Source organism: Sitophilus oryzae, unplaced genomic scaffold (genome assembly GCF_002938485.1).
Source record: "Sitophilus oryzae breed Bouriz unplaced genomic scaffold, Soryzae_2.0 scaffold_907_pilon_pilon, whole genome shotgun sequence".
NCBI classification, from domain to species: domain Eukaryota; kingdom Metazoa; phylum Arthropoda; class Insecta; order Coleoptera; family Curculionidae; genus Sitophilus; species Sitophilus oryzae.
The window spans coordinates 169,246-709,889 of NW_022147536.1; the positions used below are offsets into that span (position 1 = coordinate 169,246).

Genomic DNA, 540,644 nt, shown 5'->3' on the forward strand with positions numbered 1-540,644 from the left:
GAGTTTGGTTTAGACAAGTGCGCCACAGCTACATTCATGAAGGGGAAGTTGACAAAAAGTAAGAACATAAAAGTAGAATCGAACATAGAACTTGAAATAAGAAATTTGGATCCAGAGGAAACTTACAAACAATAGGCTTAGAAGAAGGAGACGGAATCGACAACAAGAGTATGAAAAATAAATTAAGGAAAGGATATTATAGGAGAATCAGAAAAGTGCTTGACACAGAATTATGTGCAAAAAACAAAATAAAATCTATAAACACTATAACAATTCCAGTAATGACTTACAGTTTTGGTTTAGTGGAATGGCCAAAAGAATAGATAAAGAAAATTGACAGAAAGACTAGAAAACTACTTACCTCAGGGAAAATTCACCACCCAAAAGACAATGTTGATAGGATCTATATGAGAAGACTAGATGGAGGAAGAGGTTTGCTAGAGCTTGAGGAACTTGCACTTGAAACTGCAATCATGGGACTGAGTGAGTACATAAGAGAGGAAAGAGATGAATTAGTAAAGATTATCAAGAAGCAAGATGAAGCAAGAGCAAAATACTCAATTACGAAGGAAGCAGCACGAATCAGAATGAAATATGACACAAATGAAGAAACATCCAGGAACATGAAACTGAAAATAAGAGAAGAAATAGAAAAGCGAAGAATAGAAAGATTAACAGAAAAACCCCTATACGGACAATTTATGAGACATTTAGATAATCAAAATCAAATCAAATCAAATCAAAATATTTATTTATCAGTATTAAATGTTATACATTTTAATATACAAATGTAATATATATATAAATACCGACAAAAAGGAATACACCGCGATTTTTAGAACCGATGCACAAGGCACATTTTCCAATGGCCTGTGAGGTGTATCCTGACATAATTTAAATCATAAAATATATACTTGGGATATATTAATATAATATATAACGAATCTTAATATAACAACAAACAATACCCAACTAAATAATAAGAAAATACCTAACAATATGAAATTATAATTTTAACTACAAGTAAAATATTAAATATAATACATATAATAAAAAAAAATAATCAGTTATAATTTAAACTAAGGAAAAGATGCAACTGAGCGGGCAGGCGCAGAAGGGGGAAAAAAGACAAGAAGACGGGAATCAAAAACGAACAGACGCATGCGGGAAGTCGCCCATGTGTAATAAATTTATCTTGACGGTCGGTCATACAATAGTTGTCCCATTTGAGTTGCTACATATCTGTTATTTGTTTATCTAATAGCTGACCTTTGACATACCTGTTAAACTGGCGCAGAGAATTTTCTTTAACAAATGTAGGACGATTATTCCACAAGTTAACAGCTACATAACTAAAAGATTTTTGAAAATTTGCAGTTTTATGTAAGGGAATTCTAAAATTACCTGCGCTGCGTGTCGGATAATCGTGAGACTGTGGGTATAGATAAGAACTTCGTCAATAAAAAGAGTAGCATACAATGGTTAAATGGTGCAGGATTGAAAGGAGAGACAGAAAGCCTAATAATGGCTGCATAAAATCAAGTCCTAAGTACAAGATATAGACAAAAAAGATCTTCAAACAAAATGTGGATAGTAGATGTAGATTATGTCGTGGGTCAGAGGAACACGTTAGTCATATCATCGCTGGCTGTACAAACTTGGCCGCCACTGAGTACACTCATGGGCATAATAAAGCAGCTGGCTATATACATTGGAACATCTGCAAAGCATTCGGAATGGAAGTTTGTGCGAAATACTACGAGCATATTTCTGAAACCATTACAAACATCAAAAACAAAGACAATGAAGTAACAGTAATGTGGGATTTGCCCAACATAACAGATCGACAAATAAATGCGAATAGACCAGACATCGTGGTACATAACAAAAAGAATAAAACTTGCCAACTTATAGATATATCAGTACCAGACGATTCCAACGTACAATTAAAAGAAAACGAGAAGATAATGAAATATAAGAACCTAGAAATAGAAATCAGCAGAATGTGGAATGCAAAGTCTTGTACTATACCGGTTATTGTGGGCGCCTTGGGAACCATATCCAAAGGAGCAGAACTACGTCTGAACCGCATCCCAGGAAAATCATCTATCCAAGAAGCCCAAAAGATTACGTTGCTCAGCACGTCTCACATCCTTCGCAAAGTGTTGAACTAAGTTGCTTTGATCCCAGGCCGGGAACTGGACTTAGTCAATAATTACCGAAGAACTTCAAACGCCATCTCCGTGGAATATGTTAAATAATAATAACGTTTATTAAAATATCATTATATTTTCTTTTGTATTAACTAGATATAAAATAGTATAATATAACATAATATACGATAATGTACCTAATAACACATTATATTAGTACACTTTAACTAAAATTGAATTTAAATTTTAAAAATCAAAATAAACGCTAGAAGAATTACCACAAAGTATAATAGAATAACTTGTATGTGGAAAGGAATATAATTTAATTATGGCAATATATAACGTTCACTGGCATTTGTGAATAATTATTTTGTATATTTTAAGTTAACTATGTCATCAAACATATCCCCACCAACAATGCCCATAAAATGTCTTTACAATTTCCCACAATATCACTCAATTGCACTAGGGTGAGCCATAAAAACTAACCTATTGAATTTATGGGTTATAATTAACTTAAAAACCGAGAAAAAAATATCCCCGGAAGACAGGATTTTTAACTCAATTTAAAAAGGTGTCGGTGAACAATCAAAGTTTTCCGTTTAAATAACACATAAAAAAAACTTCTTCCATTAAAGTACCATAACTTTGAAAGGGTTTACGATAGAAAAATTTACATCGCGGATTTTTGTAGATCATACCATTTCTTAAAAAGTCTATACCAGGTTCCAACCCTCAACTGTAATGTTCAATTTTGTCATTAGTATCTCTCTCGAATATCTCCATCATTATCTTAAAGTTTTAAACCATTTTGTACGTTGTAAGTATACGTTAAAATTCACACCACAGATTTAGAGCCATCAGCTACAACCAGATCTATTTGTTTTATCTACAATTGACGGCATTAGCCGATAGAAACCAACACCACAGCTTAAACATTGTTTTCAATGACGTCCATCCACAATCAGACAAAACACCAATTTCCCAATCAAATTCCCTCTTGTTTACAGACAAAACCAGACGGTCAGTGTTACGAACACCATGTTATTAACGTGTATAGCATTGAAAATTTGCCGAAAGGTTTGTTTTCCCGCTCGCAATTGATAAGTTGGCCGTGCAAAATCAGAAATTCATTGAATTTTAACAGTTAGCGCCGCTGGCCAGCGACCGTGGGGGAAAAGTAGGGGTTGAAAGCGTTCCCAATAGAAACTAATGAGATAGTTAGGGGTGGTTTAATAGTGGCAGGGTGTCGTTATACTGTCATACTGGGATATAAAACAGAGAATATAGGTGTATAATTCAAATATGAGTTGTAATACCGCTATTATTTCCAGAATAATAGCAATGAAATTTAATTTTTAATATAACCTTATCTTATGGGGACATAGAAAATAACATTATAGGAAGGTTGTCTTTTATTATTTGAGAAGCAGAAAAGCACAATAGATAACTTTTAAATACTATTGTTTCTCAAAGTATTCCCCACGGAGAGACATGCATTTTTGCATCCGTATTGAACCAATTCTGAAAGCAGTTATACCACTCGTTTGTTGGTGCCTTCAAGATTGTAAAAAGTAAAGATTTCAGTTAACGCTGCCAGGGCTAATTTGGACGGGACCTACTTTGTTTACGCGGAATCTGAACCAAGGTCCTCGGCCATATCATGGTCAATGGTCTTGGCAAGTGTCTAAATCGACTCTTACTCACGAGATATCCGATCTCATCCGGCCTCGAACCATGAATGGGCAGTGTGTGTCAATAGATTTTACACTTTTGTCTTTTTTTTTGGACAACAGCACAATACAGAATTTCGAACCGGTCACCCGTCCATCCACTAGTATCGCCTTACGTCGCTTAACTTCGGTGTTCTAATGGGAACCGGTGTTTTGACGTAGCTAGGCCGTTGCCATTCAAGATTGTGTTTTTGAAGCCGCTGACTCCATATTCTGGAGGCTGGAATATTTGACCACGCAGTTCAGTCTTAATTTTTAGAAAAGTAAAAAAGTCGTTAGGACTCAGGTCGGGACTGTATGGAGGATGGTTCAACAATTCGACGGTTTCATTCAAAAATCTCATTACTTTTTGTTTGTCCCACTTGTTTTGCTTTCTCCCACTCATTCTGCATGCTAATTCCCTTTAAGTTTTCATGGAAAATATCCTTGTACCTTTTGAGTTGACAACCCGGTTTCCTCTTACCGTCTACAAGCTCACTGTAAAGAAGAGATTTTGGTAAGCGGTTTTCTTGCATCCTGCATACGTGCCCAGTTCAACTTAAGCGGGATTTAATAATCATGGCTACAGCTTTCAACTTTTTCAAGGACAGATACGTTTCCTTCCTTGATCACTTTATAGCTATCTTTTTTTTCTGCATTCCCGCAATATTGTCTATTCTTTTTTTATAATGGTATATCTGAAAAAAATAAGCCATAATGTTATTCTGAAATTAAAAGTCCATATTTTGATCTCATAAAAATTGATCATAAAACAAATTTTCTGTCCTGTAAAATATAAAAAGTCTAACTAAAGGGGATAAAAAAATTACGAAATAAAAGTCAAATATTGAAATAAATCTTTAATACGCTACATACCCTCCACATAATTCACATAATATGTGTCTCATATTGTTCTAAAGACACTAAATTATGTTTCCACCGGGACCAAAAAAAAACGGTAGGGATTTTAACGTTAGAACACTCAATAACGCCATAAATAAGATAAATAGACTAATAAAAAACTCCGCAGGCTGCCTAATAAAATACAATCCGCGACACGTTTTTGGCTTCAAAAAAGGTATTGTTAAAGAGATACGAAATATATTCCCTGTGATGAAAAACGATAAATAAGTGAAGATGTTGGAGATATAAAAATGGGCGAACAGCAAAAAATTTCGAAAAATGGTGATATAAATTGACAAAATATAATTCATTATCACGATGTCTCGTACTTTGTTAGATGTGAAAGAAGCCATATGCTTTTGAAGTTCTGTATGAATTATCATACAAAGTATAACGCTATATTTATTTGTAAAATGTGTCAAAAATATGGCTTGTTTTCTTTATTGGTTTTTATTTATTATGATGTAGGTATATCAGAAAAAAATGAGCAATACTAACAATGTATTCTTATGAAAATAAATAATGTATTTATGATAACTTGCTCTGTACCTCCGTTGTTTGAGATTATACCGTATGATCGAATAAAAACGGCGTCAGCGATGGCTATGAAATGAAGATCGCTGTCATTTTATATGTAAAATTATATTGGAAATGTCATCGATTGTCATTTCCAAGCCAACTGGACGCCATTTTTTTTCGATCATACTGTACTACCTTAGTAAGTAAAATTATTTACCTCCTCTATAGGTATTGTTCCAATGATAAAGGGAGCGACATTTTTGGCACAACCTCTTACCGATTTAGTTTTTTTAATATTGATATTAAAACCTGCAATTCGAGCTTAATTTGTTAAGTCATGTAGTTTTGATGACATATCCGCGTGGCTATAAGAAAGGAGGCAGATGTCATCTGCATAAATGAGATCTTGTAACATGCTAAAAGGAGTTCACCATATTCCACGATGATTCTGGAACAAATGATTCTGGATGATACTGGAACAAAGAAAACCAACACAGGTTTGTCGAAACAAAGACGCAATATCCACAGAAAGTAAATGTTTGGGCAAGTATATTCGGATACAATATTATCGGGCATTATTTCTTAGGCGAAATTCAAATGCAGAATATTATTTGGAACTACTCGAAAATCATATTTTACTTGCTTTACATGATGCCGCTAGGGAAAATCAGAAAGTTTGGTACCAAATGGATCGCTGACCGGCACATAGTATCCTGGCTGTTCGGGAATATTTAGACAATAGTTTTAACGGAAACGTTATTGGCCTAAATCATACAGTAAATTGGCCAGCAAGGTCTCCTGATATTTCGCCAAATGATTTCTTTCTCTGGGGCCATTTAAAAAATAGGATATACAAGGATAAAAAATACCCAAATCTAGACGAGTTAAAAAATGGTATTTCTGCCGAATGCAATTGAATTTCAGTTTACCAACTAGCGAATGTAAGAAGAGAATTTTATGATCGCCTGGGTTATTGTCTAGCAGTCGATGGAGGAATATTTGAACATCTTAAATCCTAAAGTTCTAACAATTTAATAGTACCTAAATTAATAAGTTATTGAATATTGTAATAATACTATAATTAACCTTGTAATTGATTACTTTATTTTACTTTAATTCATATTAATTTGTATTTATAAATGCATTTTTAAGATTTCCGATGTAGGAATGAGTTTTCAATAATAATAAAGCACTAAATAGGTATATTTCTGAAATGACAACTTCATTTGACAGTTATCTTTTACCTTGACTGGTGCTCATAAGTAAATAAAGGACCATAAGAAAGGAGAAATATTTAAAAAGAAATCGGCGATTACTCGTAAACGAGCTAATCAAAAATATCTAAAGTTATTCTTTTGAATGTGGGTTTTAGTGCTCTTCAATAAACCTCCCTACAATAATTAGGGAAGTCAATAATTGACCCCATTAAAATTTACATGGGATTTCCTATGTCCCGTCCGACGATGCAACACCCAGTATAGTCAATAATGTAATGCCTCTCTAATTTTGACATTCCGAGAGGCAACTTTTCTTTGGGATTTTAGTTCCAGTCCAGTCCAATCCTTAATAATATCCTCAGAAGTTCATGAAGACTCTAAATGAGAATGAAGCAAGTCAGTGAGTATGTTTATATCAATTTGGAATATTTTACCTTCAGAAATATTCCAAATTGATAAAATTTACATGGGATTTCCTATGTCCCGTCCGACGATGCAACACCCAGTATAGTCAATAATGTAATGCCTCTCTAATTTTGACATTCCGAGAGGCAACTTTTCTTTGGCATCTTAGTTCCAGTCCAGTCCAATCCTTAATAATATCCTCAGAGGTTCATGAAGACTCTAAATGAGAATGAAGCAAGTCAGTGAGTATGTTTATATCAATTTGGAATATTTCTGAAGGTAAAATATTGTCGGGGCCAGAGGCCTTACCTTTCTTTAATGCCTTAATGGCTTCTTTTAACTTCGTTTTAGCTGCATTTACGCCCACGTGTTTGATTAAAATATACATAAAAAAATGTGAAAGTAATCGACTGAAACAATATGCAAGAACAGATATACACAAGAATTTCAATCTATCTCTTTAGTAAGAATGGGTCGCTATAAACCAACAATGCCGTGAAAAACCGCGATGCGTGTAATGCCAGATTATATAGTCGGGTTCTGATTAGCGTGAAAGCATTTTGGCGACTTAAACTTGAACGGGGAGAACGCTCAGTGCAAAAAAGTGATCGAAAGTTACCGCTGAAACCAACAGTATACGCGGGTCAATGTAATAGTTGTACGAAAAAGTGTCAAGCCCCAGTTGGCATGGTATGAAGCTGCCACATAGCGGGGAAATTGAATAACGCAAATCGGAGTGATCTTGACACTGAGTGAACTCGCAAATTATTATGAAATTGCAATATACAGTGTGACCCACTCAAGACCGGGCACCCTCCATAAAATCTGTGTTTATAGTCCGATTTTGATGATTTTTTTTTCAAATATAAAGTTTCAAAAAAATGTACTTTGGCTTACTTAGGCTCAATGTCATGTTATTTCACAAAAAACAAGGCCTACTTAATAAAGTTTTTGTGGTGAAAAATTTGCAAAATCATATTAGCGATTTTTTTTCAAAAAATTTGAGTACACCCCTACATTCGGCATCCCCCAAAACAGTTCTGTACCAAATTTCGTTTAAAAATATTAATTATTAATAATTCTGCAGTTAAATTAAATAATTCCCTATTTTTGCCAATTTAACGATGAGTTATCACGTAACCCGTTGAAAAACAATCCACGACAACGAGTTTTATTACAAACAATGATAAAAATACTACAAGCAACACAATAACCGAATAATAAGTTAAACATATTCAAATAATTCTAGTTGCTTCTACCAGCCCTCCATTCAGTTCAATACATTTGTCGCATCTTTTTCTTAGATTAACAGTTACATTCCTAAGCTGCTGTGGTGTAATATTTGCAGAAGCCTCTGTAATTCTAATACGTAATTCATCTACAGATTGAGGTCTAGACTTGTAAACTTGTTGCTTTAAGAAACCCCAAAGAAAAAAAATCAAGGGGTGTTAGGTCCGGGGATCTCGGTGGCCACTCAATTAGCGGGCTATTTCGACCTATCCACTTATTTTCAAAATTTTCATTTAACCATTCCCTGACAACTGCCGCGTTATGCACAGGTGATCCGTCCAATTGAAATTTTAAATTCAAACGGGTTTGGCATGGTAAATTATGTATTGCATCCCAAAAGTCATTAATCAGAAAATTCAAAAACGTTGGACTATTCAAATTTCTCTCAAAAAAATATGGACCAATGATTCTATCATCAAGTATGCCACACCACACATTTAATTTCTGAGAATACTGTCTTCTTGTATTGATCACCCATTCAGGGTTTTCGACTGCCCAGAATCGCGAATTTTGAGAGGATACTACTCCGTTTGTACTAAATGTTGCCTCATCACTAAATAAAATTTCTTTTAAGAAATTTCTATTATTTAAATACTCTGCTTGAGCCCATAAGCAGAATTCTAATCGTCTAACATCATCTCCGTTTTCCAAAGTGTGTAAAATCTTTGGTTTAAAGGGTTTAACTTTATTAGTTCGCAAACATCTCCTAATATTTTCCCTTGGTATATCCAAATCAACACTGGCGCCTCTAATGCTTGCACGAGGATTGTTACGAAAATATTCTAATATTTCCTCATTCCGCCTATTTATTCGATGTTCCGGCCTTCTGTTTTTTAGTAAGTATTTTGACACACAACCAGTTTCATTAAAAACTCTATTTATTCGTTGAACCGTGCTTCTACTTACTGCAGGTCTGTCGGGATGTCTGTTGTTAAATTCTCTGGCAGCTTCTCCTGCTTGAAGATAGTTATCACCCACTAAACGAATAATTTCAATTTTATCCCTAATATTTAATTGTTCCATAATGCAAATAATATTTCTTGATACAACACTTTTCTGCGTGCTATTAAATTAATATTCAATTCTACGCTGCAAGAATTGACAGCTAATAAAACCCATTGTTGTGGATTGTTTTTTTCAAGGGTTACGTGATAACTCATCGTTAAATTGGCAAAAATAGGAATTATTTAATTTAACTGCAGAATTATTAATAATTAATATTTTTAAACGAAATTTGGTACAGAACTGTTTTGGGGGATGCCGAATGTAGGGGTGTACTCAAATTTTTTGAAAAAAAATCGCTAATATGATTTTGCAAATTTTTCACCACAAAAACTTTATTAAGTAGGCCTTGTTTTTTGTGAAATAACATGACATTGAGCCCTAAAGTACCTTTTTTAAAACTTTATATTTGAAGAAAAAATCATCAAAATCGGACTATAAACACAGATTTTATGGAGGGTGCCCGGTCTTGAGTGGGTCACACTGTTATATCTGAAAATTTTAATTTCCTACAATCATATTTCTTCCTGATAACTGCAGAGCTGTAACTATTGCTACTACTACCATTCTCGCTGACGAGTATTTGACACGCATCAGAAGATGGCTACTCAAGGCATTTACGTATAAATAAAATATGCTCAGTGTCCCTTATACAGGGTGTTTCAAAAAGCATGTGCCATCTCTCGTGGGGAGATTCCTCACGTAAAAATAAGATTTATTTTTCATATCAACATAGGTCCCATTCTGCTTTGTTTCGTAGCTACAGGGTGTTAAAGTCTTAATAATCTTTCGATTTATTATACTTTTCTTCCAAGTTGTTTTAGTGATTCGAATGAAATTTTGAGGGTAAAAGTTACTATATATTTTAATGCTCAAAAAGTGTCGGTAATTCATCAGGGACGTGCAACTGGGTTATCACTGGAATATTTTTCAAAAAAAAACATGTGTGCCACTGACTTTTTTGCTCTTGATATCAAAGTTATGTAGTCCGTTCTTGATATCAAAGTTATGTAGTCCGTCAGGTATCTGTTGATATTTTGTCGAATTCGGCCTCCTTGATGAGACAAACGCAATTTTATTAATTACAATAAATAAAATTGAAATAATATTATTATATTATTACTATTAGTCCAACCTACAGCAACTTGAAATAAAAAAAATAATGGTATTTAAGATAAATACAAAAACGCTAATTTTATAAAGTTTTAATCCTGTAAAAAGTTTTAATCCTCTAACTCTAAAACTATGCATTGCCATTTGCCATAGCCATGTTTATAGGAACTTTTTTCATATTTTTTGATGAGGAATCAATGAGTACTCATTTAAAACTTTCACAAGTTAATGATATTAAATTTTTTTAAAGGTTTCTATTAGACTTGGATCAAGGCAAATTAATAAACAATAATAATTTGACAATAAAGGCATTTATTTATTTATTTATTATTAAAATTGCGTATCTCATCAAGGAAGCCGAAATCGACAAAATATCAAGAGACAACTTTTATTCGGCATTAAACTGCTTACATTATTTCGCTAATAAGAGAAAAAAAAAGTCAGTGGCGTACATGCTTTTTTTAGAAATATATTCCAATATGCACGTCCCTGGTGAACATGTCGACACTTTTTTAGCATTAAAATATGTCGCATTTATAGTAACATTTACCTTTAAAATTTCATTCGAAACGCTTAAAGTATTTTAAAAAATTGAAAATTATAATAAATCCAAAAAAATATTAAGACTTTAACACCCTGTAGCTACGAAACAAAAAAAAAGATGGCACATGATTTTTGAAACACCCTGTATAACCCCGTGTGCCGTTTCCGTGTCGTACGACCATAGACTTAAAATAAAATATAGACTGAGCATCTCATTCATAAATAGCTGGAACATGCGGTCAGACACTGTCTTGTTATTGTTGTGTTATTGTTTTAGGTTATAACGAGTGCGACACGAGCGATAGATAGGTTGTCTCTGTCGTAACGGTAGTTCCCTGACTACTCTGCCGAGAAACACAACACTGTCTTTCGTTTTTCAATACACCTGAACTCTCCGTATCATAGCCGGGTAATTTTTTTATTTTAATGAAGCTATAATTAAATTAAAAATATATCGTATTTAAACTTTTTTATATTTTATTAAGATTTAGGACAGGTTTTTTAAATAAAAGTTTAGAAAAAACATCTTAGAGTCCAAAAGGGATAAAAATAATAAAATACACGTTATAGAAGAAATTTTATAATCGAAATTACGTAATTTTTGAAATTAATAATAAATTATTAATTTTAGTCAAACATTTACAACCCCTAATATTAATGAAAACAGGATCTATTCCACAGATATAATAGAATCGGCGACAGGGAGAGAAAAAAAAATATGATTGTTGTAATTATTTTTCTGGTTAAGTGATGTCTTATGTAAATTAGAGAAAACATAAATCTGTTCCATTAAAGCAAGGAAGGTGATAGGAAGTGGATAAAATGAAAACTACATTTATTTAACTCGGTACTGTCTTTATTATACCGGGTGCGTCCCAAAAGTGGCTCATCCCCATAATTTTTTTTATATTTTCAAATAAAAAAACAAGATTTAGTATGTTAGTATATGACATAAATTAGGATTGTTTGACGCATTCAATTGTTTTCGGTCACTTCCTGTTTCACCGGAAATGACTATAACTTTTAATTTTTAAACGGCACCCTCGGTATATTTCTACTTTATTCGATAGAAAATGACACTCTGAATAGAATGACATATCATATGTCAACTTTTGACATTTTCGCATATGGTTTAATTGTAATTGTAACACGCGGTTCATAACGACAATTTGACTCGAAATACCAAGTGTGTGGTATCAATATATTCATAAAAAATGCTTTTTCCAAATATGCTAATGAGTCACCCTTGTTCCATTTGAAAAAATTGACATATGTATGATTAAAAATACGATTTGTACATCTTTTAACCGGCCTAGACAAGACACAAAACCTATTAGACGATCAAAACTATTTTTCCAAGGCTCCTTGATTAAAACTTAGTGTTTTTAACAACACCATGGCACCCTGGATTGAAATTTAAAATAGGATATGTTTTTAAGCGACAATGTCAAAAGTTGACATATGATATGTCATTCTATTCAGAGTGTCATTTTTTATCGAATAAAGTAGCAATATACCGAGGGTGCCTTTAAAAATCAAAAGATGTAATCATTTCGGTGAAACAGGAAGAGACCAAAAACAATTGAATACGTCAATAAATCCTAATTTTTGTCATATACCTACTAACATACAAATCTGATTTTTTATCTGAAAAATAAAAAGTTATAGTGGTGAGCCACTTTTGAGAGACGACCCGGTATATTAAAAATATTGTTTCATAATGTAATATCATTTTAAAATTCTTGTATGTTATTTTAGATTCTGAAGATAACTTTAGAATAAACCGGAATATATTTTTAATAAAAACATTATTAATTATTAACAGGGTTATAATTATGATTTTGTTACAATGTAAGTAAGTAAATAATGTAATGTAAGAGAAAAAATTCAGATTTTACATTTTACTAAAATATTATCTAAATAAGCGCCTTTCTACAACAACGCCACTGACTCCCAATGGGTAAATTGAGAGTTGCCTACCGGTCAAAAGTCGTTTCAAGAGTTAAATGGATTATTCAAGTCAAATTTCTTGCAAATTTGGCACGGGTGAACCATATTTTATAGTTTTTGAACAGAAAAAGTCAATAAAATAAACACTTAAGGACTACAAGCTAAGAAAATGCGTTAATACAGCCGGGGAGATAGCGGCAACAAAGCTTTACCGCACACGTGCGACACGTACTACAAGGTAATAAATGAATGAATAGGCTCCCTCGCCTCTAATCGGTGTTGTCATATTGTAAAGAACTTATCCTTATTAAACAGTATCCGACTTATAATTTAGTAGTATAAGGACTATTTAATACATCTATGGAATATTAAAACCTACTTTATTAAACTGTAGTATTAATATCTAAATATATGTGTATAACAGGAAAAAAAATATTGATAATATTAAAGACGTGACAACATAGGCTGGATGAGGAAGGCCCGGTCGACTGTACCCAGAAGTAAACATGTGTACAAAAAAGGTTGTTTGTCCGCATTGAGATGTAAATAGTGTAGTCTATATTTTATTTTAAGTCTATGCGTAAGACAAAGAAAACATAACCCAGCTCCATATTAATACTGCATAAGACTATTTCACCCGGATATCGATTGAACTGCGATTGCGCCAAACTCCGAATGATTGTTGTTTTAGTTTTATTTGGGTTACTTTTCGTTTGTGCGTGTAAAAGAGTGACTTTGTTTCGAAATGAATCAAATATTGAAAAACTAAAACTTATGTGTAAAAAGTATGTATATCTATAAAAATATTTGTGAAATGTGAACTATCATTAAACACATATTTTATAAAAGGTTTGGAGTGAAAATCTCAAATAGGAATCCTGATACAGAGCTTTTTCGGAACACGGAGCCATCTTGTACGTATGCATTTGTATATGTGTGTTTATTTAATGCTAAATACTAAAGTGAAAGCAACAAATTTAAATGGGTAAACTTTGTAATATATATTATTAACAATACAATGCAAAAAGTTTCATAAAGTTCGTTCACAGTAAATGCATTCCAAGGGCTTAAGGCACTCAACTATTCATACTTTCTTTCTAATTTCTTATATATTATTATATTATTAAGACTCAGCTAGAAAAAAGGGTTGGGGGTTAAAAATTCCTGCTGCGATCTAACTTAGAAACCTAAGAAAAATATTTTTAAAGAATTGCTTTGTTTTTCTGTTTCGAGAAAGGTCTTATTTCAGACTACCCGTGACAGGTGTTTCGGTGCTGCGTCTATTTTAAGAGAATTCTATATATAAACTTTTTAGTTCTTTTTACTTTATAGACCTTTATTAAAACTTTAAAGCCCCTTATTATTTTAGATATCCTAGAGTTCTGAAAGGAGTCTTTTTATATTTTTTTTATATATGACTTATTAAAACTAATGTTAAAACAAAATTGGTTAAGCCACGAGGCGTTAGCCGAGTGGCTTATTTACACAAGTTTCATTAAAAAGTTCGTATCGAACGTGTATCATTCAAAATTTAAACTACGACGCGACACGAGGGACGATCCAAAGAGATTTGGTTTAATTTAAAATATCAGAGATATCCTCATAAAAATTAAAATTCAAAATTATCAGCCCATAATAGTCGTCGCCGTGGTAACCGTGCTTGTTGATTGTTTCCATTTTGACTTTGACAACTCAATTATTGATGTTCAATTTTGTGTTAAACGTTCATTTCTGATTCTGAAAGTGTCCCTTCGGATATTGAAAGCATTGCGCGAAACGTTGTCGATTCCCTACTTCCCGAAAAAAAACAAGACAAACGTACGAACAAGCCTATGTAAAACTTGAAGATTGGTGTAAAGGGAAAGGAATCAAGAATAGTAGCAACGAAAAGGTTCTCCTGGCATATTTTGAACATCTTTTAAAACATAGGAAGGCTTCATCACTTTGGGTATATTATTCCATGCTACGTTCAGTTATATCAGTGAAGAAAAATACAGATATCAGTTAGTACGTTTATTGAATTGCATTTCTAAAAAGAAAATCGGAAGGATTTTGGTCAAAAAAATCGAGAGTTTTAAGAAAAGAAGACATAACTCGTTTTTTGTTGGAAGCCGATGATAAAACTTATTTCCTGACAAAAGTTTCATTGATAGTGGGACTTGCGGGAGCATGCCGGCGCGGGCATATCGAGTTGACAAATCTGCAGCTGCAAAATGTTAAAAATGAAGGACAATGCATTCATGTCATTATTCCACTTACGAAAACAAAGATATCACGAGATTTCTTTTATAACGAAAGGGAATGTTGAAGGAATAAATATGGTGGAAATGGTTCGAAGATATATAGCTATGCGGCCAAGCAACACAGAGAAAACTCGATTTTTTATGGGGTACAGAAATGGAAAATATATTAAGCAGCCCGTTGGCATTTAGGGAAAATGCCGTATAAAATAGCTGAATAAGCTGAAAATGATGATGATGATATGACTTAATATCATTTGTGGGCTTCCATGATACTCCATTTTGATACCATCTTGATTTTTACTTCTTTCTTGTTAATAAGATTAATTGACTGATCATACCGCATACCCTTAAAATAACATGTTCTTTGTATATTTTGTATCTCTAACAATTGCCACTGCCCTTTGTAGGGTAAATTTTTAAAAAATCTTGAAGAAAACACGCTAGGTAATAAACAGAGCTTCAGATTTTTTTCAATAAAACTAAAAGAACAGAATAAAAGACGAGAATACGTTGTTCAGGGATACAACCTAATGAAATATGTATGAAATTAGGGAAATCTGCATATTCGTTTATCTTTTTCAGCTCGAACTAGACGAGAGAAAATAAAAAAGAAAAAACAAAACTGTTTCGCGCAATGCTTGGCAAAGAATTTTGCTCGTGTTAACAGTAAAAACGTTTTTCAATTAATTGTTTTTGTTGACAATTTTAAAATATATTCGAAATTTTATTGTTTCTTGTAGTTTTATTTTTATTTGTTGTGTTATTCTTTCTAGAAATTTTTGTATTAGTGTTATTTAATATTAATTTATCTACCGTCAGTGTGTTAAGAAGCTCTTAACTCACGAATTTTGAGTGAGTTGAGAGCTTCTTAACTCACGCATTTTCATTACCGCACTCTTTCTTTAGATGACTACCAAAGAGAAAAAAATATTTTGTAAAACAGTTATTTTGCACTAAATACCTACTAAATACAAATAAACTGTTCTATTGATAATAATTATAAAAACATGAAAACTTATTTATTATAAATGTTAATGATACAGTTTGAACAATCTTTCAAGTAAATGCCTGATGAAGCATATAATATATTCATTTTAACAGATATCATATGATGAGTACCTTTTCATTTCCATAGTTGTGTACTTTTTTATGAGTATGTATATTCATACTTCTGTTTCGATCTTGCTGGAAGCAATCCAGAAATGCCTCTGAATGCCTCTTCTTCAATGTCAGAGGGAATACTTGCAGAATCGCTCATTTTTTAAACTAGTGACATCAATATTATTTACTGACATATTGACATTGCCATGCATGGTGTTATTTGAACAAAGGTATTAAGGTAATTGATTTTTAGGATGCGTATATAGTTACAATAATACAATAATTTTTAAAATTATTAAAATATAAGTACAATAATTTTTAAAATTCATTGTGCGTTTTTATAGTTAAACGTAGATAAAATATGGTACAATACACGCGAGTTAACTCCAATAAGATACTTGTGTGGTTACACAACTCGTGCTACGCACTCGTCCAACTTTCACACGCGTATCTTAATGATGCTGTTAACTCACTTGTATCGTAAATATCTATTATGTTATAAATGTTACTAAACAACCACTCTCAAAATACGAGCTATGCACCAAAAATTCATACTCGAATATATAATTTCATACTGCATTTCGAACAATCTTATGTTATAACAAACTTGTTATAAAATAGATATGGACTACCTATTAAGAGAAATAAACTGTAATTTTAAAAGTTATGATAATTTTAACCAAGTTGGTATCTGCATATAAATCTATCGCATTTTGTAAAAGCCTGAACTGATCCAATGCAGTTGATACAACTGACAACTGATAAATTATTCGGACAGATAAATGAATGGGTAGGTGTTAAAGTTTATATATAAGAAGCTTCGAGTTAGGCGGGAATGGCTGTGGCATTGATAGAAGATAGAAAATCTTAGATTGATATAAAGTTTACGGTAATGTATTATAGTCGATTTACATTGTGCTGGCATTTAATTTTGAAATTGCATATTCCTATTTTCATACAATTTGATGTTGTAATAGCTGACAAAATATGATAACAGGTTGTTCCTTTATTTGTTATGTATTATTTTTATATCATTAAAAACTTATTTTTTAAACTTTTAACTTTTCCACTAATTATCCTTGAAAATTTGCGAGGAATGTCATTTTAGTCTTTGATTATCATTCGACAAGAGAAAATGTGGTTAGAAATCAAAAGTTTATATATAATTATATAAATTTATATTCTATCAAAGATGGCTCTCAGACCGAACAGATACTAACTGGAGTCATTACAAGCAAAAAAATAGAGAGGTACGAGCCGCCATTAAGGTAGGAAAAACAGATATTTGGGAAAGAAGGTGCCAGCAAGTGGAAAGCCTAATAGGGGGCGCACGGAGTACTGAGGTATGGAGAACAATACGACAAATGAAAACCAATCAAACGGACAAGCTCTTGAATAGAATGGATATAGAAAAATGGCGCAACTACTATGCAGAATTACTGACAGAAAACCGACCAGAATTCCAAGCAGTAGAAGATGAGAACAACCTTGCAGGCACTTTAATGATAAGCGAAAGAGAAGTACATCAAAGTCTCAAAAGAATGAAAAATGGACGGTCACCAGGTCCTGGTAATATTGTAGCGGAATTGTTAAAGTGTGGAACCCAAAGACTGCGCTGGCGTCTGGCAGAGCTATTTAACCAGTGCTGCCTGCAAAGTAAACTACCCCGAGAATGGTGAGTGGCTCACATAGTGTCCATCTTTAAAAAGGGAAATCGTAACGACCCCACTTGTTATAGAGGCCTAAGCATTAACAGTTCGGTCAGCAGACTTTTTGGAAAGGTGCTACAGGGTAGGCTCAGGGACAGTATTGGTGACAAAATCTCGGAAGACCAAAGCGGATTCACACCGGGGAAATCTTGCACAGATAACCTTTTTGTCCTGCAGCAGGTGATGGAAAAAAAGATAGCAGTAGATCAAGAAGTCCATCTAGCATTTGTTGATTTGGAGAAAGCGTACGACTCTATTCCCCGCAGCAAGATATGGGAAGTCTTGAATATCTTAGAAGTAGATGGACCTTTGCTTAAGATAATAAAAGAGCTATATAAAGAAAATGAATCGTACGTTAAAATAGGACACAGGCTATCTAATCCAATTAACACCACAAAAGGGTTGCGACAAGGATGCAGCTTATCTCCTCTGATCTTCAACGCTTACGTCGAAGTAGCCCTTAGGGAATGGAAGACGAAATCTCAAGGTATGGGAATACCCATTGAGGACAACACACTATTTACCCTGAGCTTTGCAGACGATCAGGTCATGGTTGCGCAGGACTCATACGATCGAGAGTTCATGACTAAGAGGCTTTATCAAGAATACAACAAATGGGGACTTCAGGTTAGTCTAAAGAAGACCGAATACTTAGCTGTCAATTCCAATGCTTGTTTTGAAGTCTTCATTAATGATAACGTCCAGATTCAACAAGTAGACAAATTTAAATACCTGGGTGCTACTATCAACAACGAGGGTTTGGGCAAAGTAGAAATACAAACCCGAATTCAGAAGAGCAAACAAGTTATTGGATGTCTTAACAGCCTCTGGTGGGACCGAAACTTGTCTGCAACAACTAAAAAGAGACTTGGAAGAACATTGGTGGAGTCAGTTCTTTGCTATGGTTCAGAGCTATGGACTCTGAGTGCAGACGCGAAGCGCAAAATCCAAGTTGTTGAAATGGACTACCTTAGAAGAGTCAGTTCTTTGCTATGGTTCAGAGCTATGGACTCTGAGTGCAGACGCGAAGCGCAAAATCCAAGTTGTTGAAATGGACTACCTTAGAAGAAGTGCAGGTATATCTAGGATGGAAAAAAAGACAAACATCGAGGTCAGACGTATCATGAATGCATCGGAGGAGACAGTACTGGATCGAATCGAAAAATCCAGCTTAAAATGGTTTGGACATGTTCTGCGTATGCCGGAGAACAGGTGGCCAAAAAAAGAGTTTTCAATGGGCCCCCAGAGCAGAAGAAAGAGAGGTAGACCTAGAAAATCCTGGAACGGAACGGTTACGGAAGCAATGGAAGCTCGTAACCCAGAAGCTGATGACGCTTTAAATCGAGATGTGTGGCGTAGGGTAACGGGAAGGCAGCAATAGGCTGTAGTTGGAAATGAGTATTAAATACTTAAACTAAATCCCGTTTATATATATATAAATCAAAAGTTTATTGTTTTATGTGCTAAATATTATGCTTTCTCTATGGATACAACTCTTATTGCAAGCTGTTGCTAGGATATTCTATTAATTTTAATTGTGTTTTTTAGACATAGTGAATGGTCTTAAACTAAAAAGTATAAAGTGTAATTGAAACCACTAATTTATTCCACTAATTGCGAGGTTCTGAATGAATCTTAAATTGATATAACTTTAATCTGTGGGCACTAAGCCTTACCATCCTTTTCTCAAACAATTCTTTATTTCTGACTAAACCTTTTGCAAGAAATAAATTTGGTATAGAACTTTAAGATAAGCCTTTTTGTTGCAAATAAACATAATAATAAAGAATAAACGACTGCTGCGATTTATTTTCTTGTGAATTTTGTGTTCAGTAGTAAAATCAAGAGTGGCAGTGCGAAAACTGTCAAAGATATGGCGAGACAAAAACATATCTAAACACTTTAAAAAAAGCTTGTTCACTACCTAATATTTCCTATATTAATGTTTGGCTCCGAGTCCTGGACGATGAGACAGTCAGAAATGAAAAAAATTGACGCAACTGAGATGTACTGTTGGCGACGAATGCTCAGAATTCCCTGGACTGCCCGGCGAACCAATGAATCCATAATCCAAGAACTGAACATCACAGAACGCCTCTCAACTTCTATACAGTCACGTATACTTAAATATTTCGGTCACGTTATGAGGAGGGATACTGACTGTATGGAAAAGCTCATTATACAGGGCAAGGTTCCGGGAAGAAGACCAAGAGGCCGCTCGCCCTGCCGATGGATAGACCAGCTATCAAAGATCACCCACAAGCAGAATTGGCCTAAAACCAGATGACCATCGAATTCGGGTTCTCAGAGCTCCATGAAGACGACCGAGACTCCAGGCTGCCAAATATGTACCAAAATATAAAGGGGGAATTGTAATATTCTTGGGAGGTAGTATGCTGGAAGCAAAAACTCCATTATTACCACTTCAACAAACCTTAGCGGGTCGGATGTATGTTGTTTTAGTATTAGAACCAATCGTTATGCTTTGGAGAGCTGAAATTGGGAATAATTTTAACTTTATGCACGATAATGCACCTTCCCATACAAGCAGAGTATCTAGAGAATATCTTGAAATGGAAAGTGTCGTAATTTTGGACTGGCCTGCATGTTCACCAGATCTAAACCCTATCGAACGCTTGTCGGACCGGCTCAAAAGAAAGGTTAGAACTCGTCGAAACAATCAATCAGCTTACTGATGCAGCATTAGCAGAATGGGAAAACGTACCCCAAAAGCCAATGTTGATAATTTAATAAGAAGCATACCAGTGCGGAAAGAAGCTTGCATAAGGGCTAGAGGTAGCAGTTAAAAGACCATACCATAACTTGGTATACTGATGCTTCCAAAACCAATACGGGAACAGGGATCGGAGTGTTTGGGCCGAGAGCTAATTACTCCGAACCAATGGGCACTTACCCTAGTATCCTACAGGCAGAAATCTACGCTATCGAGAGATGCGTACAACTTATCTTAGATAAGAACTATCGGAAACAAGAAACAGCCATCTTGTCTGATAGTCAAGCAGCGTTAAAAGCGATCAACTCAGTATCGATCAATTCGAAATTGGTCAAAGAATGCATAGAGAAGCTGAATAAATTAGGCAAAGAAAACAAAGTCCTCCTACTCTGGGTGCCTGCTCACCAAGGGATAGAAGGCAATGAAAAAGCAAATAATCTAGCTAGGAAAGGAGCTAACACTCCACTAACTGGACCAGAACCGTTCTGCTTTCCAAGTGGTAACCAACTCAAGGCGGAACTCAAGAACTTGGAAGATTCCATCCGCAACCTGGAATGGAAATCTTGCAATGGTCTAAGACACTCGAAGAAGTTTCTGAGGGCTTATGATCAAGAAAAATTACAGATCTTCCTGGGTCTGAGTAAGAACAATCTTCGGATTGTCAGGGGTTTTTAACAGGACACTGTCTCCTCAATGAACACCTCAGCAGATTGAAACTAAGAAGAAACGGCGAATGCAGATTCTGTGGGGAAGATGGGGAAACACCAGTACACCTCATCACTGAGTGCGCCGAGACGACAACCATTCGTGCCATGAATTTTGGTACGACTGATATTGGAGATGGAGAATTACCCTCTATAAAACCGTCCCAGATACTGGCTTTTGTCAAAGCCCTGGGACTGTATGATGAGTTATGATTCAAGAAAGGGGGACACAATGGATCTGTAAGGTCGAAGTGATTAACCCCCCTCCCACTCATTCTAAATTCTAAAAATTCTAAAAAGGGCTAGAGGTGGCAACAAGAATTATAAAAATTATCAATTTTCTTTTTGTTTTTGACTTTTGACTTTGAAAATTTTAAATTGTTTGGTTAGATTACAACTTTCTTATCAGAAACCAAAAAAATACCATGCGTTTATTTTGGAAACTAATTATTCTTTGCTATAAGGATTATATTTCATTAAAAGTATTTGACAAGAACTGAGTTTTATTCATAAACACAAAATGTTCAGTCGTCTCAAAAGTTATGAAAAATAATAGATGATTTCCCATTTAAGTTTGGTTGTTATATTATAGCAAATTAAATTAAATACCAAATTTAAAAATTTTCGAGATTTAATTCTTTCTGGAAGTAAATACCATTACTTAAGGTCTATCCGATTTGAAGAAATAAAAATGAGTGAAAAATGGGCAGCGACAAAATCGCCCAATTAGTTAATTTTCAAAGAAATTATGCAACTCTATTTAGAGCTCAAAAGGAATCGCTTATTGGGATAATTGATGCTTACTCTGTAGCACGAAGTGGCGTCAGAAAACGGAATCAAACCTTTGCACTATATTTACGAAACTAACACGTGTTGAAAAATGCATTTAGTCAAATAGTTAAAGCGAATGCAAAAGCAATCTAAAATTAAATAGGAGAGTTAAAAATAAATATTAATGAAGTGCTTTAAAATTAAACTGAAAATGAAATAAAGCGAACAATTTGATACGAGTGCGCTGGAGTATTTCAATATTAAATTCTAATATTGATTGAAAAGATTTAATAATGAAATACTCGAGATATTTTATTTTACTTTGATAGAAATTATAAGACGTTATTTCAAACTTTATAATAAAATAAAACTATTATTTCTTAGTAAAATAACAATCTTTCCCATTTTACGATACAGAATAAAGCTAGAATAAAGCTAGAAAAAGTTCAGTTTATTTTAAAAATTGTAGATAAAAAATATGTCCCTTTTGTCCAGATCTACAATTCTTTCAAATACTTGAACTTTTTTAAGAGACGCCATATAAAGAGTTTCTCAAGCTGTGCTTTAGAAGTTTCTAGAGAACTAGAATATCTAGAACTGAAATTTTTTGCACATCATTGTTTCATAAAAAAACAATAATATGCAAAAAATATGGCGGCACTTCCGGAAATAGCGATAGTTACCAGCAACTTTCTTATTTTAAATGGTTAAATACTACCAATTTTTATTACATACTTAAATTCTTTGTATAATTTTATGGCTTTTGATATTAAACCCTCTATACCTAACATTAACCGCTTTTGAGAAAAAGAAAAATGGCGCCGGGAGGCATGTATATAGCTACCCATACTAAAATATGTTTAATAATAATATGTTTAATAGTAATTTTGGAGTTACGATTTTTTTAAATTTTTAACCCCCTCCCATACCCCCATAACCAACCTCCCACCCCCACCACAAAAACTAATGGCCAGATTCTCGGGTGCCACAGTATTTTTGTGCCAAATTTGGTTAAAATCGGTTTAGCGGTTTTTGAGTTAAGGATGATTCACAGTACACCGGACCGTGCCCGAGCCAGGCACGTTCCGTGAAGTAGCCACCGAGCCACGTTCGATCCTTCTGTACATGCAACACCGAGTTGATAACGGGGTTCGTATTAGTTTCGAGTATATTAGAAAACACAGCCCCATAGACACACGAAGATTTAATACGAACAATGCCAAAGTTCTCGCAATTGGAAATGGTACCAATTGCAGTTGCTGAATAAAGAACAACACCTGCAGGGGAAACACCTGCTCAAAGGAAAATATGAAGGACCTATCTTCTTCATTACATCCTTTCATTGTCTAGTATTACGACTGTCGTCAAATACTGCTGTAAGATTCACTAATACTAACTACAGACATGATAAAAAGTGTACTTTGTTTATATCATAACTGCAGATTGGAGTCGGGGCACCAGGAAAAGTACATTCATGCTTTCCGCAACGTGGCGGGAATGGAGCGGATCCGAGAAAAAAATGTACGCCGACATTTCTGGGACGGGGCACGGACGAGTTCCGGCGAAGCTCGGATCGTGCTCGGCCTGGCATGCATGTATATGTGTAAAGAACACTTGACAATGTTTGGCCGTGTCTTCACCGACGCACGGCTCGGACCCGTTACGGTGTAGCGTGAAGCATCCTTTATCGTGTTACAGACAGACGGACAGATGTACAGACAGACAGACAGACACCAGGAAAATATTTTGTATTTAGGTCATTAATGACCCAAATAACTCAGTTTGAGTGAAATTAAAAATGTTGAGTGAAATTAAAAAACTACCATACCCGTTGGTATGGTCGGCTAAAAATATTTAAAATTTTTGAACGATAAAAACTGCCTGTCGTAAAAAATTCTAAATTCTATACGTTACATTTAGTGATTACCACAGTCACTGTAACATAAAGAGAAGACATGTGGCTATCTGTTTCAAAAAATTGTTCGAATGTCATAAAATATTGACCATAGCTGTCACGGAATTGAGTAGTGATTAAAAAATTATCATAAATCATTTTTTTCAAATAGAAACCCACTATCTTATTTCGCTAGTAAAATGGTTTTTCAAATCGTTACTTTTTGATTATACGCGTGTTCCTATACCTAAAATAAATCATTTTTAAGTTATTTAAGATTTAGTTTTAAAGCGTATATTTTCCATGAAAAAAAAAAATAAAATGACAGAGATAATTTTCCTTTCCTTAAGCTCTATATTTGTCTTAAAAAAATACTATAAATTTAACAGGAAATAGATGACCCATAGATATAGGTACATAATGAAAACTAAATTACCTTTATATGTTTAAATTTGCGAACATCTTTAATTGTGTCGTTATTGCTTAAAATGAGAATATGCTCTCTAAATTCAAGCAAATAAATTTGAAGATACTCGTATACTCAATCTAAGATATTGTTTCTTTCTGTGTAGATCGAAGATATGCCCTTTTTCTTGAAGCCGCCGCGTCGTATGAGAGGTGTCACCCTGTATATCTAACTCACTATGAACGCTACTCAAACCGCTTTATATTTATCAAATACAGTACAAATATATAAAAATCCTATTATACTAAAAATATGTGTTCCAAAGCCGTATTTTATTTCAATTCTGTTTCTCTTTTTGTACAGCCACCGATGCTGAATAATAAAAAACATTATAAAAAAATTGCAAAAAATTGTAAAGCAAAAAATTGGAAAATGAAATGTCACATTTGTTACTACCGTCCCTAAAAATATTTAGCATTTTTGTCCAATGAAATTTGCTCCCTGCATCGTAAATTTTTTGGTGGTTTTTTCCTGTCCCTGAATCTGTTTAAGACAGATTAATATGTGAGTTTAAATTAATATTTGAAACTCATTTCCCTATATTCCAATTTGTTAGTTTCTTTAAAATGTTATGTACGTAATTTATATAAAATAATTAAGTATAGATATTATATAGAATTGACATCTTTATAAAATTTTGTTCAGTTATTACAGAAAAAATTAATGAGTTTATTGAACAGTAGCGGTGCGTTTGAGGTTCAAAACTTTAGAAAAAAAAATAGTCATGCAACCACCTAATGTATGATGTAATCATTTGTGAATGATTCTAACTTGGTTAACAAATGTTCACTATCAAAGTTAACTAAATAACAACTACAGACAATCTCATTAAAGATGTGATTATCTACAACTTTTATATGAAAGCTTTTTATCTAAAATAGATTATAATGGAATTAGGGATCATTTATAAAAAACGATTTTTTTTAAATATCTAGTAAGCCATAAACTTTTTCAAAAATCCAAAAGACGCATATTTATGACCCCACAAAACCGCAATACTTTCCCCATTTAACTGACTCTCTATCTCCAGTAGTTTCCGAGATACCGGTAGAGAACATTCGTAGAAAACTCACCCTGTATAAAAGGGTTTTCTATTATCTAACGTCTAAGAAAATACACATTTTTTACACGAATCTTTAAATGCTTATTCATAGAAATATCTAAATTTTAAGTTATTGAAATGTATTTTTATTGGAAACTCATTAACCGAATGATAATTCAGTATTTAATTACTATTATAGAAAAAAAAAATATATTAATTATAAAATTGTAATAAAATACGTCTAATATTATTAATTTATTAAATTGTTCTTAAATATAAATTGTTATGTTCGATTCGCTTAATAATATTTTCCTCCAATTGTCAAATGGAAAATTACAATCTTTGAATTTTAGTCAGTCACCTTACTTTCAATAGGGGAATATGAACAAAGACTTTAGTATACCAGTCTAGTAAAAAAACATATACGTGTTTCGTAAATAACGCGCCTTTTCTAATCTTACCTAATTCTAAAAGCATTTTGATGTATGTTTCTAAGCTAACATACCTATACATTATTGTAACATTTTTTTTGCATTTTCAGTGACTTCAGAAGTAAAGATTTTCTTGAAAATAAAGTAGCTATCAGAATGATATGTTTATTTTTGATTTTTTTTTGTTTCCATTTTATTCTCTTTGAGGCACGATTTATAAAAAACCCAAAAAGCAATAATTAGTAATCAAACAGTTGGTTAAATAGTTAAAACCTAACCATCTCAGTTGGAATCCAAAAAGAGTTCAAAAACCTGCGACAATATACAGGGTTGTTCACCACATACGACACGGAGTATTGTAGCTAAACGATGATATTTTTACAAATTGTAAGTTTTGGGTTCGATGAAGGACTATTAGAGGTACAATTTAAAAATAATTTTACAAGATACAGAGTGTCCCAAATAAAATATCAAAGTTGTATTTTTTTAAATGGAACACCCTGTATATTATTACATTTTTAGTTTCTACGATTAAAATAAAGGTAAATTTGATTAAGATTTATTATATTTAAACCTTACCGTTTTTGAAATATTTTCAATTTTGTGAAATTGCAGTAAAAATTTTAAGGCTTCATTTCTCCAAGGGTATCAAAGTTTTTAATACTAAATATTTACTGAAGTTTATTTACTGATCCGTTATTGTGTTGCAATAATAAAAATGCTACTACCTTATACAGAGTGTCTAAAAATTTATTTTAAATAATTATTAGCTTCAAACGGCAATAACTTCTTTAATTTAAATGGATCACCCTGTATATTTTACGAGAATTAGATGCACAATTTAATTGTCTATCAAATTATATTATACCATTTTTAACCTATCTCTTTAAGTTTCCGTAGAAAATGCATTTTCTTGTAATTTAGAACTTATTTATCAATATACCCATGGACTATTGACATTTTAGATTATTTTTAAAGATGTACCAAATTTTTAAAGAGTACAGATACTAATATTGTCGATATAATTCGTTTATTTCATTAAAAAATAAAAAAAAACTGTTTAAATATTTGTTAAAGAGGATCAATTAATATGATTCCAGTATTCAAACTACATTAACTGACTGCGTTGATTAATAATAATTGCTCCAAATACTAAAAAACTGAATTTTGTATGGGCATTAGACAGTGTGATAAAAAGTAACACCTTAAAAATGATATTTCATTTTTTAATAAATACTTATTTATAACAACAAAGACTTTAATTTGATAACTTATTATTATATTGATTTCTGACTCAGAAATCCACATTTATTTATAATAATTTATTAACGAACACAATTAAGTATATCATTAATTAGTATGTGAGCGGAAATAATGGTGTTATATTTAATTAATGGTACACTCTTTTATAAAGATTTAAATAGTTTTCTTTTTGCATACAAATGGGCTAGTAATATTACCGTTTTGCTAAAAACGATAATATTACTAGTCTGTACATTTTGTACATTTGTTGCTTTAAAAACAATCTAAAATGTCAATATTCCATGGATATATTGATAAATGAGGTCTAAATTATAAGAAAATGCATTTTCTACGAAAACTTGAAGAAATAGGTAAAAAATGGTATAATACAATTTGATAGACAATTTAATTGTGCATCTGATTCTCCTAAAACATACAGGGCATTCCATTTAAATTAAAGAAGTTATTGCCGTTTGAAGCTAATAATTATTTAAAATAAATTTTTAGACACTCTGTATAAGGTAGTATTATTTTTATTATTGCAACACAATAACGGATCAGTAAATAAACTTCAGTAAATATTTAGTATTAAAAACATTGATACCCTTGGAGAAATGAAGCTTTAAAATTTTTACTGCAATTTCACAAAATTGAAAATATTTCAAAAACTGTAAGGTTCAAGTATAATAAACCTTAATCAAATTTACCTTTATTTTAATCGTAGAAACTAAAAATGTAATAATATACAGGGTGTTCTATTTAAAAAAATACAACTTTGATATTTTTTATTTATTTGAGACACTCTGTATCTTGTAAAAATAATTTTAAATTGTAGCTCTAATAGTCCTTCAACGAACCCCAAACTTACAATTTGTAAAAATCTCATCGTTTAGCTACAATACTCCGTGTCGTATGTGGTGAACAACCCTGTATACAGTTTATTTCAACTCTCGATGAATGTTTCGCTAATCATGTTATAGAATCATCAGGAAATTTTAAAATTTTAAAACAATTAATACTAAAATATAACACAGAAATAACACTAAATACTCTCAAAACAGATAATAAAAATACAAATAAATATATGTAATGGAATATTGTAGTCAATTTAAATATCATTGGGATGATCAATTTCAAAATAATATCTTGATGTAACTTATGAACAGGATTAACTTGATGTTATAGAACATTACTGTTAGGATTATTAGAATTATTCGACAAACTGGCAATAATGCAGAAACGTGACCTAGAGTACCGGATCGTGATTTCCCAACTGGTCAATTACTTTGTTATCAACATTCAATTCAAATTGCAATAACTGGATTATTTTCTAAGAGAGTATAAACAGAAAACAGACATTGCTAAGATGTGAACTTATTAGCATACCTACTAGCTTTCATTTCATTTCAAGTATCTACATAATAATAAGAAATTAAGCTCATTACCTTGATATTAATAAATTGTGCGATACAAGAGACATTGACTCATTTTAATTAATGTGTTTTAATTGTTAGTTCCCAATATTTTATTTTTAATAGTATATAGTATACAGGGTGAGTTTCCTACGATGTTCTCTATGGGTATCTCGGTAACTACTGGAGATAGAGAGTCGGTTAAATTGGGAAAGAATTGCAGTTTTGTGGGGTCATAAACATGCGCCTTTCAGATTTTTGAAAAAGTTCATGGCTTACCAGATATTTCGAAAAAAACAGATTTCGGCTATTTCGAAAATTCTCCCTAATTCCATTATAATCTATTTTAGACAAAAAGTTTTCAGATAAAAGTTGTAGATAATTACATCCCTAATGAGATTGTGTCCTCCATTTTTTCCTAAAGCCTGTCATTTTTGACATATGACAGAAACATAATGTTTTTTTTAAATGGAAACCATAGTTGGCCATGGCATCATAAAAAGCGCCATTTTTTAATCTTTGTAGCGATATAAGCTATAATATGTTTCTTTAGAAAAATTACAGAGTTATTGCCAATTCTTATCATTTTTAAACAATTTCACTTAGCCATGGGAACGCCAAGTTCAATCGTCGTTGCTCTCAGTAATGTGAAACTGTCACATCCAAACTTTGTAAATTAAAATAAACAAAAATTGTAAATATGAATTTTTCAAAAGAATCAAAGTGAGTAGGATTATTGGTTCAACTTTTATTGGTCATACATTTTCGAGGATACGTTGACCGGTGAACGTTACTTACAATTTTTAGAAAAGTTAAATTTAGATACTCGCATATCAATAAAGTGTTTCCAACATGACTATCATTATGAAACTCCCCCTCATTATGAAAGAAATGTTAAAAATTATTTATATCATTATGCAAACTCAGGGATAGGAAGAGGTGGACCAAATTGCATGGGCCTCCTTGATCACCTGACCTATCTATCTATTTTAGATATTTTTATGCGGTATGGTTAACAACAAGGTTTACAAAAGAACTTATGAATTATGAGAGGCACTCGAAGAGACGGTACGGGAGAAGTTTATGAAAGTCGTTCGGCCGTTCTCTGGGAACAGCTTGTAATTCAGTTTTAAAAAGATGCATTTTATGTACTCAAAACAATTGCGGTTTTTTGAACATTTGCTAAAATAACTTAAAGTGTATGTAGTGAAATTAGATTTTTTTAGTTTTAGTGTAATGTAAATTGCAAAGAACCGTTTAATATTATATTCTGTCAGAGAACACAAACTCATTAGGAATGTGATTGTCTGCAACTTTTATCTGAAAACTTTTTGTCTAAAATAGATTTTAATGGAATTAGGGGCTATTTTTAAAATAGTCGAAATTTGATTTTTTCCAAATATCTAGTAAGCCATGAACTTTTTCAAAAATTTGAAAGGTGCATATTTATGACCCCACAAAACTACAATTCTTTCCACATTTAACCTACTCTCTATTTCCAGTAGTTTCCAAGATACCCATAGAGAACATCGTAGGAAACTCACCTTGTATATGTTTCTATTGTTTTGTATTTTGGCACTTTTCAATCTTACTTAAAAAATTATTACAAACACAAGAACTGTGAAATCAAAACTGTGAATTACTTTGCTATAAATATCGTAATCTTAAGTCATACAGGGTGTCCAAAATTCTATGCCAAACTTAAAAAACAAAAAATATAAAAAAAATCTTTGTTTTTTTATATGGAACACCCTATATATTATTATTTTTTTATTAGATGCAGAATTATAAAATGACCATTTTTTTTTATTGAAGTATTTCAAAGTTTTTAATGGTTTCGCAGATACACTCAGTATTATATCATTCTCTCAAGGGTAAAATACGAGAGAAAAATCATTAGGTGGCTTCGATAAAAATTTTGTGTGGAAAATGCAATATGAAATATAAAACCTCGAATATCTGCAAAACCATTAAAATTTTTAAAATACTCTGATTACCAAAAATGTTCATTTTTTAATTCTCCATTTACTGAGAAAATAATATACAGATAAATAATATACAATGTTCCTTTAAAAAAAACAAGAAATATTATTTTATATTTTAGAAAGTTTGGCGTAGAATTTCGAACATCCTGCATGATTTACGATTATCATATTTATAGCAAAGTAAGTACAGGCCATCTAAAGATCTAAATTAAATATCTAAAGGACGGTCCACACTTGCTATATAACACCGCTATATAGCAAAGTTATATAACATGTTACATATTTTTTAGTTATATTTAGCAAATTTCGATGCTATATAACTTGCTAGATGTTATCCATTTGTAGTCGGTAAAGATCAAAAGATGTTGTGCAACATTGCTATTGTAACATGAAACAATGCGTCCACACTTGCTAAATTTCTAGTTTAGCCGCTCATATTTTCAGGGACGTGCGCGACAGAATCTTAGTGTGGTGAGCTGATATTGGTTTGTTTAGGTTAACTGTTCTTGGGTTTGTTTATTTACTGGTCAATAATACCGTATGATCGAAAAAAACTGCTCCCGTCGGCCTCCCGTCCAGTTGGCTTGGACATGACGATCGATGACATTCCCCATATAATTTTCCATATAAAATGACAGCGATTTTCATTTCATAGTATGTATTTGGAAACAGAAAAAGTTGAGAAAAAATGCGTAATCTAATAGGCCAGTTCCAGCGGGAACAAAAGAAATGCAAATAAGGAACTGCATGGTTTAGATGAAGTGGATAATTCAAAATGGTTTGCTTTTGCTTTTACAGTACCTCTGTTCGTTCTGTAGCTACGGGGTATCCGTGAGAGGGGAAACGATATTCTCTCGATGTTTTTCGTAAAAAATAGACGACGCGTCCCATCAATAAAAATTCGACAAATTTGCAAGTAGCCAATAAAATGAGTGGGCGGAGCGATTTGCGGTGACGCACTCGTCAAATCGACGTATAGAATATATTGCTGTTTATTTAAATGTTTTTTGTCCGCATTCCTTTCATAGACACAGATCCAGCAGACGAGACGTACTGTAAATTATTAATGTTTTTAAAAGACAGACGACACCACGAGAAACAGCCGAGGCAAGTATTGAAAAGATAAGCTAATTGTGTTCAACTGTATCTAGATTTTACTGGTAGGCTATGGCGGACTCAAAACCGCTTTTTTTCTCGACTTTCTTTCCCTTAGTTCAAAAATAATTACGCACGCCGCTGCTGCGAGCTGAACCTCTTTCTCGCCAAAACGATTCATGACTACGAAAACTATAATGTGGACGGCCCCCGGTTTTTTAACATGTTACATGTAGCTTGTTAAATAGCAATGTTATATAACATGTTACTAAATGTGGACCCTCCTTAATATAGTTTTGATTTCAGGACAGTTCTTGTATTTGTAATATTTTTTTCAAGGGAGGTTGAAAGATATATATTTTTTATTTATTATTTATTAATATCTCTGATATTAGGATTATGTAAAGTGATCTGAAAGGAAGCCAAAAATGCAATAAAATACAAAAAAATCATCCTGATCCACTCACAATTTTCTGACCCACCCTGTAGAAGTTAAAACATATTAAACAAACACTTAAACAAACTTCCCAAGTTTGCACTATTGCCGGATATTTTGAAACGGATATTTTATTAAAAAAAAATCAGGAAAAAATTCTTTGATGCGTGAATAAATAGAAGTAAATAAATCCATCCTGATTGAAAGAAAAAGAAAAAAAAACTGAAAAAGAGCATTTGGTACGTAAGCAAATTCAGCTCCGATGAGCATTTCCCAGGAAAACCAAATAAAGACATAAACCGTAAACGGGAGCAAACAGGGCAATAAAATCGAGCAATGAAAAGCGAACGTAAAAAAAGAATCGAGAAGCTTGCAGCCATAAAGCTGAAAACAGATAAACAGCGGCAACGTGGCCGATGTCGGCTACGTGAAAGTCCAAATGGCGAACGATCGGCAGCAAAATGACTGACGGTTTTTTTTTTCTTTTTTCGGTTTTTCTTGAACGCTGAAACGGTCATGCATATGATGTTGCGCAATCGATAACAGAATAAATAAGGCATATTTGCTGGGATACGTGGGGTTATTCTCCGAAAAAAATTCACAGTCCTTTACAAAGATGCAACCGGGGGGACATTGAAAATGATGAATAAAAACGTAAAAATATGATTAGTGTTAATATGAGTGTATTACATACATATGTTTAAATAACGAACTTAACAAAAAACAACAGATTTAAACATTCACGGAAAAAGTAGTTTAGAACTCGACCTAACCTAACCTAACCAAAGTCGAGATTTTGCAAAATCTCAAAAAAGATCTCTCGAAAATAATAAATAGTGAAATGACATTTACCCTCTATGGATAGAACCCTACCCATGGTCCCATATAAACTGTATTACTAAAATAAATAGCTTTGACATATAAAGTTTTTAATTGTCGCTTTTCTTAATATACTGCCCTGATTTTATTTTATTTTTCCAGAGCACTAATACTTTTTTTATATGTTATTTTTTATTCCTAGAAGGATGATTTGAAGAAGAAGTATTTCGTTCATATTATTGATGTCACTATAAATAAACCCTTGTATAATATGTTATACTTCTAGATGTTATAGTAATGCATTTTCGTACAGCAAACTTTCATTCCCTATTCTACTCCCTAAGGGTATGCATTTCATAAATTCCTATGTCCAAATAATTAACTCATGTCTTTTAAATGATTCTTTGTGCAAATTTTTATGTGTATAATCCAGAGGTCACGAAGGTTTATATAATTTTTTACTAACTTTACCCTTTTGGTTGATGAATTTCAAAAATCTCTTCTTATTCTTTCTGTAGAATTTCATTCTTCTAGACCAGATAGTAAATGATTTTCATACAACAAATCGTTCGACATAATTTTACACTCTAAGAGGATGAATTTTCTAAAATCGCTTTGCATAATTAATTCACTAATCACTAATGTTCTTTAAACGAACTTTTGTTCTAATATTGATGTATCTAAAGCTGGTGGTATGAACTGACCCCTAAAATATCTAAAAACTTTATATATAATCTCTATAATCTAACTGACACACCACTGACAATGACAAATAATTGATTTCTGGAGGTATTTTGTGTAGGTGTTTTTCAGGTATGTTTTAATATTTATTCGTTTTACATAAAGAAATACCGATTAAACGATATAATAATACTTCATAACAAATCTAGACATATATACCTTTCATTTAAAAAAAGAATCATGAAGATTGGTGAGGTGGTTTCGGCGGGATGGATGTAACAAAAAAAACCCTTTGAGCTTTTATATATGTATCCCACTTCGGTGTCACAAGCTGAATTTTTCAGGGAAGGAAGTACAAGTACATGATATGGGGACCCTTATTCCAAAAGTAGTACAAAATTAGACCGGGAAAAAGGGCACTATCATTAAAAATCGATATATTAATACCACCGTATAGAGAAAACAAATACTTATTTTTTGATCCAGTACAAAATAATGTCTTCGTAGAGAGTAATTTTTTATAATTATTTACAAAAAATCATTTCCATTAGCGCTTATGACCGAAAAAAACTTTAAACATGAATAACTCATTTCAATCATGCGAAAATTTGGTATAAAAATGGACTTTTTTAAATATAACTTTCATTTAACGAAAAACGAAGGCCTAAATGAAAAAAAGAAGCGATTTATAAGTTTCGCTTATGTCTTGACAAGGTAACAAAGCACACCCCATATTTTTTGCTTTTAAACTAATAAAGATATATCAATAAACAATTAGCGATGTCCGACTGCCGCCGCCGCGCCGTTCTGCGCCGAGATTTCCTATGCGTATACGCGTGATGACATCATGGTGTGGCAAATGTAGCATTTTAATTCGATTTGGGCTCCCTTATATAGGATAACAGAAACATTTTCAATGTTAATGTTAAAAGTACAGATTTTGTGCATCTCACGCAAGCACAATTTTTATGTTTTCTCATGTGATGTTATTAATAAATCCAATCTAGTAATAATATTGCTATTCTATGGATTGTTAGCCATTAAGAGACCTCAGTGCGGAACTCAGAACTCTAATGGCCAGATGCTACGTCTTCTCTGTGTTACTCTATGGATGTGAGAGCTGGACACTGGATTCACAGACCGGAAAGAGAATAGAAGCCTTCAAAATGTATGTGTACAGACGGATGCTGCGAATCTCATGGGAACAAAGGATTACCAACTATGAAGTAATCCAGCGCATGCAGAAACAAAAAGAGATACTGAACACCATCAAGGAAAGAAAAATGCAATACCTGGGTCATGTGATGCGAGGTGGTAGATACGAAATGCTGCGCCTCATAACAGAGGGCAAAGTGCAATGGAAAAGATCAATAGGAAGACGCCAGAACTCATGGCTAAAAGATTTAAGGAGATGGTTTGAACGCTCGTCTGCGGAAATCTTCCGGGCTGCAGTTTCCAGAGTCACAATTGCCATTTGGATCGCCAACCTTCGGCAGGAGAGGGCGTGATAAGAGGAATGGATTGTTAGAAGATACCAGATATTCATTAAGTTTTCTTTCTTCTTCTTCTTTTACTTATTTGAGATCTAGTCGATCTGTTAGTTTTAAGGTTGCCTCTGTAGGAGATCTTGGGAGATGGACTGCCAACTACTGTCTTTCCATCTGTTTGGAGGTCTTTCCAGCTGTCTCTTACCCATGGGTTTCCCTTCAAGAGCTATGCATGGTAGCCTGTTTTCTACCATGCGTTTTACGTGTACGAACCATGGTCTTTTAATTTTGCTTACTCCATCTCACTACGTCCTGTATTCCACATTTTTGTCTGACATTTGTGTTTCTAATTCTGTCTCTTCTAGTCTTCCCCATTATGGTTCTTAAGTTCTTCATTTCAGCGACTCTTAACATGCTTTTGGTCTTTTTTGTTTCCTCTCGGATTCCTATGTCATATGTCATTATTATTGGTCTGATGCAGGTCTTATAAATTTTAATTTTGCTGTCTGTTCGCATAAAACAGTTTATCCACACTATTATTTGCCTCAGACATCCTGACATATCTGTTGCTCTGTTTATTTGGCTTCTCAGATCTCTCTGGATCATAGTAGTGCGACATATCTATTCCTAGGTTTTTTACTAGATACTAGTTTGCATCTTACCGGCTCTTTAGAGAAAGTTAAGCATTTAGTTTTTTCTGTAGAGGGTAATCATATTTAATTCCCTGCTTACTTGATAGAATTTGTGAAGCTGGCTCTGCATATCGTCCTCTGTCTCCGCGATAATGGCAGCATCATCAGCGTAACGCACCACGCTAACTCTGTTGTGTCCTATTCGATAACCGATATTCATCGAGATCACCTTTTCTATGATGATGTCCATTAAGAGATTGAATAAGAAGGGACTAAGGCTGTCTCCTTTTAAAAAGAGATTTTTTAATAAAATTGTAATCAAAATGGCTGGTGTCGCCATGGCAATTTTCTAAAAAAAAATACATAGTGTTGTACCTATTTTAACGAAGTTTTTATGTAAAATAAATATATAAAATAAGGTGCCTGGTGGCGTAGAGGTACAGGCTCTCGTCTACCAATCTCAAGGTGTGGATTCGATTCCCACACCCGGCATTTCATCAGCCGACTATTTTTATTAAAATAAAAATAGTTTGGGTAACTAGGCCGACTCAGCCTTAAATGAGTACTTGGGATTCACAATCCTGAGGTAATAATAGGCTGTTGAAGCGTAGTGCTAGCCACATTACCTTCCTTGTATATCGAACGGCTCTAGTATAGCAAGCTGTACCTTGCTACTCCCAAGGCGTTAAACGCTATATACGGGAGCTGTTATTGTTATTAATATTTAAAATAGACAAGCATTTTTTGATATCCTTGTATCTCTTCTCTTCTCAGCCATTACTCATCCAAGCCTCTTTCAGTTTCTTCCACTCGTTTCGATTCTGTGCTCTCCTCATTCAGTTCTTACCGGCTACGGTTTGGATATCATCAGACCATCTTTTAGGAGGTCGGCCGACTAGGCGTTTTGCTAGGCGTGGCCTCCAGCAAAGAAGTCTTTTTGCCCATCTTTCCTCGGACTTTCTGGCCAAGTGTCCTGCCCAAGACCATTTAGAGTTAGCTATCCTCTCTACGATGTCCGTTATCCTCGTCTGTCGGCGAATGTCTTCATTTCTAATGTGGTCGCGAAGACTGATGCCTATCATGGCTCTTTCCATAGCTCTTTGGCTCACTCGCAACCTGTTCACACTTCGTACCGTCATCGTCTTAGTCTCCAAACCATAGGTCATGACAGGCAAGACGCATTTGTTGTAAACGTCTCTTTTTAGGCTATTTGGGATTTTGCTTTTGAATATAAAGTTAAGTTTACCAAAAGCTGCCCATCCGAGTTTGATCCTTCTAGAAATTTCGGTTGTTTGATTTTCCGTGCCGAGTTTTATGGCATGACCTAGATATATATATACTCTTTAACGTTCTCAATCCTTTGTCCATTAACATTAACTTGCTCTTCATTTTCATTTAGGGTTTTAGTTTTAGACAAATTCATTTTTAAACCTACTTGCGCAGATGTGTGGTGAAGTTGTTCGAGCATTGTTTAAAGTTCTTCCAACGATGAGGCCAGGACAACGATATCATCAGCGAAGCGCAAGTGGTTAAGCATCCCACCATCTACCTTAATACCCTTCTTGTCCCAGTTCAGCTTCTTAAATACGTCCTCCAGGGCCAGTGTAAAAAGTTTGGGGGAAATAGTATCTCCCTATCGAACTCCTCTTTCCATTTTAATTTTATTTGTGATATTTATGTCATCCAGTTTGATAATCATTGTAGCTGATATGTAAATAGATGATCTTATGCCCGAGTATCTGCAGTCTATTCTGGCATTTTGTAGGGCATCGAGGATGGCGTGCAGCTCTATAGAGTCGAAAGCCTTCTCATAATCCTGTATACATTTAAGGAATTAATAAAATTTTTTACTAAGGTTTATTTCTCTGGCTTCAAAGTCAGTACAAGAATTAACTCTGAAAAGTAATGTACAGTAATGTTGACAAACTCTTTTATTATAGCATGCATATTTAAATATCTTTAAATATCTTAAAAACCAAAGTATTGAAACATATTAAACCCTTATAATAAATGCTTTATTTTATGCCCAAGAATCCAAAAATGAAATAAAATACCGGGTGTTCCATAAGAAAAAATATAACTTTGGTATGGATCTTAGTTCTGACACACCCTGTACATTTGAAAATAATCTTAAATTATGCATATTGACTCTCTACATATACGCACAAAAAATTTTGTTTCTACTTCTTTCCGTTTTCGTATAATCAACAGAGGCGAATGATGTGCTCCACCCTGTATAGGCTGGTATATTAAACTCTATTTCTTTTTCTTTAATTTTTTTAATGATAAATACTGCGTCTGTAGTTGATCGATTTCGTCTAAAACCTTGTAGTTCGTCCCTATTCGTAATTTGTTCCTCGAGTTTTCCTCGTTATATTTTTTTAGGTTTCCAAGATATATTTTTTTAGGAAAAAAAGGTATTTTTAAGTGTTTAAATCTCAATTCTTTAGATTGTCAGTTAGATTAAATCTGATACTTGGAGGTGGCTATCGGCCTGATCTGAGCTTTTCAGATCTATTGTGGTCCTCTTCTGATCCTTAGTTACTAACTAAACTCACCGGCAAAAAAAACCGGCCACTAAAAACTAGTCCCAATTTCAAAGTTGAATTTCTTGCGAACCACTCATTAGATTTTGATGATTTTTGTTTAAATTGTAAATTAATTCCTTCTTAACGGATGCTACGTCAGAAATTTCTATTCCGAATTTATTTTGAGCATATACAGGGCACAACAATAAGACGAAGTTTTTTGCCCGAACTTTGTAACACCCTGTAGGGTGTAGGAGCTGTAGTAGCTATTGCTAAATCAAATCACATTGTAGCCTCATCTTTTGTGAGCATTTTGTTTTTTTGATCACGTTACACATTATCTGTCTTTTTATTGAAGATACGCTGCTTTAAAACGAACGTCTCGGAAAAATGCTTCGCAGTCAGAAAGTTTTATCTGTAAATAATCAAGGCGACCTAGACGAAAAGGGATTTATGAGTATTTGCAATATGACAACAACGGTTGTCAAATTAAAAAATGCCATTATCTGTGGCGTATGGATGGCCGAAATCAACGTTATGTGTCCGATACCCTGGGTATATCTCGAACAACAGTCCGGGATGCCTGGAATCGGTATATGGAAACGGAAAATTTCACCAGGCGAGTGGGTTCCGGAAGAAAAATGCAATTGACGACCGCTTTATTGTCCTGAATACTTTACAAAATCCTAGAATTACAGCGTTTCAGAATCAACATCTGCTACATATGTGCGTAGAACTCAAGTCAGTGAGAGAACAAACCGACGAAGACTAAAAGAAAATAGCTTGTCTGCAAGGAGGCCTACCACAGGACCCCAACTACTTCCAAGACATCGTCGAGCACGTCTTCAGTTTGCGCGTTTACATGTGAATTGGGATATTGAGCATTGGACTAAATCTTTTTTCGAGGCGTTTGTTTTAAAGCAGCGTAGCTCCAATACAAACGGAGATAATGTCGTGATTAAAAAAACAAAATGCTCACAAAAGATGAGGATACAATGTGATTTGATTTAGGAATAGCAACTACAGCTGCTGCATCCTACAGGGTGTTACAAAGTTCGGGCAAAAACTTCGTCTTATTGTTGTGCCCTGTATGTGCTCAAAATAAATTGTGAATAAAAATTTCTGACGTAGCATCCGTTAAGAAGGAATTAATTTACAATTTAAAAAAAAATCATCAAAATCCAATGAGTGGTTCGCGAGAAATCCAACTTTGAAATTGGGACTAGTTTTTACTGGCCGGTTTTTTTTGCCGGTGAGTGTAGTTTTAAACAGTCGATGCGGAGAATGAAAAAATCAAACGCGGTTGGAAACAAAACTAATAGCAAAACCAACATTTGAAATAGTTGGGAAAAAAGTTGGACGAGTTACGAGGCAACGCGGAATTTCATCAACTGCGAAACTTTTTTATAACCTCGAATTGGTATGGAACTAAAAAAAGTTAAAAAATATCGGGAATCTACTAATAAATCCAAAAAAAGCACGGCATGGGATAAACCCAATAAGCAATTTACTGCACTACTGTACATTTAGCGCTACATCCAATGGCTAAAATGATTAAAAAAACGGTGCTGCGTGGTACAGCTTTATGAAAAAATATAGCCGCAGGCTTTTCAAAATGTATTAAAGTTAAAAAGTTCAAATCGATTGTTTTGAGCATACTTTTTAATACAGAATATAACCGTTTATTTTTTATAACAAAAAAATGGATTATAGTTATTAATGATACAAGTTCGATACGAACATCATAATGAAACGCGTGTAACGTTAAGCCTCGAGTTAGTTTCATCAATTCATGTTCAATTTTGTGTTAAACGTTCAGTTTTAGCAAAAAGCAAAAAATAATATTAATATGGTTGATTCTGATTCTGAAACTGTCCCTTCGGATATTGAAGGCATTGCGCAAAACGTTGTCGATTCCCTACTTCCCGAAAAATCAAGACAAACGTACGAGCAAGCCTATGTAAAACTTGAAGATTGGTGTAAAGGGAAAGGAATCAAGAATAGTAGTAACGAAAAGGTTCTTCTAGCAGATTTTGAACATCTTTCAAAGCATAGGAAGGCTTCATCATTTTGGGTATATTATTCCATGCTACGTTCAGTTATATCAGTGAAGAAAAATACAGATATTAGTAAGTATATCCATTTAATTGCATTTCTAAAAAAAATCCGAAGGATTTCGATAAAAAAAATCGAGAGTTTTAAGAAAAGAAAATTCAAATCAAACCAAACCATAACTCGTTTTTTGTTGGAAGCTGATGATAAAACTTATTTCCTGACAAAAGTTCCATTGATAGTGGGACTTGCGGGAGCCTGCCGGCGCGGCGTATCGAGTTGACAAATATGCAGCTGCAAAATGTTAAAGATGAAGGACAATGCATTCATGTCATTATTCCATTTACGAAAACAAAGATATCACGAGATTTTTTTTTATAACGAAAGGGAATGTTGAAGGAATAAATATGGTGGAAATGGTTCGAAGATATATAGCTATGCGGCCAAGCAACACAGAGCATACTCGATTTTTTGTGGGGTACAGAAATGGAAAATGTATTAGGCAACCCGTGGGCATTAATACTTTAGGGAAAATGCCGTATAAAATAGCATTGTTCCTAAGTCTTCCAAATCCACAACAATACACTGGACATTGTTTCCGTAGATCGTCTGCGTTGCTTGCAGATTCAGGAGTGGATTTATTAACTGTTAAAAGACATTATGGTTGGCGCTCTAACACAGTGGCAGAGAGCTATATAGAAAATTCCAAAGAAAATAAGAAAAAAGTGTTATGTAATATTTTGGATAACATTTCTGGCAATGATGGGTCTTCAATAAGTTCAAGCACTCAGGAAATAAATTTACTTTCTAAAAATTCAATTTACCTGTCATCGTCTGGAATTAATTTAACCAATGGTTACTGGTATTATAATTAATATAATATATAAATAAACGTATTTAGGTACATTTTTTAATTGTGTCTTTAAAATTTGCGTGTTATTATGAATTCATTATAGCACTAGTGCTATTATGAAAGCCATAATGACATCCAAATGACAATGTTAAATGTGTCATAATGACATTGTCGTAGATTAAAGTTATTATGTGTAGTAAATAAAAATAATTTTTGGATAAAATTTTCATTTTGAGGCTGTCCTTGGCCATTTTTCGTCTCGCCTGTTGTGTTGCGTTTCATGTCACGGTTATGAATTTTTACTCCCAGCGAGCGTAAAGAAGTTTCATTTATTCTGTAATATATTATATCCTGTAACAATTATAATGACTTGGCAATTGCACGATATGATGTTCTATACTATTTAAATAACGTTTAGATTTACTTAGTAATCGAAATATGGTAGATTATTCTTTTTTAATAATGGTGCTGTGCAATTGCCAAATCATTATAATTATTACAGAAATAAAGATGACAAATATTTATATACTAACAATTTATAACAAAACTGTTGAATAAGTGCTTAAAAAAGACAAATAAAATAAACTGACTTGGTTTTACATGAAATATCACAACTTTTTATAGTGGAAGAATTGTGTTGAGACTTGACATGTTAGCATCATCTAGATAAGCAGACTCTATATGTCTTAATTATCTGCTGATGATGTTAACATGGTTAGCGAAACGCGCGTCCAATGTAAAAGTAAAAGTGTTTTTGGTGTATTGTGGTGATTTAGTGTTTTATTTTGCTCCATAAGGATATTTCGTGATTTTTTATTTTTTCCTTTCTTCATAGGCTTAAAGCTACCTAAAATTCAGAATTTGAAGTTTGTAACTTCTAGAAGTACCTTAGAATTTTGATGATGTGTCAGTGAGTCAATGTCGAAATTAAAGAAAGTTGACAAGCGATAATGTGTAAAAACTATGAGGTATAATTAACGAGGTATATATTATTTTGTAATCTAACCAGCTATAGTATGTCCTCATAGTTTTTGTATAGTGAAAATTAATATTCTTGTTCTATCCACAACGAAGTTACAGGGTGGTCAAAAGTGCCGCTGATACCTTTGAGAAAAGGATGGTACGGCTGTGCTCGATTTGGCGGGGGCACTAGATAAATATAGTTAAACATATACTGTGTGTTGCAATTTCTATGTTACACAGTATATATGTGTGTCAAAACTGAATTATAAATATGTTAGTTTCACATTTATTTCAGGTTTATTTATTCGCTGTAAGTGAAATTATATCAGCAAATGCTTTCAGAGTTATAAAAAAGAGTCTGCTGTTTATGCACTTTCTTGATATCATCAGTATTATTTACGATATAGTAAAACTCTTTCGATACTAAAAAGTTCGCTTGTGCCATTTTCGAAATTTCCTATAAAAGCTTAGGAAGCATATAATATAAAATTTTAATATTTAAAAAAGGACCTGCGTCGTCCTATTCTGCTGGGAACGCATTATTGATTTTAGTTTTAGTAGACCCGTAAAGAACAACAGCATATTATTTTTCTACTGGTTTTTTATGTCAATTGTTACATTTGTTATATTGTTAGATTTCTTATTTTATCTTTATTAGTGTATTTATTTTCTTTTTAACTACAGATTTATATGTATATATGTATACGAGTATTACCTGGTAAAATGTTAGGACTTTGAGCATATATCAAAATTAGTAGTATATCTCACGTTAATTAATATATTATTTCTACTAAATTAAATTTATATACAGGGTGAGTCTTAAATAAGAGCAAATATTTTAGGGGTAGTATATTTCGACCCCCGAAATATGTCTATGAGGTTTTTTCGCGAAAGAAAAAATTATAATTTTTGGAAAAAAAATTGATTTTTTTTATTTTTTTGTTAAAAAACATAATATTATCACTAGTAATACCACTAGACGTCAAATTATTTCCGGAAATCGTCTTCGATTCGGGATAATTTTCAAAATACTCATGAGCTCGAAAAAATTTCCGGATTTAATTTGACCTCGTGTGGTATTCGGTAAGAAAATTCCACACCAAAATGTGTTTGAAAATCAAATAATTAAAATGTATAATGTGTTCTTTTTTTATAAATTGGATTAGGATCGAAAGAAATCAACAGAAGTCCTTTGTTTTAAATTTGTCGACGTTTCGCAAGATTTATTTGCATCTTCAGGACACTACAAAGTTAAGAGAGCAAAAATTACAATCAAATAAAAGTTTTTTCAAAAATTTAACAAACAACCCAAAATACATATCAGTGGAATTCCACACATATACAATTGGTAAAACTACCCTAATGTTAACAATTAAATAAAATATATGTATATGTTACTCACATTTAAATCTGGACTTTCTTAGTCATATCCATTAATACACGGATGGTATAGAGGTGAGTGGTATATATTCCTTTTTTCCTTTTAAAACACATAACACACTTACATAAAAAAAAACATATAACACAATTATGTATAGAAAAATATCACGAAAATCTTTTTCTTTCACAGACAAGCAGTGCAGATGTACCTACGTGGACCGTATACAGAGAGCAACTAATTCTAGTTGATAAAATACTAATATAATTTTTACCTGGAGATAAAGAACAGTTGAAAAAAGAAACTTATGTAAGTGTGTTATGTGTTTTAAAAGAAAAAGGATATATACCACTCCCCTCTATACCATCCGTGTATTAATGGATATGACTAAGAAAGATCAGATTTAAATGTGAGTAACATATATATATTTTTATTTAATTGTTAACATTAGGGAGTTTTACCAATGTATATATCATGTGGAATTCCACTGATATGTATTTTTAGGTTGTTTGTTAAGTTTTGAAAAACTTTTATTTGATTGTAATTTTTGCTCTCTTAACTTTGTAGTGTCCTGAAGATGCAAATAAATTTTGCGAAACGTCGACAAATTTAAAACAAAGGACTTCTGTTGATTTCTTTCGATCCTAATCCAATTTATAAAAAAAGAACACATTATATATTATTGGATCGACAACAATAAAAATTATATTAAAATGTATTTTTCGATTTTTGGTCGAATTGATTATTTAGTTACTATGATAACTAAGTGACACCCAAACCTAAAATCTAATCTATTTCAGTTTTGAAGCTATCAAGCGGCACTGCTTTATTAGCACTGATTTTGGGTCCTCATCAACATATTTATAAAATAGTGTTTATTGTTTTTGTAATGTAACTGTCATTGAAAAGTCAAAAATTATAATTGTTTATTGACGTTTACTCTAGTAGAGATGGTTTTAAGTTTTGTAATATGTGCACAAACTTCCACCAAAATTTGAACATTTTGTTTTCCATCGTATAATTGACATATGGTAACTTTCATTTTTAATTTAGAACGAGATACTAAAAAGTCAAATAACTTACAAATTGTTTAAAAAAAATATCAAAATCGGTCCACTAGAACACTACACACAAAATTTTAAAATACATAAAAAATGTAAGGTGCGTTATTTAAGACTCACAATTGTATAGTGTATCAATAATCAATGAAATGAAACAAAAATCTTGATTAACTAAGAAATTTGAATTTTATTTTGTAGTGTATCATTCCTTCAGTACTAATTATTCCTTTTTGTTCTAGGTACTACTTCTGGAAGCCGGAACAGAAGAACCCGAAGTAGCCGATGTACCTGCCTTTGCTCCAGTTCTCCAACGATCCAGCATCGACTGGGGTTACATGACGCAACCCTCACCACACAGCTGCTTGGCCCGAGAAGGAGGAAGATGTCCTTGGTTCAGAGGAAGAGTGATGGGAGGCACTTCCGTAATCAACTACATGATCTACATCAGAGGCCACCCCAGGGACTACGACGAATGGGAAGAAATGGGCAATTACGGATGGGGATACCACAAAGTACTTCCCTACTTCAAAAAGGCCGAAAGAAACTTGCAACCTGAAATAGCCGATAAGCATTATCACGGTTTCGATGGATACCAAACGGTTCAGCAAGCCCCCTACCAGGACGTTAATACTATTGCTATGATCAAGGGATATCTGGAATTAGGACTTCCTTACGTGGACTCGAATACCGAACAAGTTTTAGGTGCCTCTCTATTACAACTCACACTAAACAACGGTAAAAGGGCCAGTACTAATACTGCCTGGATCAGACCGATCAGAACGAAGAGGAAGAATCTTACTATCAGAACTCAAGCTCAAGTAACCAGAGTGTTGATCGATCCCAAGACAAAACAAGCTTGGGGAGTTGAATACATACAGAACAACAAACTTAAGAGAGCGGTAGCAAGAAAGGAAGTAATTGTATCTTCCGGAACCTTAAATTCTCCCATAGTGTTGATGTTGAGTGGCGTAGGCCCAGCGGCACATCTTCAAGAGCGCGGAATTCAAGTCATCAAAGATTTACCTGTAGGTCACAACTTACACGACCACACTACTATTGACGGTGTCGTGTTTGCCTTGACCAATTACACAGCTACCAGCGCAGAAATCGATCAAATCGAACAAGACATTAATTACTACAGACAAACTCAAAGGGGACCGTTGTCTTCTAACGGACCTCTTCAAGCCAACGCTTTCGTCCAGACTAAATACGAAAACGAATATGGCAGGCCCGACATCCAATACTCCATCGACGCTGCAAATGTTGAAAATTTCTTTACCGACCCCATCTTCACATCGATGACTTCCGTTTTGCCTCTGGCGTACTACAACGGTTTCATGATAAGACCTATCCTCCTCAACCCCAAGTCCAGAGGTGTGATACAGTTAAATGACACCGATCCAATTTTAGGAACACCCTTGATCCACGCCAACACATTCTTCGAAGAAATTGATATGCTTAGGTTGGTAGAAGGTGTAAAACAATCTCTCAATCTCCTACGTACAGAGTCATTGAGGAAAATTGGTGCTTCCCTTGTTACCACACCGTTGCCAGCTTGCGCTCATATCGAGTTTGGTACTGACATATACTGGGCGTGCGTGGCTCAAGCTTACACCACTAGTATTTTCCACATGGCGGGTACTTGCAAGATGGGACCCAAACATGACCGTTCGGCAGTAGTCGGTCCTGATCTAAAGGTCCACGGTATTGAAAACCTTCGTGTGATAGATGCCTCTATCATGCCGCAAGTTACCAGGGGTAATACCAACGCACCTACTATCATGATAGCGGAGAAGGGTAGTGACATGATCAAAGAGAAGTGGTTGAAAAAGAAAATCGAGTCTCCTTATGCGCCGGAAGCTATAGAAGCCGATAATTTCTTCCACGGGTTTGGGTTAAAGAAATAAAAACCGATCTATGTCTAGTTCAAGTACGGTCACGCATAACAGGATTATACCAAAATAAATAATGTAAACAAATGTGTTCAAGTACCATAACATGATTGTTGTTGATAGAAGTTTTAGTTTTTTTCTAAATCACACAATAGAAAAACATATTTTCTCCTATCTCACGTAAAGATACAGGATGTGCGCTACAAGCACAACTTTTATATCAATAAGCACTGTAACTATATTTATCACTGTATCAAGGCAGTTAAAGCACACGTGAGTTTTTGAGGTTATAACAAACTAGTGTGTTAATTCCCTGTCATATACGCCACGAGACTTTTCTGGCAGTATTTGTGCTGTAGCCGCCGCTGTCTGGTTAACAATTTCTTGCGGAAGATCTTTCTGAATCACTTTTCTTTAAAATCTGACTTGCTGGTTGATAATTCACTATTTTATCGATTTATCTAAATGATGTTTTAATGTCAATGCTATTTATTATTTACAAAAAAAGCGCACATCTATATTGCATAGTAACATAAACGCACCCTGATAACAACTGGTAGTTGGTCTACATATCAAGCCTTTTAAATCAATTATTCTTTAAAGATAGGACATGAAACAGTTCTGCTGTTGGATAAAATTGTATAGTTGTATGGCACTCGCCAGTTATAACATATAAGCACAGTTTTAAGGAATTAAACTATACAGGGTGCCCTAGAAATTAGTGCAAGTATTTTAAGGGGTGGTAGATCTCTATAAAAGAAACATATTTCAATTTCAAAGTCCAAAATAACGGAGTTATTTTACTTTAAAAATTTCTAAAAAAAATAATTTTTGCTAAAATTTTGACAACCACTGCATCTTTTCTGGATTTTCTTTCTTGTAAATTTAATCTAATACCTATGTTGCCATATTATCAAGAAATTATGTTTTTTAACTAAAAACTAAAAAAATTCCAAAAAATTTTTCAAGAAATTTCGAATTTTCAATTTTTTTTTTCGGGAAAAAACCTTATAGATGTGTTTCTGGGGTTGAACTATACTACCAGTTAAAATACTTGCACTTATTTCCGGGACACCCTGTATAATTCCTTAAACGTGATATAAGTCACTTGAGAAAATTAGCTAACTATCGAGAAAAAATGTTCCTAGATGTTAAAATTATTTTAAAATTTCTTGCTGTTTTAACATATTCCACAGGGTGTTCCAAACTTTAACCAAAATAACAACATTTTGTGTTCCCTCGTATAATTGACAGATAATTTAGAAAGAGGTACTAAATAGTCAAATAATTTACCTACAAATTGGTAAAAACATTATCAAAATCGTTCCCCTAAAACACAAGATACAGGGTGTCCCAGAAATAAGTGCAAGTATTTTATGAGGTGGTAGATCTCGATAAAAGAAACATACTTTCTCCTTATCGTTTTTTAAATAAGTCCAAAATAACGAAGTTATTTTACTTTGAAAATTTCCAAAAAAAATATTTTTTTCTAAAATTTTATTTTCTGTAAATTTAATCTACTACCTATGTTGCCATATTATCAAGTAATTATGTTTTTTAAATAAATTCTAAAAAAAATCCAAATAAATTTTCAAAACGTTACGAATTTTCAATTTATTTTTCCCAAAAAAAAGACTCATTCTTCTCAAACCTCATTCTGGGGTTGAACTATACTACCAGTTATAAAAGGTGTCCATTTTTCGTCCGGATGGAGAAAATATATATATTTTGCTTTATAAGCAATAAAATATTTGCATTCAATATCCACGTGCGATAAATTCCAATTCCACAGCGCCTATAAAATACCTATATCATAATATTTTATGGATACTGTGTCTTATTTAGATACGAGGTTTATTGAAATAATAAACAAAATACTGCTTTTGCAAATTTATCTTTCCTTGAGCATAATTTTCAAACGCCTGGCACGTTTGAAACGAAGAGTAGGTATACTTGCTAACGAGATCTAATAAACTAAGAAGGAACTAGAGTGACAGTGTCTGCTGGTTAATTATTTATATTAAAGCTGAAGATCAAACGCGTAAAGGCATAATTTTAAATTATTAATTTCCGGAGCGTTTGTTTTAAAGCGATGCTTTATAAAGCGTACACGTGCAAAGCAGTGTCTATTTTTTATAAAAAGAATTGTAATATGATATAGTTTAACATTATATTTCAGTAAAATAAAAGAAAAGTCATACTTATAACATCTCTGGATATTTTTTGGAAAAATAAAAAAAAAACATTAAAAATTATGAATAGAAAATCACTCAAAATATATTATTAAACTAAATGTAAAGAGATATTAGAAATGTACTGTATTTATTTTTAATTCTCTTTTTATAAAAATCATTCCAGCATTATCAGAAATTATGTGTTTCATAATAATAAATTTAAATAAAAGATTTTAATTAATTATACAGGTTGTTTCCAAAAACAGGTGCCATCTCTCGTGGAGAGGTTCCTCACGTAAAAATAAGATTTATTTTTCATATCAACATAAATATGTCCGATTCTACTTTGTTTCGTAGCTACAGGCAAGTAAAGTTTTTTTTTATTTATTATAATTTTCTTCTTAGTATTTTTAGCGATTCGAATAAAATTTTGAGAGAAGTGTGACATATTTTAATGCTAAAAAATTCTCGACACATCCGCCACGGACGTGCATATGAGTTATCACTGGAATATTTTTCTAAAAAATGCATGTACGCCACTGACTTTTTGCTCTTGTTAGCGAAATAGTATAAACAGTTTAATGCCGATTAAAAATTGTCTCGTGATATTTTGTCGATTTCGGCCTCCTTCATGAGGTAAACACAATAATTATTGTATTAATTTGCATTAATTCAAGTCTAATAACATCCTTTAAAAAATTAATATCACTAACTTGCGACAGTGTTAAATAAGTATCCATTGATTCCTCATCAAAAAATATGAAAAAAAGTTCCTATAAACATTTTAAAATTAAGTCTTTTGCAATTATCTTGCAGCTACCAAACAAAACAGAATTGGACCTATGTTGATATGAAAAATAAATCTTATTTTTACGCGAGGAATCTCCCGAGGAGAGAAAGCGCATGTTTTTTGAAACAATGTCTACATAATTTGTCTATTTATGATTGTCATTTCTCCACATTTTTACTTTTTTTTAAATTTAAGACATTTTTTTTGAAACACCCTGTATAAAATCTTGGTTTGATACATTAAAACTTTTTTATTATTATTATTCATCTGCTGAAAAAAGTAACATTGCTGGACAAGTTCTTTTATTAAGAGAATGTATGTCAAAATCAATATAGGGTATTTTTTGTATTGTAAAAATGTCATAATATGTAAGTCAGCTAATATGTAAGTATTGATAATCAACTATCTTTATTTTTCCGAAAATGGTTCAGATATATTGACATTTTTGATACCATTTTTTGAAGCAAAGGTCACAATTAAGGTAAATTACTGTTAGGAAACATGTAATACCTGTACCGTATGATCGAGAAAAAACGGCGTCAGCGATGGCTATGAAATGAAAATCGCTGTCATTTTATATGTAAAATTATATAGGGAATGTCAACGATGTTCATTTCCAAGCCAACTGGACGCCGTTTTTATTCGATCATACGGTATATGGAAATATTGATTCCTTAGAGATACACACTATAACAGAAAACACTATGAAAAATCAGTCTTCATGCCTCAAATTTGACAATTCATTATTACTTGCATGGTTTCCGTAATTACAGAAGAAATATATCATGTCATTCTTTTTTTCTGAAGAAAATATAATGCCGATTTCAACATTTAACAAGTTCATTGTAATAATTTATGACTTTTCAACAATTTCCTCTCTAGTTTAATAATTATCTAGTTAATTAAATGCGATTAATAACTAAGTGGTTATTATACTGAGAGTATTAAGGATTATTATGTTATAAAACCAAACAGCTTCAATATTTTTTGTTAAAGCTGTTTGAAATTGAATAATAATAAAATTATTGTTTTTGGATTTCGATTTATTTCAAGAAAATTTTATCTATAAATATAATAATTATGTTTTGAGTTGTACCATTTTAATTAATTAGAAAAAAAGAAAAGTGCAATGAAGTTATGAACATTTATTCTGAACCAATAGAAATGAATTTATATATTTCTTCATTATTATCTTACACTAAATAAAATCAAAATTTTATTATAAGAAAATGCTCTGTCTTTTATTTAGTTTATTTTGATTTTTTTTCTTAATGTACTCCTCCAGTTTAATGTTTACATTTTACATTTTAGAAAAAATGCCCTTATAGTAATTGTACCATAACATTTATTGTTTCATATTCATATTACTATTAGATTCAGTCTTTCTATAAATTGTTTTCAATCAAATAAACTACTGTTTCCCTTTTTTACTTGTTGCTTTATATGTTTTCATTCAATCTACTCTATACAGGGTGAGTCTTATTGTAAGGTTTTTTCACGATTATTTTTTATAAATTTGATATTATCGAGAAAATAAACTTGATTTTTTTTTATTTTTTAGTTAAAAATGCTAATATTTTGATAATATGGCAACATAGGTGGTAGACTAAATTTACAAGAAAGAAAGGGCAGAAAAGAATTCAGTATTTCTCAAAATTTTTGCAAAAAAAAACTATTTGTTATTTTCAAAGTAAAATAACTCGGTTATTTTGGACTTATTTGAAAAACGGTAAAGAGAATATATATGTTTCTTTTACCGAGATCTATCAGCTCTATACATATTTGCACTTATTTAAGACTCACTCTGTATATTCTTCACATAATTTTAATACTGACTCTCATAAAACAATGTTTTCTATGTATATTAAAATATCAAAATAATGTTAAACTTGTTCACTACCCTCATTAGAATTTAAAAAGACTAAGATGAAAAATAGATGCTGCTTTTTCTAATATACTTGACCTAGCGAACTCTTAATTTTAAACGTGGAATGCTTTTAGCTAAAGAATGCGATGTCATATTACAAAAGGAGATTTAGAATGGGACGAGGTAATTTGCATTAGAAAATGCACGTTAAATGACGCTGTTACAAAGCTTGTCGAGCTTTACTTTCTTTTTTACTTTTATTTTGAAGTTTATATTAGCTAAAAGTATTATAGAAGACAAGTACATTAGTTGGATGATGTTAAAGCACTTAGTTAAATAATAGTTATTTACGATACAAGTGAGTTATCAGCATCATTAAGATACGCGTGTGAAAGTTGTAAGCACATAAGTATCTTAATGGAGTTAACTCGCGTGTATGGTACAATATTTTATCTACGTCTAACTATAAAAACACACAATGAATTTTAAAAATTATTGTACTTAACCATGTACCTATCCTAAAAATAAATTACCTTATTACCTTTCAAATAACACCATGATTGGCAATATCAATATGACAGTAAATAATATTATTGATGTCACTAGTTTAATACAGAGAGAACACTAATAACTAAAGTGAGAGAGACCGATCAACGTTAATTTTTGAAGATTGTGTTAGTGGCGCGGCCTTTGGCGTCTAACCCGAACTATGACTGCATTATCGATATAGTAGGTTGCATTCATACCTATATACTGGCGCCAAAAATTTAAAATTTGTATATTTGAACCGAATCTTAATCTTTCAAGTTTATAATAAGAAATCTTCGTAGTTTTTTTAGATTATTTTGTTGACAACTAAAATTTATTATTAGACTTTAAAGTATTAAAACCTATAAACCAAATACTGTGTAGGAACATAATAATTTATTTAACTCCATACTCCTTGCCATACTCCAACTCAAGGCTGCAATCTGCAGTATCTTTTTTATCTAACTTGGTTGGGAGTGAACAGGGAAGCAGGGTTGGGAGCTCGCACAGAGTATCAGTAGGTATCCCGTAGGTATTCAATGTTTTTGATAGTATTTATTCTATAACAAGAACCTAGCAGTTGAGGAAAATAATTTGTATTACTGGAAATAATACCAGGTATAATACCTAGTCGTTCCATAGGTATCAGAAAAGAATGTGATGTTTTAAATTAAAAAAATTAAATTAGCAATGTGCGATTATTATGTGCACTCACTATTACTATTAGGTATGTTAAAATAATTACCGAGATAAAACTTACCTTTAAAGGAAACGTTTTGTCTGGGTCTCAACCACAAAACAAAAATTACAAAAATGCCGAATAATCGTGGAATCTGAAATAATCAATAATGACAATAATCTTCTCTTCTGACAAGCTAAAAGGACAGGCACATTCAGTCAAAAACAATTTATTACTCCGATTTGCTCCGATTATCAACAGATTTTAGTTATCTCCTTCTAGAACTAAGAAATAGAAAAAGCTACTGACAATCTAATTAATCCTGTCAAATGTTTAACTTGCAAAGTTGGAAACTTCCTTTTTTGACCGCCTAAATGCTATGCGCGTCTGGGATGCGCGGTGACAAAATAAACTTGTCTACGAAATGCCCTATTCCACAAGCCCTCTCACTTTAGTTATTAGTTTCTCTCTGGTTTAATAAATGAGCGATTCGGAAAGTATTCCGTCTGACAATGAAGAAGAGGCATTCAGAACCATTTCTGGATTGCTTCCAGCAAGATCGAAACAGAAGTATGAATATACATACTCTAAGTATGAAAAATGGTGCATCGAAAAAAAGTACACAACTATGGAAATTGAAAAAGTTCTCATAACATATTTTTCCAATTTAGTACAAAATAAATGTCATCTAAACAAGGAGTGAGATAATGAAAATGCGTGAGTTAAGAAGCTCTAAGGTGCCCGGTGGCGTAGAGGTACAGGCTCTCGTCAACCAATCTCAAAGTAATGGGCTCGAATCCCACACCCGGCATTGCATCAGCCGACTATTTTTATTAAAATAAAAATAGTTTGGGTACCTAGGTCGACTCAGCTTTAAATGAGTATTTGGGATTCACAATTCTGAGGTAATAATAGGCGGTTGAAGCGTAGTGCTAGCCACATTATCTTCCTTGAATACCGAACGGCTCTAGTATGGCAAGCTGTACCTTGCTACTCCCAAGGCGTTAAACGCTATATACGGGAGCTATTATTATATTAGAAGCTCTTAACTCACTCAAAATGCGTGAGTTAAGAGCTTTTTAACTCACTGACGGTAGATAAATGAATTTTTTTAATATTTTCTTTGGTTATTTCATGCACAAAATACCGACGATTGAAGAAATAAGAAGATACGCAACTTTATGGGTCATTTTGTGACACAAAATCTGTCCCAGATGTAGCTGGCGATACCGGCACCGCTAGTCAATATGTCCGAGATTTAGTTTAGCTCTGCGCTGCTGCGCGCTGATAGTCGTTTACAGCGCAGCGGATAAAGCATACTGTACTGTAGTTCCGCTTTCAGTCGACAGAGTGGGTGGGTGCCGGAGACAGTGTTGCCGGAACTACGGATTACTCCGTAGATTTACGAATTTTGTGTACAGGGTGGCTCGTTTAAACCGTAAGAGATACAGGATCGGTTAAATGGAAAGTTGCGCAATTTGACGCTCAATAAAATGCCGTATTGCTTTTTGAAAAATTCCGAATACTTCCGAATATATTCGAAAAAAAAAACGGAATTTTTAATTATGTTTTCTATTGTTTCCAGGCTTTATTTGTTAAGATAACTTAAAATGAAAAACACATTTTCATGGTCACTTTTTCTGCTCTATAACTCTGTGTGATTAAATATTGACTCTGACGTTTTGGCTTCTGGCGACCATCAGCAACTTAATTTTCTTAAATACGGACCTGATTTTTTTTTCAATTTAATTAAATCCTTTCATCATTCTTAAAACACTATATACAGTCACTTTGATATTTGCCGACGTTTCGTACAGAAAATTCCATCACCAGAATATTTTATGCAAAAAAAAAATAAAATAAAATATAAAAATGCAATACGGCATTTTATTGAGCATCAAATTGCGCAATTTTGCCTCCATTTAACCGATCCTGTCTCTCTTATCGGTTTCCGAAATCCCAATAATGAGCCTCGAATTCGAGCCACCCTGTACGGTACGTTAATAATACTATCGTTAACAATTTAATATAATATGATTGAACAAAGAAGTTTAGAGTTGGCTTGGAAATGAAGATCGCTGTTATTTCATATATAAAATATATAAAAATATCTTGTTGTTTATTCTATGTTTATTCTATGTTGAAAGCGAATAAATTTTCAATACATGAATGTTTTACAGATATTACCTACTTTAGTATGGCAACACAACACTGTCTTTGCTAGCGGAATTAGAGAAAATGAGTGTTTTATGCGTTGGCCACAGAACGCGTAGTGGCTCCTTCATACAGCACTTGACGTAAGGGGAAATCAAATCGGCCTTGTCACGAATTCGCCCATTAGGTTGCCTACCTTTTTAATTCTTTCAATCAACGATAATACTGAATTCTTCAATTTAATATAATTTGAAGAAGAATTTTAATTTTTATTGAATACTTCAATTTTGAGAAACAATAATAGCAACTATACCTAAAATTAGGCTATATTGCTCGGTTTTAACAAGCATTTATTTATGAACTTATCTGTGTGTGATTTCGAAAAGAATTAGAACTTTTATACCAATCAACATAAGCAGGCGCAGCTACATTACTACACTATATTATTTGGCATTTTTTCCTACTATAGTATTAAGGGCTTGTGCCAAAACTGCTCAAAAATACTCGTAGATTTAAGCGAACCTGGATCGGCTATAAAATATGATACTAGAAATAAATTTAGTCAATTTTTTTATTATTTCTTTCAATTGATTTTTTTTTCTTTATTTTGTTTGTTCGATTTTTTTTTAAATTTTTTTTCTTCGATTTTTTTTTGTATTTTAGTTATCTGTTAATATACCTACTAGTCTACGGTTTGTCTCTAGTTAATTTTTATGTTTAGTTAACATCTGTCTGTCTGTTTTTCTTCCTTTATTAAACACCTTTGTATTACCGAACTGTACAACACTACAAGAGCAGATAGAGCTAAAAAATTAGGTTAGTGCATTTTGAAATAAAAAAATAGATTATTAGTTCCTTATTTACCTGGTTTATATCAATAACAGTTTTGAATACTACGATTTATTTTTTTAAAAAAGAATATTGTTTTTTTTTGTTTTGAACTGCGCCCTATGTTAATGACATTTGTAACTTAATTATATTCTCTGATACTGAATTGTAAGTAGACTTGTTATTATTTTTTGTATACTAAATGGCAAGGGCAAAAAGAAATATTATATAATAAACTAAGCAATTTTGTTTACTATTGTTTAATTGTTTTATATAGACTTACTATTTATAATAAGTTATCACCAATTAAGAGTATTCAGAATTTTGCAGTTATTTGTCATATTTGTATTTTGTGTTTTTTATTTCAACTTGCATTAAGATTTATTAATTTTATTTTTAAATGATATTTTCATTTTTGTATTAGTTACCATTACCATTTAGAATTACTACTAACTTCATACTAAAAAGTCCAAATTTTTCTAATAACAAATGGTGCTTTCTTTCTTAATTTTTACCAAGAGAAACACTAATATTTCTATGATTTTTTAGTTAATTATATTTTTTATATTTTATTGGTTTTAAAGATAGCAGAATAAACTTGAATTTGGAGAAATATGTGTTTTTCTTGATATGTTTCAGCTTTTTTTCTAATTATTTTGTGTTAGAGATTTTTGTATATTTTATTTAAATGTTACCATATGTGTGTTACTACAAAGTTAAAGAAAGTCACAATAAAAATAAAGTTATTTTTATTATTTGTTGTTTTATTTTACGATCTATGTTCTATTATTCAACCATTTCCAATTATGGTGTCGTCTCCCTCACATATTTAGATACTCTGTTTGTAGTCAGGCCCATTGTTGTCTACTGTTTGCTATGCAGACCCAAGTTACCCTGCTAACTTCCTAATATCATGGTCCCATCTTCCTCTAGGTCTCTTGATTCCTCGTGGGTACCATGCTGTAATTTTTCTGGTCCATCTGTTGTCCGTCCTTCTTGCCAGGTAGTCTGCCTATGGCCCTTGAGGGATTTCTCTGTGGATGACATAAAAGTAACTGTGGATCAATAAAAACAACTGGGCAAAATTAATATTGATAGCTATTGAGTCTTTTGTAGCATTCGAATTTATGAGACAAATGGAGTGTTTTTTTTTGGAAATTTCCTTTTAGAGAAATATAACACTGGGGAACAGCAATTTTGTTGACTTGGATCTGTGACCTATTTTTGACCTGAATTTTTGGTCTCTGAATTCACAAATATTCACAGTTTTTCTCTATTACGTCAAGTTTTTAAGCTACAGCATACCCCTCCTTTTACCTTAAAAGTGCACATACAAAGGGAAATAAGGTAAGATCTGACCAAATAGATTAGAATATTTTATTCATACAGAGGTTAATATATTAAAAGTTAAATTGTGTTTATACAAAAAATAATAAAAAAGATATTATGGTAAAAATTTCCTCTTATACCTTTTCCTGGAGTGTTCAATTTGTGGGCATTCCCGCTTGATGCCCCAACAGTAGTCAGCCATCATACTGACATCCCATGTGCCTTGATATCACGCCTCCATAACCTTCAGATCTGGGTGAAATCGCTCGCCTTGTTCATCACTAACAGCACGAAGATTTTCTGGGAAGTTAGCAAGATGGCTATGTAAAAAATGCACTTTTATGCTCATGTTGCAAGCAAGCTTCTTAAAGCTCTCCAAAAGTTGTTCAACAATTTGACAGGGCTGCTTAGACACTTACGACGATAACTACCAGAGGCAGACATAACGAAAATCTGTAGTTTGTGTATAAATAAAATCTAAACACGGTTTATCTTATGTAAAGAGAATAACATAGACTTCACTTCGGACTTTTACTTCACTATATGACAGCGACACACACCCGCGTACTTTAGCATGTCTTGCGTAACCAGTGCGTAACTGACCGAACTAGTTACTTGTGTCTAGCCCCAGCAGGCAACTATTAAGCCCGACCACTCACGTTAGAGTTTTTGACAAACACAAATGAATTAACACCCTCCAAATAACCACGCTAACCAACCTGATTGATCAAGCTTAATAGTTCCTTGCTGGGGCTAGACACTTCTGAACTAGTTTTGGATGACGCAACGTCACTCACGCCCAAAGTTGAAGAAGGTTCGCCATAATCGCCGGTAGGAGAGCAGAAGTGACTTCTGTGATTAGCATTCAATCCTGCGAAGGGTAGTGGCATGTACAACAACTGTAGGGAAAAAATTTGACGTGATAGGAAAAAACTAAATACAGTTTTGGAATTAGCATGTCAATTTACTTATAAAACAGCTTAAATATCGAACTCAACAGAAATTATTTTTCAAATTGTTCCCCAGTGTAATAAGCAGCTAATATTATGAAATGGCGCTGTTCGCTAGTGAGCAATGGATCACAGATTGATGAAAAATTCCTCTCCATAGAAAACTACTAAGTTGAATATTGAGAAATCAAACTCAAAAAATTGATATTATTTTTGTTAGAATTTAGAGAACACAACCAAACTTATATGGAATCATCTATTATTTTTCATAATTTTTGAGACGTATGAAAATTTTGTGTTTATGAATAAAACTCAGTCATTACCAATGACTTTTAATGAAAAATAATCCATATAGCAATAAAAGAATTAATCAGTTCCCAAAATAAACAAAATGGTATTTTTTTGTTTTCTAAAACGAAATTAAGATTTAAATTTTTAATGGCCAATAAGCAAAAACAAAAAGAAAATTGATAATTTTAATATTCTTTGTTGCCACCTCTAGCCCTTATGCATGCTTCTATCCGCGCTGGCATGCTTCTTATTAAATTATCAATGTTGTCATGGGGTATGTTTTCCCATTCTGCTAATGCTGCATCAATAAGCTGTGCAAGATTTCCTGGATTGTTTCGACGAGCACTAATCCTTCTTTTGAGCTAGTCCCACAAGTGTTCGATAAGGTTTAGATCTGGTAAACATGCAGGCAAATCCAAAACTATGACACCTTCCGTTTCAATACATTCTGTAGTCACTCTGCTGATATGGGGAGGTGCACTATCGTACAAGAAGTTAAAATTATCCCCAATTGCAGCTCTCCAAAGGCTAACGATTGGTTCTAGCACCAAATCAACATATCTCCAACCCGTTAAAGTTTGTTGAAGTAGTAACAATGGAGTTTTTGATCCTAGTATAATACCTCCCCAGAACATTATAGTTCATCCTTTATATCTTGGTACAGCCTTTTTTGAAGTCTCTCTCGTCTTCCTGAAGCTCTGAAAACCCGAATTCGATGGTTATCTGATCTTAGGCCAATTCTTCGAAAAAAGAACATTTTGTCAATTCTCAATTTTCCAGTTTTGATGTTGATGGCATCAATTTAGCCGGTTAATTTTATTATGCCGAGGTAACTGTGGGATCCGTAACTCTCTCCTACTGTAAAACCCTCGAGCACGAAGCTTTTTTCTTATGGTTTCAACTGAAACGTCCACACCTGTAGCTGCCAGCAGTTGTCTTTGTAGCTCTGGATGAGAAACATTGGGATTTATTCTAGCAATTTAGCACACATGGCGGTCTTGTTGTTCAGTTGTGACTCTTTGACGACTTTATCTGGGCCTATCCTTGTTTGTTCCTAATTGCAAGTACCTTGCATATGTTTTCGCTACAACACCCTTGGTAACGCTACGTCTCTTTGGAGCATTCCTTGCTCGGTGAGAGCAATAATTCTTCCCCTCATACATCTATTAATCCAATATAAGGCATTTTCTATTTTTTTGGATCGAATGAAAATTACCGGACAATCGTGATTTTACTACTGAACACAAAATTTAAAATAAAATAAATCGTGGCAGTCGTTTATTCTTTATTATCAGGTTTATTTACAACAAAAAGCCTTATCTTAAAGCTGTATACCAATTTTTATCCTTGCAAGAAATTTAGTCATAAATAAAGAGTGATTCCATATAAGTTTGGTTGTGTGTATACTATTAACTGGGTTAACGAAACATAAAATTGAACAATTTACCGATATTGAAAACACAGGTTTAAAAATTATATTAGTTGGTAAATTGTATGCCTAATGAAATCAATCTCAAAAAACACCCCAGAGTGGAGTGAATAAATGAATTTAATTTTCGTCGCAAGAAGTAAGCAAGATAGACAAAAAAGTCAGGAGACAAAAAAATAATATTTTTAATTACTAAATCCAAAAATAATATTAAACTTCTAAAAAAGCAGTGGGTGGCCTATTTTTTCCTTTAAAATAATTTAACAGTGATTATTCCCCACCGCGGCCCCTGGCCATTAAACTAAAATCTAATTACATCAAATTAAGTCCCATAGTAAGTATTATACACGGGTCAATTTATATCAAAATCGATTAAATAGTTTTTCAAATATCCTATTTTTTTTTTCTTTTTTAATTAACTTTAACACCCTGTATCTCGAAAAAGAAGCTTTAAATCTTACAAGTGGATATGAACTTTTTGTTTTATTTTTGCAAGTTCTGTAGTCTATTAAATTTTCCCGATTAAAATCTGAGACACCCTGTATACAGGGTGGCCCGAACTGTATTCCGGAAACTTCGGCAGCATATTCTGCAGATAAAAATAAGTAAAAAAGTTCGTGTAAATGTATGTCCTAAAATGCTTGGTTTCGGAGATACAGGGTGTAGAAGTTTACGGACAAAAAGTTATTATGCTTAAAAACAGTGAAAACACATGTACAGTTGGATCAGTGGATCTTTGCGTGCACGTCATAATTTGATGTCACCTAACGTCATACGAATCAATCAGTCGTCAAACTCCCAAGTAGCATTTGGACGTTATCTAACGTCGGGTATACGTCGCGTTCAATAAACCCGACGTCGGGTACCAACGTCGGTTCGACCGCCTGACGACCCTTATTTGCACCTAAATGGGGAATACAGATTCGGGTCGCCTCTCGACGTCGGTGTCTGACCTAATAGGGAATGTTATTCTACCAATTACCAACGTCATATTACGTTGGATTTTAGTCACTTAAAATTCGTCGCTAAGCACTTACGTTACGTTTGGTTTCATATTCGCTACCAAGAATACATAAAAACCTAACCAAACTACCTAATTACAAATGGATTCATAATTACACCTCGAATATAACTGTAAGTGCCTATCTAATTTCATATTATAATAATTCTGAATCATTAATCCAGACATCAGTTTTGTCAACGGAAGTCACTTTCTTGATATATCTGATTAAAATACTCCGGAAAACAACGAGCGCCTTCAAAATTAGGTAGATTTATGAAATAAAAATATCTATAAAAAAGTAACTCGCAAAATATTTTTTTAATTTTCTAGCTGGTTTAATCATAAAACTGTACTGTGGTTCCCCCAAACTCAACCTTATCAATATTATTCTACTAGAAATCGAAATGTGAATATAAATTTTAAAAACAAAAAACGATTATAAAATGGCTGACAATCGGATACGTGTTAAGAATGGCGGATTTCTGTGTCCTTAATATGAACTACCAATATACCAATTCCGACCGGGTCTTCAACATTAGTCGTCTCACACGACCGAAGTCATCAAACAGGACGACCGGCAATCGTATTATGACGGATATAATTCCAACGTACGCCACGTAACCTCACTTTGCGTTTTGCGTATCAGTGATTTGTGGATTTGTGCAACTATATTTTAGTTTTTGTTTTCTTGTAAAAAAAAAATGGGCAGCCACTTTTTTAAGCCTAACCTCACATGTCGGAGGAGGATGGGGTCTGCTGATATCCTAAGCTAAAAAATGAAATTAAGATGCTCCAGTGTAATGCAGCATCTCTTCCGGATAAAAAGCATTTACGGGTGGAGGCAAGACATCACTACTACTATTATTATTTTGCAAAAGCCTCGACCTCTTTCTGTAAAATGTAGATGAATGTCTAAATGCCTTTTTAGTGTTTTTTTATAATAAAAAATTTAAGTTTGTTTACAAAACTTTTTATTAGGTTATGTTCATGATGTTCATTAGGTCGCAAATGCTACTTAATGGGTTGTATTTACGGACATAAATAGAGATACGTAAATTAGGTTATAAATATGAACATAAAATACAACAAAATATAATTGGACGTTAGTTTAGGGATTATCAGTGAGACGTATCCTATTCGGACAACGGGTAGACGTCGGGCTAGTTCAAGTATATGTACGTCGTGCAAGCCAACGTGGGAACGACGTTAGGAAATTAATAAAAATGGTACGTTGTTATTTTGTACGTCGACAGATCGTTGGGTTTACCGACTCGGATCCAACGACGTCGCTTTTAATGGGAAAGCGACGTCACAGGTCGTATCACGAGCACCCGACCTAAATTTGCACAAAGTCTGACGTCGCTTCAGGTCAGATTTAGTTCGAAGTCAGATAGATGCTACTTGGGCTACTATCAGTGCCAGCGGCATTTTATTTCATACTTAAAAGAAATAATATAATTTCTTTTCCAAAATGTTTGTAAACTTTTTGGACGTTTTTAAATTAGAATATATAATTATTTATGGAAAAAGGTCATAAAAAAGGGAAAAATACAGAACAATATTATGCCTATACAGTATAATTCAATAGAATAGTTGTTACACGAGGACAATAACTGGTGATCGAAATATTGAGTTAACTAATATATTGAAATCAAGTTCTATACAGTATTAGATATCTAACTTTAGAAGATTTTATCCAAATTAGTATTATACAAAGTAGGTTAAAACAAAAAGTCTAAATATTTTGTTAAATAATACCTTCAACAAATAATAAATTTAATGAAAATAATTTATTAATTTTACAAGTAACTTGGATCAGTACAATTTTTTGTTTAAAAATAGCATGGATAGTATTTAAATTAAAAAATTTGAAAAATGTATAATAACTTATGTCAACAGTTTCTCTTCGACGCAACTCCTCGTTTAGTTTATTAATTGTAACTTGTTTCTCTGAAAATAAAAATTTAATAAAATAGTTCAGTAAAATAAGTTGCGAACCTCCATCTTCAAACCTTCATTCAAGTCTTGAGTTTTATATTTTTTTCGAGGTCTGTTCTTTCAAGCTCCAGAAGAGAGCTGTTCGATATTCACTAGGACTAAACAGCAGAACTCATTGCCGGGACTTTTTTAAAGAATTAAGAATGTTGACTCTTCCTTCCTTATTTATATTTGAATCCGTTTGCCTAATACGTAAACATGTATCAGCTTCTCAAGAAAGGCCATCTCACACTTATCCACTCAGGAACGCGGAGCAAGATCTTTATCTACCTACCCCACGCTCAGAGATAGTTAAAAGTTCAATATTATACAACTCGAAAAAAATGCACAATCACCTGCCATTTGAAATCAAATCCATAACAACATTTTTTTCATTTCGCAAAGCATTGAACTCTTATTTACTAGACAAGGCTTTCTACGCCGTAAATGAATTATATTTGAATTGAAAATCGAATTTGATCTTGAAAACACTGGTCTAATGTTTGCTATTGCTATATTTACTAATGACATCGAAATTAATTCATTTAGAGGTCATTGATATTTTGCTATAAACTGGCTAAATATTTTTGAATATTATTTTAAATTTTTTGTTCTTTGACATTGTAAACATTTATAAATGTTTATTTTAACAATAAGACTGACAATATTATTTATATAATGTTTTGTATTATCTTTTGTTTGTGTACCTTGTTTTTTTTTCTACTTTGTTTGTTAGTTTACCTTTGTCTACAAATTGAAAAATTTTTTGACAATAAAGGCATTTATTTATTTATTTATTTATTTCCCGGTGTTGAGGGTAGCTCAATTTTAATGCTTGAAACCGTTCTTAAACTGATCTTCAAGGCATCAGCAACTCTCTGTAAATTTATTAGTTGGACAGCATTCAGGGAAATTAGTGGTCCCTTATTCTCTTTTTCAGACGTAAAATAAGAGATAAGATTTCCAAAAAGGATACGTGCTTGAGAATTTAAACGTTTTCCTGGCATTTCAATATGGAAAGACCTGTTGTTCAAAAATTGATTGAATCACAAAAAGTTTTTACAAAAGCAAGTGGCAATAAACAACCAAACTTTTTGCAAAATGACAAAATCATAAACATAAATACCGAATGACAAAAATGTCATGTATGGATGCTGCTACGGTTTTACAGATGTACGCATGTCTCCACAAAATGTACTAAATTGTAGTACAAGTTACTTTTTTTAGGAAATTACAAAGGAAAAACTGTCTTTTTTTAGTAGGATGTAGTTCTTAGTTCTTGGATCCCTTATAAAATAAAAACAAGAAATTACAATGCAAATGAAGTTAGTATGAAATGAAGTGAACACCAGTGTACCTTTATTAAAAAAATATACTAAATTTAGTACATTTCTTTTAAAACGAGAATATTGACTTCAAATGTTTAGAAAAGAAACTTGAGTGATCCTTGGCTAGGGGTTTTCCTTGTCTTACACATTAGCTCCGACCGTATGTCGGATAACTATGAAGACATACGTTCAGTGTTTCTTCGAAGTGCCTTGCTTAAGTTAGAAAGAGAGCGTATAAAAGGGAATTGATTTTAGGTTAATCATAGTTTTGTGACGTGCACGCAAAGATCCATTGATCCAACTGTAAGTGGCGCCCTCTACTAGTAGGAGTCATATTGACACCAAAATCAAATTTCCCATGTCAAAAAACTCCCAGACACGAATTTTCATCCAAATATTGACGTTACTTTACAAATTATTTGGAAAAAATTGTAATAAAATTGAAACTGCTATACCCTGTATCACAGAAACTAAGCATTTCAGGACATACATTTATACGAACTTTTTTACTTATTTTTATCTGCAGAATATGCTACCGAAGTTTTGGGAATACAGTTCGGACCACTCTGTATATAGTTAAAATCTACACTGCTCTGAATATCAAGTTATCAAGTTTATAATTATTACTTATAAAGTGTGCTTTATTTTATTACGTAAAACGGCAAATTAAAATCCCATCCATCTAGATGAAAAACACAATTGAAGAAAAACTACGCGTAGTTAATCAGGTAAATTACATATTAATTAACTACTTCCGAATGTTCCGATGTTCTTGTTGTTTCAGGTTTTAATATTTTTTTTAATTTCTTTGATGAATCATATCTGATTCAATTAAAACCAAAAAAGGCTAAATTTTAAAACACGAAAATATGTACATTTTTGTTTGTTTTGTTTTATTTTGCTTTCCTTTCGAGCAGTCTCTCGCATTAATTTGTCGGGCAAATATTTATTTTATCCGTTGGTTAACTTTAAATTTTTAAATAAAGACCAAAACAGGCACAAAGTAAACTTCCCACATCCCCTTCTGCTGTAAAATCGTTCGAAAATTTCTACTACTAAAACTACTTCCGAAACTCCGATAACATGGTATTAATATTTCATGAAAAACTTTGTTGTGCTCCAAGATAGGGTGATTATTTCATAATAAGTTGGATGCATTATTAAAATGCATAAGTTGGGTTATCCAAAATATCAGCGAAAGATAGAGAAAACAAATTAATGGTTCTTGACATGGACAATAATAATATGCTTTTTACAATGACATTATAGTTATTAATGATACAAGTTCGATACGAACATCATAATGAAACGCGTGTAACGTTAAGCCACAAGGCGTTAGCCTAGTGGCTTAGTTACACAAGTTCGATCCGGGGGGGGATCCAAAGAGATTTAATGTAATTTAAAATATCAGAGATATCCTCATAAAAATTGAAATTCAAAATTATCAGGTGCCCATATTAGTCGACACCGTGGTAATCGTGCTTGTTGATTGTTTCCATTTTGACTTTGACAACTCAATTATTGATGTTCAATTTTGTGTTAACCGTTCAGTTTTCACAAAAAGCAAAAAATAATATTAATATGGGTGATGCTGATTCTGAAAGTGTCCCTTCGGATATTGAAGACATTGCGCAAAACGTTGTCGATTGCCTATATACTTCCCGAAAAATCAAGACAAACTTACGAGCAACCCTATGTAAAATTTGAAGATTGGTGTAAAGGGAAAGGAATCAAGAATAGTAGTAACGAAAAGGTTCTCCTGGCATATTTTGAACATCTTTCAAAACATAGGAAGGCTTCATCACTTTGGGTATATTATTCCATGCTACGTTCAGTTATATCAGTGAAGAAAAATACAGATATTAGTAAGTACGTCCATTTAAATGCATTTCTAAAAAGAAAATCGGAAGGATTTCAGTCAAAAAAAATCGAGAATTTTAAGAAAAGAAAACATAACTCGTTTTTTTGTTGGTAGCCGATGATAAAACTTATTTCCTGACAAAAGTTTCATTAATAGTGGGACTTGCGGGGGCCTGCCGGCGTATCGAGTTGACAAATCTGCAGCTGCAAAATGTTAAAGATGAAGGACAATGCATTCATGTCATTATTCCATTTACGAAAACAAAGATATTACGAGATTTTTTTTATAACGAAAGGGAATGTTGAAGGAATAAATATGGTGGAAATGGTTCGAAGATATATAGCTATGCGGCCAAGCAACACAGAGCATACTTGATTTTTTGTGATGGGGTACAGAAATGGAAAATGTATTAAGCAACCCGTTGGCATTAATACTTTAGGGAAAATGCCGTATAAAATAGCATTGTTCCTAAGTCTTCCAAATCCACAACAAGACACTGGACATTGTTTCCGTAGATAGTCTGCGTCGTTGCTTGCAGATTCAGGAGTAGATTTATTAACTGTTAAAAGACATGGTGGTTGGCGCTCTAACACAGTGGCAGAGAGCTATATAGAAAATTCCAAAGAGCACTAGTGCTATTATGAAAGCCATAATGACATCCAAATGACAATGTTAAATGTGTCATAATGACATTGTCGTAAATCATAAACACTATTTTATAGGTAAACACTATTTTATAGGTCTGTTGACTAGGATCAAAAGCAAAGGCACGATTTTAATATAAAAAATACGAAAAAATGTTAGTGTTGTCTTCCAAAGCGAATATTTCCAAAAGAAATACAGCTACTGAGATGCATCAAAAAACAAGCTATCGTGGAAAGATACACCTAGATGATAAAATAATTTTTAAATTCCTTGCTTTGTTAACGGACTCCACAGGGTGTTTCAAACTTTCATCAAAATATCAATATTTTGTTTTCCCTAATACAATTGACAGATGAACACTTTCATTTTTAATTTAGAAAGACATACAAAAATTCAAATAATTTAGCTACAAATTGCTTAAAAAATCATCAAAATCGGTCCACTAGAACATAATATATAAAAGTTTAAAATACATGAAAATTTTTAAGTGCCCGTCGGTGAGTGTAGATGAAAATGATATTCTTTTTTATTGAGAATAATTCTCTTTTTATGGAGAAAAAAATATCTTCTTCTTCTTCTTTTAGAAGGCGTATCGCCTGTTTAGTTCCGGGTTCCTCCTCGTCGAAGCAACTCTTGCGAGGTTGACTGCCAACTGTCTTGCCAACGTTTAGGTGGTCGTCCAGTAGGTCTTCTGCCATAGGGTACGTTGTTGCGAATTATTATGGCCATTCTGTCGGGGCCCATTCTATTGACATGCTGGTTCCATTCTCTTCTTCTCTGCCTTATCCATCTGACAACGTCGTTTGTTTGGCACTTTTCTCTTATGTCTACATTTCTCTGTCTGTCCCTCAATGTGTATCCAGTTATCATTCTTAAGGTCTTCATTTCAGTAGTTCGTAGGATTCTCTTTGTTACTGATGTTTCAGCTCTGGTTTCCGCACCATATGTCATCACTGGTCGTATGCAGGTTTTGTATATTCTTGACTTACATTCTGTACTCAAATGTTTGTTTTTCCATATGGGATATTTAAGATGTCCTGATATTGCGGCAGCTTTATTGGCTTGTTTCCTTACTTCTTCTTCCAGGAATCCTGAGCTTGTAATTTTGCATCCGAGGTATTCGAATGACATTATCTGATCAATAGTTTTGTTTTTTATTACCAATTTGCACCGTAGAGGCTCCTTTGTAATGGTCATGCATTTGGTCTTATTTGTGGAAATTTGCATGTTAAGTTTTTCTGCCTGTCTGTTAAAAGCTTGTAGCATTCTTTGGAGGTCATCCTCTGACTCTGCAATAAGTACTGCGTCATCGGCATAGCATAATATGTTTACTTTATGCATTCCCGTTCGATATCCTAATCCAGTATTCTTGACGGTTTTTATTACTTGATCCATGATTTTGTTGAATAACAGAGGGCTGAGACTGTCGCCTTGGCGAATACCAGTTGTAGTTCGAAGATGCTGCGTTAAGGTAAAGTTTATTCTTATTTGGGTTGTTGTGTTTGTGTTTAAGTCCTTGATAAGTTCTGTGAGTACTTTCGAGACATTACTGCTTTCCAAGATGGTGATGATGTCTTTTAGTTGGACTCTATCAAAGGCCTTTGTTAAATCTATAAAACATAGATAGGCTGGAGAGTTATATTCTAAGGATTTTTCAACTAGTTGCCTGAGTATGAATAGTACATCGGTAGTTGATCGGTTTCTTCGGAATCCTTGTTGTTCCTCGCTTATTGGCACTATTGAGGAGATTTTTTTTCCGCAATGATCTTAGTCAGAAGTTTTGGCGAGGTGCTCAGTAATGTTATTCCTCTATAGTTTGCTGGGTCTGTTTTATCTCCCTTTTTAAAAATGGGTATTGTTATACTTTGTTTCAATTCTTCTGGTATTTTCTTATGTTGTAATATAATATTAAACAGTTTTGTGTATTCCTGTATGATAGCCGTGCCGATTAGGAGATTTTCTATTTTTAAGTTTCCTTATTGTCTCTTCTACTTGCTTGTAAGTGATTTGCGCATGATCTTCTAGATTATCTCTTTGGCTTGTCTCTTGTGCTTCCATTGGTTCATCTGTTTCTGCGTATAAGTCTCTGAAATATTTTTCCCACGTATCTTCTGCAATTGTTCTTAGTTGTATTGTTTCATTTGTTTCTCGTTTCAAACCCCTCAACATCTTCCAAATACGTTTTTGTGCTCCGTACATATCCGCCTCCATTTCGCTACTAAATCGCTACCAATATTCTTCTTTAATTTCTCGTACTCTATTATTAGTCCTGTTCCTTATTTCGGTATAGATATTTCGGTTCTCCAGTGTTGGAGATTTCTTGTATTGTAAGTATTTTTCCTTCTTTTCCCTTGTAATGTTCTTGACTTCTAATGTAAACCAATGTTTAATGTTCGGTCTTCTATTGTGTGATACAGTACGTGTTCCTAAAGCTTCTTTAGCTCCTTTGCAGATGTTTTCTTTCAGTTTGTTCCAAGCTGTGTTAGGAGTATCAAACTGTGCTATGGGGTTAAGAGTAACATGTGTTTGGCATCTGTTTGAATAAAGTTGTTTAGTGCTTTCGTGGTTGAGGGATTCTATATTAAATTTTTCAGTTTTTATCGATGGTCTTTTTTTGAATAGCGGCGCACCTATTCGTATCTTTCCTAGCACAAGTTTGTGATCTGTTCCAATGTTGGCTGAGGATAAAACTCTTATGTCTATTATTTGTTGAGGTAAGAAACTTCGATTGGTGATGATATAATCGATTATTGATTTATTGTTTCTATTGTCATAGAAGGTGTATTTGTGTTGTTCTTTATGTGGAAAATATGTGTTGTTTATTCTCAGTTCGTTCTGTCCACAGAATTCGGTCAAAATTTCGCCATTTCTATTAGTTATATTCTCGTTATATTTTTGTTTTATTCCATCCACTACCTCGTTTCCAATTCTTGCGTTTAAATCCCCTAACAGAATTATCTTTTCATGCCTTGGTATTTTGTCTATCGCTGACTAGATTTTCGTAGAAGTCCATTGACATTTCTTCAGGTTTATTAATGTCGGGTTCGTACACTGATATAATGTGAATGGGTTGGTCAAACATAATCTTTACTCTCAGGATTCTGTCGCACACGTATTCTATGCTTTCTATATTCTGTTCATATTTATCATTTATAGCTACTCCAACGCCTGATGTTGCTCTTTGCTCTTTTGGTACGCCTGAGTATATTAAAATGTAGTTATTTAGTTTTGTTGTTCCTTTACCTTTCTTTTTTGTTTCGGAAAGTGCACATATGACTATTTTATGTTCGTTGAAAAAAATATATTTAATTAAAATAATAAGCCCCATCACACCCGTCTGAGACAAACATATTTTAACTATAAATATTTAATTTCAATCTCCTACAGTTCTCCTGTAATAATATTTATTAACTAGCTAGACAAACATTCGGTGTTTATCTTGACAAGTGGTGGTTTAGAGCCTGTTAATTAATTGCAGATTAATTCAGATAACTCGAATATTAAGATTACCTACTTTGAGTGATTTATGACGCATCAAATCCTGAAAGTTTGTTGCTTTCCAAACTATTATTCTCACCGCGCCGCAGAGCGTCAAATAGAACTTGATTTATTTAAATTAGACTAACAATGTACGTAATTAAGGTTGAGCAGGGGATTTAATGAGTTTCGAGCAAAAATGTGTTAATTAGGTTAATAATAAAGTTGAGGAAGGACCGTGTTTCTTCCTTGTTAAAGTTTTTTTTCAGGTCGGGATAAGACTCATCCTTTAGGAACTGGGAAAAAGGTCGAAAGTATGCTGTAACTTTTGGTCTTTAATTTGTAATTTAGTATTCTTAATAAAGGACCATTTTTGGATAAAGGGATTTTAATATAATGATAATGATGTTCATAAATATTAATGTTCAATCGGAAGGGGTAGCGGATTTCCTTAATTACCTTAATTTAAATCATAAAGATAATTTTTATTAATTTGCTTTAATGATTGTTAATTATATTAAAATATAAATCTAAAGTAATCGCAAAACAATTTATGATGCACGTGGTCAACTTTGAGTGACAAGCGATGGCGACAGCGCTGCCAGATTGTGATGGATTTATGAGATGAATCTTAATGTAAAATTGGGAAACAATATACAGGATTGTTCACCACATACGACACGGAGTATTGTAGCTAAACGATTAGATTTTTACCAATCGTAAGTTTTGGGTTCGTTTAAGGACTATTAGAGCTACAATTTAAAAATATTTTTACAAGATACAGAGTGTCCCAAATAAGTAAAAAGTATTATAGTTGTATTTTATTAAATGGAACACCCTGTATATTATTCTCTTTTTAGATTCTACTATTAAAATAAAGGTAAATTTGATAAGGTTTATCATACTTAAACCTTACCGTTTTTGAAATATTTACAATTTTATGAAATTGCAGTAAAAATTTTAAGGCCTCATTTATCCAAGGGTATCAAAGTTTTTAATGCTAAATATTTACTGAAGTTTATTTATTGATAGTTATTGGTGTTGCAATAATAAGAATAATACTACTTCATACAGAGTGTCTAAAAAATACTTTAAACAATTACTAGTTTTAAACGGCAATAACTTGTTTACTTTAAATGGAACATTCTGTATATTTTATGAGAATCAGATGCACAATTTTAGTGGCTATCAAATTGTATTATACCATTTCTTACCTATACCTTCAAGTTTTCGTAGAAAATACATTTTCTTATAATTTAGATCTCATTTATCAATATACCCTTGGAAGATTGACGTTTTAGATTGTTTTTAAAGTATAACAAATGTACAAAATGTACAGGTGCTAAAAACGATAATATTTCTAGCCCATTTGTATACAAAAAGAAAATTATTTAAAGCTTTATAAAAGAGTATACCATTAATTAAATATACCACCATTATTTAGGCCCAAATATTAATTAATTACATACATAACTGTGTTAGTTAATAATTTATTCTAAATAAATCTGGATTTGTATCAGAAATCAATATACTAATAAGTTATGAAAATGAACGTCTCTGTTATTATAAATAAGCATTCGCCAAAAAATTAAATAAAATTTTTAAGGTGTTACTTTTTACCACATTGTTTAATACAGATACAAAATTCAGTTTTTTAGTATTTGGAGCAATTATTATTATTTTTATAATCGACGCAAACAATCAATTAATGTAGTTTGAATACTGGAATTATATTAATTGGTCTTTAACAAATATTTGAACAGTTTTTTTTTTTAATTTTTTATTGAAATAAACGAACTATATCAACAATATTAGTATCTGTACTCTTTGAAAATTTGCTACATCTTTAAAAATAATCTGAAATGTCAATATTCCATGGGTATACTGATAAATTAGGTCTAAATTATAAGAAAATGCATGTTCTACGAAAACTTGAAGATATAGGTAAAAAATGGTATAATACAATTTGATAGACAACCAAACCAAACCAAAACACTAAATCACCACAATACACCAAAACACTTTTACTTTTACACTGGACGCGCGTTTCGCTAACCATGAGTTTATAATCATCTGCTGATGATGCTAACATGGTTAGCGAAACGCGCGTCCAGTGTAAAAGTAAAAGTGTTTTGGTGTATTGTGGTGATTTAGTGTTTTATTTTGCTGTGTAACACCAAAGGTTCCAACCCTCAACTGTAATACTATACACTAATTAATTAATTTTAAATGTATCTAAATAGGCACTTTAATAATTGAAAAATGTACATGAGCACTTCATAGAGTATACCAAATATGTAAAAAAATTAAAGGTACCTATAGGTAAACTAAAGGTACCTAAACGGCCAATCAGCCAGATAACAGTTACAAGACGCCGACATCGATAACGCGATGAGCAGTTTTTAATAATTATTCCGAGTTAATTCAAGTAGCATTCCTTCAAATAAATTTTAATTTAAGTATTGCTAATACATATAGTCATATTAATGATTATAGCCTGTATGATTTCTAAAATAAAAAATCGAGCGTGTTTTTATCAGAATAATTATAAAATGATTAACTAGAAATAGTTAATATTTATTAACTTCGTAAGTGTTATTTTTTAATATAATTATGGATTTAATAATGAAATTATTACCTTAAGTTTAAATTGTGGTAAACTTGTTATAAATTTCAATCATTTATATTTAAAATCTTAGGGAAGGCAATATAGATTTTAGGCAGAGGAACTCAATGGAAGGACTATGTAATTAGTAATTAAAATTTTACATTTTTTTTTACTTGCCATTTTTCTTGTCTTTCACGTTGCACATTCACTCTTCGTTGTGTCACACACAATCTGAATTTCGGATATGATGCAAAACTGATAAATTAGACCAAATATATTAATTGCAAGGTATGCAAAGAAATATTTTTCTTAACTTTGCAAATACTTAAGGCATGCAATAATTTTAAAAAAATTTGACGTGAGATTACTTCATAATTCTTGAAAGTCTTGGATGATAAAGATTTGAATTATTATGGGTCTGTTTTGTTTAAGAAGCTAACAAATAATTTCAAAAACTCAACTATCAAAATATAATTGTAGAAAATGTTTAAAAGCATGTATAGGTATAATATTCCATATTAATTGGACATACTGAATGTAAACTAGGAATACATAGTTGCTGCAGTCGATAATATACTTTGCTGTTTATTTTCCTCATAATAAAAAACCGTCAATACCGCTACTCACATTATGGGCATCTTTTTATACTTAAATATCTTAATGATGTTTAAAAATACATATGTAGGTACATACTATAAGTAGTGGTTGTCACGGTTTTTTTATTAGGTATGATGAAAAGAAGCTGCAAACTAAATTATCGTTGGAGCCAACTATATTTTAATTTATTTTTATCTACAGTAAGGTATTACTGCACGGTAAGGGTTCAAAATATGCCTATAGTGTGAGGCAAACATAAATTTCCTCCATAAATTTACACCGTAAGTTCGAATATTAGTTAAACCTAGAAATACCCAGGTAATAGCCGGAAATATGCAAAAGAAGGGGTGAGTTTAGGTTAGATTAGAATTAGGTTTTAGTTGGTTTTGAATTAATAAAAATATAGACCTAATCTAAACTTAACCGAAACTGACCCACTTTTTGGTATATTTCGGGCTCCTACGTGGGCAACTCTACGTTTAACCAATATTCGGGCTTTTACGGTAACATAATATTCATTCTGATTGGTTTAATCTGGCTCCATAACAAAACTGTGGGTTCGAAGTGCTATTGCAAATTAATGCAATTAATTCTATGTATACACTCTCATAAAAAGCCATCACTATAAAAATTAAATATCAAAATTATTTAACGTTGCGAACGGTTCACTTGTTCACTATACGTATTAACGATTTGCGAATGGCGATCAGCGATACGATGGTGCGTCCAAACCTGGGGAGACGAGCGCGAGACATTCCAAATTCGCTGTGTGGACGAGTCTCGCGAGAGCGTCGCGAGTCAACCTACGGAGCCCGGTTGCTATCCGTCCCCTGTCGGTTTTCCAACGGCCGAGATCAAAGACAGCTCGAAAGTCTGGACGTGTTTTTGGTAGGCCCACCCGACTGCGAGATATTAGCTCTGATTTATAAATTTCGACCATTTAAAATTAAGTAATCTCAAATTTTTAAATCGTACACCGTATACATTATCATTTTTTCTGATAGAATTTACAAATTTTATGTCACTGATAATTTTTACCCTACCGAAATCCAACATTTCTTTAAACAAATTGAATTATTACAACATCTATTAATTTTAGATATATAATATCAAAAAATGGCAAGAAAAGTTAGCGAATTGTACGTATGTATAACCCAATAATAAAATAAAAAATAGGGTATTCCCATTAGAAAATATGTTATATCCGCAAAACTTTTTTGAATTACACTGTATACTCTATAGTAATGTTAAAATGTGCTTCTTAATCTTACCAATAACTTTTTTATTTAACATTTTGTTCTAAAAACGTTAAAAAACGTATTATGTAAAAAACGTCGTGTAGGGATAAAGGGGAAAATAGCCAAAAGGGGGAAAACCGACGATGAATACCATGTTAAAGACCGAATATCATATTAAAGATACAAAAATGTATTACTGTATGCGTTATTATTTGGCCATCGTTTGTTATATTCAATTGCAATTTAATATATATTTGGCTTTCTTTCACTATGATCCCACTCGGCTTGTCTCGTGGCAGGTTGGCGTAAAAAATGGATAGGAAATGTCTCGCTCTCGTCTCGCTCTTGTCTTGCTCTCGTCTCGCGCTCGGCTCGTCAGGTCTGGACGCACCATAGTCTGCCGGAGTGGTGACGTCACGAATGTCAAATTGCTTTCCAAACAAGGTTTAGTTCTTTATATTTCTTTTGAGCTCTTCCAAATGACGTCACAAATTAATATAAAATGTGAAAAAACAGGTGATTGCCGACAACCGCCGACTTGTATCTGGTATTTTCAATGGGAGCGCCAAGAATTTCCTAATTCTACTTTTTCCTAATATTACGATTGCGCCCGAACGTCTTCGGAAAGTAAAAAACACTGTTGCCAGTATTCTCATATTTTCGTAAGTATATCAGACAGAGTGAATTATTGTTCGTTACTGAACAGAGTGAATTATTGTGAATTGAAAATGAAAGGATTATTTAAAATGGAAACCAGAAGGTAGGAAATTTCATTTGTGCTTGTCTTTTGTAGTTATGTATTAAAAAAAAATATATATTCAGTATCCATAATGTTTCGGTTTACTTATAATTTGATTAGCATGTATTTAAGTGCAAGGTAATTAATTAATTTGTAATAAAATACTTTCAGATCCTCTCAAAGTGAAGGACAAGTACTGGCAGCTGGATAACCCAACTCCGATTGGATCCGCAATTATATGAAGATATAGATGTGAAAATAATAATAGTGGAATATATTAGCGGTAAGTAAAAATAAGTACCTCAGTCTCTGTCTCGGTGTTATAGTTTTGACAGTAGTTGGCTCCCAAATAATTTAAAATGAATTATAATTTTAATTCGTAATGAATAATGTGTAACGTAAATTTTTATCTATATATTTTTACAGATTATTGCCAAGAAGGTGATTTCTAGTAGTTCGAGCAGCAACGATGGCAAAAGGGTGTCTAGTTAGTTACCATAGTTACAATAGAACAAAAAGGTATGTACTTGGTATGTACCTTTATTAAAATGGAAAAGACACATTTCTTTCCTAGACTTAATAATTAAAATAAGATTATTAACATTTTAAATTATATTCACTTTGGATAGATATTGTTTTAAATAATAATATGTAATGTGTTTTACCCAATCTTTAATTTGACGGTGTTGTTAAATTCATTACTCATATATTTTTTTGTTTATAGGTAGGTGTAGGTATACCTACGCTCACCTTCAGTAGCAGTTTTTCACCAGCCACCCGCAGTTCGCAGTCACTAGAATACCAGAGGGACTACAGTTTGATTTATTTTATTTTATCATACATTTATATTTTATAATAAACCATTTCATATAATACCAACTTCCATGCTTTATTTTGACCGACTTAAAGTTCATGAATAAATTCGAAATATTTTGAAAAAATTTCCTTATTAAAGGTCTTAAAATTGAATTGCAATATCATTTAAGGGGTGGTAAAAAGGTTGAGTTGGGGGAAAATGTTTTTTTCTAGTACCTTAACCTTCTTCAGTAAACTCAACATAGCCTAAAAACGTTCCTTAGAGTCTCTAAATTAAAATACAAAATTATTTAATTGTGATGTTCTGGGTAATTTTATAAATAAAATACTCTTTGACTCGAGAACATTTATTTTTTTTTTCATTTAACCCAGAGAATAGTTAACGTCTAAATTGACTCTAGGGATTATTGTCATTATTAGAATTCTCAGCTCTTATTTATTTAATTATACCATAGGCAACCAATAATACACACTCTCATGACATCATATATCTTTAATTTTGAAAGCTGTAAACATAATATAACTATTTAAATTTTGCTGTGTATATGATGGACCTTGATTATGAAAAGAATTAATTATGTTAGAAAGTCACTGCACATAATATGTTTTTAAAATATATTTAGCTTTGTATGTTTCCTGCTTCTCCTTCGTGATGCTTGTGCTATAACGTTCTAATGTTCTAAAAAAAAACATTAACTGTCAAAATTACAATTTTGTTTTAATTTCCAATAAAATTAGTTTGTTTTTCTGCTTCATCTGTCTCTTTTCCCTTCACCCTTCCTCACAAGAGTTATCAGTTATATAAAAATGTTTAATTTAATTTCCAGTTAATCGCCCCCCCCCCATCCCACATCACTAATTATTATTTCTTGTTTCCGATTAAAAATATTATCAATATTCAATGCGTCTGCATAATTAAAACATTTTATTTTTATATAACTTTCTAACTTAACGTATGGAGCACCTGGCCTGCCTCTAACTTTTCGAGTCTCAACTCTCGATAGCGACTGCGAGGAGCGACGTTGACAAATTTAACACGTTTTTTTCCTTCATTTCATGTAGAATCTACATCTCAAGGATTTCGATCCATGCCGATGACGGCCGAACCGAGTAGGTCGGGCGAGAATTAGAAATCTCGCGCAGTAGGAAAAATTCACATTAGGATTTTTACGCCATCCCTTTTCAATACGCCTGTAATGGTTGCGCATGTTGCAAAATCTGTGAATTTTTTAAGTTAATTTGTTTTGAGTGATTGCTCTTGTTAATTTCTGTATCTTACACCAATTTCTTCCTTTTTAACGAAACGTGTTCTTATAATTTCTTTATCTATTAACTTATATTATACTCGTGGTTAGGGGGCAAATTATTTTTTTTGCAATATATTATTTAGTACTATATTCTTTGGTAGACATCTTGCACTTGCGAATTTTGCGATCTTGAATGCTGATTATAAGAGGAGTTTGTAAAAGGCAGTTAAAATTTGGAATCACGGATGCTATTTACTAGACGGATTTGCGATATCGTATGCTGTTTACGCGGCATCGTTCGGCCTAGAACCGAATTGCGATCATGGACGTTGTTTACAAATATGCTGCCGGGCCCGTAGGAGAAACTTTGAACCGTTGAGTCTCCCTATTTGAGGAACTTTTTGATAGGCACCCTTATAACATCATGCACTGAATAAGACTAGCTTTAATTTGACATATAAATAAATCAAAAATTTTACGAGCGTAATGTCGTCTCCAAAACTATTATTATTAATTAAACATAGTTGCGGCAACTTTTTCATAAGCACCCTGTTAAAAGTGTATGCTTCTATTCATAAATATACGTAAAAATCAGGTTTCGATTAATAATACGATGAGCGTAATAATCTTGCAGCCGGATCCTAGTATTATTACTTATATGGTTTCAATATAAGCTTAAAAAAATAAAAAAAAATATATCGGATTTAAAATTGACGAAACGAAAATATAAGGAATTTTAAACAGCCAATTCGATTATTATTTCCTGACAAGGCGGAAGAGTACATTTATCAAACGATTGATAAAAGGTTGGAAAAAATTCGTTTTTTCATCCCCTCTATCCCAAAGGGACACGAATTTAAGCCGGTTACAAAAAAGCTCCGAACATGCAGAACAGAATTTCCAATGTAGCCTAAAGCATCGTTCTTTTTTTCATTATTATTGTAAAATTAAATTGAAATAATAAATTCACATTCAGAATCGATGGCCTACGTACCGGGATAATAAACCTGCTTTCAATTTTTATACGTGATGGAACCAGTGGCGGACACACAGTTGTTTTAATTAGCCGATTATACCTATAGCACAGAATATCTAGCTACGCAACAAAAAAATACTCGAAATGAAAGAGCTAAAATTGCACAAATAGAATACTAGATGGCGCGACAATATCATAATCAGAATATAATTAGAAATTTTGAACTTTCGGTTTGGATCGACGGCTCGTCGACGGCCTTATAGCTCGGCTAAATATGCACAGTTGCCAGATTCAAAAAGACTTGAATTGGCATCCCATTCTTTTTATTGTGTATAATCTTTGTGTATAATGCAGTATGTGTTTCTTTCTATTCTTCTTTTCTTGTCAGATACACTTATATTAATTATTCCTTTTAATTATATTATTTTAATTTTAAGTATATTATTACAAAACATATACATTTTTAATATACACTATACCTTATAATGTTAACTAAGAAAATACCTTTAATTACTTTTAAAATTAATAATATACAGGGCGATTGATAGTGATATTTATTAATGCTGGAACGTTAGTAATGAAATATAAGTTTTATAATAATGGAAATAATTTATTAAAATGCAGTACAAAAAATGTTAACTGACTAAAAAATACTATAATAACAAATTTCTTCCGTTTGCCACGTTATTTATATAGACCTAGGTAGATTTTAAAAAGTGACACAGGTACAATTAATAATATATTAGTTCGGCATAAAATTTGCTGTCATGACATCGAACAATAAATTAAAATTCGTAAAATAAATTAAAATTATTAATTAAACAAATCTTTATAAAGAAACGCAAGTATACAAAATTTGGGCCCAATCGAACTCCAGGAAATGATATCATAATAGTGTACTATATTATGGTACCACTCGATATACTTTAAGGTACCATAATATTGCAATGTCACCGAAGATCCGTAATATATCAAATTTAAGAACAATCGAACGCCATGAAATGGTATCGTAATATGATACTATATTAAGGTACCATTTTATATACATCATAGTTCAATCATATTACAATGTAACCGAAGATACGTAGTATACCAAGTTTGAGCCCAATCGAATGCCAGGAAATGGTATCGTTATATGGTACTATATTAAGGTACCACTTTATATGCATCATAGTACCATCATATTACAATGTCACCGAAAATACGTAGTATCCCAAGTTTAAGCCCAATCGAACGCCATGTACGTAATATAGTACTATATTATGGTACCAGTTGATATGCTTCACGGTACCATAATAATGCAATGTCATCAAAAATACGCAAGTATATATGAAATATGAGCTCAATCGAACGCCAGGAAATGGTATTGAAATATGGTACTATATTAAGGTACCACTTTATATGCATCATAGTACCATCATATTACAATGTAACCGAAGATACGTAGTATAACAAGTTTAAGTCCAATCGAACGCCAGGAAATGGTATCGTAATATGGTACTATATTATGGTACCTCTTATTATGCTCCATGGTACCATAATTTTACAATATCACCGAAGATACATAGTATCCCAAATTTAAGCCCAATCGAACGCCATGTACATAATATGGTACCATATTATGGTACCAGATGATATGCATCATAGTACCATCATATTACAATGTCACCGAAAATACGTAGTATACCAAGTTTAAGCCCTATTGCCGCCATGATATTACAATGTCACTGAAGATATAGTATACCAAGTTTAAGCCCAATCGAACACCATGTATCGTAATATAGTACTATATTATGGTATCAATTGATATGCTTCTAAAAAAAAACGGCGTCCAACTGGAAAGGGACGATCGATGACATTTCCCATATAAATTTACATATAAAATGACAGTGATATTAATTTAATAGCTATCGCTAACGCCGTTTTTTCCCGATTATACAATATGAACTTGGTATGAACACAATCGAACGTCAGGAAGTGGTATCATAATAGTAGAACAATACTTATTATATTGTCGCCGAATTACAATGTCAGGAAGTGATTGTAATTTAGCTCATAAGATTTAATTCCAACTAACATGGCAAACTGAAAAAAACAGCTCTGATCTATTTTAATATGTTTAAATGATGGAGCAAATTTGAAGGTAGGCTTTATCAGGAAGTATTACGATATGAATTACACATTGGCAACACTGCACAAAATTCTTTTAAATTTTGTTTGTAGAAAATTGTTTTCTTTTAAATGTATTGCCCTCTATTATGTAGTAGCGAAACTAGCACATCAAAATATCTGATTTGGAGACAGACTTTTAAAGCACGTCTCCTTTTGCTACCTACAATTTTATACATGTAACGAGGCTTCTGTTGCGTAGCTAGATATTATTATATATATACGAGATATTCTGTGCTATAGGACTAAAATTTTAGTAAGAGAAAAATATTAACAGGGATATACAGGGTGTTTCAAAAAACATGTGCCCTCTCTTGGGGGAGATTCCTCACGTAAAAATAAGATTAATTTTTTATATCAACATAGGTCCGATTCTGCTTTGTGTCGTAGCTACAGGGTGTTTAAGTGTTAATAATCTTTAGATTTATTATATTTTTCTTCAAAGTACTTTTAGTGATTCGAATGAATTTCTGAAGGTAAAAGTTACCATAAGTGCTACATATTTTGCTACAGGGACGTGTATATGGGTCATAACTGGAATATTTATCAAAAAAGAAACATGAGCGCCACTGACTTTTTTTCTTTTGATATCAAAAGTTGTCTCTTGATATTTTGTCGAATTCGGCCTCCTTGATGGGATAAACGCAATCTTATTAGGAAAGGTCCAAACCCCGGATAGTTCCCTAATTTCGGATACCATGTATCTCCAACGCCATCTATGTTGAGCGGCCGGAATCTCGGTAAAACTTAGAGGCGCTGTAGTAGTAATATGTCTATCTAAAATTTTTTGTTATATATCATCTATTAGCCGATCTATGGTCTATTTCGTGTATTTGAATTATTTGAGTTTATTTTTTTACTTCCTTTTGCAATTGTTTTTGTGGTGGTGTTTTGTTTAACTAGGACTTTAAATATACGAAAAGGTAGGTCAAATATTGTAGTTTATCTTATACATAACACAATTTCAATTTGTTGTTGTTATGGAGTGTAGAGGTAAGGAGAAATAACTCTTACGGGACTTTTATTGAAAAAGTGGTCACAAAATGGGAAGAATAAGGGTTCGCCAAATAACCACAGTGGCGCTAAAAACGCATGATTCTAAAAAATGAAAAGTAACCATAGATAAGAGAATAAAAATAAATATAACCAAACATTACCCAAAAAAAATTTGTTTTTATTTTTCAGACAGAGTGTTTGAATATAAAATAATTATTGTTTATCAATATTTTGTGCTTTATTTATTATTTAACAATGGTTAAAGTGTGTGTGGTGCGAAGTTGATTGAATAGCTGATGGAAAAATAAAGAGCAAAGGCAAAGCCTACGGTATGTAAAATACATAATATAATTCAGTATTGTATTATTTGTATTATATGTAAAAATTAGAGTCAAACAAAAGTGTAGTAAACATTTTTCGTAAGATTATTGACATACATGTTACAAAGTATACCTATTTTTACAATCCTTTTTATAAAGTTACAACCTAAATAAAATTTATTTTTAATGATTTTAAAGTTTGACAGACATGCACAAATTGTTGGCATTTTTTTAAACAAGTAAAAGTAGGAAATACATAAAATTGTAGGTACTTTCAAGAAATATAGTTAACTGTAAGTGCTGTATTTTAATAATCTATCAAAAATCAAAATCATCAGGATAATATTAGGTATTGATTTTCAGACAAGAATTAGATTACAGTGATGGTCAAAAGCATTTCGATATTGCTTTGAAATCTACAGATAAGGTATGGCAGTTTCATTTTAAAGAACAAGATGTTAAAGTTTGTGATAAAATTGTCATCAGAAATACTGTCCACTTCGGTATTTACATAGGAAAATATTGGAGGATGAAGCTCTACCTACTGCCTCATTTATTATACACATAAGTACCGTATGATCGAATAAAAACGGCGTCCAGTTGGCTTGGAAATGACGATCGATGGCATTTCCTATATAAATTTACATATAAAATGACAGCGATCTTCATTTCATAGCCATCGCGGACGCCGTTTTTATTCGATCATACGGTATTATTATACAAAGAAAGAGTAATGTTATACACATAAATATTAATATTTTGTAGAGCAACAACACAATAAAAAACCAAAATATGCACACCAGCAACTAAAACAGGAACCATTAAATGAATATTATACACGTAAGTACAATTTGATCGAATAAAAAACGGCGTCAGCGATGCCTATGAAATGAAGATTGCTGTCATTTTATATGTAAAATGATATGGAGAATGTCATCGAGATGTTCATTTCCAAGCCAACTGGACGCCGTGTTTTTTCGATCATACAGTATTATTATACACATAAATAATAATATTATACACATAAACATCCCTTGATAAAGATCAACAATTTATAGAGCAATAACAGCATCAAATAATGGAAATAATGAACCCTACTGCTCAAATCAAAAACAAAATTTCAGCATTACCACTTTATTGGTTATATCAACAAAAGAAATTATTGAGTTTATGAGTCTAGATCCTACAAGCAAGCAGATCTATCACATAATTTAAAATGAAGATTTATCTATTATAGTATGTATAAACACTTTGCATCTTTTATTCAATGTTGTAATGAATTAACAAATTGCAGGTAATTTATTTTAATAACAAAAAAGAAACTTTAGATCAAAAAATATTTTCTTCTGATGAGGTTTATGAATATTAAAGTCTGTTGAAGTTTGGCCATTATGTGTTGGTATACAATTTATTTATGATGTTACAGTAGTTAAACCATCCGAGTACAAAATATGTTTAAAATCCACTATTCTTAATGAATGGCAACTATCAACTTGAGAGGAAGCTAAGAGAAAGGTTCTATTGGGTGGACTACAAGGAAAAGCGACATATACATGAGGATCTGGAAGGGCTATAACATTACGTCTCAAGCCATGGAACAATAGGAAACGAAATTCAATGGAAAATATTACAATACGTGGGATGCAAATTATAGTGCAAAGAATTGAGAAAAAGAATTATTAAAAGTAGTTATAGTTCCGATAGTTAAACCATCCGACTACCAAATATATTTAAAATCCACTATTCTGAATGAATAGCAACTACCAACTTGGGAGGAAGCTGCGAGAACCATTCTATTGGGTGAACTACAAGGAAGACATGAGCATCTGGAAGGGCTATAAAATTATATTATTATTTCACGTCCCAGGCCATGTTGGAATAGCTGGGAGTGAAAAAGAAGATAATACTGCACACGATTCTTGTCCAGAAGTAGTTGATATTAAGGTAGTTAAGCCATCCGACTATCGAACATTTAAAATCCACTATTCTGAATGAATGGCAACTACGATGGCAAAACGTAAATAAATACTTGTACAGTATAAAATTATATTATATTGGCTTAATTTTTATACTAAATAAAATGTGTTACGTTATTTTTGACCTGCATTATATTTATTTAAATCCCATATCATCAATTAAACTTTTAATAAAGTTTTCCTAATTATAATTAACATTAATTTTAAACTAAAGCTTTTTCATCTTGAATGAGATTTACGAAATAACTTATGAGAAACAATAAAAAGAGGCTCTGATATCTGAATAATCGATAATAAAACCACATATTGACTTACTTTTATACTAAATCAATGTAGGTATGAAGTTATTTTAAAGCTGCATTATATTTATTTTAAACCCATCACCAATTATTACTTTAAATAAAATTTGTCTTAATTATAATTACCATTAATTTTAAGCTAAAACGATAAGAATATTTTTTCGTCGTCTTGAATGACATTTGCGAAAAATAAAAAAAGGGCCTAGTCTATTCCTGCTGAATAAAAATCTGTAATTTATTTCATGCAACATGAAAATAAAATTGTATTTTTTTAAACCCGCGGCTTCGCGTTTGCTTCACGTCAAATATTTATGTCTTGAATCATCTGTTCTAAAATGTTCGGCGCATGTCTTAAATTTTAGAATCTTGCTACAGCAGCGCCATCCTAATTCTTCCCTTTTTTTGACCATTTTTTAATGCACGGAGTTATTTCTCCTTACCTCTACACTCCATAGTTGTTGTATACCATTTTTACCGGCGACCTAACCTCAAAATGACATGTTGCCTAATTTCGGGTAGAGTCAGTTGCTTAAGTTCGCATATCCGAAATTGGGAGGCCAGATTTCAATAGGTATTTTATTGGTGTGTTTTTAGTTGCAGAAATGCCTGGAAGAAATAAAAAAAACTTAAAACCTGGTCTTCAGAAAGCATGCAGAACGCTATTGATGCCGTAAAAAAAACAAAAAAATGGGATATTTGAAAGATTCGCGCACTTTTAATGTTCCATAATCAACTTTAGAAGACTATGTGAAGCGTGGTAGTTCTCCAGCTTCAGCCGGAAGAATACCTGGCCTTTCGCCAGACTTGAAGAAGATGTTAGTTGATTATTGTTTGGAATCGTTCTTAATGTTACTTTTACTCTACATCCGAAACTAGGAACCATGTCAACCGAAATTAGGCAACTTTTTTTCAAAGCACAGAAATGCATATTTTTGGTTTTTTAGTTGTTTAAGTATTTTTGTATTAAAATTAAACTTATTTGACTGTGTATATATTTTTACTATAATACCCCTACAAATATATTTACCTGTATACCCAAAGTCCAATTTAATTTTTTTTGTTTTATTATAAATAAAAACAAAAATCTATCCGAAATATGGCACCTTTCCTAATCACAATAATTAATAAAATTAAAATAAAAATATAAAATTAATAAATTATATATTTTACCTAATTTATTATTAAATATTATTAGTATTAGTTATTATTACTATTAGTCCAACCTTACAACAATTTTAAGTAAAAAAATAATGGTATTTAAGATAATTACAGAAAACCTAATTTTAAAAATGTTTTAACATCCTGTAACTCTAAAACTATGCATTTCCTACCCACGCTTATAGGAACTTTTTTCATATTTTTTGATGACGAATCAATTAGTATTTATTTAATACTTTGGCAAATTAATTATATTATTTTTTTTAAAGGTTGCTATTAGACTTTTGGATCAAGACAAATTAATAAAATTGCGTCAAAACTCATCAAGGATGCCGAAATCGACAAAATATCAAGAGACAACTTTTAATCGGCATTAAACTGCTTACACTATTAATAAGAGAGAAAGAAAAAGTCAGTGGCGTACATGCTTTAAAAAGAAAGATTCCAGCGATAACTCATATGCACGTCCCGGGTGAATATGTCCACAGTTTTTAACTTTAAAATATGTCGCATTTATAGTAACTTGTCATCAAAATCATTCGAAACACTAAAAGTGGAAGAAAATTATAATAAATCGAAAAAAATAATGACTTTAACCTCCTGTAGCTACAACATAAAGCAGAATTTGCTTACTATGTTGATATAAAAATTAAATCTTATTTTTGCATGAGGAATTTCCTCAGATGTTTTCGAAACACCCTGTATTTTTGATTTAAGATTAAATTTTAGATATTTTATCATGTCCAGAACCATTTTTTACCTGCATGAAACACAAAAATAAATTGAAAATTATTCTAGATCAATATGGTTTTTAATTTTTCAATGTCATGTGCTTCTGACGTTATTTTAAAAGCTAAAAGCGAAACCTCAGTTTTTGAAGATAATTCGCTTTAAAAATTATTTTTTTAAATGAGATACAACATTCCCTTTTAATCATAATATACAGGGTGAGTTTCCTACGATGTTCTCTATGGGTATCTCGGAAACTACTGGAGATAGAGAGTCAGTTAAATAGGGAAAGAATTGCAGTTTTATGGGGTCATAAATAAGCGCCTTTCAGATTTTTGAAAAAGTTCATGGCTTACTAGATATTTCGAAAAAAACAAATTTTGGCTATTTTAAAAATTGTCCCTAATTCCATTATAATCTATTTTAGACAAAAAGTTTTCAGATAACAGTTGAAGATATTCACATCCCTAATGAGATTGTGTTCTCCGATTTTTTCTAAAGCCTGTCATTTTTGACATATGACACAAACATATGTTTTTTTAAATGGAAACCATGACTTCATAAACAGCGTCAATTTTTAAGCTTTTCAGCGATATAAGCTATAATATGTTTCTTTCACAAAATTACTGAGTTATAGCCAATTCTTATCTTTCTTGACTAATTTCACTTAGTTAGCCATGGAAACAAGTTCAATCGTCGTTGCTCTCAGAAATATGAAATTGTCATATTCAATCTTTGTGAATTAAAATAAACAAAAATTGTAAATGAGAGTTTTTCAAATGAAGAAAAGCGTGTAGGATTATTGGTTCAACTTTTCTTGGCCATATACGATACGTTGACCGGTGAACGTTACTTACGTTTTGTAGAGAAAGGTTTTCAAGACATGTTAGAAAAGTTAAATTTATTAATACTCGCCCATTAATAGAGTGGTTCCAACATGACTTTCATTATGACACACCAACCCCAATCCCCCCCAACAAACACACAATGAAAGAAATGTTAAAAATTATTTATATCATAATTATCTAGACTCAGGGATAGAAAGAGGTGGACCAAATTGCATGGGTCTCCTCGGTCACTTGACCTATCCATTTTAGATTTTTTTATGCGGTATGGTTAACAACAAGGTTTACAGAAGAACTTATGAATTAAGAGCAGCACTCGAAGAGGCGGAACAAGAGAAGTTTATTTAAGTCGACCGGTCGTTCTGTGAGAATAGCTAGAAATTCAGTTTTAAAAAGATGCATTTATGTACTCAAAACAATTGCGAATTTTTTGAAAATTTTCTAAAATAACTTTATAATATAGATTAATAATATATTTTGTCTTTTTATAAGTAATAAATCATAACAAAATTAGAACACCATTGAAAACCGTTCTCTAAAAAAACGTAAATAACTTTCACTGGTCAACGTATCCTCGAAACTGTATGGCCAAAAAAAGTTGAACCAATAATCCTACACGCTTTTCTTCATTTGAAAAACTCTTATTTACAATTTTTGTTTATTTTAATTCGAAAAGATTGAATGTGACAATTTCATATTTCTGAGAGCAACGACGATTGAACTTGTTTCCATGGCTAACTAAGTGAAATTAGTCAAGAAAGATAAGAATTGGCTATAACTCAGTAATTTTGTGAAAGAAACATATTATAGCTTATATCGGTGAAAAGCTTAAAAAATGGCGCTTTTTATGAAGTCATGGCCAACTATGGTTTCCATTTAAAAAAAACATATGTTTGTTCATGTCATATGTCAAAAATGACAGGCTTTAGAAAAAATCGGAGAACACAAACTTATTAAGAATGTGATTATCTACAACTTTTATCTGAACACTTTTTGTCTAAAATAGATTATAATGGAATTAGGGACAATTTTTAAAATATCCAAAATTTGTTTTTTTCTAAATATCTAGTAAGCCATGAACTTTTTCAAAAATCTGAAAGGCGCATATTTATGACCCCACAAAACTGCAATTCTTTCCCCATTTAACCGACTCTCTATCTCCAGTAGTTTCCGAGTTACCCATAGAGAACATCGTAGGAAACTCACCCTGTATACTAAATATGAAACTGCATAAGGCAAGTTTTATATTTTTTACGTTATTAGTTTTTTTTTTCGTAAATGTTAACTAATGAAAAAGCGAGTAACTAACACTTAATTAAAATTTGTTTTGTAATCATTTTAGTTTTTATGAATTAATAAACAAGTATTTTTCCACTTACGTTCCATAATTAAGCTTGAAAGTTCTTTGAAACTTAAAAGTGTGCGCTATCTTCTAAATATTATATACCTATAGAATAGTAATAAACGAACCAAAAAAAAAACGGCGTCAAAGACGGCTAGCAAATGACAAATGTTCATAATTTTAGCGAGGTTATGCCCTAGACGCCATTACTTGGCCCCTACTCTTCTTTTTTTTATCGTATCTTTACCGCCTTTATGTTGAGTAAAAACTAGTTTTTAATAGTGTAGTTTAAAATTTGAGAAAAATAGCATACAGGGTGGCCCATCGAAAACGTTCCGCAAGGCATACCGGCCAGGGTATTTTTTTTTTCAAAAAATCCAAAAACACGTCAATTTTGTTTGTGAGGGGGACAACTTTTGCCCCAAAAATTATTGCAAAATCTTCAACCCTCTAAGCGGGGGTGTCATCCCCCAACTTTTTTCAAATGGGAAGGGGGGTAAAGTGGCGCCGCAATGAAAAGAGCTTTCTATTCTCTATATTTCTCCGCTTTGTTTTTGAAAATCGGTCGGGTCATTGAGAAAATATGAAGCATTGAAATTTGAAAAGTTTATTAAAAGTTAAACATTTATCAGAGTAAATGATAAAGGTAAATTCATTCGACCAATTTGCAATTTATTCATAACGGAACCAGTTTCGCGAAATTTTGCTACTAACTCGCGAACAATTTTGCCATAAAGGTGTTTGTCAGGATAGCATACATTGAATATGTGCGCAACCCGATACATTCATTATTATTAAAATAAAGTTCGATTATTTCCACTTTTTCTGCAAGTGAGTACACCATAATTGTTAAGAAGTTTAACGATACTGAGAAGCATTGGCGAAGTTAGCTCTCTGATTTTGGGGGGGCTTAAGCCCCGGCATCTTTTGATCATAACATTAGGTAAGATTAGGATGAAAACACAGAATTTAATACTAAATGCTTTAGTGGCAATATCGAATAAACATGGACTAAACAGAACTAAGTATAACTGATATATACATTTTAATAATAAACATACAGATATTAAATATGACTAAAAAATAAAATAAGAAACACCCAGACCTTCGCATTAAAATATATACATCACAATATCACAATATATTGTTTTCGCAGAATTACTTCTAGGTTAAACTTTAAACTATCGAGTGACATATTAATACTGACAGACCAGGGACCGACTGTAATCGAGCTTGTATTGCATAGAGCGTCAAACATTTTGGGAGGGCTAATTCTACATTTGGGGGGGCTAAGCCCCCCCAAGCCCCCCCATAACTTCGCCACTGCTGAGAAGAAGTTCAACGCACAAGTCACAGAACAGCTATCTAGCAACTGCCGCACCTGATCGTTCAACCTTGTGGCAAGTGAAAAAATGCGTAAACATCTAGAAATAATAAGAAAAAACAGCAAATTGGTCGAAGGAATTATCCTTATCATTTACTCTGATAAATGTTTAAATGAACTTTTCAAATTTCAATCCTTCATATTTTCTCAATGACTTCACCGATTTTCAAAAGCGACGCGGGAAAATATAGAGAATAGAAAGTTCTTTTCATTTCGGCGCCACTTGACCCCCCTTCCCATTTGAAATAAGTTGGGAGATGATACCCCCGCTTAGAGGGTTGAAGATTTTACAATCATTTTTGGGGCAAAAGTTGACCCCCTCACAAACAAAATTGACGTGTTTTTGAATTTTCTGAAAAAAAATTACTCCGGCCGTTATGCCTTGCGGAACGTTTTCGATGGGCCACCCTGTATATCATTTTATTAGGAGTAAAAATGATTTTTTTTGGGATGTTGCTGGTTGCTGTACGTTTGACATAAAACCAATGGCATAAAAAGCCATTTTTACTCCGAATAGAACATGCAATTTTTTTTCAAACGCCTCAAGTAATTTTTTAAAACCATTTTAAAACATTCCAAATATATAAAGATTTAAAAGTTCTTATATTGCCAATCACTTCGCAAAAATCAATAGTTTTGTGACGTTTGAAAAAAAAATTATTTTGTAAGTTTTCTAACATGTCTAATTAAATTTGGACTAAAGGAATATTGCTGGTTGCTGTAGATAATTTTCTCAGAGAAAATAGATAAATAATAAAAACTTTTTAAGGCAAAAATTTCAAAAGGACAATTTGTTCCAAAAAAGAAGTGTCCTTTTTAAAAAAGGACAGGTGGCAATCCTATTTCGCATCTCCTAGAGGAAGTAATATTCTATATGGATACTAACAATTTATAACAAAATTTTTGAATGAATAGGTGCTTTAATAGACACTAAATAAAATAAACGGACATGACCTTACATGAGATCTCACATTAATTTCTGAGATTTTTTAATATTTTGGTATTTATGAAATAAAGTATGCCTCATTGTTGCTAATTTTAAGAGAAACTAATTCAAAAATATTTCTTAGAAGAGCATGACGCGCCATCTATCGTCTTTTAATTATGTAGAAAATGGCGAATGCGCTGGGAAACAAGCCAAGTATAGAAATTTACTTTACTGATATTGTTGTATTGATTTTGCAGAAAGATTCCTGTAACGTGGTTTTACTGCACGCTCTGTACACCAAAAGAGTACACCAGCAGCAGTAGATATTATATTTTATGAAACAAACATTTTTAAATAAATAGCAAAAATTACAAGAAAAAATATTGAAAAACAAATATAATTTATAAAATATCTACAAATCTTAAAAAATATTTAAATTATTAATCTTGAATTATTATAATTAAAGGATACTTGTGCTTAATAACTAAATGCTCAACTTCTCTAAAGAGCCGGTAACATGCAAACTGGTAGTAGAAAACAAAATTATTGAGCAAGTATCACCGTTCAGATACCTAGGAATAGATATGTCGTACTACCATGATCGAGAGAAAGATCTGAGAAGCCAGATAAACACAACAACGGCCATGTCAGGATGTCTGAGGCAAATAGTGTGGACAAACCCCTTCGTGCGAACAGACAGCAAAATTAAAATTTATAAGACCTGCATCACACAAATAATGACAGTTGCTGAAATGAAGAACCTAAGAACCATCATGGGGAAGACTAGAAGAGACAGAATTAGAAACACAAATATTAGACAACAATGTGGAATATTATATTGATATAGCGAAACTTAAATTAAATATTACTAAATATAAATCATCAAACGTAATCGTTTGTTTAAGTTTCATCAAAAAAGAGGTTTCAATATAAGGTAAGTTTCAGTAGAAAGTTAAGAAAAAGGCAAAAAGATTCTAAAGCAAAACGTAAATGAGTACTTAGCTTTTGCTCTGAAGCTGTATTAGTCAATCAGTGTTGATTTGCTGTCGTACTGGGGCCCATATCCATTACGTAATTGCTTCAAACCATCAGAAAACTTGTAAATTTGCGGAAAAAGTGAAAACTCGTCAATTTCACACCAGCCTCCAACAGGGAATCTTCACGGAACCATTCATAAAAACCAAAAACTGCTCAAAACTTCGGCTCAAAAAAAAAACTACTGCTAAATCTTCTTAAAAAAAAACTCGTCCAAAATGTTCTCAAAAAAACTTCTCGTTTCCAAAACGAAAGTTGCTCCCAAAATCGACTCCAAAAAATTACTCCAGAAAACTCCCAAAATGTCAAATCTTCCCCTTAAGTTGGTAAGGGACACACTCGCAGGGCTATTCTAACCCATGGGTAAGGGACAGCCGGGAAGACCTCCAAAAATATGGAAAGACAGTTGGCAGTCCATCTCCCAAGAACTCCTACAGAGGCAACCTTAAAACTAACAGATCTACTCAGGGTTGGATGGGCCATATGGGAAAACGAGAAAATTCCCGGTGGGCCGGTGGGCCGGTCCCAATCAGATCTCAAAAAATGATTGATTTAGCAAAAATTAAATGGTTAATTTTCTAACTAAAGTTACGTAAGATTCTTAGTAACTGCCTAACCAGCTAATCAATTAGATCAATATAATCGTCAGTTGCTTTTAAACATAAACACCAATTTGTAAAATAACTATTGTTAGATGCCTTTCTCTGAGACACTTATAATTTTAATAAACATCTGTTTGTTGTTCCGTTTGAAATGTTTTATTATACAAGGTGAGTCTATAAGTGCACATTATTTTTGTGCTGCTTTGTGCAAATATTTTCAGGGCTGGTAGATATGAATAAAAGAAACATAATATATTCTTTTTACCGTGTTTCAAATAAGTCCAAAATAACCGAGTTATTAAAGTTTGAAATTTTTTAATTCACCGAAATTTTTCTGTATTTGCGTTTCTTTTTGTGGCGTGATATCAAAAATTAAGAAAATATACCGTGGGAACATTTGCGGTGAAACATCTTTTTTTACAAAAACTTCAGAGCCGTGTTCCTGAGGTCGAAATATACCACCCCTGAAAATATTTGCACTTATTTAAGACTCATCCTGTATAGTTTTACTACTATTCTTTTATTAATAAATAATAGTGACTCCGGCGGGCGTACAGTAGAAAAAAAATAACAAAGTCCCGCTTAAGATGGGCTGGTCACGTATGCAGAACGCAAGAAAACCGCATACCAAAATCTCTGCTTGACGGTGAGCTTGTAGACGGTAAGAGGAGGCCGGGTGGACAACTCAAAAGGTTCAAGGATAATTTCCACGAAAACTTAAAGGGAATTAACAAGCAGAATGAGTGGGAAGAGGCAGTTCACAATAGAACGGAATGGAGAAGAATTGTAAAGTCAGTTAAGAGCGACAACCAAAAAGTAAAGAGGCAATGAGATTTTTGAATGTCTGGAGTGCGGTAGACAGATAACATCACGTATCGGGCTTTTCAGTCACAGAAAAGCTCATGAAAGAAAACGCCTTGCGTGACCATCTTCTGATGCGTGTCAAATACTCGTTAGCGAGTAATGGCGGTATATATGTATGTAGTAGAAAAAAAAGTGAATATCATCTAAATAGTCTCGATCTATGTGTATACTATAAATATGATAGCGTAGCTTGACAACTGGGGCCTCGGTGCAATACTTTTCGAGCTTCTCTGAAAGGTAATAGACGAATTCGACGCGAACTCTGCGGTTGACAGAGAAAACATGAAGATCGCTATCTCTATGCTTGGTTTGAATTGGGGACAGACTAAAAGCCAAGTCTGAGAACTAGATGTTAAATATAAGTTGTTTTAAATGTTTCTGAGGTCGAAATATACTAGATACCAGTTAAAATACGTGCACTTATTTCTGGGACACCCTGTATATTAATAAATAAAATATGTTTCTTCGTTATAGTCGTTTTGTTTTTGTGGATTCGGGCCGGTTGCCTGTTATTTCCGGGCCGGTTTTCACTTCCCCATCCACCCCTGGATCGACTAGATCTCAAATGAGCAAGAGAAGAACAAGAAGAAGGGATACTTTTAAAGGGAAATAAATAAAACACATTTCAATCCGTCGTTTTTATCAAAAAAGATTTATTTTTTGAATAAATCATTTTTAGAAGAACAGTTATTTTACTATAGTTCGATTTCTTGTTTATTATTATTAATATTATTATGATTTTTTGCAAGAGTTTTCATTTTTTTACTCTCTTTTAATACAGTTATATTAAAATACATACACGTTCTACGCTATCGCTTTTTATACAATCCTAATATACATCGTATACTTCATATGAAGAGCACAATCAAATATAAAGTGTCTAATATAAGGGCTAGGGCCTACCAAATACATTAACAATTATTATCATTATTTTTTGGTATAGTATTTTTACTTTGCTTCGTTTTTTGTTACATCTGGTTTCTTATCAAAATGTCTGTATGGTGAATTTGCAGGTATCAAATATACAGGGTTGTTCACCACATACGACACGGAGTATTGTAGCTAAACGATTAGATTTTTACAAATTGTAAGTTTTGGGTTCGTTGGAGGACTATTAGGGCTACAATTTAAAAATATTTTTATAAGATACAGAGTGTCCCAAATAAATAAAAAATATCAAAGTTGTATTTTTTTAAATAAAAATAAAGGTAGATTTGATTAAGGTTTATCACACTTAAACCTTACCGTTTTTGAAATATTTAGGTTTTTGTCAAAATGCAGTAATAATTTTAATGCTTCACTTCTCTAGACGTATTCAGGTTTTTAAAACCAAATATTGTACTAAAGTATTTCTATTTACTAAATTTTGCTTTGCAATAATAAAAATTACACTACCTTATACCGAATGTCTAAAAATTTAATTTAAATAATTACTAGCTTTAAACGGCTAGAACTTCTTTAATTTAAATGGTGCGTCCTGTATATTTTATGAGAATCATATGCACAATATAATTGTATATCAAATTGTATTATACCATTTTTTATCTATCTCTTCAAGTTTTCTTAGAAAAAGAATTTTCTTATAATTTAGAGCTCATTTATCAATATGCCCATGGAATATTGACATTTTAGATTATTTTTAAAGATGTAACAAATTTTCAAAAAGTACAGATACTAATATTATCGATATAGTTTGTTTATTTCATTATAAAATAAAAAAAAAACTGTTTAAATATTTTTTAAAGAGAACCAATTAATATGATTCCAGTATTCAAACGACATTAATTGACTGTTTGCGATGATTAATAATAATTGCCGTTTATTACCGTTTAAAGATAGAAATTATTTAAAATAAATTTTTAGACACTCTGTATGAAGTAGTATTATTTTTATTATTGCAACACAATAACTGATCAATAAATAAACTTCAGTAAATATTTAGTATTAAAAACTTTGATACCCTTGGAGAAATGAAGCCTTAAAATTTTTACTGCAATTTCACAAAATTAAAAATATTTCAAAAACTGTAAGGTTTAAGTGTGATAAACCTTAAACAAATTTACCTTTATTTTAATCGTAGAAACCAAAAATGTAATTATATACAGGGTGTTCCATTTAAAAAAATACAACTTTGATATTTTTTTTATTTATTGGGGACACTCCTGCATCTTGTAGAAATATTTTTAAATTGTAGCTCTATTGGTCCTTCACCGAACCCAAAACTTACAATTTGTAAATATCTAATCGTTTAGCTACAATAGTCCTTGACGTATGTGGTGAAAAACCCTGTATATTATACCTCTTAAATCAATTTAAAATAAGTTATTTTTTATATAGGGTGACACAGTGTTCTGAAAAAGTTCCATATCAAATTCCCTATTTGAGCTTTTCACTCTAATCTTTTCGACGAAGTACACTGGCAATGGTAGCGCACATTTTATAAATATTATACAGGGTGACGCTATTCATATGAGCCGGAGTCTTCGGAAGGAATCGAGAGTTTGTATTGAAATAATAATTTTTGAGCATATTATGTAACTAAATTTGAAACATTTTTTTAATGTGTAATCATGAAATTAAGGTGAGTTTCGTTAAAGAAGACTAAAAATAGAGAGATAGATAGAAAAAGAATAAAAAAATCACCAAAGGTGTAAGGTTTTTGACATATTTATTACTTTCAAAAACAAAGAATACATTTTTAATTTCAATAAAGCTACCGAAATTGAAACTTACCCTGTATAGCTGGATACGTAGCTAAAATATCTAATGAACGTAAGGTGTACACGTTTTAAGTGCATAGTCCTTTAATAAAAAACAATTTTATTTTATTCCTAGTATCCAAAAACTATTAATATACGGTTGGTATATGTTTCATTACCAAAAAAAAAACACAACTTTGATGCGCACCTTTTTCTTTGGGAATACCCTGTAGCATCCCATACTATTATATTTAAAAAAAATGCTCCAAATTAACCTGCATTGTGCTCCAGATATGTAATTTCAATTCAAACAGTCGTTTTTTCGTTGAATACTGCTGAATAAAATTATATTTTAAATAGACATTTGTGTTTAATTTCTATATTTTACTAAAAAATATCACATGACACATGATATTTGTAATATATATTTTGACATTTCAAATTTATGCTACACTATATCGATATCGTATACAAAAGTTTGTAGTCCAGTTAGTAGGTATACCAAATTGTCGTATACATTGTAAAACATAAATATACTTGTTAAGATGTGATTTCACCATACAGACATTTATTATCATTATTAAATTATACAATTTGTATTATTACATCTCCCTATATTACTTGGGACATCCCATTGTATGATGAACATCTCAAGTAATAAGAATATGTATAAAATATAAATTAAAAAATAGATATTTTTTGAATTAAAATTATAGATTTTTTTGATCTCTATTTTCTAAAATACATAATAGATGTGTGTCTGAGACCTGTTTTTTCGAAATATAAATATTTTCATTTGTTTTATGAAAAGGAAAAGTACAGCGAGATAAAAAAACATTTATTATCCAGCAGCCTTTGAAATATGACGGATATCTAAATAATTCTAATAGGAAAATTAGCATTTTTAATCATACTGTATTTGTTGTACGTATACAATTCAAATATTCGATTCAAAAAAAATCAGTGTTATATTAGTGTTCGTAAATTCTTGAATCGATTATGTGAATTGTATATTATATGAGAACACTAATTCTTGATATAAATAGGTACCCTTTAAAATCTTACATTGCAATTCTATACAATTTATTTATTCATAACACATTATTTGGAACTTTGCTACTACAAGTTAGACTAAATTATACCGTACATAGAAAAGTAGCAAAATTCTCAATACAAATAAAATAAACATTTTACATAAGTATATACAAGATGAAATATACAGCAGCCTGAAAATGGATAAGGATATCTTACTATTGGAATTTTTTCATAATTTATTAAATTATGACGCCAGTTTATTGTTGTTCCATATTGTATTATGAAAAAAAGATTTTAATATACAGGGTCCGGGCAATAGTGCGTCGGGCATCTGTAGCTCCTAGAATAAACAAATTGAGAATTTTGTTTAAGTGCAAACCTAAAGTATGTACCAGGATGTATTTCAGGAAAATATTTTAGCTTCTATAGGGTGGCTCAAAAAAGTGTGAGTGGATCTGGATGATTTTTTTTTTAAATGGAACATCCTATATATTATAGCATTTTTGGCCTCCTTTCAAATCACTTTACATAATCCTAAGGTATTAGTAAATCTACTTCGATAGTTTCAGAGATATTAAAAAATAAATCAAAAATATATATTTTTCAACCCTTCTTAAAAAAAATATTAAAAATACAAGAACTGTTCTGAAATCAAAAATATATTAGATATTTACTTTAGAAGGTCTGTTCTTACTTTGCTATAAATATGGTAATCGTAAATCATACAGGATGTTCAATATTTTATGCCAAACTTTCAAAAATATAAAATATTTTCTCTTGTTTTTTTTTAATTATTTTTTTATTAGATGGAGAATTAAAAAAATATTTTTTTTTGTATTTAAAGTATTTCAAAATTTTTAATGGTTTTCCGGATACACGCAGTATTATTTCATATGGCACTTCCAATGGTAAAATACGAGAGAAAAACCATTAGGTGGCTGTGATGAAAATTTACTGTGGAAAATGCCATATGAAATACAAAACTGGGAATATCTACGAAACCGTTAAAAAATTTTAAATACTCTAAATACAAAAAATGTTCATTTTTTAATTCTCCATCTATTGGAAAAATAATATACAGGGTGTTCCATTTAAAAAAACGAAAAAAAATTATTTTATATTTTAGAAAGATTGGCGTAGAATTTTGAACATCCTGTCTAATTTACGATTTCCATATTAATAGCAAAGTAAGAACAGACCATCTAAAGTAAATATCTAATATAGTTTTGATTTCAAATCAGTTCTTGTATTATTAATATTTTTTTAAGAAAGGCTGAAAAATATATAAACTTTATTTATTTATTAATATCTCTGAAATTATCGCAATGTATTTACTCATGTCTTAGGATTATGTAAAGTGATCTGAAAGGAAGCCAAAACTGTAATAATATACAGGGTGTTCCCTTTAAAAAAATCATCCCGATCCCTTCACACTTTTTTGAGCCAACCTATAGAAGTTAAAATATTTTCCTGAAATACATCCTGAAGTACATAATTTAGGTTTGTACTTAAACAACATTTCCAAGTTTTTTATTCTAGGAGCTACAGATGCCCGATGCACTATTGCCGGACCCTGTATTTTTCGGCTATTCCGGATTGAAAATACATAGTATATTTTCATTTTTGACACCTATTAATATGACATTTATAAATAATTCTTATGATGATATAATTAGGTATTATCTATAATATCTGATCTATTTACAACCCACTGTATATGTTTATTTTTCATATTTATACACAACAAAATACCGAATATATAAAAATACTACAAGTATTAATTAATTCTACACAAATAAATTGATTTTTAATCGTACAATCAAACGACGAATGATACAAACTTACATTCTTATAACAAAATAAATCTATAAACCATATACTTATTCATATTGACGTCTATATACATAATTGTAATAAGTCGATAATATAGTAACTTGGGTTATACCTCAAAATTTCGGCAATGTTTGAATAAATATTATTTGAAATTTTTATTAAAATAAAAATAATTTTAATAAAATATCTGTTTTGATAATTTTAAAAATTAATATCGTATTTAGGTGTTTCAATGAAATATGAAAACAAAATAAATAAACTCTAATAACTTATGCTTGCTTCATCTACGTTACCGTAGATGGAGCTGAAGGCTTGGTAGGGTTTATATAAATAAACAAAATACAAGAGGCAAAAAATTAAGGCCTAAAAATGGCGAGAGCTGCTAGCACTCGGCATAGTAGTACGTTTTGTACTCAAATGATATTCTCTGCTTTTCGTTTGTCAGATTGAGATAAATCTCCGAAACCGGTCGTCGAATGGCTGTTCCCTTCATAGTTCAGTAATTGGGGATCAAAAAAGGGGCCTGCTTGGAAAAAAGTCCGCAAGTTTTAAAACTTTGCAGGTTTATAGGTTTTAAAGTCCCTAACTAAAATCCATAAAATGCATATTTCCAGACTTGCCGCCGGCGCCGCCATCTTGCCAAGATGGCGACCAAAATCGGTATTTTGTAAATATCTTGAAAACTATGCGTTTTTCTCAAAAAAATTTGAAGAGAATAAAATTTCCTATAAAAAAGGTTCTATGAAAATTTTCGCTAAAGTTAACCGTTTAAGCACAAAATCACTTGAAATTTTGTATGAAGTATGATATATTATGTATAGTCGATTTTCCGAAATGATAACCACAAATGATAATAATATATAATAATAATGATACGCCATTGTTTTATAACAAAATTGAAGAAACTAAACTAAAACTAGTTTTAGTGAACCCTAATCGACGTTTGATTTCGGGAAATCGACCATACATATTGTATACAAAATTGTAAAATTTTCAGGGATTTTGTGCGTAAACGGTTGACTTTGCCGAAAATTTTCATGAAACTTTTTTTATAGGAAATTTTATTCTCTTTAATTTTGCTCTCTCCAAATTTATGCGAAAAATGCATAGTTTTCGAGATATTTACAAAATACCGATTTTGGGCGCCATCTTGGCAAGATGGCGGCGCCGGCGGCAAGTCTGGAAATGTGGATTTTATGGATTTTAGTTAGGGACCCCAAACCCTATAAACCTGCAAAGTTTCAAAACTTCCGGACTTTTTTCCAAGCAAAAAATCTCCAAAGTCTGATGAACTTAATGCAGAGAATAAGCATATATTTAGGTTTTTTTAGGCATTAATTTGTTCTTTCTTGTATTTTGTTTATCTAATAATTAAATTTTAAACTTTTAATATAAGTTAGTACGAAAGCGTAGAGTACTATCGCTACGTTGAAAAATATGTTTAGCAAAATTTGCAGTTTTTCAGTAAATTTAGGTACACTTTTTCTACAGGGTGTTTTAAGAAACATGTGCCATCTCTCATGGGAAGATTTCTTAGGTAAAAATAAGATTTAGTTTTTATCTCAACATAGGTCCGAGTCTGCTTTGTTTCGTATCTACAGGGTGTTAAGTCTTAATAATCTTTCGCTTTATTATAATTTTCTTCCAAGTACTTTTAGTGATTCGAATGAAATTTTTAAAGTAAAAATTACAATAGGCGCTACATATTTTAATGCTAAAAAAGTGTCGACAGATTCATCAGTGTGCACCACCGACTGTTTTTCCTGTTATTAGCAATATATAATGCCAATTAAAAGTTATATCTTGTTATTTTGTAGATTTCGATATCCTTGATGAGATAAACGCAATTTGGTTAATCACAACTAATAAAATTAATAAATTATTTATTTTATCTTATTTATATTTAAATATTATTACCAGTAGTTATCATTACTATTAGTCCAACCTACAGCAAATTGAAATAAAAAAAATAACGGAATTTAAGATAACTACAAAAGACCAAATTTTAAAAGGTTTCAATATCCTGCATGTAAATATGCGTTTCATACCCTAGTTTATAGGATTTTTTTCATGTTTTTGATAAGGAATCAATGATTACTTATATAACACTTTCGAAAGTTAATGATATTAATTTTTCTTAAAGGTTGCTATTAGACTTGGATCAAGGCAAATTAATAAAATTGCGTTTACCTCATCAAGGAGGCCGAAATCGACAACATTATCGAGAGACAACTTTTTATCCGCGTTAAAAGGCTTATACTCTTTCGCTAATAATAGAAAAAAATTCAGTGGCGTACATGCTTTTTTTTAAATTCCAATGATAACCTACGAGTATATGCACGTCCCTAGTGCACATGTCGACACATATTTAGCATTAAAATCTGTAGCTTTAACGCTCAAAATTTCATTGGAATCGCTAGAAGTACTTATAAATTATAATAAATCGAAAAAATAAGACTTTAACACCCTGTAGCTACGAAACAAAGCCGAATCGGACCTATGTTGATATGAAAAATCTTATTTTTACGTGAGGAATCTCCCCACGAGAGATGGCACATGTTTCTTGAAACACCCTGTATGTTTAGATGATTTTATACATATAATATCATATTTAGGTAGTCAATAAAATATAAAAATAATATTTATATTTTCACTCAATTAAACTATAATTTTAATTTATATTATAAACGAGAAAAAAAGAAATATCTACTGATAAACGAGAAACCCTGTAAAAAAATAAATAATACCCTAGAGTTTTTATTTAAAATAGTTGATAAAAATTCAATAATAACAGAAATATTTTATTTCCCTTTTTAAATTGCATTATTGAATAAAATACAAAAAGACAAATAAAACCATTCTGCGACGATGCACTCTGAAGCAGTTAAATCGAACTCTCTCCGACAACGTTGCCAACTCTAGCTAGATTTTTCTTTTTGTTTCTCGCTCGTACACAACATTTTATCGACATATTTATGGAGCTTTATTGTGAATTATGCCAGCACAGGCAGCTCTTGCTCTCCAAAACAAAGAACGACGGCACAACCCAACAAGCGTACTATATCATCGACTGCTGGGGAATACTTGGAGACGGGGGTGGTGGGAGGAAAGGGGGGGGGGGAAACGTGGGGAAAAATGGAGGAGATTGAAAATGGCGTTGCAGCGAGGCGACCGAAGCTCCCGGCGGAAAAGGGAGGCCAGGCAGTGGCGGCGTAGTTATTTTTTTGTGTTTTCGTCAAACAGGAGTTCTAAAAATATCAAATTTGAATAATATGTAAAAATTAATATTTATTTTTCGATGTACAGGGTGAGTTTTGAAAGTGCGAAAGTAAAAGTTATTTAAGATTGGCCCTGTATAATAGTAAGATGGATTTGTTTAAAAATTAATAATTATAAAAATCATAATTTGTCTATTTATGATTCGCATTTCTCTAAATTTTAAAATTGTTTTTAAATTTAAAAAACCGCTAATTTATTTAAATAATTAACTTCTCTATTTATTTCGGGTTGTCTCAATAACATAAATTATGAAAAAAAACTGACATAAAATTCAGCCAACACAATAAATTTGTATACCGGGTGTCTTTCAAAAGTAGCTCACCTCTATAACTTTTTATTTGCCAAAAAAAAACGAGATTTGGTACCTTACTATATGACATAAATCAGGATTGATTGACGTATTCAATTATTTTCGGGGACTTCCTGTTTCATCGGAAATGACTAGAATTTTTGATTTTTAAATGACACTATTATTTTTTTACTTTATTTGATAGAAAATTACACTTTGAATAAAATTATTTAAAAAAAAAATTGAAAATTTGGAATTTTTTGAGGAAAAAATTGGAAATATTTTTAAATTTTACTTAAAAAACATAGATCTAATGGTTCTGAAAATTTAGGCATTTTTTTTATTTTAATTTTCAAAATAAAATATCTCGGTTATTTTGGATTTGTTTAAAAAAAATAAAAAGAAATTGTGTTTCATTTATCGAGATCTCTACCAGCCCTGAAAATATTTGCACGTATTTAAGACTCACCCTGTATATCAACTTTAAGTCGTATAACTAAATTTTATATAAACTTTAGTATTTGGCTTATCGAATTTTTAGAATTTGGTTAAACGAAGGATTGATTTTAACTTTAAACACTCTTTGTAGCGTATGATCGATAAAAAAAAGGCCGTCCAGTTGGCTGCGACATGACGATCGATGAGATTTCCCATAAAAAATTACATTTCCGATAAAAATTTACATATAAAATGACAGCGATCTTTATTTCATAGCCATTGCTGACGGCGTTTTTTTTTTCGATTACCTATACGGTACTACTTTCGTGAGCAGTGTTGTTTTTTGATTCATGTCAACACACGCTGTGATTAATTTTTAAGAGTGAAATGAACTCGCCACCAACAGTTTGCAATTTTTTTAATTATCATTAATTTTTTACGTTATTTTTTAATATGGACAGGTGGCTTTGGTGACTATTGTCGACAGTTATATTACTGTCCGAATACTGACCGAAAAATATTGTTTTGGGAAAATTTCCTCACAGTGTTTTTTAAAAAAAACCTTCGATTTACTATCTAATTATCATATAGTAAGCCAAATAGCAAAATAAGACACTAATTCACGACAATACATTAAAACACTTCATTTTTGCATTGGACGCACGTTTTGCTAACATATTAGCATCATCAGCAGATGATTAAATCTCTTAACGAAACGTTTGTCCAGAGCAAAGATTAAATGTTTTGGAGTATTAGTGTTTTATTTTGCCATTGTAATACCAAAGGTTTATATAAAACTGACTTTATGAATTAAAATAGATATATTTATACACAGTCTGCTATAAAAATATGAAAATAGTACTAAAAATAAAAAAAATAAAAAAATTCCCTTGCATTTTTTTTGCCTCTGTGTGTAATAAATAAAAAAAATAAAAATTAGAAGTTAATTACTTTATATGGAATTAAAAAAAAAGAAATTACAGTTGTAGGTAATTAAAACGAACTTTATGCACTTCATTGAATGACAATGAAAATTCTATTTTATAATGTTCATCAAAATTTTATTTCAATCAATTTTTTACGTTGTCTTCCATAAAAGAATGCTATTTACAGTTTCAAACGAAAACATCTATAAATTTTGATTTCAAAATTTTGAGAGAATTAAAAACAAGAAACCTGCTGTAATAGTAGCAATAACTCCCTACGCCACTGCACTTTATCTTCCTCTCACTTCCAGTCGCTCACAAAACAAAATACCCCCACCTCCGAAAATATAGAATTTCAGAAAATACAACAAAGCACAAGAAAGAAAAATAGAAATAAAAATTACAAAAAAATACATACACATATCTATCCATCTCCGGCAACCAAAACAGACACAGAAGAAGAAAAATTAATAAACGCTCGCGTTATTGTGCGTCGTGTCGTAGTTGATTTGCAGGTACGACGGCATCGCCGCGTTCAGCTCCGACGCCCTACGTCGCAACGCCGCTATGCTGTGGCCGCGCCACACGTCCTCGTCCTGGTCCCCGCCCCCTCCGCCAGTCGGAGAGGCGCCCGATGACACGGGAGGCGTGGCCGCGTTCGAACAGGGCGGCAGCTGGGAGGAGGGGGGCGGGGAGGCGCCGCCCACGCTGCCGTTGGTGCCGCCGCCGCCCGCCGAGTTGCAGTACGTCATCATGCTATCACCTGAAACAGGAAAAACAGAAAGAATGAGAGAGGGTTGGTGGGGGTGGGGATAAATCAATTTTAGGGTATGTGTGTGTAGAATGCGGGTAGGGGTTTTGTGTTCGAAAATATCGGAGTTTAAGTTTGGAAAATAAAAATTCGCGTTAAAGTTATTTTATGTACCTATCTATATAATTAAATTTTTAGAAAATAAGAGGCAGCAAGTACTGGAAACGTTAATTACATATAAGTCTGTTCAGCTAGATAACGGGAAGTTACAATTCGTAGAGTGCTTAAAACACTCTTTTCGCAACGAATTTCACACAAGATTTTTTGTGAAAGCGGATAATTTGAGATTTTCATGCTATTATTATTATTTATTTTTAAACATTTGTTAAAATCTTTGAATAAGAAGACTAAGGAAGGAGCATATCAAAAATCTTAGGTACACCGCGATGGGCCTCAAATATGGCCGACTTAAATTCCGGTTTATCAGTGTCGTTCTAATTTTATTTAAAAAATGTAAAACTATGATGTAGGGTAGACGTGGGGTAGACTGAATAATTTGTTGTTTTATTTTACATTGTGAATAAATGTTGGTAGTTATTAAAATTGTTATAAAAATATATAATTCTAATAAAAATAGATAAGTTATAATAAGTATTTATTACCACAAACATCCGATACGCTACTGAAGCAGGTAAGTCAATCTAAATTCTTTGACATCTAATCTTTGACAAGTAATAAATAAAAGCTAAAATGCAAGAAAAATATATAATTTAGTTAATTTAAGTGAATTTCATAAATGATCGGTTTACTACACGTATGTATATTATATAGTCACTTACTAGCGAAAAGTTGTTCCATTATTTCACTCAATTTTTGCCGAGATCTACCGCACGCTACACAACCAACTATTTTAGAGTCTTTTTCGATAAATCGCGATAGTGTCACTGTTAATTTAAGTGCTGCCACAATTTCCATCTAGATTTACTACCTTTATACAACTATCAGTAGTAGAATAAATAATAAATAACATAAAATAAGCTTCGTAAAGACTGACAAATCCACAAAATTTCAAATCAAATTCAAATGTGTCAAATGAATCGTCAAACAAAACTGTCAAGGATCCCCACCCTAGAGTGCTTTTATGGCGCTTTTCCCGCCCACCATGCATGAATACATGGATAGCATTATGCTCCTTCCTTAGTCTTCTTATTCAAAGGTTAAAATGTTCTGGTAATCGGTTTCTAAGGCACTGTTTAATGACAAAGTTCTGTCAGGTTCAAATGTCGCCGTATTTCCTATAAAGTTTTTTGAAAAAATCAGTGATAATGACGAGTCTTTGGATATTCAATAAGCTGCTGAAACTGAGCTATCCACGTTAGTGCCCGAGAAGTCGAAAAACTTGTATGAGACCACCTACAACAACTTTGAAACCTGGGTCAAAGAAAAAAATGTTGAGAATTTCACAGAAAAGGTATTGCTAGCCTATTTCCTGAAGATATCCACTACCTTAAAGCCGTCAACTCTGTGCAGTAAATATTCGATGCTCCGCATTACGATTACTGAGGGACCAATAGATGGTAAAGTAAACGCCACGAATGTTTGGGAGTGATTCATCGGTCGCTACCATGTGAACTAATCTGTTCAAGGTCACATAAAACTTAATTCCAGTGCAGTGGTATTTCAAGTCATATAATAATCAATATATAATCTGTTGTAATTTGTTGTTTTAACTGTCAAAGTCTTGTCAGAACATACAGGGTTGTTCACCACATACGACACGGAGTATTGTAGCTAAACGATTAGATTTTTACAAATTGTAAGTTTTGGGTTCGTTGAAGGACTATTAGAGCTACAATTTTAAAATATTTTTACAAGATACAGAGTGTCCCAAATAAATAAAAAATATCAAAGTTGTATTTTTTTAAATGGAACACCCTGTATATTATTACATTTTGAGTTTCTACGATTAAAATAAAGGTAAATTTGATAAAGGTTTATTACACTTAAAGCATACCGTTTTTGAAATATTTTCTATTTTGTGAAATTGCAGTCAAAATTTTAAGGCTTGATTTCTCCAAGGGTATCAAAGTTTTTAATACTAAATATTTACTGAAGTTTATTTATTGATCAGTTATTGTGTTGCAATAATAAAAATTATACTACCTTATACAGAGTGTCTAAAATTTTATTTTAAATAATTACTAGCTTTAAACGGCAATAACTTGTTTAATTTAAATAGAATACTCTGTATATTTTATGATAATCAGATGCACAATTTAATTGTCTATCAAATTGTATTATACCATTTTTTACCTATAGCTTCAAGTTTCCGTAGAAAATGCATTTTCTTGTAATTTTAATTCATTTATCAATATACCCATGGAATACTGATATTTTAGATTATTTTTAAAGATGTACCAATTTTTTAAAGAGTACAGATACTAATATTGTCGATATAGTTTGTTTATTTCATTAAAAAATAAAAAAAACTGTTTAAATATTTGTTAAAGAGGACCAATTAATATGATTCCAGTATTCAAACTACATTAATTGACTGTTTGCGTTGATTAATAATAATTGCTCCAAAACTAAAAACTGATTTTTTATGTGTATTAGACAGTGTGGTAAAAGTAACACCTTAAAATGATATTTCATTTTTTGACAAATGATTATTTGTAACAACACAGACATTCATTTTTATAACTTATTATTATATTGATTTCTGATTCAAATCCACATTTATTTAGAATAATTTATTCACGAACATAATTAAGTATGTAATTAATTAGTATTTGGGCGGAAATAATGGTGGTATATTTAATTAATGGTATACTCTTTTATGAAGATTTTGAATAGTTTTCTTTTTACATACAAATGGGCTAGTAATATCATTTTGTTAAAAACGATAATATTACTAGCCTGTATATTTTGTACATTTGTTGCTTTAAAAACAATCTAAAATGTCAATATTCCATGGGTATATTGATAAATGAGGTCTAAATTATAAGAAAATGCATTTTTTTACGAAAACTTGAAGGGATAGGTAAAAAGTGGTATAACACAATTTGATAGACAATTAAGTTATGCATCTGATTCTCCTAAAATATACAGGGCGTTCCATTTAAATTAAACAAGTTATTGCCGTTTAAATCTAGTAATTATTTAAAATAAAATTTTATACACTCTGTATAAGGTAGTATAATTTTTAATATTGCAGCATAATAACTGATCAATAAATAAACTTCAGTAAATATTTAGTATTAAAAACTTTGATACCCTTGGAGAAATGAAGCCTTAAAATTTTTACTGCAATTTCACAAAATTGAAAATATTTAAAAAACGGTAAGGTTTAAGTGTGATAAACCTTAATAAAATTTGCCTTTATTTCAATCGTAGAATCTAAAAATTGAATAATATACAGGGTGTTCAATTTAAAAAAATACAACTATAGCATTTTTTACTTATTTGGGACACTCTGTATCTTGTAAAATTATTTCTAAATTGTAGCTCTAATAGTCCTTCAACGAACCCAAAACTTACCATTTGTAAAAATCTAATCGTTTAGCTACAATACTCCGTGTCGTATGTGGTGAACAACCCTGTATATTTGGAAATAAATATAAAATGGAATGGGCCCCATTGGTCGCACTGCAAGCACACCAATGGACTGACGCACAAAAACGAATCAATCAAAGAAACGCGATATAGTATCGTCTTTGTCAATCACGCTAACATTTTAGAATAAGAAGGGGGAGCGCAGGCAGATGATTAGACAGGGCCTTTCAAAACCTACGTCTGCGGTAAAAATTTACGTTTTTAATGTAAAAATGATAGCGCGCGTGTCTATTCTAACTTCACCAAGCGATGAATCACTCCAAAATATTCGTGGCGTTACTTTATCAATTTCGTACATGTATTATGTAACATGTATTTCGTAAGTACGCAAAACTTCGACCGCTCAATGCGACACATCATCGATTTTTCTTGACGTATCGAAAAAATCAATGCTGTATCCTGCCAGTTGAAATCAATACAATTGGAGGTATGCCAAAAAAGATAGCGGAAATTTCTTGGACTCTCCAACGCCATTGAATACACTGGTCATTGTTTCCGGCGCAGCCCTCAAACAATGCTGGCAGATTCGGGAGCGGACATAACAGTTTTAAAGCGACATTGAGGTTGTCGATCAAGCTCGGTTTCTGAAGGTTAGATTGAAAATTCAATTGAACACTAAACCGAAATAGCAAAAAGAATCATGGGATAGAAAGATACGCCAAATAAGAAATTAAAAACAGTTCACGTAGAAGCAGAAGCTGCCAGCATTGCCAGTACAAGAAATTTACTTATTCCGACTCCTACAACTTGCATTTCTCTTAGAGACGAAAAGTTGGATGTCTCTTGTATTCACTTTAATAATTTAAATAATTATACCTTTAAGATTTATAATAAATAAATATTTTCATTGTTTTTAACGTTTCATTTTTTACTTTTTGCACTAGTGCTACTACTACCAACCTCGCTACCAACTAGTAATCATTTCGTAGATAAACTAAAAGTTGCAGGTATTATGCAATAGAATGATTCTCAAAGAAATAGAAAATTTAGGTAAAAAATAAATTAAAAGAAATTCAAAATGCAACAGAATAAAAACAATTTACATTGGTTCACCATGAGATTTGTATTTACATTATATAATTGTCAACAGTAACCAAATAATGGGTCTAAAAGAAGTTAATTCATTCGATTAGAACATGGAAAATATTCCGCTAACTCTGTCTAATCTGGCGCTAAAAAGATAAATGACTAATTATCACATGGACATTAAAACGAATTATGGCTAATGAATTGGTGGTAATTAAATAAACAAGCGATTCCTTTGGAATAAATAAGTCTATAACGTGTGGATAATAATTTGCTAATGTTATAGAACCATTTTACTTTCATTAATAGTGTAGTCAAATTGCTTTTTTGGCGGGTAAGTTTTGGGGTAGTTCTGATTTTTTTTGTTCTTTATGTATTTTGGGGCTCTGAATCCGAGTTTGATGTTTGCTAATAACATTTCGTGGCGGAACATTGAAATAAAAAAAATATAAATACATTAAAACGTAAAAAAATGCAACATTTCTTTTTTGATAATTATTTGCAGTCTGGTTGGATAGCCATTCCTGCACTTGAAAGAAATCTGTTAGTGTTATTGTGCAATGAAGCAATGTTATGTGTTATTTGCTCTTGAAGCGCTGCTAATCCTGTGCTGAGTTTCAGAGTCAATATTGGCCTTTTCCGAAATCAAACTGCCGGGGCAATTAGATTCCGCTACATATTCCAGTAGTTCTTCTCCGATTTTTATAGCATTATTATGATCTTCAGGGGGCGGGGAGAGCACATGATTTTGGTTTTGTCGATGTTTAGCTTAAGGCCCAAAGCCTCGTATGCCCAGGTATATGTGTTCAACATTTCTTGTAATTGTTGTAACGTGTTTGCAACTAGAGTTCAATTAGTTTTCAACTAGCAGTCATCAGCGTATTGAAGTTCTGTGATGAATTTTGTACGTGTTTTTGCCCTCAGTCTTTTTATGTTGAACAGACGGCCGTCATATCTGTATCTAATGCCCAATCCTCTCTCCTGCAGTTTGCTGTCCACCATAGGAGGGATCGCTCAGTGATCGCTCAGTGATCCATGATGTGACACTCTTGACTGGTTGTTGTTACGGAGGCTTTTACACACTGTAAGAAATTTGTTGGGTACCCCAAACTTTTTCATAATTGCCCAGAGTGCATCTCTGTTCACAGAGTCGAAGGCTTTTGTTAGATCCATGAATGCAACATAAAGTTTAGACTTTTTTTTTTATCTTTTACTTTTTTCCTGTAGTTGGCGGATGGAAAACATGGAATCGACGGTGCCACGGTTGGTGCGAAAACCCGCTTGCGATTCTGGAAGGATTTTTCTTATATATGGGTGAAGGCGATTTGACATAATTTTTGCAAGAATTTTTCCTCCGATAGCCAATAGTGAAATTCCCCGGTAATTTCCGCAGTCTGATGCACTTCCTTTCTCCTTAAATATATTCACTATATTCGCGTTGCAAAAGTCCTGAGGTACCTCTCCGCTTTCCCATATGACATCGAAGAGAGTCTTAAGATGACCAATAAGTTCTTTACTTGCACACTTATAGATTTCCGCCGGGATCGCGTCACAGCCAGCTGATTTGTTGTATTTATTCTCTTTTTTTTGGATGCCATTATTTCCTGTTCTGTTATTGGGGTATCTAATACATCGGGGATGTTATACTGTGGTATTGTGTTTAGTGCTTCCTTATTGGGATTGTTTTCTTGGTTAAGGATATGGCTGTAATGCTCTTCCCAGCGGTTTTTAATTTGCTCTTCCCCTTTTAGAAGTTCGCCATTTTGTGCCAAGATTGGGCAGCTTACCTTCTTGGTTGGGCCGTATACTTCTTTTACAGCCTCGAAGAATTTACAATAATTGTGATGCCTGGCGTACTCTTGAATCTGATTAGCCTTTTGTGTGTAAAAATCAAAAATGACAAGAGAGAAAGAGAAGTAGGAACTAAGCTCGAAAGGCAAAATATCATTATCTGAAAGTTTTACTATTTTGGACTTGGTTGGATTGTAATTATTCTGATTCGATTTTCTTTCTATACAGAGTTGTTCATTATTGCAAGAGGTTTTATTTTTTCACTTCATTTTTTTTTAATTTGGTACTTTAGTAATTACCACCCATAATGCGCTCTATATTTTTCATTCATATCTCTTTTAACAAGTGACAGTGGATTCTTTCATCTGAAACATTACCTGTAGTAATATTTACACATAATTTAAATATACCTAATATAAATTGATTTTTTTATTATCAAAGGCGATATAATAATTGTTGAAATCACTGTCTATATGACATTCAACTTAAAATTAAAAAAACACATAGGTACTAGACTTTAATAATAAATTGAGAGTTTAGGAGTACAAAAAGTAGGTACCTATTTGCGGAGACTGACTGTTGAGCCTGAACAGTTCTTCGGAGAAAAAAACAACTTAAAAAAGAAAAATTATAGGACACTGTATGCACTTTAATTTTGAGTAGAAAGATTATTTACGAAAAGTTGATATTTTTAAAGTTATAAACAAAAAAAAAAACGCGAAATATACACTTTTTACTATTTTTCTTCATGTCCAGTCACAAAATTTTGTTAGCAAACGTCAGATTTGAATTCAGGACCTCAAAAGACATAATAAATATTAAAAAATCATAACTACCACGAAACTTTTCCCCGAGAGGCTTTTTTAGAGTACCTACCTACTATTTGACTGGACTATAAGCGAACTTATGATAATTTTAAATTGCTGTCTACTGCAAAATCATCTCAAATATCAGAAAACTTGCCATTGATTAGACGACATCATTTTATGCTTTAATTTCCATGAATCTTTGTATATTTTTTGTTTTGCTGTACCAAAATTAAAGAACATTGGTATTAAAGATTCCTTCCGCATGCCACCCTTTTATATCTTTTATACCTGTAGGCTTAAATACACTCCCCATTTTCCTCTTTCGTTTATTCCACGTGGAAAAGTTCCTAATTCAATAATTTGAATTCCGAGGGCACGTGCGAGTCTTTGCGCGCCCGTAACATCACGTGCTGAGGGCGTTGCCGTAATCTAGGCCTGCTGAGTTTAATTGACGGTGAGTTTCCTAACGATAGCCGCTTGTTTTTGAAGGGAAATTACAGAAAATCAGCTGGAAAGAAAGGGAGGTTTTTGTTCAAGTTCTATTTTTAGTCCCAAGTGCTTTCTAGTTGAACTCCAAGTAAATTAAAAATAAATATTTCTATTTAATTTTGTTACATACAATATTTAGAAAAATTAATAGTATTTATTCAAAAAAAGTATTTTTCTCAAAATATCAGTAATAAAAAAGTCGTCCTCTTGTAGAGACAATCTGGGGACATACTATAGAATTACCATTTTAGTATAATAGCAAATAATTTACTTGTTATATTCTACAAAAAATAAACCAATTTGTATAGTATGTTTGTAGACGTGTTTACATAAACAACCATGTTTTCTAAATGTCAAATAAAGTATCATAATGGCGTCGGGCTGTCGTCGGAGTTGCGTCACTGTGGTGAGTACACATGGACGCGATATTTACATTTACTTTGCTTTCATTATTCTGCACAATCCTTTCAAGAAGCTTAAATTGTTTAGACTAACAAAAAATAGTTTTGCAATATGTACTGATATATCGACACGATGATTCTATCTACAGACCCGCGTAATAACTCAGTCTATCAAAATATTTTTCTGTATTACTTAAGAATCTTGGTCCAGTCACTGGTACAAAATAACTTTAAACATCGAAATATTTTACGAAAAATGTGGACTCTCTGGAAAATCTCCCCCTTGAAAACGGTCAAAATATTAACGGCTATAGGAGTTATATGAGTCAATCGAAAAATAGCTGATGACATAAGAACGAAACAACTAATATGGTATGGCCACGTACAAAGAATGTCAGAGGAGTTCAAAACAGATCCTCAACTGGACACCAGCGGGACGACGAAAAATGGGTAGACCACGCAAGAGCTGGAGAGAAGGAATATACAATGAGCTAAAAGAACGAGAGCTCGAATACGATCTCTGGCTAGATAGGGAGCAATGCCGAATGGGTATTGCAAGACGTCGAAAAACGTTTTAAAACCGATTGATATGTATGAAAAATGTGACTGCGTTAATAGTATTTCTGGTATGTATATACACAGAAACTGCTCTGTACCAGTTAACTGAGCTAATACAGGCAAGCCTGGATAGCAAAGAAACAGCACTTTGTGCCTTCTTGGACATTGCAGGGGCGTTTGACAATATACCTCACAAGGTGGTCAAGGGATCTCTTGAAACAAGAGGGGTGAACAGTACGATAATTCGCTGGTTTTGGGAAATGCTCTCAACACGAACAGCAGAGGCTGAGATAGGTACCAAAACTGTAGTTGCTAAAACAACGCAAGGAACTCCACAAGGTGGAGTGACCTCCCCCCTACTGTGGAGCTTGGTAGTGGATGAACTACTGGAAGAATTAACTCTAGCGGGAATACACTGCATAGGGTACGCAGATGACATAGTCATCATTGCACGGGGGAAACATGAAGGCACCCTGTGTGATATTATCCAAAAAGGACTCCGTATCGCTGAGAGATGGTGCAGGACTGTCGGGTTGAGTATTAACTCAGATAAAACCGCAGTAGTGCCATTCACCAGAAAGCGAAGTTTGAAAAACTTGAAAAGAATCCATCTAGATGGAAAGGAAATGCTGCCATCACAGGGAGTGAAATATCTGGGAATAACCATGGATAGTAAACTTCTCTGGAACAGGCATATTAAGAACATTACCAGCAAAGCCACAAAGGCTCTCATGATATGCAGAAGACAGGCGGGAAATAGGTGGGGCTGCGCCCCTAACATTTTGCGCTGGATGTATACCATGATAGTAAGACCCATGATTACTTATGGAGCAGTTGCTTGGTATACAAAACTAGAGCAACGTACAGCAAGGCAAAACCTGTGCAAAGTACAGAGACTGGCATGTATCTGCATCACAGGTGCCATGAGAACATGTCCAACAGCAGCAATGGAGGTCATTCTAGACCTAACACCACTGCATATTGTCGTCGGTAGTTATGCCAATGCGACAATGATTAGAATGGTTACTGACGGAAACAGTACTGGGAGAATTTTCAGGTCAGGGGCTTGGAACACCCTCAAAAAGAAAATTCCATTTCTCCAACTCCCAGTGGATGACATACCAAGAATTTACAACTTTGAGAAACACCTCACTGTAGTATTGAGTAATAAAAAGGATTGGAAGAAAGAAACGCTTCCTCAGCATATAAAAGACCATACCATCACGTGGTATACTGATGCTTCCAAAACCAAAGCAGGGACAGGGATAGGAGTATTTGGGCACCTACCCCAGTATCCTTCAGGCAGAAATTTGAGCTATCGAAAGATGCGTACAATTTATCTTAGATAGGAACTATCGAAAACAGGAAATTGCCATCCTATCCGATAGTCAAGCTAAGTGCTGCTACGCGATCAACTCAGTAACCATCAATTCGAAGTTGGTCAAAGAATGCCTAGAGAAGCTCAACAAATTAGGCAAAGAAAATAAAGTCCTCCTACTCTGGGTGCCTGCTCACCAAGGGATAGAAGGCAATGAAAAAGCAAATGATCTAGCTAGAAAAGGAGCGAACACTCCACTAACTGGACCAGAACCGTTCTGTTTTCCCAACGGGAACCAACTGAAAGCGGAACTGAAGAATCTGGAAGACTCCATCCGTAACTTGGAATGGGTGTCCGCCAACGGTCTAAGACACTCGAAAAAGTTCCTTAGAACTTATGACCGAGAAAAATCAAAGGTTTTCCTTGATTTAAGTAAAAACAATCTTCGGATTGGCACGGGGTTTCTAACAGGACACTGTCTCCTGAAACTGAGAAACAACGGCGAATGCAGATTTTGTGAGGAAAATGGGGAAACACCAGAACACCTTATCACTGAGTGCGCCGAGTCTGATGTCGAGGATGGAGAGCTGGCCTCTGTGGACCCGTCTCAGATACTGGCTTTTCTTAAAGCCCTGAGACTGTATGATGAGTTATAACTCGTTATAACTCAAGAAAGGGGAACACAATATATATAAGGTCGCGGTGATTAACTCCCGCGGTGTCTAAGAGTTTTTTGACATGGGAAATTTGATTTTGATGTCAATATGACTCCTACTTAATAGGAGGCCTGGAACGAACAAAATATCCTGAACAATCTCATACTACGTGTGGGGTGTAATTGATCACGTTTTATTTAATACATTGAATAAGCGTATACCTACATAGAAACTGATTAATCTAACCCCTGTCTATTTTAAAGTCATGGTTTAAATTATATAGGATACTTTAGCATATGGGGTGAGGTTGTTTGTGTGGGTGAGAATGATCAATGAAAAATAATTATTGGCTGCGATGTAAAAAATACAAGATTAGGCTTCCAAACTAAATATTTATTTTCTGAATCAAAAACAAGAAAGAAATACTAACAGATCTTTCTTGTTTTACCACAATTGACACGCAGGATGAGATTGTCCACGGGGTGAGATTGATCATTCGATGATCAATCTCGCCCGTACTAAGCGATTAATCTGACCCCTTGGAACAAATTAAAGTATAATCACATAATTCACCAACGAAAATAACTAAAATTCGGAATATGACTTGCAGAAACATTAAAAAATAGCGCCATGTAATCAGTGTGTTCGTTACTATATCACAATTTGGTTTACAAATCAAAGTTCTAGAAGTTGTAAATGAAAGAAAAAACAGTTAAACAATTTGAATGTATATTTTAGACAAAAAACAGCGATTTAACGACGTGACTTGTACAAATTCCCTTCGGTCATGTTTCTACTAAACACACTTGGCGGTTTAACATTAAACGAACCGACGCACAGAAGGGTTTCTGAAAAAATTAGGTGGACAAAATTTGATTTGACAAATGTGACCTTTTTTAAGAAACAGCAATATTATTGTTAAGATAACATACGAATACACTATATATTATGATTTTTTTCCACCTTAAGGAATTTTTGTTTTTGTTTCCATGCCACAATACAAAACAAGCATATTTATTTGAGTTATTAAGACAAAGTTTGAAATTCGATACTTTTTGTAGTAGCTACTTTTCTTGAAAACGTTAATATGGATATTGATGAAGCAGGTAAATACTACAAATTATTAATATGTTGTTCAATATATTCGATGTAACTGTTCCTAAAAGTAAATTTAAAATATTTGACGTTTTAAATTTTAAGTAAAGCTAGGTTTTTGTTATAGTTCCGTGTATTTCCCGCTTAATTTTTTTTTAAATTGTCTAGATAGTAGTGTCTAGTACACGAATTTAAAAAGTTTAGACCCGATAATACCCGATTTTCCAAGATTTTTCTTTTTATAAAAATCATGTAATTTCACACAATTATAAAACTTGTTAATTTTTATTTCGTTATTTAATTTTAGGACCATCTGGCGTGAAGATATTCACCAAAAAGCAATTATTTGATGTATAATAAACGAATAAGAATTGCCAAATATAACAGAAAAACTGCGTTTTTTAGAAAACTTTTTACTTTCTTATGATGATTTCTCGGATGACTGTAAAAAAGAAATAAAATATAAATTTTCAAGATTTAGGGCCGAGTTTAAAAAAAAATAACAGAAGCAAGTTTTCAGAAAAATTATTTTCTCAAAAAAAATGCTACGTGGCTTTGTTTGCCAAAAGCAGTGCCAAACTTGGGAAGACCCAAAAAGTCGTTTTTTGAATTGAGTGAGAGAAGTAAAAGAAGAAAGGCCAAGGAAGTTCTTACTAAAACAGATGCCAAGTTACTTACCTACGCGACTCAAATGCAATTGCATGCAGAAGGACATCGAACTGCATCAAAGTTAGTAACTTTGATGCAGTTCTTTGATAACAACAGAAGATCCCTCTGACGATGACGATCCATCTAATACGTTTTCTTCTGACGGGGAATCATCATCTAACTAAAAATGGACAAGGTTTTTGGGAACATAATTATTTTGTATTTTTTTAGAGTTAATAATTAAATTTCCATATTTTCTTCTTTCTGTTATTCTTATATTGTATTATATTTTTTACCCATACAAATCGTGTAAATTACAAAATTTCACATTAGTTTGCTATTATTCCAAATTAAAATCAATAAAATACATTTGACCGCCTAATTTTTTCAAATATCCCTCTGTGCGACGATTCGCGCGCTACATTTGAATTAATAAAAATGCAACCTAGTGATCAGTCTCACCTCCGAGCTCACCCCCGGAGATCAATTTCACCCCAAACGACGGTAGAGATTATTGATTATCACTTTACATAAACTGGTTCATTTTTTCATTAGCAAGATTATTAGTATTTGTTTATTATCCAAATTATGATTACAGAACCATAACGTTTTTTTCCAATTTTTTATTCAGTCAATTTTCCTTGTTATTTTCTTTTAAGTGATTTTTATCTTATCTATTTTATAACAGCAGAGTATAATGACGAATATCTCATATATTTTACTAAAAAATACATTCGCCAAAGTTGAAAATCATGGAAAATATTTCAGTTTGCACAAAACGTAAAAGCTAACTGATTAATTAACACTTTGGGTACATTTTTTCACGGTTGCTTATTTTTTAAATAAATATTTTAAATCGTAACAATCGTTCCGTTCAGGGTCTTTCTCCTATTATGTTTCGAAAAAGGCTCTAAAACGTTTTTAACAGCTTTTAGTTGTGACTCCGTTCGCGGTGACCTTGCTTTTATTGTTAATGACGATGCCATCACAGTTTCTGCCACTACAGCTCTTTTTTCAAACAGTTCTTTTTTTCAAAAATTCCATTAGAATTTATTTGTTTTTAGTCTTGTTAGGGACACGGGGTAACTGTTTACATAAGATTCTTTTTTTTAAGTATAATCTTTAAAAGTATAAATCCTCGAATCACAGACCATTGGACGGACAAATATTGGAGACGGCCATTACATTATTTAACGGACTGTTCGTCATAATGACGGATGTCTGGTCAGTTTATTTCTAGAATCTTGGAGAATTCGCTTATGCAGTAACGGTTCCTAAATCGTACCTTCAATATCTGGTTTAAAATTGCATTGGCAAGACGCCTTGCACTATATTTAGTTAGCCCAAAAAATTTCAAAGCCATTTTCCAGCTTTCAAAGCGGTAAGGAAAGCAGTGGCGGATACAGAGGGGGGCCCGGGCCCCCCCCCCCTAAAATCTGTAAATTGTGTTAAATATTAGGCTTTTGGATTAAAAATGGCGCCCTAAAAAGCATATTCTACATAACTTTTTATTTTTGGCCCCCCTAAAATAAATTCCTGTATCCGCTCCTGAGCGAAAGTATTCGATTAGCGGAACGCCAAGCAAACGATCTTGGTATTCTCGTTGCCGTGCGAATCGTTTTCTGGATACGCGTTCAGCACATACTGACAGCAACACATTTTTTCAGGTATCTAATAGTTTACTAATAGTCAAATGTGGATAAAACGATGAAATGTCTCAATGTTACGTGAATTTCATAACCTATTGTTGAGTTATATCAACCTATTTTAATATGGATATGGATATGCCATTATTCTTATTATACGAAGGAAAAGTTACAGAATTCGGGACCAGTAATACCTAAGATCTTTTTCAAGTAGGATGACCGATTGAAAAAATAATACATCGAAATTTTTTTGTACCTGTGCACAATTTAATATTTCAATGAATTACGGTCAGTAAGTTTGTATGGCTTGAGGTAATGTAATTGATAATGTGTATTTTTTTCTGAAACTAGAGAATGTCTCCTTACATTCCACATGGCTAAACATCAGCCTACTTCTAAAAAACACGTACAAAATTCATCACAGAACTTCAATACACTGATGACTGCGCTCTAGTTGCCAACAGGTTACAACAATTACAAGAAATGTTGAACACATATACCTGGGCATACGAGGCTTTGGGCCTTAAGCTAAACATCGACAAAACCAAAATCATGTGCACTCCCCCGGAATATCATAACAATGCTATAAAAATCGGAGGAGAACTATTGGAATATGTAGCGGAATTTAATTACCTCGGCAGTTTGATTTCGGAACAGGCCAATATCGACTCTGATATTCAGCACAGGATTAGCAGCGCCTCAAGAGCATTCTGGAAATTAAAAGACAGGGTTCTCTACAATCATCACTTGAGTACAAAAACGAAACTTGCAGTGTACCGAGCAATTATAATCCCCACCATGTTATATGGGAGCGAAATCTGGGTGCCGTACCGCCGACACATGAACGCATTACACAAGTTGCAACAGAGACACCTTAGACAACTCTTAAGAATCCGGTGTTTCCATCACGTCTCAAACGTATTGGTCTTTGAAAAAGCTAACTGCGAGAGTATTGAAGTCATGGTTACAAAATCCCGCTTAAGATGGGCTGGTCACGTATGCAGAATGCAAGAAAACCGCATACCAAAATCTCTGCTGTACGGTGAGCTTGTAGACCGTAAGAGGAGGCCGGGCGGACAACTCAAAAGGTACAAGGACATTTTCCACGAAAAATTAAAGGAGATTGACATGCAGAATCATTGGGAAGAAGCAATTCACAATAGAACTCAATGGAAAGGAATTGTAAACTCCGTTAACAGCGACAACCAGAAGGTAAAGGGGAAGCAAAGCAATGAGATTTTTGAATGTCCGGAGTGCGATAGGCAAATAACAATACGTATCGGGCTTTTCAGTCATAGAAAAGCTCATGAAAGAAAACGCCGTGCGTGACCATCTTTTGATGCGTGTCGAATACTCGCCAGCGAGTAATGGCAGTATGTATATGTAGTACTTCTAAAAATACCGCATATAATTTATATTGTTATTTTCAGTGATATTGCCTAAACAGTACTTTTGTATGGTTACTCAATTTGTATCAGTACGATTTATAAAAGTAACAGATTTAATAGAGGAATCTTACGGTATAGCTGTAGGTATAGCAAATGCTAATCTTATTCGAAATCTAGCATATGGTTTGTAGACAGAGATGTTTACTAATAATTTTTTTTAACAGGACACTGTCTCCTCAACAAACACCTCAGTAGGCTGAAGCTGAGGAACAACGGCGAAAGCAGATTCTTTGGGAAAAATGGGGAAACACCCGAACACCTTATCACTGAGTGCGCCGAGACGACGACCGTTCGTGCCATCAACTTTGGTACGGCTGATGTCGAGGATGGAGAGCTGATCTCTGTGGAGCCGTCTCAGATACTGGCTTATGTTAAAGCCCTGAGACTCTATATTAGCTATAACTCGTTATAACTCAAGAAAGGAGAAAACACAATAGATCTGTGAGGTCGCGGTGATTAACTCCCCTCTTAAACATTCTACATTCTTATGCTGATTTGAGGTACAAAATGACCTACAAACTTAAACAGTAAACTGAGACAATGGTAGTTGTCCGGCCAGATAAAAATAGTGGTTCGGAAAATGAGTTTGTGATATTTATTAACAAGTTAAAGACCAATGTGGTATTTTCAACCCATTTTAAAATTATGGTTCGTTAAAAAAGGCGTTTTCTTTCATCAGCTTTTCTGTGACTCAAATTCCCTATACGTGATGTTATCTCTCTTCCGAACTCCGGACATTCAAAAATCTCATTGCTTTGTTGCCTCTTTACTTTTTGGTTGCCGTAAACTGAGTTTACAATTTTTCTCCATTGCGTTCTATTGTGCTCTGCTTTCTTCCACTGATTCTGCTATCCCTTTTAAGTTTTCGTGGAAAATATCGTTGTACCTTTTGATTTGTCCACCCGGTTCCCTCTTACCGTCTGCAAGCTCACCGTAAGGTTGATATTGTAGCATTTTCATTGTCCAAATGCTACTTTGTTTTACTATAGACGGTATTTTATTATTGTATCGATATTCTTTTTACATTACTACAACACTTAAATTTCGGAACGCTCTCTATCGAAAATATTGAATCGTACCTTGGTGTATCGACAAGACGGGAAACGTCAAAATCGTCACCTCGGATTTGGCGGTTGCCGAGGTCACTGTGCCATTTTTCAATAAATTTATTTGGCTGGTATTTTTCACAATATGGGAAAAATATTGTGATTTTGTTATCCTATAGATCCAGTTAAAGGTCCCATATAGATTTTGATTGCTTAGATTTTAATGGATCTATAGTTTTGGTAAGAATTTCTTTGACATTCCATTCGTTAGAAAAAACCTTCACATGCCTTTCTTTTAGATTCCAGTTTTTTTATGAGAAGTGTCCAGCCCTTATTTGAGAAGAAATGTTAAATAATTATTGATTGTGTGCCTTCACAATGAGGTAAATTAATACCTTCGTAAATTTTTCGAGTTTTTTAAAATGTAAGGTTAACATATACCGTGCATTTCTTTTTAGGTTTTTCTACGTATTTTTCTCAACGTTTTTCTACGTATTTTTCTCAGCATTTTCCCACGTATTTTTCTTCAAGTATTTCTAGACATTTTTCTAGACGTTTTTCTGCAAGTTGTTCTGCATATTTTTCTAGAAGTTTGTGTCAAGTTCGTCCACAAGTTTTTCTTCGAGATTTTCAATCACCGAGTTAATCTCAGTAGCAGCTTGTTTGGTTAGATTTCAGCCCTGCACCCCTCTGAGGAGAAATTGGATGCTGTGAGGTTTTTGTATTATTAAGATCCTTTTTTTAGTATAATTTGGTATACAAGGCCAGTATATTTTTTTTATAGTAAAGTAAACTTTTATTAATTTGATTTTAAATAATCATTAGTGTGTTAAGAAATTAACTATTCTTAACATTTTACATTTAACCGGTTAAGTACTTGCCTTCGGCATTACTTTAATCTTTAATTTATAAAACTTAACGTTCTGTTATATTTTATATTTTTTTAACACTTTAAGTATTTGCCTTCAACGTTGCTTAAATTTTACTTGTATTTGATTATTAATATAACCATGTTATATTGATTGATTATTCGGATTTAACATCTATTTATGTTAACCTTTTATATCATTACGATCTTTGACCTGTAAGGGCAATCTTGAGTACAGATTTTAATCTTCTCCCCTTAACTATATATAAACAAAAAGGTTCATGAATCTTCGTAGTAAGTCAAGTCAAATTTAAATATTTATTATTCGAATATAACCAAGACCGCCTCTAAAAGTATTTCTTTTATATTGTAATTGTTTGAATAATATTTGAAAAGATATAATTTGATTTTAAACAAGTTTTAAGATAGAGTTTCTTAAATATAATTCTTGTATATTAATGTATATAACTGCTGTGCCGAATAGGTACCGAATAACTTCTACCAAGAAATAAATCTTATTTTTTTTTGGGTATTTGAGTTGTTTCATTGGTTGATCCAGTTTCTCAAAATATTTAATAGCTATACTAATTTTAGTTTCTATTCGGTTAATACACTTGTACAAATTTTCTTATTTCAGTTTGTACTATCCTTTGTAAGTATTAGCATCTTTTTGAAATAAGTGGCGCCCTTTGGTATGCAGTGTAAGGTATAGGTGGGTATCATATTTTTAGCCAAGTGCAGAAGAAAAAGCTTGTTCTCACCGCCTCCGATATAAGAGTAGCCGTTCGCAATATTTTGACTTAAATTTTCAATAAAAGGAAAGTTAATGTCACAATATATTAATTCACAATTTGCCAAAATAAATAATGAAAATTGGGCTAAAAATCAAAAAACATATAACACTTATTTAAAATTGATGAACAATTTCTCCGTTGTGTTTTTTTGCATCTGAGTGTATAAGATATGTGGAAATGATCAACCTGAATATTCACAATAATCACAACCATCCAAAAAATTGGACAACTTCTAGGCAAAGAGGTACGATTTAAACTACTTCGTCCTAGCAAAATAAAACACTAAATCACCACAATACACCAAAACACTTTTACTTTTACACTGGACGCGCGTTTTGCTAACCATGTTATTGGTTACCAGCAGTGTATAATAATCTGCTGATGATGCTAACATGGTTAGCGAAACGCGCGTCCAGTGTAAAAGTAAAAGTGTTTTGGTGTATTGTGGTGATTTAGTGTTTTATTTTGCTGTGTAACAGTGTAACACCAAAGGTTCCAACCCTTAACTATAATATACTTCGTCCTATACAATAGTATATTAAGCAACGAGTTTCGAAAACGACGTTTTGCACACGAGTTCGACAGTTTGTTGTAGCACAATTCACAAATCGAACGAGTGTATAAAGAAGTTTTCGAACGAGTTTTTTACGCTATTTTTTCTACGACTACAAATTAGCAACAGACTCACTCAGTTTTTGTCAGTTTTGTGGAATAATTTGTGATGTAATGATGACATTGGAGGTTAGAAATGGAGGATAAACATTGGATGTTAAAAATCTTAAAATTGACACATGTGTCAATTTTAACACGGCATGTCGTGTGCACTAAGACCTATGTCGTGCGCTAAGTCCTTAGCACTAGCGATGGGAACTATCGAATGAATTAAACTATCGAATGGTTACTGAATGAATGATTTCAACTATCGAATGGTTTTATTCGAATAAAATCATTCATTCATTTGTATACTAAAGCATATGTGACAACCTCGCCGTGCGTTATCGTTGCGCCACGTATGTCCTTATCTATATCTGACTCCGCAAAAAATCACAGATGCCGGCTTCTTTCATAGCATTGCCACCGACCGCTGTCGGGTTTCTCGGAAAGAAACCTACGTCGCCGGGCGACAACTAAAATTCAGTTAATATTTTATTATAATCGATCCTGACGAATAAATGAATTTCATAAATGAATTAATTTTATAAATGAATGGTTTTTGCTGCCGAATTACTAGAATACAATACTTCAAGCCAGATGACGGATCTATTCGATAATTTTTATTCGAATAGTTTTCAACGAATGTTTTCTTACTAACTATCGAATTATTCGAATGAATTGCAACTATCGAATGTTTCGATAGTATTCATTCGATAGTTCCCACTACTACTTAGCACACGACAGTTTGCAAAACGCCAATTTCTGATCGAGTTTTCCGTGTGTCAAACTGCATTTTCTAGGCTAGTTTCTAGAAAAAATAAACGTATTTAAAACCAAATCTAATAATACAATTGTAGAATTGTTTGTACCAAAGTATTATGTAAGTCGATCCCCTCGCTTCCCAATCTAGTTTTCTGCGGAATTGAAGAGAAAGGTTATAGCCAAAAAGAGTGCGCACAGGAGGTACAGAGCCGCGGGTAAGGGTTACAGTGTCTTTGACTCATTGCGGCAAGAATGCAAGGAATTGACTCGTATTTGTTATGAAAACTATGTATCTAATATCGAAAGACAGATAAATGAAAACACGAGTCGATTCTGGAATTTTATAAGGGATAAAAAGCGGGAACACGGCAATTTTCCCGAGACAATTGTTTTCAGCGGAACAACTAGGAAATGGTGGAGAGCCGATCTTTTTGCTTCTCACTTTGGTTTTGTGTACGAAGCTTTTGAGGGTACTGAGGGTACTGAGGTTTCTGTCACCGGATTTGAGTGGCGGTCTGGTTGATGGAATCAACATTATTGAACTGAAATATGAGGTATTGTTAAATTTGTTATTATCTCTCAACATTATAAAAGGACCGGGCCCTGATAAGTTGCCAAATTTGATGCTTAGAGAGTGTGCTGTGTCCCTCTGTGACCCTTTATGGTTTATTTTTAATAGATCACTTAAGCAAGGCTTTTTTCCTACTAGGTGGAAACACTCATTTGTTACTCCCATTTTTAAAAGCGGGATAGGTGTAATATAGTAAATTACAGGCCTGTGTGTATTCAATCTTCTGTACCCAAGGTGCTCGAGAGGACGGTGATGCCTGTTCTTGAGAATAGCTTTAAGAATATTATAACTGAACATCAGCATGGCTTCGTAAGTGGGAGGTCAACTGTGACAAATCTATTTGCATATACTGATTTTATTAGCAACACTTTGGATCAAGGTTGTGAGGTGCATTCCATATATACCGATTTTAGCAAGGCGTTTGGTCTTTTGGATCAAAACATTTTATTGAATAAACTACAGAATTATGGTATTAGTGGCTCATTTTTGTCATGGTTGGTGTCCTACTTGCGAGGACGTTCTCTTCAAGTGAAGGTTGATGGATACCTCTCGTCAACTTTTAACGTTAAATCAGGCATACCACAGGGATCTCATCTTGGTCCTAGACTGTTTCTGGTTTTAGTAAATGATATTGGTCACTTTTTTAATTCAAATTATTTGCTTTTTGCTGATGATCTAAAACTCTTGAGATGCATAAGATCAAGTCAGGATTGTGAACTACTCCCGAAAGATATAAATGGGTTGATGGAATGGTGCGACTTGAATAATTTAAAGCTGAATAGAGACAAGTGCTCATATATTGTATTCACTCGCCATCGAAACTACACTGAGTACAAATATAGAATGGGTGACTTTGCGCTACCCAGAGTAAATCTTATTAAGGATCTGGGTATTTTCTTAGACAGTAAGCTTAAGTTTTCGGACCACTACCAGCATATTATTGCCAAGGCATGTCGAATGACGGGATTAATTATTAGAACATCTAGGGATTTTAGGGATTTGCGCTCTTTGGTTGTGATTTTCACTTCCCTGGTGCGCTCAGTGTTGGAGTATGGTTCAACAATATGGTGCCCCTATTATCTTACACATAAAAGCCGCATTGAGGCCGTGCAGAACAGGTTTCTGAGACATCTTCGATATAGATGTGGGTCAGGACATTCAGACATGGGGGTGGGTGCATTGAGAGAGCACTTTGGGTTGAGTTCGTTGGAGGACAGGAGAGTGTTTTTAGTTATGTGTTTTATGTTCAAATTGTTAAATAATATTATAATTTCTCCTCACTTACTACAGCGAATAAACTTTGCAGCTAACCCAAGAAATTTTAGGCATAATGATGTGTTGGCTAGTGGTAGATTTAACACTAGGCATTCCCAGAATATGCCTCTTAATCGGCTTGTTTCATATGTCAATGCTTCTGCAATGAAGACCTTGACTTTTGGGGGGTGTCCTTAAATACATTTAGAACCAGATTGGGAAGAAGTATCCTCTGAGTGCAATGTGTAAAAGTATATTTTTCTTGTCTTAAAAGTATATGTATTATATCTTGTTGTATACATTTTGAATGTTTTTTAAGAGTGTTGAAGTGTCTATATTATTTTATTTTTTTTACTTTATATTTGTATTTTTTTACTTTTTGGATTTATGAATGTAAAATGGTTTACCGTTGAAATAATAATAAAATAAATAAATTCTCCGCCAAGAAAATAAATGAAGTCCGTGATTTTTTTGTCCAACAAAAATCCCCGTAAAATCCCATAAAACACGTAACTCGAAATGAATGCGAAACCCATTACCAGGTACTCCAGTCCTAACACCCGGTACATTCTCGGTCGCCGTTCTCATATCCGAGAGAGCCGCCGAAAGGTGGCAAAAGTCGCGACTCTCTGTAAAAATACTGTAAATAGTCGATGGTTTGTGCAAACAGTGTGCCCCTTCGAACGTCTCCAACGTATATACCATGTCTTTCGTCTCCGTAGGTACGTACACACAGTACTCACGAAAATAAAATCAAACCAAACAGGTTAATGGCTGGTGGACGGTGTGCGGTACCAATTATCGGGTGCGCGGCGTATTCCGGTAGCGCTGGTTCGCCCGGGATCTAATCATCGCTAATTACAAAGTTTATGGTTTCGGTAGTACCAACGCCTCGGCTAAAGAGAGTGAGAGAGAAAGAAAATCGATAGATTTTGAAACGGTGGCGAAAAATGCTTTTCACAGCTCTCTGACTCAAATACATATTTATAATACTTCACCTTGTTATGTCATTGGATTAAGTACCTACCACCAGTAAAAAATAGTCGTTCGAATACTGATCTATTCGAAAGCTTCATTATCATCATGATCATTTTCAGTTAATTCAGCCATTTCCAATTATGGTGTAGCCTTCCTCAGATATTTATACCTAGATACACCCTTTGTAGTTAGACCCATTGTTGTCTATTGTTGGCTATGCAGGTATAAGTCATCATGGTCCCATCTTTGTCAGGTCGTCATTTTTGGTCTTCATTTGGTCTTCACAGGTCATGACTGGTAGTACACATTGGTCGAATGTTTTCTTCTTTCGATAAAGTAGCATTCTAGATTTGAATATGATTGAGTTTCTTCCATAAGTACTCCATGCTAACTTAATTTTTTGGTTGATTTCTGGTAGTAGAGATGCCGAGCTGTGTATTAGTTATCCCAAACATATGTATTCTTCTACTATTTCCAGTTATGTTTTATTTATTAGAATGTCTTTTCAATCTACTAATTCGTTGTACATTACCTTAGTATAGCGTTTTTTAAACAACCACTGCGAACGGCAGCTTTTCATCGGAGAGCAGTCGTGGATACGGTATTTCACTGGAAAGAAACTAACTAACAATAATAAATCAAAAATACAAATATTGGGCGCCAGGCATGAACAGAGAAAGAAAACACAGTTGTATATTACTTAAAACTAATGACTGTGTTTATCCATGATGAATTCTAATGGTAAATAGCATTGTAGAATTCTAGTAATTATAGTGGTTGTATGTCGAAGAAAGTTGTGTTAAAAATAGTATTAAATATATTTTATGAAAAGGACTATGATAAAATACAATATAGATAAAGCTATAGAAAATATATAAAAGGTAGCATTACTTTAATTAATTTGTTATATTTTATACGATATTAAATCTGAGATGTTTCAAGCCGTAGATTCTAGAATCTGTTCGGTTATTCATCTGTCAATATCACACAATAATAATATACATAGAAAGTCATACCATTACAAGATATGTTCGTAATGAACCTAAGATTTAAATCATATTTTAATTACTAAACTGACATAAAAAGGTTAACCACTAGACGTAAAGTCTGTACGATATTATTCAAGATGTATGTTATTGTTTTAAGACTGAAACTGTAAAACGTAAAACCAGAACTTAGCTGTTCGTTCTTGAAGCAATCCTGTTTCAAAGAGTAGCAGCGTGAGGTGGGACTCGTATCTCTGTACTCTCTCTCGGCCAATGCAGCAAAAGGGGCCAGGATGAGGACACCATGAACCAATACAGCCGTAACTATCGACTAGCCTTAAAGATAGGAGCAAAGCAGCATGGGGCTTACGCTATCAATACTGTGGCAATCTATACATGAGATAAACTATGGGTACAGGGGACACTCGTCCATGGGACATCTGTACATAGGGAAACTACCCGTACATAGGGCATCCAACCATAGGATAATGTCCGTACCTTGGAACACTATCCGTACCTTGGACCCTCGAAATACGAAACTCGTGTTTAAAACCTACCAGTGTAATAAACACAATAAACCTACCTCGAATTACTTCGGAGGGCTCAATAATAAACAAGGGCCACTGTCCTTTCTTCCATTTAACATTCTGGAGGACAAAAGCAAAAGAACACCAATGTACCAACAAATACCAAATACAAGTTGAGCTGAGCCAATACAAAACTCTACCCTGTAACTTCGAAATAGCAGCCGATTCAAATTATACAGCAAGATTTAAATAATTACCATTTCTAAAATCCGGGCTTAGATGGCGACCCTAACCAAAACTGACGTTACCTCGCGGAGAGCGAAACCGTGAAAATAAATGCCCACAGAGCAGCGCAGGATTGTCGACTTGAGAACGTTAGAACTACTCCAAGCGTTTCAAGTAGATTATCAGGCCTGAACGATACGGAATCGGGAGACGATACGCCAGACATCATATATCATATATAAAAAAGACATGTAACGAACTAAAAACGTTACATTAGTTTTTGATAAATTCATTTTGAGACCTACTTTATTGCTGGCTGTATTTAGTTCGTTAATTTGTGTTAGCAGCTCTTCAGGACTATTGGCAATTAGGACTATGTCATCAGCGAATCTTAGATGATTAAAATATTCTCCATCTATGTTTAATCCTTTGTTGGTCCAATGTAGTTCACGGAATATTTCTTCTACTGTTGCTGTAAACTTTTCACCTTCTTCCATTTCTCGCTGGAGAATTAGACGCTCAACGAACTATATGTATCAAATAGACTATTTTCCTCTTCTTGCTGTTTTCAAAGAGTTCACGTTCTAAACCAGCTCTAGGTACTGGGAATGCCTTCACTTCTCACACGGCTGACCCAGGACCTTCTCAGCATTCGTCATAGGGTCCATATTTCAAAGGCTTTGATTCTATTTATAGTTGTTTCTTTCAGTGTCTATGTTTCCACTCCATATAACAGAAAAAACCAGACATCGCACTTCATCGTCCTGTACCTAAGGCCGAAAAATTCAAGGTCTGATCTGTAAGAAACCTTCGAAGCTTTAGGAAATTTGTTCCAGCTTGTTCCATCCTAGGTACCTCCTGGATCTCTTATTTTGTTAATCGTGCATTACAAAATTTAAACTATATGACCTGTTTAATGTCCTCTCCATTTATGTGAATTCTGATGTTCGAAATGTCGTTTCTAACTAACAGCCATACATTTAGTTTTTCTGCTATTTATTTTTAGACCCAGTATTTGGCTTTTAAATGCGATAATAATAAATGTTAAACAGAACTAATACACACCATACGTAACCACACGATACGCGATGAGACACGTCTAGGTACCCACAATAACTATAGTTAACATTAAAAACAATATTTTGTGATATCTTACCTAGAGAATTGAGCCCGTAATGAGCTTGGTAGACGGTACTTGCTGCCGAACTACTGATTGGCAGCGCCGGACTTAATCCAGATCCTTGGTTCAGTTGTCCTAACGACTGACCAAAACTACCCATGGCCACTGTACCCTGACTGAGCTGCGTTAACCCTGAAATAAAATGATCGAAATAAACACAGAATATTATCACAGTTTAAAGAATATATACATATACAGTTGGCTCACTCTAAGGAATTCTAATGTTATTTTGACTTTAAAGGCGGCCCGTGACCCTTTACCCGTGACTTTAAAGGCGGCGAGGTGACAAAAAATTTGTACGTTTACCGGGTGCAGCGGAAGTGCTATTTTATCAGTCAGAATGCTGGCCGTATACGAGGGATCAACTAAAAATACTAAGGAATTTTAATATAGCAAGTAGAAAAATAAAAATACAGCACTAGTTTTATTGATTAACAGTTTTAGGCGTCTTTAATAATTGATCAATATTTATTTACTTTCTTTTTATTATTATTTAATAACATATCTCATAAACCGCAAATTCTAATACGGTTATGATATTGTTCTGGTGTATAATTTTCATATCTGTGGGATCCTATAAATTCTAAGGCACTTTTCCAGGCTCCACACCTACAAGTTATTTTCCTTATCAGACTCTACTTATATATATTATGGTGAATACATTAATATTAAAATATTAGATATATTATTCTATCCTAATTCTTTGGAATATGGAATTATCAATAGGGGAATTATTATTAATAATTATTATGGAAACCCCATATGAAAAATGTATTCTAAATACATATAATAAATTAATTTTTTAATATAATTTTACAATACAATTTTTTGTATTTTTTCTAAATTTTATGATTATTATGAACAGCAATTATAACTGTTAGTAGTTAATTGTGTAATATATTTTAATGTTTGATAAAATTTAGTAAAAACTGAAAAAAATTGACAATGGCAAGACAAGTTGTATCCAAGTACTTTTTATTACCTTTTGATGAAAAGGTAAATAATTCAATGTATGTATGTATGTATGTTGTATGTAGATAATTCAAGTTAAATGCAAACAGCTAAAAGCAAAACATGCTATAACTTAAGAAATATGCAAATATAATTTATTACAATATTTACTACTAATTGAAGAGCACACGGGAAAAACAATGAAAGTACCCAAAAGGGGTACACCTTTTGGTACCTAAATAAACGGGAACATCGATAACGGCCACATAGAAACAGTTTAAAAATGGGAAAAACAATATAAAAGTCCATGCGCAATTTGAATTAAAAAACGCTTTCCTGAACATTTATCATTTCTGGATACTCATCGTTTTTCCCATGTGCTCGTTAATTGTTATATTTACTGTTACATAAAATTTAGTAAAAACTCTAAAAAACTTGTCAATAGCAGAACAAGCTGTATGCACGTATTTTTATTACCTGACGATAAAATTTGGACTTTCCAGGTAGGTACCTAGTTAAAGTTAAATACAAACATCTAAAAAGCAAAACATGCTATTTAAAAAAATGCAAATATCTTAAAAAATAATTTAAGGTGCAATTTGCCCACCGGTAAATACTGGAAAATCCAAAACATAATAGTAAAGTATCTACTACTACTCTAACATGTCTACTAAAATAATAAACTAATTTTTAAAAATAAATATTTTGTGCATATTCGAGTAAAACCTTTTCTTAATTTATATGTATATTTTTAAAACAATTTATTCATCGTTGGGTTTCCATAATTATAATATACTTAATATGTCCAATACTTTAATTATTATATACTTAATATCCTATACTATACCGGGTGTTTAACGGGACATAGGAAATCCCATATAAATTTTAATGGGGTCAATTATTGGCTTCCCTAATTATTTTAGAGAATAATTCTATTTAAGTTTATTGAAGAGCACTAAAACCCACATTCAAGAGAATAACTTTAGATATTTTTGATTAGCCCGTTTACGAGTTATTGCCCATTTCTTTTTTAATATTTCTCCTTTCTTATGGCCCTGTATTTACTTATGAGCACCAGTCAAGGTAATAGATAACTGTCAAATGAAGTTGTCATTTCAGAAATTTATCTATTTAGTGCTTTATTATTATTGAAAACTCATTTCTACATCGGAAATCTTAAAGATGTATTTATAAATACAAATTAATATGAATTAAAGTAAAATAAAGTAATCAATTACAAGGTTAATTATAGTATTATTACAATATTCAATAACTTATTAATTTAGGTACTATTAAATTGTTAGAACTTTAGGATTTAAGATGTTCAAATATTCCTCTATCGACTGCTACACAATAACCCAGGCGATCATAAATTTCTCTTCTTACATTCGCTAGTTGGTAAACTGAAATTCTATTGCATTCGGCAGAAATTGCATTTTTTAACTCGTCTAGATTTGGGTATTATTTATCTTTGTGTATCCTGTTTTTTAAATGGCCCCAGAAAAATAAATCATTTGGTGAAATATCAGAGAACCTTGCTGGCCAATTTACTGTATGATTTAGGCCAATAACGTTCCCGTTAAAACTATTGTCTAAATATTCCAGAACAGCCAGGGTACTATGTGCCGGGCAGCCATCCATTTGGTACCAAACTTACTGATTTTCCCTAGCGGCATCATGTAAAGCAGGTAAAATATGATTTTCGAGTAGTTTCAAATAATATTCTGCATTTAAATTTCACGTAAGAAATAATGGCCCGATAATATTGTGTCCGAATATCCCTGCCTAAACATTTACTTTCTGTGGATATTGCGTCCTTGTTTCGACAAACCCGAGGACAAACCTGTGTTGGTTTTCTTTGTTCCAATATCGATAATTTCGAATATTGGGTTCATTATTTAAGGTAAACGTGCATTCGTCAGTGAAACATATGTTTTTTAAAAATTCGTTTGAAGCTTTTATTTCGATTTGTGTCCATTAAAAACTCGGAAAAGAAGCGGCAGTTTCTATGAAGCTACCGATTGGTAACAAAAAATCATTTGGAATTCCCGATCCGTTCAACAATCAACCCTTTGAGCAAGAGACAGGCGGGATCGGAGCGGTTAGCCTTGAAAAAACGAAGATGAAAGATAGGTTCGGATCGATCGTTGAACAGGCTGGATATTCGACGACAAACGTAATCAAAAATATTGATATTTTAATACAAATTTTGTAAAAGTGAATCAAATTATTACGTGTAAAAAACTATTTGTTACGCGTAAAAAACTATTTGTTATACCTAAAAAACTATTTTTTACGCGTAAAAAACTATTTGTCACACCTAAAAGACTATTATTTATGGGTATAAAACTATCTGCTACTCGTAAACAAACAAACAAAGTGCATATTAAATTATTTTTTAAGATATTTGAATTTTTTTAAATAGCATGTTTTACTTTTTAGATGTTTGTATTTAACTTTAACTACCTACCTGGAAAGTCCAAATTGTATCGTCAGATAATAAAAATACGTGGTTACAACTTGTTCTGCTATTGCCAAGTTTTTTAGAGTTTTTACTAAATTTTATGTAACAGCAAATATAACAATTGACGAGCACATAGGAAAAACGATGAGTATCCTGAAATGATAAATGTTCAGGAAACCGTTTTTTTTTTAATTCAAATTACGCATGGACTTTTATAGCCGAGTTTATATCGTTTTTCCCATTTTTAAATGCCTGTTTCTATGTGGCTGTTATCGATATTCCCGTTTATTTAGGTACCAAAAGGTGTAGCCCCCCCCCCCCTTTTGGTACTTTCATTATTTTTCCAGTGTGCTCTTTAATTAGTAGTAAATACTGTAATAAATTATATTTGCATATTTCTTAAGTTATAGCATGTTTTGCTTTTAGCTGTTTGCATTTAACTTGAATTATCTACCTTTTTATCAAAATGTCATAAAAAGTACTTGGATACAACTTGTCTTGCCATTGTCAATTTTTTTTCAGTTTTTACTAAATTTTATCGAACAGTAAAATTTATTACATAATTAACTACTAACAGTTATAACTACTGTTCATGATAATCATAAAATTTAGAAAAAATTCCAAAATAATTGACAATGGCAACACAAGTTGTATGCAAATGTTCTTTTATTACCTTACAATAAAATTTGGGCTTTCCGGGTAGGTAATTAAAGTAAAATGCAGACATCTATAAAGCAAAACATGCTATAATTTAAGAAATATGCAAATTATTATTGTATATATTAAAAAAATTAACTTATTATATTTATTAAGTATTCATTTTTCATATGGGGTTCCATAATAATTATTAATAATATTTACCCTATTGACAATTCCATATTCCAAAGAATTAGGATAGAATAATATATCTAATATTTTAATATTAATGTATTCACCATAATATGTATAAGTAGAGTCTGATAATTATTTTTTAAGTTTGATTTAGTTTAAGAAAAATGTATAAGAAACTTTACAAATACTATCTTCTGATATAACATTTTAATCTGTATTATCTAGATATATTTTTATTTGTAATATTTCACCATTTTACCTGAATATTTTTCACGTTTTATATGTATATAATAAGAATTTATAATCGTTATGTATTAACATTGATGGTAAAATATATAAATTATTTTGTTGTAAAATTAACATGAATAAATTAGTATTATAAGATAATGTACTTAACTAAAATTCGTTTTTTATTTCACATTTCAATTCATATCGTATTTATATCGGTAAACAATGAGATATGTTATTAAATAATAATAAGAAGAAAGTAAATAAATATTGATCAATTATTAAAGACGCCTAAAACTGTTAATCAATAAAACTAGTACTGTATTTTTATTTTTCTAAGAGTGGGTCAACTGATATATTTATATTCTTTAAACTGTGATATTATTAATTATTACGTCCGCCTATGACGAGAGATCTCATCTTAGAAATCGCTAAAGACGCTACAGAAGACAAACTGATTTGTTTTCATTTGAGTCTTTAGCGAGACACGCCGAACGCTACAAGCTTTTGGTCGGGCCATTCCTATACAGGGTTGTTCACCACATACGACACGGAGTATTGTAGCTAAACGATTATATTTTTACAAATTGTAAGTTTTGGTTTCGTTGAAGGATTATTAGAGCTACAATTTAAAAGTAATTTTACAAAATACAGAGTGTCCCAAATAAGTAAAAAATATTATAGTTGTATTTTTTAAATAGAACACTCTGTATACTATTCTATTTTTAAATTCTACGATTGAAATAAAGGTAAATTTGATTAAGGTTTATCACACTTAAACCTCACCATTTTTGAAATATTTTCAATTTTGTGAAATTGCAGTAAAAAAATTAAGGCTTCATTTCTCCAAGGTTATCCAAATTTTTAATATTAAATATTTACTAAAGTTTACTTATTGATCATATATTGTGTTGTAATAATAAAAATTATACTACCTTATACAGAGTGTCCAAAAATTTATATTAAATAATTACTAGCTTTAAACGGCAATAACTTGTTTAATTTAAATACAACACCTTGTATATTTTCAGATGCACAATTTAATTTTCTATCAAATTGTATTATAACATTTTTTACTTATCTTTTCAAGTTTCCGTAGAAAATGCATTTTCTTATAATATACATATACCTCATTTATCGCTATACCGATATATAGATATTGTATAATACAATTTGATAGATAATTAAATTGTGCATCTGAGTCTCGTAAAATATACAGGGTGGTCCATTTAAATTAAACAAGTTATTGCCGTTTAAAGCTAGTAGTTATTTAATATAAATTTTTAGACACTCTGTATAAGATAGTATTTTGCTTATTATTGCAACATAATATCTGATCAGTAAATAAACTTCAGTAAATATTTAGTATTAAAAACTTCGATACCCTTGCAGAAATGAAGCCTTAAAATTTTTACTGCCATTTCATAAAATTGAAAATATTTCAAATACGGTAAGGTTTAAGTGTAATAAACCTAAAAACCTATAAATCAAATTTACCTTTATTTCAATCGTAGAATCTAAAAATAGAATAATATACAGGGTGTTCCATTTGAAAAAACACAACTATAATATTTTTTACTTATTTGGGACACTCTGTATCTTGTAAAAATATTTTTAAATTGTAGCTCTAATAGTCCCTCAACGAACCCAAAGTTTACAATTTGTAAAAATCTAATGGTTTAGCTACAATACTCCGTGTCGTATGTGGTGAACAACCCTGTATATGATCTAGAGCATTATCATTCCCCGGACGTGAGTAAATCAATTATTATTTACCTGACGTCATGCCGGTGACGCCCCACCTGGACTCGGACGAGCCGAACATGGTGGAGCCGCACAGGCTCTCCCCCATCGCGCCGAAGGGCGGCAGCCCGTGCGAGGGGAGCAAAGCGCCAGGCGTGCGGAACACGTTCGTCGTTTTCTTCCGTTTCTTCCATTTGGCGCGCCGGTTCTGAAACCAGACCTGGAATAGAAATGTGTGAATTAGATGCGGGTTGGGTTATAATTGAACCAATCAGTGGTTCATTAACGGGGGATTGAGACTAGAAGGAAATCAACAAATTCAAAATGTATTTTTTTTAAACTGCGTTGATTCAACGAAGATCAATAATTTATAAGTATGTTTTACTAAAAAATAGTTATTTTTGTATCTATCGCGCGAAGTGCTACTTTGGGGATCAATACTTGAATTTTTTAACGAGGCGTAGCCGAGTTGAAAAGTTAGTCGAAATCACCAAAGTAGTTCGCGCACGAGTTGCAAACAGCAATTTTTCTACAAACATTAAAATCTGTATATCCCTAAAAATTATTATTATCTATCAACAATAAAATTCAAATATCAAATAAAATTTTAGATTGTCAAATACCGGGATCAAGTACCTCTACATCAAAATTGGATAGTGTCTCAAGTCCCAAAACTCCCATATCTCAAGCAAAATCAGAACTATCTAGTTTGGGATTAAATATTGGTTCGTGTACTGATTGTATTATTAATGTTAATATTGTAAATAATACACCTAGAATATGTATTAGTATTAAGTTTGATATTTGTTATTTGTTTATTCTTGAATATTTCGAAATAAATAATTAGATATGATTTAGTTCTTCATTTTCCAAATATCAAAATTCAAAATACCGTACAGTCCAGCAGCCGCTGGGGTAAACCCAAAATTTTGGGATTAAGGTTTTTTGAAAACGGATTTATCTTCTATAGGTGTCCTGCTTTTGATATCCGAGTGATGACAAAGTGGCATCTTTGGGGAAATTAAGATACAGTTTGATTCATTATCAATTATGTGAAATCGAGTGTTATTCGAGTTATCGAGTTATTTTGTGTGTTTTTAACGTAAAAAAATGTTTTTTATATTGATTTATTTAATAAAGTAGGTTTTTTCATAGGTATAAGTGATAACGAAACATTTTATGTACAGTGTGATTAAAAAAAGCATAATATATTTTCACGTTAATTGAAGGTAAAGCGAAAAATTAAATTTTTGCATTATGCATACTGTGTAGGTATGTATATACCTAATGTATGAGTGAAAGAATAACAAACACATTTTTTATACAGGGTATTTCAAAAATAACATTACTTCAATTGAAGGACTAGGGTAAATATTTGAAACAGGCATAACATAAAACATTAAAGTTTATCAGTTGGTATCAACCTCAGAATCAACTTCTTTATCGGAAACCACAACATCTTCATCCTCATTAACATTAGCCGGTACAGCGGGGGTCAGTTCGTTGCAACAATGTTCGTTCCCGTGACACATACAAAATATTGTGCAAGGCAATCTAGCACTTTTACACCTACATCTTTTTGTGCTACACGGACTGGCACTTGAACAAGAGCAACCAATCAATTGTAATATATCGGAAGGTGCCAACTCGGCTCTTTCTGGTAGGGTGACTGGTAACAAATGCTTTCCATTGGCATCTCTTCCGTTGAGAATAAATGTTTTTTATATCAACTGAGTTCCAAATTCTTTCTTTATCTGCCAGTAGTTCTTTCACGCTCTGATTATATGGAATATCTTCTTCGTCGTTATTCTGGCCTGATCGTCGTTTGGCTAACAAAATAACTTTTTGGCCCGTAAATCTGTTTCGATAGTCCAGCTGGTATCTGGCGTCTACTGTATAGCTAATCTTAGACTAACTTCAGAAGCCCAGGTATCATTCCTTTCTATACAGGTTTTCAAAATCGCTTCTTTAATTACCATTTTCTTAAAGTTGTCTTCTAAAGCGCGGAACTGGAAGGCCGCTCTCCATCGATGTGGGCGCTTTTCATCTTTTTCTAGTTCACACTTTAGTCCACAAAACAAACAGTTTTCTATGAAGATAAAGATTGGCACTTCTGAACGTCGCTGCATTTTCTTAAAAATCTTCTTTTTTTCTTAGCTCCTTCTTCTTCCTCCTCTTCTTCACACAACATGGCTAAAAATAATAATTTCTTCCTCTGAACTACCCATTTTCAATACTTCTATGTTGCACGCTCTAGTAGTTGAGCCTTGACAACTGTACTTTTTTCGAAACTCTCGCTTATGTTGCTGGTCTGTGGCGGTAAACTGTGCGATGTCATGCAGGATGCAGGTTTGTGCTGTGCTGGTCCGTACTGGTCCGTGTAGGTATAGTGTGCGCGATCTTTTAGGCGTAAATCTTCTCTGGCTGGTTGGCCAGACTTTAGTCCGCGGTAACACAAAATGCTTTTTTTGTTTTTTTTTTGCGTGTGAAGCGCTTTTGCGATTTTCCCGTTTAAAGTTTTATTTCGATTTGTGTCCATTAAAAACTCGCAAAAGAAGCAACAGTTTCTATGAAGCTGCCGAATGGTAAGGAAACAGCATTTGGAATTCCCGACCCGTTCAACGATCAATCTTTTGAGAAAGAAATAGGCGAGATCGGAGCGGTTAACGTTGAAAAGACGAACATGAAAGATAGGCTCGGATCGATCGTTGAACGGGCTGGATATTCGACGATTAAACGCAATTTACTGCTAGTGCCAGAGGTATGTGTAAAAATATATATTATTATTTGGCATATATTTTAGGTTTTTTAGTATGTGTATAGATTTTTTATGTTGTAATTTTGTGGTTACTTGTATATGATAATTATAATACTATAATAAAGAATTATAATTACAGGGTAGCCTTTAAGTTATTATAGGGTAGCCTTAATTGTTAATGCTTTTTTTATTTATACATTTTAGAAACTGTCCTGATGATGGGAATAAAATTCTCGAAAGCTTGACAAATTTGGAAAAAGTAGTTTTATTAGCCTAGTATGTGGTGATTATTGACTGCATCCTCACTTAAATTTTGAGTTTTTTGTTAAAAAATTTTAAAAATCGTAACTCCAAAATTACAGTAGCTAGCAAAACGCGGTTTTCAATTTAAGATTAGGAACAATATTTGCAACAAAATTTGTAAAAACATCAAAATCAAAGTCGCACAGAGAGAAATAAATTATTCGTGCGTATTAAATCAGTTTATTTAATTATGAATTCGAATAATTGTTATTTATTCATTACTTTAAGGTATTTTTTTTTCAAAAAATCTAAAAACACGCCAATTTTGTTTGTGAGGGGGACAACTTTTGCCCCAAAAATAATTGCAAAATCTTCCACCTTCTAAGCGGGGGTGCCATCCCCCAACTTTTTTCAAATGGGAAGGGGGGTCAAGTGGCGCCGCAATGAAAAGGGCCTTCTATTCTCTATATTTCCCCACTTCGTTTTTAAAAATCGGTTGAGTCATTTTGAAAATATGAAAGATTGAAATTTGAAAAGTACTTTTTGCAAAAAACGCATAAATTGAATTAATTAAAAAAAAACTTATCTTAATCAAGTAATGAAGCAAATGCTGAAAATGTTGCCCGTCAACCTCAATACAGTAAAACAAATTATTTTCAATCCGTTCTAGAACATTCTGAAGAACTTGCGGGGTCACTTCGCGACAAACATCAATAATTCGTCTTCGCAGGTCTTCTAATGAGGCGGGTGGAGTGCTATACACTTTACTTTTTGTGTGTCCCCATAGAAAAAAGTCTAAAGGAGTCAAGTCGGGTGACCGGGGGGCTACTCAATTGCACCCCTTCGTCTTATCCACCGAACGGGAAAGTTATTGTTTAAACAATTACGCACATTTTGAGAGTAATGTGGAGGTGCACCGTCTTGTTGAAATATCAGTTCTGCTGTAACGTATCCAGGATTGTTCTCTATGATATCAGTTAGGGCTGGGTCGATGGTATTTTTCTGTAAATCCAAGTACATATCACCTGTTAGATTTCCAGGAAGAAAAAAAGGACTCACAATAGAATTTCTAAAAATACCAGCCCACACTTTCAATTTCTGAGGGTTTTGTGTGTGCACCTCGTGAAAAACCCTGGGGTTGTCCTCAGCCCAGTACCGACAGTTGTGCCGATTAACTACACCGTTCAAAAAGAAAGTACACTCTACCTAACCTGATCGTTCAACCTTATGGCAAGTGAAAAAATGCGTAAACATCTAGAAATAATAAGAAAAAACAGCAAATTGGTCGAAGGAATTTATCCTTATCATTTACTCTGATAAATGTTTAAATAAACTTTTCAAATTTCAATCCTTCATATTTTCTCAATGACTTGACCGATTTTCAAAAACGAAGCGGGAAAGTATAGAGAATAGACAGCCCTTTTCATTGCGGTACCACTTGACCCCCCTTCCTATTTGAAAAAAATTGGGGATGAAACCCCCACTTAGAGGGTTGAAGATTTGACAACTGGCCGTTATGCCTTGCGGAACGTTTTCGATGGGCCACCCTGTATATAATAAACTAGTAAATCATCATTACTAATTGCTAACACAATTTTAGAACATGATTTATCAAGCTATTTGAAGTGAAAATTCTTTATGCGCGCTGGGAGTAAAAATTCAAGGTCGTGACATTTGAGCTAGCGAGACGGCCCTGACACACAAGCTAGTGGTAACGAAAAGTGGTAAGGGTTTAGAAATACGTAGTGATGCGACGTGTTTTTATAAGCAGTCCACGTGTTTATCAAAAATATTGATATTTTAATACAAATTTTGTAAAAGTGAATCAAACTATTACGTGTAAAAAACCATTTGTTAAGCGTAAAAAACTATTTGTTATACCTAAAAAACTATTTTTTGCGCGTAAAAAGCTATTTGTCACACATAAAAGACTATTTTTTACGCGTATAAAACTATTTGCTACTCGTAAAGAAACATTTCTTACGCATAAAAACTATTTTTTCAACATTTGTCCTTCATATCCTTCAATTTAATAAAATCTTTCTAAATAGTAGATGTTCTCTATAAAAATATTTTTCGATAATACCCTAAAATGACAAAAAAATGCATATTATTTAATTTATTTTTATTGTATTATTAAATATTACGTCCGTGTATGACGAGATCTCATCTTAGAAATCGCTAAAGACGAAAACTGATATGTTTTCATTTGGGTCGACAACGCCGAAGGCTACAAGCTTTTGGTCGGGCCATTCCTATATTATCCTGTTATTTTGTTTTAGTCGCAAAAGACGCTTCACGCAAAAAAAGCAAAAATCGCTTTCTGTGTGGCCACGACTATGCTTTGCCTAGTTATAGACCACGACTATACAGCTATGTCAGTGGTCACGGGACGCGAGAACAAGGTCATATAAAGTGGCAGAAAAAGAACAAAGGATTTGACAAGGAGTAAAGCTACTAGTTTCCTTATACTATGGTATGTGCATGCATTATCATTTCCCGACCGTGCGTAAATCAATTATTATTTACCTGACGTCATGCCGGTGACGCCCCACCTGGACTCGGACGAGCCGAACATGGTGGAGCCGCACAGGCTCTCTCCCATCGCGCCGAAGGGCGGCAGCCCGTGCGAGGGGAGCAAAGCGCCAGGCGTGCGGAACACGTTCGTCGTTTTCTTCCGTTTCTTCCATTTGGCGCGCCGGTTCTGAAACCAGACCTGGAATAGAAATGTGTGAATTAGATATGGGTTGGGTTATGATTGAACCAGTCAGTGGTTCATTAACGGGGGATTGAGACTAGAAGGAAATCAACAAATTCAAAATGTATTTTTTTTTAAACTGCGTTGATTCAACGAAGATCAATCATTTATAAGTATTTTTTTACTAAAAAATAGTTATTTTTGTATCTATCGCGCAAAGTGCTACTTTGGGGATTGATACTTGAATTTTTTAACGAGGCGTAGCCGAGTTGAAAAGTTAGTCGAGAGTACCAAAGTAGTTCGCGCACGAGTTGCAAACAGCATTTTTTCTACAAACATTAAAATCTGGATATCCCTAAAAATTATTATTATCTATCAACAATAAAATTCAAATATCAAATAAAATTTTAGAGTGTCAAATACCGGGATCAAGTATCTCTACATCAAAATTGGATAGTGTCTCAAGTCCCAAAACTCCCATACCTCAAGCAAAATCAGAACTATCCAGTTTGGGATTAAATATTGGTTCGTGTACTGATTGTACTATTAATGTTAATATTGTAAATAATATACCTAGAATATGTATTAGTGTTAACTTTGATATTTGTTACTTGTTTATTCTTGAATATTTCGAAATAAATAATTAGATATGATTTAGTTCTTCATTTTCCAAATATCAAAATTCAAAATCCCATATAGTCCGGCAGCCGCTGGGGTAAACCCAAAATTTTGGGATTAAGTTTTTTGAAAACGGATTTATCTTCTATAGGTGTCCTACTTTTGATATCCGAGTGATGACAAAGTGGCATCTTTGGGGAAAATAAGATACAGTGTGATTCATTATCAATTATGTGAAATCGAGTGTTATTCGAGTCATCGAGTTATTTTGTGTGTTTTTAACGTAAAAAAATGTTTTTTATATTGATTTATTTAATAAAGTAGGGTTTTTCATAGGTATAAGTGATAACGAAACATCTTATATACAGTGTGATTAAAAAAACATAATATATTTTCACGTTAATTGAAGGTAAAGCGAAAAATTAAATTTTTGCATTATGTATACTGTGTAGGTATGTATATACCTAATGTATGAGTGAAAGAATAACAAACACATTTTTTATACAGGGTATTTCAAAAATAATATTACTTCCGTTGAAGGACTAGGGTAAATATTTGAAACACGCATAACATAAAACATTAAAGTTTATCAGTCGGTATCAACCTCAGAATCAACTTCTTTATCGGAAACCACAACATCTTCATCCTCATTAACATTAGCCGGTACAGCGGGGGTCAGTTCGTTGCAACAATGTTCGTTCCCGTGACACATACAAAACATTGTGCAAGACAATCTAGCACCTTTACACCTACATCTTTTTGTGCTACACGGACTGGCACTTGAACAAGAGCAACGAATCAATTGTAATATATCGGAAGGTGCCAACTCGGCTCTTTCTGGTAGGGTGACTGGTAACAAATGCTTTCCGTTGGCATCTCTTCCGTTGAGAATAAATGTTTTTTATATCAACTGAGTTCCAAATTCTTTCTTTATCTGCCAGTAGTTCTTTCACGGTCGGATTATATGGAATATCTTCTTCGTCGTTATTCTGGCCTGATCGTCGTTTGGCTAACAAAATAACTTTTTGGCCCGTAAATCTGTTTCGACAATCCAGATGGTATCTGGCGTCTACTGTATAGCTAATCTTAGACTAACTTCAGAAGCCCAGGTATCATTCCTTTCTATACAGGTTTTCAAAATCGCTTCTTTAATTACCATATTCTTAAAGTTGTCTTCTAAAGCGCGGAACTGGAAAGCCGCTCTCCATCGATGTGGGCGCTTTTCATCTTTTTCTAGTTCACACTTTAGTCCACAAAACAAACAGTTTTCTATGAAGATAAAGATTGGCACTTCTGAACGTCGCTGCATTTTCTTACTTGAAGTTCCAGCCTTGTTGATATCATTGTCCAGGGATAAGGTCCTTTTCAAATATGTTTTGGATGTGTACGCCCAAGCAGCATTTGGACGTCGGGACAACGTTGTGTCACGCGACCAAACGTCGGGGCGCAACGTCGGCACAACCTCGTGCCAACCCTAGTCTGCACTAGTTTGGAGAATAATTTTTGGGTCGAAACGACGTTGGATACCGACGTTGGCTAGAAGCCTAATTTAGTACAATCTGCAACGTTGTTTAAAATCCTAATTCACAGAAATACAAAACTAATATGGCGTCTAAGTCGCGTTTTATCCTAAATTGGGATAATTATAGTAAAAATATTATTTTTATGGTTTAGTTAAAGACATATGTCAGATGGCAGTGAAGGAAAACAAAACAAAAGTATTTAAGTGTGGAGGATGTTTGAAGATCATAATTATTGAAACACTTTAACCGACTCTGTAACTCGTTACCCAAGGCAAAAAAGTTAAACGCAAAAAACTTTATTGATAAATGTATTGTTTCTACTTTGAAAAATACTAATGGGCCTTAAAATTAAAGAAGTTTTAAAAAAAAATTTGAATTTTTTTTGTAGTAAAATGAGAATAATTCATTCGCAGTCGAAAAAATTGTTTCCGCGTGTTTTTTAGGGTCAAATATTTCAAGTTAATGTATTCAAAAAGCAGGAATTGCTATTTTAGAAACGAAACATTTTCTTATTTAACAACATGGCGGCTTGCACTTTGTTATTTTGGAGATTAAGATGGAGTAGTTCGAGTAGTCGCATACTGGACTAATAAAGTCGCAGTTCGGCCTTAACAAGTAGTATACTAGTCGCAAGATTGCCTAATTTAGTCATCCTAGAGTCTAGCTTGTGCCGCCCTCTATAATCTAAATAAACGAGGGAGTGGATAAACTATCGGTAATATATGTCGATGTATATTTAAATTTAGTTTTATATGTACCTTTCTTATGTCCCATTTTAATTAAGTTTTTTTATAAAAACAAAAACAGCACTGAACTGTCTGACTGAACAGAACAATGAAGTGAAAATTTAAGATTTAAGGTTATGGTTCAATACAGTTGCAAAAAGGTAGTGACCCGACGTCCTACCAACGTAAGAATAAGGAAATCTAAACAACGTTGGAATTAGTAAAACAGACGACGTTTGCATAACGTTGGAATAGGTCCTGAAACTGACGTCGGAAAACTCTATATTGTCCAACGTTGTAGCTACGTTGCCCGAATCACCTAAAGATCACTTAAGCAAAAAGGTTAGAAGACAACGTTTATTCGACGTCGCAGAAGCTTCTACTTTGCTGTAGTACAAGTCCAACGTCGGCACAACGTTATAAAAACGTTTAAATTTATTTTAATACCTAAGGTAGGGAGCTAACTATTTTTTGTAACTAATCCAACGTTGTGTTTAGTAAACATGTGGTCGCAAGTCGTGAAAATGCTACTTGGGCGTCGAAACGCAACCTCTGTGACATAGTAAACGAAAATCCTTGTCCGTAGTGATCTTCTCTTCCAATTCTTCACATTTACCATCTTGATACACTTTGCTATACTTTATAATAGTTTCTATGCGTTGTGCACCAGCAACTGAAAGTTTTTCACTTTTCTTCTGACAGGAAAACTTCCAGTCAAAAAAACACTTTTCACTCATGTTTAACTAGGTATTATTGTTACAATCAAATTTTAATCTGAAAGAGAAATCACTGTTATCTTTCTGCCTTGGAATAGACCTTTATGTCTAAATTATAAGCTCTGCAGTTTGCAGTGCCGACACCAGTGAGTAGTCGGAATCGGCCGTTCCATCAGATTTAAAATTTCTTGAACTTTGAACGGCCAACTACAGCTTGCAACTGCGAACTGTAGGGCTTATAAATTATTAGGCTTTAATTAATGACACTGATATTAAACTAAGCATTTTCCTTCATCGCCCTGAAAAAGATATATTTAGTATAACATAATTATTTTAGTAATAAAATTGAGTTAATGGAGCCTTAATGAAAATTTTTATGATATTTATATTATTTCTTTTCACTGATACTTTAGGTTACAAACTAAAAGTATCAGCAACTGTAATGAAAAGTCCTATATTTATATGCATTAACATTTTTGTTGAGGCTTCATTAACTCAATGTTATTGCTTTACTCTAAATTATTAAAAATGTGTGTTAAACATGTCACACAAAATCATCGGTAATTCAAAGACCTTCGAACCTTAACCTAAAATTATTAATGCCAATAATGAGTGTTGAATTCAATTTAAGATAGAAAGTTCTAAAAACAAGAAAAATATTAATCGGAAAAATGTAGGGATACGTTTTATTTTTTTTAATCACCCTGTATATTGGTAAAGGTAAGCCTATATTTAATATAAATACAATAAATTGACCAACCCATACAAAAATTAAGGCCTAAAGCTTAAAAACCTATCGAATACATTTTTATGTCTTATAGTTTGGGACACCCTGTATATCTGGATTTCCTCAAGGGTGACAGCTTGTCATCAGCCGGTTATGGAAAATAGACATATAGATCTATAATAATCCGTCATAAAAAAAACTTAATCCCACAATTGGCACTTCAGGGAAAAATCCGAGTTCTGCTGCCGGACTAATATAATTTACATGCAGTGTGCGAAATAGGTATTTCGCGCATTACTTCGCGCACCGTGCCATTGTAACGTAGGAAAATGAAAAAAAGTGTCACTTGGCACATTGCTATCAATTCGCAAACCTTGTCATTTTTTGACGTTCGTTTGTAGAAAAAAACAGATTTACCCAACGGACAAAGAAAGCGTAACATTTCTTTGCTTGAAGCTACGACACACTATTGCCGGACCCTGTATAAGCTCTCTTTATGTCAATGGATCTACGTCAATCCCAACAAATTTAGTGATATTTTCCTTACTGTCGGTTACACAATTATTCCCCCATGGCTTCCAAAGCTTATCAGAATTATATTTCTACCAAGGTAAAATAATCTGAACATTTATTGAAATAGATTATAATACTTTTTTCCATAACAACTGTTAAAATTGCCTTATATCTATCTAAAATAGTGGATAAAATAGTACTTTAACCGCAAGGGTAGATTAAATGATTCTTTAACAGTGAGGATAGGTTAAAACTTTATTTCTTCTCGCACGTTTTTTAATTGCTTCCATTTTTGCAAATTTTTGTATTCCTTTTCATAAGTTATTAGGGATTTAAATGGAAGTAGTTTGGATATGGCGTTTGTCGCCTCAGCCTGAATATCTGTTGGCAATTTACTTATTTCGTTTTGTGCCATTTCTGGCTCCAATTCAATCAGCAATCGACACGAAAGAGAATTAAAAAATATTAACTCAAAACTGAGAACTAAAGAGACAGCTTCATTTATTTGTCAAATTACATAGAAACCAACGCCAACTATAATATTATTTTACACAATAATATTTTTTCTAATCGTAATAAATTCCTTGAAATAATAATTTGAATTTTTTTTTAAAACGTAACTCGCTATGGAAAAAAGTATTGTTTTATACACGACGATAAAATTGCATTATAGTCACCCGAAATTAATTAATTAATCTTTTCCGGTCTACGATAAAATACCATTTTATCGTTTTGTATAAAAAATAACTATTAGAAATTTTGTTGTTTTTTAAATTGTATTATTTTCAGCTAAGAGGCTTTCGATCTTTCATTTTTATCGAATGTTTTTTTTTGCTTTTATTTATTTCATTTTCTGCATAGACGTAGGTACCCTACTGTTTTTAATATACCCCTCAATAAAAATATAATACACATTCCAAACAAAAATAATGAAAAACATTTATTAATTTCCTCTTTTTTTATTCCTCCACGCTCCAGCAGCATCCAAGAAGGAGAAAAATCGTAACAGAGCAAACCGAGTTACGGAATGCCCCCCTTTACAGATGTCCTGGCAACCGGCAAAACGCTCCAATTCCCCTCACTCTTCTTCTTACCCCCTCACTCCCACCCTTTATTGCATCCACTGCCGCCCAATCAGCGTACGATACGTTTTGTTATCTCCCTTCCCCAACGCAGTTGAAATTGTAAAATAGTCTTTCTGATTGTTTTGTTTCCAATGAGGCAGTTTAGTAGTGTTTTAGTTTTTATTGGGATATATGTTTTAGGACCTACAAATGCAATGCGTGTACGCTGTGGAGAGGAATGACTGATAAGATAAGATTTCTAAAAAAATGTATTTATAGTTATTTTTTATACAAGACGATAACATGATATTTTATCGTCGACCGAAAAGATTAATGAATTAATTTCGAGAGGCGATAGTGCAATTTTATCGTCGTGTATAAAACAATATTTTTTTCCATAGCGAGTTACGTTTTAAAAAATATTCAGAAATTATTATTTCAAGGAATTTATTACGAGTAGAAAAAATATTGTGCTGGGTTGGCGTTGCTTTCTATGTAATTTGATAAATAAATAAAGATGTCTCTTTAGTTGTCAGTTTTGAGTCAATATTTTTTAATTCTCTTTCGTGTCGATTGCTGATTGAATTGGAGCCGGAAATGGCTCAAAACGAAATAAGTAAATTACCAACAGATATTCAGGCTGAGGCGACAAACGCAATATCCAAACTACTTCCAGTTAAATCCCGAATAACTTATGAAAAGGAATACAAAAATTTTCCAAAATGGAAGCAATTAAAAAACGCGCGAGAAGAAATAAAGTTTTTAACCTATCCTCGCTGTTAAAGTATCATTTAATCTACCCTTGCTGTTAAAGTACTATTTCATATACTATTTTTGATAGATATAAGGCAATTTTAACAGTTGCTATGGAAAAAAGGACATAAATTCTTATAAAGGCTGTCCTGAGTAAGGAAAGTTTTCGATAGACAGGTTCCAAAAAATAATAATCTGCATGAGCGATATTGCATATATCTAAAACCACCATTGTAGGTACATAAAGTTTTAAATACGCAGTAATGCCTAGAGTAGGAGATTTTCTTTGTTGAATTTGTAGAGTTTCTCTAGGCATTTTTTCACCAAAATACAAAAGCCAAAGCAATAAGATTAGTCTCAAAGCTCTAAGTCTCGGTCTCAACATTTAATATGACAAGTTTGTTTCACGTTGAAATGATCATGAAATGATAATTTCAACCTCATCGGAGTGTTGTTTTAATATGTAAGATGTGAAAGTGTGTATATTTGTCTGATGATGCTCGTATGAACGAAACACGTGTAACAATTTAACTTGTCATAATAAATGTTGAGACCGAGACTTAGAGTCTTATTGCTTTGGCTTTTATATTTAAAAACAGGGTCTCTTTGGGATTAATGGACACGTTTTTTAAATTCTTTGACCATCTTCGAATGTTGTTCGCTTTTAAGGCTACTGATTAGTAGATTTCTGCCTGCAGGAGGCTGAAGCACATTGGTTCGGAGTATTTAGCTATATATATATAAACGGGATTTGGTTTAAGTATTTAATACTCATTTCCAACTACAGCATATTGCTGCCTTCCCGTTACCCTACGCCACACATCTCGATTTAGAGCGTCATCAGCTTCTAGGTTACGAGCTTCCATTGCTTCCGTAACCGTTCCGTTCCAGGATTTTCTAGGTCTACCTCTCTTTCTTCTGCCCTGGGGAGCCCATTGAAAAACTCTTTTTGGCCACCTGTTCTCCGGCATACGCAGAACATGTCCAAACCATTGATGATACGCCTGACCTCGATGTTTGTCTTTTTTTTCCATCCTAGATATACCTGCACTTCTTCTAAGGTAGTCCATTTCAACAACTTGGATTTTGCGCTTCGCGTCTGCACTCAGAGTCCACAGCTCTGAACCATAGCAAAGAACTGACTCCACCAATGTTCTTCCAAGTCTCTTTTTAGTTGTTGCAGATAAGTTTCGGTCCCACCAGAGGCTGTTAAGACATCCAATAACTTGTTTGTTCTTCTGAATTCGGGTTTGTATTTCTTCTTTGCCCAAACCCTCGTTGTTGATAGTGTCCTGTTTCTGAAGTCCCCATTTGTTGTATTCTTGATAAAGCCTCTTAGTCATGAACTCTAGATCGTATGAGTCCTGCGCAATCACGACCTGATCGTCTGCAAAACTCAGGGTAAATAGTGTTTTGTCCCCAATGGGCATTCCCATACCTTGACATTTCGTCTTCCATTCCCTAAGGGCTACTTCGACGTAAGCGTTGAAGATCAGAGGAGATAAGCTGCATCCTTGTCGCAACCCTATTGTGGTGTTAATTGGATTAGATAGCCTGTGTCCTATCTTAACGTACGATTCATTTTCTTTATATAGCTCTTTTATTATCTTAAGCAAAGGTCTATCTACTTCTAAGATATTCAATACTTCCCATATCTTGCTGCGGGGAATAGAGTCGTACGCTTTCTCCTAATCAATAAATGCTAGACGGACTTCTTGATCTACTGCTATCTTTTTTTCCATCACCTGCTGCAGGACAAAAAGGTTATCTGTGCAAGATTTCCCCGGTGTGAATCCGCTTTGGTCTTCCGAGATTTTGTCACCCATACTGTCCCTGACCCTACCCTGTAACACCTTTCCAAAAAGTCTGTTGACCGAACTGTTAATGCTTAGGCCTCTATAACAAGTGGGGTCGTTACGATTTCCCTTTTTAAAGATGGACACTATGTGAGCCACTCGCCATTCTCGGGGTAGTTTACTTTGCAGGCAGCATTGGTTAAATAGCTCTGCCAGACGCCAGCGTAGTCTTTGGGTTCCACACTTTAACAATTCGGCTACAATATTACCAGGACCTGGTGACCGTCCATTTTTCATTCTTTTGAAACTTTGATGTACTTCTCTTTTGCTTATCATTAAAGTGCCTGCAAGGTTGTTCTCATCTTCTACTGCTCGGAATTCTGGTCGGTTTTCTGTCAGTAATTCTGCATAGTAGTTGCGCCATTTTTCTATATCCATTCTATTCAAGAGCTTGTCCGTTTGATTGGTTTTCATTTGTCGGATTGTTCTCCATACCTCAGTACTCCGTGCGTCCCCTATTAGGCTTTCCACTTGCTGGCACCTTCTTTCCCAAATATCTGTTTTTCCTACCTTAAGTTAGTATTTAGCTGTGGACCCAAATATTTCTATCTCTGTTCCTGTTTTGCATTTTCCAGAAAGCATCAGTTTACCACTTTACGGTATAATATTTTACTTAAACTTACTTACTGCTGAGCAAGCGGTTTCTCTATTCCAATTCTTTTTGTTACTTATTACTACAGTGAGGTGTTTCTCAAAGTTTAACATTCTTTGTATGGCATCCACTGGGAGTTGGAGGAGTAGAGTTTTTCTTTTGAGGGCGTTGCAAGCTCCTCCTGAATTCTCACAGTACTGTTTCCGTCATTGACCATTCTAATCATTATCGCGTTGGCATATTTACCGAAGACAATGTGCTGTGGTGTTGAGTCTAGATCTAGGTTTCTCTTGCTTGGCCCCTGTGATGCAGATGCCTTGTCAGTCTCTTCATACATCTACAATCTACCACTGGGTACTCTGTTATATATAATTGTTTCCACATTAAAAATTGTCCCTCGTGCCTCGTTTATTGCTTCCCTTTTTCTTTTTTCAGGATCACTAGTTTATTGTTGCTGAGTCCTCCCGTATTGATGAAGCCGAAAGGTAGAAGCACTAAGTGTCTACGGGTAGTCATATTTTAGTCATGTTTTCATGGCTAATCTTACTGTAGGTTTTGCCCACAATAATTTCGTTTTTTCCATAGCAATTGTTAAAATTTCCTTATATCTATCAAAAATAGTAGATAAAATAGTACTTTTACCGCAAGAGTAGATTAAATGATACTTTAACAGCGAGGATAGGTTAAAAACTTTATTTCTTCTCGCACGTTTTTTAATTATTGCTTCCATTTTCGAAAATTTTTGTATTCCTTTTCATAAATTATTTGGGATTTAAATGGAAGTAGTTTGGATATGGCGTTTGTCGCCTCAGCCTGAATATCTGTTGGTAATTTACTTATTTCGTTTTGAGCCATTTCTGGCTCCAATTCAATCAGCAATCGGCATGAAAGAGAATTATAAAATATTGACTCAAAACTGACAACTAATGAGACAGCTTTATTTATTTGTCAAATTACATAGAAACCAACGCCAACCCAGCACAATATTTTTTCTACTCGTAATAAATTCCTTGAAATAATAATTTCTGAATATTTTTTAAAACGTAACTCGCTATGGAAAAAAATATTGTTTTATACACGACGATAAAATTGCATTATCGTCTCCCGAAATTAATTCACTCGCGATTTCATCGCTCGTGAATTAATCATTTCGATCGACGATAAAATACCATTTTACCGTCTTGTATAAAAAATAACTATTTTCTTTCTTTTATAATTGTTTCTATATTTTGGAAGTTTAGAATAATTCAAAATTTTAGTGTGTTTCTTCAGGGAAATTCTATTGGAAATTTGATTTAGTATGAATAAAAGAGCTATTTAGTATATGAATTACTGTCTTTTCAGTTGTGCCCGTTTAATCCGTGTGAACTATATTATGAATTTAACATGCCCATTTATTTATTTTCTTTAACTACATGCCTGTCAAAAATCACGTGGTGGACAATACAATTTTACTGGCTCAGTTGGTGGCTCCAAACAAGAATTAACTAAAAATCACGCTGCTACCTCCTTCTACGCAAACCCCATCTCTGCAGACACTTTGTCTGAGTCATCAGACAGTGTTATTACTCTGTGGCTTACGGGTCTATCACCCTATTAATAGGAAAAAATGAATCACTTTTGATCGGCGTTAAAAGAACCAGCTGATTTTGTGCCAGGTGATTTTTCTCTAACATGCATCTGCTTAAAAAGTCAAAAGAGAGATATTTTAAAAATGATTTGCTTATTATTTGTCTTGTCGATGGATCGATACAAGGTTTCATTGTAATTTTTGAGTACTTTTTTGGTTGTATGTAAGTATAGTGTATGTATGTAGGAGTGTGATTTCTAAAGTATGTTTATAGTAAATCAGAAAATGAAGCAAATTGAAGTTTTATTAAAGAGTTTTGTTTAAATTAAACGTTGTAATTTTTAATTTGATGGTAATTAAAAGTTTTATTTACTCCAGCTTCCAACAACGCTCTATATATTTAAAGCAACAGAATAACTTTCAATGACAACTTTAGCAAGTATTAATATCACTAACAACTGCTTATCAATTACTAGTATAAGCCAACAAATTTCTTTCAAATACGACACTTACTGGAGTTACTGGTCATTCACTGGTTTATTGGTCAACGTTAGTTGCATTTTCTTAGTGATTGGTAATATTTATTGGATTTCTCCCACATTTCACTGTAACATAATACAGGGTGGTCCGAATTGTATTCCGGAAACTTCGACAACATATTCTGCAAATAAAAATAAGTAAAAAAGTTCATATAAATATATATCCTAAAATGCTTAGTTTCGGAGATACAGGGTGTAGAGGGTTTCGGAGATACAAGTTTCATTTTTATTTCAATTTTTTCGAAATAATTTTTGAAGTAACGTCAATATTTGGATGAAAATCGGTGTCTGGGAGTTTTTTGACATGAGAAATATTATTTTGATGTTAATATGACTCCTATTTGTAGGGGGCGCCACCTACATGTATTTTAACTGATTTAAAGAGTAATAATTTTTCGTCTGTACCTGTATAAAACTACTCGATGAAAAAATATATATTCCCTTGGTTTTCTACGTAAAAAATATCTCTTGATAAAAGTCGATATGAGCAACCGTTCTCAAGATATTTAGAGTGGAAATAGTCAATACATGTCATTATTGACAAAAAATAAACATGTCGAATAGATAGTTATTTGACTGAAATCATAACTTTGGGAACTTTTTATTTTTTTAAATTGCTCATAAATTTTTCTTCGAAAAACTAATGGTAAAACTGTTTCTGTTGAACTTTTGGCACAAAAACATTTCAAATTTATCACTGCAGTCTAAAATTTCGAAAATTTCGATTCCAAATATCTCGAGAACCACTACTCGTAGAGATTTTTACCAAGAGACCTTTTTTACGTCGGGAATGTGTATTTTTTTACTCAGTAGTTTTATACAGGTGCTGACGAAAAGTTATTACTTTTCAAACCAGTTAAAAATATGTAGGTGGCGCCTTCTACAAGTAGGAGTCATATTGATATCAAAATCAAATTTGTCATGTCATTAAACTCCCAAACACCAATTTTCATCCAAATATTGAGGTTACTTCAGAAATTATTTGGAAAATATCGAAACAAAAATAAAACTTTTACACCCTGTATCTCCGAAAGTAAGCATTTTAGGACATATATTTATAAGAACTTTTTTACTTATATTTTTCTACAGAATATGCTGCCGAAGTTTCCGGAATACACTTCGGATCATCCTGTATACATGCCTATAATAATACACATAACTTATATAGATCACCCTGCTACATATTTAACAAGGATTATTCGACCTTATGGTATTATAAATGGATTATATAGTGTAATATCGTATCCACCAGTGCCGTAGATACTTTTTTTAGAATTTGAAGATTACTTAATTAAGTTGATGAAAGAGTCTAGACAAAATGTGCAAATTATTGATATTTGAATATTTGAATCTTAGAAGATGATAATTTTGACAATAGACTGAGAAGTAACAATTAATTTTAGCCGAATATCTAATGGCATGACCTCTAGTATAAAATCTGATTAGTAAGTAAGAACATTTTGGTAGTATGAACTTGAAATCAGCGAATATCTGGATAAATACGTAAGTTACAGTAGTAAATTGATATTATGCTTATTATATTTTATGCTTTTGCACAATTCTGGATTATTTACAACTTTTTTAAATAGCAATCTAATATATTTCAAGCATTGACACAAATTTAAATGAATAGTCGAACTTAAAATTAGCTTTCTTTTAACTTAACGAAAATTATTTATTATGTAAACATACTTAATAAGCTTAAGATTAGCTTAGGATTAGAAAACATCTAATACTTAATAATAAATAAATCAATATAATTATTTAATACAGGAATTATATACATAAACTTAAAAGAATAGAGTGGATACGACAAAAGGACACAGATAATAGAATATCTCATCCACAGAATCAAATCCCTCCAGTGGCAATGGGCAGGACACCTGGCCACACGGACAACAGATGGACCACAAAAATTACAGCATGTTACCCACAAGGAATTAAGAGACTTAGAGGAAGACCGAAATTGAGATGGGACCATGATAGTAAATTAGCAGGGATAACTTGGGCCCACATAGCCAACAATAGACAACAATGAGCCCAACTACAAAGAGAATATCTAAATATGCGAGGGAGACTACACCATAATTCGAAATGGTTGAATAAGCTGAAAATGATGATGATGATACTGCACGGTAAAATTAGTAAAATTGACATATCCTAATTAATTTAAATATGTAGTAATAAACGTGAGAACATAATTAATTAACTCTAAACGAATTTCTACCTACTCGTAACATATAATACAATAATTATTTACTAATGAAAAGTTATTTTAGTGAGTTTCTTGTCTGGTTAGTTTACGCAACATTAGTACCGTATGATCGAAAAAAAAACGGTTTTCACTTTGCCTGGAAGTGGACATCGATGACATTCCTCGTATAATTTTACATATAAAATGACATATCTTCATTTCGGAACCATCGCTGACGCCGTTTTTTTTTATCATATTATACTATAAAAATTTGTGAGTCTCCTTCCGGGGTTCACAAGGATCTGACTGTAATCCAAGTCCTGACACAATGTTTTTTAAGTAGCTTAAAAAAAGTAGGTTAAATTACACAAAACAAGAAATAATTAAAAATAAATAGAAGAAAGTGCAAAGAATTAAAAAAAATAAATAAATTTGTCAAGAAAAAGTAAAACAAAATTGATAAAAATATTTAAACAGCTATCAAAATAGTTCTATTTCATGACGTACCTTCCGTGAAAATTAATTGTAAATTTGAGAATGAGATTTGAGCCAATTTATCAAATGTTTTTTGTACTATTTAATGTTTTCCCAGGGTACGCTACTGATCTTTTAATATCGTTATTGATGGACTGACGTTTAGATACATGATATTCCCCGCGGTTACATTATGAGGTCCAGGGCGAATAAAAAGGGGAGACCGGGTGTTAGTGGGTTCCCCGTCTTCTTCCTACCGGGGGCGTGTAAAAACTTTCAATGAACAACGGATTGAAAAGATAAAGGGTGTGGAGTTTTACGAAGTCATTCTGATATATCGATTGAAGATTCGTTATTTTCAAAAGTAAAGTTATCTCTACTACATGCTATTAAAGGGTAAATACGACTAAACAATCCAATCTGACGATTCTGTATTGAACACTGTATTTTTATTAACATTTTAAAAAGTCAACTACAAATAGGTGTAAGCATTTTACGAATTCTGTATTCTTTCTACGCTACAAACTGAACTGTAAAGTTCTATGAAAAACTAGTTAGTATATCTTATAACACTGTTCACTATTTCCTTCATATTTTACGTAAAAAAACACTGGAAGAAAATATATTTGCTTCTAAACAAAATTTTATCTTTGCGGACCAATTTTTGGTAATTTTGGAACAAGAACAACTTCGTACTGTAATAATTAAAGTACTGCTTAGAATTTTGATTTCAAATTTTGGCTAATTTTTATGTTAAGAATAGGACTAGAATAAGAACAAACCTGAGATGGGTCCATGATATTGGAAAATTAGCAGGGATAACTTGGGCCTGCATAGCCAACAATACATTGCAGTTACGTAAGTATAATGTTATTTAGCAGCTAGATATATTAAGTATTCCGTTCAATATACCCTCTGTCCCTTTCTTTCTGAAATACCGATGACAGACCCCACAATATCAGAACCTTCATCAAAAGCTTGAAGTCACTGGACAATATAATAAATTAGTCTCTCAGAAAAAATCTAAGCAGATTATAGCGAAAATCAATGTGCATCAAGGCGGTGATGAATTTTCTATCGGGTTGTGAGTATTCAAAGAATGGGTTAGTTCATTGTCGTTTATTTGTAAATAAACAAAGTATATTCTTAGCTAATAAATTGAAGTTATATAACAATTAACACAAGGAAGATAATACTGTTGTATATATAATAATTAACATTAATCAAAGAACATCAATAAAGTTAACGCTTTGATAAATGTACATACAAGCTATATAAAATAACGATCGAACAAAAATTGTTATACCTAATCGAAAAGCATATGCCTGTAATCAAACTGAAATTACTATAAGCTTGGTGCATTCTCCGCCGATGTCAGAATACTGTAAGCAGCGGACTAAACAAATACACAGGTTTTTGTAGCGAATACTCGCACAATTATTATATTATTATATACCTATAGGAAATATAATTAGCGAAAATTCTAAAAAAAACAAAAATAAATAGTAAATACTCTATCTTCAAAAGGTCTAACTTTAGGTACCTATTATAATTTATTATTCGAGCTAATAAAACTTTTTAGATTAATTTAACTACGGTAGCGAGCATAGTTTTACGCACCGGTTTTGCTAGTGGGGACATAACTGGGAGTTTTTTGACTATAATGAAAATCTTTAAAGGTACATAATTATAATTTTAGAAGATGTTCATAAAAAAATTAAGCCCTAGTCGACAAAAAAGTATACCATTAAGTAATATTGCAAATTATATTTTATCCTCTTATACTATATGCCTATTTAATTCTTTGATAATGGTAATGGACCCTTTATTTACTAACTTGTTTCGTCGAATTCAATTTTGGTCCTGTTCTCAACTCAGAAACTGAATTTTTATATTCAGCTAACTATTTTTATTTAGATTTAATTTTCCTATAAGTTAGTTTATTCAAAAAAATGCTTCCATTTAATTAAATTATGTGTGCACTATGTACGCATATTTGAAGTGAAACTTCTTACTAACAGCTATTAAATTGAAGGAGTTGAAAAATATATGTATTTCTATGAATGCTTTTTATAAACTCAAAAAAATAAGAGTTAATATAAAAGCATATACTATCCAGCTTTATAATTTTATAATGTTTATTTTTTAATTTTTATTAAAAAAACGATAATTTTCTACATCTATATCTCTAAACAACAATATGTTTTGTGTGGTCTGTGGTCTGTTTTAGTTTAAATGCTTTGTTCATCATTCATGTTGGGGATTTATTTTTAAAAAGTTTTTAAAAAGTAAAGGGCCAGGTCACTAATTATAATAAACTTTAGTTCTATTATAATTAATCTCCATTGGCATACTTTTCCATGGCAAATAATCAACTTCCCAACAGTTTTTAAATGATGTAATACTTCCTCATGATGCGAAAAGAAAATATTTTAGTTAGCACACAGAGGACAAACGATATGTTGGCTTATTTTCAGATTAGTTACTTGGTTCCTCATGTCCATTCCAAGACGATAAACATGAAAATTATTTACCACAAACATCGCAAACTAAAAATCTAATAAACACTTTTTTATCGAATATAGAAATCAATTTAGTGTTCTTAGTTATTATCATCCAAATCCAGGGTAATAGATAATTAATTTCTCCAAAAAAATCTTTTATGGGTATTTTGCCACTGCACTGCAAAAAAATCTACAAAATAAAATAGTTATTTTTTGTAAACACTTCTGCGTTAACCCTAAACGGACACTGCTTGTCAGAAGTTATGTTTACAGTTATACAAATTTGCCTAGCAAAGAAAAAAATGCTTAACGTTTTGGAAAGTTTATCTCTTTCAGAAAATCATATTTCCGATCCATTTTATAACATACTAAACCAATGAATACAGATTACAGTTGAGGGTTGGAACCTTTGGTGTTACAAAGCAAAATAAAATTACACTAAATCACCACAATACAGCAAAACACTTTTACTTTTACACTGGACGCGCGTTTCTCTAACCATGTTAGCATCATCAGCAGATGATTATAAACTAAAGTAGAATCTACAAGTTGAGCGTTTATATACTCACCCAGTAGGTACTGAGTGGGCGTGGCAAAATCTAGCCAACCGAGTCAGAGCCTACTGAGCGTAACAGTTAATTTCCGTCACTAGAGTAGTAGGAACAAAGAACTTGAAGGAATTGGACCGTTGACTCTGTTCATACTATCTTTACATTTATTAATTCTGATGCTTTCATATACATCTAATTGCCTGTAATTTGAGACTTGTTTAATTAATTTTAAATTATTAAGATCTATACAATGTTCTTTATCAACAATATGTTTGGCAACGCAAGATTTATCCGGTCTACCATATCTTATCTGAGCTAAATGTTCTTTAAATCTAGTTAATATTGATCTTCTAGTTTATAATCATCTGCTGATGATGCTAACATGGTTAGCGAAACGCGCGTCCAGTGTAAAAGTAAAAGTGTTTTGGCGTATTGTGGTGATTTAGTGTAATTTTATTTTGCAATGAATACAGAACAACAAACAAAAATTGTAATATACCAAATACCCTGTGAATGCGATAAATTTTACATTGGTCGCGGTCTTGTATTTTTACTCCCATCGCACCTAAAGAAGTTCCTCAAAAAAGCACGAATTCTAATTTGAACAAAAAAATCGAATTTAAACCAGTTACCGATGTGGTTAAAAAAGGAACTCTTATTTTCCATAATCTGTCGTTTTATGATTCACCTTTTATATTTTCTAATGCTGCTCTATTTAGCACAACGTAAAAATCATACATTTCCAAACTGAAAAATGATTCGATCCAATCCTAAACCCATTCGCAACATTACTACCATTCACACCACCGCCTTAAAACTTATTACCTTTGATTTCCACACTCCCTCACGCACCTAAATCTCCTCCGGCAATAAACTCCGATCTCCCGACGACTTGGTCCGACCTCAGGAAGCCGACGGCAGGCCGGGAAGCAGCGTCCCGACATCGGGCGTCGTCCCCAGACGCCCCACGCCGCTGCCGCCCGGATCATACATCACCCGCGCCCCATTAGGGATTAATGATGCCGGAGCCGGCGGCGGCCGAAATTAACTTCCCGCTAGCCGGCTTACCGGCTTACCCCCCGCAATAACGTTAACATATTAGCCATTTGTTAGGAGGAATAACAATGCGCGCGGGGTTAGTGCAACGAGGGGGGTGCTGGGGTATATAGGAATGGATTATTCGGGGACGAGCGAATTATTATTGGGTTAGACATTATTTTATATCGATATGTACAGAGGTGATATTATGTATGACATTATGCTGGTTCCAGACCAAAGCGAGAGAAAGTGAACACTATTTTATTGATGGTAACTTTAGTGGTGTATAAGATATTCTGCCTGGGCAGCGAGTATTAACTATAATAAACTGTGCTCCAGTGGCGGCTCGTCAGGTGCAGTAGGTGAAGGGGCACTACCAAACCGAAAAAAATACTCAAATTAAAGAAAAAATTTTACTGCTTAAAATATTATTTTAGTTTAATATATTTACATGTATCTAAATAATAAAATGGTAATTTTTTAAAAATTATTTTTTTTCCGGTCGGACCTCTGCATAATAGGTCCACTGAATCCGTTAATTCCGGCCGAAAAAGTAGCATTATTGGCCCACACGCGCCTACGTTTCCACGAAGTCACAAGTGAAGTGAAAATATTTCTGAGCCAAGCGGTTGCACGGTTTCCATGATAACGTAACGTCAGCCTAGCGGCAGCATGTAAATTCCCCGCCCCGAAATTTTTTATCGGCGACCGATGTGAATGAGTTTTTGGGCAGTTCGCTTCGTCTTCCTTTATGCTAATATTCGGCTACTTCGACGAGTAATTAACCGTGTAAAGACTGTAAAGTTGTTGTTGATTATTTATTGTTGTTTGTTAGTGGTTTATGTTGATTTAACTTGTTAATTTTTGCTGTTTGTTTTATTGTTGTGTTTTGAAACTGTATTGTGTGTGTGTATGTGTTAAAAAATGAACCCAATCAATGAGTTGGTGTGCAATTTATTGGAAACTCCCTTCAGACGGTGGACAGATGAAGATAAGAGGGATGTTTTATCTCAAGGATGACCAACTGAATCTTTAACCATAAATTGCAAAAAAAAATCAGAAAAAGTGGTAAATCTTATAATATTAAATTTAAGTCCTCCTGGTTTTCTGATTTTAATTGGCTATGTAGCTAATAATGCTTGGTAAACATTAATGTAATAATTGAATAATAATTGAAAGCCCCTCTGGTTGTAACCAACAATTTTTTCAATATCGAAATTTTAGTGAAAAAACCGACGAAAAAACGTTATACCTGAAAATAACAACCTTATTTCACTGAATTCTCTATTTTGCAAAAAATGTCGGTTTCAACGTTTTTCGGGGAAGCCCTTCAATAATTACAGTGTTCACCATAAAGTTGGATCCATATGGACGGTTTGTTTTGGTATTAGAGTTTAAAAAAAAACTTTTTGTGGCAATCAAATCTGCTTTAAAAACAACTTAAAATGCACAAGTTGTTATAGGGGACAGTGTATATAATGTTTATTATATTTAACTTAAAATTAATTATATTTCCACTGGAATGTAAAATAATGTGTTTATCGAAAACTGGATCTTGTATATCTTTTTACTTAATGTGTTTAAGCCCAAACTAAAACGAAAATATTATAGGTATTAGCACAGTTTAAAGAATACATACTATATTTATATTCTTTAAACTGTGGTATTAGTGTATAAATAATAACAAAAAAAATGTGTTGACTAAATGGTGAATGAGCCAAAAAAAATTTTCCTACTAAATATACAAACGGTCAAAGGAAGAATTAAATTTATAAATTTATATAAAAAATGATTCCTCGCTAATTTGAATTCAGAGTATCTGGACAATAAAAAGTCTCAAAATTAGTTTAAACGTTTAACCTCGCGTTTAACTTTTATATTTCTCACGTTTGCCGTTTATTTTTTATTGTTTTTTTAATAATTCTCCCTTCCCCCCCCCCCACCTGATGCATAATTTTAAATATTTTTTTTACAAATAATCAATAAAATTGCATGGATTTGGAAACAGTGACCTCTAGTGACCCATAACAAAGTCATTAAGGTACCGCGAGTAAAGCAAAAATACCCTTTTCCACAACACGTTTATAAAATTGGTTGTTCCAAAATGGATGTATCAACATCTGAATGAAAATATCTTTAACAGCCCTTCACTAGTTCATTTTTGACCAAGCTCAAAAATGGTATAGATCAAAAAAGTGCATAATTATAGTTGAACAATATGGTTCTTATATTTTTAACGTACCTCGATTCCAAAAAATTAAGAGAAATTGACCAATTTACATCCAAATATTTTTCTTAACATCTATCATTAACGGTTTCAGAGTTACAGCGGATGACCTTTATTATTTCACCAGCCTGCAGATAGTGTCCAATGAGGTTTAAGTGCTTTAGTCTATTTGGCTTGACCTCCTTCTACTTATCAGATGAGATTAAATCAAATATAGGTAGTTTTTGCATCCTTTGTTAGTTTCCTATGATTTAGAAATTAAATATTTGGAATCATAACACAGTCACATTGAAAAATAATTTGCAGTTTTTTCCTTGCTGGATATGTCTTTAATAAACATTAGAACTGATCTATATAGAATCATATGTACCACAATATATCAACTAGATCATATAAAGGATTATCACTGATGTCAGCCTAGCCGAAATTAACTTTCCAGAGCTTATCAGACCGTAATAATAGTAAGATATTAGCCAATTGTTAGCTGTAATCGCAATGGACCCAGGATTATAACATGTGGTGAGGGTTTGAACAAATGAGTTGTTTGAAAATTTAAAGTTATTAATTAGTATGAATGTAAAATACTCTCTATTTGGCTATGTTATTTACATATATAGAACATAGACTTTATGTTCTATATATGTGAACAACTTAATCAATTGTTCTAACTTTTGGAACCAATGTTTGGATTCTTTGATTTTAATAAACATAACATAAGTAAAAATTAAAAACAATTTAAAAAATAATCATACAGAAAGCTTGAAGATTTTTGGTTTTACCTTATTTAGTAGTCATTTAGTAGTAATAGATGTCGTTAAAACAGTGGCAAGTCTGAAGTGGCAATGGATAGGACATGTGGCAAGACAGGATCCAGACCGATGGCCCCAAAAAGTAATCCTATGGAGACCTAGGGGAACAACAAGAAGTGTAGGCCGACCAAAAAAGAGATGGGTCGATGACGTCAGGGCAGTGGCAGGAAGACAATGGATAAGATTGGCTAGAGATCGCGAAGCATGGAAAAACCTAGAAATGGCCTATATCCAACACTGGATGGAACCAGGCTGAGAAAGAAGAAGAAGAAGAAGTAGTAATTTTTATCAGATAATTGTCAGGTAATTGTCATTGACACAAGGCCTTGAATGACAGCCGCGAGATGGTCTTGACCTTAGATTAACAAGTCTTGACGCACAAGTTAGCGAGAGGAAAAGTGATATGCATTGAGAGAAAAAGTGACGTCATTGTTGCCATAGCTACCCCATTTGGGGTAGATCTACCCCCTTTGTAAAACAATTTAACCCCGCTATCTCGTGATAAATAATCTACCCAGATAAAAACTAAGCTTGTGGCGACACTGGGTAACGATCTGTGCCCAGTGACGTAACAACAGACTCACGGGCCTCTGTGCAAAAATTTTACCGGGCCCCCTATTACACCTACATATTTCAATACTAATCTGAATAATATGCACTCATATTTTAGGTTAGAAATGACATTATCAAATTAATTTTTATATAGTATTATTTATTACTGCAACACAGAATATGTAACCCAAAACATATAAAATATCAAATAAATAAAAACAACAACAAAACTAACTAAATTAAAATAAACAATGTAAATAGGAACATGAACATGTTAAAATTCTTTTTTCCTTGCTTTCGCATGGGCGAAAGTTGACACAATATTACCAATGTCTATTGTACGAGGTACTTCATTTTTTATTGAAATAATTGCCAAAAAAAGTGGCAGTTTCGGGCACCTTTCGTAACTCAGCTGCCTTATCGCCCCCTTAATACAACCATTAGGTAACTAGGGTTTTTGTGATTTTGAGTTAACTAGTTTGGCCAGTATAATTTTTCATGCTCTTTTTGATGCTACAACTAGCTTACTTCTATTTCTATTCGATGGTACAGAAATCCAGTGACAATACAGCAAATTTCCTTTTTTGTAAAATTTAATGCTCTAATGAAAAATCACATATTTCCAGTTATTTTTATTTTGTAAAATAAAAAGGGAAACACAGCTATAAAATTGCACAAGAACAAGTCGGTAAATGATGGAGATAAACAATTGTGATTGATTAAAATTTTATTATACTTTTGTTAACAACACTATTCTGAGAATTTGAATAATGACAAGACAAGTGACATCTGTCTAAAAAAACAACGATTTAGAGTGACAATTTGGATTAAAGAGATGTAGTAATATTTTGGTTTAATGGCCACAGCTAAAATATTATAAAATTATAAAGCTAGAATAGTATACGGTTTTATATTAACTCTAATTTTTTTGAAGTTTATAAAAAGCATTCATAAAAAATATATATATCCTTCAAATACGTCAATTTGATAGCTTTTAGTACGAAGTTTCACTTCAAATATGCGCACGTAGTGGAAACAATTTTTTTTTATATTTTGGATTTATCTTTAACCCATACAGCACGTCCAAATGAAATTACGTTTCTACAACAAAATATGTTAAAGTGAACCTAAGTGTTCATCTAGTTCTAACATATACATATGAGATACACGCAGGTTTATATTGATAGAATTGTGTGATACAGTGTTTACTAGTTGTATACGGTATGCACTCAAGATTCTAAAAAGTTTTTTTAACGTAACAAATAATTATTAAAATGATGAAATCTGACGTCGGTATATGAGACATACAATGTATAAGTCATATGTATGTGTGATACTACGTATCATGGTTGTGCCTATAGTACACACCTTGTAAATATGTGACGTATACACATAATATAAATATCTATATAGACACTTTGTAATAGTGTATTATTGTGGCTACATTCTAGCATGAAATAAAGGTGTGCGCACGCGCGGATAGCCTCAGCGTAGATACACCGACCAAGTGTATCTTATGTGTCCTCTCTCCTTTCTCCTTTCTAGGAGTGGTATGTGTTAGCAGCCATTGTTGTTTTATCATTCGGAAGCTCTATATAAATGTTCTGTTTGTGTGTAGTTTAAAAGAGATTTTAAGGTAAGCACAAGTTTTTAATTACTTTGTTAAGAGTATTATTAATATTATAGCAGCGACTCTTCCCTTACTCGATACCCAATTTACCAAATTTTGACTCCAATGAATGAAAACTCCAAATATTCTTGTATGATAAAGAGGTTAGCTCTGCAATATATTTTTTTTTTAATTTGGAAATAATAAAAATCTAAATGGACCAGAGAAAGAAAGATTTAAACACTTCAAAGAACTTCTTACACTGATATTCGGTAAGTTATTGATGGATCAATATACAGATATGTTTAATATTCAATAATCAGTTTCATATAAAATTTAAGGGTGAGGTTAATCTGAAAATAAAATACAACGAAGTCCAACAGAGTGCTCGATGAATGAGTATGCTAACAAACCAACTGCTTGGAGGGAAAAGAGGAGAAAAAAGTGACTAAACGAGGACCACTAAATCGTGGCGATATACCAGTGTTTACCATTTTAGTATGTTGTTATACTAGGTACTTATATTTTTAATACATTTTGATACAAATTCGTTATTAACGTTACACGCGTTTCATTATGATGTTCGTATCGAACTTGTATCATTAATAACTATTATGTGTTTTCTAAAGCTTCAACTTATTATAACCTCACCTCAAACCTTTGACACTACATACATACGTTAAATAAACTACATTAACTACATGTAATGTAGTTTATGTAGTTTTTAAAAGTAACATGTAGTTTTCTGAACCCTGCCGGGGACATACTGTTGAAAAAAAAGGGATTAAAGAACATTTAATACCCAAAAAGCTCGCCGATAAACGAAATCGAAAGTGCCACTGCCTATGTTTCCACAAAACGGGTCGGCTTTTACGTTTACGACGTCTCCAACGTTGTCCCGTCCCCGTCCTCAGTCCGTCTATCCGCATACCGACCGTTTTCACATGTGTCCGTCAAAAGTAGCAGGTTTTTTTTTTCGAGGCCCGTAGCCCGACGCGGTGTAAAAACGGACTCGGCACAAACAGCGCACAGGTTCCTTTTTTACGATAGACAAACAGAGTGAGGAATTAAGCCGAACGGAGGTAGATTTCGATGATATTGTCGGTTTTATGCGGCTGTTATTTTTTTTCGGGGGGTATAACCGCCGATTTTGGGGTTTCGTTGAAGGTTTCGGATATTTTTGTGAGTATGGCATTTTACAAATTTAACACTGAGTGACTACAAAAAATATTAAAGCTGCAGAATAACGTCGTCAAACTACAAAAAAAGACATTTTCGTGTTCCGATATCCTCTTTGATCAATATGTGTTCCAGCAACCCAACAACCTTTAATTTCAGTGTTAGGTGACAAGCTGATCACTGAAAATACAACATCTGTAGAGCCCCATACGCACTACACGTTGATGCGGTTTGTCGATGCAGTTTTAATAAATATTACTAACGCTAAAAGACCTACGGATATTAAAAAAATAACTGTAATAACTAAGTATTCAAACAAACAAGAAACTTGTAAAAAATACTCTAATACTTTGTATTGCCTCTCCTGGCTGCTATAACTGTCTGTAGATATCGGTTCATAATGTTCATGAGGCTGCAAATACAGGGTGAGTTTCCTACGATGTTCTCTATGGGTATCTCGGAAACTACTGGAGATAGAGAGTCGGTTAAATGGGGAAAGATTTGCAGTTTTGTGGGGTCATAAATATGCGCCTTTCAGATTTTTGAAAAAGTTCATGGCTTACTAGATATTTCGAAAAAACAAATTTCGGCTATTTTAAAAATTGTCCCTAATTATAAGCTATTTTAGACAAAAAGTTTTCAGATAAAAGTTGTAGATAATCACATCCTTAATGAGACTGCGACCTCCGTTTTTTTCTAAAGCCTGTCATTTTTGACATATGACACAAACATAGATTTTTTTAAATGGAAACCATAGTTGGCCATGACTTCAAAAGAAGCGCCATTTTTAAGCTTTTCAGCGATATAAGATATAATATGTTTTCTTCGAAAAATTAGTGAGTTATAGCCAATTCTTATCATTTTTAAACAATTTCACTTAGTTAGCCATGGAAAGAAGTTTAATCGTCTTTGCTCTCAGAAATGTGAAGCTGTTACATCCAAACTTTGTAAATTAAAATAAACAAAAATTGTAAATATGAATTTTTCAAATGAAGAAAAGCGTGTAGGATTATTGGTTCAACTTTTCTTGACCATACACTTTCGAGGATACGTTGACCGGTGAATGTTACGTTTTTTAGAAAACGGTTTTTAAAACATGTTAGAAGAGTTAAATTTAGTTATAGTTAATTTTTATCTTTCTTGACTAATTTCACTTAAATTGCATGGTATTCTTATACTGTTATGATTTATAACTTATAAAAGGAATATATTACTAAACGGTTCTTTAGAATTTACATTAGACAAACTAATACTTAAAAAAAATAATATCACTACATACACTAAATTATTTTAGAAAATGTTCAAAAAATCCGCCATTGTTTTTAGAGTTGCATCTTTTTAAAACTGAATTACTACCTATTCTCACAGAAGGACCGGTCGACTTAATTAAACTTTTCTCGTACCGCCACTTCCAGTGCTTAATTCATAAGTTCTTTTGTAAACCTTATTGTTAACTATGCTGCCACAATACCGCATAAAAAATTCTAAAATGGATAGGTCAGGTGATCGGGGAGGCCCATGCAATTAGTCCACCTCTTCCTATCCCTGCGTTTGTATAATTATGATATAAATAATTTTTAACATTTCTTTCATTATGGGGGGTGGGGGGTGGTGTGTCATAACGAAAGTCATGTTGGAACCACTTTATTGATGCGCGAGTATCTACATGCTTTTCTTGATTTGAAAAATTCATAATTACAATTTTTGTTTATTTTAATTTGCAAAGTGTAGATGTGACAGCTTCACAGTTCTGAGAGCAACGGCGATTGAACTTGTTTCCATGGCTAAGGAGTGAAATTGTTTAAAAATAATAAGAATTTGCGATAACTCAATAATTTTTCGAAGAAAAGATATTATTGCTTACATCCCTAAAAAGCTTAAAAAATTGCGCTTTTTATGAAGTCATGGCCAACTATGGTTTTCATTTAAAAAAACCTATGGTTGTGTCATATGTCAAAAATGACAGGCTTTAGAAAAAAAGAGAGAACACAGTCTCATTAAGGATGTGATTATCTACAACTTTTATCTGAAAACTTTTTGTCTAAAATAGCTTATAATGGGGTAAATACGGGCAATTTTTTACGGGCAATTTTTTAAATAGCCGAAATTTGTTTTTTTCGAAATATCTAGTAAGCCATGAACTTTTTCAAAAATCTGAAAGGCGCATCTCATAAGTAAACACAGGGCCATAAGAAAGGAGAAATATTTAAAAAGAAATCGGCGATAACTCGTAAACGAGCTAATCAAAAATATCTAAAGTTATTCTTTTGACTGTGGGTTTTAGTGCTCTTCAATAAACCTAAATAGAATTATTCTGTAAAATAATTAGGGAAGCCAATAATTGACCCCATTAAAATTTACATGGGATTTCCTATGTCCCGTCCGACGATGCAACACCCGGTATATTTCTTTAAATGAAATAGGCAGCATTTTTATTTTAAATGTGATACAACACTAACAATGACAATGATCATGATGTATGTTTTATATGTACGAGTATATTCATAAAATCAATAGACGTCTTATTAATTCAATTATGACCATTAATGAGGCCAAAATATGTTTGATTTTATTTGATTTTTATTTGATTTTATTGCATTTTTTTTTATTTTACAACGTTTCTTCTCCCAGTGCAGTAAAAATTACAAAATTTATGAAATATTCTTTTCCGTATTTAAGGTTCTAGTTCTCACTTACTGACGGGATCGTAATCCTTTCATTATACCTTTCATAATTTATTAACCTGCATTGACCAAAAATTCTCCTACTTCATCCCGCAGGTTTTTCATCCCTTCACCCAATTTAAACAAACTATCCCCCATCTCTCTTTCTCCCCCGCGCGCGATGGTAAGTCGCTCCCATGAATTTCTATAGCGGATTAGGCTTTACGATTTTCGATTACCTTTATGAGGCCCTTTAGAGTCGATAGAGGCCCCAGCCCGCTATAAAATATGACTATTGCCCGAGCGAGGGAGGAAGAAGGCCTAATAAAGCCCTGGCGGTTATTTTTCGTTTTATCCTCAATTTTTTATGGCGTGTTTGTCTCCTTTCGTTTTTTTTTCATATAAGCTCTTTTAAATTTTAATTTCCGAAGAAATGGTGTTTGTTCATTAGTTTGTTTATCTAAGAATTTCAAAACAAAACAATCAAAATTATAATGTAAGTTTTAAAGTTTATTTTTTTATGAAATAAGCGACGGATATTGGCAACATTTTTATATAATAGACAGATAGATAATAATTTATTAGTTCTAAAGTAACAAATGTTACATACGAAATACAAATACCCCGACAGGTGTAAAACTTATTATTATATATAATAAAAATACAACCATCATTTCCAGATTATGAACCACTTCCAATTGTGGAGTAGCCTCCCTCACATACAGGGTGGTCACACCCCAAAAAAAGTTACCACATATCAAAGTTATGTTTGTTCTAATGGAACATCCTATTAATATATATTATTAATTGATTTTTGGATTCTAAGAAAAAAATAAAGGTAAGTTTTATTAAAGAAGCATATATCTAAAATCTAAGGATTTTGACATATTTCATATTAAAAAATTTATATATATTATAATATATACAGGGTGAGTTTCCTACGATGTTCTCTATGGGTATCTCGGAAAATACTTTAGTTAGAGAGTCGGTTAAATGCGCAAAGAATTGCAGTTTTGTGGGGTCATAAATATGCGCCTTTCAGATTTTTGAACTAGGTCATGGTTTAATAGATATTTCGAAAAAAACAAATTTTGGCTATTTTAAAAATTATCCCTAATTCCATTATAATCTATTTTAGACAAAAAGTTTTCAGATAAAAGTTGTAGATAATCATATCCCTAATGAGTTTTGTTTTCCGATTTTTTCTAAAGCCTGTCATTTTTGACATATGACACAAACATATGTTTTTATAAATGGAAACCATAGTTGGCCATGGCTTCATAAAAAGCGCCTTTTTTTAAGCTTTTCAGCGATATAAGCTATAATATGTTTTTTTCACAAAATTACTGAATTATAGCCAATTCTTATCTTTATGGAAACAAGTGCAATTGTCGTTGCTCTCAAAAATGTGAAACTGTCGCATCCAAATTTTGTAAATTAAAATAAACAAAAATTACAAAAAATTATTTTCAAAAGTTACTGAGTTATAGCCAATTGTTATCTTTCTTGACTAATTTCTCTTAGTTGGCATGGTGTTCTTATTTTGTTATGATTTATAACTTATAAAATGACAAAATATATTATTAAACGGCTCTTTACAATTTACATTACACAAATAAAAACTTAAAAAAAATAGTATCACTACATACACTTTCAGTTATTTTAGAAAATTTTCTAAAACCTAACTAAAAATCCGCCATTGTTTTGAGTACATAAATGCATCTTATTAAAAGTGAATTTATAGCTATTATCACAGAACGACCGGTCGACTTAATTAAACTTCTCCTGTGCCGCCTCTTCGAGTGCGTCTCTTAATTCATAGTTCAAGTTCTTTTGTAAACCTTGTTAATCATACCGCATAAAAAAAAATCTAAAATGGATAGGTCAGGTGATCGAGGAGGCTCATGCAATTGGTCCACCTCTTTCTATTCCTGAGTCTACATAATTATGATATAAATAATTTATAACATTTCTATCATTGGGGGGGGTGTCATAATAAAAGTCTCTATTAATGCGGGAGTATCTAAATTTAACTTTTCTAACATGTCTTGAAAACCGTTCTCTAAAAATAACGTAAGTAACGTCCACCGGTCAACGTATCCTCGAAACTGTATGGACAAGAAAAGTTAAACTAATAATCCTATACGCTTTTCTTCATTTGAAAAATTCATATTTATAATTTTTGTTTATTTTAATTTACAAAGTTTGGATGTGACAGTTTCACATTTGTGAGACCAACGACGATTGCACTTGTTTCCATCGCTAACTAAGTGAAATTAGTCAAGAAAGATAAAAATTGGCTATAACTCAGTAAGTTTGTGAAAAATGCATATTATAGCTTATATCGCTGAAAAGCTTAAAAAATGGCGCTTTTTATGAAGTCATGGCCAACTATGGTTTCCATTTAAAAAAACATATGTTTGTGTCATATGTCAAAAATGACAGGCTTTAGAAAAAAATGGAGAACACAAACTCATTACGGATGTGATAATCTACAATTTTTTGTCTAAAATAGATTATAATAAAATTAGGAACAATTTTTAAAATAGCCAAAATTTGTTTTTTTCGAAATATCTAGAAAGCCATGAACTATTTCAAAAATCTGAAAGGCGCATATTTATGACCCCACAAAACTGCAATTCTTTCCCCATTTAACCGACTCTCTATCTTCAGTAGTTTCCGAGATACCCATAGAGAACATCATAGGAAACTCACCCTGTGTATATATATTTTTTTATATTTTCATAAATTTTAAATTTCGATAACAGCTACCTAAATTTAAATCGACCTTGTATAGCCTAATATTTAATTACAGTAACCATTGTATTTTATGCCAAATTGAAATTTGACCCGAAAAGTTATACAGGCTGAGACAAAATTAATATGGAACATAAGTCACTTTTAAGAGCAAGTTAGTCCTTTATTTTAAATGGAACACCCAGTATATTTTTCCGCGGTGTTCAATGAGGAATTTACATATCTTCAAAATATTATTAAGGTTCCCTACCCCTCAGACAAATATTTTTTAATTTTTATGATTTTGCGTCAGCGGTTCTTTTCTTACAACTTTTCTTTGTTTTTTTTCTACAATAATTTCTCTCATGTTGTCGACAATAATTGGCCGAGTTTTGTAAACACTGTCTTTAACATATCCCCATAAAAAAACAGACTAAATAAAATCAGGAGCATTTAAGTATTCTATTAATTGAATTGGTGAATGCAGCGTGCATTCACCAACTAATAGAAGCATGTCAATTCTCTCTAATGTAGGATAAGTTTGCATTTTCGGCAGATTTCTGAGAATTTTTTTGTTTTAACTGACACAAAATGATAACTGGTTGTTAAAGTTGGACGAACAGCTATGTTAAAGTAACGTCTGACATATCACAGCCACCTAGATTTTATCAAATAATAAAGATCTACTCAGATCAAATCATGTAAATGAAAATATCTAGAAAAATATTTGTTTGAGGGATAGGCAACCTTAATAGTATTTTGAAAAGACATGAATTCTCTATTGAATATTGGAATAATATACAGGGTGTTCCATTTTAAATAAAAGAGTAACATGCTTTTAAAGATGACCAATATTCAATATTAATTTTATCTAACCCTGTATAACTTTTCGACCAAGTTTTAATTTGATTTAAAGTACAATAGTTAATTTAACTACATACTAGGCTATGCTGGGCAAATACCAATTTAGGTTACTTTTATTGTAATTTAAAAAATGTCAAATATGTCAAAAACCTTACATTTTAGTAATATACTTCTCTTATCAAACTCACCTTTATTTTTCTCCCAGAATCCGAAAATCAATTAATATATAGGGTGTTTCATCAAAAAACACAACTTTGATATGTAACTTTTTTTGGATACACCCTGTAGAACTCTCTATATTTTTAAAAAGTGCTCTAAATTTTGTTAGTTCAGTTTAATTAATTTTTTTTAATTAAGATACACAGATAACTTTTTTTTCAGTGTATTATTATTTATTTATTATGTAGGTACTACCTGCATAATAATTGAATAATAATAATCTCTCTCTTCTAGATATTTTTCAGACAGTAGGTACTAACTAAACAAAGTACAATAAAAAATCAAGCTTACTGTTCTTCGAAAAGTAGCATATCTTCACGTACTGTATTTATTTTTGTCAAGAAAGTGAAGATTCTAACAACGGTACGTTAGTTTTTAAGTGTCAAAAGCTGAAAATGTTGGTAGTACGAGACAAGGTAGAACGATTTGATTTCTACGTAAATAGAGTTAAAAATTTATGTCAAGAAGCTGACAGCTGTTTACTATGATTGTCGTTATCTTTAAGGTGACTTTGATTTTGTGATCTTGCTCATGTAAATATTGTGTGTCTTTAAAGATGTTCTTATGTTATTTCCTGTTTCGTATGTTTTCTTTCGTATCTTATAATAAGGTTGTTACATCTCTCCTACACTCTTTACAATGAATTAGTTCAGTTGACTCTCTATTTCACACTTCAATTCGTAGACGATCAAATAATAGTCCCCAATGACAAAGATGTTAAGCAATATCGTCGTCGTCGTATCCTTTTTCGGTTTAGGTTTAAAAAACTGTTCCGCTTCACCATCTCTGTATTGGTCGTCCAATACTCTCCTTCCTGGAGGTTGATATCGTACCATTTTTTGTGGAATTCTATCATCTAACATTCTTTCTACATGTTCCTTCCATTTGTTTTGATATACTCTCACTTTTTCTTATAATGGATTTTTAGTTCATTTCTTATTGTGTCATTTCTTATTCTATCTTCTCTACTTATTCCTTTTATTTTTCGTAAGAATGACGTCTCCGTTGTTCTGAGTCTTTGTTCTTTAACTTTTGTGGTAGTCCAGGTCTTACTTGCATTTTTAGCCGTGCTTTGTTTTTAAAAGTTTTTGCGATAGTTCCACACACTGACTGGAATTTATTTATTTTTTTCATGTAGTCATTATCTTTATCATAGGTTAGGTAGGTGGCATCCCAAGAAGCTGAAGTGCGATATTTGCTGTAGTGGTTTATTTCTTAAAACTATTTTGGTGCGGATTAATTAATTTGGATAGTTTAGTTTGTTTAGAAACTTTTTTATCTCTTGTATTTTTTTGATAAAACTCACCGATTTGAAATTAAAAAATAAAATGTAAAGCATTACATGTCAGGACAAAAAACATTTTCTGATAAAGAATCTTAACCCTATATATATATATATATATATATATATATATATATATATATATATATATATATATATATATATATATATATATATATATATATATATATATATATATATATATATGAAAAAAAAACTTTAGAGGGTGATTCCTTGTTCAAAATAAAGGGTAGTTTGCTTTATAAACGTTGGGTCAAAAGTCAACCATTAGGGAGATATCGCGGTACAAAGATGGCGGAAAAATAATGTTTTTATTTTTTATCTTGAAAACGAAAAGAGATAGACTAATGAAATTTTACGAAAGCATTACTGTTATGAAAACACACTTTCTGGTAATTTTTCACTTTTTAAAATGAGTGGAAGGGGTTGAAATAAACTACCCCTATCATTCTTGTTAATGAAATTTAAAGAAAAATCTTATCAAACACATGCAAAAAAAAATAATTTTGATAGTTTAGTTTATTTAGAAACTTTTTATCTCTTGTGTTTTTGATAAAACTTACCGATTTGAAATTAAAAAATAAAATGTAAAGCATTACATGTCAGGACAAAAAACATTTTTGATAAAGAATCTAGTGGGCAGCTGTAATTTTTTAGGAAAAAATCTAGTCGGCCGCTGTCACTTTTAGGATGTTTCTAATATTGTTTTATTTGACATTACCCTACTGCAATACGTTATTATCTAGATTATTATTATTATCATTATTATCACTAGATTCTTAATCTAAAAATATTTTTAGTCCTGACATGTAATGCTTTACATTTTATTTTTTAATTTCAAATCGGTGAGTTTTATTAAAAAAATACAAGAGATAAAAAAGTTTCTAAACAAACTAAAATATCAAAATTATTTTTTTTGCATGTGTTTGATAAGATTTTTCTTTAAATTTCGTTAACAAGAATAATAGGGGTAGTTTATTTCAACCCCTTCCACTCATTTTAAAAAAGTGAAAAAATTACCAGAAAGTGTGTTTTCATAACAGTAATGCTTCCATAAAATTTCATTAGTCTATCTCTTTTCGTTTTCAAGATAAAAAATAAGAACATTATTTTTCCGCCATCTTTGTACCGCGATATCTCCCTAATGGTTGACTTTTGACCCAACGTTTAGGAAGCAAACTACCCTTTATTTTGAACAAGGAATCACCCCCTGAAGATTTTCGCATTTGTTTTGAAACACCTTGTATATATATATATATATATATATATATATAAAAAGTGTAGGGGAAAGAGGACATCCTTGTCTTGTACCTCTATTAACTTCTATTGTATTATCCCCTTTTACAATCTTAATATAAATTTTGTGATAACAGCTCTTTAATACATAGATTAAGTGCATGGGGAATCCTTTCTTTATCATTATTTTCCATAACTTGTCTCTATTTAAATAATCGAAGGCTTTTTCTAGCTCTATAAAAGCTAAGTCGGTTTGTTGATTAAATTCTCGTCTTTTTTCTATTAGTTGCTGTAATGAGAAAACGTTATCAATCGGAGAGCGACCTTTTCGAAATCCACTTTGCTCTTCGAGTAATATATGTTCTGATATTATTTGTACTCGTTTACAGATCGTCTTTGCATAGATTTTATATTCTGAATTGAAGAGACTGATACCTCTATAATTACTGCAAATTTGTTTGTTTCCTTTTTTAAAGATGGGTTGAACGATACTAATTTGCCATTTAGACGATGTTTTAGCATGGTACCAGCAATTATTATATAAATGTAGTAAACGTTGTTTAAGAAGAAGCCCATCATACTTGTTAAATTCTATATTTAGACCATCTGAGTTTGTTGCTTTTCTATGTTTGCAACTCTCCAAAGCATCGTTCAATTCTTCCAAGGTGAGGGGATCTACATATCATCTGTAATTTTCATCGATATCATTTTCTCCTGTTATATTTTTGTCTGTCCATAGTTCCTGTAAAGTATCTTACAATGCTAAGATACTTTACAGAACTATGGACATGGCTAGGGATATGCAATATATGCTAAGAAAACGTATTGAAGAATACGGAGAATTGAGCTTGGCAGTTAACAAAAACAAAACAAAATATCTGTGTATAGGCACACAAGAAGGAAATTTGAACTTGGACAACGGTTAAGAAATTATTCAATGTCAATATTATGTATACCTAGGAATTACATTTAATAACACTGGAACTGATGGCAGAGAAATAGAGAAAAGGATTTTCAACGCGAAAAAAATAATCGGATGTCTGAATGGAATCTTATGGAGCAAATTTTAACAAAGCGAAGAAAATTAAATATATATGAGACCATGATAAAGAGCAGCTTCCTATATGCAGCAGAAACATGGAGAATAACTGATAAATACAAGAAGATAGAGGCCGTAAAAATGGATGCAATATTTGAAGATCAATGGGAATTTCCTGACAACAACGAATAAGAAATAATACCATAAATCAACAAATGGTACCATAAATCAACAAAAAGGACATGTAGAGCGAATGAAGAATACAAGATGGCCGAAGTAAATAAGCAATTGGCAACCAAAGGGCAGAAGAAAACAGGAAAGACCGAAACTGGAATGGCAAAAAGCGTACACAAAGCGATGAGTGAAAGAAACTTGTCAACAGAGGATTGTACGAATAGAACAGGCTGCAAATTGGGTATCGGACAACGTAAAAAAACGTTTTAAACCGAATAATATATTTATGTTATCTTATATTAGCTGAATTTTTGTAGCTATTTAGCCATTGTGGTTAATATAGTAAACTGTAGATTACAGTTGAGGGTTGGAACCTTTGGTGTTACACAGCAAAATAAAACACTAAATCACCACAATATACCAAAAAACACTTTTAGTTTTACACTGGACGCACGTTTCGTCGTAAACTTTAGTTTATAATCATCTGCTGATGATGCTAACATGGTTAGCGAAACGCGCGTTTAGTGTAAAACTAAAAGTGTTTTGGTGTATTGTGGTGATTTAGTGTTTTATTTTGATAATAAACTGTAACTGAGTAAAATTCAGCTTTAGAAGAATACAGTGACTAGTTCTGACTCTAGTATTAGCTCCCTATGAATACGAATGATAAGTTTCTCATACTTTAACCAAATTCTAAAAACAATGACAATTTTAAATTTGTAAGCTATATGTTTGCCAATATTATTTTTTAGACTAAAAAAACAATATATAGAATAAAATATAAACGAAACATTGGCAATGCATCGTACTTCATATGCTTCAAAATGCATGAGAGAATTCAAGAAACTGCTTTATTCTTCACACGTTCCTGCTAAAACTGAGAAAAAATGTGATAATTACCTACCTATATGTAAGAATGTCTAAAATACAGTTATGATCTTGTTTGCCAGACTTCATTGTTCATTAAACAAATAATAATAAGTATATTTTAGAAACTGAAAAACGCAATTTCGTATTTTTTTACAAAATTATTTATTTCTTATGATTCTTCCTTCCTTTCTTAAATAAGATGACTCATTAGTAGTTATATTTTAATATACATTTTTAATTCTATTTGATCAGGAAGAGCTAATCAAAATATTTACTTTGCTATTTCTTTATTTAAATAATCAGATGTTTGATTTGGGAATCAATTCTACAAAACAGATCTTACAAGAGAGTTTTCTTTGAATTTCGATATCGTCAAATGGTAAAACGTGATTAAAATTTACCAACATGGTTAAGAAGTGTTTAATATTTTCATTGTAAATAATAAAATTATTAAGAACTATAGAAAATATGCATATTTATATATTATCGAAAAGTTGCAAACCAAAGATACGTCTGGCCTTTTAGGTAATATTAAAATCATTGAAATGATCCACATTCAAATATGTGCCCATTAAAATGTGTTAAAAAATTAAGTCACTGAAAAAATATTTCTATATACAGGGTGTTCCAGGCTGAGCGTGCATTAGAAGTTTCTAGAGAACTACAACATCTAGCTCGGAGATTTTTTGCACAACATAGTTTCACAATGAGGTCTATCGATTAAAAATATTTTCAATATGGCGGACCTTCCGCAAATACCGGAAGTTGACAGTAACTTTCTTATTTTAAATGGGTACCCCCATTTTTTATTGCATAATAACAATCTCTGTAAAATTTTATGAATTTTGATATTAAACACAATTCTATATCTAACATTGACCGTTTTTGAGAAAAAAAATATTTAAAATTTTTGAACGAAAAAAACTACCTGTCAAAAAAAATTGTATAGCCTAAAAGTCAAATTTAGTGATCACCACAGCCACTGAGACATAAAGACAAGAATAGAATTTGAAATAGATCAACGAGAATTTGAAATCAGGTCACACCCACGACCGAGATGGAACCTTGGAAAGGCCAACTGGGAAAAATTTTCTGAACAACTGGACTATACACTACATTGGATTTCTCCAGTTAGCAAAAACTACGAACGGTTTGTGGGAGCTGTTATTAGCTCAGCAAAGGTAGCCATTCCTAGGGGATATCGTAAGAAATATATACCTGGATGGAATGAGACTTGTGATGATTTATACGCAGAATTTCTTGAAAGCGGAGATCGCGAAATAGCTGGCGATCTATTACACAACATCAATATATATAGACGCCAAAAATGGACAGAAACTGTTGAAAATCTTGACTTCAAAAAATCAAGTCGACAGGCATGGTCTCTGCTGCGTAAGCTCGGAGGCGCCAAGCCTTTTGAACGCGGAGATGATAGAAAATCACCTAACAGTGTTGCTGCTCGTATAGTCGTTACGTCCAGAACCCCTTGAGATCGAACACATACAACTAAAGTTAAAAGAGACCTCAAGGCCCTGAGGGAAGCCTGCGCTGCAGACTCCGAGTATTCGAGAGATATTAAAATTGGCGAAATCACAACGGCTCTAAAAGAAATTAAATTGGGAAAAGCACCAGGATTTGATGGCATCCACCCAGAGCTCCTCAAACACTGTGGACCCTATACGAAGCAATGGCTGGCAAAATTTTTCACGAACATCTTTCGCACAGGACATATTCCTCATTCACTTAAGCGTACAAAAATCATTGCAATACTAAAACCAGGGAAAACAAGTGATGGGCCAGAGAACTACGGTCCCATCGCCCTGCTAAGTATGGTTTATAAACTGCTCGAGAGAGTGCTACTCAACAGAATCAGTTAAAGAATTTTAGACAGCAATCCCATTGAACAAGCAGGCTTTCGCCCGCATCGTAGCTGCACAGATCAAGTCTTATCACTGACAACATTTATAGAGGCTATAGATTTCAAAAGAAACATGTAGTCGCTGCCGCATTTATAGACCTGACAGCAGCATATGACACCGTCTGGAGACAGGGCCTAATATATAAACTCACTCGCGTCATTCCTTGTGTAAGAATATCCAACCTCATTAACAATATGCTGTCAAATAGAACATTCCAGGTTATAATGGGGAATAACAGAAGCAAAACTATGAAACTGAATGACGGTCTTCCTCAGGGGTCGGTTCTTGCCCCCATACTTTTCAGTCTATACATCGCGGACATGCCTGCAACTGAATCACGAAAATTTGGTTATGCAGACGACTAGACATTGGCAACGGCGCACAAGAGGATGGAGGATGCTGAAGTTGTACTTACCAGAGACATAGCAACCATTAGCGAGTATTTTAAAACATGGAGACTCCAACCAAGTATCGTAAACACTGAAGTATCTGCCTTTCATCTTAATAATAAGATGGCAAAGAGAGAATTGCGAGTGTACATGGGCAACAAACTACTCACTCACAATAAACATCCAAAATATCTCGGACTTACTCTGGATAGGACGCTTACATTTAAAGAACACTTGACAAGAATGACGGCAAAGTTATTACACGTAACAACATACTTCAAAAATTATGTGGCACAACTTGGGGCTCATGAGCATCCACCCTGAGATCCTTGAGATTTTGGAGTATCCTCTAGCAGAATACTGTGCTCCAGTGTGGCTTAATAGCAAACACACCCGTATGGTTGATATTCAATTAAACCAAACTATGCGCACTATATCAGGGACAATTCGACCAACACCTACAATATGGCTGCCCACTCTTAGCAACATAGCTCCTCCCAATTTGCGCCGAGAACATGCCTTGGTCAGAGAGTTTACTAAAATAATGAATAACCCTCAGCTGCAGGTCCACGATGACTTACCACACATCCAGGGAAATCGACTACGATCAAGACACCCTCCATTGAAGACTGCACATGAGCTGCACCAAAATAATTTTGATATAAATGAGCGATGGGGAGAGAAATGGGAAAATGAGGCAGCTCCAATGTACCATGGTCTACCGTACGTTATTAATGAACCTGCAGGATTCGACCTTCCCCTTCGAACATGGACAACTCTTAACCGCATCAGAACTAACTGCGGAAGATGTGCCGACTCTCTAAATAGGTGGGAAAAAGTCCCTTCAGCCGCATGCGACTGTGGAGCTGACAGGCAGACTGTCAAACATATAGTGCAAGATGCCCAATAAGAGCATATACGGGCAACTCAGAAGATTTCCTTATGGTTACTCAGGAGGCAATTGATTATATACAAAGACTGGATATCTGTTTATGAGACGAATTAGCCTATTTTTTTGTTGTGTATGTTTTTTTTTCTTTGTTTATGCAGTTTTTTTTATCTACATATTTTTTTGTTGTTTGTGCAGTTTTTTTTATATACATTTTTTTTGTTGTTTATATCATTCTGTGTCCTATAACTTAAGATACTGTGATGTAAGCCATACGCTAAATAAATAAATAAAATTAGTGAAATAAAAAAAGTGGGTTTCCATTTGAAAAAAATGATTTATAATATTTTTTTAATCGCTCAATTTCATGACAGCTACCGCCATTATTATATGACATTTGAACAATTTAATGTTTGATCTATTTCAAATTCTATTCTTGTCTTTATGTCTCAGTGGCTGTGGTGATCACTAAATTTGACTTTTAGGCTATACAATTTTTTTTGACAGGTAGTTTTTTTCGTCCAGAAATTTTAAATATTTTTTTTTCTCAAAAACAGTTAATGTTAGATCTAGAGTATTTGACATCAATATTCATAGAATTTTACAGAGAATTTAAGTATGTAATAAAAAATGGGGGCACTCATTTAAAATAAGAAAGTTGCGGTCAACCTTCGGTATTTCCGGAAATGCCGCCAAATTGAAAATATTTTTAATGGATAGATCTCGTTGTGAAACAACGATGTGCAAAAAATATCCGTTCTAGATATTGTGGTACTCTAGAAACTTCTAATGCACGCTCAGCCTGGGACACCCTGTATATTTCATGATTTTTAATCCATCAGTTTTTAAAATTAAGCAACGAAAACAAAAACACATATCGAATTTCGTGATATGGAGAGTGTCAAGATCTCCTTATAATTAGGAGTTGACATTGACAGATTACTGTAGTAAAATTGAACACATGATTTTATATCCAAGTTCAGAGCGCCGTTGCACCATCGTATCAACCTATAACGGACGCATGAAAATCAAGCTTTATAACCCAAAAAAAATCATACAGTCATCGCATTAACTCCACCGCAGCCACGCCGTATCGATTAGCGCCTTGCGTTTTAATATTTACGCATTCCATTTGCCATCCCCCCGAAACCGACGCCGACGACGTCCTGAAAGGGGGCAAGGGGGGTTGATTTATCGCGACAGGGGGCGGTCTGCCCCACGGGATCCCCGCTAGAAGGAGAAGGCAAGCGGGCGTGGAGGCGAGCAGGCAGTCAAATGCCTGTTTGAATGTCTAATGAAGAGCGATGAAACGGTTTTTTCCTTTTATCTTGCTGTTTTTTCTTCTTTTTTATTTTCCTTCTTCTCTCTGTCTCCCTCTGTGTGTATTTTTTTAAATTAGTTCGTGGATGATGCATTAACAGAATATTTTAAGAAAAGGGGTAGTCTATTACGCTGTACTGTTCGGGTCACTGAAACTGCAGGACCCCAGTATATATGTCCTATTTTTTGCGTACTCATGAGTACGACACAAACCGAGCATCGGTGTACGTCGGGCAAAAAATACCCGTTAAGTTTTTGTTCTTTCTTCCGTGAATGTTTTTAGGCAAAATATGGATTAATATGTTTTGGTGCCTGAAGAAGCGACAATAAAGTCGCGAAACGTCGCAAAAACATTGTTTCCTTTCGAGCCTAACCAAACACCCACGATTTTTTTCTTTCTGCGTAATAGCACAGTTTAAAGAATATAAATATATCAGTTGGCCCACTCTAAGGAATTCTATTGTTATTTTGACTTCAAAGGCGGCCCGTGACCCTTCGAGGTGACCATAGATTTATGAAGTTAAAGATGTAGCAAAGACCACTGCGCATCCTGCCAGTTTCCCACTCCAGGATTCCAAGCGCTCGGACCAATGAATAACATTTATTTGAATAACGCGCCGACTGGGGCCGATGAGCTGTCAACCGACTCTATTTTCTGCCATTTTCGTTGTGTCAGCTGTGTGTTTACAGTCGTTCTAGTGGCTTTGTTTGTGTTTAATTTGGACTTACTATTGTTTAAAAATGCCTAGGTGTGTTGTAAAAAACTGTATTTATAATAAAAGTGCCAATTACTATCGGGATAAGACTGATGTGCATTTATTTCGGTAAGTAATATGAAATTTGATAATTTAAAGTAGCCATGTTGTTTTCTGTTTTAACTTTGTACAGGACAGCATTTAGTACGTTTTCAATTTTTATTAAATTAATGGAATCCAAATTGATAATTGCAGGAAAATCAGTTACAGTTTTCTAGATTAAGAGAATAATTTCCTTATAAATATATGGAGTTCATTCTCACTTTTATTTCAGATGTTATTGACACGAAACAGTATAATAAATTAGAAATTATTTTAGTTATTAATGTCTGTATATCTAATCTAGATTTTACTTACTATCTTATCTAGCCTTTTACTTTAGCTTTTACTGCATATCTAACCTATACCTGATTTATTTTAGATTTCCTAAAAATAATGAGATGTGGGAGTCTTGGAGAGCAGCTTTGGATTTAAACAAAGATGATATTTTTAAATATTCTCACGTGTGTCATTTGCATTTTAAAGAAGATTCATTTGATAATGAAAAATCACCCTTTTCATTACATTTAAAGAAAACTGCTATACCTATATTGGTAAGTGCTAATTTAGAATATTTTATGTTTCAAAGTAATATGAAATATTAATAAACAGGGAATTTAAAAAAAAACTGCTAGTTCATTATAAAATATATATTTTTTATAATTTAGCCTTTGTCACAATACTTTATTATTATATTTTACTATATTATATTTTAAGATTTAAATAAGCGAAATGAAAATTTTTTTTTGAAAGTAGTGGTTACGTGACCACTACATTTTATTTTTGATCAATTTTTTATACATTTTAAGAATATTTATTACTTTTTTTATAGATTACAAGTAACACTTCATGTCGTGCTGCAAGTGAATGTGACCTATCTAGAAAGACCACTGATTCCTTTTTGTTCTGAACATGCAAATACAATACAGAGTGTCTCTGTAATGGATTGTAGTTCTCTGCCGTCTACTAGCACAGGTGTTTTTAAGGACAATCTAGAACTACCATATAGACCATCGAGTAGCACTGAACCTTTAGAAAATATGACTTCACCACTTTCATCCATTGCCAAGGATATTGCGGTAAGTCTGGTTACAAATGTAATTTGAATTAGAGATCTTAAGGGGAATATATTGGGAATTGGTCTATATCATGAAAACCATTTTGAACTATCAATATCAAAGTATGCTGGATCGAAAACCGTTTGAACATACAGTACTGCAAAATAATCAACCAAACCCTCAACTGTAATACAGTACTACTGTATAATCAAGAAAAGGAAATGGCGAAAGTGAACTTGGAAATGATGATCGATGACATTCTTCGTATAATTTTTTTATATAAAATAACAGTGGTCTTCATATCCAAGCTAACTTTGACACCATTTTTTCAATTGTATTGTATAATTATATCTCAGAAGCTGATTATTTTAGGCATATGATGTTTTAGAAAAAATGTCAGTGTAAGTTTACAGAGAATTAAAATATACTTTAGCACATATGCTATTCAAGTATAAATAAAGATATGTAATAAAAAGCTTTGCTTCTAATATGCAGAATACTGGATGAACTAAATAAGAAAACATTGTTGATAAAGAACTGTTTTTGACACATACGAGTGTATTACACTAAAAAAAAGTTTTAACTGTATATTTTAATAACAAGTACAATTGCTATAAGAAAAACTTTGCCTGTATGTAGGGATGTGAGCAAATTATAAAAAACTAAATACCCCCAAATTTTTCTGACATTGTCATGTTACGGTCAAATGAAAATGACGGTCACGTCATTTATTTTTATGACACTCTTGTCATTTATTTCTTTGTTCACCTAAATTTATGACGTAAATTTATGATATATATCTCTTTATTTCATTTTTTCTTTGAAAAACCCCCAAATTTTTCTGACATTGTCATGTAACGGTCATAATGAAAATGACGGTCACGTCATTTATTTTTATGACACTCTTGTCATTTATTTTTAATGACACTCTTGTCATTTATTTTTATGACACTCTTGTCATTTATTTTTTTGTTCACCTAAATTTATGACTTAAATTTATGATATATATCTCTTTATTCCATTTTTTCTTTGAAAACAAATGGACCTTAGTTACTCAGTGTGATATAGCTGTGTTTTGTTTCATTTTTTTAAATATTATTATTTTATTTTAAAAGTATACCTAAGCTATGCCTTTAAGCTTATTTAGTGAACGTAGAACCACTAAGACTGATTTTTGTTTAAGTTTGTTTGTATTTGTTAATATATCTTTATCTTTACTTCCCTAGCGATTTTTTTACATTTAAGGTGGTATAAAATGTAAATGGGGAAGCTGGTTTTTACATTAGAGGTGTTTCAATTATTAAAAAAAGGTAGAACATGCCAATCGCACAATTATATGTGTAGTTTAGTAATAGATGAAATGGCAATTCGCCAACATGTAGAATTTGATGGAGTTCGATACTACGGATTTGTAGATTATGGTATTCAGCTAGAAACTGACTCTAATCCAGTAGCAAAGAAGCACTGGTATTTATGCTAGTTGGTGTCAACGAATCTTGGAAGCTTCCTCTGGGATACTTCTTAATTGACTCATTAAATGGTTTACAGAAACATAATTTACTAATACAGTGCCTAAAATTACTAAATGAATCGGGTATCCACTTGGTGTCTATCACTTTTGATGGGGCTAGTAACAATATTACTTTGGCTAAACAACTGGGTTGTAATTTTGATTATAAAAAATATTAATTCAACATTTGTTGACCCTAACTCTGGGAGAAGAATTGCAGTTTTTTTTGATCCATGTCATATGGTAAAGTTAATTAGGAATACATTGGGTGAAAAAAAAAAAAAAAGTTATTATAGATGACAACGGTGGAACAATAAAATGGGATTTTTTAACAGAGTTGTGTAAACTTCAGGATGAAGAGGGTTTGCACTTGGCTAATAAAATGCGAAAATCACATATATTTTATAGCAACCAAAAAATGAAGGTTAAATTAGCCACCCAACTATTTAGCCAATCAGTAGCACATTCTTTGGAATATTGCAATGAAATTTTAAAACTTGAACAGTTTAAAGATTCTGAACCCACGGTAAAATTCATACGCTATATAAACAACTTATTTGATATATTAAACAGTAGAAATTTGCACCAACTTGATTTCAAAAAACCAATCTTGTATGCAAAACTTTGAAAAAATAAATTTTATTTGTGTGAATTTATTAGATTATTCTAAAATCATTAAGATTCTTTGAAAATGGATGGCAAACTATTGTGCGAAAGTGGCATAAAAATGGGATTTGTAGGGTTCTTATTTAATATTAAAGCCTTCAATTTCTTTTATAAAAATCTAATTTATGAGAATTTACTGTTGTATTTCCCTACGTAGAAAATAAGTCAAGATCACATTGAATTTTTTTTGGGCAGATTAGATCTCTGGGTGGTTACAACAACAATCCATCAGCAAAACAATTTAAATCGGCGTATAAAAAAAATGATGGTCCATCTTGAATTGAGAGATTCATTTAAAGGGAATTGCATTCCGTTGGAAGCAATTCCAATTTTAACTCCTTCTGAGGTTTGTTAATAAAACATGTGGTAAAGAAAATGGAAATAATTTAAAAAAGCTTTTTTCCCTTACGTTACAATTTTATTCTGTAAAAGCTTATAATTTTGTTAGGAACACATTTTAATTCAGCTCTTCCCCAACCGAAGAAGTAATTGAAGTTGAGGACGATATAAAATATTTCACAATGCTTTAAACATAAATATAAATATATCAAATTTAAAAAAAGGCCATAACATACATTGCTGGCTTTGTGGTTAAAAAATAGGTAAAATTTTAAAATGCGAGGAATGTCTATTCACTTTCAGGTGACAGGTATAATTTAATAACGTCCTTTATTAATCTAAAAGACAAAGGACAGTACCTCTTTTATCCATCTGAAGATGTTATGTATATTTGTTTAACAACAGAAAAAATTCTTCAGATATTTTTAACGGTTCAGAAACTGTTATCGATATTAAAAATAAATATTAGAGTTTTAAAAATAATAATTGGTAAAAAAACTTATTTGAATCACTTAATAACCACTTTAGAGAACAAAATATTTTTACTAGCCACTTTAACAACCTAATAGAATTAATTTCTTCTATATATGCAACTGTGCGAATTCATCATTATAACAAAAGTCTGTTTGACAAAAGTAGAAGTATACGGTCTAGTTATAATAAGTTAGTATTATTTAAGGGACAATAATATTTTGTAATTCTGTAAAAATATATTTTTTTTTCAAACGTCAAAAAGTATTAGTTTTTACAACGTGACTGACAATATAAAAAAGTAATTTTACTGCCTAGGCATAAAATTAAAAAGCACTTTATGCCCAAGCAGTGCGAAAATATATTATTAAACTGACATAAAGTGTCAAATTCAACGAGCGTAACCATAGTTTCTCGATATATAATTATATACAAGGTATTACAATATAATTATACACATCAAATCTTTTTTATATTATTTGGAACGTTTGAAATTGTTTAAAAATTATCTGTAGCGTTTCTAAAATAGCATGTTCTATTCAGAGTAAAAATGACTTTTTGTGCCTCGCCTGTATGTAAACGTTCAGCCTCGCCACAAAAAGTGTCATTTTTATTCCTAATAAAACAATATACTATTTTTTCACACGTCACAAAAGTATTAGTTTTTGCGACGTGATTGACAATGTAAAAAGTAATTTTACTGCCTAGATATAAAAGTAAAACACTTTTACGCCCAAGCATACAAGTGCGAAAATATATTATTAAACTGACATAAAGTGTCAAATTCAAGGAGGGTAACCATAGTTTCTCGATATATAATTATATACAAGGTATTACTTTTAAATCTTTTTATATCATTTGGAACGTTTGAAATTGTTTAAAAAATTATTTGTGGCGTTTGGAAAAAAATAGCATGTTCTATTCGGAGTAAAATTATTTTTGTGCCTCGCCTGTATGTAAACGTACAGCCTCGCCACGAAAAAGTGTCATTTTTATTCCTAATAAAACAATATACTATTTTTGTGATTAATATTGTGTTATTTTATATTTTATAGCCCATTGTAGAATTATTTTTTATTTAAATAGTTTTAAATAAAGAATTTTAATATCATAAGGTGGTTTTTCTGCAGTCCTATTCTACAATTAAATTTGCTTATTAGCGTCCTACACCAGAAGATTTCGGATAAGAACTTTGTGTTTGTGTGCCGGACCAAGTCTGTAGCAGGCCAAGCCATTGGCGGACCAAGCCTGTCACAGGCCAAATCAGAGCAGACTTGATCTGTCAGATTAGATTGGTCTAAAAAACGAGTAGCCACCCATACACCAGAAGATTTGGCCGGTGGACTTGGATCACCCTTATCACTTACCCCCGGTATTTTCAGGTACAGATAGCGTGTTATATATTTTATTTGACGGATAGCGTGTAAAAACGTGTATCTTCTACCAATTGTTTTATCTTTAAGATTGTTATTTGTTAGATAAAAGTTATTTATTTATACCTGAAAATACCGCGCCTTAGGGGTATAAAAAATAGATAATAACCTACCCTCAGACCTACTGAATATATATATATATATATATATATATATATATATATATATATATATTTCATCAAATTCGGTCAGGCTCAGTCAGGCCCAGTCAGGCCGTTTCGGAGGAGTAAGGTAACAAAAATTAAAAAAACATCCCCTATTAAAAAAAGATGGTAGAAAAGAAAATTTAGGGTTGTATGTATTTTTGCCAAATTGTATTAATGTATTAATTGCCAAATGTATTAATTGCCAAATCATAAAAAAATAGAAATAAAAAAATTCCAAAAATTAAAAAAAATATTTTTTTGGGCCACCAAATCGATAACCTAGTCTCAGACCCACTGATTATACATATAAAATTTCATCAAAACCGGTCAAGCCGTTTCGGAGGAGTAAGGTAATAAAAAAAATTAAAAAAAAACAACCCCTATTACAAAATAGGTGTTGGTGGTAGAAGGGTGAAAATTTAGGGTTGTATGTATTTTATAATGCCAAATCATAAAAAAATTAAAATAATTTTTTTCAAAAAAATAAAAAATTTTTTTTTTCTTGGGTCACCCTTATCACTTAGGGGTATAAAAATCGATAACAACCTAGTCTCATATCCACTGATTATACATATAAAATTTCATCAAAATCGGTCAAGCCGTTTTGAAGGATAAAAACTGTGACACGAGAATTTTATATATTAGATGTATATCATTATTCACTTAAAAATTTCTAAATCCGCTCCTGGCGTGACCCCCACCAAAGGAACCCAGATCGGAAAAACAGGCAGCCTTCGCGCATTATAAAATAGAGCATTTGTTACCTCTTTCTCTTCTAACCTCTTTGGAGGTGACAAAAAATTTGTACGTTTACCGGGTGCAGCGGAAGTGCTATTTTATCAGTCAGAACGCTGGCCGTATACGAGGGATCAACTCAAAATACTAAGGAATTTTAATATAGCAAGTAGAAAAATAAAAATACAGTACTAGTTTTATTGATTGACAGTTTTAGGCGTCTTTAATAATTAATCAATACTTTCTTCTTATTATTATTTAATAACATATCTCATAAACCGCAAATTCTAATACCGTTATGATATTGTTTTGGTGTATAATTTTCATATCTGTGGGATCCTATAAATCCTAAGGCACTTTTCCAGGCTCCACACCTACAAGTTATTTTTCTTATCAGACTCTACTTATACATGTATTGTTATGGTGAATACATTAATATTAAAATATTAGATATATTATTCTATCCTAACTCTTTGGAATATGGAATTGTCAATTATTAATAATTATTATGGAAACCCCATATGAAAAATGTATTTTAAATATATGATAAGTTAATTTTCTTAATGTATATATAATAATATATTTGCATATTTCTTAAATTATAGCATGTTTTGCTTTATAGATGTTTGCATTTTACTTTAATTACCTACCTGGAAAGCCCAAATTTTATCGTAAGGTAATAAAAGTACCTCTGCATATAACTTGTGTTGCCATTGTCAATTTTTTTAGATCTTTTTCTAAATTTTATATTATCATGCACAGTAATTATGACTGTTAGTAGTTAATTGTGTAATAAATTTTAATGTTTGATAAAATTTAGTAAAAACTGAAAAAAAAATGACAATGGTAAGACAAGTTGTATCCAAGTACTTTTTATTATCTTTTGATAAAAAGGTGGATAATTCAAGTTAAATGCAAATAGCTAAAAAGCAAAACATGCTATAACTTAAGAAATATGCAAATATAATTTATTACAATATTTACTACTATTTGAAGAGCACATGGGAAAAACAATGAAAGTACCAAAAATTTTTTGGTACTTTTTTGGTACAACACCTTTTGGTACCTAAAAAAACGGGAATATCGATAACGGCCACACAGAAACAGGCATTTAAAAATGGGAAAAACGATATAAAAGTCCATGCGTAATTTGAATTAAAAAAAACGCTTTCCTGAACATTTATCATTTCTGGATACTCATCGTTTTCCCGTATGCTCGTCAATTGTTATATTTACTGTTACATAAAATTTAGTAAAAACTATAAAAAACTTGTCAATAGCAGAACAAGTTGTATGCACGTATTTTTATTACCTGGCGATAAAATTTGGACTTTCCAGGTAGGTAGTTAAAGTTAAATACAAACATCTAAAAAGCAAAACATGCTATTTAAAAAAATGCAAATATCTTAAAAAATAATTTAATATGCACTTTGCCAACCGGTAAATACTGGAAAATCCAAAACATAATAGTAAAGTATCTACTACTACTCTAATATGTCTACTAAAATAATAAACTAATTGTTAAAAATAAACAGTTTGTGCATTTTTCGAGTAAAATCTTTTCTTAATTTATATGTATATTTTTAAAACAATTTATTCATAATTGGGTTTCCATAATTATACTTAATATGTCTAATACTTTAATTATTATATACTTAATATCCTGTACTATATAAACATATACCTTCCTTCATCTTTTGGGCACCTAAAGAACGATATATTGTCTGTCATTTTACTTTTACAACCGCACAAATATTTCTAGTAGACATGTTATGCACAATTCGAACAAAACAACTAAGACACTATTTTTGGTTCACCCTATGCGTCGGACCGAAAACAAAACTAAAATAAATTTGGAACGCTGTGTACACGTCGAGCAACGGATGTAGACTGACCCAAGTCTACAAGACAGGCGGGGAGCGGCGGAAGGAATTTTGATACGGGTGAAGAGTGGGTCAACTGATATATTTATATTCTTTAAACTGTGGTAATAGTCTTTAATCTTTTGGTGGTTATAATTCCATAATCCTAAACCAAATCCACCCTGCATAAGTAATTTACAAATGTTTGCCAAATATGCTAGACAAGAAATTAACACCGACTGCTAGACCGATTTGAATATAATTTAATATTTCATAAGGAAATATTAGTTTATGGATATTTCGATTCTTCATCTGCATATGTATTTTTCAGAAATTTTATGAATTTCTGTTATTAGCACAACAAATAGTATCAGATTGCTCTAGAGATGAATTTGAAATGTCCTATTAGCATAAACAAATAGTGTAACACCTGCAGTAATGCTCTGACAAATAGCGGAATAGTAAAATTTAAAATATTGGCCTCATGAATTGTAGATTGTGTTGGCCTTCGAGTTTGTGATAAACATATTTTTATGACAGTTTTATGTCCTGTCTGTAATTTATTAAAATAAAGAATTTTTGAGATTGTGAAAGTCCAAGTGGCAGATATTTTGCGAAAACTATATTAAACAAATCTAATTCCGTATTTCGGTATTTTTCTTAACCTTTAATCAATTTATTCTCTTTTTTAGGGTTCCGTACCCAAAGGGTAAAAACGGGAATCCTATTACTTTCGCTGTTCGTCCCTCTGTCACAAAGATCTAATAGAACCGTTATAGCTAGACAATTGAAATTTTCACAGATAATGTATCTATGTTGCCGCTATAAGAACAAATACTAAAAACAGAATTAAATAAATGTTTATAAATAAAGAAGTACTTTCACTAAACATTATCTTTTAAGTAACAATTTTACATAGAATCTTTCAAGTCCTCGATGGCCGCGAGGTTAAAGTGGTAAGTACCTAATTATCAATTATCAGGCCCCAGTAATTGTCAATGGCATTTTCTATTTAGGAAATTAAATCAAGGGGTAATTTTCTTTGTTTAAAATATCGAATAATTATTATTTTTTTATATATTTTGAGACTGAATTTATTTATTTTAGATTTTAAGTTATTTTTCAAGGGTTTCATTATTTTTTTTTACTGAATAAAAATTTTAAATTACAACCAATGCACAGCAAAACTTGTATTCTAGCTTCATTGCTGATGACGAGCAGTGAAGTCTTTAGTATAACGGGGGCCATGGGCTAGAGGCAGCAAAGGGGCCCCTCGGATCTTCAAGAACTTACAAAATCGCGATATTTTGTCGCAGTTTTTCCCAAGCATTTTTAAGAAAAAAATATTAAAAATTTTTGGACGAAAAAAACTACTTGTCAAGAAAATTTGTACGGCCTAAAAGTTTAATTTAGTGATTATCACAGCCCCTGTGACATAAAGAAAAGACATGTGGCTATCTATTTCAAAAATTAAATTGTTCAAATGTCATAATATAATAATGGCGGTATCTGTAATGGAATTGAGCGATTAAAGAATTATCATAAATACTTTTTTTTCAAATGGAAACCCACTTTTTTTATTTCACAAGTAAAAAGGTTTTCCAATTCGTTACGTTTTAACTAGACATATTCCTATACCTAAAATAAATCGTTTTTAAGTTATTTAAGATTTAGTTTGAAAACGTATATTTTTCTTGATTATTATCTAGCTTCCTTTTAGTGTCAAACAGTCAGACAATTTATTTCCATCTGTCAGAAAATGAATTATTTGAATTTCCTATATTATAACTACTGCTGGTTAAAAGTTTAAAAAGTGTAGAATAGTTGATATTTTAATAATATACCGTACGATAAAAAAAAACAGCGCAAAGTTAGCTTGGAAATGATGATCAATAATATACTGTCATAGGCTGCTGGTTAAAATCAAGAAAAATATACGCTTTAAAGCTAAATCTTAAATAACTTAAAAACGATTTATCTTAGGTACAGTAAAAGTGTTTTGGTGTATTGTGGTGATTTAGTGTTTTTATTTTGCTGTGTTACACCAAAGGTTCCAACCCTCAACTGTAATATACAGGAACATGTATAGTCAAAAAGTAACAAATTTTAAAAACGAAAGCCTTTTCACAATTGAAATAAAAAAAAGTGGATTTCCATTTGAAAAAAAATGATTTATGATAATTTTTTAATCGCTCAATTCCATGACAGCTGCGGCCATTATTATATGACAATCGGACAATTTAATTTATGACATAGATAGCCACATGTCTTCTCTTTATAGTGTAACGTTTTTAGTTCGTTACATGTCTTTGATTATGATATATGATGTCTGGGCACAACCCTGTTATTGTTTGGCACAACCCTGTTATTGTTTGACACAACCCTGGTATCGCTCTGTGGGAGCGCGCGCTGTCAACATCGCTTCTGTCAATTCTCTGTGATCTAACTTCACTTTTGGTTGGACAGTTTGGCCTCTTAGACGCCATTAGTCCAAGTATTGAGAAATGGTGGTCATTTAAATCTGGCTGTATTATCTGAATCAGCTGCCATTTCGAAGCTACAGGTAAAGCTGAGTTATTTTCCTTTTAGATTCGATATTATTAGTGAATATTTTTAGGGTAGAGTTACGGATGTCCCAACTTGTATTTGTATTTTGCTGGCACGTTGGCGTCCCTTTTCTTTTGTCCTCCAGAATGTCACATGGAATAAAGGACATGTTGTTTATTATTTATTGAGCCCTCGGAAGTATTTCGAGGGTCCAAGGTACGGACTGTGTCCAAGGTATGGACTATTTCCAAGGTACGGACTATTTCCAAGGTACGGGTAGTGCCTTATGTACAGACATTATCTTATGTACAGATGTCCTGTGGACGAGTGTCCCCAGTAAGAACGATTTTTTCTTACATCTAAGTGCCACAGCGTCCATGTAGCTTGAGTCCCATGCTGCTTCACTCCCATTTCTAAGCCTAGTCAGTAGCTACGGCTGTAGTGATTTATGGTGTCCTCAATCTGGCCCCTTTTGTTGTTTTGGCCAACAGGATCGCCGACAGACAGTACAGAGATGCTAGACCACCTCACGCTGCTACTGTTTGAAACAAGGTTACATAAAAGAACAGCTAAGTGTATATTTAAGTTCTAGTTTTACATTTAACATCTAAAACATATTCAGTCTTAAACAATAACGTACATCTTAAGTAATATCGTACAGACTATGTTCAGTGGTTAGATTGTTAAGAACATACATGTGGATATAATCTTTAAAATATAATTTAGATCTTAGGTTTCATTGCATTACATCTTGTAATGGTATTACTTTTATAGATATTATTGCACTATTTTAATAGATGGATATCAAATATAGATTCTAGAATCTACAGGTTGTAACATCTTCGATTTAGCATCATATGGAATATATCAGATTAATTAAAGTAATGCTACATTTCATATTTTCTCTTAAACTTTACATGTCCTGTATTTTATCGTAGTTGTTTTCATTGATATTTAGTACGACTCTTACCACCACTTTCTTTGACATATAACCACTATATATTTACTAGAACTCTACAATGTCATGTATCAGCAAAGAACGTCATGAATAAATATAGTCATTAGTTTTAAGTATTATACAACTGTGTTTTCTTTCTCTGTACATGCCTGGCGCCCAATATCTATATATCTTTTGTTAATTATTACTGATTAATTTTCTCTCTAGTGAAATACCTTATCCATGACTGCTCTCCGATGAAAAGCTGCCGTTCGCAGTGGTAGTTGTTTAAAAAAACGCTACAATAGTACAGTGGCGGTGACAATCATTAACTTTGACGTTTAGGCTATATACATATTTTTGACCAAAATTCATAAAATTTTACAGAGAATTTAACTATGTAATAAAAAATGGGGTCACCCATTTAAAATAAGAAAGTTGCTGTCAACTTCCGGTACTTCCGAAAGTGCCGCCATATTGAAAATATTGTCAAGAAAAATGGCGCATCCGCCAGAAATTAAAAATGTATTACTGGTTGCCTGCACAACCGCAACGTATCCGCCAGAAATTAAAAGACTTTTTCAGGCGCCATCTTTTAGTCAAGTCGAGAAGTAAGGGAATCAGACAATAGAATTGTCTGGTATGAAGAAGTACGCTTTCCGAGAATTGGGGAAATTTCGAGAAGCAGTCAATAGAGTATATAAGCCGGAGCCATCGACAACTGAGACAGTTTTTTGAAATTTGAATATACCGCGTGGAAATTGAAAATCGGACAATTTGGTGAAGGAATCTTATAAATAGTTAGTTTGTTGTGTGTTATAAGTTAGTAATTGTGTATAAAGTGAGAAAATAAATTCGTTAAGTATTTTATCGTGAGTTTAAATTAGTGGACCCACGGAATCCGTAACAATATTTTTAATCGATAGATCTCATTGTGAAACAATGATATGCACAAAATCTCGTATCTAGATATTGTAGTTCTCTAGAAACTTCTAACGCAGCCTGGGACACCCTGTATAAATACTTGAATTTTGTCAACCATTATACATACGTCATTCAATTTTTACAAAATGTTCATTAGAAGTATATCATTATCTAAACAGACCGTGGGCCACATTTAGCTTCGCCGCCCCGGGCCCCCGATAGGCTTAGTCCGCCACAGGTTAGGACTTACTAGTTAGGACTACGCTGCTATGACGTTGGAGCCGTAGTAAGGCAGGATCGAATCCTAGTCAAGGCGACTTTTTTTAATCGTTTTTTTTTTAATTTTTACATATTTATTTTTACTTTTTACATATTTATTATTGATTAATACAATTTTTAGTAATGCGTTTCTTCATTTTTTTTTAAATTACTTATACGCGCATTCAAAATGTCAACTAAATCGGAAAAAAAGTTTATAATAATATAGTGTCTAATGTTGTATAGGTACCTAATAAATGGTACGGAACCCTTCGTGCGATAGTCCGACCTGTGGTTCGACTCGCACTTGATCAATTTTTCCTTTTGTTGAGTTTTTTCCTCGAGTTCTTTATGTTTAGAGTACTTTATACCTAGCATAGCGGAATTAGCAGGTTAGCAGTTAATGGCTATTTTTAAACACAAACTTAAACATTTATTAAACAGCACGATAAAAACAACCGAAGCAATTATTCCACATTATCCTCCGTATTAACCACCCCATATACGACCGCGCATAAATCACCTCCGGTCGAAAATCACAGCCTATCCCTCCACACCCCCTCCTCCACAATCCCCCAGGTGCCCTGGGGAGCATCTAACTCCTGGGGGACCGACTCCGAATCTAGGGACGGGCCTCGTGACAACGGTTATCCATTTGTTTTGCGGGCGAAATATATTGCACCTAAATAATCCAAAACATTAGCACCCTTCCGTCCCTCCGCACGGACGGACAAGGAGGGCCATCTGGCGGCGGGTGCGTTGACATATTCCGCAGAGAGGTTTAGGAATTGGGTGACTGATGAGCTGGTGCATCATCGTCAACTGTCAAGCGAGAAGAAACGTTTTCAGTGTCGTTGTCCGTCGAATTGAATCGTATTGTTTGTTTTTTTTTTTCATCGTTTTATTCATTTTAGTATTCTATTGTATTAAGTTTTGGTTGTATTTAACAGCCACGGACTGGCAAAAGTGCGTCGGGCATTTGCTAGATTCTACAGGGCGTTTCAAAAAACATGTGCCATCTCTCGTGGTGAGATTCCTCACGTAAAAATAAGATTTATTTTTCATGTCAACATAGGTCCGATTCTGCTTTGTTTTGGTACCTACAGGGCGTTAAAGTCTTAATATTTTTTTTATCTATACTAAAATATAAAATCCTTAAGTGACTGACATACTGATTAATCACGATCCTGCTCAAACCACTCAACGTAAGAAGCTCAATTTTGGCATACAGGTTGATTCTAAAGGGCTTGGCGTAAAAGCTGATTTTTGGAAAACAGATTGACTTTAGGGTGTAGAGGTTCGATAAAAAGGGATTTTTCGAAACTCGAATTCTAAGGGGCTGAAACTATCCCTCAAATATTAAAATATTTTTTAATTATAAACCGGTGAGTTTTTCGGAAAAAAATCTTAAACACGTATATTTTATTTTGTTGTTTTACATATTTTAAGATTTTTTATAAATTTATACAGGGTGTTTCATAAAATATGACCATTGAGTAATTACGATTCTGCTTAAACTGCTTGACGTTTTTAAAGCTGATTTTTGGTAAACGGATTGACTGTGGGGTGTAGATGTTCGATAAGGAGGAGTTTCTCGAATCTCAAATTCCAAGAGGGTGAAAACTCCCCTCAAATATTACAATATTTGTTATTTAAAAAACGGTTAGTCTTTCGGGAAAACGCTTGGACAAGCATAATTTATTTGGTTTTTTTACATATTTTGAAATTTTTAAAAAATCATACAGAGTGTTCCAAAAAGTTGGGTTATTTCCTAACCACGTTTCTGCTTAAACTGCTTGACGTAAAAAGCTTATTTTTGGCAAACGGATTTTTTGGAAGTCAAATTCCAACGAGATGAAACTACCCCTCAAATATTACCAAGTTATATAATAATATCGCCATATTGTTTTTTTCTCATGCTAACATGCATGTGAGAAAATTTTATCCAGTTTGTTTGTTAATGGAAATTCTTGCTTTGCTTTATCATCACCATTACAAATGATTAATTCGACGCGAACAAAGTCGCTGGTACACGCTAGTTTATTATAATTTTATTTCAAGTACTTTTAGCGTTTTGTGTGAAATTTTGAGGGTAAAAATTGCTATAAATGCGACATATTTTGAAGCTAAAAAAGTGTCGATATATTCACCAGGGACGTGCATATGGGTTATCACAGAAATATTTTTCTAAAAAAAAACTTACTGCACTCCGTTGACTTTTTTTTCTGTTGTTACAGGGAAATAGTGTTAGCAGTTTAATATTTTGTCGATTTGGACCTCCTTGATGAGATAAACGCAATTTTATTCATTTGCCTTAATACAAGTCTAATAGCAACCTTTAAAAATTTTAATATCATTAACTTTAAATAAGTACTCATTGATTCCACATCAAAAATTATGAAAAAAAGTTACTTTAACATGGGTATGAAACTGCATAGTTTTAGAGTTACAGAATGTTAAAACTTTTTAAAATTATCTTAAATACCATTATTTTTTTTATTTGAAATTGTTGTAGGTTGGGCTAATAGTAATAATATTTAATAATAAATTAGGTAAAATGTATAATTTATTTTTATTAATTGTGATTAATAAAACTGCGTATATCTCACCAAGGAGGCCGAATTCGACAAAATACCAAGAGGTAACTTTTATACAGATTCATGACTTGAGCAGAAAAACGAAACTTGTAGTATACCGAGCAATATTAATAATCACCATTATGTTATATCGAAGCAAAACCTGAGTGCTGCCGTACCGTCGGCCGGCACATGAACGCATTAAACAAGTTGCAAGAGACCCACGTTAGACAATTGTTAAAAATCAAATGGTACGACCGTGTCTTAAACATATCAGTCAGTTAGGGTGGGCTGGACACGTATGAAGGATATAAGAAATCCGCCTATCAAAATCTCTTCTTTACTTGTAGACGGTAAGAGGAAACCCAAAATGTACAAGAATATTTTCCACGAAAACTTAAAGGGGATTAACATGCAGAATCAGGGAGCAAGCAGCGCACAATAGAACGCAATGGAGAAGAATTGTAAACTCAGTTAACAACGACAACCAAAACGTAAAGAGGCAATAAAGTATGAGATTTTTGAATGTCCGGAGTGCTGAAGACAGATAGATAACATCACCTATCGAGCTTTTCAGTCACAGAAAAGCTCATGAAAGAAACCGCCTTGCGTAACCATCTTCTAATGCGTGTCAAATACTCGTCAGCGAGTAATGACAGTAATAGTACTAGTACCTACTGATGTTATTTTGTAAGATATATAACCCGTGAAAAAAAGGAGGATGACCTAGAAAAAAAAACGATATCCTATAAAAAAGTAAAATAAAGTAGAGAAATAAAGATGTCTAAGACTGATATGACCACTGTTGATAACTAATTGGCTAGATAACAATTTATAAAAAGTTGTTAAAGTGCTTTCATAGACCACTAACTAAAATAATTAACTTGGTTCTGTATCAGGTCCCAAAACTTTTTGTAGCGAAAAAACTAAGTTGAGAGCTTGTATTTTTTTAGAATCTATGTTTTGCTTTGATACCATATCAATAATGCGAAATTTGACTTTTTACAACAAATAAAAAGTACACATATAGGATGCTCCAAATACGACAACAACTGTACATAATCTATCCGAAAAACACCACTACTACTACTGCTGCCATTACCCGCTGACGAGTATTTGACACGCATCAGAAGATGGTCACGCAAGGCGTTTTCTTTCATGAGCTTTTCTGTGACTGAAAAGACCGATACGTGATGTTATCTGTCTACCGCACTCCGGACATTCAAAAATCTCATTACTTTGTTGCCTCTTTACTTTTTGGTTGTCGCTGTTAACTGAGTTTACAATTCTTCTCCATTCTGTTCTATTGTGAGCTGCTTCTTCCCACTCATTCTGCTTGTTAATCCCCTTTAAGTTTTCGTGGAAAATATCCTTGTACCTTTTGAGTTGTCTACCCGGCCTCCTCTTACCGTCTACAAGCTCACCGTAAAGCAGAGATTTTGGTATGCGGTTTTCTTGCATTCCGCATACGTGACCAGCCCATCTTAAGCGGGACTGTAATCATGACTTCAATACTCTCGCAGACCGATACCGATACGTTTGAGACATGATGGAACCATTTGATTCTTAAGAGTTGTCTAAGATGTCTCTGTTGCAACTTGTTTAGTGCGTTCATGTGTGTCGGCGGTACGGCATCGGCTCCCAGGTTTCGCTTCCATATAACATGGTGGGAATTATATATATTATTGCTCGGTACACTGCAAGCTTCGTTTTTGTGCTCAAGTCATGATTGTAGAAAACCCTGTCTTTTAATTTACAGAATGCTCTGGAGGCGCTGCTAATCCTGTGCTGAATTTCAGATTCAAAGTCGATATTGGCCATTTCCGAAATCAAACTGCCGAGGTAATTGAATTCCGCTGACATATTCTAATAGTTCTCCGATTTTTATAGCATTGTTGTGATCTTCCGGGGGAGTACACATATTTTTAGTTTTATCGATGTTCAGCTTAAGTCCCAAAGCCTCGTATGCCCATGTATATGTGTTCAACATTTCTTGCAATTGCTGTAACGTATTGCAACTAGAGCACAGTCACCGAAAAACAAAAATTATGATTGACTACAAACATTCTCTATACAAAACCCAAACAATTTTCCGCAATATACCGTCGAGTTCAACCGGAACGCAGCAAAATATTCCAATCTGGAAACTCTCCCCTCTCCCTTCCTTTACCGGTATTCCGTCGCATAGGGCTGTCTTTGACTTGTTGCCACGGCAACAAACAAGAGAACAACGTCTACCCCGCTACGCTGTCAAAGCGAGCCGGCTTGCGGTTTTCCGGCAAAGTTTCCTTTGAACGTTATCCCTTACTCGTCCTCTACAAACTAGTTGCGCTCTTTGGTATTCGACTGTTGATTAAAAGATTTGCGGAAACGCGTGACGCTATTTCCGGTTTCAATTGGCGGATATTTGTCGATTTATCTGGAAATCCGATGATACATTTGAAATAAAATACGGGATGAAGAAAAGGTAGTAGGTATACGAGTAAGCAGGCTGTGACGATAGCAGAAAAATACTTATAAAAATAATATTAGAATTTGTTATCGTAAATGTAAAAAGGCAGATTTATTCTCAAATTTTTATTATTATTATATGGAGTCGGATTTGCCCACCGAGGGTTGGGTGCAAAATTGTAGGTATACAGGCTGTTTTAAAAAATATGTGCCATCTTTCGTGGGGAGATTCCTCACGTAAAAATAAGACTTATTTTTCATATCAACATAAGTCCGTTCGTGCGTTGTTTCGTAGATACGGGGTGTTAAAATCTTAATAATCTTTTGATTTATTATAATTTTCTTCCAAGTACTAGTTCAGTCATTGGGGATTTTTGCTTGGAAAAAACTCCGGAAGTTTTGCAACTTTTCAGGTATATAGGTTTTGGGGTCCCTAACTAAAATCCATAAAATGCATATTTCCAGACTTGCCGCCGGCACCGCCAAGATGGGGCCCAAAATCGGTATTTTGTGAATATCTCGAAAACTATGCATTTTTCGCGAACATTTGAGGAAAGCAAAATTAAAGAGAATAAATTGGCTATAAAAAACGTTTTATAAAAATGTTCGCTAAAGTCAACCCTTTAGGCACAAAATCCCTGGAAATTTTACAATTTTGCGTAAAATATGATATATTACGTATATAGTCGATTTTCCGAAATCAAATGTCGATTCGGGTTCACTAAAACTAGTTTTAGTTTAGTTTTTTCAATTTTGTCATAAAACAGTGGCGTGTCATTAATTTGCTCATTAATTTATGAATAATTAATTTTAATTATTGAAAATGTGTACTTGTTTCCACACCACCCAAGAGGTAAAGTATATGGCGCGTTTATTTTAACGTGGTCTCCCCGGAGGCTTACTCCACTAGATAAATTAAAAACTTTAACTTATCTGCACAAGCCCGACGGCTCTGGCTCATTGATGTCAAAGTCGATCGTGTCTGCTGTGCTGGGCTCATCAGGGTGGTCTCTCAATACGTCCAACTCTTCATCTTCAGCCGCCAGAGGGATATCTACAGGCAAGTCCAACTCCTCTTCATCGGATTCGTCGAGTGACACCTCAGTGACGTTGTCACAGGATTTTCCATTGCAGTATGCAAAAATCATTGAACATTTTAATCCTGCTTTTCTGCATCCGTAGGCTTTACCATAGTTGTTCGTTTTGCATTTACAGGATAAAAGTGCCAACAGGGATTTTGAAGCTGGATCTTTCAACGTTGTGACTGGAGTAATGCCTGTTTTTGTTTTCTTCCAACATTTTTCTTCGGCATCTTTGGTACAACCATACCAATGCTGAACCTGGTGGTAAGTTCGCAATGAATGCTGTCCAGCACGACAATTAATTATTCATAAATTAATGAGCGAATTAATGATACGTCACTGTTTCATGACAAAATTGAAGAAACTAAACTAAAACTAGTTTTACTGAACCCTAATCGACATTTGATTTCAAAAAATCGATTATACATAATATATCATATTTTACGCAAAATTGTAAAATTTCCAGGGATTTTGTGCCTAAACGGTTGACTTTAGCAAACATTTTCATAAAACCTTTTTTATGTGAAATTTTATTCTTCCTAATTTTGCTCTCTTCAAATTTTCGCGAAAAACGCATAGTTTTCGACATATTCACAAAATACCGATTTTGGGCGCCATCTTGGCAAGATGGCGGCGCCGGCGGCAAGTCTGGAAATGTGGATTTTATGGATTTTAGTTAGGGACTCCAATATCTATATACCTGCAAAGTTTCAAAACTTCCGGACGTTTTTCCAAGCAGGCTCCTTTTTTGATCCCCAATGACTGAACTTTACTTTTAGTGATTCGAATCAAATTTTGAGGGTAAAACTTACTATAAATGCTACATATTTTAGTTAAAAAGTGTCGATAAATTCATCATGGACGTCCATGTGGGTTATCACTGGAATATTTTTCAAAAAAAAACATGTACGCCACTGACTTATTTTCTTCTGATATCAATATTATATGGGCCGTTTAATGCCAATTAAGAGTCATCTCTTGATATTGTGTCGAATTCGGCCTCCTTGATGAGATAAACGCAATTTTATTAATCACAATTAATAAAATTAAAATATAAATACAATTAATAAATTATATATTTTACGTAATTTATTATTAAATACTATTAGTTATTATTATTATTAGTCCAACCTACAGAAATTTCAAATAAAAAAATAATGATGATTATTAAGGTAATTACAATTATAAAAAATCTAATTTAAAAAAGTTTTAACATCCACTCCAACTCTAAAACTATGCATTTTCAGACCCATCTTTATTGGAACTTTTTTTCATATTTTTTGATGAAGAATCAATACTTGTTTAAAACTTTTGCAAGTTTATGATATCAATTTTTTTTAAAGGTTGCTATTAGACTTGCATCAAGGCAAATTAATAAAATTGCCTTTATTAGAGAACGTTTAGTTAATAAAATTGCGTTTATCTCATCAAGATATCAAGAGACAACTTTTAATCGGCATTAAACTGCTTACGCTATTTCGCTAACAAGAGAAATAAAGTCAGTGGCGTACATGCTCTGTTTAGAAAAATATTCCAGTGATAGCCTATATGCACGCCTCTGGTGAGTATGTTGACACTTTCTTAGCTTTAAAATATGTAGCATTTATAGTAACTTTTACCCTCAAAATTTCATTCAAAACGCTACAAATACTTGGAAGAAAATTATAATAAATTGAAATAATATTAAGATGTTAACACTCTGTAGCTACGATACAAAGCAGAATCAGACCTATGTTGATATGAAAAATAAATCTTATTTGTATGTCAGGAATCTCCCCACTACTCAGCGGCACGAAAAGCGAACACATTCAAATTTTGATAAATTTTAAAGTTTATTATCTTTTATTCTAGTGAGCCGATTTTGATTATTTTTAAGCAATTTGTAGCTAAATTATTTGACTTAGGAGAGAAAACAAAATGTTGATATTTTGGTGAACATTTGAAACACCTTATGGAATATGTTAACAAAGCAAAGCAATTAGAAATAATTTTTTAATCTAGGTAAAGGGTGGGTCAAATTCGACGCTTTTAAATGGAAACACCCTTTTCTATAGGAGATAGACGAAAACTAATATCGGTGTCTGGAGCTCAATTTTCATCAAAAACATGATGGTGAAAACCGAACATCAATATCTGTTACCGTTTCGGAGTTACGGGGTGTTTTTCAAAAATGTGCATTTTTAACAAATCGCTGTAACTTTTTTGCTATGGAAAATTGTGTATTTCTATGAAAACATTTCCAAAGCAACTTTTTACGTAGAATTTAATGGTTTAAGTATAATTTTTTTAAAATTAATAATTTAAGAGTTATCAACAGAAAAATTGATTTTTTATTTGGGACACCCTCTATATTTTTAATTAACTGAAAAGAATTTAAAATTACCTTTCCAAATATTATAGCACACTTGATATTTCGTCATAATTCCCTTCGAAATACAGAATTTTTAAAAGTTCGCCACTTTTAACTGGTAGGCTTTGGGCCCCTTATTGATAATAAGCCCTTAATGGAACTCGAAAACATATTTTTCCAGCAAGACAACGCACCGCCTCTGAACGCTGAAGTTATTAGCAAATTTTTGCAGCCAATTTCAAGAATAATTTTGGATAGCTAATTAAGATCCCAGCTGTTGGTTGCCGAGGCCGCCTGACTTAGTGCCCATAATCCTACGGATATGTTTGCGGAAGAATAAAGGTTCCTTATTCTTCCGTATAATCTAGACAAGAATTAAAAATACTTAGCAGATATGAGAGGGTATTTTTCACCCCACTGAGTTAATGAATTTCGCGAGAAATGTTCAAAAACTGCCCTGTCTGTCCATAACAGAAGACGGTCGATATGTCGAACACCTGTAGAAAAATCTCATGCCTTGGTTTGCTATTTATTTTTATTCTTATTAGATATAGTTTAAATGTGCTGATGTTGGTTAAATATATTTTAAATTGTTATAAAATTTTACATCTCTCATAGCAAATATTATTTTCGTTTTAACTGATGCTCACAGCTAGAATTTTTTTGCATTACAGCCGGTGCCGTTCAAAGCCTACTTATTTAAAGCCGGCGAATTTTTATATACTCTATATCTCGAAGAGGAATGGAGCAAAATATCAAGTGTGTTATATTTTTGGAAAGGTAATTTTAAATTATTTTCAAAAAATTACAAATATACAGGATGTCCCATATAAAAAATCAAATTTTCTGTTGATAATTCTTAAATTATCAATTTAAAAAAATATATACTTAAACCAATAAATTCTATGTCAAAAGGTGCTTTGGAAATGTTTTCATAAAAATGCAAAATTTTCCATAGCAAAAAAGTTACAGCGATTTGTTAAAAATGCATTTTTTGAAAAACACCCCGTAACTCCGAAACGATAACAAATATCGATATGCGGTTTTCACCATCATGTGTTTGACAAAAATTGAGTTCTAGACACCGATATTAGTTTTTGTCTATCTCCTATAGAAAAGGGTGTTTCCATTTAAAAGCGTCGAATTTGACCCACCCTGTACATCTTTTCTCGATAGGTAGCTCTTTGGTTCATCTCGACAGCTTTATTTTTGTTGGAGATATTTGCTATTAAAGAAGACACTAACATTTTTTAGTAATTTTTACATTAAAACCATGCCTTTGCTTTTATAGCTATAATTACCTATTTGCAGTTATACTAACAGTTCCTACTAGGATCGCATTGTACATCAAAGTTGGAAAAAACATTGTGATTAGATAGGTCTACCTACCCAAGTAGCATTTTCACGACTTGTGACCACATGTTTACTAAACACAACGTTGGATTAGTTACAAAAAATAGTTAGCTCCCTACCTTGGGTATTAAAATAAATTTAAACGTTTTTATAACGTTGTGCCGACGTTGAGCTAGTACTACAGCAGAAACTAGAAGCTTCTGCGACGTCGAATAAACGTTGTCTTGTAACCTTTTTTGCTTAAGTGATCTTTAGGTGATTCGGACAACGTAGTTACAACGTTGGACAATATAGAGTTTTCCGACGTCAGTTGCAGGACCTATTCCAACGTTATGCAAACGTCGTCTGTTTTACTAATTCCAACGTTGTTTAGATTTCCTTATTCTTACGTTGGTAGGACGTCGAGTCACTACCTTTTTGCAACTGTATTGAACCATAACCTTAAATCTTAAATTTTCACTTCATTGTTCTGTTCAGTCAGACAGTTCAGTGCTGTTTTTGTTTTTATAAAAAAAAACTTAATTAAAATGGGACATAAGAAAGGTACATATAAAACTAAATTTAAATATACATCGACATATATTACCGATAGTTTATCCACTCCCTCGTTTATTTAGATTATAGAGGGCGGCACAAGCTAGACTCTAGGATGACTAAATTAGGCAATCTTGCGACTAGTATACTACCTGTTAAGGCCGAACTGCGACTTTATTAGTCCAGTATGCGACTACTCGAACTACTCCATCTTAATCTCCAAAACAACAAAGTGAAAGCCGCCATGTTGTTAAATAAGAAAATGTTTCGTTTCTAAAATAGCAATTCCTGCTTTTTGAATACATTAACTTGAAATATTTGATCCTAAAAAACACGCGGAAACAATTTTTTCGACTGCGAATAAATTATTCTCATTTTACTAAAAAAAAATTCAAGAAAATTTTTAAAACTTCTTTAATCTTAAGGCCCATTAGTATTTTTCAAAGTAGAAACAATACATTTATAAATAAAGTTGTTTGCGTTTAACTTTTTTGCCTTGGGTAACGAGTTACAGAGTCGGTTAAAGTGTTTCAATAATTGTGATCTTCAAACATCCTCCACACTTAAATACTTTTGTTTTGTTTTCTTTCACTGCCATCTGACATATGTCTCTAACTAAATTATAAAAATAATATTTTTACTATAATTAACCCAATTTAGGATAAAACGCGACTTAGACGCCATATTAGTTTTGTATTTCTGTGAATTAGGATTTTAAACAACGTTGCAGTTTGTACTAAATTAGGCTTCTAGTCAACGTCGGTATCCAACGTCGTTTCGACCCAAAAATTATTCTCCAAACTAGTGCAGACCAGGGTTGGCACGAGGTTGTGCCGACGTTGCGCCCCGACGTTTAAACGCGTGACACAACGTTGTCCCGACGTCCAAATGCTGCTTGGGTATACTTATAAAAAATATTTTTTTTCTATTTTTTTTTCAATATTTATCATAATTTCAAAAAATATGAGACACCTTTTATATATTTTTTAGTAATTTCAAATTGCGTTAGTCGATAAGCATTTAAATGCATCTTTTATTTTAAAAAATATACCTACATCAAATTCTATTCATATACTCAAAAATTTATTATTATGCAGTAACAGTTTGTGTTTTGATTATAAATTTAAACACTCCTCGAAGACAGTGGAGGATTAAAACTTTGCGTTTTGGAATAATTCCAGGGGATATCCAGTGTTTAACGAAACAATTAACCTCTTATGGAAATGTATTTTGAGATTACACAATATAAGTCGTTAAAGCTTAACTTATCCTTGATAGTAGTTTTAAAATCAATGATCAAATACTTAAAGTTATTAATTTTCATTTTATCAGTAATTGTAAGCTTAATATACTGGGTGGTCCGAACTGTATTCCGGAAACTTTGGCAGCATATTCTGCAGATAAAAATAAGTAAAAAAGTTTGTATAAATATATGTCTTAAAATGCTTAGTTTCCGAGATACAGGGTGTAGAAGTTTAATTTTTATTTCGATTTTTTTCAAATAATTTCTGAAGTAACGTTAATATTTGGATGAAAATTGGTATCTGGGAGTTTTTTGACATGAAAAATTTGATTTTGATGTCAATATGACTCCTATTTGTAGGGGGCGCCACCTACATATATTTTAACTGTTTTGAAGAGTAATAACTTTTCGTCCGTACCTGTATAAAACTACAGAGTGAAAAAATATACATTTCCGTGACTTTTTACGTAAAAAATGTCTCTTGGTAAAAAATCGCTACGAGCAACCATTTTCAAAATATTTAAAATGGAAATAGTCAACACGTCATATAAAAGAGTTTTATATGAAGAACAAGAACCCGAGACCTCCTCGAGCAGAAATGAAAATAAAATTTAAAAGACTACTAGAAATAAAGTTTGTCCATCAATTACCTTAGTAAATTGTTTAAACTTCGCGACATTAAAATTAAAATAAGCTCGAAAATGGTTATTAAAAAAAATCAAAATTATATTTGTTTATAGTGTCATTGTTATTGGTAATATTATTCTGTGAATTACTGTAAAAGCTTTTTAATAAACATTTAAATAAGAATTTCAATTCGATCGTAGAAAAAATGCTGTGTGCATGTGTTACAATCATGCAAAACTCATGCGTCGTGCAACAAATATGTCCTTTTTGTACTAGTTACACAAAATAGCTATAGGGAAATTAAAATAACTTTGGTTGTACATCATAATACTACCACCAGCAAACTCCATAAGACGACGCATGGCGTCATTGATGACGTGCAACGACAGTTGTTTTAATTTCCTTTTATTTATGTAACAAGTTGCGAAATGAATGTGTTTTAAGCACGGGACGCAAAATTGTCCAAGAGGCTAAAGCCGAGTTCGACAATGCTTCGAGTGCTTAAAACACTCTTTTTGCAACGAATTCCATACAAGGTTTTTTGTGAAAGCGGATAATTTGAGATTTTCATGCTATTATTATTATTATTTATTTTTAAACATTTTTTAAAATGTTCTGGTAATCGGTTTCTAAGGCATTGTTTAGGTATTGTTTAATGGCAAAGTTCTGTCAGGTTCAAACGTCCCATATTTCCTACAAAGCATAGACAAACAAATAAAAAGAGACTGGCAAATTAAATGGCAAAGAGACGGACAACGTTCCCGTAGCGCAACTCAGAACGCAAAATTTCCTTCTATTTATGTTGATCTGCGCATTGCGTCTATTGGGTCCACTATCTCATTCATTCTAATAACTTTCTCTCTAACAAGAGAGAAAGAAGCAGCCATATAAAACGTAATTTCTAAATAGAAATTAGAACAATCGCTTTTCGTTTTCATCATCATTACAACCAAGATGACAACATCATGACAATTCTTCACGTTTGTTAATTTTTCTTTTAGTGATTTACCTTTTTTTCTAAACTCTCCATTTTATTGACTTATGAATATGGATAGGGAACAAATTCCTTTGTTCCATATAGGTATTTATATTTTGTTACTTATAATTTTAGGTTATACTATTTGTTATTTTATTTGCTGCAGGAGCCAGTATCATCTATTTTCTATATGTATTGGTGCCCCCTTTCTCTGATAGATATGTTAAAGACACCCGGTAAAATAAAAGTAAGTAGTTATATTTATCATCTTATTAAGAAAAAAGTAGAAGTAGTAGTGTACAAATTAATACAATTAATTTTTTTCATTTTTTGGGTAGGTAGTTTATAGCTGGTTTATAGTAACCAGAAACTTTATTAATATACCTATTTTACTTTTGTTTTAGGATTAAAACTGGACTTGAAAATGGTTCAGGATCATGATTCTCGTAAAGTCTTCTTTGCTTAGATATTCACTTTGTTATTGCAATTAGGCAGTTTTTTCGAAAATGAGATTTTTAATGCCCTTTAAAAAAATTGGCCAATCGTTTCCTGCAACAGTCAGTTCTTCTGCAGTTAAAATTGGTAGGTGGGTGGAATAAACACTGTTATTTTTTGTTATTATATTATAAAAAGTTTATTTATTTTTATGTATAAATAAATATGGTTATAAAACAGTACAATTTTTGCTTTTTTTATAATTTCCCTTTTAATAGTAGTATTCTTTCGTTCTGAAAGAAACTGCAAATTTTCACTTAAACTGATTTATTCCCTACACCACGTTCCCTTTACGTGGTATAGGGAATAAATCAGTTTAAGTGAAAATTTTCAGTTTCAGAATGAAAGAATACTACTAATAATGGCTAATTTAAATTTTCCGTCAGCCAGAATGTGCGTTAATGTCTTACGATACGTTTTATACCTACCTCTTTCTTTTTCATATAAAGCACACATAATAAAGAAAGATAGCAATAAAGACGTACGTCCTGCCATGGTCCTGCTAATTGGTTTCAAAATTGTTATTCTGAGTTGCGCTACGGGAACGCGGTCCCACTCTTTACCATGGGATTTGTCAGTCTCTTTTTATTTGTTTGTCTATGCTACAAAGTTTTGTGAAAAAATGAGTGATAATGACGAGTCTTTCGATATTCAACAAGCTGCTGAAACTGGGCTATCGACGTTAGTGCCTGAGAAGTCGAAAAACTTATACGAAGCCACCTACAACTTTGAAACCTGACTCAAAAAAAAACATGTTGAAAATTTCACAGAAAAGGTATTGCTAGCCTATTTCCTGAAGTTATCCACTACCTTAAATCCGTCAACTCTGTGGAGTAAATATTCGATGCTCCGCACCATGATTTACCTGAACAGAAACGTAGATATTAGCAAATTCACAAACCTTATTGCATTTTTAAAAAGAAAAGCTTCCGAATATCAGGCAAAGAAATCAAAAGTATTTACAAAACTGGAAATAGAACGCTTTATGAAAGAAGCCGATGACAAAGAAATACTGTTAGCTAAGGTTTTCTTAATCGTTATAGTATTGGAGTATGTAGGAGGGAAGAAATCACGTTTTTAAACGTAGATGCCATTAAAGATCGTCAGTCATTTATTAGTGTGAAGATTCCGAATAAAAAACTCATTTTCCAAGAATGTTTACGATTACTGAGGGACCAATAGATGGTATCAATTTCTTACATGTGTTTCGTAAGTACGCAAAACTTCGACCACTCAATGTGACACATCAGCGATTTTTCTTGACGTATCGAAAAAATCAATGCTGTACCCTGTCAGTTGGAATCAATATAATTATTGGGGGTATGCCAAAAAAGATAGCAGAATTTCTTGGACTCTCCAACGCCATTGAATACACTGGTCATTGTTTCCGACGCAGCTCTGCAACAATGCTGGCAGATTCAGGAGCGGAAATAACAGTTTTAAAGCTACATGGAGGTTGGCGATCAAGCTCGGTTGCTAAAGGTTACATTTAAAATTCAATTGAACAGAAAACCGAAATAACAAAAGGAATCATAGGACAGAAAAATACGTCAAATAAGAAATTAAAAGCAGTTCACGTAGTAGCAGAAGCTACCAGCATTGACAGTACAAGAAATTTACCATATGCATTTCTCTTAGAGACGAAAAGTTGGGTGCCTCTTGTATTCACTTTAATAATTTAAATCTTTAAGATTTAAAATAAATAAATATTTTTATTGTTTCTAACGTTTCATTTTTTACTTTTAGGCACTAGTGCCTGCACAAGTTTCACTTCTAGCTACTAGTGCCTAAAAGAATGTCATTTCGAATCTCAAATAAATATCAAAAACTGTCAATTTCGAAAGGCTTTCGCAAAAAATTATTATTTTAACTGACAGTATCTTTAGAACTCCTGTGTCTATTGCATCGTAAGTAGGTAGTTTCACATCTTTCACCTAACCTAAACGCTTACCTGCACCCTGGACTCCGTCAGCCCTATCCTCATGGCGATCTCCTCCCGCATGAAAATGTCCGGATAGTGCGTCTTGGAGAAGCAGCGCTCGAGCTCGTTGAGCTGCGCGGGCGTGAACCGCGTCCGGTGCCGTTTCTGCTTGGAGGGCTTGTCGCCGTCGCCCGAGCTGCCGTTGCTGAGGGGTCCGCCGCCTCCGCCGCCGCCTAGGCTGCCGTCGCAGAGGCCGGCTAGGCGCACGGGCTGGTCGAGCGACTTGAGGTCGGGCGGCTGGTGGTGCTGGTGGCGTTTCAGGTCCTCGCCGCACATGTCTTTCAGACCTGGAGGAAAAAAATAGGTGATGTTATATCAGAGACGCAACGGGGGGTAGTTACCCTCCCCTCCAGGAAGAAATTTATAAATAACATAACATATAATTAAAATAATGTTTTACGTTAAATTAGTTATAGATGATATAACAAAGGATAGAAGTGCAGCTGTTACAAGAGTATACGCCCGTCATAGAAATCTACAACCAATTTGGATAAAAGAACGTGCATTTGCAGATGACTTGGCAATTTCAGCTAACAGCGAAAAAGAACTGAAAAGACATTTAGAAATCTGGCTGGCAGCTCTTGGAGAGAGAAACCTAAAAATCAAATTAAAAAAGAAGATTAAAACAAAAGTTATGATTTTACGTAAAACAGAAATCATTATGAATATAGAGATAAATGACATCAATTTGGAACAAGTCGATTCATACAAATATTTGGGAGTGAACATCCGCAACTCAGGAGAACAAGAGACGGAAATCATCAAGAAATAATAATAATAATAATAATAAAAAAGGTTTATTGTTCCAAATCACATACAAAATACATAATATATAAATTATTTTAACAATTGGAACAAAAGGCACAGTCAGCTTCCTTCAAAGTCGAAGGTGCTGTTGAGGCCACGAAAAAAAAAATATACAACAATATTACCAAACAAAAGGCAATAATAATATAATTTTGCACAAATCAATATCATACAAAACTAAAAAAAAAGACCGTACAAAAAGTATTATTACGACACAAAAAAGCATCAATCTTTAATAAACTTAGAACTTTCTACTTAAAATAGCACAAGAGGATTAAAAAAAAAATTAAAAATTATATCAATTCATTCCGGGAGCAGTTGATTCTTAATTTTTCTTTTGAAAGACAGGACAGACCTCGAAAAATCATCAAAAGAATTGGCAACACGTCCCGCTTGTATCAAGCTATTAAGAACAGTTTCTTAAATAAAAAAGAAATTTCAAGAGCAGTGACGATGAGTGTATAGAAGACAGTATTCATACCGACGTTGATTTTTGGCTGTGAAAGTTGGGTATTAACTATAAGATTGAAGAGTAAGATCCAAAGAATGGAGATGTTATATCTACGAAGAGTACTTGGGGTAACAAGGAAAGATAGACTAAGAAACAGCTTTATAAGAGAGGAACTAAAAGTAGATTCGAACCTGAATAAAATTGAGCAATATCAGCTTAGGTGGTATAGACATTTGATTAGAATGAACAACGACATACCAGTAAAAGGCATGTGGGAAGCTAAAATGCAGAGAAAGAGACCAAGGAGAAGACCAACTAAAACATGGAATGACAAAATAGAGAAGATAGTGCAGGATAGAGGACTAACATTAACAGAAGCCAAAAGTTTAGCAAGAGACAAAAATAAATTGAAACAATTTGTATATACCTAGTGTAGCAATTAAGTGAATTCATTTAATTTATTATACCTTACACCTTCGGGCAGAAAGGTTTTTGATTATATATATGATATTATATGATACTTACTGGCACGAAAAACAGGCACCTTAAAATTTTCATGTATTTTAAAGTTTAATGCATCTATTTGTTCTAATGGACAGATTTTGATGATATTTTAAATAATATGTATCTAAATTATTTGACTTTTTAGTATCTCTTAGGTAATACATCCTTTCTCGATAGTCTGGTTCTTGATTTATTTCATTAGCTTTATTTTTGTTGGAGATATTCGCGTTTGAAGAAAACACTAACATTTTTTTCGCCATTTTTACATTAATACCATGCCTTTGCTTTTAGTTCTAGCCAACAGATCTAGTAAATTGTGGTCCCGAAGCAGGCCTTTTTGACATAATGTTTACTTATTGTATTAATTAATCTTCTTCTTAAAGTCCGTTCACTTACATGTACGTTCCTTAGGTGCAATTCATTATACATTTGAAAAACTGGCAAACAGCTGTTTCTTAGCGATAAACTTACAATAAGTTGATCATCTGTATTCGAAGTTTCCCTACGAAGATTTCTGGACGTTTAGAATATAAAGTTGTCTTGAAAAAGCAATTGCAGCGTACTTCGTGCACACCTAAATCTGTTTGCGATATAATTTTGATCCCTATCATCTTCAATTAAAGCAACTATAGATTATAATACATATAATGATATTCATATTCCTTGCTTTTTTAATATATTTTACAGGGGGTTCCAAACTTTCAACAAAATAACAATATTTTGTGTTCCCTCGTATAATTGACAGATGGAAAGTCAAATAATTTGTCTACAAATTGCTTAAAAGGTCATCAAAATCGGTCCACTAGAACGCAATGTATAACACTTTAAAAAACATCAAAATTTTAAGATGCCCGTTTTTCGAACCGGTGAGTATATTAATAATACTAATCAAAATAGAAAATCCAGGCCAATCCCACTTTATATTTTTCCACAGTCAATGCCTTTCAGTGAAAATTTAATTTGATACAAATACATTACTTAAATATTGTCACTACACCTCCCAGACTTAATCTCTAGATGCGCCACTGTGTTGTATGAGGTACCAAATGGGTTTCTACCTAGTAGGGCCCTGAAGCAATGGGTGGGATATTTCTAAATTTTGTTACAATGATAGTAATTTCGTTTAAGAGTAAATCATGTTAACTAGAACGGATTTCAGAAAAATGTGTTCACATGTACTGGATTTCCAAAATAAACGCAAATGGGTGAAGTATGGACCTCTTCTCTATTAATTTTCTTTTAGATGCGAAATTAAAATAAACATTTTTTCTCTCCAATAAATCCTATATGGGTATTTCGCCACTGCAAGAAAATCTACAAAATAAAATAGTTATTTTTGTAAACGCTGCTGCGTTAATCCAAACGGAAACTATTTGACAGCAGTTAGGTTTACAGATATACAAATTTGCCTAACGAACAAAAAATGGTTTGAGAAAGTTTATCTCTTTCCGTCGTCGAGAGCAAAAAAAATTACAAAGAATAAACAAAAAAACAACAGATACGTCTGTTGACCGTTGACGTTCTGTTAAAATGATATTATATCAAGTTAAACTTCAAAATTAACAATTACTACCTGATAACAATTACTTAATAAAGTAAAACCAAAAAACCCCAAACTTTCTGTATGATTATTTTTAATTTTTACGTATGTTATGTTTATTTATGTTATGTACTTTAAAATCAAAGAAGCGATTGCCATACATTACTAACATCTATAGATGCATAAATAATACATTTATTTTTATTAGATTTTATTAAAAAATCCTCTTTTATTTTTTTAGAGGCTATCGATTCTTTCATTATAATTTTGGCGTTATTAAAAGTTTTTCTGTGCCCTGTGTCCCATGAATGCTGACAAATCTTAGATTTGTGAAAATCTCCCTTTCTTAAATAATCTTTATGTTCTTTAATTCGAACATTTAAGGGTCTAGATGTTTCACCAATGTAAAATTTATCGCATTCACATGGTATATTATTTGATTTTAAAGTACATAACATAAATAAACATAACATACCTAAAAATTAAAAATAATCATACAGAAAGTTGGAAAATTCTATCGTTGTATTGATTTTAAGGCATAAATTTTAGTATTATTTATTATTAAAAAACCATCACAGGTACTGATGACTATACTACAGATGGGGGATCCAGAAAAAGGAATGCTGAATATTTTACTGAGGTTTTTAACAAAAGTAAAAGAACTCAGTTAAGGGCAAAAAAGAAGAAGATAAACGGACAAAATATTACATAGCTTAACAAACTTAACAAGTGAAATTAAGGAATTAAGAAAAAACAGAAAGAGTATAGGAAGGAAATAAGAGATCTTAAATGTGAAAACGAAAAAAAAAGAAGAAAACGAGTTTAAACTTAAGTCAAGGGAAATAGAAGAAAGAGTAGACAAATTAGAAAAGGAAAATATGAGAAGAAATGAAAAAAATGTCACGGAATGAGTATACAACTAAATGACATATGCTTATGTATTATACACCTTACTTTTTTTTAGAAACTTTTTTTTAGAAAACTTCTCCTAAGCTAAGGTTCTGCTAAGCCGTAACATTGAACAACAAACACTTTTTAAAAGTTATTCAAAGAAAATTAAGTTAATTTAAAGTAAATGGTATTTATATGAAGAGGAATTTTTTACCAATCCCTGTACATTTAGGTAGTGAGATAAAATTTGGTAACGAGGTGTAGTTTTTCAATACATAGAACTTTTATTAATAACTTTTCATCGTATTTTTACATATACAAGTACTTTGTTATTAGAGTTTTCCATTTTTTTCAAACTTTTTAACACTCGGTATATACATTAGTAAAAATAATATGCCTGTTGGTCGTTTAAGCTCAAGCAGCAGTTTTTATGCAGAATAACTTTTTTTCATAAACCCACGAATAAAAAAGTTTTCCCTCTTTGGGAGTCAATCCGTTGACACACTGTATACAAGACACTAGTTTAATGCATATTAATCTATGGATGTTAAACATGGCGACTCATTAAAAGGAATAAAAGGAAATTAGAGACAACAGAAATGGACGCGATTAGAAGAGCAATGAGAATTTCACAAAAGGATAAAATCAGAAATGAAGACATTAGACGACAGATGGGAATAGAATGAACAATAAAATTACTATATTTTCATTTACAGAGAAGATAACACAAACCAGTCAATAACGATTATTGTTAAGATAAATACGATTTTTAAGTCCGTGTTTTGTTCCAGTTATTATATTTCTAGAGAGTTCATAGACATTATTAGGTGAGTTGTTTATTATTTAAACATAACTTTTAAATATAAAACATTTTCTTCAAATCACCGTTGTAATAAATCTCCCATACTGCCTGAGTTATATCATTTTCATCACACATCATATTAGTTTCTATATCACAATTCACGACTACTATATTTTCACGCTTTTTGACAGCATATCGGTACTACAGAATCATACAGTCACAACCCCAATTGATATCAAAATAATATCACCGACTACGGAATAATTTTATCACTTTCTTTTTTTCTTCGAATTTATCGGTACTACCAAAAATAGTCCAATGTTCAGGACTGTCCCGCCATGCCGCTAGCCGACCCCCCCGCAACTGCCCTTCCAACTCACCACCACCATCGTGGTGCCCTTAATGAGGGCGAGGCACTGCCAATTTAGCCCATTTAGTCGGCCTATCGTTTAGTGTAGGTCCCCCCCGACCCCCAGAGGCCTTCGCAGCGTCAATTAACCACCGCATCACCACCCCTTCCCCCCCTTTCACACTTACCCACGGATCCCAGGCTGTTCAGCATGGTTTGTGACCGTCTACGGCCTAAACTACGCACACTTTTCCGTCGCACACAAAAGCATCAGCGTCCTCTGTATGTTAAAACCGAGACCACGGCGACGCACTGCACTGTTTATTTAATGAGTACTGATTTGATACTGAATTCGTAGTGTGCCGCCGACGAGCCTGCCGTGGCTTCGATCGCTTCGCGACCAATGAACGAGCGAAGAAGGCGGAGCCAGCCCGACCCCGCCCGTTATACCGTCGTTGTGGTGGGGGATCGCTTTGTGAAAGCCGGCGGTGAAGGGGGCGTGGCTAGTTTAAGGGAGTTGAAGGAGGGGAACCGTGGCATAGGCGGCGGACAAGTTGGAAATCCATCAAAGGCGATGGGAGAGAGATGTTGGAAGGGAAGTTGTTTGTTTTTTGGCTGGCGCCGGGAGTCGTCGGTGCTTTGTCGCTGTGCTGGGGGGAATCGGGGTGAAGAGAGATGGGGAAAGTGTACTGTATATACACATACGCACCTGATAAATAGCGGAGACATTTGATGTTGCTTCGGGATAGAATTGCAAGGTTGCTTGATTTATTGTTAGGTATCGAATGTGTTTTTTTACTTATGTTTTTAAATAGATGAAAATAATCAAATATTATCTTTCGTTTCTTGATGTCTATCTTATTGTGTATAGAATCCAACAAGCTCCTCGGCTATTACACTCAGAAAAAAAATGCATTGTAAAATGCACAATAAATCACATTAAAATAATGAACTTGTTCTATGGAATTCGATTTACCTATTTATTTGTTTCGTAAAGATTGCTGATAATATAATATTGTTTACTATACATAATAAAAATTAAATCATTCGAAATAAAGTGAATACTATTTTATCGAATATCTAATATTTAGTCCTTTAAAAGTAATTATAACCCTATATGTTTTAAAAGAACCACGTTCAAAATAAACTGGCATTGCCGTATTATTTTTGAAAAGTGTTGTAACTGTTGCTTCTCTATTTATTCCAATAAGAAGATTATAATAAATCTATTTTAAGCACGAGAGTAATTTATATCTATAAGAATTGCTAACAGTTTAAATAAATTTCTGGTAGGCTATCGCCATCGCGTGATTAATTCTCTCCAATAAAAAGTCATTCGAGATAGACATCAAAAGATGGTGTTTGGCGAGATTGACGGAATAGGTCCGATCAACCACACATTTTTATATGATTTTTGTTGCGTTCCATTATTTTGAATAGTATAATGGTATTTATTGTGTATGACAGTAGTTAGTGACAAAAAGGAGAATTGTATCGTTTACAGGTAATGGGTTGTTTTATTGGTTGTTTAAAATAATCAACCTAACCTAACCTAACCTAACTAAACGTTGCTTTCTTTTTTTAGAATCTCTGTGACCTTTGAAAGAATCTAATAAGGGCAGATCAATTTCAGGACATTACAAAAAACATTCGTCACTAGACAAAATTCACCGGGATACCCTTGTATCTATTTTTTTTTTTTATTTTGGAAGAGATTCAACACAATTGTATTTACCTACTTATCACCAAAAGATTAATTCCAAAATATAGTTATTTTACACATAAATTTGATATTTATTTCATTTAAATTGTTAGTACTGCTCCTATTCGATTAAAATCGACTCAAGCTTTAAACTAAGTGACATATTAATAAATCATTAAGCATTGCACTTCAAAATATAAAGAGAAAGGCTTGAAATAAAAGGAATGTATTTGAAAAACAAAAGGAAAACACTAATAAACAAATATATATTTCTTTAAATCAAATAGGCAGCATTTTTATTCTAAATCTGATATAGGTACCATTAACAATGACAATGATATAAATAAATGCCTTTATTGTCAAAAAAATTTACAATTTGTAGACAAAGGTAAAATAAACAAACAAAGTAAACAAACAAGGTACACAAACAAACAAACAAAAGATAATACAAAACATTATACAAATAATATTGCCAGTCTTATTGTTTAAAATAAACATTTATATAAATGTTTACAATGTCAAAGAATAAAAAAAATAAAATAATATTCAAAAATATTTAGTTAGTTTATAGTAAAAATATCAATGACCACTAAATAAATTTATTTCGGTGTCATTGGTAAATATAGCAATAGCAAACATTAGACCAGTGTTTACAAGATCAAATTCGATTATCAAAATATAATTCATTCACGGCGTAGAAAGCCTTGTCTAGTAAATAAGAGTTCAATGCTTTGCGAAATTAAGAAAATGATGTTATGGATTTGATTTCAAATGGCAGGTGATTGTGCATTTTTTTCGAGTTGTCTAATATTGAACTTTTAACTAACTCTGAGCGTGGGGTAGGTAGATAAAGATTTTGCTCCGCGTTCCTGAGTGTATAAGTGTGAGATGGCCTATCTTGAGAAGCTGATACATGCTTACGTATTAGGCAAACGGATTCAAATATAAATAAGGAAGGAAGAGTTAATATTTTTAATTTTTTAAAAAAGTACTGGCAATGAGTTCTGCTGTTTAGTCCCAGTGAATACCGAACAGCTCTCTTCTGGACCACTCTTCTGGACCCAAATTGAGTCGCACAACACGTACCCCAGAATGGAAGGGCATACCTGAGGTGCAACTCAAAAAGTGCATAATAAACAGTTCTAGCCACTGACAAGTTAAGCTCCTTAGAAACAGATCTTAACGCAAAACAGGCAGAGCTCTGTGGACTTGTTGCTTAGAAATCCAAACTGATGTTCAGTAAGTATTTTGTACTTAAACAGAAAAGATACAAGCCTTCTTTTAACCAACCTTTCTATGATCTTAGATAGCGTTGGAACGAGTGCAATTGGGCGATAGTTAAAAGCTTCATCTTTGTCTCCTCCTTTATGCAGAGGAATGATTATTGCCGTCTTAAGACATTTTGGAAAAATACCATTTTGGAATGACAGGTTTATTAAAGTTGTTAGGTGATTCAGAGTGTTTTCTGGCAGATTCGCAAACATTTTTAAAGTTAGCCCGTCGGTCCCAGAAGAGGATTTATTTTTGATGGTATTAATTGTACTGCGAAGCTCTTCGAAAACTACGGGCGAAAAAAAGAAACTGTGTAAGTTTACATTATCATTAGAGAGATATGAAAGTGGATCGTGAGAAGGACATACGGTATTAGTTAAGTTTTTCGCTACATTTACAAAGTAATCGTTAAGGTTCTCAGGTGAGGTAGAGATATTGCTAGATGAAGAAGCTTTGTTTCTCAATTCATTCACAATAGACCATGTTTCTTTAGCAACATTACCAGAATTGAGTATTCTCCTATTATAATAAAGGTCCTTAGCGGCTCTTATAGTCTTATGATAAATTTTTCTGTATAGTTCTGTATAGAAGAAGACACTGTCTGAGAATTTTTTTAAGTGAGATAATGAACGCATGTTTTTAGAAGATATGCGTAGATCTTTAGTGGTCCAAGGCTTATTATGCTTATTTTTGATAGGCCTAAGAGGAAAAGATTTGAACGCTAGACTGGTTAGTGTTTTTACAAAAATAGAAAATTCGGTGTCGACATCATAAGAGCGAGTATCCCAGTTGGTTGTTTTACATAAGTGGCTGAACTTTTGAGCATTCTTTTCTGAAAAAATACGGCATAATTTACGAGGGGCATTTTTAACTTTGGACGAAAATTCAGTTAAAACTGCTTCATGATCAGAGAGACCCGAGCTAAAGACGTTGCAAGCGATGGAGTTAGGATCAAAAGATGACACAACATAGTCTATGGTAATAGAACTGGTATTGGATATTCTTGTAGATGGGCCTACATGCATGGCTATTCCAAAAGAATCAAAAATGGACTGAAGAAAGTCCTGAGCAGCACATACACTAAGAAAGTCAATATTAAGATCACCACACAAAGTTAATTTGCTTGTTAAGGGCAGGGACTCAAGCAAGCTTAGTAGATTATGACAGAATAATTGCACGTTAGAGTCAGGTGTTCTATAAATACAAATAATGTAAAGGTCATTATGGTGGACAATGGAAAATTCGAATATTTTTTCAGATAGCAAATCATTGTACCTAGTTACCTCAGAAAAGTCGTTGTTTAAAGATATTATCATAGTACCTCCATGAGAAAAATTTGTTCTATTAAATCTGGCCACTGTGGTATAATTTGTGACAAACACAGGCTCATCAAAATTTAACCAGTGCTCAATTATGGCAATGATATCTGGAAATTCAAGTTCTTCTAGTAAAAGATATAATTCATCTGTTTTATGTCTTAAGGACTGAATATTAATAAGGAATAGACCAAGCTTGCTATCGCTTAATTTTTCAGAAGGTGCTTGATCCTCTGTTCGCGTCACTTCAACTAAAAAGTTTTACTCTTATTTGGGGAGCCACTGGAATAATATTTGCCATGACTTTCCCTAATCTTTTGAAGTCGTAGAAGGCTCTCCGCAGAAAAGAATGACCTGAAAGCTGAAAGATCTGCATCAACTTCAGTTGAACCAATACCATAGGCGTTGTGGAAGCGGTAGTACAACTTACGTAAGGAGTCCAGGTCACTAGGTAGCCCTTCTGATGCAAGCATCAATTTGATGCTGGTACTAGTGTGTCCTTCAAAACACACACTGGAAGGTTGGTCGTGAAGATAGGTAAGGAATAGCCTAAGAGGTTTCAAAATGGAGGGGTCCCTCAACCTGGCCAACACGTAACGTCCATTTACCGCATCTGAATCCTGAGACAGCCGTACTATAGGTGGAGTCATCATGTATGGTTTATATTATATATGAGTACATGCATAAAATCAATATAGATGTCTTATTAATTCAATTATGACCATTAATGAGGCCAAAATATGTTTGATTTTATTTGATTCATTAGCATTTTTTTTGATTTTACAACGTTTTTTCTCTCAGTGCGGAGAATTCAGCAAGCCTATAAAAGCAATACTCTGGTCTGGTGCTTATCGCCAAAATTTATTAAAATATTTGATCGACGGGTATTAAAGCTCGGACTTGTATCTACCTGGCCGCTTTTATTAAATATCTCGAACCACGTGGCCTTAAATGCCCAACACGCCACCCCACTCTTTCCACGTGGATTATCCCCGACAAGTGCGGACTGCCTCTTGACATCTCTCTTATGAGTACTTACCCTACCGGTATTACTTTCCATTGATGTCTGTTTGTATCAAAGTCCATGTTTTATTAGGTTTTAATATGGAAGAGCTGCTCTCAATTCATTTGACAAATTTTTTCGTTTAGATAATATATAGAATGTTCAACGATAGTTCATCGTCACGTCATATATTGTCGAGCTTTCCCATTGACTATTGCCTACCAGATGAAAGAGATTGGTGACGTCTTTTTAGTAATTGTCATTGTCATTTCATTTGGGGTTATAATTTTAATGACGGACATAGAACAATGTCAAAATTAAAATTTGATTGTTACTGTAAAACAAAATTCATTTTTTTTTGTTACAAAAATGCCTCAAAGATTTACTGGATACCTACTGGTCGCAGCTGCGTTTCCTTCCAACATTGAATCAAATGCTGGTCGCTGCGACCTGGCAGTGCCGGTTTTACAAGGGTGCTATTTGGTGCTATAGCACCGGGCGGAAAATGTTAGGAGGGCAGTGTTACGTTGAGAGAACTGTGGTAATGTGAATTATGTTAGTATGTATTTACTTAATTTTCTTCGAAATAAGAAAATATATTTAAAATATGGCGCCAAATTATTAACCAATGAAATTTGCCTTAATCCTAAATCCTTTAGCACCTGCCATGACTGTTATGTCTTCTTTTAAAAACTTCTGGCTTCTGGCTAAGTCGTAAACGTATAATATAAAAATTTAGACTTTAGACACACCCTTCCCAAGTAGCATCTATCTGACTTCGAACTAAATCTGACCTGAAGCGACGTCCTCGAATGCGGGGACACCGAATCTGACCGAAAGCGACTTTGTGCAAATTTATGTCGGGTGCTGGTGATACGACCTGTGACGTCGCTTTCCTATTAACAGCGACGTCGTTGGATTAGGAGTCGGTAAATCCAACGATCTGTCGACGTACAAAATAACAACGTACCGTTTTTATTATAATTTCCCAACGTGGTTCCCACGTTGGCTTGCACGACGTACATATACTTGAACTAGCCCGACGTCTACCCGTTGTCCGAATAGGATACGTCTCACTGATAATCCCTAAAGTAACGTCCAATTATATTTTATTGTATTTTATGTTCATATTTATAACCTAATATACGCATCTCTATTTACGTCCGTAAATACAACCCATTAAGTAGCATTTGCGACCTAATGAACATCATGAACATAACCTAATAAAAAGTTTTTGTAAACGAACTTAATTTTTTATTATGCCTAAAAAAACACTAAAAAGGCATTTAGACATTCATCTACATTTTACAGAAAGAGGTCGAGGCTTTTGCAAAATAATAATAGTAGTAGTGATGTCTTGCCTCCACCCGTAAATGCTTTTTATCCGGAAGAGATGCAGCTGCATCTCTCCGACATGTGAGGCTAGGCTTAAAAAAGTGGCTGCCCACTTTTTTAAGGAGAAAACAAAAACTAAAATATAGTTGCACAAATCCACAAATCACTGATACGCAAAGTGAGGTTACGTGGCGTACGTTGGAATTATATACGTCATAATACGAATGCCGGTCGTCCGGTTTGATGACTTCGGTCGTGTGAGATGACTAATGTTGGAGACCCGGTTAGAATTGGTATATTGGTAGTTCATATTAAGTCGGACACAGAAATCCGCCATTCTTAACAAGTATCCGATTGTCAGCCATTTTAAAATCGTTTTTTGTTTTTAAAATTTATATTAACATTTCGATTTCTAGTAGAATAATATTGATAAGGTTGAGTTTGGGGGGAACCACAGTACAGTTTTATGATTAAACTAGCTAGAAAATAAAAAAAAATATTTTGCGAGTTACTTTTTTATAGATATTTTTATTTCATAAATCTACCTAATTTTGAAGGCGCTCGTTGTTTTCCGGAGTATTTTAATCAGATATATCAAGAAAGTGACTTCCGTTGACAAAACTGATGTCTGGATTAATAATTCAGAATTATTATAATATGAAATTAGATAGGCACTTACAGTTATATTCGAGGAGTGATTATGAATCCATTTGTAATTAGGTAATTTGGTTAGGTTTTTATGTATTCTTGGTAGCGAATATGAAACCAAACGTAACGTAAGTGCTTAGCGACGAATTTTAAGTGACTAAAATCCAACGTAATATGACGTTGGTAATTGGTAGAATTACATTCCCTATTAGATCAGATACCGACGTCGAGGCGACCCGAATCTGTATTCCTCATTTAGGTGCAAATAAGGGCCGTCTGACGGTCGAACCGACGTTGGTACCCGACGTCGGGTTTATTGAATGCGACGTATACCCGACGTTAGATAACGTCCAAATGCTACTTGGGTTGTTGTATTAAAAAAAATTAAGGTTATGTGTACAGTTTTCCCAGCGAGTAATTTTGAATTTGCTTGTTTTCGCAAGCTTTTCTGGGGAATTTTTTTATCAGCCTTTAGCTTTTGACGGATTTTAAAGACAGGTATGTATTTCAACTAAATTGAAAATGCTGAAAGAACTTATGAACTTACGCGGTAACTTACAAATTTTTGAAAAATCAGATAAGTAACTCGCTAGATATGTACAGGGTGTTCGAACGATAGAGTAAAGTAAGTTTTCTCCGAGGGTATTTTTTTTTATCAAGCAAACTTATACCTACAGAGATGGGCTAAACATATTCATTTAAAAATCAAGTACTAGTTTTAAAAAAAAAATGCCCAAACACGTAACACGTCCATTATAATTGTTTCTGGCGCATTTTTTGCACTAAAAAGAAAATATACGGGGGGCTACAAAAAGTAGATTTGACAAGAAATTTATATATATATTTTAATGGGTCACCTTAGTGTATATTGTAATCTAAAATGAAATATCTTTCTTTTCTGATTTCAAGAATACCATACAAGTTGATATTTGGTTCAGCCATTTTAGCGCAATTTTAAGTTGAATGATAAGATACCCTAAAATACGAAATATTAATGAGATAGTCAACATTGCAACTTAACTTAAAAACGGGAATAAGGTTATTGACTTAATATTGCTTAATTATTACATTATTAGCACCTGATTTTTTAAATAAATATGTTCCATATTTTAACCCCATCTCTGTATACCTCAAAGTGTAGAGGTAGTAAAGCTCCATATTCTTAAAATATTTACCAATATACAGGGTGCGTCAGAGAAGTGGTAGCACAGAAAAAGAACTTTTTTTTAAATGAAACACATATATTTATAAATTTTTTGATTCTTTGAAAAATTCAACCTTTTTCAAGCTACAGGTATTAAAAAATCGGAATTTCAAACCTTATTAAATTCTGTAGGCAAAACGGTTAAAGATAGAGCAAAATAAACGTCACTTTCCTATCTTAATACTTCAAAAGCTATCTGATGACGTTAACTAAAAACTATACAGGGTTATATTTTTTTTGCAAAACACTTTATCAGAAAAGAAATTTTATTTTTATAGGTTAATAGGGGATGGGGCGCTTGTTACATTTAGCACCGGGCGGAAAACTTGCTTAAACCGGCACTGCAACCTGGTCGTCAGTGTCTGTCTCTCTAACGTCTTCTAGGGTTGTCTTCTCCATAAACGTACCAATTCCTCACTGCCAACATCTTCTCTGTCTACCCGGATTTCTTCTTTGCTGTGGGATTCATATTTCTGTTATCTATTGGACCTATCCTTACCATATGAATAATTGTTTCTTCTTTATCTCGTCCTCTATTGTATGTTTCATAACATCATCTTCCATAATCTCTTACCCAAGTAGCATTTTTAGACAACAAAATCTCTGCTAAGAAACATTTCGAAACAGTTTCGTCACATTTTTGATACATATGTTACTTTATGTTCTGCAGTTTCTGCATTTAAGTATTCTTCAAGTATTTATACAGTACTATAATTAAAAAAGCAGAAAGAAGGACATATGGTGATTACAAAGACAGATATTTTTCTTATGCGATTTTATAATTATTTGTTATACGTATTACAGAGATGTTTGTTTTAGGAATAGATGTAATAACAGCCACTACCCATACCCAACAGGAGACCTAAGAAAAATGTTACCAGCAAACGTTTTTTTCTCTTTTTTTCAGAATGGAATACATGTTATTATATTTTAATTGTGTTATAATAAGTAAATAAAAATATTTTAATTATTTTGACCAGAAGTTTTGATTGGCATTGTTGACAGTTGACTAGTTCGAACTTTCGACATAGATAACACTAAATCGAAACATTTTGGAAACGAGGTTTCCATTTATTGTCGATTAATTTTTGAAACACTAGTTTCTCTTTTTAGACAAAAATATAATATAATTTAGATGATTTGTGCCCGACTCCATATCATATTTATGAAGTAATGAATAAATATATGTTTTTATTGTATATTAAACTCATAAGATCGCGTCCTACTTACATTGATTTATATATTTTTATTTTCAGAACCATAATATAGAAATAAAAATAAAAATCTATAGTTCAGATAAAAATATTTTGTAGCAACAAATAATGATATATACAGGGTTGTTCACCACATACGACACGGAGTATTGTAGCTAAACGATTAGATTTTCCCAAATTGTAAGTTTTGGGTTCGTTGAAGGACTATTAGAGCTACAATTTAAAAATATTTTTACAAGATACAGAGTGTCCCAAATAAATAAAAAATATCAAAGTTGTATTTTTTTAAATGGAACACCCTGTATATTATTACATTTTTAGTTTCTACGATTAAAATAAAGGTAAATTTGATTAAGGTTTATTACACTTAAACCTTAACGTTTTTAAAATATTTTCAATTTTGTAAAATTGCAGTAAAAATTTTAAGGCTTCATTTCTCCGAGGGTATCGAAGTTTTTAATGCTAAATATTTACTGAAGTTTATTTATTGATCAGTTATTGTGTTGCAATAATGAAAATTATACTAGCTTATACAGAGTGTCTAAAAATTTATTTTATATAATTACTAGCTTTAAACGGCAATGACTTGTTTAATTTAAATGGAAACACCCTGTATATTTTATGATAATCAGATGCACAATTTAATTGTCTATCAAATTGTATTATACCATTTTTACCTATCTCTTCAAATTTCTGTAGAAAATGCATTTTCTTGTAATTTAGAACTCATTTATCAATATACCCATGGAATACATTTTAGATTATTTTTAAAGATATACCAAATTTTTAAAGAGTACAGACACTAATATTGTCGATATAGTTCGATTATTTCATTAAAAAAATTAAAAAAACTGTTTAAATATTTGTTAAAGAGGACCAATTAATATGATTCCAGTATTCAAACTGCATTAATTGACTGTTTGATTAATAATAATTGCTCCAAACACCTAAAAAATTAATTTTGTATGTGTATTAGACAGTGTGGTAAAAAGAAACTCCTTAAAAATGATATTTTATTTTTTGACAAATGTTTATTTATAACAACAGAGACGTTCATTTTCATAACTTATTATTATATTGATTTCTGATTCAAATCCACATTTATTAAAAATAATTTATTAACTGACACAATTAAGTGTGTAATTAATTAGTATTTGGCCGGAAATAATGGTGGTATGTTTAATTAAAGGTATACTCTTTTATAAAGATATAAATAGTTTTCTTTTTGTATACAAATGAGCTAGTAATATTATCGTTTTGCTAAAAACGAGAATATTACTAGCCTGTACATTTTGTACATTTGTTGCTTTAAAAATAATCTAAAATGTCAATATTCCATGGGTATATTGATAAATGAGGTCTAAATTATAAGAAAATGCATTTTCTACGAAAACTTGAAGGGATAGGTAAAAAGTGGTATAATACAATTCGATAGACAATTAAATTGTGCATCTTATTCTCCTAAAATATACAGGGCATTCCATTTAAATTTTTAAAAAAGTTGCCGTTTAAAGCGAGAAACTATTTAAAATAAATTTGTAGACACTCTGTATGAAGTAGTATTATTTTTATTATTGCAACACAGTAATTGATCAATAAATAAAATTCAGTAAATATTTAGCATTAAAAACTTTGATATCCTCGGAGAAATGAAACCTTAAAATTTTTACTGCAATTTTACAAAATTGAAAATATTTCAAAAACGGTAAGGTTTAAGTGTAATAAACCTTAATCAAATTTACCTTTATTTTAATCGTAGAAACTAGAAATGTAATAATATACAGGGTGTTCCATTTAAAAAAATACAACTTTGATATTTTTTATTTATTTGGGACACTCTGTATCTTGTAAAAATATTTTTAAATTGTAGCTCTAATATTCCTTCAACAAACCCAAAACTTACAATTTGTAAAAATCTAATCGTTTAGCTACAATACTCCGTGTCGTCTGTGGTGAACAACACTGTATAGAACGGGCATTAAAAAATATGAAAGTACAGTATAAAATTCAACGACGAATTTGCTTTTGCAAGACATTTTTTGTGCGAGAAAACCTAAAAACGAAGATCTTAGGATAAAAAAATTATGGCAGAGGTCGACATTGTCCATGGTTGTTCTCATTTTGAAATCCACACATAGACATAGACTATTTTAGTTTGCATGGTATTTTGTTTGGTTTGGTTTGGTTCACATTTAGAAATAGTAGCTGTTAAAAACGGGAACATCTCGGACACAAATTGCAGAAAATGTTTCGAAACATTTCCTCTAAAAGGTTTGATTCCGCATCGAAACATTTCAGGAAACGGCTTGTGCCACCACATTGGAAGCACATGTAATAAAGTCATATAAAATATATTAAATATGTTTCCTATTTGGCATACCGTTTCCATTTTGTGTCAAGAAACAGAGACACAATTATTAGAAATCTTACCTAAAATTTGTCCAAAAATGCTACTTGGGTAATGATTTTCTACATGTTCGGGTTGACGGTGCAACAGACTTTACATAGAAAATTGTAAATAAAACACACCTTAACCTATTAACATGTTCCTGTCAATACCCCTCCTCACAAACAACATTATCCTCTCTAACACTACCGAGCATAAATAATAAAATTCAACCTCTATTCCCCGTCTTTATGCAATCCCGCCATACACCGCCCTACGAGAAAGTGAATCACGCGATTTAATAAAAGCGCCAGGTATATAATTTGTCCAACACCCCCTATCGGATATTTTAATAAATTTATTCCGAAGCCTCGGTCCGTTGTCGGGTCACGTGCCGACGCGTGCCGAAGATCCACTTTGCCCCCTGCCACCCACCCTCATTTCACCTTTATTCCTTTGTTGTTTGGCCCGTAAACTATGCCTGCTTTGTCAGCGCAATATAAGAAGCAGGAAGAAGAGATAAATGAAACGATTAATTCTCTGAAATAAAATATAGTCTTGGATTGACGTTCTTTTTAATTTTGAAAATTTATGCAAAACATTTCGCAAAAGTGTATCATATTTGAAACTAGTGATGTGTGAGACTGACAAGACCAGCATTAGAGCTGCAAGACCAAGACCGACAGTGCAAAATTTACGCAAGACTCAGACCAGGCATCTCTTGCAGTCTTGCTTTTTTCTATGCATTTTTTATTTATTCGCATATTAACCAGCACTCAAAAAAATGCATTGTAAAATGCATAATAAATCACAAAATAATTAACTCGTTCTATGGAATTCGATTTACCTAATTATTTGTTTCATAAACGATTGCTGATAATATAATATTGCTTTATATATGTTACTGTAAATGTCCGAAATGCGGTAAAACCTAGAATAAGCGCTCTAAACTTAGGATTTACCAAAGGCATGTGGTAAAAGCCCGAAAACTATTTATTTTGCTTCCATTTCGGACTTTTACCGGACCCAAACAGTAAATCTTAGGATTTACCACACCGCATTGGTAAAAGTTCGAATAAGCAAGTGGTAGTAATAACCATGCTAACCAATGCATTAACCAAGAACTGTAAACTAATAGGATTGCTCATCCTCATAAGACTTACGTTCGCCTCTTCCCGCGCTTCAGCTGACAGTTATGACGTCATTGTAGTCCTTGTCATGATAATGTGTATTATTAGTAGTTGCCTATGGTAAATATGGTATAAAAGCCTATGGTATAAAAATAACAGCTGAGAAATTTTGAGTTAATTATTTTGTCAAATTTAAATGTGAAAAAGGTGTCTTTAAAGTTTTTAGAGCTATAGAGTGTATAAATACGTTCATTTTGTGTTATGGATTGTGACAAAGTGCTTACTAAGTGCCTACGATATTGTTTATCAATTATTTTTAAGCAAAATATGGAAGTACTCTAAAAAGAATGCTTGCAGAAGGTGATGCTGGGAACTGCTGTTCTTAAAAATGCATTATCCGAGTATTTAATACGATTTATACAGTTAATTTTCTATACTGCATACATTGTAACAGTCAAATTTCCTCGCAACGACCTCTATGTGCTAGCTCATAAAATATCGCAAATAGCTATTATTTTTGCATCATATTTACTATAATTTTATTGTTAAATATTATTTTATTTAAATTTTACAATTATGCAACCCGATATACACCGCGCTATAAAGCCACAGAATATTATCACTGGATGCCGCCCAGCATTAGAATTTTTGTCCATTTCTTTAAATCTTTGGTCATCACTTGTCCCTTGTCACTGTCAGATCAAATCAGATGTTTTTGGATTTATTTATCCTTTGTTTTGGTTATTGAAATTTTATAATTATCAGATAAAATTTCGTAGTTAAATTGGTTATTTTTGATGTGGATCGCAGTGTGCAATTCGTTCATTTAATGGTGGGAATTTGTGAATAAGTTCGTTCATTGACCGGATATGAAATATGACAATAAAAAATATTCTAGAACGTCGTTTTTTATTTATGCCTTTTTGTGAGTTGGACTAGTCGAGATATATAGTTCTCTATCTATATCCTGGAGGGAGATTTCCGGTTGAAATCTGATTTTGTGAAGGAAATCGAATCCTTGCATTACTTCTTGTGTATCCACCGACTGAAGAGAGTCGTCGTGAAGAACTGGCTGCCGTTTCGTGAAGCATTTCCTGTTGGTAGTTAACAGGTCTTCCTAGAGAAGAATTAAGGCTTCCGAAACACATTTGGTTAGAGACGTGGTTGGATTTTGTTGATTTGTATGGACCACCGACCAATTACCGTAAGGGATTAAATAGCCAAATTTTCCGACCGATATTTCGATTCCACGTGCCCAAGAAGTCCCCGATAGTTCCAAGAGCAAGAAGACCGATCCAGACCGTAGCACAGAACAGTCCAGAATTCCATCCGTTCCTGTTGCCCGTGTGTAGAGTTACCCGTTGGACATCATAAACCCTCGTTGAGGGTTTTTATGTTCACCTTTTGAAGTCCTACACCTGGCCGGCATCCGTACGTCTGCTGAAATCCGTGGGCTCCAGTGACAGTACACCGAGCTGCTGTGCACCGCCGTAGCCACCCTGTAGCTATACACCGTAGCTCAGCCGGAGGAACTTCCGAGTTGTTTCAAGATTATACATCGATTAGAGTAAGACTGTTTAGATTTAGATTTGCTTATTGTAAACCACCCTGTTTGTATCTAGTATTAAGTTAGATAAGGGGGTTTGACGGCATAGGTTTAGTACTTATTGCTTTAAATTTCATTTAACTTTACATTTCATTTAACTTCAATTTCATTTCTTTAAATATAAACTTTTTGACATTTTAATAAATTGCTTAAATATTTTTAGTAGTATTATTTACAGTCTGGTCTCATAGTTAAGTTAGAGTCACTTAAGTTTAACGAATTATAGTAATATTTGAAGTTCATGGTAGTTGCATCAACAGTTCGAGGTTAGTGTTGAAGTCTACTTAATAGTAACATCTTTTATGCCGAGTTCATAGAGTATAATCTCGTGGGGCCCTTTTATTAATATCTTTGAACCCCGACCACCCGGCTGTTAAAATTAAAAAGCTAGTGGCCTCTATGTAACTCATTCAGATTAAGTAAACTTTGTGTTTTAATGAACTTCGAATAAGAAAGGGAGTGGCAACATATAAAATGTTTAAATAAATAAACTAAATAATGAACGTCTTGCATCCGGCAACCAATAATGCACATGTATGTATTATTGGTTGCCGAATAAGGACTAATAACCACGATAATAACCATGACAAGGACTACAATGACATCACAAAGCGAGTAGTTTTCGCATGCAACTGGCGGACACTTTTGGCTGAATGAGCAGTCCTATTAGGTTAACTGTTCTTGTGCATTAACACCCTCCAAATAACCAGGCTAACCTAATTAGTTAATGTTTTTGGTAAATCCTAGGTTTAGCGCGCTTATCCTAGGTTTTACCGCATTTCGGACATTTACAGTGACATATAAGTACAGGGTGGGTCAAATTCGACGCTTTTAAATTGAAACACCCTTTTCTATAGGAGATAGACAAAAACTAATATCTGTGTCTGGAGCTCCATTTTTGTCAAAAACATGATGGTGAAAACTGCATATCGATATCTATTACCGTTTCGGAGTTACGGGGTGTTTTTCAAAAATATGCATCTTTAACAAATCGCTGAAACTTTTTTACTATGAAAAATTTTGTATTTTTATGAAAACATTTCCAAAGCACCTTTTTACCTAGAATTTAATGGTTTAAGTATAATTTTTTTTAAATTAATAATTTAAAAATTATCAACAGAAAATTTGATTTTTTATATGGGACGCCCTGTATATTTTTAATTTACTGAAAAGAATTTAAAATTACCTTTCCAAAAATATAACACACTTGATATTTTGCTCGATTCCTCTTCGAGATATAGAGTATATAAAAATTCGCCGCTTTAAATAAGTAGGCTATGAACGGCACCGGCTGTAATGCAAAAAAATTCTAGCTGTGAGCATCAATTAAAACTAAAATAATATTTGCTATGAGAGATGCAGAATTTTATAACAATTTAAAATATATTTAACCAACATCAACACATTTAAACTATATCTAATAACAATAAAAATAAATAGCAAACCAAGACATGAGATTTTGCTACAGGTGTTCCACATATCGACCGTCTTCTGCTATGGACAAACGGAGCAGTTTTTGAACATTTCTCGTGGAATTCAATAACTCAGTAGGGGTGAAAGATACCCTCTCATAACTGCTGAAGTATTTCTAATTCTTGTCTAGATTATACGGAAGAATAAGGAACCTCTATTCTTCCACAGATATATCCATAAGATTAGATCCATGGGCACTAAGTCAGGCGGCCTCGACGGCCAACGGCTGGTATCTTGGTTAGCTATTCATTTATTCTTGAAATTGGCTGCAAAAATTTGCTGATAACTTCAGCGCTGGAAAAAATATGTTTTCGAGTTCCATTAAGGGCATATCATCAATAAGGGGTCCAAAGCCTACTAGTTAAAAGTGGCGAACTTTTAAAAATTCTGTATTTCGAAGGGGATTATAACAAAATATCAAGTGTGCTATATTTTTGGAAAGGTAATTTTAAATTCTTTTCAGTTAATTAAAAATATAGAGTGTGGTGTTCCAAATAAAAAATCAATTTTTCTGTTGATAACTCTTAAATTATTAAATTTAAAATAATTATACTTAAACCATTAAATTCTACGTAAAAAGGTGCTTTGGAAATGTTTTCATAAAAATACAAAATTTTCCATAGCAAAAAAGTTACAGCTATTTGTTAAAAATGCACATTTTTGAAAAACACCCCGTAACTCCGAAACGGTAACAGATATTGATGTGCGGTTTTCACTATCATGTTTTTGATGAAAATTGAGCTCCAGACACCGATATTAGTTTTCGTCTATCTCCTATAGAAAAGGGTGTTTCCATTTAAAAGCGTCGAATTTGGCCCACCCTGTTTAGTCCTTTTAAAGTAATTATTACCCCATATGTTTTAAAAGAACCACGTTCAAAATAAACTGGCATTGCTTTATTATTTTTGAAAAGTATTGCTTATCTATTTATTCCAATAAGACGTCCTTATAATAAATTTATTTGAAGCACGAAAGTATTTTATTTCTAGAAGAATTGCTAACAGTTTAAATACATTTCTGGTAGGCTTTTGCCAGGTGATTAATACTTTCCAATAGAAAGTTATTCGAGGTGGACATGGAAAGATGGTGTTTGGCGGGATTGACCGGAGAAGCCCGATCAGCCACACATTTTTATATGATTTTTGTTGCGTTGCATTATTTTGAATAGTACAATGGTATTTATTGTGTATGACAGTTGTTAGTGACAAAAAGGAGAATTGTATCGTTTACAGGTAATGTGTTGTTTTAGTTAGTTGTTTAGAATAATCAAACGTTAATATTAATTTAGTAGAAATATTACAGAACAAAAGTTTTTCTTTAAAAGTGATGGAAATGATGCCGAGCCGAAGAACACCACTTTTTTAAATTCAATCTAACGCGGTTTTTTCATCAATAGTGGAATTAGGAACCTAAAAAAATACTGCTTTTTGTATAAGTCTTGTATACTCTCTATAGAAAAAATGTCTGTTTCAGCTTAACTCCAGGTTTAAGATGGATCGAAGATTATGACCTTTGAAGGAATCTAATAAAGGCAGATCAATTCCAGAACATTACAAAAAACACTCATCACTAGACAAAATTCACCGGGATACCCTTGTATCTATTATTTTTTATTTTGGAAGACTTTCAACACAATTGTATTTACCTAGTTATCACCGAAAGATTAATTCCGAAATAAAGATATTCTACTAATAAATTTGATATTTATTTCATTTAAATTGTTAGTACTGATCCTATTCGATTAAAATCAACTTAAGCTTTAAACAAAGTGACATATCATTAAGCATTATGCATTACACAAATATAAAGAGAAAGGCTTGAAATAAAAGGAATGTATTTGATAAACAAAAGGAAAACACTAATATACAAATATATATTTCTTTAAATCAAATAGACATCAGCATTTTTATTTGAAAGCTGATATACCACTAACAATGACGATTATGTATGGTATGTTTTATATGTACGAGTAAATGCATAAAATCAATAGATGTCTTATTAATTCAATTATAACCATTAATAAGGTCAAAATATATGTTTGATTTTATTTGATTCATTAGCATTTTTTTTATTTTACAACGTTTTTTCTCTCAGTGTGGAATACTGGCTATTGTTTCTACTAAACAAGTAGTTATAATTCGAAACCAAATGGTAAAGCACACTTTCTGAATCTTTTTCAGTATTATTTCTTTCTCAGCAATATTCTATTGTCCCCCCATAACACAATAATCTGAATTACCAAAAACTATCCAATGAAACTAACTGAATTTAAAGGAGAGAAGATTTAGTTAACTGAATTTAACCAAAGGATGAAACAATAGATAGGGGATTAAGGACATCTGTATACCGCCCATCAAACGAATATGTTTTGGCCGACTGGTCCCCACTAAATTAATGGTGAATGACAGGTATGCGATTATTATTCGGTACAATGAAAGGCTTTTAGGGGTGGGGCAGCAGAGCAAGGGGAAAGATATTGAGGGGCGCGAGAGATGGACCGGATGACTGATAGACTGTCTTCCGGATGAAGTGAAAGCAGCAAGGCTTACATGTCAAAAAGATATACAGTTTTGTCATATAGAGGTAGTGGCAATAAATGGAAGTTTGTAGTGTAACAACCCAAGTTCGTCAACAAAGTTGAAGAGGTAATATTTTGGCCAACTGTATAACAAACAATTTAAATGAAAGAAAGGAACCTACGTTGTGTTAAATATTTTTTTATTGTGATTACCTCGGATGCGCCTCGACACAAGAAATATTTGGGAAATTTGAGGAGAATAAGTTATGTAAATAAAACGCTAAATTTGTAAATAGCCCTACTTATTTTATTAAATGAAATGAATGGAGAGGCGTAGTCTGCCTGGAATTCACTTGAACACTGGAACTTCACAAGAAGTCACGTCAAGTAGCGCTATTTTTTACTAAATATATTATGGTAAATTCACACACAAGTTTTGTGAATACGTCTAGAGACATGCAATTTTACTCCAAGATTGTATTTCTGATTTAAATTTGATTTTTAAACTCACAAAACTCATTGTAAAAATAATATCGTTTGGTAATAATAATTTAATATTAATAAACTGGCTTTGCAAATTTTTTTTTGTGAAATTATACAAAAATATCTCATTTTTACAAGTATCTTATTAAAAATACTCTATATCAATATTTTTTTTGTTAAATTACTTATATTTTTTTTAGTCCATACCATAATTGACTATATTGCCAATATGTAATTATTATTGTCGCAACTATATAAATCACTAAGCCCACGGCCACACAGAAAGCGTTTTTAGCGTTTTGCGTTTTTTGCGTCTCAAGTGCTTTTTGCTATTTTACCGTTTTAAGCGCTTTTTTCGATTTGTGTCCATTAAAAACACGCAAAAGACGCGGCAGGTCTGCAGTTTCTATCAATAATGTCAATTAGTAACGTCGCAAGCTCGTGGATTCCCGGCCCGTCCAACAATCAATCCTGTGAGAAAGAGATAGGCGAGATCGGCGCCGTTAGCGTTGAAGAGACGACGATAAAAGATGCTGGGATTGAATTGTGGACGGGCCGGCGCCAGGGCCATGTAAGTGAAATATTCAAAATGGTTCCAGCAAAAGTTTCCCAATTATGACGGGTGATGGCGCTGATCGTCAAGATTTTTGGACAGGGATTTTGCTTACCGACAATACGACGTGAGCTACGACCGGACCAGGACCAATCAGAATGATCAGTCTTTCTTGGACATTTGCCGCGGAAGTGTGTGTTAATTTCTGTTGTGATAAGTGTGGTTGTGTTTGCAGTTTGATTTTTCGGTTTTGATATTATGTTAAAATTAATTTTGAAGTATTGTATCACCTGTTTTTATGTAATAGTACTTTTTTAGTTCTATGATCTGATATGTTATGATTTGTTAATGTTTGTTTAACAATGTTATACCAAAGAGGTTATACTTAATATATCAATTTGCATAGCCTAACTTTTTTATCAATAAACTTTGTAGATTTTCAGATTATTTAATTCATTTTGTTTCCGTTTGTAATTTTATTTTTAAGACATATTATGTGATTGTTTCAGATAATATGTTTTAAAAATAAAATTACAAATAGCCAATAAAAATAATTAAAATAAAAAAGTGTATTTTACAATTCCCCCCGGCCCCGCACCCCTTTGGCTAACCAGTAAATGTCAGCTTTGTCGAGAGATGGCGTTACGAAAATGGAACCGATTTATTACAAGGAACTTGGGCTTCTTTTTCGTTAGTATAGTCTGTGGCCGGCGCTTATATTCGGAGACAAACACAATCTACTGCTAGTGCCAGTGGTGTGTGTAAAAATAATAATTATTATTTGCCATTTATTTTAGGAATTTTAGTTTATATGTGTATAGTTTTTTTTATGTTGTAGTGTTCTGGTTAGTACTTGTTATAATTATAATTATAATTATATAATAGAATAGTAAATATCTCTAGTTGCTAATGCAATTTTATGACATGATTTATGAAATATTTTGGAGCGAAACTTCTTTACGCGCGCTGTGAGTAAAAAATTCAAGGCCGTGACATACGAGCTAGTGAGACGGCCCTGACACACGAGCTCGTTGTAACGAAACGTGTTAACGGCTTAGAAATACGTAGTGACGCGACGTGTATTTGTGAGCAGTCCACGTGTTCATCAAAAATATTGATATTTTAATACAAATTTTGTAAAAGTGAATCAAATTATTACGCGCAAAAAAAACATTTGTTACACGTAAAAAACTATTTTTTACGCGTATAAAACTATTTGTTACTGATAGAAAACTATTTTTTACGCGTATAAGACTCTTTGTTACGTGTAAAAATCTATTTGTTACACATAAAAAACACTTTTTTTACTCGTCAGAAACTTATTGTTTCTGGTAGAAAACCTTTCTTACGCAAAAAAAAATATTTTTTACGTGTAAAAAACTATTTGTTACACGTAAAAAACTAAGTTTTACGCGTCAAAAACTTATTGTTTCTGGTAAAAAAACTTTTTTACCAAAAAAAATATTTTTTACGTGTAAAAAACCATTTGTGACAAGTAAAAAGCTAATTTTTACGCGTCAAAAACTTATTGTTTTTGGTAAAAAAATATTTTTTACGTGTAAAAACTATTGTTACACGTAAAAAATATTTTTTTTACGCGTCAAAAACTTATTGTTTCTGGTAAAAAACCTTTTGTTACACAAAAAAAAATATTTTTTGCGTGTAAAAAACTATTTGTTACACGTAAAAAACTATTTTTTACGCGTAAGAAAATATTCCTTTAATTTATTACTTTTTCAACATTTCAAACTACACTTTTTCAAACATTTCCTTCAAATTTTTGAATTTAATAGAATCTTCCTAAACAGTAGATGTTCTTTATAAAAATATTTTTAGATAATAATAATTTATTTTTATTTTATTATTAAATATAACATCCGCCTATGACGGGGTCTCATCTTAGAAAACGCTAAAGACGCTAAAGAAAACAAACTGATTGTTTTTTCATTTGCGTTTTTTGCGAGACACGCCGAACGCTACACGCTTTTGGTGTGGCCACTCCTACATAATCCTGTTATTTTGTTTTAGTCGCTAAAGACGCTTCACGCTAAAAACGCATAAAACGCTTTCTGTGTGGCTGTGGGCTTAGATGGCTATATTTTGTTTCTGAGAGTTCCTGGCTGAGATACGAAAAGTTGTACGCATATTTGATCATACTGTCCTCTTGCACACATCCATAATCCATAATGATTATTTATTTTCATAACCTTGGTGTATATGATAAGCAGGACATTTATATTTTCGGATGTCCCTTAGGTCGTTATTATGAGATGCACTACACCATAGATTTACTAGTGCCACACACAGATTCACTAGTTCCATACATTTCCAGTTGTCATAGGCAATTCTTGGAAGCTTCAAGTTTGTATATCGATATTCGTTTAGGGCGATGCAAAGATCGATAACCAGAATGCATGCCACGTTTTTTGAGAAAATCTGAATCTTCTACCTCTATTTGTTCAAATTTAACTGTGTATCTTCGAAGTCAAGATTCATTTAAATATTAAAAACTAACTAAAATAAAGTAATAACCTAATACCGTCGTCATTATGATCTAGAAGATTTTGAGTACTTTTCAAATCTTGCTTCACTAAAGAGCACACGATTAGGAAGCTTTATATAATTAGCAACTTAAAAAAAACATCGAAAAAAATGATTTCCGACACATAACCGCTAGCATAAGGTCTACCCAAGTAGCATCTATCTGACTTCGAATTAAATCTGACCTGAAGCGACGTCAGACTTTGTGCAAATTTAGGTCGGGTGCTGGTGATACGACCGGTGACGTCGCTTTCCTATTAAAAGCGACGTCGTTGGATCCGAGTCGATAAATCCAACGATCTGTCGACGTACAAAATAACAACGTACCATTTTTATTAATTTCCCAACGTCGTTACCACGTTGGCTTGCACGACGTACATATACTTGAACTAGCCTGACGTCTACCCGTTGTCCGAATAGGATACGTCTCACTGATAATCTCTAAAGTAACGTCCAATTATATTTTGTTGTATTTTATGTTCATATTTATAACCTAATTTACGTATCTCTATTTACGTCCGTAAATACAACCCATTAAGTAGCATTTGCGGTTTAATGAACATCATGAACATAACCAAACCAAACCAAACCAAACCAAACAAACTTAATTTTTTTATATGCCTAAAAAAACACTAAAAAGGCATTTAGACATTCATCTACATTTTACAGAAAGAGGTCGAGGCTTTTGCAAAATAATAATAGTAGTAGTGATGTCTTTTGCCTCCACCTCCGAATGCTTTTTATCCGGAAGAGATGCTGCATTACACTGGTGCATCTTAATTTCTTTTTTTACCAACAGACCCCATCCTCCTCCCACATGTGAGGTACTGGTTCCAATTCTTTTAAATTTTGTATTTATGCTATGTAGATGAGATGTTTTTGTGTGCTTCATAGATTATCAGAAGGCTTTCGACAATGTTAAACACGATATTCTCCTAAATAGACTGCTCGAGATAGGAATAGACGCCAAAGACATTAGAATCATACAGGAACTATATTGGAACCAAACCGCGGAGATAAGAATTAACAAAAATTTATCCACAGACACCTTCAAGGAGTCCGCCAGGGCTGTATACTGTCACCAATACTTTTTAATATATACGTCGAAAAGATATTTCAAATGGCCCTGGAAGGAGAAAGTGGAGGAATTAAGATTAACGGAGATCCAATTAACAATATCAGATATGCAGATGATACGGCAATACTAGCACCAACTTTAGAGGATCTCCAGCAAATAATAAATAAGATAGGGGACATGGGAAATCGTTTCGGTCTTAAAATCAACGCTGCCAAGACCAAACTTATGGTAATAGGACGCCAGCCTACAATCAACACCGCATTGACCGTGGATGGAAATATTATAGAGCGAGTTCCACGATTTAAATATCTGGGTGCCATGATCAATGAACGATGGGACTGCGATGAGGAAGTTAAACTTAGAACGAATTATGCAAAGTCAACATTTTTTAAACTTAAAAACTTCCTATTAGCACGCAGTCTCCCGCTAACACTTAGACTACGGGTAGTAAAATGCTACATATGGCTTATCTTACTGTACGGCGCAGAAACCTGGTCTCTCAAGGCTAGAACCCAGAACCGCATCGAGATTTTCGAAATGTGGACTCTCCGGAGACTCTTACGTGTGCCATGGACCGCACACGCCAACAACGAAGAAGTTTTAAGAACTGCAGGCTATGAACGAGAAATGCTTAACATAGTTAAAGAAAGGAAAGTCTCATACCTCGGACATATCCTTAGAGGAGACAAATATTACATTCCTAAGCTGATTCTACAAGGAAAAATAGAGGGACGGCGAGGCCCAGGAAGAAAACAACATTCCTGGCTAAGAAACATACGGGATTGGTGTAACATCAGCGACGCAGCCACCATATTTCGAAGAGCCGAAAACGGCAGTCTACACATTGTATGAAGAGTACAGACAATCGCCAACGTGCGGCTAAGCACAAGGCACAGGGAGAAGAAGAAGAAGATATATGCTATCTTAAAAAAGTGACTGCCCATTTTTTTAAGGAGAAAACAAAAACTAAAATATAATTGCACAAATCCACAAATCACTGATACGCAAAGTGAGGTTACGCCTACAAAACCGTTGAACCGTCAACCGTCAAACATTTTTTGACAACAAACAATTGACCTATCATAGACCAATAACAGACAACGTCGGGAATCGTTTACCAGGAATACGAAAAATTATATGCTCTGTGGCCGACGACGGCTGCTCCTACGTATGCCGGCCGCTCGCAAATTTTACGTGGCGTATGTTGGAATTATATACGTCATAATACAATTGCCGGTCGTCCGGTTTGATGACTTCGGTCGTGTGAGACAACTAATGTTGGAGACCCGGTCGGAATTGGTATATTGGTAGTTCATATTAAGTCGGACACAGAAATCCGCCATTCTTAATAAGTATAGGAGTGCTCTAAGATACAGTTTTGCTATACTACAACATTGCATTTTACAAAATGCTGTTGGCACGAAATACCAGAAGACAAAAAATAAAAAAATATATATTTTTTATTCGAAAAATTATCTTGTCCGTCATCCATCAGCTGCCACGACTACTTTGGTCTCCTCAAACCCTATTTAAGGAAATAGAATAACAAAACAGCTCATGACAGCGCAGCGAAACACATTAAACGGGCCATTCCCCAAAGATACGTATTTAAAAAAATCGCACCCCCACAATGCAGACGTGTATATCCCTCAATCCCTCTCGCCGAGGGCGTTAGTATACTTTTATTGTGCCTGAATAATAAATCTGAGCGTTGAAACAAAGTCAATGTTGCATTAATGGAAAGCGTGAAAAAATAGAGTTCGTAGGGACAGGCGGTGGCGTTGGTGTGACAAGGCGCTTTCTTGATCACTCCCTAGGGGCCATTATTTTATGAAACAGGCTTACGTACCCTATTCTCCAATAATACTTGATCATATTATGGAATAAATAGGTATATACGTATTATAATAATGCAAATTCAGTTCCTTGAAAAAATGCCTGGGGTTTCAGGTACAACTGATATGAATCCAGTGAATACAGAACAACAAACAAAAAATGTAATATACCAAATACCGTATGAATGCGATAAATTTTACATTGGTGAAACATCTAGATCCTTAAATGTTAGAATTAAAGAACATAAAGATTATTTAAGAAAGGGAGATTTTCACAAATCTAAGATTTGTCAGCATTCATGGAACACATGACACAGAATAAATTTTAATAACGCCAAAAGTATAATGAAGCGATAGCCTCTAAAAGAAAAATAAAAGAGGCTTTTTTAATTCAATCTAATAAAAATAAATGTATTGCTCATTAGGGTGGAGCGAAAAAATGAATTTTATATATGCAGTACGCCTGACTCTGTAAAGTACGGAGAACTTTAAAATAATCATTTAAAAATTAAAACGGAAATTTTTCGACACCCCCTTCCACCGCCCCAACCCCTTCACTTTTATTTTTCACATTTTCGCGCTGTGGTGGTGAAAAATAAACATTAACGAAGAAAAATCATTTACAAAAAATGTTTGTTTTAGTAAGACAAGTATTTTGCAAGCTCAGGTAGTGTAAAAATAAATAAATAAACAATACGTTTTTCATTCACTTTAAAACTTATTGCGTTTTTGCCCGTAAAATAGTATACTTTTTATTTCAAAATAGTTTGTGCCATTACCTATAAAATATAATGACCTTTAGGACCGACTTTTATGGGCGAAAAGACAAGAAGCCCACTTTTACAGATAACAGAAAAAGGGCAATAGTAGAAGAACATGTTGTGTTGGTAGAAAAACCCAGATCAAAATATATTGGTCACATATACTTGTGGATTAGAACACCGAAGTTAAGCGACGTAAGGCGATGCTAGTGGATGGACGGGTGACCGGTTCGAAACTTTGCATCGTGCTGTTGTCCAAAAAGGGAAAAGTGTAAAATCTATTGATACACACTGCTCATTCACGCCGGTTCAAGGCCGGATGAGATCGGATATCTCGTGAGTAAGAGTTAATTTAGACACTTCCTAAGTCGGTAGGCCATTGACCATGATATGGCCGAGGACCGCGGTTCGGATTCCGCGTAAACAAGTAGGTCCCGTCCAGTTTAGCCATTGCAGCAGAAAGGAGACGTTAACTTGAACCTCACTATACTTGTGGATCTTCTTCAAGTATATTAGCATATAATAACCAGATTAGAAAGAAAACTTGATCGTCCTCTTCAATGGTTTGTTTGCATGTTGCATGCTAACGAGCTTCCGTTGCGACATCTTTTATTACATCTTGACGGTCAAACATCTGGTCCCAGGGCATTTAGAGGTCCTACTTTTAAGTAGCTGTAAAAAACCGCCCATTGTAAAATTTTCCAAAATAGACTTTGAGTTACCGAATTTGGAATTAAGCACAGAACAAAGATATTTATATGACATGTGCGCTTCAATAAGAAGTGGAAATTGCTCTGAAGGGCTGTCAAAACGTGATTCTGGAAAATTAGTGCACTCTCGCTGGTTGACTACAGTAAACAGAATTTTGCACCTATACGTAGCTACGTCAAATCCTGATCAGAATTTGGTACCATTCTGAGAAGAATTCTCAGAAGATTCTGAGAAGAATTCTCAGAAGATTCTGAGAAGAATTCTCGATTTTTTAATAATCCGGTTTAAAATTTGACGCTGACGACTACTATGATTTAATTGAATGACAAAGTTTGCGTTATAATGAACCCTCTGTAACCAGAAAGCTGACCGTAGAACTAATAAAAGAAGTGATAGAAAACCCAGAAGATTCATCTTTAGCACATCAGAAATTACTCTTGTCATACCCAAGCAGTAGAACGGGCAGTAAAGATGGTAACTGAAGCATCCATTACGGTTTGCGGCTATGAAAGGAGGGATGGAGTCATAAGAAGCAAACTATAAATTCAAGGACATTGATGCCTAAATTTGAATCAAAAGAATTTTAAAACCAAATAATTGTTCTTTAAGCTTATGTTATTATTTTATTTTGTTTTGTCTTATTTTTCAATTAGTTTTTTCTTTAATACAAATATTTTCTTAAAAATTCGTCTTTTATTACTTTGCCTCGTGGAGATAATCACAAAAAAATAGTGCATTCAAAATACATACCTTTTTGAGTAGAAAGCTATTGGGCACTCAAGCATTATCATTTTAAAACAATCCGATTTTTTTAAAATTGGCTGTGGCGGTAGAGGGGGGAGTCGTAGAAAAAAAGTTTATATACAAAAAATACTACTATTTCCATAATAAAGCTTTCTCATACTCAGGCGAGATCATTTTCAACAAGAAAAAATCTGAAATTTTTAAGTTGACTGTGGCGGTGGAGCGGGAAATTAAAAAAACAAAACAAAAATACGTGACGCCTTATTTTTTCATATCACAGCTATTGTCCGGTCAGGAAACTTAATTTTCGAAAACAAAAAAATTCTCACCTATATGGTCGCTCCACCCTATTGCTCATGCATCTGTAGATGTTAGTAATGTATGGCAATCGCTTCTTTGATTTTAAAGAACATAACATAAATAAACATATCATACGTAAAATTAAAAAATAATCATACAGAAAGTTTGGGGACTTTTCGTTTTACCTTATTAAGTAATTGTTATCAGGTAGTAATTGTTAATTTTGAAGTTTAACTTGATATAATGTCATTTTAACAGAACGTCAACGGTTTCTTGTAGACGTATCTGTTTTAAAAAAGTAAAGTGTTCTCGAATAGTTGAATTTAAATAGTTTTTTTCTTTATTCTTTGCATTTTTTTTTGCTTCCGACGACGGAAAGAGATAAACTTTCCGAAACGTTAAGCATTCTTTTTCTTTGTTACGCAAATTTCGTATCAAGGAAACGTATCAAAGAAAACCCTGTGCATAGACGAAAAAATAATACTACTTAAACTGAATTTATCCAGTTTTTGAACAGAACTGTAGTTCATCAACGCGAGCTTATAGAATTTAAAGCTGACAGAGTAGAACTTTATTTTCTTTGCCTAATTTGTTCAGCTTCTCTGGACATTCTCTGTCCAACTTCGGACTTGTCAAATTCGTTTTTAACAGGACACAATAAACACTTCTACAGATTGCAGCTAAGAAACAACGGAGAATGCAGATTCTGTGGGGAAAATGGGGAAACACCAGAACCATTTCAACTTCAACTTTGGTATGACTGATGTCGGAGATGGAAAACTAAGTCAAAATCCTGCAGTGGGACTCCGTGTTATATAGAAATCTATAATAGTATTCTATTATCCCTTTCTATCGGAGGAAGGCGATAGTAGACTTTATTGGCACTCTGTGCCGATATCGTTTTCGTCCGGCTGTTTTCGCGTATTTTTCGCTAGCGATACTATTAATCCTACAAACATTAGCAAATGAAGCGCCTGATACAAATTTTGGTGTTATTTTCGTCTTTGTTTATCGCACATTTAGATAATGGGGAAACATACTCCGGCGTGTTAACAGAGAACGCATAGAAGGTTTGTTTACATGATAAATAACCTAACCAAAAATTAGTTTAAATATTAAAACATCTTCAGTAAAAAAATTAAGGATCTTTATTATATCATTTTGATTAGCAAAATGAGGGTAAGGGCCGAACATTGGAACTTACTATTAAACGTTTGCGAGAACAATCCGGAATTAATAACAAATAAATTTAATGGTACTGAAGGAATGCAATGCCTTATGGCAAAGTGTTTCGGTACAATTGAATAGTTTAGAATATGGTGAAAAAACCGTGGATGGTTGGCGAAAAGTAAGTAAGTATTTTATTATCCTGTCACAGACCTTTATTAATCTGGAAATAAGTTATAAATTAAGTGGTAAGAGTAATATCACAAACTTATATTTATTTTCAGACGCTTACTGATTGGAAATGCAAAACAAAATCAAAAGCTTCTGCCATAAAAATGGAGCAGCAATGAACTGGTGGTGGCCCCCCTCAGGTTCCTCCATTAACAACATTAGAGAAAAGACTTTTAAAAATTATGGGGAATAAGGCAATTTATGGTGACGAGATAGTGCCCGAGTTAGGATTTGGAAAAGTAAGTGCTACTTTATGTTAGTTGAAAAAAGTCACAAAGGCATTTACATTATCATGTTCTTTAATTGGTTTGTTAATTAAAAAATTAATATAATTTTTTTAATAGGTTGAAATTCTCAAAAATATGGAGACTGATGCACCATCCACCAGTGCCACACGAACTCCCAGTACTCCATTATATGTTGAGATTAATGCAGCATCCACCAGTGCCTCACTAACACCCAGTGTAAAAAGAAAGAGTACAAAAGCACTCATTCAAAAAGGTGCTATTCAGGCGAGCTCAATCGGCGACAGTTGAAATATTTGAAGGCCGTTCATGTTTATTGTGTGTTTATTTCATAATTATTACCATATTATATATATTTTTTAAACAAAATATTGTTTATTTGGTACAGAAACAAATTATAATCTTCTAGCCTTTCCTCTTCTCCTGCTGCCATGATATTTATTATGTTAATTGGCAACATATTTAAATAACTGTCACACAAAATAGAGTTCGTAGTCAACAATTAAAAAACATAAACAACAACAAACAAAATCTTAGATTAGCAAATTCCTCTGAGACAAAATAGATAACTTAATCTAATAACCTTGAAAATGTCAAATATATTCTCAATACGCGTGCGCTACGTAGAATTCGATACCAATTGAAATGTAGAAATCAAGCAACAAAAATAATCGCATCTTATCGATATCGTTGCTGCACGGAGTGCCGATCCTATAGAATTGTGACGATATGTAGAATTCTACATGACACAGAGTCCCACTGCTGAGACTATATGATAAATTATCAAAAAAGAGATACACAATCGATCTACAGGGTGTTTCAAAAAACATGTGCCTTCTCTCGTGGGGACATTCTTCACGTAAAAATAAGATTCATTTTTTATACCAACATATTCTGCCTTGTTTCGTAGCTACAGGGTGTTAAAGTCTTAATATTTTTTCTTTATTATAATTTCCTTCCAAGTACTTTTAACGTTTCGGATGAAATTTTGGGGATAAAATTTACAATAAATGCCACATATTTTAATGCTAATAAAATGTCGACATATTCACCAGGGACGTGCATATGGGTTATCAGTGGAATATTTTTCTAAAAAAGCATGTCAATGGAGAGATTCCTTCTCTACGAGAGATGGCACATGTTTTTCGAAACACCCTGTATAAAGTTGCGGTGATTAACTTATTCCCTTCCATGCAATCTACAATACCCAGGATTATTTCAACAAATGAACACGCCACGAAGATATAGACATTATTTACTAATAAAATTGTATCTTATCTCGCCAAATATATCTACTTCCATATTAGCCTTGTTTATATATTCTTAAAATTGTTCAACCGACTAGACAAAATGTGCTGCCAGCTGGAGGACAAATCGTGAACCTTTCGGGGCGGAGTGAAAAATATCGATTATTTTCGTTATTTTCCTCAGAGTAATGTAATAATATAGCCCGGGTCTCTGCATCTTTATTAGCGATCAGCTGATTAAGAAATTTAAACGAAACTTTTATTTTATTGTAGATTGTGGATTATTTTTGCCTGTTATTTTAAAAATTCTAAACCGTATTAAGAAAGAAATTATTATTTCGATATGTTGGTACATTTTTTATAATTTATGATAATGCTAATTACTGTTAATTAATATTTAGAAAAAGTTACATACCTACTTTAATTTGATTTAATGCAGGTTTATAAAAGAATCATTTCATTCTTACATTATTTTATTCTAAACTGAGTGTTTTACGAATTTTACGAAAAATATGAATTTTTTAATGAAGAAAAGCGTGTAGGATTATTGGTTCAACTTTTCTTGGCCATACATTTTCCAGGATACGTTGACCGGTGAACGTTATTTACGTTTTTTAGAGAACGGTTTTCAAGACATGTTAGAAAAGTTAAATTTAGATAGTCGGGCATGCATCAATAGGGTGGTTCCAACATGACTTTCATTATGACACCTCCCCCCCCGTATTCCCCCCATAATCCCCCCCATAACATCCCCTCCCCGAAGAGGCGGTACGGAAGAACATTTTCTAAAATAACTTAAGGGTATGGGGTAGTGATATTATGAAATTATAGTTAGCGTAATGCAAATTTAATGTAAGAACCGTTTAATAATATATTCTATGTTTTTACGTTATAAATCATAACAGAGTAAGAATACCATGTTAACTAAGTGAAACTAGCCAAGAAAGAAAAAAATTGGCTATAACTATAACTCTGTATCTAACTGTAATTTTTTGAAAAAAACATATACCTATATCGCCGAAAAGCTTAAAAATGGCCATTTTTATGAAGTCATGGCCAGCTATGGTCAAAAATTACAGGCTTTAGAAAAAATCAGAAAACACAAACTCATTAGGTATGTGATTATCTACAACTTTTTGTCTAAAATAGATTATAATGGAATTAGGGACAAGTTTTAAAATAGCCAAAATTTAATATTAAAGCGATAAACTTCTTCAAAAATCCGAAAAACGCATATTTATGACCCCACAAAACTGCAATTCTTTCCCCATTAACTGACTCTCTCTCTCCAGCAATTTCCAAGTTACCCATAGAGAACATCGTAGGAATCTCACCCTGTATAGTATTTTGAAACTAACTATTATTATTATTTGACTAGATAAATTTACTTTCAAATAAATTTGATCAGATTTTTTTTCGTATATTCTGCTACCAGAAAACCAAGATTACGCACTTTTCAACGAAGTTGAAGGAAGATATCGTTCCATTGCTGCCAAAAGTCACTAACTTACTTTTTATTACTTCCGAGAAAAATGCGTCTAAAGATGAATTGCATTGCATAAAGATGTTATAGTTAGTAACTATTCGGTATTAAAATAAAACATAAATAGCCAGAAATCGTAGTTAATGACTTTTGCAATCGATTCTCCGCTTCAAAACATAGTGATTGAATTTGGTTGTTCGGAAAAATGTTAGTTAGTGACTTTTGGCAGCAATAGGACGATATAGTGTATCTATCGCAATACTTTAGAACTACTACAATTATTACAAGAAAAACAAAAAGAAGAAATACCCAAATATCCCTTCACCTACTACTCAACTACAAAATAAACGAATATAATCTCTTAAAAACACTACACAACTACTTATTCTTGTATTCTACACTGAACAAATTCTCAAACTTACTAATTTATCAAACAAAAAGAAAAAACAACAAAATTATCCCTTCGCCTACTACTTAACTACAAAATAAACTATAAAAACACTACTAAACTATTTTTGGTAGGCTACACTAACATGCTACACTAAACACTATACTATAATTAAACTTAATAAATTAATCTAATTTTACACTACAACTACAAAGAAAAAAGAAATAAGAACGTTTTCTAAAACTAGAAGAAACAGAACTTCCATACGTGCAACCAAGATAATAGGTAAAGGGGACAAAGAATATAAAATACTTTAAAATGTGCATTCAGAAAGAAAAAATACCTCGAAAATTATCTAAACAAACATTTTTATTTCCTATCAGTGAGAAGCATCGGCCTTGTCGGCCTTAAAGAATTTGTCGGGTATTTACAATGGTCGAATTGTATAATTGCCAGCTTTTATAGCATATCTAATAGACAAAAAGTATCTGGTCGATTAGTAACCAATTGGCACAGTCCGAAAATTATCGATTTTTATTTTCTCTGTTTTTATTGGTAGCTTCAAAATTCAGAGTAACAAAAAATATTTTTCTGTAGGGAAACCGGTCCTGCCATCTAGTAGTCTTAGTCCATAAACGTCTTAGCTTGATCTACTTTAAAAATATATATACAAGGATATTAGACAGTCCTGAACAAAAAAATTACTTTCAAACTCTACCTATTTTTAAAAATAGTTCCAGCTATTGATTTGATTTCCATTCCCCCCTGTTATTTTACTAAAGTCATTCAAGAACGGCAAACAATCAAAGTCGACTTTTCTTTCGACGCAACGGAATCTAGATGGCCGATTACGAAACAAACGCTAGTAAATGGCTCGCTGTGCCTTTTATTACGCCAGGGGATGGAGCTCTATTACACTCGTTTGTTTTCACGGCCGCCGTTTCAATTCTGTCTTTTGTTTTTATGGAACTTTCGCAAACGTAGGAGACGTAGATTTCATTTGTTTCGACGACGAATCGATGTATGAATAGATAAGTGTTTCAGAGAATGAAAAATATAAAATTTATTAATATTTTTTTGGGTTGGCAATAATTAAAGATTTTTTCGTGGGATTCAGCATTTACTGTTGCACAAATTTTTCAATAAATCTACATAAAAATGAAAATAAAGTGTCATTATGCTGAATATGCTAAATGCAATGTGGTCAATCTGTATCAAGGAAACCTGTATCAAAGAAATCGGTATCAAGGAAACCTGTATCAAGGAAACATGTATCAAGGAAACCTGTATCAAGGAAACATGTATCAAGGAAACATGTATCAAGGAAACCTGTATCAAGAAAACCTGTATCAAGGAAACCTGTATCAAGGAAACATGTATTAAGGAAACATGTATCAAGGAAACCTGTATCAATGAAACCTGTATCAGAGGAAACCTGTATCCTGTATCAAAAAAAGCTTTGTTGCAATATATTATAAATATTTGTATACAGGGTGAGTTTCCTACGATGTTCTCTATGGGTATCTCGGAAACTACTGGAGATAGAGTGACGGTTAAATGGGGAAAGAATTGCAGTTTTGTGGGGTCATAAATATGCGCCTTCCAGATTTTTGAAAAAGTTCATGGCTTACTAGATATTTCGAAAAAAAAACAAATTTCTGTTTTAAAAATTGTCCCTAATTCCATTATAAGCTATTTTAGACAAAAAGTTTTCAAATAAAAGTTGTAGATAATCATATCCTTAATGAGACTGTGTCCTCCGTTTTTTTCTAAAGCCTGTCATTTTTGACATATGACACAAACATGTTTTTTTTTAAATGGAAACCATAGTAGGCAATGACTTCATAAAAAGCGCCATTTTTTAAGCTTTTTAGTGATGTAAACTATAATATCTTTTCTTCGAAAAATTACTGAGTTATAGCCAATTCTTATCATTTTAAACAATTTCACTTAGGTAACCATGGAAACAAGCTCAATCGCCATTGCTCTCAGAAATGTGAAGCTGTCACATCCAAACTTTGTAAATTAAAATAAACAAAAATTGTAAATATGAATTTTTAAAATGAAGAAAAGCGTGTAGATACTCGCGCATCAATAGAGTGGTTCCAACATGACTTTTATGATGACACACCACCCCCCACCACCCATAATGAAATAAATGTTAAAAATTATTTATATCATAATTATACAAACGCAGGGATAGAGAGAGGTGGACTAATTACATGGGCCTTCTCGATCACCTGACCTATCCATTTTAGAATTTTTTATGCGGTATAGTTAATAATAAGGTTTACAAAAGAACTTATGAATTAAGAGAGGCACTCGAAGTGGCGGTACGAGAAAAGTTTAATTAAGTCGATCGGTCCTTCTGTGAGAATAGGTAGTAATTCAGTAAAAACATGCAACTCAAAACAATGGTGGATTTTTTTTTCTTTTACCGACTCTTCCTTCTTTATTCATTTTTGAATCCGTTTGCTTAATCCGCAACTACATATCTGCTATTCCCGAAAGGCCCTCTCATAACTATCCACTTAGGAATGCGGAGCACAACCTTTATCTGCCAACCCCGAGCTCAGAACTAGTTAAAGGTTCAATACTGTACAATGCCAAAAAAATGTACAATCATCTGCCTTTGAATATCAAGTCGCTTTCATTCTTTCCCGCATTTCGCAAAGCTCTGAAATGATACTTACTGGAGATAGCCCTATATGCGGTAAACGACTTTTTTGTTGATGTTTAATCATGAACTATTTTGAATTTTAAAATTTTGATCATCTCACACACTGGTCAAAGGTCAAGTATTTAATATTTTATAACTCATAATCATTAACTATTTACTGCTTACAGTTCTGCAATTGTCCATGTTTGTTCTATTTGTAATTTTAATGATATTTGTGATTCAATGATTTTTTTTGAATTGTGTATTCTTTGTTGTTTCTATATTTTTTGTGCTTTTGTTTGTTTTGTGAGTGCTTTGTCGATGAGGCTGTTTAGGCTTTTTGCACAATAAAGCGTTGTTTGTTTGTTGTTGTATCACTGTCAAGAATTTTGTTGTTGACCCACCCTGTATAACAAAGTAATTTAAAGTAAAGTAGCAAAATGCAGTTAAACTTAGAGCCGTTATTATATAATAAAACATATTTTATAAATTAACATATTCAAACACCATTTTTCTTGACAATTTGGTGAAGGATTTTTAATAAATAATTTGTATCATTCGACATACATACATTCGTTACGCAAATAAGCCAACGATAAATCGGAACACTCATAAATCGTTGTGCAACATAATTAACTAATTATCTCTAATTAATAATTTTTGTTCGTTATCTAACGAAAAAATATCGCTTTATGACATTTTTGATTTCTAAATCCGTATTTTTTTCGCTGAGCAATAACAATAACTAGTTTCTTATCGGAGTACCAAAGGGCAAACGGTTATAAATAAGACCAGAGTTTACATTATTTCATTCTGCATGGATAACATTAACAAAACAACTTTGAGATGTAAAAAATGTCTTCTCACAACCTCAATACATGCCTATATGATATGTAATCTCATCAGCGTTTTTGAAGAATTTAGAAGAAGTTTATGTGTCTTCCTAGTCTAGTTTTAAGGTTTGTTCCAGTGGCGGCTCGTGACCCTTGTGACTGGGTAGGCGACAAAATTTTAGTTGCGTCTATTTGTCCCCCCCCCCCTAATTTACATAATACCCTAACCCAGTTTGTAAATATATGTTATCTCTGGGATAAAAACATAACTCAAGAATATTTAGGACAAAACTAAAGCAAAAATAACAGCATTCAACGTAATGACATAATGTATAAGTATATGTTTTTTTATTTATTACTATGGAGTTACATCATAGAATTTTATTTTATTTTTATTTATTTATGCAAACTTAAAAATTGGTAGTATTGAGAGAAAGAATAATTATGTTTTATATATTAAATTGATGAGTTGGATTAGTTACAAAAAATAGTTAGCTCCGTACCTTGGGTATTAAAATAAATGTAAACGTTGTTGTAACGTTGTGCCGACGTTGAACTAGTACTACAACAAAGTAAAAGCTTCTGCGACGTCGAATAAACGTTGTCTTGTAACCTTTTTTGCTTAAGTGATCTTTAGGTGATTCGGACAACGTAGTTATAATGTTGGGCAACAAAGAGTTTTCCAAAGTCACTTTCAGGACCTATTCCAACGTTATACAAACGTCGTCTGTTTTACTAATTCCAACGTTGTTTAGATTTCCTTATTCTTACGTTGGTAGGACGTCGAGCGACTACCTTTTTGCAACTGTGTTGAACCATAACCTTAAATCTTAAATTTTCACTTCATTGTTCTGTTCAGTCAGACAGTTCAGTGTTGTTTTGTTTTTATAAAAAAAAACTTAATTAAAATGGGACGTAAGGAAGGCACATATAAAACTAAATTTAAATATACATCGGCATATTACCGATATTTTATCCACTCCCTCGTTTATTTAGAATATAGAGGGCGGCACAAGCTAGACTCTAGGATGATTAAATTAGGCAATCTTGCGACTAGTATACCTACTACCTGTTAAGGCTGAACTGCGACTTTATTAGTCCAGGGTATGCGACTACTCGAACTACTCCATCTTAATCTCCAAAACAACAAACTGAAAGCCGCCATGTTATTGAATAAGAAAATGTTTCGTTCCTAAAATAGCAATTCCTGCTTTTTGAATACATTAACTTGAAATATTTGACCCTAAACAACACGCGGAAACATTTTTTTTTGATTGCGAATAAATTATTTTCATTTTACTAAAAAAAAATGTCAAGAAATGTTTTAAAACTTCTTTAATTTTAAGGCCCATTAGTATTTTTCAAAGTAGAAACAATACATTTATCAATAATGTTGTTTGCGTTTAACTTTTTTGCCTTGGGTAACGAGTTACAGAGTTGGTTAAAGTGTTTCAATAATTATAATCTTCAAACATCATCCACACTTAAATACTTTTGTTTTGTTTTCCTTTACTGCCATCTGGCCTATGTCTTACTAAATCATAAAAATAATATTTTTACTGTAATTATCCCAATTTAGGATATGCGACTTAGACGCCATATTATTATAGTTTTGTATTTCTGTGAATTAGGATTTTAAACAACGTTGCAGCTTGTACTGAATTAGGCTACTAGCCAACGTAGGTATCCAACGTCGTTTCGACCCAAAAATTATTCTCCAAACTAGTGCAGACTAGGGTCGGCACGAGGTTGTGCCGACGTTGCGCCCCGACGTTTGGTCGCGTGACACAACGTTGTCCCGACGTCCAAATGCTGCTTGGGCATTGAAAAGATAATTTTTTTAAACGACATCGTCATGATAACTAATTTTTTTAAATGGGACTATAATAGAATTCTTAATTTTTAAATTTTTAAAGAGCTCTACTTAAGAAACCGAAAGGTATATGAACATTATACAGGGTGTTTCAAAACAAATGCGAAAAACTTCAGGGAGTGATTCCTTGTTAAAAATAAAGGGTAGTTTGCTTTATAAACGTTTGGTAAAAAGTCAACCATTAGGGAGATATCGCGGTACAAAGATGGCGGAAAAATAATGTTTTTATTTTTTATCTTGAACACGAAAAGAGATAGACTAATGAAATTTTATGGAAGCATTACTGTTATGAAAACACACTTTCTGGTAATTTTATCACTTTTTTAAAATGAGTGTAAGGGGTTGAAATAAACAACCCTTATCATTCTTGTTAATGAAATTTAAAGAAAAATCTTATCAAGCACATGCAAAAAAAATAATTTGTATAGTTTAGTTTGTTTAGAAACTTTTTTATCTCTTGTGTTTTTTTTGATAAAACTCACCGATTTGAAATTAAAAAATAAAATGTAAAGCATTACCCCCATGTCAGGACAAAAAACATTTTTAAGAAAAAAGGCTTAGGAATAATTAATTGATCGTAAGATAATAACGTATTGCAGTAGAGTAATATCAAATAAAATAATATTAGTAACATCCTAAAAAGTGACAGCGGTCGAATAGATTTTTTCCTAAAAAAATTACAGTAGCCCACTTTTGTCCTCACATGTAATGCTTTACATTTTATTTTTTAATTTCAAATCGGTGAGTTTTATCAAAAAAACACAAGAGATAAAAAAGTTTCTAAACAAACTAAACTATCCAAATTAATTTTTTTGCATGTGTTTGATAAGATTTTTCTTTAAATTTCATTAACAAGAATGATAAGGGTAGTTTATTTCAACCCCTTACACTCATTTTATAAAAGTGAAAAAATTACCAGAAAGTGTGTTTTCATAACAGTAATGCTTCCATAAAATTGTCTTGAAACGACTTCTAAAAAGTCTTGAAACGACTTTCGATCGGTAGGCAACTCTCAATTTACCCATTGGGGGTCAGTGGCGTTGTTATAGAAAGGCGCTTATTTAGATAATATTTAAGTAAAATGTCAAATCTGAATTTTTTGTCTTACATAATCATTTATATAAATGTTTTTGTAACAAAATCATAATTATTATAACCCTGTTAATAATTAATAATGTTTTTATTAAAAATATATTCCGGTTTATTCTAAAATTATCTAAAGAATCTAAAATAACATACAAGAATTTTAAAATGATATTACATTATGAAACAATATTTTTTAATATACCGGGTGTGTCTCAAAAGTGGTTCACCCCTATAACTTTTTTATTTTCTCAGATAGAAAAACAGATTTGTATGGCAGTAGGTATATGACATAAATTAGGATTGATTGACGTATTCAGATGTTTTAGGTTTCTTCGTGTTTCATCGGTAATTATTACATCTTTTGATTTTTTAAGGCACCCTCGGTATATTGCTACTTTATTCGATAAAAATGACACTCTGAATAGAATGACATATCATATGTCAACTTTTGACATTGTCGCTTAAAAACAAATCGTATTTTAAATTTCAATCCAGGGTGCCATGGTGTTGTTAAAATCACTAAGTTTTAATCAAGGAGCCTTGGAAAAATAGTTTTGATCGACTAATGGGTTTCATGTCTTGTCTAGGCCGGTTAAAAGATGTACAAATCGTATTTTTAATCATATGTCAATTTATTCAAATGGAACAAGAATGACTCATTAGCATATATGGAAAAAGCATTTTTTTATAAATATATTGATACCACACACTTGGTATTTCGAGTCAAATTATCGTTATGAACCGCGTGTTACAATTACAATTAAACCATATGCGAAAATGTCAAAAGTTGACATATGATATGTCATTCTATTCAGAGTGTCATTTTCTATCGAATAAAGCAGAAATATACCAAGGGTGCCATTTAAAAATTAAAAGTTATATTTATTTCCGTTGAAACAGGAAGTGACCAAAAACAATTGAATACGTCAATCAATCCTAATTTATGTCATATATTACATACTAAATATTATTTTTTTATTTGAAAAAAAATTATGGGGATGAGCCACTTTTGGGACGCACCCGGTATAATAAAGACTGTACCGAGTTAAATAAATGTAGTTTTCATTTTTTGGACTCTAAATCGTTTTTTCTAAACTTTTATTGCAAAAAACCTCTCCTAAATCTTAATAAAATATAAAAAAGTTTAAATACGATATATTTTTAATTTAATTATAGCTTTATTAAAATAAAAAAAATTACCCGGCTATGATACGGAGAGTTCAGGTGTACTTGAGAAACGAAAGACAGTGTTGCGTTTCTCGTCAGAGTCGTCAGGGAATGACCGTTACGACAGAGACAACCTATCTATCGCTCTTGTCGCACTCGTTATAACCTTAAACAATAACACAACAATAACAAGACATTGTCTGACCGCATGTTCCAGCTATTTATGAATGAGATGCTCAGTCTATATTTTATTTTAAGTCTATGATCCAGTCATACTTATAATAGCATAGATTTTAGATATTTTTTTTATATCTTTATCTAAACTAGGGATGAAGTGGTAGATTGGATATATTCACTATCTAGTTCCTTTCCCAATTCATATGTTGTTCTGAGACATAGTTGACTATTCTATAGTTATTTACTTTGAAAGTGATTAATGGAAAACAAATAATACCATATAATATTTCTAAACTTCTCTTTATTTCTCCAAAAATGATTCTAACTCATGATGTATATTTACAAAGAATATTATTTTAAATTATTACAAACTAGCGAGTGCAAAATGCTCCTTCTTCATTTCAACTCGTGTTATTCTAATCTCTCCTCCTCAATCTCTTGTGCAATACTTCTTGCACTTTGTACCTCTTCAAATTTATTAGAACTTATAATTAACAAAAAAAGAAAAAATATGTTTTAAACCCCATATCTAAATGATGGTGGATAAAAGTACTCCATAGATTTATCCTTCCCTTGTTTGGCTTGTTACTAAACCGGATAAGCTAAGAGTACCGGTGGTATATACATGAATATGTACAGCGTTTAAGACACCTGTTTGTCGATTATTCCAGTGTACTATCTAAGTATATTATTCTCTAACCCATCCAACTTCCTTCGCAACAACAAGTGCTCTTCCTTGATTAATTCCCCCAACAGCTTCATAGCCTTGTCAATCTGCTTCAGGGGAGTCTTGCTGAAGGAAGCTCTGATATAGTTGCAAGCTTTGGTAGGGTCAGCCATGAAAGCGTGTCCAGGTACGAAGGTGATGTTCTTCTTCAAACCACGAGACAGTAACATGTCGTAAACGTCAGCTACACCATGTACCTTGATCCAAACGAACATTCCTCCAGTTGGAATGGACCATTCGCAGAGATTCTTCAAGTGACGTTCCATGGAAGCTACAGTGAAATCACGACGAGCTTGGTAGTACCTTCTGACGTAATCAAAGTGTGAAATGAGCCCGTTGAAGCCCCATGCAGTGATAAGGTTGTCCAGAATTACCTGTAATTAAAAAAATAACAGTTTTAAATACGTCTAAAAATAGACACAGAATAAACAAAACTTAATGATGATTAGTTTGATGTAGGTTATGAATTTATTGATCGATTCTTGTATAATTAAGATGCCGTTTAAATTACATTAAGAATATATGGCGATATAAACAAGTTGTAGTGTTATTGTAAGGCGAGATGCCTGAAATAGCTCTGATAAGTAAGTTATTAGCTTAGCCTTAGATAAGTAATTAGTACAGTATGGTGGATATCAAGAAATATAGTATATTTGAGCTTTGTAGTATGTAATTACTACTAAAATGATACAGATTAAATTGAAACTTTGAATAATTAAATAAATGCTAGGGTACAGATTATTTGTTTTTTTTTAATTTTCTTTGATATTAGGAAATATTTGAATTAGCAATATATATTTTGGGAAAAATAATAATCAGGCTACATTTCTACGTCAGCTTTCGTCTTGTCAGCATAACAATTGAGAAACGTGTTGCAAAAGTCAGCTTAAAACAAGATAGACAGTACAGCACACATAACGCCACTTTCTGTCACTATCAGTGACTGGAGCAAGCAAAGGTCACAAATGCTAATTGATTCCGATCATTCTTATCATTCAACTTTATTTTCTCTAATATAGCGGAAACGATAATAAGTCTTTGAACCGGTTCGAACCGGTTCCAGAAGTGGTTTCGACGAGAAAACATATTTATTGATTATTTTTATATGTTATAGGTCAACGGACAAGAACGCCTGTTGACCATTTGGCGAGATATTGGCAAAACATATTTGCTAATATGTTTTGTGTTTCAATTTCGTTGGGTCACCGCATAGGTCAATGATTTTATTTTTATTTTTCACTGCTAGATAGATGTAAAAAGATTTTCGAGAAATATACGTTGGTGATACGGGGTTAGGATAAGAGATGACGAAATGGATGATGAAATAAGAGGTTTATTAAAGAAATTTTGGAGAAAAAATCAATAAATTAACTTTTTTTGAATACGGGAGTGGTCTTTTGGTAAGAAAAAAAACAGTAGAAAAATTTTTAACACTACTGTTTTTCGAAGTATTCACCCCTTTACAAAGAGAATTCTTGTACGTAGGTATGAAGTGATAGATGTAATATAAATGATGATTCTAATAACAGATTTTTCTGGAATGTAAAAAATTATAATTTTTTTTTGTAATGTGTAGGCTATCACTTAAATTTGTATGTTTTACCATTCGGTGTGAAATTAAGAACATTTTTATAGAAACTAGAAAAGGTTTTCAAACTATTTAATTTTGGACTTTTATATCATTGGATTAAGCTTCAGAAACCTCGCAATTAGTTGAATAAATTAGTGGTTTCAGTTAGCGTAGCAGTTTGTTCCTTTAATTTCAATGTAAGCATTCAGAACGTTAAAATTAGTGGTAGACGATTTAAATTAGTAGAAAAAGTTATCAAACTTTTAACTTTTCCACTAATTATACTTCAAAATTTGCGAGAAATGTCATTGTGGCTTTTGATTATCTTCCATCTAGAGAAATTATGGTTAGAAACCAAAAGTTGGTTGTTTTATAAGCTAAATATTAGACTTTTTCTATGGATACGACTGACTAACGCTAGCTTAACGTTATAAAAAATATAACGTTAATTAATATTCAATCAATAAAAATCTATCAAAGAATGACAACAAAATTATATTACCATAGACACACCTTTTGATTTTTACAACTTAGAAAAATTCAACAATATTTTCATGTTTTTTTTTTTAATTTTCTCTAAAATGGTATGGAAATTTGGAAAAGTATAAACTGGATTGACCATTTTAGAACAAGCATCATTTTTTATGAAGAATGCATTTTTCTCAAAATACAGCTTTTCCTCTTGTAAAGACAATCCGGGGACATACTGTATGTTTATCACTATTCCATAAAAGTTAGCAATCAAACCTTAAGTGAAGAATTTAAAAAAGTACCTTCAAAATTTTCCGTTTTTTTTCCAGAAAAATCCTTTAATATATTAAACCGTTATTTAAACCTTACCTGAGACAAAGTGCTTGGATGCAGTATGGAGCTCTGGATATGCAGTTCAATATTCTGCACCAACTGTCTCGGAGCAGTCAACCAAGCCAACCTTAATCCAGACGACAGCACCTTTGACATAGAATCGAATCTTATCACTCTTCCTTCGGTATCCAAAGACAGGAAAGACACCGGATGCTCATCGAGGAAATGGAGGAAATAGTAAGCATCGTCTTCGAGGATGAGGAGGTCGTACTTGCAACATATATCGTAGACCTCCTTGCGTCTTTCCAGCGGCATTGTAACCCCGGTTGGATTGGAGCCCGTCGGGTTTAGGTAGATGACTTTCGGCATTCTCCCTCCGCCCTCCTCTGTGTACGCTTTACAGCACTCCAGGGCTTCTATGAGTTTGCTGGGTATTATGCCATGCTCGTCTTGTTCTATACCGATTAGGGACGGTTTGAACGGTTTCAGCTGAAAAAAATAATTGTTGCTGTTAGTGCTTTGTGTTATTTTGTGATGGGCCACGTAAGAATTAGAACAACAACAAAATTATAGGCATAATTGGTTCTTGTTACCTCTTTAGAAAGATTAAGAGTCCTTATTCTACTTAGGAAAAGCCCATGATACAAAGAATACAGGTATGATATTGCGCAGGTTGGTCACTACGTCACAGGTGATAAACGGCACCATTGGTCGGCAACATGGTACAAAGAATACAAGGTATGATCGCGCATACCACCTGTGACGTCACTAGGAAAATAATGAATAAATAAAAAATAAAGAAAGGTCACAGGAGATCTGCATTTTTTGGGGTTATGGTTAAGAATTGTTTATTTTTAAGACTTTTTAACGTTCGTTTAATTTAATAATTACTAAAAACAGCAGTTCCAAAAATATATTTAAAAATAATTATCTATTAACATGGATTTGGACGATAATAATAGGTAAGAATAGTAAATTTATTTCTATATTCCGTATAAAATTGTTTATTAGGTTTTTAGTTGGCGATGTTTATAGTAAATAATTTTGATGTTCATTGCCTCTGAATTCACATGAGGACAGAGATGAGGATATCTATGGAAAAGTAACCACAAGAGGAATTGTTACATCATTTAAAAAATGTTGGGAAGTTGAAGTTTCCCATCGAAAAGTAGAAAATGCCAATGCAGATGAATGTATTGTAATTGTGATAGAAGTAATTCCAAGGGTGAAGTCTATTATAATTAGTGACCTGTGCTTTCTTTTATATGTAGATGTTTCAGGTTTTGAGAATAAATCGGTTGAACGAAACCCAAAATTTAGAGGAAGTATTTGCATACCCAGAATATGCCCATCAAGGATTATATAGCTCAAATTTCCTTTAATGGTAGGCAATTATTCAATGCAAATTAACTTTTTAAGTGACTGAAATATTAAATAATTTACAATATGGTATATCACTAAAAATATATTACTTTTAGGTTCAATTAGGGCCCGATACATTTCAAAAAGTAGAATATTATTTTATATTAAATGAGGTATTGTACTAACAATCAATTTATATTAATAACGGAATAAATAGTTCTTTTTTTTTATACTACAAAAATAAACTATAGAATACAACAGTATTTAAAAAAATAAATAAAAAGTTATGTCCCGGCCGAGATTCGAACTCGGGTCTCTCGCTTCCTAGCCCGACTCCTTACGCACTGCTCCACAGTAACTTGCTTAGCGATAATTCAATGACGGTATATAAACAAAAAAACAGGTTTATAACAATATCTTGACGATTTGAACTGGCGCGCGGAGCGTGCTGACCAATAGCGCCTGTTATCACCTGTGACGTAGCGACCAACCTGCGCAATATCATACCTTGTATTCTTTGTACCATGGTTACATCTATCTATATACAAGGTCTCCCAGAAATAAGTGCAAGTATTTTAAAGGGTGGTAGATCTCGATAAAAGAAATATATATTTTCTCTTTATCGTTTTTCAAATTTTTACTTTGAAAATTTCCAAAAAAATGATTTTTTGCTAAAATTTTGAGAACCACTGTATCTTTTTTGGGTTTTCTTTCTTATAGTCTGTATTTAATCTAATATCTATGTTACCATATTATAAAGAAATTATGATTTTTAACTAAAACCTAAAAAAAAATCCAAAAATTTTTTCAAATAATTTTGAATTTTCAATTTTTTTTATTTGCGAAAAAAACTCATAGGCGTGTTTCTGGGGTTGAACTATACTACCAGATAAAATACTTGCAATTATTTCTGGGACACCCTGTATAAACGATACCAATTAAACTTTTAGTCATCGAGGACGCAATTTTTAAATTCATGTTGCAAACCATGGACATATTCGGCGTCCGACTGACTAACTGCAATTTAAATTTCCCGCTGGGAATTCAGGTGGTAGCCCTGCTGTAAAAAAAGTTAATTTGCCAGATTTATTAATTTATTTTACGCTTTGACACATTAATTTTCTATTACGAGTTTCTGGTTTAAATGAATTATTGTGTTCTAATATTTTAAGCTTAAAAATTCTTACTAGCAGACCTTGCAGGCGAACATTGTTCTTTTTAGAACCTCTTTTAGTGCGAAGTATACCAGTTAGCTTAATAGCCGTAAAAAACTCGTCGCAGAACTTTATTAGAATATTTTGAACGGGAAAGCGGTAGTAATGGCACTTTATGTCCCTTAAGTGCTGTTAAAGTGAGTTTGGTTGATGTAAATAATAACTGTTTATAAATTTATAATTAAATTATTTTTGTTTCCTAAAATATTTTGATTAAAAGAAAATATGTAAAAGTGGGCAACGCTGTGCCGATCAAGCTTAATCACGTGACTAAGAGTTTATTTGATATTAACTGTATTTTTTTATTTAAAAAAAATAAAAAAAAACTTACAATAATTTCAGTGCCTGCGTAGAGTGGATCTTGGGTCAATACTGTGTCTCCATCTTCAACTAACATTTCCAGAGTCTTGCTGATACCTTCTTGTGATCCGTTGGTCATAATGATATCCCTGCCCTCCCAGCATGGAGGATTATGGATTTCCATCATAAAATCTCTCAATTTCTTCAGTAGAGCTGGGTAACCTTGAGAGGGAATGTATTGTAGAGCTGTATGGAGTTGTTGGCCTTGAATGCTGATGGTAGTGCCGTCTTTCAGCACCAAATTCATCGCTTGGAAGGGAAAAGTAACCTCGTTGGGCATACCTTCGGCCAGTGAGATGGATTCCTTTGGTGCTCCATATTGTCTCTTGGCTGTAACAGAGTAAAAAAAATAACATTTTTTGTATTTTTGGATTACTGGAGTAGGTAATTTTATTAATTTTTAAATTATATTGATGTCACATTAAGCTTTTGAAAAAAAAACTCTTGCATATTGTAACAATAAATAGAGAACATTAGAACAGTAATCCAAACATTGATAGTATCAAATAGGTACTACAAATTAAGGCAATAGAAGTCCTTAGTGAATATTTTATTAGCAAGTTATTATACTGTACCTAACTAGTTTATCAGAAAAAAACAATTTAGCAATATTTTGAATATGTTAATAATAATATCTGTCTTTTCTTAGAAATCTGTATTTTTTTTAATACAATTATTTAAATAAAAAAAATATATAATTGAACGAATAAAACGATAAAAAGTTAATTATTGCGAAATATCGGGTCAAATTGATATTTTTTGTTTAAATAATAAAATTATAGTAATACCCCAGATTATAGTAAACTTTAATCTAGGCTAATACTAGATGTTTTGAACTTTTGACATTTTTTATTTTGCGATCCTTATATTATAATGATTTAGCAAAATTTCATCAGCTTATGGAAATTAGGAAATTATTTATTAAATGTGTGCTAAATTTAGTAACATACAATACGTTTTATTTAAATAATTTTTTGATAATATCCATAAAAAAACACATGTTTCAGTTTTCTAGTCTGTTTTTTAGTAATTTGCTTATTTTTTATGTTAATATTGTAATTATTAACTATAGCTATATTTTGAATTAACATATATTAATAATTTGTTTGTTATTTGAATAGCAAAATACTCTTTAAAAACTCCGTCATGAATTCTAATTTGTTTTACAAAAATATCATAAGTTTACAAAAATATATAGGGTGAGTCTTAAATAAGTGCACATATTTTTAGTGGTGGTATACTTCGATCTCAGAAACACACTATCAGTTTTTTTTTCTCACGAAATAAAAGATTTAGGAAATAAGGTTATTTTCGGAAAAATAATAATATCATGATAATATGGAAAAACAAATAGATTAAATTTAGAGAAAGGAAACACACAGAAAAAAATCCAGTGGTTTTCAAACTTTAAGCAAAAAATATTTGTTTTTTCAAACGTCACAAAAGTAATAATTTTTGCGACGCGATTGGCAATATAAAAACGTCATTTTAACGCCTTGGCACAAAAGTAAAGCACTTTTACATCTAAGCACAAAAGTACGAGAATTTGTTATTAAACTGACATAAAGTGTCAAATTCAACGAGCCTCCGTAACCATAGTTTTACGATATACAGGGTGGTCCGAACTGTATTCCGGAAACTTCGGCAGCATATTCTGCAGATAAAAATAAGTAAAAAAATTCCTATAAATGTATGTCCGAAAATGCTTGGTTTGGGAGATACGGGGTGTAGAAGTTTCATTTTTATTTAGATTTTTCCAAATAATTTCTGAAGTAACGTCAATATTTGGATGAAAATTGGTGTCTGAGAGTTCTTTGACATGAGAAATTTGATTTTAATGTCAATATGACTCCTGCTTCTAGAGGGCGCCACCCACATATCTTTAACTGGTTTGAAGTATAATAACTTTTCGTCCGTACCTGTATAAAACTACTAAGTACAGAAATATATATTTGCGAAGTTTTTTATGTAAAAAATGTCTTTTGGTAAAAATCGCTACGAGTAATGGTTCTCGAGATATTTGAAATCAAAATTATCAATAGCTATCATCATTGACATAAATTAAACATGGTTGACTAAATAGTTATTAGACTGAAATCATAAATTTGAAATGTTTTTGTGACAAAAGTTTAACAAAAACTGTTTTATCATCATTTTTTCGTAAAAAGTTTATGATTAATTTAAAAAAATTAATGTTTTCCAAATTTATTATTTCAGTCAAGAAACTATCTACTCAACGTGTTTATTTTTTGTCAATAATGACATGTATTGACTGTTTTTATTCTAAATATCTTGAGAACGGTTGCTCGTAGCGATTTTTACCAAGAGACATTTTTTACATAAAAAGTCATGGAAATGTATATTTTATCACTCCATAATTTTATACAGGTACGGACGAAAAGTTATTACTCTTCAAAACAGTTAAAACACATGTAGGTGGCGCCCTCTACAAGTAAGAGTCATTTTGACATTAAAATCAAATTTCCCATGTCAAATAACTCCCAGACACCAATTTTCATCCAAATATTGACGTTTCTTCCGAAATTATTTGGAAAAAATTGAAATAAAAATGAAACTTCTACACCCTGTATCTCCGAAACTAAGCATTTTAGGACATACGTTTATACAAACTTTTTTACATATTTTTATCTGCAGAATGTACTGCCGAAGTTTCCGGAATACAGTTCGGACCACCCTGTATAATTATTACATACAAGGTGTTACTTCTAAATATTTTTATATTATTTTGTATACGAAATTGTTTTGAATTTTTGATATAAGTTTTATTTTGAAACATCTAAAAACAAATTGTAAAAGATTTTTTTTAAATTCACCCCCGAGAAGGGGTGAAATAAATAATTAAAATGATTTTTCCAAATTTCGGAAGAACAGTAAGGAGTAGGAAAAAAAGTCTAAATAAGAGTTGTAGAAGCGTTAAATTCTACATAAAAAATATCTCTATAATTTTTTTTACCAAATCAATATTAACCGAGATAAAGTGGCTAGAAGCTATTTTTTTAAAAGTTTTCACCGTTTCTCCGAAATTTCGAAAAAACTACTTAATTTATATTTTTCACCCCTTCTCGGGAGTGAGATTTTAAGAATGTGAATTAAAATTTATAATTTTTAGAGCAAATTGAAAAAAAATGTCAAATACATGGATTTTTCAGCAACTTATGATCTACCATCATCCCCTAGCTTCTAGTCACCCTATTTCGGCTAATTTTGATTTGAGCAAACAAAGTATAGAAATCATTTTTATGTAAAATTTAACGCTCTACAATTCTTATGTCAACTTTTTTTTTGTAATCCTTACCGTTGCTCCGAAATTTCGAAAAAATCATTTTATTTATTTATTTCACCCCTTCTGAAGCAAAAATTTCGTGTTTGAAGACCTATTTTCTTGGATTGTTAAAATAAAACTATTAATGCCTTTAAAAATTATTCTTTAAAAATACAAGAATGTATTTAAAACAAACAAAAAATAAATAAAACCAAAACAAATAGTAATATAAAACTTACTCAGCTCTCTAGTTAGGGCAGGTCTTCTTCTCGACGCTCTCAGGTTAATAAATTTCGAATAGTCAACGTTAAAACTGGCTTTCTCCATTTTAATCCAAATAAACCACGATTTAAACAGAAAAAAACACGAAAATCTTTTCGAAAAACGAAAAAAGAAGAGAAATAATTCGGGGAATTAGCGAGGAAATCTCGGTAGACTCGGCAACGGTGCTCGGTAAGCTGCTTCGAACTGTATCGAGAGTTGAATGAATGAAAAGCAGTGGCTTGCCGGTATTTTATAGCAAGCCCAGGCGTTGCCCGCCGCATGATGTAACAATACGCGGCGGTTTGCCGATAAGATGATGAAATGTGCCGGGCTAGGAAATAATGTCCATTGATGTTTCGCAAAATTTTCGGCAGAAGAGTCGGGGAAAACAGCAAAACATGACGGGGGGGCTAGATAGTTTATTCGGTTTATTCAAAATATTGATATTTTGGTGATTTTCATTCAAGAGAATGAAATATTCCGAGATTATTGCCTTAGAAACAGACATTGCAAATTTATTATTGTTTTTTTCTTAATTTAAAGTAGTAAATTGGTAATTATTCTAAGTTGATTTTATTTTATTATATAGGGGTTTACCAAAAACATTTTTGTAATATTAAAAACAATTTAAAAATTGGCTATTTTTTTTTATTTTTGCGTGTGCAGCACCAACGCAACTTTTTTAAAATCAAATATTAATTTGTTCTAATTTTTGTTATATTTTATATATCGAAAAATTTGAGATATTTAATTAACAATCTGTTAATCAAAATATGAAATATTTTGAGATTTTTAGAAACCGATGTTACAAATTTTTCCCAATTTTTTTTAGTTCTATTTAGAGAAATATAATATATTTCATATTATTTTATTTACTTTTATTATTATTTCTTTTTACTTTATTTTTTATCAAATTAAATATTATTTAATTTGATAGCTTCATTTTCTGTACTTTTTTTCTTATTAATGGTTTCTGTGTTATTAATTAAAAAGTATTTCTAAACATTTTTTGTTCTTTAATACAATAATTGAGTTTATATTTTGGTTTAATTTAAAAGCGATAAAAACGCGTGCCTTTTAAACATTTTTATTTTTAATCCTACATAACAAAGGAATAGTCGATTAAAGTCAAATATTTACGCATTTACAATTTTTTATAAGAAAAATTTAAAATTTTCATTGTCGCAACAAAAATATATATTTATTTTTTAGTAGATTTTAAAATTCAATAATTAGTTTTTTTCTCATTTTGGATATTTCTTAAACCGTTTTCTTTAGAAAAGAAATTCTGTTTTTTGTTGTTATTTTATCTAAAATGCCAATCAATGAATCCTTAAGCCTAACAAAGTAAAATAATAATTAATTTAGTTTTAGAATTTTAGACTTTTATTTAAATTTTTACACTATGAATTTAAGTTTCATATATTTTTTTAATTAAACAATTTTTCAAAAAGCACAAAAGATATTCATAATAGGTATCTGTTTTATGTAAAAAAAAACTATTTAAATTAAAAACTACATTTAGGGGCCAATCTGTAACAATAGTTTTTCATGGAATAAAAATTTGAAATTCAATTTATTTTAATTTAAATAGTCATTTTTGGGTTATACATATTTCAGTAACTAAAATTAGGTATTTAGAAAAATTGTATTTAAAAAATTATTTTACCGCCACTTATCTCACAAAAGCCCCACTCAATTCATTGCCAAACTAAACGAAACTGTAACATTACCTACTTTCTTTCCGTGATATAAAAATGGTTGTTTTTTCAAGCGGTATTTTTTGAAGACAATTTTACCTAACTAAAGAATCTTTGAATAAGAAGACTAAGGAAGGAGCATATCAAGAACCTTAGGTCCACCGCGATGGGCCTCAAATATGGCCGACTTAAATTCCGGTTTATCAGTGCCGTTCTAATTTTATTTAAAAAATGTAAAACTATCGTGTAGGATAGACGTGGGGTAGACTCAATAATTTTTTTTTTATTTTACATTGTGAATAAATGTTTTGTAGTTATTAAAATTGTTATAAAAATATCAAATTCTAATAAAAATAGATAAGTTATAATAATTATTTATAACCATAAACATCCGATACGCTACTGAAGCAGGTAAGTCAAATTGACGTATCTAAATTCTTTGACATCTAATCTTTGACAAGTAGTAAATAAAAGCAAAAATGCAAGAAAAAATATATAATTAGTTAATTTAAGTGAATTTCATAAATGATCGGTTTACACGTATGTATATTAGCGAAAAGTTGTTCCATTATTTCACTCGATTTTTGCCGAGATCTACCGCACGCTACACAATCAACTATTTTAGAGTCTTTTTCGATAAATCGCGATAGTGTCACTGTTAATTTAAGTTCTGCCACAATTTCCATCTAGATTTACTACCTTTATACAACTATCAGTAGTAGAATAAATAATAAATAACATAAAATAAGCTCCGTAAATACTGACAAATCCACAAAATTTCAAATCAAATTCAGATGTGTCAAATGAGTCGTCAAACAGAACTGTCAAGGATCCCCACCCTAGAGTCCTTTTTCCGCCCACCATGCATGAATACATGGATAGCATTATGCTCTTTCATTAGTCTTCTTATTCAAAGTAAAGAATAAACATGTTATTTTTTGAAATGACAAGCTCTTCTCATTTGGCTAGGTTATGTCTAGAAAAAAATAGAGATTTTTTTTACCGGGTGCGTCTCAAAAGTGGCTCACCCCTATAACTTTAGAAAGAAACGAGATTTGGTATATTTATTATTAATTAGTATATGACATAAATTAGGATTGACTCACGTATTCAATTGTTTATGATCACTTCCTGTTTCACTGGAAATGACTACAACTTTTGATTTTTAAATGGCACCCCCGGTATATTTTTACTTTATTCGATAGAAAATTTTGGCTTAAAAAATTATTATATTTTAAATTTTAATCTAGGGTACCATGGTTATGTTAAAAACAATAATTTTTAATCAAAGCGGGGATTGGAAAAATAGATTTTATCGTCTAATATTTTTCGTGTCTTGTCTTGACCGATTAAAAAATGCCCCACTCGTATTTTTAATCATATCTTCAGTTTTTCAAATGGAACGAGGGACTCATTAACATATTTGGAAAAAGCATTTTTTATGAATAATTTGTACAACACTCTCGGTATTTCGAGTCAAATTGTCGTTATAAACACATGAACAGCATGTTACAATTTCAAATAAACCATATGAGAAAATGTCAAAAGTTGACATTTGATATGTCATTTTATTGAGTGTGATGTTCTATCGAATAAAGTTAAAATATACCGGCGGGAGTGCCATATATAAAATTCAAAAATTGTAGTCATTTCCGGTGAAACAGGAAGTGAACAAAAACAATTGAATACGTCAATCAATTATAATAATTTATGTTATAATACTAACATACCAAAAGTTGTAGAGGAGAGACACTTTTGTGACGCACCCGGTATATCTAGAATGCAAAAATATAAAAAATAGAGAATAAAGCCGAGTGATGAATACAGTTGATGTGTAATGTGTTAATATTGCAGTGATATTACAATTTAAACTAAAAAATAAATATTCTTCATCGCAAATTTTGATGTAGATTGATTTTTTTTTCATTATTTCATTAGTTATTTTGGTGTTACTTACTATACCTACTTTCTTACACCTTCGGGTAGAAAGGTTTTGATTTTTATCGGAAGAGAGTATACTTTAATACTATACAGATATTTAAATTTTAAACCAACATGGTTCCTATGGGTGTCATTGAAATGGTGTAAAAAAATCAGGGAGTGATAGTACTCCTAAAAATAGTACAAAAAGTTCCTATAAGTATAGGGCGAAAAATGCATATTAAGTGCGTTAGGGGCACTGAAAGGGTGAATTTAAGAAACGGTTGGTTTGAAATTGCAGGCTTAAAAAACGAGATAAAATTTCGAAAAAAATGCTCTGCCATAAGTTTTGACCCTAAATTAAATTGTGATACTCAAAAATTATTTGGAAACGCGGAAAGGGTAGTTTTTGCAAGGGCAGGGGGTTGTTTCGTAATTAACTTTTTTGAGGTTATTTTTTTTGCAACGTGGGTTCATTTTTTGAAAACTACGTACTTTTTCCTATAAAAAAGGCTCTCTTGTTGCACATCGCCCAGAGCGATGGTTTTCGAGAAAATTGAAGGCAAAGAGTTTGCTCTGATGGGTTTTGCTAACTGGTTAATCAACATAAACTTATGAAAGTTATGGCGGTTCAAAAGTAACCAAGCAGTTATCAAATAATTAATTGAAAAATCAAAATTTCATGATTTTTAAAACATCTTATTGCTTTAAAAAACGAAATAATCCACTTGATTTCTACGTCTGGGGCCACTTGAAAGTTTTGGTTTACTCAGTGCCGATTAATACTGAAGGGCAACTACGGCAACGCATTATTGACTGTTCCAATCAAATTTGGACAACACCAAGGATATTCCACAAGGTACACAGATCTTGGAGCAGATGTCTGCATTGAAATGAATGGTGGTCACTTTAAACATTTACTATGAATGAAGGAATGCATTATTTTAATAAGGAATTTTGGTAATTGGTTTATTTCGTTTTTAATGAACCCACGTTGCAAAAAAATATCCTCAAAAAAGTTATTCACGAAATAACCCCCTACCCTTGCAAAAACTACCCTTTTCGCTTTTCCAAATAATTTTTTAGTATCACCATTTGATTTAGGGTCAAAATTTATGGCAGAGAATTTTTTTTCGAAATTTTATGTCGTTTTTTAAGCCTGCCATTTCAAAACAACCGTTTTTTAAATTCGCCCTTTCAGTGCCCCTAACTCCCTTAATATGCATTTTCCCCCCTATACTTATAGAAACTTTTTTTACTATTTTTAGGAGTACTATCACCCCCTGATTTTTTACACCATTTCAATGACACCCTGTATAATCTAACTTTAACCACTGGGATCTAACTAGCTAGAATTGTTTCAAATGAATTCAGATAGCGTATATGTATATTGTTCCTACATTACTTGCAGGTGATATTTGTATTTTAATATCAAAAGGTGAGTCAACTCTTATGGAAAGTAGATTTACGTATATTCTTATGCCTGTAATTTGCAAATAAACTGTTCAAAGGTAGGTATTTACATATACGAAGGTGTTAGAAAGATATAATTTTAAATTGCTATTACACAGGGTTTAATTCTTCAAATTAAAAAAAGTATTTTTTTCTAAACACCAGCAGATAGGAACGTATGTTATAATGGGTCTATTGTTGAATAGTTGTATTTAGATTTTAGATATTTTAAAAATCTGATCTATTAAAATTTATCGTGTTTTTCTAACATATGGTGACTCTCTTTCCTCGTTCATCTTTTCAGCAATGCTCTCAAAACATCTGTCAATTTGCCTCCTATATCCTACAGCTCGCGTCAACTTACAATGTTGGAAAAAATGTTACATCACCCAAGAAGAGCTCTGGGTCATGGCAGACTATAGTACAACTAATTTTGTTTCCTACTTTTTCAAAAAGCAGAAGAATCTATTAAATTAATTATTTTAGTTGTTTATTTATATTGGCCATGGGTAATAATTTCATGATTTATTTCGTTTTTCGTTATACTTTTAATTTTTAATTTTTTATTTTAATTAATACTTTCTTAATTTGAAATTATGAATATTGTAGTATTTATATTTGTATTCATTTTAATGTCAAAATCGTTAATTATGTTAATAATTATAATATAGTATGATTGTTATTACAAACAGTATAACAGTTATACTGTTAATAGATAATCTGGGAAAATAATCGAAATCATATAAATTTATAATAATAAATTATGAAAGAAGGAATACGAGTTTTAGACCATAGAGTTTTAGACAATCCAATTCCTATAATTATATATTTTCCGAATTAAAATGTAATTAAATGTGGTATTTGAAACAGTCTTTTTGTTATAATTGTTATTATATTTCTCAAAAAAGCCTGGCCACTGAAGAACAAATACTGTCATTTATAGTGAACTCTCAACTTCTTGTTCTCTCAACTCTTCTTAAGATGTTAAATTGTATAATCCGTATTCTCTTCTGGTAATTTAAAATAAATAAATTACAGTTTAGAATCAATGTAGCATTTTATTAAAATAATTTATATTAATATTTTTTACAATTTTCTGGTTCTAATTAAGGTCTTTCTTAGATTTGAAGATATTTGGGATGGCTATTGAGATTTTACACTTACAATTTTATAAGGGACGTTACATCATCCAATAAGCTAAGAAATTTAACAATTCCGGTCTGGGTCAATGCAGGTATAAGGTACTAAAGATTGTGTAGGGTATACCTGTACCCTTGTATTTTGTTGGTTTATGAAAAGAGGAGAAAGGTATATGGTCAAAATTCATTATAATTTTTAATTTTTATTTGCCATTAATTATTAATATATCTAAATAAAAAAAAACAATAATCTGGCGGTAGATAGTAAAATGCTCGGTCATGTCTTCGGATTGTCCTCACAGGAGGAAAAATTTTTTCTATTATTGACATTTTGAGAAAAATGCATTCTTCATAAAAATTTTTGCTTATTTTAAAATGGTTAATCACATTTATACTTTTCCAAATTTTGATAGGTTTTAGAGAAAAGACCTTCCTGGGATACACTGTAGACATTATTAGCCTTTGTAATATTTTAATTTAATGAGAAACGCTTGTTTTTGCGTTTTTTAACTTAAAAATTGTATTAATCACTCTTTTATCGACCGCTTTTATACAGCCAAGGATACAAGTGTGTTCAGTGAGAAGTTAATTTTAAGTTTGTGCAATTATATTGCTATTTTTTTTGTTTCGTTGGACTTTAGAATTTTTTTTAGAATTTTTAGAATGAGTGGGAGGGGGGTTAATCACTTCGACCTTACAGATCCATTGTGTCCCCCTTTCTTGAATCATAACTCATCATACAGTCCCAGGGCTTTGACAAAAGCCAGTATCTGGGACGGTTTTATAGAGGGTAGTTCTCCATCTCCAATATCAGTCGTACCAAAGTTCATGGCACGAATGGTTGTCGTCTCGGCGCACTCAGTGATGAGGTGTACTGGTGTTTCACCATCTTCCCCACAGAATCTGCATTCGCCGTTTCTTCTTAGTTTCAATCTACTGAGGTGTTCATTGAGGAGACAGTGTCCTGTTAAAAACTCCGTGACAATCCGAAGATTGTTCTTACTCAGACCCAGGAAGATCTGTGATTTTTCTTGATCATAAGCCCTCAGAAACTTCTTCGAGTGTCTTAGACCATTGCAAGATTTCCGTTCCAGGTTGCGGATGGAATCTTCCAAGTTCTTGAGTTCCGCCTTGAGTTGGTTACCACTTGGATTCGTTGGACTTTCTAAATACTCGTAAAAATGACTAGAAAGTGTTTAGTGTATGAAAGTCTTAATATAAAGGTCTCCGAATTATCTTTTCATAGGCAAGTAAAGTATTCAGTTGTCCTTTAATTTATATTAAACCACATGCATACTTTCTGGTTAGATTTCCTAAGAATATTGATATTCGTATGGAGTGGCTAAATGTATCTTTTTATATAATTTAATTTTTGTGACAGTAAACATTTAATTTATTGTTCAAATATCAGCATTTTACAAATTAAATTTTTAGGATTAATGTCCAAATTTGGCGCGCGGACGACAGGTCCTCGACAAGCATAGATAGAGTAGAAGAACCGCGTGTGCAACAAAAAAAAGAAGATAAATGGAAGTTTTTGATATGTTTACGACAGTTTCCATAGTAAAATAAAAATAAAGATTTCAGTTAACGTCTCCTTTTTGCTGCCAAACCGCATCTTTGTACATTTTGTCTGGACGGATAAAACAATGTAAAACGAAATGGAACACTCTGTTCATCAAACGTAATACAACGCAAACCCTCATTAATCTATCGGTGATCTCAAAACATAAGTTTGTTTTTTTCATAACTTAGTAAGGCATCATTACCATTTCATTAAATAATTTCTTTTGTCACCAGTACTCCAAACCAAAATAAAAACAAAACCTCTCACGACGACTCATAACAGACCTTCACCAAATACTCGTGTCACAGACTGGTCATCTTCTTGCCCGTTTTACTAGCGTGAATCTTCCAATTTGAAAGAAAAAGTAAAGATTTCAGTTAACGTCTCCTTTTTGCTGCCAGGGCTAATCTGGACGGGGCCTACTTTGTTTACGCGGAATCCGAACCGCGGTCCTCGGCCATATCATGGTCAATGGCCTACCGACTTGGCAAGTGTCTAAATCGACTCTTACTCACGAGATATCCGATCTCATCCGGCCTCGAACTGGCGTGAATGAGCAGTGTGTGTCAATAGATTTTACACTTTTGCCTTTTTTTTCGACAACAGCATGATACAGAGTTTCGAATCAGTCACCCGTCCACTAGTATCGCCTTACGTCGCTTAACTTAGGTGTTCTAATAGGAACCGGTGTTTCGACGTAGCTGGGCCGTTGCCAGTTTGCATGAGCCGTTGCACAAATCTTAGGACTGTGGTTATACATATTTATAAATTACCTCTTTCTATTTTTTCTTATTTCTCGTATCGCTTATATTTGAAGATAATATGTGCCCCCTATAGACACTACTAATGATAATGTTTCATCACCCAATATACTGGCAATTTAAACAGTTAAGGTCTGGGTCATGCCATAAGGCAGCTCCTTTAACATTTTGATATATTGTGTTTTTTTAAAGAAAATTCGATATAAAATTAATATTTAATTATATACTTTATTTACTAAATTACACAATGCTACTATGTTAAATTAACACACATATTGAGCTTTTTAATACTTCATTTTGATAACCTGATTTATAAAAAAATATGATATTATCGTAATTCATAATTATTAAACATAGTTACATAATTGTAATACAGCTTGAAAATACATACACCTTGCGTACACCCCTGTGAAACATGTTTTCTTTTATTATCTGGGTACATCCTTTCTCAATAGTTTGTTTTCTGGTTCATCTCAATAGCGTTATTTCTTTTGGCGAGATATTCGCTTTCGAAGAAGACACTAACGTTTTATAGTAATTTTTACATTCTTGCTTTCGGTCCCAGCACAGAATATCTAGCTACGCAACAGAAAAATACTCGTAATGAAAGAGCTAAAATTGCACAAATAAAATACAAGATGGCGCGACAATATCATAATCAGAATATAATTGGAAATTTTGAACTTTTGGTTTTAGATCGACGGCACGTCGACGGCCTTCAAGCTCGCCTAAATATGCACAGTTGCCAGATTCCAAAAGACCTTTAATTGGCATCCCATTCTTTTTCTGGTGTATAACAGTTCTTTCTATTCTTCTTTTCTTGTCAGACACACTTATGTTAATTGTTCGTTTGGCTTTTGAAATAGTTTTAAGTATATTATTACAAAACATATACTCAAAAAATACATTTTTAATATACACTACCTTATATTATTGTTAACTAAGAAAATACCTTTAATTACCTTTAAAAATATACAGGGCGATCGATAGTGATATTTATTAATGCTGGAAAGTTAGTAATGAAATATAAGTTTAATAATAATGGAAATAATTTATTATAATGCAGTAACACACAACAAATCTTTATAAATAAACGCAAGTATACCAAATTTGGGCCCAATCAAAATCCAGCAAATGATATCATAATATTGTACTCCACTCGATATGCTTCAAGGTACCATAATATTACAATGTCACCGAAGATCCGTAGTATACCAAGTTTAAGCCCAATCGATCGCCAGGAAATGGTATCGTAATATGTTACTACATTATGGTACCTCTTGATATGCTTCATGGTACCATAATATTGCAATGTTATCAAACATACGGAAGTATATATCAAATACGAGCCCAATCGAACGTCAGTAAGTGGTATCATAATATGGTACGATAGAAGGTACCACTTTATATGCTTTACAGTTCTATCATATTACAATGTCACCGAAGATACGTAGTATACCAAGTTTAAGCCCAATCGAACGCCATGTACGTAATATGGTACTATATTATGCTACCACATGATATGGTTCATGGTATCGTAATATTGCAATATGTCATCAATAATACGAAATTATATATCAAATATGAGCTCAATCGAACGTCAAGAAGTGGTATCATAATATGGTACTATATAGAAGGTACCACTTTACATGAATTATAGTACCATCATATTACAATTACAATGTTACCGAATATACGTAGTATACCAAGTTTAAGCCCAATCGAACGCCATGTATGTAGTATGGCACTATATTATGGTACCACTTGATATGCTTCATGGTACCATAATATTGCAATATTATGAAAAATACGCAAGTATATATCAAATATGGGCCCAATCGAACATCAAGGAGTGGTAACATAATATGGTACTATAGAAGGTACTACTTTATATGCTCCATGGTACCACAAAATTACAATGTCATCGAAGATACATAGTATACCAAGTTTAAGCCCTATATCGACCGCCATGTATCTAATATGGTACTATATTATGGTATGGTACCACTTGATATGCTTCATGGCTTCATGGTACCATATTATTGCAATGTCATCAAAAATAAGCAAGTATATATCAAATACGAGCCCAATCGAACGTCAGGAAGTGGTATCATAATGTAGTACTATAGAAGGTACCACTTTATATGCTCCATGGTACCATAATATTACAATGTTACTAAAGATAAGTAGAATACCAAGTTTAAGCTCAATCGAACGCCATGTATCGTAATATGGTACTATATTATGGTATACTATTTCCCATATAAAATGACAGCGATCTTCATTTCATAGCTATCGCTAACGCCGGTTTTCTCCGATCATACACTATAAAGTATGAACACAATTGAACGTCAGGAAGTGGTATCATAATAGTAGAACTTACTTATAGAACAATACTTATTATATTGTCGCCGAATTACAATCAAAATTCAGGATTCAATTACAATCAAACGTCAGGAACTGATTGTAATTCAGCTCGTAAGATTTAACCCCAACTATTATAACATGGCAAGTTAAATACTTAAACCTGACTTAAACGTTTGAAAAAAGAGCACTGATCTATTTTAATATGTTTAAATGATGTAGCAAATTTGAAGGTAGGATTTATCAGGAAGTATTACAATATGAATTACACAATGGCAACGCTGCACAAAATTCTTTTAAATTTCGTTTGTAGAAAACTATTTTCTTTTAAATTTATTGCCCTCTATTATGTAGTAGCAAAACTACCGCATCAAAATATCTGATTTGGAGACAGGCTTTAAAAGCCTGTCTCCTTTTGATACCTACAATTTTATACATGTAACGAGGCTTCTGTTGCGTAGCTAGATATTCTGTGGTCCCAGTCACATCTTGTGCTGGTGCTGTAACACCTTGGCAGATACCAATGAGGTTATATACAGGGAGACGCTATGAGCATTTAAAGTGCTTGCGAAAAATGGTAACACTAGGCGTGGCTTAAGCCAGCACCAATATGGCGGCATTAGCAGGGCCGGATTACAGAAACTTCTTTGAAAAATGTTATTTTACACTCATCGTTATATTTAAGGTCGTTATATTTAACGACCTCAACATTTTTAAATAAAAAATTAATTAATCAAAATAACTACAAAACCTACAATTTTTTCAAAAATATAAATTACAAGATTTTAATGACTATATACTATGTATATTTAAGGAGGAAAAACAAAAAAATAATACACATTAAATAAATTAAATTTTATTGCTCACTAAATAACACTGTTTTGTTGCTAGTATGTCTTAAACTAATTGCCTTGTTTTTATTGATGTATCTAACAATAATAACCTTAACATTTTAAAAAAAAAATAGAAAAAAAGCGGAAAATAATTAAACATAATTACTGATTTACCATAATTAAGATTTTGATAATCATTAAAATTTAGAAATCTTAGGAAATGATTATTAATTTGAGATATTTTATTGAGATGTTCTGTCAAAACAGCTATCAGAAAAATGTTTCGAGCATTAGAACACTACCTGATGTAGCTTGCCAGTTTCTCCTGTTCACAAACTTCACCCAAGCTTCTCGACGGACGAGATTTTTGAAACCTAAAAATCAGATTTAATATAATATTTATTTGATAAAAATTTTCTAAAGGGAGCAAAATTTATATACCTACTACGTCCTAAATTTAAAATGTTCTGATATAAAATTTTATTAAAATAATAAATGTTTATCAATAAATATAAGTCGTTAAGACTTTATCTGCAAAAAATAAATTTACTTTGTTGATTTTATAATATTTATCTAAAAATTAAAGCTATACTATATGAAGTTTGTACATAGTATATGCTAGCAGATGCTAAAAAGGAATGTAAATAAATGTTTAAGTACAAAATCTTAGTGTAAAAATAGAAAAATAAACCGTAGTTAAAACAAAACTTTTAAATTTGGCCTAGCAAAATACTCTTTCCTGTCAAAAAAAGTATATGTAGTAAAAATAACAGATATTGTTAAGAATTTTTTTTACAAGAATAGAAGTCGAGGCATGTTTTAATTACTTAATTGCCTCTAACAACGTATTAATTAACTAAACACTTTGTCAATATAGAAACGCTTAATATTTAATTAATAAACGCATAACTAGTTAAATGGAAAATACGAAAATAATTTAATCAGGTCCTGTATTATGTTTACACTTACCTATGAAATGCAATTTCAGTGGATTTCTTCCCCTCTACACGTTGTCGACTTCAACATCTACTTACAGCACACGAAGACATGTTCGGAAAGTCCAAATATTCAAATAAAAACACAAAAATAGTCTTGGAAAATTAAAAAAACACTCGCAGCAACGCACTTAACCTCAAAAACTGAACTGTAAGAATTGCCACTACCAATATGGCGTAACTGGGTACATTTCTCGATAGCTTATGTCGCCTCCCCCCCTTATAACCTCATTGGCAGATACCAGGTGAGAAAGGTAACTAAAAAAAATTGGCGCCGCACAGTGCTTCGTCCCATGGACAAAAATCGAAAAAAAAGTTAAAATTTACTAATATCTGAATATGTAATTTTATACTTATAGCAATGTTCAACCATCCTGTATATTATTTTTCATAAACAGCGTTTTTTGTTAGCAAATATTTTCAATAAAAATAAATTTTGCGATCATTATCTTATATTAGCAAAAGAATAACATTCATAGTAGTTCTGTATATGGAGTTAAACGGTATGTACTTAATTGAAAGCCACTATGGATATTGTTAAACAAGGTATGTACTTTAAATTTATTTCTAAAGAAGTTCGTTATTGTTTAGTTTTTATTTATTTTTTAAGATGATTCTTAAATGGGTATAAAAATTTTACGTTTTCAAACTTCAAACAGTCATTAAAAAAAAACATATCAAAACATATCGTATTTATTGAATATTTTTGTTGTCATATTCATACACTTTTAATTTTTGTATAGTTCACCTGCGTCCGCTTGCGACGAACTTTATTTTTTAATACTTTTCAGAAGGAGTAAAATTGATAAGCAATGCCGATCTGGTTAATACTTGGCTTAATCATAAGGACAAGAACTCAAAATTATTTATATTTCAAAAAATGTGTTCTTTATTAGATATTGATGAACCTTCCAGTCCAATTTAATAACCACTTGTGCCTGAGCCCACTATGTTGGAGCGAAATGTGGCATAAAAAATGTTTCCATCTTTCAATTTATTATAAAACCTCATACCCAAGAAAACGAAAAAATAATATATGGATATGGTCTATTAAAGTAAAACTATTAACATCCGAACCCCTCATACCAACAAAAAGAACAGTAACAACGCGAAAAAGTAACATATTAGAAAATTATGTACAGAAATATCTTATATGTGAGGATATTTCATCTACCTGTGATTTGGATACTATAAATTTGGAAGGTTCTGTCAGCAATAATTCTTCTGAATCAGAGTAGTTACGATCTATGCATTTTGTTGTCCTAAAGTAAATTTATAGTATCTTAAGTTTTTTTTAATTAAATATATCATTAATGTTTCTTTTTCATTAAAGAAAAACATTTTTATCTTATATTAGGTTTATATTGTAGGAATCATGTTCTAATGTTATGCGAATTTTTTTTTATCACAGGGATTTATTTAATACTTACACCGTTTTCATACTATAAATTATTATTTCCTTAGATGGAACACAGCTCCAACATTTTTATTATTTATAAGATTTTTTTTCATAAACGTGGGACTAAGAACATCATCATTTAGTACAATGAGAGTACTCATCATTTGTGTCAAATAAACCTAGTTTGAATAAATTGCCTACAATAAAAGAGAAGTTTTGCATTTTTGTCCTCTAGAGCCATATGTTCGAAGCACTGTGCGCCGGGAGGCACGTATAGCCGCCCATACTAAAACATATTAATAAAAAGTTGGTAGGCAGTTTTTTCTTTTAGTTTCAAAGTAAAGGAACTTTTCCAAATTTGTTTTATCTCAAAATCTGCGAATTTGACTGATTGTTGCAAAAATTATTCCTAATCCTAAATTGAAAACCGCGTTTCGCTAGTTATTGTAATTTTGGAGTTACGAGTTTTTAAAATGTTTATCCCCCTCCCATACCCCCTTACCCCAACCCCCCACCTCCACCAAAAACTAATGGCCAGATTTTTGGGTACCACAGTATTTTTGTACCAAATTTGATTAAAATCGGTTTAGCGGTTTTTGAGTTATCGTGTTACACACAGACGGACACCATGCAAATATTTTGTATTTAGGTGATTTATGACCCAAATACAACAAAAATATTTCACTCAAAATAACTCATTTTGAGTGAAATTAAAAAAAAACGACCATACCTGTTGGTATGGTCGGCTAATAAATAAACTTTACTTATTTTTACATGTCCGATTTTTACATACAGGGTGGCGCACAGTGGAACGAGCTTATGGGAGCGGTTGGACATGAGGTTTTCTTCTCAACAGTTTTAATCCAAAGGACGAAAAAATGATTTTTATATACCGTAATAATGTATAAACAGAACAATTTTAAATTTTAATGAAAGAAAGTTGACTCATTACAAACCATCTACAGGGTGACCTAAAAATATAGTATGTTTTGGAAAAATCTTAGAATTTTTAAATGCTAATAAACTTTGCCAAACTGTCGTGAAATGTTTTAGTTTTGATTCTTTTAAAAAGAAATATCTTTAGATTTTACCACTGAAATCTAGGACTACTGATACCGTATTATAAAAATATGATCAAACCTAATATCTTCGGTTTGAAAGAAGATATCAAGATGCGGTTTTCACTGATTTTTTAAGCTTTCGTTACTCTTTACTGTCAGCTAAAATTACATATACCATCGCATTTAATTTTTTTGAAAAAACGCGCAATGTTTGTTAAATTGTAAGACAGCGCCCCCTAGCGTCTACGTTCAAAAGCTTACTATTATTGTTTATATGGTATAATATAGAGTAAGAAACGCTCTTTTAAACGAGCCCCCGTTAGTTGGATTCTGTCCATTCAGTCCGGAGTTATTAATATTTAAATAAAAACAGATCTAACCTTCCCCCACCACTTTATTTTGGTAGGTAGGGGAAAATGGTTCTAACAAATAATATTCAGAATTTACTGAAGATTATGAAGCTATTATTTATAGTACCACTTATCTAGGCAAAATTGTGTAAAAACTCCATTTTCTTATTTTTCTATAGCAGTTGCACCCTCTAGCGGCCATTCTACAAACTTGAAAATAATTTCCAGCAATTTCTCATAGCCTCTTTAGTTATGAATATTTTTTTCCGCAGGCCTCACGGCTAATACTTTCCGAGATATAGCCGAGAGCTATTCTTAGTGGGACACCCTGTACACTAACTTTATTATAAGCAAAGAATATAACAGTAAATCTACGCACTAGAATATTTTTAACACAAACAAAAAAGCTCAACGCTGCACTTTAACCCTTTTCTTTTTCCAATAGTTTATAAGTTTTCCATATATTTGTAGCACCCTGTATCTGTTTTTGATTTTAGCGTCATTTTGTATTTATCCAATTAATAATTAAATATTAATAAATTTATAAAAAAATAAAGATAATTTGACTCTAAAAATTTTAAATTAATTTATTGGAATTGAAAAGGTTTTTGATTTTAGTATAGCATGTATTAGTAATATATTAAATGGAAATTTTTAGAGGGGGGCAAGCTGGGGCAAGATGTTAAATTAGTTTCGTTATTAGAAAGGCTTAATCTACCTTGTGATATATATAAAGTCTTGGCCAACTTTGGCCATTTTTTTATTTTTCTACATACACATTTTTTTGCTACTAAATATAGTATTTAGCAGCAAAAAAATGTTTATGTGTCTCTTATATACAATTGTTCTCCCAAACTTTTGTGACTATATATATCTTTTATTTTAAAGTGAAAACAATCGTTTGCACTAATATGTATAGTTAAAAAAAATTATTAATGTCTTTGCCAGTTTTTATAAAACTAGGTTGTTTCACAAGAAATGAATACCATAATTAAGTCAGTGTAATATCTTCATTTGAAACTTTTCAAACAGACATATAATTAAAAATATTTTTTTGAGTTGGATAAAATATAACGGTCTGGACTTTAAGTAATTAAAATCTTCTACCAAAATTATTTAATTTAAAATTTTATTTTTAAGTCAATGTCCAACATTTTATATTGTGTCTTTCCACCGTGTGGCGCACCTTATTCGCCTCGCTTGATAATACGAAAACGGAAAGATGTAGAAACAAAATATTTTATGAGTATATGTGGGAAGACAATGTGCACAATTTAAAATTATTTTAAAATATACAGGGTGTTTCATAACTAAGATCCATACCAAAGTTATATTTTTTCTTATGGAACACCCGGTATTTTATTTAATTTTTGGATTCTTGGGCCCAAAAAAAGGCATTTATTATAAGGGTTAAATATGCTTGAAATCTTTAGTTTTTGAGATATTTAACCCATAACTGGTCCGGTAATAAATATGTATCATAAACGGTCCGGCGTAGTCTGTGGGAATACGCCTTCTAAAAGGTGAAAAAAACACACAAAAACTAAAAAATAACAAATTTTTATTTTATTGTATATTATATTATGTATTATTGAACTAATATAGACAAAAATTGGTTCAATTAATATAAAATTTAAGAAAATATAGTACAAAATAAAATAACATACATATAAATTTGAAAAAAAAAACAATTAGATTTTTACTAAGCTCTAAAAAATAAAACCAAATTACTAACAGTCATTACAATACAGAATTATGTTTTTAGTACTATATATAAAAAAATTAAGCTATAAAACTGAAGTTAAAGAAAATGTTTTTACTTACAGCATGAGGCAAAGTTCATTATTTTCCTGAACATGTTTTACAAAATGGATTCGTACATTCTAGGCATTAAAAATAATTAAACTAGGACATAACATTGTCTTTAACTAGGATAAGAATTCTGGGATAAGAATATCTCCGCAGGCGTGTACTGGTTGTACAGGAATTGCAAGTATTCTACCAATTGTAAAGTATATTTCTCTTGGAATATTGGACATTGTCAAACGTATTTGTCTGGCAGATTGTCATATTGTCACTGTCACAGTCCTCATCATATCATTTTAATAGAGTTTCTTCATAACTAGAGTCTCCTAAACGCACTCTGTTCGAAGGCCCGGCCATATTTTACAAAAGTTTGTCAAACACAAAATCTTACGCAAACGGTCCGGCGTCGTCTGAGAGACTACGGCTTAAGTAACTTCTGCCATAACTTCTAAAAAATTAATCCAGTTTGGGCATAAATATGGCTATCAGTAGTTGACCGAGAGGGGGAGGATTAGCTGGAACGCCAATTGTGTGGGCGGTCCCAGTAACTAATGAGAATGAGTTAATTATTTGGTTTGGCGTAGTCTGTCAGACGACGCCGGACCAGTTAAGGGTTAAAGATATTTAAATTTGGATGCTACAATAGAATCGACTATTCACACCCTATACATTACTTTTCAGAATTAATTCTTATACTGAGTTTAAAGGTAGAGAAATAAACTTTACTGAAAAATGGTATTGGTTCCTTAAATTTATTATACAGGGCTATCAAAAGTTGCTGGTCTATTTTAGGGACATATTTTATATTAAAACTTCGTTATTTCAAATGCAACACCCTGTATTTTTTTAAATAAATCGAAGCAGATTCAAATGCACTTTCAAAGTATATTAGGGTTCCCTATATACCTATCTAGCTCAGATTTTGAATAAAAAGCGATTTTTAAATAAAATTGCAATCAAGATGGCTGGTGTCGCCATGGCAATTTTCTGGTGACAGTAACTATTTTCAAAGTCGATATTAGTTTATGGACATTATTATTTATAATTTATAACAGTTTACTTAAATTTACCTACAATAGTTTAATAAGTAAGAGTATTCATTATTTTATCATGAAAAATAAAGCAGTATCTGCTGGCGGAACGAATAGATATGTTACTAGTGATATTATTTTGTGAGGAAAATTGCTTCTTGGCCTCAAGGGTTAATGCTCAAAGATATCCAAATAGGAATCTTCCTGATAAGCGTTTCTTTGAAAAACTTCTTGTCCTATTTCGCAGAGCTGGTAGTGTGGTTTATAAAAACCCTATTAAGCAGAAACCTGTCGTTGGAAGTGAATAAAATGAATTTGCCGTAATTGGCTATTTTATAGAAAATTCATATATCTACAAGTCATCGTAAAATAATTCAAAGAACTACTTCTTCGTTTTTTTGATAGAATAATATGCACATATTTAATAAATATTATTTATTAAACTATTGAAGGTAAATTAAATAAAAGTCAACTGGTATAAATTTAAATAAGTCCATAAACTAATTTCGATTTTGAAAATAGCTACTAACTGTCACTAGAAACTTGCCATGACAACACTAGCCATCTTGATTACAATTTTATTGAAAAATCGCTTTTTATTCAAAATCTGAGCCAGATAGGTATAGGAAACTCTAATATAGTTTAAAAGAGCATTTAAATCTGCTTCGACTTGTTTACAAAAATACATAGTGGTGCATTTGAAATAACGAAGTTTTTATGTAAAATAAATATTTAAAATAGACCAGGAATTTTTGATTCCCCTGTATACATTTAAGGAAGGAATATCAATTTTCTGTTTTTTTTTCTCTACCTTTAAACTCAGCACCAGAACTAATTCTGAAAAGAAATGTACAGGGTGTTAATAATCTATTCTATTGTAGCATGCAAAAACCAAAGATTTTAAACATATTTAACCCTTATAATAAATACCTTTTTTTGGGCCGAAGAATCCAAAAATGAAATAAAATACCGGGTGTTCCATAAGAAAAAATGTAACTTTGAAATGGATCTTAGTTCTGAAACACCCTGTACATTTCAAAATAATTTTAAATTGTGCACATTACCTCCCCACATAAACACATAAAATATTTTGTTTCTACATTTTTCCGTTTTCGTATAATCAACCGAGGCGAATGAGGTGCGCCACCCTGTATATATGTTACATTAAGATAGCTGTTATAAAGTTATATTTAATCAGTCAGACAGATTGTAATGACCAAACATCCTCTAAACACAAAAATTATTTAGCCGGTGACTATGAGCGCGGGAGAATTATGCCCTTCTCAGTAAAGTATTTAAATATAAAAATACTTAGTGCCTTTTGATTTAATACTTTTGCATCTCTATTTAAATAAAATGTGCTTTTTTTATTAAAGCAATAATTAATAATTATTAAAGTAAATTAATTTATTGCATAATACTCAAAACAATTACGGCATATTTTCTAAAAAAAAATATTAATTTGAAAAACAAGACACCTTGAATTCTCTGACTTACGTTTTTAAATAGTTTGGATACTGTAAGAGGAAATACCTATTAGAAAATAAGCCAGGAGGTGACATGCAACATGTAATTCTTAGTCGGCCAACTATTTAGGTAGTTGCAGATTTGTAACCAATATAATTCTTAAAATGTATACAGGGTTGTTCACCACATACGACACGGAGTATTGTAGCTAAACGATGAGATTTTTACAAATTGTAAGTTTGGGGTTCGTTGAAGGACTATTAGAGCTACAATTTAAAAATATTTTTACAAGATACAGAGTGTCCCAAATAAATAAAAAATATCAAAGTTGTATTTTTTTAAATGGAACACCCTGTATATTATTACATTTTTAGTTTCTACGATTAAAATAAAGGTAAATTTGATTAAGGTTTATTATACTTAAACATTACGTTTTTGAAATATTTTCAATTTTGTGAAATTGCAGTAAAAATTTTAAAGCTTTATTTCTCCAAGGGTATCAATGTTTTTAATACTAAATATTTAATGAAGTTTATTTATTGATCAGTTATTGTGTTGCAATAATAAAAATAATACTACTTTATAGAGAGTGTCTAAAAATTTACTTTAAATAATTATTAACTTCAAACGGCAACAACTTCTTTAATTTAAATAGAATAACCTGTATATTTTAGGAGAATCAGATGCACAATTAAATTGTCTATCAAATTGTATTATACCATTTTTTACCTATCCCTTCAAGTTTTCGTAGAAAATGCATTTTCTTATAATTTAGACCTCATTTATCAATATATCCGTGGAATATTGACATTTTAGATTGTTTTTAAAGCAACAAATGTACAAAATGTATAGACTAGTAATATTATCGTTTTTAGCAAAACGATAATATTACTAGCCCATTTGTATGCAAAAAGAAAACTATTTAAATCTTTATAAAAGACTGTACCATTAATTAAATATAACACCATTATTTCCGCCCATATACTAATTAATGACATACTTAATTGTGTTCGTTAATAAATTATTATAAATAAATGTGGATTTTTGAGTCAGAAATCAATATAATAATAAGTTATCAAATTAAAGTCTTTGTTGTTATAAATAAGCATTTATTAAAAAATGAAATATCATTTTTAAGGTGTTACTTTTATCACACTGTCTAATGCCCATACAAAATTCAGTTTTTTAGTATTTGGAGCAATTATTATTAATCAACGCAAACAGTCAGTTAATGTAGTTTGAATACTGGAATCATATTAATTGGTCCTCTTTAACAAATATTTAAACAGTTTTTTTTATTTTTTAATGAAATAAACGAATTATATCGACAATATTAGTATCTGTTATGTATCTGTACTCTTTAAAAATTTGGTACATCTTTAAAAATAATCTAAAATGTCAACAGTCCATGGGTATATTGATAAATAAGTTCTAAATTACAAGAAAATGCATTTTCTACGGAAACTTAAAGAGATAGGTAAAAAATGGTATAATATAATTTGATAGACAATTAAATTGTGCATCTGATTCTCGTAAAATATACAGGGTGTTCCATTTAAATTAAACAAGTTATTGCCGTTTGAAGTTAATAATTATTTAAAATAAATTTTTAGACACTCTGTATAAGGTAGTATTATTTTTATTATTGCAACAGAATAACTGATCAGTAAATAAACTTCAGTAAATATTTAGTATTAAAAACTTTGATACCCTTGGAGAAATGAAGCCTTAAAATTTTTACTGCAATTTCACAAAATTGAAAATATTTCAAAAACGGTAAGGTTTAAGTATAATAAATCTTAATCAAATTTACCTTTATTTTAATAGTAGAAACTAAAAATGTAGTAATATTCAGGGTGTTCCATTTAAAAAAATACAACTTTAATATTTTTTACTTATTTGGGACACTCTGTATCTTGCAAAATTATTTTTAAATTGTACCTCTAATAGTCCTTCATCGAACCCAAAACTTGTAAAAATCTCATCGTTTAGCTACAATACTCCATGTAGTATGTGGTGAACAACCCTGTATACTTTATTTTTGCAACAGTAAATCCAAAATTCGATGTTTCAAATTCGATGAATAATGAAAACTATCTTTTTACGATTTAATCGTTACTACAACTTATTTACAAGACATTTACAAAAATATGTATATTGTTGTTATCGTCTGAAACAACAATACGTACTTACACAATTCATTATTAATGAACCGTGTTGGTAATAATCGCATTTTAAATCAGGTTGCTATGGTAACGAAAATTGTAAACAGCAGTTACAACTAGAATAAGTAGACCTATTGACTGAATTAATAGGAACTGGTGATAAATGATGAGTGATAGTTATGTATGTACCAATTTTATTTTACCAGTTAGTTCAAGAATGGTCATTTTATGTGACAAAATATATGGTGAATTTTTTACTACATTAAATTTTTAAAAAATGAATATGTATAACCTTTGAAAGAGTGTTGATCATATACTTTCTAGAGCCAGTGGACAATTTTAGATTAAGATGATCTTTCAAAAGTTATCCTAACGTTACATCATTAACTAATGCCCAATGTTAAACCTTCCAGTAAATCTAAAATTAAATTACAAACTAAATTAGCTTTAGGTTAGTCTGTGATTAAATCATTTCTTTAAATTGGATATTTCAGTTTCTATACTTTTTTTATAGATTTTATAAAACGGTATTATAATTTTTTCTTTTCCAGATTTTGTACCCTTTCAGGGCCCGAATTCTGGAACTTCGACTTAAAAATTACGCTTTCAAAGTGGCAAGCGAATTTTTGGTATTCTCCTTGCCGTGCGTATCGTTTTCTGAATACGCGTTAAGCACATAGTCGTATTAGCAGCGTCGCAATTTCTCAGGTATCTAATAGTCAAATGTGGATAAAATGATGAGAGATGTCAATGTTATGTGAATTTCATAACCTATTGTTGAGATATGTCAACCTAGGCAGAATTTCAAAACCTATTGTCAACCTACTTCCCCTAAGAGATGCAACTGATGCAACTGATGCAAGGTCTTGGCCGGAACTGGTTCCAGTGAAGGGAAAAACATCTCTAAAGGGGCGGCCATAATGGTCTTTCTGTCGAGGAGCAAGGAAAAAGACACCACCTACCTGCTGAGCCTTATCAGAGGCCAAGGTCAGAACTTCAATGTAAGCACATCGAGTTGGCGAGTCATCAACTCGAGGGAGGAGGGTCATGGTCAGGTCCTCACAATAGGAATTGACCTCAAATCCAAGGAGGCAATAGAGAAAGAGGGACATATCCTAGATACGCGACAACACCGGTATCAAGTTAAAGAGGTGGAGAAAATTGAAACAGATCCTCCAGCCTCCACCTCACGGGTTCCTCAGCCGGAGGCAAGCTCCTCGACTGTGAAGAGCGGCACGGAGGGCCAAACTCCAACCGTGGAAGAGTGTGTACCCTCGGAGGAGGAACTGTTGTCAGAGGAGGATGGGAATACCCTGTCCCCTCTACAACAGAGGTATGATGGGTTATAGATTGTGTGATCACTCAAGGAAGGAGGGCACAATAGATCTTTAAGGTCGCAGTGATTAACCCCCCCCCCCTCTTTCTCATTCTACATTCTACATTCTATGTCAACCTATTTTCTATGGATATGTCATTATTCTTACTATACGAGGGAAAAGTTGAAGACACTTCTCAGCATTTCGATGTTTTGAACAATATTATTTATAGCTGCCAATTCGAAAAAGAAGAAGTAGTTTTCACTAAAAAGCAAGAGAACGCACATCACACAAATCACAATTTTTTCAATTTTTACTGATAGTTCGACAAGCAAAACGATCCTTTAAGGTAGCCGTTTTCGAATCGCTTAGCGTAATCGGTAAAGACGCTAAGCGTATCAGACGAGAATACCGTCGAGAATACCCAAATCGGTAGTCAAGTGCGAGCTAAGCCAAAATCAACGTGATATACGTTGAGCGTGTAGAAGTACTTAGCAAGATGATACACCGCAAGGGTTGGTCGGTCCACTTCTACAGACCCCTGCCTGCATGTAAAAATACATACATACATACATACTGCCATTACTCGCTGACGAGTATTTGACACGCATCAGAAGATGGTCACGCAAGGCGTTTTCTTTCATGAGCTTTTCTGTGACTGAAAAGCCCGATACGTGATATTATTTGCCTACCGCACTCAGGACATTCAAAAATCTCATTGCTTTGTTGCCTTTTTACTTTTTGGTTGTCGCTGTTAACTGAGTTTACAATTCTTTTTCATTGAGTTCTATTGTGAGCTGTTTCTTCCCACTCGTTCTGCTCATTCTGCTAAGGGTAAAAATAAGGGAGACGAAAATGCAATGGGTTCCCCCTGATGCCTCAAGGTTGAGACCAGTAGAGCCCATATAACACACAATATCCGCAGGATATTCATAGAATGTCGGAATGTCCCATTATAAGATCATCTTATAAAGACATCTATAGGATATCCTCCAGACACCTTGAAATCCTGTAGATGTCTCAGAATAGAATATGCTATGGATATCTCTGTCGTATATCTAATGTACATCCAGCTGAGATATCCAAACATGCTCAGGATAATAAAATATCCTAACAATATCGTCTAGATATTTAGGAAAAACAAATAATGTACTACTTTTTATATTACATAAAATGCAATAAACCATACAGATAGATATATATTACGTCAAGGCAACAAAATATTCTGTTGGTATCTTCTGGATAATCTGGATATTTATGAGCTTGGCCACTCCCAGTAATACAGAGAATTTAAAACGCCCGCGCAAAAAATTTCCCACAATCCATCTCGACAGTTGTTTACTTTTGCATCGTGTATTATTCAGTTCTATGATTTAGTGAAATTCGAGGTGAATTCGGTCGTTTGTCGATATTGGATGGGCTTAAAAATGACTGAAACTAACAAAACTGGTTGAGTTTGACTTAGTTTTTTTTATACTCATAGTTCTAGCAGAAATTCTATCCTAACCTCAACTAATGTCGAAAAACGACGAACGACTCAGGGTTTCACAATGAAAAATTTGTGACAAAATTATAGGTGAAAATTTGTTGAAAAGCGCTTGTTCTTTATCCCTAAACCCATTTTCCTGTTTGATCTATTCAAACAGAAATCCTATTTTTGTTTTTAAATTTTGAGTTTCTGGAATGTGTGGTGTTAGAAATTATACCTGTATCCTGTGTGCTAACTTTGATGTAAACTGTTGCTGCTAGACATAAACTGCTAGACTAAGTAAACCTAAACCTGACTACCTAAAGGGTAGTATAATCTGGTATAATACCATACGATCGAAAAAAACGGCGTCATAGGTGGCTTGGAAATTAAGATTGCTGTTATTTTGTATGTAACATTATATGGGGATGTCATCGATCGTAATTTTCAAGCCAATTGAACGCCATTTTTCTTCGATGGTACAGTATAAATTGAAAGCTCTTAACTCATACAAATAAACTTCTAAATTTTGACGCAAAATTCATAGACATAATAGCTTTGTTCGGGTTCTTGTTATTACCGATTTTGAACCGTCCTAGAACTCTGCAGCGCATGCGCAAATGAAATAATGTCTTCATATTTCCTTCTGCGCATACGCATCACAGTTCTAGGACGGTTCAGAACCGATAATAAGAGAAACCCTAAGTACGCTAATATGTAGGTATATTTTAGATCTGTTAATAAAAATATCCAATGAATAACGTCAAAATGTGGCTAAATAAAACTAAATCGAGAACGTTTTTACTATAAACTAAGGATGAAATAAGTATTGTCAAATAACAGTCCTCATATTATAATGTCCTAAAAATATTCTATAATGCTCCCAACATCATCCTGGTATTATCCTAGAAATATCCGAAATAATCGTAAAAGGCTTGCCTAGGGATGTCTTGAAGATGACTTTTTTTGTCCCATCTGGATATCCCATAAATATCCTCCTCTAGTTTTTGGATATACCTAAGATATTTACTATATCCTTGGTGGATATCCTCAAGATATCTATAGGATTGTGTTGTGTTATATGAGAGGCTAGTCTTTATCTAGCCAAGCATCCCTTTGACCTGCGATCGTAGGATTTAGGTTTTTCATGAGGTTATCTCCTCTTGGTCTGGGCTAAGTTAAGCCAAGACCACCCCCCACACTCGATACATAACCACAGACAGTAGAGACCAAGATACTCCTTACAAGATACTCCTCAATTCACCTCGGAGGAAGAACATCGGTTATCAGAGAAGGATGGGAAATACCCTGTCTCCCCTATAATAGAAAAATCTTTATGTATGATGAGTTATAGACTGTCTGATGATGAGTTATAACTCAAGAAAGGGGAAGACAATGGATCTCTTTAAAGTCGCAGTGATTACCCCTCACGCTCCCTCTACATTCCACAATTCAAAAATAATCAAGCTACGTGATTCATTAAAGCTTTTTTGCAAGTAAACATCTAAAAGATGTCTCAAATAAAATAAAATCCATATCAGTTCATTACTGGGAATTCTAAGTTTGGTCGTATCTTCTGGTCGTCTAATAAATTTTGTACCAATGAGTAACGTTGTTTATCTCTTTTTGACATTTTTGGAATTCGACATTTTTTATTCGCCACACTAAGATAAAAAAAATTACACAATGATCTCAAACCCAAAACGTGATAAGATGTTTTTAACTTTTAAACTTAAGAACGCTTATTTGGAAACTTACCTAATCATTAACATTGATTGAAAATCGAGATTTGCATGTTTCAAAATGGCTTGTTGTTTTCTTGTTTTTACAAATAAAATTTCGCAAGACATTCCAGCAGAAACGTGATGCGATAAACGTGATATTAGATGCCTAATGACCACTAATTAATTGTCATATTTCTAGAAAATACTAATTATTTGTTAATAACGAAATATATTAAATTTGATTAATGTATTGTAATTTTGTATCTAACTACAGGGTGTCTAAAATATTGGATGCGAATGGAAAGAAATACTTAAGATTTCCCAAATTAGAAGTATCTGTATGTGTGTGTAACCTATCAAACTCCAAATGAGCTAGTAGGAAAAGTAGCCTAAACCGTCATTGCTTTGCATTGAAGTTAAAAAAATTACCAAATTTTTCGGACTGGGTATAATTACGAAATATTTAGATTGATTTCTTGTACACCTAATTTTTTTCTGATTTTTATTAGCATTATTTCAACAGCAATATCAAACTTTCAAAAGATTTGCAAAAATAATAACAACAGAATACAAAGCACGCTAGACGCTGTACAACCACGAGAAGAAAAATACTTTAGAAGCGGCTTCAGCACGATTGATCACATATACTAAGAGAAACTATCAGCCGAACAAAAGAATACGAACTTTCACTAGCCATAGAATTTGAGAAGGCTCCGACTCGATATATTCTAAGGCAATAATAGAAACCCTAACGAAACAAGGTATTGACAGGCCCTATATATATAGAAACTCTCGCTAATATATACAAAGAACTAACCTAACCCAAAGTTCCCAATTGGCAAAGGAGTACCTACCACAGTTCCATATCCACAAAGCTTCAAAGTACACAGTTCAGGATCTCTACTACCAGAAGCTAACATAAGAATTAAGTTAGCATATTCAAAACTAGAATGCCACTTTATCTAAAGAAGAAAACATTCGACCAATGTGAATGGTGCAGTGGTCTTCTTCCAGAGAAATAGAAGGGATAGAGAATGAGCGTCAACATGCGCAGAAGGTCTAATCAAGTTGGGCGCCATATTCCAGGTCTTCGTGTCATTTTGTATATAGGTGGTAATCTATAAGTAATCAAATATCAATTTGCTATTTTCAACCATACGGGGAGCAATTTAAGTTTAGTGAAATTCTATCATTTATTATGGTTAGTTAACATTAATATGATTTATTTAATTATCAGTTTCAAAACTGCGTACAATATTGGTATACAATACATTAAATATACGAATATTCTGACAAAAGACGGAGTACGGACAGATGACCTTTTCGTCGTTAAACACTCGAAATAATATTAAATAAGTATTTACAATATTTCATGTTTACTTGTACTGAATTACGCGTTTCAATTTAAAATTTTTGCAAATTTGGTAAAAATTGTTCTGAACAACTTTTTGTTCAAGTTGTATATTCATAAAAAACATTTGGTTCATAATTATTTTTGATGATTACCTACCTTGTATTTTTAATATAAACCTAGAAAAATATGTTTTTGTTTTATTTTTTTTTTATTCGTCCCTTCAAATTGTGTTACAAAAACTGTTACATAACATGTCCTCTAACAAATATTTTCATAATACATAAACATCATTGATTTTATTAAGGGTATTATTATTAGTATTTATCCTGGTTTTTGTCGACAATAAAAACTCAATCTTGTAATAGAACATCAATTTTATATTTCGTAAAATTATTTTGATACAAATTCAATTTGTCAAAATTCAAGTCATTAATATATTGATAAACAACCCAAATTATTCCTAAATATTTTATTATAAAAAAAACTGTTACCGGTAAGTTTGTAAAACACATTATGGTTTGTCGTAATACTAGAAAAAATCATTTATTTTTTGCACAAAAGAAGCTTGTCGATCCTTATTTGTCCATAACAAAATTCTGTATGTACAACATACATATACCTAATTTATTATTAAGAAAATTAGATTATATGATCTCAGAATTTTAAGAAATTTTTTTTAAGATAAAATAGTTTCTTCTCAACTGTAATATTGTCAACTTTGGCCTGTATTTTATCTATTTAAAAACATGGGATTGACAATCCCCTTACTAAAATACATACTGGAAGGTACCGATTAAGTTTTATTGCATCAAATACCTTTGCTATAAATCCTGGCTCACAATTTAAGGCCATTGCAAAATGCTTTTGAACTTCATCATAGATTTTACAAGAATAAAAGTGTAATATTGAAACAAAGTAACATTGTAAGCTTCATGACTAATAGTCTCATTTTTAACACTCTTTTAAATATCATCTCGTTAACAATTATGAATATTATATGATTTTTCTCAGTGATTTGTGGTACAGATACAAATTAATATATGCCCCATAACAGTTTTTAAATAAGAAACTTCTGCCTACAGATTTAATTTTCCTATTGGCATAATACTATTTCTTCCTATATAAATCTTGCCATTTTTTCAGTCCAATGTGCCTTGTTTTTACAGTAGTAGGAATACTAAAAATGTTGACTATAGAACTTGATACTATGTTTGAAAAAGCATTCATACCTGTAACTGTGCATAAATCTAATTAACTGAATTCTCCTCCTCTTGACACTCTGAACACTGCTGCTGCTAATGTTAGAAATATTTAGCACAAAACTACAACTACCTACAACAAACTTTACAATAAATATGTTATATTTTCGCTGTTCGATTAAAATACCCTATCTTATGTTTTCTTTTCCTCCAAATAATCTTCTTGTCAAGTAAGGACCAATCTTATTTGACATATTTCTGGTACACTTGAACTTGTGCTTTCATGGACACTATAAGAGTGCACTGTTTTACAGAAGCACGAACATTGATTCCAAGTATCTTCTTCCTCCACACGTAATAAAAAACATCCTCTTTAAATGGCCACATCATACACTTATTTTTGACCATTCCCAATTACAATCACGATTTTTACAAATCGCCTTTAGGAAAACTAAAAATAAACAGTTTTGGATCATCTGTAAACACGATTATGTTGTATAAACTTACACATGAAAACTAATCATTTTTCCCGGCGTATTAGCTTTCTTAGAAGGACTATGACAATATACAACAAGCCTTTTTGAATTAGTGTTTAGAATAATTGAGATAATAATAAATTTTAACTAGATAACAACACAAACGAAAAAAAAAAAAACAAACAGATGTCAATTAAAGAGGGGAAGTGACAGCGAGACCTGGAAGATGTCTGCCATCTTGCCGTCGACAAAAATTTGGATGCGCACTCTTCGAAGCTCATTCTCCCACTTCCATATCTCTGTCTTCTTCCCAGTGCAGTGGTCTTCTTCATGCTGACGAATCGTGACATTATGGCTACGTGCAGCTGGTGATTTTGATCTTCCATCGTTGGCGATCTTCCGCCTCTCGGAGATTTGATTGAAATGGATGACCTGTAATATTTGCTATTTGGTCAAGCCATCTTGATGGTGATCGTCCTCTGGATCTTCGGCTCTGTATCTTCTACTTTGCCTTGTTCTTCAAGGTTGTCTTTACCTCTGCGAGTGATATGACCGAAGTTTTGCAGGATGCGTCTACGGCAGATGGTGGATAATCCAATAATGTGATGCCGGTTCATTGAGAATTGACTGGTTCGTTCTTCGAGCTGTCCATGGGATACGGAGCATTCTCCTCCAGCACCACATCGCAAATGCATCTATACGGTGTCTATCAGCGCTCTTGACGGTCCATGACTCAGACCCGTATAGGAATATGGAGAACAGCAAAAATTGAACAAGGGTATATAAGGAAGGGAACAAGGGAGTCCCAGTGGTACTCACGAGGAATTGAGAGACCGAGAAGAGGACCAAATTTGAGATGGGACCATGATAATAGAAAATTAGAAGGGATAACTTGGGTCCGCAGAGCCAACAATAGACGACAATGAGCCCAACTACAGAGAGAGCAAATGATTATGATGATGAATTTAGCCATATATTGCTTAAAGAATCATCAAAATCAGCCCACCATAACAAAATATATTGAACTTCAAAATATCTGAACATTTTAAAGGGTCCGTTTTACATTCGGTCAGTGTAGTATCGATATTAAAGTAACAACTTATTTTTTTTTGCCAGGTAAATTATTACGATTACATAGTTTTCTTGTCAACAATCCATTTGTAGCGAATGTAAATTCCAATAATTTAAGTAATCACTGAAAAATTTGTCGCCACTTTGTGAGATAACCATTTGCCCTATTCTGAACCGCTTCAAACTGGTAATTTAAGCTTCAAAACGCGCTATAAAAATATCCGGACTAGTTTAACAGGAAATTTGTCATTAAAAATAATAATCTATGATTGATAATTAAATCACGATAGCACCTTAAATATCATACGATCAAAAAAATGAAGTAAGAGATGGCACGGAACTGACGATCGTTGATGTACAATATCTATAATTTTACATAATATGAAATTTCATTTCATCAAAATACTTTACTTTGAATGGGGTAGACAGTGATTCAGTATTAAAACTAAAAGAATTTCGGACTTGATGAATTCTTCTGGATTTTCAATCATTTCATAAGTCACCATTCATAGCACAGATACAAAAAAACTTTGATATACATTAGATTTTGAATTAACAGCAAATTGTTAGTTAAATCTGTATGTACAGGGTGGGTCAAATTCGACGCTTTTAAATGGAAACACCCTTTTCTATAGGAGATTGACGAAAACGGTGTCTGGAGCTCAATTTTCATCAAAAACATGACGGTGAAAACCGCATATCTGTTACCGTCTCGGAGTTACGGGGTGTTTTTCAAAAATGTGCATTTTTAACAAATCGCTGTAACTTTTTTACTATGGAAAATCTTGAATTTCTATGAAAACATTTCCAAAGCACCTTTTTACGTAGAATTTAATGGTTTAAGTATATTTTTTTTTAAATTAATAATTTAAGGGTTATAAACAGAAAATGTATTTTTTATTTGGGACACTCTATATTTTTAATTGACTGAAAAGAATTTAAAATTATCTTTCCAAAAATATAGCACATTTGATATATTGTTATAATCCCCTTCGAAATACAGAATTTTTAAAAGTTCGCCACTTTTAACTAGTAGGCTTTGGACCCCTTATTGATGATATGCCCTTAATGGAACTCGAAAACATATTTTTCCAGGAAGACGACGCACCGCCTCTGAACGCTGAAGTTATCAGCAAATTTTTGCAGCCAATTTCAAGAATAATTGAATAGCTAACGAAGATCCCAGACGTTGGCCGTCGAGGCCGCCTGACTATCTGCCCATGGATCTAATCCTATGGATATATTTGCGGAAGAATAAAGGTTCCTTATTCTTCCGTATTATCTAGACAAGAATTAGAAATACTGAGCAGTTATGAGAGGGTATCTTTCACCCCGACTGAGTTAATGAATTCCGCGAGAAATGTTCAAAAACTGCCTCGTCTGTCCATAACAGAAGACGGTCGATATGTCGAACACCTGTAGCAAAATATCATGTCTTGGTTTGCTATTTATTTTTATTGTTATTAGATATAGTTTAAATGTGTTGATGTTGACAGATGGAAACTTTTATTTTTAATTTAGAAAGAGGTACTAAAAAGTCAAATAATTTGGCGGCAAATTGTTTAAAAAATATCAAAATCGGCCCACTACAACAAAATATATTACATTTTAAAATATGCCGGTGAAAATATTATCGTTCTCAGTTACCAATTATATATTAATCTTTATTGTTACCTACTGCGTTTTGAATTAATAGCAAATTTCCAGTCAAACAGCTCCGGATATTAAAAAAAAATGTTTTAAAGTTAAACATACTGGTTTAAAGCGGTTCGCATTTGTTAAGTGGCTGTCTTAATGAAGTGGAAGCGAATTTTTGTGTCATGAAATTTGTTATTTAAATATATCGATCATAATGTTTGTAATCAATTAAGTGTTTATTAATATCTATTAGAAAACTTGTTCCATAATTCCTTCTATATTGAAAACACAACATAACATTAAAATTAGTAGCTTTAACCAAGAGGGGAATTATATATGAACGTGGCTAAGGTCAGTAACGAAAGTTCTTGAAAAAATGTATGGTATGCAGCAAACACTTTTTAACAGGTAAGTAGTCAAATTACAGTATAAATAGGTTTTCTACTAATAATTGTGATATACTACTAAGTTTATTTTATTTAAAATTATTTTGAAAACATCCCAAATAAATAAAAAATATGAAAGTTGTATTTTTTGAATCGAACACCCTATATATTATTACATTTTTAGTTTCTACGATTAAAATAAAGGTAAATTTGATTAAGATTTGCCGCATTTTAATCTTACCGTTTTTGAAATATTTCCAATTTTGTGAAAATGCAGTTACAATTTTAATCTACGACAATGTCATTATGACACATTTAACATTGTCATTTGGATGTCATTATGGCTTTCATAATAGTACTAAGGCTATTATGAATTCATAATAACACGCAAACTTTAAAATAAGAAACAAGCAAAAAAAGGTACCTAAATACGTTTATTTATTGTAAACATTAATTATAATATCAGTGCAATTGGTTAAATTAATTCCAGATGATGACAGGTAAGTTGAATTTTTAGAAAGTAAATTTATTTCCTGAGTGCTTGAACTTGTTGAAGACCCATCATCGCCAGAAATGTTACCCAAAATATTACATGACACTTTTTTCTTATTTTCTTTGGAATTTTCTATATAGCTCTCTGCCACTGTGTTAGAGCGCCAACCACCATATCTTTTAACAGTTAATAAATCCACTCCTGAATCTGCAAGCAACGACGCAGATGATCTACGGAAACAATGTCCAGTGTATTGTAGTGGATTTGCAAGACTTAGGAACAATGCTATTTTATACGGCATTTTCCCTAAAGTATTAATACCAAAGGGTCAAATGTCGCAATGCGAGACTCAATATCTTACCGCTACTTTACGACAAGTCGTATTTATATACTCTGCGCTGTGCTCGACATTTTGTGGAAACGACCCCAGCTCACCTGATGATGGGGTAGGGCCCCGAAATCGGTAGTGAGAGCAGGTTGATCCACATTATGTCGAACACAGCGTGGAATTAATTTCTATATTAGCAGTTCAAGGCAAGAAACTCTTATATTATAATCTTATCTATACTCTTTGAGAATTTGTTACAACTTTCTAAAATCAATCAATAAAATATTCCTTGGATATGTTGACATATGAGGTCTAAATTACAAGAAAATGCATAACTTGGCGAGATAGGTAAGAAATGTAGGTAACAAATGATTATTTAAATTAAACAAGTTATTGTCGGTTAAAGCTAGTAATTATTTAATACAAATTTTTAGACACTCTGTATAAACTAGTATAATTTTTATTATTACATTATCATATTTATAGGAAATAGAAGAACTTCAGTATAATATCTGTGTCTAAAAACTTAAATACGCCTAGAGAAATGAAGCATTAAAGTTGTTACTATGATCAAATCCTTTGACTTTAATAAAAATCGATGGTTTAGTAATAGATATGAAAAGCGTTTTTTGTCATTTCTCCTAAAGTATAGTTTTCATAACTTTGGACGTTTTCTGCGAAAAGATGACCTCATAGATTCCAAAGAGTTTGAATTTAATGTGTTCATGCATCCAGATAGTCCTCGAAAAGAATTTTCTTGTCGAATCATTATCATTACTGATGATGAACGAAATATTTTTGCATCGATTAGGCATCTGCCTAAAGGGCATAACAGTGGCTGGTTCATTTCTATGTAATGGTGCGCCCCCTACCGGGTAAGGGAATGAAAGAGATTACCTAATCGATAAACTTCGTTTTATAAGCCTCAGCTCGATATTTTTTGTAGCAGGAAGCTTTAAAATGAAGTTTGAATATCATTAAATAATAAAATAGATTTCTGTGACTCTTGCATTACATTGAGTTTATCTATATGGATATAGGTGGTATCTTTGGTGGTATTTATGCCATTTAATACAAAAATATAGATAAAACAAAGATAAAACAGATAATAGTGGAGTGCCTTAAAGCACAGCTTAAAGCCTCTGTGATATATAAACCTCAGAATTCAATAACTTTGAAGCAATTTTTACAATTTTTTTGCATTGTTTTTAATAAGATATATATTACAAAGTTTACCCATTAAAGTTCGTTGGTTTTTAGTATTTAAATAAACACACGTATAAAAATTCATACATAAAAATCCGGGTTCTGAAAAAGCTCCGTATAAATGTTTCTTATATGAGATTTTCACTACGAACCTTTATCAAAATATGTGTGCAATAGTAGTTCACATTTCAAAAATATTTTCATAAGTAGATATACAGGACGAGTCAAATATATTTTTACATTAAGGTTTCTTTTTGAATGAAATGCTGTATATTTTATTAGTTCAGTGGATTTGCTATAAAATTCCCGTTCCAAAAATACTTTAAAGTATACTGACTGGTTTTTGAATTATGTCCATTTATAAATACTAAATTTTGAACACAATTAATAACACTCTAAATTATGAAATAGCGAATTTTCAATATCTATTTTTAGATAATAATTATTTTATGCAATTAATTAACAATAATAATAATTAATATATTTTTTGAGCAGTAAAAAGAATTGGAAAAGAGAAAGTTTACTCAGCATTAAAAAGACCATCCCATAATATGATATACTGATGCTTCCAAAACTAAAGCAGGGACAGGGATAGGCATCCTACCGGTAGCATTTTATATTTTTTTCCATAGGAACTGTTAAAATTCTATCTATCAAAAATAGTAGATAAAATAGTACTTTAACCGCAAGGGTCGATTAAATGATACTTCAGCAGCGAGGATAGATTAAAAACTTTATTTCTTCTCGCACGTTTTTTAATTGCTTCAATTGATTTCAATGGAAGTAGTTTGGATATGGCGTTTGTTGCCTCAGCCTGAATATCTGTTGGTAATTTACTTATTTCGTTTTGAGCCATTTCTGGCTCCAATTCAATCAGCAATCGACACGAAAGAGAATTAAAAAATATTGACAAACTGACAACTAAACATACAGCTTTATTTATTTGTCAAATTACATAGAAACCAACGCCAACCCAGCACAATATTTTTTCTACTCGTAATAAATTATGTAAGTGTAAAAGTGTTTTGATGTATTGTGGTGATTTAGTGTTTTTATTTTGATAAATTATTCCTTGAAATAATAATTTCTGAATATTTTTTAAAACGTAACTCGCGATAAAATTGCATTTTCGTCTCCCAAAATTAATTCACTCCCGATTTCAACGCTCGTGAATTAATCTTTTCGATCGACGATAAAATACCATTTTGTCGTCTTGTATAAAAAATAACTATTAATAATTTTGAACAAATAAATAATTTCTTATACATTAGGGTAAAAAACAACCCTTCAATTTACCCTGTGTAATAAGCCAAATACTAAAATTTTTACCAAAAGAATTAATAATTTATCGATTTATATAGTTTGCTAAAAAATTCGTGAAAATAGGGCTAAAAGTAAAAAAAAACGTAACACTTTAATCCTGACGCAAAAATTTTCCTTAAGACTTTAAGAGCCTAACATGCTTGGTCTTGCAGAAGCCTTTGCACTGCTCGGTCTTGGTCTTATTCTTTTCAAGATCAGTCTGGCTCATCACTAGTTTTATCTAAAATATTTCATAAACCACTCTAAATTCAGACATCAAAATAATGCTGTATTGTTCGTTTATGTTTTTATTCCCTTTCCATATTTCTTAAACAAGAGAAAGTATAATTCCCATGTTTTGCTTGAAACTCTTCTAATAATAGTAACAAAACAATCATCATACAATAAATTTTTAGTTCATTAACAAAATTAATCTTTATTTTCATCTCTCATTCGCATTTTCCAAACAGCAGAAAGTAAAAATAAATACATGCATTATGTATACTTATCTCAAAAAAGAATACAGTGTTTAATAACAAAACATTCGAGAGGTTATAGTGTAATGCCAAATACGTGCAGTTCGATCAATACAATTTTGCAAAGTCATTCACGCTTGTGCAATTCCCTCATAACTAATGTTTAGGAAAGAAGAGCACTCAATCTATCTCTCTCTTCTTTGTAAAAATAGAATCGGTTATATTTTCTGGATAGTGTCGTCGGATGGCAATAGTGTATCACCCAAACATGACCTCAGATTAGGTCAGTAAGTACTAACAGAGAAAAAAGAAAAATTATCCCGATATCTTCGCCAGCAGGACACAGTAATATACAGGGTGTTCTTCATGCAATGTTAATATTATATTCTCTGTGTTTGGAATTTTTTACGATACGGTAATCACAAAACATTTTCCAATGCACGTCATCAACTTTTAGTGAAAGGCGATGGCGACAGCGCTGCCAGATTGTGATGAATTTATGAGATGAATCTCAATGTAAAATTGGGAAACAATGTATTTATGTTTTATTTTATTACATGTTTTAAAGATTTTTACTTTTTATTTTTAATTTAATAATTAATACTTTAGTAATTAATTGATTTATTGGTTTTATAGCTTATTTTACTTACTACTTATTGGCAAAAACTAGTCCATTATGAAGATTATTCTAAGCGTTATTATGGGTTATTTATTTATTTATTGATGGACATCTTACAACGCCATAAGTGGTAATAACAAGTAAGAGGATGCCATTAATGCACAAACTAAAATTCACAGAATTTGCTAAAAACTAACGTAGAAATAGTTTTCAAAGTATAATGTGCTTACCAATCAACTTACTTCTCTGACTGCAGTCAAGGATAATATATATTATATGTTCCCGTCATCCCTTCGTAGGACATAGGGCTTCTAAGAGATGTTTCCATCTGATCGTATTCTGAGCTGTCTGTTTAATCTCTCCCCATGTTTTCCCGACCTCTTGGGCTTCAAGTGTTCTTGTCCAGGTATTCCTTGGTCTTCCCTTGGCACGTCTTCCCTGTGAAAGTGCCTGTCTAGCGATATCTCTGTGGGGTATGCGCAAAATGTGCCCAATCCAGCCCCACTTTCTTTTCTTAATTTCGATATCTATTCGATTTTGTGATGTTCTTCTCCACAGTTCTTCGTTGTTAATTTTATTATATAATACTTGTTAACAAACACCTGTAGACGATCCATGAGACCACGCGTAACCTTCCATGTTTCGCATCCATAAAGCAAAATAGATTTGACATTGCTATTGAAGAGCTGGACTTTAGTTTTTTTGCTATATATAGAGGAGTTCCACACAGGTGTAAGCATGCCAAAAGCTCTTTGTGCCTTCAAAATCCTTTCCTCTATATCTTTCTCTGTGCCCCCATCGCTGTGAACCATACTTCCCAGGTACTGAAATTCATCAACTCTTTCGATGGCTCGGAGAGGTATAGATCTTGGTTGTTGGGAGTATTTGACCTCATTTCTTTGGTTTTCGCCACGTTGATTTGAAGACCGACATTATTACCTTCCTCTTGGAGTCTAAGAAGTTTTTGAGACATATCCGAATGTGAATGGGAAAAGATGCATAGATCGTCTGCGTAATCCAGGTCTTCTAGCCTACTTAAGAGTCCCCATTGTATCCCTAGTGGTTCTTTAAATGCTCTATTTAGTGCTACATCCAGAACAATGTTAAAGAGTAGCGGCAAAAGTATACAGCCTTGTTTTACACCTACTGCAATAGAAATTTTCTCCCCCACTTAACCTTTATGTAATACACAGCTTGTAGCATCATGATAAAGCATTTTAATCATGCGGATTATTTTTTCGGGTATTCCTTTTTCTCTCAAAGCTTTCCAAATGGCTATGTGTTTTATAGTATCGAATGCTCTTTGAAAATCCACGAACACCATGTATAATGGCGATCTGAACTCTTGAGATTGCTCTATTATTATTCTGAGAGTATTAATTTGGTCGATACATGATCTTTTAGGCATAAAGCCTGCTTGTTCTTTTCTCAAAGTCGGTTCAAAGGCATTTGATATTCTTTTTTGGATGACTGTAGCAATTATCTTGTTAATGGTGTTAAGTAAGGTAATGCCTCGCCAGTTCTTACACTGGGATAAGTCGCCCTTCTTGGGGAGTTTTACAATAAGTGCTTCTTTCCACGTTGACGGGATATGTCCTGTTTCCCAACTGATTTTTATTATTGTCTCTAGTAGCTGTGCAATTATTTCTGGGTGTATCTTAAATAGTTCAGCGGGTATATTATCAGGACCTGCCGCTTTGCCAGTTTTAAGCTGTGATAATGCTTGCTTAATTTCTTGAATCGATGGAGCACGTGTTGCGATTCTAGATTTGCAGTTCTCTGTTGGAGACGTTGGTACCTCATCAATATCATTTGATACCTGTTGAGGTTCACTAAAAAATGCTGTCCATCTGTGCAGCTGATGCTCTTTTGAGGTCAGTATATTTCATTCTTTATCTTTCACTATGGGACATTCCCATAGTGAAAAAAAAGTATAATGTAAGTCAAGGATAATAAAGGACCTTTATTGTTATGTTCTCGTTCAAAATATTAGTTTCACATAGAAGCTACAAGTTCTTTGCTTCGACTGTTTAAATGCTTCGGCATATTTTCAACACACAATTTCAAAAAATCGCAATACAAAAGCTCGAAAATTTAGTTAAGACGATATTATATAAAATAATGAGAGATATTATGATAATTACTGTCAAATAATAAACGACGACGTTGCTGAACACGGCACAATGTGACCAACATAGCGATAATAAAATTTGGTTTAATCAAATTTTTGCAGCTTTAGTCTAAATAAAATATATATTACAAACAATTGCTCTAAAAAGTAAAATGCAGAGCTGCACGGTGTCTTACACTTTAAAACAAATTTAAACATTTTTTCAAAATTTAATTTAGACGTGCATAGGAAAAAGTTTTGCGATTACCGTATATTGTTAGTCTACGTAAAAATATTCCTTTATAATAAAGAATTTTTCTTTCTTTTTGCCTGTAGGAAAGTACAGAATTTAAGTTTTCCAAATAACTTATTAATTTACATTTTTTTTTTCTAGTACTAACTCAATTTATAAGAATCTATATAATCATCACCCTATACATTAACTTTTATCTTACACTCTTTTTTAATTTTTTTATGTCTCAATTATTTATACTTGCTTTAGTAAATGATTGCGTTGTGTGTTTTAAAATAACAAATTAACTAATAAGTGTTATTGATATAAAAAAGTTTAAAAAAATATAATGTTGAAATAAGATGGTTGCAGAATTTTGTAATGTTGGAAATTTTATGGCTTTGATGAAATGATTTCCGCTGAGCTTTGAGCTTAAAATTGTGTATTATTTCGGTTAATCTGAGTATAAATTTAACTAAATTAATTTGCATTTAATTGTGAGAATATTATAAGATATGGCTTGAAGTACTTATAAAAGAAACATAATTATATTCAAATCTTGAATGCCCATTTATCTAAAGAAGAAAATGTCCGACCAATGTGTACTAAAAGTCAAGACCTATGCATGCGAAACCTGTTCACCATCTGTACACTTAAAACGGACATTATAAGGAAACTCGAAGTCGTACAACGCCCAATGGAACGAAATAGGCTGGGAATAACCAAGAAAGACCGTAAAAGAATAGAGTGCATACGAAAAAAAAAACAGGTAATAGATGTCATCAACAGAATCAAATCCCACAGGTTGCAATGGACAGGACACCTGGCAAGAAGAGCGGACTACAGATGGACTACAAAAATACACAATACAGTATGGTACTCACGAGAAATTAAGAGAACTAGAACCAAACCTGAGATAGGACCATGACACAAATTAACTACAACAGATGCGAAAGAAAGCGACTGCATCGGAAACCGCTCGGCAAACCCCACACGCCTGTAGAGTGGTGTAAATACACCAGTCGTTTAGTCCGGAAACCTATGCTGTGTCGTATTCGCTTGCTGGAATGACATAGTGCGTGGTTATATGTTTCTTTTTAAAAACGGGTGTAGGATTTTTGTTGAACTTTTGAACTGGTAGTTCTAAGTTTTGGTAATTTGTATATCTTATTTAAAATGGGATACAAATGTGTTTATTTATAAGGAAAAAAAAAGATATTTATAGTATTAAAAATTAATTTATTTAACAAAATTTAATTAAAAATGTGACAAAATAGTACCTTTCTATTGGTTCTATCGGACTTTTTTCGACTATATAAATCTTTATTTGTAAACTTTAATACATAAAATATTTTCAATCTAATAAATCATTTAACGATGTAAATAAGAGGAAATTTCTCACATGGGTGGTCAAATTCTATAGTTTTCATTATATCAAACAGCCTCTGAGAAATGTTTTCAACTCAAAATGCCTTTAATTATGTTTGACTACATCAATTAAAAGGATCTTCAAATACATCAATGTGATATTTGTCTAAAATTTGCAAAAGAATCCGAATCTCTGGATAACTCGAAATTATTTACCCATTTAAAAGCCTTTGATCATGAAAGTGGAAAAATTTGTTTATTTTATTTACTGGAAATGGAATAATTATTTATATTAAATTTTGATGAGTTTTGCACTGAAGAAAACATTCAGAGGCTGTTTGATATAATGAAAACTATAGAATTTGACCACCCTTGTGAGAAATTTCCTCTTATTTACATCATTAAATTATTTATTAGATTGAAAATATTTTATGCATTAAAGTTTACAGAAAATAAAGATTTATATAGTCCAAAAAAGCCCGATAGAACCAATAGAAAGGTAACTATTTTGTCACATCTTTAATTAAATTTTGTTAAATAAATTAATTTTTTATGCTATAAATATCTTTTTTTTCCTAATCTCCTACGAACTGAAATAATATGACGAGCAATCTATTAAATTACTGTGAGATTATATGCCTCGGTAACATATTGGTGCAGATTATTTTCACCCAAACAGATAATAACCCAAACTATACATTGATGCGGATTGTCTATGAACTCTTTCTGAAGCTCACAGAAACCTGAACGCGTAATTCGGTGTTCTTTCGCATCTGTTACAGGTAATTTGTGACCATGATATTAGTAAATTAGCAGGGATAACTTGGGCCAGCATAGTAACAATTGACAACAATATGCGCAATTACAAAGAGAGTATCTAAATATGTGAGGGAGGCTACATTGTATATGGAAATGGTTGAATAAGCTGAAAATGATGATGATGATGATGATGTATGAACCAAGACATATTGCAAATACAGACATTAATTTATGTATTATTATTTAAAATAAGGCAGTAATTTAAAATTTAAGTTATACTTTGTTTCATTTTCTTCCCTCTTGAAACTCCTGCGGATATTGTGTGTTATATGGGTAGAGTTTCAAGAGTTTTTTTTTTTTGGTTAATATATAGAATGTCAGAATGTCCCATTATAAGATCATCTTATAAAGACATCTATAAATAGGATATCATCCAAACATCCTGACATCCTGTAGATGTCTCAGAATATAATATCCTATGGATATCTCTGTCGTATATCTAATGTACATCCAGCTGAGATATCCAGACATGCTCATGATAATAAAATATCCTAACAATATCGTCTAGATATTTAGGAAAAATAAATAATGTACTACTTTTTATATTACATAAAATGCAATAAACCATACAGATAGATATATATTACGTCAAGGCAACAAAATATCCTGTTGGTATCTTCTGGATAACCTGGATGTTTATGAGCTTGGCCACTCCCAGTAATACAGAGAATTTAAAATGCCTGCGCAAAAATTTTCCCACAATCCATCTCGACAGTTGTTTATTTTTGATGGTTTTTGCATTCTGTATTATTCAGTTCTTTGATTTAGTGAGATTCGAGGTCAATTCGGTCGTTTGTCGATATTGAATGGGCTTAAAATGACTGAAACTAACAAAACTGGTTGAGTTTGACTTAGTTTTTTCTTATACTCATAGTTCTAGCCTTGTTCTAGCAGAAATTCTATCCTATCCTCAACTAATGTCGAAAAACGACGAAAAACTCAGGGTCTCACATTGAAGAATTTGTGACAAAATTATAGGTGAAAATTTGTTGAAAATCGCTTGTTCTTTATCCCTAAACCCATTTTCGTGTTTGATCTATTCAAACAGAAATCCTATTTTTGGGTTTAAATTGTGAATTTCTGGAATGTGTGGTGTTAGAAATTATACTAATTTCCGTTTTTTTTCGATGGTACAGTATAAATTGAAAGCTCTTAACTCATATAAATAAACTTTTAAATTTTGACGCAAAATTCATTGACATAATATGTAGGTATATTTTAGAGCTGTTAATAAAAATATCCAATGAATAACGTCAAAATGTGGCTAAATGAAACTAAATCACGAACGTTTTTACTATAAACTAAGGATGAAGTAAGTATTGTCAAATAACAGTCCTCATATAATGTCCTAAAAATATTCTATAATGCTCCCAACATCATCTTTGTATTATCCTGGAAATATCCCAAATAATTGTAAAACGCTTGCCTAGGGATGTCTTGAAGATGACTTTTTTTGTCCCATCTGGATATCCCATAAATATCCTCCTCTGGTTTTTGGATATCCCTAAGATATTTACTATATCCTTGGTGGATATCCTCAAGATATCTATAGGATTGTGTTGTGTTATATGGGTAAGATAAATAAACAAAATTATATTTACTTTATATCAAAGGTATTGCTAATCTGTCAATGTAATGCACGTTAATATATTCAAATTATACAATTTGTTATTGTGTTTTAGTGAAAATAATATGTATCAATGACCATATTAATCGTAAAAATAACAATGAAGCAAACTCATATTATTGTATATTGTAAGACGGCTATTGTTTTTAATGATTGATTGTATTAATACGTCATATTAATTTCACAATTCGGTATTACAACAGTTGTTTCGGAATTAATATTTGTTTATGGTAACAATAACATATTACTATAAATAATAATAATTTTGTAATAAATACGATTTTTTATGTTCTTCCTTGATATGTTCTATAACTATATCTACTATGTCTTTAAATTGGTTGGGACTGAAATTGGCTCGGAAATACGTCTTGAGGGAAAATAATTGACTAATTTAAATTATCCAAAAACTCGCGAAGAATTGAAATGTTCACTTCTCGTTAACACTGAACATTTTCTAGTGATTTTAACAAATTCGCAAATGATTCGCAAATGATTACAAACTGGTTTATGAAAATCAATGTAATTTGGTGTAATAGTATATTAATTATACCTAAGACATAGGGCGGCGCCCAATGGTGGCGCCTCTCATACGCCGTGGAGGCTTCAAAAAGAACAACAGTTTGTAACGCGGGGTAAACAGCTGACCCAAATTCTGTACACTAAATCTCCTAAAGAATTCCGGAATACCTCCTGGGAAATCCCATATATATTTTTTTCTGATTTATTCCTGATACTGTTGAGCATAGGAAATTTGTAATTAGTTTCAAACTTTACAGAAAGTTGAAAAAAGTATCCAAAATCGACTCGATAAAAAAGAGTTGGGTTTGGTTTGGTTCGGCTCATTAGTTTTTTTTCACAACAAAGGGCCGTCCTCTGCCGGAAACACTGCGACCTGTGAGGCCTATTTTTGCTTTGCTCATTAGTTTGGTCGATTCCTATTCTTAAATCATCTATCTCTTCCTCTTTATTTTCAAAAATACTTTCTTCGGCTATTTGCGAATCATCAATGACAGATTCAGCTTCATCACTTACTGCAGATTGTTCTTCTGAATTTTTTGGTATAGTGGTCGAGTTCCATGAAAAATTTTCAACTTGCATTCCCAGCTTTTCAGTTACAGCAAGTGCTGCCTGCAAAGAGTCCATCACAATATTCTCAATGTATTGATCAGTAAATGCATTTTCAATATCTTTCACATCATTATTTGCACTCTGCGCTTCAATTTGTGCATCGTTTTGGCCCTTAGAACGAACTCTTTCAAATCTTTTCTGCTCTCTTGGGAAACGTATTATAGCTCTTAAATCATGGGTAATATTATTAATCGATCTAATTCTGTCCAATCGTTGCAGTATGTCTTTAATACTATAATTTACTACCGTAGATTGCGTTGTTGTCATGGACCTTGTGGCTCGGAATATTTTCTCACAGCTTTGACTGCTAAAAAGCAAAGGAAGGAACATATCCTCTGTGAGGTTTGGATTTTCTCGAAAATGTATAATTAAATTAATCAGAGCATGAGCGTTCAACTCGATGCATGTGTAACATGAAATAAAATGTTCTCCAATTTTCTTATTATTCATCATATTAGCTATTTACGCCAAATACGTAAAAAAAACACACAATACCATAAATTATATAACCTTATTTTTAAATCCAAATTTTCTTCCAAATAGGAACATATAACTAAATTCACCATTCTTAAATGTATTGTTATTTTATTTATTCCTTGGTTCCTGCACCCTCAGCAACAGTATTAAATAATTCAAGGACTTCAATGGAACATATTTTTTGAGCTGCCTTAAAATTAATTTTATCTTCCAATTTTAGATTAGTCCTAGTCCGCAGCAGTTCAGTCGAGAATTCAGTGTTATTTTGCTTTCAGATAATAAGCTTCTTAATTTATGTGTTTTTGTATAAAAAACCAATACACCGAGCAATACACCAAATATTGTAATCCTCGCCAAACTAATTCAAACAGAAACAAAAGCGCGGGCACCATTATGACGTCACTGGATACTAATGGCATCTGTTATATGTCATTATTATTAAAGAAATGTCTATGTTAACTTTGATTTTATAACCCACCGACGCGACGTCATCAAATAATGACAGGAAAACGACGCGTTTGCAGTAAAAACATGCATTTTTTAATCGCTTATATTTCGGATAGATCTTTTTTTAATTTTCTACTTTTCGTCTGTGGGGCTTTTGTAATTAATTATTTGTAAGCTTCATTCAGAACCTCGCAATTAGTGGAATAAATTAGTAGTTTCAATTAGCGTAAAAATTTATTCCTTTAATTTGAATGTAAGCATTCAGAACGTCAAAATTAGTGGTAGACATTTTCAATTAGTAGGAAAAGTTATCAAACTTTTAACTTTTCCACTAATTATACTTCAAAATTTGCGAGAAATGTCATATTGGTCTTTCATAATCTTCCGTCAAGAGAAATTGTTGTTAGAAATCAAAAGTTGATTGTTTTATAAAACCTGTATACTTCCTGGGAAATCCTGTACACCTCCTGGAAAATCCACATACTTTTAGGAAATCCTTTATACTTCCTGGTACTTCCTAGGAAATCCCGCGTACTTCCTTTCGAATGTACACCTACCTCCTGCAGCTGTTCACCCCTCGGTTTGTATTGAAATGAAATTTTGTGAGCATATGTAGCACATTTTAAAAATATATATCAAAGTTTTGTTTTTTGTAATGGACCCTATTCCCTATATATTAATTGATTTTCGGATTCTGGGAGAAAAATAAAGATGAGTTTTATAAAAGACTATATGACTAAAATGTAAGGTTTTTGAGATATTTAACATTTTCTAGAAATAAAGAACAATTTTTAAATTACAATAAAAGCTACCTAAATTGGAATTTACCCGGTATAACCTAATATGTAGTTAAATTAACTATTGTACTTTAAGTCAAATTAAAACTTGATCCAGTAAGTTATACAGGATGAGACAAAATTAATATTGAACATTGGTCACCTTCAAAAGTATGTTACTCTTTTATTTAAAATGGAACACCCAGTATATTCTTACGATATTCAATGGAGAATTCATGTCTCTTCAAAATACTATTAAGCTTACCTATCCCTCAAACAAATATTTTCTTAGATATTTTCATTTACATGATTTGATCTGAGTAGATCTTTATTATTTGATAAAATCTAGAGTGGCTGTGATATGTCTGACGTTACTTCAACATGGCTGTCTAATTAGCAGCGGCGTGCGGTCCATGGAAGCGCGGGAAGCGCCGCTTCCATAAACTTTTTAAAGATAAAAAAATAAATAGTTAAACGTTAATAATACTGTTATTTTATAACAAAAGATTAATTTAATTTGTTAAAATTATTTATTTGAAACCTTACATAAACGTATCTAGTAAATTTAATTAGCCTCTTACAGCATGGATGCGCGCCTGGGAATCGCCGCCGGTCGCCTATGCTTCCTTCATGTAGGTGTTATTGACCTCGAACGCAAACGACAAATTTAAGCCGGAAAATCGCGCACAGTTGCTAGCCAAGGCAGCGATTTTTCGGTCGCCTTCCTCGACTTTTAATTTATCGGGACGGGTTCGCTTGCGATTTTATAGGTAATATTATAATAAATTAAATCCAAAATTTTATGATGATGTTATAGACAAATTTGCAATGGCTGATAGACGAATAGACCTCAAATACAATAGGTGCCTATCGCGCGTCAAGTGCTTCGGAAAATTAATTTAAAATACCGTATTTTAACTATTATAACCATAGATCTAATTATAACTTTATGTGTTTTTGTTTGTTTAACAATTTTTGATAGAATTTTAATCGAACAATGGAATTGTCCTCGGAACTTTCAAAGGTAAGTTTTTTTAAGAAAATGTAAAAGTAATGTCTCGAGATAGGGTTTTTTACCGATTCGCTTCCCCGCCTATAATTGTCACCGCACGCCGCTGCTAATTAGCCCAACTTTAAAAACTAGTTATCATTTTGTGTCAGTTAAAACAAAAACCATTCTCAGAAATTTGCCGAAAATGCAAACTTATCCTACATCAGAGAGAATTGATACGATTCTATTAGTTGGTGAATGCAGTGTGCATTTACCAATTAATAGAATACTTAAATGCTCCTGATTTTATTTAATCTGTTTTTTTATGGGGATATGTTAAAGACAGTATTTACAAAACTCGACCAACTAGTGTCGACAACATAAGGGAAATTATTGTAGCTGCTTTTCGAGGTAGAACTCCACATAAATGCCTTTTAAAATGAAAAGATCCTTTTGAAAAGACAATCATTTTATGCAGTTAACAAGAAAGGAAGCATTTTGAGCATTTGATTCTATCTAGCTAATTTTTGTCGCATAATTATAGGTTTATATCTAGTTTTAATTCTGTAATAATAAAAATTATTTACTGATATAGATGCTTCACTGATATAAAATTTATCACATTTGCATTTTGCTTTTTGTATTAGATTTTGTCTTTGTTCTTTAGTATTATTAAGTTATTAGTATATTGTTCGGGATATTCAAATAAGGGTACTCGTACCTATCTACGACATTAGAAAAACACGAACAAGATTAAGTATCAGAATTACGTGTAAAACAATTGATTATTCTGCCAGTACGTATGTATCATCTACCGAAATTCTAATTAGCAACAGAAACCTAATAATTGCGATAACTAATTTTGAGCAAATAAAAACTGGTGAGATCTGATTTATATTACATGACAACTGATTATGCTGCCAACGCAAAATTGAAAGTATTAAAACTGCATTTATCTTGTTAAAGCTACACATTTTGGTATCAGTATTGCACATACTGGTTTCAATATTTGGAAATTTATTTTGAAATTATGATACTCTAGTTATATTTGAATTGATTTAAGCAGTACAATAATAAATTATTAAAATAGGTCTATATGAATATTAAGTTGCTAATTTACATACAGATTAAATTAAGTCACTTTAAAATGTTGATGTTGTACATACACTTAGATGCAAAAAAAACACAACGGAGAAATTTTTCGTCAAATTTAAAGTGTTACATTTTTGTTATTTTTAGCCCTATTTTTAACAGTTGCACAAATGATGCTATGTTCGACCTTTTTAATAATATATACTCTAGCCTGAATAACCATCACTCTACAGCTACAATTTTCTGTGATTTCTCTAAGGCTTTCGACTGTGTAAATCATAATATCTTAATTAACAATTGCAATACTATGGATTCAGGGGAGTGCCACTCGAATGGCGAAGTCGTATCTTGGCAACAGAAGGCAGCTTGTGAGGATTGATACGTCTATGTCTTCTTGTAAGTCTATAGAATGTGGTGTCCCTCAGGGTTCAGTACTTGACCCAATGTTATTTCTGGTGTTTATCAACGACATTGCAAATCTAGACATTAGCGGTAAAATCTGCCTTTTTGCGGACGATACTAGTTTCACTTGGAGCGGCACAGATGCTACGGCACTATATGAGACTATATCCAGTGACTTACGCACCATTAAATCTTGGTGCGATTCTAATCTCCTATGCCTCAATCTATCAAAAACTAAAGTTTTGTCATATAAAAGTACTATACAACCTTTTGTACTTAATAACACCACTATTGGCGTCGTGGACTCTGTGAAATTCTTAGGACTTGTTGTAGACAACTCGTTAAAATGGGACTTTCACATCGAAGCTCTATCAAAGAAACTAAGCGCTGCCTGTTTTGCGCTAATTTCAGTTTCTGAGGAACTTAACTTCTCAACGTCTAAAATAGCCTACTATGCCCTTTTTGATTCACATCTTCGTTATGCCCTTCCATTCTGGGGTACTTGCTGTGCAACAAAATTTGATTGTATTTTCAGACTTCAAAAGAGAGCAGTTCGATATTTATTGGGACTGAACAGTAGAACTCACTGCCAAGATTTCTTTAAAAATTTCAAAATACTGACTCTTCCTTCTTTATTCACTCTTCGTTTGCTTAATCCGCAGAGCACATATCTGCTATTCCCGAAAGGCCATCTCATAACTATCCAATTAGGAATGCGGAGCAAGATCTTTATCTGCCAACCCCGAGCTCAGAACTAGTTAAAGGTTCAATACTCTACAATGTCAAAAAAATGTACAATCATCAGCCTTTGAATATCAAGTCGCTTTCATTCTTTCCCGCATTTCGCAAAGCTCTAAAATCATACTTACTGGAGAGAGCCCTATATACGGTAAACGACTTTTTTGTTGATGTTTAATTATGAACAATTTTGAATTTTAAAATTATGATCATCTCACACACTGGTCAAAAGTCAAGTATTTAATATTTTATAACTCTAAAATTATATCTATTTACCGCGTACTGTTCAATGCCAATTGTCCCAATTGTCCATGTATATTCTTTCTGTTATTTTAATGACTTAAATTTATTTGAATTGTATTATTTGTATTGTGTATTTTTTGTTGTTTGTATTTTATTTGTGCTTTTGTTTGTTTTGTGAGTGCTTTGTCGATGAAGCCGTTTTGGCTTGTTGTACAATAAAGCGTTGTTTGTTTGGTTTTTTGTTTTGTATATAATTATATCAACTTTAATTCGTAAACTAAGTTTCTTATACACTTTAGTAATAGGCATATTATACAGGGTTAATCGAGGGGTTGTTTTTTTACCCTAACTTTAAAACACCCTGTGCAATAATTTCGTTTGTAAATTTTTTTAAAATATAATTTTACGATCAGAACAATGACTCCTGAGCATTTTATTTTTTGATTCATGTCAATACATGCTTTGATTAATTTTTAAGAGCGGAATGAACTGATCACGATCAATTTACATTTTTTTCAATTATCATTACTTTTTAATGTAATATTTTAATATGACGAGATGGTTTTGGTGACTATTGTCGTAACGTCATATTACGCTGAAATTGAATTTAAAGAATAACGATAGTCCAGTCCTGGTCTTAATAAACATTAATAACAATAACAGAACCAACGATATTAAAGAAAACATCTGTAATACTCAAGTATACAAATAGAAAAAAAAATTGTAAAAAAGACCCTAATACTTTGTATTGCCTTCCTTGGATGCTATAACTGCCTCTATATGTCCGTTTATACTGTCATTGAGGCTACATTTATCATATTGCGTTATGTTTTCCCATTCTCCTTTAAGAACGAAGTTCATTTAATGAAGCTGGTACCGTTTCGCGAGCTCTAACCCTCCTGCCAAGCATTTTCCAAACGGTGGATATGCTGGGCACTTCATAGTAGTATACAGTTCATAATAATCACCAAAGTCGCCTTACATACTGAAAAGTAACTTCAAAAAGAAATGATAATTGAAAAAATTGCAAATTGTTGGTGGCAAGTTTATTTCGCTCATAAAAATTAACCAATGCATGTATTGACATGATCCAAGAAGCAGAATGGACAATATGGTTCTGACCGTAAAATTATATTTTAAGAAAATTTACACACAAAATTATTGCACGGGGTGTTTTAAAGTTAGGATAAAAAGTTAACCCCTCGATTAACCCTGTATAATATGCCAAATACTAAAGTTTATAAAAAACTGAATTCACAAATTAAAATTGATATTACATACAGCTTGCTAAAAAATCCTGAAAATAGGGCTAAAAATAACAAAAATATAACACTTTAAATTTGACCAGAAATTTCTCCGTTGCGTTTTTTGCAACTGAATGTATAATCGAATCAAAAACTTATCTATAAATTAGAAGCTTTCAAGTCCTTGTTGTAGTTCATGCAGTTTCTATTTTATTATGTATAAGTAAATATTTTTCAATATTAAATCTTTTAACAATTACTTTTTATCAAAACGTTCAATTTTACAAAAATTGATAACGTCTTTTGGCACGATTAAAAAGTATATCGACAAGATTGACCTAAATTTTTAATGGGTTATAAACTGATTCTTGCTACTAAATTACCGATAGTGATATGATTATTTATACTTATATCTCATATATATATATTATAAAAAGAAAATTATTATTTTAAATAAATTTGTAAAACAAAATAAATCATATCAGTGTCTTAATTTATGCGGAACGTTTTAACAAGTTATCAAATGCGAAATTTTGATTTTTAATTGGAATTTTGTTAATTCCAATTCTGATGTAAAATCTGGTTTTATTTTATTTTTTCTTGCGTTAGATTTGTTTTTCAAAAATAAACTTAGATTTTATTGCCTAAACTGTTCTTTGAACTCTGCTAAAATATACTTACTAAAAGAAATGAGGAGAAAAGAAATATAGTTTAATATACAGAGTGAGTTTTCGGAAACTATTGGAGATAGAGAGTCGGTTAAATGGGGAAAGAATTGCAGTTTTGTGGGATCATAAATATGCGCCTATCAGATTTTTGAAAAAGTTCATGGCTTACTAGATATTTCGAATTGGCCATACAGTTTCTAGGATACGTTGACCGGTGGACGTTACTTACGTTTTTTAAAGAACGGTTTTAAAGACATGTTAGAAAAGTTAAATTTAGATCTCTCTCTTCAGTCCTGACCCCCATTAGGGAGTGTAGTGGTCAGCGTAACATCATGGATGATTTTTCTCCATGCGCCTCTGTCTTTTGTCATCTTGATGACATCGTGCATTGGCTTGCTACAGCTAGTCGTGATCTGGTCTATCCATCGAGTTGGAGAGCGGCCACGTGGTCTACGTCCCTCCACCTTGCCTTGAATTATGAGTCTTTCCATATTGTCCGGACTTTTCCTCATTATATGTCCAAAATATTTTAGTTGTTTTAGTCGAATTTTACAGGAAAGCCTGTTAGTAATATTAAGTTCATTTATAATGGAAACGTTTGTACGGCGTTCAGTCCATGGGATACGGAGCATACGTCTATAACAATACATCTCGGTAGCATCGATCTTCTTACGTTCCGCCTGCCTGAGAGTTCACGATTTGCAGCCATACGTCAATATTGGGAGTACCAAACAGTTGACTAGCCGGTTTTTGGTGGCTCTTGAAATCTGGCGGTCTTTCCAGATCTTGGTCAGTCTCCCAACAGCTACCTTTGCCATGTTGCACCTACCTCTTCTTCCGATGTGCCTGTATTTGTCAATAGTGATCCCAGGTATACGTATTACTTAACGACTTCAAAGCGGTCGATATGACTTATATTTGGATGGTTGTTATGTTGCCTATCAACTATCATAATTTTGGTTTTTTGCGTATTTAGTTCCAGACCGAGCCGATTAAAGTTATATACTCGCGCATTAATAGAGTGGTTCCAATATGACTTTCATTATGACACACCACCCCCCCCACAGTGAAAGAAATGTTAAAAATTATTTATATCATAATTATGTAGACTCAGGGATAGAAAGAGGTGGACCAATTACCTGGGCCTCCTCGATCACCTGACCTATCCATTTTAGATTTATTATGCGGTATGGTTAACAACAAGGTTTACAAAAGAACGTATGAATTAAAAGAGACACCCGAAGAGGCGGTACAGGAGAAGTTTAATTAAGTCGACCGGTCGTTCTGTGAGAATAGCTAGAAATTCGGTTTTAAAAATATGCATTTATGTACTCAAAACAATAGCGGTTTTTTGAACATTTGCTAAAATAACTTCAAGTTTATGTAGTGATATTAGATTTTTTTAGCTTTTGTTTGTGTAATGTAAATTGTAAAGAACTGTTTAATACTATAATTAATTTTCAATTATAGTATTAAACAAATATTATATTAATTTTTTACTCACAACAATGGCGGAATTTTTAAACATTTTCTAAAATAACTTAAAGTGTATGTAGTGATATTATTTTTTAAGTTTTAATTTGTGTAATGTTAATTGTAAAGAGCTGTTTAATAATATATTTTGTCTTTTTATAAGTTGTAAATCATAACAAAATAAGAACACCATACCAACTAAGTGAAATTAGTCAAGAAAGATAAGAATTGGCTATAACTCAGTTATTTTTTGAAAAAGAACATATTATAGCTTATATCGCTGAAAAGCTTAAAAAATGGCGCTTTTTATGAAGTCATGGCCAACTATGATTTCCATTTAAAAAAACCTATGTTTGTGTGATATGTCAAAAATGACAGGCTATAGAAAAAAATCGGAGAACACAAGCTCATTAGGGATGTGATTATCCACAACTTTTATCTGAAAACTTTTAGTCTAAAATAGATTATAATGTAATTAGGGACAATTTTTAAAATAGCCAAAATTTGTTTTTTTTTTCGAAATATCTAGTAGGTAAGCAATGAACTTTTTCAAAAATCTGAAAGGCGCATATTTATGACCCCACAAAACTGCAATTCTTTCCTCATTTAACCGACTCTCTATCTCCAGTAGTTTCTGAGATACCCATAGACAACATCGTAGGAAACTCACCCTGCAAATTCAATATATCTTAAATACAGGGTGGTTTCTCTTATCCGCAGGGGAGGCTCCAAGGTGAGCGACAGTTTGTTTTGATATGCAAATTTAGGAGTATAGGTAGGTTAATTCAGAACATTTTTTTAAAAATATATAGATTTACCGGGTGTCCCACAAAAAAAATAAACCGAGGGGTAGGTTTGGTTATAGCATTTACAGACAAAATATATTTTTACTGCCAAGCGATTAATTGCCAATGGCTGCGAAGAAGATTGCCTATGTCTGCCATATTATTATAGACGACTGCCATGTCCAAGAAAATGTACATATAATTCCAACAGTGAAACACTCCTCGGAAAATCACATTAAAGTTTATTCTTCTGTAATGGAACACCCTATAATATTAATTGATTTTCGGTTTCCAGGAAACCATAAACGTGCGAGTTTCATTATAGTTGACTAAAATTAAAAGTTTTTGTCATAGTTAACATATTCTAAAAATGGAGAATAAATTTTAACTGTTAATAAAAGTTAGCTAAATTCTAATACGAGTATACCATCTGTATAGCCTTATACTCGTATTTAGTTGAAATAAACATTGTGCGATAAACCAAATTAGACTTGACTCGCAAAGTGAGACATAATTAATATTGAACAGTTGGTCATTTCTAAAAGCAAGATACCCTTTATTTTAAATGAAACACCCGGTATATTATTCCATTATTTAATGAAGAATTCATGTTTCTTCAGAATATTATTAAGGATGCCTACCCTTCAGACAAAGGTTTTCCTAGTAATGGAAATAAAATGCTTCCCTTCTTGTAGAGCGCATAAAATGATCCTCTTTTCAAAATATTTTTCTGCATTAAGAAGCATTTGTAAAGTAGTGCTTGGAAGAGGAGCTACAATCCTTTTTGTATGTTGTTTTTTTTCAGTAGATGCTGGAGTTTTGGAGCACCGTTTTTAACGTATCTCCGTAAGGTTAAATCGCGAGTATCTGAGCATTATTTTAATGATGAATTCTCCCTGCATTCAAATGTATTCCGCAAAAGTACAAGACGTGAACTAACTAACCACATACTCCTAAAAGAATAATTCTTACTGATAAATAAATAAATCTTTTCAATATATTTATGAACTAGCGTGTACCAGCGACTTCGTTCGCGTCGAATTAATCATTTGTAGTGGTGATGATAAAGCAAAGCAAGAATTTCCATTAGCATACAAACTGGATAAAATTTTCTCACATTTATGTCAGCATGACAAAAAACCATAGGGCGATATTATTATATAACTTGGTAATATTTGAGGGGTAGTTTCATCTCGTTGGAATTTGACTTTCGAAAAATCCGTTTGCCAAATATAAGCTTTTTACGTCAAGCAGTTTAAGCAGAATCGTGGTTAAGAAATTACCCAACTTTTTCGAACAACCCTGTATGATTTTTTAAAAAATTTCAAAATATGTAAAAAAAAACAAATAAATTATGCTTGTCCAAGCGTTTTCCCGAAAAACTAACCGTTTTTTAAATAACAAATATTGTAATATTTGAGGGGCGTTTTCACCCTCTTGGAATTTGAGATTCGAGAAACCCCTCCTTATCGACCTTTACACCCCACAGTCAGTCCGTTTGCCAAAAATCAGCTTTAAACGTCAGCAGTTTAAGCAGAATCGTGATTACCCTGTATAAATTTATAAAAAATCTTAGAATATGTAAAACAACAAAATAAAACATACGTGTTTAAGAGTTTTTCCGAAAAACTCAACGGTTTTTAAATAAAAAATATTTTAATATTTGAGGGATAGTTTCACCCCCTTAGAATTCGAGTTTCGAAAAATCCCTTCTTATCGAACCTCTACACCCTAAAGTCAATCTGTTTTCCAAAAATCAGCTTTTTACGTCAAGCGCTTTAAGCAGGATCGTGATTAATCAATGACCAGATTTTGCGAAACATCCTGTATAAATTTTTAAAATATCTTAAAATATGTAAAAAGCAAAATAAAATATACGTGTTTAAGCGTTTTTTCGGAAACTTGACTGTTTTTTAAATAAAAAATATTGTAATATTTGAAGGGTGGTTTCACCCTCTTGGAACTGGAATTTCGAAAAATCCCTTCTTATCGAACCTCTACACCCTAGAATCAACCTGTATGCTAAAATTGAGCTTCTTACGTTGAGTGGTTTGAGCAGGATCGTGATTAATCAGTATGTCAGTCACTTAAGGATTTTATATATTAGTATAGATTACAATAACAAGCAGCACTTTATCCTCATTTATCAAGATTCAAGATTGAATGGTACATATTTTTAAAGTAATGTGTTAATTTTAACTGAAACAAATCATAAGGATGAAGGATCTATACCAAATAATTTAAGGTTAGATAACACCAGAGCTACTAGTGACGAATCCCCAACATTCTTCATATTGGTACTTCTTCCGAATTACGTACTGATCGTATGTTTGTATTGATTAGAGTTGCATCATCCTAGATTTGTAAATAAGAAATATTTATGTGTTATTTTTGGGAGATATAGTTTTCCATTAAATGCTCTGACGTAAAATAATCTTTCGAAAATTATATCGATGAGTTAATATTTTTGGGTATTCCTCATTACAATATATTTACAAATAATATAATCATTTATTTTATATTGATTAATAAATGTATAATTTATTTAATTCATTGTGAAGTTTATAAATTATATTATTACGTGTACCTACCTAGAAAAAATATATAATTTGGTAATTATAATTAAGTAACAGTTTTAATGCTATCATATCATCTAATCATTGTAAATAATACATTAACTAAATATTAAAAAGAATCGAAAAAAATATTTAGATATTTTTTTTTTATATATCTATTTCTATTTTTTGACGAGAGTTCCAAAAATGGATAGTTGTGGATAAAAGAAAAAGGCCGATTAAGGAAGTTTATATAATTTAAAGTATTCATTTCATATCATCAGTGGCGGACTAAGCCTGTCGGAGGCCCGGGGCGGCGAAGCTAATTGTGGCCCCCGGTCTGTTTAGATAATGATATACTTCTAATGCACATTTTGTAAACATTGAACAACGTATGTATAATGGTTGACAAAATTCAAGTATTTATACAGGATGTCCCAGGCTAAGCCTGCGTTAGAAGTTTCTAGAGAACTACAATATCTAGATATGAGATTTTGTGCATATCATTTTTTCACAATGAGATCTATCGATTAAAAGTATTTTCAATATGGCGGCACTTTCGGAAGTACCGGAAGTTGACAGCAACTTTCTTATTTTAAATGGGTGACTCCATTTTTTATTACATGCTTAAATTCTCCGTAAAATTTTATGAATTTTGATATTAAACACTCTATACCTAACGTTAACCGTTTTTGAGAAAAAAAAATATTTATAATTTTTCGAGGAAAAAAACTGCCTGTCAAAAATATGTATATAGCTTAAACGTCAAATTTAGTGATTGCCACAGCCACTGTACCATAAAAAGAAGACATGTGGCTATCTATGTCAAAAATTAAATTGTCCGAATGTCATATAATAATGGCCGCAGGTGTCATGGAATTGAGCTATTAAAAAATCATCATAAATCATTTTTTTTTTCAAATGGAAATCACTTTTTTTATTTCACCGTGAAAATGTTTTCGTTACTTTCGTTTTTAAAATGTGTTACTTTTTGACTATACTTATGCCTATAACAGTATATTATCGATCATCATTTTCAAGCTAAAAATACGAGATATATTTATATAAATACACTTTTTAAACTTTTAAGCAGGCACTAGTTATAATATAGGAAATTCAAAAAATTCATTTTCTGACAGATGGAAATGAATTGTCTGACTGTTTGACACTTAATGTCAAAGGAAGCTAGATAAAATCAAGAAAAATATATACGTTTTCAAACTAAATCTTAAATAACTTAAAATCGATTTATTTTAGGTATAGGCGGAATATGTCTAGTTAAAACGTAACGAATTGGAAAACCTTTTCACTAGTGAAATAAAAAAGTGGGCTTCCATTTGGAAAAAAATATTTATGATAATTTTTTAATCGCTCAATTCCATGACAGCTACTGCCATTATTATATGACATTTGAACAATTTAATTTTTGAAATACATAGCCACATGTCTTTTCTTTATGTCACAGGGGCTGTGATAATCACTAAATTTGACTTTTAGGCTGTACAAATTTTTTTGGCAGGTAGTTTTTTTCGTCCAAAAATTTTAAATATTTTTTTCTTAAAAATGCTTCCAGGGAAATACCGCAACAAAATATCGCGATTATGTAAGTCCTCCAAGATCCGAGGGGCCCCTTCGCTGTCTCACGCCCGTGGCCGCCGTTATACTAAAGGAAAATGAAGCTAGAATATAAGTTATGCTGTGCATTGGTTGTAATTTAAAATATTTATTCAGTAAAAATAAATAATGAAACCATTGAAAAGTAACTTAAAAGCTAAAATAAATAAATTCAGTTTCAAAATATATAAAAAATAATAATTATTCGATATTTTAAACAAAGAAAATTATCCCTTGATTTAATTTCCTAAATAGAAAATGCCATTCACAATTATTGGGACCTGATAATTGATAATTAAGTAAATATCTGCTTCCATTTATACTGTTTACAAACTGCTTTATAACTACTGAACACAATATTGGCCTTGTTTGCCAGTTGAATAAAAAATTACTTATTAAGATTCGGAGGCCCCCTAAAAGACGGGGCCCGGGGCGGACCGCCCCTTCCCCCCCCCCTAGTCCGCCACTGCATAGCATTTATAATATGAAGTCAAAATCATGGACAGACAATAGCAGACAATATGGTGAAGGTGAATTAATATAAAAAGTTATTTAAAATTTTTAGTACTTATATTAAAAAAAAATTCTATTACACAATTAACTATAGCTCCATTCTAAGTAAAGTTTTTTCTAAAATTATACATAATAAGAAAGATAGTTATTATTAAATTGATACAAAACTACGAAAACAACATAAAATTACAATTTTAACAGAAATGCAGTATATGACAAAATGGCGAAGGATTTTTTAAATATTCGAAAATTAGGTTTTATTTAAATTTTATACATTTTATTACAGAACGAAAACAAATAATTGTGAAAAAATAATGGTGCGATTTGGGTTTTTTCTATAAAATTATTTGGTTGGTATAGAGGAAACATTTTATTATTCCCTTTTTAGCCAAATTGCAGCCGTTTTTTTTGTAGAAACAAAAATAACTGATAATAGTCCTATTTTTAGTCAAATAAGTATACCTATACCTAGTGCTAATATATTTAACATAAGATTTTTAATAAATTGTAGTTTTTATTGTATTCCTATTTTTTTCCCAAATTACTCAATTTAATACAGGGTGACTCGGCTTCCGAGAAAGCTCCCCAGCAAGCAAAATTTATTGCTGGAACATTGCCAAAACTTCGCAAAGCAAGGTGTAACATCGCTTTTTTCATTGTAGGGAGGTTTATGCAAGGTGGCAGGGTAGCTTAATCTTCCGCCAAATTACATTGCAGTGCAAGGTTGAAAAAAATAATGTTGATGCAAGTTTATTGAAACCTTGTCACAGCCTCGTGAGAATATTTCACAATATTATTGAGACGTTGAAGAAAGTACTAATTTGAGATGTATTAGCAATATTGTTAATTTCAACGTTTTGTTTATGTCAATACCACAAATTACCTATAATTTGTGTCAATACAATATTGGTAAAATGATATTGTACCTATGTTTCAAAACTTATTATCCATTAAACTTTCTATTTTGTTATAACTTATTAACTGACTTATTGCTAAAATAATATAGCAAAAAATAGATAATGTTTGCAATAAAAAATCATTTCATTAGCGAAATTAGCAATTTTATGTTAACAATAATATTCGCAATAATACATCAGTAATAGGTTATAATCAACAGAAACATTAATGGGTATTAAATTGTAGACTTTCAGATAGGTATAAAATATTTTACTAATATTGTATTGACGAAAACATAAACAATATTGATAAAAATATGCATATCTCTATATCCAGTTGCTTAGAAAAATTAAAAATGCTCGGTAAATATATCCCTACCAAGAAAGTCGAATTTGTCAAACGAATTGAAAAAACAAATAAAAACTAGAAATTTATCACTTACTCGTTTCAAAAATATCAAAAATACTGTCAAGTACTGAGAACTTACTGATCTTTTCGACTGCTCATTAAATAAGGAATTACTCAACTCTGACCTCTGAGTCGAATTTCTAAAAAAAAATCTTAAAGTTGATGAATGTCTGAAATAATACAAAATATATATTAGGTACAGCATAAACATTATTATATATTTCTTATTCAAAAATACAAAAGGAAATCATAACATTAAATATATATACAAGGAAAGGCAAACTTATATTTTAATTGATTTTATGGATCTTTCATATTTTGTCTTCGCATGTTGAATTGTCTTATTCATGGTTTCAAATTCATCTTCGGTAAAGTTTTGAAATCTATATCCAATCATTTCTAAGAGAAACTTACCGCGTGTGACAGTAATTTTTGAGGCTACTTTATGTCCTTATTTTAAAAATCTCAAATGATTATAACATCATATTATTGAGAATAATTAATACTGAATATTATCTGTGATTTTATCATTAGATTGATATACTCGTATCCTTGTTTTAAGTATCTATCTACTTCAATTTTAAGTTGGCTAAAAGCTAACCTAAAACATAAAATTTATCTTAAAAACAAACTAAACAAAATTTGTTATACTTATTCATGGCTAAGCATTATTAAAACACACATAATAATAAAATTATACTTACATTTACATTCGTTAAAATCTCATTCGAAAAGCATAAAACGTGATACCAAAAACGTAAAAAAACAAGTGCGCTAACCTAACTTATACCGTATGATCGAAACAAAAGGCGTTAGCTATGAAAAGAAAATCACTGTCATTTTATATGTAAAATTATATAGGGAATGTCATCGATATTCATTTCCAAGCTAACTAGACGCCGTTTTTTTCGATCTTATGGCATATTTGTTATATTATTAATTATTATTAACTTGCGCGGATCTTTCATTTGAATGTTTGTTGCAATGTTGCAGAAAAAACGTTTTAATTACCATTCAAAAACAATGTTTCTGTAGCAAGGTTTCATCAATCACGACACAACATTTATAAATCAACATTACAAAGCAAACTGTTTGGAGATTGACTGCAATGTTGCAAATGTAATGTGAGGTTTTTTGCTTGGTGGGTCTATATTCGAATTTTGGTTTGGGTTGATTTTAATTTTATTTTTGTTTTATAATATCTGGGCAATGGTAACACACATTTTGAAAATATTTTTGTCAACATACAGGGTGACGATAAAATGGTCTTTATTAGGTAGGGGAGGTCGGGGCATGATGACGAACGGGGCAAGATGACGAAGTACTGATTTAAAGAAAACTGTACATCCTAAAAATCCCATTTATTTTTCTATAAATTCCTTTAGGTGTATAATACGTCGGGTTACACATAGATGGAGCTATAGGTTTTGCATCGGGTTTAAAAAATCATAACCGCTTTTCACACCTGTTAGATGTAAACATCCAGCTCCAGAAAATAAGCAATTTCGCAGGTTTAAAGAAAAATAGAAGCCCCTTTCATAGTTAATCTTGATTATTGTGGACATTTTAAATATTAGAAGGTAAGATACAACCTAATTTCACTTAATTAATAATTTAATTTTTGCTGTTTTCTAAAAAATGTTTCCTGGGGCAAGTTGACGGAGGCAAGATGACGAATTCGTCAACTTGCCCCACTGTGTATAAAATTAGTTAAATTCATTTTTTGATGTTTTTAGATGGTAAGAACTTATAAACACCGTACAGATAGACGCTCTTGGTCAGAAGACGTGCTTATTGCCGCGTTGCACTCTATTTTGCACGACCATAAGTCAGTTAATGCTGCCAGTATTGAGCATGGAATCCCGGAAGCAACATTAAGACGTTATATAAAAAAGCAAAATAACAACGAACCAATTCCTCTTAGTGGTGGGAGATTCAGAAGAACGTTTTCTGATGCTCAGGAAGCTCAGTTTGTGACCTACCTAACTGACCTGAGTATTAGAGCATTTGGAATTACATCAGTACAATTTAGAAAACTAGCCTACGAATTCGCTGAACTTAACAACATAAACCATCAGTTCTGCAAAACCACAAAATTGGCAGGCACGGACTGGCTTAAGTCGTTCATGAGTAGACATAGGATAAGTCTTAGGACCCCAGAGTCGACTTCGCTGGGACGATTATTCGGATTTAATAAAGTTGAAGTAACTAGATTTTTTGAGTTACTTAGAGAAACTAGATTAAAATACAATTTTACTGCTGACCGCATTTATAATGCAGATGAATCGGGATTATCAACGGTTCCCAATAAAAAGCCAAAGATTTTATCGCCCACTGGTTCTAGGAGAGTATCAAAAGTTGCTAGTGGTGAGCGTGGAAAAAACACCACCGTTGTATGTGCCATGAACGCCCAAGGGAGCTACGTTCCACCCTTTTTTATTTTTGGAAGAGTTAGGATGCGACCAGATCTTTTAAATGGATGTCCTCCAAACTCTGCTGGTATAGCTCAACCCAGTGGATGGATGAATACAGAAGCCTTTGTCCTATACCTTAAACATTTCGTGAAATTTGTTCGCCCAAACACAGAGACACCCGTATTGTTGATCGTTGACAATCACTCGTCTCACACTTCACTGGAAGCTATCAATTATTGTAGGGATAATGGAGTGGTTATGTTGGGACTACCCCCGCACAGTACCCACCGCCTACAACCGTTGGACGTTGGGTTTTTTGGACCTCTCAAGACTTTCTATAGCCAGACTTGTGATAACTATTTGGTAAACCACCCGGGAAAACAAATCACCGATAAAGAAGTTGGTAGGTTGTTCGGGCAAGCTTATCTAAGGGCTGCAACTGTGGGAACAGCTATAAAAAGTTTTTCCGCTTGCGGCATTGAGCCTTTTAATGCTGAAATCTTTGGAGATTCCGATTTTGCGCCTTCTATGGTGAGTGAGAGGCACGTAACTGCGGACAACGAGTTCTTAAGCAGTGACGATGAACCACTAGCAGTTCCTGGGTCTTCAGGCTCAAATAGAATTGATCAAGCCAAAACAAAAAACAATGAAATACAAGATGGTAAACCACCAGCGGTTTTCAACAAAACTGAGCCAGAAAAGCTTGTGAATTTAATTCTCCCAGGACCCTCAGGATTGAATAAAATGGATTCTGCAAAGAATAAAAACTATGAAACACCAGATGTTGAACCCCCATTGCTTTCCAAAAAAAATCAGCCGGCAAGGTCAATGAATTTGTCCCTTCCTGGACCTTCAGGCCTACAGCAAAAAAAATCTGCAAAAAACAATGAAGCACAAGCTCTTGGCACTATGAGTTCATCCAGCTCCAGTCAAACAATCTCTAATGTTGATAGTCGAGTTACGCTACTTGAAATGAGACCCTTTCCCAAATATACACGTCCCATAAAAACTACCAAAAGAATTAAACAAAGGGCTTCTGTTATCACCTCAACACCCAACAAAGAAGAACAGGAAAGAAAAAACAATGAAAAAAACTTAAAAGAAATTAAAAGAAGGAAGGTTGATTCTGTGAAAGTCAAGAGAAATGTATTTCAAGAAAATCGTGAAAAGCAGGTAGGAAAGAAGAAGAAAACTAATGACATTTTTTGTCCTGGCTGCCAGGAATCCCATATTGAGCCTCCTACAGAAGACTGGATTCAATGTAACACGAACCGTGCACAGCCTACAAAAAAGATGGCACATATACCTGCGACATTTGTTTATAATCGTCATCGTGCCCCTATAGGCTCGTCATCTTACCCCGGTACTGGGGCAAGTTGACGAAAATGCACTTTTTTGTTTTTTTCTTTATATTTTTTCAAGAGTATACTTTTATTTTGTTTTTTATGTTTTATTATGTAGGTACCTGAATAAATGTACTAACAGATGAAATGGGATCTTTTTTTTTAAACCCGTTAGTTCATGTTTTGGAGCCTTTTGTATTTTACTTCGCCAACTTGCCCCGATCTCCCCTATTCACAAGCGATGAAATCGCGAGTGAATTAATTTCGGGAGACGATAATGCAATTTTATCGTCGTGTATAAAACAATATTTTTTCCATAGCGAGTTATATTTTATATTCAGAAATTATTATTTCAAGGAATTTTTTACGAGTAGAAAAACTATTGTGCTGGGTTGGCGCTGATTTCTATGTAATTTGACAAATAAATGAAACTGTCTCTTTAGTTGTCAGTTTTGGGTCAATATATTTTAATTATCTTTCGTGTCGATTGCTGATTGAATTTGAGCCAGAAGTGGCTTAAAACGAAATAAGTAAATTACCAACAGATATTCAGGCTGAAACAACAAACGCCATATCCAAACTACTTCCATTTAAATCCCGTATAACTTATGAAAAAGAACACAAAAAATTTCAAAAGTGGAAGTAATTAAAAAACGTGCGAGAAGAAATAATTTTTTTAACCTATCCTCGGTGTTAAAGTATCATTTAATCTACCCTTGCGGATAAAGTACTATTTTATCTACTATTTTTGATAGATATAAGGCAATTTTAACAGTTGCTATGGAAAAAAATAAATTTGTATCATTTTAATCCAGAATCTTGTTTTTACTCACTTACTACTTTTCACACATTCTTTCTCAAAATTCGATCAATTAACTCAGTGCTCACAAATTTATTTCTTTAAATGTCAAATTTGACAAGTTAGAAGGCCGAGTGCAACAGAGGTTACATTTTATTACATAATTTTTCAAGTGCTGAGTAAAATACAAGATAATAAATATTTTTAATATTCTTTCAAAGACATATTTAGAGATTTACTATAAAATACTACTTGTTTCATTAATCTATGAACTTGACTAATAATCTTACTCTATATATAATTTTATTCTTTTCTACATATAATTTCTGTTGTTTTAGTGAATGTTTTGACTCAAAAGATGAAAAAGTTCGTACCGATAGTACTCAATTTAATTGTTTCGTCTGCTAGCACCAAACAAGCATACCCAACTAAACGAATATCCAACCCACCACTAACAAAAAAGCAAGCTGTGTGCACCTTTTATCTCGGAACTAGCCTAATTCCAGCTATTCGTCGTGTCGATCTGGCCGCCCGATAACCCTAATCTCGCTCACTCATCTTAATTCTTCGTCGCAGTACCAAAATGTACCTAACATCAGAGCAGGGTCGTACTGGCCATATAGTCTGGGTAACGCTTTCATTATGATCTTCTTTCTTGAGTTATAACTCATCATACAATCTCAGGGATTTGACGAAAGCCAGTATCTGAGACGGTTTTACAGTGGTTAGTTCTCTATATCCGATAGCAGTCGTACCAAAATTTATGGAACGAACGGCTGCCGTCTAGGTGAACTCAGTGATGAGGCGTTCTGGTGTTATCCCATACTCTCCACAATATCTACATTAGCCGTTGTTTCCTAGCTTCAATCTAATGAAGTGTTCATTGAGGAAACAGTGTCCTGCTAAAAACCCCGTAACAACAACAAGATTGTTCTTCTTGATCAAGAAAAATCTTTGACATTTCTCGGTTGTCCTGAGAAACTTCTAGTGTCTTAGACCGTTGCCGGATTCCCATTCTAGGTTACAGATGGAATGCGGCTAAGCACAAGGCACAGAAGAAGATGAGTGGAAGCTAGTATATCTTTAATATTTGATAAAACGTAGATACCTGTGATATACTTTACGTTAATTTAACAAAAATTGAAGAATGTAGAGTAACTTACTTTAGTAGAGACTTACTTTAATAGTAAGAAAGATACAAGTTTGAAAAATATTTTAATTATTACAGAATTAGAAGTCAATATGTAAACGTACTTACTTACTTACTTACTACCGAGCTTACTTCTTATGTAAACGTACAATTGTACAACAGAATTAGCTATAAGCAGGGTTGAGTAGGTAGAAAGTTTTATATATTCTGTGGTATATTCTACATGTAGAATATTAAATTTCTATGCCAACTAATGGCATACAGTAGTTGTCTAGTGTCTTCATGTTGTGTAGTGTTTTCTATTCCAACTAATTGTTCTACATGTCCATTTGTAGAAAATTAGTTTTGCGTATATTGGAAGACATTTTTACATTTAATTCGTTTTAAATATTTTAACACAATGATTAGTACAAGAAATAAATTAATAACAATAACTCTAATTGTTATTTATTCTTTAACAAATGGATAATAATATGTCATGTAATGTTAACTATGAATTTTTCTATTATTTGAAATAGACATGGTTTGTCCAACGGGAGGATCAAACAGCGACTTATTGTGATTCAATAATATATCGATAGACTGAACAAAAACTACTTCTCAATAATAAAACTGAAAGGGTACAAGTAAATAAAATATAACACGTAACATAATGATAAAACTAAGAACTACAAACTACAATTATTATTATTATTGAAATCAAAATTTAAAAAAAAGAACCAAAACTTGGACAATAAAATCAGACATTTTTTCTACGGTCTTCAGATTAAATTGAATAAAATAATCTAGTCTTCAGATCGATTACTGTCTCTTATCTTCAGTAGTTAGTACCGTCAGAGAATAGAGTCAGCGCACGCACGTATTACAGTTTTAAGTTTTAACAAATATAAAATTTAAAGAAAATATACCCAGGAGGAAACTTGTAAAGGGAAAAACAGCTTTAAATATAAAAAATTCATTTTAAACTTGTACTCGGATGTTATACAGTTTAGAGTACATACATTTTCTACTTAATATTTTACATATTCGACATTTTCTACGCATTTTTTGCATACATGTAGAAAATTAATTTTCTACGTTTCGTGACCCAACCGTGGCTAGAAGAAATCAGATGCTTAAAATGCTCTCCTTCTTATTCAGTGCATAACATTTCCCTCGTATAATAGGTATAATGACATATCCATAGAAAAATGGGTTGACATAACTCGACAATAGGTTATGAAATTCACAAAACATTGACATTTTTCATTGTTTTTTCCACATTTGACTATTAGATACCTGAGCCTGCTATGCTGCCTTTAAGTACTTTAACCGCAAGGGTAGATTAAATGAAAAAAAAGCAGGGCAATGAAATTTCACGACATCTTCTGGGTTTAAAATTTTTGACTTTTTGGGTTTGTAACCGCTACATGAGCTTGCTGTATCTGCAAAGTTTAGATGTTACTATACTATTACGGAAATTTAAACGGTATAGCTTATCCTTACCTTGAAATATCAATGTTTTCATTTACCAGTATTGTACTTTTTAGTACTGAATAGTACGACCATAAACTGGATGGCTGCATTTTCTTTGATTTTTCAGAAAAATATGCTAAAAAACGTTTTTTAATTGCTTCCATTTTTGAAAATTTTTGTATTCCTGTTCATAAGATATTCGGGATTTAAATAAATAAGTAAATAAATAAATAAATAACGTCTTTATTTTTTACTCGGCGAAATTCAGCAGAGCTGTTAAGTTAACCGAGCAAATAAAAAAAGTAAATAATATAATACATTCTTAAAAAATAACATTCAAAGAAAAAAAAAATTAGTAAGAAAAATGAAAATTAACAATATATGTAATACTTTAGATAAAGAAAAATCAACAACTTAATAACTTAAAAGCAAAAACAGTAAAAAATGAAAATTATTCCGTAAAAGATACAAATTAATAAATCAAATTATTGTGTAATTCTATATCCGCTCAACATATAAGTTTTTTTTTAAATGGAAGTAGTTTGGATATGGCGTTTGTCGCATCAGCCTGAATATGTGTTGGTAATTTACATATTTCGTTTTGAGCCATTTCTGGCTCCAATTCAATTAGCAATCGACACGAAAGAGAATTAAAAAATATTGACTCAAAACTGACAACTAAAGAGACAGCTTTATTGATTTGTCAAATTACATAGAAACCAACGCCAACCCAGCACAATATTTTTTTCTACTAGTAATAAATTCCTTAAAATAATAATTTCTGAATATTTTTTAAAACGTAACTCGCTATGGAAAAAAATATTGTTTTATACACGACGATAAAATTGCATTATCGTCTCCCGAAATTAATCTTTTCGGTAGACGATAAAATACCTAAACGTCTTGTATAAAAAATAACTATTATTAATTGGGAAAAATCATAAATCAAATATCTACCCACCCAGGCTAATTCCGACCCTGCACCAGAGAAGAAAAGAAGAGAAGATGGATTTTTAAACGTGTTTTATACACCTAGTTAAAATCGCTCTTACGGATTATTCGGTTGTTTCCTAATGGGTCCCTTATTATTATACTCACCCTTTTGCCCGATCTTAACTCGAGATTACGTTAATGGGTAGAGGCTGGTGCCTCTTTTGTCGGACGGCCATCTCGCCTTTGTTGCGCATTAGTGTCAAAATGTTGTCAATTATTTAAATACGTCGAAGATTCCGTTCGTTCTGCCGTGGCTAAATAATTATACGTGGCGAACTTTGTTCTTAAATCGGATGACTTTCGGTTTTCGAATTTTCGTTGGGTGCTTTGGGTCGATGCGTCAGGAGCTCGTCTTTTATAATAGGGTTTTAATTGGGGTCCTGATGTTAAATGTTGATTTAAACTGGAGCATAGGTCCGAAATACATTAAGTAGTTATGGATAAGATTAAAGGAATGGTGAAAAAAAAATGGTGTCTCTAATACCTACTCAAATTCACTTATACAGTGAGCTTCCTAAAATCAACCGTATAGTAGAGGAAATGAAGATAATTCGGAATACTGTTGTTAATTTGGAATACTCACTTTTTGACACAGCTATGCGTGGCGCTATTTGTTTAAATATTGTATAAACTATTAGTTCGGCTTGTATTTGGTGGACAACAGATTTGGTAGTTATTTAAATTTATAGCACAGAGCAAAAATATGTGAACAAATAATTGTGACGTGACAAAAACTTTTTTAGTAGAAATTAAATCGGCAAACATTTCCTTGATTTTTGAACTCATATATATAATATATATATATATATATATATATATATATATATATATATTATATATATATTTTTAAAGTAGATCAACCTAAGACGTTTATGGACTAAGACTACTAGATGGCAGGACCGGTTTCCCTACAGAAAAATATTTTTTGTTACTCTGAATTTTGAAGCTACCAATAAAAACAGAGAAAATAAAAATCGATAATTTTGGGACTCTGCCAATTGGTTACTAATCGACCAGATACTTTTTGTCTATTAGATATGCTATAAAAGCTGGCAATTATACAATTCGACCATTGTAAATACCCGACAAATTCTTCAAGGCCCGAGAAGGCCGATGCTTCTCACTGATAAAAAATAAAAATGTTTGTTTAGATAATTTTCGAGGAATTTTTTCTTTGTGAATGCACATTTTAAAGTATTTTATATTCTTTGTCCCCTTGACCTATTATCCTGGTCGCACGTATGAAAGTTCTGTTTATTCTAGTTCTAGAAAATGTTCTTATTTATTTTTTCTTTGTAGTTGTAGTGTAAAATTAAATTAATTTATTAAGTTTAATTATAGTGTTTAGTGTAGCATGTTAGTGTAGTCTACCAAAAATAGTTTAGTAGTGTTTTTATAGTCTATTTTGTAGTTAAGTAGTAGGTGAAGGGATAATTTTGTTATTTTTTCTTTTTGTTTCATAAATTAGTAAGTTTGATAATTTGTTTAGTGTAGAATACAAGAATAAGTAGTTATAGTGTAGTGTTTTTAAGATATTATATTCGTTTATTTTGTAGTTGAGTAGTAGGTGAAGAGGTATTTGGATATTTCTTCTTTTTGTATTTCTTGTAATAATTGTAGTAGTTCTATTAAGTATTGTGATAGACTTATGCGTTATCATAAATATAATCTTGGTTTTCTGGTAGCAGAACATACGAAAAAAAATCTGATCAAATTTATTTGAAATTAAATTAATCTAGCCTTATTAATCAAATTAAACTAGTCAAATAATAATAATAGTTAGTTTCAAATTACTATACAGGGTGAGTTTCCTACGATGTTCTCTATTGGTATCTCGGAAACTACTGGAGATAGAGAGTCCGTTAATGGGGAAAGAATTGCAGTTTTGCGGGGTCATAAATATGCGCCTTTCGGATTTTTGAAAAAGTTTATCGCTTACTAGATATTTCGAAAAAAAGAATCAAATTTTGGCTATTTTAAAACTTGTCCCTAATTCCATTATAATCTATTTTAGACAAAAAGTTGTAGATAATCACATACCTAATGAGTTTGTGTTTTCTGATTTTTTCTAAAGCCTGTAATTTTTGACCATAGTTGGCCATGACTTCATAAAAATGATTAGCCATTTTTAAGCTTTTCGGCGATATAGGTATATGGCTTTTTCAAAAAATTACAGTTAGATACAGAGTTATAGTTATAGCCAATTCTTTTCTTTCTTGGCTAATTAGTTAGCATGGTATTCTTACTCTGTTCTGATTTATAACATAAAAACAGAATATATTATTAAACGGTTCTTTACGATTTACATTACGCAAACTAAAACTTCATAATATCACTACCCCATACACTTAAGTTAGTTTAGAAAATGTTCTCCCGTACCGCCTCTTCGAGGGGGCCCATGCAATTGGTCCACCTCTTCCGATCTCTGAGTTTGCATAATTGTGATATAAATAATTTTTAACATTTCTTTCATTATGGGGGGGGGGAGGTGTCATAATGAAAGTCATGTTGGAACCACCCTATTGATGCGCGACTATCTAAATTTAACTTTTCTCTTCATGTCTTGAAAACCGTTCTCTAAAAAACGTAAATAACGTTCATCGGTCAACGTATCCTGGAAAATGTATGGCCAAGAAAAGTTGAACCAATAATCCTACACGCTTTTCTTGATTTAAAAATTTCATATTTACAATTTTTGTTTAAGCAAGTTGCAATTTTTTGAACATTTAATGAAGAATGTAAAAAGTTTTATGTTTTCAAAAAAAAATATCGTAAAATTCGTAAAACACTCAATTTAGAATAAAATAATCTAAGAACGAAATGATTCTTTTATAAACCTGCATTAAATCAAATTAAAATAGGTACGTAACTTTTTCTAAATATTAATTAACAGTAATTAGCATTATCATAAATTATAAAAAATGTACCAACATATCGAAATAATAATTTCTTTGTTAATACGGTTTAGAATTTTTAAAATAACAGGCAAAAATAATCCACAATCTACAATAAAATAAAAGTTTCGTTTAAATTTCTTAATCAGCTGATCACACAGGCCCTGATCACTATTAAAAATGCAGAAACCCGAGTTATATTATTACATTACTCTGAGGAAAATAACGAAAATAATCGATATTTTTGACTCCGCTCTGAAAGGTTCACGATTTGTCCTCCAGCTGGCAGCACATTTTGTCGAGCCGGTTGAGCAACTTAAAGAATATATAAACAAGGGTACTAGTAACTTTGATTGGGTCTTCAGTTCATTTGTTAATTGTATTTTTTCGATACGTTAATGCATATACAGGGTGTTACAAATTCGAGGTACGAGATTGGTATCTCGGTAACCGTAATAGATACTAACATGGTTAAATTGGGGCAAAGTTGCGTATTGAGATGTTCACCAAGATGAAATCAAAAAAGTTTTAAAAATTTCAAGGATTGCTGAGTTTTTTGAGTTGTTATTATAAATAAATCAACTTCTACACACTAGTTTCTAATGTTCTGCATGTATGTTCTGTTTCTAATGTTCTGTAATGTAGTTCGAAAGGGTTACCCTCCCTATTGAACAAATTTATTTTTCGTTCAATTTTATTTATAGCGCTTTGAACTTTCTTCTTATACTTCCGAATGCATTTCGTAGTCTTTATTGTAAATGTTGAGATGAATTGATTTCACTTTTAGAAATGACGTCAAGTAACGTAGCTACTTGGCGATAGGTCCAGAAACCTCATTGGACATTATACTGCTCTACTGTTTCCAATCCATCTTCCGGGAAAATGATTTGATTGTTTATATTATATTATATTTGTATTAATTATTTTATATTATTTTATTGCATTTGATTTTCCGTATTCAATGTTTTACTCCACGTCATTGTTTAGTTTGAATGCTAATCTCAATATTGTAACGATGAATAGATTAAATATTAAAAAAAACAGGACCGAACTTGAAATTAGTTTAAATAAATTGAGTTCAAATGTCAAAACAAAAAAGTATATTAAGTGTGGCATATCATTGTACTCAGGAGACCGAGTTCTTTCAAAATCTGAAATAAAAAATGCAGGTCTGTATTTAAAAAAAATAAGTTAATAAGTTATCAGCTAATTTGAAAATTTAAAAATACTATCAGATTGATAGCCCTAATAAAGTGGCTATGAGAATCTGTAATTAGTTTTTTGATTTTCTAAAAAGTAACGACAGGAAGAAATAAAATTGATTTCCAAAAAAATCAGTATTTTCCAAAAAACTCAGCAATCCCTGAAATTTTTAAAAGTTTTTGATGGCGTCTTGGTGAAGATCCCAACGCGTAACTTTGCCCCAATTTCAAGTTCATTTTTTGACACGCATTGTAGCTCAACCTGCTTGATGGATTTTAACATATCAGGTGATTGCTGTCAGATTTATCTTACTCTGGTCTTAATTGTATGAGAGATATAGGCTAACAGGAGCAAAAATCAGAAGATAAGAACAAATAGTGAATCTAAAGCGGCCCATACATTTTCAAACAAATTGCGCAACACACGCTGTTGCGCAACCAATTGCCAATGTATGGCCCTGTTCAATGCGTTGCGCAATTGTTTGATAAGTTTTAAGAATGTGAATGTAATGAAGAAGAATTCTTTTGTGCAGCGGGACTGTTTGCGCAACGCGTTGTGTAGTGTATGTGTGTGTTGCGCTTCGTTGTGCCATATTTTAGTTGCCAGCCGGTTTTTTTTAGCGGGACGTCACTTGTTTCTCAAATTATGCACAACTTTTAATAAAAAGTTTGATCAAAATGTTACCAAGTGTATGGGTGATGATGGAGTTGTGCAACGCAACATTGCGCATCGCTTTGTTGCGCAATATCCTAAATGAAATACTTTTTTCATATTTCCTTCTGCCCTTGCGTATCACAGTTATTGGACGGTTCATCGGTAATAACAAAACCGCAAAGTAAGTTTTTATGTTTTTTTTTCAGCAAAGGAAAGGTACAAGAGTAGAATGTAGAATAGTGGGATCAGTGCCTCACATGCGAATCGTGAGTACACTTTGTGTCGGATATGACGCCAGAACGTATACGCGTGAGACTACTGTAAATAGTCTGCCTAATTTTCTCTTTTAATAATTATTTGGATACTTTTATAACAAAGTTTTATTTACCATTTTAATATAAACAAAACATATGCTGCTATCTTAGTGATATTTCAAATTAACTGCATGTTACTTCGACAGAGATTTTTTACACTTTTTTTTCATGAGTGAAAAAATCTAAAATTTAAATTACTTTAAATATTTTGAGACTTTTGTATGGCATACAACATATTATATTTATATAAGGCAAGCTATTTATTTTATTCAAAATAATCAACATTTAAATTTTTTGCAATTTTTTTTGGAACTATTCCAAAATACCTGGGATCTCCAAGTTTTTGAAAAATATATGATATCTTTCAAAAAATTTTCGAAATATTCTTCTAATTTCCAAGATCTCAATAATGAAGCTCGGATTTAAAACACCTTGTATAATGACTCAGAATTGCACAAATTTTATGTAAAAAATCGAGTGACTCAGATCGATATTAACGTCCCCTAAAATCACAACACACGACAACAACAAAACCCTCACCGCCTTAAATTAGATAACTGTAGATGTCGTTACGGTCGTTGTGTTGTCCCTCGCCGTAACTCGATAAAAACGCTCCCGCCCTTCAGCCCTCCACCCTCGCAGGCAACAAATGTCGCCGCGGCGCGTCCAACTCAATAACGGCGCATAAAACAAACCTAATTGCGTTCAAAAAGTCATTAGGGCCGGGCCCGGAGGGCGCGGAGACGGGTTGCCTGCCGCCGGTGCCTGGGGCAGTGTGCCTCGCGCGCTTCATTTCGATTTAATTTGAGGTAAATCGGTAGACAAGAGTGAGTGGGTAGAAAGGGGGCAGATATGTAAAAGTTGGAGGAGGGTGGTGGATTGTGTTATCGAAAAAACACTTTGTTCTAAGGGTTCTCCATATATTATTTAGTGGGTCTCGTGTCCAGGGGGCCGTATCTAGACCAAAATTTGGGGGGGGGGGGTTGGTACAAAAGCTGCTAGGAAAAAAGTATAATAGAAAAATCGCTTTGGGCTACACTCAAATCTTAAATGAAAATAAAATTTTAAAAAAGTAACAGGTAAAAATTATTAATCTTAAAGGATAAACTGGTCTTTTCCCTGGAAAAACGATTGACTACCTCTTCGATATCGATATTTATTTTTCTATGTACGCTTAATAGAGCAAGTCCTGTCAATCGCTCCTGACCTGTAGAGTTACGTAGGAAGTCCTTCAATCGTCTTATGCCGCAACCGCACATGCGGCATTTAGCGAACTCCGAGCGCTCATCAACTACCGAACGCTCGTGATCGGACTTCGCCTTTCCATCCACACATGCGGACTCTGATAGCAACAACATAGAGATGAGCGCTCGTTCTCGTAGCCGATCGAGTCGCCGAACTCCGACTTCCTCATCCACAAACATAGGAAATCGGCGAAGCCCCGATCGGAGATCGCCGAATACCGCATGCGCGGTTGCGGCATTAGGGTTGAAAAAGACCTTTCTGGTGTAGCTGTTGACGCTAGTAGAGTTGCTAGGATCATTAATAAAATGTATATATTTGGAAATATACACTGGTTACACTCCGATTATCGTTTCGATGGCGTTTTTAGGTCGGTCGACTGCAGGTAGCTGCTTCCATTTTTCCCGCCACAAGTCTAGTTCTGCCGCTAAAGTGTCATAGTCCAAGAATTCTTTGTCTAATAGCAGAACAATAACAAACGTTAATCACGTTAATGACCAGCAAAACACACAACATTCAAAATCTTGTCCTTGTCAAACTTTTGCTGTTTTAAACACTTTGAATGTTGAAAGTCGAAAATCGAAAATAACATTTGCTTTCAAAGTGGAAAAGTGGGGTTAAGGTGTATAATGTATATTCATCAATGACTAAAAAATACAAGGACAAATAGCACCCGAGACCAAACTGTGACCATTCTTCCAAACAGTGCCGTGGCACATATTTTACTTTAACATTGCCGCTTGAAGGGATATTAATATTTTGATATTATATGTTTTCACTACGCCTATGGTGTATCGGGTGGTATCATACTAATTAATTACGAAAAAAAAACGTATTAAAATGTTAACAAAAGGTACATAACTAGTATCGACGTATAGTACATATCAAGTACATATAATATCAGAAAAATAATTATCGAATTCAATAAAAAACGCTAAAAAGGTGTAGGGGACTGTTTATTTCCCTATAAAACGTAACTTCAGGCTCTTTCTTATCATTACGCCTTTTACACTTGAAAGCTGAACTAATTACCATTGTAATAAAGTTTATACAAAGTTCACTACACACAACCAACTATTAAAAATCGCTAAAATTGTCGCTGATGACCAGCTGATGATTCATTCGTTATGTCTAAAAGTTGGCGTCTAAGGTCACAAATTCTGCTGCAGCCCGTATATGGGCGTTACATGTCCTTGTATTCTTTAGTCATTGATATTCATCCATCTTCTTCTTCTTCTTTTTTGTTTCGTTCTTACTTACTTAATGATCATTACTTTTTAAAAATTTTCGGCCATAATTTCGGGGGGGGGGGGGTTTGAACCCCCAAAACACCCCCCCAGATACGGCCCTGCTCGTGTCGGACTATGCCTGGTTAGCTCGGATGGCATTGTGATTTTAATAGAAAAGTGTGATTTTTAAGTCAAATATCTGAAAATAACCCTGGATGGTAAACTCCTCTAAAACAAGCATGTCAAGAACATTACCAGCAAAACCACAAGAAGAGATGAGCAGAAAATCGTAAACTTCGATTTAATCGCAGCGATTGTAAATTTGCAATCGCAACCTGCGCTCCCTTTTTATGGAGACACCCTGTATATTAATAGATTAGTTTATCCTAACACATTTACTTATTTCCGTATCATGAATAGAAACCTTATAAAAAGGAAAAAAAAGCGTCCCGCATCGTAAACTTCAAACCAAGACGACAATAAGAAAACTCCAAAGCCTTATTAGCAGATATCGATTCTTGCTCCTGATATCTACGGGGTACATCCGTCATTGCAAAGCGTGTCGATGCCGAAAGACGAAGATCCGAACCGTCGATAACCAACAAGAATTCAGTACCACAATACGCCGTGTACTACTGTTGTCGGTACCGCTGCTTATTGCTACCGTTTCCATTTATAATGCCATTCTTGCTCTTTTTCAGTTTGCAGAAAGGCTAGGTCCGATTTCTAGAAACTATTGTTGCTTAGAGAGGGCTTGTTCCTTAGTCTCGTTACACGAGTGTTACAAAGAATTGTTTACCAAACAAGGGATTAGGCGCTTTGTGCCGACGACGATGCTGGACTCGACAGGGATTATACCTCTATTCGAAAAGATTTTATTTAAGCTGTATAAGTAGATTTAGTTCGTGAACGTGAAGGAAAATTGAAGCCCACGCATGTTTTACTTTAAATTAATGTTTTATTGGATGTTGATTTAATCCACACGTGTCAAAGGAGGATACACTATTTATTACGTGGTTTACTCTTATACAGGGTCCGGCAATAGTGCGTCGGACATCTGTATCTCCTCGAATAATAAACTTGGGAATATTGTTTAAGTGCAAACCTGAAGTATGTATTTTTATCTACGTCAATAAGTTAAGAACCTCTTAACTCACGCATTTTCATTACCGCACTCCTTGTTTAGATGACTACCAAAGAGAAATAAATATTTTGTAAAACATTTATTTTGCACTAAATTGAAAGAATATGTTATGAGTACCTTTTCATTTCCATAGTTGTGTGCTTTTTTTCGGTGCACCATTTTTCATACTTAAGAGTATGTATATTCATACTTCAGGTTAGAACTATTTATTTCTGTAAAAACTATCTGTAATTCTGTAAAAACTATCACACGTTATATATTCATATTTTTTAGCGCCCAGCCGCCGCGTCTAGCTGTCGCGCCCAGCCGACGCGTCCGGCTGTCGCGTCCAGCCATCGCGTCCAGCCGTCGCGTCCAGCCGTCGGATCCAGCCGTCGCGTCCAGCCGTCGCGTCCAGCCATCGCGTCCAGCCGTCGGATCCAGCCGTCGCGTCCAGCCGTCGCGTCCAGCCGTCGTGTCCAGCCGTCGCAGCAAGCCGTCGCGTCCAGCCGCCGCGTCCAGCCGCCGCGTCCAGCCGCCGCGTCCAGCCGTCGCGTCCAGCCGTCGCGTCCAGCCGTCGCATCCAGCGACCGCGTCCAGCGACAGCGTCCAGCCGTCGTAACCACTCTATTCTTTTACGGTCTTCCTTGGTTAGTCTCAGCGTATTTCGTTCCATTTAGCGTTGTGCGACCTATACAGTATCCTTGGGGAAGGGGTGGCACTCACCCCCAGGCACAGTGGTTCCCAGATAGGTCATTACTTAGAAATATTAATTTCAAAATGTTTTCATGAAACTGTTGCTAATACTTTTCTTATATTCCCCTGTAAACGATACATAATAAATAACAAAATCAAGTAAGCCTAGTGTAGCGTTTTTTTTTATTAGAAATGTCACATTTTTGCTACTGGTATCAAGCTGACATAAACAGTTTTCAGATAAGGCCAATTAATTACATATTTTATTAAAATTGATAAAAGCTGTTGCCTTTTCCGTAATGGACGTTCGAAAAGAAGGTAAAAAGAACTGTTTTTTTTTTCTTTTTTGCACTTAATTAAACCTAAGTAATATTAGTTTAGGCTGGCAATTTATTTGAACAAAAATAGTATTTTTACATTTTTGCTTGTCACTCTTTAAGACTTTTAACTACTTTCCCTTTCAAATCCTCTTAAACGGCATGAAAATACTTGTTGCTTAAAGTATATTGCATATAAATTAATTGCCACTGGCTGCCGCGAATTGCCGCCGGATCTTATACCGGGTGGTTAAAGATTGACTTTTTATCTTAAAATAAAAGTAACTTATTTTTTCCTCTTCGTGTCAACTTATTTCGTTATATCAATTGACAATAAAATTGTATTTATAAAATGAAACAACTGTCTTTTTTATTTTTTCAACATTTAAAATTAATTTGGCCTCTTCAATATGAAAAAACATGTACATATGTGCAAACATAATCTGTATAGGTACCTTTCCGAATAGTTAGAACTTAAAATGCAAATCACACGAACTGGGCCCATTTTTTTTAATACATATAACATTAAGTTTTTTATATACATTTATTTAGCAGTTGTTATTAATTTCTATTAAGAGAGGTGCAGTCAAGCTATATCTAGATATCTAACAGTTATGACCGCGTAGCTAATTAAGGGGAACCACTGTGCCAGGGTGAAAGCACACATCGCTACTATGTCGGTTTTAAGTTTTCAGGTTTCATGCATAGGTCATGACTGGTAGTACACATTGATCGAATGTTTTCTTCTTTAGATAGAGTTGCATTCTAGATTTGAATATGATTGAGCTTCTTTGAGTTGGTGCAATTCTGACTGTTTTAATAATAAATACTACGTATTTATTTTATTTTCAATCTGCAGAACACACTAAAATTTTTAGCAGTTGATCAAATATTATTTATATGATCCAGATACAATATACTAGAGATGCGACAAATATTCGGCAACTATTCGAAATTTAACTGTTACTCCGAGACCCTTATATCCCTATGGATGGTATATAGAGTAGGATTGTTAAGTGCTTATAACCTAAGCTTATAACTATTCGGTGGCATTGAGGAAACGATTGATTTCCTTTATGCTCTTTACGGCAACTATCTTCAAGCGCTGTCTAGGAAAACTGTCTAGGAAATACAGGACCATATGTTATGAGATTAAAAAAATAAATCAGTAAGAAAATGAAACATAATTATGCCACGCCCTTTCTAATTTGAAGTTCAATAAAACACAAGTTTACTTAATGCAGAATGAGTTACATAGAGGCCACTAGCTTTTTAATTTTAACAGCCGGGTGGTCGGGGTTCAAAGATATTAATAAAAGGGCGCCACGAGATTATACTCTATGAACTCGGCATAAAAGATGTTACTTTTAAGTATACTTCAACACTAATCTCGAACTGTTGAGTGTAACCACCATGAACTTCAAATCTTACTATAATTCGTTAAACTTAAGTGACTATGAGACTAGACTGTAAATAATACTACTAAAGATATTTAAGCAATTTATTAAAATATTAAAAGTTAATATTTAAAGAAATGGAAATGAATAAACGTTTTGAAAAGTAGAATAAAATTTAAATCAAGAAAACTAACTAAAAGTATGACGTCATAATCCCCCTTACTTAAACTAAGTACAATATCCTGGGTGGATTACAAATATCAAACTAAATATAAACTAAAATTGTACAGTCTTACTCTACTCGATGTGATATTGAAAACTTCCTCCGGCTGAGCTACGGCGTATAGCTACAGGGTTGCTACGGCGGTGTACAGCAGCTCGGGGTACTGTCACTGGAGCCATTCAGCAAATGTACAAGCAGGTGTAGGACTTCAAAAGGTGAACATAAAAAACCCTAAATAACATTGGTTGTCTTAGAAAAGAGCCTCAATTATAGAACAAGGACTAGCACAACGTGTAGGAGTTAATAAAGGTAATAAAGAAGGACTAATCAAATCTGAACTTTACCTCAACGAGGGTTTATTATGTCCAACGGGTAACTCTACACACGGGCAACAGGAACCGATGGAATTCTGGACTGTTATGTGTTGTACGGTCTGGATCGGTCTTCTTGCTCTACAATTACGAACAACCAAATAAGACTTAAGAAAGATAACACTTAACTAATCTTTCTACACCACGTGGGCGTGGAAAAGTCGAAAACCAGTCAACAATATGAACAAAAATCAGTTGAGCATTGACTTAGAATAGGCAGAAGAATTATAGCATACCTTGGAACTATTCGGGGACTTCTTGGGCACGTGGAATCGGGATATCGGTCGGAAAAATTTGGCTATTTAATCCCTTACGGAAATTGGTCGGTGGTCCATGTAAACTCAACAAAATCGAACCACGTCTCTGACCAAATGTGTTTCGGAAGCCTTAATCCTTCTTTACGAAGATCTGCTATTCACCAACAGGGAATGCTTCACGAAACGGCAGCCAGTTCTTCACGACGATATTCTGACGGTGGATACACAAGAAGTGATGCAAGGATTCGATTTCCTTCACAAAATCAAGTTTCAACCGGAAATCTCCCTCCAGGATATAGATAGACAACTATATATCTTGACTAGTCCAACTCACAAAAAGGCATAAATAAAAAATGATGTTCTAGAATATCTTTCGACAGCCATATTTCATATCCGGTCAATAAACGAACTAAACTCAGAAATTCAACAATTAAAAGAACGAATTGCACACTGCGATCCACATCAAAAATAACCAATTTAACTACGAAATTTTATCTGATAATTCTAAAATTTCAATAACCAAAAGAAAGGATAAATAAATCCAAAAACATCTGATTTGGTCTGACAGTGACAAGTGACGGACAAAAGTGATGATCAAAGATATAGAGAGATGAACAAAAAGCCTACTGCTGGTCGGCATCAGTGACAATATCACATAGTATAATATCGCGGTGTATATCGGGTTGCATAATCGTAAAATTTAAATAAAATAATATTTAACAATAAAGTTATAGTAAACATGATGCAAAAATAATAGTTATTTGCGATAATTTATGAGCTAGCACACAGAGGTTGTTGCGAGAAAATTTGACTGTTACAATTACTACAAAAACAAGTTATTATGTTGGGTTACACAGTTAATAACTCCACCTGGTTTTAGAATAATAATACAACTTTGGAGATTATGATGATCACTTTTAAGAAAGTGATGTTTTACACTACGTAGGTTTTTGCAGTATTTAACATAATACGTTTTAAGTTTCTTAGTGCCAATTTTCCATAATTTTTGCTTGCTCGTTTGCGTAAATAATATTTAAAACTAACCCCCAAAATCTCGCAATAAAGCCTGTGAACGCTTTAAACACTATCGGTTAGTCTTCAATATTATGTAACGTTTTTAGTTCGTTACATGTATTTTTTATATATGATTTATATGATGTCTGGCGTATCGTCATCGGATTCCATATCGTTCAGGCCTGATAATTTATTTGGCACGCTTGGCGTAATTTTTACGTGCCCTAGTCGCCAACCCTGTTATCGTTTTACTGCTCTGTGGAGACGCTGTCAACATCGCTCCAAGGTTAGGTCGCTCTCCGTGCTTAACCTCACTTTTTTGTTCACCCAGCTTTTAGAAATGGCTATTTAAATCTTGCTGCAAAATCTGAATCAGGTGCCATTTCGAAGCTACAGGTAAAGATGAGATATTATCTTTATTAGATTCGTTATTATTATTGAATATTTTTAGGGTAGAGTTTTGGATTGACCCACCTTAACTCGTATTTGTATTTTGCTGGCACATTGGTGTTCTTTTGCTTTTGTCCTCCAGAATGTTACATGGAAGAAAGGACAGTTTCTTTGTTTATTATTGAGCCCTCGGAAGTGTTTCGAGGTAGGTTCATTTTCTTTATTAGACCTTGTTTGATTTTAAACAAGAGTTTCGTATTTTTAGGGTCCAAGGTACGGACTATTTACAAGGTACGGGCATTATCCAAGGTCCTAGTAGTATCCAAGGTACGGGTAGTGTTCCCCTGTACCGTTATCTTATGGACGGACTGTGTCCAAGGTTATGGTCCAGGTTACAGACATTATCCAAGGTCCTAGTAGTGTTCCAAGGTACGGGTAGTGTCCCCATATTGCCACACTATGGATACAGCGTAAGCCCCATGCTGCTTCGCTCCCATTTCTAAGCCTAGTTAGTAGCTACGGCTGTATTGATTCATGGTGTCCTCATTCTGGCCCCTTTTGTTGTTTTGGCCAACAGGATCGCCGACAGACAGTACAGAGATATGAGCCCACCTCACGCTGCTACTCTTTGAAACAGGATTGCCTCAAGAACAGCTAAGTGTAGATTTAGGTTCTGGTTTTCAGTCGATTTTCAGTCTTAACTTAACGTACATTTTAAATAATACCGTACAATATTTAGTGGTTAGATTATTAAGAACATTTATGTCGATTTAGTTGTTACAATATGATTTAGATTGTAGGTTTCATTACATTACGCCTTGTAATAATATTACTTTCTATAGATATTATTATTACGCTATATTAACAGATGAATAACCAGACATAGATTCTAGAATCTACAGGTTGCAACATATCAGATTTAACACCGCATAAAATTTAACAATTTAATTAAAGTAATGCTACCTTTCTTATATTTTCTATAACGTTACACGCATTGTATTTTTTCATAGTCTTTTCATAGAACATATTTAATATTATTTACATACATTGCTTTTACTCGACATATAACCACTATAATAATTATTAAAATTGTACAATGCTATTTACCATCAGGATACATCATGAATGAATATAGTCATTAATTTTAAGTAATAAACAACTGTGTTTTCTTTCTCTGTTCATGCCTGGCGCCCAATATTTATAATTTCGAGTTATTATTGTTAATTAGTTCTTTCCAGTGAAATACCTTATCCACGACTGCTCTACCAACGAAAAGCTGCCGTTCGCAGTGGTAATGTTTATAAAAAACGCTACAATTATTTATAAATAGTTCAAAGTTATTTTTTTTTATAAATCTAAATAGAAGGACAAAATTCACCCTAATAATTAACCGTATAGAACGCCAACTAAACGGCAAACATGGTAACGAAGAAGACCGTACATATACAGGAGAGAGGGATAGAACCAATAGCAACATAAAGCTATTTTATGCGAAACTCATCAGTGAAAGCAGTTAAGTAAATAATAGAGTTTGGCTGCGGTAGTGATTAGTTCTAGTCGGCGGTGGGCAACAGGAGGGGGAGAAGGCTTAACCCATCACGTCTCCCCTCTCCCAGCTCTAATAGTCGGCGTTCGTTCTCCCATCTCTCCCCCACTTCTCCTACTCCTCTTCTCCAGCTTAATTGCTGCCGCCATACTTACCGGTCTAAGGAAATTAAATGGTTTTGGGGACCGTTTAATTTTGAGGGATAGAACAATTGCGATTGGGTGATGTGTCTGTTAATTGTTGTATCAGGTTTTGGTTACAGATAAATCAAACAAGCTTATATTGGAAAGTGCCCATGAGGACAATGTTAATACTGTTTGGCGCAGGATGCGATCCAAAGCGTTTGGTGATTTTGGAGGTGATTTCGCCAACATTTTTTTGTCTACCCCTTTTCCTACTTTAATAGTTTCTTAAGTTATAGCAATTTCTTCGAATGATTACACCGCATTTTTTTAATAAAAACATTTGTACAGGTTGTGTTATGTTGTGTTACATGTCAGTGTATGCCATCCTTCTTAATTTAAAACGTACACCCTGTACATTATTCGATTTAAGGATTATTCCAAAAATCTTAATTCTCTCACTGATAAAAAAAATAGACTTGAACTAAAGTCGTCATTGTTCTTGAAAAAAAAAAAATTAGTGGCAAGAGATTTATTTTAGCGTAAAAAAAATATTTTGCCTGAAGAAAAACTCTCTTAACTCAAGAAAACTGGTTCTCTTGAAAAATTCGAAAATTTCTCTTGAATCTATTTTCATTCAACCAAGTGCAAGTTACTTTGTTTTAAGATAATAAGAAAAATACGCTAGGAACTACTTCATTCAAGAAACATTGCATTTTTCCAATAGCTAAATACTCTTTTGATGAAAAATAATAACGACACGCAAAGACGATGACGAAGGACGGTATATACAATCAGTCGGCAGTCCGATCAGTCGTACGTCGCATTTCATAGGTCGCACACAAATACGTTTAAATAAAATATACGACGGCCTCCCCATAAGAGCAATGAGAGGATTTCCGTCCAATCAAAACCGATTCAAAACCAATTTCCAAACCGAATCTATGTTCAAGGCATAGATTCATCCTTGTTTAGTCAAACCTCCTACAAACCAAGGATAGACTTGTAGGAAATGCATTGAAATTCTATAGCCATCCTTCAATATCGGGACAGGAATTTAAGCGGTACCCTCCGTATACTTTATTTTAAACGTATTTGGTCGCACATCATAGTACGCACGGGTTTTGTTGCTTGGAATCTTCCACTTGCAATTTTGCATAATTTGCTTTTTAAACGCATATCGTATAACAAATTAGTGATCGTTATTAACATGCATTTGTCATTTGGATTCTTTAAAGGAGTTTCTGAAAAAATGGAAATTAGAGCATTTATTTGCTATATTTGAAGGTAAGAGACATTTACCTAATGCACCTGTTTAGATGCGTGACTACAGATATAATAAGAATATAGGTATCGATTTTTTTATGCAAATAATTACAAAAATTTTAGAATTTCAAGTCGTCGTATTAAAAAATTCAAAATGTGACCAAAGCTTATAAGTTTAATAATTTATTTGCTTTACTTTGATTAATCGTGATGTAACATTTTTTTGTAATTTGTAGAGTGATGAACCACCCCAAAAAATACCAAGGAGTGAAGAAGCAGAAATAACTACCTACAATCGAGGAAAATAATATCACTTTACTTACTACAGACCAGCAGGAAAACCTAAATTTATCAGAAAATAATATACCTCGTAATATGCCTCTACATATATTATTATGATGTATTGACTTCTCTTAGATCAAAATAAATTTTAGTTGAGTCAATAGTATTCGCTATTGGTTTAAGAAAAATGTCTCTTTAATCAAGAAATGTCCCTTTTCAATCAAGAATTTTTGCATGAATCAAAGAGACTATTGTTCTTATAACAAGAACTTCTTTGCATATTCATTTTGAGTCAAGAGTGAAATACTTTCGACAGATAGATTATTCTATTCTCTAAAGTAATTTTTTAAAGCTTATGAAAAGATAGTTAATGCTTTGGGCAAAGAAACGTCGTTCTTGGCCCTATTGAAAAGCGCCAATCTTTTGGGTCAAAATCATATTCATTTCGACTGAGAGATCCTTTTTTCAGTGCTTAACTTATTTTTTCTGATATACCTACATTTAATGAAATTCAGACGCCCTATTATTATAACACACACTTATTTGAAAAAAAATCATGAAATAAAAATTAAACTTCTACACCCTGTAACTCCGAAATTAAGCAATTTAAGATATACATTTATACGAACTTTTTTACTTATATTTATCTGCAGAATATACTGCCGAAGTTTCCAGAATACAGTTTGGTATATATATATAATATATATATATGTATATGTATATATATATATATATATATATATATATATATATATATATATATATATATATATATATATATATATAATTATTTTACGTTAACTAAAAAAACCATCGACGTTTCCAAAGTTTTTTTTGAACATGCCTCTGTTTATTGGTTGTTAAATTTATTCATATACATATTTATTCATATAACTTTATTCTTATACATAGTAGTTATTTACTTAAAACAGATTTGGATTAATTTCAAAGAAATAAGTAACTTCTGCCTCCATATATTTATATTAATTTTATTGATGCTTTTTTTTAAGAATAAGCCACTGGTTCTGTTATGAAGTCAATAGAATTGAAAAATACTGACTGATTGTCCCAAATTCCCCTCTAAACAAACCGACAAAAGCAATAAATAACATCGGAAAAACCGAACAGGAAACACTCCAAACTCGATCCATCGAAAAAAATCGTCCCCTCATTTCTCCGTTTGCGTCGGCGTGCGCAAACCCCCAATTACGCCTTCCCCCACACCCCTCGAACACCCCTGTAGGTCCCGCGACGACGTCACAGCGTCGCGGCGCCGCCGACGGAGGCGAAAATCTCATCAAAACATTTTTATCCGGCTCCCATCTGGCGTTCGTTCTCTATCTTGCCGGCTAATATTATTACGTATTCCATTTTTGAAGAGCCGCGCTCTATACTCTCGTTCTGTCCCGCTTCAATGCAGGTTTTCCGTCTCGCTTTCGGCACCAAACTCGATTTAAAAGTAATTTGTACTATATTCGGATTATTATTAGTTTGCTTTAACGGCACAAACGAAGTAGAAGTTTGCTTTGCGCGCAGGAGATCATTTTTTAATCGCGTTTATCGCTCGCGAGCCATTATTACTCCTTTAAAAATTACGCCCGAGTTAATTGGCAATTTTTTCAATTATCTTGCTTCGTCTTCGTCTAAAGTAAGTGAGGATTAATTGAGAATCGAGGATAATTTCAAAGCTTAATTGGAAAATAAAGATTGTTTCTATGATTATAACGATAATCAAAACAAAAATTCACAGATTTTGCAACATGCGCAACCATCTTAGGCGTATTGAAAATACCAGACACAAGTCGGCGGTTGTCGGCAATCACCTGTTTTTTTTACATTTTATATTAATTTGTGACGTCATTTGGAAGAGCTCAATAAAAATATAAAAGAACTAAACCTTGTTTGAAAAGCAATTTGACATTCGTGACGTCAGCACTCCGGCATTCTATGGTGCGTCCAGACCTGACGTGCCGAGCGCGAGACGAGAGCAAAACAAGAGCGAGATAAGAGCGAGACGAGAGCGAGACATTTTCTATCCATTTTTTACGCAAACCTGCCACGAGACAAGCCGAGTGGGATCATAGTGAAAGGAAGCCAAAGACATATTAAATTGCAATTGAATATAACAAACGATGGCTAAATAATATCGCATACAGTAATAATTATGAAGTAATCTCACGTCAATTTTTTTTAAATTATTGCATGCCTTAAGTATTTGCAAAGTTAACAAAAATATTTCTTTGCATACCTTGCAATTAATATATTTGGTCTAATTTATCAGTTGTGCATCATATCCGAAATTCAGATTGTGTGTGACACAACGAAGAGTCAACGTGCAACGTGAAAGACAAGAAAAATGGCAAGTAAAAATGTAAAGTTTTAATTACTAATTACACAGTCCTTCCCTTGAGTTCTTCTGCCTAAAATCTATATTGCCTCCCTAAGATTTTAAATATAAATGATTGAAACTCATAACAAGTTTACCATAATTTAACCTTCAGATAATTATTTAATTATTAAATCCATAATTATATTAAAATGTAACACTTACGAAGTTAATAAATATTAACTATTTCTATTTAATCATTTAATAATTATTCTGATAAAAACACGCTTGATTTTTTATTTTAGAAATCATACAGGCTATAATCATTAATATGACTATATTAACAATACTTAAATTAAAATTTATTTGAAGGAATGCTACTTGAAATATTAACTCGGAATAATTATTAAAAACTGCTCATCACGTTATCGATGTCGGCGTCTTGTCACTGTTGTCTGGCTGATTGGCCGTTTAGGACCTATAATTTGATTTCAGATAATGCAGATTTTAATGTGCCATTTGTGGATTTTTTATTGGAATTTTTTTTACATATTTGGAATCTATGAAGTGTTCATGTCCATTTTTCAATTATTAAAGTGCCTATTTAGATACATTTAAAGTTAATTAATTAGTGTATAGTAATTAAATTATGGGTTTGTTTATTTTTTATGAAATGTATTTTTTTCTATTAAAATAAACATAGCTTTACTTACAAAATCACTAGCTAGCCATTTTTAAATACAGGGTGTTAATTAAGTAGTATCTGGCCAACTTCAGGAAGTGATTCTTTGAGTGTTTTTAAGGTAAAAAGTTAATTTAAACATGTGTCCGGAAATGCATAATTTTAAAGATACAGGGTATCAAGATGTTTCCTAATAGACATTTTTTTTATTAATATCTCAAAGATCCGTTGGCTGATTTTATTGAAATTTCACCGTGTTGTGAATTTTGATAAGTTAGCACTAATTAAATGATAATAATTATTATTTATAACAATATTCAAACGGTAAAAACTTATCAACTTATCCCAATAAATATTTGACCATGCCTTGTATTGATTTGTTTTAACGCCTGTTGGCGGTGGAAACCATGCAAGCTTTTTCTTTGTCCTAAGTTGTTAATTAAAAAAATAATAATGATATAAAAAATATGGTAATTAGTCTAAATTTATTATTTATGTGATTCTGCTCTTTCTCGTATAATTTGCCCCTTACGGAAATAGTTAGATTAAAATAGCCAAACTGTACCTAACAACCCATGCCATATTTTCTTTTAAAATAATATCGCTTTCTTTATCCGCCGGTCCAGATTTGAACGACCTTGCCCTATTCGCTCATCAATGCCGGCTCTATCGACTTAAGTACGTGTTGACAGGTAGGTTATTGAACCCATGTTGCTTCTAGCATGTCGTTTTTTCAAAGATGGGTCCCATATAAACGCGGCCAGAAGTATTTTCAATACTAAAAATGTAAAGTCTGTATCAGAGCTGCAACAAGTCAGTTTTAAAAAGTTTTAAGTCATTTCTAAAATCAAAATGATTTAAGTCTTAGTCAAATTCAACATAAAGTTGAAAAGATTTCAGTCTTAAGTCCTTGACTTAAATCATTTTATTTCAAGTCAAGTCATTTTTGTAAAAACTTAAATGAATATAACGTTATTTAAGTTTTTTTATGACTTAAGTCTATATTTTTGACTTAAGTTATGATTATCTGCAAGTTAAAGCTTCATTCAAAACCTCGAAATCACTGGAATAAATTAGTAGTTTATTGTTCACCTAATTTTAATGTAAGCATTCAGAACGTCATAATTAGTGGTAGTTCTTTTCAATTATTGGAAAAAGTTAACAAACTTTTGACTTTTCCACTAATTATACTTCAAAATTTGCGAGGAATGTCATTTTGGCCTTTGATTACCACCCGTCAAGAAAAATTTTGGTTAGAAATCAAAAGTTTATTGTTTTATAAGCTAAATATTATGCTTTCTCTATGAATACAACCTTTGAATAAGAAGACTAAGGAAGGAGCATAATGCTATCCATGCATGGTGGGCGGAAAAAGCACTCTAGGGTGGGGATCCTTGACAGTTCTGTTGACGATTCATTTGACACATTTGAATTTGATTTGAAATTTTGTGGATTTGTCAGTCTTTACGGAGCTTATTTTATGTTATTTTTTATTTATTCTACTACTGATAGTTGTATAAAGGTAGTAAATCTAGATGGAAACTATGGCAGAACTTAAATTAACAGTGATACTATCGCGATTTATCGAAAAAGACTCTAAAATAGTTGGTTGTGTAGCGTGCGGTAGATCTCGGCAAAAATCGAGTGAAATAATCGAACAAATTTTCGCTAGTAAGTGGCTATATAATATACATACGTGTAGTAAACCGATCATTTATGAAATTCACTTAAATTAACTAATTATATATTTTTTCTTGCATTTTTGCTTTTATTTACTACTTGTCAAAGATTAGATGTCAAAGAATTTAGATACGTCAATTTGATTTACCAGATTTACCTGCTTCAGTAGCGTATCGGATGTTTGTGTTAATAAATAATTATTATAACTTATATCTATTTTTATTAGAATTATATATTTTTGTAACAATTTTAATAACTAGCAACATTTATTCACAACGTCAAATAAAACAACATATTATTAGCCCTTAACTGGTCCGGTAATAAATATGTATCATAAACGGTCCGGCGTAGTCTGTTGGACTACGCCTTCTAAAATGTTTAAAAAACACACAAAAACTAAAAAATAACAAATTTTTATTTCATTATATATTATATTATGTATTATTGAACTAATCTAGACAAAAATGGGTTCAATTAATATTAACTTCAAGAAAATATAGTACAAAATAAAATAACATACACATAAATTTGAAAAAAAAATCAATTAGGTTTTTACTAAGCTCTAAAAAACAAAACCAAATTACTAACAGTCATTACAATATAGAAATAAGTTTTTAAAACTATACATATAAAAAAAAATAAGTTATAAAACTGGAGTTAAGAAAAAGTTTTTAATTACAGCATGAGGCAAAATTCATTGTTTTCCTAAACATGTTTTACAAAATGGATTCGTACTTTCTAGGCATTAAAAAAAATTAACTAGGACATAACATTGTCTCTAATTAGGATAAGAACTCTATAGGATAAGAATATCTCCGTGGGCATGTTCTGGTTGTCCAGGAATTGGAAGTATTCTACCAATTGTAAAGTGTATTTGTCGTGGAATATTTGACATTATCAAACGCATTTGTCTGGCAGATTGTCATATTGTCACTTTCACAGTCCTCATCCATATCATTTTAACAGAGTTTCTTCATGTAAGTAGTCTTCTAAACTACTAAGTCTCCTAAACGCACTTTTTTCGAAGGCCCGGTCATATTTTACAAAAGTTTATCACACACAAAATCTAAGAGACAACGGCTTAAGTAACTTCTGCCAGAACTTCTAAAAAACTAATCCAGTTTGGGCATAAATATGCCCAAATCAGTTGTTCAACTTTTATCTGAAAACTTTTTGTCTAAAATAGCTTATAATGTAATTAGGGACGATTTTTAAAATAGCCGAAATTTGTTTTTTTCGAAATATCTAGTAAGCCATGAACTTTTTCAAAAATCTGAAAGGCGCATATTTATGACCCCACAAAACTGCAATTCTTTCCCCATTTTACCGACTTTCTGACTCCAGTAGTTTCCGAGATACCCATAGAGAACATCGTAGGAAACTCACCCTGTATATTAAATTGATGAGTCGGTCTCTTAATAAAGAAAAGTTTTTTATTATTATATCAGTAAAATCATCAGATTGTTGAAGAGCTGTGAAAAGATCTTTTTAGATTGAAAGTAAGGCAAGTGGCGATAAACGTTTATTTTTCATGGAATCTCCATGAAAAATAAACGTTATAACTATAAATTTTAATGCATTTCTATAAATTTTAATGCATTTCAAACATGAAAAATGTCTCTCAACCCAAGTACTTGTAAATGGTGTAGTAACAAACAAAAGAAACAATTTGTAAGCCTCTGGAAATATATTTCCAGTATTATTCTTAAATTATTTTATAATCGAAATTATCATATATCTATTATTAATACCTGCCATTTATTCATTAATTTACGTTGGTCAATAACATTTTTTGTTTGTTAAATCACTATTAAATGCGTTGGAAATGTATCAATATAACAAGTTTGTTAAATCAGATGTTAAATGCGTTGGAATTTTTTTATAGGATTCTTTAAATTTCGGATCCGCAAGAGATAAATAAAAATAATTGAGACATACGAGTACCTATCAGCAAACCTTATTTCTAAATGCATAACAATGTTATCTAATATTTCATAAAATAAAATTCGCAAAGATATTTGACTTAGCCGCTTTTATTAACATATCGAATTGAAATAGCACACTGAGACTTTTCTGTAATATCTGTTGTATCCTGGGATTGTACCTATCGTCTTCTTGCACCGAATAAAATAACGCGCTTTTTTAATTCGGATTCTTTTATGTCTGTGGCGTGTTCTGAAATACAACCGGTTATATCATTTTGAATAATTTCGGACAAGCCCGAAAAATGTTTCCAATTTGCTTTAAACGTTTTTTGAATTTTCGCATAAAAGTTTTCAATGCTACCTATAATGAATCATATGAAATATCCCCTTAATTAGACAAAAATTAGCTAGATGAAATCAAATGCTCAAAATGCTCCTTTCCTGTTAACTGCAAAAAATGATTGTGTTTTCAAAAGGAGCTTTTGATTTTAAAAGGCATATGTGGAGTTCTACCTCGAAAAGCAGCTACAATCATTTCTCTCATGTTGTCGACAATAGTTGGTCGAGTTTTTTAAACACTGTCTTTAACATATCCCCATAAAAAAACCCAGACTAAATAAAATCAGGAGCATTTAAGCATTCTATTAATTGGTGAATGCACACTGCATTCACCAACTAATACACGGAAAAAATCATTTATATATTCAAGAACAATCATACACTTAAAATTTTACACTTTCTTTAGTGATAGTATTCTTTCCATGAGTAGAACAAATATTTGGAACTATTTTACTTTTACACTTGCTTTTTAAATATAGTTATAGTCACCTTAAGTAATTTTGAATCTAAAAAAAAGAATAAAATGACTTATATTTAAGAAAAACTTATATTACTATCAAGTGAATAAATCATTTAGCAACGAAGAAACTATTATTAAATGAAGTAAAAATGCTTTTATATAATAATAAGTAGTATTCTTAACTTTTTTAAAACTTTTACTTGAAATCGGTGTATTAAGACTTTAAATAAGTTTATTATTCTCGACGCGAGAATAACACCCCATTTCCAAGAGTTACTATTCTTATATTAAGTGTCCATCCCCAACAGCAACAACGCAACAGTGCATTCCTGATTCCTATCTTCATTTGGTTTCTGTTTCTCCTCTGCGACACGAGACATATATATAAAGTTTTTTTTTGTTATCGTTTGTGCTTGTGATATGTTAAAATGGAGGACCTCCTTCAGGCATGGGAGATGACGGATTTGATCCCAAAATTTCAAGGTAATTTTAGCAATAATCCTACATTATTTGATGACATTGGTTTGAGGTTAGGGGACTCCATTTTAATATGCATTATTTCTTATACATTGGTGGTAAACTAGGTATGTACGCGTTTGGAATGATTTAATTTTGTTTTAACAATTTTTATTATCGTTTCTCGTTTTCAATTAGCGATGCCGCTGTTCAATATCTACCTATATTGGGAAATTACACAGTTTTATTGTATTTTCTTATTACGAAAAGCTTATAATTTGGTTAACCTAATTTAAAAAGTATTAACCATATTCGGGGTTATTCTGGTGATATTTCAATATTCCATACCTATTGGAAATGGAAATTAAAATTTTTAGCATGTCCCAACTCTATTATATTCATGTATGCTACCAGGCAAACCCGATTTTAGGATAAACTAGTTTTTCTTAGGACGAATATTAACCGGGATCGAAAAACTATATAGTTCTTACAAAATTCGGTAACGTGTTCCCTATGCTTTCGGAGGTTCGGGTTCGATCTTGTTAGAAACTCTTGTTTTGGTAAAATCTTTTCTTAATTTCCATTTACAATAGGTATGGAATTTTGAAATATCACCAGAATAACCCCGAATTAATACTTTTTAAATTAGATTAGCCAAACATCACCTACCAAATTATATGCTTTTCGTAATAAGAAAATACAATAAAACTGTGTAATTTCCCAATATAGGTAGATATTGGACAGCGGCACCGCTAATTAAAAACGAGAGACAGCAATGAAAATTGTTAAAACATAATTGAATTATTCCAAACGCGTACATACCTAGTTTACCACCAGTGTATAAGAAATAATGCATATTAAAATGGAGTCCCCCTAACCTCCAACCAATGTCATCAAATAATGTAGGATTATTGCTAAACTTACCTTGAAATTTTGGGATCAAATCTTCATCTCCCAGGCCTGAAGAAGGTCCTCCATTTTCACATATCACAAGCACAAACGATAACAAAAAAACTTTATAATTTTATAAACTACCTAGTCGGCGCGTCTAGTAACTAACCTAAAAGTGAGAAGAGGCTTTATTTTATAGTAGGTGATATTATACACTTGAATAAAGTAATTATTACATGTACACAAAGAATTTCTATACTTAATGCAATAATTTGCTAATTTACAAATAAGTATAAGTAGTACTCGAAACAAAATTTTATCTAGAATTGTCTGGAGTGTAGTTAAAATCATTATTTCAATACTAGGTAAATCTTAAATAAAAGATAAATTTTCTTAGCTTCTAAGGATAAGGTTTTCTTGAAAAGAAGTATAACTAGATTTGCGGAATGGGGAAACTAGCATATCGTTGGTTCAAGATTAATAATCTTTAAGCCAGTTTAGCTTTTTTTCCGTGTAGAACCATATCAATTCTCTCTGATGAAGGATAAGTTTGCATTTTCGGCAAATTTCTGATTTTTTTTTGTTTTTACTGACACAAAATGATAACTAGTTATTAAAGTTGGACTAGCCACAGCCACCTAGATTTTATGAAATAATAAAGATCTACTCAGATCAAATCATGTAAATGAAAATATCTAGGAAAATCTTTGTTTGAGCGGTAGGCAACCTTAAGAGTATATATTTTGAAGAGACATGATTTCTCCATTGAATATGGGAATAATATACTGGGTGTTCCATTTAAAATAAAAGAGTAACATGCTTTTAAAAGTGTTCAATATTAATTTTGTCTCACCCTGTATAACTTTTTGGATCAAATTTTAGTAAGTGTAATTTAAAGTACAATAGTTAATTTAATTACATCTTAGGCTTTACCGCGTAAATTCCAATTTAGGTAGCTTTTATTGTAATTTAAAAATTGTCCTTTATTTCTAGAAAATGTTAAATATGTCAAAAACCTTACATTTTAGTCATATACTTCTCTAATAAAACTCACCTTTATTTTTCTCCTAGAATCCGAAAATCAATTAATATATAGGGTGTTCCATTACAAAAAACACAACTTTGATATGTAACTTTTTTTGAGGACACCCTGTAGAACTCTCTATATTTTTAAAAAGTGCTCTGAATTAACCTACATATGCTCACAAAATTTCATTTCAATACAAACTATGGTTCTCCTTGGAGTCTCCGCGGCGTATGAGAGGCGCCACCCTGTATATTAAACTAATTAAAATTTTCCTTTTTCCTAAACCCGATGCAAAATATAGGAATTATTTCTCTAAATTGACATTGAAAAATCTTCTTCCTTTAGCCGAAGCTTATTTTTTGTTAAAATAATAAAGCCAAAGCTTAAATCCAACAAAACGGTTTTATTATGAGGACAAAGTAGGTTTTTAATACGAATCTTAAATTTTGGTTATTCTCCAATCTAACTCGTAACTTCCTAACGACGTTCCCCTCGGGCAAAATTAAAATTAATTTACTTGTCAACATCGATATTACCCCACTTAACTCTCCCACTTCACCCCAGGGCGTTCGAAACGACAGATGTGAGAGCAAATCACCAACGGATCTTCAATTCGATTCACTTTCGACGTTTACGACAAAAGGACGCTTGTTTGATTTTTGGTTAATGCGATTTTAGAGAGTCGTAGGGTGTATTAATACTTTGCGATGATTTATTTTTTGTTGGCAATGTTTTGGTGAAATTTTAATTTAGCGTCAGATTTTGCTTAAAATTAGATTTTAAACTTCCCAACTAGCATTTATAGTGGCAGATACGTAACTGCTACTATCGAAGCCACTACAAAGTGGACGGTGATCATCGGCGGCTACGCCGCATATTCGTAGCTGTTAAGTGGCTGCGACCAAAAGGAAAGGCTTTGAGTAGCCGGGTAGTGTCTTGGGTAGTTTTTGCCACTAAAAGAGGGACTGTTAAACTTTATTCGCAGCGACCTCTTCGTGCAATTTCACATTTCATAAAGATAAATGATATAATGGAAAATAATTATAGAAGCCATTATTATTTTTTCGTTATTTACCGTGCGATTTTAACGCCTTCTTTAGGTAAATTCCAGAACGCAATCGACTTTACTGAATAAAATAGTGGGTTTATATGACAACATTTTCGAGCGCTTCTCAAAATATTTCAAATTATTATATTATTTGCAATAGAAACCCATGTAGTAATTAAAAAATAATAATAATTTGCTTGAAACTGGAGTCAAACTTTAAAATATTAGTCCACCGTCAGAAATAACAAAATAACTAAGGAAAAAAGCTTTAATCTAGGTATATTTAGCTTCAAAACGCATAACGTTTGAGCCATTTGGTTGTTCGTCTAAAAAGTCATGGAAAAAATATGGCCGTTTAATCCGAAAAATACTTTATAGTTCCATATTCTTCCACAAAGTACGGGGAACAATAACATATTAGGCCAACCCTACTCGTTTGATTGATAAAGTGACAATTGTATATAGCTACCCAAAGGCGATTTTATATAGAAACAATAACTGGAACTACATAGTCAACGATTCTTTGGAACCATAAAGTGATTTTTTCCAAGAAACTTCCCTACGCCACCAAATTGCCACTTAATTGGAGCGTTATACTACACCGATCGCGGCGGTGGCGACTATACAACTATACATTCCATTGGTGCCATTATACAGGGTGTCCCAGAAATGAGTGCAAATATTTTAACTGGTAGTATAGTTCAACCCCAGAAACACGCCTATGAGTTTTTTTTTGCGAAAAAAAAATGTTGAAAATTTTATGTTTTTCTTGACATTTTCCGGAAAATTTTGAAAAACTTTTGAGTGCTACTGTTCACCCTCCGGAAATTCGTTTACCGTGCATAGAGAGAATCTCGGAGAGAATGCAATGTTGCCACTTCCTACTATACCCACATTCGAAATGTTTATAAATTCACAGAAATAATTTTAATGGGCTACAACATAGTGGTATTCATAATCATAATTTTTGTCTTAAGCATAGGCACAGTCACAATCAGAATTTTAATGTGCGTTTATATACAACATTGTCGCATAACTTGGAATGTAAATACAGCTGATAAAGTAACCTAATTTTCTTATTTTTCTATTTCATAATCATTTTAGAAGTGTATTTTTGTTTAAATTTTATTACTCAGGTTTTTTAAACACGAAAATTATCATAATTATTAAACATAAAAATGAAAAAAAAATAAATAATGCCCCCTAACCGATTTTTGTCGTAATTACAATGAAAAAAGTTAAAATTTACGAACTTCAAAGTTATTAAATTATGCTTATGATTACGACTGCGATGTATAAACGGTCGTATCTAAAATAATGGTTTTAACTGTTATGATTGTGACTAAAATTGTGATTATGATTACGATTATGTTGTATAAACCCACCGTAAGTTTCTATAGAAAAATACGAAAACTAAATTTATTCATATTAGTGGACATTGCTAATCCTAATTTTAGGAAAATGCGCAATGTTTTAAGTACTTTTTACAGTTGAGTAAGCTGAAAAAATAAAATAAGATTTTCCCTAGGAACTATACTTTAGGGACAGTGACATTTTAAAAAGGACTGGGAACTATATTTGCTAGTTGGGTTTATTTTTTTGTCTAATTTGTTCAGCTTCTCTAGGCATCCTTGGAACCAACTTCGAAGACATCTACATAAAGGGAGACAAAACAATTTACATTTTTTTGCGATCACGAACCGTGTTCCGCAAAAATCGATGATGACAGATTTACGCTATATGTGATAGAATACGGTTCGAGTTCCAAATGTTATTATTGTTATTAATGTTTTTTGGGTACCTATAGAAACGTTAAACTAAATATTTGTATAGGTATATAACTTTAATTAATATACATGGATTGTGGCAGGATTATACCTTTGAAATTATTTTTAGTTTTTTAATTAAATTATACCGTGCTGGCAACTGTTACTTTTGGGTCACATACTGTCTACAGAGAAAATACAGCAGAAATATTAACAAAGTTCTTGAAAAAACTACAATCTATTATTTCTAATAGATTTCGAGATATCGATTTTTGAATTCAGAGTTCTAATAGCGCGACCACTATCGAACACCCACTCAATTCCACTTATTTTTACCAAAAATGCAAGTGTTTCTAGCTTGCACTTAAAAAAATTCAAGCTATAGGGAAAATTACAACGACTCGTTAATAAATAAACAAATTAAGTATCACTAGACGTAATTAAATCGTGAAGCTGAACGCATGACGTACACCTTTCCCTAGAACTTTAAGTACTGACAGAGGTATTGATTGGGTCGACCGGTCAACTGCGACAAATCTGCTATATCCCCTTCCACGTCTCTTAGCGATGTGCACAGTTTCTCGGTTTATTTCATACGTTTGGCAACGTGTTTACTGCCCTCTCTTTGTTCAGTACATTATAAACGCATTGTACTCTTCTTACATATGGAAATCTCGACCCAAGCCTAACCTTTGCCAACCCTTAGTATTAGGGAAATTACAATGATAACTAGCGGCATCGCTGTGGATTCATCTTTATTACGAAATTGTGGAAATCTGTAGGAATTACGCTGACATTTGACATTTTCATTTGTTTTCATTCAACTTATATTTGACAGCGCGCCGTTGTGAGTTTTCTGCGGTAGTTGAAAGTTTTTGTAGCTTTTGAACAACTTTCTAATAATTAATAGTGTTTATTGCAAAGAAAACTATTTAAAGTAGTTTTTAACTATCGACGATGGTTCGCCAGTATATACTTTGTAAAAAGTAGACTATTCTAACCCGGAATTGATATTTCGACGGTAAGTGTCATTAACGTTTTTTTTTTACCTTTAGCCATGCTTACAGTAGCGTATGTAGATACTTTTTGTTATAAGTAGATTATTACAAAAATACGTATATTTTCTTATTTGTTGGTGCTTTCGATTGTGAAATTAGATTTATCCTCAGTTCGACCTCAGACAAAACTAGTTATAATGGAAAATTCAACATGACAAAATTCATCAATTTTTAATAAACAAATCATGCTACCGTCACGCCACTGATAGAGCCAAATGACAGAAAGATAGACTATTAGATTAACTCTCATAAAAGTGTCAAACCATGTATGATTCTAAAAATTGTGTTTTATGAATGGAGTGTTCTGTCTATCCATTTAGATGTCTTTGGATATTTATTTCCTATATAGTTCCTATCTCAGATAAATTGGAGGCACCTTCTGATAGCGTAGATTTCCATTTTACCTATTACTTGACTTATAGTCTACACTGAAAAAAATATTGTTCATAATATTAATGAACATTGATTATTAACTGTTGTTTCATTGGGACAATGATTTTTTTCATTAATATAATGATTTGTTAATCATAGATCGGTGTCCGATTTATTAATACTATGAATCTAATTTCATCAATATAATGAAAATCTGGTTAGTAAATTAATGTAAGATTTTCATTAATATTATGAACGAATTCTTTATTTTAGTGCTGAAACTTTAATAAACACATCATATTCATTATATTAATGTACTAAATCATTGATTAATAGGTTGTACATTGTGACAATGAACAATGTTATTAATACAACGAACACACTACATTATATTAATGTACGCGGTTATTAATATCATGAATAAAAATATTAGGGCTTAAATGTCCGCCATGTTGATCGGTTACTTTGGCACTTTAATAACGTCTGTGTGGTTGAGTTATTCAGTGAGCCTTTAGTTTCATTAGACCGGTAAGTGTTCTCTTCAATATTTTAAATATTTTAAATAAAACTCCTATCGTATTGTAGTTAATTTGTTGTGTTGTCAAATCAATTTCCGCTGTGTGCTGTGTGAGATCTCTGGTGTGGGTATTCATTAAAACAGGGGTTTCCAAATATGTTTCAGTATATAAAAAACAAAAAGAAGCAAAACATAGTAACAAGTCGAGGCATGGAACTGATTATGGTAAATTCGAATGTTCTTTTAATATTTGGCATTTTAATTATTTTGATATACGTCTTTTAGAACCGGAAGAAGATGTTGAGACCTGCCTTCAAGCCCTCAAATTCGACAATTTAACATCGGACCCACTTGATGCGACTTGGAAAGCCTGTTGCAAATTCGTCTAGACGTTATCAAGTCTAAGGATACAGCTAATATAATGAAGAAATGGTCTTTTTATAGAAATCCCTCAGGATATCGACTGGTAAATTAATTATCTTATTATAATTTACCCTCAAATTGATAATAACATTACTATTCTCTTCGTCGATTCGATTTTTTTAATTTTTAATTTGTATATGCTATATCGAGTTTAATAAATTATTATTACTTTATTGCACTTGTTTTTTATTAATAATCCCTAATGGAAAAATTTACTGTGCTCGTAAGTAAGTCGGCACTATTAGTAATTTTGTTACCTTTGTAGCTAAGGGCTTGTTCAAATGGAAATCTATTTATAGTAGAATTTTATTATTTCAGGTAGTTGGCTGGGAAATGACTATCAATGAGATTTCATATCAATGACAGCGATCTTCATCATCGATTATACGGTGTAACAAGAATTACTAATAGTGTCGACTTTTAAATGTACTAAATAGGTTATGAAATTATTTCATTGTATTAATGAAATCTGTTCATTGTACCAATGAATGTGTTCTTCAAATTAATGAACACTGGTCATTGATTTAATGAAATTAAAGTCCGTAGAGTTAATGACTTACTTTTCATTGTGCCAATGAAATCGTTCATCGGCTCAAAATTAATGATTTAATTCATTATATTAATAAACTTTTTCATTATATTTATCTCAGAGTCGATTGCAGTTTGAAAAATAAACTCAGAGCTGGTTGATGTCGATGGTTTTCAAAATGGTTTTAATTTTTTTTTAATTATTTTCTGTAACCTGTAACCTGTTTCCTGTAACGTCCCAGCCGGTACGCCCCTGTCTTTTAGCCGTGTACAAACCGCGCGCCGCGTCGCCGCGCGTATTATAACCTCCCGAAACTAGTCCGAAACAGATCATTAGTCGGATTAAGTGGCTTTGTGGTAAAACGACGCTGTCACGTACACAAGGGGCTCGAGGGCCCCATTGTTACCTGATAATGGGACCTAAGCGGTGCCGAGGACCGGAGCGTAAACAATCGCGGCGGCTCGGCGGGGGGCAGCGGTGGGGTCCAGGGGGGAGGTAAATTTCCGCCAAGAGAGAGATTTGATACTGAAACTTTGTTGTGTTCGTCGTTGTTGACGGCGGATGCCTTTCAGATGTTGCTGGTTCTTTTTACGGTGCTTGATTGTTAGGAAAGCTTGTGAGAATAGAGAAAATCGAAAGAGAGAAATATAAACGGAGGATGTTATTGTATTAAAATAAACAACTAACTAACTGAAAAGTGAAAGGTTTGATTTATTTAAATTGACTGATAGTTGATTTTTAAGCTTGATTCAGAACCTTGCAATAAGTGAAATAAATTAGTGGTTTAAATTACACTTTATACTTTATAGTTTGCGATCATTCACAATGTCTAAAAATACAACTAAAATTAATAGAATATCCTAGCAACACCTTGCGTTAGTTATTGCCAGCGGGAAATTTAAATTCCACTTAGTCAGCCCGGCGCCGAATATGTCCATGGTTGGCAACAATGAATTTATCAATTGCGCCCTCGATGACGTAACTAAAAGTTTATTTGGTATCGACTATACAGGGTATACCAATATTCCAGGGACGCCGGACGTAGGATTACTACTACTATTTTATACAGGGTGGCCCATCGAAAACGTTCCGCAAGGCATAACGGCCAGGGTATTTTTTTTTCAGAAAATTTAAAAATACGTCAATTTTGTTTGTGAGGGGGACAGCTTTTGTCCCAAAAATTATCGCAACACCTTCAACCCTCTAAGCGGGGGTGTCATCCCCCGATTTTTTTCAAATAGGAAGGGGGGTCAAGGGGTACCGCAATGAAAGGGCTTTCTATTCTCTATACTTTCCTGCTTCGTTTTTGAAGATCGGTCGAGTCGTTGGGAAAATATGAAGGATTGAAATTTGAAAAGTTTTTTAAATAAATAAATAAATAAATGCCTTTATTGTCAAAAAAATTTTCAATTTGTAGACAAAGGTAAACTAACAAACAAAGTAAAAAAACAAGGTACACAAACAAACAAACAAAAGATAATACAAAACATTATACAAATAATATTGTCAGTCTTATTGTTAAAATAAACATTTATAAATGTTTATAATGTCAAAAAGAACAAAAATAAAAATAATATTCAAAAATATTTAGCTAGTTTATAGTAAAATATCAATGACCTCTAAATAAATTCATTTCGATGTCATTAGTAAATATAGCAATAGCAAACATTAGACCAGTGTTTACAAGATCAAATTTGACTTTCAAAATATAATTCATTTACGGCGTAGAAAGCCTTGTCTAGTAAATAAGAGTTCAATGCTCTGCGAAATGAAAAAAATGATGCTATGGATTTGATTTCAAATGGCAGGTGATTGTGCATTTTTTTCGAGTTGTATAATATTGAACTTTTAACTAACTCTGAGCGTGGGGTAGGTAGATAAAGATCTTGCTCCGCGTTCCTGAGTGGATAAGTGTGAGATGGCCTTTCTTGAGAAGCTGATACATGTTTACGTATTAAGCCAACGGATTCAAATATAAATAAGGAAGGAAGAGTCAATATTTTTAATTTTTTAAAAAAGTCCCGGCAATGAGTTCTGCTGTTTAGTCCCAGTGAATATCGAACAGCTCTCTTCTGGAGCCTGAAAATGCGGCCAAATTGAGTCGCACAACACGCACCCCAGAATGGAAGGGCATACCTGAAGTGCGATTCAAAAAGTGCATAATAAATAATGAGGAATAATTTACGAGGGGCATTTTTGATTTTGGACTTCATCGAAAATTCAGTTAAAACTGCTTCATGATCAGAGAGACCCGAGCTAAAGACGTTGCAGGCGATGTAGTTAGGATCAAAAGATGACACAACATAGTCTATAGTACTAGAACTGGTATTGAATATTCTGGTAGGTGAGCCTACATGCATGGCTATTCCAAAAGAATCAAAAATGGACTGAAAAACTCCTGAGCAGTACATACACTAAGAAAGTCAATATTAAGATCACCACACAAAATTAATTTTCTTTTTAAGGGCAGGGACTCAAGCAAGCTTAGTAGATTATGACAAAATAATTGCACGTCAGAGTCAGGTGTTCTATAAATACAAATAATGTAAAGGTCATAAGCATTATGGTGGACAATGGAAAATTCGAATACTTTTTCAGATAACAAATCATTGTACCTAGTTACCTCGGAAAAGTCGTTGTTTAAAGACATTATCATAGTACCTCCATGAAAAAAATTTGTTCTATTAAATCTGGCCACTGTGGTATAATTTTTAACAAACACAGGCTCATCAAAATTTAACCAGTGCTCAGTTATGGCAATGATATCTGGAAATTCAAGTTCTTCTAGTAAAAGATATAATTCATCTGTTTTATGTCTTTATGTCTTAAGGACTGAATATTAATAAGGAATAGACCAAGCTTGCTATCGCTTAATTTTTCAGAGGGTGCTTGATCCTCTGTTCGCGTCAATTCAACTAAAAATTTTTACTCTTACTTGGGGAGCCACTGGAATAATATTTGCCATGACTTTCCCTAATCTTTTGAAGTCGTAGAAGGCTCTCCGCAGAAAAGAATAACCTGAAAGCTGAAAGATCTGCATCAACTTCAGTTGAACCAATACCATAGGCGTTGTGGAAGCGGTAGTACAACTTACGCAAGGAGTCCAAGTCACTAGGTAGTCCTTCTGATGCAAGCATCAATTTGATGCTGGTACTAGTGTGTCCTTCAAAACACACACTGGATGGTTGGTCGTGAAGATAGGCAAGGAATAGCCTAAGAGATTTCAAAATGGAGGGGTCCCTCAACCTGGCCAACACGTAACGTCCATTTACCGCATCTGAGTCCTGAGACAGCCGTACTATAGGTGGAGTCATCGGGTCCATAACTACCAAACCATCTCTCTTCGTACTTCTCTGCACAATAATTTCTGGTGCACGATAATCTCTAATTATCTAAACATTTATCAGAGTAAATGATAAGGATAAATTCCTTCGACCAATTTGCTGTTTTTTCTTATTATTTCTAGATGTTTGCAATCGGGTTGCGCAGATATTCAATGAACGCCATCCTGACAAACACCTTTATGGCAAAATTGTTCGCCACTTAGTAGCAAAATTGCGCGAAACTGGTTCCGTTATGAATAAAAAGAGGCAGAGGGAAAATCCTGTAGTAAATGAAGCTATGGAGGTATTCGCATTGGGCCATGGACAGTATTCTTAGTACAAGAAAATTAGCCAATAAGACCGGCGGGGATCGTACAAGTTTCCAAAGGATATTAAAAAAACACAAGTTCCACCCGTACAAAATTCAGTTGGTACAAGAACTCAAGGAAGACGATTTTGATCATTGCTTGCAATTTTGTGAAACTATGAGTGAACGAGTGGCGAATGATAATAATTTCCTATTTAATGTGTGTTTTTCGGACGAGTGTACTTTCTTTTTGAACGGTGTAGCTAATCGGCACAACTGTCGGTACTGGGCTGAGGAGACCCCAGGGTTTTTCACGAGGTGCACACACAAAACCCTCAGAAATTGAACGTGTGGGCTGGTATTTTTGGAAATTCTATTGTGGGTCAGTTTAACGATATTGAGAAGAACTTCAACGTACAAGTCACAGAACAGCTATCTAGCAACTACCGCACCTGGTCGTTGAACGTTGTGGCAAGTGAAAAAATGCGTAAACATCTAGAAATAATAAGAAAAAACAGCAAATTGGTCGAATTTATCCTTAGTTATCATTTACTCTGATAAATGCTTAAATAAACTTTTCAAATTTCAATCCTTCATATTTTCTAAATGACTCGACCGATTTTCAAAAACGAAGCGGGGAAATATAGAGAATAGAAAGTTCTTTTCTTTGCGGCGCCACTTGACCCCCCTTTCCATTTGAAAAAAATTGAGGGATGACACCTCCGCTTAGAGGGTTGAATATTTTGCAATCATTTTTGGGGCAAAAGTTGTCCCACTCATAAACAAAATTGACGTCTTTTTGGATTTTTTGAAAAAATAAATACCCTGGGCGTTATGCCTTGCGGAACGTTTTCGATGGGCCACCCTGTATTTTTTTATGTATGTATGTATTTTTGGAATCAAAATAAGTTTATTGGACAGAATTTACCTCTATACAAAAGTGCTTCATTTGTCCGCTAGAGGGCATCAAACTTTAATAAAATAAACACATTTTTCCAGATATTTTAAAAACCCGGTTATTCCGATTTGATTGAGGTTTTGTTTTTTCACCCCTACATAAACTTTAGTACATATATTTTTCAACTCCACCGACGACAGATTTTCGTTTTGTAAAATGATCCCTCTACATTTTTTGTCGGATGATCTAGAAAAGAATCTCATAGCTTTTATTAAAACTGTAAAATTTGTCATTTGTGTATTATAGTTTCCTAAACTTTCTACCCATTGTGTCCATTTTCGAGACCTCTCCTCACCACAATGCGCTCTAAAACCACTTAAAAAATAACAAACACACAAACAACATTATTAGGTCCTCTTCTGGCCCCATTCAAAACCACGCACCCCAAAAAACGCCTATTATCGACGCGGTATTTAACACATTTTAAGGGATTTTTTCTCTTCTTCCTTCTTTGCATGGTGTGGCAGCGTGGCCCCCCCGCTGCTGCGAAACGCCATAATCGGCTGTTGGAAAAAAAGAAGCGTCGAATCGGATGTAATGTTCTCACCTTCGGACGAAGTTTGGAGGGGTGAGTGGATGGAATGTGTGAAGAGCACAGGGGTGGAACACAGAATTTTAAAAGTGTTAGCAGAGATGTGACTTATTTCAGATACAAGTAAACTCGCCGGCAAAAAAAAACGGCCACTAAAAACTAGACCCAATTTCAATGTTGGATTTCTCGCGAACCACTCAATAGATTTTGATGATTTTTCTTTTTAATTGTAAATTAATTCCTTTTTAACGGATGCTGCGTCAGAAATTTTTATTCCGAATTTATTTTGAGCATATACAGGGCACAACAATACGACGAAGTTTTTTTCCCAAACTTTGTAACACCCTGTAAGGTGCAGCAGCGGTAGTAACTATTGCTAAATTAAATCACATTGTAGCCTCATCTTTTGTGAACATTTTGTTTTTTTAATCACCACATTATCTCTTTTTCTATTGGAGATATGCTGTTTTAAAACGAACGTCTCGAAAAAATTCAGAATTCATCTCGGAAAAGGCAGAACGTTTTATGTGTAAATAATCAAGGCGAAATAGGCGAAAATGGATTTATGAGTATTTGCAATATGAGAAAAACGGTTGTCAAATTAAAAAATGCCATTATCTGTAACATATTGTGTTGCTCGTATTGTGGCTTTAATTGAGGATATCCGAAGTCAACGTTAAGTCTCCGATACCCTGGGTATATTTCGAACAACAGTCTAGAATGCCTGGAATCGGTATATGGAAACGGGAAATTTCACCAGAGTGGATACTAGATATTAGTCCCTTAAAATTTCTTCACCTTTTTTTTAATTTTCATGTTTTAGTTTACGTCTACGTTCTGATGTTTGATTTGATTTTAAATCTTTTTTTCGAGGCGTTTGTTTTAAAGCAGCGTATCTCCAATACAAACAGAGATAATGTCGTGATTAAAAAAACAAAATGCTCACAAAAGATGACGCTACAATGTAATTTGATTTAGCAATAGCTACTACAGCTGCTGCACCCTACAGGGTGTTACAAAGTTTGGGCAAAAAACATCGTCTTATTGTTGTGCCCTGTATATGCTCAAAATAAATTGACAAAATAAATTAGCTGACGTAGCATCCGTTAAGAAGGAATTAATTTTCAATTTTAAAAAAAATCCTCAAAATCTAAAGAGGGGTTCGCGAGAGATCCAACTTTGAGTGACCGGCTTTTTTTGCCGGTGAGTGTATTTGAAATAGAGAAGTAAGATAGAAAATACCTATTTTCATCTTCTTATATTTGATAATACTTTTTTTAATTGCATCTTGTATTTAGACATACAGGGTGGCGCCTCTCATACGCCGCAGAGGCTCCAAGGAGAACAACAGTTTGTATTGAAATGATTTTTTTAGCATATGTAGGTTAATTCAGAACCCTTTTTAAAAATATAGAGAGTTCTACAGGGTGTACCCAAAAAAAGTTACATGTCAAAGTTGTGTTTTTTGTAATGAAACACCCTATATATTAATATTGATTTTCGGATTCTGGGAGAAAAATAAAGGTGAGTTTTATCAGAGAAGTATATGACTAAAATGTAAGGTTTTTGACATATTTAATATTTTCTAGAAATAAAGAACAATTTTTAAATTACAATAAAATCTAGGTACCTAAATTGGAATTTACCCGGTATAGCCTAATATGTAGTTCAATTAACTATTGTACTTTAAATCAAATTAAAACTTGATCCAAAAAGTTATACAGGGTGAGACAAAATTAATATTGAGCATTGGCCACCTTTAAAATGATGTTACTCTTTTATTTTATAAGGAACATCCAGTACATTATTCCGATATTCAATGGAGAATTTATGTCTCTTCAAAATACTATTAAGGTTACCTACCCCTCAAACAAAGATTTTCCTAGATATTTTCATTTACATGATTTGATCATTATTGTTTGTGGATAAAATCTAGGTGGCTGTGATATGCCTGACATTACTCCAACATAACTATCTAATTAGTCCAACTTTAACAACTAGTTATCATTTTGTGTTAGTTAAAACAAAAAAAATTCTCAGAAATTTGCCGAAAATGCAAACTTATCCTACATCACAGAGAATGATAAAATTCTATTAGTTGGTGAATACAGTGTGCATTCACCAATTAATAGAATACGTAAATGCTCCTGATTTTATCAAGTGTGTTTTTTATAGGGATATGTTAAAGACAGTGTTTACAAAACTCGACCAACTATTGTCGACAACATGAGAGAAATTATTGTAGCTGCTTTTCAAGGTAGAACTCCACATATGCCTTTTAAAATAAAAAGATCCTTTTGAAAAGACAATCATTTTATGCAGTTAACAGGAAAGCATTTTGAGCATTTGATTTCATCTTGCTAATTTTTGTCACATAATTATAGGTTTATATCTAGTTTTAATTCTGTAATAATTAAAATATGTTTTAAACGTGTACCTTTTTATTACCGTAGAGTATTTTACTTTACAATCTTTAATTTTTGTTAAATTAACGTTAACAAAAGGTATATCACACAGCCACCTAGATTTTTTCAAATAATAAAGATCTACTGACGCAAAATCATAAAAAATAAAATATCAAGGAAAATCTTTGTCTAAGGGGTAATGTTAATAATATTTCGTAGATATATAAATTCCCCATTAAACACCGGAAATATATACTGGGTGTTCCATTTAAAATAAAGGAGTAACTTGCTTTTAAAAGCGACTAATGTTCCATATTAATTTTGTCTCATCCTGTATAACTTTTCTGGTAAAATTTCAATTTGGTTTTACATACAATGGTTACTGTAATTAAATATCAGGCTATACAAGGTCAACTAAAATATAGGTAGCTGTAATAGAAATTAAAAATTTAGTACTCTTCATTTTCACAAAATGTAAAATATGTCAAAAATCTTAGATTTTAGGTATATGCTTCTTTAATAAAACTCACCTTTATTTTTTTCCTAGAATCCGAAAATCAATTAATAGTTCCATTAGAAAAAAACATAACTTTGATGTGTAACTTTTTTTGGAGACACCCGATATAATTCTATATATTTTTATAAAATGCTTTCAGTTAACCTACATATGCTGCCAAAATTTCATTTCGATATAAAGTTCCGTTCTCCTTGGAGCTTCCGCGGCGTATAAGAGGCGCCACCCTGTACCTACAGGGTGGTCCGAACTGTATTCCGAAAACTTCGGCAGCATATTCTGCAGATAAAAATAAAAAAAAAGTTCCTATAAATGTATGTCCTAAAATGCTTAGTTTCGGAGATACAGGGTGATACATCGGCGATTTTTTTCCAAACAATTTCTGAAGTAACGTAATATTTGGATGAAAATTGGTGTCTGGAAGTTTTTTGACATGAAAAATTAATTAATCTTCATCTAACAATGACAAACAAACAGCAGTATGTCCACAGCAAACAAGAACATACTTCTGTTTGTTTGTCTACCGCCAATGGACATACCAGCCCATAGTAAGTCCAAGGTAATTTCGTCATTTAATTCGTCTTAATCATCGTCATAATCACAACGCAATTTTAATATGCGTTTTATATTTATAGAACATTTTCATAATCATAATTTTTATATCAGTGAAGTTGGGTAACATAATTAAGGGCTAAGTTCATGGTAGATGTCAACAGGTTTCTAAGAAGTGGATAGTTTAACTTTTATGATTATGACTATGATTATGATTACGACTATGTAAATGTTGTATAAACCCGGCATCACTTGCGCAAAGGCCTAATTATCACTTAAAATAATGTATCATTTCTAAATCTTGCACGACTCTTGAAATTTCTTGCATACTAAAGTCACAAATTACCTATAACAGATGCGAAAGAAAGCGACTGCATCGGAAACCGCTCGGCAAACCCGACACGCCTATTGAGTGGTGTAAATACACCAGTCGTTTAGTACGGAAACCTATGCTGTGTCGCATTCGCTTTCTGGAATGACATAGTGCGTGGTTATATGTTTCTTTTTAAAAACGCGTGTAGGATTTTTGTTGAACTTTTGAACTGTTATTTCTAATTTTTGGTAATTTGTATATCTTATTTAAAATGGGATGCAAATGTGTTTATTTATAAGGAAAAAAAAAAGATATCTATAGTATAAAAAATTAATTTATTTAGCAAATATTTTCAATCTAATAAATCATTTAATGATGTAAATAAGAGGAAATTTCTCACATGGGTGGTCAAATTTTATAGTTTTCATTATATCAAACAGCCTCTGAGAAATGTTTTCAACTCAAAATGCCTTTAATTAAGTTTGACTACATCATTAAAAAGGGTCTTCAAATACATCAATGTGATATTTGTCTAAAATTTGCAAAAGAATCCGAATCTCTGGATAACTCGAAATTATTTACCCATTTAAAAGCCTTTGATCATGAAAGTGGAAAAATTTGTTCATTTTATTTACAGGCTGGAAAAATTATTTATATTAAATTTTGATGAGTTTTGCACTGAAGAAAACATTTAGAGGCTGTTTGATATGATGAAAACTATAGAATTTGACCACCCATGTGAGAAATTTCCTCTTATTTACATCATTAAATTATTTATTAGATTGAAAATATTTTATGCATTAAAGTTTACAAAAAATAAAGATTTATATACTCGAAAAAAGTCCGATAGAACCAATAGAAATGTAACTATTTTGTCACATCTTTAATTAAATTTTGTTAAATAAATTAATTTTTTATACTATAAATATCTTTTTTTTTCCTAATCTCCTACGAGCTGATATAATATGACGAGCAATCTATTAAATTACTGTGAGATTATACAGAAAAGTCCACAGACTTCGAGACATAGGAAAATCAAGTCCATTTAGCGTGTGTCCAAATTTTGACAAGTTTTCAAAAATGACAGTTTTGTTTAGACTGACGTTTAATTTCACCTGACTTCTCGGTGAATGATTTCTTTTTATGGGGGTACATAAAATCTAAAATTTACGGCCATGAAGAAATTCAAAACTTGGAGCAGTTAAGGCAGAAAATATTTAATGCCTTTGACACTGTCACCCCTGATATGTTATCCAATGTGAGGAGGGGATTTTATGATCGTTTGGGTTATTGTTTAATGCAAGAGGGAGGCACTTTTGAACAATTTTTGTAATTTTTTAAATTTCATTATCCTGTTTTTTTACCGTTTACCCATTACCTACCTTGACGAACATGGGAAAACGAAGGTCCTTTTCAGGACCACAAATATTTTGATTGAGAAAATTGGTAACTTTTTTTTGGATTAAAAAACAAAAGTTGTTAATATAATACCAATTTAAAAGTGTTTTAGTAGTTTTAATACACACTATGATATAAAATTTATTATTATTATAATGTACATTATTAATACTATTGTTCATTCGAAATGGCATTAAGGCCCAATTGCAACAATGATTTAAATTTTTCTTAAAGATAAGTAGAGCTTAGAATGAGCTGTATTTATATTTACTTTATATTCACCTTAAATGAGGGAATTTGACTGATACAATTTTGAGTTTGAATTGTTTTTAATGATACTAACAATTTTAGTTCAATTTTTAATAAAATTTATTTAATATTAATAGAAATCCAAGAGATTTGAAACCTCTTTTAGCGATTTATAACATTCTCAAATGAATTACAGGTGCCCTTATTTTCTATGAAAATCACACAGCTTTTTTCATAGTCGCTGCAGTTGCTATAGACACACGCTAAATGGACTTGATTTTTCGTATGTCTCGAAGTCTGTGGATCTTTTTGTATGCCTCGATAACATATTGGTGCAGATTATTTTCACCCAAACAAATAACAACCCAAACTATACATTGATGCGGATTGTCTATGAACTCTTTCTGAAGGTCACAAAAACCTGAACGCGTAATTCGGTGTTCTTTCGCATCTGTTATAGGTAATTTGTGCTAAAGTCTTGTCTTGTCTTGAAATTCAAGACAAGAAATTTTGAAAGTCTCGTCTTGAATTTCTTGCAAGAGTCTTGGTCTTGCAAGACTTTTTCAAGACTCTTGTCAACACTATTCCTGGCATCATATTGTAATTCTGTGTATGTAGTTTGAAAGTCACCTTTGCTTGAAAATCTTTAAAAAAATTGACAAAATGCATTTAGTAAGTCTGCTCCTCACTTGGTTTAAATGGAATTCAAGAGAATATATAGGTACTCAAGTACAGGGTACTCTAATTATCTAAGTATAAGTATTATATTTTGTAGTAGATAGTATAATGAAAAGTCTTCTTATTTTAATTAAGTATAGGTGTGTAATTTATAAAATTCAAGAAACATTAATATATCTAAACCGGAACTAAGAAAGTTAAATTAGTACACGCAAAACCCAAAACTTATTCGAAAGGAAGCGCTCTCGTCCTAATAACCGCCAGTATTTATAAGCGATTATCCGCCAACCAAAGAAACCCTCAAAAGGTAGCTCCAGATTAAAGACGCAATATTCAAAATTACACTCCAATCTCGCACAGACACACAGCCGCACGCCACCTTCCCAAATCGCAAACATCCCGCCGATTTAACGCATAACGAACCCCGCCGCCGTTCCTGCAACAAACACACCGTCATCCCTAATTACCAGTTTCCAAAACCGTCCCCCCCTCCATCATCCCTCCAGCTATTCCATCCGAACCCCCGCTATCCCCGCCACAATATTATTTTAACGCAATTTCCCCGGACGCAATCACAGAAACGGCTCCCTGAGGGTGCGCGCGCAACGCCCCTCGCCCGCCATCATGGACCCGCGAGCTGCCGGATTGGCGGAGGGTGTAATTTAGGCCACGCCCCAGGGGTTTGTTACCGCCGCCCACCGTCACGGGTGGAGGGCTTAGTCGATCGCGGGTCATGGACGCGGAAAGGTGCGTGGAAGACACGGCCGGGTACCTCGGGTTCGTCGGCCTGGATGAGGCCACCGGTACCAAGCCGCTGAAGATGGTGGTGGGTGGTGGTGCGGCAGCGGGTCCGAGGCACACGATTGATAACATTTTGGGACTGGCGAGGAAGGAGGACCGGGACGAGAGGGCAGGAACGCCGGGAACAGGAGAAAGTGCAGGTATGTTGCAGAATTTGAAAATCAACAATATTTTATTTTTGCATATTTCCCAAACAGAGGAACCAGAAGGTTCTAAAGGTCAGATCGGGGAAGTTAACAACTCATTGAAAGCAGGAATTATAAAATACGATCCTGCTTCAAATCCCAACCCAGCCACACCTACCAATTTTGAGCTATAGTTACTTTTATTTTGGTTGCTGACTTCCCAGTTGGCAACACATATGAGAAGCAGGATTGGCAAAACTGGTTCCTTACTTGTTCCATACCCCTGTTGCATCCTGCTCTAAATTTCACCCCAGCAACACTTGCTGTTTTTAAGCTTTAAAGCAAATTTAAGTCTGATTGGTGACGTCACACATAGCAACACAATAAAAGCAGGATGGCTGTAACCCTAGTACCCTACATATGAGTTGGGAATTGAGGTTTATTCCCTTTATTTTTCTGTTAAAAAGCATTATCCATTACCTAATTATTTACAGATATGTCTTCTCTTAATGTACCTACTTAAATGATACCAGAAAAAAAATTGTTTCTCTTATTCATTTATTAATTTATCTTATATCTATATTAATTGATCTTATTCATTTATTACTTTATTCTATCGTCAGTTATCGTGATGCGGTGGCGATTTTCGTCCAATAATTTTGTTCAGTTGTAGTAGTGTTTGATAACTATTCGGTTCCTGTTTTTTTTTTTTAATTTCGTAGTCCCATTTTAGATCAGAGCTTCCCTTTTTACAACTCGTGTAGGTATGCAATATTGTTAATTTTTGTAATCCATAAATTTCACCAGCATATTACTTAACCATTACCTTTTGAGGGTTAACCTGCACTTCCTTTATAAATTCTTCGTTCAGTGTTCAAGTTTCAAGTGTTTGAAGCAGTTGAATATCAAACCAAGCATAAAGAAGCAAAGAGATAATTGCATTTAACAAATAAAAATAAAGCAACTACATGAAATCATAAAGCAGGTTTGTCATTTTTTAATTTTAGTTTTATAATTTTAATAGCAATTAACTCGTACTTTTTGATTTAAGATTTCGTTTCAGCACTTTGGTACTTTTTTTATCTAACTTGCTGTTAATAATATTTAAAATATGTTGACGTTTGTGCCTTTTTAACAGTAATGCTCCTTCATGTATGATAATATTCCAGATACTATTCCAAAATGGCTGCAGTTTTACCTAAAGCATCATCATCGCATCCTCACTGAGACTTTACATTTTTTGTAGGGCTTTTTTATATTTTTTTTCTACGTTCTATTTCCTTTTCTTTGATAATTTAATTCAATGAAGTCGTAATTTTCTAAGTGTCAGACGAAAACAACAAACTAAAGGCCTAGTTTACCTAGTTTACATAATCTGATAACGGCCGCAGCTCATGAATAATACAGATGGCGCTAGGCTCGCTAGGAACGACGAAGTTAGACGTTTTTTAATGGATTAGACATTATATTACACAAAGTATTTTAAGGAATTTTGTAATTTTATAAATGAAAACTTGTAATTAACATTTTAGATACACGCTTAATAAAAATATAATTTTTGATTGATCATAAACTCATGGAACTTTTTGATTAGTCAATAAGTTATTATGATCCATTACTCATGAATAACAGAATATAGACCAATTTACAAAAATTCTTGCGTGGCTGTAGTCTGTAGTTAAATAGATTAACCACTATAATCTTAAGGGTTTTACTGTATAGTACAGAGTTAATAGTTAACCCTATTTGAAAAGAAGTTAGCAATATTTCTAAACATAGACTTAAAATAAAATATAGACTGAGCATCTCATTCATAAATAGCGGGAAGATGCGGTCAGACAATGTCTTTGTTGTGTTATTGTTTTAGGCTCTAACGAGTGAGACACGAGCGATAGATAGGTTGTCTCCGTCGTAACGGTCGTTCCCTGACGACTCTGACGAGGAATGCAACACTGTCTTTCGTTCCTCATTCCGTACCATAGCCGGGTATATTTTTTATTTTAATGAAGCTATAATTCAATTAAAAATATATCGTATTTAACTTTTTTATATTTTATTAAGATTTGGGAGAGGTTTTTTAAATAAAAGTTTAGAAAAAAAAAACGTCCAAAAGCGATAAAAATAATAAAATACATTTTATAGAAAAAAAATTAATATATATATAATCGAAATTACCTATTTAATTTTTGAAATTAATAAATTAATTATTAATTTTAGTCAAACATTTACAACCCTAATATTAATCAAAACAGGATCTATTCTATAGATATAATAGAATCGGCGACATGGAAAGAGAAAAAACTTCATGATTGTTGTAATTTTTTTTTCTGGTAAGTGATGTCTTATTATGTAAATTAGATTTGTTTCATTAAATCAAGCTTTTAGGAAGTGGATAATAATAAATGAAAACTACATTTATTTAACCCCGGTACTGTCTTTATTATAACTAGCCTAACTTAACCGGCTGCGTCCCAAAAGTGGCTCACCCCCATCATTTTTTTATTTTTTCTACTAAAGAAATAAGATTTGGTATGTTAGTATATGACATAAATTAGGATTGATTGACGCATTCAATTGTTTTTGGCCACATCCTGTTTCACCGGAAATTACTATAACTTCTGATTTTTAAGTAGCACCCTAGGTATATCTCTACTTTATTCGATAGAAAATGACACTCTGAATAGAATGACATATCATATGTCAACTTTTGACATTTTCGCATAAGGTTTAATTGCAATTGTAACACGCGGTTCATAACGACAATTTGACTCGAAATATCAAGTATCAATATTGTTACGTATTCCGTGGGTCCACTATTTAAACTCACGATAAAATACTTAACGAATTTATTTGTTTCACTCTGTACACAACTTATACTATTTACAACACAACTTATGCAACTATTATTACTCTAACGTTATTTCGCGGTATTTTCAAACTTCAGACGTATCCAACTGTCAAAGCGCGGGCCTTATATACCCCCTGGCGGTTGTTTCTAGATTTTTCTAAAGAATTCTATAATTTTCTTTACTTTCTGGCGAATGCGCCAGGTTCCTCAAGGCACGCCGCGACTTTTTAGCAGTATGCAGTTATGCAACCAGTAATACACCTTGACATTGCCCCCTTCTCAAATTTGATCGTCCCGATCAAGGTTTCCTGTCTGGTATCTCTTCAATCGATCCAGATGAACTACTTTCATCTTACTTCTAGGGCTGCGTTGAATCCGGTACACAACATCATTTATCCTCTTGATGACTGTATAAGGACCTTCCCATGCTGGAGTTAACTTTGGGGACCTTCCTTTCTTGCGCTGTGGGTTATACAACCATACCCTATCGTCCTGTTGAAATCCCGTAGAATTAGCTCTGAGGTCGTAACGAGCTTTCATCCGGTCACTGGCTAGCGCAATCTTACTTCTAACGTGCTTATGAACGTCCAGTAATCTTCCCTTCCTAAGGATTCTTTCGAACGACAGTCCAACGTTATCTTGTTTCATTTTTCCTCCAGATCGAGTACTTGGTCCTTGTCTAGCTGCGCAAATCTTACAACGTTGACACCATTTCTTAACATCTTCACAATAATCCACCCAGTAAAAACGGTCTCTCAGCTTGCTCAAGGTCTTGTTTACCCCAAGATGGGCTCCAGTTTTACCACCATGAATTTCTTCCAATACCTGGGTAACTTTCTTCCTTGGTACCAGTAACTGAGTTGTTACTGTCCTGCCATCCGCACTTTCCCACGTGCGCTTTAACAATCCATTCTCAATCACCAGTGAATTCCACTGAGCCCAGAGAGTTTTGAAAACGAGCCCTCTGTCCGCAATATCCTGCCACGGTGGTCTCTCGCCGTTACCTTCCTTGAGCCGTAGTATTGCTCCGATGTCTGGATCTTCCATTTGATCTTTCCTCAATTGTATCGTCGTCCATTGTTCGTCAGTTCTCAGTTTAAAATTCTTTACTCTGATAGTGCTTTCGCGATGTTGCATTTTCTTGCCCAAGGTAGCTCGTCGTCGATCCGGTTCGTTGTCGATAATTTGTACCCGTCCTACACGGCACCCAACGGTTTTCTCTAGTTTCCCGAACACAGTCTTCTTGGTATCACCAGGTATCATCACAATTTTCGATGATCTTTCTTCCATATTTCCTGGTCTCTTCTCTTTAGATACAGAAAATTCCTCATTTCCGATTTTCAGGATGTTTCTATGGTGATCAAACGAAAAACCATGTTGACTGATCACATCCATACCCATGATAAAATCATCTTCAATGTCTGCCACTAAAACGCTATGCCGAAACTTCAAATTCCCTAACTCCAATTCCATGAAAGCCTCTCCCCGTACAACGGCCATTTCCCCCGTAACTGTACGTAAGTACACTCTTCTTCTAAGAGGCATCATCTTCAATCCTTGCACTGAGTTAGTCCGCACCAATGATACCATAGCGCCTGTGTCCACAGTCATTCGAATTCTTCTACCATTGACCTTCCCGTTGATCACCAAACTTTCAGCGGTTTTTCCTAGACTCCTAACGGAAAACATCCTAGGGGCTCTGTTTTCTTCAGCCAATACTCGCTCATTAGTGTTGATTTCCTGGTGCCTATGTTCTCTCGATGGTAAACGGAATCGCATTTGGACGCGGCAATCCCGTTTGATGTGGCCATTCCTGCCACATCTATAGCAACTTATGTCCTGGGATCTTCCGATGTGCCGATGTTCTCTGGATGGTGAATGGAATCGCATTTGGATGCGACAATCCCGTTTGATATGGCCATTCCTGCCACATCTATAGCACCTAATATCCTGGGATCTTCTCTGGTTCTCTGTCTGGGTGTTGTTGACTCTCTTGTTCACTAGTAATTCACATAGTTTATTAAACATCTCCTCCAAACGTATGTGAGAACTCTTTGGCTGTTCCTCAACCGATACCGAGCCTATTTTCGGTTTAGGAATGGCGCTAAATGCAGCTTCTATTTCCAGCGCCCTGACGAGTACTTCGCTGCTGGTAGAAAATCGGGATATTTGCAGCGCCCTCTGCAATTCGTTGTCCCTCAGTCCGCTGATAAAGCACTGAGCAGCGAGTTCCTCCCTAAATCCTTCCGGTGCTTCTGGATATGCCAGGTGTACCAGCCGACGTAAGTCTGCTTCGAATTCCTGCAGACTCTCTCCGGACCTCTGCAGGCGTGTCTTGATTTGGGCCTGGTAAAGTTGACGTCGATGTTGGTCGCCATATCTTCTGTCCAGTGCAGCAACCAATGTTTCGTATTCCTGCTGTTGGGCTGCAGGAATAGTTTGCAGCAGTTCCAAGGCAGGGCCACGCAGCGCGATGACAAGTGCCGCTGCTTTGTCCTGGTCGGACCATCCGTTGGCAGCGGCGGCTGCTTCAAACTGGCGGTAGTACATCGTACAGGTGGTTTGTCCATCGTAGGTCGGGGCCTTGAGGTTTGCAGTTCCAGGAACGCCAGGTGTCCTTGCTTGTGCCTTGGTCTTCTGTAGGTCCTTCTCTAATTTTTCCATTTTCTGTTGAAGGCGCTCCTCCAGATCTTCTACGGCTTCTTGAAGGTGTATTTCTTGTCTTTTCCAGATCTTCGAAGTTCTTTTTAAGACGATTTTGATCTTCTTGTCTTTCTCTATGACGTCGCTCCTCCAAACGAATTTCTAAATTACCTAATATTTTCTCAAGTCGGTCCTGTTCTTCTTGTTTATCTTGTTGTCGTTGAATTTTTAAATCTTCAAAAATTCTCTCAAGCCGGTCCTGTTCTTCTTGTTTGTCTTGTTGTCGTTGAATTTTCAAATCTTCGAAAATGTTCTCAAGCCGGTCCTGTTTAATTTCTTGATTTTCTAGAATTTTCAGTAAGCGGTCTTGTTCTTCTGCTTTCTCTTTTTCTAGTCGGGCTCGCTCTTCTCGTTCTTTACGGAGTCTTTCTTGATCTTCTGCTTTTTCTTTTCGCAGCCTCTCTTGTTCTTCTGCCTTTTCTCTTCTCATATTCTCCATAAAATCGCCCAATAATTTGCTTACTTCCTCCATTTTATTCGTTTGCTCCCTTTTACCAACCATAAAAATACTCTAATTCGGTCTAAAAATCTTCCAATCCACTTAATTTCTTCTTAAAATCCTCTTGAATCGCACTTCCGACACCAATTGTTACGTATTCCGTGGGTCCACTATTTAAACTCACGATAAAATACTTAACGAATTTATTTGTTTCACTCTGTACACAACTTATACTATTTACAACACAACTTATGCAACTATTATTACTCTAACGTTATTTCGCGGTATTTTCAAACTTCAGACGTATCCAACTGTCAAAGCGCGGGCCTTATATACCCCCTGGCGGTTGTTTCTAGATTTTTCTAAAGAATTCTATAATTTTCTTTACTTTCTGGCGAATGCGCCAGGTTCCTCAAGGCACGCCGCGACTTTTTAGCAGTATGCAGTTATGCAACCAGTAATACACCTTGACAATATATTCATAAAAAATGCTTTTTCGAAATATGCTAATCAGTCCCCTTGTTCCATTTAAAAAAATTGACATATGATTAAAAATACGATTTGTGCATCTTTTAACCGGCCTAGACAAGACACGAAAAACATTAGACGATCAAAACTATTTTTCCAATGCTCCTTGATTAAAACTTAGTGTTTTTAACACCGCCGGCGCCGTGGCACCCTAGATTGAAATTTATAATACGATTTGTTTTTAAGCGACAATGTCATAAATTAACATATGATATGTCGTTCTATTCAGAGTGTCATTTTCTATCGAATAAAGTAGCAATATACCGAGGGTGCCATTTAAAAATCAAAAGTTTTAGTCATTTCCGGTGAAACAGGAAATGACCGAAAACAATTGAATGCGTCAGTCAATTGTAGCATTAGAAGTTATAAAAAAAGATGGAATGTTTTTTTATAAGAATTTTTTTCTTTTGGAAAAATATTAAAACAACTAACACTATGCGACGGAGCTGTTCGCCGGTGAGCAATGGGTCGTAAGCTTGTGAAAATTAAATTGTGATACTTACGTCTTTACTTACGTAGTTTAAATCTGCATGCTTCTGAATATTAATATTTTATTAATTATTCCGCAAAAAGTCTGGCGATCTTGGTACCAAAATGTAGGGACTCTTTATATTCAATAAAAAAACGTACTATGTAAATATCAGAAATATGCATAACATGAGTAAAATATATCAAAGTGATTCTAAGCAATTAAATATATAATATGCCTGAAAGGCTTAATGAATCCAAATGAATTTAAATTATATAGATATAAAATCAAATGATCTGGCCTGTTTTATCCGTTCTGGTCACAAGCTGGTTGTGGTGAACTGCTACTGGAACTGGATGGTGGTATAAGATGTTTCTGGACTGACAGGATCGAAAACTTGGTTGGATTCAGGAGATTCCTTTGTTAATCCCGGTGTCACGCATGCCGGTGTGAAATGTAGGGACACAACGTGGACTAAATGTTTTCATACATTCATACGTTTACATATTATTTCTTATATGTATGCCACTCAAACAAGGTTGATGAATATCGCTTTTGTGCTTGAGAAATTTCAAACTGAGGTCAACATTCCCTCTAATACCGTTAAAGAAATTAAATCTAAATAAAATCAACACGCGAAACACTCCGTGTCAGTTGATTTTGATGCACTTAGCGCCATTAATAATAGCTAACAATGAATGACAGCTTGAAGTTCATTCAATTAAAAAATCCGTGACTGTTTTTTCAATATTCTAATTGATGTTTTCGACAACAAGATAAGTTAATTATAGTTGGAGAGTGTGAATCAATAAAAAATATTAGTAGAAGCAATCATCTGTGTTTTACAGTATTTTAAATTCTGGATTCGCAAACCATAATAGGTAAATTATATAGAAATGAATTACATTTACAATTCTTATTCTTTCTCTGCTTATCCATCAATGGATATTTGCGACCACACTTTCCATGGTTTCCCTATCTCTGGCTGTGTGGATCAACCTCTGTATGTTATGCAGTCTTTTTTTTATGGTGTTGAAGAGTGCACGGTCTCTATTAATACGTGTGAGCACATCCTCGTTTCCTATCTTGGCCGTCCATGGTATCTTGGTCTTATCTTTAGTCGCCGTAGAGGAGTACCGACCAGATGTAGCATTCCACAAATCTCAATCGAAGCTCAAGGTCGAAATCGCTACAGGTGAAGACTTTTTTAAATTTCAGGAATGCTTCCCGGGCCTGCTCGATTCTGCACTTAATGTCCCTGTCAGATGACCAATCCTCATGAAGCCAAGCTCCCAGGTACTTGAATTTTGCCACTCGTTCTAAGAATTTTCCTTCGTATGATAAGCTGGCGTCTCTAAACTCATCCACCTTTCTCGTGACAACCATGAATTTTGTTTTCTTTGTGTTAATGGCAAGTCCCATTGTTTGACTATATTCTCCTACCATACTAACCAACTGTTGTAAATCATCCATGTTATCCGCAACCAGAACTGTGTCATCGGCATATCGAATGCTATTTATCCATTCAGACTCTATTGGCTCTAATTCCAATCTTCCTGTCCTCTAGCGACTCCAGAAAGATGGCCTCTGAGTATATGTTGAACAAGAGCGGAGATCGTATACACCCCTGCCTTACTCCTTTTACGCGTGCTGATTGGTGCCAGTATAGGTTTTCGATACATCGGATGTTTTTCTGGTCTAAATCTAATCTCCTGAGAAGCTGCATAAGTTTATGATGTTGAACACTACCGAAAGATTTTGCGTAATCTATAAAACATAGACATGCATTCTTGCAGTTCTGTACTAATATCTGCGTTGCGGCCAGTGCTTCCCTGGTGCCTAACCCCTGTCTAAATCCAAACTGTGAGTCACTCATGGCATCCTCACACCTTCCGTACAATCTCCGATGTATTAATCTCAGGAATATTTTTAGAGAATGACTCCTGAGACTGATGAGTCTGTGTTCTTCACATTTTCGTGCGCTGATCTTCTTTGGTATATAGGGATAAAAATTGAATATAACTAGCGATGGGAACTATCGAATGAATTAGACCATCGAATGGTTACTGAATGAATGATTTCAACTATCGAATGGTTTTATTCGAATAAAATCATTCATTCATTTGTATACTAAAGCATATGTGACAACCTCGCCGTGCGACTAAATGGTTATCGTTCAGCCACGACTATCGAATGCTTTTGATAAATGAAATTTAGTATTCGTTTGATTTTTGTGTGCGTCAGTGCATTATTAGTTCTTCCAAATTTTTATAACTTCACCTTATAAATACTGTGCTATTTTTGCGTTTATTAAAATATTTAAAATACTAAAATAGTAGTTTTTTTTAATTGACGATTTTGTGCGTGTGCAAGTGTCAAAATTTTTCCGAAAATTTGTGTGATTTTCCGTAGCCCGATCTTTCAATTATTTTATTTTATATGGTATATATGGTCTATTTTTTAATGGGAAATTTTGAGAAGTAGCAATTTTTAAGAGAGATGAGATGAACTTGAAGTTTTACCCGTGCCAATTTAAAAAAAAAGTTAACGATATTTGTATTTTGTTTATGCTAATTCTCTTACATGTAGTTTTTTGCGAAGAAATATTTCATTTATTTTTTAAAGTAAATGCCAGTAAAAGTAAATATTATTTTTAAATAATAAATATAAAGTACCTAATATAAATAATTTTGATTTCTTATTTTTCATTTATATTTTCCTTCCATTACACTGCATGCTTAGAAAATTAATAAATGTTTATATTTCATGATTTTAAAGTTTGTTGTTAATATAACAAATTAGTTCTGTAATTATTATTATTTAATAAACCAACGATGCCAAAAAATTTAAAGACTATATTATTTTTAAATAGGATCTAATATAGGGTTCCCAACTTGAGCATCGGCGATTCCGGGACAATTATTTTTAAGTTTTTAAATAATTGAAACAAAACATTAAATATTAGAAATTCAAATATATTATATGTAAATGTGATTTTTTTGGTCCCGGCCAAGGCAAAATTTTCGCCGGGACAAACTTTCTGATTCCTGGTTAATCCCGGTTAAACCGGGACGGTTGGGAACCCTAATCTAATATAAATAATTTTGACATCTAATTTGTTGTTTATATTTTGCTACTACGTAAAAAAAAATGTTTATATTAAATTATTTTAAATTTTGTTGTTAATAGGTATAACAAATTATTACTGTTATTATTATTTTTATTAAACCAGTCTTTGTTTAAAAACATTTTCCTACATCAAATCATTTTCCTACATCCAAAATATTTTATTATCTAACCTAACCTAACCTAACAACAAAATATTAATAAAAAAAATGCAAAATATATAGACATACTATCCCTAACTAACTAAAGCCTAACAATAATATTCTTTGCTAATATCAACTAATACCAATATATGACAACAGCGCCCTTCATAATGTATTTTCTGTGTAAATACTAACACCTCAATAAAAAAAATAATGTGTCCTTATCTTTATATGACTCCGCAAAAAATCAAAGATGCCGGCTTCTTTCTAGCATTGCCACCGACCGCTGTCGGGTTTCTCGGAAAGAAACCTACGTCGCCGGGCGACAACTAAAATCCAGTTAATATTTTATTATAATCGATCCTCTATGATCCTGACGAATAAATGAATTTCATAAATGAATGAATTTTATAAATGAATGGTTTTTGCTGCCGAATTACTAGAATACAATATTTCAAGGCAGATGACGCATCTATTCGATAATTTTTATTCGAATAGTTTTCAACGATTGTTTTTTCACTAGCTATCGAATTATTCGAATGAATTGCAACTATCGAATGTTTCGATAGTATTCATTCGATAGTTCCGACTACTAAATATAACCATTGCTCCGGATAGTAACCAGTGTCATATATTCGGTTAAAGATTTACAATTAGGTAAGTTTTATTAGCACATGATTGGAATTCTGCTCAGTAAAAAACTGTATTCCGGAAACTTCGGCAGCATATTCTGCAGATAAAAATAAGTAAAAAAGTTTCTATAAATGTATGTTTTAATTTTTTTTTTTTGGAGGTGTAAAATACCTTTACGTACGGAGTGTGGGACTCAATCTCTCCTTAAGCTGCCTGGAGCTAGCACTACCCACTAAACGTCACCCCCTCGCTCCTGCCACGTCTACCTGGACCCGCTGGACGCATCTCCTCAAGTAGACGGACTGTTCCTTTTTTGTCATTACCCCTGTTTTCCGCTGTATTTTGCCTCTAGTATAATTTGGGCCAGTTTTGAGATGGCTTCAAAGTTTTCTCTTCTTTCTGTTACCGATTTTAAGAAGGTATCTGCGGAGATGTTAGGTCTATAGAAATGTTTTAAAATGCTTAGTTTCGGAGATACAAGGTCTATAGAAATTTCATTTTTAGTATGATTTTTTCCAAATAATTTCTGAAATATAATAAGGAGCGTCAATATTTGATAGGGACGTCACCTACATGCGTTTTAACTGTTTTGTAGAGTAATAACTTTTCGTCCGTACCTGTATAAAACTACTGAATGAAAAAATATACATTTCCGTGATTTTTTACGTAAAAATTTTATCTTGCTAATATGTTTAATTTATGTCAATGATGGCAGGTATTGATAATTTTGATACCAAATATTTCGAGAACCATTACTCGAAACGATTTTTACCAAGAGACTTTTTTACGTAAAAAACGTCGTGACTGTATATTTTTGTACTTAGTAGTTTTCTACAGATACGGACAAAAAGTTATTACTTTTCAAACCAGTTAATAATATGTAGGTGACGCTCTCTACAAGTAGGAGTCATATTGATCATCAAAATCAAGTTTCACATGTCAAGAAACTTCCAGACACCAATTTTTATCCAAATATTGACGTTACTACATAAATTATTTGGAAAAAATCGAAATAAAAATGAAACTTCTAAACCCTGTATCTCCAAAAGTAAGTATTTTAGGACATACATATTCGAACTTTTTACTTATATTTTATCTGCAGTATATGCTGCCGAAGTTTCCGGAATACAGTTCGGACCACCCTGTGTAATAATAATAGAGTTGATAACTGTTGCTGATATACCAATCATAACATCATAAATGCCTTTATTGGCAAAAAATCTTACAATTTGTAGGCAAAGGTAGTACACAAACAAAGTAAACAAACAAAGTAAGCAAACAAACAAACAAAAGAGAATACAAAACATTATACAAATAACAGTGGCGGATAGAGAGGGGGCCATGGGGCCCGGGCCCCCCCTAAGATCTATAAATTGGGTTAAATATTAGCCTTTTGGGTAAAAAATGGCGCTCTAAACAGCATTATTCTACATTACTTTTTATTTGGCCCCCCCCAAAAATAAATTTCTGTATCCGCCTCTGACAAATAACATTGTCAGTATTATTGTTTAAAATAAACATTTATAAATATTTACAATGTCAAAGAATAAAAAAATAAAAATAAGATTCAAAAATATTTAGTAAGTTTATAGTAAATATCAATGAACTCTAAATAAATTAATTTCAATGTCATTGGAAAATATAGTAATAGCAAACGTTCGACCAGTGTTTACAAGATCAAATTCGATTCACTGGGGAACAATTTGAAAAATAATTTCTGTTGAGTTCGATATTTGAGCTGTTTTATAAGAAAATTGACATGCTAATTCCATAACTGTATTTAGTTTTTTCCTATCACGTCAAATTTTTTCCCTACAGTTGTTTTACATGGGACTACGCTTCGCAGGATTGAATGCGAATCACAGAAGTCACTTCTGTTATCAGGCGGATGAAACTGCCATTTGAATTTTGGAAACACGGCGGAGTTTCTGCCAGTAGAGGGATAGATGGCGCTGCGTAGAAATTTCATCTAAAGTCCTTAGATATTCATCTAGGGACTTTAATTTCATCATGATTTTATCAACTCATCCACAGAATATAGTTTAATTAACAATTCGTTTGATTCTCTGTTGAGTAATTGGAGTAGTTGGAGTAGTTGAAAAATATAAATATTTATATAAAATGTTAATAATTTAACAGTGATGTGCTTTGTTACCCTATGAATAAATATTGGTATGAAGTCGCTTTCGCCAGAAACAATTATAATTAAATAAATTAATAAAAATTTAATTTCTAAGTGACCCGGATCAGTTAGATTAGTAAAATAAATTGAAAAATAAACGTCATTCCATATTTGGCCAGTCCAGGCCAGTCTGTCAGTTTCTGTAAAGTGAAAGTGAATTGTGATTTGTTTTTATGGGAATATTTTACGGATTTTCTCGAATTTAGAGTATTTTGGACGATAGGATTGTGAAATTTAAGAGCCAAGTCGTTCGATATATAAGATTAATTATTGATCCCTGTGATAATTTTTATGAAATTTCTCTATAATCAAAACAAATTCTTTCAACAAAATGGCTGTCTCAGAAATTTGGAAGATCATTAATTTTAAAGTTTTATTTAAATGAATTTATATCGAATCAAGAATTTGTATAACACACATTAAAAGCTTAATTTTAACGGGTTGTGCAGTAATTTATGTAAGTGTACGCTTTTAGATAAATATTAAATATACAAATTTGCAAAGACAAACAAGTAATTATAAAAACATGATTTATTTATTTAAACGAGCATAATCATTAATCATTTAGTTTGAAAATATATTTGTATTTACTTATTTATATATTTTCTATACCCTTGTATTATTTATAAGCTTTATATGTCCTGTTTTGTTTGTAAAAAAATGCTTCGAGTCATCGAGAATAGATTTACTAACAATTTTGTTCCTTGGCTTTGTGTATTATATAACGCGAATTGTGAGATGTTTCTATTTGAAAAGGTCATTAAAGTTGATATTAAAGTTATACCAAATTATATACACGTTAACTAATATATCTTTTATATAATGATTTATTTATAATTATTTTTTTATAATTATTTATAACTGATTGTATAAATTCTGATAACTTTTATATATACTTGTATAGTGTTGAATGTGTTATATGTAATTTTAACAATGTTATAATAAACTAATGAAGTTACAGATTTTTCGTGTTTTATTCTAATTTCAGGGATAATTTCAACCTTGATTATTAATTTATTTGTAACAAAATACATTATTTTTATTTTGTAAAATGTTTTGTTACAAATAAATTCATAATCTAGATTGAAATTACCAAATATAAGTAAAAAAACTTATGAACTGGCAGTAAAGGTCCATTTAAAAATATGGCGCGAACTTTTAGTTCTGCCAGTAGCCCGCTTGGATCGCGTCGAGCGCGTGTTTCCAGGCTTTAACATAGGAGTTTTCATTTCTTTCAGTTAGTTATTCTATGTCTGCTATCCTACCGGCGATTACAGCGAACTTTCTTCACCTAGGAGTGGGGGCGTGAGGACGTTGCGTCATCCAAAACTAATTTATACGGTTCAGTCCCAATCAGTTTATTTGCGCGAAGAATATGGCGATATAAAGAAAGTCATTGATTTGTTGCAATATAACATGCACCAATGGATCATCTGCGTTGACCTTAAAATGGTCTGTTTCCTACTTGGCCAGCAACGCGAATGTGGGTCAGCAGAGCTCGTGAGAGGCATTGGGTGCAATCGAACTGGCCACCAAGATCTGACCTGAGATCTGGTGATCCAAACATTTTAAAGCAGACACTTGTTGACAGAAAAAAAACATATTTCCGCCTTTGCATATAAAACTAGGTCTCAAGAAGCAATTTCTGAAAGTTTTGTCAATTGAAGGAGATTGCTTTAAGTATATCATTTCGGCATTCCCTAGCCTGTCATATGAAAAGATACAGGCTGGTGTGTTTGATGGTCCACAAATTAGGCAACTCATTAAAGACGAACATTTCACTGAAACAATGACCGAAATTGAAAGGAATGCTTGGTTGGCTTTCAAAAGTATTCTTACAGACTTTCTAGGAAATACACGGGCCCCGAATTATATCGAAATTGTTGAACAACTCTTGGAGAGCTTTAAGAAGCTTGGTTGCAACATAAGCATCAAAGTGCACTTTTTACATAGCCATCTTGTTAACTTCCCAGAAAATCTTGGTGCTGTTAGTGATGAACAAAGCGAGCGATTTCACCAAGATCTGAAGGTTTCGGAGGCGCGATATCAAGCCGGATGGAATGTCAGTATGATGGCTGTCTACTGTTGTGGCATCTAACGGGAATGCCCACAAATTGAACAAAATTGGAAATTTTTACCATAATATCCTTTTTTATTTTTTTTTTATAAACACAATTTAACTTTTAATATATTAACCTCTGTATGAATAACATATTCTAATCTGTTTGGTTAGATCTTACCTTATTTCCCTTTGTATGTGCACTTTTAAGGTAAAAAGAGGGGTATGCTGTAGCTTAAAAACTTGACGCAATAGAGAAAAACTGTGAATATTTTTAAATTCAGAGACCAAAAATTAGTCAAAAACAGGTCACAGATCCAAGTCAACAAAATTGCTGTTCCCCAGTGTGATCAATATATGTATAAGTCATTTACGGCGTAGAAAGCCTTGTCTAGTAAAAAAAGATTTCAATGCTTTGCGAAATGAAGAAAATGATGTTATGGATTTGATTTCAAATGGCAGGTGATTGTGCATTTTTTTCGAGTTGTATAATATTGAACTTTTTACTAACTCTGAGCGTGGGGTAGGTAGAGAAAGATCTTGCTCCGCGTTCCTGAGTGTATAAGTGTGAGATGGCCTATCTTGAGTAGCTAATACATGCTTACGTATTAGATAAACAGATTCAAATATAAATAAGGAAGGAAGAGTTAATATTTTTAATTTTTTAAAAAAGTCCTGGTAATGAGTTCTGCTGTTTAGTCCCAGTGAATATCGAACAGCTCTCTTCTGGAGCTTGAAAATGCGGTCAAATTGAGTCGCACAACACGTACTCCAGAATGGAAGGGCATATCTGAGGTGCGACTCAAAAAGTTCATAATAACCAGTTCTAGCCACCGACAAGTTAAGCTCCTTAGAAACAGATCTTAATGCAAAACAGGCAGAGCTTAATTTTTTTGACATCGTGTTATTAACATCTTTTTAACAAAAAGAGGTTCATACAGAACATTTGTTACTTTACTTTTGTGAAAACAAAACTTATAATTATAATTGGATATAATTTAAAGACTTACTGAAAAATAGTTTGTATTTTCTTCCTGTTCAAACATTGAAACAATTTTCGTGTTTCCACCCAATTTTAAAAAGTAAATACGGCAACAAACTACACTTATTTAAAAGTTCCCGTTTCCTAACAGAAACTCCCCGATTACGATCTCAATAAAAATTACCCTTCAAAGGAAATAAAACGCAATGTCAAATTGTTTTTTAAATTGGGTGTATGAATTCATTATGCACATGAACGAGATTGAGCGTATGTGATATTACTTAATCAAATAGAAATTTTATGTTTGACGCAAAGCCCTTATTAAGGGAATTCGACCGTACGTAACATTAATTAGAGAGATTGATTGGTTGTGTTGTTTAATGTAGCTTATTAGATCCAGGGAGATTTAATTATATTTTTTATTATTAAAAATAAAAAAAAAATATTTTAAGCATGCATGTATACTACATACATATCTACATTGACATTAAAAATGATTGCATCGTCATCATCATCATCATCATTCTCAGCTTATTCAACCATTTTCAATTATGGTGTAACCTCCTGCACATATTTGTTGGGCCCATTGTTTCTATTGCTACGCGGGCCGTAATTTTGTTGGTCCATCTGTTGTCCTTTCTTCTTGCCAGGTGTCCTACCCATAGCCATTTCAGGGATTCACTCTGTGGATCACTACCTATCTATTACCAGGGTCTTTTGTTGTATTCACTCTATTCTTTTACGGTTTCTCTTGATTATTCCCAGCATATTTCGTTCCATTGAGCGTTGTGCGACTTGCAGTTTCCTTATGATGTCCGTTTTAAGTGTCCAAGTTTCGTATGCACAGGTCATGACTAGTAGTTGGTCGAATGTTTTCTTCTTTAGATAGCGTGGCATTCTAGATTTGAATATGATTCAGTTTCTTCCATAAGTACTTCATGCTAACTTAATTCTTCTGTTGATTTCTGTTAGTAGAGAACCCCAACTGTTTATTAGTTATCCCAAATATATAATAATATTTATTCTTCTACTATATCCCGTGTTGGTTAATTTGTTAGAATGTCTTTTCTTTTCACTCGGTCGTTAGTACATTATTTTAATTTTTGCTAAATTCATTTTGAGACCCACTTTATCGCTGGCTTTATTTAGTTCTTTAATTTGTGCTTGTACTTCAGGACAATTATGACTATGTCATCAGCAAATTTTAGATGGTTTAGATATTCTTAACCACCTTAGAATGATTTTATACACTTACGAATAGAGTATAATTGAAACCACTAACGTATTCCACTAATATCTAGGTTCTTATTGAAGCTTCAATAATATTAATTTATTATTTAAGTCGCTTACTTTTATTGTTTTATAAGCGCTATTTTTAGAAGGTTCTTATAATAAAGCATTGTGTCAAGTTTTCTTCTCCAGCTTGTTTTATTCTAATTCACCTAAAATTAAAAAAATTTAACTCTCATTTTCTTCATAATTATCTTCTAGGACTTGATTCGGTTCACTTCTGAACACCTGCTCATATGTCCTATGATTGCAGAAATGATCATATGTTGAGTGGATTAAAGTAAAGTAAAGTAAAAATTTCAGTTAACGCCCCCTGTTTGCTGCCAGGGCTAATCTGGACGGTGGAAAAGAATCCATCTAGATGGAAAGGAAATACTGCCATCACAGGAAGTGAAATATCTGGGAATAACCCTGGATAGTAAACTTCTCTGGAACAGGCATATTAAGAACATTACCAGCAAAGCCACAAAGGCTCTCATGATATGCAGAAGACTGGCGGGAAATAGGTGGGGCTGCGCCCCTAACATTTTACGCTGGATGTATACCATGATAGTAAAACCCATGATTACTTATGGAGCAGTTGCTTGGTATACAAAACTAGAGCAACGTACAGCAAGGCAAAACCTGTGCAAAGTACAGAGACTGGCATGTATCTGCATCACAGGTGCCATGAGAACATGTCCAACAGCAGCAATGGAGGTCATTCTAGACCTAACACCACTGCACATTGTCGTCGGTAGTTATGCCAATGCGACAATGATTAGAATGGTTACTGACGGAAACAGTACTGGGAGAATTTTCAGGTAAGGGGCTTGGAACACCCTCAAAAAGAAAATTCCACTTCTCCAACTCCCAGTGGATGACATACCAAGAATTTACAACTTTGAGAAACACCTCACTGTAGTATTGAGTAATAAAAAGGATTGGAAGAAAGAGACGCTTACTCAGCATATAAAAGACCATACCATCATGTGGTATACGGATGCTTCCAAAACCAAAGCAGGGACAGGGATAGGAGTATTTGGGCCGAAAACTGAATACTCCGAACCAATGGGCACCTACCCCAGTATCCTTCAGGCAGAAATTTGCGCTATCGAAAGATGCGTACAATTTATCTTAGATAGGAACTATCGAAAACAGGAAATTGCCATCCTATCCGATAGTCAAGCAGCACTTAACGCGATCAACTCAGTAACCATCAATTCGAAGTTGGTCAAACAATGCCTGGAGAAGCTCAACAAATTAAGCAAAGAAAATAAAGTCCTCCTACTCTGGGTGCCTGCTCACCAAAGGATAGAAGGCAATGAAAAAGCAAATGATCTAGCTAGAAAAGGAACGAACACTCCACTAACTGGGCCAGAACCGTTCTGTTTTCCAAACGGGAACCAACTGAAAGCGGAACTGAAGAATCTGGAAGACTCCATCCGTAACTTGGAATGGGTGTCCTCCAGCGGTCTAAGACACTCGAAAAAGTTCCTTAGAACTTATGACCGAGAAAAATCAAAGGTTTTCCTTGATTTAAGTAAAAACAATCTTCGGATTGTCACGGGGTTTCTAACAGGACACTGTCTCCTCAACGAACACCTCAGTAGGCTGAAACTGAGAAACAACGGCGAATGCAGATTTTGTGGGGAAAATGGGGAAACACCAAACCAAAACACCTTATCACTGAGTGCGCCGAGACGACGACCATTCGTGCCATGAACCTTGGTACGTCTGATGTCGAGGATGGAGAGCTGGCCTCTGTGGAGCCGTCTCAGATACTGGCTTTTCTTAAAGCCCTGAGACTGTATGATGAGTTATAACTCGTTATAACTCAAGAAAGGGGAACACACAATAGATCTATAAGGTCGCGGTGATTAACTCCCCTCCTAAACATTCTACATTCTAATCTGGACGGGGCCTATTTTGTCTACGCGGAATCCGAACCGCGGTCCTCGGCCATATCATGGTCAGTGGCCTACCGACTTAGGAAGTGTCTAAATTAACTCTTACTCGCGATATATCCGATCTCATCCGGCCTCGAACCGGCGTGAATGAGCAGTGTGATCAATAGATTTTACACTTTTCCCTTGGACAACAGCACGATACAGAGTCTCGAACCGGTCACCCGTCCATCCACCAGTATCGCCTTACGTCGCTTAACTTCGGTGTTCTAATGGGAACCGGTGTTTCAATGTAGCTAGACCGTTGCCTTTGAGTGGATTAAAATGAACCGTTAAAAATCCAATTCGGCCGACTTGAACGACCGGTTACTCGAAACGTCACAACCGTCAAACGGACATTTAAAACTCCAATTATAATTAAATGCGCCGCATGCGAAAACGCAATTAACAATTACGGGCCTTATCGCAAATCTGCTCTGTTTATTATTAATGCGAGGCAATTAGGGTGCACGAAATATCTGACAGAGGGCGACGGTGTAGCGTGCAGGGGCGTAGGGGGGCAGGGGGGAAGGAGGATCGATACACTTAATTTAATAATCAATTCCACGTCCGTCGGTCCCGGGTTTTTCCTTATTTTCCATAAGCGACGAACGACGGGGATCGTTATCGTTATGCCGGTAGTGAAATCGCGAGTTTCCCGAAGAAAATTGTGTGTTTTATAAGGCTGTTTAAGGGGGGCGATTGAAAAAGAAATTGGTGCTTTTTACGCAAGACCTATATACAGGGTGGCACACCTCATTCGCCTCGGTTGATTATACGAAAACGGAAAGATGTAGAAACAAAATATTTTATGGGTATATGCGGGGAGGCAATGTGCACAATTTAAAAATATTTTGAAATGTACAGGGTGGGTCAAATTCGACGCTTTTAAATGGAAACACCCTTTTCTATAGGAGATAGACAAAAACTAATATCGGTGTCTGGAGCTCAATTTTTGTCAAAAATATGATGGTGAAAACCGCATATCGATATCTGTTACCGATTCGGAGTTACGGGGTGTTTTTCAAAAATGTGCATTTTTAGCAAATCGCTGTAACTTTTTTGCTATGGAAAATTTTGTATTTTTATGAAAACATTTCCAAAGTATCTTTTTACGTAGAATTTAATGGTTTAAGTATAATTTTTTAAAAATTAATAATTTAAGAATTATCAATAGAAAATTTGATTTTTTATGTGGGACATCTTGTATATTTTTAATTTATTGAAAAGAATTTAAAATTACCTTTCCAAAAATATAACACACTTGATATTTTGCTCGATTCCTCTTCGAGATATAGAGTATATAAAAATTCGCCCGCTTTAAATAAGTAGGCTTTGAACGGCACCGGCTGTAATGCAAAAAAAAATCTAGCTGTGAGCATCAATTAAAACGAAAATAATATTTGCTATGAGAGATGCAGAATTTTATAACAATTTAAAATATATTTAACCAACATCAACACGTTTAAACTATATCTAATAACAATAAAAATAAATAGCAAATCAAGACATGAGATTTTGCTACAGGTGTTCGACATATCGACTGTCTTCTGTTATGAACAGACTGGACCGTTTTTGAACATTCATCGCGGAATTCATTAATTCAGTGGGGGTGAAAGGTACCCTCTCATAACTTCTAAGTATTTCTAATTCTTGTCTAGATTATACGGAAGAATAAGGAACCTTTATTCTTCCGCAAATATATCCATAGGATTATGGACACTAAGTCAGGCGGCCTCGACGGTCAACGGCTGAGATCTTGGTTAGCTATACAATTATTATTCCTGAAATTGGCTGTAAAAATTTGCTGATAACTTCAGCGTTCAGAGGCGGTGCGTCATCTTGCTGGAAAAAATATGTTTTCGAGTTCCATTAAGGGCATATCATCAATAAGGTGTCCAAGGCCTACTAGTTAAAAGTGACGAACTTTTAAAAATTCTGTATTTCGAAGGGGATTTTAACAAAATATCAAGTGTGCTATATTTTTGGAAAGGTAATTTTAAATTCTTTTCAGTTAATTAAAAATATAGAGGGTGTCCCAAATAAAAAATCAATTTTTCTGTTGGTAACTCTTAAAATATTAATTTTAAAAAAATTATACTTTAACCATTAAATTCTACGTAAAATAGTGCTTTGGAAATGTTTTCATAGAAATACAAAATTTTCCAAAGCAAAAAAGTTGCAGCAATTTGTTAAAAATGCACCTTTTTGAAAAACACCCCGTAACTCCGAAACGGTAATAGATATTGATGTGCGGTTTTCACCATCATGTTTTTGATGAAAATTGAGCTCCAGACACCGATATTAGTTTTCGTCTATCTCCTATAGAAAAGTCAGAGAACCAAGATCCATACCAAAGTTATGTTTTTTCTTACGGAACACCCGGTATTTTATTTAAAATTTGGATTTTTGGGCATAAAATAAGGCATTTATTATAAGGGTTTAATATGTTTAAATGCTTTGGTTTTTGAGATATTTAAAGATATTTAAATATGCATGCTATAATAAAAAAGTTTGTCAACACCCTGTACGTTATTTTTCAGAGTTAATTCTTGTACTGATTTTGAAGCGAGAGAAATAAACTTTACTAAAAAATTGTATTGCTTCCTTAAATGTATACAGGGGTATCAAAAATTGTTGGTCTATTTTAAATATTTATTTTACATAAAAACTTCGTTATTTCAAACTAACACTAAACACTATGTATTTTTTTAAACAAGTCTAAGCAGATTTAAATGCTCTTTCAAACTATATTAGAGTTTCCTGAGCCAAAATCTGAGCCATATAGATGGCTCAGATTTTGAATACAAAGCAATTTTTCAATAAAATGGTAATGAAAATGGCTGGTGTAGTAGCTATTTTCAAAATCGACATTAGTTTGGCGACAAAATCGACTTTATTTAAATTTATAACAGTTTACTTTTATTTAATTTACCTACAACAGTTTAATAAGTAAGTATTTGTTATTTTATCAAGAAAAATAAAGAAATACTTCTTTGATTTATATTATAATGACTTGTAGATATATTGGATTTTCTATAAAAGAACCAATTAAGGCAAATTCATTTTCTTCACTTCCAACGACAGGTTTCTGCCTAATAGGGTTTTCATATACCACACTATCAGCTCTGCGAAAGAGAAAAAGTAATTTTTTAAAGGAACGCTTGTCAAGAAAATTCCTATTTGGATATATTGGTGCATAAACTCTTCAGGCCAACAAACAATTGTCCTCACAAAATAAAATCGCTAGTAAATCCATTCCTTACGCCAGCAGATACTGCTTCATTTTTCTTGATCAAGTAATAAATACTTTCTTATTAACATTATTGTAGGTAAATTAAATAAAAATAACCTGTTATAAATTTAAATAAAGTCCATAAACTAATGTCGATCTTGAAAATAGCTACTAAGTGTCACTAGAAAATTGCAATGGCGACACCAGCCATCTTGATTACAGTTTTATTGAAGAATCGCTTTTTATTCAAAATCTGAGCCAGTTAGGTATAGGAAACCCCAATATAGTTTGAAAGACCATTTAAATCTGCTTCGATATATTAATAAAGTTTACTCCAGCCTAAATAAGCATCATTCTACAGCAACAATTTTCTGCGATTTTTCTTAGGCTTTTATTGATGGTGTAAATCATAAGATCCTAATTAATAAACTGCAGCACTATGGGTTCAGGGGAACATCTTTCGAATGGTTTAAGTCGTATCTGAGCAACAGAAGTCAACTTGTGAGGGTGGATACCACGTTGTCTTCTAGCAAGCCAATAGAATGTGGGGTACCACAAGGCTCAGTACTAGACCCTATTTTGTTTCTTCTTTTTATTAACGACATTGCTAACATAAACATCAGTGGCAAAATATGTCCTTTTGCGGACGACACTAGCTTCACTTGGAGCAACAAGGACGTCACGGCACTTTATAGGATTATATCAAATGATTTAATCACTATTAAATCTTGGTGCGACTCGAACCTCCTGAGTCTCAACATTTCTAAAACTAAAGCTTTGTCGTATAAAAACTCGTTGCAGCGTTTTGTACTTAACACCACCATTGACGTCGTAAAATCTGTAAAATACTTAGGGCTTGTTGTAGACAATACTCTGAAATGGGACATACATATCGAAGCTTTGTCGAAAAAATTGAGCTCTGCCTGTTTTGCATTAAGATCTGTTTCTAAGGAGCTTAACTTGTCGGTGGCTAGAACTGTTTATTATCCACTTTTTGAGTCGCACCTCAGATATGCCCTTTCATTCTGGGGTACGTGTTGTGCGACTCAATTTGACCGCATTTTCAAGCTCCAGAAGAAAGCTGTTCGATATTCACTGGGACTAAACCGCAGAACTCATTGCCAGGACTTTTTTTAAAAAATTAAAAATATTAACTCTTCCTTCCTTATTTGTATTTGAATCCGTTTGCCTAATACGAAAGCATGTATCAGCTTCTCAAGAAAGGCCATCTCACACTTACCCACTCAGGAACGCGGAGCAAGATCTTTATCTACCTACCCTACGCTCAGAATTAGTTAAAGATTCAATATTATACAACTCGAAAAAAATGCACAATCACCTGCTATTTGAAATCAAATCCATAACATAATTTTCTTCATTTCGCAAGGCATTAAAATCTTATTTACTAGACAAAGCTTTCTACGCCGTAAATGACTTATATTTTGATAATCGAATTTGATCTTGAAAACACTGGTCTAATGTTTGCTATCACTATATTTACCAATGATATCGAAATAAATTTATCGAGAGGTCATTGATATTTACTATAAACTAACTATATAATTTTGAATATTATTTTTATTTTTTTATTCTTTGATATTGTAAAGATTTATAAATGTTTATTTTAAACAATAAGGCTGACAATGTTATTTGTATAATGTTTTGTATTCTCTTTTGTTTGTTTACTTTGCTTGTTTACTTTACCTATCTTATATATATCTTCATAAATTTCTATATTTTGTCCAAGTTCTATAGAAGGAAGGTTCACAGTAAGTATTGAATGATCTGCTACTTTTTTTTTGATGTATGATGTATCTGATGGTTAACTTCTTTTTATCATTTGTTAATATAATATCAATAATTACTGTAGCACTAGTTGGAGTAATTCTTGTAAAATTTTATACAATTTGGGTCAATTCACTTCTTTCTAATATATTGTTCATCTGTTCAGCTCTTAATAAACTTACCTCCTTTTTCTGTTGTTCCAGGAGAGGGCAGCTGCAACTCGAATGACGGCCTCTCCTCCGATCTCCGCTTCAACAAATCCGTGGCCAGCGGTTCGGACGACGAGGGCCCCGCCAACAGCTCCGGCCTCTCCGGCGGCGAGGGCGACGCCTGCAAGAAGAAGCACCGGCGCAACAGAACCACCTTCACCACGTACCAGCTGCACGAACTGGAGCGCGCCTTCGAGAAGAGCCACTACCCGGACGTGTACAGCAGGGAGGAGTTGGCGATGAAGGTCAATTTGCCCGAAGTCAGGGTTCAGGTGGGTGGTACTTTGTATTTGGTACTAGTAGTTGTTTTTAGAAAAAATATAATAGTTTTTTTCCAACCATTTTTGGTACGGGTACGCTTATGCAGAGTAAAGAAAATGCGTTCCATCTAGTGATTGAAGGTTCTATAGATTGAAGGGAATGAATCGAATCTATTTCTCATATTGAATCAACTCTTAAACACCCTCTGCACTATGCCCAACATATTTCACGAAATATTTCTGGAAATACTGGGTGTCCCAATATTCCGAAGACATAGTATTTTTGGAATCAAAATAAGTTCATTAGACAAAATTTACCTCTATACAAAAGTGCTTTGTTTGTCCGTTAGAGGGCATTAAACTTTAAAAAAGTAATAGATATTTACGATATAAGTGAGTTAACAGCACCACTAAGATGCGTGTGTGAAAGTTGCACAACGAGTGTGTAGCACGAGTTGTGTAACACCACAAGTATCGTAATGAAGTTAACTCGCGTGTATTGTACAATATTTTATCTACGTCTAACTATAAAAACAACCAATGAATTTTAAAAATTATTGTACTTAACTATACCGGGTGTTGCATCGTCGGACGGGACATAGGAAACCCCATGTAAATTTTAATGGGGCAATTATTGGCTTTCTTAATTATTTTAGAGAATAATTCTATTTAGGTTTAACGAATAGCACTAAAACCCACATTCAAAAGAATAACTTTAGATATTTTTGATTAGCTCGTTTACGAGTTATCGCCGATTTCTTTTTAAATATTTCTCCTTTCTTATGGTCCTGTATTTACTTATGAGCACCAATCAAGGTAAAAGATAACTGTCAAATGAAGTTGTCATTTCAGAAATTTACCTATTTAGTGCTTTATTATTATTGAAAACTCACTCCTACATCGGAAATCTTAAAGATGTATTTATAAATACAAATTAATATGAATTAATGTAAAATAAAGTAATCAATTACAAGGTTAATTAGAGTATTATTACCTTTGAATAAGAAGACTAAGGAAGGAGCATATCAAAAATCTTAGGTACACCGCGATGGGCCTCAAATATGGCCGACTTAAATTCCGGTTTATCAGTGTCGTTCTAAGTTTATTTAAAAAATGTAAAACTATGATGTAGGGTAGACGTGGGGTAGACTCAATAATTTGTTGTTTTATTTTACGTTGTGAATAAATGTTGGTAGTTATTAAAATTGTTATAAAAATAAATAATTCTAATAAAAATAGATAAGTTATAATAAGTATTTATTAACACAAACATCCGATACGCTACTGAAGCAGGTAAGTCAAATTAACGTATCTAAATTCTTTGACATCTAATCTTTGACAAGTAATATATAAAAGCTAAAAATGCAAGAAAAATATATAATTTAGTTAATTTAAGTGAATTTCATAAATGATCGGTTTACTACACGTATGTATATTATATAGTCACTTACTAGCGAAAAGTTGTTCCATTATTTCACTCAATTTTTGCCGAGATCTACCGCACGCTACACAACCAACTATATTAGAGTCTTTTTCGATAAATCGCGATAGTGTCACTGTTAATTTAAGTTCTGCCACAATTTCCATCTAGATTTACTACCTTTATACAACTATCAGTAGTAGAATAAATAATAAATAACATAAAATAAGCTCCGTAAAGACTGACAAATCCACAAAATTTCAAATCAAATTCAAATGTGTCAAATGAATCGTCAAACAGAACTGTCAAAGATCCCCACCCTAGAGAGCTTTTATGGTGGCTTTTCCGCCCACCATGCATGAATACATGGATAGCATTATGCTCCTTCCTTAGTCTTCTTATTCAAAGATCTATCCTAAAAATCAATTACCTTAATAACCTTTGTTCAAATAATAACACCATACATGGCAATGTTAATATGGCAGTAAATAATATTGATATCACTAGTTTAAAAAATTGGCGCCGGGAGGCACGTATAGCCGCCCATACTAAAATATGTTAATATCTCGAAAACTGCGACTTTGACTGATTTTGATGTTATTAGAAACTAGGTTTATCCCGCGACTACGTTCGCGACACCTCGAATAGTTCATGCATTGATTTAAATGATTTACTTTGTATATAGAGCTAGTGAGCCTTACAAATGCGCTATTTAAACTATGTTTTTAAGAGTTTTACAGCTACTCGTATTTCATATGAAAGTTATCAATTGTCGATTTTCTGGGTATTATACAGGGCAAGTTTTGAATAAGTGCAAATATTTTCAGGGCTGGTAGATCTCGATAAAAAAAACATATTTTCTCTCTTTACCTTTTTTCAAATAATTCTTTCGAATTACTTTAAAAATTTCCAAAAAAAATATTTTTTGCTTAAATTTTGAGAACCACTGCAGCTTTTCGGGTTTTTCTGTCTTGTAAATTTAATCTACTACCTATCGATGTTGCCATATTATCAAGAAATTATTGGTTTTAACTAAAAACTAAAAAAAAAACCAAAAGGTTTTTCAAAAAATTCCAAATTTTCAAAAAAAAATTCGCCAAAAAACTCATAATCGTGTTTCTGGGGTCAAATATACCTACTAAATAAAAAATGAATTTCAAAAATCTCTTCTAATTCTTTTTGTAGGATTTCATTCTTCTAGACCACATAGTAAGGAATTTTCATACAACAAATTGTTCCGACATAATTTTACTCTCTAAGAGGATGAATTTCCTAAAATCGCTTTGTGTAGCTAATTCACTAATGTCGTTTAAACGAACCTTTGTTCTAATATTTATGTATATAAAGCTGGCTGTATGAACTGATCCCTAAAATATCTAAAAACGTGATATATAATCTAACTGACAAACCATTGACAATGACAAATAATTTATTTCTGGAGGTATGGTGTGTAGGTGTTTTTCAGGTATGTTTTATTATTTTAGTCAATTTACACAAAGAAATAGCCATTCAACAATTTATAAATACTTCATAACAAATCTAGACATATATACCTTTCATTTAAAAAAAGAATCATCAAGATTGGTAAAGCAGTTTCGGCGGGATGGATGTAACAAAAAAAACATATATAAAAGCTCAAAAGCCCTTTGAGCTTTTATATATATATATATGGATTTTGTTGCAAATATTATTCTTAATCTTAATTTGAAAGCCGCATTTCGCTAGCTACTGTAATTTGGGAGTTACGATTTTTTAAAATTTTTAACCCCCTCCTATACCCCCTTACCAACCTCCCACCCCCACCAAAAACTAATGGCCAGATTCTCGGGTGCCACAGTATTTTTGTGCCAAATTTGGTTAAAATCGGTTCAGCGATTTTTGAGTTATCGTGTTACAGACGGCAGACAGACAGACAGACAGACAGACACCACGAACATATTTTGTATTTAGGTCATTTATGACCCAAATAACTCATTTTGAGTGGAATTAAAAAATTTTTTTTTTGCCGATCCTAATAGCCTACCATACCTATTGGTATGCTCGGCTAAAAATGAGCGATTCGGAAAGTATTCCCTCTGACATTGAATAAGAGGCATTCAGAGCCATTTCTGGATTGCTTCCAGCAAAATCGAAACAGAAGTATGAATATACATACTCTAATAACTATGGTTTCCATTTAAAAAAACCTATGTTTGTGTCATATGTCAAAAATGACAGGCTTTAGAAAAAAGCGGAGGACACAGTCTCATTAAGAATGTGGTGATCTACAACTTTTATCTGAAAACATTTTGTCTAAAATAGCTTATAATGGAATTAGGGACAATTTTTAAAATAGCCGAAATTTGTTTTTTTCAAGATATCTAGTAAGCCATGAGCTTTTTCAAAAATCTGAAAGGCGCATATTTATGACCCCACAAAACTGCAATTCTTTCCCCATTTAACCGACTCTCTATCTCCAGTAGTTTCCGAGATACCCATAGAGAACATCGTAGGAAACTCACCCTGTATATATAAGTGCTTTAACATTTGACTTTCACAAAACTCAAGAAAAAGCACGGGGGTAAATATTTTCCATATCTACAGACAACAGATTTTCCTTTCGTAAAATTATACGTACCACGATGATATTGTGTTGACAATATCATCAACAGATATTTTAGAAATGTCTAGGTTTACTTATTTCACTGAGATTTATGAAAAAAAAGTCCTTTGCCTCGAGTATAGATACCGACAAAAATGGAGAATTTTAAAAAAAAATAATTGTTTCTTTCTGCTTTCTGATTTTTTTGTCAATATTAAATAAGCAATGCTTCCTTTAAAATCGTATACAGGATGTTTTAAAAAACATGTGCCACTCTCGTGGGAAGATTCTTCATGTAAAAATAAGATTTATTTTTTATCACAACATAGGTCCGATTCTGCTTTGTTTCTTTGATACAGGGGGCTAAAGTCTTCATTTTTGTTGGATTTATTATAATTTTAACTTTTACCTTCAAAATTTCATTCGCAGCAATCGACACGAGAGAGAATTAAAAAAATATTGACTCAAAACTGACAACTAAAGAGACAGCTTTATTTATTTGTCAAATTACATAGAAAACGCCAACCCAGCACAATATTTTTTCTACCCGTAATAAATTCATTGAAATAATTATTTCTGAATATTTTTTAAAACGTAACTCGCTATGGAAAAATATATTGTTTTATACACAACGATAAAATTGCATTATCGTCTCCCGAAATTAATCTTTTCGGTCTTGTATAAAAATAACTATTATATCCGAATTTTTAATTAAAACATCTTTAATGTTTGCACATGGTAAAGAAGTATTCATATTGTTCGTAATACGAAAATCACTAGATATAGTTCTAAAGACATTTAATTAATCTTGCAAGTTTGTCATGACCCCACGCACATAATCATTCACCTCCCAATTAATTACCTACTCTCTCCGTACCAATCGACACCGTTCTCCCCCTACCTCACCCACTAAACCTCCTCCAGGCCGGACTATCTCCAATTCCCATTATCAATTATCACTGGTCGTTTACGCGTCTCCGGCCTACACCTCCGTTAGCAGGCCACGGGCGATCGCGTGCCCCTGATTAGACACGACATTCGAAATTAGTTTATCAGCGGCGGCTCGACGGCCCTTTGCAGGGCCCCGTGCCAGCCCGTCTCGCGTGTCACCTGGTGGGTGTTCGGGGGGATCTAGGCAACCCCCCGAACGCGTATAATGCTAGATAAATTAATTTTATTGCCGACTAAGCAGCGCGCGAGAGAGATTGTTGTCGGGGAGAGCACGCGAGACGCCTTGTTTGCTCGCCGCTGCCGCTGCTAACACGCCAGTGGCGTGCGATGGGAATTAGGGGAGGCGGAGGTGGCACCGCCAGGTAGTTGTAACGAGGTAAATTGATATGTTCTGAATTAGACGAAGAGCACACGAATGCGAATCATATACAGGATGTTCCTTAATTCCTTAATGCTAATATTTAAAGGGGTAATTTTTGTATCTATTCTAAGAGAAAAAACTTCATATGAATGTATGTCCTAAACATCTTAGTTTCTGAGATACAGGGTGACAAAATTTTCTGAAAAAGTACAAAGACACGGAGTATTGTAAGTATTCAGTTCGTTGAAGGACTATTAAAGCTACAATTTAAAAATAATTTTACAAGACACAGAGTACAGAGTGTCCCAAATAAAAAAATATTATAGTTGTGTATTTTTTTAAATGGTAACTCCCTGTATATTATTCTATTTTTAGATTCTACGATTGAAATAAAGGTAAATTTGATTAAGGTTTATAACACTTAAACCTTGCCGTTTTTCAAATATTTTCAATTTTGTGAAATTACAGTAAAAAATTTAAGGCTTCATTTCTCCAGTGGTTTCAAAGTTTTTAATACTAAATATTTACTGAAGATTATTTATTGATCAGATATTGTGTTGCAATAATAAAAATTATACTTCCTTATACCGAGTATCCAAAATTTTATATTAAATTATTATTAGCTTTAAACCTTTAATTATTTTTAAACCTTTTATTACTTTTTATTATTATTATTAGCTTTAAACCTTTATTAATCTTTAATAACTTGTTTAATTTAAATAGAACACCCTGTATATTTTACGGGAATCAGATGCACAATTTAATTGTTTATCAAATTTTCATTAATAAGTTTATCATTAGTTTGTAATCATCTGCTGATGATGCGAAAATGTGATTTAGTGTTTTATTTTGCTGTGTAACACCAAAGGTTCCAAGCCTCAACTGTAATTATCAAATTGTTTTATAGCACTTCTTACCTATTTCTTCAAGTTTTCGTAGAAAAGGCATTTTCTTATAATTTAGACCTCATTTATCACTATACCTATGGAATGGACATTTTAGATTATTTTTAAAGATGGAACAAATTTTCAAAGGGTACAAATAAAAAAATAAAAAAAATAAAATCTTCAAAAATGTCAATATTCCATGGGTATAGTGATAAATGAGGTCTAAATTATAAGAAAATGCATTTTCTACAAAATGTTGAAGAGATGGTATAATACAATTTGATAGAAAATTAAATTGTGTATGTAATTCACGTAAAATGTACAGGGTGTTTTATTTAAATTAAACAAGTTATTGCCGTTTAAATCTAGTAATTATTTAATATAAATTTTTGGACACTCTGTATAAGGTAGCATTTTATTATTGCAGCACAATATCTGCTGAATAAATAATCTTCAATTAATATTTAGTATTAAAAACTTTAATACCCTTGGAGAAATGAAGCCTTAAATTTTTTACTGGAATTTCACAAAATTGAAAATATTTCAAAAACGGTAAGGTTTAAGTGTGATAAACCTTAATCAAATTTACCTTTATTTCAAATCTAGAATCTAAAAATATAATAATATTATATTTTTTTATTCCAATTAAAAAAATACAACTATAATAATTTTTATTTATTTGGGACACGCTGTATCCTGTAAAATTATTTTTAAATTGTACCTCTAATAGTCGTTCAACAAACCAAAAACTTACAATTTGTAAAAATACTCCGTGTCGTTTGTGGTGAACAACCTTGTATAAGGTTGCGGTGGTTTACTTCCCCTCCCATGCAATCTAGAGTATAAAATCTTTGCCAGACTGAACACAGCCTCAGTTTTTCGCTTTTTGGTTTGATTATTATCATTCCTACGAAACTCAATATGTTTTAATAACTGTTTAGTTTTTATCAATTTTTTTCAACATCAATTCGAATTGGAAGCTTATTGCCCGAGAATGTATTTTATTTCTGTAACCTCTAATTTTAACAAGCATCGTGAGTAACTTAAAACAAACGATCGATCCAACTTTCCGTAAACAAATGTATAGTGTGTAGTCTAAGGCCGTATAATAGGGCCTTTTCGAAAAACTAACGGCGCGTTACTGCTGATAAACTAATTCAGAATGTCGTGCCTAATCAGAGTCACGCAACCTGCACCGTTTGATCGCTAAATAGGCCGTAGACAATTAAAAGCCAGTCATTGATGGGGATTAGGAATGAGCTAAAATTTTATTTTAACAGTTAAATTATTATAAAGTATTTAAAAAAATATTGCAATGAAGTTAATATCATGATCATTCTCATCTTATTCAATCATTCCAATTATGGTGTAGCCTCCCTCACATATTTAGAGACTTTCTTTGTAATTGGGCCCATCCCATACAGCACGTCCAAATGAAATTACGTTTCTACAAGGGAGACACATGAAAAACAAAATATGTTAAAGTGAACCTAAGTGTTCATCTAGTTCTAATATATATATATGAGATACACGCCTGTTTATATTGATAGAATTGTGTGATACAGTGTTTACTAGTTGTATACCGTGTGCACTCAGGATTCTAAAGAGTTTTTTGTAACGTAACAAATAATTATTAAAATGATGAAATCTGACGTAGGTATATGAGACATACAATGTATAAGTCATATGTATGTGTGATACTTCTTGATGCTTATAGTACACACCTTGTAAAAATGTTACGTATACACATAATATAAATATCTATATAGACACTTTGTAATAGTGTACTGTTGTGTCTACATTCTAGCATGAACTGAAGGTGTGCGCACTCGCGGATAGCCTCAGCGTAGATACACCGACCAAGTGTATCTTATGTGTCCTCTCTCCTTTCTCCTTTCTAGCAGTGGTATGTGTTAGCAGCCATTATTGTTTGATCATTCTGAAGCTCTATATAAATGTTCTGTTTGTGTGTAGTTTAAAAGAGATTTAAAGGTAAGCACAAGTTTTTAATTACCTTGTTATACCTTCCTAAGTGTATTATTAATATTATAGTAGCGACTCTTCCTGTACTCGATACCCAATTTACCAAATTTTGACTCCAATGAATGAAAACTCTAAATATTCTCGTATAATGATAAAGAGGTTAGCTCTGCAATATAATTTTTTTTAATTTGGAAATAATAAAAATCTAAATGGACCAGAGAAAGAAAGATTTAAACACTTCAAAGAACTTCTTACACTGATATTCGGTAAGTTATTGATGGATCAATATACAGATATGTTTAATATTCAATAATCAGTTTCATATAAAATTTAAGGGTGAGATTGTTAATCTGGAAATAAAATACAACAAAGTCCAACAGAGTGCTCGATGAATGAGTATGCTAATAAACCAACTGCTTGGAGGGAAAAGAGGAGAAAAAAATGACTAAACGAGGTCCACCAAATCGTGGCGATATACCAGTATTTACCATTTTAGTATGTTGTTATACTAGGTACTTATATTTTTAATACATTTTGATACAAATTCTGTTCTTTTACAGTGTTCTATTACTTCTGGTTTCTGCAATGTAAATAATTATTATTATTTTGTAATTTGCGCTATTGCGTCCATGATATAAAGAAATATAATAATTTTATTTTTTAACCACTTAATCCATTTTATGGAAGAAAAATGGTAAATTTAATACAAAACAAAAATGGAACGAATTTTAAGGCTACTTCTCTTGAACTTACGCTCGAGATACTTTTGGAAAATACAAAGTTTTGCCTCCCTAATTTTCGTTCTAAAAAGATATAGTTGGTATCATTGAATAAATATTTCTTAAAAAGAACGAAAAGTTAGGCATCAAAACTTGTATTATTTCCTGAATTCGTTCATAAGAAGTAGTTTTATCTACCACAAGATGTATATACGAAGCAAAATACATACGTATACACGCGGTTGTCACAACTGCAATGTGTAAACAGAGTTTAGACGTAATACACAAGCACTGTGTATCCTACGGCACACTGTGTATCCCTTACTTTGTGTATACGTAAATGCTATACTGTGGCTACATTGTGAGGCGGACGTTTACCCTTTGTGCATACATGTTGAACTACAATGTGCAAACGTAGCATATTAATATCGGGGGAATTGTGACACCCTGTGTCTACATCTAATAATGTAAACACATCGTAAATGTGATTTGATGTGCTGTATGGGATTATTATGACCATTCTAATAAAAATATCCCATGACAAGAGCGTTAGAATTTGCTTCTTCTACTAACTGAAGTCATTTTCGTTTTCAAATTGTCATGCTTGTTCTACTACTAGTATGTTTCTTAGTATGTTCTTTTATGTCCAACCATAACGATTTATACAACTAGTACCTTACAAATCCCAAGTCTTATTTCTTGTTGGCCAAATCCATTTAACCTTTTTTTTATGTTAGAATTCTAATTTAGATATATTTTTGTATCGTAAATGTGATATTTTGACATTTATTTATTACAGGTTTAATAATATTTTATTTAATTCAACGCTCCAAATTTGTATCACTGCCACCTATTCGTATATTGCCTTATATATTTTACTACACTGAAAGAGCCTATCACGAATATCTGCAAAACATTTAAAAATGTAAGAACACTTTATATACAAAAAATGTTCATTTCGTAATTCTGAGTTTAAATAGTTCTTTCCAAATTTCTACCGACATTTCGACCTGCAGTACTCTGCAGAGTGTAAGTATTTTACACTTGACTACAATGACAATAAATAATACTAACTTCACTCTCGACTTAAGACTATTTCCGAACAATAGTGTATTGTGTAAAGAGTAAAAATTAAACTTTTTTGACGAGGTTGTACGTTTGATGGACTACCGTAAACAGGGAGGGACAAAAGTACATTTTTACTCCGAGTAGAATATACTATATTTTTTAAACATTACAAATAATTTTTTAATCAATTTCAAACGTTGCAAATGATATAAAAAGTAATACCACAGTTTAAAGAATATAATTATCATCATATATAATATAATTATGATTATCATGAACAGTAATTATGACTGTTAGTAGATAATTGTGTAATAAATTTTACTGTTCGTTAAAATTTAGTAAAAACTGAAAAAAAAAAATTGACCATGGCAAGACAAGTTGTATCCAAGTACTTTTTATTACCTTTTAATAAAAAGGTAGATAATTCAAGTTAAATGCAAACAGCTAAAAAGCAAAAGATGCTATAACTTAAGAAATATGCAAATATAATTTATTACAATATTTACTACTAATTGAAGAGCACACGGGAAAAATAATTAAAGTACCAAAAAGCTACACCTTTTGGTACCTAAATAACCGGGAATATCGATAATGGCCACATAGAAACAGGTATTTAAAAATGGGAAAAACGACATAAACTCGGATATAAAAGGTTTCCTGAACATTTATCATTTCTGGATACTCATTGTTTTTCCCATGTGCTCCTCAATTGTTATATTTACTGTTACATAAAATTTAGTAAAAACTCTAAAAAACTTGTTAATAGCAGAAGTTGTATGCACGTATTTTTATTACCTGACGATAAAATTTGGACTTTCCAGGTAGGTAGTTAAAGTTAAATACAAACAGCTAAAAAGTAAAACATGCTATTTAAAAAAAATGCAAATATCTTAAATAATAATTTAATATGCACTTTGCAAACCGGTAAATACTGCAAAATCCAAAACATAATAGTAAAGTATCTACTACTACTCTAAAATATCTACTAAAATAATAAACTAATTGTTAAAAATAAATATTTTGTGCATATTCCGAGTAAAATATTTTCTTAATTTATATGCATATTTTTAAAACAATTTATTCATAGCTAGGTTTCCATAATTATAATATACTTAATATGTCTAATACTTTAATTATTATATACTTAATATCCTATACTATATAAACACATACCTTCCTTCATCTTTTGGGCACCTAAAGAACGATATATTGTATGTCATTCTACTTTCACAACCATCCACTGCACAAATATTTCTAGTAGACATTTTATTCACAATTCGAACAAAACAACTAAAACACTATTTTTGGTTCACCCTATGCGTCGGACCGAAAACAAAACTAAAATAAACTTGGAACGCTGTGTACACGTCGAGCAACGGATGTAGACTGACCCAAGTCTACAAGACAGGCGGGGAGCGGCGGGAGGAATTTTGATACGGGCCAAGAGTAGCTCAACTGATATATTTATATTCTTTAAACTATGGTAATACCTTGTAAGTAATCGAGCAACAATTTGTTTACTCGTTGAAATTGAGGCTTAATATCAGTTTAATAATATATTTTTGTACTTTTTTGCTTAGTCGTAAAAGTGCTTTACTTTTATGCCCAGGCGTTGAAATGACAAAAATTAATACTCTTATGACATTAAAAAAAAAACTTTTTGATCTCAAGCGAGGGACTTTTTTGCGGAATATATTGGTTTGGTGACCGATGGGGGAAAATGACACGCGCCGTAGAATTGTTAATGTTATCAGTATCGGGCATAGTTAGAAGATTTAGCCAGAGTATCTAAACCGAAGAGTAGCGACAGTCCCGTTTTCAATTTTCTTTGCGGCTGCGCGAAATAAGTAGGTTATCTGTCATACGAAGAAGCGAAGTTGCCACTGTTGCCATTTATCAAATATCTCTATATACTTTATTTCAAGTATACCTCAGGCAACGAATCGTTTTTTAATTATTTATTAGCAGTAAGATATTTTATACATTCAAATTTACAAATAAGGATAAAACAAAACAAAAAAGATATGTATAAAACTTTATAATTAATTCCACTTCAAATTGTGAGCAGTGTATACCATGTTTATAGGACCACTTCATAAGTTGAGCAGTTGAAATACGTAGTCTATCTGTCAAACACGTCAAAAGAGAGAGAAAGAAAATTTGGTCCCGCCACATCAAAAGAGCCGACGGTTTCTGTCGCTACTCGGCGATCTACGTACTCTGATTTAGCCATTTAGAATCGGACTTTAATTGGAATTAGATCCTAATTATTTCCAAATCCGTTTTAAATAATGTTTTCTATTAAAATAAAAAAAAACTGATTTAAATAAAAAAATCTGATTTTTTTGATTTTTTTTTATAAAAATCATGATTTTTTCCAACCCTGCTTTTGCGGATAGACTGCTTTTAGTCAAAGTTTCAATAAATAGGAAATAGCATGAGAACACCGCATAATGTTTCAAATAAAATAGTGTAATAGTATATTATGCAGATTTTTATGCTGAATCTAATTCTGTACTGAAACATGGGAGGCATTTTTTCGATTTTAAAAAGAAACTTACAACTTTATAATACCTATTTTTGGGATGCCACAAACGACGTATACAACAAAATATTTTTAAGACGTGCACCTTTATAAACTATGAAACACTTACTAATGCACCACCATGTATAATATATTTTGTCAATCATAACGATAGTTACAATAATTCTTTCAAAAAGACGAGTTTCTAAATGAGAAACCATCTCTAATGAGAATAAAAAAAAGGTAGTCTCCGGCTGGGACAGACAATAGTAGGCCAGCGAGGGGAGACTGGCGCAGGTTGGTACCGAACGAAGACGAAAGTGACTGTCGTAGAGTAATTTAATTTAATCTGACAGGTTACGTGTAAAATAAAGTTCCAACATTAATGTACCCGTTTATTTATAGATTCGTGTCAGTTTTATCCATTAAGATCGATTTTATATTCACTTTTCAAATGGTATTTTTAGATAGAAATTTATTGAATAGGTTTATTTTATGTTATTGCTGACGACGGCATTGTTATTCTTGTTAGCTATTATAATAGTAGAACTATTTTCATTGGAGTTTCAGTACCATGTATATTACTATAGTACATATACTATAATATAGTCTTTTATCTTTTGATTGCTTTTTCAAAGTGCCAACAACTTCAAATAATAAAGGCATTTTGAAGAAGCAATTAAAACATAAAAACGCTGCTAAGACTATGAAAATGTTGATCTAATAAGAATTTGAGGTTTATACCATTACGTCAAAAGCAACTTTTTTCCAAAGCCTACCATGACTTCACTGAATCATCGTTATAATAAACTAACTGTTTCTATCTTATTTTTTGTTAGAATGGGCATAATCAAGAAGGCTGTTGATACCATGTTGTAAAAAATAAGGTAATTAAGGGTTTATTTTTTGGTATTTATTATAATTTTGCTAATATCTACGGTTAGAAAGAATATATCAAGATGCGGTTTTCGCTGACTTTTTAAGCTTTTACTACTCTTTACTATCAGCTAAAATAACATATACTCTCGTATTTAATTTTTTTGAAAAAACACGCTGTTTGTTAAATTGTTAGAAAGCACACCCTAGCGTCTACATTCAAAACCTTATTATTATTATTTTTATGGTATAATATAGAGTAAGAAACGCTCTTTTAAACGAACCCTCGTTTATTGGATTATTTTGATCATCAAGTCCGGAGTTATTAACATTTAAATAAAGATAGATCTAACCTTCCCTCGCCACTTTATTTTAGGAGATAGGGGAAAACAGTTCTAACAAAAAAAAACCATTTACTGAAGATTATGAAGCTATTATTTATAGTACCCATTATCTAGTCAAATTTCCTAAAAATTCTATTTTCTTATTTTCCATAGCAGTTGCGCCCTCTAGCGGCCGTTTTACAAACTTGAAAATAATTTCCAGCAATTTCTCATAGCCCCTTCAGTTATAAATATTTTTTTCCGTAAGCCCTACGGCTAATACTTTCTGAGATACAGCCGAGAGCTATTCTTAGTGGGACACCCTGTACAAAGGATGTCAGTTAATAAGCTCCGGTACTAATAAGCAAATACAAGACCAATAATCCCTTTTATACTTGGTCTTGCAGTCTAATAGTAACCTTGGTTTGACAGGGTCCATTCTTGGTCCTGGTCTTACTGAAAATCTTGCACTTATTTAATATATTTTTACTAGAGCCACTTTCTGTATTATACAGGGTCCGGCAATAGTGCGTCGGGCATCTGTAGCTAGAATAAAAAACCTGGGAATTTTGTTTTAGTTTGGTTTTATTGGTATTTATTTGAAAACAGCTATAAATATGGTAATCGTAAATCATACAAGATGTTCAAAATTCTACGTCAAACTTTCAAAAATATAAAATAAGTTTGTCGTAACACCCTGTATTATTTCAATGGATGGAGAATTAAAAAACAGCATTTAGAGCATTTCAAAACTTTTAGCGATTTCACAGATATTTGCGGTTTTATATTTCATATGGTATTTACAATAAATTGTAAATTTTTATCAAAGCCACCCAATGATTTTAGAAAGTTCGGCGTAGAATTTTGAACACCCTGTATGTATTTAAGATTACGATATTCATAGAAAAGTAAGTATAGACCATCTAAAATAAATATCTAATATTGTTTTGATTTCCAGACAGTATTTGTAATAATTTTTTGAATTAAGTTTGAAAAATATATAAGATATTTTATTTATTTATTATTATATCTGAAATTATCGAAATATATTTACTAATATCTTAGGATTATGTAAAGTGATCTGAAAGACAGATTTCTATTTAAAAAAACTCATCCCGAGCCACTCACTTAAAATATTTTCCTGAAATACATTGTTGTACATACTTTAGGTTTAAACTTAAATAAAATTCTCAAGTTTTCTTCTTATAGGAGCTACAGATGCTGGACGCGCTGTTGCCAGACCATGTATATAATAATAATAGCTCCCGTATATGAGTCGCCTAGTTTCAAAACACGACAAATCCACAAAAGTCAAATGTTGAGAAATTGGAAAAAACTGTTTTAGAGTTGTAGAGTAAATATAAAGTCAATATTTTATTGCCAGGAAATGATAAGATTTGTCGCAGTTTGCAAAGTATATATGATGTTAGGTTGTAAAGAACTAGAAGACGAATCCATTAACATATATAACTCATTTTTCTCGAAAAATGGATTTGTCGGGTTTTGAAACTAGGCGACTCATATAGCGTTTAACGCCTTGGGAGTAGCAAGGTACAGCTTGCTATACTAGAGCCGTTCGGTATACAAGCCAGACCATGTATACTATAGTTAAAATATTACGTTAAGTTAAAATTATATTTTTTCCATAGCAACTGTTAAAATTGCCTTATATCTATCAAAAATAGTAGATAAAATAGTACTTTAACCGCAAGGGTAGATTAAATGATACTTTAACAGCGAGGATAGGTTAAAAACTTTAATTCTTCTCGCACGTTGTTTAATTGCTTCCATTTTTGAAAATTTTTGTATTCCTTTTCATAAGTTATTCGGGATTTAAATGAAAGTAGATGGGATATGGCGTTTGTCGCCTCAGCCTGAATATCTGTTGGTAATTTACTTATTTCGTTTTGAGCCATTTCTGGCTTCAATTCAATGAGCAATCGACACGAAAGAAAATAAAAAAATATTGACTCCAAACTGACAACTAAAGAGACAGCTTTATTTGTCAAATTACATAGAAACCTACGCCAACTCAGCACAATATTTTTTCTACTCGTAATAAATTCCTTGAAATAATAATTTCTGAATATTATTTAAACCGTAACTCGCTATGGACAAAAATGTTGTTTTATACACGACGATAAAATTGCATTATCGTCTACCCAAATTAATTCACTCGGAATTTCATCGCTCGTGAATTAATCTTTTCTGTCGACGGTAAAATACAATTTTATCGTCTTATCTATTTCCTTTTTAGTAACATTTAAATTAATTTCAGCACTACACACGACTGACCACAAAATACCCTCCATCCCCTTACTCGCAATCCCCCAATTTCCTCCCCCTCTTTTGCTCTTCCTTACCTCCAGGCTCTTTTTCTAAGCGCCTAGCGGTCGTAACCGTCCCCCACGTTCCTCCTCCCACCTCCAACGTGCCTCCCACCCCCAACGGGTCCCTCTTAATCGTGTTTGTGCCTGCTAAAGTGCTTTCCGTCCTCAAATGCAAATTTTAACCTGATTAGTCGACGGACTAGCGAGTTTAGATTATCAATGGTTAATTAATCTTCAATTTGTTCACTTTATGTAATGAATTTAACACTCAATTTGGCGGTTATTAATGAAAATTCTAATAAAACGAGAGCAACGAGGTTCGGAGGAGGAGGAGGAGGAGGTGGAACGCCCTCTCTTTGGAGTTTGGGGGAGTGAGGAATGGGAGGAGGCAGTACCTTTTGCGATGAGATTGACGTGCGGTAAATAATTAATTTTCTTTTGTTGCGTTTTAATGACGTAATTAGTGTTAAAAGTAAAGTAAATATATTTCAGTTAACGTCTCCTTTTTGCTGCCAGGGCTAATCTAGACGGGGCCTACTTTGTTTACGCGGGATCCGAACCGCGGTCCTCGGCCATATCATGGTCAATGGCCTACCGACTTGGCAAGTGTCAAATCGACTCTTACTCACCAGATATCCGATCTCATCCGGCTTCGAGCCGGCGTGAATGAGCAGTGTGTGTCAATAGATTGTACACTTTTGCCTTTATTGGACAACAGCACGATACAGACTTTCGAACCGGTCATCCGTCCATCCACTAGTATCGCCTTACATCGTTTAACTTCGGTGTTCTAATGGGAACCGGTGTTTCGACGTAGCTGGTCCGTTGCCTGTAATTAGTGTTGAAAAGCAATTAAAACACTTAATATACACGGTGATCCGAACTGTATTCCGGAAACTTCGGCAGCATATTCCGCAGATAAAGATAAGTAAAAAAGTTCGTATAAATGTATGTCCTAAAATGCTCAGTTTCAGAGATACAGGGTGTAGAAGTTTCATTTTTATTTCGATTTTTTCCAAATAATTAGCGCAGGTCACCGAAGTAAAGTTCGAATATTCCAGTGATAACCCATATGCACGTCACTGATGAATTTATCGACACTTATTAAGCATTATATAGTAACTTTTACCCTGTAAATTTAAATCAAATCACTAAAAATACTTCGAAGTAAATTATAATAAATCGAAAGATTATTAAGACTTTAAAACCCTGCATCTAGAAAGCAAAGCAGAATCGGACCTATGTTGATTTGAAAAATAAATCTCATTTTTACGTGAGGAATCTCCCCACGAGAGATGGTACATGGTTTTTGAAACACTCTTATTTATAATATATTTAAATTGACTTATACATTTACAATAGTGTTGTTTTTATACGAAACAACTTCATTATTTCGCACCCCTCGCATCACAAATATCCCGGAAAACCTACACTAAACTACCCCAATTTCACGGGGGGTAGTTTTGCTTTGTACCCCATACACAATTTAGGGAGTTAATCTAAACGTATATAACTATTGCCGAGGCGAGAAAATCCAGATGGTCGTGACGTCGACAACAATCTCGCGCTAGTTCGCTCTTTTATCCCGTGACCGCGGGGGCGCCACTCCAGTCTCGGTGCCCCCTTTTTGATCTTTGAGCGGAGTCTCAAGAGGGACGGTGTTGCCAGATGTATATCACAGAACTATAAGTCTTGTGACGAAGAAACGAAGACTTTAACCCATACTACTATGTACATATATACTAATCTACACCTAGCAACATGATGAGCTACAATGTGAGTCAACCCTAGACAATATATACTTACGCGGATAAGTAAATCACTATGGAAACTGTCGCAAACATATCAACGACTTCCATTTGTCTTCTTCTTTTATTGCACACGCGGTGTGCAACAACTACTCTATCTATCCTTGTTGAGGACCTAGCAACAAATTACCTATAACAGATGCGAAAGAAAGCGACTGCATCGGAAACCGCTCAGCAAACTCGACACGCTTATTGAGTGGTGTAAATACACCAGTCGTTTAGCCCGGAAACCTATGCTGTGTCGTATTCGCTTCCTGGAATGACATAGTGCGTGTTTATATGTTTCTTGTTATTTCTAAGTTTTGGTAATTTGTATATCTTAGTTAAAATGGGATGCAAATGTGTTTATTTATAAGAAAAAAAAAGATATTTATAGTATAAAAAATTAATTTATTTAACAAAATTTAATTAAAAATGTGACAAAATAGTTACCTTTCTATTGGTTCTATCGGACTTTTTTCGACTATATAAATCTTTATTTGTAAACTTTAATACATCAAATTTTATAGTTTTCATTATATCAAACAGCCTCTGAGAAATGTTTTCAACTCAAAATGCCTTTAATTATGTTTGACTACATCATTAAAAGGGTCTTCAAATACATCAATGTGATATTTGTCTAAAATTTGCAAAAGAATCCGAATCTCTGGATAATTCGAAATTATTTACCCATTTAAAAGCCTTTGATCATGAAAGTGGAAAAATTTGTTCATTTTATTTACAGGCTGGAAAAATTATTTATATTAAATTTTGATGAGTTTTGCACTGAAGAGGCTGTTTGATATAATGAAAACTATAGAATTTGACCACCCATGTGAGAAATTTCCTCTTATTTACATCATTAAATTATTTATTAGATTGAAAATATTTTATGCATTTTTACAAAAAATAAAGATTTATATAGTCGAAAAAAGTCCGATAGAACCAATAGAAATGTAACTATTTTGTCACATCTTTAATTAAATTTTGTTAAATAAATTAATTTTTTATACTATAAATATCTTTTTTTTCCTAATCTCCTACGAGCTGATATAATATGACGAGCAATCTATTAAATTACTGTGAGATTATACAGAAAAGTCCACAGACTTCGAGACATAGGAAAATCAAGTCCATTTAGCGTGTGTCCAAATTTTGACAAGTTTTCAAAAAATTTCACTTGACTTCTCGGTGAATGATTTCTTTTTATGGGGGTACATAAAAGCTAAAATTTACGGCCACGAAGAAATTCAAAACTTGGAGCAGTTAAGGCAGAAAATATTAAATGCCTTTGACACTGTCACCCCTGATATGTTATCCAATGTGAGGAGGGGATTTTATGATCGTTTGGTTTAATGCAAGAGGGAGGCACTTTTGAACAATTTTTGTAATGTTTAAATTTCATTATCCTGTTTTTTTACCGTTTACCCATAACCTACCTTGACAAACATGGGAAAACGAAGGTCCTTTTCAGGACCACAAATATTTTGATTGAGAAAATTAGTAACTTTTTTTGATTAAAAAACAAAAATTGTTAATATAATACCAATTTAAAAGTGTTTTAGTAGTTTTAATACACACTATGATATAAAATTTATTATTATTATTATAATGCACATTATTAATACTATTGTTCATTCGAAATGGCATTAAGGCCCAATTGCAACAATGATTTAAATGTTTCTTAAAGATGAGTAGAGCTTAGAATGAGCTGTATTTATATTTACTTTAATATTCACCTTAAATGAGGGAATTTGACTGATACAATTTTTGAATTTGAATTGTTTTTAATGATACTAACAATTTTAGTTCAATTTTTAATAAAATTTATTTAATATTAATAGAAATCCAAGAGATTTGAAACCTCTTTTAGCGATTTATAACATTCTCAAATGAATTACAGGTGCCCTTATTTTCTATGAAATTCACACAGCTTTTTTCATAGTCGCTGCAGTTGCTATAGCTATAAAAAACTAATTTTTTAAGGTGTGAAAATTGCGACACACACTAAATGGACTTGATTTTTCGTATGTCTCGAAGTTTGTGGACCTTTTTGTATGCCTCGATAACATATTGGTGCAGATTATTTTCACCCAAACTATACATTGATGCGGATTGTCTATGAACTCTTTCTGAAGGTCACAGAAACCTGAACGCGTAATTCGGTGTTCTTTCGCATCTGTTATAGCTAATTTGTGACCTAGCGTCCACGCGCCAAATTTGAACATTAATTTTAAAATTTTAATTTGTAAAATGCATATATTTGAACAATAAATTGAATGTTTACTGTCACAAAAATTAAATTATATAAAAATACATTTAACCACTCCGTACGAATATCAATATTCTCAGGAAATCTAACCCGAAAGTATCCATGTGGTCTAATATAAATAAAAGAACAACTAAATACTTTACTTGCCTATGAAAAGATAATTCGGCCAATTCGGGGACCGTTATATTAGAACTTCCGCACACCAAATACATTTTTGTTATTTTTACGAGTATTTAGAAAGTCCATCGAGAAAAAATAGAAATATAATTGCACAAACTCAAAATTAACTTCTCACTGAACACACTTGCATCCTTGGCTATATAAAAGCGGTCGATAAAAAAGTAATTAATAATATTTTTAAAATAAAAACGCAAAAAACAAGCGTCGTTACACAATGGAAATAAGATTATGACCAAAGTTATAACCATAGATAAAAGAAAATAATCTTCGATTAAGATAGATATGAAACTTAACAGTAAAATTTTGGGCCAAAGCGCCCCTCCGTGTTCTTAGTAGAGACTAGGTTTAACCCAGCGCCTTCGCCTTTTCTGCTGTAAATATTTTTTATATTTATATTTGATTTCAAAGGATTTAGTTTTAAAGTTACATCACTGATATATTAGTATATCAGAGTAACTTTAATAAAACATAGAATATATATATATATATATATATATATATATATATATATATATATATATATATATATATATATATATATATATATATATATATATTTTACAGTTTATTAAATATAAATTTTTGACTACAAGGTAGAAAGTAAATCACAATATTTGATAAAACTTATAAGTATACCATTTTTACAGTTAATAAATAATAAAACTATTTCTGACTACGATATTTAAAATTTAGATAGATAGAATATTAAAAAATATACCGGTATTTGCAGACGCAGGCCTAAATTCAATAAAAACCAAAATTTTTCCTGCGAAAATCGGGCTTTTTTCACAGAAAAGGTATTTTTTGATTTATCAACAATCATTGTCAAGTTGACAATATACAGGGTGTTTTCTAATTAGTCTAAAAAATTGTGGTGGGATTCCTCATGTGTTCTTAAAACAATTTTTATATAACCATTGGGTCTAAAGTACTTAATTTCTGATCTACTGGGTGTTAAAAATGAAAAAAAAATCGATATTTTGCTTAAAATAAATGGTACGCTACTGCTTTTTTAAAGAAAATATATTTTTTTCTTGACAGGCCATTCTTTTTCAACAAAATTGATCTTTTGAGTTTTCCTTGTTCATCAAACGGTTGCCGAGAAAAAAATAAATATACTTATTAAGAGCCCCCCTTAAGTCGTTTTCTAGCGATTTTTTATTTTTTAGATTAATTAGGAAACACCCTGTATATGCATATCACAGGCAACCAAATAAACTAGTAACCTCTAAAAATTATTTTTCCTACCACTAGCGACATACCGTGTTTTTAGTGAGTACTAAATTATTTTATCAAAATTTCACTATATAAGTTTCCAGGCAATGGTTATAACCTTTGAATAAGAAGACTAAGGAAGGAGCATAATGCTATCCATGTATTCATGCATGGTGGGCGGAAAAAGCGCCATAAAAGCACTCTAGGGTGGGGATCCTTGACAGTTCTGTTTGACGATTCATTTGACACATTTGAATTTGATTTGAAATTTTGTGGATTTGTCAGTCTTTACGAAGCTTATTTTATGTTATTTATTATTTATTCTACTACTGATAGTTGTATAAAGGTAGTAAATCTAGATGGAAATTGTGGCAGCACTTAAATTAACAGTGACACTATCGCGATTTATCGAAAAAGACTCTAAAATAGTTGGTTGTGTAGCGTGCGGTAGATCTCGGCAAAAATTGAGTGAAATAATGGAACAACTTTTCGCTAGTAAGTGACTATATAATATACATACGTGTAGTCAACCGATCATTTATGAAATTCACTTAAATTAACTAAATTATATATTTTCCTTGCATTTTAGCTTTTATTTATTACTTGTCAAAGATTAGATGTCAAAGAATTTAGATACGTTAATTTGACTTACCTGCTTCAGTAGCGTATCGGATGTTTGTGGTAATAAATACTTATTATAACTTATCTATTTTTATTAGAATTATATATTTTATAACAATTTTAATAACTACCAACATTTATTCACAACGTAAAATAAAACAACAAATTATTGAGTCTACCCCACGTCTACCCTATATCATAGTTTTACATTTTTTAAATAAAATTAGAACGACACTGATAAACCGGAATTTAAGTCGGCCATATTTGAGGCCCATCGCGGTGTACCTAAGATTTTTGATATGCTCCTTCCTTAGTCTTCTTATTCAAAGGTTATAACATATATGATTATAACAAGATTATGACAATATGGTGACAATGAAAAGTTGGTTTCCATAACAATATATAATTTGTACTTTCTAAACCGTATAAAATTGTGATTTTTTTGGAAATGCGTGCAACTTTTAATGCGCATGCGCAAAGGTTCTCAGAAAAGATAAACCTATTGAACGTTTCATAAGTTGGCATGTCATGAAAATGGCATGATGTGATGTTGGAGACATATTTTTTAATGCTAAACGTATGGCATTGATTTATCGTACGTTATGACCTAGGGAGTCAACGCACGAATTAGTGACAATACATAAGTGCAAATATTTTCTGGGGTGATACCTATATTTCGACCCCAGGAACACGTCTATGAAGTTTTTTCGCAAAAAAAAAGGTGTTGAAGATAGTGTATTTCTTTTTAAATTTCCCTGTATATTTTCAGAAAACTTTTCTGAAAACTGTTCACAACAAACTTTCCCGCGGTATAGTTTTCCAATCTCTGATATTACCGTATGGTATACATTCTGTATGACTTTGTTGGAACTTGTTTATGATTCTGATTGTAATTATTTTAGTTTTCTGGGCCTGATAGTGGGAATTGTTACGTCCCGAAACATGTCGCCCCCCTTCTTTTTTTGAAGCAAATTAAATTTAAATGAACATCTTGAAAGATGAGTGAGTTTTTTGTCCCCTACCCCTCGCCAGAGGTTTTACTTCAAAATGAATCAGTAAATTTACTGTGCTATACGCATTTTTGAATAAATTCACAAAAAATATATTGGTGAATATAAATATACACACACCGGAAAAATCTAGGGATATCATTTTATTAAAGTTAAAAATAAATTTTTGAATAAACAACCACATATTTGTAGGCCGATTCTTTCTACTTCGATTGAAACGAAGTAGTCACACTAGTTATTTCTAAATTTGGGATATTTGCAGAAGTGTTTGTGCATTTTTTGTCAAATGTATAAAAAGCACCTAGCATCAATTGTTCAAATTTAACCTGTACTGGTTATGTTTTTATGATAACTGGCCAGAATTCATTCAAATAACTCTGTTTAGTATTAAACTACATTATGGAGCGTAGACATCTTAACAGAGACGAAATGCTAAGGGCCATGGGTATGCTCGAAGCTGGAATGCGCCAAATCAACGTAGCTAGAGCATTAAATACAAGGCAAGGTGTAATATCGCGATTAAGTGCACGCTACCGTGAAAGTGGTGATGTTGCAGAAAGGCACACAGGGCGACATCGCATTACTACCCCTCAGGAAGATCATTTTTTACAATTAAATGATCGACGCCGACCGACTCTTACAGCACCAGAGCTTAGTTTAATTCTCCAGGAAACACATAATGTAACCGTTAGTCCTGACACTGTTCACAATAGATTAAGAGAGGTCAACTTAAGAAGTAGACGCCCCTGGAGAGCTCAACCCTTAACGAGAGGAAATCGAGAAGTACGATATTTGTGGGCTCAAGATCATGTTCAGTGGTCGAATGAACAATGGGCCAATGTTCTCTTCACGGATGAGTCACGCTTTGGAATTCATCCGGATTCGAAAAGACTTAGGGTATGGAGAGAACCGGGAAATCTTATTCGGTTAGATCATGTTCAGGAAGTGCACCCTTATCAAGGTGGAACAGTTATGGTCTTGGGAGGAGTCCAGTTAGGCCGAAAAACCGATCTCGTTTTTCTTGAAAGGTTTCTAACAGGAATCACATATCGTGATTTAATTCTTGAGCCTGTCCTGTTACCTATGACCTATGCTAATGATTTTGGGAGAAACTTCATTTTCATGCATGACAATGCACGGCCTCATACAGCCAGAGTGGTAAGTGAGTTTATCAATGCTCATCAATTAAACATCTTACCCTGGCCGGCACAATCTCCTGACCTCAACCCCATCGAGCACGCATGGGACGCGGTCCAAAGAAGAATTTTGAGAATGGGTATGCCTCGTGAAACTCGTAGGGAACTGGTTCGGGCCGTGAATGCAGCGTGGCAGGCTGTACCTCAAGAAGAGATCGACAACCTGCTCAGGAGCATGGAGTGACGATGTAGGGCTGTAATGAACAGTAGAGAAGGCTATACCCTTTATTAAGTAACAATTGTTTTATCTTTGTTTCTTTTAATTCATAGTTTAGAATAAAAAAAAATGTGTGTATTTTTTTGAGTTCAATAAAAATAAAGGTAAATTTGAAAAATTCGGTAAATCTCACATTTTTATTTCCAATACGTCCTGTAAACTGTTTGTTTATTTTAATTTTATTATATTAGAAATGCAAATAATAAAATTACTGACGATGGCTGGATAAAATTTTAATATCCCTAGACTTTTCCGGTGTGTGTATAATACGATATATTATTTCTATAGATGACACAAATTAGCAATAAAACGATTTTACAAAAGAGTTGTAAAATTAAAGAACGGATGGTAAATTTACTACAGTAATGTGTGGCAAGAAATAACCCTCAATATTGTTATTAAATTCACAAATTCCATTTTTCATTGTATTACCAGAATTTACTCCAAATATCTGATATTTTTAACATTGTGGCAACAGCGACTCTTACACCGCTTATACCCTGTTATTTGCCCACCGCCGACATAAGGCCCTGCATACTCTCATCTCTCTTTCTCTCACTCTTTCCCCTCAACCCATCCCCTTCGGAGAGCGATTCTATTTTTGCGCTTGGCCGAGCGCGAAGCCCCGAATATTCGATACAAACTCATTTGGCCGATTGTTGCGTAATGGGGCCGAACAAAAGAGCCCTATTGTATGCCCTCCGCGTCCCCTGGTCCCTCTTAGTGTCCTTTTTTCCGACGGGACGAAGTGTTTAGAGGGCGACTTCGAGTGCCAACATCTCGATTATTAAGTTATTTCTTTTGTGTATCGGGGGATTGGGAGATGTAATTAAAAAAGAAGTGAATGAATGAAAACGGGTTGGCAAACAGTATTTGGAATGTATTATGGGTGATGGTTGAAAGAGGGGGTGGAGTGCAGATGTGGGGTCGAAACTATTAAAAAGAAAATAGTGTTTGTTTTGTTCTTTTCTTTTTCTAAAAATACAATTATTAAAATCTACAAAACAAACAAAACAAACAAAAGCGCAAAAAATATACAAATAATAAAAAATATACAATACAAATCATACACTGGATATCATACTATGGATTCAGGGGAGTGCCCCTCGAATGGCTTAAGTCGTATCTTGGCAACAGAAGGCAGCTTGTGAGGATTGATACGTCTATGTCTTCTTGTAAGCCTATAGAATGTGGTGTCTCTCAGGGTTCAGTACTTGACCTTATTTTATTTCTGGTAAGACATTGCAAGTCTAGACATTAGCGGTAAAATCTGCCTCTTTGCGGACGATGCTAGTTTCACTTGGAGCGGCCCAGATGTTACGGCACTATATAATACTATATTCAGTGACTTACGCACCATTAAATCTTGGTGCGATTCTAATCTCCTATGCCTCAACCTTTCAAAAACTAAAGTTTTGTCATATAAAAGTACTATACAACCTTTTGTACTTAATAACACCACTATTGACGTCGTGGACTCTGTGAAATTCTTAGGTCTTGTTGTAGACAACTCGTTAAAATGGGACTTGCACATCGAAGCCTTATCAAAGAAACTAAGCTCTGCCTGTTTTGCGCTAAGATCAGTTTCTAAGGAACTTAACTCATCAACCTCTAGAATGGTCTATTATGCCCTTTTTGAGTCGCATCTTCGTTATGCCCTTCCATTCTGGGGTACTTGCTGCGCGACAAAATTTGATCGTATTTTCAAACTTCAAAAGAGAGCAGTTCGATACTTATTGGGACTAAACAGTAGAACTCACTGCCAGAATTTCTTTAAAAATTTCAAAATACTGACTCTTCCTTCCTTATTCATTTTTGAATCCGTTTGCTTAATCCGCAAGCACATATTCTCTATTCCGGAAAGGCCTTCTCACAACTATCCACTTAGGAATGCGGAGCACGATATTTATCTGCCAACCCCGAGCTCAGAACTAGTTAAGGGCTCAATACTGTACAATGCCAAGAAAATGTACAATCATTTGCCTTCGAATATCAAGTCACTTTCATTCTTTCCCGCATTTCGCAAAGCTCTGAAATTATACTTACTGGAGAGAGCCCTATATGCGGTAAACGACTTTTTTGTTGATGTTTAATCATGAACAATTTTGAATTTTAAAATTTTGATCATCTCACACACTGGTTAAAGGTCTAGTATATACACATCTAAGGTTAGAGTAATAACTTTTCATCCATACCTGTATAAAACTGCCGAGTAAAAAAATATACATTTACAACTTGTTTTACATAAAAAAGGTCTCTCGGTAAAAATCGCTACGAGTAATGGTTCTCGAGATATTTGAAATTGAAATTATCAATACCTGTCATCATTGTCAAATTAAACATGTTGACCAAATAGTTATTAGACTGAAATCTTAAATTTGAAATCTTTTTGTGCCAAAAGTTCAACAGAAACTGTTTAATCATCATTTTTTCGCAGAAAAATTTATGATTAATTTAAAAAAAATAAAAATTTAATATTTCAGTCAAATAACTATATTCAAAGTGTGCTTATTTTTTGTCAATAATGACATGTATTGACTATTTCCATTTTAAATATTTTGAGAACGGTTGCTCGTAGCGATTTTTACCAAGAGACATTTTTTACGTAAATCATGGAAATGTATATTTTTTTAGTCAGTAGTTTTATACAGGTACCGTCGAAAAGTTATTACTCTTCAAAACAGTCAAAACGCATGTAGGTGGCGCCCCCTACAAATAGGAGACATTTTGACATCAAAATCAAATTTCTTGTGTCACAAAACTCCCAGACACCAATTTTCATCCAGATTTTGACATTACTTCAAAAATTATTTAGAAAAAATCGAAATAAAAATGAAACTTCTGAACCCTGTATCTACGAAACTAAGTATTTTAGGACATATATTTGTACGAACTTTTTTACTTATTTTTATCTGCAGAATATGCTGCCGAAGTTTCCGGCTAATACAGTTCGGACCACCCTGTATACAGGGTGAGTTTCCTACGATGTTCTCTATGGGTATTTCGGAAACTACTGGAGATAGAGAGTCAGTTAAATGGGGAAAGAATTGCAGTTTTGTAGGGTCATAAATGTGCACCTTTCAGATTTTCGAAAAAGTTCATGGCTTACTAGATATTTTGAAAAAAACAAATTTTGGCTATTTTAAAAATTGTCCCTAATTCCGTTATAATCTATTTTAGGCAAAAAGTTTTCAGATAAAAGTTGTAGATAATCACATCTCCAATGAGATTGTGTTCTCCGATTTTTTCTTAAGCCTGTCATTTTTGACATATGACACAAACATATGTTTTTTTTAAATGGATACCATAGTTGGTCGTGACTTCCTAAAAGCGCCATTTTAAAGCTTTTCAGCGATATAAGCTATAATATGTTTCTTTCACAAAATTACTATTACTTATTAGAGTTATAGCCAATTCTTATCTTTCTTGCCTAATTTCACTTAGTTAGCCATGGAAACAAGTTCAATCGTCGTTGCTCTCAAAAATATGAAATTGTCACATCCAATTTTTGTAAATTAAAATAAACAAAAATTGTAAATAAGAGTTTTTCAAATGAAGAAAAGCGTGTACGATTATTGGTTCAACTTTTCTTGGCCATACAGTTTCGAGGATACGTTGACCGGTGAACGTTATTTACGTTTTTTAGAGAACGGTTTTCAAGATATGTTAGAAAAGTCAAATTCAGATACTCGCGCATTAATAGAGTGGTTCCAACATGACTTTCATTATGACACACCAAACACCCCCCCCCCCACACAATAAAAGAAATATTAAAAATTATTTATATCATAATTATGTAGACTCATGGATAGAAAGAGGTGGACCAATTGCATGGGTCTCCTCGGTCACTTGACCTATCCATTTTAGATTTTTTTATGTGGTATGGTTAACTACAAGGTTTACAAAAGAACTTATGAATTAAGAGAGACACTCAGCGATACGGAACAGGAGAAGTTTAATTAAGTCGACCGGTCGTTCTGTGACAATAGCTAGAAATTCAGTTTTAAAAAGATGCATTTATGTACTCAAAACAATTGCGGTGTAGTGTATTAAATAAACAATTAAAGTGTATGTAGTAATATTATTTTTTTAAGTTTTAGTTTGTGTAATGGTAAATTGTAAAGAGCCGTTTAATAATATATTTTGTTTTTTTATAAGTTATAAATCATAACAAAATTAGAACACTATTGAAAACCGTTCTCTAAAAAACGTAAGTAACTTTCACCGGTCAACGTATCCTGTATAGCAAAGAAAAGTTGAACCAATAATCCTACACGCTTTTCTTCATTTTAAAAAAAATATATATTTACAATTTTCGTTTATTTTAATTTACAAAGATTGGATGTGACAATATCACATTTCTGAGAGCAACGACGATTGAACTTGTTTCCATTGCTAACTAAGTGGAATTAGTCAAGAAAGATAAGAATTGGCTATAACTCAGTAATTTTGTGAAAGAAACATATTATAGCTTATATCGCTGAAAAGCTTAAAAAATGGCGCTTTTTATGAAGTCATGGCCAACTATGGTTTCCATTTAAAAAAACATATTGTAGCATTTTATTTAAAATTCACACAATTTAAATAAATGTACAGAATTATTTTATTTAAACAATTCAAGTTTGAGTCCTCGCACCGAGATAGCATTCTAAGTATTGTTATTATCTTTTATTTTTTTACAAGTTTATTTCTGGATAGTTATTTCAGTCCGGTCGAAGTTGTTCGTCACTTTATTTCTGACGGTATAGGTATATACCTCGTGCCTACCTTTATCGCTATATTGGTGGTTGAAGCTGAACCCGATAGAATTATCGGCGTTTTTTTTGCATTTTTGAAATTTGTGTGGGAAAACCCTCTGAGCGGAGGTAAGACTTTTATTTTTTACATAACGTTTCCTAATACCTTTTTTCTATTTGTACAGGGTTTTATTTTATGGTACGCATTTCTGGTGCCATTTTGTTTATTGTATCTGACATTTGGGCCACGTTTGTCCCTACAATATACACGTTGAATAACGGAAGAATCTCCTGAATATACAGCATTTTCCGATCCTGTCTGTGTGGAGACGTTATAATAACGATCCAGTTCCAGCAGTTCACCACAACCAGCTTGTGACCAGAACGGATATAAAAGGCCAGATCATTTCTTATTATATAATTTAAGTTCACTTTAATGCTTTAAGCCCTTCAGGCATATTAGATATTTTATTACTTTAGAGTCACTTGAAATATTTTATTCATGTTATGCATATTTCTGATATCTACATAGTACGGTTTTTTTTAATATAAAGAGTCCTTATATTTTGGTACCAAGATCGCCAGACTTTTTGCGGAATAATTAATAAAATATTAATATTCAGAAGCGTGCAGATTTAACTACCATCTTGAGTGATCTATTTTAATACATACTATTACCAACAAACATTTTCAAACATCAAATTATTCATAGTCTTATTTTTATTCTAATTAACATTTAATTATTAATTATACTTAGTTGTTAGTTTATCTCAGCGTTTCATTTGTGTAATTCCTAAAATAAGTAATACCTATATTCTGAGTTGATTTCTCAGTTCTCAACTTAGAAGTTTTTGAAAGTAAATGGAAAAGTGAGTGGCGCCCAGTATATTATAAAGACGTAATTATCACAATTAATTTTCACTAGCTTACGACCCATTGCTCACCGGCGAACAGCTCCGTCGCATAGTATTAGTTGTTTTAATATTTTTTCTAAAAGAAAATTCTTATAAAAAAACATTCCATCATTTTTTTATAACTTCTAATGCTACAATATGTTTGTGTCATATGTCAAAAATGACAGGCTTTAGAAAAAAATCGGAGAACACAAACTCATTAGGAATGTGATTATCTACATCTTTTATCTGAACACTTTTTTTCTAAAATAGATTATAATTGAATTAGACACAATTTTTAAAATAGCCAAAATTTGTTTTTTTCGAAATATCTAGTAAGCCATGAACTTTTTCAAAAATCTGAAAGCCGTATATTTATGACCCCACAAAACTGCAATTCTTTCCCCATTTAACCGACTCTCTATCTCCAGTAGTTTCCGAGATGCCCATAGAGAACATCGTAGGAAACTCACCTTGTATATTTTAAATATTGAAAAGAGCTGGTTATAATTCGATGCAAATTCGTTGCTACGATTCATAGTCAATTAATAGTAGCATACTCTAATACCAAATAGAATATAAATTGAATAAACCAAACAGTCTACATGAAAACTAACACTCCGTGCAATCTGAAACGGTGGTAGCAGATGTCCTTCTCATGCTTCACCCCTAAACACTGTCGACAACTAACCCTATAATTACGTTACCTATATCCGGAAGTGGAAGAATGAGCTCCTTTCATATAAGTAAAAAAACTGAAAGATACTACAAGAACCCCCGCTATTCTATTATAAGAAATTGTACCTTTCAATTCATTTAACTCTGTGATACTATGACATATCGAAATGTTATCATCAAACAAACTGTTTGTATTATATCATTTTCAATTATATCCGATATTTTATTGTGAGAATTCGAAGACAAACATCACAAGTGTGAATCTAGTAATAAGTGTTTATATTAAATGGATTTCGGATATTTATTTAATTATTAATCGTTTTTGAGTTATTTAAGATTTAATTAGCTTACTTACGTTATTTAAGATTTAATTAGCTTACTAGCTTCCTTTGACATTAAGTATCAAGTCCAAACCAAAGGGTGAAACAATTTATTTCCTTCTGTCCGAAAACGAATTATTTGAATTTCCTATATTATAAATACTGCCTGCTTAAGAGTTTAAAAAGTGAATTTGTAAAAATATATCTCGTATTCTCGCTTTTTAGTGATATCTAATAGTCGACATTATTAATAATATTTCATATTATAGAATGTAGAATGTAGAATGTTTGGGAGGGGAGTTAGTCCCCACGACCTTAAAGATCTATTGTGTGTTCCCCTTTCTTGAGTTATAACGAGTTATAACTCATCATACAGTCTCAAGGCTTTAACAAAAGCTAGTATCTGAGACGGCTCCCCCGAGGCCAGCTCTCCATCCTTGACATCAGCCGTACCAAAGTTCATAGCAAGAATGGTCGTCGTCTCGGCGCACTCAGTGATGAGGTGTTCTGGTGTTTCCCCATATTCCCCACAGAATCTACATTCGCCGTTGTTTCTCAGCTTCAGCCTACTGAGGTGTTCGTTGAGGAGACAGTGTCCTGTTAGAAACCCCGTGACAGTCCGAAGATTGTTTTTACTTAAATCAAGGAAAACCTTTGATTTTTCTCGGTCATAAATTCTGAGGAACTTTTTCGAGTGTCTTAGACCGTTGGAGGACACCCATTCCAAGTTGCGGTTGGAGTTTTCCAGTTTCTTCAGAGCCGCTTTCAGTTGGTTTCCGCTTGGAAAACAGAACGGTTCTGGTCCAGTTAGTGGAGTATTCGCTCCTTTCCTAGCTAGATCATTTGCTTTTTCATTACCTTCTATCCCTTGGTGAGCAGGCACCCAGGAGTAGGAGGACTTTATTTTCTTTGCCCAATTTGTTGAGCTTCTCTAGGCATTCTTTGACCAACTTCGAATTGATGGTTACTGAGTTGATCGCGTTTAGTGCTGCATGACTATCGGATAGGATGGCAATTTCCTGTTTTCGATAGTTCCTATCTAAGATAAATTGTAAATTTCTGCCTGAAGGATACTGGGGTAGGTGCCCATTGGTTTGAAGTATTTGGTTTTCGGCCCAAATACTCCTATCCCTGTCCCTGCTTTGGTTTTGGAAGCATCAGTATAACACGTTATGGTATGGTCTTTTATATGCTGAGTAAGCGTTTCTTCCTTCCAATCCTTTTTATTACTCAATACTACAGTGAGGTGTTTCTCAAAGTTGTAAATTCTTGGTATGTCATCCACTGGAAGTTGGAGAAGTGGAATTTTCTTTTTGAGGGTGTTCCAAGCCCCTGACCTAAAAATTATCCCAGTACTGTTTCCGTCAATGACCATTCTAATCATTGTCGCATTGGCATAACTACCGACGGTAATGTGCAGTGGTGTTAGGCCTAAAATGACCTCCATTGCTGCTGTTGGACATGTTCTCATGGCACCTGTGATACAGATACATGCCAGTCTCTGTACTTTGCACAGGTTTTGCCTTGCTGTACGTAGATTTGTATACCAAGCAACTGCTCCATATGTAATCATACGTATCATGGTATACATCCAGCGCAAAATTTTAGGGGTGCAGCCCCACCTATTTCCCGCCAGTCTTCTGCATATCATGAGAGCCTTTGTGGCTTTGCTGGTAATGTTTTTAATATGCCTGTTCCAGAGAAGTTTACTATGCAGGGTTATTCCTAGATATTTCACTTCCTGTGATGGCAGTATTTCCTTTCCATCTAAATGCATTCTTTTCAAGTTTTTTCAAACTTCGCTTTCTGGTGAATGGCATTCATATTATAGAAAAATCAGCGCATAATTGGCTCGGAAATGATGCTGTTTTTTGAACAAAGCGTCACAAAATGACACGGCCAGAGCTATTGTTTTACATCACTTGACGTTTAAAGATATAGGCTACTGGTTAAAATCAAGAAAAATATATGCTTTCAAACTAAATCTTAAATAACCTAAAAACGATTTATCTTAGGTATAGGAACATGTAGAGTCAAGAAGTAACGAATTGAAAAGCTTTTTACTAGTGAAATAAAAAAGTGGGCTTCTATTTGAAAAAAAATGATTTATGATAATTTTTTAATCGCTCAATTCTATGACAGCTGCGGTCATTATTTTATGACATTCGAGCAATTTAATTTTTGAAATAAATAACCACATATTTTCTCTTTATGGCAGAGTAGCTGTGGTAATCACTAAATTTGACATTTAGGCTATACATATATTTTTGACAGGCAGTTTTTTTCGTTCAAAAATTTTAATTTTTTTTTCTCAAAAATGGTCAATGTTAGAATAGAGAGTTTAATATCAAAATTCATAAAAGTCGAAAAAAAATCGAAGACTAACCCCTTGTAGCTATGAAACAAAGCAGAATCGCACCTATGTTGATATAAAAAATAAATCTTATTTTTGCGTGAGGAATCTCCGCATGACATATGGCATATGTTTTTAATACACCCTGTATATTTCACATCACAAATGCTTTCTCATAATCTATAAAACATGCGAAGGCACTGATCGAGGCTTTTTTTTGCTAATAAACAGTAACAAGCCGGCGTTTTTGATGATATTTTCCAAAAAAAAAACTCCGCTGCATATATCCAGGAAACCCCAAACTTTAAAGACACGACTTCCAGGAAACGCTGCTTCCAGGGAAAACGGAACTAAGCCCAGTGATCCTCCCTCTGTCCTGATTGCCTTCATTCTTTATCCTCGCCCTCTTTGCCGCTTTCTATGGCGAAGAAAGCGGCCATATTGGCGCCTGTGGCGTCTGGAGACGACGCCGACGTCCGTCGTGGTAGCGTCGTTTGCCCCTCGACAGTTTAATCTGGGAATTATTGTATTTTAGGGAGCTGGGGATGTTGAAAAGAGTGTATGTGTCTGTCTTTTTTGTACCTTAGTAAAATATTATTAAAAAAAAATGCAGTACAATCAGATGTCAATTGAGTCAAATTAGTGTTAAGAGTGTGAATTATGAATAATGGCAACAGAACTGAAAGGAATGAGTAATTCAGTTGAAAAAGAACCATTTGGAATTGCCTGAATAGAACTTACTTACTTACTGCCATTACTCGCTGACGAGTATTTGACACGTATCAGAACATGGTTACGCAAGGAGTTTTCTTTCATGAGCTTTTCTGTGACTGAAAAGCCCGATACGTGATGTTATCTGCCTACCGCACTCCGGACATTTTAAAAATCTCATTGTTTTGTTGCCTCTTTATTTTTTGGTTGTCGCTGTTAACTGAATTTACAATTCTTCTCCATTGCATTCTAATATGCGCTGCTTCTTCCCACTGAGTCTCCATACTTATCCTCTTAATTTTTTGTGGAAAATATCCTTGGACTTGTTGTCCATCTGGTTTTCTCTTACCGTCTACAAGCTCACCGTACAGAAGAGATTTTGGTAATATAGAACGGGTGTTTCAATGGGAAAAGAAAGAATATCATGCCAAAATATCTCAGGAAAGAATAAAACAAAAATTCTGGATTTTTGCAAAAATCTTTGGAAAATAGGTTTTGCTTATTTTAGAATATGTTGTAGTTCTAAATGTATACTTTAGAAAACCGTTTCAGTTTTGAGATTTACACCTTTTGGTTCCTTTTGAGATATTCGTTTGTTAGAATTTGTGGAAAACTCAAATTAGTGAGATCTATTAGAGAAAGTATAGAACGCTTTGTTATCAGTAGATTCTACACAACATTAACTATAGACAATAATAATTTCGTTGCAATATGAGAAATTTTGATTTTTGATAAAATTCATTTCTTCCCACTGGAATTTTTTTCAAAAACAGTGGAATCTCGATTATGCATATTTTACAAAGTATTGTAATCCTAAAAATCCTCTACAAAATGTTTTTTTTTGAGATTCACATTTGTTGTTCCAGAGATATTCGTTGTTAAAAGTTGCGGAAAATAGGAAAAATAATTTTCCTTTGTCGCTTTCTCAAATTAGTGAAGATCTATTAGAAATACCATAGAATGTTTTGTGCCACTGGATTCTACGTAAAATGAACTATTGACATAACATATTATAAAATTTGATATTTAATTAATAAACAGAAATAACAAAAATATTTCGGATAAGGCGGATTTTGTTGAAGTATGATGCATATTGGCAATGAATTGAAAAACGCTGTCATTTTCGTCAGTAATAATATTGTACTTGTAAAAATGTTAAAAAAAATGAGAGATTTGGATTAACAATAACGACAATAAAAAGCAAATATAAGTGAATAAGATGGATTTTGCTGCAGTAAGGTAATAAGATAATAATAATAAGTTTATATTAGGAATTGACGACTTTTACTGCAGTTTGAGATTATGTTTATGTAGATTTCAAAGAGCTATGGAACGATGTCTGCTAGGGGTCTGTCTACGAGACAAGATTCGTAATGAAAGCATCAGGAGGCAAATAAGAATTACCGCGATATAATTCAGGAAGTGGCTAAAATTAAATAGCAATGGGCTGGACATGTTGCTAGACTAGATAATAATAACAATGTGGAGGCCAAGACAAACTAAAAGAAATGTGGGACGTCCACAGAAACGTTGGGTGGACGGCATTAAGGATGATTCACGGTACACCGCGACGGTGAAGGCACGGCCAAACATTGTCAAATGTTATTTATACTTATACATTCACGCTAAGCCGAGCACGGTTCGAGCTTCGCCGGAACCCGTCCGTGCCCCGTCCAAGAAATGTCGGTGTACATTTTTCCTCGGATCCGCTACGGTCCGGCCCCGTTGCGGCAAACATAAATGAGCTGCCGCGGCTAATAAATACTTCGTTCGTCTACGGGCCTATAGCGACTGTTTTCTAGCAGTGTTGCCGCACCCAACTTTTAGCGCGTACCACATTATAAACTAAAAATGTACCACTTTGGTACAATTTTTTAAAGCACAACAAAATACATCTGCATATGACTTTAACCGGTTTGGTCGTTGTGAATTTCTTCATAAATTCCTACATAAAAAAACTTCCTGGAGAAAGTCACAAATCGAGACGAAAAACATGAAATAGAAATTCAGAAAACCCAATTATAAGTATGTATAGGTTGAAGAAATCTAAGTAATTCTAATACTACACACAATACTTGGAAAACTAAAATTTTATTAAAAAATAACGCAAATATAGAAACAGTAAATTTTCAAGTTTTTTCTTCGGGTTATTTAATATAGGCAACGCTATAGACATTACAACGTTTATAATACGTCGTTAATTAATGCGGATTGTCTCCGAATGGTATCGGTAAGCGCGTTTAATGCAATATCAATGACAATAATTATTAAATATCTATTCATTTTCGGTGCGCGTAGGAAATAATTATTGTACCAAATCATCCTGGATTTGAAAATGTAGTACCACTGTACCAAATAGAATTAAAAGTATCAAATTTGGTACAAATGTACCACTGCGGCAACACTGTTTTCTAGAATATAATCGACACGGACATGAACCCCGCAGTGTTGCCATTGGCAGGGAAATTTCCCTAGATCTAGGGAAAAAATGAACTCTGCATGGAAGAAGGGAATTTTTTAGTATTACAGGGAATTTTTTAGTATTCTAGGGAATTTTCAGAAAATTTTATTAGATTGTGTTTCTTAAATCGAAATACATTTTTAAAGCAAGCAAATATATAATATATATATATATATATATATATATATATATATATATATATATATATATATATATATATATATATATATATATATATATATATATATATATATATATATATATATATATATATATATCTTGCACTTATTACTCACTAGGTAGAGTGTATAGTGTATTCGTTATAATATTACTCGGAATATATTATTTTTTGTTCAATGTTTTTGTTTTGTTTATTTTGTGTTCTATATAGTAATATCATTATGTTTACAGAATGGTTTTCAATATAATATAATCTACAAATTATAATAGGTAATGTTTTTTTATCCAAAATCTCAACTAAGTAGTTTACTATACTTATTTATTTATGAAGGAAACACGTACTCGTACTCGTAGATACCAGATAAAATACCTGCACATTAAAAAAAACATATAAAAGACTTTTTTAAATAGGAAACCGGGAAAAATCTAGGGAAATAAAACGTTTTCTAGGGAAATTATAGGGAATTTTGGAACTGAGAATCTAGAGAACTTCTAGGGAATTTTTTGAGATTATGCTAGGGAAATAAAAATATTTAACCTGGCAACACTGGATCCCCGTTGTCCACTCGGTGTAGCATATATTGAAGGCCCGGACGTGGCTCGGTGTCTACTTTACGGAACGTGCCCGGCTCGGGTACGGCCCGGTGTACCATGAATCATCCTTTATAGGAAAGTGGCAATAAGTCAGCGGTGGTTAAATACGGAATAAAATAGGGAGACATGAAAAAGAATCCGGGTTGAGGAAGAAGAGGAGATTTCAGGGTCCACTATTAATATACTTATGTCATTAGGTCATTTTTTTAAATGGATAAGCGGGTTTTGCAACTTAACCCTTTGAGTCCGGAATTACCGTTTTTTGGAAATTTTTGTTTAAAAATCAGATTTTATAGCCAAAAAGCAAACAATTAATCGCAAAATGAGTAAAAGAGTAACCAGGGTTGGCAGATTTTTTCAAAAAATGGTGGTCCTCTCAGTTGACCAGTAGGAATGAGCTCAAATTAGAGATAAAAAAAATATATTGACAAAATACGTATTTTACATTATAAAGTTCAAAAAGTAACAGTAAGAAAACTAATTAGCTTCGCCGCTATGGTAAATCGCAAAACAATTTCTTTTATCATTTAGACATAGCCCAACATCACAAACAATACAACTCCACATACTTCTATGCGCTACTTCCTTGGTGCTGCATACCGCACAACGTCTAGAGGTACGATGCATAGGCATATGGGCTGCCTTGTCAGTTCTTTTTTCGATTGGAACTGTTTTTTTGTAATGATTTATGACTTCCACAGACTTTCGCCCTTTTTTCTTGGGTAAGTATCCACTACCGATCAGTCCTGAGGCAACATTGATTCTAAATTGCTTCAGGGTAAGCGAAATACCACTGCATCTTTTTTGAAATAAAATATATGCGTTTACCACTGTAGTGTCAACAAAGTGCCAAATTATTCTATGGTACCACTTTTTGCTTTTCCGATCAATAGCGTAACATTTTTTGAGCATGTCAGCCTTATCAACGCAGCCCATATGTTTATTGTAGTCGACAACTAGTTTTGGACAATTTACTTCTTCCAATGTACCATCTTTGTTTCTTCGATTAGTTGTAAGGCTTCTTCAGGATCATGATGATTTGATAAAAAATATACAGGCTTTTTATCTTTCCATTTTACGCATAACAACTGGTCTTTCGTCATTCGCCAATCATACTGGCCTCTAGCAAGTTCCCTGTCATCTATAAAGTCATCTGGTAAATATTTCTTTCCCTTTCTTAGAGTTCCGCAGCCATATATTTTATCCTTCTTCAAATCCCATAGGAGAGGAACACCACAAAAATAATTATCAAAAAACACCCTATGATTTTTCTTTTTCAAATCTTTTGTTAGATCCTTCACAACTCTTGCGCCCAAATCTTTTTCAGGCTGATCCCCAATTTTTCCAGTATATATTTGAAATTCAGAAATGTAACCCGAATCATCTGCACGAACCCAAACTTTGTATCCGCGCTTAGTCGGTTTTGCAGGCATGTATTGCTTCATGCATGATCTGCCCTTATATTTGATCATACTTTCATCAATTGCTTGAAATTCTCCCGGAGAGTAGCACTCTTTGTATGTTTGAGAAAGTGTAGAGAGAAGCGGCCCCACTTTATAGAATTTATCATAATTTGGTTCCCCTTTTTTAGGCTGTAGGGTATTGTCTGTGAAATGTAAATTACTAAGCAACCAATAAAATCTATCTCGAGAAATAACTTTGCTAATGTATGCATCTCTGACTTCTACTTGTGAAGACCAATAGTCCTTCAAGCTAGGAAGCTTCTTTATACCCATAAGTAGGTTCACTCCCAAAAATAGTTTTATTTCTTCACATGTAGCTGGTTGAAAAGATATATTTCCTTTATTATTATTTTCTTGAGTAGCGTATAAATTTGTATGGAATGTAATTGTCTCTAACAAATCATCCGGGAATAAGCACAGAAAAATGTCCACAGGCATTTCACTTGTATCCTCGCTTATATTTACGCTCTCAGATAAATCAAACATTGGGGGATCCTGATAATAATTATTTTGGGACCAAGTTGCATCTGAGAATTTTGATACAGCTATTATTCGCTCAGCTACTCTTGCGAGTGGCTCGTCATCATCGCTCTCAATTTCAATATCTTGAGGTTCAGGTAAGGTTTCCGCGCTAAGATCTTCCTGATTATCAATCATGTTGTTTTCGTCAATGTTTTCAAGGTCGTAAGATAGTTCCCGGCCAACCTCATCTTCATCCCCTGATAAATAGTCATCTGCCAAGGATTCTCCGTCTGAAGGAATGTCAGCCAGTAGGCAATCTATTTGTTCATCGTCCATTCTTTCGAGATCAAAAAAAGACCATTTTCCCCTTTTTTCTGTAATTGCAGAAAAAAATAGATTTTTTATATGTTCCTAGTGGTTACCTGACACAACCACCATCATATCACAAGAAGTAAAAAGCACAAGAATAAAAATACCACAAATCGTACATTACTGTTTCAAACTATACAGTAATTAGTGTAATTACAATAAAAAAATATATATTTTTTATATGTTCCTAGTGGTTACCTTACGCAACCACCACAAAACACAAGATGTAACACGCAACAAGATAAAAAAATTGTCAATCATGCATTACAGTATAAAACTATATGGTATTTATTGCAATTACTTACGCGCCATTTCAAGCTACACTTGTTTTATTCAAATTCACAAAAGAAAAACAAATCATCTGTTATCGATCAGTCGCCGGTAGCGAAAATACTAGAATACATTCAGCGCATCACCACTACTAGATGCAAATGAAGTATAAATTCATTTTTTTCCGGTAGATGGCACTATTAGTATTATATGTAAACAGCGGTTATGCTCGATAACCAGTAGGCATCAGCCGACAAATTATTAGATTGGTGGTTACATGGAGCGACCAGTGGGACGCAAAGGGTTAACGCCTCAATTTATTTTTTTCAAGACTCACTCATTGGTGTTGGAACCATCGGTGTTCGCATCAGAAAATAAAACACTAGTTCACTATTAACTAGCGTTTTATTCTGATATTTCAAAAGCACCCTGTATACTATAATACAGGAATAGACATTTTATGCCAGTAATAAAATCAAATTGGATCTTAAAGAATATTCAATTTATTTCATTATTCGCAAAAATGCTTTATATCTTTTGCAAAAGAATATTCGCTAAACAATTAAATTAGAATTTCGGAATGGGCATATGCCAAATTGATTCCTGTTTACAAGGGTTATTTAACAAGCGACTCCCTTGTTTTCGTACCCTTCCGTACCCCACGTCATTACTCACCAATCTGTCACGGTTAATGATGTTTTAATGGGGGCGATTAAATTAACTGCGGATTTAACTCTCTCTTTTATCTACTCGTGAATTTGAAATTAATTGTTTTCTATCACGTATCCGGAAATATTCAAAACAGATGAGAAAATACAACTCAGTATTTTATTTTAAATAAATAGCTAAACTTTTTTTTAAATATTAAAATTTGTCCTAATTATTTTTAATGTAGTAATATTTTTTTCCATAGCAACTGTTAAAATTGCCTTATATCTATCAAAAATAGTAGATAAAATAGTACTTTAACCCCAAGGGTAGATTAAATGATACTTTAACAGCGAGGATAGGTTAAAAATGTTATTTCTTCTCGCACATTTTTAATTGCTTACATTTTTGAAAATCTTTGTATTCCTTTTCATATGTTATTCGGGATTTAAATGGCAGTAGTTTGAATATGGCTTTTGTCGCCTCAGCCTGAATATCTGTTGGTAATTTACTTATTTCGTTTTGAGCCATTTCTGGTTCCATTTCAATCAGCAATCGACACGAAAGAGAATTAAAAAATATTGACTCAAAACTGACAACTAAAGAGGCAGTTTTAATTATTTGTCAAATTACATAGAAACCAACGCCAACCCAGCACAATATTTTTTCTACTCGTAATAAATTCCTTGAAATAATAATTTCTGAATATTTTTTAAAACGTCCGCTTTTTTAATTATTTGTCGTGTTACGCGTGCGTAGTGTCTGTTGTCTTTCACGTGAATTCCCGGCTCCGTTAAGTAGCCCGAAAGACAAACGGTTGAAAGTTTTAGTCTCATCTGTACCTACAATACCTTCTATATAAATAAATATAAATTTAACATTCGCACATAACGAAACGCGCGTCTAGAGCTAGAGCAACAGTAAAAGTGTTTTGGTGTATTGTGCTGAATTAGTGTTTTATTTTGCCGTTGCAACACCAAAAGTTCGAATCCCCAACTGCAAAGAACTTTACCAACTAACATGATTGTGTTTGTTTAAAGTACAAAACACAGGTTGATTTGTACCATAAACACACCATTGAAAGTAAAGTAAAATAAAATATACAGTTTTGTCTCACTCTCTATAGATCATAGACGATTCAAATTTTAGTAGGCTTAATTTTGAGGAAAACAACATTGGGTTAAGGTCTACTAACGGGACTTAACATTCTCAATTTCTCAAAAATCATTCTTAACAACAAGTGACAGGAAAATATCACCCACACATCAACCGAACTCTTGCAATCCACCTTCCCCTCACCATTACCTCACACGTCCAAAATCGCTCATCTCTCCACGTGGGAAAACCACCACGTGGGGGCGCGGCCAGTCGGAAAATTCCCTTATGGCCTACGCGTCGGGAGAAGTAGGGGAAGGAAGCTTTTTCTAAGACAAATGACGATGCCGAAACGGCGGACGTTTTAGGGGCGGCGGGGGCGCGCGCGAGCCGTAGGGGAAGCGGTGAGCTGTAAACAATTAGGATCATTTTATCGCCTCGGTTAAATGGCTATTAGCCGTGACGGAACGGAGTGATGATTGTGCCAGCGGAAAAAGAGGGCTGTTAAGGAAGAAACGATGTGTGTTATTTGGTGTTTTTACTGCGCGGGAAACAGAGGAATTCTTTTTTGGGTATGTGCACAATACCGCACAATTAATGATAGGAAAATTATGTTTTAGGGAAGAGTAATTTTAAAACGTCAATATTTATAAAATTGTATTTTTTTCATAGCAACTCTTAAAATTGCCTTATACAGGGTGCTACAAATTCGAGGTACGAGCATTGGTATCTCGGAAACCGTAATAGATACAAAGATTGTTAAATTAGGGCAAAGTTGCGCTCTAGGATGTTTACCAAGATGCCATCAAAAAAGTTTTAAACATTTCATGGATTGCTGAGTTTTTTGGAAAAAACGGATTTTTTTGAAAATCAATTTTATATTTTCCTGTCGTTACTTTTCAGAAAATCAAAAAACTAATTGCATGTTCTCATAGCCACATTATTTGGGCTATATGATAGTATTTCTAGATTTTCAAATTAGCTGATAATTTGTGAGATACAGAGGCCAACTTAATTTTTTCTCCTGAGTACAATGGTATGCCACTTGATACCTTTTTTGATACTTTTTTTTGTTTTTTGTTTTGGGTACCCTAACAGTAACAAAACGATTTAACTGTTATTTAAAGTCCGACTCTGGTTTTTTAATTTATTTAATCTGATTATATTCAGCACAGCAATATTGATCAGCTCCAATTAACATTGAATAAGGAAAATCACGCCAATTGAAAGATTCAAATAATTTATATCCAGGTCAGCAATTTAAAGATATCTATTATTTGTAACTTTTTTACTGTGATTTTGAAATCTCGGTGTACGATCTAATAATATGCATAATATTAATCGTAGTTATTATAAATAAATCAACTTCTACAAATTAGTTTCTAATGCTCGAATAATAATGTTCGAAAAGGTTACCACCATCCATAATGCACACATTTGTTTTTCGTTCAATCTTATTTATAGCTCTTTGAACAGATCTTCTTATATTTCCGAATGCATTTTGTACTCTTTAATTGTTTTTTATTACTCCTTAATTGTTTGTGTACTCTTAATGTTGAAATGTATTGATTTCAAATGTCCAACTATTTTTGTTGACTTTCCTTATTCAGTGTTAATTAGCGCTGATCGATATTGTTGTGATGAATATAATCAGATTAAATAAATTAAAAAAACCAGAGCCGGATTTGAAATTATTTTAAATAACAATTAAATAGTTTTGTTATTGTTAAGGTATCCAAAACAAAAAAAAAGTATCAAATGTGGCATATCGTTGTACTCAGGAGACCGAATTCTTTCAAATCCTGTAATAAAAAATGCAGGTCCGTATTTAAAAAAATTAAGTTGACCTCTGTATCTCACAAATGATAAGCTAATTTGAAAATCCAAAAATACCATCAGATAGCTCTAATAAAGTGGCTATGAGAAAGTGTAATTAGTTTTTTGATTTTCTAAAAAGTAACGACAGAAAAAAATAAAATTTATTTTCAAAAAAATCCGTCTTTTCCAAAAAACTCAGCAATCCTTGAAATTTTTAAAACTTTTTTGATGGCATCTTGGTGAACATCCTAAAGCGTAACTTTGCTCCAATTTAACCATGTTCGTATCTATTACGGTTACCGAGATACCAATGCTCGTACCTCGAATTTGTAGCATCCTGTATATATCAAAAAGAGTAGATGAAATAGTACTTTAACCGCAAGGGTAGATTAAATGATACTTTAACAGCGAGGATAGGTTAAAAACTTTATTTCTTCCCGCACGTTTTTAATTGCTTCCATTTTTGAAAATTTTTCTATTCCTTTTCATAAGTTATTCGAGATTTAAATGGAAGTAGTTTGGATATGGCGTTTGTCGCCTCAGCCTGAATGTCTGTTGGTAATTTACTTTTTTCGTTCGAAAAAAGTTCAACAATAAACAGTTTTCACCCTCGATACCTTTTGTAATAACAGAGATACGGAGTTTAATTGCAAAATTTCCAAAAAGACCCTGTAGCTCAGAAACGAAGAGGACTACGAAAATTTTATTTACAGTATCTTTCGTCTGGCAAAAAGTCAGACAAGCTTGTGCAAACCGCATTCTTCTATCTTCACTAATAACGGCAACTGTACTAAACAAAAATAAACAAAGCCACTTAAGAAACAAACGAATTATTAGCAGCCTCACTTTATTCAACACAAAAATAAAAAAGCTCCACTCTATCCCTGTCGATTTCCTCTGCCTGCTCCTCGTTTTTGTCCCTCTCTGCCTGCAGCAGCGCCTCTGGCGGTCTAGCCCGCCAATCACTAGCCTCCGTAAGAGGGAAAAGAGGGGGGAGACTACGAGTGGGGGGCGGCGTCAAACCAGTGTCAAACGCACTCGCATCTTTGTTAGAGAAGCTAGAGTGGGGGGGGAGGTTCTTATTCTTTGCTCTGCTGGAGAGTTGTGGCGTCCTGTGGAGACCTGGTCGATTAGTAGTAGTTTAGATTGGGAGTTTTTTGATTTTTGGGTGGTGTAAATTTAATCGATAGTTATATCTAACATGAAACTGGACGAATGACAACATATATAGATAGATATTCAATTTCAACCGTTTTCGAGTACATACTGCAGTTAATTGAGAAATTAAGAGAAGAAAAATACTAGTATAGTGACTGTTTGAATAAATGGGATTGCTATTAACTAACACACTTCCTCTAAATTAACCTACATATGCTCACAAAATTCCATTTCAAATTTCAGTACATAGTCACAAATTAACTACAACAGATGCGAAAGAACACCGAATTACGCGTTCAGGTTTCTGTGACCTTCAGAAAGAGTTCATAGACAATCCGCATCAATGTATAGTTTGGGTTATTATTTGTTTGGGTGAAAATAATCTACACCAATATGTTATCGAGGCATATAATCTCACAGTAGTTTAATAGATTGCTAGTCATATTATATCAGTTCGTAGGAGATTAGAAAAAAAAAAGATATTTATAGTATAAAAAATTAATTTATTTAACAAAATTTAATTAAAAATGTGACAAAATAGTTACTTTTCTATTGGTTCTATCGGACTTTTTTCGACTATACAAAATCTTTATTTTTTGTAAACTTTAATGCATAAAATATTTTCAATCTAATAAATAATTTAATGATGTAAATAAGAGGAAATTTCTCACATGGGTGGTCAAATTCTATAGTTTTCATTATATCAAACAGCCTCTGAATGTTTTCTTCAGTGCAAAACTCATCAAAATTTAATATAAATAATTTTTCCATTTCCAGTAAATAAAATGAACAAATTTTTCCACTTTCATGATCAAAGGCTTTTAAATGGGTAAATAATTTCGAGTTATCCAGAGATTCGGATTCTTTTGCAAATTTTAGACAAATATCACATTGATGTATTTGAAGACCCTTTTAATTGATGTAGTCAAACATAATTAAAGGCATTTTGAGTTGAAAACATTTCTCAGAGGCTGTTTGATATAATGAAAACTATAGAATTTGACCACCCATGTGAGAAATTTCCTCTTATTTACATCATTAAATGATTTATTAGATTGAAAATATTTGATGTATTAAAGTTTACAAATAAAGATTTATTTAGTCGAAAAAAGTCCGATAGAACCAATGGAAAGGTACTATTTTGTCACATTTTTAATTAAATTTTGTTAAATAAATAATTTTTTATACTATAAATATATTTTTTTTCTTTATAAATAAATACATTTGTATCCCATTTTAAATAAGATATACAAATTACCAAAACTTAGAAATAACAGTTCAAAAGTTCAACAAAAATTCTACACCCGTTTTTAAAAAGAAACATATAACCACGCACTATGTCATTCCAGCAAGCGAATACGACACAGCATAGGTTTCCGGACTAAACGACTGGTGTATTTACACCACTCAATAGGCGTGTGGGGTTTGCCGAGCGGTTTCCGATGCAGTCGCTTTCTTTCGCATCTGTTATAGGTAATTTGTGACATAGTGTTGTTCTCCTTGGAGCATCCGTGTCAAATGAGAGGCGCCATCCTGTATATACGGTAGAACAATGAATATTTCATTACAATATAGTTTTCTCTACTATTCGAGTTAGTTACATTTGAGAAACTAATGTGCAGCGTTTCTAATACCTGTTTATAGGTATACTAAAAGCCAATTAGTGCTGTCTAAAAACCACATTAATTTTATATAAAAAAGATATGGATGTTAAAGGGGAATTTTATAATTCTTTAACACGTTTAAGTTGTACCGTGCTACTTAAATCTATTAGAAATGGGCTGAACGACTTAATTAATCTGTCACATCAAGACACTTTATTGATCGATTAATTTAAACTTAATTAAGTATTTGTAATTTATAATTGACTGGCTTTGCAGTTGAGAAAGCCTACTTACCGATCGAGTTTTAGATGGAAATTAGTATGCTTTGTTTGGTGTAGATCAAACGATTTTATTAATTGTGCTTGTTAACTGTTTATTATGATGTTTTAGACTATAGTTTAGAGAGTCCTTAGACTAATAGTTTGGCACGTTGTTAATACCTAAAAATATTTTGTTTTTATAAATTTACACTTTGATTGTCAGTATTTTCTTCAATGAAATATGCCATGAGAAACTAAAGGACAAATCATTATATCTAGGTGAAACATAACAGTAGACAAACAGGGCCCGAATTCTGTAACTTAGAAAATAATTATAGACATTCGGCGTATATGACGTTATTTTTCGCTTAGCCTCGTGACACACGGCCTTGAATGACGACCGCGAGACGCATGCGGGACGGCCGTGACACGCGAGCTAGCGAGAGGAAAAGTGATAGTGGCAGTGTTGCCAGAGCTACCCTATTCGGGGTAGATCTACCCCTTTGTAAAACAATTTAACCCCGTTATATCGTGGTAATCCACCCCGATGAAAAATAAGCTTGTGACAAAACTGGGTAACGATCTGTACTAAAGGCGGGTAAGGAAATGACAATAATAAACTTGAAACTGTACCAACCTTGATCTCATGCATATTTTCATCGATATTTTGTAGCTTCTGAATAACGGTCTAGGTAAAGCATCTAGCTCATTTGTAGCTCAGAAATAGAATTTAGAGTTAGTAACTCTCATTTTCATTAGAGGACACTGTCATATTTAGTTCAAATCAATAATCAACGAGAATATTGGTATCTTCTTCTTCTCTACGTGCCGTCTCTTTCGTGGCGGTTGGCGATCACATTGGCAAAATCTTCACGATTCTCGGCTTTCCTTATGAGTTCTTCAAAAGTTAGGTGAGTCCAGTTTCTGATGTTTCTCAACCAAGATAATTTCTTTCTGCCGAGACCTCTCTTTCCTTCAATCTTACCCTTAACTATCAATTGTAAGACGTGGTATTTTTCATTTCTCAATATATGCCCTAAGTATGATGTTTTTCTTATTTTTATTATATTGGGCAATTTTCTTTCTCTGCCTATTCTGTTGCAGACTTCGGTATTTGTGATATGGGCTGTCCATGGAATTTTAAGCATTCTTCGATATATCCATGTTTCGAACGATTCGAGGCGATTCACACAGAAAAAAAAACCTTTTATAGATTAGATAAAATATTACAGTTGAGGGTTGGAACCTTTGGTGTTAAACAGCAAAATAAAAACACTAAATCACCACAATTTACACCAAAACACTTTTACTTTTACACTGGACTGGATGATTATAAACTGATAAACTACATAAAATACTTAAGCACTATAAGGACAGACAAAACCTAATTTACCATATCTAAATATTTTGACTAGAATTTCTCTCCTAATATAAATAACCCTATTATGTAATTTATAAAATATTAATTATTAAGAATTAATAAACATTTTTGTGTTTGGAATGAAGTCGTTAGTTTTTCAAATAAAATATTATGTACTATACATAAGAAAATTTAGTAGTTGAAAGCAGATGAAAAATATAGTTGTGTGTGATAAACAAACGTTTTATTGAAAATGAGGAGGTAATTCACTAAGGTACATAGTACATAGAAAGAAGTACTAATTTAGAAAAATTACATGTTGCAGTAAATGCTTTTATTTTGTCAAATACAAAATAAACGTGCTGGTGTATATAAAATCTTGGCGTGAGGGAACTAATTTACTGCCTACATTAGAAAAGTTTTTTACTAAACTAAAAAAGGGAATTTGCTAGGGTACATAAGCACACATGCGTACTTAGAAAAAGGTCTTATGTAGATTCAGGGTTTATGGTTATCCTTCAGCAACTTCTAAGGGAGGGATCTTTCACTGTCGTGCTGGTTTTTCCTTTTGGATACTTATTGCTGACAAAATACAGGCCAGTAATTGCATTACAATGTTAGCTCTAGCACCTAAAGAATTAAATACAAAATTATTAAATCTCGGATACTTCTATTACTTTATAGATAATATTACCTGAAGAAATATCATTTGTCAACTCGTTTAATAGTTTCTTTATTGCGTTGTCTTTAGAAAAGTTGTCACGACTTGCATATTCTATTTGAATAAATGCATTGCATGATCAGGGAAGGAAATAATTTTCCACCTGGAAATAATTTACTATTATACATATTTTTAATTATCTGAATAAAATTGGAAATTACTTACCCACAAAATCTTTCATGATTTCTTCGAGGTCTCACTGAATCTTGCTTTTCTTCCATTATTATCTAATTACACATTTGACACAGTAAAATCAAAGTCTATATACTTTTTAATATAGACTGGTTGTTTCTATATATTGTAATATATGTATAGACTTTGGTAAAACAATCCAATTTCTTCACAATATTAATTAAACGTTTAAAACGATGCGAAATATGCGATGGTTAAATGGAAATAAATGACGCGATGCCTAAAATCTTGACGAAAGGACTGAAATAAGTTACGATCTGTTTTAATTATATTTTTTGTTAAGCGTAAAAATAAATAGTCTCCATTATTCCGTATCACTATCTGGGGTAGCTAAGAACCTTGTCTAATACAAACATTAATTTTTTAATATAACAAATTATTTTTCGGACACATAAGTTATGTTTTTTAGATTGCTAGCGTACTTTAAAACTTATTTAAGTTAAATGATTTCACAAACGCTCGTCTACAAGTTTTTTGATTGTTTTAAACAAAATAACGTCTTAGTTTAATAAAACGTTGTGTTGAAACACAAACGATATAAAATAAATTTGAGTCAAATAAAAAAGTTTTCTGTCAGGTCTACATAAAAAAGACAATAGTGCTAAACAACACTTGTTTTAAAAGTCATTAGGTCCTATTTCGTTAAATTACACTATTAAAATTAATAAACATAAACAAACGATTAATGTATTTTTAATAATTAGTAAGTTGTATAATCTAATTCAAATAAAGTTTAATTTGAGCGAGAAAATATTGTTTTAGAAGAAAAAAATGATTGTTGTGCATAATGTATCTAGTAAATTTGACTACTGCTTTATCTGAATCCAAAAAAATACACATATAATTCAATAAATTACTCATCAGATAATAAATCTTATCTAATTACGCCAAGTTATTTTTTTCTGTGCATCTCTTGAACTTTCAGTGTCCATGTTTCTGCTCCGTATAATAGGATTGACCAAACATAACACTTAACGAGCCTAGTTCTCAACTCAAGGTCCAATCTGGGGTTCTGGAAGACGTTCTTCATTTTTAAAAATGCATTTCTCGCTTGTTCAAGGTGTTAACTATCCATGACCCCAAATATTTGAATTTGTAGACCTGTTCTAAGATATTGCCCTTTATTTTAATAGGAATGGGTACATTTTGGTTCTTTCCAAATACCATGACTTCAGTTTTGGAAAAAGTGATCTTCATCCCGTATTTCTTAGAAGAGCATTCAAGTCGTTCCACTAAACTCTGGAGACCAGTATCAGAATCGGCAATAAGAACTGTGTCATCGGCAAATCTAATGTTGTTAATGACTTCGCCGTTGACTTTAATACCGCAATCTGTTGAAGAGAAAGCTTCCCGAAAAATCGCCTTAGAATAAACATTAAATAATGAAGGATACATCCCTGTCTTACTCCTCTCTGTATATTGACTGGATTGGAATTGTCATTTTCAACTTTCATGTGGGCTGTTTATTGCCAATATATATTTTTCAGAAGTGTTACATCTTCTTTGTTGTCAACTCCCAACTCAACAATTCGATAAGTTTCGTATATTTGACTCTATCGAATGCTTTTTCGAAGTCTACGAAACATACATACATTGTTTTTTTGTTGGTCTGTACACTTCTGCGCCATCAATTGTAAACAGAATAAGGCCTCTCGTGTTCCCAATCCACTCTTAAACCTAAACTGTTCATAGCCGCTTTCTTGCTCACACTTCTTATAAATTCTTTTATGTATTATTTTAAGGAATACTTTCAGTGCGTGACTCATTAAACTAATAAGTCTGTAGTCACTGAGATGTCGAGCTGATGGTTTTTTCGGAAACGGTACAAAAGTTGAGTGGAGCCAGTCATCAATATTGGTATACTTTAATAAAATTACTGTAAATCACTATAAATAATGAATTGTTTGTAATTGATCTGTAATTTCTGTATTATTAATGCGGTAAATGATGGAGATAAACAATCGTGATTGATTAAAATTATATTTTAAGATGAAACTTTTGTTAACATTCTGAGAATTCGAATAATGAATTGAACAATGACAAGACAAGTGACATCTGTCTAAAAAAGATAGCAATTTAGAGAGACGATTTGGTTATGTAAAATTTAGAGTGACAATTTTGATTATGCAAAAGAAATACATATTCTATGAGTTTACTGGTTGCCTAACGATACAAATTAATTTAAAAATAAATCCCCAACATGAATCATGAACAAAACATTTAAACAAAAACAGACCACACTTCACAAAACAAATTGTTTGTTAGTAGCAGTTAGTAGTAGTCAGAGATATAGATGTAGTAGTATTTTGGTTTAATGGCCACAGCTAACTGACTGGGTAATAGAATTATCGTATTTTAATAAAAATAAAAAAAATATTATACGGTTTTATATTAACTTTAATGTTTTTGAAGTTTATAAAAAGCATCCATAAAAAAAATTATATCCTTCAAATCCTTCTATTTAATAGCTGTTTGTAAGAAGTTTCGCTTCAACTATGCGCACTTCGCTTCAACTATGCACACACAATTTTTTTGAAATCAACTGAAATGCACCAAGCCTATACCTAGTAATAATGTAGCATGTTAAGCAAAACGTACCTCCTTAATGACGATAACTATTACTGTTAATATTCAGTTAAAATAAAAACAGAAAAACCACCATCCAAACTTATAAATCCCCTGTATTTCCGAATCAGACGAACACAGTTAATAAAAGCTTAATTAGGGTGATTTTCCTGAACGAAACAGTGATAATAAAGCATATAACGGGCCGGTGTGCCCACGGCCGCCGGCGCACGACAAAGCAACAAACACTAATACCAAAGGCCAAATTGGCAGCTACACATATCAACGTCACCGGCTCACGGACTCCGGTGACGTGTAATTTGGGCGGCACGTGGCGGCCGTGTGCCGCCCCCGAGAGAGCCTTAGTTAGGTTGCGTTACTTTATTTACAGTTTATTTGCGGATGGATGGTGGTCTCGGCCTCAGAGTAGTAATAGCATGCATATATGGTCGCCTTCCTGACGAATTACTACTTTAATTAACGAGTCATTCCAAAAAGGAGTTTTTCCAAACTGCCTTAAGACAGCAATAATTATATTATTCTTCTGCATAAAGGAGGAAATACAGATGAAGCTTCGAACTATCGCCCAATTGCACTACTGCCCACATTATCTAAGATCATTGAAGGATTGGTTAAAAAAAGGTTTCTATCTTTTCTCCTTAAATATAAAATACTTACTACCCAACAATTTGGATTTCTAAGTAACAGTTGCACAAATGATGCTGTGTTCGACCTTTTTAATAATGTATACTCTAGCCTGAATGACCATCAATTTACAGCTACAATTTTCTGTGATTTCTCTAAGACTTTCGACTGTGTGAATCATAGTATCTTAATTAATAAATTGCAATACGAATACTATGGATTCAGGGGAGTGCCGCTCGAATGGCTTAAGTCATATCTTGGCAACAGAAGGCAGCTTGTGAGGAATGATATTATATTGATATGGTATTGATCGTAATTTTAAACGTTTTTTATTATTTCTATTTTATTAAAAAAATCTCCATTAATAATAATTAGCTAATTAAACAATTTTGAAACAATGCCATTTAGTGATCACAAACCAAGTCAATATGTTAGTACAGTTTATGTATACTTGTTTTCACCTAAAACTTTCCAATATGGCGGACTTCAGTATGGGAGGCTTAAAAAACGAAAATCTCTATACTGGAATCGACTGTAGTTCAAATCGTTCAAATTGATAATCTGTGGTAAATCTAATTGAACTCTGACACTTGGCTGACTGACGTTTACGGTTCCTTTTTCTAAATATTTTCATTATTTTTTAGTTTTTATTCACAAATTCTACTTGATTTTGTTTTTTTATTTAACCTGTAGCCTGCAGTACTAACTATATACTTATAAATAATCTTTTCACCGATCAAGAACTGAGGAATAGGCTGGAAGATGCGTAAAACGCTTAAAACGTATTAGAAAACATTGACTCGTCCACAAATTCCTGAAAATAAATTAGTCCAGATGTTTGTAAAAAGGTCTCTAATTATTTTGAGAAGTTTATATCAGTAATTTTCTGGTTTGTAATATGTATATGGTAATAAATAGATTAAAACTTATATTAATTTCAGGAAACAGCGCGGGCATTACAGATTGTTGTAAATTAGTTTTAAAATATCAAGAAGGTTTAAAACAGGTTTAAAAGTTGAGTTAGTAGGGAAGACCTAAATAAGGTAATGTTGGTAATGGGACCAAAGATCAAATAACACTTGAAATATATAATATATACAATTGTAAGTAGTTTTTATGAATCTGATATCTATTGCATTGCAAAAAATACAGTTACTCACTAAAAGCACTTAAGGTTTGTAACATGTAGTTAGAATATCAAACACCAAACCAAACCAAAAATTATGTTTTATTTTACTGGTATTCCTCACATTTGAAAGGAAAGTCATTTCATAAATAAGCAGAAGGACATCGTATAGTACACTCTACATTAATAATTCTTTTTTATCCTATACTTGTTAGTTGACGCATGAGGTTTAAAATTTAGTACTGATTCCAAACCTATAGTTGTGGTTGTGACATATTCTGATGTGTTTCTGGCAATTTAAAATAAGTTAATATTCAAATAAACATTTCTGGCTTTCTTGACAGGAGTGTGAACACAAATTTAATAAAGGTATAATGTGGATAATGTTCTGATTATTACTGTTTGCATGGATGACAATGGATTTTCAGTATTTCTTTTTCCCTCAGTGGATTGTGTTCTAATCTTTATATATAAATTTTCATAAATTATATTTACAAAATTTATTACCTTCTAACTTTTTGCTAAAGACTTTGTAGTTGATACAGTTTAACAGTATATAAAAGAACTATTTAAATAAGATGTTTGAAAATATATAGCTGTTTTTGCACACATCAATTCAATTTGTGATTAACTGTACTGAAATAAAAACAAATTAAGAGAAATGGGGTGATCTATCAACTAGAACATGAAACGCATCATCCTATTTCCAAGTCTTCTATTAATTTCACTTATTAAACAACTATAATTATTCAACAGTCTTGATAATTCTAGGAACTGTCAGATATCGTCAAAACATGAAAACAAAAATTCACTTCCTATAGTTCTTACGTCCCGTTAACAGAAATATAAGAAACAGGGGAGTTAATATTCTGACTGAGAAAGTTTATAAAATACCTTTAAGTAAAATCTCTTCGGATCTGGGGTAAAATATCTTTATTCTTATTAACTAATTTTAATAATCTATGTTTTTATTTATGATTTATGACAACCATCTAATAACCTAACTTTAACGTCAACTTGACAATCCTGAAATATGTTATTGTTAACCAAAGAGTAAATCAATTGCTGAATTCGCTAACGCCAACTTATTTTTCATTAAAAAAAATTACCAATTTTCGCAACTAGGTCGGCCATATTGAGGAACTTTTAAAAGAATTGTACTATAAGTCCAAATTATTATTCTTAGTATACCTACCTAAATGTCTATTTCAACTTTTTTAACGCTCTGAGTTACTGGACCAAAGTAGGGGAGCCTAGTTCTAAAACGGCCCCGCTTATTAGCGCTTAGTCGACGCGCGCAAGACGATTACCCACGTCGCTCTTCGTCGGGGATTACGATTTAGCGGGGGCAATTAGGTGGTGGGTGGATTGTACGCTCGCTTCCCCTAGAGAGCGTTCGACGCCGGCTTAGTTGCCAGGTCTAGAGAAATTTTCGTACGTCTAAAGAAAAGTTTAGTATTAAAAGTGTAAAGTAATTGCAAAACAATTTGTGATGCACGTGATCAACTTTGAGTGAAAACCGATGGCGACAGCGCTGCCATATTATTGATTATTGTGATGGATTTATGAGATGAATCTTAATGTAAAATTGGGAAACAATATATTTATTATATCACTTTTTAAACATGTTTACATTTTATTTTTAATTTAATAATTAATATTTTAGTAATTAATTTATTTATTGACAGTAGTCACTAACATTCACAGTAGCAATATTTAAATTTAAGGTAGCAACTACTGCCTACAAATCGAAATAAGTAGAAATAACTTTGAAAGTGGTATAATGTGCTTACCAATCAAACTTACTTCTCTAACTGCAGTCAAGGGTAATAAAGGACCCATTTATGGTCACGTTCTCGTTCAAGATAGTTTATCAGGAAAGCTACAAGCTGTTTTCTTCAACTGTTTAAACGCTTCGGCATATTTTCGATACACAATTTCAAGAAATGCATTACAAAAACTCGAAAATTTAGTTCTTAAAAGAAATGTTCGTGCTTAACAGTACAATTTAAAAAAAAAGACTATGAAAATCGTCAAAAAAACGAGAATTACTCCCGAAGATTCAACAACAACACGATATTGTACAAAATAATGACTGACATTATGATAATTGTCAAATAATAAACGACACCGTTCTGATCGCGGTGCAATGTAATCGACATGGCGATAATCACAATCGCTTTAAACTAATTTTTGAAGCTTTAATCTAAATAAAATATTTGTTACAATCATTTGTAGTCTAAGAGCTAGCAACGTTTTCGAGAAAGTAGTCTGGCTCTTCGATATATCTTTTATTATGCTCTCTGGAACAGCGTGCAGGCCGTCTGGCTGCCGATACATGTTGCGTTCACTACTGCGCATCCAAAGAAGATCCTCTATTTTTTACTTAGAGCGCTTTAAATTCTAGTATTGAATAAAAATCGAGCATCTCCATTAACTCATTGCATGTGATGCGCAGTAGTGAACGCAACCTACCGGCGCGGCAGCCAGACCATCCTAAACCTGCCTAATAATTAATTACTACAATAATCCTTCAAAACAAATGAAAGTATCAAATTCTACTTATATACACTACGGATCATAAACCCATAAGCGCCATCCGTTCTGGTGATAAAAAAGCAAATATTTAATACTTTACTATCAGAATATAACCGAAAAAAAAATAAAAAGTCGCACTCCCAGCCGGTATCGAACCAGTGACCTTCGTTTCATAGGCGAAAGCTCTATGTGCCGAGCTAATGGAAACTTGCTCGATTTTTATTCAATACTAGAATTTAAAGCGCTCTAAGTAAAAAATAGAGCATCTTCTTTGGATGCGCAGTAGTGAACGTAACGGGTATCGGCAGCCAGACGGGCCGCATGCTGTTCTAGAGAGCATAATAAAAGATATATCAAAGAGTCAGACGTCTTAAAATACTTGTTTTCCCGACGTTCCTAGCTCTCGTACTATTGCTCCATGAAGTAAAATGAAGAGCTGCCTGGTATCTTAATTTCATTTAGTCAGGTTTATAGACTTTAGTGTCAATTTCGACGATTGAGGAAGTGCATTGGAAAATGTTAAAAATTTGTTATGTTGTATTTTAACGTCCAAAATAGTTTTAGAAGGCAGTTTGCCTATGTTGGTTTTCAGTTAAGTAATTTCAGTAGATTCAATTAACCATTAAATTAACCTACATACAAAATTCTAACCAAGATCGTGAAGTTGTAATTCTGGATTCCATCCCGTTTTATCTCCGAAACTTGCAAAGACAAATTTTGCAACACTGTCCACGCTGCCGCCGGCGGGCCCGTATTTATTAGTGGGGCTTTATTAAAGTCGATCGTGCGTTGGTGGGCCCGATGTACGTCAAAAATCAAATAGGATATAGTGTGTGGGGGTGAAAGGGTGATTATAGTTTGGTAGAATCAAATTAACTTGCATTAAAAGTTATGTTCCTGCGAACAAAGAGGGTATTTAATTCAGTGGGAAATATAATGAAAGTTGCAATATTTGCCATCTGTTAATAAGAAAAAATGACGATTTTTTGTGAATTGGTATCTCCAACATGAAAATATTAATAAAGTTTGTAGCGTTTTTTAAACAACCACCACTGCGAACGGCAGCTTTTCATCGGAGAGCAGTCGTGGATAAGGTATTTCACTGGAAAGAAAACTAATTAATAACAATAAACAAAAAAATAGATATTGGGCGCCAGGCATGTACAGAGAAAGAAAACACAGTTGTATATTACTTAAAACTAATGACTATATTCATTCATGATGTTCGTTGCTGATACATGACATTGCAGAGTTCTAGCGAATATGTAGTGGTTATATGTCAAAGAAAGTGGTGGTAAGAGTTGTACTAAATATCTATGAAAACGACTATGATAAAATACAAGAAATGTAAAGTTTAAGAGAATGTATGAAATGTAGCATTACCTTAATCAACTTGATACATTCTATATGATGTTAGAGTGCAATAATAATATCTATAAAAAAGTAATACTATTACAAGACATAATGCAATGAAACCTAAGATCTAAATTATATTTTAACTACTACATCGACATGAATGTTCTTAACAATCTAACCACTCAACATAGTCTATACGATATTATTTAAGATGTACATTATTGTTTAAGACTGTAAATGTTTTAAATGTTAAATGCAAAACTATAACTTAAATCTACACTTAGCTGTTCTTTATGCAATCCTGCTTAAAACAGTAACATCGTGAGGAGGTCTAGCATCTCTGTACTGTCTGTCGGCGATCCAGGCTTAGAAATGGGGGTGAAGCAGCACGGGGCTCAAGCCACATCCACGCTGGGGCACTCTATGTGTAAGACAAATCAATCCTACTGGGGACACTTGTCCATGGGACATCCGTCCATAAGATAGTGGCACAAAGAGAACACTACTAGGACCTTGAAAATAGTCCATACCTTGGACACTTGTCCGTAAGACAATGTCCGTCCGTAAGACCCTAAGAACACGAAACTCTTGTTTAAAATCAAACACCGTCTAATAAACAAAATGAACCTACCTCGAAATACTTCCGAGGGCTCAATAAATAATAAACAATCTGTCCTTTCTTCCAAATGACATTCTGGAGGATAAAAGCAAAGGGACGCCAACGTGCCAGCCAAATACAAATACAAGTTGGGACATCCGTAACTTTACCCTAAAAATATTCACTAATAATATCGAATCTAAAAGGAAAATAACTCAGCTTTACCTGTAGCTTCGAAATAGCAGCTGATTCAGATAATACAGCCAGATTTAAATGACCACCATTTCTCAACACTGGGACTAATGGCGTCTAAGAGGCCAAACGGTCCAAACAAAACTGAAGTTAGATCACAGAGAATTGACAGAAGCGATGTTGACAGCGCGCGCTCCCATAGAGCGATACCAGAGTTGTGTCAAACAATAACAGGGTTGTGCCAAACAATAACAGGGTTGTGCCCAGACATCATATATCATAATCAAAGACATGTAACGAACTAAAAACGTTACAAGTTGTATATATTTCAGACAATTCTATCGGACAATATTATCATAGACCGAATTTTTACCATAAGGGCCATGAATTAAGTCCAGTGTTAAAAATGTTATTGTTTTACTTGCTTTTGAATTTGTCACGTTATTCATTTCCGTTATTCATAGTCCGGGCAATAACGTTTTTGACTACATAATATTGAGAACTGTTTATTTTCATTTTATTTCATTTTGGCAAATCGGTATAAGTTGTGAAGCTATAAAATATTGTTTCGGGAGAGTTGAATATTCGGGAAACTTGAGTTATTGAATGTTACTGCACCCAACGATACCTTAATTACGTCCTCCTTTACGCGTTAATATTTTTTAACATTTGAAATTGTCACAACAAAAAGCGACTATATTACTTCATAAAATCTTAAGTAATACAGCTATATTTTTTAATATATGACACTTCAAAATTACCAATCCATTTCTGGTTATAAATTTATAATGACATTTCATTAAGCGACGCTCAAAGCAATCAACATTGTTTTCATAACTAAGTGCTTTCCGTATCCATTACAAAACTCCGCCCTGTCAAATAAAGACGAAAAAAAAAGAGCAAACAAATATCGACGATACATTTACAATGAAAAATAGGAAAGCAAACATCACTTCACTTTGTAATTCCTTTTCCGTCCCTTTTGCCCATTGTTCCCCCTAATTATTCTTCCATTAAACGGAAATCAGTCGGCGGTGGTGTGACGGCGCGCAGTTACGCCACCTATCGGTCATCTATGTAAACAGCGTTGTCATTTTATATTTCATTGTCAAATAAATCGATTGTAGAGAAAATTACATTTAGTTATTTGCAATTATTTGAAGTTGATTTTATAAAATCTACAGTAAATAAATTTAATTTATATTTTTTTTGTAGAAATTTAAAAATATAAACTTATAACTTATAAACACAGAGAATGTGGATAACGTAGGAGGTGAAAACATTGCAAGCTCTCGAAGCACTATAAACAGATTTCCGGAAACTGATGAAGCGGTACTCTAGAGTTTTTCAATATTTTCCGGAAAATATCAAGAAAAATAAAAAAAATCAACATTGTTTTTCCAAAGAAACTCATGGGCGTGATTCTGGGGTCGAACTATACTACCAGTTAAAATACTTGCACTCATTTCTGGTACACTCTGTATACATATAGAAACAAAATATTTTATGGGTATATGTGGGAAGGCAATGGGCATAGTTTTAAATTATTTTGAAATGTACAGAATGTGTCAGAACTAAGATCAATACCAAAGTTATATTTTCTCTTATGGAACACCCGGTATTTTATTTCATTTTTGGATTCTTGAGCATAAAATAAGACATTTATTGTAAGAGTATAACATGTTTAAAAGCTTTGGTTTTTGAGATATTTAAAGATATTTAAATATGCATGCTATAATAAAAAGTGGCTCAACACCCTGTACCCCCGGCACCGGTCAGACACACTAGCCGCTAACTCACGGCCAGCCATTGAAAAATATTTTTCTAAATATTCTAAATTTCAGAAAATAATTGAGAACTTTTATAGAAAATTTACAAAGAAATGTTAATCACAGTTTTTAGAATTATGAAATAAGCAATTTATTATTTAACTCAGATATGTCTGAACTGTAAAAATTTATTTGTGTGAATTTATCATATGACTAAAGCTTCATTCAGAACCTCCCAATTAGTGGAATAAATTAATGGTTTCAATTACACTTTATTCTTTTTAGTTTACGATCATTCACAATGTCTAAAAAACACAATTAAAACTAATAAAATATCCTAGCAACAGCTTGCGGTAGTCTGTTGTATCCACAGAGAAAGCATAATATTGGATAATGGATATTCTCCTTCACTAGTTGATAAATTAATTAGAAAACGTAGGTATAGGTTAATGATTTCTGAAAATTCGACTTTTCAAGTGGAGAAAGATACGTCTAAATATTTTTCAATACCGTTTGATAGAGAGTTATCCCGTGGTCTAAAAGGAATTTTTAAGAATGTCAATTATAAACTTGTGTATAGTGCTAATAATAAATACAACAATTATTAGGTAATCCAAAAGATAAAACACCTCCACTGGAAAGGTCGGGTATTTATGAAATTTCTTGTAAAGATTGTAATCAGAAATATGTTGGGCAAACTAGGAGATCAATATTAACTAGATTTAAAGAACATTTAGCTCAGATAAGATATGGTAGACCGGATAAATCTTGCGTTGCCGAACATATTGTTGATAATGAACATTGTATAGATCTTAATAATTTAAAATTAATTAAACAAGTCTCAAATTACAGGCAATTAGATGCATATGAAAGCATCATAATTAATAAATGTAAAGATAGTATGAACAGAGTCAACGGTCCAATTCCTTCAAGTTCTTTGTTCCTACTACTCTAGTGGCGGAAATCTAACTGTTACGCTCAGTAGGCTCTGACTTGGTTGGCTAGATTTTGCCACGCCCACTCGGTACCTACTGGGCGAGTATATAAACGCTCAACTTGTAGACTGTACTTTAGTTTATAATCATCTGCTGATGATGCTAACATGGTTAGCGAAATGCGCGTCCAGTGTAAAAGTAAAAGTGTTTTGGTGTATTGTGGTGATTTAGTGTAATTTTATTTTGCTGTGTAACACCAAAGGTTCCAACCCTCAACTGTAATAATATTTAGCTTATAAAACAATAAACTTTTGATATCTAACCAAATTTTTTCTTGACGGGTGATAATCAAAGGCCAAAATGACATTTTTCGCAAATTGAAGTATAATTAGTGGAAAAGTCAAAAGTTTGTTAACTTTTTCTAATAATTGAAAGTTACTACCACTAATTATGACGTTCTGAATGCTTACATTAAAATTAGGTGAAGAAACTTCTACGGATAATTGAAACTACTAATTTATTCCACTGATTTCGAGGTTCTGAATGAAGCTTAAAATTAAATTTTAATTATGTACTATATTTTTTAATATCGTGGTTATGTTGCGTTTAATATTTTGTTACAACATCCATTGTTTCTACCTAAATTGTATTAAATTTATTTAAACATAGTTACATTACATTTCCTTTATAATAATCAAGAGGTTATTATAATGGCAACATAATGTAATGTAGAGGTTTTATAGAGAATTAACGGTAAAGAAACGAAAAGAAGCATTACTGCTTCCAAGATATAGGAAAGACAAAAAAACCATTACTGAAGAAGCATTATATTAAATGCGAAACGTCCTGTATAAATAAAAACAAAAGATTTTTGTTTTAATTGATCCTAGGTACAACACCTAAGAAACAACAAATAAAATGGTTTATTTAAATAAATAAAGTCATCCTATCCGCTTGGCCCTACCGATCGGTTTGAACCCCGTAATCTTAGGTCACCTGTCAGACATGCTTGCCACTTACTTACGACTAGCCATTTTAAAAATATTTTTTAAAATATTTAAAATTTCAGAAAGCAATTCTAAACTTCTATAGAAATTTTATAAAGAAATGTGTATCGTAGATTTTAGTATTATGAAATTAAAATTTTATATTTTAAATCATATGTCTGAATTACACCTGTAAACGATTCATTATCATACAACTAATACTAAATTTTAATCATTTTAATGGATTTTTCAATATCGCGGTGAAATTGCGTTTCACTTTTTGTTACAACCTAAATTGTATTAAATTTATTTAACAATATAGTACGAAAGCTAGCAACGTCGGAGAAACAAGTATTTTAAGACGTCTGGCTTTTTGATATATCTTTTACTATGCTCTTTAGAGCAGCATGCTGCCCGTTTGTCTGCCGGTAGACGTTGCGTTCCCTACTGCGCATTGAAAGAAGATTCTATATTTTTATTAGTCCTTTAAATTCTAGTATTGAATATAAACCGACCGAGTCTCCATAGCTCAGTGCGTAGAGTTTCCGACCACGCACCGATGATTCAGAGTTCGAATCCGGGTCAGGGCAAAGACTTTTTTATTTTATTTTCGTTTATATCCTGATAGTAAAGTATTAAATATTTGTTTTTTTTTAATTACCAGAATTATTTGATATTTTATAGTACGAGAGCTAGCAACGTCGGAAAAACATGTATTTTAAGACATCTGGCTTTTTGATATATCTTTACTTACTATGCTCTCTAGAATAGCATGCGGCCCGTCTGGCTGCCGGTAAACGTTGCGTTCCCTACTGCGCATTGAAAGAAGATCCTATATTTTTATTAGTCGTTTAAATCCTAGTATTCAATATAAATCGAACATGTCTCCATAACGCAGTGCGTAGAGTTTCCGACCACGAACCGATGATTCAGAGTTCGAATCCAGGTCAGGACAAAGACTTTTTATTTTATTTTCGTTTATATTCTGTACTTTCGTAAAGTATTATTTTTTTTTAATTACCAGAATTATTTAATATTAAGACGAAAGAGACGTCTTAAAATACTTTCTCGAAAACGTTGCTAGCTCTTAGACTATTAATACCAGAGAATAAACGAAAATAAAATTAAAAAGTCTTTGCCCTGACCCGGATTCGAACTCTGAATCATCGGTTCGTGGTCGGAAACTCTACGCACTGCGCTATGGAGACATATTCGATTTATATTCAATACTAGAATTTATAGAACTAAATTAATAAAAAAAATAGGATCTTCTTCCGATGCGCAGTAGTGAACGCAACGGGTATCGGCAGCCAGACCTAACCAGACGGGCCGCATGCTGTTCCAGAGAGCATAGTGAAAAATATATTAAAGAGCCAGACGTCTTAAAATACTTTCTCGAAAACGTTCTTAGACTAATAGTTACATTGCACTGCAATTGTTATTAGGTACTCTTGAATTTAAAAACTATGGTAATTTTTTGTGTTTTATATAATGGTAGTGTTTTGTGTACTGTTATAATAAAAGTAATAAAAAACAAAAATTAATCGTAAAAGTCAATTAATTTATCGACTTTTCGATTTTTTTTCAGATAATTTGGTAGATGACAGTAAATAATTTGGCAGAACGACAATATTTGGATGAATATTGGTGTCTGGGAGATTTTTGACACGAGAAACTTGATTTTGATGTCAATATGACTCCTACTTGTAGAGGGCGCCACCTACATATTTTTAACCGATTTGAAGAGTTATAACTTCTCCGTACCTGCATAAAACTACTGAGTAAAAAAAATATACATTTACGATGTTTTTGCGTCTCTTGGTAAAAAAGTCTCTTGGTAAAAATTGTTACGAGTAATGTTTCTCGACATATTTGGCATTGAAATTATCAATACCTGTCATCACTGACTTAAATTAAACATGTTGACTAAATAGTTGTTACTAGATTGAAATCATAAATTTGAAATGTTTTTGTACCAAAAGGCCAACAAAAACTGTTTTATCGATATTTTTACCTACTCAACATGTTTATTTTTTTGTCAATAAACGTATTTACGTATTTTCATCGGCGATATGTAGGTGGAGCCATTTACAAATAGGAGTCATATTGACATCTAACACAAATTTCTCATGTCAAAAAACTCACGAATTTTCATCTAAATATTGACTTTACTCCAGAAATTTTTTGAAAAAAATCGAAATAAAATGGAACTTCTAGTTCGGGCCACCCGGTATACATTGTCTTTTTCGTTGAACATTTTTTGAAAAGTAACCTCAATTAATTTAAAAAAAATCCTAATTATTTGTCAATAATAATACATTTTCCATCAAAATACACTAGCTTCCCCTACAAAGAATATTACACAACGATTATATTAATCATCCATCCACTTCGACTGTTGCTGATGTTATCGTTGATTTATTTTTCGGAAATTACCTTGAGAGAGAAAAACCGAAGGGAGGGAAAAGGAAAAGGGTTTACAGCGATAATGGAAAGTAAGTGAATTCGATAACTCATAGATAATGAAAGGGTTGGTAATAAGGCGATGTGTATTTTCCCTTGGACAGCTAAATAGTTGGGGAAGGAGTTTGACTTGGTAACGGTAATCGATTTTAATTGGTCGGAATAATCAATCAATTATTCAGTGGATGAGTTGATAAACATTTCGGAAATTAGGTGAATTAGTATTAGTTGAGAATGAAGGGAAAATGTTTTGATTGCTATCAGTAGCAGATGATATATAAATGGTTGATTCTGTTTTAGCTCTTTCATATTGATCATTTTATTTTAAATCAAGGGTCAGGGGAAAAACATGAATTTTACAGGAGAGCACTGGACTTAGCAGGTTCTTTCCGCGTATTCTACAAGGTGGTCCAAACTGTATTCCGGAAACTTCGGCACCATATTCTACAGATAAAAAAAAAATTAAAAAAAATCGTATAGATGTGTCCTAAAATGCTTAGTTTCGTAGATACAGGGTGTAGAAGTTTCAGTTTTATTTCGATTTTTGCCAAATAATTTCTGAGGTAACGGTAATATTTAGATAAAAATTGGTGTCTGGGAATTTTTTGACATGAGAAATTTGATTTTAATCACAATATGACTCCTGTTCGTAGGGGGCGCTACCTACATGTGTTTTAACTGTTTTGAAGCCTAATAACTTTTTGTCCGTACCTGTATAAAATATTTACGATATTTTCCACGTAAAAAATGTCTCTTGGTAAAAATCGCTACGAGTAATGTTTCTCCAGATATTTGGAATCGAAATTATCAATACCTGTCATCATTGACTTAAATTAAACATGTTGACTAAATAGTTATTAGACAGAAATCATAAATTTGAAATGTTTTTGTGCCAAGAGTTCAACAGAAACTGTTTCATCATCATTTTCTGGAAGAAAAATTTATGATTAATTTAAAAAAATAAAAAGTTCCCAAAATTTATGATTTCAGTCAAGTAACTATCTACTCAACATCTTTATTTTTTGTCAATAATGACATGCATTGACTTTTTCATTGCAAATATCTTAAGAACTGTTGTTCGTAGCGATTTTTAGCAAGAGAAATGTATATATTTCCACTCAGTAGTTTTATACAGGTAGGAATGAAATTTTATTACTCTTCAAAACAGTTAAAACACATGTAGGTGGCGTCCCCTACAAATAGGAGTCGTATTGACATGAAAATTAAATTTCTCATGTCAAAAAACTCCCAGGCATCAATTTTCATCCAAATATTGACGTTACTTCACAAATTATTTGGAAAAAATCGAAATAAAAATGAAATTTCTGCACCCTGTATCTCCGAAACTAAACATTTTAAGACATACATCTATACGAATTTTTTTGCTTATTTTTATCTGCAGAATATACTACGGAAGTTACCTGAATATAGTTCAGATCACCCTGAAGATTGCTACTAGGGTATAGAAATGCGATCAAAGTCAAAGACAATGATTATTTTCAATTTTGTTAAAGCAAAATACGAGGGGCAAACCTCTGCCAAAAATGGTGTACAATAAATACCAATTTTGGGAAAAAAGTACCAAAAATACCAAATTATTTCCAAAAAAATACCAAATTAGTACCAAAGTCTGTCTTAAGCAACATGTTGGTAAAAAAATACCAAATTAGAACCAAAGATACCAAATTAGTACCAAAGTCTGTCTTAAGCAACATGTTTAAAAATTTGTTTGCTGGCATTGCTTCTGGCCTCGATTCTGGCTTATTCTCATCAGGTTCATTCTCGGGTTCATTTAGACCAACCATCATCGTTTCCTTAAGAGCTTTCGATATTTCTCCATTTTCCTTAAGAGTAGAATTTATTTTCTCTAATATCAAAATAAAGTTGATTATAAGAGGTTGATTATACTGAGCCACTAGGTGGGGTTACTCAGAGATTTAATGAAGAGATGATGAACGATAACGGTGACTTACTTAAAGCATTCTGTGCAGTTAACGCGCTGAGAATTAACAACACTTTTTTTGAACACGACATGAAGTACAAGTACACATGGCAGAACACAAGGGGCCAGCAATCAGTGATTGACTATATTATCACTAATAGATCAATAACACCACAGACAATATTAGACGTAAGAACACTGAATGCGGCTAACATAGGCAGCGACCATAAATTACTACTATGTAAGCTAAGATTGAGTATACCCGCATCCACAAAACCAAAACCACATCGAATGAATAAATTCAACATTGAATCTCTGGAAGACAACAACACAAAACTACTCTTTGAAAATAGACTAACAAACAAAATAAACGAAAACCCAACAAACAGAGAACATGACATAGATGAACAATGGAAGACAATAAAAGACAATATACTTGGTGCCGCCGAAGAAGCCATAGGAAAAAGAGAAATTAACATCAACAAGGTTAACAACACGCCATGGTTCACGCCAGAAATAAAGGAATTGTCCAGCCAAAAGAAAGAATTTTATATACGGTATCTACGAAACAAAACTCCAGAGAATTGGAACAGCTACAAAAATGAACGAAACAGAGTAAACGCGACGATAAGAGCGATTAAAGAAGACTATTGGGAAAGATTCACGAAAGGAATGGAAAGGAACATGTATGGAAGCCAGAGAAGAATTTGGGGAATGTTAAGGAGAAACAAACAGAAATAAAAGATACAGTACAAACAAACAAAATTACTATAGATCAGTGGGAAACGTACTTTAAAAATCTATATAGGGAAACAGAACAAATCGAGCAGCCTATAATAGACACGGAAGACGACAACAATATAGAACTAACGATTGAGATGATAGAAGATAATTTTAAATCCCTCAAAAATCGAAAGAGCCCAGGTCCTAAGGAAATCACGAACGAAATGCTCAAATACGGCGGACCCAACCCGCAGAAAGAAATATTAGCATTTTTTCAGAACATAATTAGTAAACAGAAAATACCCGCCGAATGGAAGAACAGCACAACGATACCCATATTTAAAAAAGGTCAAAAAACAGTCCCAGAAAACTATCGCGGAATAACATTATTAGACAGCACCTTAAAAGCATTCACTAAGACAATACTACAGGAAATCAGTAAAACTATACAAATTAGAGACGAACAACAAGGATTCCGTAAAACCGCTCGACTATTGACGCAATATTCATTGTTAGACAAATCGTTGAAAAGTCCCTGGAACTTAATAAGCCAGCGTATATGTGTTTTGTAGATATGACAAAAGCTTTCGATAGAGTACGCCTGACAGATATATTGCAGATTCTAGAAACAAAAGGACTAAACCCGAGACTAATCAACTTAATATATGACATCAACACCAACTGCAAAACAGCAATAAAAGTTCAACATCTGTTTACTAACGAGATACTCATCCAAACAGGAATAAGACAAGGTGACTCCCTCAGCCCATTTATATTTAACTTAATCATGGATCAAATAATAGAAAATCTACCAAAAACGGCAGGTTACAAAATGGGAAACACCTTCTTCCACGTTGTATGCTACGCTGATGATGCAGTACTCATTGCAGATACAGAGGACAATCTTCAGAGACTACTACATGCGTTTAATCTAAAGGCCAAACAATTAAACATGATAATCAACACCGAAAAAACAAAATGCCTGGTAACATCCAAGGAGGCGGTAAGGTGCAAACTGGAAGTGGACTCAAAACTGATCGAACAAGTGAATCACTTTCAGTATCTAGGGGTTGGAATATCAAGTTATGGCAACCTGCAGAAAGAAGTTAGAGAACACACTATGAAGGCGTCTCGCATTTCGGGCTGTTTAAATGACATCGTCTGGAGGAACAAGTATCTCAACACAGAGAGCAAGATTAGAATATATAAAGCCGCGATAAGACCAGTCATCACGTACGCAGCCGAAACAAGACCAGACACGGCCAAAACAATGCAAATGATGAGAACAACAGAAATGAAGGTGCTGAGAAGCATACACGGAAAAACACTACATGATAGAGCGAGAAACGAAGATATTAGAGAGTGGAGCAAAATCCAGGATATAGGAAGATGGGTTAGACAAGGAGAAGGCACTGGAACAAAATTGTCGCTGGTGACTGGATGATGACTCACTGTTTGGCATCAAACGAATGGCGTCTAACGTCACAAATTCGACAACAGACTAGCAAAAAAAGCGCAACAAAACAACCCAATTGGAAAAAGGTCGCAAGGAAGGCCGCCAAAACGGTGGAGAGAATGCTGGACGTCGTCCTCCGGGGAAGACTTGTTAGGATTGAACAGGCGATAGCCTACCTATATGGGCAACCATAATAGAAAGAAAGAAGAAGAAGAAGAAGAAGATTATACTGAAACTTTTCAATTTTTCTTTTATTCCTTTGCGAGCGGCTGTATTTTGTAGACTTCCAAATTGAATTATTGCTTGTTGACGGTAAGGTCGAAGCAGCAGCTGATAATGGTAGTAAAGGGGTAACATCGGGGAGATAATTATTATTGCTTGTGGATGGTATGGCTAAAGTGGTGGCTGATAAGGGTAGTTCCGAGGCTCGTTTAGTTGGGGGGATAATTACGCAGTTTACTATTTTTACATTAGGATTTCTTTGATTACAAGGAGCTTCACATATTAGATTAGGGGGTACAATTTTGCTACATGAGGGTTTGCATGCCTCTGTAATTTCCTCGGTATTTTCCGTAGATGGCTCGGTAGAAGGCTTTATTAGAAATGAAGTTATTTTTGGTTGTGCCTGAGAGATATTTGAAGAATTATTGCTTACCTCTGATTTAACCTCGGATTTAACACTGCGATTATTACTAATTTTTGGTATAAATAATTTATTTGTTATATCAAAATGCTTTATCAAGTGTGTTTGAAAATTTGAGCTTACCCAGCGTGCCTTTGTAACTCTTGTTTTTGTGGTTTTGTAGAAGAATAATATTTTATTTGTAAAGTTACTTGCTTTTTACAAAAGCAGGTTATTTTGCATATTAAAGTTGATCCCGAAATCGAGTTTGCCTCGAAGTTTGCAGTAGAATTTGGAAGTAAAATTGATGTGCTAAAAATAATGTTATTAAACAAACTATTGCAGTTTAGGGTGCTCCAGAGTTCATCACCAATTTTTGACTTTAACCATTGCTTTAGTATTTTAGAAACTATATTATTTTCTTGGGTATAATCAGTTTCCAAAACATGTAGAGTGATATCTTCAGAAAGACTTCCAGAACTAAACGATTTTGTCAAAGCACATTTAGATTCCAGATATTTTTCAGTATTAGCTTTAGATGCAAATGGGCTAGAAATGATGCAATCAGCTTCCCGGCCGTCGTCGCCACGTGCGTCTAATCCAACGTTGCCAGATGTCCAACAAAATACCTGTTTAATACCAGTTTAATACCAAATAAAACCAGTTCATTACCAAATAATACCAGTTTATTACCAAATAATACCAAATTAATACCAAAAAATACCAGCTTGTACAATAAATACCACCAGCGCAGCGGTTTGCCCCTCGGCAAAATATTTTGAAACTTATTTTATTTTACCACACAGGCAAAACCTTATTTAATACTTCTTCATTTCATATTACAGGTGTGGTTCCAGAATCGACGAGCAAAGTGGCGCCGCCAAGAAAAAATGGAAGCCGCCCGCCTAGGTCTCAGCGACTACCACGCCGCAGCCACCCTCTCAAGAGCGGCAGGCGGCACCGGCCTCACCCTGCCCATGGACCCCTGGCTCTCACCGCCTCTCCTCTCCGCTCTACCAGGCTTCCTCAGCCACCCCCAGACCGGCTACCCCAGCTACCTCACCTCACCAGTGGCGGCGGACTCGGTGAGGCAAAGCGCGCCGCCCATGGCGCACTCACACTCGCCTGGAACGACGCCGCCCGATTTGAGGACGACGTCGATAGCCGCCCTAAGACTCAAGGCCAAAGAGCACGTGGAGAGTTTGGCGAAAGGACTGCAGATGGTGTAACGCGTGTGTGTCGTTGTTGGGACGGAGAACTTGACAATCCGATTTGTGTAAATATAAAAACGTAAAGACTATAGTACGGCCCTGTGTATATATTGTTGTGAATGACCGGAACGGTTTGATTTTATTGTGAAAATGTTGTGGATAGATGACAATGATGTTCCTTTTTTAAAAATATAATTAGATGTCCGAATATTGCGTATTGTTTTATTTACCTTTCTTATAAACCCATTATTACTCTTCTTCTAATTTCACTGATCGACATGAGAATGCGGTGTGCATTCGCCAATTAATAGAATACTTAAATGATCCTGATTTTATCTAGTCCGGATTTTCTTATGGGGATATGTTAAAGATAGTGTTTACAAAACTCGACCAACTATTGTCGACAACATGAGAGAAATTATTGTAGCTGCTTTTCGAGGTAGAACTCATATTACTACATATGCCTTTTAAAATGAAAATATATTTTTGAAAAGACACCATTTTATGCAGTTAACAGGAAAGGAAGCATTTTGAGCATTTGATTTCATCTAGCTAATTTTAGACACATAATTATAGGTTTACATCTAGTTTTCATTCAGTAATAATTAAAATGTGTTTTAAACGTGTATCTTTTTATTACCGTTGAGTATTTTACTCTACAATCTTTAATTTTTGTTAAATTAACACAGCCACCTAGATTTTCTCAAATAATAAAAATCTACTGACGCAAAATCATAAAAATTAAAATATCTAGGAAAATTTTTGATCTGAGGGGTAGGCAACTTTAATAATATTTTGAAGATGTATAAATTCCCCATTGAACACCGGAAAAACATACTGGGTGTTCCATAATAAAGGAGTAACTTGCTTTTAAAAGTGACTAATGTTCCATATTAATTTTGTTTCACCCTGTATAACTTTTCGAGTAAAATTTCAATTTGGTTTAATATACAATAAATACTGTAATTAAATATACACAAGGTCAACTAAAATTTAGGTAGTTGTTATCGATATTTAAAATGTACTCTTCATTTTCACAAAATGTGAAATATGTCAAAATCCCTCGCAAAATCCTTAGATTTTAGGTATATTATGCTTCTTTAATAAAACTCACCTTTATTTTTTCCTAAATCCGAAAATCAATTAATATATAGGGTGTTGATTAATATAATGGTGTAATACAGGTACGGCCGAAAAGTTTTTATTGTTCGAAACAGCTAAAATTATGTAGGTGTCATACTGACATAGAAATCGAATTCCTCATGTTAAAAAACATCCAGACACTATCCAATAGAAAAAACACAACTTTGATGTGTATCTTTTTTGGGGACGCCCTGTATAATTCTATATACTTTTATAAAATGCTCTTACATTTGCTGCCACAATTTCATTTCGATATAAACTACCGGTCTCCTTGGATCTTCCGCGACGTATGAGAGGCGCCACCCTGTACACCCTGTATCTCCGAAACGAAGCATTTTAGGACATATATTTGTACAGCTTTTTTATTTATTCTATCTGCAGAATATACCGCCAAATTTTCCCGAATGCAACTCGGACCACCCTGTAGATGAAATGTTTGGATGTTCTCTCACCGGCCACTAAAAACTAGTCCCAATTTTAAAGTTGGATTTCCCGCCAACCACTCATTAGATTTTGATTTTTTTTTTTTAAATTGTAAATTAATTCCTTCTTAACGGATGCTACGTCAGAAATGTATATTACGAATTTATTTTGAGAATATACAGGGCACAACAAGAAGACAAAGTTTTTTGCCCGAACTATGTAACACCCTGTAGGGTGCAGCAGCTGTAGTAGCTATTGCTAAATCAAATGACATTGTAGCCAGGGGCGGCTCGTAGCACTGGAAGATGGTGAGGCACATTAGAAGAGAATTTTTATCAAGAGAAACAAGCCCTATTTTAGTATAAAGAAAAAATATCTTCGTAGTTGACAAATATATGAAAAAAACTTCTATATAAAAGAAGTGCATATCCTAAAAAAATATTTTCTGTAAAATTGCAATCGCATTACCATTTTTCTGTACAGAATTGGGTTCAGCATAAACTTCAGCATACTTCACACTATTGATTTATTTGAAGCACTATATATGCGGGATTTCCATGATAATTCATATTTGAAAAATTTCATTTTTTAAAAAGTGGTAAAAACCTGGAGTGAATTTAACTTATTGATATATTATTGCTTAAGTATGTTTATAGCGAGGTATGTAGGACAAAAGAAGAAATCCGAGAAAAATTCACATTATTTTATACAAGGATTTTTTTATGGCACGGCCAACATTGCAATATTATAATGCTATATCTCAATTTTTTTAAATGCAATACACACTGTATATTATTTTTAGTATTTTAGATACCTACAGACTTAAAAAGCGCAGATTTTTGTATTTAAAATATTTCTAAATTTTTAGCAGTTGCCTTATGCCTTATGTAATATAATTCGCAGTATTATACCGTATGATCGAATAAAAACGGCGTCAGCGATGGCTATGAAATGAAGATCGCTGTCATTTTATATGTAAAATTATATGGGAAATATCATCGATCGTCATTTTCAAGCCAACTGGACGCCGTTTTTTCATCATACGGTACCTATTACATAGGGCTATTGCAACAGTAAATTTTTATCAAAACGACCTCAGGATATTTTGTCTTATATATTTTACTCTGTATGGTAAAATTTTGTTTTTCTACCAATCCTATAAAAACAAAACAAAATGAAATCTCTGTAACAGGTTGCTTTACTTTTTGACTGCCAGCTGTCGCCTAAAATCTCTCGGGCTGATTGCCGGGAACTGATCGGGAAGTGATACATATATTTAACGAACGGCTTTTAAGGTTTAAATTTACATTTGAGGCTCGCCTCAATACGGTCTTTTTATGCGCTACTACTCCATACATTTTATCTCTCTTCAACTAAAGGTTTTGCCCATGCTTTTTCTTTTCATTCTATAGATTTAAGATTCCAGTGAACGCTGTCGCTCCGTCAATGCGATTTACCACAATACATTAGACAAGGAAAGGCGAGAGGCAAACCTCTGCACATATACTTATTAAAGAACAAATGAGATTATATATATATATATATATATATATATATATATATATATATATATATATATATATATATATATATATATATATATATATATATATATATATATCGTCGAGTTTGTCGCATATGGGAAAGGAAGCGCGTTTAAAGGAATACCATCGACGTAATTTATTGTAGAATGACGGATAAAAAATATAATTATTATTGATGCAAATAGGGAAAAAATTTAAAATTGTGATTAAAGATGTATCGATTAATACGTGTAATTCTTCAAATGTATTGGTGAGGCACTGCCTCATCTGCCACATAGGACAAGCCGCCCCTGATTGTAGCCTCATCTTTTGCGAGCATTTTATTTTTTTAATCACGATATTATCTCTGTTTGTATTGGAGATACGCTGCTTTAAAACGAACGTCTCGGAAAAATGCTTCGCAGGCAGAAAGTTTTATGTGTAAATAATCAAAGCGACATAGGCAAAAACGGATTTATGCGAGTATTTGCAGTATGGCAACTACGGTTGTCAAATTAAAAAATGCCATTATCTCTGACGGATGTTGCTCGTATTGTGGTTTTAATTGAGGATGGCCGAAGTCAAGGTTATGAGTCCGATACCCTGGGTATACCTCGAACAACAGTCCAGGATTCCTGGAATCGGTATATGGAAACTGGAAATTTTACCAGGCGAGTGGATTCCGGAGGAAAACGGAAGACAAATGCACTGACGACTGCTTTATTGTCCTGAATACTTTACAAAATCGTGGAATTACAATGTTTCAGAATCAACATCTGCTACAAGCCGTGCGTAGAACTGAAGTTAGTGAGAGAACAATCCGCCGAAAACTAAAAGAAAACAGCATGTCTGCAATGAGGCCGGTCACAGAATCCCAGTTACTTCCAAGACATCGTCGAGCACGTCTTCAGTTGGCGCGTTACATGTGAATTGGGATATTGAGCAGTGAACTAAAGCTTTTTCGAGGCGTTTGTTTTAAAGCAGCGTATCTCCAATACAAACAGAGATAATGTCGTGATTAAAAAAACAAAATGCTCACAAAAGAAGAGGCTACAATATGATTTAATTTAGCAATAGCTACTACAGCTGCTACAACCTACAGGGTGTTACAAAGTTCAGGCAAAATACTTCGTCTTATTGTTGTGCCCTGTATATTATAAGTATATTAAAGGAATTAATGTACAATTTAAAAAAAAATCGTCAAAATCTAATGAGCGGTTGGCGAGAAATCCAACTTTGAAATTGGGTCTAGTTTTTAGTGGCCCGATTTTTTTGCCGGTGAGTTTATAATCATAATGAAATCGCATATAGAAATGTTAACATCCATATACTTAATGGTTACCAAATAGTAAACCAGGTATTCTAGAACGAACAAAATTACATATTATGATTAGCATATGAATACAAATCCTCGACTACATACAGTACAGATCAAAACTAACACAATCATTAATCCACTTCAACGATAGTGAAACCAAAAAGAGCAAGACACATGTCATTGTGTACAGCATTAAGCCTATCTTTTATATTATTAAATCCCTTTTGTGATGTATAAAGTGGCTATTTATAAATGTGATTTGAGGCGTAAAGTGGGGACCCAATCCGGCCTTAACCGCTCTATAATTACTTTCGCATTAGGAGCTATTACATTTTTGTTTGCGTTGGCTGAATGTGTCTAGCTCTAGCGATCGCTACCTTTGATTACCAAGCTTACGTTGTTTTTTTAACGGTAATGTAATATACTAAATTGTCTATATGTAAGATGAGTGTTTTTTTTAGACAATACATTTTTCACTTAACGATATACATTTTTTATAACAATTAGACTAAAATATGGAAATTTATTTGTAGTGTTTTGGTTGATTTTTTGTTGGTATTTGAAGAATAATGGTTGTTCTATCAGGTCGATACTGCCTAAAGTATCATTGATGTTTCTGATAATCTTTAATAGCCCCATCAATCGTAAAAAATAGTGTATTAAGCTTCAATGTGGTACCACAGATACTATACCCAGTAAATAATATTGCAGCAGATCGCTTTCGTTGAATATTTGTTGACATTGTAAATGACATTGTTATTCACAACTTGACATTGTGAATGATCGTTGTTACGAGTCAAAAATTTTATAAGAAAATTCAGTAGGCAGTCATTTTCTACAGTTCCTTAAGAGCATGAGATATTCAGCTTGTTTATGAGCATACTCACTTGTTTATCCTTTGGTTCTATTCATTATATGTATTTATATTTTCAATAGGGTTTCTTTGATATATTTTGTACTTCTAGCTGTTAAAAAGAAATAAAATATCAGTTACTTTCTATAAATTTAATTGTTATTATGAAATAAATTTTTATTGGAAAAAAAAGAAATAACATTCACTCTATTTTCTTAAAAAAATAATTACTATACCTGATAGTTAGTAGCTTCGTTTAGATATTATGTTGAAGAAAAATTCTTGATTTTCAAAGTATAGTGGAAAATGTTTTCCTTCCTTTCTATTTTTATCTTTGTAAAATTAAAATATATATTCAAGCTGATTTTTCCTGGATATGTTCCTTTTTTTAAATACAGTTAGAAATATTATATCGTATAAGTAGATTTTTATTCGATCAGTAAATAATTCCTAAAATGTTTGTTATTGTTATAAATTTAAAGCTATAAATAAACCGGTGTTTTTACACTTACCTTCTGGTTGTAAATAATTATATCTGTCGTGAATCTTCTTATAGTATGAAATATAATATATTTTTAGATAATTATGATTTAAGTAATAATTGGTTTGATTTAATATAAATATGGGTATTTAGGTTTTATGTGTATTTGTTTTTAAACATATTTACAAATCTTGACATTTTAACGTAAATTGTTTGAGAGTGCGCTTTAACGTCTTGTCTCGGTATTGGAGACGGCGCTGTTACCAGTAAATATGGTGGGCAGTGAAGCTAGCGTTAATTGTTTAATTTTTTATAATTATTAACTAATTATTTATTAATTATTTTGGTTACATTCTTCTGTTAAAATAAATTCCAGCTTTCATCAAGTATTTTTCTCTTTCACGGATTGTCAATCTTCATTAAGTATTTAAGGAAACTTAGGTCTTGTCATATATAAAATATATGATTCTTTACTATGGTACTTGCGTACTACCCAGTACCGGAAAGTACCAGTTGACAGTTAATTTCAAATTAATTGTGGTATATTCCTATTGGCTCAAATTCTTCAGAGTAAGGGTAGAAAAAAAAATCTACTTCCGGGACTAACACGTCTCGCTAAAGTTCAGAAAGCATCCATTTTTTTGCTTAATTTTGCCGGTAGTGCAGGTGCCTGACCTTCTGATTTGTTCTGGTTGTCTCCTTCTGGATTGGTGGATGACCCCTTCTCTTTGTGAGGATCAAAAAATCAGAAGATAACTTGTGGAGTAGAGTCGTATTATTAGCGAATTTGGAACCGACTCTCCACGCCACTTTGTGGGAGTAATTTAGCCCTCAGCCGTACAAGACTTTTCAACGCAGAATAAGATAACTATTACATTAACCCTCACCAACATCGAGGTAAAGTAGCTTATATTTTTCTCCTTATTTTCTCAGGATTTAATTCTGAAAATCTTTTATAGGGTTTTTTTTTCCGGTGTACCATTTTTTTTGGAAGTTTTTCGGAAGTCTTCTGTTTTCCCGAAGTTTTCGTTTTGATTGGTTTTCTTTTTGGACCTCGTGGGTTTCGACAACTACCCAGTTACCCTTGCTGTTGCATACCTGACAGCAGAGACCTTGGATCGGGACGACCTTTGGATCACCACGTGCCCTAACCACCACCCTGGGAACCATAGCCAACAAACCGCAAGTTTTTAACGTTTTTTTCTGTTATTTTTTTTTATTCTATGCAGCTGCCAAATTAAGGTTCATTTAATTTACATGAAAATAAATTACTATTTTACTTTGAGAAAAATTGGTAGATATTAGATACTTAAAATAGAGATAGATGTCTCTAATTAGCGAGATTTATTGAGATTAATTTAATTTGCGCCTTGTGTGAACCAACGTGATCACGTCTGGGGGGTGCGCAATTGCATTATTGTGTATATTTTTTTTTATTGATAGTTGTTTCTCCAAGCTCTTACGTTTGCTAAGTATTTTTCTAGATTATCAATATTTTTTTTATAGTTTAAAATAAATCATTTTTAATAGTTTAAAATAAATCATAATTGTCTAAATTAGAACTTTTATTGAACCTGTTGTTGTTGGCTTCTAATATTATTTAGACACTTACTATTCGTGATTAGAGTAAGTGTAGAAGTATTCTTTTTTTATGCTGATTGGACTGTAGCGTAATCACGTGGCGCTCAAAACTAACACCTCACCCCGACCCGTCTTCACTGTAGAAAAGCTGGCAGCCGCTACAGTTCCAAAACTGGGAAATATTAGAGTTGGCAAAACATTAGTTTATTGAATTTTATTTTATTGTTGTAGAGCGTTACATCGTAAACTAAAAGGTATAAAGTGTAATTGAAGCGAATAAATTATTCCATTAAGCTTCATTCAGAACTTCATTGATTATCTTCCGTCAAGAGAAATTGTGGTTAGAAATCAAAAGTTGATTATTTTATAAGCTAAATATTTGGCTTTCTCTATGGATACAACTGTCTAAAGTAAGCTGTTGCTTGGATATTCTAATCAGTGCCTTCTATTAAAAGATCAGCCTACGGGCGCACTTTTGTTTACTTCATCAGCTGTACATACTTAGATATTGGGTTAGATTCCGTTTCATATTTTGTCGGTTGATTTTTGGTTTTAACTCTTTGATTTTTGGTATTATTTATTATTGTAGTGCAAAAAACTAATTATTTTGGTGTTGAAGTGACATAAACTACTACCAGATATATGGTCACTCTCGGTTTCGCATAAAAAATAGAAATTTTAAAAATTACACGTTGTGTAAGTGATTTAACCTAAAAGTGCCCATACATTTTTTACTTATCGTGATTTTTTTGTGTGTGTTTTTAAGACTCTAACAATTCATCAATAAAGCTTAAGTGGAGTGTGTTTTTGGTGCTATGCCTCATCTTTGTTGTGTTCCTGGTGGAAAGGATAGTTACTAAGGATAGTTATTATACTAGGCAGCCTAAAGTGTCCGGAAGAGCAAGAAAAGTGGGTACGAGTTATAAATCAAGAGAATTTTATTGAAAATATCTTTAATAAATTTAAAAATAATATTCTCCCATGATGGTATTAATGAAAACTGGACAATTATGTTTATTTTATTCATATTGTGGAATCTCCACTCCAAGTTTTGCTGGTTCAGCTTCGATAGATTCAAACACGTAAGTAGGTATTATGATCTAGGGAAAAATAAAGAATATGTGTATTAGAGATCATGAAAAAGATTATTATTTTGAGTTCAAATTTTAAAAAAGATTTTTGTAAAGACAAGACTGATACAGTTTAAAAGAAGAATGTGTTTTTGTTTGATAATATATAATGTATATTAAGCATAACATATATTTGTTCAGTAATTTTTAATGAATAGTATTGATTATTTATAATACCAAATTAATATCAAATATTTAAGTGATGGCTGAATACAATATGAATAAAATAACAATAAAATTGGTATATTTGCATAATACAAAATTAGGTTTTAAGAATAAAGGTGTTACTAAAAATACTAAGAAATTCATATTTCTTTGTTTTAATTGGTCTAATGTTATTTACATTTTAAGAGTAAGAATAAGCACAGCTTAAGTAAAAACCATCTCGGACAGTGTAGCGTGCCGCTTTGATCTTTTTACGCTCGGATTTGCGATTCGAAAGAGGGAGAACATTAGAGCGGCGAGCTCTCTCGCCACAACCAATAGCCGCGTAAGCGGCAGTTAGCCCAGAGATGTATTAAAAAAAATTTTACACGTGACGTAAAAAATTATTCGACTGGTGCTAGAACATAATTTAGATACACGTTTTTTAAATTGTTGACTTTAAATAAATATGCATTCTCAAAGAAAAACATTTAAAAAACAAATTAATTAATTTATTTCTAGAAATAACAGCAAAATGAAATAGGTACATTGATTACTTATAGTTATTTACGAATGTTTCCAAATTAGAAGCTTTCGGTTTTTGTTTGCTACATTTAAGTTCTTATTAATATTCTTTAAGGTATTAATAAATTAACTTTTGCGTATAATTTTAACAAAAAATACATTATAGGAAAATTTTGACAAGGATGGTTGAATTCAATCTAAGGTTGAATTTAATTGTCTGAAATAATTTAACGAATTTACATAATATATTTTCATTTAAAGAAAGTTCTTCAAAATTGTTCTGATAAATTTTATAAAAAAACTTTTTTAAAAACAAGTTTTTATTTAAATACACTAAAAAGAATAAAATAAACTTTTTCTTTAAAACTTTTATTATGAACTTATAACGTCATTACACAATTTTAATATTAATATATAAAAACTTGCCGCGAGATTTGAGTGTACAGTTGCACTCATAAAAATCTGGTACGACAACTTTATCTTGTAATTCCTGGTCTAGTGGTCTATCATAACACAAACTTTGAAAATGAGACAGGGTAGACACAGGTTTTAGTTAATTTACTTGTTTATCGATGTAGAAATCTGGCGACAAGCTTTTTATATAATATTAAAATTGTGTAATGGCGTTATAAGTTCATAATAAAAGTTTTAAAGAAAAAGTTTATTTTATTCTTTTTAGTGTATTTAAATTTAAATAAAAGCTTGTTTTTAAAAAAAGTTTTTTTTGTAAAATTTATTTTTTACTTTTTAGTTATGCTGGTTTCTCAATGACACACATTTAAACTCAATTTTTTTCTTAAATAACTTTCTACGGGCATCCTAATAATATGTATATCGATTTTCATTAAAAAAGGAGAACTTAAAAAAAAACGACAGCTGTCAAATTTGATAGTTCAAATGTGAGACAAATAAAATGAAAACCGACTATGGGGTAGGGAGCATCCAATATATCGATTTTTATCAAAATCGAATTTGAAATTTTTTTGACAGCTGTCAAGTTTGACAGCTTAAAATTTTTTTCTTTCATTTTAGCCCTTGGCCATCATCGATTTTTATCCAAATCGGACAACTTTGGAATTTTTTTGACAGCTGTCAAATTTGACAGCTCAAATTTTTTTTCTTTCATTTTCGCCCATGGCCGTCCTATATATCAATTTTTATCAAAATCGGACAACTCTGAAATTTTTTTGACAGCTGTCAAATTTGACAGCTCAAAATTTTTTTTTTCATTTTTGCCCATGGCCATCCTATATATCAATTTTTATGAAAATCGGTTGACTTTGAAATTTTGACCTGTCATTAAACTGTCATTTTTTCAAGATGGCCGTCCATATATTTTTTTCATATGTATATACCCACAATATATATATATAATTTTAGCCCGATCCATTCATAAATAGAATTTTAAAAAATCAAAAACCTCAAAAATGCCGCCATTTTGACAGTTGTCAAAAATTCGGGTCATGCCTTGCAAAAAATGTATTGTCATCGGGTCTGAACCTACATGCCAAATTTCAATCTCCTACAATAAAAGGAAGTGGTTCTAATTTAGCTTACAAGATTTGCCCACAAAAACATACATACATACATAGATAGTACATACAAAGCTTATAAAAATAGCCTCCAATGAGGACACTAAATAAAAAAATGGTCACTTGGCGTTAGCAAGCCTCCAAATAAGTGGTCTTTATCGTTTTGAAAAGCTCTAAAGTGTGAATACTTTTGAATTGAACATTAATTTTGAATTGAAAATTAAACAGACAATATTTTGAATTATTTCCATAATTATTTGTGTAACCAGCAGCCGCACATCCCGCAAAACCTTTTCCCATTCCAACAATAAAAATAAAATTGAAATAAAAGCACAAATACCTATGGTTAAATATATGAAAAAATCGAATTAAAATCTTCCGTAATACGGCCCTACACGTCACCGGTGGAGGTTATGCATCGACTGAATGAGGCTGACTGTCGCTGGCTTAATTCAGTTAAGCATCGTCGGAGTGGGGCGTTTTAAATTCGAGCGTGGAAAAAATTGGCGAGTGTCCAAGCTATATTATTCTGTAAGCTGTGGAATAAGTAAGAATTATACCGTATCATTGAAAAAAATCGGCGTCTAGTTGGCTTGGAAATGAACATCGATGGCATTCCCTAAATAACTGTACACATAAAATAATTAACTAGAATTTTACAATCTTGGAAAATTTGATATTCTTGAACCTTGATTCTAAATATTCTAAATTTTTTTATTTTCTTGGAATTTAGGTTCGGGAAAAACGCTGATTGATTTTTCATTTGGTTTTTCATTATTTTTATTTGGTTTAAAAAACAACGGTTCGGCTAACATTATAGCCTCCATCAGTGTTGTGTCATATGAAAAAAATAGTGTCGAATATAATCCAAAAATTGCATTTAAAATATTCACACCACGCACATAATGTTTACTGCGTACTCCATAGTCAATGTAGATAATTTTAGTGTTAAGAATAATAATTTTAAAAAATATGTGGTCATCTTTTGATAAGTTTATATTAGTTTATTAATTGCAGTAAACATTATGAGGTGTGAATTATATTGTATATGTAATTTTTGGATTATATTCGACACTATTTTTCTCATATGACACAACACTGTGAAGGCTATAGTTAGCCGAAACGTTTTTAAACCAAATAAAATAATGAAAACCCAAATGAAAAACTTAATCAACGTTTTTCCCGAACCTAAAAATCCCAAGAAAATCAAAAATTTTAGAATAATTTAACATATAAAATGCCAGCGATCTTCATTTCATAGCCATTGCTGACGCCTTTTTTTAGATAATATTGTATTATTTGTAAATATAATTTTTCGAACATTGATACTTGCAAAATATACATATAAATTTTGTGAATGCAAATAATAATACATCACTATTAGTAGATATTATAGTTTTTTGTTAAATTAGATCGATTTTCAAACCCCAAAATTTAAAATATATTTACATTTTACCCATTATCTTATGTACCTATACATTATTTGTACATTGTAAAACATTTGCTGCATTTGTATGGTTCATAGTTTATTTGCCAAAGTATTTATTACTATAAATAGGTATATATGTTGTAGTTATTAACTGTATATTATGTATATTTCATTTAAACTATATCATTTTTAAAATACAAACCAAAAATCTGAGGAATAATTATGTTTTCCATGTATTCTACAACATATATTTATTAATCCGTTATATCTAACTAGCGTGACGTCATAAATCTCGCCCGTAGGCTGATCTTTTAATAGAAGGCACTGTTCTAATATTAACTGTGATTTTAACTGTGTTTTTTATACAGGGTGGCGTCTCTCACACGCCGCCGAGACTCCAAGGAGAACGACAGTTTGTATTGAAATGAAATTTTGTGAGCATACGAAGGTTAATTCAGAGCTCTTTTTAAAAATATAAAGATTTCTACAGGGTGTCCCCAAAAAAAGTTACATATCAAAGTTGTATTTATTGTAATGGAACACCCAATATATTAATTGATTTTTGGGTTCTGGGAGAAAAATAAAGGTAAGTTTTATAAGAGAAGTATATGACTAAAATGTAAGATTTTTGACATATTTAACATTTTTAAAAAATAAAGAACAATTTTTAAATTACAATAAAAGCTACATAAATTGGAATTTTCCTTGGGGCTTCCGCGACGTATGAAATGCGCCACTCTGTACAGGGTGGCTCGAATTCAATGCTCATTATTGAGATTTCGGACACCGTAAGAGATACAGGATCGGTTAAATGGAGGCAAAGTTGCGCAATTTGATGCTCAATAGAATGCCGTATTGCATTTTTATTTTTTATTTTTTTACATAAAATATTCTGGTGATGGAATTTTCTGTACGAAACGTCGGCAAATATCAAAGTGAACTCCAGAGTGATCAGATATATCAGAGTGAATATATAGTTTTTTAAGAGTGATGAAAGGATTTAATTAAATTGAAAAAAAAATCAGGTCCGTATTTAAAAAAATTAAGTTGATGATGGTCGCCAGAAGCCGAAACGTCAGAATCAATATTTAATCACACAGTGTTATAGAGCAGAAGAAGTGGCCATGAAAATGTGTTTTTCATTTTAAGTTATCTTAACAACCCATACAGCACATCAAATCACATTTACGATGTGTTTACATTATTAGATGTAGACACAGGGTGACACAATTCCCCCGATGTAAATATGCTACGTTTACACATTGAAGAAGAAAGGTTAAACGTCCGCCTCACAATGTAGCCACAGTATAGCCACAAATTACCTTAATTTGTGGTATAGCATTTACGTATACACAAAGTAAAGGATACACAGTGTGCCGTAGGATACACAGTGCTTGTGTATTACGTTTAAACTCTGCTTACACATTGCAGTTGTGACTACCGCGTGTATACGTATGTATTTTGCTTCGTATATACATCTTGTGCTAGATATAAATACTTCTTATGAACGAATTTAGGAAATAATACAAGTTTTGATACCTAACTTTTCGTTCTTTTTAAGAAATATTTATTCAATGACACCAATTAAATCTTTTTATAACGAAAATTAAGAAGGCAAAACTTTGTATTTTCCAAAAGTATCTCGATCGTAAGTTCAAGAGAAGTAGCCTTAAAATTGTTCCATTTTTGTTTTGTATTAAATGTACCATTTTTCTTCCATAAAATGGACTAAGTGGTTAAAAAATAAAATTCTTATATTTCTTTATAACATGGAACGCAATAGCGCAAATAACACAATAATAATAATTATTTACACTGCAGAAACCAGAAGTAAGAAAACACTGTAAAAGAACAGAATTTGTATCAAAATGTATTAAAAATATAAGTACCTAGTATAACAACATACTAAAATGGTAAACACTTGTATATCGCCACGATTTGGTGGACCTCGTTTAGTCATTTTTTTCTCCTCGTTTCCCTCCAAGCAGTTGGTTTGTTAGCATACTCATTCATCGAGCACTCTGTTGGAATTTGTTGTATTTTATTTCCAGATTAACAATCTCACCTTAAAATTTTATATGAAACTGATTATTGAATATTAAACACATCTTTGTATATTGATCCATCAATAACTTACCGAATATCAGTGTAAGAAGTTCTTTGAAGTGTTTAAATCTTTCTTTCTCTGGTCCATTTAGATTTTTATTATATCCAAATTAAAAAAAAAATATATTGCAGGGCTAACCTCTTTATCATTATACGAGAATATTTGAAGTTTTCATTCATTGGAGTCAAAATATGGTAAATTGGGTATCGAGTAAGGGAAGAGTCGCTGCTATAATATTAATAATACTCTTAGGAAGGTGTAACAAGGTAATTAAACACTTGTGCTTACCTTAAAATCTCTTTTAAACTACACACAAACAGAACATTTATATAGAGTTTCCGAATGATAAAACAATAATGGCTGTTAACACATACCACTCCCAGAAAGGAGAGAGGACACATAAGATTCACTTGGTCGGTGTATCTACGCTGAGGCTATCCGCGCGTGCGCACACCTTCATTTCATGCTAGAATGTAGACACAACAGTACACTATTACAAAGTGTCTATATAGATATTTATACTATGTGTATACGTCACATTTTTACAAGGTGTGTACTATAGGCACAACTATGATACGAAGTATCACACATACATATGACTTATACATTGTATGTCTCATATACCAACGTCAGATTTCATCATTTATATATTATAATTATTTGTTACGTTACAAAAAACTCTTTAGAATCTTGAGTGCATACGGTATACAACTAGTAAACACTGTATCACACAATTCTATCAATATAAACCTGCGTGTATCTCGTATGTATATGTTAGAACTAGATGAACAGTTAGGTTCACTTTAACATATTTTGTTTCTTATGTGTCTCCCTTGTAGAAACGTTATTTCATTTGGACGTGCTATATGGGAAATAACGCCAGGAAACAATAGAAAACAAAATTGAAAATTCCGTTTTTTTTCCGAATATATTCGGAAGTATTCGGAATTTTTCAAAATGCAATATGGCATTTTATTGAGCATCAAATTGCGCAACTTTGCCTCCATTTAACCGATCCTGTATCTCTTACGGTTTTCGAAATCCCAATGATGAGCGTTGAATTCGAGCCACCCTGTACATTGTGAATGATCGTAAACTAAAAAGTACCGTATGATCAAATAAAAACGGCGTCAGCGATAGCTATGAAATGAAGATCGCTGTCATTTTATATGTAAAATTATATGGGAAATGTCACCGATCGTCATTTTATGGCCATCGCTGTGTGTGACACCGTTTTTATTCGATCATTCGGTATAAAGTGTAATTGAAATCACTAATTGCAAGGTTCTAAATGAAGCTATATCGTTTTTGCATTCGTATTGATTGTCATTCTTAGGTGACATCAACCTCGTGATCGTCATGTAAGAAAATTCCATTTCAGCAACGCATAATGTTTTTAGCGAGTCTGCACTCTCAATGTTAATGCAATCTATTTTAAGTCATATACATTTGGCGATTGAATATTCGTACAACAATGGTATCTTATCTAGGTGATTAAAATAGAGCTTGAAATTGCATTTAATATAGTAAGTAACAAAATTCAATTTCTTCAAAATCAACTAAATCAGCGATAAACTAGCCAAAAAAAACATCTTAAACCCTCGGGACAATTTAACCGGCGTTTTCCAGCGATTCTAACCCTGTTTCACGCCCGAGATGCCCATAAAAGGACACCTATCGCGTCAAAAAAGGGTCTTCCCGACGAAAATTTGATTTCGAAAGGTTCGGGATTCGACGCAAAACCCGTCCTTTCATAGGCCCTTATACGCCACGTCGAGAAAAAATGTTTTGATTTTATTTTTCTACGTTCTTTACGCCCTCTTAACTTTAAATAATGCACTTTGGGTCTTATACATATTGGGGTACATTGTGGATGTGTACAAAAACTATGTACTTGAAGTTCTTTTGACCGAGGTAAACATCGTTTATAATACCATATGTAGCTAGTCCTATACACATTTTTTGTTTCGAAACATTTTACCAAATATGGTTTCGCTACATAAGCTATAACAATAAAGATCTTAGTGTCACAAATTTTTCGAAACTTTTAAGAAACAGATGTGGCTCACATTTATCAAGATTTCGTACCCTTTTTGTGCCTGAAAAGTTTCCATAATTTATTTGATATTCTGACAAATATGAGAACTGAACCTTACTGTATTGTTTCGATTTTGTTCTGCAGCTTTTGCATTTAAGCATTCTTTAGGTTTTTATAGTATAATTAAAGAAGCAGAAGGACCAGCAAACGTTTTTTTTTTATCTTGTTTCCACATTGGAATACATGTTTTTTATGTTTTAATTGTGTTATAATAAGTAAATAAAAAAAAAAGTATTATTAATTTTAACCAGAAGTTTTGATTGGCTTAGTTGACAGATACTAGTTCGAAATTTCTACACAGATAGCGCTAAATCGAAACATTTTGGAAACAAGGTTTCCATTTATGTCGATTCGTTTTGGAAACACGAGTATCTCTCTTTTTAGACACAAATATGATATAATGTAGATGATTTATGTCTGACTTCATATCAATTTTATAAAATAATGAATTAAAATTCCGCTAGGTTGGCTAGTGATAGCGCTTTTAACTAAAAATATATGTTTTTATCGGCGGTTGAGCTTTAAAACTCATACGAACGCGTCCTACATACATTAATTTATATATTATTTTCAGAACCATGATATAGAAATAAAAATAAAAATCTATATTTCAAACAAAAATATTTTGAAGCAACAAATAATAATGATATATAAAAGGGTTATTAAAAATATCAAAGTACATTATTAAATTACACGATGAATTTGTTTTTACCAGACATCTTTTGTGCGAGAGAACCTAAAAACAAAGCTCTTAAGCCAAAAAAATTATGACGGAGGGCGACATTGTTGATGGTTGTTTTCATTTTGAAATCCACACACAGACATAGACTATTTTAGTTTGGTATTTTATTTCTTTACATTTAGAAACAGTGGCTGCTGATAACAGGAACATCTTGGACACAAATTACAGATAATGTTTCGAAACATTTCCTCTAAAAGTTTTGATTCCGCATCGAAACAGGAAAGGATTCAGGAAACGACTACTGCCACCACATTGGAAACACATGTAAAATCAGTTGTGAAGCTATGGGGGGTGACGGGGGGGATGTTCACCCCCCCCCCCCCAATGTATAATTGAGTTGGGAAATTAGTCATGACAAGGTCTAAATCCCAAATTTGTCAAAAAAAAAAATTATGCCACCGCACTAATGCTCGGTAAAATCCCCTCGTCTAATAAGCCGATGAGACCACTCGGATGTGGCGTCCTCGGCCGGAACGTATATAAATTGTACTAAATACAGAGATATAGATGTCTATATCTCTGCGTTTTCGGTTTATGTGCTAAGGGTAGTCCTATTTCCTATTATTGTACGTCACTAAAAAGAGATAGAAATTACTTTCATATGATGCTCAAAGTAGGGCCACAGGCACACGCCACACTTTTGTGTTCTTTTTATTAATTGAATTTTGGTTGGCAACAACGCGTTCTGCTGAACTGGAGTCTGGAGTTTCCGTTTAATGTGCAGGTTGCATATTTTATATCACGATACATTATTACATAAAAAATGTCTATACCTATGTGGCGGATTCATCTCTCCAAAAAAATCCTTTATGGGTATTTCGCCACTGCACTGCAATAAAAATCTACAAAATAAAATAGTTATTTTTTATAAACACTTCTGCGTTAAATCTAAACAGGCAAGGTTGACGTTGACGTCAACGGTTTCTTGTAGACGTACCCATACAGCACGTCCAAATGAAATTACGTTTCTACAAGGGAAACACATGAGAAACAAAATATGTTAAAGTGAACCTAAGTGTTCATCTAGTTCTAACATGTACATATGAGATACACGCAGGTTTATATTGATAGAATTGTGTGATACAGTGTTTACTAGTTGTATACCGTATGCACTCAAGATTCTAAAGAGTTTTTTGTAACGTAACAGATAATTATTAAAATGATGAAATCTGACGTCGGTATATGAGAAATACAATGTATAAGTCATATGTATGTGTGATACTTCGTATCATAGTTGTGCCTATAGTACACACCTTGTAAAAATGTGACGTATACACATAATATAAATATCTATATAGACACTTTGTAATAGTGTACTGTTGTGTCTACATTCTAGCATGAAATGAAGGTGTGCGCACGCGCGGATAGCCTCAGCGTAGATACACCGACCAAGTGTATCTTATGTGTCCTCTCTCCTTTCTCCTTTCTAGGAGTGGTATGTGTTAGCAGCCATTGTTGTTTTATCATTCAGAAGCTCTATATAAATGTTCTGATTGTGTGTAGTTTAAAAGAGATTTTAAGGTAAGCACAAGTTTTTAATTACCTTGTTACACCTTCCTAAAAGTATAATTAATATTATAGCAGCGACTCTTCCCTTGCTCGATACCCAATTTACCAAATTTTGACTCCAATTAATGAAAACTCCAAATATTCTCGTATGATAAAGAGGTTAGCTCTGCAATATATTTTTTTTTAATTTGGAAATAATAAAAATCTAAATGGACCAGAGAAAGAAAGATTTAAATACTTCAAAGAACTTGGATTGAATGGATCAATATACAGATATGTTTAATTTTCAATAACCAGTTTCATATAAAATTTAAGGGTGAGGTTAATCTGAAAATAAAATATAACAAAGTCCAACAGAGTGCTCGATGAATGAGTATGCTAACAAACCAACTACTTGGAGGGAAAATAGGAGAAAAAAAAAAATGACTAAACGAGGTCCACTAAATCGTGGCGATATACCAGTGTTTACCATTTTAATATGTTGTTATACTAGGTACTTATATTTTTAATACATTTTGATACAAATTCTGTTCTTTTACAGTGTTTTGATTATTATTGTGTTATTTGTGCTATTGCGTTCTATGATATAAAGAAATATAAGAATTTTATTTTTTAACCACTTATTTCCATTTTATGGAAGAAAAATGGTACATTTAATACAAAACAAAAATGGAACAATTTAAGGCTACTTCTCTTGAAACGATCGAGATACTTTTGGAAAATACAAAGTTTTGCCTTCCTAATTTTCGTTATAAAAAGATATAATTGGTATCATTGAATAAATATTTCTTAAAAAGAACGAAAATTTAGGCATCAAAACTTGTATTATTTCCTAAATTCGTTCACAAGAAGTGGTTTTATCTAGCACAAGATATATATACGAAGCAAAATACGTACATATACACGCGGTAGTCACAACTGCAATTTGTAAACAGAGTTTAAACGTAATACACAAGCACTGTGTATCCTACGGCACACTGTGTATCCCTTACTTTGTGTATACGTAAATGCTATACTGTGGCTACATTGTGAGGCGGACGTTTAACCTTTGTGCATACGTGTTGAACTACAATGTGTAAACGTAGCATATTTACATCGGGGGAATTGTGTCACCCTGTGTCTACATCAAATAATGTAAACACATCGTATATGTGATTTGATGTGCTGTATGGGTATCTGTTTTAAAAAAGTAAAGTGTTCTCGAATAGTTGAATTTAAATATTTTAATTACCGTATGATCGAGAAAAAACGGCGTCAACAATGGCTATGAAATGAAGATCGCTGTCATTTTATATGTAAATTTATATGGGAAATGTCATTGATCGTCATATCCCAGCCAACTGGATGCCGTTTTTTTTTCGAGCATAGGGTAGTTTGTTTCTTTATTCTTTGTATTTTTTTTGCTTCCGACGACGGAAAGAGATAAACTTTCCTAAACGTTAAGCATTTTTTTCTTTGTTAGGCAAATTTGTATAACTGTAAACATAACTTCTGACAAGCAGTATCCGTTTAGGTTTAATGCAGAAGTTTTTACAAAAAATAACTATTTTATTTTGTAGATTTTTCTTGCAGTGCAGTGGCGAAATACCCATAAAGGATTTTTTTGGAGACATTATTACATATATTATGGCCTCTAAAAAAAGTAGGAAGTTGGGAAAATTGCTTGTCCCCCCCCAATGGACAAAAAGCCTACTGCTGCTGGTGTGCCTGGTCCAGTGACAATATTGTGTATCTATAGCGCGGTGTATATCGGGTTGCATAATTGTAAAATTTAAATAAAATAATATTTAACAATAAAATTATAGTAAACATGATGCAAAAATAATAGTTATTTGCGATAATTTATGAGCTAGCACACAGAGGTCGTTGCGAGGAAATTTGACTGTTACAACCCTATATACGAGAATTCGCTAAATATATTTTCGAAAACCATATAGCATCTTAATCACAATAGATGCATCTAAAACCTGGTCCAAACCGCATCCCAAAATCTTTTTTAGTTCAAGAGATACCTATTCAACTTTAAATTTACCCTAAAATTTTGCTTGTCCCGATAATTTACATAATATGTCCGGCAGTTTATTTGACGAAATTGTCCACAAGTACCAGTTAAACGCTTTTCTTCACTTACGCACATACGCCAGGAAGAAATCTAACAAGTAACCTGTTTGTTTCACATATGTTTAATGGCTAAGCCGTAAGGGGAATCCCCCGGGTTTCGACCGTCGACGCATTGGCCCGGAACGAAACGGTTTGACCCTGATCGAGATCGATTCGGTTACCCAGTAGTAATGGGTCGATCCCGTGGATCCCGCACGGTAAATCCCGCAACTTTGGTTCCGCGGAGTCTCAAAGGGATCCCGCATTTGCGGGATCCAGCATTTGCGGGATTGCATTCCCTATCCGTTACAATGCGGAAATATACTGAAGTTTTGTGATTACAGTGATATATAATTTATATCGTTTTGTAACAAATTACTCGCTATTTTATGGCAAACGCTGAAGCTCTGCAAACCTTAATCAAAGCACGTGGGTTTGGAATTTTGGGTGTGGCTTAACACGACAGGATAGGGCTAAGCCTTAGGCAGATTTCTGAAATATAGTATATATTTCCTTCGGCCACACACCCGCTTTACCCGAGCTCTGAGAGCAACCCGAAAGTACAACGTAATAGACTCTTAAGTTTGGTTTGGTTTGTCCTGTTAAAATATAATCTATGTATTAAAATACACAAGTAAAAAGATAGCAATAAGAATTATTATTATTTATAACATCTACTATATAAACAACATTTAACTCTTACTTCGAACAACATTAACCGACAATTCCCATTACACAGCCGCGTGACGTCACTAGCTAACCCTTCGTTAGCCCTCCCTAATCATTAGCCTCGCGTGCCTCATAAAACGTGTGACAGCTCGATTTTTCGACGTTTTACGCACACACACGTACACCGAAAAGGACACGTTAATATTTGTGAGAACGGTTCGGAAATCATGAGACATTTATAAAGCCCGTCGCTTTGTAATTAATTATTCGTGGAAATTGGAGCGAAAAACGATGGAAATTTCAGCCGTTTGTGACTTTTATTGCGAGCAGAATCGGCCGTTTTGTCTAATGAGACAGTAGCGTACGTGGAAAAGAACAAAAAAAATCCTATTTACTATAATAGGAAAAAATTCTCTGTTAATAAAGTTTTATTACAGTTAAGGGTTGGAACCTTTGGTGTTAAAGAGAAAATAAAACACTGCTGTCATCTGCTGATGTATGCTGAAGCTTCATTCAGAGGCAATTAGTGGAATAAATCAATGGTTTCAATTACACTTTATACCTTTTTTCTATAGCAACTGTTAAAATCGCCTTATATCATCAAAAATGGTAGATAAAATAGTACTTTGGTGTTAAAGAGAAAAATAAAACACTGCTGTCATCTGCTGATGTATGCTGAAGCTTCATTCAGAGGCAATTAGTGGAATAAATCAATGGTTTCAATTACACTTTATACCTTTTTTCTATAGCAACTGTTAAAATCGCCTTATATCATCAAAAATGGTAGATAAAATAGTACTTTAACCGCAAGGGTAGATTAAATGAAAAAAAAGCAGTGCAAAGAAATTTCACATATTCTCTATATCTACAAAGTTTAGATGTTACTATACTACTAAGGACATTTAAACGGTATATGGCTTATCCTTACCTTGAAATATCAATGTTTTCATTGACCAGCATTGTACTTTTTAGCATTGAATAGTACGACCATAAACTCGACGGCTGCATTTTCTTTGATTTTTCAGAAAAATATGCTAAAAGTATGTTTTCACTTGATCTTTCGTGTAGCATGTTTTTTAATTGCTTTCATTTTTGAAAATTTTTGTATTCCTTTTCATAAATTATTCGCGATTTAAATGGAAGTAGTTTGGATATGACGTTTGTCGCCTCAGCCTGAATATCTGTTGGTAATTTACTTATTTCGTTTTGAGCCATTTCTGGCTCCAATTCAATCAGCAATCGACACGAAAGAGATTTAAAAAATATTGACTCAAGACTGACAACTAAAGAGACTGTCATTTATTTGTCAAATTACATAGAAACCAATGCCAACCCAGCACAATATTTTTTCTACTCGTAATAAATTCGTTGAAATAATAATTTCTGAATATTGTTAAAATATAACTCGCTATGGAAAAAATATTGTTTTATACACGACGATAAAATTGCATTATCGTCAGCTTGACTGCTGGTGAACTAGTGTTTTATTTTGCAATAAAGTTTTAAATGTCATATTTCGCTGTTGACTATTTTTAATGTCATTTTCTGATCTAATCTGAATCATGAAAGAAGGGCAATCCTAAACTATTACAGAACGGACTACTTACTTAGATCCTTTAGACAAATTTGTTAGTTTTGACGTAGACAAATTATTATATCAGTATATCTTTAGAGGATCCCGACACCAGAAGAACGAGAAAGCAACCTGGTAATGAATACTCAAGAGATATCAGAGATATCAGTCTATACAGATGCTTCCGTGACATCAGGAGGTACAGGTATATGTATGTTCTCAGAAGAACTAGATATCCGACGATCTTTAAGGCTATCGGATGGCCGTAATGTTCTACAAGCAGAGATTTACTCTATAAAACAAGCGGCTAGTTCCATACGGGGGAAAATCTCTGATAGATTAATAGGAGGTAATATCGTGATATACACTGACAGTTTGGGTGCTTTAAGAAGCATTACAATGCAATCAGTGAGATCGAAAACTGTGATGGACTGCCGGGAAGCACTGTCTTGGCTGCGTCAAGGCAGGACCACTCTGTGTTAGTTGCCAGGCCACAGCAATGTGGTGGGCAACCAGGAAGTGGCCAAACTCGCCAAAAGGGGAGCCAGAGAAGGAGCTATAGGAACTACCATTAAGGTCAAGCAGCAAGAGATGTGGCAAGACCGTGAGGCCTGCGCTACAGCTCGAAGAGTGTGATCAGTGGTAGATAGAAAAAAATACAAAACAAGTACTAGAGCACAAAAAGAACCTAGTACGGGGGTAAACCTCGTGATATAAAAGATTTCCGCAAAGACTACTGCAGAGAATGTGGAGCGGAAGAAACCATAGAGCACTTGCTGTGCCACTGTCCGGCACTGGAATATCGATGCTTTAAAACTTTAGGGCATGTTTTTTGAGGGTCTAGAGGAAGCAGCAGAAATCAATATCAGCGACATCGGTAACTTTGCGGTTTAAAGGTTTGGTACAATAATACAGGGGTATGGCAATTTGCCCAAGGCCTCCGAGTGAAGGATCAATAATTTCCGGATAGTCAGTTACGGGCAGCTGCTAGAAAAAAAGGAAAGCTATTCTTAATAAATTAATCATTTTTTTTTCACAATAAGGGGCCGTCCTTTGCCGGAAACACTGCGACTCGTGAGGCCTATTGTGTTTGTCTCCTTTCTATATCTGCACCCATTCTCCTATCCCTGTGCCCTGCACTAACTTATGCAGGTCCTTTATAGGATGGGGGCATAGTTCCTCCGGTTCTAGCCTAGCTTTCCCAAATAAAAAGTGTCGCTTGCGATCCAGAGCCTCGCAGTGACATATTATGTGCTCCGCTGTTTCAGGATCTTTATCGCAGAGTCTGCAGCAAAGACTTCCTTGATACAGGTTGAGCTTGTTCAGGTAACACTTGAGATCCATGTGTCCTGTCAAGAGGCCTTTTGCAATCCGCAATTTACCTGCTAAGCATTAGCATTTCTTTTGCGGTTTTAGAGCTAGGTCCTCGGGTAAAAGCCTTGCTGTGCCTGTGCCCCTGTCTGTTTCTCCAGTGGACATTCTGCTTTTCCTTGATCCAGAGTTTTAGTGCACTACGGGCCATACATTTGGGTATTCTCAATACTGGCTCTGGACCAAGATAGGATGCCTATGATCCTTGCCTAGCTAGCTCATCGGCTTTTTCGTTGCCTTGGGTGCCACTGTGGCCCGGCACCCAGAATATTTTAATTCTGTTCCTTCGAGCCACGATGAGTTTTTGACAAAATATCGTATGCGCCGTGTACACGAGGTGGTTACGATTTATCCTACTGTCACTTACGATAATTTTTTACCCCCACTTGTCATTCAATTGCCAGAAAAACTTGCAAAGACACGTTAAGTAGGTAGGTAAGTATATTATTATCATCACTTTAATTCCAGCAGGTTTGTTGTAGAATATTATTGAAATTATTTTTCGTTTTGTTTTAAAAATCAGTGAAAACTGTTATAGTTTGGTTAGTTAATTTTGTACATTTAAGTTTTTAAAGTTCAGTGGTAATTTTCGTTTATCTAGATGGCTCATTCAAGTGGTTACCGTATAGCATTAATGGCTCTAGATGGTGCTGATCTCAGTGCTGGTGCTGCAAATAATCAGAATGAATCCGTAAGTCCTGAATATCCTGTTCTAGAACCGATACAATTATTTAATAACTACATTGAGGAAGAGGGAGAACTTAATCCTAATAATAGTATTATATCTGTACAAGTTCAGGCAAATGAAGCTGTATTTGATATTGAAAATATTTCTGTAATTCTGTCGAGTGACTGTGCTGCGGACATTTCATTAATCAATCTGGAAAATTGAATGCCAATACAACCAACTAAGGCTTCTGAATCAAATGACATGATAAGGGAAACTACATTAAATACCACATTGAACACTCAACAACCAACTTCAAAAAATAAATTGGTAGACTACTCGTCTAGTTCAGAATCTGAAACTAATAAAAGAAAAATTTTCCCTAAAAACAAGAAGCTAAGAAGATTTGACTCCGACTATTCTTTTCATGAAGAAAAGGAATCTGACTTTGGCCTTTCTGAATCAGATATTGACGAACCGTGTGATATAATAACCGACATTGTCGGAAACTTAGGGTACAGGAAAACTAAAAAAGAATCACGAAAAAGAACTAAAAAAACAGAAAAAGCATTAGGGGTGGGAAAATCAGTTCAAGAAAATCCTTGCAAGAACAAAAGATGCCAAAACGGATGTGCGGGCAAATTGACAGCACAAGAACGACATAACATATTCGAATACTACTGGGGTTTGGGAAGTCATTCTAAACAAAGGGATTGGCTTTTGTCTTGCATAAGGGAAAAGGAAGTAAAACGAAGACGAACAAATAATGTAAACCTGAGCAGAAGAACTCGAAGCTTTAGCTACGTTATAAACTGGAATGAACAAGAAATTGAAGTGTGCCAGCAATTTCTATTAAAAACACTGCATCTCACAGATGACTTTACGATATACAAAGGCCAATGCAGGTCCTAGTATGTTATTTGCCAAGGCTGATCAAAGAGGTAAACATAACCCGCTTCATAAAACTACAACTGAAGACAAAAATCGAGTTCACGAATTTATCAAAAAATTACCCGCAGTTGGCTCACATTATTGCAGGGCGAGCACAATAAAAAAATATCTACCCAGCGAACTAAGAAATGTGTCCTTCCTATATAGGATTTTTGCAAAGGAGCAACTAGAATTTTTCAAAGCAAAAATTAAAGTATCCCTTAAAGTGTTTAGACAAATCTTTAACAACGACTTTAATATTGGGTTTCACCTCCCCAAAAAGGATAAATGTAGTTTCTGTGAATCTAAAAAGGACGAGGACAATAAACTTAGTGATGCAGATGAACTTCAATACCAAATTTATATAAAAGATAAAAATGAGTGCAAAACACAGTTTCTTGCCTATCAACAGATTGCAAAGGAAGATGATAGTTTCGTGTGTGCAAGTTTCGACCTCCAAAAAGTTCTAAATACTCCACACGGTGACAACATGCTTTTGTACTATTCAAGAAAATATTCGTTTTATAATGAAACTGTGTATGAGAGTGGAACTAGAAACGCTTATTGCTATTTATGGGGTGAAACAGATGGGAACCGGGGCACCAATGAAATTTGTACAGTTCTTTATAAATATCTGCTTGAAGTTGATAATCGGAAAAATGTCAAAACTGTTGCGTTATATTGTGACAGCTGCACTGGTCAAAATAAGAATAAAGCCATGCTAACAATGTTGCATTCTTTCCTGAAAAAGTCGATTAGCATCTGTCATATTAAAATAACTTTTCTTCTGCCTGGACATACTTATATGCCAGTAGATGCAGTCCATGCCACAATAGAAAGATTTATTCGTAGGCGCATTGTTTGAGCACCGTCTGAGTGGCCTATTTTTTAAGGTTATTAGCTTGAAGTATTCTGATTTCGTGGAAAGCAGTAAGCGAATTTTTTTTCCAAATAGCAATATCAAATTTCAAGATGGAACAAAATTTCAAATAAGTCAAGTTAGAATTGTACTTTTGGACAAAGGAGAAGATACGATGAAGATGACATCTTCATATTCCGACACAGCTAAAATTTACACCTTACCCATTTCTTGTGGAGTTTCTAAAGGTTTGTTAATGTTCTTATAAATTAAACTGTAATAAAATATTATTTTCATAATTTCAGGTAGAAGATCAAAAACTCTAAACAAAAAACTGGAAGGAGTATACAAACATCCTTTACAGCTTTCCATTCTGAAATATCAAAACCTCATGGAACTCTGCAACAAGAATGTTATACCAAAAAAATTTTAAGCTGTATAAAAAATTTGAAGGCAAGGCAGAAGTTCCAGATATTTTGCCCGAAACAGATGAGGAAGACGAAGGCAATATCTAATAGGAATGACGTTTATTAACATAATAATTTTAAATATTTACATTTTTTTCAGAATAAAAAGTTTCAGTTTATTAAAAGTGGATATTACTATTTTGAAATTGGCCCCGCAAAAGATCGTGCGTCTATCTTATGCGACAAATAACTATGTGACAAATTCGAAAAAAGTATTGACAAAACATCGTAAGGTGCAAAATTATGTGAATAATCAAGGAATTTATTGAAATGAAAAGTCTAAACTAAACTGTAATAATACAATAATTTTCATTAAAAAATTTACACATTTTCAATTAAAAACATACAAATCAGGTTAGTCCATCCTGAAGGAATGTTATATCTGTCCACATTCCTCGATCCATTAATCATTTACTAGTAAAAGTTTGTTTCAATTAGTATTGTTGATATTTTACTGGCGTAGTGTTAGCAAATCAGTGAATGTGAGTTTTTACTGTAACATAAATTTTAGCAAAATATTGATTTGTGTATTATTTTTCCATAATGAGAATTACAAATTCTAAAACGTTTCCTTCATATTTTAAATTCACTCTTAAATGGCAATTAAAACCTATTTAAATGTATCAAATTGAACTTTATTACTTTATTCGCTTTAATATTCCAACAGGAATAAGAAATCACAATTTCCAAGTTTTTATTTAGCGTTTTTGAACGTTTGAAATAACGTAATTTGATATTAATTGAACCAGAAAGTAAATTAAATACTAGTTTAATTTGCAAACTCGCTATCAGAAAAAAAATTCGTATATTTTTAAATTCGTTTCAATAAATATTATTTTTGGTTTAGTGTATAAAACAAGGGAGAACATTATGGTGCTTCGAATATAAAATATTTTTGCAATATTGTTTTACAAGCACGGAGCGTTAAATTCGATAGTTTAAAATTTAAATTTTTTGTTATTTTGTTTTTATTAGGTACAATATAGGCTGTTGGAGTTTTGTGAAGAATATAATATTGCATTAAAAACATAGCATTTGGTCGTGTTAGTCAAAGGCAATTTCAAAACATCAGTAAGGGAACAAATACAGAGCGCCCTAAAGATTGTGGGATATTGGGCGAAATATGTGGGAAGAAATATTCCTCCTACAAATACTGTAATAATCCCCTTCAACAAACGAAGAATTTTGGGGGTAAAAAAAACTCCTTTCTCAGGGGATGTCAAGCAAGAGTGTCATTTTCTATCGAATAAAGTAGAAATATGCCGAGGGTGCCATTTAAAATTAAAAGATGTCGTCATTTTCGGTAAAAGAAGGAGTGACGAAAATATGTAAATTAATTTCCCAATAATGAACCAGGAAGACAAACAAGTGTAATAATTGGCATGGCCGTTTGAACATTAATCCAATATGGATGAAATACCTACATACGTATATGCACTTCCTAGTAAATTTAATGTAAATAAGTTATTGGTAAGAAGTGGATTACTGGATTCCCAGATAATTATGTCTGCGGAGAAAATTTTTCTGTGAGATAAATATGATAGGCCCTAAAAGATTATGCGCCATTAAAATTTTATGTATTTTTAACAATTAATTTTAGAATAAATCGTTATTTTCGAGGTTCTAACCTAAAAAAAACTTTTTTTCAGCTAACTTCCTTGGTACACTTTTAAAGTTCTTAATTATACTCTGTTTTTTTTTCACAGGTAAGATTTCGACAGACGATGACAGAAGAAAAGCAGATGATGTCCCATACCAATCTATTTATTTTACTAAAAAAAGTTTCTAATAATTTTTAAGTTATCTATGGATGGGTTTAAATATAAATCCGTCATGCGTCGTGTCTTGTTGTTTTTAACCAGTTTTATTGGTTTATTTAAAAAATGACAGATCGTATTTCAATTTTATTGGTTTGACGGAACGATGAACAACAAACGGACGCCGATGCGTATGAACTCGCCTTTAGATTTTTGTCATTTTTGACGCTTGTCAAAGTCTTGCCAAATTATAGGTTAGAATTTTGTGTCAACTTTTGTTAAATACCCTGCGTTTTGGAAGATGATGCATGTTGATTCGTATTATTACGTGTGTTTTGTGTCTTTTGAAGTCAAGTGGAGGAAAAATCGAGTGAAAATTAACTGTAGACCCAGAGCACAGTTTATGGTTTATACTCGCTGCCCAGGCAGAAAGTTTTATACACCAATGAAGTTGCCATCGATAAAGTTTGTATACCATTTCGTCGTAGATACAGTACATCTGCTGGATCTGTGTCTATGAAAGGAATGCGGACAAAAAACATTTAAATAAACAGCAATATATTTTATACAAATTTGTTGAATTTTTATTGATGGGACGCGTCGTCTAATTTTTTACGAAAAACATGGAGAGAATATCGTTTCCCCTCTCACGGATACCCCGTAGCTACAGAACTGACAGACGTACAGTAAGTGCATCTCGTATATGGTAGAAGGATCAAACTAAACACATACTAGAAACTGGAGTGGCTGTAAAATATCGACATCACACGATAGGTAAATAATGGATTTTAGTACTGCAGAAAAATAATGTCAAAAGGTACTGGTTTAAAAAAATTAAGATTAAAGTTAATTAATCTACCTTTAAGGTATAAAATTTGGTAGGTGTTATTATTAATAAAATAGTTTGTTTTATTTACCTATGTTGTTTTATTTATTCCTGTGGAATATTACAAATTTGTATTTGTACATAAGTTATATTGATAAATATAATCATAAATGCGGGTAGTTTCATAAAGCTTGAAAGTAAATAATAGTTCTTTTTTATATTTTTTTGGTATGTAGTGTCTTGTTCTTGTTTGTTTTGTATTAACACATGCCGTTTTTATTAAATAAAATAACTCGATTACATTTTTTCAGTTTTATACAGTTTTTTTCACAATATTTTGAAGTAATCAATTGTCATCTTGTCAATCAAATTTTAAATATATCCTGCAATGCGTTCCAGTTGTACCAACTTATTTCTTTGTAAAATAAAATAAACTACTTTGAAATTAAAATGACAGACACATCTATCACTGTCAAGGATCTTCTCGTTGGACAGACTATAGTTAATTTAACTTGTGGTAGGTGGTATTATTCATAAACGTCTGTTTATTTTTCTCAATAATTAATAATTTTTTTCAATAGTTAAATAATCATTCTTGAAAATACATAAGAAAATGGCCGCTAATGGTGTTTTTAACTATTCGTCTATGAAGTTAAGTTTACCATAATTTTAAAACCTTAAAGTCCGCTTTCTTTGTATAAGGTTAAGATTTCTTTAAATTAATAACCTCAGAAGTCAAGATTTCTTGCTTAAGGTATTTTTCCTTCGAGGTGCAAGTTAAAAAATGGGCTATATTAGGTCGAAGTCTTAACTACATTGTTGGAGTATCAACGTTAAAACAGAAATCTTTTATTTTCTTTGAGTGACAGTGACAGTTGACATGGACACTAAAGGTAGCAACAATAAACCGAATTGAAGCCTTCGAAATGTGGACCCTACGATGAATGCTAAGAGTGCCCTGGGTCGACCGTGTTAGGAATGAAGACATTCTCAGAAGAGCTGGTCTGGAACAACGTGAACTCTTCGAAATCATCAAGTAGAGGAAAATAGCCTATTTGGGACATATACTACGTGGAGAACGCTATCACTTTCAGCGTCTGATTCTCCAGGGTAAAATAGAGGGGGGCAAACGGGGGATAGGACGAAGGAAGCTATCCTGGCTGAGAAATATTCGTCATTGGACAGGCATACAGGACTTCCAAGCACTCCAAGTCGCGGCAGTTAACAGAACCATCTGATGAGGATGAAAAAGATGACCGCCTACGCAGGAATCTGCACGGCACCTTAAGAAGAAGACAGTTGACAATGACATTTTATGCTAAGTTCGGTAATTACATCTTCGAACAATCCGATTCATGTGTCCTAAAATGAGAATCACGTGACATGTCAAATTTTTATTCTTTTGCTGGCCGCCGCCGGTGCAATTACCGAACTTGCCTAAACTAGAACACTAACTAACTAGAAAACTAAATTAGTTTTCTTTGCTTATTATTTTTAAAAGTTTTGTGTTATGGGATTGCGATTGTTATTACAGAGGACTTTTTGTTTTTATTGCACATAATGGACACGTTTAAGATTGTAGCGGTAATAATAAAGAAACGCATTGAATATTCTTTCGTTCCCCACCAGCTGGCATTCTGTCAACTGATCATGACGTAATAATCTCTCGAAAACTTTTTTAAACGGAAATCACCCCGAAGAAATTAAAAAAGGTAATTTTTAACCTGCCCTCAAAAAACTAAGTTACTTTTACTTTTGAAGCATAGTAGCGACTTATGAGGTCGAAATGAATTAAATTTTCAACCTAATTTGAACTCCTCCAAATTAAGGTCCTCCAAATTAGGTCATTTAAAGTTATTGACAACTAAATTTTAACCTAACTTGAAAACCAAACAATGCCTTCGATCCCGAGACAAAATTGAGGTTATAATAAAGTAACATTTGACCTACTTTAAGTCCCTGTAGTCTTAATGTCCCTGTAGTCTTAATCTAAATAGGTTATCAGTAACTAGATTTTAACAATGCCAGCTAACTCCAACGTTGCTACTTTCCAAAGGCATAATTTTAGGTTATTATTAACTATTTACGCCCTTGTTTTTAGATATCTCGCACTTTATTTCCTACAAGAAATTTATTAAGTTAAGTATAAGTAAAATTCAACCAAATAGTGGTTATAAATAAATAAATAAATAAATGCCTTTATTGTCAAAAATGTTTTCAATTTGTAGGCAAAGGTAAACTAACAAACAAAGTAAAAAAACAAGGTACACAAACAAACAAACAAAAGATAATACAAAACATTATACAAATAATATTGTCAGTCTTATTGTTAAAATAAACATTTATAAATGTTTACAATGTCAAAGAACAAAAAAATAAAAATAATATTCAAAAATATTTAGCTAGTTTATAGTAAAATATCAATGACCTCTAAATAAATTCATTTCGATGTCATTAGCAATAGCAAATATTAGACCAGTTTTTACAAGATCAAATTGATTTTCAAAATATAATTCATTTTACGGCGTAGAAAGCCTTGTCTAGTAAATAAGAGTTCAATGCTTTTATGAAATGAAAAACTGATGTTATGGATTTGATTTCAAATGGCAGGTGATTGTACATTTTTTTCGAGTTGTATAATATTGAACTTTTAACTAACTCCGAGCGTGGGGTAGGTAGATAAAGATCTTGCTCCGCGTTCCTGAGTGGATAAGTGTGAGATGGCCTTTCTTGAGAAGCTGATACATGTTTACGTATTAGGCACACGGATTCAAATATAAATAAGGAAGGAAGAGTTTTCAGAAGAAGAGACTCATTTTTAATTTTTTAATAAGGAAGGAAGAGTCAATATTTTTAATTCTTTACAAAAGTCCCGGCAATGAGTTCTGCTGTTTAGTCCCAGTGAATATCGAACAGCTTTCTTCTGGAGCTTGAAAATACGGTCAAATTGAGTCGCACAACACGTACCCCAGAATAGGTGCGACTCAAGAAGTGCATAATAAACAGTTCTAGCCACTGACAAGTTAAGCTCCTTAGAAACAGACCTTAATGCAAAACAGGCAGAGCTCAATTTTTTCGACGAAGCATCGATATGTATGTCCCATTTCAGAGAATTGTCCACAACAAGCCCTAAGAATTTTACAGATTTTACGACGTCAATGGTGGTGTTGTTAAGTACAAAAGGTTGCAACGAGTGTTTGTACGACAAAGCTTTAGTTTTAGAAATGTTGAGACTCAGGAGGTTCGAATCGCACCAAGATTTAATGGTGATTAAGTCATTTGATATAATCCTATGAAGTGCCGTGATGTCCTTGTATCCCTAGACTTTGTCCTGCTAGTGTCGTCCGCAAAAAGACATATTTGCCACTGATGTTTATGTTAGCAATGTCGGTAATAAAAAGAAGAAACAAAATAGGGCCTAGTACTGAGCCTTGTGGTACTCCACATTTTATTGGCTTGCTAGAAGACAATGTGGTATCCACCCTGACAAGTTGACTTTTGTTGCTCAGATACGACTTAAACCATTCGAGAGATGATCCCCTGAACCCATAGTGCTGCAGTTTATTAATTAGGATTTTATGATTTACACAATCGAACGCCTTAGAGAAATCACAGATAATTGTTGCTGTAGAATGATGGTTGTTCAGACTGGAGTAAACTTTATTAAGGAGGGAAAACATAGCGTCATTTGTGGACTTGTTGCTTAGAAATCCAAATTGATATTCAGTAAGTATTTTGTACTTAAACAGAAAAGATACCAGACTTCTTTTAACCAACCTTTCTATGATCTTAGATAGCGTTGGAAGGAGTGCAATTGGGCGATAGTTAGAAGCTTCATCTTTGTCTCCTCCTTTATGCAGAGGAATGGTTATTGCCGTCTGAAGACCTTTTGGAATTTTTTAGGTTAATTTTCGGTGGTTAATGGTTTTTTCTCCTTCCTATTCTACTTGGGTAGGGAGAGTAAAGTTGGATTGTGAAGTGTTTATAACCACGAGAGTGAGCGGTATTAACTCAGAGTGAGTGGCATCAAAACGGCAATTGGAGTTCGACAAAAAAATTGCTAATTGGAGTTCGTCAACCGGTCGCACTCGTCACTTCAACAAACCATCTCCGAAAAGTTCTAGAGAGGGAAGACCTAGAGAGACCCAGAAAGAGAAAAAAATCGGGATTTAATTAGTATTCTCGACGATTCTCTACCAAGAGAGCGTGGACTTTCTTAGCCGACCGTTCGGCTCTTTTAATCCGAAACTCGTGCCCGTCATTCGGCCCGATTAACGTCTGCAAACACGCATTAGCATTTTATTGCTCCGTTCTGGCCGCTCTACGCTCTCCGCAACGCCCTCTAGATAAAATGGAATTAAAATCCGGCCGGCCTTTGATCTCGACTCTATTAGCCAAACTTCGTTATTGGCCACATTTATTAAATAAAAGAGTGGCAGGGTGAGCGGGGAGGGTATCCCCCTTTTTGTTTGGGATCCCGATTTGCACACGCTAGACTGGACCGTAGTTAATATTTTCGCTTTGGCGTTTCTCTGTTTTTTTTTTCGTTTCGTTTCCAATTGGTTTTCTAGGGAAATTGATTTGATATTAGGAGGTTTTTTTGGGAGGAGGGAATAATAGATATTTACGATACTAGTGAGTTAACAGCATCATTAAGATACGCGTGTGAAAGTTGCACAAGGAGTGCGTAGCACGCAAAGACATCTATGGTAGAACGATATATACGCAAGTATCTTAATGGAGTTAACTCGCGTGTATTGTACAATATTTTATCTACGTCTAACTATAAAAACATACAATGAATTTTAAAAATTATTGTACTTAACTATATACCTATCCTAAAAATCAATTACCTTGATACCTTTGTTCAAATAACACCATGCATGGCAATATCAATATGACAGTAAATGATATTGATGTCACTAGTTTAAAAAATGAGCGATTAGGAAAGTGTTCCCTCTGACATTGAAGAAGAGGCATTCCGAGCCATTTCTGGATTGCTTCCAGCAAGATCGAAACAGAAGTATAATACTCTGAGGAATATACACATACTGAAGAATATACATATTCTAAGTACGAAAAATGGTGCATCGAAAAAAAAGTACACAACTATGGAAATGAAAGGGTACTCCCCATACAGCACACTTCGTCCCAGGGACGTACATTTTATGTCCATTTTACGTCGGTACGTCCCGAAACCAATTAGGGTAAACCTATGTACGTACAAAAGTATATGTACATAGTACGTGCCCCATGTACGTACTATTTACGTACATTGTAGGACTTCACTACGGACGTACATGCGAGTACGTACTACGGACGTACATGCGAGTACCTACGGACGTACATGTGAGTCTTGAAAATTTTTGAAAACGCATTACAAAATGTTATTTAATTTTAATATCATGACTGGATTATTTTGGTCCGATATACCCAATAATAATGAATGGACTGGATCAGTGGATCTTTCTAGGCTAACGTTAATTCAAGTCACTCTAACCTACCTCTACTTCTTTTATTAATAAATCTAACCCGACCGCTATAAAAATGATTTCCTAAATTATCAATGACCATAATGCATGACAGCCTTTGAAGAAATCTGATGGGTTAAAAATGCAATATATTTATGCAATCAAGCCTAACAGGAAAATTATGCAGTCCAATGTTTAAATTTCCCGCTAAGTTATTCGTTCACATTCGAGTCTTGTCGGAATCGAAAGTCGGGCGGTTTCTAATGGCGTTTTCGATTGGCAGAGCAAGAGCGCACGTGCGCACTCAGTGTAGTTCCATCTTTTATTAATCAACGTAAAAAATAAAAACAACAATACACTGAGTGCGCACCTACTCCGATCCAGTTTTCGATTGTGTTGTGTGTCATGGTGGCCGTAGGTTGTTTGCTTCCACCTTGTTTTCTTTTGTCGTTGCCTTCGTTGCTCGTTGTTTCAAGGTAAGTTGAAGTGTAATAATATATTGTGACTACTTCACCTAGCACAGTCACAACCTCGAATGATTGAGAATCGGCTCATTCAATTTTTTCAAAACAGATGCAAGAATTAGATATTTTGAATACTTCCAGTTTTCTTTTTTGTTGTTTTTTAGTTAGAAGCAGTTCGAGAATAAAAAAATAAAATATCTATCAACATCCAATAAAAGACAGAGTGCGCTGGAGCCGGACCGAAGCCAGACTCACGGGTGTATCAAGACATAAGAGATGACCCTGTACCTGAGTTTTTATATTAATAAATATTTTAAGCTGACTTCCATTGAATTATTTCTAATTAAATTCCTAGGTCGTATACGTCGTTGAAAAATGTACGTCCATAGTACGTACATTGTACTTAACTTTACGTCCAGTTTTGGTCCGGAACAAAACATAAAATGTACGCACCTGGAATGTACGTACATGCGACGTACATAGTACGTACATTGCCACGTCCCAGGGACGTACCCGGGACGTACAGAGCGTTGGAAAATGTACGTCCCCGGTACGTACATAGTACGTACCGTGGCTGTATGGGTCGTAACATATTTTTCCAATTTATCCGCTACTTATAAGCCTTCGTCTCTTTGGGCTTTCTATTCAATGATACGTACTATGACATCAAAATGCTTCATCAGGCATTTACTTGAAAGATTGTTCAAACTGTATCATTAACATTTATAATAAATAAGTTTTCATGTTTTTATAATTATTATCAATAGAACAGTTTATTTGTATTTAGTAGGTATTTATCCTACTAAAATAAAAAATGTTTTACAAAATATTTTTTCTCTTTGGTGGTCATCTAAACAAGGAGTGCGGTAATTGAAATGCGCGAGTTAAGAACCTCATAACTCACGCATTTTGAGTGAGTTAAGAGCTTCTTAACTCACTGACGTAGATAAAGGTTTATTAGGAAAATCGAAATAAGCGGTATAATATATGCTTACTTTTTCGACTAATTGAAAATTACTACCTCGGAGTTATGAACACTTATATAGAATTTAGAGGAACAAACTTATGCGCTAATTGAAACCACCCGCTCGGGAAGAAGATAAGATAATTCTCTTAATGTTAACATTATTCAAGGTCTGATATCAGAAATGATGACCACGAGGTTAACGTAAAGTTAATATAAAGCTCTCTTACAAGATATCTAGTGTCATCAGATCATTAAGAGATCATCGAAAAGATATCCGAAAGATAACATTGTCCAGAGATCATAATGTTAACATTTATATGTTTAAAATAAGAGGCTATTGTATATTTAGATAAAATTTAAATAATTTTTTTTGTATACAAATGGGCTAGTAATATTATCGTTTTTAGCATCTCTACATTTTGTACATTTTTTGCTTTAAAAACAATCTTAAATATCAATATTCCATGGATATATTGATATATGAGTTAAGAACTATAAATTATATTATAGTCTATAAAATGAATAACTTTGAATTTTGACCGTTATTTTTTACCAATATGGCAAATATAAAATCCCTCTATCAAAAAAGTTACTGATATTCTTTAAATTGAGTGTCTGAAAGAATCAGATAGGTAACTCTTTTTACTTTCGTGAAATAGAAAAGGAAAATAATAAAACAAGTGACAGTTCTTCCTCTTCTTGCAAAAATCAACACGAAATGTTATAATTGTCAAAAGTAAAATGTCATCAGCTTTTGACATTTCTAAATATGAGACCAATGCCGTCTCTAATAGAACAGCCCCAGAGCGAGATTTATAACGTCATGCTAGTTAGATACTACGGATTAATAAATATGTTGTAGAATACATGGAAAACATAATTATTCCTCGTATTTTTGGTTTGTGTTTTAAAAATGATATAGTTTACATGAAATATACATAATATACAGTTAATACAGTTAATAAGTACAATATATATACCTATTTATAGTAATAAATACTTTGAAAAATACTAAAAAACTATGAACCATACAAATGCAGAAAATGTTACAAAAAGGCGTCAGCGATGGTTATGAAATAAAGATCGCTGTCATTTTTTAGATTACAGTTGAGGGTTGGAACCTTTGGTGTTACACAGCAAAATAAAACACTAAATCACCATAATACACCAAAACACTTTTACTTTTACACTGGACGCGCGTTTCGCTAACCATGTCAGCATCATCAGCAGATGATTATAAACTAAATAACAACCTTATTTCCTTTATCAGCTTTTAGGTAGAAACAATCTTTGTTTCGCAAACTCTTGACAATCTTGTGCTCTTTGTTAGATTTTAATGATTTACTTGAAACGATATTTTTTGATAACTGATTTCTACAAGCCTCTCTTGTAAATACCTTAGAAGCCTCGGGTAAGTGCTTAATAGCAGTTTCAACACCCACGACGATTTCCTCCAAAGCGCTACCAGAGTTGGGCAATGCAAACTTTAAACCTTTGTTTAATAAAGTGAGCTCTTGTTTATCAAAAGTCTGCGAAGAAAGATTATCTACTATGTTTATGTCTCTCTGGAAAACATGTTTGTTTTTAGAGCTTTTTAATTTTTTAAACTTATTATTCAAAATGGACATTTTCTTAACAAATTTTGAATTGATAACCACAAACATATTTCTCTGAAAGAGACACCAACATTCATACTCTACATTAGTTAGCTTATAAGTAAGTTTTAAGAACTATAAATTATATTATAGTCTATAAAATGAATAACTTTGAATTTTGACCGTTATTTTTTTACCAATATGGCAAATATAAAATCCCTCTATCAAAAAAGTTACTGATATTCTTTAAATTGAGTGTCTGAAAGAATCAGATAGGTAACTCTTTTTACTTTCGTGAAATAGAAAAGGAAAATAATAAAACAAGTGACAGTTCTTCCTCTTCTTGCAAAAAATCAACACGAAATGTTCAGTATTACATAGAGCAAGCAGCCTTAATAATATAGCATATATATATATATATATATATATATATATATATATATATATATATATATATATATATATATATATATATATATATATATATATATACCTATATATATATATATATATATATATATATATATATATATATATATATATATATATATATATATATATATATATATATATATATATATATATATATATATATATATATATATATATATATATATATATATATATATATATATATATATATATATATATATATATATATATATATATATATATATATATATATATATATATATATATATATATATATATATATATATATATATATATATATATATATATATATATTGTATATAATAACTGTATATTATGTATATTTCATGTAAACTATATCATTTTTAAAATACAAACCAAAAATACGAGGAATAATGATGTTTTCCATGTATTCTACAACATATTTATTAATCCGTAGTATCTAACTAGCGTGACGTCATAAATCTCGCCCCGAGGCTGTTCTATTAGAGACGGCATTGATCTGATATTTAGAAATGTCAAAAGCTGATGACATTTTACTTTTGACAATTATAACATTTCGTGTTGATTTTTGCAAGAAGAGGAAGAACTGTCACTTGTTTTATTATTTTCCTTTTCTATTTCACGAAAGTAAAAAGAGTTACCTATCTGATTCTTTCAGACACTCAATTTAAAGAATATCAGTAACTTTTTGATAGAGGGATTTTATTTGCCATATTGGGTAAAAAATAACGGTCAAAATTCAAAGTTATTCATTTTATAGACTATAATATAATTTATAGTTCTTAACTCATATATCAATATATCCATGGAATATTGATATTTAAGATTGTTTTTAAAGCAAAAAATGTACAAAATGTAGAGATGCTAAAAACGATATTATTACTAGCCCATTTGTATACAAAAAAAATTATTTAAATTTATCTCTATATACAATAGCCTCTTATTTTAAACATATAAATGTTAACATTATGATCTCTGGACAATGTTATCTTTCGGATATCTTTTTCGATGATCTCTTAATGATCTGATGACACTAGATATCTTGTAAGAGAGCTTTAATTAACTTTACGTTAACCTCGTGGTCATCATTTCTGATATCAGACCTTGAATAATGTTAACATTAAGAGAATTATCTTATCTTCTTCCCGAGCGGGTGGTTTCAATTAGCGCATAAGTTTGTTCCTCTAAATTCTATATAAGTGTTCATAACTCCGAGGTAGTAATTTTCTAATTAGTCGAAAAAAGTAAGCATATATTATACCGCTTATTTCGATTTTCTCAATAAACCTTTATCTACGTCAGTGAGTTAAGAAGTCTTAACTCACTCAAAATGCGTGAGTTATGAGGTTCTTAACTCGCGCATTTCAATTACCGCACCCTTGTTTAGATGACCACCAAAGAGAAAAATATTTTGTAAAACATTTTTTATTTTAGTAGGATAAATACTCTACTAAATACAAATAAACTGTTCTATTGATAATAATTATAAAACATGAAAACTTATTTATTATAAATGTTAATGATACAGTTTGAACAATCTTTCAAGTAAATGCCTGATGAAGCATTTTGATGTCATGTACGTATCATTGAATAGAAAGCCCAAAGAGACGAAGGCTTATAAGTAGCGGATAAATTGGAAAATATGTTACGACCCATACAGCCACGGTACTGTACTATGTACGTACCGACGTACATTTTCCAACGCTCTGTACGTCCGGGTACGTCCCTGACGTGGCAATGTACGTACTATGTACGTCGCATGTGAATGCGTACATTCCAGGTGCATTACATGTTTTGTTCCGGACCAAAAACTGGACGTAAAGTACAATGTAATGTACTATGGACGTACATTTTTCAACGACGTATACGACCTAGGAATTTAATTAGAATAATTCAATGGAAGTCAGCTTAAATATTTATTAATATAAAAACTCAGGTACAGGGTCATCTCTATGTCTTGATACACCCGTGAGTCTGGCTTCGGTCCGGCTCCAGCGCACTCTGTCTTTTATTGGATGTTGATAGATATTTTATTTTTTTATTCTCGAACTGCTTCAACTAAAAAATACAAAAAAAAACTAAGTATTCAAATATCTAATTCTTGCATCTGTTTTGAAAAAATTGAATGAGCCGATTCTCAATCATTCGAGGTTGTGACTGTGCTAGGTGAAGTAGTCACAATATATTATTACACTTCAACTTACCTTGAAACAACGAGCAACGAAGGCAACGACAAAAGAAAACAAGGTGGAAGCAAACAACCTACGGCCACCATGACACACAACACAATCGAAAACTGGATCGGAGTAGGTGCGCACTCAGTGTATTGTTGTTTTTATTTTTTACGTTGATTAATAAAAGATGGAACTACACTGAGTGCGCACGTGCGCTCTTGCTCTGCCAATCGAAAACGCCATTAGAAACCGCCCGACTTTCGATTCCGACAAGACTCGAATGTGAACGAATAACTTAGCGGGAAATTTAAACATTGGACTGCATAATTTTCCTGTTAGGCTTGATTGCATAAATATATTGCATTTTTAACCCATCAGATTTCTTCAAAGGCTGTCATGCATTATGGTCATTGGATAATTTAGGAAATCATTTTTATAGCGGTCGGGTTATTTATTAATAAAAGAAATAGAGGTAGGTTAGAGTGACTTGAATTAACGTTAGCCTAGAAAGATCCACTGATCCAGTCCATCATTATTATTGGGTATCTCTGACCAAAATAATCCAGTCATGATACCAAACATGTACAAAATTTTCAAGATACGTACGTAGTACGTACTCACATGTACGTCCGTAGTACGTACTCGCATGTACGTCCGTAGTACGTACTCGCATGTACGTCCGTAGTGAAGTCCTACAATGTACGTAAATAGTACGTACATGGGGCACGTACTATGTACGTATACTTTTGTACGTACATAGGTTTACCCTAATTGGTTTCGGGACGTACCGATGTAAAATGGACATAAAATGTACGTCCCTGGGACGAAGTGTGCTGTATGAGGAGTACCTTTTCATTTCCATAGTTGTGTACTTTTTTTTCGATGCACCATTTTTCGTACTTAGAATATGTATATTCTTCAGTATGTGTATATTCCTCAGAGTATTATACTTCTGTTTCGATCTTGCTGGAAGCAATCCAGAAATGGCTCGGAATGCCTCTTCTTCAATGTCAGAGGGAACACTTTCCTAATCGCTCATTTTTTAAACTAGTGACATCAATATCATTTACTGTCATATTGACATTGCCATGCATGGTGTTATTTGAACAAAGGTATCAAGGTAATTGATTTTTAGGATAGGTATATAGTTAAGTACAATCATTTTTAAAATTCATTTTGTGTTTTTTATAGTTAGACGTAGATAAAATATTGTACAATACACGCGAGTTAACTCCATTAAGATACTTGCGTATATATCGTGCTACGCACTCCTTGTGCAACTTTCACACGCGTATCTTAATGATGCTGTTAACTCACTAGTATCGTAAATATCTATTATTCCCTCATCCCAAAAAAACCTCCTAATATCAAATCAACACGAAATGTTATAATTGTCAAAAGTAAAATGTCATCAGCTTTTGACATTTCTAAATATCAGATCAATGCCGTCTCTAATAGAACAGCCTCGGGGCGAGATTTATGACGTCACGCTAGTTAGATACTACGGATTAATAAATATGTTGTAGAATACATGGAAAACATCATTATTCCTCGTATTTTTGGTTTGTATTTTAAAAATGATATAGTTTACATGAAATATAATATATATATATATATATATATATATATATATATATATATATATATATATATACGTATTTATAGTAATAAATACTTTGGCAAATAAACTATGAACCATACAAATGCAGCAAATGTTTTAGAATATACAAATAATGAATAGGTACATAAGATAATGGGTAAAATGTAAAATATGTTTTAAACTTTAGGGTTTGATAATCGCTTCTTAAAATCTAATTTAACAAAAAACATTCAATATCTACTAATGGTGATGTATTATTATTTACATTCACAAAATTTATATGTATATTTTGCAAGTATCAATGTTCGAAAAATTATATTTGCAAATAATACAATATCATAGAAAAAAAGGCGTCAGCGATGGCTATGAAGGAAAGATCGCTGTCATTTTATATGTATGTAAAATTATTCTAAAATTTTTTATTTTCCTGAGATTTAGGTTCGGGAATAACGCTGATTAAGTTTTTATTTGCTTTTTCATTACATTTTTTGGTTAAAAAAACGTTTCGGCTAACATTATAGCCTTCATCAGGGAAGAAAGACAATCATTCAGATAGATAAAAAATAGTATAATACGATTTGATAGACAATTAAATTGTGCATTTGATTCTCCTAAAATATACAGGATGTTCCATTTAAATTAAACAAGTTATTGCCGTTTAAAGCTAGAGATTATTTAAAATAAATTTTTAGACACTCTGTATGAGGTAGTATTATTTTTATTATTTCAACACAGTAACTGATCAATAGGTAAACTTCAGTAAATATTTAGTATTAAAAACTTTGATGCCCTTGGAGAAGTAAAGCAGTAAAATTTTCACTGCAATTTCACAAAAATTAAAATATTTCAATAACGGTAAGGTTTAAGTGTCATAAACCTTAATCAAATTTACCTTTATTTTAATCGTAATAGTATAGAGGTGTAAAAATGTAATAATATAGAGGTGTTCTATTTAAAAAAAATACAACTTAGATATTTTTTATTAATTTGGGACACTTTGTATCTTGTAAAAATATTTTTAAATTGTAGCTCTAATAGTCCTTCAACGAACCCAGAACTTACAATTTGTAAAAATCTAATCGTTTAGCTACAATACTCCGTGTCGTATGTGGTGAACAACCCTGTGTATCATTAGACCTGCTTTGGACTTCTTTGATGGGAACCATTGGCGAGAGTTTCTATAAACACTCGGTATAACTACCACTTTATACAAAACAAATACATTATGATTATTGTATTGTTCCTAGTAATTAATATAATATAGAAATTTTCCAATACCCACAAATTTTCTATATGTTTTAGGCTTTTAGCTGTAAAAGATTTCTTGACGACCTGACGCTAAAATCTGAAATTAAATACCTAGGATTGCAATATTATTTGTAATATATAAGTATTGTTAAATTTATATCATCAAATCTTCTATTTAATATAAAAATTCATATAATGTAATTTTCTGTATTAAAAAAATTGGCGCCGGGAGGCACGTATAGCCGCCCATACTAAAATATGTTAATATCCCGAAAACTGCGACTTTGACTGATTTTGATGTTATTACAAATTTTGTTGCAAATATTATTCCTAATCTTAATTTGAAAACCGCGTTTCGCTAGCTACGGTAATTTTGGAGTTTGGTTTGGTTTCGATTTTTTCAAATTTTTAACCCCCTCTCATACCCCCTTACCAACCCCCCACCCCCACCAAAAACTAATGGCCAGATTCTCGGATGCCACAGTATTTTGGTGCCAAATTTGCACAATCACCTGCCATTTGATTGTGCATTTTTTTCGAGTTGTATAATATTGAACTTTTAACTAACTCTGAGCGTGGGGTAGGTAGATAAAGATCTTGATCCGCGTTCCTGAGTGGATATGTGTGATATGGCGTTTCTTGAGGAGCTTATATATGATTACGTATTAGGCAAACGGATTCAAATATAAATAAGGAAGGAAGAGTTTTCAGAAGAAGAGACTCATTTTTAATTAAGTTACGAAAGTACGTACATTTTATGTTTTGTTCCGGACCAAAACTGGACGTAAAGTTAAGTACAATGTACGTACTATGGACGTACATTTTTCAACGACGTATACGACCTAGGAATTTAATTAGAAATAATTCAATGGAAGTCAGCTTAAAATATTTATTAATATAAAAACTCAGGTACAGGGTCATCTCTTATGTCTTGATACACCCGTGAGTCTGGCTTCGGTCCGGCTCCAGCGCACTCTGTCTTTTATTGGATGTTGATAGATATTTTATTTTTTTATTCTCGAACTGCTTCTAACTAAAAAATACAAAAAGAAAACTAAGTATTCAAATATCTAATTCTTGCATCTGTTTTGAAAAAATTGAATGAGCCGATTCTCAATCATTCGAGGTTGTGACTGTGCTAGGTGAAGTAGTCACAATATATTATTACACTTCAACTTACCTTGAAACAACGAGCAACGAAGGCAACGACAAAAGAAAACAAGGTGGGAGCAAACAACCTACGGCCACCATGACACACAACACAATCGAAAACTGGATCGGAGTAGGTGCGCACTCAGTGTATTGTTGTTTTTATTTTTTACGTTGATTAATAAAAGATGGAACTACACTGAGTGCGCACGTGCCCTCTTGCTCTGCCAATCGAAAACGCCATTAGAAACCGCCCGACTTCCGATTCCGACAAGACTCGAATGTGAACGAATAACTTAGCGGGAAATTTAAACATTGGACTGCATAATTTTCCTGTTAGGCTTGATTGCATAAATATATTGCATTTTTAACCCATCAGATTTCTTCAAAGGCTGTCATGCATTATGGTCATTGGATAATTTAGGAAATCATTTTTTATAGCGGTCGGGTTAGATTTATTAATAAAAGAAATAGAGGTAGGTTAGAGTGACTTGAATTAACGTAACGTGGAATGTAGAATGTAGAACGTGGAATGTAGAATGTAGAATGTAGAATGTAGAATGTAGAATGTAGAATGTAGAATGTAGAATGTAGAATGTAGAATGTAGAATGTAGAATGTAGAATGTAGAATGTAGAATGTAGAATGTAGAATGTAGAATGTAGAATGTAGAATGTAGAATGTAGAATGTAGAATGTAGAATGTAGAATGTAGAATGTAGAATGTAGAATGTAGAATGTAGAATGTAGAATGTAGAATGTAGAATGTTGAATGTAGAATGTAGAATGTAGAATGTAGAATGTAGAATGTGAAGTGTAGAATGTAGAATGTAGAATGTAGAATGTAGAATGTGAAGTGTAGAATGTAGAACGTAGATTGTAGAATGTAGAATGTGAAGTGTAGAATGTAGAATGTAGAATGTAGAATGTAGAATGTAGAATGTAGAATGTAGAATGTAGAATGTAGAATGTAGAATGTAGAATGTAGAATGTAGAATGTAGAATGTAGAATGTAGAATGTAGAATGTAGAATGTGAAGTGTAGAATGTAGAACGTAGATTGTAGAATGTAGAATGTGAAGTGTAGAATGTAGAATGTAGAATGTAGAATGTAGAATGTAGAATGTAGAATGTAGAATGTAGAATGTAGAATGTAGAATGTAGAATGTAGAATGTAGAATGTAGAATGTAGAATGTAGAATGTAGAATGTAGAATGTAGAATGTAGAATGTAGAATGTAGAATGTAGAATGTAGAATGTAGAATGTAGAATGTAGAATGTAGAATGTAGAATGTAGAATGTAGAATGTAGAATGTAGAATGTGTATTAAGACGACGCGTCCTATCAATAAAAATTTGACAAATTTTCAAGTAGCCAATAACATAAGTAGGCGGAGTGTTTTGCTGTGACATAGTCGTCAAGTCTACGTGGCCTTCCTGCCGCTTCTATATAGATAGTGATATATAAAATATATTGCTGTTTATTTAAATGTTTTTTGTCCGCAATCTTTCAATGGACACAGATCCAGTAGACGTACTTTAGCCTGTTGCGTCTAGAGGTAGGCTCCCGACACTACAGCAAAGAAGAAGACAGTATATAAGATGCTCCCTAGACCCAGCCAAACTGTCAGAAGGGATTCTCTCTAGCACCTGACTAGGAGCTCCCCCACCAACGACAAAATATTAAAAAAATGCGAAAAGTTTTCAAAAAAATTTTGATATTAAAAAAATCGTACAAAAATAAAAAAATATGATTACTTATAAGTTTTTGAAGAACTATGAACATTGAATTATTATTCTACAAGGCACAACAGTCCTTCTAACATAAAAAAAACAAGTTTGAACTATGCGTCTAAAAGTATGTTGAATGATGAAATGTATTTCTTGTACCTAAACCAAAACATATAGGCCAGCAAATGTTTGGTACGTACACTTTATACTCACGTCAATCAATTAAACCAATGACATCTCGCTAATCGTTTGATTTTAGCGGAATACATCGTGCTGTCAAACAGAAGAGAAACAACGTAACTAAACGTCCAATAACGATCATTATCCTCCCCTAACAGGCAAAAAAAACGACGAAATGGGGAATGGAGGAAATGAAACAAAAAAAACACAGGATGAGCCAGTGGCGTGTCATTATTAAATTGGATTACAGTAATTTATTTAACAAGTAATATAATGTTGTATTGTCTATTCCTAAAACAAATCATCTCTGAAATGAGCATAACAAATTATTATAAAATCGCATAAGAAAAATATCTGTATTTGTACTCACCAAATGTCCTTCCTTCTACTTTATTAATTATAGTTCTATAAAAACTTGAAGAATGCTTAAATGCAAAAACTAAAGAATAAAATCCAAACAATAAAATAAGGTTATGTTCTCATATTTGACAGAATATCAAATAAATTATGGAAACTTTTCAGGCACAAAACGGGTTCGTCGTTTGTAAATGTGGGCCACATCTGTTTCTTAACAGTCCGCAATCTTTCTCAGCAGAAATTTTGTTTCGATTTTGTGTCTAAAAATGCTACTTAGAATGATTATTTATATTAATATTTTCTGGCAGTCTCTTATAAAAAAAAACACAAATAAATATACAAGAAGTGCTAACATAAACATCAGTGGTAAAATATGATTTTTTGCGGACGACACTAGGTTCACTTGGAGTAACAAGGATGTCACGGCACTTCATAGGATTATATCAAATTACTTAATCACCATTAAATCTTGGTGCGATTCGAACCTCCTGAGTCTCAACATTTCTAAAACTAAAGCTTTGTCGTATAAATACTCGCTGCAGCCTTTTGTACTTAACAACCCCACCAATGACGTCGTAAAATCTGTAAAATTCTTAGAGCTTGTTGTAGACAATTCTCTGAAATGGGACATGCATATCGACGCTTTGTCGAAAAAATTAAGCTCTGCCTGTTTCGCATTAAGATCTGTTTCTAAGGAGCTTAACTTGCCAGTGGCTAGAACTGTTTATTATGCAGTTTTTGAGTCGCACCTCAGATATACCCTTCCATTCTGGGGTACGTGTTGTGCGACTCAATTTGACCGCATTTTCAAGCTCCAGAAGAGAGCTGTTCGATATTCACTGGGACTAAACAGCAGAACTCATTGCCAGGACATTTTTAAAAAATTAAAAATGAGTCTCTTCTTCTGAAAACTCTTCCTTCCTTATTTATATTTGAATCCGTTTGCCTAATACGTAATCATATATAAGCTCCTCAAGAAACGCCATATCACACATATCCACTCAGGAACGCGGATCAAGATCTTTATCTACCTACCCCACGCTCAGAGTTAGTTAAAAGTTCAATATTATACAACTCGAAAAAAATGCACAATCACCTGCCATTTGAAATCAAATCCATAACATCATTTTCTTCATTTCGCAAAGCATTGAAATCTTATTTACTAGACAAGGCTTTCTACGCCGTAAATGACTTATATTTTGATAATTGAATTTGATATTGTAATCACTGGTCTAATGTTTGCTATTAATTTTGTATAAACTTACTAAATATTTTTGAATCTTCTTTTTATTTTTCTGTTCTCTCACATTGTAAACATTTATAAATGTTTATTTTAAACAATAAGACTGACAATGTAATTTGTATAATGTTTTGCATTCTCTTTTGTTTGTTTGTTTACTTTGTTTGTATTTTTTGTTAGTTTACTTTACCTTTGTCTACAAATTGTAAAAAATTTTGACAATAAAGGCAGTTATTTATAAGTAGGTAGGCATTTGACGTTTCTTATTTAACACGCTACCACTGCTACTATCGCCTCCCTCAATTCTCCGGGGCGTCACCAAACATACAATCTCTCTGCAATTTATTTCCTTTCATTCCGTCCGCACACGGAAAAAGTTATCTTAACAAGCTCCCAAAGACACACCTACCAAAAAGAAGGCACAGAAATAGCAGGGCAAATGTTCCCCATCGATTTTATTTCAAGCATTGAACTGTCGGCGCCATCTACATGTTGGAGGTCAGACTAAGAGCTTTTCGTTACAGGATTTCTACAACTTCGGTTCAGATCGATTTTGGTTTAGTAAAAGTATTGTCACATAGATGTCACTGAATGAATACATTTTATAAAAAAAAATATTAATTTATAATAATTTTAATGATTAAAATAAATAAGCATTACTGACAGAATATTTTATTAGAAAGTTTCTTTTTATTTATTACAATAAAGCCTTTTTTAAATTCTAAAGGTATTTCATAATACAAGGAGTTACGACTAGCCTTTCAATAAAAATATTAAGTAAGAAGAATATCAACAAACTTAAGACGAGTGCTATGGGGACTTAATATGGCTGAAAAAGCCAGTAAAAATATGTAATTTATTAATTCTAAGAGAATTTTATAAGTAATCACTTTACTACACATAACGTCTATTATAGTAAGAGATGACCCGGTATATTGAAATTTGGGTAAAAACCCGATGTTTTGCATCCGGAATACTGGGTGCGTCTCAAAAGTGGCTCACCTCTATAACTTTTTAATTTTTTCAGATAAAAAAAATGAGATTTGGTATGATGTAGAATGTAGAATGAGTAAGGAGGGGGGGGGGGGCACAACCGCCAAAGCACAACCGCCAAAGAATATGACAACATAACACAGAATAATGAAGTTAGATAATCTACGTTTAAAATTTAAACGTCTAAATATGGCAGTTTAGTTTAAACATCGATTAGATAAGTATAAACAACGTTTATGTAATGGTGCAAATAAAATATTATAGTTAATCACTGTTTAGCCTTTAAACAAGGTTTATACAAACGGTGCAAGTGGGCATTAAAGATCTATTGTGCCCCCCTTCTTTGAATCATCACACAATCTCTAACCCACCATACCCCTGTTTCAGGGGGGACAGAGTCATCTGACAACAATTCTTCCTTCGAGGGACACACCCTTCCACGGTGGGAGTTTGGCCCTCCGTGCCGCTCTTCACAGTCGAGGAGCTTACCTCCGGCTGAGGAACCCGTAAGGTGGAGACTGGAGGATCTGCCTCCATTTTCTCCACTTCTTTAATCCTTGGATTTGAGGTCAATTCCTATTGTGAGGACCTGACCATAACCCTCCTCCCTAGACTTCATGACTCGCCAACTCGATGTCCTTACATCCTTACATTGAAGTTCTCTTCTTGGATAAGGCTTAGCAGGTAGATGGCGTCTTTCCCCTTGCTTCTAAGCAGAAAGAGCGTTATGGCCGCCCCTTTATTGATGTTTTCTCCCTTCACTGCAACCAGTTCCGGTCCTTGCTAATTTGTAAGCTTAGGTGCGATTTCCACCAACCAATTAGCCCATTCTTGAGATTCACAATCTATGAGGATCTTGCCCACCCGAAAGTGTATCCCCGCAAAACGCAGCTTTCCCACATTTTGTAGATCGTTGTGTTGCGATCCGATCGCCCCTACTTCGTCCAGTATAGCCTCTTCTAGAGACGTTTGCTGGTCGGTGGTCAGAGCAACCTCTCGAAATCCTTTGGCAGCACTACCATTTTTACTTGTCCAGCAATAACAGCAATTCTGGTGATACGTCCCTACTTGCCTCCCGGTGTTGGACGGCTTTCCATCCTGGTTTTTTCTCTCCCTGCCGGAGAAGAGGTGAGAGGTTCTCGCTCCCTCTCTTGCCATTTGATGGAGATGAGTCAGGTTATTTCTTGGTTTCTTTACTCTCCCCTTTTTGGAGGAGTGTTTTCGCTTTTGCTTCCTCTTGACCAAGTCCTTCATGGAGCCGTCGGAGGTATCTCCGTGCTTCTGCTCCGCTAAGATCTACTCTCAGAGGATCTTCTAGCCCGCCTGGTTGCCACGGCCGGGTAGACGAAATGGTAGCTTATGTCGCTTATTGGGTCTAGAGGTAGGCTCCCGACCCTTGCTGGAGAAGGTGGTAGCTTGTGTGCCACTTGTGGAGGATGATCCCAAGCAAGTATCAGCCGCCCCTCCTGTAGTTTCTTTTGGATTTGGTCCCCTGGAACTTTCATTTGTAATGAAAAATAAAATTCCCAGTGACGCTAGGGGGCTTTCCCACAGCTTCACCGGTGGTGTTTTTAATACTAGATCTGATAGTGTTACCACACGAGTCGCTAGGGATAGTCGGTCCACTTCTACAGAGCATGCAGAAGTAAGGGGTAAATACAATGGGGTGCCCCGTGATGCTTTGGTATGATAATATATGACATAAATTAGGAATGATTGATGTATTCAATTGTTGTTAGTCACATTGTTTCACTGGAAATGACTACAACTTTTGCTATTAACTGACATCCTCAGTATATTTCTACTTTATCGGATAGAAAATGTCACTCTGAATAGAATGGCATATCTTTGCAGTCTAATAGGACTACTTATTAGACTGCAAGACCAAGACTAAAACCAAAGGAATCTTAATCTGGATCTTGCATTTAATCAAGGATAGTCAAAAATTAAAAGTACAAAGAATGGTATCCGTCAAACCTATGCTGGACACATCAACCTATTCTATAGTAAAGGAGCAAAAAATTAACGAAGTTACCTATTATTAAAATAATAATAATCAAATTAAATTTTAAACACTATCTTATATTTGGAAACAAAAGAATTGCATTTAAATTTAGAAAATTTTACATTCATAAAATGGCTTTGTAAGCCTTATAGAAGGAGCTTAGCAACATTCTAAATTCAACATAAAACATGAATGCTAAAAATTGGAAATAATTTCCCTCTATTACATAATGCTATCGTGGGCTTTTGCCTTAGACTACTAAAAACATAAGATAGGCATGATAGAGGAGGGAGAAATTCTTCTTCATTTCAATATAAGAAGTTAAAATATTGTGTATGGTACTCGCGGTGGCGTAGAGGTACAGGCTCTCGTCTACTAATTTCAAGGTAGTGGGTTCGAATCCTACACCCGGCATTTCATCAGCCGACCATTTTTATTAAAATAAAAATAGTTTGGGTACCTAGGTCGACTCAGCCTTAAATGAGTACTTGAGATATACAATCCTGAGGTAATAATAGGCGGTTGAAGCGTAGTGCTAGCCACATTACCTTCTTTGTATACCGAACGGCTCTAGCATGGCAAGCTGTAAATTGCTACTCCCAAGGCGTTAAACGCTATACAGACCGGACCACCGTAGTAGTAACATAGGCAGAACCGGACGAATTAGTGTATACCCGTCCGCCGGATAAAAAGCAGGCGAAAAAATGCGATAAAATAAAAATAGGTAGAATTTGTATTTATTCGTGTTTTAATAGCCAAAACGAATACATAGATTCTCGCGACAGTTCTCGTGTAAAATTTATGTTTTATGTAAAATAATGGATGTTTACGAAGTTCGTGAGAAAATTCAAATTGTAAAATGGAATTTCCAAAATAGGTCTTATCGGGATATACACACAATTTTTCCACAAACTTTTGTAGACAGGCCAATTCTATCTTTACCTACTGTATCAAGAGTTATTAATAATTTTGAAATACATGGATGCGTGTTCCCACAAAAACAAAAAAAGTCTGATGTGTTCATTAATGAAGAACAGGAGTTAAAGCAAGTGTTCATTTGTACTACCGCGGATCAAAATCCCACGTTTTCAAGTAATCAAATTGCTGAGGTGGTTGTCCTGCCTACAATGCCCGTATTGTTCACGAATATTTGAACAATACTTTTCTCAACGGTTTAATTAGTGTACAACTATTTTGTGGCCCGCTAGATCACCAGATCTTTCTCCCAATGACTTATTTTTGTGGGGTTATGTAAAATCCAAAGTGTATGGTCATAATAGGGCTAATAATCTGGATGAGCTTCAAGTAAAAATACGAGAGGCTTTCCAAACTATTAGCCCTAATATGTTAGCCAATGTCAGACGGGGATTTTACGACCGCCTAGGCTTCTGTCTAACACAAGAAGATGGTCTTTTTGAACACTTGTTATAACTTTTTTTTATTTAGAGTAATATTTTAGTTTTTTTTTTTGGGTTTAGAGAATTTATTTATTTTTAGTTTTGGCTTGTAAACACACTCAAATAATAAATATTTTTTTTACCTTAAGAGAAGGTAAACACTTAAAAAGCAAATAATAAATACTCGGCACTCCTGAAGTCGTATTCCTAGTCTGTCACGACCGACCCGTCCAAGCACAACTGCAACTGCGTACTGCCTGACCAGCCGACTAGCCGGCAGTGAATCTCGAGTACGAACGCAAAACGGATAAACGTAAATTCGTCCGGCAACTTGCTATGTTACTAGTAGCCTGGTCTTCTCTGTATACGGGAGCTATTATTATTATTATATTAAATATTGTGTGATATTTAAATCGCAATACAACTAGTTTTAAGTTACAGAAATTTACATAAATGGTTTCTTTAGTATACCGAATAAAAATTCACGCACACAAGACTAATAATGATTAAACTAACTTGTGTGTTTGAAGAACTAACAAGACAGTTTATTTTATTGTTAGTTTGAGTAAGCAGATCTCCCATTTAAGTAGAAACTAAATTTGCCTTGCCCTACTTGACCAATTTGGAATACGAGTATAGTAGAACAAGTTCTTTATGAAAGAAAATTTATTTCTGAGATACCGAAGTAATAAGTGCCTACATCATGATTATAACTTATTTATAATATACTAGCGTGTACCAGCGACTTCGTTCGCGTCGCATTAATCATTTGTAATAGTGATTATAAAGCAAAGCAAGAATTTCCATTAACATACAAACTGGATAAAATTTTCTCACATTTATGTCAGCATGAGAAAAAATAATATAGCGATATTATTATATAACTTGGTAATATTTGAGGGATTTCATCTCGTTGGAATTTGACTTTCGAAAAATCCGTTTGCCAAAAATAAGCTTTTTACGTCAAGCAGTTTAAGCAGAATCGTGGTTAGGAAATTATCCAACTTTTTGGAACACCCTTTTTGATTTCTTTAAAAATTTCATAATATGTAAAAAAACTAAATAAATTATGCTTGTCTAAGAGTTTTCCCGAAAGATTAACCGTTTTTTAAATAACAAATATTGTAATATTCGAGGGGCGTTTTCACCCTCTTGGAATTTGAGATTCGAGAAACCCCTCCTTATTGAACCTCTACACCCCACAGTCAATCCGTTTGCCAAAAATCAGCTTTATACGTCAAGCAGTTTAAGCAGAATCTGCTTATTGTGATTACTCAATCGTCATATTTTATGAAACACCTTGTATAAATTTATAAAAAAAATTAAAATATGTAAAACAACAAAATAAAATATACGTGTTTAAGAGTTTTTCCGAAAAACTCACCGGTTTTTAAATAAAAATATTTTAATATTTGAGGGATAGTTTCACCCCCTTAGAATTCCAGTTTCGAAAAATCTCTTCTTATCGAACCTCTACACCCTAAAGTCAATCTGTTTTTCAAAAACCAGCTTTTTACGTCAAGCGCTTTAAGGAGGATCGTGATTAATCAATGACCAGATTTTTCGAAACACACTGTATACATTTTTAAAAAATCTTAAAATATGTAAAAAAAACAAAATAAAATATACGTGTGTAAGCGTTTTTCGGAAACTTAACCGTTTTTTAAATAAAAAATATTGTAATATTTGAGGGGTGGTTTCACCCTCTTGGAACTGGAATTTCGAAAAATCCCTTCTTATCGAATCTCTACACCCTAGAATGAACCTGTATACCAAAATTGAGCTTCTTACGTTGAGTAGTTTGAGCAGGATCGTGATTAATCAGTATGTCAGTCACTTAAGGATTTTTTATATTAGTATAGATTATTTATGAACACCGAGATACATCCTGTATGTATTTATTTTTATTTAAGATAAAAACCGTAACGCATCACCAATATTTTCTATTCTTAACTCCTTGTGGCTTCTATTCAAGTTACAAGAAGCTTATCCTTATGGCTTATCTATATACTGCAGTACCTAAAGAAGTTGAGGAAAAAGACACTCATTAAATCCTTACGGTCATCAAATCCTTTGTATATCCAACCAGAATTTTTGGAAACATTTCAGGTAATATTTCTAACAATTGTGTCTGTTTATTGACACAAAATGGAAACGGTATGTCACAAATAGGAAACATTTTCGAAACCTATATATATTTTATATCGCTTTATTAGGCGTGTTTCCAATGTGGTGGCACTTAGCCGTTTCCTAAAACATTTCGATGCGGAATCAAAACTTTTAGAGGAAATGTTTCGAAACATTTTCTGCAATTTGTGTCCGACATGTTCCCGTTTTAAGCAGCCACTGTTTCTAAATGTGCAGAAACAAAATTCCAAACTAAAATAGTCTGTCTGTGTGTGGATTTCAAAACGAAAGCAACCATCAACAATGTCGACCTCCGTCATAATTATTTTCTCTTAAAATCTCTGTTTTTGTGTTTTTTCGAACAAAAAATGTCTGGCAAAAGGCGAATTCATCGTTTAAATTAATAATGTATTTTCATATTTTTAATGCCACCTCTAAATATCATAATTAGTTGTTACAAAATATTTTGTTTAGTTTGAAATAGATTTGTATTTTTATTTCTTTATCATGGTTCTAAAAATAAAAATATATAAATCAATGTAACTAGAACGCGTTCTTATGAGTTTAAAAGCTCAACAGCCGATGAAAACATATATTTTTAATTAAAAGGCTATCCCTAGCCAACATGGCGGAAATTTAATTGATTATTTCAATAAATTGTCATTGAGGCGGACACAAATCATATACATTATATCATATTTGTGTATAAATAGAGAGAAACTCGTTTTGAACCAATGAAAACCTTGTTCCTATCTTTGTAGAAATTACTAACTAGTCATCTGTCAATAACGCCAATCAAAACTTCTCTTCTCTTTCTCCAATCAACAATATTCTCTTTGGTAGAGAGAACGCAATCCAAAAGAACTGCAACCTCGTTATAACCCATTGGACATTACCAAAATTGTCAGTTTGGCAATGTCCAAAAGACGCCTAATATCCTTTTTATACACAATGTCTGTAGAATATAGAATATTTAGGAGGTGGATTAATCACCGCACAGTAGTTAAATTATAATTTTTATCTATATAAAAACAAAATAGCAATTCGTAACGTTTTTTTTTTATTTTATAAAAGCTCCCACCTGCCACAATTCGTCACTCTGAACCAAACCGCTCCTCTAATACACACCTATCGATTTTACGAGCGTGTGGAAGAAGATAGTTGTTGCGGATCCCGCTTTTTATTTGAATGGAGTTAACAAGTCTGGATGAGGGGGCACTCTCGGCTCCCAAACGACGGCCCCATTGTGTTTGGAGAGAGAAAAAATTGCGGCGGCCCGGTTCAAGGGGAGCATCAGTCCAAAACGAGCAATCGCTGCTGGGGAGGGAGGGGGTAGAAAACGGTGGGTGGGAGTTGGAGGATGTGGAAGAGGAACCGGATGAATAGGACGGGAGTGGGGATAAAAATCTGGTTTTATTTCGAAATAATAAAGAAGTTAGAGGCGAATTGGCGAAAAGTGGCGTATTGGAGGGTTTAAGTAGTTGAGCGTCTTTTAATGTCATGAGCTTGAACCAGAGCTGGATTGAGGGAAGCTTTCGAGCGCTCGAGGTGTTTGCGTTGTTTGTTAAGTTTTTAGTTTGGTTTCATTCGGATTTGGTATTTACTGCAGTTTGATGATACTACCATGATTTTTCTTATTTTATATTATTCAGAATTACAAATATTTGTGTTTTGTTCTTGAATTAATAATATTAAATATACCTTTAATAAAACCCATATAACACAACACAATCCTATAGATATCTTGAGGATATCCACCAAGGATATAGTAAATATCTTAGGGATATCCAAAAACCAGAGGAGGATATTTATGGGATATCCAAGTGGGACAAAAAAAGTCATCTTCAAGACATCCCTAGGCAAGCCTTTTACGATTATTTGGGATATTTCTAGGATAATACAAGGATGATGTTGGGAGCATTATAGAATATTTTTAGGACATTATATGAGGACTGTTATTTGACAATACTTACTTCATCCTTAGTTTATAGTAAAAACGTTCGCGATTTAGTTTTATTTAGCCACATTTTGACGTTATTCATTGGATATTTTTATTAACAGCTCTAAAATATACCTACATATTGTGCGCGTTCAGGGAACACAGCGGCTGACCGACCGCTGAGCATTTTACTCAGCGGCTGGCTGTTTTTGCGAGTAAAAAGAGACCGTTTAGGAAAACCGCTTACTTAGCCGCTGACCGTCCCTAAACGCGCCCATTATGTCAATGAATTTGGCGTCAAAATTTAGAAGTTTATTTGTATAAGTTAAGAGCTTTCAATTTATATTGTACCATCGAAAAAAAAAACGGCGTTCAATTGGCTTGAAAATTACGATCGATGACATTCCCCATATAATTTTACGTACAAAATAACAGCAATCTTCATTTCCAAGCCACCTCTGACGCCGTTTTTTTCGATCGTATGGTATTATACCAGATTATACTACCCTTTATGGAGTCTAGCAGTTTATGTCTAGCAGCAACAGTTTACATCAAAGTTAGCACACAGGATACAGGTATAATTTCTAACACCACACATTCCAGAAATTCACAATTTAAACCCAAAAATAGGATTTCTGTTTGAATAGAACAAACACGAAAATGGGTTTAGGGATAAAGAACAAGCGATTTTCAACAAATTTTCACCTATAATTTTGCCACAAATTCTTCATTGTGAGACCCTCAGTTGTTCGTCGTTTTTCGACATTAGTTGAGGTTAGGATAGAATTTCTGCTAGAACAAGGCTAGAACTATGAGTATAAGAAAAACTAAGTCAAACTCAACCAGTTTTGTTAGTTTCAGTCATTTTTAAGCCCATCCAATATCGACAAACGACCGAATTCACCTCGAATTTCACTAACTCAAAGAACTGAATAATACAGGATGCAAAAACCATCAAAAATAAACAACTGTCGAGATGGATTGTGGGAAATTTTTTGCGCGGGCTTCTGTAATTCTCTGTATTACTGGGAGTGGCCAAGCTCGTAAATATCCAGATTATCCAGAAGATACCAACAGGATATTTTGTTGCCTTGACGTAATATATATATATATATATATATATATATATATATATATATATATATATATATATCACATATATATATATATATATATATATATATATATATATATATATATATATATATATATACACAGTGTTGTAAAATCCATTAAATGTGTATGTCTCTGTGCAAAAATTGTGACGACTTTATTGATATGTTTGTGTTATGTGTGTGGAAACCAATTTGGATATATTTTCTTCGCTAAGAAAGAAAATGATAAGTTGTAATAAGTAAACAATCTACGTTCAAGTAATAAATTTTGATAAAGACCCTACCAGGTCGAAACGTCATGAAATATTTAATATAAAAAAACCGTTTTTCTCATTTTTACCTGACCTAAAGCCAAGAAAAAATTAATAAATAATATATATATATATATATATATATATATATATATATATATATATATATATATATATATATATATATATATATATATATATATATATATATATATATATATATATATATATATATATATATATATATATATATATATATATATATATATATATATATATATATATATATATATATATATATATATATATCTGTATGGTTTATTGCATTTTATGTAATATAAAAAGTACCTAGTACATTATTTATTTTTCCTAAATATCTAGACGATATTGTTAGGATATTTTATTATCATGAGCATGTTTGGATATCCCAGCTGGATGTACACTAGATATACGACAGAGATATCCATAGGATATTCTATACTGAGATATCTACAGGATTTCAGGATGTCTGGATATCCTCCTATAGATGTCTTTATAAGATGATCTTATAATGGGACATTCCGACATTCTATGAATATCCTGCGGATATTGTGTGTTATATGGGAAAAATATAACTCAATATTTATATTGCCTACTTATCTTAATATGATCTTTGAGAACTTTATTTATATTTTGGCATACGCCTGGTCTCATTATTGAAAATTTGCTTGGAAACTTAACCCAAACTGGTATGTGAGTCTCTAGTTGCAAAGAATCTTAATGTTATGGCCAATCTTTATTTAACTCTTTCTTTAACCGGAATACACTTCCTAAGATCTAAGTTAACAAGTCTTTCCAAATCAGTAGCGGACATGCGATAAAAAATATATAATTTTTTTTGTCTGTTTGTAAATCGCGTAGATGTTTACTTTCACCGTGCTGGGATCTACTTTTGAAATTACTAGACATCCAACACCGCCTTTTTTTCTCTTTGTCTCCTTCGTTTTGCAATAATGATCGCACTAGCAGCCGCTATTAAAAATACTTTGGTATCATCCATGTCAGAACAGCACGAACGCAAGCACCACAGTGGACGCTGTTGCTTGCGAGCCGAAAGATCTTGAGAAACACGACAAACAGGAAGCGCAAGCAACGTAAGCACAATCAGAAGCAAGAGCGCGAGCAGGATCACGAGCAATGTGGGCGCACCTTTTGACGTTTATGAAGAATCAGTGACAGATTTTTTTTGAAAATTTGGATATTTTTATAAAGAAGGTGCTCCATCTGTCTAAATTATTTTCATAATTACAGCGTTGCCGCTTCATACTAAAAGACATCTTTGTTATTTTAAATGGAACAACCGGTATATTTTTATATTTTTCGAAACTACATCCATATCTATTTTTTTTTCTATAAAAAAACATAATCGTAATACACGTAATGTACCTTAATTCAACAATTTCCGAATTTTGAAGTTTTGATTTTAAAAATTCTTATTTTTCTTGTAGCATGATATACTAAGTACTTATCTTAAACTGCAGAGCCATTGAAAATTTTGTTTGCATCTATATTTTGATTTATAAGAGTTTTTCGTGATTTTCTCAATATTGACACAGAAGGAGATTGTATGTTTTGTTACTACACCCCCACATGTAAACGTCAACCTAAAGGTTCGCTTGCCAGCGGGGTATATCCGAAACTAATGAAACAAATTTACTCATATCTTAGGATTATGTAAAGTGACCTGAAAGGAAGCCAAAACTACAATAATATACAGGAAGTTGCATTTAAAAATAATCATCCCGATCCACTCAAACATTGTTGAGCCACCCTGATGTAGAGGATGCAGAGCTGGCCTTTGTAAGCCGTCTCAGGTATTGGCTTTTATTGAAGCCCTGAGACTGTATGATAAGTTATAACTCGTTATTCAAACTCAATAAACTCATTCTACATTACTTGCACTTAAACAAAATTCTCAAGTTTTTTTATTCTAGGAGCTACAGATGCCCGACGCACTATTGCCGAATCCTATATACTATAGCCCCAATTCAGATAATGAAGGATACAATATAATTGCCATAAATAAATATAAGAAATAAATTTCTATACCTTAGTTTAGGAGAAAATTGATACACATAATATTAAAACCCCATACAAAAATATATAATTTAGTTATTGGTTTATTTTATACAAAGAAGAAAATCGTCAAAATATTCCAATATATTTTTAAAATTTGTATTTTGTTATTCACCTTAGGAAATATTTTTAGAATCATAAGAATGAAAAACGCCTACTTTTTACTTTTGAACATATATAATACAATATTGAATCGACAAAAGAAAAATATACATGTTAGGAACCTTGTATATCTCGGTATTAGCAAAATAAGAGAGAATCAGAACGGTATTAAACGATATTTTTAGAGCTTGTTAACAATGCCGTGTTTACGGATGCCTCAAATTGAGCGTAAAGGAAAAATTGGAAAAAACTTATTTTTTCCTTTTACTGTGTTGAGTAAACGATTTGATAAAATACCTTAATAAAAAACGTAGTATTCATTTTGCTGCTTTGATTAAAGTAAGAGGAAGGTTCTAATAACTTTTTGTAGGTGATTTTTTCTTAAACAGATGGTTTTAATTTGTGTTTCTTCTTGGGACTAGCAAAATTTCAAATTTTTTAAAAGCAAAACTTCGTTTTGCACTGATGTTCTATTACATTTTACAATATTGGATCTGCCATAAAAAGTATCCTATACTATCCTACCCAACAATGGTTTGATATCAAGAATCAAATATTTTTCTTTACGCGCGTCGGGAGTAAAAATTCAAGGCCGTGACACGACACGCGACACAACAGGCGAGAAGAACAGTTATGGCTTAGAAAAAATTGTCCGATTTAAATGAAATTTGGTATGTTTATAGATTGGACCAAGGCGAACATAACAGTGTACGACATGTGTCACTGTGACAGTTAGTTTTGACGTAAGAAACGTCAAAAGTTGATGTTGTCCGATCGCGACCAAATTTGGTGGGTAGGCTATGTGAGCGAAGGTGTACACGGTCTCACCCTGCAAAGTTGTAAAATTTGATCGTATTTTCAGACTTCAAAAGGGAGCAGTTCGATATTTATTGGGACTGAACAGTTGAACTCACTGCCAGAATTTCTTTAAAAATTTCAAAATACTGACTCTTTCTTCTTTATTCATTTTTGAATACGTTTGCTTAATCGGCAAGCACATATCTGCTATTCCCGAAAGGCCATCTCACAACTATCCACTTAGGAATGCGGAGCACGATCTTTATCTGCCAAAACCAAGCTCAGAACTAGTTAAAGGCTCAATACTGTACAATGCCAAAAAAATGTACAATCATCTACCTTTGAATATCAAGTCGCTTTCATTCTTTCCCGCATTTCGCAAAGCTCTAAAATTATACTTACTGGAGATAGCCCTATATGTGGTAAACGACTTTTTTGTTGATGTTTAATCATCAACAATTTTGAAATTTAAATTTTGATCAGCTCACACACTGGTCAAAGATCAAGTATTTAATATTTTATAACTCTTAAAACTATATCTATTTACTGCTTACTGTTCTGCAATTATCCATGTATGTTCTATTATTTGTAATTTTAATGACTTAATTTTTGTTTGAATTGTATGATTTGTATTGTGTATTTTTTGTTGTTTATATATTTTTTTGTGCTTTTGTTTGTTTTGTGAATGCTTTGTCGATGAAGCTGTTTTGGCTTTTTGCACAATAAAGCGTTGTTTGTTTTGTTGGATACGACGTTTTGTTTACATCTTCATCAGGGTAGGACTAAGTATTTGATATTGAAGAAAAATGTGGGTCGATTTCGGCATAATTGGGGACGGGCTACAGGACGTCCTCGACGTTTCGAACCGATCGATGCCTGTAAATGGACGAAATGATTAGGATTTTTCTTAATTATGGGTCGATTGGAACAACAACTCGCCACGTTGATAGAACTACCCGATGTGCAGGGTGGGTCAAATTCGACGCTTTTAAATGAAAACACCCTTTTCTATAGGAGATAGACAAAAACTAATATAGGTGTCTGGGGCTCAATTTTTGTCAAAAACATGATGGTGAAAACCGCATATCGATATCTGTTACCGTTTCGGAGTTACGGGGTGTTTTTAAAAAATATGCATTTTTAACAAATCGCTGTAACTTTTTTGCTATGGAAAATTTTGTATTTTTATGAAAACATTTCCAAAACACCTTTTTACGTAGAATTTAATGGTTTAAGTATATTTTTTTTTAAATTAATAATTTAAGAATTATCAACAGAAAATCTGATTTTTTATATGGGACACCCTGTATATTTTTAATTTATTGAAAAGAATTTAAAATTACCTTTCCAAAAATATACACACTTGACATACTTGATACTTTGCTCTTGATATTTTGCTCGATTCCTCTTCGAGATATAGAGTATATAAAAATTCGCCCGCCTTAAATAAGTAGGCTTTGAGCGGCACCGGCTGTAATGCAAAAAAATTCTAGCTGTGAGCATCAATTAAAACGAAAATAATATTTGCTATTAGAGATGCAGAATTTTATAACAATTTAAAATGTATTTAACCAACATCAACACATTTAAACTATATCTAATAACAATAAAAATAAATAGCAAACCAAGACATGAGATTTTGCTACAAGTGTTCGACATATCGACCCTCTTCTTTTATGGACAGACGGGGCAGTTTTTGAAAATTTCTCGCAAAATTCATGAACTCAGTGGGGGTGAAAGATACCCTCTCATAACTGCTAAGTATTTTTATTTCTTGTCTAGATTATACGGAAGAATAAGGAACCTTATTCTTCCGCAAATATATCCATAAGATTAGATCCATGGGCACTAAGTCAGGCGGCCTCGACGGCCAACGGCTGGGATCTTGGTTAGCTATCTAATTATTTTTGAAATTGGTTGCAAAAATTTGCTGATAACTTCAGCGTTCAGAGGCGGTGCGTCGTCTTGCTGGAAAAACATGTTTTCGAGTTCCATTAAGGGCATATCATCAATTCCAAAGCCTTCTAGTTAAAAGTGGCGAACTTTTAAAAATTCTGTATTTCGAAGGGGATTATAACAAAATATCAAGTGTGCTATATTTTTGGAAAGGTAATTTTAAATTCTTTTCAGTTAATTAAAAATATAGAGGGTGTCCCAAATAAAAAATATTTTTTTCTGTTGATAACACTTAAATTATTAATTTTAAAAAAATTATACTTAAACCATTAAACTCTATGTGAAACGGTGCTTTGGAAAGGTTTTCATAGAAATGCAAAATTTTCTATAGCAAAAAAGTTACAGCAATTTGTTAAAAATGCACATTTTTGAAAAACACCCCGTAACTCCGAAACGGTAACAGATATTGATTTGCGGTTTTCACCATCATGTTTTTGACAAAAATTGAGCTTCAGACACCGATATTAGTTTTTGTCTATCTCCTATAGAAAAGGGTGTTTCCATTTAAAAGCGTCGAATTTAACCCACCCTGTACATCGATGTCCATGGATGTTTTGTTTAGGCTGTAATAATGTTACTATTCAACTATTGTTAGATAAGTTTATATCACTTTGACTTATATCACAATATTTTTCTCTAAGACAAACTTAATATTGGTAAACTATAATTAGAAATCATTATAAAATAGATGTCTTATGCGAGAATATTGCATGATTTGGCTAAAACATTATTAAACTATTCTAAATAATTAATAATATTCACCAAAAGAGTGAGCAACAGATGATCATGAGCATCCTAAATCTTTGTCATTTAAGTTAGATTTCAAATTTCCAATAATTCACAATTTTCAGCATTTATCCTTATTACAAGGTCTTTCTTTCCAAAGATGTTTGCCATCGGTAGAATAAAATAAATTAATTGTGATTTTTTTTTTCTAACAAACGCCCACTATCTTCAAAAGTCTTCAAAAGCAATAAATCCAATAATAAAATGGGTACGACGGAAAACTAATTAAGTTTTTGTCGAAGTAGCGCTAATATTTGTCCATGCCGCTGGACATATTAGACAATAAATAGAAGGTTATCCGGGAAAAGGGTCCTAATTTTCCGTTGGCGTCGTGGAATGAAAATAACCAACAGGAATGGCTTTTATTTTTATTAGATTTGATTTATTTGTGTTTCTCTGTCTATAATAACAAATTTAAAGGCTTCCCGTATAATCTGTTTGTATACAAAGATCTTTTCTGAAGAATACCAATGCTATAAAATTCGGAGAAGAGCTATTGGAATATGTAGCGGAATTCAATGACCTCGATATCGATTCTGAAATTTAGCACAGGATTAGCGGCACCTCAAGAGCTTTCTGGATTTTAAAAGACAGGGTTTTTTATACCAAACCAAACCAAATCAAACCAATTTTCATCCAAATATTGACGTTACTTCAGAAATTATTTCGAAAAATCGAAATAAAAATGAAATTTCTACACCCTGTATCTCCGAAACTAAGCATTTTAAGATATGCATTTATACGAACTATTTTATTTATTTTTATCTGCAGAATATGCTAACGAAGTTTCCGGAATACAGGTTGGACCACCCTGTATATCAAAACTCGAAATTAAAAAACTTTTTGATTTTAATTCCATAATCCCAGATTCCAATTCCGAATCGCGCCAACTTCCTCTAACCACCACTATATTCCATCGACCCCCAAAAAAATCCTGCTTCGAATACACACATCCCCTCGTCCTCCTCAAACATTACCGCCCTTCCCAACCCGGCGCTACCCTTATCTTAGTCCGATTTTAATTTCAGCTCTGCGTTGTTGATCTTTGGCCGATCCGATTCAATTGAAAAGCAATATCGGGCCGACGACGCGACGCGACGCCACCACTGCCCTTATAAATTCGCTCCGTACGTATGTAAATGGCCTCCGGTATAGAAGCAGGGGCGGGGGATTGGGGGTTAGGATTAGAGATGGGCAATAAGTCGGCCGACTCTATAAAAATAAAATAAAAAAACACCACATACAAAAAAATATATAAAAAAAACTACTTCTTACTTTCAAGCTTCAAGAAACATCCGTCATTTATTATTATATTTATCAATATAACTTATGTACAAATACAAATTTGTAATAATCCACAGGAATAAATAATTATTAATTAACTTTATCCATGACTCGTCTGTAATTTGATTATTTGATTGTTTATGAAATAATAATAATATTCATTATTCACTAGTGAATAATGGTTTCATTATTCACCGCTTCCACGTTTATCTCGATCCAAACTCCAAACAAGAGCTGTGAAATATTACCATTAATGTAAATAAATAATTTTTGTTTTAATTAGTTAAAGCTAAATTAGTTAGCTACCTAGTTAAAGAAAATTTCAATGTTTTGTTTCCATGTTACTTAAGCTTGATTTTCATGCATCCGTTGTCCGACGATACGTTGATACGATATTAATTTTATTGGTAGAATTTAAAGACTTTGATTGGTCAGAAAATAACGCAGTTTTTAAATTTATTGCATTTTCATGCCTCCGTTTATCGGATATACGTTGGTGTTATTTTATATTTTCGTTTCCATAACGATTTTGCTATTTTACTTATATTTTTATTAAGGTTAGATTAAATTTGTCAAAAAAGTGTCAAAACGTCCGTTCGTATGAACGGATCCGTTGACGGGCTGAAGTAAAATATTGAAAAGTGGCGCGAAAACGCTATGACAATCAGAGCACCGTCGGACCATCGTATCAACGTATAACGGATGCATGAAAATCAAGCTTTACTCGTTATACTCGTTCAATATTTTTTTAATTAAAAATAAAAACATATATTAATATTATCTATTTTTTTTATAGTCCTAATTAAAGTATAGTATTCTATTCGCATATAATGTTATTCACTTGGATGATTTATGACAATAATTTATGGCCATGATTTATGACAATGATTTATGACAATGATTTATGACAATGATTTGACAATGATTTATGACAATGATTTATGACAATGATTTATGACAATGATTTATGACAATGATTTATGACAATGATTTATGACAATGATTTATGACAATGATTTATGACAATGATTTATGACAATGATTTATGACAATGATTTATGACAATGATTTATGACAATGATTTATAACTTTATTGTGTAAGGTGGCGTTATAATACTATTAATCTTAATTTTTTTAAACCAGTACCTTTTGACATTATTTTTCTGCAGGACTAAAATCCATTATTTACCTGTCGTGTGATGTCGTTATTTTACAGCTACTCCAGTTTTTAGTATATTTTGTTTAGTTTGTACCATATTCTCTTGTACCATATACCATTATCTTGTACCATATACGAGATGCACTTATCTATGACGAGATGGTATAAAACTTTATTGATGGTAACTTTATTGGTTTATAAGTCTTTCTGCCTATAATTTGGCAAGACTTTGACAAGCCTCAAAAATCTAAAGGCGAGTTTATACGCATCGGCGTCCGTTTGTCGTTCATCGTTCCGTCAAACCAATAAAATTGAAATATGATCTGTCATTTTTGAAATAAACCAATAAAACTTGTTAAAAACAACAAGAGACGACGCATGACGGATTTCTATTTAAACCCATCCATAGTTAACTTAAAGAATATTAGAAACTTTTTTTAGTAAAATAAATAGATTGGTATGGACGTCATCTGCTTTTCTTCTGTCGAAATCTTACCTGAGAGAAGAAAACAGAGTATATATATATATATATATATATATATATATATATATATATATATATATATATATATATATATATATATATATATATATATATATATATATACATATATATATATATATATATATATATATACATATATATATATATATATATATATATATATATATATATATATATATATATATATATATTTTTCACATTATTATATTATTATTTTGAACGCTTATTATGTATTTTCATAGTCAATAATAATTTACGATTTGGCAGCTAATTATTGTTAGTTGGTAGCTAGTTATTGTTCAAAACATCGAAAATGCTGAGAAGCGTCTTCAACACTTCCCTCGTATAATAAGAATAATGACATATCCATAGAGAAATAGCTTGACACTTTGAATAAGAAGACTAAGGAAGGAGCATATCAAAAATCTTAGGTACACCGCGATGGGCCTCAAATATGGCCGATTTAAATTCCGGTTTATCAGTGTCGTTCTAATTTTATTTAAAAAATGTAAAATTATGATGTAGGGTAGACGTGGGGTAGACTCAATAATTTGTTGTTTTATTTTACGTTGTGAATAAATGTTAGTAGTTATCAAAATTGTTATAAAAATATATAATTCTAATAAAAATAGATAAGTTATAATAAGTATTTATTACCACAAACATCCGATACGCTACTGAAGCAGGTAAGTCAAATTAACGTATCTAAATTCTTTGACATCTAATCTTTGACAAGTAATAAATAAAAGCTAAAATGCTAGAAAAATATATAATTTAGCTAATTTAAGTGAATTTCATAAATGATCGGTTTACTACACGTATGTATATTATATAGTCACTTACTAGCGAAAAGTTGTTCCATTATTTCACTCAATTTTTGCCGAGATCTACCGCACGCTCCACAACCATCTATTTTAGAGTCTTTTTCGATAAATCGCGATAGTGTCACTGTTAATTTAAGTTCTGCCACAATTTCCATCTAGATTTACTACCTTTATACTACTATCAGTAGTAGAATAAATAATAAATAACATAAAATAAGCTCCGTAAAGACTGACAAATCCACAAAATTTCAAATCAAATTCAAATGTGTCAAATGAATCGTCAAACAGAACTGTCAAGGATCCCCCCCTAGAGTGCTTTTATGGCGCTTTTTCCGCCCACCATGCATGAATACATGGATAGCATTATGCTCCTTCCTTAGTCTTCTT

The 540,644-nt window shown here is 32.8% G+C and overlaps 7 protein-coding genes across 7 annotated transcripts; 4 read left to right on the forward strand and 3 right to left on the reverse strand.

The window, feature by feature from the left end:
- Nucleotides 1-1,736: 1,736 nt before the first annotated feature.
- LOC115890672 lies at nt 1,737-2,174 on the forward strand. Its single transcript, XM_030910975.1, has one exon. It carries the CDS (start codon nt 1,737-1,739, stop codon nt 2,172-2,174), a length of 438 nt encoding a protein of 145 aa, XP_030766835.1.
- Nucleotides 2,175-31,123: 28,949 nt separating this feature from the next.
- LOC115890676 lies at nt 31,124-329,173 on the forward strand. The gene is made up of 2 exons (XM_030910978.1): nt 31,124-31,338; nt 326,656-329,173. The coding sequence occupies exon 2, from the start codon at nt 327,116-327,118 to the stop codon at nt 329,171-329,173; it is 2,058 nt and encodes a 685-aa protein (XP_030766838.1). The 5' UTR covers nt 31,124-31,338; nt 326,656-327,115.
- On the forward strand, nt 42,075-47,014 carry LOC115890673 (glucose dehydrogenase [FAD, quinone]-like). Its single transcript, XM_030910976.1, has 2 exons — nt 42,075-42,092; nt 44,766-47,014. The coding sequence occupies exons 1-2, from the start codon at nt 42,075-42,077 to the stop codon at nt 46,431-46,433; spliced, it is 1,686 nt and encodes a 561-aa protein (XP_030766836.1). The 3' UTR covers nt 46,434-47,014.
- Nucleotides 68,478-87,827, reverse strand: LOC115890674. The gene is made up of 3 exons (XM_030910977.1): nt 87,821-87,827; nt 69,220-69,449; nt 68,478-69,086 (listed from the first exon to the last, which is right to left on the reverse strand). Exons 1-3 carry the CDS (start codon nt 87,825-87,827, stop codon nt 68,478-68,480), a joined length of 846 nt encoding a protein of 281 aa, XP_030766837.1.
- On the reverse strand, nt 103,300-216,071 carry LOC115890660 (homeobox protein orthopedia-like). Its single transcript, XM_030910958.1, has 5 exons — nt 215,942-216,071; nt 210,380-210,696; nt 140,939-141,125; nt 129,168-129,323; nt 103,300-103,858 (listed from the first exon to the last, which is right to left on the reverse strand). The coding sequence occupies exons 1-5, from the start codon at nt 215,964-215,966 to the stop codon at nt 103,563-103,565; spliced, it is 981 nt and encodes a 326-aa protein (XP_030766818.1). The 5' UTR covers nt 215,967-216,071; the 3' UTR covers nt 103,300-103,562.
- On the reverse strand, nt 256,404-265,951 carry LOC115890659 (kynurenine/alpha-aminoadipate aminotransferase, mitochondrial). The gene is made up of 4 exons (XM_030910957.1): nt 265,682-265,951; nt 262,131-262,489; nt 259,260-259,712; nt 256,404-257,223 (listed from the first exon to the last, which is right to left on the reverse strand). The coding sequence occupies exons 1-4, from the start codon at nt 265,767-265,769 to the stop codon at nt 256,798-256,800; spliced, it is 1,326 nt and encodes a 441-aa protein (XP_030766817.1). The 5' UTR covers nt 265,770-265,951; the 3' UTR covers nt 256,404-256,797.
- A 48,368-nt stretch (nt 329,174-377,541) lies between the features above and the next one.
- LOC115890656 (retinal homeobox protein Rx1-like) lies at nt 377,542-472,692 on the forward strand. The gene is made up of 3 exons (XM_030910954.1): nt 377,542-377,742; nt 402,278-402,555; nt 472,172-472,692. The coding sequence occupies exons 1-3, from the start codon at nt 377,622-377,624 to the stop codon at nt 472,553-472,555; spliced, it is 783 nt and encodes a 260-aa protein (XP_030766814.1). The 5' UTR covers nt 377,542-377,621; the 3' UTR covers nt 472,556-472,692.
- Nucleotides 472,693-540,644: the final 67,952 nt, after the last annotated feature.

Bases quoted from the DNA above. Each gene is read 5' to 3' on its own strand.
- LOC115890672 (XM_030910975.1), top strand. From the start codon at position 1,737: ATGGAAGTTTGTGCGAAATACTACGAGCATATTTCTGAAACCATTACA.
- LOC115890674 (XM_030910977.1), bottom strand. The intron at 69,087-69,219 runs GCATGAAAAGAT...TTCTGTGGACAG, and splicing joins GCGATAGACAAAATACCAAG to AACGAACTGAGAATAAACAA.
- LOC115890660 (XM_030910958.1), bottom strand. From the start codon at position 215,966: ATGCTGAACAGCCTGGGATCCGTGG. The intron at 141,126-210,379 runs GTAAGCGTTTAG...TTTCTATTCCAG, and splicing joins TGACGGAGTCCAGGGTGCAG to GTCTGGTTTCAGAACCGGCG. The intron at 103,859-129,167 runs GTAAGATATCAC...TTCCTGTTTCAG, and splicing joins TTACGGGCTCAATTCTCTAG to GTGATAGCATGATGACGTAC.
- LOC115890659 (XM_030910957.1), bottom strand. From the start codon at position 265,769: ATGGAGAAAGCCAGTTTTAACGTTGACTATTCGAAATTTATTAACCTG. The intron at 259,713-262,130 runs GTAAGTTTTTTT...TATTTTTTTCAG, and splicing joins ACGCAGGCACTGAAATTATT to CTGAAACCGTTCAAACCGTC. The intron at 257,224-259,259 runs GTAAGGTTTAAA...TTTTAATTACAG, and splicing joins ATCCAAGCACTTTGTCTCAG to GTAATTCTGGACAACCTTAT.
- LOC115890676 (XM_030910978.1), top strand. From the start codon at position 327,116: ATGGTAAGAACTTATAAACACCGTACAGATAGACGCTCTTGGTCAGAA.
- LOC115890656 (XM_030910954.1), top strand. From the start codon at position 377,622: ATGGTGGTGGGTGGTGGTGCGGCAGCGGGTCCGAGGCACACGATTGAT. The intron at 377,743-402,277 runs GTATGTTGCAGA...CTGTTGTTCCAG, and splicing joins GGGAACAGGAGAAAGTGCAG to GAGAGGGCAGCTGCAACTCG. The intron at 402,556-472,171 runs GTGGGTGGTACT...TTCATATTACAG, and splicing joins TGCCCGAAGTCAGGGTTCAG to GTGTGGTTCCAGAATCGACG.